Raw genomic sequence first — 509,602 nt, forward strand, 5'->3', positions numbered from 1 at the left:
GGACTTCCTTTTATTAGGAGGGAGTATTCCATACAAGCGAAAGCCTCGGATGGATGGCGCCCTCCCAGAGTATGTGACCGCGCCCTTTTTATTTAGCCAGTCCACCTCTGGTACGAACCCGGCAGGTCCAGAAAGCAGTCGCAGCAAGAATTCGAAGAAATCCTGTTCAAACACAAGGCTGTGATGGCTTCTGAGATGAATATCAGCAGAAATTCCATGTCTCGTGTGCTCAGGAGTGACCTACATCTACAGGCGTATACGAGGCGGACTAGTCACTTTCTGACTCGAGTATTAATGTCGCAGAGGGTCCTTAAATCAAAGAGACTGTTGCGGAGCTACGCCAACAATCTGCATAGAGAGATTCCGTTCACTGACGAAAAGGAGTTCACAATTGAGCAAGCCTACAACGCCTAAAATGACCGTGTGTATGTCACGTCATCTACTGCAGCTGCTGAGGTAGTTCGAAGGGTTCAGAGGGCACATCATCCTGCCTCAGTGATGGTTTGGTGGGGAGTGAGCTACTCAGGCACAGCCCAGCTGCATTTTTGCGAACAAGGTGTTAAAACATCTGCCAAGGTGTGCCAGGACACAGTGCTAACACCTATAGTGAAACCACTGTCTGCTACCGTGTTCCCTGGAGAAAGGTTGACCTTCCAGCAGGATTCTCTTCCAGATCACAAAGCGAAAACAACCCAGGACTGGCTGGCACGGAACGTCCCCGACTTCATTTCTAGCAGCCCGGACCTTAACCCGTTGGACTACAAACTTTGGGCAGTCCTTCAGGCAAAGGTCTGCCATAAACGGCATCCATTTGTCAACAGTTTGAAACAATCCTAGACCTGAGGAGTGAACAATTTTCCCATGGACGTAGTGCATAATGCCATTGACCAGTGGCCGGACAGACTTCGTGCCTGCACCATGGCCAAGGGGGACATTTCGAAAAATGATTCGTGCGTCAGGTGTACAACATATCATATGACCAAAATAAATTGCCTTAGTGTTATTCTCTTAATTGTGTTATTCACATTCAAACTTGTGACAGTATTTATGATATAACTAGGTAGTATATAAGATTGATTTCTAAAATATAATTAAAATTATTAGTGGTTTAGAGTAAATTAAATATTTTATTACTTTGAAGTATATTCCTTCTTTTCTTGGAGAAAGATCTGAAAAGTAAAACAAAAACAACGAAATATCGTATTGAATTTAAAATTTGGCACCTAGCACTTATACATACCAACGAATAAACGTACAAATAATCCACTGAAGTCAAACATAGCTTTGTCATCACGTATTTGCCTTAAAATATATAAATCAGTTGAAATATCGAAATCGTAACTCTCTCTCATTTCCTACCCTCCTTACAATTCAAAAGAACTATGTATATTTACTACCGAGAAGAATCACATTATTTCTTTCGCATGTGAATTATGTTTATAATAAAATTTAGCTTTGCATGACCTCGTTACAGACTGAATATATTATGCGTCATTCAATTTGTTGCTATTGCTACCTTACTTGTAATAATTATTTATCTTACTTCTACGGATGGATGGTGGATACAAAAATGGTAGAATATTTAGTTTTATGTTCAAAAGTTATTTTAGTACAAAGGCCATATAAAATAGACCAATGTGAAGTGCAGAATATGCTGTACCGAAAGTTAACGTTCAGATATCCCATCCTTAATAGACTAATATGAGATGGTCCAACAATGTTAACGAACAAAATATTGAAAGTCCATACGAACCATTTTCCTGAATTTTTAATCACAAGTAATATCACAAAATTATAGCACTTTTCTAAATACAATAGGTAAAATATTGTTTTATTTAAATACGCCGTGCTCTAAACTATTTGCATCACGAGAGGGATCCGATTGTATTGAAAACTAGACATTGAGCTAAATTTATTTTTCTTCTCCTTGTGTATGTGTATGTTTGTGTATGTATGTGTGTAAAAGAGAGATGTGTAATGTGTGGTATTCAGACCGATGACGACCATCTGGTGCAGTATGCCGATGCAGAGGGAATGACCATAATATAGCAGGGCCATGACATATATGACCTTATCAAGCTATCCAAAAATGCATTCAGAGCAAAAATGTTGCTATGATACAATGGCATTCTTGTCATCTCACTGAGTCCTAAATGGGGTAATGTTTTTATTCTTGTCTCTCAATTCTGACAATGAATCCATACTTTTCTCTTATTTCATCCTACAGCAACTATACGAGTAAATTTCTTTTACAAACTTTTCTCACATGAAGAGATGTAATAATTAAACCTACTCCAATTTCTCTTCCTTGTAGTTACTGTTTAGTGTTTAAATGGATATGTATTGATAAGTTTTTTCTCCTCGAAACCATAACATTAGATTTTGTTATTCCAATAATTTCATAGAGCTCCTTATGTCTCTGCAATGTACCCCTTTCTCAGGATTTTAATAGAGTATAATGTTCATGTTAGTTAGTGATCAAGTGTCTTAACGAGAATTTTCAGGTCACGAGAACGATGATTTTCGCTTGCCCTAATTATTTAGAGTCTAAACTACAAAAAAATCGAATCTATTCTTGATTGGCTGGCTGGCTCGAATGGAGTTCAGCACAGAAGTTATGTGGGACTTGGACTTACAGGATCTGAACCGCATGAATCCCGGCTGAGATTCAACTCATGATTATTCCTGATAAAGGCAATTGTGCTAACATAACCACAAGGGAGCTCAGGATCCTATCTCATGAAGGATAGCTTGTGAAAAGCGAATTCCATTCACGACAGCAAGTGTAATTTACATTTTTGCAAACTGTATTCTAATGACTGTAAATAATAATTATGTACAGTACATTTAGGTACATCAAAATGTTACTTAAAAATTTGTTCCCCATACAACATTGTGAGTAAGCATTGACTCATTTACGCAGAAGAACCCTTTGAAATGCCCTCAATAGTTGTCTTGTAATAACTGAAATTCGGTTTTTCATTATGAACTTCAGAATATGATCTCAAACAGATAATCCAAATTTCACTGCCACGATCCTATTATTAAGATTAGTACTACAATATTAATCGTTTCCCGAGTTCTATGTATAATCGAGTCCCTCCCGTAAGCCAGACAGTTCAACGCTCGGCACATTTAATTAAAGCAGAATATTTCATTTATTGCGTTCAGAAAAGCGTTGTAATTTTGTAATATTCCCTTGAAAATGATTTCTGAGGAATGGTTGGGATGGACTTTCGATATTTTGTTCTTAACATTTCTGAACTAACCTTTATTTGTCTATTAAGGATGAGGTACCTTAACGCCAACTTTCGCTACTGCATAATCTGCACATCACACTGGTTTATTTTATGTAAACTTTGTGAGTTTTCAGCAAATTTTATAATATATACCACAAAATGCAGACACACACACACACACACACACACACACATATATATATATATATATATATATATATATATATATATATATATATATATATATATATATATATGTGTGTGTGTGTGTGTGTGTGTGCATTTTGTGGTATATATTATAAAATTAATTTGTGGTATATATATAAAGAGAGAGAGAGAGAGAGAGACGTAGATAGATATAGATATAGATATAGATATAGATATAGATATAGATATAGATATAGATATAGATATAGATATATACACGAAGATTTTATATTTCATACAGTTTTTAAACAAGTACTAGAACAAACCGGTCACTTTCAGAGTTTGTTATATTAAAATATGGATCAAAAGGAGTTAAGTTTCAGATTGATACATGGACAATAGTCTCTGATACCGTTACCAACAAAGACCATGAGTTAATGTATTCAAGTATTATAGAATCAAGTGACGGTTGATTAAAGAATGCCGATATCTCAAGCATACAGATTGTAGGAAACATAACATATGGAATGAATTAACTGATTCTTCGTGGTGTTTACCACTCATACTAATAGTCCAAACATGATGCTAATACTATGGTGGTTAGAATTGACTAACTCTCAATATACCATCATGGAGGAGATATATATATATATATGGCGAACTTTATTTTTGAAATAAAAGTCATCAGAAATATTTTAAAAAATGCTACTGTCATCGCAAGTAATTCATATAAGGAAGACATTTTAAGGCTGTTCAGTCTACTTTCTACAGAATCGATAAATTCGCTGATTAAAGGATCTTAAATTTATAAATTAGGAAGCCCAATATAATGTGTATTTCCAATGGTTTATGAGATCCCATTGAAAGAGCACGAAGGTAGGCTCTTTGGGATAACCAAATAAAAAGATCAGAATTTGCAGTTTCGTTTCGATTTTAAGAGAACTTCTCGTTATAGAAAGTTTTAGTCATCCATTACCACTTAATGAGGATCTTACGAAGATAATCAAGGAGGCACCTTTGTACTATACTTAAGACAAGCTTATTTACAGCCGGAAGTTGAAGAAGGAGAAGAAAAGATTCTTGCTAATTAACACTCCATGCAGGGGCTTAACTACTATGGCGCGAAACCCCGCAATGGGCGGGGGGCGACACTTCAAAGGGGGCTCTTCGCCATATCTTCCTAATAGATTGAATCAACACGCTTTCCAGTTTTATATTAATCGGCAATGTTCTCCCACCATTCCTTTTCTTCGGCTATCTTTGGGAGGCTTGACGTGTAGGTCAAGCACATTGCGAACAAAAAGGAGAGAAAGTGGGTCCAGTCGACTTTCATAGGCTATATGTTTTCGTAAAACTAATTTGAAAATTACATAATTTTTGGATAAAAAGCAATCGATTAATACTTGTAGTGCATATAGGTTTCCTCCAAATGGTAGTGTGAATACCGAAAATGGTGATAGTGTTGCAGAATCGACAGTGACATACTCACTCGGCTCAAGTCCAAGTACTAGGTTACAGCATGAAGGGACAAAAATAATTAATTAAAAAAAAAAAAACGTGTTAACGGTTCCATTAGAGGGGGAGGGAGCTCCAGAAATTTCTCATGATCTCTTAAACCGAGACAACCCTATTGATAAGGGCTACTTTTAGGAGTATTGATATCAGTGACAGTTAAAAAAATCATAATTCGAAAAGGGCCATGCCTATCTAAGACCCTTTTCCGAAAAATGTACGCAAAAGAAGTTTTTCAGAATATTATTATTCAACACAAATATTGTTACGGTAGGGAGCCCTGGGTATTTTCTTGCGGGGTGGGGGGCACAAAACGTAATTACGCCCAGGGGTGGACTGGCTATGTGAAAAGGGCGCGGTCACATACTCTGGGAGGGCGCCGTCCATCTGAGGCTTTCGCTTGTATGGAATACCCCTCCTAATAAAAGAAAGTTCCAGGGGGCTTCCCCCGGAAAATTAGTACACAAAAAACAACAAAAGATTAACTAGCTATTGCAGTTAATCACGATGGAATTATACAAATTCAATATTTTCATGAACAAAGAAAGAGACTTTGAGTACTAAATACGAGGCCTGGTTTTTAAGTAAGGTCCGTTTTGTTGTAGACACTAGTAGTTCGCTCGCATACCGCAACTAGCGTGTGCGTCGTGTACCGACATGCCTCGGGAACAACTGTGCTCTGTTTCAACTCTGTAGCTGACCTGTACGGTTGTGTTCTGTGCTTTCACAATGTTTTTAAGACTTTTAAGTCGCCCGCCGCGTGTGAGGTTCGCTCAGTGATATGGTTTTTGTCAGCAAGTAACCTGTCTGCTGTAGAAATTCATCGACAGATTTGCGAAGTGTACGGTGATACTGTTATGAGTGCAAGCAAAGTGCGTAAGTGGGTACGAGAATTCAAAAATGGCCGTGACAACGTCCATGATGAGGACCGCTCCGGTCGCCCTTCTTCGATTACAGACGATTTGGTGGCTTCAGTTGAAGCGAGGGTTCGTGAGAACAGGCGCTGCACAATAACAGGTCTCTCAAACGAATTTCCTGATGTGTCGAGAGTAGTGCTTTACAAAATTGTTTCTGAACACCTAAAGTTTAGGAAATTGTGCTCCCGTTGGGTCCCGAAACTCCTAAAGAGGACCACAAAAACCAAAGATTTGAGTGTGCCATGAAGTTTTTGACTCGTTATCACGAAGAAGGTGACAGCTTCTTGAGTCAGATCGTAACTGGAGACGAAACATGGGTTTCGCATATCACGCCCGAATCGAAGCAACAGAGCATGGAATGGAGACACACACACTCGCCTGTAAAGGTGAAGGCCAAACAGACTCTGTCCCAGCGCAAAATCATGGCGTCGGTGTTTTGGGATAGGCATGGTGTTTTGTTGGTCCATTTCATGCAACGAGGAACCACTATCAATGCAGAAGCATACTGCCAAACCCTGTGAAAGCTACGCAGAGCGATTAAAACAAACGACGCGGCATGCTGACAAAGGGCAGTGTTGTTCTCCATGACAATGCAAGACATCACACTGCAGGTCAGACCCGCGATTTGTTGGACAGTTTTGGCTGGAAAGTTTTAGACCACCCACCCTACAGTCCTGATCTTGCGCCAAGCGATTACCATCTGTTCCTCCACCTCAAACAACACCTCAGTGGCAACCGTTACAATGATGACGACGATGTGAAAACGGCAGTGAACGCTTGGTTATCGGAGCAGGCGGCAAGTTTTTATGAAGAGGGTATTTTGAAATTGGTTGAGAGGTATGATTAATGTTTGAACAAACTTGGGAACTATGTCGAAAAATAGAGTAAAGTATGTACTTTCTGAAAATACATTTACTTTTTTGAAATAACTTTTCGTTGTGTACTTATGTTCAAACAGCCTTACTTAAAAAAACATGCCTCGTGTATTAGGCCTATATAAATCTGCACACTTTAACTGAGACTACAAAAATCACACCAGTTGTTTAAATTCTTCGGCTACATTTGTTAACAGCCTAATTATAACTGAATATTTGAGTTAAGTTTGGGGCTTATGCTATTTTTCATATTTCTGTCCTTTTAAAACTATGTTCATCATAACATTAACTTATTTTTCATCTATTTTTAAAACCGTTAATAAAAAGTATACATGAAACATTTACTACAAATTAACAAAAGTAAATTGAGAATTATATACCTACCTAGCAAAAGTAAAAATTCAAAAACAAAACTGGAAAATGAAAGTAAAGTCACTGCTTTATGCTTGAAGGGGCCTTCGCATCTCCTTGCTTTTCTCACACATTTTGTCAATAATAAGATTGTTGTCTATTTTGGTCAGAATGTCTCTTTCTGAGTTCATCAAGAACAATGATTCCAGATGTTCATCTGTAAGTCTTGAACGGAGTCTTGTTTTTATGTAACGCCACTAGCGTCTCTAAAAGCGGGAGTGGGAGGGAGAGACATGTAAAAATGATCCAAAATGACCGAGATTAGAGTGAAATCAATATATTTCGAAGTCGCTGAGATCATTAATGGTACCACCAAAGCCTAAAACAGAAAGGGCAAGGCCGTAGGCTGAGTAAAGACGGGATCTGGGGGCGGAGCATTGGGGGTGGGAGAGTTGATATATAAAAATCATCCAAAATGACCGATATTAGAGTCAAATCTATAAATTTCAGGGTCCCTAAGATCATTATAATGACATTCCCAAAGCCAAAAACAGAAAGAGCGAGGCCGCAGGCCGAACAAACACTGGGATTTGGGGTGGAGCGCGGGGTTGGTAAGGGTGATATGTAAAAATCGTCTAAAATGACTAATATTAGGGTCAAATCTATATATTTAGGGGTAAATCTAATATCATTAATAGCATTCCCACGTCGAAAACAAAGAGCGAGGCCGCAGGCCGAGCAAATACCGGGGTCTGGGGTGGAGCCCTAGCTGGCCAAAGGCTAGCGAATTTATAAAATAATTATGTACCTTTGCTTTTTTTTTTTTAAAAAAAAAAAAAGTTGTGTTCAGAGAGGAAACTGTGCGCCTTCCCAAGGCTAAGACGGGTCTTAGTACCTCCCGAGGAGGGCGCAAAGGCACTGATGTGAGGAGGGCGCAGCGGCCATCAGGCCGGTACTTGATTATGGCCAATCCACCCCTGATTACGCCATTGACTCCATGGGGTTTGTTTGAACAAGTAAGATTGTCATTTGGTCTTAATTATAGTGTAAAGGTTTTCCAACGATTGGTGCGAAAGTGTTTATTTTTTATTATTATTTTATTTGGGTGATATCATACTTCAGATACGTTGCAGCATTGTTTTAGACTTACAGTAGATGCCTTGGAATAACTTAAGAAGTTCAATGCACATGTAAATATAATGGCAAATTAGCAATTTTAAAATACTGACGCCTTTTAAAATACTCACGCTATGCGATTTCTAATTACGGATTATCACCTCCTTTATACAAATTCGGGCCTCTTTTAAGTGTAATCCCTTCCCCAAAACATGTAATTGCAACCATTTATTGGTATGATATACTTTTATCGCCGAAATCTTTTAAACGCTGTCGTTACAAATTTCCTTGTTGTATAAATTGCTAAGAAAACATGCAAGATAAGAATACAACGAAGAACATTACCAAGAGCAGGAATTTCTTTAAGAAACAAACAAAAAAAAAAATGGCAGCGATCTTATATCTTTCCCATGAACAGGAATCGGTACTAATAACAAAAGGCCTCATCCTCCGGTCTCAGAGTAATTTCATTTAATGACAGTAATGAACATTTAATTACTGTTACTAGCAAATCAGCTACCCTGCCAGCGGCAAGAAAAAAAGTATTCTAAATTCGAACGTGAAACCCTGACAATAGTTTCTGCAGTGATGAAATTTCGCAAGTTCATATTTGATAGACCTTTTGGATTATTACAGATTTTCAATTGGTAACATGGATCTTTACGTGCATGCATCTCCAGGTACTGCATCACAGAGAATGCAACGTTGGCATTTAACTCTGGTCAAGTATGACTAAAATGTTAATAATAATGAGGTTGAGATAACGGAATTTTGTTTTAGCTTTTACTCATGTGCGAGTAGGAAGTTAATAAAAAATATATTTCGGAGATAAAAACGGGTACTTTATCGAAGTAGGAAATTATGTTAGAATCTTGAAATGATGTTCGGCTATAGCAAATTAAGCGTTGAATCTAGTGGATGGCCAAATAAACTTCCTGAAATTTTGAAAGGTGAAAAGTAGAAATCTGTATTTAACAAGATTCCAATTGGAAATGGTGAATTTCTTCATTTGTTTGTATGAGTGGTTTTTGTAACGCTTACAGCTGAGAACTTTACCCTAAGAAGCGTCACGCACAGGATTAAGGTTGTTTTTCCTACTATGTTAAATTAGCATCTTCAGAAGTTTGAGCGTCATATATGGTAAACAATATTAAGCAATTGAAATACAGCTGCAAACATTTCTCATACAATCAGAGGTAAAAGTGCGGGGGAATTGGGGGACGTCGTCCCCTCACTTCCAGAAAATATATGTGGCGTCCCCCCGCTTTTAAAAATATAAATAATGGGCAAAGATAGGCACGGAGGACGGCTTGACGTCATGCGTCCCCCTACCTTTTCAGATTCACTTTCAGATCGCAATACCAAATCCTTCTCTACAAACGCATTTTCAGCCTTGGTCTGTGCTGATTAGCCATTCTGTAGAGTGCATTCTCATTATTTTCAGTTGGTCGTTTTATTCTTTCTGGTTGTGGTAAATACATATTCAACATGGCTAAAAGTACGTAGAGTATACTCACCTAATGCTTTTGCCAGTATTTCGTCGTTAGAAGAAGTATTTCGCATGTCATTTTTTCCTAAGATGTTGGTTATGGATAGCGCACTACTCTTTCGTTGTAGTTTATTGATAGACTATTGTAAAGAATGAAAGATACAGCAGTTATCATCACTGCCTCTTTCCCGTATGATATCTAGTAAGAAAGGAATACTACTTCCTTAATAAACATTATATTAAATAAAAGATTCCTACTACTAATAGGTAGTTGCATACAACAGATAAAATTAGTTACTTACACCTAATATTTTGTCTTGAAAGGGCCTAAGTGCTGTCATATTATAATTTAAACCTTGTACCTGGTACAATGTACTGTGTCAGAAAGCGAGCACAGAAGATTAACTGCTGGAGAAGGGACAGACAGTATGAGTCAGAAATCATTATACTACATTACTAAAATTTCTGATAGACGTTCTTATAAGGAGGATCGCCAAGTATATGCTTGAGATATTGGTGAATTATGCTTCTAAGATATGTCATCGTCATCAGATAAAATTCAGCAAAGACATCAACGTAAATGATAAAGTGATGGTGTGTAATCAGATATCTAGCGCTGCCACTGTTGCTAGTTGAAAGTAATACTAAGACTTATAATACAGAAAGACTACATACACGCTAAGTGTAGAATAGTGAAGATGCAAGACCAGTATAGTTCAGTAATTGTAGTTACAAAGAGTATGGGTGAAGATGTAAGTAATGAGAAACATATCATGTTAAGAAGAGCATTGCAATGCCTTCCAAGAGATGGAGATAAAAAAAAGAAAGAAAGAAAGAAAAAAAAGAATAGGAGTTACGAAATGTTATTGTGGCGGAAATGAATACTGGAAAGGTTGGTGAAAAGAATTATTGGACAAGATGTTTCTTCTTCTTTAGATCGCTGTATACTGTGTTGATTATCATAACATGTTGTTTATAAATATTATTAATAAAATGTAGGTAATAATTCTATAGTTAAGAAGTAGGCTCATTTCTAACTAAGTACGGAGCTTTATCAAGTAAGTACCTATGTTTTAAAATATTAAAATATTCAGTAAGCTTTTCAAAGTAAAAGCACATAAATTAAACTTTGACATAATATTGTCATTGTGCCATAATTGTTTTGTGTTAACATATGGGAAATACATCTCGGAAACTCTAGGCCAAAACGTTTAGCTACAAATTTGAAGTTTGGACAGGACATAGAATAGGACGTATTACACAACAAGGAGAGATTTTTGGAAATACAGCAAGGAAAGGAAAAAGGAAAGAATAGAAATGGAAATTACAATAGTATGAAAGATATATATGTATGTCTAGCGTTTGTAGTTTTTTTAATAACCTTAAAGAGATGAAAATGAATGGAAAGAAATATATTGTGATTGTAATTGTTAAATAATATGTCTATATCTCAAAATCTCTTATATTTAGAGAACATGGAATTTGATACTTTCCATTTAAAGTTATTAGAAACATTGTTACAGTGTTTTTCTTCGCTTTGAAGAAAAGAAAAGGCATCGGCAGAAAAAAAACTGAAATCGCAATTATAATAAGGTGTCTATGTCTCGTAATATCTTAAAATTGAAGCCGTGACTCTCATAACCACAGAAGTCCAACCGAAGAGACATTTAGAAAATCAATAAAATCTGAATATTTCTTGGAAATTGGAAATCACTTTTTTTAATACTTATACTTTGCTGAATAACAAATGACACTAGGTTTTAAAATAACGAGTATTACAAGTCATTTGCCTATAATGAAATAATGAAAATACTGGACTTGTGTTATTATGGAACTCATTTGGGTAATATAACTCTGATTTGAGAAAGAAATATACTGATGTTTAAGCAATAATGTCTGGAAATGAAACAACAAACAGTCACTGTGCATAAATTCAGTCTCTATTTTCACAACAGTGTAATACTACAAACAATACGTTTAGTTTACACTCGTATTTTTCTTTCACTTAATCAGAACCCCACACTTCATTTCCTGATTCCTCAGCGCTAGGAGTCTGATCTTTCCCATATTAGTCCAGAACTCTCTGAAAGAAAGGTTGCTCTACCGGTGCAATTGAGGACAGGCTTTAACTGCTTTGTGGGGAAATTTCAGTCCTATATGCCCTCTTCAAATTTTGTTTCATCAACTTTTGCTTATCCTCTAATCATTAATGTTTCTGTAACTAAGCCTGCTTGATGTCTTGCTTGCACTTATGGATTTTGATCTATATCCAATTATTCAATTACTCCATGCGGCGACAGTAGAATGCTGTGCTGTTATGATTCACAGCCACACTAAACTTATTACTTTCCAGGACAACACAGGTCCATGGACCTGTATGCTAATGAAACTCAACGTCAGTACCATGTGGAAGATTCGGGAACGCCTGTTGTTTTGAATGTCAAACGATAAGGCTCAATTAGACAATTAGAACAATATACAGGGTGGGCCATAAGTCCCTTACCACCCCTTGTAAAATTCGTGTTTGTGGAAAATAGTGAACAACAACCATGTAGTAACATAGTAGGCCGTGGGGGAAGTCGGATTGTGATGGTGATCAAGATGGCGGCCATCTTGAATTTACGTCAAGATTTTTAAATGGGAACATGGTTATGCGGCACATCATGTTAGGCTAGAATTTAAAGATAAACACAATGGTGAAATTGGTTTGTTGATATTTTAATGTGTTCAAAAGTTACAGGCGTTTCAATTTGCTAATTTTACCGCACTGTTTCTGTTGTTGCAGGTGAATAACTATGCCGCTAACGACAGCAGAAGGGAAGGGGTTGATCAGGGCATGGGGAGGAAGGAGTGCAAGGAGTGTAGCAGCTGAATTCAATGCCAGGTACCCAGATCGACATCATGTATCCCATGTTAGTGTCGCCCAACTCTTTCAGAAGTTCATGGATACTGGTTCCATAGCAGATAAACCCAGGTGTGGAAGACCCACGACCGAAACAGATGAAGCCACATCAGTAGCAGGCTGGCATCATTTGCTACATCACCACACCGCAGTACTCATCGTCTGTCCATGGAATTTGGTGTAAGCCGTATATCCATCAGACGTATCTTACAGAAAAGCAAGTGGCATCCGAACAAATTGCAACTGCAACATCATCTATCTGAAGATAGCCCTGATCGTCGTGTGGAATTTTGCGACTGGGCCCTTGCACAGTTGCAAACGGATCCCACATTCTACACACAAATTTTATTTTCCGTTGAGGTCAATTTTTATGTCACTGGGAAAGTGAATAAGCAAAACTGTCGCTATTGGTCCCCGACAAATCCTCAGTGGGTTGACTCTTGCAAAATGGAAGGTACAGGCAAATTAGTAGTGTGGTGTGGTCTATGGGGCACCAAATTAATTAGTCCATTCATCATTCCTGGTACTATCACTGCTGAACGGTATCTGGATATGTTGTGGAATCTCATCCTCCCTTTCATATTGTCCGAGGACGGCACATTTCTACCCTTTTTCCAGCAGGATGGTACCCCTCCGCATTACGGATTACCGCTCCGTACCTATCTGGATGAACAATTTCCTGGACGTTGGATTGGGCGCCGTGGTCTCATTGAATGGCCAGCACGATTACCAGATCTGACGCCCTTAGATTTTTATCTGTGGGGTCATCTGAAGGCAAAGGAATACGCCGAAAAGATCCGGGATCTTGAACACCTGGAAGAACGCATATTTGCAGCCTGTGTCGATATTTCACCAGAAACTCTTTTGAGGGTCATGGACAATTGGGTTGAACGACTTTCCTTGTGTATAACTCGGGATGGGATGGGGGCCATGTAGAGCGCGTGCTCTGCCATGCGTGACAGGTAAAATTAGTAATTTGAAATGCGTGTACCTTTTGAACAAATTAAGATATCAACAAACCGATTTCACCATTGTGTTTGTCTTTAAATTCTAGCCTAAAATGGTGTGCCGCATAACTATGTTTCCATTTAAAAATCTTGACGTGAATTTAAGATGAATTCAACTTATTATAATGATATCCCTGTATTTTGGAAACACTTACATTTGGGAATATAAAATTTTGTTCGCGATTTCTTATTTAAGATAATAATACATTTCTAAGCATTTGTGTTAAAAGATAATAAAATAGGGTAGCAATAAAAAGAGATGAGGCGGCTTATTAACAGAGATAAAATACTAAAAGTAAATAAAACAGTGTTAAGTTATTGTAAATCGAAATCCAATTTACTGTTTTCATGTCTCTAAACTTTAGGATTCCCTTCATATTACACACAATTATTAAAAGTATGACTTAGAAGTAGGTGAAATCCAAGTTGCATTTGTTAAAAGATGTTAAAAGATATTAAGATGCTTATTTTTGGAAGTTTCTTAGTTCTAGAGAAATGAAAAGTTGCCTGTAGTTGAAGCTTTGTTTAGTTAGATTATATTGTGTGGTCGCAGGGATAACTTCTCATATGCGAGTACTGGTAATTTAAACTCTTTGCTTGGAGCAAAAGAAGTTCTATAAACTTACCTCTATCATAGAACTTACCTCTGTTACGTGTGGTTATATTCCTATCTCACCAATATCAAGTGTACTTTGTGGTAGATAAACATTGTGTGAGTAGGATTTCTTAGGGTTATCCAGTTTCTTTGCATTTCTTCAATCCGATATTTAATTCATTATTGTCATCATATTTCTGCAGGACATAACACTTTCCTAGAAACTTACACAGTTAGTGCAATATGTTTTGAACTTCACTGAAAAAGAAATTACTGTCAGTAGTAAGCAAAATCCCATCACAGTTCAATTTTAAATTCAAACATTGTTTGTTCTACTTTTGACTTAGTCAAAGAATCGAATTATCATATCCATTGTAAATATTTGGAAAATATTTAACAATCGCATTAATTATTTGTAATGTATTAATATGCAACCGAGAACAAAAGTTTAAATATTTAAATTAATTTATAATTTTTGTTTGTTTCAGATCAAGAGTAACTTGGAAAAGATTACTCTGTAGAACGTTATCGTTTAAATGAAACGGAACGACATTTGGTTATTAATTGAACCGTCAACTCATAGCGTCAACATGAAGAAGGTGATGAATATCTCCTTTTGGGTTGTTATCTTGTGTATGAATATTACACAATCACGAGATGCCTCTGAGATTTGGAAGGGCAAAAGTTGTGATTTAGTATATTCTTCAAATTATTCCAGAATTACATGTGGCGATAATTTCACAGCAAAAGTGTATACGGAATACAGTGATGCGGTGCTCAAATTTATGTGTTTGACTAACTCTGTTTTTCATATTCCTACAAATATTTTTCTATCGTTCAAAGATGTAATTAATACAGGAACAATGCAGAAAAGAATAATAATTACGAACTGTAATATAAATGGTAATTTCACAGAGGAGTTAACTAGATCTACAAATTGCCTTTTAGGATCAGACCATACTCTAATTCTGAAACTGACTTTAGAAGCTAGTAATAATGCGTCATTAGAATTTGGTAACGAAACTCTATCTAAGCTCTTTCGTTGTGGAGTTAGTTCTACACGAATAACTAGTGTTAAAATAGCATATCCACACATTAGCAATATTCGTAGTGGTATCTTTCCCAAAACAGTTTCAGAGCTGTCTCTCATGGGCTCACATCTATCAGAAATACCAGAGGATTTATTACGTAACCTTACTTGTTTAGAGTATTTGGATATTATTAATAATAAGCAACTCGAAAATTTACCTTCAAGTTTATTTAAAGATGTTACTAGTCTTAAACGTTTAAACTTAGGTAAAAACAAACTACAAAGGATTGAACCAAATTGGTTCAGTACGCTGATTCAGCTAGATGAGTTGGATTTATCTCATAACGAAATAAAATCAGTTCCCAAGAATAGTTTTCAATCTCTCGTAAATTTAAAGAAATTATATTTAGATAATAATCCACTTGCAATACTCCCTTGTGATATACTTAGCAATCAAGTATATCTTTCCTTTCTAGATCTGAGCTTCACTCACTTATCACTGAGTCTGAGTGGTGATAACTGTTTATCAATTTTACTTAATCATGATTTATATTTGTTTGATATATCAAACAATAATTTAGCGCTGTTCAATCTGAAATTTAAAAAGCGAGTTAGTCATCTATCGATCTCGTACAATTATGCTCCAAATATCACTAGTAATATAAAGTTCAATCATCCAGAATGGCTTCGTAAGATAGAAATGAGAAACTGTGGAATTGAATATTTTTCAACTGAATTTCTGAAAGGTGGAATAAATTTAACAGAGCTTGATTTAGGTGAAAATTTTATCCATGATCTTCCAGATGACTTTTTTTTACACATTATAAATATTAAAACACTATATCTTGATGGTAATACACTTTCAGAAGGTCATCCAACTGCATTTAATCTTCCAAATCTTCGTAATCTAACGTTAACCAATAATAATTATACTTCAATAGACGAAATAATATTTGCTAATTTAACTTCACTTGAAAAACTCGAGTTACGTAACAATTCAATATACCGCTTGCAAAAGTATTCATTAATTAGAGATACTTTGAAAAATATAAGACATTTAGATTTAAGTATGAATCAACTTGAGTATTTTCCAAATGTTTGTACACTCATCCTTCTTAAGCATTTGAATTTGAGTCACAACTCTATTCGTGTCCTATATTCTGAAAATGTTAAAATAGGGCCTTGTACAATAGGATCTGCCTTCGACATTCCAAGCAGTATTGAAATACTCGACTTGTCGTTTAATAAAGTGACAGATTGTAATTCTTCCACTTTTATAGATTTGTACGAGAATAGAAAATTAAGGTTTCTTAATCTCAGAAACAATCAAATACATGAATGTGAGAGCTTTCTAAATCATTTTATCCCTAAGAATGACGGTACAGTGGATATTTCACACAACAATCTTGCTGTTTTATACTCAGAATGGAAACAGTCGAGGAATCTCCGTCTACTTAACGTATCTGGTAATAACATAGAAGAGCTTTCAACTTCAGATTTCATATATTCTTCAGATGATCTACAAATAGATATCAGATTCAATAATATAAGATATATAATTTTAAATGATAGAGACTTGAAACCTGTAACTAAAAAAGCAAAATATGACGTTTATTTGTATATGAATACCATGTCAATGCACTGCGATTGTAATGTAGTTAACATAATGAGATTCCACCAAAACGATGTTACAATAGTTCATGAGAAGTCAACTGTAGCTAATATTTCCCAAAGCAGTTTAATGTGTGAATCTCCGAACTCTGTGAATAGAAAATTTCTAGAAAAAACCGAAGATTGGACCCTCGAACAATTGTCACTGTTAGGATTGTGTTTACTTTGATAAACAAACGTTCCGCATAGGCATTTCTATCTATCCTCATAGTACAGTGTGTCCACAAAAGCACCCTTCTATTTTATTTGGTTATAAAATGAAAACCTTTGAGAATATTGTGTTTATATTTTGGGTAGACGTGTAACAATTCATAAAGTTTCATGTGATGTATGTTCAGTACAGGCATTCAATGTGTACCCCACCTGTCACACGGCAAACATCTAGGCGATAATCGAGCTCATTCCATACTCTGGAATCAGTAGCGCACGCAGAAATTTATTTTGGGGGGGTTCAAACTCAATATGAGGGTATTTTATATTAAAATTCCTAAAATTAGGCTAAATTTACAAAAAGGTCGAAATTTCAGGACCCAATTCGTACCTGCGGACGTACCCTGCGTACATCCCTGTCTGCAATGCATATCCGGCGTGATTGTGTTTACAACTTCTGTGATTCTGTCCTACAGAACTTCCATGGATGCAGGTAGGGGGATCTTTGATATACTCCCACACTATCACTAAAAATGATCCTCGACAGAAGATTGTCATCATTTTCCAGTAACTGTTGAAGATCCGAACAGAACTGCTGTCGACTTGGATGGTCTTCAGGTTTTAACTTCTGCACCAATTGCAGTTTATATGGATGAAAGTGCAAGCGATTTTGTGACACCTTGCTAATAGTGCTTTTTGGGATTTATAGTTCTCTACTTGCTCTGCGCACTGACGTTTTGGGGCTCCGGAAAACGGTTTCCTTCACACGATCATCAACTTGCAGCAGGACTGTTGGTCGGCCAGAGTGCCCTTTCTGCTTGTCACAGATGCATCCTTCTTAGACGAAATTCTTGTACCACTTCAAAATTGACTTGCACAAATTGTAGGTGGTTCCACATCAAATTTGTGCCTGAACGTACAATAAACAGACACAACACTCTTTGTTGTGCGGAATTCTAACGTACACCAGCTGCGTTGCTGTTTGGAGAGTACCATCTTGAATTTACTGCCCTTTCGCGGAAAAATGCTACAACCTGTGGGTAAGAAAAAAATATTTTGAGTTACTACACCTTCTGACACCTTATTTACAAACATATTGCAAAAAGTTTTCATTGTGCACACTGATGATGGAGAATAATTTCTGTTTCTTCCATAAAATTGAAAGTGTATCTTCTGTACCAGTGTTCATGTTTATAGCCAAAAAATTAAACCAAAATGCCATGACATGCATACAACAGCAATTGATATAAAGATTCCGCAGTGCATCATTTTAAATTTCAAGATTTCGACAAAGTTTATGTTCTATTTCGAATTCAAAAGGAATTAATAGTTTCCGCCTATCTGTGCTTTTTCTTTGCCAATTAATACTTAACATTTGACTTGTCATTTACTTTCAAATATAAACCCAACTTTTCTGAATTAAGAGCATTCTAGGGAAATTGATTTCAATGACGATTAGTGTAACTCCTTTATTGCTTCATAAATAGAAGAAGTTTCCAATACTTTGTTATCCCTGGAGTGAAAATAAAGCAACAAGAGACGTCTAGAACATGACTTTTACTTGCGACTATGATTTCCCTGCATCGAAATTTATTTGCTTACTAGTTCATTGACAAACTAAAGATTTTTCCTTAAGTCTAATTCAATAAATGTCTGCCTACACGTTGAAAATTACCAAATTATTTGTTTGTTTCCGCAAAAGAGTAATTTGTACCCATATTTCTGTGTTCTCGAAAACAAATTCCTTTTCCATTATACTTTAAATACTTTAAAGCGTGACTTCGTCATCGTGTATATATCTATATTTACATGCTAAACCACACGGGTATTTCAATAATTTCAACACAAACTGAGAAGTTAATAATGTTCTACATTCTATATTAAATCATGACATAAAATTTAATTTGTCAAATGAAAGCTTTCGAATTGCTGCAGCCTTACGTTTAGGCTTAGCAGTTTGTGAGTCTCATCGCTGTCCAGCTTGTGGGGATGAGGTTAACCAACGTGGCCTGCATGGCCTTTCATGCATGAAGAGCGCTGGTAGATTCGCCCGACATTCCTCTGTAAATGATATAATACTACGAGCCCTCAACACAGCTGGATTTCCTTCAATACGGGAACCTTCTGGTTGCTGTCGTTCGGATGGAAAGCGACCGGATGGGCTGACACTGGGTCCATGGATGAGAGGTAAATGTTTATTGTGGGACTTCACATGCGCTGATACATACGCTCATTCAAGTCCCCTCTGTCAGTATTGAATGCTGGAGCTGTTGCTAATCGCAGAGAAGCTGAAAAGCAAAGAAAATACAACAACCTTCTCGAAAAGTTTGTTTTCACTCCAATCGTTATTGAAACAAGTGGTGCTTGGGGTGCAAGAAGTCTTGAATTCATTAGGGAGGTAGGAAGACGCATTTCTTGTGTTTCCGGCGAAGTTCGCTCCACATCCTATCTAATACAGCACATATCCGTTTCTATCCAACGTGGTAACGTCTCGTCGGTCCTGGGCACTTTACCACCTGGCAAGGAACTGGATGAAGTGTTTATACTCTGAGGGACTATAGTGTTTTTTTTTGACGTTATAATTATATAATCATTTCTGATTTAATATTTCTTGTTTCCGACTTTGTTTTATTTATATTGTTTATATCTGTTTATGTGTATTACTATATAATTTCTTTGTAAAAAATGCTTATGTAATGTCCATATAACATTAATTACAAATTTCATTTAGTATTAACAAATAGTCAGGTTCACTATGTAATTTCACCGGAAATTGTTGGAGAGTATGAAAAGTGTACATTTTCTGAAAGCTTATAGTTTAACCAACAAGAAAAACAGTGTTTCCATTTTCTACGACTCCTACGTGGGCGCCATCTTGGATTTTACAAAATGGCTGACGTAAAAACAATTTTTGTTAATATCTGAGCTTCTAAACAACATAAAAATATAATTTTGACAGATAAAGATGCATTTTCCGGACTAGGGAATCCAATGGTATAGAAATAAATGATCTAGATTAAGCGACAAACTATGTTGATTTATATCAAATGGCTTTTTATACAAATTTCCTGACACCAACAACATAGGGTTTAATATTTTTAATTTTATAGCAACTACAGAGTCTTTACAATTCATCGTCGTCATTGTCATCATCAGTTTCATACTGTGTTTTTGTGTCCTCATCATTTGTACACTCACTGCCGCACTGGCAAAGATCGATGCATGATAACGTAGGCTTATTTGCTCTGTAAGGACATCTTGCAGAAGAACAGTCTTGTTTGCATTGACAATTAATCATCTCAAGCTGGAAGAATATCTGTCATGGTTGGTTTCAGCTGGCCATCCAAATCTTTGTGATAGCCATTCTTCGTGGGATCCAGCTGATGATCTTGCATAGCGATGTTAGCCTGTCCCCACAGCCTGGCTTGGATGTGGACTCTGAGGATATGCTGTTTGAGAGCTCCTAGTGTGGGAGGTAGCTTGTCACTTTCTGCCATATGCTTGCAAAATAGATGACATCGCAGTTCGATGATATTGTCGATATAGATGCCTTTGGGGCAATAAGCTACACAGACGAAGCTAGCAAGACTTGACAACATGGTATCGGGCACTTCTGCTTCTGTTGAAAGCATCTGTAGTGAACTGATCACATCTGGGTTTGCTTTTATGAAAGCTTGCAGCCAGGTTGCTTTACCTATACGAGAGAACCGTCCAGTGTTGTCGGCTCCAGTGAATGCATGGAAAGCTGGCAAAGCCTTTTCTCTTTCCGGCCCTAGGACTCTCCTTATTTTCTATATGTCGATTACTCCAGAGACCATTGAAATCGACGTATTCTTTACATGAGGTCATAGTTAGCTATAACTAACATCAGGACATCAGTATCTGGGAAAAAGAAAAGCATCTTTGCATCCGGCGAGTTTCATTGTGTTGCCAGGACAGCTTGGTAGATCAACAGTGTGTCTGTTTCTTCATGATTGTTGTCATCGAAAACTAAATCTTTGTTGCTCCTAGTGCGCCCTGAAGAAGAAGTAATGATGAGTTTTTATGAGGAACTATTGTACTCTAGAATCTTAGCAGCAAGATAGTTTGTCAGCTCTGCCTTTGTCTTGTCATGTGAAAGAAACTTGTTCATTGGGATGTGTTTAATATTTGTGTCATCTCTGATCTGATACTGAATTGATGCTTTTCTTTGCCTTCTTCTATCCCTAGTAGCACCTTTGAGAGAATATTCTCTGTATATATCAAACACAAGGATGATTTCATCATAATTTCCCACGAGAGACATAAGCATGCTATTGAAGAAAGCACTGAGATCTTTGACCGTTGCCATCGCTGCTGGTTTTTTGGCCATCTTCTGAAGAAGAACCATCCCATCTACCAGGGCGATCCTACGACTTGGAGCATCTGATGTTGTGTCCATCCAATCCTCTGGGTGCATATCTTCCTTTAATGTTTCTGCTGTTGCCAAATTGTTGAGGAGACTGATCAGTTTGGACTTGTCAAGGCATGGCAAGATTGTACCATCTGGAGCAAAAAGAGCTCTTGGTGTCACAGTGAATTAGTAGTTCCCAATTGCCTCTTTCTGATTAATGTCTCGGGTGGACCTTGCCAAGACCATCATTCTGCCATATAAGTTCCTGGTCTCCTGTAGATCCACAGTCTTGTCTCGGAGTCGTACTTTGGTTTTCTTATTTGCCGACATAAACATCTTGTTGTTCTCCTTCTTTTCTGGTGCCCATAGACTAACATCCCCATTGATTCACTCCGACACGTATTCTTCGTACAGCTTTTGGCCATTCTCATCTGCATTCACGATCATTTTTACATACTCATCAGGGATGAAGGTATGAGTGATAATATTTTACAACTTGTCACCTACAGCAGCAAATGGGTTTCCGTGTTTCAAAATTGCTTCCTTTATCTTGTCTATAACATGATGATGCTTCTTGACTGTACTTGGCCCAAGTTCAAGATGCTCTCTAGTTTTATCACTGTCTACATCAAACTGACTCGTAAACTCATTGGCAACACGGGAGAGTTCAGGTGTAACCAGTGTTGAATTCAGACATTTTCACCCGGGGGGAATGTCAACTCCTCGGGGGAGGGTTGTTTTTCTGTATTTTTGCAAGAAAGCAGCATATTTAACAATTCCATTTACATGCACATCTTACCTAATATTGACAAGGTACATTCGCGAAGTGTTCCCTCGGGATTCGTCTAAAATTGATTTAAATGCAAAGTTTTCAGCGGCCCAAAGTGTATTGTACTAATTTTAGCTGCCCATACGGGTAATTTGCATATTTATGGGCCTTCATATATCCGGAATTCATACACTACTATAACGCTTGGTCACAAAATTGCTTTTAGTTTCTTTAGATGTATCTGAATATGAATGTGGGCATATGCAAAACAAATTGGATCAAGTACTGCTTCTCTGACAGGTTTTATCCACACCGGCCGCCATCTTGGATCCGCCATATTGGATTCAACTTTTGGTTTTTCAAATGGGAATAGGTGCATGTGATACACCAAATTCATACAAAATTTTCTCGGAAATTCATTGGTGTAGTGAGGTTTACGGTAGCTTGTACCATTTGCAAGATATTGCATGTTAAATGTGAGGCACTTCACAAATTCAACCATTAAAAAGTTGTGCTGGGCCTCGTATGAATATGTGATCTTTTACGTGATTCATTGTTTACGAAGTGTCTTCTGAACGTACATACATACAGACACACAGACGTAAATAGAATATGGTAGATCTTCACCAAAATCTGGTCGTATCTAGATTTACATTAAGCATTATGTTCGTAATACAATACTTCCTTGTTCGTAGAATAACATGGAAGTAATAACAATCACTCACAGAAATGTTGTAAGATTATGACACCAATGTTGTAGAGAGTTTGTTTATACCTACAGTATTTTCCAGTTAGAAATAGTTTTGATTTGTCAACATCAAAAACGTAAGCGTAACTCACATTACTCTGTAATGTCTATTCGCGAAGTGCCTAGAGGGATTTAACATGTAATATCTCGTAAATGGTACAAGCTACCGTAAAACTCAATACACCAATGAATTTCCGCGAAAATTTTATATGAATTTGATGTATCACATGCACCTATTCCCATTTGAAAAACCGAAAGTTGAACTCAATATTGTGGATCCAAGATGGCGGCCGGTGTGGATAACACGTGCCAGAGAAGCAGTACTTGATCCTATTTGTTCTCTATATGCCCACATTCATGTTCAGTTACATCTAAAGAAACTACAAGCAATTTTGTGACCGAGCGTTATAGTACCGGTAATGTATGATTGAATTCCGGGTAGATATATGAAGGCTCATAAATGTGCAAATTACCCATATGGGTTGCTAAAATTAGTACAATACACATTAGGCCATGGAGAAATTTGCATTTAAATCAGTTTTACATCAATCCCGAGGGGACACTTCTCGAATGTACCTTGTGAGACTAATTGCTGATAAATATTCTATGTGAGAATACAATTGAAAAAAAAAAAAATCCTTTAATTTTATTTAAAACATTTAATAAAGACTGGCAAAAATATTTTAGACTAAACTTTAACTGCTATTTACAGTAGTTATTTTTGTTATCATTTCCTATATTCAGTAGTTACTGTTTGTTACTAATGTAGAAGTTTTTAAAAAGATTCAAATTAACTGAAATATTTTTTGTCCTAAAACAAACATACATAGGAATATCTTAACAAAAAGTTATCATTCTTTCTCACACTTCTGATTCTAAATCAAGCATATTAGCCTTGGTTTCTTCACTGCATACACATCAATAGTTTAGTTTACGAAATCTTCAGTAGGATTAGTGCCGTATCGTGGAAAATCAGCGCTTGGCGCCCCCGTATATATGAGTGAGGTCGACGGACCAGCCGCGAAAGGTAAGAAAATTTTAAAACGTAAACCCTGCTTTTCCTTGATTTTGAGCACTTTTCATTACTTTTTTCCTTTCATTTTATATATGTGCACATGCCCACATCGCACTTACTTCGACACCCGGGGCCGTCGCCCTGCTTGCCTCTCCCACATGGCACGGCATTGAGCAGGATCTTCATCACCTTCAATAGCAATCTTTCACTTATATACTACTATCATATTGATAAATTCTATATAAATCTCTAACCCAGGAAGGATAACTGTTCCTCCCTGATCCCTCTAAATGACGCCCTTTGAATCTCATCCTTTAACTGACTTATTTTTAATTAAAGAAAAGTGTGTTTACTTTAACAATCGTAAAACACATTACGTCTGTTACTTCCGATGCGAGAAATGGGATTTAGGCGCTCTATTTCAGATAATGCAAGAACCGTACATTTTCAAGAACTGAAGTCTGCTGACATCAGAGATCATATAGAATGATCAAAAGATCTTCTCTATCTTTCCTTTCCTATCTCAATCTGTGCTAGTGCTACCTACTAATATATAATATAGGGCGAGAGTATAGTACCTACTAAAATACAAACCTTTCTTCAACAGTTAACAATTTCATGTTCTGCCAAACTCGGTCATAGCGTTAAGAAATACAAGTTTTATTCACTATTTGGTATCCTATCTTAGATGTTACATGTTTAATATTTATATAGAATGGGTCTGCGTCATTTATATGTATATTGAGAGATCGGATTTCGGCTGCACGTGCACGGAAAGAAAAGCAAATAATTGGGTCAAGTAATTTCTATATTTTGTGACTGAAATTTTTTGACTTTCTCCGGGGGGGAATGAATTTTCTTCGGGGGGAGATTCCCTTCGGGCTACCCCCTGAATTCATCCCTGGGTGTAACCATGAAGAATCTCTGTCGAGCATTGGCATTGTTCGAGATGCCGACAATTCCAGAATGAATTTTCATGAGCTTGTTCAGATGCTCGCATGCATGGTCTGGCCCGATGGATACAAAGGGGATATAATTTTTCGTCACTGAAATGTTACCTGCTTTCAGTTCTGCCCATGTTTGAGGGTGATTGCTCCTAAGGTCATGCATGTCCGTGATGTATCTTGGCCAGAGTCGTTTGTATTTGATCCGGTCAAATGCAAAGAAGAGCTTGCTGAGCTGCTCTCCAGTTTGAAGATGAAGCTCAAGATCTGCATTCCGAGTTGCAGCGATAAACATAAGAACTGTTTCTACTCGCTGTAGGTAGTTCATCATTGACTTGAACATTGCATTTTTGGATCCCTGTTTCACCCATGTATGGAACTGAGTGCTTAAATCACTAGTGAAGATGGCCTCAAGTAGTGTGTTGTTTGCTTCTTTCATGGACTCACTTTTTGTGTTCTTGTTCCTCTCAGAACAGGCAGCTTCAACTCTCTCTGTTGCCATGAAACACACCTGCTTTAGCTTCGGATTATCAATGAAGAATTCAACCAGCAACATTTCATACAGAGCAATATATGTACACGTATGGGCACGAAGAGCACGCTTGTAATGGGTACATTTCAAGATTTGCCTTGTTGTTGCAGACCCATACACATCAGCTTCTATCCACGCATCATCAATACCTGAGCTCTCTATAGAGGTGCCCAGAGCACGTAGGGCAGCCATAACAGCATGTAGCTCTCCCAGTCGCGGGACAACTGTGCGTTTCAGGTCAGGTCTGGCATCTAGCAGTTGGACCACCTTCTCATACCATGTCAAATGAAATGACAGTAGGATGATCTTCACCAACAGTCAACTTCCTCAGTTCACTCGCTTGCATGATCACAGTCAGCAGCGTTGACCACTCGTGTGCCAGCTCTGGTAGCAGTGGTAGGGCTCCGACGTGGGTAAGTTGCTTGCTTTCGGACAACATTGACTTGTATCCTGCCCACCCGAGAATAATGCTGGATGCTTTCTCTTGCTTCAATCTGGACATAGCAGTAGCAACAATCCATCCAAATTGTGATTATTGGTAGGAACCTGATATATTCTGGCTTATGACAAAGTGTTCTGTTCTCGGGGTGTGCCGTGCTTTTGGCTTGTCACAGTGCATTATAGGTACATGGTATGGAATGACAGATAAAGTGTAGGCATCAGTTATCTTCAAGGGTGGTGCAACAGGTTCTCCAAAAACATCTGCTTTCTGATATACAGCAGTTATAGTTCCATGTGTTGTTCCTTTCCCATCAGCAGTGTCCTCTGCAAAATCTGTGTTATCGACTGCAAAGAACACAAAGGCACCCTTCTTTAAGAATGGTGGTACATACACACGTTCTAACTATCGCGTGTTTTCTACAACAGCATTGGTCAAAGCAGTTTCCAAAAGTAGGGTACGGCCATAAGGAACACAGTACCCATGTGAACTGAGAAGATTCATCAACTTCTTATCGCGGGTGTTCTGATAAACTGATAATATAATATAATATAATATAATATAATATAATATAATATAATATAATATAATATAATATAATATAATATAATATAATATAATATAATTTAAAATCTAAAAAACGCTTATTAAAATAAACAAGATTGATTGAACGGTCGTTTTTAGTTTGCGTGATACAACTAAGTATTACATGTTTTAGATCGGATTTACAAATGTTAATCTCCACAGGGGGCCCTAGCCTGGAAAATGCATGTTTATCTGTGAAAATTATATTTTTATGTTGTTTAGAAGCTCAGATATTAACAAAAATTGTTTTTACGTCAGCCATTTTGTAAAATCCAAGATGGCGTCCACGTAGGACTCGTAGGAAATGGAAACATTGTTTTTCTTATTGCTTATACTATAAGCTTTCAAGAAATGTACACTTTTTAGACTCTCCACAAAGTTCCCGCGAAGTTATATATCATGACACAGTGAACCTGACTAAAAATTAAAGAAAATGTAACAGATAAAATGTATAAGAATAAAAAAAATAATTTTTATTTTATTTTTATTTCTCACTTTATAAATTTCGTTATGTAAATATTAAAAATTGTAACTGTAAAAGTTGTGTACATTTTTTGTATGGAATTTTGTATCAATTATTTTTAAACGTAATGATATCACATGTATAAAGCTACACAGATCAATAAAATATGTATATATATGTGTGTATGTTTGTCTGTTCGTTTGTTTGCTTTAGAAAGCCACATACATCATTGTCTTAGCATACTTTAATGTAATTATATCAAATACAAAATTCTTCAGAAGAGAGGTTATGTAGATTTGTTTTTGGTTCGTATTCTAATGCGGAAGGAGAGGGTTTCTAATGGGAAGAGATGAAAAAATTTATATATAAAATATTAAAATTTAACATTTATATATAAAATAGAATTTCTGGAAATTTTCTCATGTTAGGAGGATGCGACTCACAATATAACCACACTTCTGAAAACAAGTTGACATTCACATATTACTTACAATCTGAAAGAAAATCTGTGAGAGTACGACATCCATGAGTGGAAAAGAGATTACATGTAAAAAGTATTCGAAAACAACCGATATATCCAGCAAATAACAGGTTTTCGGGATCGCTAAGAAGAGTGACATTTTTAATGGTGTGTATCCTGAAAAGAATGAAATCTTTAAGTTTTACGTCCTACGGTTATGCTGGCGAGGCTAAAGGAGACGGTGATGATGAGAAATGAACGAAACGGTGGAACGAGGAAAGTGGGAGAAAACTGGGGAACAAAGGAGAAAAAACACGCGCACAGTGTTTGTCCACCACAAAGTTCACTTGGCGCGAGCTGGGATCGAACCAAGGAACCCAAGTACCAGAAGTGAATGATCTACCATTGAGTCACCCCGGCTCCAAGTGTATCTTCAGGTTCAGCCCGAATCAGCATGGGGTACATCTGACAAAAATGTCTAAAATGACGGAGATTAATATCGAATTCACATTTTTCGAGAAGTTGATTGGTGACAATGCTACTGACAGTTGAATCGGAGTGAAGCTCAAGTTTAGTCAAGAACGTGAACATCAATTTGTCCGGCAATTGAATGGGTAAACGCCAAAGGTGTTGCTCATGGTTATTCATTTTAGTCAGTTCATTACTTTGGACAGGGGCAGTGACGAAGGTGTTCCTTTACCTTCCTTATTCTACTTGACGTTTTATTTTCTGGTAGGTTGAGCGCCCAAAGATTTACTTGTTACTGTAGCAATCAATTCAACTGCTTTGTTTATTCGTAGAGTAATGTTAATAGCTCCATGGTAATGTGTGACGTTGTCACATTGTGAAATTTTGATTCCCCATAGTGGCTAAAGGAGGCACCGGAGGACATACCATCATATAATATTTTCAGTTTATTTTGGCCTGCAGAATACTGCTCTGTGGTTCGTAGGTGTCATTTTCGGAACACTCAAAAATATAAAGAGGCGATTAACGTAAAGAAAATTAGGAACGTACCTAAAAAGCTATGAAATTCACTTTGATTCGAATAGATTTAAGTATGTTCATGAGCAATTGGAAACAAAAACTAGTATACTCACAAAGAAACTCTAAACACGAAAAAGCACAAATTCTGACCACTCAATTGTAGTATTGCCCTTAACCGTATTGAAACTTAGCGAAATACTTAGAATCACTCTAGTTCCTCCATTGTTTCTGGTCGAAAGATGGTGTGTTTTCTTTAACCTCAACCACGTTTTCTGTATTTTGTATTAACATAGGTAGCCTTTTGTTTTGTAAGGTATTATTTGTCAGGAAAGTAAATGTACACCTATTTTTCGAGTCTGGTATTCCTGCGCTCCATCCGTGGAAAGTATGAGAATTAAATCAATCAAATGTTTACTGCGGGGCAAAAAGAAAAGTCTAATCTGAATAAGACATTGCAGAGGGGCACAAGTTGTGAATTTGAATAGTGCATAGTGTAAACAAAGGATGACACCGAAAGAGAAAGCCAGAAACAGCTGTTAAACGGAGAAAAAAGAATAAAAGTTGTCGAAGTGGGAACATAAAACCCAAATACAACAAATACGCCGACAACTAAACGTTCACCACGCCATGATCTTAGTGTAGTGGTTAAGGTGCTGGCTTACAAATGCAAAGGACGCGAGTTCGAATCCCCGGTAAGGACGTTTTAAAAAATTTTTGATAATAATACATACAGCTCATGAGAGATGGTAAATGAGGTCTATTTAGTCTTTCGTAGCAATTATTATTGGTAATGTTTAGTACTGATAATACTTTTTGTCTTTGCGTATTGCTTTTATTCTTTTCTTCATTTCGAAAGAGAAGAATATGCGAACAAATGCCACCAAAATTTCTCTTATTTTGAATGTAAACGCCATTTGCAATTAGTAAAGAATAAAAATTGAACGTTTCGACGTAGCTGCAAATAGTAAAAAGAAAAACATGGAAGTGGAGGGGTTCGAATCCATACTCATGTTACTAAAAATACAATTTCTACATCCCTTACACCTCTCGACCACGTTTCTACGTTAGCAAGTAAGACGCTTGTGTTTAGGTTAGGCTGGTCAATATGTTTTGCAAAGAGGCTCGGTTTAGCTCTGATGCAGCACAGGTGTGAGAAGGGAGAAAGAAGCAAAACACTTTTTCTCTCTCCCTCTGTGTGTCTATTTATCTATCTATCTGTGTGTATATATAAAACCCTATTTGTGAAAGTCATAACCACCCTAAATTTCAGCGGATTGAGACGAAACTTTTCCTCTTTTACTGAAATATTTGTGTGCAGGGACTTATCCTCTTTTATTAAACTATTGGACCTGATTAATAGCCTAAAAAAGGATCACGCCCTTTCGCTACGGTCAGGCTTTTTTTCTTGCAGGGGGGGTTATTTTCCTATCGGAACAAGATGATTATTAGTGTTTATATGAAATTACACATTTAAAGTGAAGTAGCTTGTGAAACATGTTATTTGAAAGAATAATATAATAAATGTGCTTTCCCCTAACACAGAGAACTGTAAATCATGTATTTCGAGTTCCGGAGCGTGAATGGCGAGAAATGTTATTTGATTTGCTTTTTACTAACACATTGCATTGCAAATAAAGGTAGGCAACATTAGTGGTAAGTAAAACAACAACAACAACATAAATGATAATAATAATAATAATAATAATAATAATAATAATAAAAATAGGTGTTGTTTGTGGCAAGGCAATATCTTCCTCAATTCTTCTTCAAACGTAATGATTGCAACGTAATGTAACGCTCTGCCTTACAAACAAAATATTAGCAATTTATATCGAGAGAACGGGAAATTGTAGAGTAGTGGGATCAACGTTGGACAGTATGCACTCATAGTACTCAGAAAAATAAGCGATTTCAATGCAAAATGAACGAAGAGTCATTATCATGGGGAGTCATGGGGCCACGGGAGAGCCCACTTTAGGCAAAATGTCGATAACTTATATCGAGAGAACAGGATGGGGCCGGATAACGGGATGGGATCAACGTTGGACACCGTGAACTCATAAGGCGCATCGAAAAACTTAGGGAGGGCGCTAGCCAGCCTTACTTATTTCCACATAATAATATAAAATTATATTGTCGAAATACACACACGAGTTAGCTAGTAATATTTTATATTATTATTATTATTATCAACAGCGTCTTTTCATCACGTGTGCATATTTGACAAGAAACCAAAGAGAAGATCTATCATTCGTTGAAAGAATAAGAATAGCCAGTTACTTTTAACTGTGAAGAACGGCGAAAAATACGAAAAGGGTGACTACCTGTAGCGAAAAGAAAAATACTTTCTCTTAAATGGATAAAAAATCAAGCCCAGATAGATTCGAACTCGCATAAATGGTACGAAAGACCAGTGCTCTTTTTTTTAATTGACTCACCGAACGTGTTTCAGTAACTTACTTATTGCTAATCTTACTTGCTTCACTCGTTTAACTTGCTTCTTCTAATAACTTATAACGACAGGGACACGAACACAGAAACATCGAGGATAGTTCAAAATCATTAATGCTCTCCGGCCTGGTATTGAACCCGGGGCACCATACACCAAAGGCGCACGTGCTAGCCACTAGACCAGCGGGGAGGGCACCGCTCGCCCCCTGTGTCGTTAGGGATTACGACCACTGTATTGCCAGCTATCACTTCTGTGGGTTGTATACTATGATCACATGTTCCTTCTTTGCTGGAAGAGTTAAACCTACATTCTATGTAATACATGAGGTATTTAGACCTACATGCTCTTCATATAATGTAATAAAAGGATAAAAAAAGGAACATTCTTGGACAAAACGGAAACAATTGGCATCAGAAATATTTATCTACGAGGCATGCGCAGTACTATATTCCAGAGTAGTTATTGTTTAGATCAGTAAACGAAGAAAGGGGTATGAAAAAAGCAAATATGTCGCGTCAATGAGATCGACCAGAGTTGACAGAGGCGGAAGCAGATGTGTAGTAATACAACAACTTGGTTAAATAGGTATTTGGTTCTGTATCCTGTTAGTAGATCGTATCACAACTTTACGGGAGAGCAGAGAAAGATTTACTAACTCTATCATATAGTAAGCTTTACTAACACGATCATATAGAAACAAATGGATATAACTGTGAGTACTACAACTTGGATTTAACGAAAGCCGTTTAGATATTCAGTAGTTTGCAGTATTGTATAAGGCACAAAAAGATAAGGCATAATACAATTCTTCATACCTCAGTTTCCAGTAGCTAGATACATACAATTTCTGGTTAGATACTGAAACTGCTGTCGGATTTTAATACATGACGTATTGCAGGATACAAAATGCTTTGCATTACTTGTTTGTTTGTAGACAGCTATTAGCTTAGTGTTCTGAAAGGTTGTGTATAAACTAGGGATGGCCAATTCCGGAATTATTACTTTCCGTACTCCCGAAAGTAAAACCGGACAAATTCCGAAATTCGGAAAATTCCGATTTTGGAATAATTCCGGAATTCGGAAAATCCGGAATTTAGACATTTCTCATTTCGTTAACCTTCCGGAATTCGAAAAAATCCGGATTTTTTCGTAATCCGGAGTTTTTCTGAATTCCGGAATTTTCTAAATTCCGGATTCTTTCCGCGTTCCGGAATTCTTCTGAATTCCGGAGTATAACTGAATTCCATAATTTTCCGAAATCCAGATAGTGAAAGTTCCACTTCCGAAAAATGAATTTATTTTGGTTAATATGAATTGTGGCGGAAATAAGTCTTTGACCAGGGAATGGCGACTGCTTTGAAAGAAATGGAGAGTATGAGAATTCAATCTGTCATATTTGTAGTTTCGTGTTTAGAAAAAACAAACTTGTGAACCAACGAATTAAGAACAACTAAAGTTATTAATGTAAACTTTGCCGACATCATGAAAGAAATACGAAAGACATTTTGAATCGAAGAAATATAACATACAAGTTTGCAAGCGGAGACAAAGAAACCTAACGTAACCAGACTAAAGACGAATCGTTTAACGCGTAGCGATCGTGGTTCAGTGGTCAACGTGCTTGTGCGAATGCACGAAGCATTTTTTTTTACTTTGGTATTTTTGATGGCGATTGATCGGCGATGACATACGTTTTATTATATTCAGATATTTGAATACTCGTATGTTTCAATAGTTGAACTATCAAATCTTCAGGAATAATAATAGTAGTAATAATAAACTAATAATAATTATTATTATCTTGAAGAAGATTAAAAGCTAGGAGCTAATTATCGCTCAGTTCATACCATTACAAGCAGAAACGTGACATTTGGAAAGAATATTTCGGTTTGGTTTAATGTTGCCCACGAGAAGAGGAATTTCTCATCTCGTTTCTAAAACAAACAAAATAACATGAGAATTAACATTTTACATTCGAGACGGGACAAGGCTAACTCAAAATTTTCGTCTCGCTTTGGAGATGAGAATCGAGACGAGACGAAAAGTATCGTAAACATTTCCCGTCTTGTGTCGATTCTCGAAATAGTGCATGACAATTCTTTAAGTAACAATTGCTCTGTAGACTGAATCTTATAGGTTTTTTGTTACTTTGTATTTCAGAGCTCATTGAATTATAGTCTCCGTAGGTATTTTTGTAGCAAAGTTTTTATATTTACCTTTGCATATCCTAAAAATTGGTTTATTATATGCCTTACTGTCGCGTGATATTCAGTTATATTTATTACAGTTATTTTTTTAAAAAACATACAGTAGAATACTTTCTACATGAAACTTCAATGGAACGCTGAAGAATGTAAGCAGTAATGTGGAATACTTTTAGTGTTCCTCACGACAGGGGTGCATCTCGTCTCGTAATTTTAGTGCATCTCATGGGGCAATTTTAGTGTATCTCATCTCGTCTAGATAACGAGAAGACAAGAGTTTTTTATTATTACGAGACAGCCTCAAATGTCGTAATCAATATAATTATATACTGTAGTTCTTAAAATCAAGGCTCAGACCTGCACGGTCGAATTCTTGAGTCCAAGCAGAAGACCAACCCGGGTAGTGATATAAACTGGCTCGGCTCGTATCAACTGAGCGAACAGCTCGAGTCGGCTCGGTTGGGATGAGCCGTCGGCTCGGCCCAATTGAGCCGATGGCCTGAGCCGGCTCAGTTGGAACGAGCCATCGACTCGCCTCAATTGAGCCGATGGCTCGAGCTTTCACGGTTGGGATGGGTCACCTACTCGGCTCGTGTGAACCGGTTAGAGTAAGCTAAGTTGAAACTAGTCCATCGGCACGATTCGACTCAGCTCAACTAAGCCGATGGCTCCGCTCACTTCTCGGTTCGGTTCGATAGTGAATGAGCTGCAAGCCGAGCCGCTCGAGCTGTTGAGAAGCCTAAACCTGGTCCCAGCTGCTTTGAACATGTTAGGCTGAAGCCTATAACTTTTAACAATTTTTGGCTCGAGCCCGAATACTTGCCCCTTCGGAACTCAAACCCAGAACGTGACCGATGTCCTTGTCTCCTGAAGACTTCTCGACGACCGAGATCGACAGTCAATTAGTTTTTACTATTCGGATACAAGGGCATATCTTTTAAAGATTATACACGGTGTTCATAATAATAATAATAATAATAATAATAATAATAATAATAATAATAGTAATAATAATAATAATGGCATTAAAAGTTTTAAACTTGCCCCAAAATTAGGCAAAACTTACTTAAAAGTAGAGACTTCGGGGAAATGGTTCCGTACCTTCAAGACACACCTCTGCAACTACCAACATTTCAAACTAAAGCGTTCCATTGAAGTTTCATGTAAAAAGTATTCTACTGCATGTTTTAAGGAAAATAACTGTAATAAAAATAACTGAATATCACGCGACAGTAAGGCATATAATAAACCAATTTTTAGGATATGCAAAGGTAAATATAAAAGCTTTGCTACAAAAATACCTACACAGAGCATAATTCAATGAGCTATGAAATACAATGTAACGAAATAGCCTATGAAATTCAGTCTACAGAGCAATAGTTACTTAAAGAATTGTCATGCACTATTTCGAGAATCGAGACAAGACGGGAAATGTTTACGATACTTTTCGTCTTGTCCCGATTCTCATCTCCAAAGCGAGACGAAAATTTTGAGTTAGCCTTGTCCCGTCTCGAATGTAAAATATTAATTATCATGTTATTTTGTTTGTTTTAGAAACGAGATGAGAAATTCCTCTTCTCGTGGGCAATATTAAACCAAACCGAAATATTCTTTCCAAATGTCACGTTTCTGCTTGTAATGGTATGAACTGAGCGATAATTAGCTCCTAGCTTTCAATCTTCTACAAGATAATAATAATTATTATCAGTTTATTATTATTACTATCATTATTCCTGAAGATTTGATAGTTCAACTATTGAAACATACGAGTATTCAAATATCTGAATATAATAAAACGTATGTCATCGCCGATCAATCGCCATCAAAAATCCTAAAGTAAAAAAAATGCGACGTGCATTCGCACAAGCACGTTGACCACTGAACCACGATCGCTACGCGTTAAACGATTCGTCTTTAGTCTGGTTACGTTAGGTTTCTTTGTCTCCGCTTGCAAACTTGTATGTTATATTTCTTCGATTCAAAATGTCTTTCGTATTTCTTTCATGATGTCGGCAAAGTTTACATTAATAACTTTAGTTCTTCTTAAACCGTTGTTTCACAATTTGTTTTTTCTCGACACGAAACTACAAATATGACAGATTGAATTCTCATACTCTCCATTTCTTTCAAAGCAGTCGCCATTACCTATTCAAAGACTTATTTCCGCCACAATTCATATTAACCAAAATAAATTCATTTTTTGGAAGCGGAACTTTCACTTTATGGATTTCGGAAAATTATGGAATTCAGTTATACTCCGAAATTCAGAAGAATTCCGGAACGCGGAAAGAATCCGGAATTTAGAAAATTCCGGAATTCAGAAAAACTCCGGATTACGAAAAAATCCGGATTTTTTCGAATTCCGGAAGGTTAACGAAATGAGAAATGTCTAAATTCCGGATTTTCCGAATTCCGGAATTATTCCAAAATCGGAATTTTCCGAATTTCGGAATTTGTCCGATTTTACTTTCGGGAGTCCGGAAAGTAAAATTTTCGGAATTGGCCATCCCTAGTTTATACACAACTTTTCAGAACACTAAGCTAATAGCTGTCTACAAACAAACAAGTAATGCAAAGCATTTTGTATCCTGCAAAACGTCATGTATTAAAATCCGACAGCAGTTTCAGTATCTAACCAGAAATTGCATGTATCTAGCTACTGGAAACTGAGGTATGAAGAATTGAATTGTGTCTTATCTTTTTGTGTTTTATACATTACTGCAAACTACTGAATATCTAAACGGCTTTCGTTAAATCCAAGTTGTAGTACTCACAGTTACATCCATTTGTTTCTATATGATCGTGTTAGAAAAGCTTACTATATGAATGAGTTGGTAAATCTTTCTCTGCTCTCCCGTAAAGTTGTGATACGATCTACTAACAGGATACAGAACCAAATACCTATTTAACCAAGTTGTTGTATTACTACACATCTGCTTCCGCCTCTGTCAACTCTGGTCGATCTCATTGACGTGACATATTTGCTTTTTTTATACCCCTTTCTTCGTTTACTGATCTAAACAGTAACTACTCTGGAATATAGTACTGCGCATGCCTCGTAGATAAATATTTCTGATGCCAATAGTTTCCGTTTTGTCCAAGGAATGTTCCTTTTCTTATCCCCAGCATGACCCTTTTATTACATTATATAAAGAGCATGTAGGTCTAAATACCTCATGTATTACATAGAATGTAGGTTTAACTCTTCCAGCAAAGAAGGAACATGTGATCATAGTATACAACCCACAGAAGTGATAGCTGGCAATACAGTGGTCGTAATCCCTAACGACACAGGGGGCGAGCGGTGCCCTCCCCGCTGGTCTAGTGGCTAGCACGTGCGCCTTTGGTGTATGGTGCCCCGGGTTCAATACCAGGCCGGAGAGCATTAATGATTTTGAACTATCCTCGATGTTTCTGTGTTCGTGTCCCTGTCGTTATAAGTTATTAGAAGAAGCAAGTTAAACGAGTGAAGCAAGTAAGATTAGCAATAAGTAAGTTACTGAAACACGTTCGGTGAGTCAATTAAAAAAAAGAGCACTGGTCTTTCGTACCATTTATGCGAGTTCGAATCTATCTGGGCTTGATTTTTTATCCATTTAAGAGAAAGTATTTTTCTTTTCGCTACAGGTAGTCACCCTTTTCGTATTTTTCGCCGTTCTTCACAGTTAAAAGTAACTGGCTATTCTTATTCTTTCAACGAATGATAGATCTTCTCTTTGGTTTCTTGTCAAATATGCACACGTGATGAAAAGACGCTGTTGATAATAATAATAATAATATAAAATATTACTAGCTAACTCGTGTGTGTATTTCGACAATATAATTTTTATATTATTATGTGGAAATAAGTAAGGCTGGCTAGCGCCCTCCCTAAGTTTTTCGATGCGCCTTATGAGTTCACGGTGTCCAACGTTGATCCCATCCCGTTATCCGGCCCCATCCTGTTCTCTCGATATAAGTTATCGACATTTTGCCTAAAGTGGGCTCTCCCGTGGCCCCATGACTCCCCATGATAATGACTCTTCGTTCATTTTGCATTGAAATCGCTTATTTTTCTGAGTACTATGAGTGCATACTGTCCAACGTTGGTCCCACCACTCTACAATTTCCCGTTCTCTCGATATAAATTGCTAATATTTTGTTTGTAAGGCAGAGCGTTACATTACGTTGCAATCATTACGTTTGAAGAAGAATTGAGGAAGATATTGCCTTGCCACAAACAACACCTATTTTTATTATTATTATTATTATTATTATTATTATTATTATTATTATTATTATTATTATTATTATTATTATTATTATTATTATTATTATCATTTATGTTGTTGTTGTTGTTTTACTTACCACTAATGTTGCCTACCTTTATTTGCAATGCAATGTGTTAGTAAAAAGCAAATCAAATAGCATTCCCCGCCATTAACGCTCCCGAACTCGAAATACATGATTTACAGTTCTCTGTGTTAGAGGAAAGCACATTTATTATATTATTCTTTCAAATAACACGTTCACAAGTTTCTTCACTTTAAATGTGTAATTTCATATAAACACTAATAATCATTTTGTTCCGATAGGAAAATACCCCCCCCCCCTGCAAGAAAAAAAGCCTGACCGTAGCGAAAGGGCGTGATCCTTTTTTAGGCTATTAATCAGGTCCAATAGTTTAATAAAAGAGGATAAGTCCCTGCACAGAAATATTTCAGTAAAAGAGGAAAACTTTCGTTTCAATCCGCTGAAATTTAGGGTGGTTATGACTTTCACAAATAGCGTTTTATATATACACACAGATAGATAGATAAATAGACACACAGAGGGAGAGAGAAAAAGTGTTTTACTTCCTTCTCCCTTCTCGCACCTGTGCTGCGTCAGAGCTAAACCGAGCCTCTTTGCAAAACATATTGACCAGTCTAACCTAAACACAAGCGTCTTACTTGCTACCGTAGAAACGTGGTCGAGAGGTGTAAGGGATGTAGAAATTGTACTTTTAATAACCATGAGTATGGATTCGAACCCCTCCACTTCCATGTTTTTCTTTTTACTTTTTGCAGCTACGTCGAAACGTTCAATTTTTATTCTTTACTAATTGCAAATGGCGTTTACATTCAAAATAAGAGAAATTTTGGTGGCATTTGTTCGGATATTCTTCTCTTTCGAATTGAAGAAAAGAATAAAAGCAATACGCAAAGACAAAAAGTATTATCAGTACTAAACATTACCAATAATAATTGCTGCGAAAGACTAAATACGACCTCATTTACCATCTCTCATGAGCTGTATGTATTAACAAAAATTTTTAAAAACGTCCTTACCGAGGATTCGAACTTGCGTTCTTTGCATTTATAAGCCAGCACCTTAACCACTACACTAGTTGTCGGCGTATTTGTTGTATTTGGATTTTATGTTCCCACTTCGACAATTTTTAGTCTTTTTTCTCCGTTTAACAGCTGTTTCTGGCTTTCTGTTTCGGTGTCATCCTTTATTTACACTATGCACTATTCGAATTCACAGCTTGTGCCCCTCTGCAATGTCTTATTCAGATTAGACTTTTCTTTTTGCCCCGCAGTAAACACTTGATTGATTTAATTCTCATACTCTTCACGGATGGAGCGCAGGAATGCCAGACTCGAAAAATAGGTGTACATTTACTTTCCTGACATATAATATTTTCGAGTTGATATGGATATGAGCAGAAATTATGAATGCTGGTTGCAAATATTCATGCTTGGTAAGTCGGGTTTATGACCTGAAATAAAACACTGCTAATTATAATACCTAAAATTTTAAATATATATATATATATATATATATATATATATATATATATATATATATATATATATATATTGAAACGTAACTTTGTATAAATCAGAAATAGGCCACCTTATACTTGGAATGGCAATTCGAATGTTGACATCGTGAATGTTAAGAACTTGAGAGACAGCGAATTTTGGTCTGGAGAACCAGAAACAATTACGATAGTAGTCGATCTACTGACTACATATCAGTCAGTTGAATGTGATTCATATCTCAGACACAGTTGCATGTGAGATACTTTGTTTAGTATTAATTAAACGCACACAGTCACACACAGACGTAAATAAATAAAAGCCAGCTTTCAATTTTAGTAATTCTGTCTTAATCCTATTGACATTCAGTTCCTCGGTCTTTGCTTCTGTGAACTAGCATTGAAATTGACACTGAAAAAGTTTGAGTTTGAGAATTATTTAAATCAGTGAGTTAGTAAGTTAGCGGAATAGAAAATCATTAGTAATAACTAAATGTTTGTTGATACGCATGAATTAACATCAAAAACGTTTAATATTACCATTATCTATTTTCTTCAAATTGCTTCCAGCAGTTTTCATTTCCGTCAAATTTTTGTGTACATATACTAGTAAAGCTATATTATTTATTATTTTTTAAAAAATCTCTTGGACATTTATGTCAATTGAAATATAACAAAGTAACGAGAAACGCAGCAAAAGCAAACTGAACAAGAAATCACCACATCCTTTACGTACTTCCACTTCCTATGATTAGAGCAGTTATTTGTTCATAAGGAAATTGAGTGTTTTAGTTCTTATTTAGATTTGACTTCCTGATCCAAAAGTAGTAAATAGTGATAATTTTTAGTACGAAAAGAGCTTCTACATTTCTCACTCTATAGTGACTTAATATACGATGAGACGAATATTCGGACCCAAGAGAAACAGGAATGGGGAATGGCGGAAACGTCATAACGAAGAACTACATAATTTGTACGGTTAACCCAACATTGTCAAGGTCACCAAGTCTAGGAGGCTCAGGTGGGCAGGCCATGTAGCCAGGATGAAAAAAAGAAGGAACGCTTTCAAAATCTTAACTGGAAGACCAACTATTAGGAAAATGACCATTAGGAAGACCTAGGCGCAGATGGGAGGAAAATATTAAGATGGATTTCGCAGAGATAGGAATACAAAGTAGAAACTGGATCCAATTCGCTAAGGATAGAAGTCAGTGGAGAGCTTTTGTGAACGCGGCATTGAACCTTCGGGTTCCATAGGCCATAGAGTTAGTTGGATAGGAATTTGATTTTGGGCCAAGTTTCTGTGCATTATAATATTTGACTTCTAATGATTTTCAAACCAATAATAATAATAATAATAATAATAATAATAATAATAATAATAATAATAATAATAATAATAATAATAATAATCTTTCAGTACTGTATGAGTGTTTTTACGTTCCCAAGACCAGAAAATGTAATAAAATCCAGAGCAACCAAGTTTAAATATTTCAAAGTTAAATCTTAAGTAAAGGAAGCCAGAAGAAAAAGAACTGGTAAGTTTAAGATTTTGTGAGCTCGAAAACATTATACAAATGTGAATAAGATTACCTAAGATATTGCATAAAGAATTCCCGGAAAATTTTCGATTAATACGATATTTTAGGTCTAACATTAAAAGTGAACACAAGGACTAAGAAGACAATTTTCTTCTTTAAACGAAAATTTCTATTTACTAATTATATTTTCCACCTATCCTTTAGTGTCTCTGCCCATTGGCAATGAATTTAGTCATTTTTATTGACTCGTTTATTGCCATTTCTCGTGTTGCAGATACTGCTCAAGTTAAAAGAGGAAAGTATAGCTACTTGAGGAAATTCCAACCTGGTTTTGTAACTGAGACAAACAGGTCTGCAAAAAGCTCAATATTCATACATAACTTTCCACAACTGTAGGTCTTTCTGATGAAATGAAACGATATCTTTCAGTTTAACGTCCCTCGATTATGCCCATTAGGCTGAGGGATACGAAGGGTCAATCAAGTATGGGTCATACCAATTCACTTTGTTATGGGCCTTTTACATCTACTGTATTATTTCTTATTTTCTCAATACAATTATTATAATATTCATCTAATTTCCTCAATCGCCTTTAAAAATCAATTATTTCTTAATAAAGATTTCTTTTAGAATTACTACTTCTATTTAGTAATAGTATTTTCTTTATCCGAACTAGATATTTTGTACGTTATAGAAAATATTTTTTACCATTAAGGTAAAACCTTCACATCTGCAGCTCTTGAGGCAGAATTTCTCTTATTGGAAGAATACCGATAGTCTCTGTAGAAAAATGTCCAAATATATAAGTACGTAAGTCCGACCAAATTATTTGCATTCAACCTCAGCCCTTTTCATAAAGCTTCACATATTCATGTATAAATGAAACAGTATACATTTTATCCCATTTTCTGTGTATTATATAAGATACTAATACAAAATAACATTAATACCATTGTATATAGTAAGATCTCATGTTGTATATTGTATCTTGTTTGCGATACTAAATATAAAGGTAACAAAGAAAGTTCTGTCGCTTTTTCACCCACCATCTTCCAACATTGATATGTCACCTAATACGTACCTGAAAGATCAAAAGTAGTCCTGATTAGCATAGACGATCTTCTGCCAACGTTAAGGAAGGCAAACGAGAGGTGGGCCGTAAAGCGAAGAAGTTATCAAGTGCATTTTGCACCTCTACTAGGGATTTGAGCAGGCATTCTCTAAGGTGATTATCCAAGGAATGCAACAGGCGATAACCAGACAGTGCGATGTTCGGGGAGTATGGCGGATGCAATAGTGTTTCCCATCCACGGTGCAGAATGGTGTCTCGGTCATACTAGCGACATAGGCTCAGCGTTGTCTTATAACAGGAGGACCCCATTGCGCTTCAGAATTACTGGCTCCAGAGTTTTTAATTTTTCTTGAACACGGCTCGCCTGCCGACTGTACACAGTTGCATTGATGCTCTGACCAGCTAGTATCAGTTCCCGATGTACGATGCCGCGAGCAGTCCACCAAATACACAGGAGGACCTTCTTCTGCTGCAGTTCCGGTTTTGGCTGTTTTGGAACTGGTTCATGGGATGCTAACCAATGACGACTGCGCCGTGGAGCTTCAAACAGGACCCAGTTCTCATCACATGTCAACACCCTATCCAGAAATGGTTCCTTCCACAGACGAGACAGCAAAGAAACACAGGTGTCTGTTCGCGTTGTCTTCTGGCACGGAGTCAAATCACGTGGGACTCATCGACCAAACTTGTAGTATTTCCCAAGTTGATAAAGGTGTTGTCGAATGATTTCTACACTCACACTGAATTGTAGTCCCAATTCCTAACATGTTCGTCCGTTGCTCGCCTCAATTGCTGCCTGAAGATCTTCATTTTTACATATGTTGGCCCACAGCTGCACTGTCGGCGTAATCACGATACCCTCACCAAAGGCCCGGCATATCTTCTGCCCCGCTGCAGCGGCGTTTGACCCCAGTTTTAACTCGTACAGCATACACGCCCTTATGACGTTTTGTGGAGGTCTCATGTTTATTCTGACCTTACGCAAGCTCACAGTGTAACTCAACTGCCAGAACCAGGTAGTATGTTGGATATACAGTAGCTACACCAACAACTGACCTTCCCCTTATCTCCATTCGCATTCAACTCACGGTGGGAGTGCCAATGGAACACAGACTTCCACATAAAGCTACAGAACTTTCTTGTTACCTTTGTATCACCAACAAGCAAAATTTTCTGATTTTACGTATAAAAACTTTTGAAATCCAAGAACAAGCTGGGCTCTGGTAGCTTAAACTCATACTAACTCCTCCTCCTCCTCCTCCTCCTCCTACTACTACTACTACTACTACTACTACTACTACTACTAATAATAATAATAATAATAATAATAATAATAATAATAATAATAATTATTATTATTATTATTATTATTATTATTATTATTATTATTATTATTATTATTATTATTATTATTAAATAACAGATTACTATAAAAGAAAATAGTACAATGATATGTTCGTTTCTTACGATTGATTTTATTCAGATTTCAAATATTTAGTTTTAGTAACGCCTTAAGGAAATATTACAGTTATATTTTAGCGACTTTCAAGGACAGAGTTGGAAGTTAGTGCATTACATTTGTGGAGCTCAATCCATCACGAAAATACTCAAATAGAAGTTACAAAAGAGAGTATCACATAAGTTTGTTAACTTCCATCCAGGACTAATACAGGTTTGTGGTGGACAACAACTCCTGCGTGGTCTTTCTCGGGGTACTCTTGTTTTCCCCCACATTCTCATCCCACCGATTCTTCCATCATCATTCATTTGCTTTACTCAGCCGTATCTCTTAGCCTAAAAGACATATCATAGTACGTTAAAGTGAAATATTTCATTTCATTTCGAAATTTCATATTTTATTAATATTGCCACTAATGAAATGAATACTTGTAAGAATTTTAGATTGAAATGATTCAAAATGCAGTTTTCGGGAACGAATAGCTCTATTGCTCCAATGCCCTTCTTGCTTCAAAAAACAATCCACGTTAAGTTTGACTATCACTGGCTAATACCCAAAAACATATAGTTGAACTTTATTTACTCTTTATTTTCTTATTTTCTATTTTCTTTCTTTTTATAATGAGTATAATATTCTTTATAAATTTGCGTCTTAATAAGCTCACAATTGTTTATATTAAAATTTCCATTCCCTGAATATCATTATTCTTAACTATGATTGTCCTCCTTGTTGATGTGGTGGCTTGGGCGCACTTTTTTGCTGACGATTTCCAATGAGAAGGCATTGAAATTTGCACGGAATACGGTGGTTTTGATTCCGTCTTGAACTATAGCTCCACATCTCATTTAGCATTGATGCTTGAAAGGAAAGCTAAAATTTCAACAAATAGCAATAAAATGAACCTAACTAATTAGGGTTTAAAATTTACAGCTCTTAGAATGTAAAAATCAGCATAGCATTATTCGAAGAAATAAAGCGGAAAATGCGCACAAGCTAATATAGCCTACATATCAAGAACAATATAACAGGAAATGTCGCCACATCCTCGTTAATGAGGAATATTGGGTGTTATCATATAACAATATCAACCTATAAGAAATTCCATTTTATTTTCATATCCTGTAGCAAATCAAACCTTCAACTGAAAGGAAACGAGTTGATAGTATCAAAATCTTCTTCGGATTGACCTGTCTACCTCGACGGACGTTAGAAATACTGTTCCAATACACACTGACAATACTTAGAAAAGTAAGCTGATGATATGTTATTTATTACATAATTCTAATTTTAATTTTTACGTTATAATTTAGGCTTCTTAGTTAATTCCGCTTACACACCGGTGAGCATTGACATTCTTGAGGCAGCTTCTATAATAACGAAGGTTTAAGCTATTTGAATCCGATGAACTCTTTAAAAATTTGTTCGTTAGCTAAACTGTACCAAAATTAATTTCACTGTTTTCAGTTCGTAGTTCTCAATGGACTGCACTGAGAAAAATCCGTTATCCGAACAGTGGTATATTGTACAAATGTACGGAATCCTTATATTTACTATGGAAATCACTACGGAGCATACGTTATCCATATGCTAAATACCTTTCTTTCTTAGATGTTACATCATGCCGTTGCAGGATGTCTGACATCCAGCAGTTTTCCGTATATTACATACGTCAGCTATATGTTACACACATCTCTCTGTAGGGTCTATGTGAGATCCTAACCACCTATATACAATTCTTTCGTTCGTATGGAAAGTACGTTTATTCGGTACACTTATACAGAAAGTGCGTATAAAATAAACTTTTTCAGTTATACGTTTGCTGTACGTTAACTCCAAAAACTACAGGATTTACAGATGTAACCTACGTTTTTACGTACGCCACATACATTTTTTATTCTTAGTGTGTTGCTGGGATAATTTATTGATTCTATGACGGAACACGAAATTTCAAGTTTTCATCGTCATAGAGTTAAATCATAAAGTTTATTCTGACAGATTTTTTTCTCGCACAGCATTACGAAATTCTAAAATTATTGTGTTTGGTTGTCAATGGCGAAGTGGTGACCGAAAATTTCTGGCCCTAGTCTGGGATCAGCTATAATATATTTTGATGTTTTGTATGATAATATTCTAAATAAATGCAAGGCGGAATTAATATTTCCTCAAAGTATACTTTACAATAAAGAGTTTCAGAAAATTATAACAAAGAAGTCCAAACATTGTCTCTTATTTATTAAAAAAATAAAAATAATCATATGATAAACTTGACGAGTTCGGAGTCAAATATGATTATAATTTGTAAACAATAGCGAAATCTACCACTGTTGCAATAAATTTAGAGTATAAAATTAAGAAAAATAATCTCAGAATTTCAAACACAAAACAGTATAGAGAGCTTAAAAGAGAAATAATATATTGCTTCGATAAAAATAATTCCCGGATGGAAATAATATGAGATAAGAGTGATATAAATTAAAATCTTTAAAAATAAAAAAAGAAAACGAGAAAAGAAAAAGACAAAACTGAAAAGAAACAAAGAAAATTACTTCAAGAGAAACGCTAAAACAAGAAAAATAAATCCTAGAAACGTTATTATTAGTAATAATAATAATAATAATATTAATAATAATAATAATAATAATAATAATAATAATAATAATAATAATAATAATAATAATAATAATAATAAACATGCCTAAAACGGAAGAAGAATTCATTACTATTCTCCAGAAAAAAGAATCAAATCTGTGCCAGGTCAAACAAGTTAAAAACTAATATTCAGTGAGTTTCGAAGATAGTTCTATGAATTATTATGACTTTGGTTTACTATAAATTTCAAAACTTTTAATAGATGATCTGCTCAATTTTTAGAATTATTTTCTTTAAAGATTATTATTATTATTATTATTATTATTATTATTATTATTATTATTATTATTATTATTATTATTATTATTATTATTATTATTATTATTATTATTATTATGCTTTTGTTTAAGTCAGCTAAAATTATTTTCCTTTCTTAACAAAGAAACATTTTATTGCTCTAACATGGAACATCCGCAAAGTGTTACACGCCAATTTCAACGACATTTTGCAGGTAGATCCTAGATATAAAATAGTGATCCGTATTTTTTCGTTTCTACGGATAAACGGTTTGAAGTGGCCTCAACCCCTTCGGAATATTAAAAAAAAAAAAAAAAACTCGAAATCTCCAAAAGGACACAAAAATTGCTGATATTTGAGATTATTTGGATATATTTTTATGGGACCTGTTGCTTTCCGTGCAACAGTTTCTCAGGATGAAAAATATCTTATTCCTTAACTTTTTAAACTAGTATGTGCATACGCCTTTCATTCATGTCATTAGGGAGATTTCGAGCTTTTTTGAAAATACTTTGGGAGGGGCTTAGGATCCTTCAATACATTTTCCCGCAGAAAAAACATACGGGTTACTTTATTTTATATCTAGTATCTTTTTGTAAAATTTTCTTGAAATTAATGTGCAGCACTTTGCGGATATTCCATGTTAGTGCATTTCTGAAGTCTGTTGTTTTTCCTTTTGGGTTCATATTTCGCTTCTTTGCTAAACCCAACTAGTGTAGTTAGATACATAAATAGAATGTAGAACACTAAGTTCCTGTAAGTGGGCCAGCCTATGAAACAAGCATGATATTTTATATTAGTTATTAAATATGATTACTATTTCTAAGATAAATAAAGAAAGACCATATTGACGAAATCATTTGGTGACATAGGGTGGTTTAATAGTGTGCGAAGAAACGAAACTTATAAGTGAAAAAATGCTACAAAATATAACGAAAGTAACAAAGTACACCATCACAATGATGTCCCCATCTTTAACTTTATATAATTATGTTAAATGGAAACCAAGGTAAGGGATATGCTATTCGATAGGGAAGTTCGTACAAATTGAAGTAGAAATTCAAGGTAGAAATTGAATGGCACTTATTTTTGGCATTAACTACATAGAGCAATTATTTCTACCAAGTTGGTTAAGCAAATCAATCCGTTAATGTGTTAGTGGTAAGGGTGCCTTACGTCTATCCTTTAGTGCACAAGGTAACTTAGGAAGCGAAATTTTATTAGATATGTTATTTGCAATAGATAACTAGAGAAATTATCTCACTGAGTTTGCTAAGAGTGTCAATCTGCTGATATTGCCCGTTAGAGCACCCGATAACTCTAACGAGAGTAATTTTTTATTCTTTATTTTCTTTTTCGCAAACGTAGTAGAAGTTACAAATCTCGTCGCTAGTTGGCGCTAAACTTCATTCAGGAGTTTTCATCTACCGAATGTAATTGAAATTTTTGGTACGTGATCTTTCCTTACTATACACTGGAGATTCATTTTCAAGTAGCATGTTCATCTATGTTAGAAGCACTGGCGCAAATCCCGCGGGGGTGAGGGGGACATGTCTCCTTAAATCTTGGAACTGGGGGGACTGTCAGCCCCAATAATCCGATTTGAAATGTGATTTTCACCTACAGTGTCGATGAGGATCGTTGTGGATGCCAAAGTAGAAAGATACCAATTATAAACATGCATGTATTTAGATTTCAGAATGTATTCACGGCACTGATTTGGAATACTGATATGTATCACTACTTTATCTGCATCGCCTGATATATAATATACAACAGATTTACCTCAGAAATCAGATTCTAGTACTGTGAAATGAGTCTCTTCCCCCCCACCCCAAAGAATATGCCACAAATCTGCCCGCCTCCCAATGTTGAAGACAATTCTGCTCCCCTGATCCTCCACAGCATTGTTTTTCAACTTTGTAAATATTTTGAACATCGCTTAAAAACAGTCAAATTAATATTTTGAACGATCTTACCCCCCCCCCCAAAAAAAAAAATACAGATTTGCTGCGCTTGGTAGAAGCAACGGCGCCGCCGACTTTCCAAAATTTATGTGGGTGCATATCAATGGTAAGACGTATTAGCCTATATGTTTTCAGAAAAGTCTCGAAATTTGGTTGATTTTAATAATGAGCACAAGAGTCTTGGACTTTCAGTTTGTGCATGCATGCAAGACCAAGACCAAGACCAAGACTCTTGCGCAAGAGTCTTGCACAAGTACCGGTACTACTTGATTTTTTTTTTTTTTTTTTTCATAGAATGTAAAAAGGGAGAAAATCGTTACATCTTTCACTTGAATTTCTCGGCTTCACTAAAAATGTCAATGGAGTGAATATGTTCCCAGTATTTTATGTAATCCGTGTGACTCGATATGCGCCTGTAGCATATAGCTACACAATATCGTTTTCTGAATCGGTTATTTGCGTTTTCTGTAATTATTACTCGTTTTCAAGGAACACAGGTGTCATTCTAATCAAAGCTTGTTGCATGCAAAGAAATGTGTCAAAGTGCTGGATTACGATGCATTTCTGCGTTTTTAAACGTATCGTGTAAAGCCAGAGTGAACCAACTCCACTTTCCGCCAATTTGCGGATTTAGTATTATTTGGGTAGTGTAGGTATGGCTCAATTTTGTAGAGGCAGAGAGAACCACCGGAAGAGTGTGTAAGATAGCGACATCAGATAACGAAAATATCACCATTCGAAAACAACCTGTATTTGTTTGTGCCACACTGAACTAAGAGACGTAGAACATGGCTGTCAGCAGAAGCAATCGTGAACTAAGGGCCAAGAAACCTAGCTATAATAACTTGGAATTTCAAGAAGACACGAGTGATATTAGTGTTAGTGGATGGGAATATGCTCCTAGCACTAACGAAGGTAAGGAAAACTGTTACTTACTACTTTCTTAAAAGTAATATGTAATATTACTACATTGTTGCTTTCCAGTCGCTATATGTTAAGAGCAGAATTGTGCCATAGTGAACTAAAGGAAAATTGTCAAAATAATCTGTAAATGAAGAATTTGATGCATAAAAATTCGCCAAATGCTAGAGAGGAAGAGTGGTTACATGACAGTAAAAGTACTTTTGGTGAACACATACACGCAATGACTCTATGCATTAATTTTGGAGATAGTTCACTATGGCATGATAATGTTCTCTATATTAGTTTCGATAGTTCACTAGGAAACGATAATGTATCTATTGGACCGTTCTGTTTTCGGTTCTCATATTTTGCTGGGCTATGATTCCAGCGTTGCCAAGTTGCCAAAACAGCCGAATGCTTCACAAAGTGTTTGTTCTTACCACGGAACAAAACGACCAAATATTTTCTTCTTATTTTTGTAGAAGCGAATAAATTAAACATTTGTAATGAATCAGATATGAGGTTCTCTCTGCCCCCCCCCCCCCTGATCTGATCCTCTGGTGTTTTTAATCAGAAATGCAGTTCTCAAACAGGCATTTATGTCAGTTTATATTATTAACAATTTGTTTTCAATATTTTACTTTATTTTTGTCTTATTGGTAAAAGAGGAATTCATTGTATTTTGATTTGAATTGTTATTTATGACCAGTAGGCAGCTAATGCTCAGGCCAAGAGAGAGAAGGGGAAGGATGTGAAAAGGCAGCAGTTTTGGCCTTACAGAAGGTACCATTCCAACATTCGCCTGGTGGGACTGAGGAAACTCAGGGAACACTTCGGTCAGGATGGCCTCTCGTAGCAGGATTCGTTTGCACGCACGGCACCTAGTGCTGCTTGGCAGGCAGACACTCTATAGGAAAGTGAATTCGAATAAGTGCAAAGTTCCATGGTTAAAGATAAAGGAAATAAAAGTTGAAAAGTATAATTCTGGAATAACGTATTACAAGACATCTTTCAATATGGACGAATATGATTCCGTCAACTTTAACAGAAATGTGAAAGGACGACCAAAAGATCTGGGTTCAGTACATTTATCCTCTTTGTATCCTTCTGGACATTCCATAAGTGCAGCAAAGAAGACATATCTTCTTTATCTCCTACAGTTTGTTCCACTAGTTCACCACCCATTTTACCAGAATCTGCAATCAGTAGAAGATTGTCGTGCTGAAGATCATGAACTTGAATATTATCATAATCATGGTTTCGTCAATGATCATGAATTTCATATCCTATAAAGAATTTCCGTTGTTGCATTGCTAAGGTTTGAAACATTTTCTAAAACTATTTTCCTGTGTTATAATACGTAGTTGAGTGCACTATGTACAAAATCGTATGTAAGTATAATGCCAAACTGAACTAACTACAAAGCACTGTTTTTCGATATATTTTTCATGTCACAAAACTTGTTTTTTTCATTCAAATACTTCATGTACACATTGTTGGTTCTTTTGTAAAGCAAGTTCAGAAAAGAAACTAATAAAATCAATGTCCAGGATTTTTCAATATAACGCCAACTTTAACCTTAATTTTCTCCATGATGAACACTCTGGTGTTTGGTTCACTCTGGTTTTACACGATACAAACAATGAGGATTACTTATCGGGAAATCAGATACTATTCTACAGGTGCGTGTATTATCTGGAGTAAATTTAAGTCTTGACCTTCGAGCTTGTAAAGTTTGTCTGCTCGTTATGGGATAAATAAAGCAAAAGAGAAATTTGCTTTTCAATCTTCAGTTACTTCAGGCGTGGTGGCTCAGTGGTAGAGAGTTCACATCAGGTACATGGGGTTTCTGTTTCGATCCCAGCTTGCACCGTCTGAGTTTCGGTGGACAAACATCGTGTGCGTGAGTTTCCCGTTTCCTCCTTTCTTCATTCCACCATTTTATGAATTTCTCATCATTACCGTCTCCTTTAGCCGCGGTGCATAATCGTGGGACGTTATGGGTATGGCCTTGGCTACAAGGCTCAAGGATCCGTTGGAAATTTTTAATGTGTGCTCATAAAATTAATATCCAAGTAACATTTTCATGACTGACAAAAACTTAGTGCATGTGACAACAAGTTTGATTTCATGGGCAGATGCTTATACATTGAAAAATTGTTTATCAATGTAACTTTTAGCCTCCTTAGGTATACAGCACATCGAGGATTGAGCGATATATCATTATACAACAATAAATAATCCATATTCACAAGTGAGAGTGACTTTGTACAACTATTTCCAATAACTTGGAGTTTGATGCCGTTATTTTGTATTTCTAATGTAGGTCAAAAGTATTTATATATATTGAGTTTACACAAAAGATATACAGTCATTTTCAGTTTTAACTCAAATTATTCTAAAATATTAAGAGGTTGATTATAATCACTAGGCCTCTTATTTTAATTTTCTTTCTCTCTCTCTCTCTCTCTCTCTTTTTTTTTATGCAAATATTGCTAAACATATCATCATCATAGCTAGTCTGCCACTATTGGCAAGTCACTTGTTGCAACTAAGAAGCTTCGATGTACGCCTGTCCTCAGCTAGTCTCTTCGTTTTGACGTAGCAATTTTCTGTTTTAACACTTTCCCTCAACTACAGTCTTCTTCACCTCCTCCCTCTCTTTCCTTCCACCATATTCTAGCACGTCCCTCATAATAGAGTTCGTTCCTCCTCAGCCAATGTCCCAACCAGTTCCTCTTTCTCCTCTTAATTACATTTAAAATTCTTCTTTTCTCCCCTACAGCTACTATTTCTAACAACTCATTCGTTTTCCGTTCAATCGAGCTAATTATCTCCTTACTTTTCAATGCCTTCGTTTCAAAAGTCTCCGATTTTTTTTTTTTCAACGCTTTTGCGTAACATCCATGTTTCTGCCCCATAGAGTACATATTAGAATCAGTTAAACAAAATCTCAATATTTAATTGCAAGTTTCTTCAATACAAAGATTAAGTAATCGTGGATGAAAAGAAAAAAATCTGACGCCTTTAGAGCGTAAAAGTAATTTTGAAATTCATGATATTTCAGTAATTTGTGCCGTCTTGATTTTCTTTCACGCGTCTCAGAGGTAGCATTCCCAGTTTGGGAACCAGTGGAGTATTGGATCTGTTAAAAAATATAAAAAGATTACGAAACGATGTGATTTATCTTATAAGTAGTGAAGCGTGGGCACCCATTGAAAAAATTAAATAAAGGTCATCGCCTAGGTTGTACTACACAATGGTAAACTATTACATTTAGAAACATACATTGTATTTCCGTTACTATTGGCACATTGTAGAATTTATTATCCCTTATATCCAGAGCAAAATTTACCTACGGAAAGCATAAGATTTCTAAAAAAGCAAGACTTGCAAGACTTCCAGGCAAGACCAAGACCACCCGGATCTTGGTTTTGGTCTTGCATTTGCTCATCACTAGTTGATTTATTTTTAGTTAAAATCTTTTATGAACACTGCCATAAAGGGATTTGCTGTGATAAAGTAAAATGCACCAGTACTATAAGGATAAGTTAGGGCTGTTTTAGATCAGTCGCTAACACGGCTGACTTAAACGCAAGAGAAACGGATTCAAACCCGGGTCCAAACTAAAACTCTTATGGGTGCGCCGCACCCACAAGATTATTCATGCGGGTGCCGTAGCCCCGGAGCACCCACGTAGTCGGCGCACATGGTTAGAAGTATATGTGTTATCATCATATAATTAATTATATACATCTTAACTTTGTAATTAATAAGTATATTTTTACGTGTAAATATATCAACATAGACCCTATAGCGGAATGAACTGTAAATTACTATTTTTTCCCTCCGTTTTCTCAAAAGATACACAAAAGAATTTACTCTCTAACATCTTATTTTCTTCTGCTGAGCGGGGTTCACCAACAGATATATTATGCATGCCCAGTGGCGTATTTAGGGGGCTTCCGGGCTTAAGCCCCCCCGAAATCTTACTTACTATAGTAAAGTATATGAATATTTTGCAGAATTTTTACATTTTCAGGCAAAGCCCCCCCGAAAGTTACCAAAGCCCCTCCCGAAACAAAATCGTAAATACGCCACTGTGCATGTCTTATATTTGCCCAATGTTTTAGTTAAATAATACATTAAGATAAGTAGTTAACCATATTTTTCAGTTAAACCTCAGTCAACGTATTGCTTAAGCAGGATGTATTTTAGTGTTAATTTCTTCTTTTGGAGTTCTAGTATCTATTTTTAGGTACTAAAGTAGTGTCTTCATTATTCGATTAAAAAAGGACCAATACAACATATTACTTTTTAAAAAAATCTAGAGGCATTGCAGAACACATTACGTACGGTTTCACGCCTTTCTGCGTCGAGACATAGGAGGTGATGACGTCATAACTTTAAAAAAAAATTGTTAGGCCTATTTTTATTATATTTTGGCGGGCTTACACCTAGAAGATTGAAATTTCGCACAAACATTCAGTCCACCGAGTAGCATTTATCACTTTTTTCAGATCCCTGCGTAAACACAGGGGGTCCAGAGGGCAAAATGTAAATAAAGGATTTTTTCGAAAAAATCCCTTTCTTCGAGATTTTCCCTCCTCAGATACATGTGAATGGTACCGTTTGAAAGGCAGTTCTATTCTGAAAAGAATGATGGGCGAATCATGATCCTAGGATAAATAGGGATGATACTGTAGCCTATTGACTGAAAGTCTATAATTTACTTTTAAAAAGCAGGAATCTGAAATCCGGGTTAATCAGGATGTACTTTAGTGTTAATTCCTTCCTAACAGGTAGCGTTCGTATCGAAGAGCATCGATTGTTCTTTTTTAAAATCGTTTTCTCGACTTTCTACAAAACTACGTATGAGAGCTTACACTCATTATTTTATTTACAAGATGAGATCCGCTCTTTCTTTGAATATTTGGTTGTCATTAAGTGCTTAGAATATTGTAGAAGTTTCTTGCTATATAGGTTCGTTACACAGAGAGTGAAAAACGTATGTGGCATACGTAAAACTGTAGATGACATTCGTAAATCCTGTAATTTTTCAACTCAACGTACGACCATATGTAACAACGGGAAGCAAACGTATAACTGAAAACGTATATTTATAATACTTTCAGTATAAATGTTTAATCTATAAGTACTTTCTGTATGAAACAAAGAACAGTATATAGGCGGTTAGGATTGCACATACAGATCGGCGTATATAACAAATAGCTGACGTATGTAGCATAGGTAGATCTATACATGTATAATATACGGAAGACTGTTAGATATCAGACATCCTGCAGCTGTATAATGTAACATCTAAGAGTAAAGAAAGACAGTACGTATCATATTGATGATGAATGCTCAGTACAAATTTCCGTTGTAAATATACGGAATTCCGTAGGCCCTATATTTGCACAATATTGTCTGGATAACGGATTTTTCTCAGTGTATTCTTGATATCTTAAATTAGAATACTGTAAAATGTTTACTGTATTCGTGCTGTTTAACAAAATAAGAAAGAATAACAGTAAGTATTAATTTTATTCACACAGACTCAGAGGTATAATTTCTTCTCTTATTTTTCTCTTTTTTTTCACAAGCTAACAAACCCGGATCTCATAGAGAAAAGAAACACTTGAGATAGGATACTTTTTTGTTGATTTCATGACCACCCGCGCGATTGAGACATGGGAGGATAGCCCAACCATGGACTTTCCAGTGTTGGGTAAGTTACTTGTAAAAATGTAATACGTTACAAGTTACTTTACTTTCCCTTAAAATGTAACGCGTTACTAACGCGTTGCTTGCCACAAAGAAGTAACTGTTACCCTACTTCAAAAGTAATGCGCTACTAACCCGTTACTTTTAGGTCCGAAACTTTGAATATGTAATAAAGTTGCTATATCCTTTCATGTGGACAGTTACTTTATTGGAAATTTGATGTGCTTCGCTAACTTCATAAACGCAATATTGCACTTCTGAATCGTTTTGTAGATGCAAGAGCAAATTCTTACTTGACAGCTATACGAACATTATAATATACTGCAATACACTCTAAAATGCCATACTGCGTTAGAAGAAAATGACTGTTTATTATTATTCTGCTAAATTAATTATAACATTTTTATGTAAAAATTATAAATACAGAATATAGCGCAGCATTGCACTATAACTAATAAAATAACACATGAACTGGGATGAATCAAAACATGCCAATAACTCTAAAATCGATATATGCTTGTTAAAGCTAGTTGTTCTAAACTTTATAACCAACGGGACTCTAGGATACGCAAACTGATCTGAAAGAACTCCAATATTACATACCATCAACAAACGATTTTGTAGTAATAAGATATTCCTGCTAATCAAAATACTGTTTATTCATATTAACCCCTTACTGTATATTGTTAATTATGGCACCCTAGCTGCTGATAAATATTTCTTGTTTCACTTCAGACCAGGGATAAAAGTGAGGGGGAACGCGGGTGGACGCTCTTCACCTACTTTCAGAAATCTGTGGCGTCCCCACACTTTCTAAACGAATATCAATGGGCAAAGATTGGCACAGGGACGGCTTGACGTCATGCGTCCCCTTACCTTTTCAGATCCACTGTTAGCCCTGCTTCAGACACTTTTCTTTTAAATTCTGTCCACCATCATTCTCAGCTTTAAGAAAAAGTATTCTTTCAAATGTTCGAACTGTAAAATATTTTCGTTCTAATTTAGATCTTTATAAAAACAACACCAATCAAAGTAAAATAGACCACCGTTGCACTTGTAGTTCACTCGCTGAATGTATTGATTTGGAGCTGTCAAAATCTATGACAAAATCTTACGAGTGCTTGCAATCAGTACATATGATTATCCTGAGGTTGAACTAGTCTTCCAAAAACAACTAAGATCTTATCTGTTTCTCTGCATGTCGGTGACTGACTGTCGGTCACTGACATACTTCATGCTCCATTTCACCATTCTGAGAAATTCACTTACAAGAAAGAAATATCTGTTTCCAAAAAGTATATATTCATATATTGTAATTACTTATTCGAAATGTAACGCAAACTAGGTACGTTACTTAAAAATTTGTAACACGTTACCGTTACAGTCACTTTGGGAAAAATGTAATGCGTTACTAGGAAACGTTACTTAAAAAGTAACACGTTACTTGCGTTACGTTACTTCCCAAGACTGGGATTTTCTTAAAGAGTTAAATTCTTAAAAATTTATGTCAGAGCGTATTAGATTCGCTTACTCGTACAACAATATATAAATATGCTTACAGTCCTGATCCGTCATTTTTTTCAGAGAAAATTTGCTGTTAGTCACAATAGTGTATGTTTGGCTGACCCAAGCTGGTACCCTGATAATTCTGTGTGAATCCTTTCTATGTTTTGCTCCACGTGAGTTCCTTAAGTCTTAGGGAGCAGACCAACATGAAAAATATTTCTGGTTAAAATGCTGTTTATCCCATAGATTTTCATGTGAATAAACAGTTAAATTTTCAAAACTAAGTATTTCTTTTCTCCATGTTTATTGACATGAAAAGGTTCCATAAACGGTTGCAGTCTCGAACATTGAGACTTTGCCCCACAGTTGCTATTGAAAAGAAGCAGTTATTATTATTATTATTATTATTATTATTATTATTATTATTATTATTATTATTATTATTATTATTATTATTATTATTATTATTATTATTGAAATGTCACTTTTTAAACTATCGCCCACTTCGTTTCCATTCAGGAGCTGGCAATATTTTTAAATAAAAATGACTTCCTAACTTCTGTTGTTGTCGTGGAAAGGCATTTGAACTTCATTTGCTCTGGAACTAAAACTTAGAAATAAACATACTAACTATATATATATATATATATATATATATATATATATATATATATATATATATATATATATATATATAAGGTTTGGGAGGTGATTCCTGACACAATGTAAAGACAAAAAAGTATAGACTAACGTGGGTGTACAGCGGGCCACAGAAATTTTTGAAGTACAAAATCCTTGAGATAGGCAACCCAACTAACGCCTACTCCAAGATTAATTACACCTGGTAGAGTAGCTAGCACAGCAGCATAAAGTTGGCACACCTGTTAAAAGCACAAATCGTAAAGTGTGTTTTTGTGCAGAAGTGGAGCTAAACGCTGGCTGACGAAATGACAAAAGGGAATCTTCGGATACTTGTACTCACAGTAAACAGCACAATACCAGAAAAAAATATAAGGACACTAGAGGCGCCGATGAGAAGATAACAGTCAGGGGACTTAAATAATCTTATAATTAACACAAATGAGGGATTATAAACTAGTTAACTTACTTCAAATGACTATACATATATGCGTATCAAATAATATACGCGTAAATAAAGAGTCTTTTTTATTCGCTCAAAACAGTAGCTTGTTTGTAGTCAAATTGATTGGCAAGACACAGGAATATGTAATTGAGGACTCGAAGGGCATTATAACATTGTATTCACTAAATTATCAACATTACAGATTTTTAAAAAAACAAAATACAAATTAAATTATTTTGAATCAACTACGGCGCGTATATTATCCGTTTAATTGGCAAAACGTGAACGAGTTATGTTAAAATTTGGGTGATTTGCATATTTTAGGTGCAAAATCCAAAATTTAGAGGAAAAATGAATGTACTATTTACAATAAATGAAATATGATACGTTCTTCACAAGCAACCGTTCTAATTTGAGGTATCTTTTATGCAGCGTTACATCTCTCACACTTTGTGTATAACTTCTTTGATGGCTATGATCTTATACAATATCAAGCAATTATCATCTGTTCAAAATAAGAAACGAATTGACATTTAGAGCAAGAGATGTTACCCTTTGTTATATCATGAGTATTCTGTTAAGGTATCCGCTTTAACTGCCCTTTTCAATGAAAGGATATTTATAGAGAACGCTTCAGCGGAATACTCATGATGCAGAAACAAGGTAACCACGTCTTCCTCTAAATCAATTTGTTTCTTATTTTGAGCAGACAATAGATTATGATTACGTTCTTCTATAAAGATATATATATATATATATATATATATATATATATATATATATATATATATATACTGTATATCCAGGGTGTAACATAATTGCATGGCCGAAAGTGACAAGGTGATTGAGGGCATCCATATAAGTAAAAACGTTCCTACACTCTAAATACAGTACCCACTATTTCAGGGGTTAAAAACGGCCGTTTTGTACCCATGAATTTAGCAATTACATGGTACCCAAGAGGTAGCAGGTACAATGTACCTGTGATTTCTTAGGTACAAATATTTTTCATGGGTACTAAAGCTCCTAATTTCATGGGTACAAAACCTAATTTCATTGGTACATGTAGTCAGAAACAATATTAAGTATAGATTGGAGCTATAATTTCATATACCTTCAACCTATACTTAAGTTAATATTGTTTCTGACTGTGCCTATTACATGCAGCTGCAGTGGCTCAGTGGTAGAGCGTACACCTCTGTTGCATGGGTCCCTGGTTCGACTCCAGCTCGCACCAACTGAACTTTGTGGTGGACAAACACCGTGTGCGTGGGTTTCCTCGGGGTTTTCCCATTTCCTCCCACTTTCTTCATTCCACCATTTCATTCATTTATCATCATCGTCGTCTTCTTGAGCTTAGTCAGCATAACCGTGGAACGTAAAACTCAAATATTTCATTTCATTTTGTACCTGTTTTATTGATAAATACAAGGTGACTCAGTCAATATCTAGATTACAACACTTAACAACATTTGCTATTATAGGTTGTAATCTAAGCATTTCCTAGTCAACATTAAAAGTCGCAATCACTCTGATTAACGTAAATGTGCCGAAAACAATGTGATGGTTCTGTATAAAACTTAGGTGCACCGGAGAACTTTCTGGTGAGGTAACGTGAGTCTGTTGCCCATTTCACAAGTAGAAATATTGGTTTAATCTATGAAAAAAACTTAACGGAAACAAGAGCCATGTGATGCATCACCTTTAAGACTGGATTTCAATAGAAATTCAAAGGCGAAGTCAGATTTTCAGTATTTGTACCCTGCTACTTTCCAGCGATGACTTTATAAATGATACTGAAATTAGGAATAATATGAAATTGGTTACATAAACAGTGAAAAGCTCATTTTTTCAATGAAGTTCTCATGAAATGCTAGCACAAAATGAGGTGGGCTCCTTTTTCCATTTAAGATTATTTTTAGACAAACCCAACAGGGCTGCCTCCAAAATGGTCTACAGAACACATTATACTGCTAGAAATTTCACGCATCCACCTAAACCCATTTACAATTATACCTTTTTCACTTCAGAATATACAGTAATCAGGGTAGCCCTAACTTTGACTAACCTTGTATCGTATCATATATGAATATACCTTTTACTTTGTTCCTTATTGCTCCTTGTATTGTTCTTTATTTTAAACACAATCAAATGTTAATTTGATTTGACATGTATGAATACATTTTATATTAATAATAAAGTACGGCCATTCGTCCTACTGGAAGGACGCGCCTCCTACTTTAAAAAATGGAGAATCTGTCCTTCCGGAAGAATATGGAACTCCTATAAGAGGTATTCTGCAAAAGAATGAATTTCAGTGTGATATTATCCATCAAACATCACCTTCGGAAAGCATCTCACCTTTAGTGAACGAACAATCGTAACTTTTTTCCCCGAAGATTGGATGCCATACAGAAATGAGACTTCCTTTTTCCTTAGTGATGCTTTCTATGCTGCCACAAATATGCAAAGTCTTCTTAACTGTGGGCAAATATTGTAGTACCTTTTGGACGTTCAGCCTTCTCTGAAGGATGTTTAAGTTACAAGTTTTCTGATGAAAATAATGAAAATACTTAAAAATATCATGGATGATATTTTCGACATCAAAGCTCTGCTTTTATCAACCCAAATAAAACAACATAACAGCTGAGCAATGCAAATACCTTTCATTAAAAGCTAAGCTTTTAGTTTTTAATAAAACTTATTTTCTTTGCACAGACACACTGAGAACGTTTAAAATTCCAAAAGTTCTTACACCGGAAATCGAACGCGAGACCCCGTCCACTAAAGATGCACGTGCTAACCACTAGACCACACAGGCAAGTGATAAAGCCAGCGCGTTTTAATAGTTCTACTGAAAATCCTCGAGATATGCACTTGTTATATATTGAGTGAATTATTCGAGAGAGGCAAAGCATTTTACATTGAATTTTTTCATTGTTTCGTTTTTATTGTGACTTATTCTTTGTATTTTTCGTACAGCGTATGTAAAAGGAAATACATTTTTCGCTACGGTATCCAGAAATACTATTTTAACAGATCATAAAACAAACATCTGTCGGTGAAGTAATGTGTGGTATTTTATTATTATACCGAGTTCCTTCGTGGCTAAACGGTTAGCGTACGCACGTTTGATGTAAGAGACCCGGTTCGATTCCCGGTGTGAGCTCATGTGGTTCGGATTCCACGCTAATCAGTAGGTAAATGTCTCATATAATTTCTCTTCTAAAAGGGACGTTAAGCTCCACATCTACTCAACGTTATTTTTATTCCATCAATAGAAGCAAGGGGTAGACGATGCTATCCTTAAAAAAAACATGCATTTATTTCTTTGGCACATATTACAAAACATCGGACTATTTGAGACATTAATTACAAAAGCTTTAAGAAAAAAATACTTTATGAACATTAAGTCGCTTAAAGCGTTCAAATCGCTTTATAAAAATCCAGATCATAAATTATAATAAGTTTTTGCGTTGTAAGTAAAAAATACAAGCATAAATTGATTTTTTCTCTCACATACTCTCTTCCCCCTCCACTCTATCACACACTCTCTCTTTCTCTACATATACACCTGTATATTGCAATAGGTATCAGGAACATGCATAATTTTCATTTTGACCGTGTAGTTTAAGGTTGGTATTCAAATCAGAAATCTGTTCCCATTATAACAATGTTAACGTTCCTCATTTTAGCGTCTTCCTATATAAATTATGGGCATTGTGAATAAATGTGACTAACAAAGAGAAAGCAGACTTTGGTAAATGAACTTCGGGTCCATTTTTTCAAGGTGATAGTGCACATTTAAAGTATTCATATTACAAACTGGGAGAGCGCAAAGGCCTAATTTAGCAGAGAAAAAGCATCGTAAAGTTTTTGCCTCGTCGAATATTTCGTACATTGCGCAATGTAATAAACTGACGGCGTGGCAGAGTCAGTAACATGTGTGACTCACGTGCCAAGGGTCCCGGGTACGATTTTCGCTAAAGTCAAACCTTTTTTGCTTCAATCAATAAAGTAGCCACTTGTAGCTACAAGTAAAATGTTAATTCCCCATATGTTTATAATGAATTAAAACAATAGAAATATTCAAGTCAGTTTTAAAATCTTTCAATGTTCCATGTTAACTAGCAACGAAATATAATCTATTTCGTAAACATATTATGGTTACCACAGTCGTTGTGTGAAAAATGTTCTTGAGCTCCGTGTCTGCATCTGTTGACAGTGTGAGAATTACAAGGGGGATGAGAAAGAAAACCTCTTTGGTAATACTAGAAGTTACTATAACCAAAGGAGATTTCCCACTTATTCCCTTGTAATAAGCGGCGAAAATCTGTCTCCAACACCGGGGGAGATCGGGTAAGACTGTTCCCTTCTTTTTAAAGCGATGTTCAAAATATTTATGAAGTTGAAAAACAATACTGTGGAGGATCAGGGGAACAGAGTTGTCTTCAACATTGTGAGGAGGGGAGATTTGAGGCTTATTGTGGGGGATATCAATTTCATCTCATTTTCTGTTGTGGCAATCGGACACAAACATCCCATATCTCACCCCCATAAAAGCACATTTCAAATAGGATTATTTTTGGGGACAGTCCCTCAATTCCAAGATTGGAGGGGACATGTCCCCCCTCATCCCCCGTGCCATTTGCACCAGTGCCTGTAATGCACATACTGTCAGCAGATGTAGACACGAAGCATAAGAACATTTTTCAAACAACGACTGTCGTAACCATAATATAACTCATGATATCAATATATTTACGAAATAGATTACATTTTGTGGCTAGTTAACAAGAACATTGAAAGATTTTACAACTGATTTGAATATTTCTACTGTTTTAATACATTATAAACATAAGTGAATTAACATTTTACTTGTATTTACAAGTGGCTATTTTATTGGTTGAAGCAAAAGAAGAGATAAGTTGACTACAGCGGGAATCGAACCCGGGATCCTTGGCACGTGAGTCACAAATGCTACTGATCCTGCCACGCCATCGCTTAAAAAACTTACGCATTGTGCGATATGTGCGGCGAGTCGGAAACTTTAAGACGCTTTTTCTCCACTAAATTAGGCTATTGCGCTCTCTCAGTTTTTAATGTGAACAGTTTAAATGTGCACTTTTCACCTTGCAAAAATTGGCCTCGGAGTTCATTTACCGAAATCTGCTTTCTCCTTGTGAGCTTTGAAACGTAAATAAACGAGTTGATTTTGTTTTTTCAAGCAATTCAAAACAGAACTTTATATTTAAGAAAATGTTTCCATATACTGAAAAAACGTTCCCGCACCTTCAGACTAGTGGTCGAGAGCCTTGTCCACTGAGCCACGATTACTCACCGTTAATTGATTCGTCTTTAGTTTGGGGACGCGGTGACTCAGTGGTAGAGCGTTCAAGTCTGCTTTATGAGGTCCCGGGTTTGATCCTTTCTCCCGCCAATTGAACTTTCTTGTGGACAAATACCGTGTGCGTCGGTTTCCTCCGGCTTCTCAGGTTTTCTCCCACTTTCTTCATTCCACAATGTCATTCGTTTCTGATCATCATCGTCTCCTTTAGCCTAACTGGCATATCCGTGTGGCGTAAAATTCAAAGATTTCATTTTTTCGCTTTAGTTTGTTTACGTGTATAATATACGCGCCGTATTTCATTCAAAATAAAGGAGTTTTGAATTTTGTCTTTTAAAAATCTGTAATGTTGATAATTTAGTCAATACAATGTTATAATGCCCTGCGAGTCCTCAATTACATATTTCTGTGTTTTGCCAATCAATTTGACTACAAACAAGCTACTCTTGTTTGCGAACAGAAAAGACTCTTTATTTAAGCGAGCCAGAGTAAGTAACGCTTTAGATGAATAATTAGCATTGTGACTTGCCAATTTCCTAGCCCGGGTTCAAATCCCTCCCGCTCCCTTTAAGCTTTTTAAAATGTTTTATTTACAAGTCTGAGCTCCAGTTGGATGCTGCTAAACGAAGATAATCTCCAAAGGAAAAATTCAGTGATGATGTAATCCTGAAAATAAAGGAAGAAAAATGAATGGAGAAAACGAATTACAGAGTTAATTCTGTTAATGGTTCTATATTTGATATTATCCGTTAATTTCGTGCATTTTTAAATTGTTGTTAATTGACACTATATTCTTCCCTTTTCTCCTTGTGTCTCAATCTGTAAATTTTCACAAATATTATACAAAACACGAACCTTCAGTTATATTTGCAACCTAAAGGGAAATACGCTTAGTACGGATAAGTTCTTCAACTCGTTTGAGAGTTATCGAATTTTGCATTTTTAATATTTACAAATAAATTACTGTGTACCAATATTTAGAATTTTCAAAAGACATTTAACGAATAATGAAATCGGACAAGTTGTTCTTTCGAAGTAGTATTACATATCAATCAGTGGCGCCGGAAGCAATTGGCTCAGGCCCTGTTAGACCCCAAAATTTTCATTAAAGGCTGGGTTCTTTCCCAAATGATCGATCCATATTTTAATTGATTTGAGGGTCACTACTGTGAATAATTTCAAAACTCAGCGCAAGGCTTTGTGTTTACTTAAAAAAAAGACCTACTACATATACTGCATAATTTATCCGTATATCTTTATACACATATGAAATGAAATGAAATTTTGAGTTTTACGTCCCACGGTTATGCCGGTTAGGCTAAAGGAGACGGTGATAATGAGTAATGAATGAAATGGTGGAATGAAGAAAGTGGGAGGAAACGGGAGAACCCCGAGAAAACCCACGCACACGGTGTTTGTCCACCACAAAGTTCACTTGGCGGGAGCAGGGTTTGAACCCTAGACCCCTAGCACCAGAGGTGAACGCTCTACCACTGAGCCACCGCGGCCCCTTTATACACATAGTATAACTTGTTTATAATCCCTCATTTGAGTTAATTATAAGTTTATTTAAGTCCCCTGACTGTTATCTTCTCATCGGCGCCTCTAGTGTCCGTATATTTTTTCTGGTATTATGCTGCTTACTTTGAGTGCAAGTATCCAAAGACTCCCTTTTGTCATTTCGTCAGCCAGCGTTTCGCTCCACTTCTGCACGAACACACACTTTACGATTTGTGCTTTGGGGGCAACTTCACGCTGCTGTGCTAGCTACTACCAGGCGTAATTATCTTGGAGTGGACGTTAGTTGGGTTGCCTATCTCACGGAGTTTGTACCACAAAAATTTCTCTGGCCCACTGAACACATTTTCCCTTTCGGAATTGTTGAAAACACAAAAAGAATGAACTTTAAAGCTCCATAGCTTCTAAACTGTGGGACTTACAGTAGTCGGCTCAAGACTTCACTTAGGAACTAATATCTGCGCTATCTAAAAATACAAGTTTTAGAACCCTAAGGTACTCACGCAACAATTTTTATAGTGGGAGTTTGGCTACAGGCATATAATTTGAAGTAGTCATCAACTACCTCTATAAAAATTGTTGCCGAAGTAGCACAGGATTCTGAAACTGATATTTGATAGCGCACATATTAGTTCCTACATGAACTCTTGATTCCACTACGGTAGGTTCCATAGTTTTGGAGCTAAGGGCTTTTAAATTTCATTTTTCTTGTTTTCGGCAGCCTATAACTCCGAAAGAAAGCATTTGTGCACCCAGGTTGGTCTATACTTTTCGTCTTATCTTGGTGTCACTTATCATATCCCAAACATTGTCAGTGTTATTTTGAAACACCCTGTACATATTTCGCTTGTTTATTTTCTTATTGAATTTATTTTGATTTGATTTTGAGATGTATGGATTCATCTTTCAGCTCGTGGACCTACAGGTTAACATGGCTTCCGAACCACATGATCCACTGAAAATCGATCTTTCATCCAGTGTTGAGCAAATTTCAATTGAATTAACAATTAACAATTAATCTGTAAATTTAATTGTTAATTGCAATTAACAATTGAAGTAAGTAATGTTTAATTGTTAATTGCAGTTGACCATTAATAATGGAGAATCAATTGCAATTAATCAATTGATTGAAAGTAATTGCAGTGGCAAGTATGAAATTAATTGGCAATTAATTCAATTGCTATTGATTTCCACAGCAATTACTTTCAATTGATTGATCAATTGCAATTGATTTTCACTGATTAATTTTCAACACTAGTTCAGAGAGGCCGTGAGGCAATGAAACTTTATCCACGACGAATTGACTCGCCACACATCGTGACTCACGACCCACCGTGACCCACTCTGACCCACCACCCATCATGAACCACTCTCACCCACTATGACCCACAGTCCCACCAAAACCGATTGTCATAAACTCTGACCCATGATTCACGCTCTCTTCTCTACTGACTAAAGAGTTTAAACTTGTAATAAAACAAGGCTATAAAATTATCACTCATCGGAGTTTGAATTTCTACGATCAATCGCTCAAGCACCGCTCTATTATAATAATTTCGGATCTGACTTTTCTAATATAAATAAAATAAAGAGTTTTTTCGTGTGTCTGTCTGTCTATCTTTGTGCGGCCTGTCGACCAGACGAGTGGACCGAAACTTTTCAAAATTTGGTCACGGGTAGCTTGGTCTAGGCCCCAGATCAAGACGAAGAGGTTTTTTTTAAAATTTCGAACTAGGGGGACATTTACCGGGACCGGCCTGGGGAGCAGACAAGTTGACCGAGAGTTACCAAATTTTGGTCCAAGATACCTTGGTCCAGGTCCCACACCAAGGCGAAGCGTTTTTGACAAAATTCGAACCAGGGGGTCTCAGGGGGGCGTTTACCGAGACAAGTAGTACAAAATGACGGATATCAGTGTCGATTTCATAGTTTTCGCGGTTGCTGAGCTCAATGGTGAAACTCAAGACCGCGTTTACTTTCACATTTAGCCCCCATCAGCTAAGGAACGGGGGCATTATAAAGGGGATCACGAGACATGTAAAAATAATCCACAATGACCGATGTCAAATCCGTACTTTTCGCGGTCTCTGAGATGAATGGTGATACTTTCATTAGCGATGATTTTCAAATTTAGCCACCATTGTCTGTGGGCTGGGAGTCACCGTGGGTGGGGAATTGCGAGACATGTAAAAATAATGGAAAATGACCGATATTAGTGTCAAATCCATAGTTTTCGCTGTCGCTGAGATGAATGGTGATACTTTCACAGGCGTTGACTTGCAAATACAGCCCCCATAGGCTGCGAGGCAGAGGCGTTGTTTTTTCAAAATTGGAACCAGAGGATCATAGGGGCTTTTAACGGGATATGTAAAAAGTAGTAGAAAATGGCACATGTTAGTGTCACATTCATAGTTTTCGCGGAATCGGCTGGGGACCAGAGGAAATTTTTGTCACAATTCGAACCAAGGTGGTCTGAGGGGGTGTTCACCGGGACATGTAAAAGTAGTAGAAAATTACCAATTTTAGTGTCGAATCCATATTTATCGGGGTTGCTCAGATGTATAATGACACCCCCGATATTGTTTACGTTCGAATTCAGCCCCCATCGGCCTTCCCAATGAAAACACATGTACGTTGTTGGATATATATTCACACAAAATATATCCAATTTTAGAAATATTTCTTAATTGTTCTCCCGTTGTTCAGTTTGTTTACATTGATATTTTATCTGATCCGTGTGAAGTACGGGCATAATAGCTAGTACGAAATGGTAAAGTGTTTGTCATGGACCAAATTACAATGAATTCAATTATATAGATAATTATAATAATTATAATTAATAATTCGTTGTTGAATTATATATACTTTTCAGTGGAAAATAGAATAAAATTTGAAAGTCCCAAATCAACGTAAAGTAGTCCAACGTAAAGGAAAAATGTATAAAATTTTCCGTATAATTAAGCTTACAAACTTAAAATTTCCATGTAATTGAGCTAAATTTCAATTTTTGTGTCGTTTTGTGCTCCTATTTCCTCGTTTTGTTTGTCACCGGAAATGGGTCAATGTTATCCTACAAATATGACGGAACAAGTTAATGCTGTTCCGTCAGGAACGATTTCCAGGTCGTTTCCCTCACATCGTCTTGTGTTTTCTACTGTTTTGTAAGCCTATTTCCACGTTTTGTGAATCAATGGTAGTGAGTCAAAATGGGCATTCAATGTGGGAAGAAAAGTGACCCACTCTCCCACTACTATCGAATTTCGAAGTCGCTTTTCTCGCTTTGTTTAGTCAATGTTTTGTACCGTTTCTGCGCATATTTTCACGTTTTGTGCGCCAACGAAATGGGTCAAAGAGGACCTACAAATATGGCAGAAAAAGACATACCCATTCCACTTTTAAGGTCCATTTTGACCCACTTTTACTGATGCATAAAGCGACACAAATCATGCATAAAAAATGTGAAGGAAACGACCTCGAAATTCGATGGTGACGGAACAGCATTACGTTATTCCGCTATACTTGTAGGCCATTTTGACCCATTTTCGTTGCCGCACTAAAGTGGAAATAGGAGCACAACACGGTATAAAACAAGCACTATACGATGCGAAAGAAGCGACCTAGAAATTCGATGGTGGCGGAACAGGATCATTTTCGTCACACTTTGGAGGCCCGTTTCGAAACACTTCTGGTGACGCACAAAACGTGGAAATAGGGGCACGAAACGACACGAAACATTCACTAGTCGATGCGAAAGGAAGGACCACGAAATGCGGTAGTGGCGGAGCAGTGGGTCATTTTTGTCCCACCTTCCAGGCCCATTTTGACCGTCTTCCGGTGAGCACAAAACATGAAAATACATGCTCAAAACAACAAGAAATTGGCACTAAACGATGCGAAAGAAGCAACCTTGAAATTCGTTAGTGACTGAACAGTGATTCACTTTCGTCCCATCTTGGGGACTTATTTTAACCCACTCCCAATGACGCACAAAACGTAGAAGTAGACTCTAGGCCCATTTTGACCCACTTCTGGTGACGCACAAAATGTGGGAGTATGCGCACAAAAGCGACAGAAAACACCCACAAAAGATACAAAACAAATTACCTCAAAATTCGTTGGTGACAGAACAAGTTAATGACGCCGTGAGTACCATTATAAGTATATACTGTAATTCTTACCATCAAGGCTGAGAACTGTCCAATTTTTTAGCCAAAGCAGAAACCCAACCGGGATAGTGGTGTCAACCGGCTCGGCTCGGTTCAACTGAGCGAACAGCTTGAGCTGGCTTGGTTGGGTGAGCTATTGGCTCGGCTCACTTCTCGGTTCGGCTTGATAAGTGAATGAACTGTGAGCGAGCCGCTTATCGTTGACAACCCTAAACCCGGGTCGAGCAGTTTTGAACATGTTTGCCTGGAGTCCTATAACTTTTAACAATTTTTGGCTCGAGCCCGAATGCTTTCTCCTCTTGAACTCAAACCTAGAACCTCGTGACCGATGTCCTTGCCTCCTGAAGATTTCTTGACGACCGAGATCGATAGTCAACTAATTTTTAGTGTCCAGATACAAACCGCCTATATTCCATGTTTATACACGGTGTTATAATAATAATTAGTTATAGTAGTAGTAGTAGTAGTATCATTGAAATTATATTGTCTGGGTAGGATACTTGAAGAGAGTAGTACTTGAAAATACACAAAGGATTTAGCTCGAATTGGCTCGTTTTGCTCGACTCGACTCGAAATTCGATCCGAATTCGAGTCGAGTTGGGGGAGTTCTCGAGTTGAGCTCAAAGATGTCTGCTTCGAGTCGAGTAGATTTTTAAAGAAAACTCGCTCGAATTCGCTCGTGCTCATTCCTATTGCATGCATGACGGGCATACAGAGTTCTTTCGAGGGGCATAGAAACATAAACATAATATATTTAAAAAATACTTAGTTTCACGGCTTTCTTCCCAGGAAGGCGAAGGCAGCATTTCTTATAAGTACCTTATTTGAAATATGTAAAACAGTAACAAGTGGACAACACAATATACACACATCTTCTTATCTTCAGTTTTAATTGCTAATTTCAATTGCAATTAGCAATTACAATTAACAATTACAAGTTTCAATTGTCAATTGCAATTAACAATTAAATGCTTCAATTGCACCCTTTGCGATTGACAATTAACAATTAATAATTGAGGAAAATTTAACTGCAAATTTTATGATTGAATTCAATTGCAATTGAAATTAATTGTCAATTACAAATTGAAATCAATTGCGATTGAAATCAATTGCAATTAATTTTCAGAGCAATTACTTTCAATTGATTGATCAATTGCAATTGATTTCAATTGATTTTGCTCAACACTGCTTTCATCCAGGGCTGGATTAACCCATTTGGAGGCCCAGGGCTAGAAATATGTGGCCCCTGCTGACTTCACCTAATATATTTCTGTGAAAGTACAATAGGAAAGTTACGGGAGTATGTTTCATATTTTTGGTCATATTTTATTTTATGATGATTGTATCTTCTTGATTCTTTTTAGATAGCCAGTTGAGATTTTGATCACAGTGGAGACCCCTGTTCACTTGGAGGCCTGGGGTTATAGCCCTCTAAACTCCTCCCCTTAATCCGGCCTGCCTTCATCTTCCACGTCATTGACGCTTACGCTAAATGCTTGTCTACGAGGGAACTTATAATCTAATTGAAAACGAGTAAAAAATATGTAGCTTATTTGCCGCATTCAATGATGATTGAGTATAATACTGTAACCAATTGTCCTAAACTTGTGGTTTTCAATTCTTTACCTTCCCTCGTCATGTCTTGAATCGTCACTCTTTCTTACATTAAGAGCATAGTTTTAACTATAATAGGAACAAGTCAGTTATCGAAGCTCCAATTTTCTTTGTCATGGAACACAGATGATGTTTACATTAGCATTACTTGGTGATGTGTTTTTATGAGGTTCTCCATGTTTTCTAACCCTTTTTGTATTGAAGTGAAAAATATAAAGCATAAGAGATACCGTGGTGTCAGTTTGAGGCCCCAATTAAAAATAAGGAATTATTAGTGTTTCGAACACAAATTTTATACAGATATATTTCAAAACAATACTTTATTGCATTGCACTCCAATTCAGACCATCACCTTCGGCATCATTGACATCATCGTCATCCAAAACAAAAAGGAAATACTTGACGACCTCGTCATCAGATAATAGGCGCAACTAGAAACCAAAATGATCAACTAATGTCAACTTCTTGGGGTTATTGCCTGTAGTAACGGGTTCTAGCTCTTTTTCTAAGTACAGTTTCATTTCCATGAAAAAATGGGCGGGCCACAGAAGGTAACGTCTTCCCTCGGCCCAGTGACATAATTGACATAATAAATTAAATTGGGTGTGGAGTGAGAATAAAATTTCTCATATTTCGCTTTATTGTTGGAAACTTTGTCTCTTTCTTCCTCACAAGGAACGGACCTGAATGTGTCATCCGGCCTTCTGAATCAAACCTAGTCCATTGGATAAACATAATAAAGATATGTTCATGCACAAAAAATTAGATGCCATGGAAAACGGACTAAATCCCTGGGGCCCATTAACCCTGTTAGTATAAAGAAAATCGTAGACTTGCAGTGAAATAGCTATTGCATCAACACTGTTCTTTGGAAAGTCATGGTTTATAGTTCATTCTCTTCAACATGAAACAAGCTTTCCAGTGGTGCTAGGTGCTATTCGTTGTTAATGTAAGTTGATGGGTTGGCTTTCTGAAGGGAATTTTTCCAAATTCTCCCATTTTTCCCTGTTCAAGTACGTTGTGAGCCTCAATACATAGCACCTCTGGAAAGCTTGTTTCATATTGAAGAGAATGAACTATAAACCATGACTTTCCAATGAACAGTGTTGATGCAATAGCTATTTTACTGCAACTCTACGGTTTACATTATACTAACAGGGTTAATGGGCCCCAGGGATTTACTCCGTTTTCTATGGCAACTATTTTTTTGTACATGAACATACCTTTGTTATGCTTATCCAATGGACTAGCTTTGATTCGGATGTCCGGATGACACATTTATGCCCGTTCCTTGTCAGATTAGTTTGAAGCAACAGATATCTCAAAACTTGCATATATTTTTGAACAGCCTGTAAATAGCAAACTGGCTAATTTCAGCCATCATTCTACTCCACTATTTATTCATCCAACACATCGACACATTATCAATATTGGCAATTCTACTCGACCATTATTCACACCAGCCATTAACCAACCAGTAGATCCGACTCAACCATTCATGCTCCAATCATGTGTACTGATATTGTCGATAGTAATCGCCGAAATACAACTCCTGGCACCGATACTATCACTTGTAACCAACTTCGTCAAGCACCAACAGCTTTTCATGTTATCCTTACTGTGTTATTCACGGTTATACTCACTACCAGTTTTTTTCTACTTTATGAAACCTTTCAAAAATCGTCGTTTTCTTAAAAACCTCATAACGATCCTACTAACATCGACTCTTTTCAACCAATCAGTCTTTCCAATGTATTCAGCAAGACACTGAAACGAATCCTGGCTAAACGACTCTCATCTTCCTTCAACACAAACAGACTCTAGAGCGTAATTTAGCACTATTGATCAACTGTTAAACTATCATGCTATCTTGTTCACTATTTGAATAAACGACTGCCACATGTCCTAATTTCCTTTGATATTGAGTGCGCATTTGACACAGTCTGGCACCAAATGCATCTCTCCAAAGTATTTCTGATTCTATCATTATCATAGTTCGACTTATGTAGCCAAATTTCTTCACAATTGCTCAGCTTTCATTCTTTCTTCTTTAAAAGTATGAAAGGCGTTTTGATAAAGGTTCTATCCATTTCATCCGACGCAATTTTACAACGAATTTGATGGCAAATACAAAGAAATGAAAACAAGTCAAGTAATTTATTCTCCTTGAAATTTGTTTTGTGTTATCCTTTTCTTTTAATTTAATAGTTTATTTCCTAATTATAATTATTACGGAAACGTGTGATACGATAATTTTTATAACACAGTTGTAGTTTGATTGGCTAATTACCTGATGAAATTATTGTTAAATATATTTGTTGTTGTCTTTTATTTATTTTAGCTTTTATATTTCTTTCTTTCTAGGTCGTTTGGCAGACCCTAAAGGTTTTATTCTATTCTCACATCTTCTTCCAATCAAGAGATTTATCGGATGTGCAAATAATATAGAAATACATAATTATATTTAGTTGGTGGTCGTTATATGAGAAAAACAAATTGTTCAGATTAAAGCAATCAAAACAAATCCTGAAAGCAAGTACTAACATGAAGATCATAATGAGCAATTGGTTCTGGTTTCTTTTGTGTGGAATAATTCTTCCCATGAACTGCGAGATGAATGTAGTTGCAAAACATTCCAACCCAGAATGTCATTTAGTGTACTCTGTTTACAATTCAAAAATTATTTGCGATCATAGTTTCACAGGAGATTTCTATGAGGAAGGTGGTACTAAGCATTTTAAAACCTCCTGACACCCCGCGTAGAGCCGGCTCTACAGAAAAATGATGACATTTGCCCGTTCGTTCCTCCGGATATCTCGAGCTTTGCTGAATGAAACCTTTTGTAGATTAATTTCTACACTTCAAATTTAGCTTCGGCATACAAACAATAGCAGAAGTGCCTTATGTTGTGCAATTGGGCAGCAGTTAAGAGTCTTTTTGCTTCATGTAGGCGATTTCCTCTGGGCGTCAGGAGGTTATGTTTACATGCTTATCTAGCACTGCAGATACTATCCCATCTGATGTTTTTCTACCATTAAAATATGTAATAGAAAACGATGCGCTAGTGTTAACCCTACAGAGTTATAATAAGAGGGTAATAATAGTAATTGAGCATTGCAATGTAAACAGTCACTTCATACACGAGTTCAAGAAATCTACTAAGTTTCTTCTAGAAAGGTTGGTAACCTATGAATTACGTCTTATCGGTAATGGTAATGAAACATTAGATTTTGGAAATGAAACGTTATCAGAAATTTTTCTACACCCGCTTGCATACACATTTACCGACGGGCCACATATATTTTGCATTAATATATCGTATCCTCACATTGTCAATATTCACAAGGATGTTTTTCCTGACACAACTTGTCTCTTCATTAGGAACTCAGATCTATCGACAATACCAAACGACTTATTAGACAACACTAGAAGCATATATAAATTATATTTGAATAATAACCAACTTGAAAATTTACCACCTTATGTTTTTATAAATGCTACTAAGCTTAAATATTTAAGTTTGCAGAAAAACAAACTCACATGTCTCAACGCAAATTGGTTTACCACATTGACACAACTATTAGTTCTGGATGTATCTCATAATGAAATAAAAGAAGTTCAGAATAATATTTTTAAACCTCTTGCAAACTTAACAACATTGCATTTAAACAATAACCCTCTTGAAACTATACATACATACGCATTTAATGGTACAGATAATCTAAAATATTTAGATCTCAGCTCCTGTCAATTGTTTTCAGTTGAAGGTAAATGGCTACAAAATTTTCTTACACATACACCATCATCATTTATTTTATCTAAAAATAATTTAACTTTCTTCAATCTGACATTTGACAAAGACGGTCATTATCTCTCAATATCACACAATAATGCTCCATATATTACAAGTAATATAACGTTTAATAATATCGGAATACTGGAGAAATTAGAAATTAGAAACTGTGGGATTCAGCATATAGATTCTGATTTCCTCCAGGGAGCTAATAGTTTAAAACAACTAGACTTAGGTGAAAATTTTATACATGATCTTCCAGATACATTTTTCCCAAGTGTTCAAAATCTAGAAAGTTTCTACCTTGATCATAACGGACTTTCCGAAGGTCATCCAAGAACATTTAATGTTCCAAACCTTCGAATTCTAATCTTAAACAATAATAACTTTACTTCGTTAGATAAAAAGCTATTTGCAAACTTAACTTATCTCCAAACACTTGTCTTACGGAACAACGCAATACGGTACATTTATTCTAATTCATTTTTTCATTTAAAGGAATTACGTTATTTAGATCTAAGTAATAATAAACTTGTTCGCTTTCCAGTTTTGTTATTTCTCACCCATCTCCGTTATTTGAATATTAGCAGTAACTTTATTGCTGGTAAATTCTACTTACAAACATATAGTAAGGATTATTGTATACTGAATTTGTGTTTCCTGAACATTACAACCAATGTTCAAGTAATTGACTTGTCATTTAATAAAGTTAAAATTTTTACACTCAGAGATCAATATACGAATTTAAAAGTATTAAATATTAAAAACAACAAAATTGTGAGTAGTGATGTTTTACCATATTATATACCAGAGACTTTAGCTCTAAATGTCTTTGAAATTTCAAACAACAGTATCTCGAAAATGGATCCCATGTTGAAACGTTGTAGAGAAATACGTTTACTTAACGCAACTCGAAATAATATAATTAAGTTAACAGCAGTTGATTTTCTGTATTCATCACAAAATCTACAAATAGATCTAAGGTACAATAATGTAAGACACGTAATTTTAAATGACAGGGATTTGGTCCCTGTGAAAGAAGAAGTTGATTATAACGTTCAGTTATATTTGAATACTAAATCTATGCATTGTGATTGTAATATAATTAATGTGATGAGATTCCATCAAAACGATGTAACGATAATTCAGAAAAAATCAAAAGTAGCAAACATTTCACAAAGTAGCTTAATGTGTGAAACTCCTGACACCGTGAATGGAAATTTTTTGGAAGATTCTGAAGATTGGGCACTAGAACTATTGTCAACTATTGGGTTGTGTTTACTGTAAGAGGAAATGAAACCTATATAGGCTCAAACACACAATTAAACAATGTATTAGACATTATTTGACCAAAAAGCGAGACAAGTACAGAGGTATGGGATTTATTCTATTATTTTACATATGAGGGTTACTGCAAAAGTCATGACAACTATTTTTATTTTTTTTACGAAAATGGAAAGGAAATAAGAATTTCCAAATTTTGCAAGTGGACAGTTAGTAATATGTAAACGTTTCATGTAGGGAATTGGATGAACACATATATTCCTATCTACGTAGATATAGCACGAGAAAAATGTGAAAAACGACTCGCTCATTTCTGAGTGTGTTCCATGCTACGGCTCCCTTGAGTTTTAATAAAGGTCATATGTAACTTATGTTCATTCACCTCAGTTCATGTAACGTTTACATAGATACTAATTTTCCATTTGCATATTTCAAATTTCCTGTGTCCTCCAGATTTTTGATGTAGCCTTTGTATTTTATGTTTCTTGATAAGAAACGATGTATATGCAAAGAAATTTAGAATATATTTTATATTACACAAGGTAAATCCCATATCTTCATATTTTCTTCACCATTTGCGAAAATGATATCTAATATATTATTTAAGTGTATACCAGTTTATGAACACTGTTTATCTTAGAACAAACTTAAAACAAACAAACTTATTGGTAAGAGCAAATAATACAGTGATTTTCGTGAAAGTCAATATTGTATTCCTTATGCACTTATTATATTAAGTATTGGATTATGATTGATACGCATAATAAATATTTTATGTGTTGAAAGTAAGTAAAACATTTAAGAATTATGTCAACTTTTCATACTTAAATATGAATATAAAAATATCATTTTGGAAATGAAACAATGATAGCCAAACATCCCAGAAAATAATGGACTGAACCAGTACTTAAGACTGAATGGTCGACATATTTACACCAAGGATTTTCTTCATTTAAAAACTATCTTTTGTCCAGCTGGGCCCTCGCTCTCAGATCCCCTCGTTTGCTACAGCCTCGCATAACATACCTATCAGCTTTAGCTTCAAGAAAAATTTCTTGCATTTTCCTATTTTAACCCAAAAGATAAGATTTTGAAGCCCAAGAAAATTGCTTATTTAAATAACCTGTAAAGATTTTTCAGTTCTCCATAAAACCACTCTCAAGTTGAAAATTTTTATTTTTAGTTATTTACTTAGGTAATACTAACAGAAACATATAATCATATTGAATTGCAAGTTTTTATTCCAATTCTAAGTGCCTAAAACACTAGATTATAGGTCCAAATAGAGACCCATTTAAATAACATACAAAATTTCTTGATACCCCCTTTAGACCCCCTAAAAATGAAGAACATTCACTATTAGCAATTTTCTTGTGGGTTAGTCCTGGAAAGCTAGAACCATTACAAATTTCAACTTTCCACGTCAACCGGAAGTATCTGTTATTTTATGTCAGTTCATGTAGTTTTAGATATAGTTAGTACCAGACTTTGGCTAGCTGGGAGCTCCGCCCCAGATCCCCGGCTTTGCTTGGCCTAGGATCTCGTGTCTCTTATGTATCAGAAGTTGCATCAAGAGTAAATGTCATACATTTGCTCTTAACATTTCCTGAATTTTGTCAGCTAGGTACTTTGCCTCCAGACTCTGCGTTTACTTGACCTTGGCCTCTTAAATCCACAATTCTACTAAATTTCTAATTTGTTTTCGTATTTCAACCATCTAACAGATGAGATTTTGTATCCCAATAAAGCACTAATTTAAATAACATGGGAATTTCTTAATCTCCACTTTAGATTCCTTAAAAATATTCACTTTTGGCAATTTTCCTGTGTGTTAGCCCTGGAAGGTTAAAATCTTGCCAAATTTCATCATTCTAATCCTTCCGGAAGTGCCTAAACACTTTGGGGTGTAGAGGATTTCCATATAAATAACATGGAAAAGATTTTCAATTCCCCATAAAGCCACTCTATAGTTAAATTTTTATTTTGGTGTTTTACTTACAAGCAAAGCGTACGATATTAGGACTCGAGTTGCGCAATAAGAGTTAATTTCATGGGCTGGTACCACTACCAGCCAACATAATGATGTCAATACGTTCTTCCTTCGTAAGTGGCAATTTTTCACTTCTTTCACTTTGGTTCAACTATTTGGAAAATAAAAAATAAACATTAGTCATCTTGTATGGAGACTTAATACCTGGAAAATACGTAAAACGTAAACATTAGTCATTTTGTATGGAAACTTACTACCTGGAATATGAAAAATAAATATTAGTCATCTTGTATGGAGACTTACTACCTACCTGGAAAATAAAAAAATAAACATTAGTCATCTCGTATGGAGGATTACTACCTGGAAAATAAAAAAATAAACATTAGTCATCTTGTATGGAGACTTATGACTTACCCTGTACTTCTTATTTTAATATATCAACAGTATATCCTCACTTTGCTCTTCATAAATGAGATTATTTAGCGTTGAACAGATAACTTGCTTGATGTGACTTGACTAATATATTACTGTGCCCAGATATCAATCCACCTGATACTGGACTTGATAATGCAATAAAATCAAGCATGGTAAATAATATACCTTTTAATGGACCTAAATCTAGGAAATATCATTCTTGTAATTCCAGGAACTTGATTTCTGTAATTGAAGCTAAAGGACAGGTTTTCAGGAGATTCAAAGCTTCTTACCTGAATTAGGGTTAAGCTGATCTTTGTATACAATTTAAATCTAAATTATACTCTGATATGCCTTAGTATATATATAAAATTAAGAATGACTTAAGAAATACTCTTTTCTAATTTTGAAAATTTGTTAATACGAATTACCGTTATTCGAATAAAACCTCTGCGCTGATGGTTTTTGGTAATTTTGCATCGAATACGAATCTGTTGGAAAAGTAGTGGATTAAATATTTGAGTGTATTTATCTAAAGCAACTTTCTTTACATAATATTGACTTAAAAGACGTGACTTTTAATTGAGATTTCTAGTCAGTTATTGCTGTCAATCCAGAAATACAAATCTCAAACAGGTCTTTTGTGGTCTTTATAATATGCCTGTATTTATATTGGAAGGAAATAGTTATAATTATTTATCTCATCCTAGTTTAATAGGAGTTGGCTTACCACTGTTTATCCAGATTATTAGAAAGGTGTTGCTGCTGTCTTTGTTCCCAAGCAAAATGGTAAGGATCTAATGCTATCGAGAAAATTCAATTTTGAATATAACTCCAAAAGTGTTCCACAAATTGGTTTATAGATGCTTACGATCATGTTTATTCTGTTATCTCTATACAACAACATGGTTTTATTAGGAATAAATCAACTGAAACTAATCTAGCTTTCGTAATGGCCGATATTCTCTCTGTTGTTAAGAATAATAAGCAATTTGATGTATTACATTTCGATTTCCTTTAGGCTTTTGAGCAATTACTTTGCGATGTCTTGATAAATAAATTCCAATTCTATATTTCAATCTTATGTCATTGATATCTTACTTGTCGTGTAGAAAATTTCGAGTAAGATACAGGAATTGAATTTCTGATATTTGTAATATATATTCCAGTGTTCCTCTGCGGTTCAACTTGGGTCCGCTTTTGTTTGTCATGTTTATCATTGATATTAGTGATAACTTGAATTCTAAGTTTCTAGTGTATGTTGCTAATTTAAAAAAGATATAACTATGTCAAGGAAATGGATGACTGTTTTGTAATAAAAAATTATATTAACAATTTTCTTAATTGGTTTGAAATTGATTGCTACATTTTAAAATGTAATAAAACATTTAGTATGATTTTTACGAATACTAGTTTATTTTACTTATGTTGTTCAAAAACATTATTCAAAGTTGTAAATTTCTCTAAAGATTTGGGTGCTGTTTTTGGTAACATTTATGTTAAAAGCATATAGATACTATTGTTTCAAAAGCTCATAGAAACCTTGATACTTTGAAATGAATCTCAAGAGACTTTAATTGTCAGAAAACTTGCATAATCTTTTATTATGTCAATGTAAAGAGTCATTTAGTATCTCGGTCTAGTATCTGGAATAGAAGTACTAATTATGTCCTAGTTTGAATACGTTCCAAAACTTATTTTTCTGATGGTTAAATTGGAAACGTAAACGTCTTTCGGGAAATCTGTCGGCAATGTAAGACCATCATGGCCATTTTGGATTTGTTGCAAAAAGCAACCAGCACGAATCTCTCATGATTTACTTTAGAAGCAGCTCCCGGCTTGGGAGTCTTCTTTTCTTTCATGTGATTTGTGTGTTTAATTTATATTTTATGTTCTTTGATTTGTCATGTAACACATTTTAATAACATCATGTTATGTATGCTTATCATTTGATGCAATTTAGTTCACTAGAAAATGTAATCCGATACTTTATATGTTTTTCCTGATTCTAATAAATAATATAGTATGATAAAAATATCATGAAGTGCTATTATTACAGGAATTTATGAATCCACACAAAGACCATACAAAAATTAACTTTATAATTTCTCAGAGAGTACAGCATGAAGACGGAGAACATAAAGGCGAATCGATATGTATCGCAATGCAACTTTACTAACACGTATGTAATTTAACAGTCCTAACTCGTAACTATATGGTAATTGAATGCGTCTTTGAATCAGGAGACTCAGTATCGATTTCTGGAGTATCGATTTCTACCCCCGAAGTTTGTATTTTCATTTTCAATAAATGGTCCAGGATGAAGCACTACAAGGTTCGTTCAAGTTATAGCGCCTCCATTTCTTCTCAGGACTCGTAACAGATAGAAATGTGATGTTTTTTTTTTTTTAAAAAATACGCGAACACTCGTTGTCAATGAGTGACGGAGATGGAAATAATGTATGGCGCACAGAACTAGAGATGCAAAAAAGCCAGCTTTTTTGAATCGATGGTTTTTTTTCACATAAAAAGCCGGCTTTTTTGGAAAAAAAACGAGAATTTTGGAAATTTTGGCTTTTTTCATTTTCATGATTTTTCTATCTAAATAGCTTTCTTATAGTATTTTCTATACTTAGATAAGAATTCCATGACCTAAATGCCATATTTCGCTCTAAAATTCACCATCAAGATGGATGGAGCACATGTTCTACGAATTAAAGCTAACATGAAGAATGTAGTATTTGAGGGCAATTTTAGAGGCTATTTAACTTTATTTTAACTTTTGAGTTATCGATATTTTTTCTTCTCGATATCATTTCAGTTTGTCGTCTGTTTCATTTCTAAGAGCTTAGTACTCTAGCTTCTAACGCAGAAGTTAAACTTACGTTTTTCTATATATCCGTCAAAGCGAACGTTTTTCAATATATTCGTCTAACCGTACTTCCACATTTCTGTTATACTGTAGCTGTGCAACGATTTAGCAATAATTTTCCGGATACAACCTTGAATACTAATTTATACAAATAATCAGTAGCGGATTTAGAAACGTACTTTGGGACGGGTTTCTCTGATTGTTTCATTTTCTAAAATCTCCTAATTTTATTTGGGAGGAGCTTGAAGTTTATGAGTACAGGCATAACTAATACTGTATTTCGTTTCGTTTATATATTTAGCGATAATCTTCCGGATACAACCTTGAAGATCATTTTATACTGAGAATCAGTGGCGGATTTAGAAAAGTATTTTGGGAGGGTTTTTTTCTTACTAATGTTTAGTATCTCTAAGCATTCGTAATTTTTATTTGACGGCAGCTTAAAGTTTATGAGTAAAGGCATAACTAATAGATATTTCGTTTGTATTAGACATTCCGTAATTTTGGGGAACAGGCTTCAGTCCGAAAGACCGCCCCCCCTAACCCTCGCAAAACCGTCACTGCTGGTAATTAGTAATAATAACGATTTAAAAACAATAAGAAATGAAGTCAGCCAACTCACAGTACACACTATTTCTACTTCATAGATGGAATGAAGAAAAGTTTTGTCAGAATGGTCGAATGCTGAGTTGAATTCCGGACTTCTCGATAGAAGCGCAAAAGCTCCAGTCAATCATGTTTGTTGTGCAGTTGTATTTATCTTAACTTAAATATATTCCGTAGTCCTTCTTTGTGTGTGTGTGTGTGTGTGTGTTGGCGGGGTGGGGAGAGTTCCATAATGATATGAAGGGTGTGAGCCAAGAACATGGTAACTAACAAATTTTCAATTGCTGAGTTACGCAGCATCAGATAGGCAGCAACGCATACCGCTTCGTTTAATCCCTCATGTATAGACTTATGTGAAAAATCAGCTTTCCGACTTTCAAAATGGATTGTGCAGCAGAAAATTTCTAATTTCTTAAAATAGTAAAATTATGGGTTACCATGTTCTTATCTCACACCCTTCATGTTCAATCCCTCTTGTTAAAAATACAGAAAACTTGAGGACTGAATAAACCGTGATGGTGCTTATATAAAACTGTAGAATTTCAAGAATATACAAAACCAAAAGCTCTAGGTGTGCAGCCTTTAAGTGTATCATATAAATCTAAGTATTTTTCTTATGTTTTATTTTAATTTTATTTTGTTCCAAAAAGAGGGTATGGAATATTTTGAAGTAAAAATACTACATAGAATTATGCTACTTATTTGAGTATTTTTTTAAAAGAAGTATTTACTTTTAGGGTTGGCTGCTTTACACCAGCTATTTTTCTTCTTTTTTTTTAAATATACAACTGGTTTAAACCGAAAAAAAATAAAAGGTACGAAAAATGCGAATCGTGTGAACTTCATGGTGACGTTTCCAGACATCAAACCATCTGCATTAGTTTTATTTCCTTTTCACCTTTTAATCAAGGTGTCCCATGTTCAATTCTCGGTCGAACCACAACCCTTCTTTCATGCGTAAACAAAGTAGCGGTTCGGATGTCACTTTAAGCGAAAGTCTTCTCCTTGATAACCTCGGTATTACGTAAGGATGTTAAGCCTAAACATACGAAACGAAACTAAATTGTATATTTCTGCATGCCTGAATGCCTGTTGTTTTAAAAAGAAGCCAAGGTTGCTTAAATATACTGATATAAATTGACAAAATTTATCGATTGCCTACGTAGCTTCCAACATTAGCTTGGATTGTACTTTCAATGATATGTACGCACTAAATTTGTAATTTAATACCTCAGTTTTAGCGTACTGATTATGATACGTTGACCTTTAAATTTTACATGCAAAACAATAACAGGATTCTTTCCGTTATTGTTTTACATTTAGAGTAATGACGGGATTTTCCCGATGGCTAGGGCGGGAGTTTCTCAATTTAAGAAATTTACTGACCGGACTTCTTTAAGCTTATGTGACCTCTTCCAGCATAACTCCGTTGTTGCATAATAACACCAAGGCGAAACAAACTTATTTCTGTCAATATGTAATATAAATACATAAAGCAAAATATCTAAACCCAAAAAACCTGGTTTAAACCAAAAAAGCCTAGTTTAAACTCCCCCCCCCAAAACGGGTTTTTGGCATTTTCAAAAACAACCATTGCTCTTGCCAACCCTGCTTACTTTTGTATGTAGGAGGTTAAAAAAAAATCTTATTATATACATTGGTTAATCCTTTGGAATTCATAATGTAAATATGTTGAGAAGTAAAACTGTTTGAAATATCTTTTCGAAATTCATGGTTTATTTTCGAGGTTTTATATTATTATCGGCATCAACCACTAATTAAATGACTTTTTGTGTTGTAGAGAAGTGAAACAAAATCTGGTTTATCAATTTAAAGCAGAATTTTCAAAAAAGCCCAAAATTTCCCAAGCAAAAAAGCGAAGCAGAAAAAACCTAGTTTTTTTTCCAAAAAAGCCGGTTTTTTTCCGAGCCCTTGCATCTCTACACAGAACCATAGCGGCAGCGGTGAGAGTGAAGATTGATTTTGATTCTTACTATACTCGAAAATGACGATGTTTTCATTACAAGAACAACGTGTACGTTTTCTTCATTTTCGTAGTATGATACCGCTTGAAATTGATAGCTAGTTAAGTAATACAATGATGATGGTGTCATAGATCTGTCTAATGTGTGTTCGTGAATCCAACAGTTCAAAAAAGGTAAAACATTGTGTGACAACAAATTAATCTCGGCCTCGTACAAGCCACTCTGATGACATGATCGAGCGAGCTGAGGAAGTTGATTTGGAGGATCGCCGTATGTGTGTGAAACACATAGGCCCCAAAGTTAACATTTCTGTGGGATCTGTGCTCACAATCCTGAAAAAGAACTGAAAATGCGAAAAGCATCCTCAAGTCTTGTGCCGCGAATGCTAATGGACGACCACAAAGCATCTCGCGTAGCATGTTATCAGGCAATGTTGACGAGTGATGACGGAATGAATACTACATTTCTGTCATAAATTGTGACAATGGGTGAGAAATGGATGCCGGTTTTCGATCTGAAACGAAGCACCAGTCTACTCAGTGGAATCACACAGATTCACCGCCACCAAAAAAATTCGGGTAAGCTTCAGTGCCGAAAAAATTATGATGGCCATGTTCTGGAAGAGCGTTAGAGTAAATCCTTACTCATTGCATTCCAAAGGACACGACAGTGACAAGTGCATCCTACGAAGATGTTTGAAGAAAAATCTCCTTCCAGCATTGCATGATAAACAACCGGAAAAGGCTGCACGTGTGTACTTCCAGCAAGACAACCCGCCAACGCATCGGGCGAACGTGACGCACTAGTCTTTTTTTTTTTTTTTTTTTTGAGCCAACAACTTCGGAGTGATTTCTCATGCTGTCTACTCACCTGACCTGTCTCCTAGCAATTTTGGGCTGTTCCCAACGATGAAAGACATTCTCCGTGGTCGCACATTTACTAGCTGTACCCAGTGTTCGAATTGAAAAATTTTCCCAGGGGGGGATGAATTTCACCCATATGCTCACCCAGTCCTCACACACACACACACACACACATATATATATATATATATATATATATATATATATATATATATATATATATATATATATATATATATTTATAGATACTAACAAGTACAAAACAGTTGAGATGTGAGATCTTTCATAAATTTTCACTCAAGTAGTATTTAGGTTAGCTACACAAAGTAAGAATTGTTCCCTTTTTCTATCTTATCTTTATGTCCATTTAAAAATACTCCAGAAGGGGAAAAGTTATCCCTGCCAGGGATAACATTTTTCTTCTCCAGGATGGGAAAGATTTTTGTCAGGGGGGGAAATCCCTGGCATCCCCCCCGCCAATTCGCACCCTGGCTGTACCGCTATTGCATAAGCGAGCTTCCAGTAATCAAGAAAAGGACCTGAAGAAGCGTTTATCCGGCCATGGAATCATGGCATTGACGTTGTCAAAAATGTGTACGGCTGCAGGGAGATTACATTGAGAAGTGAGAAAAATTTCCTAGTTTTCGTGTGATTAGTTACTGAGAAAAAAGTAGGTGTTACAACTTGAGTGCACCTTCATGGTTCGTAACAAGATACGTTCTTAGTTATCATACTCAACGTTTAAATCGACTGGTAGCTAAATAAACCTCTTCCTTGCTTTTTCATGGTGTGCGTCAAGTTATATCTTGTAACCACTCGTACATGCTTTTACATTTTTCGTTGTGTTTACCTTTGTTTGTTTGTACATTTTATGATCATTTTATACCGAAATTAATTTTGATTTTGTTTATATACATATAAAACAACAGGATGTCTATGAAGTTATAAAATGAATTTTTCACTTTTATTTACTTTTTATAGTTTATATTTCGTTGTACGCTAATGTCCAGGAATGTCAATCAGCTTTCAAGTGGTGGGGGCCAGTGTTAAAATAATACATTGCAATCATTATTTCAAAAAATCTAAATGTAAAGATAAATGTACATATTGCAATATGTTTATCTTTTAGGTATATCTTTGTCTTTGCGTGCATCAACTACACAGCAAAAGCACGTTTGAGTTCTCCACAGACTTATCAACTGGTCTTCTGGTTTAAATAACATGTAAATGTGGATGCGAATTCTGTCAAGGAATATGAAGCTTTAAAGTATATAAAACAATAATCATGCTTGTTGTGCTGTATGGTTGCGAAACATGGTCGCTTACTCTGATGGTAGAACGTAGACTGAACGTATTTGAGAATAAGATCATAATACAAATATTCGGACGTAAGAGGAACGGGAATGGGCAATGGCAGAAACTTCATAACAAGGAACTATGTAACTTATACGGTTTACCAAACATCGTTAGGCTCATGAAGTCTAGGAGGCTACGGTGGGCAGGTCATGTAGCCAGGAAAATGGCGGAAACTTCATAATGAGGAACTACATAATTTATACGGTTTACCCAACATTGTTAGGCTCATCAAGTCTAGGAGGCTTAGGTGGGCAGGTCATGTAGCTAGCATGGAAGAAACTAGGAACGTTTCAAAGCCTTAACTGAAAGACCAATCGGAAAACGACTATTAGGAAGGCCTAGACGCAGATGGGAGGACAATATTAAGATAGATCTCACAGAAATAGGAATACAAAGTAGAAACTGGATCCAGTTGGCTAAAGATAGAAGTCAGTGGAGAGCTTTCGTGAACGCGGCATTGAACCTCCGGGTTCCATACGCCATAGAGTAAGTAAGTAAATGTGGATGCACTGGCTAGGCGTTTCTGACACGTACAGGACCAGACTTAAAGAAGTTATAACATTCAAGGAGGAATTACTTTTGTTGTTGACTACAACATTTTTCAAGCCCCTTCAAGTTCACAATAAACTTTCATGCAATGTAGTACATAATAACGGAACACTGTAAATTATTTATATGGATTATAGGCAGTAGTTGTTGAAAGGTCATCCTTAGAAGATAACTTAGTTGGTAATATTTCGAACCAATCAGACAAGTGAAATAAATATCAAAAATATAAACGTCAATAATGGTGCTAATGAAAACAGAATCAATATTCTAATCAAGTATACTTGAATGAACTATGTTGTATCAAATAAACGAAATAGAAACCATTAACTTTTATTAGCCACATTTATTCTTTATAGTACATAATTTGCTCACAATTAATTGGTATGGACTTAGCCATAAAATCCAAATCCACCCAACCCGTATCCTCCGTGACCGAATCCTCCATATCTTCCAAGACCGTATTCACCATACCAATTCCTACTGGAAAACTTAACAAGGAGATCTGGTTATTGTTTTGGTTACTGACTCCTGTGATTCCAATTGGGACGGCTGAAAGAAATGAAAAACATTTATCAGTTAAGCTGGTGTTACTGCAAAGATGTAGTGGATAATATAAACATGGTTAGATTATATTTTAATGGTCTACGTTCATCTTACTATTACTCATTGACATTCGTCGTAGCTGAATACTTATCATACGTGCCCTGAGAACGGGAGGTCTGCGTTCGTTCGTAGTGAAAGTTCACGTGATTCTGATTTCATGTTAAACGGTAGGTTTCTCTCTTATATAATCTCGCTGCTGAATGGGATGTTAAGTTAGAATTAAGCCAACCAGCTGTGAGCTCATTGTTGGTTGATGGGATATAGCAGTTACCCACACAGCAAGGAATATTTCCTCAATCAAAAGAAAATATTTTCCTTGGTTTCCAAAAGGTTTTCATTCTCTGGAGATTTCCATGCTGGTTTCCCCAATGTATTCCGAATATTTTCCGAAAATATTTTCTCAAAAATGTTTGTAAAACATTTTAGAAATTACTGAGAGTACATTTTGAGAATGCTAGCCGGAAAGTAAATCCAGGAAAATATTCACAAAATATATTAGAAATGTTGTTTTGGATGTAATGTAATATGTTTTCACTGTTGAGAAGGAAAATGTTTTCGAAATGATACTAAAATGTTTTCCATATATGATACGGAAAACAATGAAACGAAATATATTCCATATATTTAAAAAATGTTTTCTAATACGTTATTTGCAATATTTTCTATTTTTACGAGAAAACATATTGAATATATATTTTTAAAAAGGTTTAGAATATTTTAAAAATAAATTCTTTCGTGGTATAAGAAATGTTTTTCAGAAATGTTTTAAAAAGGTTTACCTAATTTTTACAAAAGTATTTTGGTAATCTTCTCTTATAACTTAAATAAAATATTTTCGTACAATATTTTAGTACAATATTTCCAGAATATTTTATCGAATTTTGAATATAAAACTTCAAAACAGGGAAAATTAAACACATTAAAAATGAATAGAAAATGTTTTCCGTTATGTTTTGGAAAATATTTTGTGTTTTTAGTTACCAAGATTTTCTGATATATTATAGAAACATTTTTACATTGTTTTCAGAATATACTCTTCCGTTACTGGAGAAAATATATTCCTCGTTATATCTAAGAAATATCCCAAATATTTACCGGAAATGTTTTTTAAAGAAATGTTTAGAAAACATTTTATGAAGTAAAGGAAGTATATTTTTTAGAAAGTTAGAAGCAAAATAATGTATAAACTAATCATTTGCTGAGCAAAACTGTATATACGATTGTACAGTTATATTGTATCACATAGTGTCTGATGAAGCCAAAGAGTTAGTTGGCGAAACTGTAACACATGTTGAATTTTAATGAAAATATATAGTTTTGCTCAGCAAATAATTAGTTTATATTTAATTATAACAAAGCAAAGCTTCTACTTATGGAAAAATAATGTAAGGAAAATTTCCACAAATTGTACTAGAAATATTGTGTTGAATGTAATGTAATGTTTTCAATGTTGAGAGAGAAAATGTTTTCGAAGTAATACTAAAAATGTTTTACATACATAATAGAAAACAGAATAGGAAATGTATTCCATATATTTTATAAATATTTCCCAATGTAGTATTTGCAATCTTTTCTTTGTTACAAGAAAACGTATGAAATACAATTTTTAAAATGTTTCGAGTATTTTAAAAATAAATGCGTTCGTAATATTAGAAATATTTTCCAGAAATGTTTTTAAAACGCCTATTAATTTTGTATGCAAATGTTTTTATTACCTTCTCCTGTAACTTAAATGAAATATTTTCATACATTATTTTAGAATTATTTTCAGAATATTTTATCTAATGTTTAATTTAAACAGTTAAAACATACATTAATAGGGTCTAATGAATAGAAACTGTTTACCATCGCGTTTTTGAAATATAGTTTGTGCTTTTAGCTAATAATATTTTCTGATATATCAAAGAAATACTTTCACATTATTCTCACAATATATGCTTCAGTTACATAAAAGTAATATACCTTGTTGTACCTAAAATGAATTTTACAGGAAATGTTTCTGGAACATTTTTCTAATTTAAATTACATATCCTTAGATATTATGTTGGATATTTTTTAATGTTTTGGAGATTATACACACATACACATACACACACACACACACACATATATATATATATATATATATATATATATATATATATATATATATATATATATATATGTGTGTGTGTGTGTTTGTGTGTTTGTGTGTGTGTGTGTGTGTGCATTGCACGAGTCGGGCTTGGGAAGTCCAGCTATGCTGTTTCCTTAGCCCAGGCCGGGCTTGGGCGGGCCTGCGCTTCAGGTAGGGCCGGGCTCGGACGATTATTTGCAGTTCTTTAATAATTATTGACTTTAGTTAAATGGTGATTGCAAAAAAAAAAAAAAATGAAGACTGAAAGGTATTAAAAACAATGCAACTTTTACAGTTGGTATTGCTCAGCGGCTCCATTTTTGCTATATAGAGAATTAATTGTTCTCCCTAGTGACCGGACTTGGGTGGGTTGGCTCCACTATTAATTTGTTCCGGGTCTGGCTTGGGCTAAAAATTTCCAAAATTTTCCCGGGCTTGGGTTGGGCTGGGCCGGGCCTAGCTACATTCGAGCCAGATTAGGCTTGGGGCGAAAACTTCGGCTCTTGCATGTCTCTAATATATATGCCACGTTTAGTAATTTCGTCATAGATTTAGTGATTTGCTATTGAACTAGTGATCTAGTATGTACTTCGGGTAAATCTGCACATTCTAGTGATTTTTATGGCGTTTCCTTCCTGATGCAGACAAATAGCAAGGAAATGGTTCTTAAAATAATTGTATATTGCAGTTCGAACGAATATAGAAACTTCCAATTATTCTTCTTTCCCCTCTGACTGAATGAATCCTCTGCTAGATAACGACCTTTAATAAACAGCGGCTATCTTTGGTCTGCTACCTCCTTTTGTTAGCAGATATGAGATGGACTAAATTTGTATTTTTTTCATGGAAGTGAAGAAATAATTATCTGGTGCATTTATGTTTTGTCACGCACACAGGCACAATCTTTACTTGCTTCCCAATGAATTTGAGGAACATAAAATAAATAAAACGTAAGTACCAAAAAATAGAGGCAAGTCAGACATCTTCATTTGTAACACATTTGTTAAGAACTATAGTTAGATGTCACGAGCAAGCCCTCTAAACATGTTCCATCCTTTAATTTTATCCGTGTAAGAATTCCTGATTTCAGGAGAAAATTTCCATTAACTATGGCATATGAAGTTCTACACTCTTATACTTTGTTTATGTATGTGAGATCACATGAGAGACCAAGAAATAATGATAATAGGTATTCTTCCAGAAAATTTCTTCCAGGGGCAAAATCTAAGTGTGAAGGTGCTGAACTGGGACTTTAATTTCGTCCCTTGTGCAAAAATAAAAAGTAATCGCAATTGTTATTTATTTTAGTTCTTGGGGGAGGGGGAGATGGAAGCGAACCCTCGGAAGGATCTCTGAAAAAAAGAAAGACTGGATTCTAACCGCCACTGTTTGGTATATTACACAAAGTAAAGTTGTAGTTACATTGTTCCAATTCACAAGAAAGGCGACAAAACTGACTGTAATAATTATCGAGGCATTTCTCTTCTGTCAACATCCTATAAAATCCTTTCAAATATTCTATTATCAAGAATGACCCCATATGCAGATGAAATTATTGGAGATTATCAGTGCGGATTTAGACGAAATCGATCAACTATCGACCAAATATTTACCATTCGCCAAATACTCGAAAGAAAGTGGGAATACAATACCCCGGTACATCAACTATTTATTGATTTTAGAAAGGCTTACGACTCATTTAGGAGAGAAACATTATACAACGTTCTTACAGAACTTGGAATACCGAGAAAGCTAATTAGATTAATTAAGATATGTTTAAGTGAATCCCAAAGTAAAGTCCGGGTAGGAAAATTTTTGTCCACGAGCTTTCACGTCGAAAATGGCCTGAAACAAGGAGATGTTGTCGCCATTATTATTTAACTTTATGCTGGAATACGCCATAAGGAAAATCAAAGATAGCAACCAGGGCCTAGAGTTGAACGGTATTCACCAGGTTATGGCATATGCTGATGATGTAAATTTAATAGGGGATGATAGGAGAACAGTAAAAATAAATGCAGAGATCTTATTAAATGCTTGCAGGGACATGGGTTTAGAAGTAAATGCAGAGAAAACTAAATGCATGGAAGTGCGTCGGGACCGTAATACAGCAAATTGTGGAGGCGTTAACATATTAAATAATACTTTTGATAAAGTGGATATTTTCAAATGTTTAGGATCAATATTAACAGACGAAAATCATATTCACGAAGAAATTAAATGTCGACTAAAAGCAGGGAATTCGTGTTCGAGAATCTCTTGTCGGTTCAAAATCTCTTGTCGTCGTGAATTCTGTCGAGGAATTTGAAGGTTAAAATATATAAAACGATAATCTTGCCTTTGTTCTGTATAGTTGCGAAACATAATCGCTTACCTGAGGGAAGGACATAGACTAAAAGTATTTGAGAACAAGATCCTGAGACGAATATTTGGACCCAAGAGGAACGGGAATGGGGAATGGCGGAAACTTCATAACGAGGAACTACATAATTTATACGGTTTACCCAACATTGTTAGGATCGTCAAGTCTAGAAGGCTTAGGTGGGCAGGTCGTGTAGCTAGAACGGAAGAAAGTTGAAACGTTTTCAAAGTTTTGACTTGAGGACCACTCGGAAAACGACCATTAGGAAGACCTAGCTGCAGATGGGAGGACAATATTAAGATGGACCTCGCAGAGATAGGAATACAAAGTAGAAACTGGATCCAACTGACTAAGGATAGAAGTCAGTGTAGAGCTTTTGTGAACGCGCCATTGAACCTCCGGGTTCCATAGGCTATAGAGTTAGTTAGTTTTTTAAGGTTGTAGTTATATGTAAATAATATTGCGTTTTCGTCAGGGCTTTCATTCTGCAGGAGAGGGGGATAATAATACCTGGAGAATATTTTCTGCTATCAAGGTATTGCAGGTGATTGCATTTCTTCCATTGTAACGTGGTCAAGCTAGTTTCATTATATGTAAGGATTAACATAGCGTGAAAAGCTTAAATTTCCATGACTAGTTTTCTCTGTACCCATGCTACTCACTTTTCGGTCTCTGGGACACTGTGTTCCGAAATTTTCGACGAATTAGAAGATAAATGTACCAAAGATATATATATATATAATATATGTGTGCTTATTTGAGACATGGATCTACAGTTTAATGTGGGATAACAACTACATGAGCTCCCAGCGGAAATCGAACCATGGTCTCCCGCGCTCAAGGCGTATGTGCTAACCATACAGAAGCGAGGAAATTCACATAAGCACATATATATATATATATTGTTGAGTTAATATTGAGTTTAACGTTCCTTTTAGGAGCGGGGCATGGACTACTGATCAGTGTTCTAGGGATGCGCACGAGACGAGTCGAAACAGGAATTTCCTGACAAAATTCGAGTCGAGACACGGCTCTACCAATAGAAAAATATATGTTTTTCGAGTCGAGACATCACTTTTACAGAACATTTTCGAGACGAGACAGCCACAAATCTTGTCTCGTGCGCATCTCTACAGTGTTCGTAGTTTGAGTGAAATTCCCTAATCTAGGGAAATTTCATAGGTAAATTTAACAAAAAGGAAAATTTTCGATAAAACGTGAAAAATCCAGGGAAATTCTCAAATATCAATGTTTTAAATTTTTCTTTGTTCGTCAGAAGTAAACCAATACAATGGATATAGATTTTGTGTGCTGAAAGTAGCATAATTTGCAACCATTCTTGGCTGAATGGGGGGGTCACGGTTTCACAGTGGTAGAGCGCCTATCTCTGGTTCGTGGGGTCCCTTTTTACATCCTCAGCCAAGTAAGCTTGTTGTAAACAACATCGTATCCGTGGGTTGTCTCGGGGTACCCTCGTTTTCTTCTACTTTCTCATTCCACCAATTCTTCTATTAACGTTCACTTGCTTTAATCCTCGTCTCTCTCAGCCTAAAGGCATATACGTGGGACGTTAAACCAAAAGATTTCATTTAATTTTGTTGGCTTGGTGTATTTCGGTGTATATTTTTTAAAAAATGTATGAAAAATACACGAAATAATAGAAGCAAAAAGCAAGTGAATAAAACAAATACGGTAAGTAGTTCCTTTAATATAGCTAAATTAATCTTACTACATAACTTCTGTCATAGGTATTGGACACTCAAAAACCAGGGAAAATTCATAAGAAAAGGAAAAATTTTGTCACTCGAGGAAAATTTTCTTAAAGAAACCTACTGATTAACGTGGAATCCTAACTAAATGGGCTCCCGCTAGGAATCGAACTCGGCCTTAGTAGCACACTTACGTCCTAACAACGTCAAATGTTGGTCATGAAATTACATCAGGCAAAGAAATATAACGTCATTTGTTATGTTAAATAATGATAACAAAAATGACGATGTTAAGATACATGTGGATGTTTTTTAAACAGGCTGAAAACGGGAAATTCTTGCATTCTCAACTTTTCTAGGCGTACAACAACCTAGCCTGCAACATTGAGCTTTCTTGATAAAAGCAGGGATAAAAGTGCGGGAATGCGGGTTGACGCCGTCCCCCCACCTCGAAAAAATATATACGGCGTTCCTCAATTCCTAAACAAAATTACAATGGGCGAAGATAGGCAGGGGGAACGGCGTGACGTCATGCCGCTACCGTCCCCCCACCTTTTCAGATCCACTTTTACCCTTGGGTAAAAGCAGAGCTAAAAGTGAGGGGGAACGCAGGTGGATGTCGTCTCCTCACTTCCAGAAAATATCTGTGACATCACACGCTTCTAAAAATTACAATGGGAAAAGATAGGTACAGGAGACGGCTTTACGTAATGTCCCCCCCTACCTTCTGAGATCTACTTTATCCCTGGGTAAAAGTGAACATTACAAACACACAAAAGACTTGAAACATCAAGCTAATGTAAACTATTGGAAAATACCCTACTTATCGCTGCATTTTTAAACATTTTAAATAATTATTTATTTATTTTTGTGTCAAGGAACAAGCGGTGTGCAAGCAACACCAGAATCGTGTTAAGGCTAATACAATTTAATTAAGTGTTGCTTTGCTGAACATAACATCCCTTAAAAACACAAAAAAACACCATATTGTTCGTAAAAATGGTGTACATTCTATTTTATTTATTTATTTATTTTTTTAAATTTTGGCCTGCTATAGATATTGTAAATTATATCTACTGAAGTTGACGGTAAATATTGTATGTAATCGGGAAATTTATGGTTTCGGACGGAAATTTCGCTGTTACAAAACTGGCATCACTGAATTCAGAGCGAGTTTTTTTTTAACAAATGAATGTCGTAGTGGTGCTGTGGTGGTGGGGTGAACTTCAAACTATAGGTTTGTGTGGTGTTATATATATTTAAATACAGAACTGACCAACGAAAATACAAAAAAATGAAGAGTACATCCGTACTAGTACGAACATCAAAGGTAAGATCCACTGTTTTTATTGACAATTGGCTTTTTGGAACCAAAAGTAGGTTTAAAAAAACATTGTTTACAGGAGAAATGAGTTCGTGCTTTAGAAGGGTATTGATGTGTGAAAAACTTGTGAAGTGCTGCATACAATAGAAACGCAATGCTGAGGTATTCCGAAATAATAATAATAAAAATGTTGTTTAATGAGAATAAATATTCTACTACTACTATTAAACTGTCATCCACACGCAAACAATTGAAAGTAGGTGACGTTGGACAAAGTGAAGAGTTGGTCTTTTGGGAAGATTAATGGCATTACTCGAGGAATCGGTTGTACGAAATTTTAACACATTTCTTCCATTTTCAGGTTAGGGTAGAGCTTTGTATTTCTATTAACAGCATGCACTAAATGAGGAGCTCCATTACTACTTGCAGATTGACATCAGGAGAGGTCAGTACTAGTACAGTGTGGACGTAGGGCATAAAAACTACGGTGCATAAAACACGAACCAGTTTTTTGTGTGGCCACTGAAAAGCACGAATGCTACCTAACTGAGTGAGGGCAGGAGTGGAGCACGGAAACCCGAGCGATAAGAGGGTGCGTCCGTAGGGAGCAGGCGCGTCAGCGACGGGGGTTATGCGCATAAACGAAGATAGTGTAAGAGCACACTAACACATACAATGCTTTCACTGTTACTCAACATTCATTGCAATATGCTGTGCACTGACAGTAATTGGTTATATTTACACGGTCATTACTTCACAAAAAAAAAAAAAAAAAAAAAAAGTTTCACATCGTACTTTACCTATAAATTTTCTATTTGTACAAATTTACGTTACTACGAAATACCAAACTAGACCTGGCTTAAATTAAGCTAAACTAACGTGACCTAACCAAAATTAGCCAATTTTTACCAAAAATGTTGGGCCACAATGAGCCGACATAAAGTTCACTCGAGCAGACGGTTCTAGCAAATAGAAAATTTAAAGGTAAACTACTATGTGAAACATTTCACGTGAAGTGATGCGAGTGTGTATATAAGTAATTACGGTCAATGCACAGTATATTGAAATGAATTTTGAGTGATAGTGAAAGTATTGGATGTGTAAGTGTGCTCTTCCAGTATCTTCTGCTCTCTACGGACTCACCCCCTCGCTAACGCTTGCCCCTGCTTCACTCCTGCCCTGACTCGGTTAGATAGCATTTGTGGTTTTTAGTGTCCACATAGCATAAGTTGGTTCGTGTTTTATGAACTGTACTTTTTATGACATACGTTCACATTGTATTCATAATGAGCCCTTCTAAAGTCAATCTGCTAGTACTAATGGAGCTCCTCATTTAGTGAACGCTTACCTAACCTGAAAATAGGCTACAAGAAATGTCAAAGTTTATTAGAACCGTCTGCTCGAGTATACCCATTAGACAAGAATTTACTTTGAGTCAGACAGTAACTTCAATCGGTTCTTATAGGTTCAGTCACTTCCTGGAAATGTTTTGTGCCTCAGTCACTTGTTGGAATTGTTCATGCCTTTGGTGCTCCATTTTGCAAACACAAATTTAATTTTAAAAAAGTGATTTACTTACGCAACGAAACGTAGCTAAGCGAGCGTTAGCGAGCAAATTGGGTTAGAAGCCCCGCAGGGCTTGTTTTATTCCACTTTTACCTCATGATAATACCACATGACCTTACATCACGACCTGGTGGAGCAACTTCACTGTGATTCCTAAACTGCTCCGGGAACCGGGTCAGGTGAATTGGTTGCAGTCACTGTCCGAATCAAAGTAAAAATTTGCTCCCTATATACGCTAACAATTGTAATGTGATATACCGGAAATTAATTTAATTGATATATTCTTTATTTGATATCGTGAAAATTTTTCGTCCCATGATTATTCCGGCAAGGCTAAAGGAGACGATGATGAGAAATTACCGAAAGGGTGAAATGACAGTGGGAGGAAACAGGAAAACTACGAGAAAATCCACGCAGACAGTGTTTGTTCACCACAAAGTTCATATAGCGTTAGCTGGGATCGAACCTAGGACCCTATGCACCAGAGGTGAACGCTATATCACTGAGCCACCGCAACCCTTGATATCGTAGAGCAGCCTTTCCCAACCTTTTCCACACTGCGGCCTACTTTAGAGTCTACAATGCATGTGGAAGGACTCCTTGCAATAATATACGGTTAGTATTTATATTTTTTCCCATGCTAGTGCATATATGGGTGTGTTTGTTTTTCTTTGCAGTGGTATAATCATGTTAGAGTTGTATGATGCCAATCGCGTAATCAGGTGGTCCTTGGTTTCAAATCTCAGGCCGGATATCTTGACTAAGATGTTGCAAATAAATCCAGTACGTAAACAACACAAAACCACAATAGCCTACTTGTCTAGTATAGAAAAACGTATTTTTTCCTGGAAGAATATAAAATGTATTAGCTTCAACAAATTAACCTGACACTAAGTGTATGACTCACCGAGATACACAACTTCATTAATGTGATGGGTGGTGTTATCTTTCAGCCACTAACTTGGAAATGTCAGGATCAAAAAAAGAGACTTTTAAGTGACGATCCGCCTCAACATCAAGTCTAATCCGGGGGTCGCGGTGGCTCAGTGGTAGAGCGTTCATCTCCGGCGCTTGGGGTCCCTGGTTCGAACCCAGCTCGCATCGTGTGAATGGTGTATTTCTCATCACTGTGTATGTGTGTGCCTTTCTCAGATTGGCTTGTGGACTCCGGGTTGGGAAAGGCTGTCTTAGAGCTTATATGTATATGTACGAAGATTTACACTATAAGCACTGGTGTCACTTCTCCCCTTAGAATTTATGCAGTATTGTCTTGTTTTTAAAAAAAAGGCATTGTCTAAAATTGTAACAAATTACTAATAAAATTTAACTAATAACTCACACCACGGGTGCATATGACTTTTTTTTTTATCGTGTGCAGAGTAAGAATTAAATGAAAACTTAGCTGCTAGTAGTCGAATTTCGGTTAAAACTACGCTAGAAATCGTGTAGCCAAATAGTAACCGAGCAGTACTCAGTGAAAGTACAGTTCACCTCTGGTGCTTGGGGTCCCGGGTTCAAATCCTGCTCCCGCCAAGTGAACTTTGTGGTGGACAAACACGTGTGCGTGGGTTTTCTCGGGGTTCTCCCGTTTCCTCCCACTTTCTTCATTCCACCTTTTCATTCATTTCTCAATCACCGTCTCCTTTAGCCTAACCGGCATAATCGTGGGACGTAAAACTTAAATATTTCATTTTTTTTCAGTGAAAGTACACTTTGCCTTTTCCTGGATTACTATAATACGGAAGGTATAACGTAGTTTGCTTCCCGCGAAAAGATGTAGTGACGTTTATGCGGAGTTGCCAGCTCGGTTACTCATGGCTCGCTGAGTGCGGTGAATTGTAGCTGGTGATTGGCTATCCTTTTACCACACCCTCAGTGACGAGCATGTCCAAGTGCGGGAAGTCAATGACGTTATACCTTCTGGACTTTAGTTACCAAGAAAAAAGAGCAAAAGGTGTTAACCAACTTACCTGGTTACATTAAGCAAGAGGAATAACAATTGTAACCATAACCGTCTCTTCTTTGTAATTGCTCATTGCACTTAATTATTGCCGGGCACTTGGCACAGCTGTTGTAGACAATTAGCTATTTTAACCCCTCTTTCTTGGTTGCAGGACTCGGTTATTCAGGATAATTAGCACGTCTCAATTGATCTTTCTTTTCGAGTATCGAAATTCTTATATAATATTAAGTTAGCTGCAGTATGGGATATTTCGAAGTAAATTATCTCTTCACACTATGAAACATTCTCAGATATGCTGGTTGTCATTGTCATGTATGCAATGCACTAACCGAGTAAAGTAGTGTCTACTAATTACGGCTCTCGATTAATTTAATCGTTTCTGTTGCTGTAATCATAAATATATTCATCTTTAATAACTAGTTGCTATATAGATGTATATGTAGTATATAAGCGAATTTTAAAGGGAAATTTAGACATAGTAACTCCCACAGGATTTCTTACAGGCGGGAGGGGGCAAAAGGACCGACATACGAGGAAAGTCACGAATACAGATACCTAGAACCATATAATATTTAATGTAAAAAACAATTATTTACATTCACTGCTAACTACACTAACTGTTGTGTGTGAATAAGAAAATTTAAAATTTTGTTATGTATTTTGAAAATGCATGGGGAAAGCAACTGTTCCCTGCAGCGGGCGGCTATGGTTATAGAATACAGTTTTTATTGATCTTTCATAAGTTCGAATCCTCATTTAATAGAGCGAGGAATCTAGAATAAGATAGTGCTATTATAAAGAAAAGAGTATTTTTTTTTTATATTTTAGGTATTTTTTTGTATTCGTAACAGCCCAAAAAACTGTACCATCCTCTCAGCCCCCCCCCCCCAAATATACCATCACCATGTCAGATATTGTTGAATTTTTTTTTTTTTATAGCAACTAGGCATGTTTTTAAATGACCCGTATATTTTGTTTTGTCGGAAAAAAATTTTCCACCAAGTAATGGGCCATCAAAGATGGGGAGTACAATTTATGAATTTTAGAAAACTTGGAAAATGGTCAACTTCACAGCCCCATTCAGCTATGGAGACAGATAGTTATAATTCTTATTGTGGTATGTACATAGGGATATAAATAAACTATATTTTATTATAGTATGGTTCGCGCATGCGTATAGTTTTGTACATATGTTAACAAATGAACGTCAGTTGTCTGAAAAGTCGAAGTTTGCGATTTTTTCGAGCAATTCCGGTTCGAATTTTAAAATTCTGTTTCCACTCGCTTTCCGAAAAAAAAATTGTATCGCTTTTATGTGCAACCGTTTTGTCGCCAAAAAAAAAAAAAAAATCGAGAAATCGTCAAATTTTTAAAAATCGCCATTTCTTCGAAAACACCATAATTTAAAATTCTGAAATTTTGTCAAATGGTTCAACTTTCCATGGATAATAAACACACCAAATAGCATTCTCCATCAATGCTTCATGAATTAACTACAGCGTTTTGAAGTTTCATTAACTTTAATATCACAGTTGGCAACACTGAAAACAATGAAAGTGCAACAATTTGATGATGTTTGTGGTTCACATTCATTAAATAACCGTGCTCGTGGGTTTTCTCGGGGTTGTCCCGTTTCCTCCCACTTTCTTCATTTCACTCATCTCTCATCATCACCGTCTCCTTTAGCCTAACCGGCATAACTGTGGGACGTAAAATTAAAGATTTCATTTCATTCATTAAATAAAGTATAAAAGTTTTTCCAGGCTGCTTTTTATTTTTTTTTGATCAAAATGGATCTCTGAAATGGTAAAATGAACCTCCCCTACTCCTTCGTTTTCTTAAACCGATGTAATCAGAGATAAAAATTACGATTACGAAACACACAAATTTTAAACTAACTTATTTAAAATGGTTTTCGAAATCAAAGTTTCACTGATTTTATCACACTGAAGTAATTATTTGCTTGCTTAGTGTCTTCTTCGCTAATAGCATCTAACCGTGCAGATGCTCCAATAGGTGTTGCTGCACTCACAACGCTTAGCACGTTGTCGATAGTCACAAAACACTTATTTTCACTTCTCTTATGCCTTTTTGGAAACCTGTACCCTGTTGAAGGTCTATGTGGAAACATAAAGACCACTTCAACTTCATGTAATTCATGATTTTTTGATAATATTTCTCCTATCCATCACTGGTTATCATGTATGCATGTATGCAGTCATTTTTGCAGATTTCGTAAATTTACACTTTGAATTGCAGAAGCTCGATTTTGGGGAAAGCACGAAGTTAGTCCATGTTGACCCGTTACTGCCATAAAAACCAAAGATGACTTCGTCGAATACCAGTTACCGGTTGCACACTTTCCCATTGTTTTTTTCTTCTTTTTTTCTCTTTCTTAAAATTGTCCAAATCGGTTCTTGACAACATTACGAGAATAATGCCCGGAGTTTGTACTTGCACTATACTCACGAATTCTTCTGCAGTTTTAATATTGTGCAGTTTTAATATTGTGCCATAAAAACCAAAGATGACTTCGTCGAATACCAGTTCCCGGTCGCACACTTTCCCATTGTTTTTTTCTTCTTTTTTTCTCTTTCTTAAAATTGTCCGATTCGGTTCTTGACAACATTACGAGAATAATGCCCGGAGTTTGTACTTGCACTATACTCACGAATTCTTCTGCAGTTTTAATATTGTGCCATAAAAACCAAAGATGACTTCGTCGAATACCAGTTACCGGTCGCACACTTTCCCATTGTTTTTTTCTTTTTTTCTCTTTCTTAAAACTGTCCAATTCGGTTCTTGACAACATTACGAGAATAATGCCCGGAGTTTGTACTTGCACTATACTCACGAATTCTTCTGCAGTTTTAATATTGTGAATCTGTTCTTGCCTAAGGTTATGCCGTATTGCCACATTCCTTATACCTTTCCCCCCACACCCCCAATACCGTCGCAGAGACCCTTGCCATGGCCGGTTTCACTGAAAAGCCACTGCTTTATCGGACCTGTCCGCGTCTCAAACATCTGAAAGCAATTTTTAAAGTGGGATGCAGCATCATTAGAAATCACTGAAACGGTTTGATAAATTTTACGCACGTATTCGAACCTTTTTCTAAAACCTGTATTTTCGCTTTTCTTCAAGTATTTTTTAGAATCTTATCCATGACTATGAGTACGAGTGGAATCGTGTGTTTTGTCGTCGCCTATTACAGCAAAACTGTCAGTTGTTTCATAATAATATACCACTGCCGTAACGATGGAGATTTGATCGTTTTTCAGTGATCACTCTGAATTTCACATAGCAGAATAACAGTCCAGTTTTCAACGAAGTCCACGAAGTCCACATGCAGTAAAATAGAATTTGTATCTTAAAATTTTACACGACGCTTTTCAGTAGCAATTAATTCTCTTTGGATTTTCTCGATGTATTCATGATTTAAAATTCTTAGTTTTAACCAGCAACAGAGTGTCACAGTTTTTTTTTTTTTTTTTTTTAACAAAATCATTATTTTCCCATATGGCATATGTAATATTTTCATTTTCATCAGGATCAGTAATTAAAGACTCCACACTTACTCCTTCCGCTCCATGACAATCACCACATTATTGAAGAAGACAGCTGTCATTTTATACGAATCATACTACTAATGGAAATAGGTCACTCATGACAGCTTCAATACAGGCTGCTCCTTTGATTTGTTGCAACGCAGTAGCAGCTAACTTAAAATTTGCACAACACACAAACACCTCCCTCGCAGGTTGCGGACTGACCCACTTTGGTCGAATACTATAAAATTTCGAGTGAACCATTCTTATGCTGGAATTGATCTGTTTAAACAGCCCGTAAATTTCTTTGATAGTACGCGTAAGAAAATCTTTCGATTTTTTAACTTTTTGTCCATTTTCGATCACTGTAATGACATCGCACTTATCGGAATTTTGTCTGGAGCATTCCAGTTCATCATTGAGGTAATAGTTCAGGTTGTTTGTAGATCATCAGGATCTATTGGATGGCCGTTTAGAATAAACTTAAAATGTGTGTGTTTCATAATCGTAATTTCCATATCAGATTAGATCGATTTAAGAAGATGGAGTAGTTGGAGGCTCATTTTACCATTTCAGAGAGCCATTTTGATCAAAGTAATAAAAAGGAGCCAGGAAAACTTTTTATTCTTTATTTAATGAATGTGAACCAAAAGCATCATTAAATTGCTGCACTTTCATTGTTTTCAATGCTGCCAACTGTGACATCAAAGTTAACGAATCTTCGCTAACTTCAAAAGGCTATAGTTAATTCATGAAGCAATGGTCGAGAATGCTATTTGGTGTGTTTGTTATTCATGTAAAGTTGAACCATTGACAAAATTTCAGAATTTTAAATTATGGTGTTTTCGAGAAAATGGCACCCAAAATTGGCAATTTTTAAAAATTTGACGATTTCTCAATTTTTTTTGCGACAAAACGGTTGCACACAGAAGCGATGCAATTTTTTTTCGGAAAGCGGGTAACTAGGTCTCACTAACCGTGAAAACAGAATTTTAAAATTCGAATCGGAAGTGCTCGAAAAAATCGCAAACCTCGACTTTTCAGATAAACTGGATTTCATTTGTTAACTTATATACAGAAAGATACAAATACGCAAACCAAACTATAATAAAATATATTTACTTATATCCTTATGTACATACTACAACAAGAATTATAACTCTATCTGTCTCCATAGCTGAATGGTGGTGCTCCGAAATTGAGCATTTCTATTTTTTCTAAAATTCATAAATTGTACTCCCCATCTTTGATGGCCCATTACTTGGCGGGAAAAGTTTTTTCGACAAAACAAAACAAAAAATACGAGTCCCTTAAAAACATGTCTAGTTGCTATAAAAAACGTTTCATCAATATCTGAGATGGTGATGGTACATGCTCTACCTGAATTGAAATGGAAGGCACTTTTTTGTTATTCGATATGCCCATTAGACCTGATAGTGGAGACTATTGTATTAATAGAAAGTTGAGACATTATAATAATAAATTTTGATAGAAATAGGCACTAACTATACATTTAAATACGAAGAATGGGCCAAATAAAATTTACTTTAGGCAGCCTGTGATACCCCAAAATAAAATAACTCCTGTTCTTTATAGTATATCTAACGTAAAGGAACGATATTGGTCGATTTGGCGCTTTATTGATGCATTTCGGACAAAAAAAAAAAAAAGCAGGACTTAGTGTACGAGGCAATGCTTCGAGAAAAGATCCGCCCAAGAAAAGAAGAAAATTCCCGGCGGGAGCTCATGTGGTTCGGATTCCACGTTAATCAGTAGGTCCACGTCTCATATAGCCTCGCTGCTGAACGGGACGTTAATCTCAAAATCAACTCAAAAGAAAAAAATATATTCAGGCAGATGAAAGAATTCGCCGTAAAGAATTTTGAAACTTTTGAAATTGTAGAATAATGCTGGATTTGCCCCATAATTGATTTTTAGTTTAGCGTCCCTTTCAGCAGCGAGGTCATATGAGAAAAGAGATTCTCATTACTAGCATATAGCGCTAGCCCACTCGGCCACGAGGACCGACTTGGCCCATAATTCCGTCATGGAATGATAATGTCATGGTAATTGTAACATAAGACAAAATAAATTATTCAATATGTATATTAGATTTCATTGTTTACTTCTGGTTTCACTGTTGTTTCCTTTCCAAGTATCTCTGTTGCAAATACATAGTAATAAGCAGTAATGCAATGTTATGAGTTGCTATGAAGTTATGAATATCCTTTATGTTAGAGATATTATAAAGGTAACTTCGCAGAAGTTTACTTTGGGGTGTTATAGGATGCCTACAGCTAGTTTTATTTTAGCTCATGATAGATTCATGCTGAAAAAGAAATTCTGCAGGTCATTGTCTCCGATTTTCCTGAAATTAGGATATATCATTCTAAAAACAAAATAATTAGACCCATATGTTTTCTTTCTGCATCACAAAAATTTTTCAGAACTAAATTAAGCATTTGTTGCAACTGAGACTTTCAGTGACTGTTTACCATAGGACATATTATAACATAACGAAAACTTAAGAGTTTTGAAGATGGCATTTTAAAGAAAATTTGGATCAAATTTCACCTTTCTGAACTTCTTGTTTTTAGTTTCTGCAGTTATTTTTTAAGAGTTTTTGTGATATTAGTGCCTATTTTTAAGGCTTTTAGTACATAATCATCTCTGGTTATGAAATACATTATAACCTATTTAAGTAGATTAACCTATTTAGGTATATGGCTTTGCGTCCAAACGTCCTGCTCCGGTATCACAGGGTGGTATAGAAGCAGAGGGCTGGTATTATTAATGACTAGACTTTAAGATATATATATATAAGGCATATAAGCAAGCATAGTGAGAAGGACCACATATACTTCTACCTTATTAACTTATTCAGCGTTCCAAATTTGATTGACAGCTACTAAGATATTTAGTATACAACTTCCAAAAGTATAGAAAACAATGTTTTAGTGTTTTGGATAGCCTGTAGTAAGATAAAAAAAAAATACCCATATATCGCTTCGTTTGACTTAGCCTTGATTCTGAGATGTATTTCGTTTTTAAATTTGGCCACACATGCTGCAAATTATAATTCTAAAACAATTGATTTATTTTAGGAGTGCACTGTGGAGGCTATCAACCGAGATGATTTCAAGGTATACCGCACATAGATACTACATAGACGGTACTAAATTTGACCGTAAGTGTGGATGAATCCCAGGAAAAAGAAGAGTGTTCTGTCCCACCTAGTACTTCGAACTGTCTTCCTATAAGTGATGAACTATCATCAGCCTGTATGCTATCATCATCATCCGATCATTAGCCTGCGGTTTGCTCACAGCTTCGACCAAAAACATTTGGCATAAAGACATTTGGTGTGGGGAGCACAGAATTCATAGCATTAACATAGCAGCAATTTAAAAATCTAGAATGAAGATCTAATTCTTATTGACTGATTTTTTTATTGGCATAGTTCGTTTAGTGTAATGTATATGGTACCCATTTAAGATAATTTGCATGAATATTGTCCTCAATTTTAATTTATGGCAGTTAAATCACACTTCAAATGCTAAAGTAATGTTAATATACCTACTTCGTATCGTTAAATATATTCTTAGAAGAAGGTAGCAGAGAACTTTCCAAGAAATAGTTTAACTTATATTGTGGGTGTGTGTTGAAGGAGAGGGAAACGTAAGTAAACGCATGATTCTGGTGCTTGGTTTTCGGTGATTGGTACTGCCATCTTCTGAACTACAATGCTAGGATGTGGGGACAAGACAAAATGGGTATAAGCTGCAACTCTATTCGAACTGTTCTTACAAAGTAAGTGCTTTTTAAAAATGTTATATAACACTAGTTAATATTACACTAATGAAATGTATATACATTTCAAACTATTTTAATATACAGTATGCAATTACTAGACTTAAATTATTATAGACTTTTTGTTTATGTATTCACATTAAGTATGTAGTTTTCAGTATTGTGTACAACAAATTCATACTTGATGTAAAATTAAGAAATTATTCTCAATAAATGTACAGGATGTTATTTTATGTATTGTCTTTTAAACCTTCGTTCCTTTATTTGGCTTTCGATTTGTTACGCAATCTAAGTAATGTAGGATGTTGGAATTTAGATAATTTTAAGAATAAACGGTTTAGTTTCTCTTATTATATACGATAACTCAAGGGAATAATCGATTGTATATCACATTAAATATTTACATGATATAAAATCAGTTACTTTCTCCATTTATCATATATATATCTAACCACCGGTGAACCCGCCACAAGAACGACATGAACCACTCACATGTTGGCACCCGGGGTGTCTTTCTTGTGCTCAGTCATTTATTTTACGCACTACAATAGCTATTTTAGTGTTGTGTAAAACACAACGAAGAGAACAATGACGACATCTCACCTGTGAACATCTGAGTGGTCCACGTCGTCCTTATGTTGAGAGACATGGTGCAATAAAATGGTTTCATGGTGGTATGATCGCATTTTATAATGACTCCTTAAAAGAAAAGCTCATTATATACACGTGTTTGTAAGTTTCGTATATTTTAATACTTCTGTAAGAAATTGTACTAATGTATTTTTTTAGGAATTCCATTATAAATACTTTTCTCAAAATGCATGTGATTTGTTCCGATTATTATTGTTCCTCCATATTTTTCAGTGAATATTGTCATAGATATAGAATGTGTTCTGTCCAAGATGATTTAGTTTTTCTCCACTTTTACTGTACAGTGTTCCCTGTCTTCTCGCCTTGTAATATTAAGGGATCCCGGGTACATGACAGAATATTCGGATAATATAAGGTAGACACATCAAAAATATTTTCAAATTAGTTTTCTTGGTGTTTTGTAGCAGTAGAAACTTTTAAGAAAATATTAAACTAGTTTCAGATATGAATTTGTGCTAAGAAAGAAAATATTTACGATTCATTTTTCAAATAGCAATTTATATGTTTTTGATTTATTATTGTATGTAGTTTCAGAACGTACTTAAAACATTTTTTCTAACATTTCCTTGTTTTCGCAGAGGAATATTTTAAATTCTGAATATTTTTCGTCATTACCACAATAACACGTACATTTTGAAATACATTTCTTTCTTCAACCTGTAAGTTAAAATACTAGAATTTATTTCCACAAATTTATGTGATGCTAGAAGTTTCCGTGTATTCTAAACCGGTTCCAGCATACACAAACTTCTACCACCCCATGAATTTGTATAAATGAAATCCAGATATTTTAACTCACAAGAGTTGGAAAACTGTTCATATGCATTTCCTTCAGTTTCGAAGAAAGAAATGTATTTCAAACTGTAGGTGTTATTGTGGTAATGACGAAAAATATTCAGAAAGAATTTAAAATATTTTTCTCTGAAAACTATAAAATGTTAGAAAAATATTTTAAGTAAGTTCTCAAACTACATACAACAACAAATCAAAAACATATCAATTGCTATTTGAAAAACGATTCGTAAATATTTTCTTTGTTATCACAAATTATATCTGAAACTAGTTTAGTATTTTCTAAACATTTTCTACTGTTACAGAACACCAAGAAAATAAATTTGAAAATGTTTTTGATATGTCTACCCTATATTCTCTGAATATTTTCTATCATGTACAGAAAATATTTTCTGTCATGTACAGAAAATATTCTCTAAATATTTTGTCATATACAGAAAATATTCTTTAAATATTTTCTGTGATATACAGGAAATATTCACTAAATATTTTCTGTGATATACAGGAAATATTTTTTTGTTATGTATGGAAAACATTTTAAAATTATTATTTTACAGATCATTAATCCTTGTTAAAAATGAATTAGAAATCTTCAGAAAATATTTCAACTAATGTACGCAATACATTTAAAAAATATTTAGAAAACAATTTTCTTCATTCTTGAGAAATTATTTTCTGTGTTATTAGTAAATAATTTAAAAATATTCCATGCGAAACATTTTAAAAACCATTCCGTTAACATTGTATAAAATGTTTCAAATACATTTTCAGTAATGTTTGGAAATTATACGGAAAACATTTTTTGGAAAACTTTTCTAACGGCGTATAAAATATTTCTAAAACATTTTTGAGTATGTTACGAGAATATTTTCAGTATTAATTGGAAAATGTTTTCAACAACGTATGGAATATATTTCCTTAAGGGAAGTAGGATACATTTTCTGAAGGAAAATGATGGCACGTTTTAAAAACGTTTTGAAAATATTTCATTGCTGTGTGGGTAGCTTCTATGTTTGGTTTGTTTGTTTGTTCCGTTTCAGTATCAAGACAATATGAAAAAATAAATAAAAAACTTAATTTGAGATCCGATTACATATGTCCGTACCAGGAATTGAATATATATTGCAACTTTAATAGCAAAGTAGACCATTTTGAAAGTGACTAGTTCTAGCTAAAGCTTGCGTACTTCATATGCAGCACTGAACAATAACGACGTATTATAAGATTGAAAATGATAGATTATTAAGATACAAATAGCCTTAAATACACCAAATGAATAAATATTGGTATTGAATGATTTCTATCATGTTTCAATATATTGTGAACGTAAAAAAGTAAAATCAAAAATCAATATTTTATAATTTTATAAAAACCTATATGTTTATTTCAGGCACGTGGATTTGTTAGGTATGTTTTTCTATTTGCTTATTAAACCTCCAGACAAGCCAAAACATAGCGTTATGTCTACATATTTAAATTATGTTGTTTGAAGCCATCGTTTAACTTCCGTGTCGTGTAAACCTGTGTATGAAACAAATTGCAAAAACTTCCTTGTTACACTAAGCTAAAACAAACGTATTTCTCTCAAACTGACATTTTTCTGCACACTTCAAAATTCTAAATTTGAAACAACACAAAGAGTACTTTTTCACGTTTCAGTATTATCTCGACGGTGGTATATAAACTGAAGATGTCCTAGTGTCACTTATTCAGTCTCTAGTATGGTTACCCGTAACTAGCAGACCAACACCTTAAACATTTAAAGATAAATAGCCAAGCCCGCAATGCTAACTTTGAACTCAACTTAGCCTATAAAATGTAACACTCCTAATTATCATCTATTTTCGCTGTAAGTTTCACTAGATAAGGAGTAAATCTAGTAGACTTCGCGTCTAGTCGCATTCATTGCTGTACAAAGACAAACCGTTTCCATGTTCATAAGAGGAAAGTCACCTACATCATGTAGTATTTTAGTTATATATATATATCACATACGAGTGTCTTTATAGCACTGAATATCAAAGTATTTTAAGCCCTATTTTTTCCCTATAACAATGCCGTTAAAGTATATCAGCAATATGTCTCAGATTCTAACAAAATGAATTACATTTGAAATAAAAAGGATCGCCATTCCTTCTTGATGCAGTAAATTTAACAAGCAGCACAGTACCTAATATATGTATTTTTCATATACTCTTGCCATTTACTATATATAGTACGTTTACTGTACGTCCATTTTATTCAGTTGAAGAAGATACTTTCTAAAACCGTTAATATAGTCTATATTTACATATTTAAAAATTAATGTTGACATATTTACATATGACATATTCATATATTTTACATGTTGACATATTTAAAAATTAATTGCATATAAAACGAAGTGAAGTGAAATTCATATTACATCCCATGAGCACTGTTGATTAGCCAAAAAAAAAAAAAAAAAAGATAGCAATCTGAAAGAAAGTGCATTATAAAATAAACAGAGTACAGAGTATTTCCAAACGTAAGTATTTCATACATTAATTCAGAACATACAAATTTACATAGTAGGCCTTAAAAGTTACAATTGTTTGTCTTAGTTTTGATAGAAACGGTAGAAAGAACCCACCAATTTGGGAAGGGCATAACTTTGAGTGGGGAACATGTGAAATAGAGGAAACTTGTCGTCAAACAGTTGTATGCATGATGGTTTAAGTGTTATACCGTGATGTGGTCACAAGAATATAGCGCTTTTCATCCGACTACATCGAAGCCGAAAGGATGGTATTATATTAGGCATATCGTATATGAATATATATTCATGTTCATTAGTACCGCTGTGGAGCTCAAACGTCTGAACCAATTTCAAGAAATAAGGTATCAGTGGAATCGTGGTGACAGCCCGGGTAACATAGGGCAGATGAGGTCAGAAAAGTAAATATGGAGGACGTCAGCTGTCAATATGTGTAAGGAGAAAAAAAAAACCTTTTCCTGTAATATGGTCATAAAAGAAAGTTTTCATCACGAGGATTTCAAATATACAGGGCAGACCATTTATCTTGATACATCCCTCCAAGCTCTTGACAAATATACAAAACCGACTGAAATTTTGGAAGATCCAAATATGGACAGAGGGACATTGTTTGTCATACCAGCAGTCTAATGTGTTGCCAAAGCTTTTTTGCTTTTTTTAATAGCACCACTTCAGGGTTTACACATTACAAATCAACACCTTAAATTAAAGTTTTATTATTATTCAGTGTTGTAAACTAAGGACACTATACTATTAAAAACACTCACGTTTTGTAACGTTTACAATAGTAATAACGCAACTGAAACTGACAGGATGATTCACAACCAAATTACTTTACTGTCTAATACTATGATAATGATACGACGGATTTCAAATGGATTGAAACATGGACACAAGATATTAAAAAACTGTTTTTTTCAAAAGCTTTTATTTCGATAAACACCAAACGTAAATTCTTTATCCAATTATATAGATGATTTTCAATAGATGTGAAGTTTCTTATGCTATTTACATCAATTTGATATTTGTAATCATTCTGGAGAAACATTGAGGAAAACAACATGTGTGGCATACGTAAAAATGTATGTTACATGCCTAAATCCTGTAGTTTTTGGACTTAACGTACAACCTTATGTAATGTATTAAAATAGCCGTAAACACTCTCTAAGAAAATACAAGAGCAGGGAGACGATTACACTACAACTCCGAACAACCTTTGTACAATCATACGAGAAAATCGTCACAATGTGCAAGACTGCCTTCCACTGAAGAGAGATGAAAATGAATTATTAAACATTTCAGTTGAATCCACAAGCAGAAGTTCAACAGTGAATTCACAAGTGACGGATACTCGCTCAGGAGATGAAGAAGATGAAACTATTTGCAACGCAGAAAACTGAAGGGCCTTCAGATGGAGAAAAACTTTTACTATAACTTCATCTGAAAAAGAATGGGCAGATATGTCTCCAGAAGTTGTATTTTATGACAGCATAGACCGCAAAAGCCCAAAGAAACACAAAGGTCTTAAAAGAAAAGTACGAGGATACTTTTCACAAGTCCACGAAGGCATCACAAAAAAGGGCACAAAACGTCATATTTCAGGAAGTGTGAGAAACAAATACGTTAAAGAAATGGTCGAAGGAACACTTCCGCGAGTGCACTGACACGAAATGAAGCTAATTCATTAATGAGATTTGTAGAATCCGAATCTACCCACCTACTAAATTTAAACGTACTGAGAGTAGCCAAATGCCAGAGTTTAAAAAACGCAGACTGGAAGATGACCCTACACTGTCCATTGCACATGGAATGTTACTTGTCCCCTACCGTGGTATTATTAGATCTGTCTCATACAATCCAAATAATGTATTATAGCAGTTCCCAGATCCATTAGTAATGAAATAATGTAAATAATAACGATACGTCCAGTATATCTGGTTTAATAGTGAGATCGGTGAAAATATTTGGAGAACGTTAAGGAAATATATTCTTATACAACATAGCAGTTCACAATCCAGAAACCAACAAAATGAACATTGTAAGCAGTTTCTTATCAGAAAGACATGATACTGAAAATATTCGCCATTAGTTAAGCACGTGGCTTAGGGATGGTGCACCTGTTCCTTCGGAGTGTGTTGTGGATATGGGAAAGGTAATGATGGCAGCATGTGTGCAAGTGTTTACTGGATATCCATCTATGATAAAATATTCTGAAGAATCCTCTAACGTAAGTTCCTTAGGGCCAACGCCCTAATCTTCCTCCTTGTTTTGTTAGAAATGATGTCGCACATGTCATAAAACTTGGCACAACATGGAAATGCTTCAAGAAAGGAAACGTTCTAAAGAGAACAAACCAGTTTTACATAAGTTGTTTTGCTCAGGCGCTTCAAACAACTAATATCAATGATATGAAACAGTTGCTGCATGATATTTTTATTGTTTCGCTCAGTGAAACTGAAGGAATGGTCTGCTAAGAAAGGCACCTGCCGAGTGTGCAAAAGAAAGAATCAAAAGAAGACTTGCAACTGGTATTAGGGAGAACGTGTTAGAAAGTGTTGTTGTGAATGACACTTTGCCAGATTCATAGTATAAAGAAAGTGTTAAAGATAATCCCTTCAGGATGTGGATGGAAAATATTGTTTGTGAAGTAGAAATTCTTATCGGTGAAGAAGGAGATCATGAAAATCAGCAATACCTTCCTGGTATAGTAGATGCGATTTTGAATATCGCTCATCTAATGCCACTTTCGAGTGGAATTATGGTCCCTCACTATGGACATGGAGAACGAACTGCAACCAGTTCATCATAGAATATTCATTTTATGACATTAAATATGAAGTATCCTTACATATCCTTACAAACACATATCCTTACCGATAAGAATAAGTGACTTTGTTTTTCACCAGGTAAAGAAGGGTCAATAAAAATGGCAGCCATTGCGATTTCTAACATGAAATCTCAAATGTTGGATCTGCATAAATCTGAAAATAGGAATTCTGAAGTGGGCGAATTTTCTGTTGAACATGTCGTGAAAAATGAGGCGCTTCTTGTGAAACAAACTGAAAATAAGAATTTTGCCTTAATTGAACATAATTAAGTCATTGAGCGTAAATCATCTTCTACAGTAACACTACCTTCATGTGAGGAAAAATTAAACGTTCTTGCGGTTTGTGAAGAAGAATCCAATAAGGAAAAGAAAAATTTGCAAGAGAGAGAGAGAGTGGAAGTAATCGGCTGTAAATTTTGAATTGCAGGCCAATTTCCTACTGGAGATGACATGTAGTAGATGGAATTTACCAGTTCACGATGAAGCTGGATGTGCTATTAAAGTTACAGGGTATCTCTCATGGATTTGTAGTCAATGCATAACAAAGAACACTGTCGAGAAGAAAGAGCAACAAGAAGACTTAGAACGAGAAAATTGGAGGGGATTGGGCATTTCCAAAAAGAATAGAAAGAGACGATCATACTTAGAGCCTAATGCTGAGTGGGAATGCCTTAAGTAGTTCGCGGCAAGTAATTTACAGGAGTGATAAGAAATTTGGTCACAGAGAAGAGTTTAGACCTATTTTATTAAATAAGAATAGAATTATACTTGTTAATACCTGCACATTTGATTGTATTTCCCAAATTGTCTGTTCTGCTTTATGTGACAGCTTTGTGTATAGGGAGTTAGTACAAGATTGTGGTAAAGACTTTCCTTTGGGAAAACTAGCTCAAGATTTGTTCAAGGGAATAACTGCGACCACGTACAGAAAACGAGCTGTCATTTTGTCTAAGATTTTTTCCAGCAGACAAACTTCTGGGGAACGTTAATCTTATAAAATGTGAAACATGACTGCCCTCATACCCCACCTATTTAACAATGTACCGTTAACCATTGAAAGATCTCTTTGCAATAATCCTCTCTGTGCAAATCCTAAAAGAGATAGAAAAAAATACAGTATTACAGCACAGTTTCCTACAAATGATATATCCACACTTGCTGACAGGATTCGCAGTGAGCTTACTACAAAAATTTCTACCTGTTTTACTCAAATCGCACGAAACTACTGTACTGGTAAACGTACTCTCCAACAAACATTAAAAGGAAACAATCTCCAAAGTGATGGAGTGTGAGTTGTTCCTGTCATCGATCCCAACTCGACTGCAGCTAGATACTGCAACTTTCCACTTACGAGGTGAAGTTGGTTTTCACGTGGTAGTGGAAACTGGATAGGTCACTTAACTACGTTGCGTGGCCGGAAAAAACAATGAGAAGTGGGAGGCCTACAGCAATCTTAAGGATAGAAAAATGGAAGTGAAATCAGATTTCAAAGTCAGTGTTCATCTCATCGTATACACTGTTAGCATGTAATATTATAATGTTACCGGGAGCAAATTTCGTCTTAGAAGATTTAATGGTGTTCAAACCGGACTTTATTTTGTAGCTTGGTAAATTATTATTGTAAATTTATTAAATACGAAGAAATTATTTCTTTTCTGTAATATTTTTAGTGTATCAGTAAAATATGTAGCTATGTGAATAGTAACTGCATAATATTTTAACGAATATATTTATAAATATAGAATGAATGTCCTATTTTTAAAAAGGTTCTATTTTTAAAAGGTACCATTCCCGTATATCCCGGTGAGATTTAGGAGAAATACTGATTTTTTTTTTCAGAATTTCCATCAGTGATGTTCGAACCTTGACTTAAATAATAATAATAATAATAATAATAATATTAATAATAATAATAATAATAATAATAATAATAATAATAATAATAATAATAATAATAATAATAATAGGGGCCTATTATTTCCATACCACCTTGAGGTACTGTCTATGGCGCGTTACCTTTTCTTTAAATGGAAGATTCCCCTGGAGCAGAGGTGACCACTTTGACCTAACCTCACTCAACCTCACGCTCACAAACTCATTTCGACCTCATGCTCACTCGACCTCACGCTCACAAACTCATTTCGACCTCGCGCTCACTCGACCTTACGCTCACAAACTCATTTCGAACTCACGCTCACCTCACCGGTCTGACCTCACGCTCACATCACCAGTCTGACCTCACGCTCACAACATCATTCAAACCTCACGCTCACTCAACCTCGCGCTCACCTCACTAGTCTGACCTCACACTCACTCAACCTCACGCTCACTTCGTGGGGTTGAGGTAGAATGAGCGTGAGTTCCGAACTCTTGAGCGCCGATTTCATGAGTTTGGGCACAGCTCCTCTCGCTAGCCTGTTGGCTAGCACGCGCACATTTGGTGCACAGGGTCGTGGGTAGGACTTGCGATATTTCGTTGTATCGATCGATGATTTGAAATGTCGATGGGATTTTTCGATGTCGATTTTTCGATAGTTTTCAGTATTTGGATAGTTTTCGATGTTTTCTTGCTTTCAATATCAATGTATACCGATACTACTTTCTCAACATAACGAAAACTATTCATATAACACGACATATACTTTGAATACTTCAACGTTCTCTGTTCCAAAGGATGACTACCTAATACAACCAAATATGACAAACACACGTCGATTTATCAGGATCACTCAAGTGGTATTTACAATATTATAATGTTAGTTCGTACGCCTGTACGACTTTTGCTTCACTTGCGAACTACTAAATGCAAGCGAATTATTGAATTCCGTCTCCTGGGATCGATAGCTAAAATACAGTGAAACCTGTCAACTTGGCCACCTCTCTTTGTTGGCCACCTGCTTATCTTGGCCTAGTTCGTCTTGAACCTGCATTCTCCCATAAGACATTCGTTACTTACTACTCTATAAGTTGGCCACCTGTCTATGTTGGAAGTTGGCCACACTGAAGCAATGTTTACCTATGATGATAATGATAAATTTACCTGCGAATCTTGGCTACGAAAAATACAGTTTTGTTATTTTTCTTAACTCTTTCGAATTCCCATATGAGAGGCAGATGTTCTGTATTTTTGACTGGACACAAAGAAGCATAGATTCGCACGATTTGTTCTTGGAGGTCAATGGCCAGAACACTACCCTCAAAAAAGGGTGGTGAAGGAAGATGTGAATAAGAAAAGGCACGTGCAAGAATTCAGGGTTGTACGTATTTGTTTACCCTGTCTGTTTTGGTAAAACCATTAGCTATATCGGCTCCTTTCATCAGTGGGAAGTTTTAGTAATTCCGGAAAATTCTCAAGGTTAAAGCTCAATTGTCATTTATTGGCACCTGACTGCATGTCAAAAGGTAGCGGAGGTTTTGAGATATGAACTCCCTCAAGATTTTCTCAAAACATCTTTTGCTCCGAGGGAAACACTTCTAGCTCATTAACAAGAGGTAGTTAACTACAATATTAGAATGTGCATATCTGACAAAAGGAATAAAGCAAATATGTCTAGAATGAACCACCATTCAGTAACAGCTGAAAAGAAGTCATATAAATTGCATATGAATTTCTCAATTTATAACTTAGCTTTACTTGTTTTCAATCTGAATAACTCAGTGTGTTATAATATCAATTTCAATAAACTACGTACATACACTTCTATTTCATGGTGGTTTGTGTTATTGTGTTTCCAATCTGAATCCAATGTACCAGGCTAGTTTTCAGGAAGAGAAAGGTATGCATATATATTAGCCATACTATCAAGAGCGCCGATCCTGGGGGGCCCAAGGTGCCGGGCTCCCCAAAGCTTATGTGGCCCCTATTTTATTTGTGAGTATACAATATTTGATACAATTTGAGTGAAATTTGTCTTAAAATCTTCATATATATGCCTTCTGCATCTGAATGCCCCCCCCAAATTTACAGAGAAATCGGCGCTCTTGCATACTATAGTAATATTTTCTAGTACTGTATATTTTTATGATTATTCTATATACATTTATAAGTAGCTTTCGTGCCACTGCTTATTAAAATTTTACAATCAAGTAATACTAGAAATCCTATTCTAAAAATACACAAATCACACTTATTTTCTGTAAGTTAGCCACCTGTCTAAGTTGGCCACTTTTCGATGGAACCGATGGTGGCCAACATAGACAGGTTTCACTGTAATTATTTCGGAAAGTTCATTAATGAAGATGATTTACCCACTGGTAGAGGTATAAATTAACCTCAATCAATATATAAAAATTGGTAGAGGCCATTTTCTGTTTAACATTGATTACTATAGAGCAAAGACAGTAACATATAGCGAGACATCGTTTCTTGTAATTGATCCAGCGTCCCAAGAAAACCTTTCATCTCCATCTTTAACAATGTACAGTGAAACCCTAGAATGTTAGAGAGGTGGCCAAGTTGACAGGTTTCACTGTACTAAAATCGGAAGTGATATAAATTTACTAGAACTTCCAGTCTCAGTATTGATCTACATAGATCAGAAACTATATAAAAAAAACATAGTCAATTTTTTTAAGAATCAATTTACTTTTCTAAGAAAAGTTCTCACATTCACTCTTAACCTTCTATTCAAACTGAAAATGGCAGAAATCAACCACGTCCGGTTCTAACGTTGATCAAGTAATAACTGATAAAGTAAAAACTGTAATAGAGGGTTCTAGGTCAAAACAGCGCAAACAATAACAGCGATGGGCGAAAACCGCGTGTGTAAATACAGCGTGGACAAAAACAGCGCATGGACAAAAACAGCGCAAGGACAAAAACAGAGCATGCAAATACCGCGTGGACAATAACAGCGCATGAATTAAACCGCGCGTGGACAAAAACAGCTCATGCAAATACCACGTGGACAAAAATAGCGCCAGAACAAAACAGCGCATGCAAATACCGCTTGGACAAAAAGAGTGCATGGACAAAAACCGCGCAAGGACAAGAACAGCTCATGCAAATACCGCGTGAGTGGAAACTGACCTTGAACAAAATCCATAGATGAACATTTTGCACTAGACTCTCTCGCGCTCGAGCTCACTTCTTTCAACTGGGCTCGTGCTCACTCACCTCAATTGTGCTCGCGCCTCAGACCACTTCCCTCAACTGTTCTCACAATCACTCGCACTCGCGGTCACTTGCACTCGCACTCACCTATCTCGACTGGGGTCGTAGTCACTAGAGCTTGCACTCACACTAAGGGGTTAAGATATGAATTAGGTTGAGAACCACTGCTACAAGACTGTTTAAAACTTTTATAGACATCTTCAGGAAAGATGAGCCAGGAACAATTACAGAAGTCCCTTAAGTTTGAAACCCAAATGTCTGTACAATCTTTCATGTTGCATAATTGACAGGCACTCTTCCTAGTTAAATAGATATAAGGACAAAAACAGCGCATGGACAAAAACAGTGCATGCAAATACTGCGTGAGCGAAAACATCCCATAGACATTTGGCCATGGACCATAGATGAACATTTTACACTAAGCTCGGTCGCGCTCGAGCTCACTCCTTTCAACTGGGCTCGCGTTCACTCGAGCTCGTGATCACTTACCTCAATGGGGTCGTGCTTATCTCTCTCGACTGGGCTCGTATTCACTCAGACTTGAATTCACACGACCTTGCATTCACTATTCTTAACTGAGCTAGTGCTCACTCGGGCTCACGTTCACTTCTTTCAACTGAGCTCGCACTTACTCGGGCTCGCGCTCATTTTAGTCAACATAGCTCGAGCTCGCGTTCACTTCCCCAAACTGGGCTCGCGCTCACACCAGCTTGCACTCTATTCTCTCAAGTGGGCTCGCGCTCAATAATCGTAAGTTGGCTCGCGTTCACTCGGACTCGCGCTCACTTCTCTCAACTGAGCTCGCACTCACTCAAGCTTACGCTAACTTCCCTCAACTGGGCTCACACTCTGGATCATTTCTCTCAACTTAGCTCGCGCTCACTCGGGCTCCCGATTACTTCCAGAAACTGGGTTCGCACTCAATTCTCTCGAATGTGCTCGCTCTCACTAATCCTAAGTGAGGTAGCGTTCACTCGGACTCGCGCTCACTTCTCTCAACTGAGCTTGCGCTCATTGAGGCTCGCGATCACTTCTCACAATTGGGCTCGTGCCCATTCGGTCTCGCATTCATTTCTCTCAACTGAGCTCAAGCTCAGTCGGACTCGCGCTTACTTATTTAACTGAGACTCGGGCTCACTCAGGCTCGTGCTCAATTATTCAGTCGGAGCACGGCTGAGCGCGAGTGCCGAGCTCACGAGCATCGTGCTCGCTAGTTTCGACACCTATGACAAAAGCAGCGAATGCATGGCCCACAATACACATCCTTTCCCAAAGCAAACATTAAGGCAATAGTTGTGAAATTAATCTAGCAAACTGCACTAGCTCTTGCGTTGAACCCGACTCTTGGCTGGATTGCGCTGACTTGCAGTATTTCAGCCTTTACTATAGAATTCATCTTACTGCTGATTCCTGCCAGGCAGGATCATATTAACAAGTATGACTTCAAAATTGTAACACTTCGACTTTGATAATATTTGGCAGGTAGATACTACAAATAAAGCAAACGAATACGTGTTTTTTAAATTCTCTGCGGAAAAACGGTTTTATGGGGCAAAACTCCCCACGAAAAATTTTGGAAGTTGATGTTCGAAAGGCAAAAAGAAGTGGACCGAAGTGAATGAAATTGTGCACAGATGTTGTAGATGTAGAAAGAGGGAATATGTGTTTCGTATTTTCCTGGAAAAAATGGTTAGATGGGGCACGGACCCCTCCAAATCTTTGATCACGAAATATCAAAGGTGCTAATAACCATATGTTAGATGTGTAAAGGACATGAAGAATTGCAACGAAACTTTGTGTAGGGACAATAAGCAAAAATAAACGAATACGTTGTTTTTATTTTCAGAGAAAAAACCGTTTTAGAGGGGCAAAAGCCCCCCACTAAATTTTGAAAGTTGGCGATCGAAAGGCAAGAAGTAAACAAAAGTGAATGAAACTTTATACAGGTATTGTAGACGTAAAATGAGGGACTATATGTTTCGTATTTTCCTCAAAAAAAATTGGGTGGGCCACAGACCTTCTAAACCGCTTATTACAAAATATAAAAAGTGCAAATAAGTATACATCAGAAGTTTCTAAAGGATATGGAGAATTGCAACGAAACTTCGTATAGGGACAATTTGAAAGACAGAAAACAGGCCGTCCAAATAGGTAATTTTCAAAGCAATTATTAATATGTAAAACAAGGAGTCCCACAAGGAACTGTATTAGGTCCAATATTATTTTTAATTTACATAAATGATTTGTGTAATTTAAAAATGGACGGGTATATACAATCATTTGCTTATGACACCTCTCTTATATTTACTGATCAAACATGGACAGATGTATTCAAGAAAACTGAAGCAGAAATGAAGAAAGTGAAGCAATGGCTTGATAATCATCAGTTAGTATTACCTTGGTAAATGCTGAAAAAACAGGTATATGACTGGTTTTCGCCGACTTTAACAGGACGGGCGGGAAACATGTCACTAAAATTGCATTATTATCAAAATACTGAAAAATGTTACTATAGTCCTCTTATTAGTGAAACTAAAGTAAAACACTTAGGTATATTTATTGATAAGAATCTAAAATGGTCTTCTCACATTACACACATTGCCACAATATTAACAAAATTATTATATAACTTTGTTCAATTGCGAAACATTGTAAGCATAAAAATATTACGTACTATATATTATGCTCTTGTAAATAGTATACTTACATATGGTATAATAATTTGGGGTGCTGATTACCCTACTCATTTAAAACTTTTGATTGCTTAGCAAAATAATATTGTAAGAATATGGTTAAACAAGAATCTTAAGAATGATTTAAAAAAACTGGATCAAACAATTGCGATCTTGGCCAAGAATTTTACGAATGTTAAAAAAAATTCATCAAAGGATTGCGATCTTGTTCAAGCGTTAGGGGCCACAAAAGTTTGAAACGGCTCCTAAATCGAGTTTTCGGATTTTTTTTACGCAATACGCACTTCATACTGAATTAGCTGATAGTTTGGGTTTGGCTACACTATATGTATTTCTCCACATATAAGGCATACAAGAAAATGTTTGGTTCAATGAAATATATTGAATTTTTTGAATCAGGGACCACAAAATTTTTCAATGGTCCCTAAATTAAGTTTTCATATTTTTTACGGAATAAGCACATCATACTTATTAAATTGTTAGTTTTGATTTGGCTTCACAACATGTAGTTCTCCACATATAAGGTATACAAGAAAATGTTTGATTCAATGAAATATACTTAATTTTTGTATCAGGGATCACAAAATTTTTGAACGGCCCCTAAATCAAGTTTTCCTATTTTTTTTGCGGAATAAGCACATCATACTGAGTAAATTGTTTGTTTTGGTTTGGCTACACTATATGTAGTTCTCAAAATAAGAGACGTAGAAGAAAATGTTTGATTTAACGAAATATGTTTAATTTTTGTATCAAGGGCCACAACATTTTTGAACGGGCCCAAAATCGAGTTTTCATATTTTTTACGGAATAAGCACATCATACTGAGTAAATTGTCAATTTTGATTTTGCTACACTATATGTAGTTCTCCACATATAAGGCGTACAAGAAAATGTTCGATTTAAATAAATACTTCGTTTTTTTTAGATCAGGAACTACAGCATTTTTGAACGACCCCTAAATCAAGTTTTCATGTCTTTTACGGAATAAGCACATCATATTGAGTAAATTGTTAGTTTTGATTTGGGTACACTATATGAAGTTCTCAAAATATGGGGTGTACGAGAAAACATTTGATTCAATGAAATATATTAATTTTTTTGGATCAGGCCCCACAAAATTTTTGAATGACCCCCAAAATCAAGTTTTCATATTTTTTACGGAATAAGCACATCATACTGAGTAAATTGTCAATTTTGGTTTCGCTACACTATACGTAATTCTCCACATCTAAGGCGTACAAGAAAATATTTCATTCAGTGAAATATATTGATTTTTTGTATCAGGCGCCACAAAGTTTTTGAACGACCCCTAAATCAAGTTTTCATATTTTTTAAGGAATAAGCTCATCATATTGAGGAAATTGTTAGTTTTGGTTTGGCTTTACTATATGTAGTTCTCAAAATATAGGGCATACAAGGAAACGTTTGATTTAATGAAATTTTTTTTTGTATCAGGGGCTACAAAATTTTCGAACGGCCCCTAAATCTATTTTCCATATTTTTTTTACGAAATAACCACATCATATTGCGCAAATTGTTAGTTTTTATTTGGCTACACTATATATAGTTCTCAAAATATGGGGCGTACAAGAAAATGTCTGATTCAATGAAATATATTGATTCTTTTGGATCAGGGGCCACAAAATTTTTGAATCGTCCCTAAATCAAGTTTTCATATTTTTTGTGGAATAAGCAAGTCATACTGAGTAAATTGTTAGCCTTGGTTTGGCTAAACTACATGTAGGTCTCCACATATAAGACGTAGAAGAAAATGTTTGATTCAATGAAATATATTGAATTTTTGGTTCAGATGCCACAAAATTTTTTAACGGCTCCTAAATCGATTTTCATATTTTTTTGCGGAATAAGCATATCATACTGAGTAAATTGTTTGTTTTGGTTTGGCTACACTATATGCAGTTCTCAAAATAAGAGACGTAGAAGAAAATGTTTGATTTAACGAAATATATTTAATTTTTGTATCAAGGGCCACAACATTTTTGAATGGGCAAAAAATCGAGTTTTCATATTTTTTACGGAATAAGCACATCGTACTGAGTAAATTGTCAATTTTGATTTGGCTACACTGTATGTAGTTCTTCACATATAAGGCGTACAAGCAAATGTTCGATTCAAATAAATACATCGTTTTTTTAGATCAGGAACCACAAAATTTTTGAACGACCCCTAAATCAAGTTTTCATGTCTTTTACGGAATAAGCACATCATATTGAGTAAATTGTTACTTTTGATTTGGGTACACTATATGAAGTTCTCAAAATATGGGGTGTACAAGAAAATGTTTGATTCAATGAAATATATTGATTTTTTTGGATCAGGGGCCACAAAATTTTTGAATCGTCTCTAAATTAAGTTTTCATATTTTTTGCGGAATAAGCAAGTCATACTGAGTAAATTGTTAGCTTTGGTTTGGCTACACTACATGTAGTTCTCCACATATAAGGCGTAGAAAAAAATGTTTGATTCAATGAAATATATTGAATTTTTGGTTCAGGTGTCACAAAATTTTTAAACGGCTCCTAAATCGATTTTTATCTTTTTAGAAATAAGCAAATCATACTGAGTAAATTGTTAATTTTGGTTTGGCAGCACTATATGTAGTTCTCAAAATACGGGGCCTACAAAAATGTTTGATTCAATGATATATTTTTAATTTCTGAAAATTTTTGAACGGCCCCTAAATCTAGTTTTCGCATTTTTTACGGAATAAGCACATTATACTGAGTTAAATGATAGTTTTGGTTTGGCTACACTATATATATTTCTCGAGATCTAACGTCTAAAAGAAATTTTTTGTCTCAAATATATTGGAACTTTTGATCCAAGAAGGGATTTGATAGTAGACTAGATAGACTCTATGACCAATTTTCAGTGTTAACACTTTCAAAATTATATTTGTAGAAGATATTAATATATGTTAAAAGAATACTAACAAACGGAACGTAATAAAGCATATGTATATAACCAGAAATGGGTTCCTGTCACCACGGCATGGCGCGTCCTCAGGTTGCGGATCGAGGAGAAGGCCTCTAGATATAGAGGTTAGCTGCGAATATACTGAATAAGCAGTCGCGGACAGACGACTAAGAGTGGTCCTCCAGCTTGGGGGTTTGGGTAAGGCTAACACCCTCATCCTGTAAAAAAAGGTACTTGTTCAGAAACATTCACAAAAGCCTCGGACAAGGACTGATAACTTGGCACGACATCAGCAAAAGAAAATGGACATGAGATTTGGAACATGGAATATTAGAAGTCTTTATAGGGCAGGCGCGTTAAAATCTGTAACGAGTGAGTTAGAGAAATACAGGATGGACTTAGTAGGAGTTCAGGAAGTTAGGTGGGAAGGAAATGGATCTGAAAATTCCGGAAATTTTACGTTCTTTTACGGGGAAGGAAATAAAAATCACCAGTTAGGAACAGGGTTTTTCGTTCACAAACGAATATTACCAGCAATTAAACGGGTTGAATTTGTTACTGACAGACTTTCTTTTATTACTCTTAAGGGACATTATTGTGGTGTGATATTATTGTTTTAAATGTACATGCTCCAACTGAAGATAAGGGTGACGATATAAAAGATAGTTTTTTACGAAGAAGTGGAACGGATATTTGACCAACTCCCGCGATACCATATGAAGATTCTATTAGGGGATTTCAATGCGAAGGTAGGACGAGAGGATATTTTCAAACCGATTATAGGGAACGAAAGTTTGCATAAGGAAAGTAATGACAACGGTGTTAGACTCGTGAACTTTGCAACATCCAAAAACCTAATCGTGAAGAGTACAAAATTCCCACATCGCGACGTTCATAAATACACTTGGACATCACCAGACGGAAAAACACATAATCAAATTGATCGCGTTTTAGTAGATAGAAGAAGACAATCTAGCATAATTGACGTCCGGTCGTTTAGAGGGGCTCATTGTGACACTGATCACTACCTGGTAGTAGCGATAATACGGGAGAGATTATCGTTGAATAAAGGTAATATTCAATGTCCGAAAACGGAGAGATTTAATTTAAAGAAATTAGAAGAGAGCCAGGTAAGAGAGGAATACCAGATTGAAGTTTCGAATAGATTCTCGGTCTTAGAAGACTCGGAGTGCACTAGTGTTGAGGATACTTGGATTGAAATTAGAGATAGCATTAAAAGTTCAGCAATAGAAAAATTAGGACACGCGGAAATACGTAGGAACAAACCATGGTTCGACCAAGAATGCATTAAACTAGCAGAGAAGAGAAAACAGGCAAAATTACGGTGGCTACAAAATCCGAATGAAATAACTACACAAAATTTCGCAGATATCAGGCGGGAAACTTCCAAAACTTTTAGAACAAAGAAACGGGATTTTTTGAAAGCTAAAATTAAGGAACTTGAAGATAATAGTAAAAATAAAAATATTCGGGACATGTATAAGGGGATCAGCGAATTTAAGAAAGGCTATCAACCTCGTGCTTATATATTAAAGAAATCTGACGGAACAGTTCTCACGGATACGGATAGCCTCTTAAATAGATGGAAAGATTTCTTTGACGATTTGCTGAACACGCAGCCAAAAACTAATGTGCGTGGAGAAAAGGAGATACACACCGCAGAACCGTATATTCCAGAACTCAATCAAATAGAAGTGGAAGCCGCTATAAAGAAATTAAAGAAACACAAATCTCCGGGTGTAGATGAAATTCCGGCTGAGTTAATTTTAGCTGGAGGCGAAAAATTGTGGAACAAGATACACAAACTCATTCTCCTTATCTGGGACAAGGAAGAATTGCCACAAGAGTGGAAAGAGTCAATCATTGTTCCAATTCACAAGAAAGGCGACAAAACTGACTGTAATAATTATCGAGGCATTTCTCTTCTGTCAACATCCTATAAAATCCTTTCAAATATTCTGTTAGCAAGATTGACCCCATACGCAGATGAAATTATTGGAGATTATCAATGCGGATTTAGACGAAATCGATCAACTATCGACCAAATATTTACCATTCGCCAAATACTCGAAAAGAAGTGGGAATACAATACCCCGGTACATCAACTATTTATTGATTTTAGAAAGGCTTATGACTCGGTTAGGAGAGAAACATTATACAACGTTCTTACAGAACTTGGAATACCGAGAAAGCTAATTAGATTAATTAAGATATGTTTAAGTGAATCCCAAAGTAAAGTCCGGGTAGGAAAATTTTTGTCCCCGAGCTTCCACGTCGAAAATGGCCTGAAACAAGGAGATGCGTTGTCGCCATTATTATTTAACTTTGTGCTGGAATACGCCATAAGAAAAATCAAAGATAACAACCAGGGCCTAGAGTTGAACGGCATTCACCAGGTTATGGTATATGCTGATGGTGTAAATTTAATAGGGGGATGATAGGAGAACAGTAGAAATAAATGCAGAGATCTTATTAAACGCTTGCAGGGACATGGGTTTAGAAGTAAATGCAGAGAAGACTAAATACATGGAAGTGCGTCGGGACCGTAATACGGCAAATTGTGGATGCGTTAAAATATTAAATAATGCTTTTGATAAAGTGGATACTTTCAAATATTTAGGATCAATATTAACAGACGAAAATCATATTCACGAAGAAATTAAATGTCGACTAAAAGCAGGGAATTCGTGTTACTACTCGGTTCAAAATCTCTTGTCGTCACGAATTCTGTCGAGGAATTTGAAGCTTAAAATATATAAAACGATAATCATGCCTGTTGTTCTGTATGGTTGCGAAACATGGTCGCTTACTCTGAGGGAAGAACATAGACTGAAAGTATTTGAGAACAGGATCCTGAGAAGAATATTCGGACCCAAGAGGAACGAGAATGGGGAATGGCAGAAGCTTCATAACGAGGAACTACATAGTTTATACGGTTTACCCAACATTGTTAGGGTCGTCAAGTCTAGGAGGCTTAGGTGGGCAGGTCATGTAGCTAGAATGGAAGAAAGTAGAAACGCTTTCAAAGTCTTGACTGGTAGACCCATAGGAAAACGACCATTAGGAAGACCTAGGCGCAGATGGGAGGATAATATTAAGATGGATCTCACAGAGATAGGAATACAAAGTAGAAACTGGATGCAATTAGCTAAGGATAGAAGTCAGTGGAGAGCTTTTGTGAACGCGGCACTGAACCTCCGGGTTACATAGGCCATAGAGTTAGTTAGTTAGTTATATAACCAGAAATGTGACAAACAAAAATTTCGAAATTAAAGCAACGAGTAAATCTATAACTCAATATCAAACATATTACAGAGCTCCGAAGATCTATAACGAACTCCCACTCCAAATCAAGGAGAAATGTAATTTCAAAGCATATAAAAGTTTAATTTTACAGTGGTTAAAAGAATCAAAAAGTATTTGAAAAACTATTGTTAGCTAAAAGTAAGAATTATAAACCTCATATGTTACGGTAAGAAAATAAATAAATAAAATATGAGAATCAGGCTCACACACAAGCATTTTAATCTTTGCATAAGAAATACAAAAATTTCGCAATGTAGAAATAAGTAAAATTAATTAATAAGTAATTGAAGTTGAATTAATTAATAAGTAAACTTAATAAGTAATTGAATTAATCTTCCCACACCGGAAGTTAGACCTGATCTCTGAATGTCCAAAGTCCTGTCATCTATAAATACCTGTTGAACTCTGTTAATAAATGGAATCTAGGAAGTCCGATTTCCTTTGGAGAAGTAATATCACTTACAAGTGGGAAATTTGACTTGCTAATTTCATTAGCAGTTAATTTCTCCTTATACTTTTATTTTATTCCATGAAAATTTTGTATATTGCTATTTTTTATAGTTTAGTATGTTTATGTATTTGTATGTATATTCTTTAATATATTGGATACATCCAATACATACATTTTCTTCTTTCTTTAAATAAATAAAATAAATACATAAAATAGAAGTGATTCTCAACCTAATTCCTATCTTGACCCGCTCGTGTGAGTGCAAGCCCTAGTGACTACGAGCCGAGTTGAGATAGGTTAGTGCAAGCCCAAGTGACCGCGAGCTCGAGTGATTGCGAGAACAGTCGATGGAGGTGGTCGGAAGCGCGAGCCCAATTGAGGTAAGTGAGCACGAGACCAGTTGAAAGAAGCGGGCTCGAGCGCGAGGGAGCCTAGTGCAAAATGTTCATCAATATTTTGTCCATAGTCTGTTTTCGTTCACACGGTATTTGAATGCGCTGTTTTGTCCTTGCGCGGTTTTTATTCATGTGCTGTTTTTGTCCAAGAGGTATTTGTATGCGCTGTATTTGTCCACGCAGTATTTGCATACGTTGATTTTGTCCTTGCGCGGTTTTAGTCCATGCGCTGTTTTTGTCCCTATATCTGTTTAACTGGGAAGAGTGTCTGTCAATTATGCAACCTGAAACACAGTAAAGATATTTGGGTTGTCAAACTTAAGGGACTTCTGCTGTAATTATTTCTGACTCATCTTTCCTAAGGATGTCTATAAAAATTGTAAACAGTCTGCGGCAGTGGTTCTCAAACTAATTCATATCTTGACCCGTTCGTGTGAGTACAAGTCACCGCAAGCGCGACTGATTGCGAGAACAGTTGAGGGAAGCGGTCGGAAGCGCGAGCCCAGTTGAAAGAAGTGAGCTCGAGCGCGAGCGAGCCTAGTGCAAAATGTTCATCTATGGTTTTTGTCCATAGGCTGTTTTCTCTTACACTGTATTTGAATGCGCTGTTTTTCTCCTTGCGCGGTTTTTATTCAAGTGTTGTTTTTGTCCAAGAGGTATTTGGATGCGCTGTATTTGCTCACGCGGTAATTGAATGCGCTGTTTCTGTCCTTGCGCGGTTTTTATTCATGTACTGTTTTTGTCCAAGAGGTATTTGCATGTGCTGTTTTTGTCCTTGCGCGGTTTTTGTTCATACGCTGTTTTTGTCCACGCGGTATTTGCATGAGCTGTTTTTGTCCTTGCACGTTTTTTGTCCATGCGCTGTATTCGTCCATGCGATATTTGCATGCGAGGTTTTTGTCCATACGCTGTTTTTGTCCTTGCGTTGTTTTGACCGGATACCGTAATAGAGATAAGTGTTTTTTTTTTTTTTTTTTTTTTGCAATTAATTAAACAACTCAAGAATACCTATTCATGCGAAAAAGGTAAGAACTAGCGAAAAGTAGGTTTTGGAATCTGGTTAGGCATCTAAGAATAGTCGTCATCTCTCGTAACCCTTCATTCTAAATGAAATCTTTGAGTTTAACGTCCCACGGTTACGCCAGTTAGGCCAAAGGAGACGGTGATAAAGAAATAATGTATGAAATAGTGGGAGGAAACGGGAGAACCCCGAGAAAACCCACGCACACGATGTTTGTCCACCACAAAGTCCATTTGGCGGGGGCTGGGATCGAACCCGGGTCCCTACGCACCAGAGGTGGACGCTCTACCACTGAGTCACCGCGGTCATCAAAAATGTCACAGTTCAATAATAATAATAATAATAATAATAATAATAATAATAATAATAATAATAATAATAATAATAATAATAATAATAATAATAATAATAATAATAATAAAAGTAACAATGAAGCTCTCCAAGAAATAATTGATTTTGCAAATCTATGGCTTGAATCATTGGTCGAAATTAAGTGAAATTTTAACCTTATACTTGCTGTAGATATTTGCATAGAGGCAGGTCCGTATGATGCGCTTCGGCCCCTTCCCTAAGTTCTCTTTCGCATGTGACCCTTGACATCTGCCATCTTACCAATCTCTATCTAGATAAATTTCAACAGTCCAAACAGTTATTCTGGTCATTCTAGAGACACTCTCGGTAGTTTCAATATTAAAACTATTACGTACAGTCGAAAATTCGAAACGAATTTCTTGTATTATTGAACTAGCTCGTATTGTAAAACTCAAATTAATCATTCTGTGTAAATTTACTTTAAAAATATGAATTTGTAACAATTCAAATCTTTCTTTACAGGATACAAAGTGAAAATGCATTAAAATTTGTACAGAAACGAAGATATTTATAAAATAAGTTGTTTCTATATGATTATTTTGTATTGTTAAAATTTTGTTCACCGACGTGGGGGGAGGGGAGCGCCAAACGCTTTAGGGCCTAGGGGCGGCAAAACATTAAATCCGGCCCTGGTCGAACACTAAAAATAAATCAACCATCGGTGTTTGTCCGACTAATATTACATAAATGGTATAAGTTATCTCCGTTTTGGATAAAATATGGATGAAATATAGCTTTAGGAACACACGTGAGCTAGTTGCATCCTCCTAAGTTGTTTCGCTCTCTGAACAACGATTAAAGGATTATACGAAAATGAGTTAAGTGGTCGAGGACTGGCACATTTACCATAGTAATACAAAACATTTGTGGCTGTTCTGCGTAGTTATATTTATACAAAAGCAATTACTTGTTAACTATATGAATTTTATTTCCAAATAGATAGTCGATGTATATAAAATTCTATATACTTATCAAGATGTACTAATGTCTCTCAAATACTCGCCCAGAAAATATGAAAATTCTATTTTCTATTTGGAGCAGGCAGGGGTGTCCACAGGCTAGTTTTAGGTCTTGGTTGCACCCGTTAGACATTTTTTGGGGGGAGGGCATATTTTGTTTCAAAACGACAGAATCGCACTTTTAGTTATAGACCCTACTATAATTTTCCTTTTAAGAACGGCAACTGTGAATGTGAATGAATGTATTCTCTGTGGCTTGAAAGGATAAATTATGACGGAAGGTGAAAAAAAAATACTGTATAGACTGATCCTGTTTAGAAAGAATGGACAAGGGCTACTAAGTGATGTAGCCTGCAATGTATTCGACATGCAACCAGTGTGGAAACTCATTGGGGAAGGGGAATCTCGCTAAGAATTTAAGCACTCTGTTTTGGGGGCGAATAGTATATTCGAGGGGAAATTGCGCCCAAATAGTTGGAGAGATGGGCTCCCTTCGGCCGAAAGAGGGAGAGGGCTGCAATTCTTATGTGGTTAACTGCTAGCCCAAGATTCAAGATTCCCCTCCCCTCTAGAAAAATAAAACACTGACTTAGCCTACAAAATCCCTATTAAACAATAGCAAGCGAAATCACAAGAGAAAACTATAGTTAAAGGGACAAAGGAAAATATTCAAATAAGTTTTGGCGGTAATGTATCTTTAAAAATGTAGGTAAATACAAAACAATTTAGTTTAATCGGTTATTTTATGATACTAAATAATGAATATTCTTGACCGGATTTCAAGGCCAAATACTCCAGTGTGCCTGACAAACCAAGACATTCCATGATTATTTTCTACTTGCTTCTAAGAAGTACCTGATGACAAAGACACTAGAACTTCTATCCCAAGTTGGCCAATGAAAAAAAAAAAAAAAAAAGTAACAGACCAAAGATACTCCCTGCCTACCTATGGCCGTTTAACAGCAGGTGTTATATTCAGATAGAGAAAAAGAAGCTTCTGTGTAGAGAACAAAAAATCTACAGTGTTTTCGAATTACAATATACTTATCCGTGCTATTGGAAGAACCAGGTGTCCACTTTCATCCAATCTCGCTCAACCTCACGCTTACAACTCATTTCGACCTCATACTCACTCGACCTTACGCTCACATCATCAGTCTGACCTAATCTCACTCAACCTCACGCTCACCTCACCGGACTGACCTCACGCCCACATCACCAGTATGACCTCAAGCTCACATCACTAGTCTGACCTCACGCTCACTCAACCTCACGCTCACATCACCAGTCTGACCTCACGCTCACTCAACCTCACGCTCACTTCGTGAGTTCGAGGTCGAGTAAGCGTGAGTTCCGAACTCGTGAGCGACGACCTCATGAGTTTGGACACCTTTGCCCTGGAGGCCTATAAACCAGTTTGAAAAAGTATGCGAATCACACTTTACCTAACTTTTTATGTGTCTTCGCTTTCTCATTCGATTTTTCATTCATATGTCTCATACGAATGATTATACGCTGTTTTACAAAAGTTTTCATGACATTTGAATCAATGCCCTGTCCATATAGCCTATACCTACTATACCTTTGCCTTTGGGAATGCCCTCTCCAACAATTCCTAAAAATACTTCTTCCATTTTCTTAACTTGCTTGAAGAAAGTATCAGTTGAAACAGTCAAATATCCGTATGATAATTGTGAGACAAAGTCTGGTATAGTGTAATCAAGGCATGATGTTTGGTCTCGCGTTCTTAGTTCCATATTTTGATGTATTTTCTTATACTTCGTGGCTATCCATCCAGCAAGATATTTCAAGCCGTCTTCAGAAGTACCACCTATCTGAAGCTCTTTCGTTGGTGATCCAGTCTCGCTAGCTGTGTCAGTATCACTACTTACAGTTAGATAAGAATTCATTGGTAGTTCTTCATCTTCCATTTCATCTACATTGTCTTCCGCAAGAGTTTGTAGAGCAGATGAAACAGACAGATTCTTCATCTGTAACATCAGTAGTGCACGTATTTGTCTTAAACATCTTTGGGCTTTTCCCTAAAACTACCATCCGGAGCCTGTATAGGGCATTCAAAGGTGACGGACGGTCATCTAAACCTCCTCGATATCTTATTTGAGAAAATAAGCTTTCAAGCACGTAATGGTTGACTTTGGCTGTGACAATATACTTTAAGTCATAATCTCTCAAGTCTTGGAGGAGCATTTGAATTGCTTTAATAGACATTAATATGCCTTTGAAATTGCACTTGTTTTGTATTTCCTGTGCATTTCATAGAGCTCACAATATCATAAAATTCTTGTTTCTGTTTCTGTGCGTCTTCGTGTCTACCAAAACTGGATTTATATGGATTTATCGCTTCTTTATTGAATGAAATATTCATTATATGGAACCAGTCGTTCACTAGTTCGATAAAATGTGCCGTCTTAATTGTTACTTCGTTGTTACTTCCAGGTTTTATTTTGTTTTAGAGCTGTAGCAACCGTGTGGGACAGCAACTGTGAAGCCAATTTCATATTTTGCCTTTGAGTACCCTTACATTCCATATGGAGATTGTTAATTTTAGGGCAAACATTTATTTCACTCGATGTCAATTCTATCAGAGCATTTAGAGGCTCTTGATTTACAACTGACCCCTAATTTTTGAGTAGCAAAATAATTTTGAGTAGTACTCAAACCTAGTTCCTTCCATAGCGACACATTCCCACCTCCCACAATCACTGACACAAGCTACGACTGTGTATCCCACAATTTGAAGTTCGCATATTATCTTGCATAAGAGCTGTTTCGTGATTTTTTTTTCATCAAAAGCCACGTATACTGGCTGTTTCCATTTCGCACACAAATCTCTTACCATGATGACTTGTATGTGGTTATGGGGACCAATAACTTCATCAATTTGTTCCTTGTATGCTCTAGTAGCATTTACACTCATTTCATCAAAAGCGACCACTGTTAGTTTTTGAAAAGTACCCAAGGAGAAACCTACATAAGATAGAGGACGTCGCTGAGAATCCCCTCAGTCACATTAATTTTCTCGGCCAGTCTTTGAAGAGTAGATATCCCTAAAATAGAAGTTATAGTTAATACTAGTAAAATCTTACAATTACAATCTGGAACTTCATATTTTACATTTGCTAAAATAATTGTTTGATTTTTTTAAAAGGGAAAACAAGAATTATAAATGTTTACTGTATTAGTGTATGCGGGCTGGATTGTAGTCCAGTCGGTGGACATCCAAGTTTTTCATGTCGAGAAACAAGATAAAATAGAAAATGCTTTTAAAAAATGTTAAATGTTTTCTACAAAATATTGGTTTCACATCAAGGACAAACATCTGTAGAACATCATTCTTAGAATATCAGGAAAACATTTTTAAAAACACGTATTAAAAAAAGACATTTTTCGAAAAACATCAACATGATATTTTTCTGTGCGTGAAGTACCTTTAGAATATTTTAGTAATGTTTTAAAAATATTTTATGCGATCTAGAAATTTTGAACAATGACGAAAACTCAGTATGATCATTACCTCCTTATCTAAATGTCTTTTATAATAACTAGGCTACTATCGTCAAATTTACGGTTGTTTCCTCTCTGTTGGACATTATTTAACTTCAAAGAATTCAAAAGAATGCATGAACTATGTGTTATGTACATAATTAAAATACACTTCTAATTTAAATCGGAAGCTTGTAGCATATACCAGTCTCGTATTCACGGAGGAAGGGGGCACGGGGGCGGACCCCCCTAAACTTTTAACTTGCCACTAAATTTTCACGGTAGGCTTGCAAAAAAGATATTACTGTTTGATGAATAGTAATATGGTTGGATGCCCCCTCCCCTACATTTTTTAGGCTGGCATGTACTGTATGTTTTAAAATATAATAAGAAACAACTATAAACTCAATTGTATTTACAGTGATTGGTATGATGCTTACCGGGAAGGGGATAATTCATTTCGTTCCGCATGAAAACATATGCTTTTTTACTGCAGTATCTTAGAGTGAATACTTTGGAGGTCTCCTCTGCAGTCCATTTCACGATGAGCTTCTTTCTCAACAGAATATTTACTTGATTTTCTGAAAAGTGATTCATTAGCTGCTTCTTCACTTCTTTGTCAATTATTTCTTGCATACGTTTTAGCTCAGCATGTTTTGTTTTGATAATTTCTTTCAAAACATTTACTTGATTTCTCAAAAATTAAACCTCTTTCTCTAGGTGTTGAAACAACTCATCCCTGTTCATCGTTTCCTCAACATTCGATGGTCGTTCTAATGTTGAAATACTTTCTAGTATCTGTTGGTGTTCCTAAATTGAGAGAAATAATTGGTTAGGTTACTAAAAGAGATTGGTTAGACTACTCACTGTCAGTAGCCTGGAATTAAAATATATATTTAATTAACTTAGTGATGGTTAGCGATGTTTACGAGACGAGATGAGGCGATGATGTTGAAGAAATAAGTCTTGTTTTCACTTACCCATTGTTGTCAAAATTATATAACAATAATAGTAATTTTACAAGTAGCTATTCGCAAGCGTAGGTTAGAGAACAAATATATGTCTAATAGGTAGTGATGCCCACGAGATGAGACGAGACGAGACGAAAAAGGATTTTTAGTATTTTCACGAGACGAGACTTCAGTCTCTAGTAATGTTACCTATAAAAGAAGAGAGCGTTTTTAAGAGACTAGACAGGCCCAAATCTTGACTCGTGAGCATCACTAGTAATAGGGAGCTGTTACACTCTATTGGGCAATTTTTAGGTTGAAATCTCGAAGTCACTCATCTTTACTGAAATTTACGGGATTTTCAAAGTTCACTTGGCGAATACCGGGCTCGTGCTTTTACTCTCAATCATTTTTTTTTTCAGTGGAAGTGATCGTCGATATGCATAAACTTTGCATAACGTATATTTAAAAAATCAGTTTGAAATAAAAAAAATAACGCTTGTCTTTTTAAACCTATTTTAACCCAAAGATAATACCGTGGAGCTACATAAAAATAGATTTTTAAAGCATGTTAGTTATTTAAGTCTCGGAGAAAAAATGCCAATAAATTTACCTGTGCCAAAGCTTTCTTTAACATTCGTTCTTGCCGTTGTTTTGTAGATTCTGCTGTTGTTCCAGCGACAAAGTTCTCTGGTAGTAATTTTGCTGTGGGAAATGCATTCAGGCTTTAATTCCCTCTTAAGTTTGGTGTTTAACAGCTCAGACTGAAGATCTCTTTCAAAATCAACCGGTGTAAAATGATCGGAACATACAGGTTTCTGAGTTCCATTCGTCTCTCCTCTTACATTGAGTAATCCACTTTTTCATCAAATGCAGTCTATTTGCGGGGAACCTTCGGAAATAGAAAATAAAAGGTACAATTTGTCACAGTTACTGGTGTAAATATTATTATGATGATGATTAAGATAGTGATTTATTAATTCCATTGGATGATAATGATGGCTTAAGAATGGGACCTACAGTCAAACGTGGAAATCGAACTACTTGCGACCCCGCTAGGAACTGAACTCGGAACTCCTGATTACATCTAGAGGACATTCTATTAACATACAGAATTTACTTTAATTTGAAGCATGTTTCGTTATTCTTTTACGCTTGTGCAATTTGATTTCATTTCTGTCATAAAATGTCAGTGTTATAAATCATGACGATAAGTGTATATTTTGTGCAGAATAATTCATGGGTTTCCGTGAGAGAAGTTCATTGACCGTTCTATTTTATGCTACACATCAAACTCGTGAAGAAAATTCTATATACCTATGAAAAGAGGCGTCTTGTATTCCTCTGACGAGGGGCGTCCTTCTTTAAATTATAATGGTTTTAAAAAGCGTCCAAAATCACGGGAAAAAGCACGCTTCAAGCAACAGAATATTCGCGCGGGCCAACCGACATTCAGTGACGTCACGTGTGACGTTTGTTTACCTCGTGTGAGGCAATCTATCATTTCAAGCAACCTTGGGATGATCGTCCCCTGTGAATAATTTTCAATGTTTCCAGTTTAATTTTAAAGTTCTAAAGAAATAATTATTTCGTCATATTTTATGTCCCCTGTGGGGGACGCCGGCACCGACATGGTTAAACTGAGATTTCCTGTCATAGTGAGGAACGGCGGTGAATGATTCAAAATAGGCGATGACAGGTCACGTGTTTTGTTATTTTTATCGAGGTCAGTGATTTCTTGGGCTCAAATATGTCCATTCCCTTTTAACCCCTCAACTAAAGTAAAGTAATTCTTTTTCGAAACCCCCTTTTATGATTAGAAAGGAACCGATTCTTTTCAGTATTGCCTGGCTCAGTCTGCAATGGCTTTGGGTCAAAGAAGATACGTGAAAACTGTGGTCATTGCTACGTCAAACAGTAAAACAATAACTTCGAGGTTACCATATGCATATAGGACCACGCTCTCTTTTCTTTCTTCCCGTTGAACAGCAGGGATTCCTAGAAAACTCCATTTGCACACACTCCAAAATGCAAACGTTTTTAAAGAATAAAGACAAGGTTGGCGAACACAGGTGTCTAAGGATTTTTTAGTAATATATTTTGTTTTGAAGTCAATTGCTGTTTCCTCAAAAAAAAAAAAAAAAAAAAAAAAAAAAAAAAAAAACATCAAAGTACCAAAGTACATTCTCGGAACCCTATCCCTCCCTCCCTGTTCTAGCCCAATGCCTAGATATATCTTCCATAGTTCGTCTGGACTGAAAAAAAAAGTGCCAATAGGAGCACAAAGGAGAAGAACCCTAATGGCATGTTGGTTTGCAACAAGTCTTTCACTATATTTTATTTTAACTTGCTAGACTTTCCGTGCACTGTAAACCTGCTGCAGGCGTTTTGAAGGGTTACCTTCAAATGTCGTAATTTGATTTTCACTTGCTAGATTTTACTTGCCTCGGAGGCTTGTTACAACTTTGTAGCAACTGTGTCAGTTCTAGTTTCACACAACAGGTGGCACAAAAGTCTAATCTTAGAAATCTCCCCGCCAGGCCGCCATTTGTAGTAGGTGCGAAATGTGTGAAGTATTAAAACAAGTGCATAATTAAGATAATTACGTAAGTATCCAGTATGTAGAGATAATTTATATTTTAAACGTATATTGTTTAACAAAGTTGTTGAGAAAAATATACTGTGTGATTGTTTGTATACAGTAAATGTTCGGTTTGTAAAAGAAATGCTATGCAATGCAAGTACATACCTGCAAAAGACTTACTATACTCACTTGCTGAAGACCTGCTGTAGACTTGCAATGCAAGTATATACTTGCAGAAGACTTCTACAAACTTGCTATAGACTTGCAGTATCCTTGCAGAGACTTGCGTCAAACCTGCACTAACTTGCTGCCGACTTGCTGTATACTTGCAGTGCAAGTGGAAACTTGCAATAGGCTTGCTGTGCAAGTAAACCCCTTGCATAAACTTGCTTTGCAAACTTACCATACACTTATACTGCAGGCGTGCTGCAAGTTTGAGGAGCGTCAACTAGGAAGTTTGCATTAAACTTGCATCAAACTTGCAGACTTGCATCGCAAGTCTGCTGCAAGTTGGCCAGACTTGAATTGCAAATGTGCTGCAAGTTTGTTGCAAGTCATTTTTGCTATCTGGGAAACGATTTAAAGTAATATTTTCAAAATCAGCGGGTGCTAAACCGGTACTCATATTTTGCCAATTATCCACGTAAATTTTGACCCACTTCCCGTGAAGAAAAAAAACGACGTGCAAATACGCACAGAAAAAAGCACAAAACACACACAAATCTGCCAAAGGTATAATTTCGAAATTCAATATTGGTGTAAGAGCACTATGTCGTTCCCTCGGGCTCATTTAGATCCACTTCCAGTAACGCACACGACGTGGAATAGGCGCACAAAACGGTACAAAACACGCACTAAACCATGCGAAAGAACGACCTCGAACTTCGATATTAGCACAGCTCTGGGTCATTTTTGTTCCAATTTGAAGGCCCATTTTGACCCACTTCCACTGACGCACAAAACGTGGAAACAGGCGCTCAAAACGGCACAAAACGCGTACAAAACGATGTGAAGGAAACGATTTTGAAATTCGTTGGTGGTGGAGTAGCATTAACTTGTTCCGCCATATTTGGAGGCCCATTTTAACCCACTTCCGGGGACGAGCAAAAATTGGAAATATGCGCACGAAAAGGCACAAAACATACACAAAACGATGTGAAGGGAACGATCTCGAAATTCGTTGGTGGCAGACAGTCTTGGGAAGTAACGTAACGAAAGTAACGCGTTACTTGTAACACGTTACTTTTTAAGTAACGTTTCCTAGCAACGCGTTACATTTTTCCTGAAGTAACTGTAACGGTAACGCGTTACAAATTTTTAAGTAACCTTAGTTTGCGTTACTCTTTTTCATGTGTTCTCACTTTATTAGTTGCAGTTCAATGTTTCTCTACATTCTGTATTTTTAATATGAACAAAAATACCAGAGATGCAAAAAGTGAGCCAAGTTCGTCAGCCTCAAAAAGTGTTGAGATGAGGATCGATGAGCCAAGTTCCTTGGCCACTGCGTCTGAAACGAACACTGGAACTTCGCGCGAGGTGTCTAACATATTCGAATACACTAAGATGTCTGTTCTTAGTTTCACGACCGGGACATATCAGTTCTAAGGCTAGTGGTGGCCCCAAATCCACCACGCTCACAAACACCATCCCTAAGGCTCGTTAACATCATTTACCTCGACACTTCGTGGAGCAATATAAGTTTTCCTTGTCTGGGTTTCGAACCACCAATCTTACTGCAGTATACTGTATATGTGCCTTAGCGAAGTTGATATTCCTAAGTTTAGTGGTGGCCCCAAACCCACCACACTCACCACCACTACCCCTAACGTTCCTTAACATTATTTTCTTAGACACCTCGCGCCAAGTTCCAGTGTTCGTTTCAGATGCAAGGAGCTTGGTTCATCCATCCTCATCTCAACATTTTTTGCATCTCTGGCTGCACTTTTTGCATGTCTGGTGTTTTTGTTCATATTTCACTTCTTTTTGTAGTTCACCATGTCAATATCGTATATTGGGATTCTCAATTGTGGCATATTGTTGGATTTAAATTTAGAATTGTACATTTTTAAAGAAGTCATAATGTGTCACATGCAACATTAGTTCCCAAGGGATCTCGCACCGGGAATCGAACCCATGACCCTGACATCTCTCGGATATCTCCTCAAATTCTAAATCTCATGTTTCTACCCTTAATAGAATCGTTTTTACAGAGCCTCGAAATCGGCGATTTTACCCAAAACTCTTGTTCATATATAATATGCTTACGGCAGTGCAGGCCAGTTTTCATTTTCTTCGCGGAACTTGGCTGCCATGCACTACCGTGCATGTTGATTTTACATAACAACATTGTTAATATTATATAATTAGTTTAAGAGAAGAATAATAAGCAACTTTTTTTTTCTAACGCAGTATGTCATTTTAGCCAGTGTTACATTATATGAAAATGTTCGTATAGCTGTCAATCAAGAATTTGTTCTTGCATCTACATAAAGCGATTCAGAACGTGCAATATTAAGTTTATAAAGTTAGCGAAGCACATCAAATTTCCAATTAGTGCTCTCAAACGGGTCGGGTTGTCGGGTCGGGTCAATCGGGTCAGCTCGGGACTGGTTATCAGGTCGGGTCAGCTCGGGTCGGGTTGTCGGGTCGGGTCAGTCGGGTCGGGTCACTCGGGTCAGTTCACTTTGGTCAACTGAGTTTGGGTTGAGCTTAAACTCGGTTGGAGTCGAAAGCTGCTGTTTTTCATTAGCTGCCTAATTAAAAAATAGCAATTTTCAATTGATTTTATAGAAACCATAAATCTATTTTGAACACTTGCAGCTAGTGTTTTTATGGTAAATGCTTATTTTTGTACTTGTGTGTACTTTAATTTTTTAATGTGGAAGATTGATTTTACCAATCGACTGTAATATTAATATTTACGCCAATTTGGAGTCTGGATTTAGAACAAAACTAGAAGTTGTTTAAGCAAGGCCAGAAGAAAGATTGGATATGGACGACCAAGCCCAAGCGGAGCCGCGGTGGCTCTGGGTAGAGAATTCATCTCTGGTGCATGGTGTCCATGGTTCGATCCCAGCTTGTGCTAAGTGGGCTTTGTGGAGAAACGCCGTGTAGTGGGTTTTCTCGGGGTTCTCCTGTTTCCTCCCACTTTCTTCATTCCACCATTTCATTCATTTCTCATGGTCACCATCTCCCTTAGCCTCGGTGCAGAATCAAGGGACCTTAAACTGAATATTTCATTTCATTTCATCAAGCCCAAGAACATCGATACAAGAACAAGATACAGATTGGATATGCAAGACGAAGTGCGTAGTTATCTTGCTCTTGGCCTTGTTTTGGTGATCACCAAGTAGCGATAAGCATATTTTCTTGCTTTCCGTATAGTATGAAATACCATAATCAAAACCACACTTGGTCTTCATTTGTACCGATGAGGCGAGCATTCTTGGCTCTTGTGTAGCATGAAAGACCACCAAGACTACGAAATGCAGGACCAAGACTTGACTGTGCAAAACAAATAATAAGACGCAGCATTGATGACCAAGACCCAGGGTGCGAATTGTTTGAATTTCATTTGTTGGGCTGAAAGTGATGAAATAAAATTAGTACTTTATAATTAATTATCATACTGTATTTTTAAATTTTAAATTACAAAATTCATATTATGCATCTTCTTACTTGCAACTATATATACTGTAAAATATGTTTTAATTACCGAGAAAAAAAATCAAAGTGGTGCGGGTCCCGGAGTCATAAGAGCCTATTTTGGAATGAAAGTTGAAGGGTTGGAAAAAATCACAGGTGTTCTCCCGTTTCCTCAACCCTTCTCATTGTAGTTAAACGATTTCCTTCTGTCTCCGCCAAGAGACTCTTGCTACTGCCTTCCGAGAAGACTCCCTGCCTTCCGAGAAGGCTCCCTGACTTCCGAGCAGGTGAGAACACTGACCTTGAAGACAAATTTCGTCACATACAACTAAAGCAATAAAAAAAAAATTCTCCCACGTCGGACATTGGTATCAGTTATAAAAAGAAATAACCAAACCTCAAAAGTGCCAAATATTCCCTAAGATGCATATACAAATCCCCCGCTTGATGTGGCTAGTGATTAACATGTAAGACTTCGGTACACGTGGTCCGGGTTTAATTAACAATGAGAGTGCATTTTGGCGTTCAGCCAGTGTCGTGACCATAGTGCTCTCAAACGGGTCGGGTTGAGCCAACCTGACTCGGGTCGGGTCGGGTTGTCGGGTTGGGTCAATCGGGTTGGGTCAGTCAATTCGGGTCACGGGTCGGTTCGGGTCGGTCTTCAACCCGACCCGACCCGTTGAGAGCACTATTTCCAATAAAGTAACTGTCCGCATAAAATGAAATCGCAGCGCTAGTATTATCAATCTACAGTTCTAAACATTTACGATGATTGGGGAAAATCAGAATGTTCAATAATAATAATAATAATAATAATAATAATAATAATAATAATAATAATAATAATAATAATAATAATAGAGTATTAGTACGGAAAATTAAATAATACTTTTTTTTTCATATTCAAACTTTCCGACCTAAAAGTAACAGTTACATTTTAAGGAAAAGTAAAGTAACTTGTAACGCGTTATATTTTTACAAATTCAGGGTTCAAGGTTCAAGGTTCAAGGTATTTTCCTTCCTTGTATTCGGAAGTTTGGTTCCCCCAAAAAATAAAAAATATAGTGAAAAATGTACTGCTCTTTTTTCATTTAACGTTTTCCATTTTCTTTTTCCACCAAAATTCAAGAAGTTCTTTGGTTTTTTCTATTTCTTTCTCATTTAGTTCCTTTCCATTTATATAAAGCCTAGCCTCCAAGCTAATTTAACCAAATTCCCTTCCTTTTTCATGTCATCGTTTCATTTCCATGTTTCCCTTATTTTTAGGGTTTCTTCACATTTTAACAATAAGTGTTCTAGTGTTTCATCTTCTTTAAAACATAGTTGACATAGTTAAAACATAGTAACTTACCCAAAACTGGTGGCGGAACAGCATTAACTCGTTCCGTCATATTTGGAGGCCCATTTTGACCCACTTCCGGTGACACATGAAACGTGGAAATATTCTCACATAACGATGCAAAAGAAATCATTCCGAAATTCGTTGGTGGCGAAGCAAGTTAATGACGATTTAGAACGGACGGAGCGTCTTGGTTTATACGTTGACTCACCGTAAAGGTGGCGAAAAACAGATACAGTGAAACCTGTCTATGTTGGCCACCACCCGTTCCATTGAAAAGTGTCCAACTTAAACAGGAGGCCAACTTACAGAAAATAAGTGTAATTGGTGTATTTTTCAAATAAAATTTCTAGTATTATTTGATTGTAAAATTTTAATAAGCAATACCACGACATCTACTTTTAAATAATGTATATTGAGTAATCATAACAATATACAGCACTAGAAAAAATATTACAGTATATTTAATATATGTACCTTTTCCTTCCTGATTCAGATGGAAAACACAATCACACAAAGAACTATAAAATCGAAATATATGTACGCAGTTTATTGAAATTGGTATTGAAGCAAACTGAGTTATTCAGACTGAAAACAGGAAAAGCAAAATTATAAATTCAATAATTTATATGCAGTTTATATGATTTTTTTTCGGCAGTGACAAATGTTTTCTTTAGATACCTTTCGAATAGTAGCAAATCAGTTGTTAATAAATGTATTCATTGTGGTTCATTCTAGACGTATGTCTTTTATTCTCTTTTGCACATATGAATATTCTAATTTTGTAGTAACTACCTCTTCTTAATGAGCTACAAGTGTTTCCCTTGGAGCGAAAGACGTTTTGAGAAAATCTTAAGGGAATTCATATCTCAAAACCTCCGCTACCTTTCGACAAGCAGTCACGTGCCAATAAATGACAATTGAGATGGTTAGCTTTAACCTTAAGAATTTTTCGGAATTACTAAAGCTCCCCACTGATGAAAGGAGCCGATATAGGTAATGGTTTTACCAAAACAGATAGGATAAACAAATACGTACAACCATTTCCTGAATTCCTGTACGTCCTTTTTCTTATTCGCATCTTCCTTCACCAGCCTTTGTCAGGGTAGTATTCTGGCCATTGGGTGATATCAATAAAAATAAGTAACTACTCCTGAGAAGTCCTGCTCGAGAATCGGAGTATCTACACCTGGAGTAATCTCCTCCCTCAATTTCGTATCAATAAAACAAGCCACTACTCAGGTCTAGTCTGCTCCAGATTTATGAACGTTTACTCGCGCTTCCTCTGCACGTAGCACTGAGTCGTATCAATAAAAGAAGTGATTACTAATTTCTCCCATTCATCGCGCAGTCATTTCGTTGTTTTTAACCTATGGCGTGTATTTTAAAAGCCATGAAACGGGCAAGTAGCAACGATAGCTTCAATCAAAGTGCATTTGTGGATATTCTAAAAGAGTTTCCAGTGGTACTTTCAAAGTCACAGCTACCAGAAAGTAAACGAAGGAAAGCCGAAACTTTGATGGTAATTACAGTGAAATGCAACGAAATATCAAATACATCTACGACTGAGACACAAATTCAAAAGAGAATCTTTAATATTCGAGCGAGAATAAAACAAAAATAAAAAAGAAGAAAAAAATATTAAAAAAAAAAACGGGAAAGAAGAAAGTAATATTGAAACCATGGGAATGAACCTATTTGAGCTGACGGATGTTGATTGGAATCCAGCAATATCAAGATTAACACGACAAGCGCATATCACGTGTTGTCCAAGGTCTTTGTAGATTGTTTGGCTTTAAGAACGAAATCAGACACTTGGCTCCTTTGTTTTCTTTTTAATAAAGTCCACCCACGTCATAAATCACGTCCATCTGATTGCATTTTCCACACCATACGTGTCCCCTTTCGCCTTGACATAAACAAAAAACATTCTCATGTATACACCCTTTCTATCAACGTTGAGTTGAGTTGATTATTAGTTTAACGTCCTTTTCAGTAGCGTGCCTATATGAGACAGAACCCACTGATTAACGTGGAATCCAAACCACATGACCTCCTGCCGGGAATCGAACGCGGGTCTCCTATGCCAAAGGCATGTACGCTAACCGCTTAGCCACGAAATAGCTCTTCCTATTAACGTATTACTCTCCAAAATACTAGGTTTCTTTAATGCCACTTATGTATAGTCAAGTGCTACGATAGCACCCAGAAATGTATATTGTTCTTGCCACTCTGCCTTTGCTGTTTGTATATTACGCACACTTCCGGAAACAATCCATTTTCAGGTAGTCATAGACAGTACTTTGAGCCACACCAGAATCCCCTGACAATCCGACCTGGAATCCCGGATCACTCACGTAACGCAAGAAAACCAAGGGCACCGATTTCTCTGTAAATGGGGCGGGGGAGGGCATTCAGATGCAGAAGGTATATATATATCAGGATTTTAAGACAAATTGCACTCTAATTATGCCAAATATTGTATATTCATAAATACAATAGGGGGGCCCGGGCCCCCACAGGATCGGCGCCCTTGAAGAAAACCCGCATCTTTTCATCATTACGTAGTCCACCACCCCGAATTTCGGTTGATTCTCCTTAAAAAAATGTTGTGCTAATCACATCATTTTCTTTCATAAACTTATAATGCTTTTTGTAATCTCCATTTCCAACATTTCTATGCAGTTTATAAGTTTTTCTATGTAGTAAAACAATCATATACTCTGCCATATTTCTCACGGAGTCACCTATTTAGCTTGCTCCACAAATTTGAAGAAGTTACTAGCATCACAGAGGAGTCTTTGATTTTTATTGATATCAAACGCGCAGTAGTTACTCGGCTCGAGAACAGAGGTGTGGTTACTTCAAAAGGGCGGGGCTTCTCCGAGGTCAGCCGAGACGACTAGTGCTCAGTTCTCTTTTTATTGATACCAATGCGAGTAACTACTTCAAAATTGGGCGTAATGAGTAACTTCTCCGTTTTATTGATATCACCCATTGACCTCCAAGAATAAATCGTGAGAATCTATGCTTCTCTGTCTCCAGTAACAAATACAGAACATTTAGCTCTCATACGGGACTACGAAAGAGTTAAGAAAAATAACAAAAACGTATTCGCGTGGCCAAGATACGCAGGTAAATTTATCATTATCAACATAGGATAAACATTGCTTCAATGCGGTCAACTTACAGAGTAATAAGTAACGAATGTCTTATGGGAAAATGCAGGTTCAAGACGAACCAGGCCAAGATAAGCAGGTGGCCAACTTAGAGAGGTGGGTGGCCAAGTTGACAGGTTTTACTGTCATTCCAACCACTCAGAAGCGTGTATCTAGTTCCTACTTCCGGGTGTACTACTTCTCCGAAGGAGTCATTAAAAATACCCGACAGGTTTTCAGTGCTTTCAGTAGTTGGCAACCCTGATTAGCCTTACCCCCCCCCCAAAAAAAATAAAAGAGATCAAAACAAACCTACTATTAGAAGACTGGAAAAAGAAGAAGATATAAAGAAATATAAAGATAAATTAGAAAAAGAATACATAAATGAACAAAGCTATGAATCTTTAGTAACAAAAATTAAAAGTGCTGCAGCTGAAGTTACAAATGCGAAGGACGGCAAGAAAGGTTATAGAAAAAGTAGTAAGTTCAATTGGACCAAAGATACAGAAACAAAAATTAATATAAGAAAAGAAAAAAGCCAAACCCATAGATTAATACTAAAGAAATTCAGGAAAGGAGAAATTGTGAAAGAAGAAGTAATTCAAGCATGGAACGAATATATAAACAGCAAGAAAGATGCACACATAGCTAAAATGAAAGAAATTAGAAATTTCAATGAAGAAATAGCAGAGGAAATTAAGTCAGGAGGGAGAGAAGCAGGGAAAAGATTTTGGAGATATGTTAGACAAAAGCAAAACCAAACAGAAAAAGAAATCATTCTTAGAAATGAAAAGGGACAAATAATGAAGGACAGGACGGAAATTGAGGCGTACTTAACAGATTGGGCGATGAAGCAAAATTATGAAGAACGGAAAAATGAAATAAATAAATTAGCAAAAATAAGTAATAAGAGTGCAGAAGAAGAAAATCAAGAATTAATGATATTAAAAATATGGAAATAGAGGAAGGCTAGGAAAAAGCTAAGAAGAGGAAAAGCAGCAGGAACAGATGAGGTGTCAAATGAGATGTTAATAAACTTAGATAATAAATCTTTGGAAAGTTTAAAGTATATTATGAATAATATACTTGAATCAAGAACCATTCCTCCAAGTTGGAAGCAAACGAAGATTAAGTTAATATATAAAGGAAAAGGTAGAGATAAACATGACATAAAAAATTATAGACCAATAGCTATTACCAGCTGCATATATAAGTTTTTTGCAATTATTCTAGGAGACAGATTAATGAACTGGCTAGAGAAAAACAAAATATTAAGTGAGTTACAAAATGGATTCAGAACAGATAGAAGAACAACAGATAACATCTACATTATAACACAACTGATAGAATATGCAGAGAAAGAAAAGAAGATTTCATAGTAGCATTTATTGATATTGAAAAGGCATATGATACAGTCAAGAGAAAGATATTATGGGAAGTAATGGTAAACATAGGAATATCAAAGAAATTTATTATGCTTCTTAAGGAACAATATAAGGATAACAAATACAGATACGAAATGGGAAACATAAAATCAAAATGGATAGACAGTAATAAAGGTTTGAAACAAGGATGTCCTCTATCACCAGTTCTACTCCTGATATACATACATGAAGTAGAAGAAGCAATGATCAAAACAAACAGAGGGCTAGAATTAAGATTGCAAGGAAAAGAAAAAGTAAAAAAAAAAAATCCCTGGCACTCTATTTGCAGACGATGCCGTATTGATGAGTACTAATATTGAAGATATTAAGGAAATGTTAGAAACAGTAGTTAGGAAAGGAGAAGAAATTGGTCTAAAAATAAATGAAGAAAAAAGCAAGTTCATGTTTTTTAGTGGAGACATAGAGGATAAAAATATACAAGCAGGAAACATAGTAATAAGCAGGACTGAAAAAATTGAATTTTTAGGAATCACACTTGAAGAAGGAGAACAATACTTACTTGAACATGAGAAAAAACTGAAAAATAAACTACAAAAATATACAGCAATTATAAAAAATAAAGCAATGTGGTCATACAATAGATATGAGGTGTCAAGAATACTATGGAAACAAGTAGCAGTACCGGCGCTAACATATGCAAATGAAGTAATAACTTTAACGGAAAAAGCAGGAGTATTTTACAACAAGCACAAAATCAAATAGGAAGGTTTGCCCTAGGAGCAAATAAATTAAGTGCAAATGTAACAATAACAGGAGAGATGGGATGGAGTGACTTTGAACAAAGAGAAGGTGTGAGTAAAGTAAAATATCTTTGAAGATTAAAATTTATGGAAGAAACAAGATATTAGTAAAAGTAGTGCATGAGGCCATTAAACATATGAGAAAAGGGGAGAACACAAAATAGTTTAGGAGAGTTAGGAAATTAGGAAGAAAGTATGATCAAACTACCCGCTGGCACAGAGAAGAAAATTATAAAAATTGGGAAAATTCACAGAAAAAACAATTAAAGAGAAAGCACAGGAAAAGTGGTATGAAGAAGTTGTCAAGAAGTGCAGTTTGAAAGGAATATACACATATAAAAAGCGTTATGAGAAAATAAATTATATGAACAATGATTTACGAAGCATTTTACTTTTCAAAGCCAGGTCAGGGAGCCTTGAAACAGGGTTAAGATTGAAAAAATTTAAAGAAGTGAACGAAAAATGTCAATTATGTTTTAAAGAAGATGAAACATTAGAACATTTATTGTTAAAATGTGAAGAAGCCCTAAAAATAAGGGAAAAATGGAAATGGATCGATGAAATGAAAAAGGAAGGAAATTTGGTTAAATTTGCTTGGAGGCTAGGCTTTAATGTAAATGGAAGGGAACTAAGTGAGAAAGAAATAGAAAAACCAAAGAACTTCTTGAATGTTGGTGGAAAAAGAAAGTGGAAAACGTTTAAAAGAAAAAAGAGCAGTTCTTACTTTCTCTCTCTCTCTCTCTCTCTTTTTTTTTTTTTTTTTTTTTTCAGGAACCAAACTTCCGAAGAGAAGAAAGGAAAATACCTTGAACCTGAACCTGAACCTGAATCCAGGGATTTTGTTGCTAAATCTAGCGATTTGATAATATACTTTAGCGGCAAGATTTGTTTCCTTTCCCATTGTTAAACTAGGATTTTTGCCAAGGATGTTATAAAATATTTTATAAGATCCTTGGTTTTAGCGACTCTTGAAATGTCGTGCAGCAAATAAACTAGCATTATTTCCATTACAATTAAGGTTTCTAGCGACTTTTCACAGTGCGTTTAGTGTCGTTATCGTTAACGTTGTTGGCAACACTGGTGCTGATCCAATTTCGAATTGGATAACATTGCTCAAAATTAATCGGAATAAAATCTTGATGGTTTAAAATTGTTTGCGTGGGTAAATGTGTATGTATATATGAATTAAGTGCTTGTCAAGGATTTACAGGTAGAATTCAGTATTCTGCGTGCAAAGACTGTTTATAAGAGACAATTTTCTGCAAGCGGCTATATTTTATATTTACAGTCGTAAGGTTACTACTGTGAAATAATTACAAATCTTTAACCCTTATCCGGGCAACCGGGGCCTCCCAGGCCCAGTAACTTCATTTTCTTCGAATCTCTCAATAACCATATATATTTCGATGACATAAAATTCTGAATTCTTCTATCCTTAGTCGAAGTTAAAATCATGAATATATCAAGTTGGTAAAGCTAATGGATTATTTTTTAAAAAGTTTTCATGGTTTATATTGGCCCCCCGCAATTAAAATTAACCCGTACTTTCCACCGGTGGAGTTTTACTGCACAGTGGACTAAAGCTGTATTTATGTTTATCTACTCTACAATCTTTACAAGTACTATAGGAACTTGTATCACTGATTAAAAAAAAGTTTTCACTACATGTGCTTATACGCATATCCATTGTCGCTAACACGCCTGCTTTACTGCGTGGGTGCACCAGCTTTCCCCTGGTCTAACTGTTAGATTGAACTAAGCTTTTTTATTCAGAAGTTTATATAGATCTAAAGTTGGGTAATAGTATACATGAGAACCCCCTGTTTTCTGTGCGCGAGGATACTTCATATTATATATTTATACGTTACCAAATTAAATCACTGCGTTGTCTTCATTATATGTGCTTAACATTCTATTTTTACTTTCTAGAATAAATTTTGGGATATAGTATACGTAAAGCCGCGTCAGTTCCCGAAGGAGCTGGACGCTCATACTTTCAGGGATTATTCATTGAGTATCTACGAACTTACCAAGGGGGTAACACAGCGACTTTGATTTACTTATCGACTGATACGAAAATAAAACAGAACGTATCTGTACTTCATATCTGCATGTGTAGTGCCCTTGTACTTTATCTATGACTATGTGTGTGTAAGGGGGGGGGGGAATTTAACGCATATCGCATGTCTTGTGCACATGGATACTTCTTACTATTGTACTACGTAGAAAATTTATGGTATTTCATGTAGAAGTGGTAATAGAACACAGAAGAAACGCAGATCACGACGTTCTCATGTATACTATTACCAAATTTTGTTGATTTCGATTCGAAAAATGTTAAATATTTTTAAATTTATATCATGATGCAGACCAAAATCCTTGTTGCATATAATGTAATGCGCTATAGCATATAAAGTACAAGGGCAAATAGATACGTTCTTTTTTATTTTCGTATCAGTGGATAAGTAAATGAAAGTGGGTTTGTTACCCCCTTTCTAAGTTCGTAGATACTCAATGAATAATCCCTAAAAGTATGAGCGTCCAGCTTCTTCTGGAACTCAGACGGTCTTACGTATACTATATCCTAAAGTTGTATACTTTAACATGAAAGCATCTAATTCGCCCAAGGAAAGTCCAAAATCTGATAAAAATCACTTTCAATGTGATCACCTTAGTTGTACCAATACTATACTAACAAAAAGCTCAAAAACCCAGGTGGGTGTTAAAGTTTTTTTTTTTTTTTTTTTTTTTTTTTTTTCAAGTTGAGCAAACCCTGTTTGGAATAAATGCCCGTAGTGTATATGTGAAAGCTTATATGCCATAAAAATGAGAAGTGCGGAAATTACGCACTAACATTTGCTAGGTGTTCACTGAAAGAAAAATTTCTATCCTAGTTGAGGGTAGGGAGGTATTGACTTGTGGTAGGGGGTTATTGAAAGCAAGATTTCTATATATACCGAGTCATGTCATTCTATAAGCACCTACGCGTATTTACGTTGAATGTACTTCTATGATTCCGCATCTTGAGTTAACACATTTAATTTCATACATATTTACAATATGGGTGCGTACACAAAAGATTAGAAATGCATGAAAGAAGAGAATTTAGTTCGTAATCGATTGGGAGATGCGGGAACTACAGCTACTCATAATGTACACTAGCAGGCGTTATTCGAAATAGGAGTCGAAGTACTACATAAATAAGGATTTAAGTATTTGAGCAACATGTCGTCGGGTCGGAAGTACAAGTTACGTGCGGATACTATATTGGTCCGAAGCAGGTGAAGCATAGAATTGTGCCTGGAACAAAATTTTGTGCAGCCTATAAAGCTTACTTTGGAATGGCGGTTGGGGATCTTGACATGCCATGGGCTCCAGATGTGTCTTGTGGAAATTGCAGGTCGACGTTGGAATATTGGTTGCGTGGGAATAGGAAAAGCATACAGTTTGCCATTCCGCGAGTGTGGAGAGAACCTATCAACCATCATGATGATTGTTATTATTGCATGATCGATTTGACGCACTACAAGAAAGACAAGAACAGACGTCAGCTACAATACGCAAACATACCATTGTCCCGAGCACCTGTTCCGCATTGTGAAGAACTCCCTTTTTCTTCATTTCCGTCCCAAACGGTTTTCAGTGAAGAAGCAGCTCATTTCAACAGTTCAGATAGTTCGTTCGTTTTGGAAGATAGTGAGAAACCTCATTTACTGAACCTAAAAGAACTAGATGGTCTGATTAGAGATCTACAATTACCGAAAAATAAGTCCGAATTGCCAACACCACGACTCAAAGAATGGAACTTTCTACTTCCTTCCTGCAAAATATCTAAGTACAAATGCAGACATCAATGTTTTTCCATTTATTTTGCTGTTGAGGATTCATTGTGCTACAGTACAGATATCGGTGGTCTTTTAAGGGCATTTGGCTTTCAGTATGAACCAAAGGAATGGCGACTGTTCATGGATAGTACGAATACTAGTCTGAAGGCTGTTATTTTGCACAACGGAAACCAGTATCCTTCAATCCCTGTTGCATATTCCATCCACATGAAGGAAAGTTATTCAAGTGTGAAGCTGATGTTGGAGAAAATTAAATATGAAGAACATCAGTGGGACGTGTGTGGGGATTTCAAAATTATTGGTTTCCTTCTTGGGTTACAAAGTGGTTATACTAAATATTCCTGCTTTCTATGTCTGTGGGACAGTCATGCAACTAACCAGCATTACGATTAAACCATGTGGCCTGAAAGAACGGAGCTTATTCCAGGAACACATATGTGATAAATGAAGCATTAGTGCCCAGTGAGAAGATTTTCATGCCAACTTTACATATTAAGCTGGGATTGGCAAAACAATTTGTGAAAGCTCTATATCGCAATTCATCTGCCCTAGAATGTATCAAACAAATGTTTCCAGCTTTATCAGAGGCAAAAATTCTGGCTGGCATTTTCACAGGGCCTCAGATTCGTGTCATGCTTAATAGTGCTACACTTAAAAAATGACAGAGTTGGAAAGAAACGCTTGGGAGGCTTTTCATAAGTTGGTGACGGGATTTCGTTTGATCACCAAGACTCATTGATCAATATAGAGCATTGGAATGTAGAAGGTCTTTAAAATTACATATGCTTCATTCACACTTGGATTTCTTTATTGAGAATTTAGGAAATGTTAGCGAAGAGCACGGGGAACGTTTCCATAAGGACATTCAGGTAATGGAAAGCAGATACCAAGAAAGGTTGGACTATGCAATGATGGGTGATTATATTTGGGGGTTAGTCCGTGACGAAAAGAACTTTCCTACAAAAGAAAAAGAACCACTAACCTTCACTTTTAATACGGTAATTCCAGTACTTGATGAACACTTTCCTCAAATCTCAAGTACTTTTGCATATTTTTTATAAGAAATGTAATATTCATATACATTGGTATTTATGTATTTTTATGTAGATTTTTGTTACCCAGAAAGTTCATGTTCAAAGTGTGTGTGTTATGTTCAATATTCCTATAAGATACAATTGTATAACATGTTACTGTTTCAGTAAAATCTAATATGCTTATATCATTACAAATTTTGGCATTACGGGAAAATAACTGCCATACTCGTGTTCAGCGGGTGCAAATCATTAAGAAACCGACGAAAAACCAACATAAGCACGACCTTGATCAAAATTTGTATACCAGTGATTATGTATAATTATCCTTATCTTATCGATATATTTATTGGGAAAGTTTGGTACACAAAAAATAATTCACCAGGTGTAACCCTATATAATCTCGTAGTAATTAGTATGTTTGACATCTTTATGCGTGCCATTTTTTTCTTATTTGCATTAACGGTTGATTGGTTTTATATTTATTTTCATTAATATTTTTTGTGCTTTTTTTATTATACAGGATATTGTTATTCAACCTATGTCTGTTATTTCCTGATGAATAAATAAGTAAACTATTATTTGCAGCATTTTTTCAAACACGGGTCTGTAACACTGAAATGAACAATAGATTAAATCCTTCCATAAGTATTCAGAATAAATTATATTTCCTTTAAAATATATGTATTTTTAATCTGGATCACGAATTTGCATGTTCAAGGTAAACAACAGATCATGTAGTAAGTTAAATCATAAACTTTTCTTCACGATTGTGCTCTTTTTTTTTTTTTTTTTTTTTGTTGTTGTTGTTGTTGTTGTTGATAATTTCATGTTTCTTACAGTGTAATTAATTGTTTCAGACTCACTGGTTCTTCCGGGATCAAGATTTCAATATTGAAGTATTGAACGGAAAGTAAACTCTAGGAAACTAAAAGAAAATCAAATTCTTAAAACTGGTATAATGACGTCTGAGCCTGAAAGTAAAAACGAAAGGTAAGTTTTCCTTATAACGTAAAATATTGACGAAATCAATTAATTTTATGGTCAAATGAACCACTTAGAGCCAAAATTTATTTAAGCGAAATTTCGAATCGCTTTGATGTTAAAGTTTTACAAATTACACAATCTTTAATAATAATAAAGTAATGTGTGTGCGTGTCATCAGCTTCTCGCACAGAAATGGGTCACCTAGAACCATGAGCGCCCGAAGAAAATTTTCTAGGGTGCCCATCTCACTGGTTGATATATTACGTTTGGTATTTTTTATTTGTGTTAAGCAAATCTTAAGAAATTTTAATATATTTTGGTGAGGCGGGGGTTCTTCCTGTCGCCCCCCCCCCCCTTTGGGCGCCCACGCCTAATGTTGTGCACAGGTAGATCTTTACTGGATCTAAGCATGTGCGAAGCCATTTATGATTTTCGGCCTACGAAGAATTTACGGGAGGGGTTGAAAATGTATTCAAATCTCTCATAATTTCTAAGAACACCTTGCCTGCATGATACCATCATTATATGCTCGGTGTGCGGGCTTATATAACAGCAGAGTATAAATACCCGTGTAAAACACTTCCTCTTTTTCTTTTATCTAGTTACTGAATTAAGACCCGCAACGACGGGTCCATACAGTTAAGTAGACAATAAAGCTCTTTTGGTTGTAGAAATATTTGCTGCTTTCTAACACTGAAGTATCCTTAAATCCAAGTGATTCCCAACACTGCTGTCACCTATGTAGTTGCGCTACAAACATGAAACCAACCTATAATTAATTAATTAATAGATGCTATGGGATACGTATTATTAAAATTAAGAACTTACTTTGTACCACAATCCAGTTCCCTATTTTCAGAATTGCTCAATATTTCGGCTAGCGCTATAGCTATGCACACGAGCCTTCTTGTATATAAGCTTGGATATCAGTGTTGTTTTCATCTTATTAATGTTTCGATCCTTGTCCCGTAAACGAAAAATTAGTCTCGAAGAAGTTTGCTTTAATACTAACTTACGTCTGTACTAACCATGACGTTTACAATACATTTAATACACTTTTGTTTCTCCACAGAACATTTATAGAACTTTTGCATATAATAGATGTTATATATATATTAATCTTATACTGCTTGTCAAGAATCTGCCAATATCGATTCTCTCAGTCATTTCAAATTTTCTTGTGTTTAGAATGTTGATCGAAAAGTTAAATAAACCATTGGCGAGCTATTAAAGGAATACACACAAAAAACGAAAATCCAAATAATAAATGAAAAAAGAAGCAATCTCTATATATGAAAGAAGTCGTCCTGAGTGACTGACTGACTGATCAACGCCCAAGCTAAACTCTTTAAGCTAGAAACTTGAAATTTTGACAGTACATAGGATTTGTAATGTAAGTTATTACTAATTGTGATGACACTTATAGTGAAATGTTCATATCTTCGAATCTCTGTAGGATATGGACATGAAATTTGGTATATGAAGTTTCCATTTTAAATATTAGACATGTGTTTCACCGCTTTTTGATATTTTTCCCTTAAAGGGGAGGGAAAAGGATAGGGTTACAAGTGTTATAACAGGATGACTGTATCTCGAAATCCTTTCAGTTAGGGACATGAAATTTGGTATTTAGAGTTTTCATTTCGAATAATTGAAGACCTGTTTCAGAAATGTTTGATATCTTCCCTACAAGGGAGGAAAAATTGCGAGAAGAAAAAAAAGGTAGAAGTTAATGGTAAAGTAACATGGCCGTATCTCGAAATTCCATAATGGTAGACATGAACTTTAATATTTAAACTTTTCATTTAAAATAAATAGAGATGAGTTTTGGCTATACATACATACACACATATATATATATATGCCCTAGAAGGGACATAAAAAGGATAGGAACTACAATTGTTGTAATAAGATGACAAGATGACCATATCTCGTAAGGCTAGATACATTAAAATTTGTATTTGGGCTTTTAATTTTTTTTTTTTTAAAAAAAAAAAGACGTGTCAGCGTTTTTTAATGTTTCTGTTGGAAGGGAGGAAAAAGAGGTGAAGGGTGCAATTGCTATAATAAGGTGGCTGTATCTTAAAATCCATTATGGTTAGAGATACGTTAGGGATATGAAACTTCCTGTATAAAATCCTTATTCAGAACAAGTGAGTATATTTCACAGTCTATGTGAAAATTCCACCTCAGCGTTTCTGGAAATTGTGGTTTTAAGGAGAGAAGGGGAGATTTTTTTTTTTTTTTTTTTTTTAATAAAAGAGACGTCGAGGTTATCAGTCTCATCATCAGGAGAAAACAAGCGAACTATTTGAAATGAATTTTTGAACACAGTTAGCACTTGGACCAACATGGCCGACATTATTTCACTTTGATTGAAGTGCGCATTGTAAGGAAGGAAGGGGTTTAAATTTTTCGTAAAGAATATTGCCATAAACGTATTCTTCCCTTGTGAAGAACAGAAACAAAGGTTGAAGTACGAGGTGCGAAGCCTCAGGGCAAGTAAATAAAGTTGTCTGGGGACGAAGTTCTCAGCTACTCAAAGGTTAGTTTAAGTTATTAGAGTGAGTGCTCAAAAGAATTAAGAAGTTAATTTGTACAAGTAATCAACAGTCACCATAAAGCTTCGAAATTTTTTAAGAGTGAATGTAGTGAGAAGTGACATGGAATTCATTAAAAACAGTTCTCGAGTAAAAATTTTAATTGCTACGCAATGACCGAATATTGCAAATCTCTTTTTTAAAAAATCATTTTTGTTGATTTTTTTATTTAAATCGATTTTTTTTTATTTAAATCAAATCTTTCTCCCCCTATAATACAAGTCGCTAACTGAAGAAAAAACATTAGAAATTATTATTAAATGTTAATTATGTCCATTAAGTGAAAATATTGGGGTTGAAGTTTGAATTAATCCTCATTCATGTTAACCTATTTCAATCCCAAACAATGTTTCTTAAGCATTAAGGAAAAAGTAAAGCAACGTTTATCAACACTCACAAAAGTACTGATATTTGCAGGGCCATATTTTTAAAAAATCAGAACTAGCTTGCGGCACGAAATACATAAATTTCGCCTAAAGTTATAAAATCTAGTTTAAATGAATCCCAAAGTAAAGTCTAGGAAAATTTTTGGCCACGAACTTTCACGTCGGAAATGGTCTGAAAGAAGGATATGCATTGTTGCCATTATTATTCAGTTTTGTCCTGCAGTACGCTATAAGAAAAATCAAAGATAGTAATCAGGGCCTAGAGTTGAATGGTATTCACCAGATTATAGCATATGCTAATGATGTAAATATAATAGGGGATCATAGGAGAACAATAGAAAGAAATACAGAGGTCTTATTAAACGCTTGCAGGGATATGGGTTTAGAAGCAAATAAATACATGGAAGTTCGTCGGGATCGTAATACGGCAAATCATGGATGCGTTTAAATATCAAAATACTTTTGATAAAGTGGATGCTTTCAAATATCTAGGATCAATATTAACAGATGAAAACAATATTCACGAAGAAATTAAATGTCGACTAGAAACAGGGAATTCGTGTTATTATTCAGTTCAAAATCTCTTGTTGTCGCGAATTCTGTCGAGGAATTTGAAGCTTAAAATATATAAAACGATAGTCATGTCTGTTGTTCTATATGGTTGCGAAGCATGGTCGCTTACTCTAAGGGAAGAACATAGACTGAAAGTATTTGAGAACATGGTCCTGAGACGAATAATTGGACCCAAGAGGAACGGGAATGAGGAATGGCGGAAAATTCATAACGAGGAACTACATAATTTATATCGTTTACCAAATATTGTTAGGATCATCAAATCTAGGAGGCTGAGGAGGGCAGGCCATGTAGCCAGGATGTAAGAAGGTAGGAACGCTTTCAAAGTCTTAACTGGAAGTCCAATCGGAAAACGACCATTAGGAAGACTTGGACGCAGATGGGAGGACAATATTAAGATGAATCTTGCAGAAATAGGAATACAAAGTAGAAACTGGACCCAGTTGGCTAAGAATAGAAGTCAATGGAGAGCTTTTGTAAATGCGGCATTGGACCTCCGGGTTTCATGCGCCATAAAGTTAAGTTTTTTTGTTTTTTTTTTTTTAATTATAAAATTAAAAAAAGAGACCGGACCCCTCTAAATACGCTCCTATTATCTGGGAACAAACAGATGCGCATACAAGAGAATGTTCTTATTAAATGTCCTTGGTGATTTCCATGTTGGAATAGTTAATTTAAAATTCTTATGTTACGAAGAGAAGAAAGCAGGATACCCCGGAACCCATTCAAAACAGGATTTTCCCTTACTCATCCTCTGCATGACACTCGTTTTCATATTGTGCTGTACATATATTTGAGTCTCATTCTATTATGATTATCATCTTTCATATTCGAAATAGCAGAACAGAGACGGGATTTTACTTATTTTCACTTTAAATTAATTTATTCAGAATTTGATTTAAATCAACGATTTTTATTTTAAAAATCAAGTGATTTAACCCTTATCTGGGCAACCGGGGCCTCCCATGCCCAGTAGCTTCATTTTTCTATCTTTCGTCGAAGTTAAAATCATGAACATATCGAGTTGGTAAAGCTTTTTTTTTTTTTTTAATTTGAAAATCTTTTTTTTTTTTTTTTTTTAATTTGAAAATCTTTTCTTGACGTAACCGGGGCCTAGGAGGCCCCGTATAACTTTAGTGAAATTCCTGTCAAATATTAGATCAAATTGTCACATAATTATATATTGAACACGTGACTATTGTAACCTTTAGTCGGAACAGTATGCGGCAACAGACATTGAATTTTGAGTGTTCTGCACTTAAAATATATACTGGGCCTGACAGGCCCCGGTTGCCCGTTTACGTTACAAAAATGTCTGGACCGGATTTGCTATTCTGCTTGGTCGGCTTACAAAAGCGTGCCACGAAGTTTCGCTACTTGACAAAAATATATACCGGTACATTCTAGACTAGTCTGAACAGTAAGTGACAATAGGCCTTGAATTTTGTATATTCTGCACTTAAAATATATACTGGGCCTCACAGGCCCCGGTTGCCCGTTTACGTTACAAAAATGTCTTGCCCGGATAAGGGTTAAATCAGACTGATTTAAATCAATCCACTCTGGTTAGTATTAACGTAAACTAGGGGTATAGTGAAAAAAATCTTGAGAGCCAGACAAGAATCGGATCAATATCCACTGATATCCAAGCATACAGGGTTTGTCCGGAAAGTAATAGGACTGAGTCGATTTAAAAAAAAAAAAATATTGAGCCAATCGTTACAATTCTTTAAAAACTTTCAAAATAGGCTCCTTCTGCGTCGATGCAGCGCTGCCAGCGCGATTTTCAAGCGTTGAAGGCGTCACGGAAGTCATTCTCCGGAATAGCCTTAAGAGCAGCGGTGCAAGCTGCTTGGATCCCCTCTGTCGTCTCAAAATGCTTGCCTTTCATCGGGCGTTTCAGGCGAGGGAACAAAAAGAAGTCCGGGGGTTGTCACATCTGGGCTATAGAGCGGCTGCGGAAGCGTTGGGATGCCGGCCTTGCCGGAAGTGTTCACAAGAAAGGCGGTGTGAGCCAGGACGTTGTTGTGGTGCAGCTTCCAGTCGGCTCAGATGTCTTGTCGGACCCGATTGACCCTTCGTTTGAGTCTCTTGAGCACTTCCACGTAAAACTTGGCGATGACGGTTTGTCCAGGAGTAACAAATTTGTAACATACCTTGTTTGTTACAGACAAGTTAATAGGCTCAATGTGAATTTTGAATTATATTACTCATATTATTATCGTAATTTTATAATAGGGCAATTTAAAGTATCCTTATGTTTATTATTCTTTCGCAAACATTGCGTTGAAATGCAGATTTTGTTGTGTTTAGACGTTGGTTCTCTTAGTAAACTGCTCTTGAGATTGTTATCAATGTTCTTCTTCTTCTTCTATTGAGTCGTCCATAGTAGGAGAATATACAGGCTAGGAGCATTACGGAATGAGGCCAGTTTATAACGTTGATTTATAGTTCAAATTAAGGTTGTAGTATTCTTTCTTACTATATCTTTTGTTCATGAATATCTATATTCTATGCGAATTATCTTTATTTTGTTTAATAAAGCTGTAATAAAAGTTTTATCAAAATTTCCAACAGCGGGAATGAGAGAGAAGCGAAGCGGTGAAACGACTGTCTTTATATATACTGTGTACTTCACCAAAAGCCGAACAAGAGTGGCGTCGTAATTTTCTTTCTTCTGTTAGAAGAAATTTTATTTTGTGATGGACTTAGAGCGAGTTCGTCGTTTTACTCTGCATAATAATAATCTCCAAGGAGTGAAATTATAGTGAGAACGATATTCTCCCAAGGTTTTGGATGGAAGGGAGATAATTCTAACAGATAGAGGTGGAAGTTGATCGCGCACATGGTGATTTTTGTGTAAGCTGAACAATGGCGTAAAACCTAATTACTTCTTCTAGTAGCAGCACTTCAGGTAACGTGACTAACTTTAAGTCTATCTACACTGACTATTCTGCATGTGAGCCTTGAAGTAAAGTGAACTTAATCTTGTTTTCTGGGAAACTTCAGTAGTAAAACTCGAACTGCCAAAGGTCAACGGATATATCTATATTTAGTTCAGTTGAATTATTTTGGAACACTAACCTACTGAATAAAACTATTCTTTCTTCGTATTAGCTACAGTGGTTTATCAGAGTTAGAAATTAAATCTACAGTTGTTTATTAGAGTTAAGATAACGAAAGCACTGGTGTTCTTCAGAAGTATAAATTAATATTTGTGAGTACGAAAATGTATAGTTCACGAGTGTATCTTATACACGGCACAATGTCCGAGTAAAGAGTTCCTATGGGGGAAACCTTCTCCCAAAGGGGCCCAGCCTGTGCGCGGCCTCGAATAGTCTTAGCCAGCCCTCTCATTATGTAAGTCGTACGTAGCGTAAATCTCTCTCTCTCTCTCTCTCTCTCTCTCTGTTGTGAAGTTCATTAAGTATTGAGTTAACCGTATTAGAAATGTATCTGAATATTTTCTATTAAAGCTTCAGTCCACGTGAAATTTCATATAATGTATATATATTGATGGTATTTATCAGTGCTTCTTGCTATATGTGTTTAAAGTTCAAGTGATTTCCTGGGTAAGGTTGCCATTTGACGAAGATTGTCTGAATAGCATCTATAGTTCTCCAAAGTTTGTCCACCTTCGGTTATCATATGTTACAGTAATGAGTTGAACGTTGTCCCTCGGCTTAGATTGCTAGTGTTTCTAACTACGTTATGTCGAATTGCTGTTTGTTCAGTAACTGTCTGTCTATAAAATATATATATATATATATATATATATATATATATATATATATATATATATATATATATATATATATATATAAGCATATCTCGTCCATTCGTCCAATATTTGTCTAGTTAATATATATATATACAAAGTCTCATCCAATTGTCCTTTATGAAGTGTTATATACTATCGTGTCCATTGTCTACCTAATCCAGATTGTCTAGTATTGTCTATTATTACTGTCCACCTGACTTGTCCGCCCGAAAGGGAATATTATTATTACTAAACGTCTGAGGCATTGGTTGCTGTGTCTGCCCAGTGGATGTTCGGCTGTACACATTACTATTTGAGTGGCTACGGCATATCGAGTTATGCGAAATGTGTGAACGGAAACTCTATCATGCTGAAGTGGTGATTAAGACGTCAAGTGTACTATATTTGACTTCGTATAAATTGCATTACATTATAATCGATAGTAGAATGCGCCCATGGTTGGAGCTGCCGAACGGGGATGTCAGTAAATATTACCTCCGTTCCTTTATTGATTGTATTTAGCACTTGAACTGAACCGGAAGCGGTAACACTTCTTTCAGCTGACGCTCGCTCAAGCGAGAATCACTCTGTTCTGTTATTATGTCGTACCTATGACGAGTGATGTGAAACTCTTAACTTTATTTAGTTGTCTGCGACTGCAATATGGTTGTTCCTCTTAAGTGGTGTGACGAAGTGTCAGGTAATAGTTTCTAACAATTACAATACAATCTACTTCGACTATTGGTCTATGGACAGTTCTCTGGTGAAAAAAAATAAGTTAACAATAAAATCTGATAATGGTTGATATTGTAAACAAATTGGATATGAGATTGACAGACAGAATTCTAGATGTGTTCTATTGAAGTTTTTTTTTCCTCACAATGTTATGGTACTATAATGAATATACTGGCACTTTACGTTAATTGTAGAAGTGTGGTTAACTACCACACCAGTCTGAGTTGAAGCATTGTTAATAAATCGTATCTGAAATGATTTTTTTTTCAAAGTACTTAATATAACTAAGGTAAAATATTCATATATACGTACATGTTTAAGCTGAGCTTTATTAAAGGAGTTGAGTGGAGCTATTACTCTCCCTTCTAATCTGCATCCACCGGAGGTAAGTTTCTGGTTCTTCATTCTGTTTGTTTCCGTTTTCGTTTATTATTATTCTTCCGTTGCGCGATAGATTCCCTTCTCGATTCCTTTCGAGGTTGCTAGGACTTCGAGTTAGGGATCAAGAAGTGAGTTCAAGGGAGGTGGTCGTTACGTATTGGAAAGAATCAAAACTTCCCTTGAACTAGGCTTTTAGATTGTAGCAGTAATGATACAATTTTTGGCGACCCAGCCAGGATTTTTCTGACGGTAGGATTGTGGATGGAAGGAGAGTAAAAAAAACAGAGAGAGAGGAGAAAGAAAATGAGAGTGAGGCAGACTGTTTGGTGACGTGCACTGGTAGGGTTACTGGTGTTGGTTTCTCCCAAGGGAAGTATTCTATTGTATTGATATATACATATATTATATATTGTGTGATATATTTTGTGATAGTGTTGTTGTGTACTTGTTAATATGTCCACGTCTGAGCGAATTTCAGTTGGGGGCAGTGTTGCTAGCTCCGATTCTGATAGAGAATACGCGTGCTGTAATCAAAGTTTTAAGTCTGTAATATCAGAAACTGCTGAACGGGAAGATTCAGTCATGTGTGAAAAGTGTACCCGATGGTATCACTTCCGTTGTGTCGGGATAAAAGAATCTGATAGTATGTTTGAATTAATAAATCGGGATTCGTACCAATGGATTTGTCAGGGTTGCCAACCCTCAAATGGAAATGGGAAAATCGGAAAATCTTTTGAAAATGGTGGCTTGGTTAAGTCCAACCAAAATGAAGAACAAGATGTTCTAAAATTTCCTGTAGTTACTTCGTCCCCTATTGGTGGATCAGAGAGTTCAATGGAAATGCGTTTATTTGCGTTCTTACAAGAAAAGTTCGGTGAACAAAATGAGAAACTGGATAACCAACGCGAAGAGATGCACAAACAAAACGAGAAGTTTGATAAAAAGCTTGATAGGCAGCATGACGAAATTTTGATCTTAGCTGAGAAAATTAACGAAGTCAAATTAGAAGTACACAAAGAAATAGTCGAGGAATCGAACAAACTACGCGAACAAATAAATGTGATAACTGGATCCCAGTTAGAACAAGAGGCTCGACTGCAAATTGTCGAGAGTGACCTCTTGAAAGTAAATCAAAAAGCGGAAGAATTGCAAGGTGAATTGCGAAATTTGCCTGAATTAGTTGATACTAATAGCAAGGAGATAACTTCGATTAAAGAAGGATATGAAACTACTGCCACTATTCTCGAATCGGTTTGTGATGAACAGAGAAGCTTAACTAAAAGAGTCTCTGTTTTGCAACAAAAACTCGAGCTTCGTTATGAGCAGCTTCAGAAGGAAATTAAAGAAGCTAGAGCGAAGTTTCCGGTTTCGAAAGAAATAAATATTGAGACTGAAGGGGGAGACGATAGTGTTGCTCCTAAAAGAGTTTGTTTCACAGATGTCAGAAAGGATAGGACGTCTGCTGAAAAGAGTAAGTTTGATTATAGTGATCAGCCGATTCCACATTCGGATGGAATGTTATTTAATGGTGCTACTACAGCAACTAATACTTCCTGGTTTTCTAAACCTATCCCTAGTGTTCCGACGATGAAGTCCCCGTTTAATTTAGATACGTTTCCAAGTACTGGTAGAAATACCGTGCCTATCTTTGGCAATAGTAGTTCTCCGGTCTATACTATGTCTAATTGGAATTCGAGTCACTCGACTCCGAAATACTCATCATTTAGTCAACCCAGTTGGGGTAGTTCTATTAGTAATCCAATCAACCCTTTAAGTCAGTGTTCTACACCTTTCTATAATGTGTCTAACTTAAGTCCTTTTGACAATGGTCCTATATGGTCTAGGATTCCTGGGTAGCAATATAATTATGAATCTAAACAGATTTCACTAAAAGATCTTACTTATTTTCCTACTTTTGGTGGAGAAATTCGTCCGGGTGCATCTAGAGCTTTCCTCAGAAATTTCAAACGTTGTATAGATCGATATTCCGTTTCGGATTTTGAAAAGATTAGAGCTTTTCAAAGTTGCTTGAGAGATGGAGCTGAAGTCTGGATTCAGTCTGTCCTACATGAAATCCGTTCATTTGATGATTGTATCCGGCTATTCAAAAGTCAATATTGTAATGAGAAGACCGAGCTGATGCAGAAAAGGTATCTCCAATCTTTAAAGTATGACAAAAATAAATATTCCTCGTTGCTAGAATTTTCTTGGTTCTTGGTTGAAATGTACTATAACATTACTGAAAATCCTAACTTTCAGGAACTTTCAGGATTAATTTTGGGAAGCTTACCTTACGATGATGTAAGATTATTATCTGTTAATCCAAGTCAGAACTTAGTCGATCTGATGATTCAGATTGGGAATTTGTCTTCGATTACCGGTCCGCGTACCGAGTTTGAACCTCCTTCTAGGAAGAGATCATTTATTAAACAGGCGAAGGTTATCAAAACTAACCAAAACTTTAATCAGAATAAAACGGTTGATAGCAGTTGTCAAACTGAAAAGAGGAACCCGGAGTATTCTCAGAACTTTAATAATTATAATAATAATTACAATCAGAACTCGTTTCGAGGTAATAATCGCAATCGACGATTTAGAGGAAGAGGAAATCGGTATCGAAATAATGGAAATCGATACTACAATAACAATAATAGTTATAATAACGATCGAGTAGAAGAAAATGATGGATCTAGACAGATGTCTAACAGTAACAGTGAAGGGTCTCCGAATTCGAGAGAACAGGTAACCAGTTCGGAAAACATGACTCGCAGCTGCCAATGAGAAAGGGGCAGGCAAGCTGCGAAGGACAAGACCCCTTTCGAAGTATTTGCACAGTGACCTCGTCAAACTCTTCTGATTCTACAAATCCGTTTTTAGAATTTCATGTTAATTTTGTCGTTAAAGACGATTATGTCTGTTCCTCGTCTGAGTACTATTTTCCCCTTCACCCATGATAAAAGGGAACATTGCTGGCATAGATCTGCGGTGTACGGTGGATAGCGGCGCTGAGCTGAATTTAATGGATTGGGAAGTATGGAAACGTCTAAAATTAACCTTCCCAGCCGCCAAGCTACATCCGTATACTAGACTCACTTTAGGAGCCTTTGCAGGAAAAGAAAAATTCCAAGTACAGGGATTACAAACTTTTAATTTAAATTTTCAAGGTCACCTTTTTGAAACTCCTATATTTGTAATGAAATACTTACGAACTGATATCATCTTAGGATGTCCCTTCCTGGATAAATTCAATGGTATTATTGATCGAGGTAAAAATGAAGTTAGACTCCAAACTTCATCTGGAACTCAGATTTCCTTACAGACCATAAGGCCTGAAGTATTATTTGTTGGAATTTCGTCGAATCGTGTGGAAGTTTCTTCACCCACATGGCCAGTTCGAGCTATTGAACGGACGGATAAGAACACTTCTTTAGTGACTTCAACCATTGAGGAACCTCAACAGTCAGTGAAGCAGCCTACGAAATTTCCGATGAATCCTGTTGAACATTATTCATCAGAGGATCCAGAGCCTAATGTTTCTGAGGTTGAAATTCAGGATTACATTAAGTCGAGAGTCGACTTAGATGAAAATTCGAAACAACGTTTAGCCAGTATTCTTTTGAAGTACCGATATTTATTTTCGGAGTATCCTAGACGGGTGCGTGCACCACTCTATAAAATTCAATTAATAGATGAAAAACCGATAGTAGGACCGTACTATCCTGTTCCCCAAGCACTTCAACCTGCTTTTGAGAAAGAACTTCAAACCTGGATCAAGCTTGGGTTAGCTAGGGAACAACCTTCCCCGTATCGTAATCCGATACACTGCGTACGTAAAGCGTCAGGAGGAGTACGTCCAGTTTTGGACCTCCGAGCTCTAAATCAGAAGGTTTTGGCGCCGAAAATTCAGGTGGAACCCATAGGCGAAATTTTGAACCGTGTAACCAAGGCAAAATATTTTAGTTCTTTCGACTGTTCTGGATACTATGGAATTGGGTTAGATCCCACATCATATCCATGTACTAGTTTTGTATACGCAGGTCATCAGTATGTAATGTGTGTATTACCGATGGGTATTAAGAGTGCACCTTCAATTTTCCAGAGTATCATGTACTCTTTCTTTGATCAGACTACTAAATCTTTTGCCACGGTCTACCTAGACGACATTTTAATTTCTAGTTTTACCCTCGAAGACCACTTCGAACATTTAGAAAAGGCCTTTGAAATTTTTGCTCGTGCCAATTTCTCATTAAATTTTCGAAAGTGTCAGTTTATCCAACCTGAAATACATTTTCTAGGACACATTATCAGTGGAAACAATATCAAGGTTGATCCTCGACATAATGAGCCCATTCGTTGTTTCCCAATTCCGAAAACCAAACGGCAATTAAGAGCATTTTTGGGTTTAGTAAATTGGAGAAGAAAATTCATAGCTAATTTCTCTGCTTTAACATCTCTATACGACTTGTTAAAAAAGGATAGGAAGTTTGTGTTCACTCATGATTTATTAGAGTTATTTCACAAACTAAGAGAACTGGTAAGTCAACCACCGGCTCTTAGCCAGCCTGACTTTTCACTTCCATTCCATATTTTCTCAGATGCCAGTGGAGAAAATTTAGGAGGATTTCTTGCGCAATATCTTGAAGGTGAATCGTCCCCAGTCATTATTGCTTATGCTAGTAGAACGGTAAAGCCACATGAGCTGTCCTTGTCCATTTTCCAACTAGAAGTATTAGCTATTCTCTTTCTTTGCGACCATTTCTCGCAATATATTCTAGGTCGTCCGACGGTTGTACATTGCGATAACGCAGCAGCTACGCATGCGTTTACCATGAAAAGTTTAGATCCTAGAACTACTCGTATTCTTCTAAAACTTCAAAGATACGATCTACAATTCCAACATGTGTCATCAGAAGACAATTTCATTGCTGATATACTTAGTAGATATCCTCCGGAACTTCCTGGAGATAGTACCCATCTCTCGGTTAATTTGTTGTCTAATCTTGACTTTTCCTTTCTTAATCGTGAGGAATTCCTTCAAGGTCAATCTGACGATCCATTTTGTCAGAAAGTTCGGGAATCTCTCGTTAATCCATCTGAAGTCTCTGACTTCGTAGAACATAAAGGTCTTCTTTATCGTAAGAATGTTCGTACAAATCAATGGGTTCTCATTGTGCCACAATGTCTGGTTGATAACATTGTTGAAGCAGTTCATCTGCGAGGCCATTTTGGAGTGTATAAATGCTTGTCAGTATGTCGTAAACTTTTCTATTGGCGTAACCAGCGAAATTCTATAAAGAAATATGTGAAAGATTGCACTCGTTGTGCTGAGACTAAGTTCGCTAATCGGATCATTGCTAAGGAAGCATGTCAAATAGAAGCTCAAGCTCCTCATGATAAGTTAGGAATAGATTTGGTCGGAAAATTACCTTGTAGTAATGGATATTATTATCTTTTGTCAATTATTGACATTTATTCTAGATTTGTTGTCTATTTACCTCTTCGCACAGTACATGTTAAAGAAATTATTTCTGTCCTCAAACAAAAATACTTCTATTCTTTTCCATACCCTCGGGTAATCATATCGGATAAAGGTTCACAATTTACCTCACGACTCTGGAATTCTTTTTGTCATCAACATAATATAAAGCATCTTCAAACGTCTAGCTATTCGCCAAATGCGAATGGAGTAACTGAAAGGTCTCATAAGGAAATTAATCGAATTCTTCGGTTGGAGTGTAATACTCAACAAACCAAGTGGAGTAAGGTCATCAAAATGGCTCAAGATCTTCTGAATCATTCCATTTGCAGTAGTACTGGGAAAACTCCTGCGGAGTTATTCCTTTCGTATTCTGCTACAGAAGCATTTAAGCGATCATTCCCGTGGCCTCCTGAACTACAAGAAGAATCAGAAGCTCGGAAACATATAGTAACTTCTATATGTAACCCTAAGAAAGAATGCCAGAAAATGAAGAGAACTGGAAGGGAAGTAAAATTAAAAGAAGGAGATTTAGTGATGGTTAAAACACACTATCTTTCTTCAGCTGTTAAGAAAGAAACTTCTAAGTATCTTAATTGTTTTATTGGACCCTTTTTGGTTCATAAGCTCCTAAAGAATTGTGCAGTTTTGCATAACTTGTCTGGTGAGTCAGTAGGTACTCAAAATTTTCAAAACTTAAAGATATTTGATTGTTCTCCGGATAAGCGGAGGGAATTATTATCTAAACATCCTAATCAAGATTTAGTTTAAACAAATATTGTTTGTAGTTATATTTATATAGTCTTCATTTCTTAAGTATCGAGTCATAAATTCTAAAGAAAAAAAAAGAGATTTTTTTTTCTTTTCCAAGGCTCGGTGAGAACTGTAACATACCTTGTTTGTTACAGACAAGTTAATAGGCTCAATGTGAATTTTGAATTATATTACTCATATTATTATCGTAATTTTATAATAGGGCAATTTAAAGTATCCTTATGTTTATTATTCTTTCGCAAACATTGCGTTGAAATGCAGATTTTGTTGTGTTTAGACGTTGGTTCTCTTAGTAAACTGCTCTTGAGATTGTTATCAATGTTCTTCTTCTTCTTCTATTGAGTCGTCCATAGTAGGAGAATATACAGGCTAGGAGCATTACGGAATGAGGCCAGTTTATAACGTTGATTTATAGTTCAAATTAAGGTTGTAGTATTCTTTCTTACTATATCTTTTGTTCATGAATATCTATATTCTATGCGAATTATCTTTATTTTGTTTAATAAAGCTGTAATAAAAGTTTTATCAAAATTTCCAACAGCGGGAATGAGAGAGAAGCGAAGCGGTGAAACGACTGTCTTTATATATACTGTGTACTTCACCAAAAGCCGAACAAGAGTGGCGTCGTAATTTTCTTTCTTCTGTTAGAAGAAATTTTATTTTGTGATGGACTTAGAGCGAGTTCGTCGTTTTACTCTGCATAATAATAATCTCCAAGGAGTGAAATTATAGTGAGAACGATATTCTCCCAAGGTTTTGGATGGAAGGGAGATAATTCTAACAGATAGAGGTGGAAGTTGATCGCGCACATGGTGATTTTTGTGTAAGCTGAACAATGGCGTAAAACCTAATTACTTCTTCTAGTAGCAGCACTTCAGGTAACGTGACTAACTTTAAGTCTATCTACACTGACTATTCTGCATGTGAGCCTTGAAGTAAAGTGAACTTAATCTTGTTTTCTGGGAAACTTCAGTAGTAAAACTCGAACTGCCAAAGGTCAACGGATATATCTATATTTAGTTCAGTTGAATTATTTTGGAACACTAACCTACTGAATAAAACTATTCTTTCTTCGTATTAGCTACAGTGGTTTATCAGAGTTAGAAATTAAATCTACAGTTGTTTATTAGAGTTAAGATAACGAAAGCACTGGTGTTCTTCAGAAGTATAAATTAATATTTGTGAGTACGAAAATGTATAGTTCACGAGTGTATCTTATACACGGCACAATGTCCGAGTAAAGAGTTCCTATGGGGGAAACCTTCTCCCAAAGGGGCCCAGCCTGTGCGCGGCCTCGAATAGTCTTAGCCAGCCCTCTCATTATGTAAGTCGTACGTAGCGTAAATCTCTCTCTCTCTCTCTCTCTCTCTCTCTCTGTTGTGAAGTTCATTAAGTATTGAGTTAACCGTATTAGAAATGTATCTGAATATTTTCTATTAAAGCTTCAGTCCACGTGAAATTTCATATAATATATATATATTGATGGTATTTATCAGTGCTTCTTGCTATATGTGTTTAAAGTTCAAGTGATTTCCTGGGTAAGGTTGCCATTTGACGAAGATTGTCTGAATAGCATCTATAGTTCTCCAAAGTTTGTCCACCTTCGGTTATCATATGTTACAGTAATGAGTTGAACGTTGTCCCTCGGCTTAGATTGCTAGTGTTTCTAACTACGTTATGTCGAATTGCTGTTTGTTCAGTAACTGTCTGTCTATAAAAAAAAATATATATATATATATATATAAGCATATCTCGTCCATTCGTCCAATATTTGTCTAGTTAATATATATATATACAAAGTCTCATCCAATTGTCCTTTATGAAGTGTTATATACTATCGTGTCCATTGTCTACCTAATCCAGATTGTCTAGTATTGTCTATTATTACTGTCCACCTGACTTGTCCGCCCGAAAGGGAATATTATTATTACTAAACGTCTGAGGCATTGGTTGCTGTGTCTGCCCAGTGGATGTTCGGCTGTACACATTACTATTTGAGTGGCTACGGCATATCGAGTTATGCGAAATGTGTGAACGGAAACTCTATCATGCTGAAGTGGTGATTAAGACGTCAAGTGTACTATATTTGACTTCGTATAAATTGCATTACATTATAATCGATAGTAGAATGCGCCCATGGTTGGAGCTGCCGAACGGGGATGTCAGTAAATATTACCTCCGTTCCTTTATTGATTGTATTTAGCACTTGAACTGAACCGGAAGCGGTAACACTTCTTTCAGCTGACGCTCGCTCAAGCGAGAATCACTCTGTTCTGTTATTATGTCGTACCTATGACGAGTGATGTGAAACTCTTAACTTTATTTAGTTGTCTGCGACTGCAATATGGTTGTTCCTCTTAAGTGGTGTGACGAAGTGTCAGGTAATAGTTTCTAACAATTACAATACAATCTACTTCGACTATTGGTCTATGGACAGTTCTCTGGTGAAAAAAAAAATAAGTTAACAATAAAATCTGATAATGGTTGATATTGTAAACAAATTGGATATGAGATTGACAGACAGAATTCTAGATGTGTTCTATTGAAGTTTTTTTTTCCTCACAATGTTATGGTACTATAATGAATATACTGGCACTTTACGTTAATTGTAGAAGTGTGGTTAACTACCACACCAGTCTGAGTTGAAGCATTGTTAATAAATCGTATCTGAAATGATTTTTTTTTTCAAAGTACTTAATATAACTAAGGTAAAATATTCATATATACGTACATGTTTAAGCTGAGCTTTATTAAAGGAGTTGAGTGGAGCTATTACTCTCCCTTCTAATCTGCATCCACCGGAGGTAAGTTTCTGGTTCTTCATTCTGTTTGTTTCCGTTTTCGTTTATTATTATTTTTCCGTTGCGCGATAGATTCCCTTCTCGATTCCTTTCGAGGTTGCTAGGACTTCGAGTTAGGGATCAAGAAGTGAGTTCAAGGGAGGTGGTCGTTACGTATTGGAAAGAATCAAAACTTCCCTTGAACTAGGCTTTTAGATTGTAGCAGTAATTATACAAATTTATAGTGGACGATGCCTTTGATGTCAAAAAAGACAATGAGCATCGTTTTCACTTTGAATTTGCTCATTCTTCCCTTTTTTGGGCAAGGAGACGCCGGCGTGTGCCACTCGGAAGATTGCCTCTTTGTCTCGGGATCATACTCAAAGATCCATGATTCGTCACCTGTGATTACGTTATTCAAAAATTCGGGGTCACTTTCACACATGTTCAAATTTTCTTGGCACAATTCCCCTCGCCGCAATTTCTGGTCGTCAGTGAGCACTTTTGGGACAATCTTCGCGCACACGTTGCGCATGTTCAAATGCTCCGTCACAATTTCATGAACCATAGGTTTTTGGTAAATTTAACATCTGCGCAACTAAACGAATACTTAGTCGACGGTCTGAGTTCAAAACTTCGCGCACACGAGTCACATTGTCGGTGTTTGTCGAAGTCGAAGGTCTTCCAGCACGGTCTTCATCGGCGACCTCTTCCCGGCCCTCCGAAAAGGCCTTGTGCCACCGAAACACACCACTTCTTGCTAAAGCATCATCTGGGTAAGCCTGCTTGATCATATCAAACGTCTCTGTCGCAGATTTACCGAGTTTAACACAGAATTTAATCGCGTACCTCTGCTCTAACGAACGCTGCATTTTCGGCTTGCACCACGCACAGAAATACGTCGCGCGAAAAAGCCTGTCCTGACTCTCCGTGTGCTCGGAGACAACTGACCAGCCGCTCGTTCGTTAGCTAGGAACGCCCTCTACCGGATCCAGTCGGTGCGCGCACGCTCCGAAGTACAGTCATGGCGGAATAAAATCAGTCCTATTACTTTCCGGACAAACCCTGTAAATACAAGGCGCCTCGAGTATGTGTAAGGAGGGGAGAGAGAAAAGAGGCATAGAGGCTGCCTCACGGCCGACACAATTTGCATAAGAAGATCATATGCAAATGAGAGACTATCTTAAAATAATATGTAAATGACATGTAGTATGTAAATTAATGCGGTAGAGCGAAATAATAAGTTAATTATCTTACCAAAATGAAGTTACTTAACTTTAATTGAATGCAATGAGACTCTAGATTTCAGGCACTATGTGGTTTTACTTCAGGATATTTGTGTACCAATAATACCACTCACAACTAGCACGTATGTTAGCTGTAATCATGCCGTAATGGCTTTCTGCAGCTCCTGGTGAAGAATGTAACACAACTTCCATTGAAACAGAAGATTTTAATATACACACGCGAAACAAAAGGTGATACGCTTCTATATACACAAAGAAAAGAAAAAAAATATTAATTTTCACACATTTACTATTTAGGCCATTTAAACGAAATTTGAATATTCGTACACTCTTCTTTTTAAAAATTTCACAGATACAAATTCCGGTCCCTCTCTGGTTCCAAATATTCATTGGAGTTGGTCTGAGTTATTAATGCTCCCTCGGAGGTCTCATCTCTTCCCATTGATGAGACAGCTACGTTGTTGCTTGAAGTTCTTGTTGACACGAAGTTCTAAAAGAAATACTGCTGCCTAGTAATCTTACCGCAAATAGCAAGTCTTTCTAACAGTAAGAGACTTTAGATTGGGAATGTGCTTGCGATCCCAAATTTTACACGCAGATTTGATGCTAACAGTTTCACGTCCAAGAACCGAATTGCCTCTCTCCACCCAAGTCCTTGTTTTAAAACAAACCCCGGTTGTTGAGTTTGTCATGGCTCGCTTTGAAGCTCGATGAAATCTTATGACCGGGGGTGGTTGAGGTGAAGAGGGTTGAAACCACAGGTCTTTGTACTGTTTGACCTAATTAGAACACTTCACTAGTTTCTCATCCTATTTACACTTTTATGAAGGAGTTGTTTGTATTTTCACTACTATCACAGTTTTCCCACAATTTCAGGCTTTAAATAGATATGTAGCACACTATATTTAATTTTGAGAATGATACAGAAATCAACACAAAACACGTATCATGCACTTTTATTTTTAGCTACCTGCATGATCCTTCTCCCGTGCCAATAGGTGCTGATCTCTGGTGGTGCTTTTACAAAGGTTTCCCACCTGCATGAGTGTTTGTTTTCGTTCAAAATTTGTGAGAATTTTGCTGTTTCAATGAAAACGAAACATTAGATTAGGAAAAACACTATGTTGTAACCAAGTATATACATATTTACAAATATATTTTAAAAGCTGAATAGCTGTCATCTTATATTTCAGTTGCTTTAAAAGATTTTACAAATGTTGTGTTAATTTCTCCCACAAGACATCCTCTGCTAGCGTCGGCCATCTTTACGCTGTTGCGAGTAATACGCATCCTCCCCGTGGAGACTGTCGGATATACAACCATAATTTGAAATAAGCCTTGTTTTAGTAGATAATAAATATACGACGGGATACAACCTAACTTATGCTACATGTTCAGATAACGACAGGTTCAAGAAATTTTATACAAATATAAAGAATTACTTGTGGAGCTTATTTACATCTCGTTTTCAAACCAGCTACCAACATTGTTCAAAATTCTAGGCTCATTTTTCCTGACGGTTGACATAGCTGCTAAGTGATGCTATCCCCTTCCGAGATGCTAAAAATGGTCAACTATCTGAAAAGTCACATCTCATTGTTCTCTGTATTTTCGCATGTAGTCCTGAACTTTCTTGAACATTTTTAACAAAAGCTGAACGCGACATAAAGGCTCCTTTCAGGGTACTCCTTTCATCGTGTCTTCCTATTGTATTTTTCAGCGACTATATTCTCTAGTTAGCTCAGTACGCTGATTGCAGAAGCAAACACCCATTAGTTGCTTATTACAGATAGCAACGCTGCTCTACATTCCTCTGTGCAAATGTCCAGCGACCGTAGGAACAAAGAACTCTGTCTTTAAACTCTCTCTCCTTTTTTTTTTTTTTTTTTTTTTCAACGTTCAAGCGCATCTCCCATGCTGTGGCTTTATTCGTGATTTTGAGGCTTCATACGTTTTAATAAAATAAATATATGCAAAGTAACTCTTCGTTATTCTATTTACACTGCAGCTATGATATTAGATATCTAAGTCCTTCCCCTATGACTTCGTATATACAAAACTACACACAAATATAAGCTATCTAAATACTGAATTATGCTTCAACAATTAACTCTTTATTGAAATCTATATAATTAAAATGTCGATATGCAAAATAGAAATATTACGATATATGTAAATTAAACCAAAAATTTAATATGCAAAACAACATTATTGTATGTTCTAAACAAGTACATGGCTACAGCACTAGCCGAAATGCGAACAAAATTGTTTTTCTGAAGGTAGAAAATTGTATTCTGATACACGGCAAGTTCTTAATGAAACCAACCTTGTTATCAATGGGTTTTTTCAGTTTGCAAGCGTATATCATGGCTGTTTATCCACTCAACATTCAACGTGTAATCGAATAGTGAAAGAGTGTTGAGGAAATGTTTTACCATCGGAGAGACTAGAACTACAGATGTCGTGACCAAGCAAACACAAATAGGACAGATGCAGAAATATTCGAAAACGAAAGGGACTTTCGAGTTTACTAACAAAGCGTTGTCTGAGTTGCTTCGTAGAATTTACTGACTGACAGGCCAGGAGAATCTCTACCTCAGAATCACATATCCCAAAGATTAGATATGGCGCAGTCTACTGTCAGTTATAATCCTTCCGTACTACAGTACTAAACGTAAGACAAACTGCCACAAATTGTACGAAAGACCTTGGCGGAATATGAAAGATGGTTGTTATATTGGATTGAGGCCTACATTTATCTCACACGCAATGATAACGTTCGAGTAATTGCGTGCTGTTACACCAATAACAATTACGTAAATGGCAAGGGACGTACCGAGTTACATCGACAATACAGAGGAAGTTTCCAACAGGGAATAGTGAGTGATTGGATACGGTAATGATATGAAATTTTAGTTTAATGTCCCAGTTTATGCTCTTTAGGCTATAGGAGGCGTATAATTAATAAAAGTGAATGATATTGAAATTAAATTCTTATGAGGGAAGTTCGGAAAGAGTATAAACACTGTCCAGAAAGCACTCACATAACTAACTTGCCAAAAACTGGAACACATTAAAGAATATTACTGAAGAAAGAAAACAAAAAACGATGAGCCTTCACTACATTCAGAATATAAATCGAGTAAGTGTTCTCCACGTCCAGTTGCTCCTAAGAGAATATTTTATATTTGCTTTCTCGAAAAACAAAGTGTGATACACTTCAAGGTTACTTAAATTCTAGTATATCTATTGATGGTACTATCCCAATTCTTATCCAAATCCTCTTGATCCAGACGTAGATTAGGCTGCTTTTATTCTAAGGTAAAGAAAATTCATGCACATTCCTTTTTATTGAAGAAGTTGTCTGGCGGATGACCTTGACATCTTGAATACTATGGTTGGACGTCCTAAATATTTTAACAAAGCAGAAACACCCGAATTCTGATCCTTAGAATCTCATGGGTTCCGTAGTTGTGTTTGTCGTTGATTTGTGAGCTAATTAAATTATTGGAATCATGCCTACTAACTACGGAGATGAAATGTACAAACAATTAGATGGTCTAGCTAAGACCGTCGGTGAGTATTGTTTTGAATGATTTAGAAAATATTTTAAAAAGAGAACAATTTGAATTTATAGAATACTTTAGGTGTGTTGATAATGATATAATTATCTGCAAAATAGATGAGCAATTACAGTGTATTCTTAAGAAACTAAATTCTGCAATTCTAAAATTAAGTTTACAATTGAATATGAAAAATGTTAGTAAGCTGGAACTTCTACATTTAATACACAGAACAATAAATTTAGGTCAAAATTCTTTTTAAAAAGCTTCAGCAAGTAGTTTTTACACACCAAATCGGTACATTCATTTAAAATGAAAGCTAAATGTTGAATTGAAATCTTTTAATTCATGTATTGGTCCCAACTGAAATTAAAGAACAAGAAAAATCCTTTTCTATTTAGGAAAGATAAATGGTTATTCTTGACACATCGTGGAAAAATGTAGAAAATGAGCTTATGATATGAATGTTACATCCAACGATCGTGTATTTACGTGTACTTGATTTTCATTTTAGCCAAAACTGTAATTTGCTTTGGCCAGATTTAGTAATATACTTGTATCAAAATTAACTGTAAATCATTTTTTTAATATTGTAGAACACTTTATACTGATTTTAAAAGGTACGTTGTTGATAAGTTTACCCATGTATGGTTAATATGATAATTCATATGACCAAGGCAAACATCAGTACTAGTAGGCAATATCAGTGTTTAATCACTATTTTTTTTAAAATAAGTCAGTGTTATTCTTTGGATGATTAAAAAAATAAATTATTAAACAGTTGTTTCAATGTTTTGGGTGGTCTGAGTCTAACGATAAGCATAACAATCACTGAACGCTCCTTTTATTGATTTACAACTGTCTGGCAGCAACACTTAAACAGCAACATGGCCCAAAAGAATTGCACCGTAGACTGCATCTGTGAATTTTATTATAAACTGTTAGTACAGGTGTAATGACAGTGGTTAATAATTTTTAATGAAAATTAGACACAACTATGTCACTATCATACTTTCAGTAGCTGCAGATAGTGTCACGATAGTCGCAGCAACTTCACTAGTGCTTCACTTGGCTTCGAAAGCATTTGCAGCCACATAACAGTTTTTTACTTATGTTTCGTAATACTTGTCATAATATATTTGGATTGCGAAAAAAAAAAGTCAGTACTTCTATAAATTACGTACGAATAGTTGCCTATATGAGTACCTTTGAATAGTCACATTGCACTACTAAATTACACGCATTAAATAAACCATAAATGTACAAAGAAACAACACCAGAAACATATTTACTAGTTTGATTTACCTGTGCATTGTGGCAGAGTTGCGAACTGATTTCCTTATTTGCAAATGACGTCAGCACATGACAGGGCTGCCAGAAGTACTAATTTTACTTGAGATTTCTCTCATATGCAGTTTTTTTTTTTTTTTTTTTTTTCAAGAAAATCAAAAGGATACGTTAAACGTAATCAAATTTAGTGAAAGCAGTCGTGTACCTACTGTAAGTTTTTTTGCGCTGAATACATATATATAAGCCGATGCGCTGACAATGCGTCACCAGCTGAAATATTCCCCTCATGGCTGGAGAGACTTTCATATGCTCTTGTGACATCACGGTGAGTATTTTATTTCAGTCACAAAAGTGAGCCAAATTCCAGGGGGGAGAGAGAGGGGGGGGAGGTAACAAACAAGTCACGTTCTTTTCATTTTCTTTAGTCGTACGAGTGAAATACTGATGAAATTAGTTAACAGATAGAAAAATGTACTAAACTCACGCTACAATCCATGAAGGGCTGTGGCTACACAGAGGTAGCACATTTATGCTTTGGAGACTAAAGGAAACAATGATGTTAATGAACGAAGTGGCGGAATGAAGGGAGTGGGAGGAGACGGGAGAATCCGAGTAAACCGACGCAATAGTTGTCCATCGCAAGGCCCACTTGGTGCGAGCTGGGATCGAACGGGGGACCCCATGCAATATAAATGAGGGTTTAGCACTAAGGCACCGTAGCCCTTCATGATGACAGGTCGACACCTGTTAGTAATCCAATTACAAGTAGAATCAGGGACGAATAAAAGTCGGATAAGCAGGAACTCGCCCAAAGTTTTAACAAGAAAACAAACAAAAAAGAAAAAAGAAACTTGAGTATCTTATTTATTTATTTTTTTTTTTTTTTAATGCTCTGTACTCACACCCGCAGATTGTAAAGTTTGGTGCATATACTGACGAGAAAGAGCTCTTGCCCCCAAAAGAAGAAGAATACAGTACGTAACCAATTTGTTGTAATCTAATATAGGATAACATGACAGTACAGTACTTGTGATAAATTATAAGAAAAGTTGTATTATCCGGAATCATAAATGGAATGTACTGCATATTAGCAAAATCAACTTTTGATATCAATATACTGAGAGAGGTGGGACTGAGCTCGTCAGCTCCTTGTGTACGTTACTGGTCTATAGTGTTGGTTCATGCATATACTTTAAATAATATGATTGAATAAAATATACCAACCTCACCTTCCTGTGAGATAACAGTGCTCACACTTCTGTCTACCGCACAAACAACTCTTTCTGTTCTATTAAATGCAATATGGGTCCGCTTTTATCTTTTTCTTCACTTGAACACTTTGTGTACTCATTCTAATAATGGAATGCAGTACTTTGTGTGGCGATTTTTTTCCTTTCTATCTCAAATCACAACAATCACTTTAACAATAATATAACACAGCAAATCAGCAAATGAACTGTGCGAAGTTTAGACAGAAACTAGATCAGATGATACATATGCAAAGCGACGAACCACACCACCAAACATTGTGTTTATCAAGGTGTGTTGCCTGGCACACCACCTGTTAAACAATAGGTTGAGTGCGTTGTGTTTACGCTGAGATCATGACCATAGATTTTGTACTTGTTCAATTCAAATGTACTAGGGAAAACTCTTCAAAGGTATGTGAGATGAGAGGAATATTGAGAAAAAGAGGTAGAACCCATGTTTTCTTTCCGTCTTGCTTTTGTGCTGTTTGATTTCTTGCTCTTTTCTCTTGCATTGCAAACCCGACAGGCTCTGTCGAGATCCTTAAAAGCCTGGTACGAAGGACTGATCGACTGAATTTACTACTGTGCATACTAAGCTTGGGCCTATAGGCAAACATTTGACGAAAATATAATAAGCAAACGAAAAAGTTCCGAAATTTAATAATAATAATAAGGAGAAGAAAGAGAAGAAAACGACGAAAACATGCTTAAAGTTGGAGTAAACGTCTATCAAGTAATAATGCATTTAGCGAGTCTGTTGGCTTCAATTACTGGTGATCGAGAAGAATTGTAAAAAAGTTGGAAGTGTCGTAGATTGAAAAAGTGATTTAATGTATTGTACTAAACTTAATCATATTCTGTTACGGTAGAATAAAATAATAAAAACAATTACGTATTCTGTTCGTTTCAAAAAATAAAATAAATAAATAAATAAATAAAATAAAAAAACTAGGTTTTAGTTATATTTTAAATGTTTGAATATTCACACTATTACAGATGAATATAAATAGCAAATGTCGTTCACTATTACACAAGTACGTCTTTCAAAAATGAAGCTAATCATTCTTTATTTTTGTATTTTAAAAAGAAAAAAAACTGAAAATATATAAATTTAAATCTTTCTTTCCAGCAAATTCAAAATGTAAATTCATCAATATTTTCACAGAAACGTTACAACAAAAATATGCATAAAATAATTAAAAATTTATGCTCTGTTGTTCTATAATTTGGTACATTGGAGTGGGAGGTAGTGGAAACCTTTTGGTCTAGGGACAGCAAACCGATAAATTCGGCCCTGCGGCTATGCAAGACGAAAGCAGTCTCTAGGGTAGGTAAAACTGCGCTGTGGGAGAGTGCTCAATTTGATTTTTTTGTCTTCCCCCTCCCCTCCCCACACAACTAATAACCCCGCAGACTTACAATTGTGATGGAAACGCTGCATTAAAAAAGTGGCAAGGATGCAATCAGAGATTGTGTTGAGTCTGTTATCCTAGCATTCATGTTCTGAGACGGCGAATACATCAATCGGAATCGAAAGCCATGAGATTCCAACACATTTCTTCCCAAATGCTTCTGGCCAGTATTCCAGTGTGCATTAAAGTACCACAGGCTACGACAGTGTCCCCGTTGGATGAGTGGATAAGCTTGTCGTTTTGTAATCAAGTGGTGGTTTTGTACTCAAGGTTCGATTCCCGGCGAAGACACTTGGTTCGTATTCCACATTAAATTGTAAGTCCCGTCCCTAGGAAGTCATCATTATCCTAGGGAAGGCAATGATAAACCGTCATGGGTTCACCATGGGCATCCAGGAACCTTCGGCTCAAAGACCTGCCTTCAGGGACACCACACCATACTATGAAATAGCAAAGGGCGTATCTTCTTATATGTCAAAATACAACCTTGAAAGATTTAGTTCCGTCTCATTAAATACATAACACACAATGTCTGTAATCTGCAGAGAGTTGGCTTTGTTGGCATCAGCATCGACGACACTTGCCTGGGGCATTCTGGTAGGAGTTTACACCTTTTTGGCGTTTCCAGCCTCTTCAAGTAAACTGTTGTACCAGATTAAATCATTCGATTTAAATGGGAAAGAGAGGACATGCTCCTTACTTTCTCGTAACGCCACTGATCACGTCGTGTCGTTATGTACTGCACATGCATAATTCGTCGTTTATCTGCTTTTTTGTTTCCTTGTCAATTCTGTCCAGGTCAATGCAGACAGACACCGGACACCAGTCCTCCCTTTGTGAAAATCTGTATGCCGCGTCCCTACCACTCTGCTTTTGTCAGTCAGGTATTATTACTTCCTCCAAAATGTTTGGAACCGCTTCTCGTTTATCCATAATCTGCTGTTACATGTCATTTTCCAACAGTTGCAACAGCTTACAACTCGGTTCCTACGCCGCATTTCACTATGTTACATCCTATATAATCTGCTATGTAAGGCCACGGTGGCTCAGTGGTAGAGCATCCACCTCTGGTGCATGGGGTCCGTGGTTCGATCCCAGCTTGTGCCACGTGAGTTTTGTGGTGAACAAACACCGTGTGCATGGCTTTCCTCCGGGTTCTCCCGTTTCCTTCCACTTTCTTCATTCCACCATTTCATTCATTTCAAATCATCACTGTCTCCTTTAGCCTACCCGGTATTACCGTGGGATGTAAAACTTAAAGATTTTTAAAGATATGCTGTATAGGCTGTTGAACTGCTGTTATAGTAAATATCGAAAGAGAGAATTTTTTGTCGTTTAAAAATCCGTGCCTTTTGTTCTTTTCGAAGTTAGTATTTGGTCAAGATTTTCAAGATTTATGAGTAAATTCTATAAAATATTTACAACTGATTCCCGAAAGTTTCCATTTTCTCTGTGTGTGCTCTTATTAGAGGCAACTTGTTGGTGCAATAATGTAATTAAACATTGAGAATAAAAAAAAGCAAGTGAAATTGGCCTGAGCAGCTGAAATTGATTGTTTTTTTGTCATATTGTAAATTCTGCACTTAATAAATGTGAGATTAGTGTCAGTAGATTTTAGTAGATATAGGTTATGTTAATGAGATTAAAACATGTTCACAGCTGTTTAGTGGGGAGTAGAGTAGCCTGTTTCTCTCTCTCTCTCTCTCTCTCTCTCTCTCTATATATATATATATATATATAGGGTATTAATGAACTATACCGACAAACTGTAAGAAGTGATTCCTCACATCAAAATAAGAGAGAAGTTCATATAGACCTATGACGAAAAGTGCATAGTTTCAAAGCTAGGGCTGTCCAAAATCGCGCAAAAGCTAAATTTCAAAAGGTCCTGTTTCGAATTCCAGAAACTGTGGATGGTGGTCCTTAACAGCGTAAAGGAAGCCACGCATACACAATCCAAAAGTGCATATTTTGTCAATTTTCAATAAGTGTACAGGGCATTCCCTACAGGGTGTAATTCTCATATATGCTCTCAATAGAGCTTTCAGATATGCCCTGATTTTAACGAGGGCCCAAAGTAGGTAGGAGGTAAGCCTTCACAACTATGGACATCCAATGCTTCGGTGGGAACGCGGAAGTGTTAGGAACCGGGAGCTTCATGTCTTTTGTGTTCTGAATAACGTGTGATGTGATGTATTTCGTGACGGTATATTTCAAGTTTTCTTCCCCTATAAGCGTGAAAGAAAACATTGCAGAATGCGTTCTCCTGAGTACGAGAAACCATGTTGCTGACGATCCTTAACACTTCCGACATCGTGCCAAAGGATTCCATGTTCACTGGTATCAAGGCTTATCGTTTGCCTACTTCAGACCAATCATAAAGTCAGAGCATATCTCAAAATTCGGTTGATGGCATGTCTGGGAATTTCACCCTGTATGGAATACTCTGTACACCCATTGAACATTTATGAAATATACATTTTTGGATTGGTATGCGTGACTTCCTTTACGGTGATAAGGACCACCATCCACAGTTTGTCGGTATAGTTCATTAACACCTTGTGTGTGTATATATAGAATAGAATATTTTTATTGTCGTTAAGTCTGTATACAAACAATAGACAACGTCAAATGCAGTTTTACAACTATGTTTTTTAATCCCTATTTCAATATACTCTTATCTTCTTCAAATTCCTTAATATGGTACAGTAATTAACCAATCATACAGTTTGCTTTTAAAATGAGTGAGCGGTAATTTTTGGATGTCTATTGGTACCCTATTCATAAATTTTGTACCCTGTATTGCATAGCTATTTTTAATTTTTGTTAGCCTGCTGTATGATACATCAACTTGTTTAGCATATCTTGTGTTGAATGAATGAATATCCTGTCTACGTTTAACATCTGACATGTTTTGTTTTACATAAACTAAAACTTTATATATATACAAATTTACAACAGTCATAATTTTCAACTTACAAAATAATGGTTTACAGTGTTCCTTGTATGATGCCCCACTGATTATTCTGATGACCTTTTTTTGTAGTAACAGAACCTCATTTATGTAGTTACTACTCCCCCAAAACAATATTCTAAGGTACTCTGAAAAAAGGCAAAATAGGCTGATCTTATATAGTTGTTCGGTACAATATCTCTTAAATTTCGTATTAAACTTATTGTTCTTGAAAGTTTTACACATACATATTCTACATGTGCCTTCCATGTTAACTGCCTGTCGAGCATAATGCCAAGAAATTTCACATTATTTGACATTTCCGGACATTCATTTAAAGAAAATACTTGCTGGGTAGTCTTATCTTCATTGAGAAGAAATCCGTTTGCCTTGAACCATTTCTTAGTTTCTATAAAAGTTTTCTCATTCATTTGCATTAGATCTATAGAGTTATTACTAGTGTTTAGAAAGGTTGTGTCATCAGCATAGAGAAAGGACTTAGCTGAGATATTTAGTGGTAGATCATTTATCATTAATATAAACAATAGCGGCCCCAGTACAAAACCTTGGGGAACCCCATGTTTTATTTGAATACTATCAGATTTCATTCCATTAACACTAACAATCTGAGTACGACCTTCTAGGTATGTTTTAAAAAAGTTCAGACTCTTACCTTGAAAACCATAGCATTCCAATTTTCTTAACAATGTATAATGTTCTACACAGTCAAAAGCCTTACTTAGATCACAAAAGGTAGCCAATGCAAAACCCTTGTTCTCAAATACTTCATGAATACATTTCACTAGATTGTCAATGGCATCTATCGTTGAGCTACCGCTTCTGAATCCAAACTGTGAATTATTAAGCATTGTGTGTTCATTTAGATAACGATATGCCTGTTCCTTCGCCACCGTTTCAATAATTTTAGAGAATATGGGTACTAAAGATATTGGTCGATAGTTGGCTGGGCATAATCTGTCTCCCTTTTTAAAGATTGATATTACCTTACTTATTTTTAGAACATCTGGGAAAATCCCTTCACTTAAACATTTATTAATACAAAATGTAAGCGGCTCAGCAATATAGTTAATTACATTTTTAATGAACTTATTCGATATGTCATATATATCTTTGCTATTTGATGGCTTAAATCTATTAACTATGCGTATGATATCTTCCGGTGTTACCAATTTAAAATCAAATTAGTGGTAGATCATTTATCATTAATATAAACAATAGCGGCCCCAGTACAGAACCTTGGGGAACCCCATGTTTTATTTGAATACTATCAGATTTCATTCCATTAATACTAACAATCTGAATACAATCTGAATATATATATATATATATATATATATATATATATATATATATATATATGTGTGTGTGTGTGTGTGCATGCGTGCGTATTGTGTGTAACCTGCATAGGCTATTAAATTACTTTACATAAATAAGGAGAGACAGTTTTTTCGTTTAAAATCTTCGAATTTTAGCCGTTTTGAAGCCAGTATTTCGTTAGTATGTTCATACTTAAAAGTAAGTGAAATCAGTCATTTAGATCTCAAAACTAGTTTGCACTCTTGAGTGGTGTATGTTAATTGAAAAACACACTCGTATTCCACCAACTTATATTCACCGACGGCTACGAAAAGATGTGTTGCTAATGAGAACATAGTGGTATAGTTTTATTTGTATGGCTTTATATATATTATTATGCTCTCAGCTATCATGCTAAAATGTATAAATGTGACCTCAATCAACTATGAAGGTAACTTTAGAGTATTTTCTTTTTTCACTTACAGTAATATTGATGTCGCTGTTGTGCTCGATAATAACCAAAGGCATCATATCTCGAACCATCCTCTATGTAATGCTGCTTATCATGGTAATGAGGCGGAATTGCGAAGGTTGCTCAATGATTGGCATTTTCAGGAAGAAGCGGAAGAGGAATGTAGACCACTACATTATTCTGCACATGCGTCGCATCTTCACTGTATGAAAATGCTAATAGAGCATGGTGTACCAATTAACCAGCGAGACAGTCATATGTATAGGCCTATACACCACGCCGTTGTTTCTGGTGACATAGACTGTATAAAGTGGATTTTAGATCATGGTATGTAGAACTAGTATTTAAAAAATCAATTTCTTTTAAAGTATCTTTTTTTTGTAATTTAATTATGGTAGTTGTGCGAAAATAACAAAGTAGAAAAATGTGATTGAAATAGAAGGAAGTCTCAGATCAAAACCAATGTAAAACATATTTCTAGAGTGCTTGCGAATTTTGTTTCCTCATCTAGTATTTAAGTAAATTTCTTTACGTGAACATGATACTTCCATGCACTAAAAATGTACAGACGTCTTTTTTCGTTAATAGTAGTGACAGTAGAGTTGTTTGCACGTCACTGAGCTAATATATATATATATATATATATATATATATATATATATATATATATATATATTTCCTCCAACAGAGAGATCTCTCCAATTATAGGAAGTGTACAAAATTGATTACATTATTATATAATAATAATAATAAGTAAAACAGAAATTTATAAATGAAAATATTAAGAATATTAAGCTAGCAAATAAGCAAAGTATTGTACTTAAAAGTTTATAGTTGGTACAAGTCACTTAAAAAGGACACAAATTTGCAATTTAAATAAAACCATGGAATTGACTTTTAACTATTTAAGCATGTGTCCAATAAGGTATTTTTCAAATGAGTTGGTTTATAATTTCTACTTTAATTGAAATCTTTACTGAATATTCTTTTATTAATATACGCATGTATCTGTATATTTTGAGAGATTTGATTTTATTACTTCAGACACACTTTATAGGTTTAAGCCAAAATGCTTTTTTATTTATATATTTACATTATTATTATTATAAACCTGAGAGTTTTGGCATTAAGCTGTATTTCTTGTACGATTATGTTACTTGATTATCAGTGATTACATTCATAAACAGAGACCATTTTAATATGGTGCTGATGCTGAGAAAGGATTATAAACTCTGAATAAAGAAAATGATTTGTCAGAAAATGAAAGATTATCTCCTAATAACTACACATGTTTCGTAAAGCTATTCAGCGCGGCATACAGCCTGCAGAGAGTTGGTTCATTATGTCTACATACTTACTTAGACATGTCAACTTCTGCAAAATATAATTGCACGTCTGAAATTTTCTAAATCCCTTAAAATTGTGAGTTTGCCATCAACGCATTTAAAGTAATAGGAGAGAAGTGAAGACATGTCTATTCGATCAGACATGTCTATGTAAAAAAGAGTAGTGATGCCTTCCCAATACACCTTGTTGTTTGCTGTTTGAAATATTCAGGTCCTATTCCATTACTTAATGCAATGTTAGTTTCAGAGCAGAATAGACCTTAGCAAATGCAGAAAACTGTTTAGTTAAAGAAAAGGGTACACTGAAGTTGCTTATACTTTCACTCCCTTATCTGTTGACACTGATAATGCCGTAATGAGCAGGCAACATAATTGGAAATTGCGCAAAAAATGTTGTGCAACGTTGCATCATTACCATAAGCATTTCGACTAATAAAAACAGTCAGCAAAATGTAAGTCCTTTTAGGGGAAAAAATACAAAGTAATGGATGACAATAGCATTTTCGGTTATCGCTATTATGTGTATTAACGAGCATCGTTAGAGAGGGGACGGGCAATATGTCCAGTCAATAATTTTCTGTATCATGTCTAACTGTAAGATTGCCAACAAGATTAAAACTGTTATAAAATAAACAATAATATAGAAAGCCAATGAGGAATGATAATCACAATGAGCCAACCTCCTAGAAAACTACATAGAAGATGATTGCAAGTAAGTAGCTTCTAGAAGCTTTTCATAGACACTACAATAGTCAATTTTACTTGTCTGCTCCTGATGTTCATACGGTGATTTCTGTTTTGCTAAGATCCAAACGGAAACTGCCATGAAAATGTCGTCGATAGTGAAAGGAATTTCAAAGGCTCAAAGACCTGTAGTTGTCGAAAAAAAAAAAAAAAAAAAAAAAAAAGTTCGTCATGAGGAAATTTACATTGAGTTTAGGAATTCACAGATAAACCATGTGAAAGGACGTATGACATTTTTAAAAGTTGTAGGATTTAAATTTCAAGGATTCAAGCTGTAAACGTGAAATGTTCTGTAGATATATATTTTGCTTCGTAAATATTAGAATGCAATACAAGTACATCTCACAAAGGAATTGCGTTTATACATTTTATTTTAGTTCAAAATTTCACACAATTTTCTGAATCCTGTTGTTGGCAACGTCGCGGTGAAAATTTGCGCAATTTCAGGAATTTTCTGCTTCTCGCTAATAAGTCATACATTACAGAGATTATCAACGATCTAATCTTTAGAAAAATTTGCACAATACACGCTTAACTCAAAGAAAAACGCAGAAAAACAAGAAGTATTTTTTAAAGAGTTCCCCCTCTGTTAATACAACTGAAAGGTAGTTGAATATTTTTTTTCGATAGCTGTGCTTGTTTAATTCTTTATTTCTGTTGGGAATCAAAACTTTAACATGGTTCCAATTCCACTGCATGCTTTATATATATATATATATATATATATATATATATATATATATATACAGGGTGATTTTTTAAAAACTCACGGATTTCATTCGGGTCTAGAATTTCTAACTAAAGTCCAATTTTCATGCTGTTTGTAGCATATGATCAAGGAAGGATGGGATATTTATAGAACAGGGTGTCTATCGGTCACGAATGTCACGAAAAAGTCACGAAATCAGAAAATGGTCATGAAAGTCACGAAATTTAGCTTTTGAGTCACGATTTTTTTTAACTGTTCAAATGAAAAATACATATTGGAAACTTTTATTGTATAAAACATCAAAGTTCACCACCAAAAATGTCTATGGTTGCCTTTAGAATTACCAAATCGCAAGCAAAGTACGTTTCTATCGCATGGATGAAAATTCGACCTAATTCGCACCCAAATTCGCTCTTGAAAATATAAGGTAATTTTATGATTTGGTAAAGAAAAGGTCACGAAAAAGTAACGAAATTTCATTTTGGAATTTTTGTAGACACCCTGTAGAACTATGTTTACTGGTTTAAATTTATCTCAGGTAATATTGGTCATGCCTCACGAAAAACAGATAATATTCGCCAGTGTACGATACAATTGGAATGAGGTGCGGTGCGGTGTGGAAATTTGAGTTTTCTTCGTTAGATGGCAACCTCGCTATGGTCAATAAGAACAGAAAACTGGGCCATTGTATTGGGAATTCTGTGTGTGTACAGTTCTGTGCTACTATGTAATGATCACGACACCGTTAGAATAGTGTACTCTTTGGAGCAACATGAGTTTATGGTTAAAAGTTTTTGGAGAACGGAATCTGTTGTTGCTACGGCATTTAGAAACAAATTTGCCTCACGTTCTGCCCCAGACAGGAACATAATATGACCGCTAGTGAATAAACGGGAAGAAACAGGATCGCTTCTGAGTGAGGCAGGGGAAGCATCGAACCCCACAGAAGGATCTTGTGAAAAATGTCTGTTGTCCACTCCTGAGGTCCCCAAGAAATCTCTCCATCGTTTATCGCAAGAAACTGGCTATAGATATTCAACATTTATGGGTGTTACTACTAACACCTAATTTGTATTCTCACTGATACTTAATTTGTATTCTGCAATTTCCTTTCAAAACTCCAAAACTTCATTCGAATTGTAAGGTATAATGGAAAATATTTGCTGTTTTTCTTGAGGCGTGGTTGATATTACCCCAGATGAATTTAAATAAGTTAACATAGTCACATAAATCTTCCATCCTTCCTTGGTCATTTCACACAAACCGCATAAAAATCGGAGTTCAGTAAAACTCACGGATTTCATTTGAGTCTAGAATTTCTAACTGAACTCCAATTTTCATATATATATATATATATATATATATATATATATATATATATATATATATATATATGATTCATTCCCTTTTTTCATGCTTTATAAAGTCACTAAATGATTGCCATTTGTATCCAACGATTTCCCAAACACCAGGAAAATTAATAATTGAGCATTTTTTTTTCTTTTTTTAAGGATACGTGGATGTTCTAAATAGTTACTGAAGTGGGTTATACTGTTTATCCTTCCCAGTGTGCTTATTAAAAAGGATTACCAGGGATTTTTCCCTGACTAAAATGTATACACACTTTTCACTGGCACGGATATCTATTTCCCCTCTAGAATTTTCAGGGTGGTCACGCGTCGGGAATTTCGGGAAAAGTGGGAATGATGCGCGAATTTTTAAGCTCTTGAAAAACCTGGAAAAGTGCGTGAATTTATCTATAGATCCTTGAATTTTTTTAAAATAAACTAAGTTACAAATTTGAGGCTTTATTAATATTTTAGAATATTTTACAGACACTGTATTTCCGATTGAGATAAATTTCCTTGTTAGGTACAAGGGCAAATATTTAGAATCGTCTCCTGTTTTCGACAAAAAAAAAAGAAAGAAAAAAAAAAGAAAAAAGAAAAGAAAAAACAGGTCTTTATTGGTCCTTAAATTGATTTTGTAGTAGGTATCTATAACAAAAACTTATTATTGTACTCTTCCCAGGTTAATGATGCCAGGTAGAACATTAAGAGTCTTCATCCCGGCGAAATTAAAATACCGCTAATTTTACAGCAATTATGTGATATCTTCAAATAGATAAAAGATAATTGAAATATGGAACAAGAGCGCCCTAGACAATATTATTTTGCGTGGGGTATCGTTATCACAAGTCACCTAGTGGCTTTCCGTTTTCAGCTGTTTAGAAACGCGAAAATAAATGCCGATATTCAAAATGGCTCGAAATCGAAAGCAGATAAGTGAGTCGTGATAACGGTTTCTCATGTAAAATAATATTGTCTAGGGCGCTCTTCTTCCACATTTCTTATCTTTTATCTATTTGAAGATATCACATAATTACTGCAAAATTAGCGGTATTTTAATTTCGCCGGGATGAAGATTCTTAAAGGGTTCCCAGTGCCCATAATAAGACTTCGTTTCAAGAAGATTGACTCTAGGGCCCACTCCTTCGTGATTAGCTAGTCAAACGTGAAAGAGATGTTTATAGTGCAGGTTGCCGATTTTGCCCTCAAGTTATTATTTGTGTTGCCAATATGAGACGCCAAGCATTAATTAGCCATATGCAGGGGAGAAAACAGAAAAGAAGAAAGCCTGTGATTCGTTCAACGTTCACACATTTATAAGAAGACCACAAACATCAAGTTTGCTTCTTCATCATAAGTGAAAAGCCTAGAAATTAACACTGTTTCGTGTTCAGCTTCCTCGTTAGGTGTGAAAAGCCCAGAAACTAGCACTGTTTCGTGTTCAGCTTCCTCATCAGGTGTGAAAAGCTCAGAAACTAGCACTGTTTCGTGTTCATCTTCCTCATCAGGTGTGAAAAGCTCAGAAACTAGCACTGTTTCGTGTTCAGCTTCCTCATCAGGTGTGAAAAGCTCAGAAACTAGCACTGTTTCGTGTTCATCTTCCTCATCAGGTGTGAAAAGCTCAGAAACTAGCACTGTTTCGTGTTCAGCTTCCTCATCAGGTGTGAAAAGCTCAGAAACTAGCACTGTTTCGTGTTCATCTTCCTCATCAGGTGTGAAAAGCTTAGGAACTAACACTGTTTCACGTTCATCTTCTTCATCAGATGTGAAAAGCTTAGGAACTAACACTGTTTCACGTTCATCTTCCTCATCAGGTGTGAAAAGCCCAGGAACTAACACTGTTTTACGTTCATCTTCCTCGTCAGGTGTGAAAAGCCCAGAAACTACCAGTTTCGTGTTCAGCTTCCTCAGGTATGAAAAGGTCTACTATTATAAGGTCTACTATTATGAGTCACCACTAGTGTTGTAAAATTTCCGAAAATTTTGAACCTGCTGGTAAAAAACCGTTTTTTCCGGTTTCTTTCCGGAAAGTTTGGAAAAATTTGGAAAATAACAAAAATCTTTGTATTAAATTAGTTTTACTAGTAATGGAATTTTTTTTTTTTTCCTTTTTCAAACGCGTGAAAAATGTACGTTGAGAAGTTTCAATATCGTGAATATTTAAAAAAGAAGTATTCGAAAATAAAACTGTTGTAATTACTCATGAAAATTAATAGTCTGCACTCATTTCTTTTATGTGTCTTTTAGTCGTTTACTCCTGGTTGTGCATTAATTACAGGACTTTTACAATTGCATACACATCTACCATTATGAAGCGTTTCTGTTGCAACAAATATGGCTCTTGAATGAAACTGAATTCTTAATGTGCTCTTTCATCTCTTGAAATTTTAATTTTAACCAAACTACTTCTTAAAAGAGACAGCAGCAGGGAAATTTCACTAATACACTAAAACATATAATTACTATTATTTAATATTCAAATACAAACTAATATAAAATTTATGTACAGAATTTTGTTTGTAAAGAAATACCTGTTTTCTAATGCGACAAATTATCTATATACAGTATGTAAAAATGAAAGAGACTATATTTCTAACTTAACAACTCTTGAACCACCTGACTGATCTCGATAAATATTTATATTTTGAACATAGATGAGGTTCAGGCCTGGGATGGATTTTACCATTTCACTTTGAAGGTGCAACTTGGAGGAAGGAAGTGCGGATATACAAATAAATAAATATATACTCTCTCTCTCTCTCTCTCTCTTTATATATATATATATATATATATATATATATATATATATATATATATATATATATATATATATATATATATATATATATATATATTTGAAAATTACTGATCTTACTGTCGAATCCATAGTTTTTCGGGGTCGCTGAGTTGAACAGTGACACTTTCGACACCGTTTAGATCCAAATTTATTCCCACAAATTGGGGGAGAAGGATATATTTATATATTTATATATATATATATATAAATGATGCAAAATGATCGATATTACTGTGAATCCATAGCTTTCAGAGTCGCTGAGATGAACAGTGACATTTCCGATGCAGTTTAAATCCAAATTCAATGCCAAAACTTTAGGGAGGGGGAAGGGGTGATATAAAAAATGATCGAAAATGACTAATATTAGTGTCGAATCCATAGTTTTCGGGGTCGCTGAGATGAACAGTTACACTTCTAATGCCGTTTAAATCCAAATTCAGTGCCGTGAGCAGGTGGCAGGGGGAGAGGGGATATATATACAAATGATCGAAAAAACCTTTATTAGTGTCGAACCCATAGATTTTGGGATTGCTATGATGAATAATAACACTTCCGATGCCGTTTAAATCCAAATTCATGCCTGCAACTTGGGTAGGAAGAGATATATAAAAGTGACTGAAAATGGCCAATATTAGTGTCAAATCCACAGTTTCCCGGGTCGCTGAAATGAGCAGTGGCATTTCCGATTCCATATAAACCCAAATTCATCCCCGCAATTTGGGAGCGGGGAGATATATAAATATGATAGAAAATGATCGACATTAGTGTCGAATCCATGGTTTTTGAGGTTCTGAGATGAACATCACTTCGATGTTGTTTGAATCCAAATTCACCGCCGCAACTTCGGGGAGAGAGAAGGGGTGAATATATAAAAACGATCGAAAATGGACGCAATTAGTGTCGAATCGGAAGTTTCCGGGGTGGTTGAGATGAATAGTAACACTTGCGATGCCGTTTAAATACAAAATTCAGTCTCCATTATATTTCTAAAGGGAGAGGGTGATATGTAAAAGTAATTAAAAATGACTGATACTACTGTCGATACTTGTGTGGCCAATTTCCAAATGTAATCGACTAATTTCCAGGTCAAAGGTTGCTGACAAAATTTATTTATTTTTTAATTTTTTTTTTTACCTAAAATTGTACCACATTCAGGGAGTTGAAAACGGGTATTCATTTATTTTTTAGCTGCGCAGGTTTGTTTGTAGCGGCCATTTTGTATGGACGCCTGAGCGTATTTTTCACTTTTCATAGGATTCCGTTAAACGCTGTAACTCTTTAGGTTTTAAAGATTATGAGTTCAAACCAAAATCATATGAAAGTTAATGGAATGGACAATATTCTGTGTTCTGTGTACATTTTGACATACTTCAGAACGTCGAAAGAAAAAGCTCTGAACATTGAGGTTGGAAACCTAGAAATGACCATTTTTGAATGTATATTTTGAAGCAAAATAAATGAGACTCACCTTCAATTTTCTGTTTACATAGAGACTACATAATAGACAACGTCTCAAACAAGTTTCAGATCTGAGAACCATATACTTGATTTTTTTGGAAATTTTTAAACATTGCGAATTTTCGAAAATCGTGTATTTTCACCATCAAATACGTATCTCAGGAAGGGCACAAGTGAAAAATCTCAAATTTTCTTAAAATAGACGATAGTTGTTCAGTAACAAGTGGGTATAATAGCATCACTAAGACTTGAGTAGTTTCTGAGTTATAAGTTGTTGCAGCGATGTGAAATTCGCGATTTTAAGAACTGAACGAATGTATAGGTTTTGTGTTGATAGTATCTCAGGCATACAATTTATCTATGTTTCATCAGAAGTGCAGTCAAACAGCAAGAAATTCGAGATTTGTTACTTATAAAAGAATTATCAATGCCAGATCATATCACAGATTTGTATCTCTGACGCAAACACATATCAGATGTTATGAATACTCATAATCAGATGGATTTACTGATTGCAGTACTTCCAGAACATAGCAAGTTGTCATTTGCACCTAATGATACCGTAGCTTGTATTTACGACGAGAAATGGTGGATTGGGAGAATTAAAGACATCAGTCAGGAAAATAACAATCTTTTTTGTTCACTTTTTCCATCCCCGACTCAAGAACCTCTATTAAACTATCTACGAATGACGAAGTGTAACAGTGCCGATCACTAAAGGTTCTCCGGAAACTCAAACCCACAAAGTTTGCAACTCCTACAGGTCGTACTTTTAATACCAGGGCCAATCTCAGTACACAAATTAGTCAGCTGTTTACCTCACTGATGTCTTAACAGCAGCGCTATAGGCTGAAAAAAAAAAATAACACAGAAGTTTCGTTTTTTTTTTATTGTGTTTGTGTGTGTGTCCAAGATATGATTCATAAATTATCCATACTTTACCCATTAAACATTTCTGTAATGTTATTTTGACTTTTCCTACGAAGTTTATATCCACGGTTCATGGCGCTTCATGATCTTAAGTCCCAGTGAAGCAAAAACTTATAACTCAGAAACTACTCAAGTTTCAGTGATGCAATTTCAGTCACTTGTTACTAAACAACGATCGTCTATTTTGTGCAAATTTGAGATTTTTCACTTGTTTTGTAAACAGAAAATTGAAGGTGAGTCTCATTTATTTCGCTTCAAAATTTACATTCCAAAATGGCCATTTCCAGGTTTCCAACCTCAATGTTCAGAGCTTTTTCTTTCGACGTTTTGAAGTACGTCGCAATGTGCACAGAATACAGAATGTTGTCCATTCCATTAACTTTCATAGATTTTGGTTTGAACTCATAATCTTTAAAATCTAAAAGAGTTATAGCGTTCAACGGAATTCTATGAAAAGTGAAAAATACGTTCAGGGGTCTATACAAAATGGCCGCTACAAACAACCTGCGCAGCTAAAAAAATAAATGAATACCCGTTTTCAACTCCCTGATTGTAGTACAATCTTATGTAAAAAAAAAAAAATTAAAAAATAAATAAATTTTGTCAGCAACCTTTGACCTGGAAATTGGTCGATTTCATTTGGATTGCCCTGTGTATGTGTGTACCTATGTATATGTAAATATGATCATGTCTCTTTTTGAGTTGTTCGAAAAATATACAAATAATAAAGAGGGATTTTTTTAAAATCAGAAATCAGAAAACTAAAAAGTAAAATTAAAAATGTTACTTTAAGTACTTTTCCTGCTAGCTAAATACGTTGTATATACTCTGCAGACACGTTACAGCAAATAAGATTAGCATCAGGCGAAGAAATAGTTTTTAAATTATATTTTCTGGGTTTTGCCAATATTTCCGAACAAAAGATTTTTTCTAATGGGTTCAAAATTTCCCGAAATTTTACGCAGGACAAAGAAGATAAGTATCTCCGTAAAATAAATATATATTGGTATAACATACTGGTATTAACTAAAATGATTCTGGCTCTGTTATTTTAACACTTCCCTGCCATAAAACGGTACTTTATAAGATTACTTAAGATAATTTATATGCGTCTATATTAATTAATCTAACTAGGATTATATTTTAGTATCTTTTGTAGCCACAACTGCATTCTATCACGGTGCTAACTTTAAAGGGGTGGTGCAAATATATTTGTTGCCACAAAATTACCCTATTCTAATACAAGAAACATAACTACTCAATGATCTTAACTGTAAACTAGTAAATATAAAATAGTTTTCATTTTAAAAGCATAATGTAGTAAAATATTCGAAAATTTCAATTTTTCCCAATTTTTCTGTTTCTTTCCAAGCTCGGGAAAAAAACGGTAAAAAACTGTTTTCTTTACCTAAAATTTCCTGTTTTGTTCCAGGCCTTTACAACACTAATCACCACCAAATTTGTTCAGTATGTAGAGGATCGAAAATTAGGGATCGAGTTCGGTTATGGAGCAATATTCAAACCGGCAGTAATAGAATTAAACAATTATCTGTTTTTACGTTGATCACTACGGAGCAAAAACTGTATAATATGGAGAAGTGGTTTTCTTCAATCGATGAAGCATTCCAAGAGTTCATTCCATCTATATGCTTTATTCTCTACTAAAACCGAAAGCAGTAGAAGTTCACTAAAACTTTCGGTTGCAGTATTGATCTACACCAGCCATGTGCTACAGCCGGTTCTCGAGCCGGTTGCGGCCCATTGAACCCTTTTATCCACCCTTTTTTTCTTTTTTAATCGATTTAGCGCTGTAAAAATAGGAGATATCTTTTCTCCTAATCCCATATTTAAACTTGAAGTTTCAGATATAGACCACTTTCAATTTAACGTTGATAGCAATAGAATAAAAAGCGTAATAGATAGCTAAAAACTGTTTCCTGTGCAGAAAATCGACCACTTCCGGTTTTAACTGTGATCGCTATGGAGTAACAATTGTTATAAATAAAAAGAAGTTGTTTTTTGCAATCACTTAACCGTCTTAAGAATATATTCCATCTTCACTCTAATCTCTCTACTACAAATTGAACTGGTATAAATATACTACCACTTCCGGTTTCAATATTCAGAAAATATCACGCCGCACAAACTTCTTCACGTGACGTACACGTGTCACTATATATAGATCGAAGAAGCCACTATATATAGTATGTTTGCCCATCAAACTCAATACAACCATACATTATAAAGTAGTAGTAACACGTGTACACCACGCGAAGGGGTAGTTTGTGGGATCATGCATATACAGGGGTTAGACAAAATAATCTAAAAACACTTCATACACGACACGTAAGTTTGGCCCTCCACTGTACAACACGTGTTGCGGTTGCCGATCATTTTTTGTTTTCAATGTATCATGTGAACCTTCCTCTTCCGTCAGCAGTAACTAGTTCACCTGTGTGTCGTGGTGTGAAAGTGGTGCGGTAAAATGGGCGACCTGCCAGACTTCCAAAGAGGCATTATCGTTGGTGCCCGTCTGGTTGGAGCTTCAGTGGCAACAGTGGCGAACATTGTGGGGGTATCAAAAGACACTGTGTCCAATGTCACGAGGGCATACACAATTCATGGGCAAACGATGTCTGCAAAGCACAACAGTGGTCGAAAGACAATCTGTCAGATAGGAACCGAAGGGCATTGAGACGGATTGTTGCAGCTAAAAAGAAGACCACTGCAATGAAAATTACGTCTGAACTCAATTCCGGCCTACAGAACCCGGTTTCATCGAAAACAGTGCGACGGGAACTTCATACAATGAAAATTCATGGCAGGGCCGCTATCACCATACCCATGGTCACAGCAGTAAATGCGAAGAGTCGTATCCAGTAGTTCAAGAACCACAAGGCGTAGACTCATGAGCAGTGGAAACACGTAATGTGGTCCGATGAATCGATCTTCACCTTGTTTCCAACATCCGGTCGTGTTTACATTTCGAGAACATCGTCGCAGGCCTATGATACAGACTGTCTTCTCCCAACTGGAAAGCATGGAGATGGTTCTGTTACAGTATAGACAGTGATATCGTGGTTTTCTGCAGGTCCCATCATAGCCTTGCATGGAATGATGAATGTTAAGGCGTATGAGGCCATTTTGGGAAACCAGGTTCTACCCATGGCCCAAATATTGTTCCTTGATGGTGATTGCATCTACCAAGATGATTTGGCACCCTGTCACGCTGCAAAAACGGTTAAATCATGGTTTGAGGAGCACTACCAGGAGCTATCACACCTCCCCTGGATCCCACAATTACCAGATCTGAACATCATTGAGCCATTGTGGTCTGAGTTCGGTCTCATTACCCTCCACCAGCATCCCTTAAGGAACTGGAGCATGTTTTGGAGGAACAATGGTACAAAATTCCACACTGCACGATTCAGGAGCTGTATACGTACATTCCACGTCGGAACCAAGCTGTTTTGGACGCAAAAGGAGGCCCCAGACCATACTAGGTATGATTTTCACACTTTTGCAAACGTTTTAGATTTTTGTCCAACCCCTATCCCCTATATATATATATATAATATGTGATGGCTGGATATAATATGGATGAATTCAATATACTCGGGAAAAATATTCAGTTCGCACACTGATTCTCCTTTATTTTTTATTACTCGAACATTATACCAAATAGTTGAATTTCAGTGAGTTCTTCATCTATGTTCTAACTTTCGCGCAGTAGTAAAATCTGTCCCCATTTGCTAAGGACGTCGGTATTTTTAATACACTGGCTAAAGACTCTGCAGAAAGAGCTAATATACTAAAAAAGAACGTACTTGATTTCTAGGTCGCCACCAAACGAAATCGCTCGCGATCCTTGACAAATTATTTTTGGAACAGCCGGTGCCAAATACTGAATTAGTTGCATCTGTGGATAGTGTTTTACAGGTCCTGAAGGATTGTAATTTGAGTGGGCAGAGTCGTTCCTTGGGTGGACCAAGGGGTAGTATTTACCCCAGACCCACGCTGTATGGGTTCGACTGCATAGGAGGAGACATGCTGTTCAAGAAAAGTATCCATTTATTCTTTCTGATTCATCGTTGGAAATAAAAATATTTCGAAATGATGAACCACTATTTTCTAAGGCACTTGTACAAGTGTTATCATTAATATCGCAAAATATATTGATAAATTTAACACAGACTACGTTAAAGATAACTGTGATGTATATCCAGTTTAAACCTTAACACTGCGAAAGTTTGTTAGAAAAATAATGTGTACTAGATAAGAATTTGTAAATTATTGAACTCTAAATCTGATTGCCTTATATTCAATAAAATAAAACACTGTGTATATGAGGATTTCCGCAAGTGAATTTACTTATTATGTTACATTATGACTGGAACAATCAGTTTAATCATTGTCTCACCGAATGCTACAGCGCTGGTTACTGATCTTATAGATTCTTATCGTAATATATAACAGTAGTCTATCGCATTCTCCTCAACATTTCTATTACAGCGCATCTGGAGGAGGGGAAAGGATACAGTTTTTGAAGCTAATAAAAAGAACATAACAAAGCAACAACACCTAAGTGGACTGACTGATTTGCATTCAAAGAGAAATAGCAAAAAAATTCACAGATATGAATTGGTGTAGGATTTACTTAAAAGGACGACTACGATGAGAAGTTAGTTAGGCCCTTTTAAGTCAAATAAACAGTACAGTGTGATTATAAAGGCAATATAGTGGTAATGGAATTATTAATCGATATTTTAGAAATCCGTTATACGCGTAAAATGAATATTTTCAAGTTATACTTGTATTAATACTATTAACTGACAACTTAAATTATTGTTCAGGTTTTTTTTTTTTTAATGAAAAGCGAATTGCGTTGCGTATTGTGAAACAACGTTAGATTTCGAAACTGTGAGCTTTAATATTAAAATCGAAAGAGGTACACGTAGCTTCCGGTTGCAATAGAGGGATAAGGTCTAAAATGGAACCTGTTCTTCTCACCTTAATCCATACGGAAAAAAAAAAAGATTATATATCTACTACAGTGTTTGATCCAAGAGGATCAGAATTGAAACTGGAAGTTATATAGATTTCTAAAGCTTCCAATTTTTCTATAAAGATAAGGGCAGAAATAGAACCTATTCGTACGACACTGAGTCCATATATCCATTTTGTTTTAATTCGAATTAATCTAATACCATTTACAAGGTATCGAATGCTGTTTAACATACACCAAGTACTATGTTGTAATTATTTCTGTCCATTTGTGTTATATATTTAACGAGATGTCACTGTAATTGATATGAATAGCTTCAGCTAGCATAAAAGAATATTCATGATGGACACAGAATTCTGACCTACATCATTGGCTCTACAATTTACTTTGCCTCAAACCGTGCAAATCGTTAGTATGGCCCTGTGAATAGTCATGACATTTGAACAGCGGGCGAAAAACCAAGCTGATATTGAGTACCTCTATAAGAAGTATATGACCCAAAAAATACATTTTGATGTGTGTCAATCGTTGAGGAACCGTGCAACTTCTAATGTTACTGTTGGAAATTGAATTGCAGAGTTCCAAAAATGTCAGCTTTCATTGATTAAGAACTTCGCTCCGGTGCACCTTCAACAATGGTGAACCAAAACACATTGATGTCATCCATGATATGGTATTGCAGAATCGAAGACCTTTGGTGCGTTATACAAACTGTTAACATTTCGTATAAGACGTTACAACACAATCTGGTAAAGTGCGGAACATACACATCTGTGGCAGAGCATGAGGAAAATATTGGCGAGACAGTTCTCAAATGTCTGAATGCTGAACACAGTCGGCAGCGAGTTTAGTGTCCTTTCCAGTTAACTTCTTCCCCTCTCCCCTCGAAGTTGAAATATATATCACATAGTGTAAAATGTAGACCCAGCTCATTGTGATTTCTCACCGGACAAACTTTTCTATAGGGAAAACGTGAGCAGCGAGTGCTCGCTTGTGAGAATATCATTTGTCTTTATAAAGAGGATAAAAGCAAGTTTTACTAACACTCGTAATTCAGGATATGAGTTACATCTAACACTTTGAACCTGAAACAAAACAGGTTCGAAAGCAGTAGAAAACACGCATCATCTCCACTTCCAAAATACTTATGTGAGATTGTTCGGGATAACGCAGTGGCCGATGTTTTATGAAATTATGAGAGCATTCTTATGGTAGACTCTCTAGCAAACGATGATACGTGACTGGAGTATACTATTGAGAATTAAGACTTTAAGTGAAAAAATAAATAAAATAAAATGTTAAGTCGCCGTGGAAGTCTGTCAAATTATTCTGATGCACCAAGACAACATAAAGTTCATAGGTGTAACAACAAACTGCGAGTTATTTTTAACGATTTTTGTACTCGAAAAACATGTATGTTTTACCTCAACCAAATTTTCTGCTTTTGCCAGGGTACTATTTTTTATAGAAGCATCATTACATTAAATAACAAAAGAGAAGCTGAGTATTTTAAACAAGGAATTTTGAGCTGTCTTTGGAAATCTCGTTATTTTTTCTTATAACTTTCCATCGTATTGCTTCGAACGTGTTGTTGCCAAAGTGACAATTTTAAAGGACTTAGAAAAATTCAGGTGCTATAAAATTATATTTAAGAAAAGTGTTATATTTAAAAGTAATTATATTTAAAAGCAGTAGAAAACAAGCATCATCTCCACTCCCAAAATACTTACGTAAGATTGTAAGATTGTTTGGGGTAAGGTGGTGGCCGGTGTTTGTAAGGAACTATTAGGGCTTTCTTATGATAGACTCTCTAGCAAACGATTATACATGACTGAAGTATCACTTGACCACAATGCAACGACGTATTTGGTTGCACGGCGTTGAGTAAGATATGGAGTATTCCATAGATGCTCAAAACGCTTTTAATCTGACTCATGGTGCTACCAAGAGAGAAGCTATGTATAGTTGTTAACCTATTAACATAAACCTTAACTCAGTGCGAATGTTCATAGTTTAAAGGGATTCAAAGAGTTCCGTTTGTGAAGTTTCGTTGATGACTTTTACAAGTCTGACAACACAGCCAGAAATACTTGGAAAGTATCTTGAAAGAGAATAAATCGCTTTCTTTGGTATTCTAAACATGGACGCAACCGTTTATGCGAAACACTTGGAAACCTATAAGTCATCAGACAAGGCACTGAACACTGCTCATTTACGGTCTATCCTAGGTAAAGGGCATTATCCCATCACGAAATGTTAACAGTATCTCCACGTTCAACGACAACTACCAAATAGCGTGAATATTATTTTGATCACACAGTGCTTTAACGTATGGATTGGGAAGCTCTTAGCCTTGAATTGAGATTGATTTGATGCAAAGCTTGTCTTCATTGAGTAGTATCATGTTTTCAACACCTGTGAGTGTAAGTGTTCAATAGTGCCGTTGTCTGGAATTCTGATATTCTTGAGATATCCGGGTACTGGCCACTTGGGAGATGAAGTGCCTCACTCTCGTTCCTACTTCTGTCCGCGGCGACATAGTGATGATCCCCACTCATGTCCGATAATTACCTTAACATTATCATCTAACAACCATAATCATTAAGTACTGTCATAACGTGAGTAAATTAGATCGCGTTCATTTCAACTGAGTATTTAGCATGCGAATGTTACCGCAAAGTAATGTCCAACGTACCATGTCTTTTCTTTGTTTATGTAGATATTATTAATTGCATGAGGGTATATAAATAAATAACGTACAACTAACAATGTGTTAAGTATACAGAGTTCAAGAAGCTTGCTGTATTAAAGGTAAATTTTGTTTCATGTATAATTACATTTGTTTCATGTAATTATACTACATTTATATGTAGCTTTTGTAACACTCAAACTTCCAAATCCATCCTTTTGAAATAAATTCAAAGAAGACACAGAGCGTAATAAATAGGCGAAATTACAAACATATACCTAAAAAAAGAAGAAAGCAGTTATAACTTTCTATTCTGTTCTTTTAAATTCTGTATTGTATGCTGTGAACATACTATTATTAGTAAATGGCTCACCGAAGAAAGAACTCGTTTATGGAAACATTTTGTAAGTAACATATCTTTTAGTGTTGATGTTCAAGTATTTATTATTATATTTCCTTAAGTTTTCAAAAATAATAACACAGAAGTGAATTTTAAAAAAGGAAGCTGAGAGCATTAACACAGGTGAAGAAAGGAATGATACGGAAGAATCGAATGTTTAGTGATTTAAGGATGGGAATAACTGCTTACTGATCTCTGTTTGGTTTTGTAAAGATCACTGTGTCTTTTTTCTCTGTTTAATAAATAATATTATTTTTTAAAAAGAACTATAAATTACTATTATAAAATAAACGTTAAGATTTTGCACTTTTTATTATATGTCTTTTTTTTTATTTCTTTGTGTGTTAGGTAATATGTGTGAAAGCGACGATGACAATACTCATAGTCCGTTAGCAGTTGCTTTTTCCTCAAAAGAAATTTCAATAGAAATAGTGAAGACGCTTATAGAAACCGGCGAAAACGTTAACAATCCAGTTTGTGGTGGGCGTTCACTAGTATGCACAGGTAAGAAAAACTTCGCTCTGTCTAGTTCCATTTACATACAATAATAGACAAATTACAGTCACAACATATTTTAGTCTGGGTGTATGAAGCTGTTAGCGGTTGTAATGAAAGATACATTGACCATTATGAATATTCAGACATTGTTGATTTTGTTATATTATTTATCTAATTATAAAGATAATTTATAATGCCATGTAAGCAGTGCACCTTACACAGATTTATCAGATATACATTATGTACAAAAAAGCATCTTTGTCGAGACTTAAAAATATTTTTGTCTACTTTCAAAATTTTTTGAAAACCCAAGCACAATTCAACAATCATAATTGTATAATATAACGTTGTACGAGTCTAAGACAGTACGTTGTAGATCTATATTCATGTTTTCTTGCTTATTTCAATTGTTTGGTCATACTGGATAACTTACTTAATGTCGTTTGGACTTGGATCTTCCCATTCCTTCTTTGTTTTCTTCCTGGTCCTCGTCGATCTCAGTCACACCTCTTTCTTTCATAAATTACCCACACCTCTTTCTTTCTTTCGTAAATCTGTAGAGTTAACGTCAGGTGATTTATGTGTTATTGTGATACTTGTGGGTAATTTACTGTGAGTCGATCATGAGTTACAGTTTTTGATTGAGACTATTATTTTTATGAGATGTCAAAATATTATGTATTCAAAATTTTTCCGCAGATTACTACAGTAGACAAAAATGTTTTTAAGCCTCGACAAAGTTGCTTTTTTGTACATAATGTATATCTGATAAATCTGTGTAAGGTGCATTGCTTACATGGCATTATAAATTACTTTTATAATTAGATAAATAATATAACAAAATCAACAATATCCGAATATTCATAATGGTCAATGTATCTTTCATTACAACCGCTAACAGCTTTATACACCCAGACTGAAATAATATGTTGTACAGTTGTCCTTCAAGACAATCAAATAATTTTGTTTCTTCACCATATTATCAACTAAAACAAATTCATCACCTTCACTATGGCGAATATATTCCATCATATTTATTCACCTTTCTTCTTCATATTTTATTGCTTTTTCTAAATTAATTGCTTTTATTTTCTATGACCAAGGTGGCTCAGTGGTGTAGCAGTTAGGAGTCTTGTGTAAATGACCCCTGGTTCGATCCCAGGCTATATTGGTTTGTGGTGGACAACATTATGTGTGTGTGGGTTCTCCCGTTTCCTCCTACATTTTTGTTCCACCACTTCTTTCAAAATCATTTCACTTCTATTATTTGTCTCCTTTGGCCTACGGAGCATACCGTCATAGGACATAAAACTGAAGAATTCATTTCGTAGTTAAGCTCATCGTGTTATTGACTTTCTTTTAGACGAAAGGCGTTAAACTTGTCAAAAACTAAAACCTATTTTTTATCATAATTTCTCTTTTTTCACTGGAGGTTTGGATACAAAAACTTCTAAGACTTTTTAGTTCCAACAACCAATTTGTTTGTACAATCCTGCAACACTACGGAGGCAAACTTCACAGCACTTGTAGTATTTAAGTTTATTACAAATTATATACGCTATTATTTTATTTTTTTTTCCTCTTCTTTCTTCCACCTGATTAACATGAACAACTGTGAAAAAATAGGTGGAATGAAAATGGAGAACATCGAGAAAATCCACAAACATTATGTTGTCCTCGACAACTCACATGGCATAGAATCGAACCAGAGACTCCTCGCATAAGAGGTGGGCACTACGACTGATCCATTATGCTACCCCTCCCTTTCAAATGCTGTAATTTTGTGAAACAGAAAATTAATGTTGAAAAGTATCTATTAATTGGTTGATTTAGAATTTAGCGTCCCTTTTATCATTCAGGCTTTATGAGACGTGAACTTACAGTTACAGTTTACGTGAACCGGGTAGTCCCGTGCCGATAGCGAGTCTGCTATCCATATAGCCACGAGGGAGTTTATGAAAAGTATTACCAGTGTAAGTAAGAATAATAAGAAAATATTACGTAAGTACAGTCTGTGAACGAAGAGTATTTTAAAAGTTCATGCTGCATTTAAAAATTCTTTTTCGCAGGTCGTTATGTGTGATATATTTTATTGTTATTTACCTTCCACTTTACCTTATTCTTTCTTGAGGTAGTAGATAGAAATCACACTGGTCCGCATGGGTATTGTTGTTTTGAAAATTTCACGTGGATTACATGTTTTTGAGGTCGCTCATTTAGAATCTGACATTAGATTTTTTTCCTATCACCCTAGAATTACTAATAACGCTGGAACCTAATAGTATCTGTTTGCTCTGTAGTTCACCAAGCGCTCGCTAGATAGCAGCAGTGCGTCTGTAAGCAATTAAGCAGCTGATTTGGGTATGAGGAAAGAAAATTAGTTATAAATTTAGTCTATATAATTGACATTTATTTTTATCTACAAATTAAATTGTATAATGTGCATAACAATGACCCAATCTCTGGTATAAATTCTTTTGTAGGTCATAGATTGATTTTTTAAAAATTTATGTATGAACAAATCAACTTCCGTAACAGTAGGGTTATAGTCATTGGCGCAAATCTGTCTTCATTGGGGGGGGAGTAAGACCGTTTCAATATTATATGTATATAGGTAGATAGTCTTATCATTTCTAAGAATGTCATTGACTTTCCATTTTCTAATGCTCTTCGTTCAGAAATAATACTGTATTTGTCAAATTTCATTCCATGTAAGAACTGCGTCCTTTTGTTCTTCATTTTGTCCTTTCTATTTTTCTGTTTCTTTTTCTTGACGTTACTTTCTTTCATTTCGCCTATCATACTTTATCGACCGTTGTCAGTTGTGATTCAAGTCGGCCGTCATCAGTAACACCAACAGTAAGAGGAGTTGATAAGCGAAACTGGTGTACCACACCAACTTGCGTGGATATCAACATGACAGGACTTTAGTTATTATAACAAAGGAAAAATTATATTCTTTAGTTATTTTTAAAAGATGGAAATGTTTCAATTAAAGAAAATCAAAACGGGGGAATAATTAGCACGTGAAATTAGGAAAGCCAAAGGGATACTTCCTTTTACTTGTATGAATAGAATAAAGGGTTACATTCACTCCTAAATTTTTGTATCATATCATAGAATTTATCGGTCTGCAATTCTTGCCATTATAACTTCAATTTATGCATAAATGAAAATATATTTACTTCTCAAACTCAGGTTGGCAATTGCCCATTTCCTTCCTTGTGATTGGCATAGCCCCTCGAAACAAAATCCTAAATACGCCATAGGTTGTCTTCAACATTGGGAAGTGGGGAGATTTGTGGCTTATTCTAGGGAAGGGAGATGAAATTCATATTACGGTAGATGAATCTGATCAACTGTTGTAGAGTACATTATATATTAGGCGATGTAGATGAAGTAGTAGTAGATATCAGTATTACAAATCACTGCTGTGAACACATTCTGAAATCTGAATACCTGCATATTTATAATTGGTATGTTTCTAATTAGGCATCCACAAAGATCCACGTTAAATTTGTTTTATAATAATATTAATAATGACTTCCCCAAAACTATGAAGAAAGAATATCAATTATGTATGACGCAACAATACTCTTTGAGCAAAATGATGATAATCTCAATAACATTACAGGAATCGTTACAGAAATCTGACGCATGTCATATACTCTTTAGTTAACAGATGATGTAACCTTAATATTATGGAGAAAAATATTCCAACAATTAAATTCTTTTCTTTGCTTACGAACATCCTCTAGCAAAAGAAAAATTGGGACACATGGAAATACGTAGGAACAAACCATGGTTCGAACTAGCAGAGAAGAGAAAAAAGGAAAAATTACGTTGGCTACAAAATCCGAATGAAATAACTACACAAAATTTCGTAGACATCAGGCAGGAAACTTCCAAAACTTTTAGAACAAACAAACGCGATTTTTTGAAAGCTAAAATTTAGAAACTTGAAGATAATAATAAAAATATTCGGGACATGTATAAAGGGATCAGCGAATTAAAGAAAGGCTATCAACCTCGTACTTATATTAAAGAAAGCTGATGGAACAGCTCTGACTGATACAGATAGCATTTTAAATAGATGAAAAGATTTCTTTGACGATTTGCTTAACACGCAGCCAAAAACTAATGTGCGTGGAGAAAGGGAGATACAGACCGCAGAACCGTATATTCCAGAACCCAACCGAATAGAAGTAGAAATCGCTATAAAGAAATTAAAGAAATACAAATCTCCCAGTGTAAACGAAATTCAGGCTGAGTTAATTTTAGCTGGAGGCGAAAAATTGTGGAACAAGATACACAAACTCATTCTCCTTATCTACAAGGAAGAATTGCCACAGGAGCAGAAAGAATCAATCATTTTTCCAATCCACAAGAAAGGCGACAAAACTGACTGTAATAATTATCGAGGCATCTCTCTTCTGTCAACATCCTATAAAATCCTTTCAAATATTCTATTAGCAAGACTGACCCCATACGCAGATGAAATTATTGGAGATTATCAGTGCGAATTTAGACGAAATCGATCAACTATCGAACAAATATTTACCATTCGCCAAATACTCGAAAAAAAGTGGGAATACAGTACCCCGGTACATCAACTATTTATTGCTTTTAGAAACGTGTACTACTCTGTTAGGAGAGAAACATTATACAACGTTCTTACAGAACTTGGAATATCGAGAAAGCTCATTAGATTAATTAAGATATGTTTAAATGAATCCCAGAGTAAAGTCCGGGTAGGGAAATTTTTGTCCACGAGCTTTCACGTCGAAAATGGCCTGAAACAAGAAAAGCGTTGTCGCCATTATTATTTAACTTCGTTCTGGAATACGCTATAAGGAAAATCAAAGATAGCAACCAGGGCCTACAGTTGAACGGTATTCACCAGGTTATGGCATATGCTGATGATGTAAATTTAATAGGGGATGATAGAAGAACAATAGAAAGAAATGCAGAGGTCTTATTAAGCGCTTGCAGGGACAAGGGTTTAGAAGTAAATGCAGAGAAAACTAAATACATGGAAGTGCGTCGTGACCGTAATACAGTAAATTATGAATGCGTTAAAATATTAAATAATACTTTTGATAAAGTGGATATTTCAAATATCTAGGATCAATATTAACAGCCGAAAATCATATTAACGAAGAAATTAAATGTCGACTAAAAACAGGGAATTCGTGTTATTATTTAGTTCAAAATCTCTTGTCGTCGCGAATTCTGTCGAGGAATTTGAAGCTTAAAATACATAAAACGATAATCGTACCGGTTGTTCTGTATGGTTTCGAAACATGATTGCTTACTCTGAGGGAATAACATAGACTGAAAGTATTTGAGAACAAGATGCTCAGACGAATATTCGGACCCAAAAGGAACGGGAATGGGGAATTGCGGAAACTTCATAACGAGGAACTACATAAATTATAAGGCTTACCAAACATTGTAAGGATCATCAAGTCTAGGAGGCTTAGGTGGGCAGGACATATAGCCAGGACCAAAGAAAGTAGGAACGCTTTCAAAGTCTTGACTGGAAGACCAATCGGAAAACGACCATTAGGAAGACCTAGGCGCAGATGGGAGGACAATATTAAGATGGATCTCGCAAAAATAGGAATAAAAAGTAGAAACTGGATCCAGTTGGCTAAGGATAGAAGTCAGTGGAGAGCTTTTGTGAACGCGGCATTGAACCTCCGGGTTCCATAGGCTATAGAGTTGGTTAGCTTACGAAGCATGAGTAGATGCCTAGGCTGATACTACAAATAGATTAAATGCGCATTTACTGAAAAGATGGGTTTTACTGACATTGAATAGTCTATATACTCTTCGTGTACTAGGGCCTAGGGGAGAGGAGGAGATATGATTTCATATCAGGTTGCGTCACGCACAGTCGCACGCCTTCGTTTTCATTAAAAATGGAAAAGCCAAGAAAAATAAATTTCATGGCACTTTCCTTTGTGGCAGTCGGACACAAATCATCACACTTATCTGCAAAAAGCACTTTTCAAATCGGATTTTTGGGAGAGCCTCCAGTTCCAATGTTGGGGGGTACATATCTCCCCATTTCCCCGGAATTTGTGCCCGTACCTACAGCTGAGATAACTTTCCAGCATAAGGAGAGGGGCATATCCTCCTCTGGCATTTATTGCAGTTTGTGCCCAAGTAGCAGAAGTGAAATTAATACATATTGATGAGACTACTAAACGCACTACAGCACGAAGTTCAGTTTGAAACACTACAGAATACGATTTTTTTTAAAAAAAATGGAAAAGCCAAGAGAAATAAATTTCATCTTACCTTCCTTTGTGGCAGTCGGACACAAATCATCACACTTATCCCAAAAAGCACTTTTTAAGTCAGATTATTGGGGGGACAGTTCCCCCAGGTCCAAGATTGGGGGACATGTATCCCTCGTCCCCCCAGGATTTGCGCCAGAGATTGTAGTTGGATTTGCTTCTTCTATAATCCTGTGCTGTAGACAAAGAAAAATGGCACGTCGTGGTTCTAAATGTAGTTCGAATGTGTTTTGTTATATTTGCGGTGAATTTGTTCCTAAGAGATAACGGCAATGCTCTTCGGAATTTGTTTAAAAAAACATATTACTCTTATTTTCATATAAAACTTGGTGATCTATGAAAACCATAGGCTCCACATAAAGTGCGCCGTTCTTTTGTTGAATCTTTAAGAAATTGGAATAAGGAAAAACATATGTCTATGCCGTTTGGAGTTCCTATGGTTTGTAGGGACCGAAAAATCATACTAACGAGTGTTACTTCTGCTATTGTGAAACTGTTGCCCTCAGTGCTAGAAATAGAGGTAGTTTACCCAAAAATTTAATCAGCTGTAGGGCCTGTGGGTCATGGTCCAGACATTCATATCCCAAAACCTTCATCACTGCTGCAATGTCTCAGTGATTCTAGTTCGCCAAGCCAGAAAAGTGACATAGAAGATGACAACTTTGAACCCCCTAGTGGTTCATCTGAGCCTATATTTTTTCACAAAATAATCTTAATGATTTGGTTTCGGACTTAAATCTGTCGGAGGAGCCAACAGAAGTTTTTAATTCTAGACTTCACAAAAGCAAGTTTCTGGTATCTGGATCGACATTTGCCCGGTAAGGCAGAGAAGGACAATTTTGACCCTATTTTGTACAAGAATCTCTTGTGTGCTGTTGTGATGTGTTGGATTTGCTTAATAAGTTAAGTTTTCCTCTACTTTCCACTACCTGGAGACTGTTTGTTGATTCTAACAAAACAAGTTTGAAGTGTGTCCTTTTGCACAATGAAAATAAGTATTACCCATTCGATTTCAATGAAAGAACGATGAAATTAATTCTAAAGAAGATTAAATATCAAGAACATGGGTGGGAAGTGTGTGGTGATTTCAAGATTTTGGGCATTTAACTAGGACAGCAATCTGGATATACGAAGATGCCATGTTTCATTTGCGAGTGGAATAGTAGGGCAAGAAGTGAGCATTGGGTAAGAAGGGAATGGCCATTATGGGTACTTTGGAATCCAGGACCTAAACATATTGCACATGAACGTTTAGTTCGTTAGGACAAAATATGACTTCCACATCTTGACATTAAGTTGGAAATCATTAAGCAATTTGTGAAAGCACTTAACAAAAGGTACAATGCTTCAAGTTTATATGTAATACATTTCCATCCTTGTCCTATGGAAAAGTAAAAGAAGGCATATTTATTGGTCCCGATATACGAAAACAGCGATTTTAAAGCAACAATGAATTCATCTGAGAGAGATGCCTGGGTGGCATTCAAAAGTATAACAGAATTTTCTCGGTAACTACAAAAGTCCAGATTATAAGAACATTGTAGAAACTATGTTGTTGAAATTTCAAGAACTTGGCTGCGACAGGAGTATTAAGATACGTGTCTTGCATTGACATCTGGATTACATTCCAGAAAATCTTGATCAAGTAAGTGAGAAGCAAGATGAGAAAGTTTACTAGGATATGAGATATATATGGAGCATAGATACCAGGGTGGGTAGAGTGTTAGCATGATGGCGGACTGTTGCTGCAACATAAATAGACAAACAGCGGAAGAAAAGCATAAGAAACTCACCAAAGCTTACAAAAAAAAAAAAAAAAAAAAAAAAAAACGTTTGAAAAAGAACTGAAAAGTATTTGTTTGTCTTACATATTAATCAGATGTAGGGTTATATATATACAAGTATATATATGTACAAGTTACAAGTTACAACAGTAGTAGTATGTTTTATCACTTTCCATATACTCCTCTATTATTAATATTTCTATTCCTATTTGTTTCAAAGTTTGAAAATAATCGAGAAATAAAATAGTTTTCCACTCTGATATTATTATAATTATGAATATCATTCATATCAATTGCACGTTACTTTCTGTCTTTTGATTTCTTTTCGTGTAACTTCTTAGACTTAAGCAGTTATTCTCTGTTGTGTTTTACAGCTGCTCGAATGCGTAGAGTAGACTTGGTGGATCTTCTGCTGCAGCATGGAGCTAAGGATTGGGCAGGAGCATGTTCTGCTGCGATAGAAAGTGTAAGAATTTTATTTATTGAACCGATAGAATGTACATTTTGTACTAAAATACTAACCTTGAACTCACGTAAGCACCTCTGTTTTTAGCTTATTCATATGTCTTTCAACGACTCTTTATCATCAGCATCGATACGTGTCTATTAAGGACTTCTTACGTTGATCAGAATTCACATTAAGAGTAAATTCCTGTCCATGAATAAAACCTTATACTTTGTTGACACCAAACATAATTGTAAATTTACTTCAAAAAACAGTTAAAAAGTTGTTTGGCAAAACTTTTCTACTTGCACATATACTATATACATATTCACGCATAGTAGATGCAAAACACACTGGTCGGGAGGGTTTTTAGAATTATATATAGGCTTGAAAATGTGTAAATCTTGACCTGGAAAACTTGGAAAAGTTAAGGAATTCGTGCTTGCCAAGTAAGTGGGAACTCTGAACCTCTAATCTTCAGTGTCCACATTTAGATTATGTAACATTGATATTTAGAAAACAAATTTGTACACAATCACTCCAACACTAACTTTTAAACACGTATTAAGGAACGTGTAGCAGGTACGAGCAGTTCTTCTGTAAAGAAGAAACTAAAGCCAACCGAATCTTATTTTGACTTCAAGAAACTGTCTGCTCTGTTAGGGAAGAATATATAGGGAAGAATTCGAGAATAAGTTTCCCATGATAAGGCATAGGAAAATTTAGAAAGTGAACACATTCATTTAAAGAGAAAGTGCTATGAGAAATTGAAGATCAGAGGTCGTATTCTAGGCTTTTTATATTAGTAATGGAAGAAGAGCAATATACGAGACAGGAAGGACGTACGCTGGCGGGTGGATCCTGGGGGTCCGGTCTTCCCATTCCTCCTGCGAATTTCCGACTTTTCTGTAAATTTAGTATTATTTTAGGGGCGATATTACAAATTTTAATATAATTTATTATATTGTTTTGACCCGGCCTCCGAAATAAATTCCTGCGTACATGCCTGACATGAGATATACATGACCAAGTTATATGAATAAACTGAAGGCTTCACCACCTTAACGACATGAATATCGAGAGATATCAATAACGTGAAAATTAAAGTATTTTGCCTTATAACTATTGGTATTTATTATATGCCTTAGGGTGGTCTTTATTTTACAACATTGTAATTTTTTTTTTCGGGACATCCCTTCATTTGGTGCCACTTATCAAAATACTATCCTGTGCAAAATTTCATTTCAATCGAATGAGGTTAAATGGTGCCGCAAACAGCCTAAAGTTTTTGTTCATTTATTGGGAGCTTTTGAATTATCCAATAGATGGCAGCACCTATAAAGATATAATAATATGCACTTATAAGCGACATTTTGAAACTCTTTCGTGTGATTTTCAAGAAAAAATAGTAACTTAAAATGAGCTACGAAAATAAATTATTTTGATTGAACAAATGTCATATTTAATATGTTTTTTGGCATAAAGTTTCTTCAACTACAAGCGCTTAGTTTTATGTTTCTGCTGAGTTTCCCAGTTCTGTTGTTAATTGAGGGCCAATGAAGTAAAAGCTAATATCTTAGATCAATGGAAACTAGAAGCACCGATAAGATTGATCTTTTAAAGCACGAGAATTGCCAAATTGTTGGTTCCAAGTTACCATCAAATGCACAAATGATCAGGGTGTTATTTTACAACCTTAAAAAAGTAAAATTTACGTCGTGGTGCGAGGAAGATAAAATGGGTCTTCTTAGTTAGAGGAAAAAAGAACGACTTGGATGCATGGTTGGAGATGACATTGTCCTACTGGAAAAAGAGAGATCGAAACTTGTTGCAATTTTGGATAAATGCAAAGTTAGTGACAGAAATGTGGTAAATATTTTAACTACTGTTGCCGAAGTATTAAATCAGGATGTAGATGCATTGGTTATAAATAGATAATTTATTCTCCTTTGTCGTCAACATTTGTGTCAGTTAGAATCTACAACTTGAAAGAACTTTTTTGGGATGAAATTGAAAAAATAAATGCTGTTACCGTGCACTGAGGTGAAATGATGCTTCCTTCATTAACAAAGACAGTGTTCGTTGACAGACTACCGGTTATTGTTAATTTCAATGAGAATTAACGATTACTAACACTTCCGAAATTACCATCTGCCACAGGAGAATATCAAATGATTGCTGTGCATAATACTCTGGAAAAACGTGGTCTTCTTGATAAAGTTCAAGCTCTTTGCTGTGACACAACCTCCGCAAATACTGGACAAATAAAACGTGCCTCCATCTTGTTGCAACAATATTTGGGAAGAGATATTTTACATTTGTTATGCAGGCATCACATTTATGAACTCTTTTTAAAAGTTGTTTTCGAGTCAAAGATCAATGATCGTTCCGGAAACAGTTCTATTTTCAATCATTTTCAACAAGCTTGGAATGATATTGACAAAACTAAATTCAAGCCCGGTATACAAGATAAACGCATTCAAGAAAAATTACACGACACTGCCAATGACGTTCTTCAGATTGGTATACAGAATATCTAGAATAACTTACCCAGAGAAGACTGCCGCCTTGAACTTATTGAATTGTTATTTTTCTCGGGGGAGTTCCAGCCAGAAGAATATCATTACGTTTCCCAGGAGCTTATCATCGTGCCAGATGGATGCAAAAGCCATATATTCCTTGAAGAGTTTACTCTTCCGTGATTCATTTTCACTGGAGTAAAAGCCTGATTCACTTTCACTTACTACTTTTTCTTGAAAATCACAAGAAAGAGTTTCAAAATATCGCTTATAAATGCATATTATTATATCTTTATAGGTGCTGTCATCTATTGGATGATTCAAAAACTCCCAATAAATGAACAGAAACTTTAGGCCCTTTGCGGCACCATTTATCCTCATTCGATTGAAATGAAATTTTGCACAGTATAGTATTTCGACAAGTGGCACCAAATGAAGGGGTGTCCCGAAAAAAAATTACAATGTTGTAAAATAAGGGCCACCCTAATATGCCTGCAATTCCGACGTCTTACTTGCTTCCTGATATCTTCTTTCGGGCCACAGTACTAGATTCAACTGGAACTCGGATGTTGCAGTCCCATTTCATGTTTTACTAAATGTTGTGGAAAGGAAACAACATATTGAGTATGAGACAAACAGAAAACAATAAAACGAATCTCTCTCTCTCTCTCTGACACAAACACACACACACACACACACACACACACATATATATATATATATATATATATATATATATATATATATATAAGATGTCTCAAAAGTCCCCTGATATAGGGTAACAACGTTATTGTCAGAGTTACAGCAAAATGTAAGGTGGAAACATCTACAAATATGATGTTTTCAATCTAAAGTGAAGGAAATTTTTAAATCGGACGAGCCGTTTGGGCTGTACAATCTTTATGTGCCCAATGTTAAATGAAATGCAACTTTACCAATTACCTGTACCCACAACTTAAGTGAATGAAGTTACTGTTTGAAATGGGGGCTGGCCATCGACATGTTAGCATAAAAGACAGTAACTTCATTCACTCATGTTGTGGATCCAGATAAATGACAACGTTGCACTTTCATTTAACATTGGGCGCTTAAAGAGTGTACAGCCCAATCGGCTCGTCCGGTTTAAAACATTCCATCACTTTAGATTGAAAATATCATATTTGGAGACGGTTCCCCTCTACTTTTTTTTTTTTCATTTTGTTGTAACTGATAATAACAGAGTTACCCTATATCAGGGGACTTTTGAGACATCCTATATATATATATATATATATATATATATATATATATATATATATATATGAATCAGGTCAACTTACAAATTGGTCCACTATAATCCTGAAATTACACATCACACCGACACGACTTCGTGACAGGTTGACAAGGGCTGTTTGTTTGTTTTGTGTTTTCTCTGTTAAAAATGTTTATTATTCTTGTTTGCAACACTAATGCTTCGTTAATGCAAAAACAATACAACTTGTGTAGTGTGTATCTATAGAGTGAAGAGTGGGAAACGAAAGTGAACGAGTATCACTGAACAACACTCAAAAGAACTTATTAAACCCATGAACGATTCATCTTTATTGAAAATTGACATTCGCAGTTCTTGTCGCATGTACTTTTCAACCACAAACAATTTTAAAAGTTTAACTTTAACCTGTATGTTTCTAATAAAAAAAAAATAAAATAAAATAAAATAAAATAAAAATTAAAAAAAACCTGTCAGTAAAAGTGGAGTAGTGCTATACATCGATGTGGAGGAGTCAAGTACAAACAATGAAATCTTTACTCTGCAAGGTTTGAAGGTGAAACATGTGTATCTTCAATAGTGAAGTGTGAGAAAGATGTATATTAATAAGGGCATAATTAAGTGTTTCCAAACCACTGTCAGTGCATATATGGAATGTGAAGTAATTTGTAAGTTTACTTACTTATTTCTTTCTGTGGAAACTTCAATAAATACCCCATATTCAGGGTATTTCTGTTTCGTTTTCTATAGATGATGTCATTCAATACTTCATCGCGTACGTGCACGTATATATTTTGTGGTGACAAGTTGAGTTTTGAGTCATAGAAACAAAAATATTATATTTCTGAACCACTAAGGGTATACTTTAATTGTTTGTAACTTTAAATAGCAAGGGCCCCCAAATAGACTACTCTGAACCAGGTCTATAATCATCTCTGTTGCTTGAAGGCTACTCAGTGTTTATATCCGTTGTGTTTTGTGGTCACATTATTCTTATTGCGTGTTTTGAATATATTTAATCTTTCACAGCAACAGGTTGGTACAGAACAATTTCTGCCACGGATGGCAACGTGGCTACATCGATCGCAGATGGTTTACAAAATTTCATAAACATTTAAAATGAAATTCTAAGATAATTTTACTTTTATTATTTATTTATTTTTTTAAATTGCTGACTTCCAGCTTAGAAACTTGTGTGTCTTTTCCTCTAATAATGTGTAACAAACTTATGTTCTGTAGTTGTGCGAATTATCTTTTGCTTTCGCTTGTGTAGTGGAATATCATATTGGTGAATCATCTACAAAATGCAATTGGATCAACGATCCAATGGGAAATTCGTTTTCGATGCACGCTTAATTCCAACCTTTTTTCCATCTTCGTTTCGATTTTATCAGAGTTTCTCGTCTTGCATTAAGTGAACTTACCTAATCACGCAAATGAAAGGATTTAGGAATACTATTATTCGTATTTTAGCTTCTGTGTTTTCATTCTTATGTATTTTAATTCGCAAAGAAGTTTATTTCGGAAGTACTTATAAAGTTACGAAAGCTGCTGGTAAAGTTACACATCAGCGTATACACTAGGTCAGTACTCAGTGAATAGCTGGCCTAACTTAATTGGACTCTTGATCTTTAAACATGTAATACGTCTATAGATTCCAAAGTGTACTTTCTATTTTGTGGTTCTAATACAATATTTATTAATTCCTATACATTTATAGGTATACACATTTAATAATTTACCACCTGTCGTACCTTGGCACCTTTACCTACCTTTTTGTGTATCATCTTTTTCTTTCATTTTGTTCTTTTTTTTTTCTTTCTTTCTTTTCTCTCTCCACTGATTGATCTGTACATTACATGTAAATAAGTTCACCAATTTCAATAACTTTCATGACAGAGGCATCGGAGAATGTAATAAACTCATTAAATGATAAGGAAATGTCGCATCATAGAGTAACAACCGAATTATGGAGAAGCAACGACACTAGATGTATGTATGGTTAAGATTATTGCCCGATGCATGTGAAGACATTGTGGAATACTCAGAGATAAGAGGTGCAATGTTCTTAAATTTCTTTGTTAAAGTTAATGCAGAAAAATAGTAATGACATGTATCAAAATCATGTGATGTACGAACACTGGACTCTCACATGAGGCTTACGTCAATGATATCCAAATGGGAAAGTATAAAACCACCAGAAGGGACCACTTTCGTCACTTCCCAGTCGAGTGGTTGACTGGGAGAACTCTTCTTTCATCCACTAGTCTGTCAACCCATTCTTGGATGCTGTCTTCATTAGCACTATGTTCCAGAAACCGCTTTGTACCAGTATCAAACCTCCATAGATTGGTGTATGATAACATTTTCCATAAAGACCTTACTTCAATCAACATCAAGAAGGAAATGCTGCATCGTGCCTTCCATGATAGGCAGCGCTATATGGCAGAGCTAGAGAAAATAAGGACTGTTGAAAGAGAAAGTAAAATGCAGAGCAAGAGGAAAGAGGTAAGTAAAAATGTACAGCAGCTACAGAGAAAGAAAAGGAAATTAATGAAAAACAAATGAAGCTTTGGAGGCTGAAGCAAACCAGCTTGCACATGAAGCAGAGCAGAAGTCTTGCTTTACTTTATTGACAAAGTCAGATGCTATCCGTAAAGCAGCTTCGCTAAAGAAGGAAGAGATTATGTCTATAGATGAGGAAATCACACAACTCTATGCTCAGTTGAAAAACTTGTAGTATAATTCCCTTTTTTCCCCTAATTATATGTCACACTGCCAATCAACGAAGATGCCATGTACGAAAAATAGATTTTTGTTGTTTGTAAATTTGTTCGATGCACAATTAAAATGACATGTAGAAAGAATGAAAATACATGTGCTGGATGTGGGTGGATCAGGTGGCTATAAAGGGAGTTGGGAGGCCAAAAAAAAGAAAAGAAAAAAAAAGCACATTACGCTCCGCTTTGTGTGTTTAATTAATGTGTATTAACACTGTACTTGCAACAATATTCATTGCGTAAGCTACTATACTTTTAATTTCACTGTTGTGAGTTTTGAACCTACAGTTGCAATTCTGATATACCTTCTTGTGTCGAAGTTCTGGAAAATTGGTGATTTGTCCTTGAAATGTCCTGGAAAATTTTTTGAGAAAGAGTGGGAACCCTGAGAATTAGTCAGCATTTCGATGACTTTTGGATAAAAATTTGGATATTTAAGAGATGTTAAAATGATCTTGTTTTCTCCCATGGAAATTCAATTGTAGAAATACGATTTTCAATCAATGCGCGATATGTAGATATTCTGGTGACTTTGAGAAACTAGCCCATAAGGAAATCCATGATTCATTATGCACGAAATGCTCTTGCTTGTTATGCAAAAGCAACAAATGAACGACGAGAGGAAGAGGGAAAGAAACAGAAAACAGCTGAAGACAGGATAATAAAGATCATTCTGAAGCTAAGAAGACTAAAATAATGGAAGATATGCCCAATATTGATGTGAAAATAAACCATTTGAAAAAGTAAATTGAATTACATAAAACTATTGACTTTTTCTCTAAAGATATTGTCATTGATATCGAACAGTCAGTTTTATGTACACTCATGTCCAAAATTATTGTCGCATATCTATAAGTATCTTCTTCTAAGAATATAATTTGATAATGATTTTGTAGGTACTTTTAATACGGGTACTATGTGTAGAATGGGGAAATGTATATTTGTGGTGAATTTCATAGGAAAACAATTATAAATACGAAAATGAGAATGAGTAAATCAAAATGTTGCTAAATGGACAAGAAAGTTTTACTTTCGTTTTATTGTTTTTATTTATTGCTATTTTGACATGCAATTTGCCACATATATGTCTTCGCCAATTATACACCTACTAACATTAAAAGAAATACCGGGCGAATTTGTTATCAAATTATATTCCCAGAACAACATATTTCAAGACATGCGACAATAATTTTGGACATGAGTGTACATACATCCACCCTTTTTCAACGAGTGCCTCACTGTGACTTTTTTCTTTCATATGTGACGAAACTTTCATCATGTGATTGACGTTACAGATCTAAATGTAATGGAGAATGTTTAATGTCTTGATGTGTGAAGGAAGTGTTCTGTAATTTTTTAATAAAATACGTTATATTTGTTTTTGTATTATTCATTGTTCTAGTAGAATAGGGGAAAAATATATTACTTCTGTATCATAGTTGCCGTGTTTCCTTGGTTTTGTTTTTCTATGAAGATGAAAAAGTTTGTGTTGCTAATTACATATCAGGGAAAAGTTTTAAAAAGTGTTCTGGAAAACTGGGAAAAGTATGGAAATTCTTTCCCGTAAATTTTGTCGTCACCCTGCTATAAGTTTTCCAATTGAACTTCTGTCTCTTTTATGCTCAACATCTTATTTTCTACTGCAATAAATCTGTTCAGATTCATTTTGCATGAGAAGTACAAGTCACGTCCTTCTGGATTTGTAATTGAACGTATTCTCTAATTCATATAACTATTATGCTGACATCATGAGACTCGGAGAAATTATAGGAGATACTTCCTATTGACTAGGTTCTTTACTAAGATGCTAAAAAGGAAATACGTATAAGGTTATCATAATTGTCTTTCTTTTTCGTCCAATTATTGTAGTAAATACGTAGGGGAATAGACCTATGAAATTATTAAATAGAATGAAGGAGAATAAGGAAATGAATAAGAAAGTTCTTCCTTGGTGACTAGAAGGTAATTCTAAGAATCACTGAAATCACCCACTCTTACATGTTGGGAGAACAATAATACGCTACTACTAACGAGGAAGGTCCATAAACCGTGAGAGTTGAATTTTGACGAAAATTAGTGACAAGATTCAGTTCGAGTTGTTAAGCAACGTAGTAACAGTCACTCAATGCGCAAATGCTTCGTTGAGCTACTACACTGACGCCATCTTGAAATCCAGGCAATGTTCAAGAATACCCTTTTGGCACAAAAATGAAAAAGCTTTTGATAGATCTGACTTCACCATTGTAAACCGGGATAGAGCATCTATATGCGGAAGTACTTCCAGTGCATGATCGCCATCTTGAAAGCCACCATATTGAATCGCGGTCAAATATGATAAATGGGAAGGGGTCATGTGGAGTATCAAATAACACTGGAGTTTATTCCTGAATCCATTTCCGTATCCAAAGTTTACATATCTTTTTTAACTTCAGAGTTAAGAGGTCTCTCACCTACAGGAAAATATAAGAACTGTGCGAGTTAAATTTGTGTTATGAAACGCGGTCGTACGAGCAGTTGCAGGGTTTTAACTAATTTGTTTGAATTTTTTTGTATTTGTTGAGGACAGCTTCTGTTACACGTACAAATTTCGTCCGGCTTGAAAATGACATCTCATACTCACTCGTAGAAGGCTCACTGTTATTAATTGATGGACTAGTTATCTGTTCGAAATCCATTTCGTTTGTCGAATCTTCATGCTCACTCTGTGTCGGTGTCTGCATCCAATGTGTAACTAGCTGTTAGAGAAATGTCACCATCATATTTACTTGCTATCATTGCACCTGCAAATGTCTTATCTTCTACCCCATTCTCACTCACAACAGTATATTTTTCCTCCACTGCTTGGTTTAAAATGTTGCCTACGTTTATTGGATTAAATGTTCGCATTTTATGCACGGAACGAATGTTTCACTGGTCCAACAAATGCGTTCGTACCGAACGTCACACGCCTACCGTAACCAAAATTGCTGTTCTACTACCTTTTGTCATTCGAAGACACACAGCACACTGAAGTTTGCGCACAATTGAGACATTAACTTCTATTCAAGATACAAAAGTGATGTATTACAAAAATATTTACACATACATGCCGACTGTAACGTATGTGCACATCATGCGTTTGCACGGGGTGGAAAATACTGGAATAAAGTATTCACAATTACAGTATACGAAAAAATGTATTCTTTAAAATAAATATTTCCTTTTTAACCAATCTTCGTGAGTGTTAAAGCCCTTATTATAAGCGAGTTTTTCATCGTAAAAGGTGGAAAGATGCAGATATTTAATGATTTAATATTGAAGGAAAAAGCCAGAAAAGGGCTTGTGTTATGGATTGCAACTTGGTATTGAATCTTGTAATAATCTTTATTGCTATCTGTTCTTAGCAGGTGTGTATGCATTCTCTTATCACTAATAGCAGAACAGACACAAGAAAAGTAAATTCTAAGTTTGCAGGTGTATTTTCTTCTAAGAATAGGCTGTGAACTGATAATTTAAATCCCCTTCACTGTTCAATGCGTCAGCGATAAATCGATATTATTTAGAAAAACTGACAACAAATGTATTAAAGTATTTTAACTTCGTAATATGCATGGTAAACTATAGGTTGTCAAGTATGAGTATTGGAAAAGAACGTAATATTCTGTAACAATGAGGGTCTATGCGTAAGTTTTCAAGATTGAGAACAAAACTTAACACTATAATGGATGATGTAAAATTGCCTAAAATAGATTTTTGGTTTGATTTAGTTTAACGTACCACACTTATGCCTGCTACGCTAAAGGAGACGTGGACCTACTGATTATAGTGGAATCGTAATCGTTCAACTAATACACCAGTTTATATCATGTTATAATATATATCCGAACAATCCCTTTGGTATACTCTGCTCGTCAGTGCTATTAAACATGTTTCATCGACCACCAATCTATTCCATCGCTCTTCGAAATAGGTATAATTTGTAGCATGCTGCTATTCCATTTTTCACTATAGTATTCCAATTTAAATAACGATTTCTCTCGCTAGGCTCAAGGCCTGATTGGTATAGTGGCTATTGTACATCAAGTGAGTACTACTGCATTAGTTAAAACCCTGCAACTGCTCACACGAGCGCGTTTCATAACACAAATTTAACTCGTACAGTTTTTTTTATATGTTTCTGTAGGTAAGAGACCTCTTAACTCTGAAGTGAACAGAGATATGTAAACTTTGGATATGGAAATGGATTCAGGAGTAAATTCCAGTGTTATTTGATACCCCACATGACCCCCTTCCCATTTATCATATTTGACCGCGATTCAATATGGTGGCTTTCAAGATGGCGATCATGCACTGGAAGTACTCCCGCATATAGATGCCCTATCCCAGTTTAAAATGGAGAAGTCAGATCTATCAAAAGCGTTTTCATTTTTGTGCCAAAAGGGTATTCTTGGACATTGCCTACTGAATTTCAAGATGGCGTCGATGTAGCAGCTCAACGAAGCATTTGCGCATCGAGTAACTATTACTACGTTGCTTAGCAATTCGAACTGAATCTTGTCACTAATTTTCGTCAAAATTCAACTCTCACGGTTTATGGACCTTCCTCGTAAGTAACTGTCACGTGTGAGAAACACCTGGAAAACAACATTAATATGTAAAAACCCTCGATTTCTTTTTTATTCTAAAATCACACAATAAAGTAAATCTGAAACTCCCATAGTTTAAAAGCTAAAAAGAAAATCATTTAGATTGTTCAGTTTTAAAATTAATAATGTACAAGTGATTTAAATTGAAAAAAAATATTAAAGTAAAAAACATCCTGATTTTTCAATACTCTTACCAATCAATTAAATATTTAATAAATTAATGTTTAATAATAAATATAATTAAATGAAGACTCGTTGTGTAGATGTTTGATTAAAGTAAACTAGAGAATTAGTTTAATCGTTTTTCTGTATGGTTTTAGAAAAAGAAAGAAACAAAGAAAGATAGATAGAATAGAAAATACTAACGCTTATAAATATTTCAGCGTAATTGTGGTTGATTTCGAGTTTAACATTCCTTTGAGCAGCCCATTGCCCTATAAGACTACAAGAGACGTTGCCGTATAGTTTACGTAGGATCCAAGCCACATGAGCTCATACCGGGAATAAAACTTGTATCTTACACGAAGAGAGTATGGATATTAATCTTACAGACACGAGGGAGATTTCGCAGGGTCGGCCTTAAGCCAATTGGATCGATTGCTCGCAATCGAGCCCCGCGCTGATGCCGTCTACTCTAGTGTCTAGTCTACTCTGCTCTCCAGTGCCGTCTTAACAGCATATTAGGCTCCAGAGCAAACAAGTGTGTTGTGGTCCCTATGACTAAATTTTGCTCCTAATACATGCCATTCTGCTTGCGGGGCCCCCGGGCAAGTGGCTATGGTTACCGTCAAGATGGCTTTGCTACTCTCGGTTGTCAAGTACACACAACAACATATTGCAATACATGTATATCAATGGACTCCACAAGTGAGGGTATGTCCTCTCCCTAACAAGTAAATGAATAGTTTGTATTTAAGTTTCCGGGCATAAGCAAATAGTTTCTGAATTTAATGCTGCAGTAGTTAATTTTTTTACGTTTACAACTTTTGTTGTAAACATATATGTATATTATATCCAGGGAATATTCTGCACACCCTAACACTCCCCCAAATTTCCTTACACACACCCCTGGTCGTAAAAATATTGTTTTCTATGAGTTTGTGTAAAAATATGTATCATTCTGGGTGCACACCCTTTTTTATTTTAAACATCCCATTAAGTATAATTCTGGCTTTTTTACTGATTGTCAGGTGATACCACCGTGAATACCGAGATGGTATTAAATAAATCAGCCTCGGTGCGACTTCTTTACATCTCCTTTCTCGTATTTTTATCTATATTAAAAATACAAAACAAGAGGACAAACTTTGTCCTCTTCTGTGCAAATCCCATTTTTTTTTCTTTCTTTTAAATCAAGTCAGGAAAACCAAATGTATACTAGTGCGTATTGAATAGGTGGCTGCTTATAAAAGTTTGTCTTTTAATCGAATAATCCAATGGAAAATATGTCATCTATCTTCCATCAGTTCCTTAAGGTTTGTGATCGTCTCATCACCATTTCATTTTTTCTGCAGTCGATAACGATTGCAGTTTGATTATACCTTTTATAAGTAGCTACCTACGATGTTCTCACTAGGTTTTCCTGACTTGAATTCTTTTCAAAAAGATACAACTGTTAAGAAATCTTTGAACCAACGAATTTATAAGAATGTGCATTTCATTACGTCTTAGAGATATAAACTTATGGAAACATAGACTTTACCATTGTATTTCTCTTAAAATTCTAGACAAATTTGATAAATTACATGACGCCTTCCTATTTAAAAAAAAAAAAAAAAAAAGTCGAGCGAGATAGAAGATAGCCTACTTCAAGATGGCAACCATGTTAAGCGGCCCTCAAATAGATATCTGCTTCCTCCCGGTGTCGGTTAATGTGTTTTTGTTTTTCATTTCTTTACCTGTTTTACAAATAAAATGAAATTTTCAAACTTGAAACACATTGTTATGGCTTATTCTGATCAATCAGGTTTTTGCCCACTGCGGCCGTCTTTATGGACGGAAGCACTTTGAATTTTGCTTACGCTCTCGTTTGTTGATATTCCACACTTCTCTGCCAAGTTTGGTCAAGAAACAAATTTCGACATCGATAGGTTTACGTGTAAGAGAAGAAAACTATGAAATACTGATACAAAACCTTCTTGAAAACTTACGAGACACAAGGGTGAAATATGTATTTTAAAATTCGTTCACTGACTCCATTTCCATTTGAGTTATTTCTCTGAAAAATTAGCTTCTATACGCAATGAACAGGGTGAACGTTTTCACCAGAACATTTTGCAGACGGAAAAACGTTGTAAAGGGAAATGGGCATACATAATGGAGAAACCAAAAGAGGGAGAAAAGGGAATCTTTGCACGAAGCAACTATAAGGAGGGGGACATCGTTTTGTAATAAGCAAAACCACCCAGTGAACAGTGTTACCATCCCAGTATAAAGTTATATTTTTTTCAAATGGCACTACGTCAGATTATTACATTTCAAATCGATATGTTGAACGAAAACCTAAAAAAACAACATTTATTATTCAGTGTTGCATACTAAGGATGTTATAGTATAACAAACATCCAAAATTTGGATGCCTCTATCACACATACAGCACAACGGAGATGGACAAGACAATGAACATCGGAAGTACCTCAGCGTTGGATTCTATGGTCATGTATGACTTGTTTTGAATGAATAGCAACGAAGTTACAAAGGCTTGTAAATTTATTTTATTTATTTTATTTTTTTTGAAAGGCTTTATTTTGAAAATGCTAAGGTAAGTATCATATATAATTACGTGTGTGGTTTGCAATTGGCAAACAAATCATTTTGCCGTTTACAACACTTCAATATCACAAATCGCTCCGGAGATATGATAAACATTGATAAAGTTAGCAACACTGCTGAAGATGGCGTATTTATGGACAATATTTAAACTCATTTTGGTTTCCTTCTCTTTTGTAGCATTCCAGGAATAACTTTTAGTAGGTGTAATTACAACTAGTCCTCGCAATTACATGATTTAAGCAGTGTTGCAAACTTCAGCAATGTTTATTATATCTCCGGAGCGGTTTGAGACATCGAAGTGCTGTAAACGGCAAAATAATTTACACATCCATTGCAACCATACAAGTACAAGGGTGAATCAAAAAGTAAGGTGAATTGTTGATTTACAGAAAAGCGTACAGAGATACGTCGATGAAGCTTTACTATGTTTGAAGTATGGTATCACACTATTATTCGAAGAAAGAACCGTAGTTGTCTAAACATTTATTCCAACGTGGCACCAAATCATCCATGCCCTGTTCAAAGAAATGTAGTTCCAGATTTCCTAACCAGGTACGTGTAGCCTGTTGTGCCTCTGTCAGTGTCTGGAAACGCTGCCCACGGAGATGTTGCTTCAGGGGGCCGAACAAATGGTAATCCGACGGGGCTAAATCAGGGCTATACGGAGGGTGATCGAGAATTTCCCATTTGAACCCGCGGAGGTGTGTATGGGTCCGTTCGGCTGTAACTAGATATGATACTTATCTAAGCATTTTTTTCGAAATAAAGCCTTTCAGAAAAATTCAAATTTTCAAGCCTTCGTATCTTCGATGCTATTTATTCAAAACAAGTCATACCATAACCATACTTTCAATACTTTTATTCATTCAGTCAGTTTATCATTGTTTATAAAATTATTAGAGAACAAGTCAAGCGAAATATCTTTTGATTCTCTTACCTCTTTCAACATATTCAATTTCAGTTCCGTTTCTATTTTCGAATGAATCATAATGTAACAATGTTAACACTACAGAAAATATCCAAACTAGCAGCATATACAGAAATTGGATGTTTACGTATTAATCAGCTGACTTGTAGATTTGATCACGTGAGTAGTGAAAACACTATCCTGTTCACAAGTTTTTGTAACACTTCTGACAAACAGAATTTACAAGAACTTATAAAATTTAGACTTCTAGCTTGTGAAATAGTAGACTAGTAGTTTTGAGAAATAGGCCCCAGCTTGTATACATTAGATTTCTTTCCAAAATTGTCTCTAATGCAATATAAACGATATACTTATTCTCAATGAAAAAGAATTTCTCATATAGATGCATTACAATTATAAAGTGGATCTAGAACAAAAATAAGTGTTAAGGCCGTGTCTAACGTTTTAAGCTGAGATCATCAGTCCCTATATAATAACTTTCCAAAATATTATGAAAACTATTTGTCTTATGCAGTTCAAACTTTCTCCAGATGTTAATCTACCCCAATAATACATGTTCACTTTTTTATTTTTAAACTAGCTCTTATAGTTCATTAATATTACATTTTAAAAATAAATGTGACAACGCTGGAAATAATATAAATTCAGGTATTGGAGAATCACCAGGGTTTCTTTTCCTGCTCGTGAAGTTGCAGATACAATCTCTCCTGATTCATTCACATGATTGTTCCTCACTGATCTTCAAAAAGTTGGTAGGGGAGGGAAACAAGTTATGAAATGAAAAAAGATTGTTCATCTAATAATGTGGAGAGTGTATATCTTCGAAGTTATGTTAGTTGACAATCTGATCATATGGTTCGGAAGAAGAAAAAGTTGCGGAAGGCAAGACTGGCTCCTGTCAGAAATGAGACAACCTTATCTGCTTACACATCTTTTCACTTGTATTTTATAACAAGCCTTGTCAAACAGGATGCACTTTCTCTATTTTCATTTTTCGACCATTTTTAAGCCTAAGTCTTGATTTTTGCGCGGTGAAAAAGGTGAGACACAACAGAGGAAACGCAAAACTAAAAGCATTATTATCAATATTTTGCTTTCCAAAATAGGGAATGTAACTTTAAAAAATAAAACAACCTTAAAAGAAATATCTGGGAAGATGAAAGAACAAATCATGGAATTTCAGGCGTGTGCCTAACAGTAATATAAAAAATAAATAAATAAATATTACAATATTTCTGAGGATCTAGATCATTTGGACCCGACATTGGCATTTCAAGGATAAGCAAGTGAAATATTTTTTCACTTGATTTTGACTGAAAACCTGATATACAGAATTGATTGAAAAGTTCGGGGGGAAACACATGGTGTTGGTCTACCAAAGCCCACTTGGCGCGAGCTGGGATTGAACCGGCCACCCCACACACCAGAAGTGAGCTGTCAGAGATATCGAGTAATTTTCAGGAATTCATACAGCGTCTCAAGAATAGGTTATCTTTCTTCCGTTAACCTTGCATTCAAACCAGAAGTGGAAGAAATTAACCGTTTTCGGTTTTAACATTGATCGCCATAAAACTAAATTGGTAGTAGATAACGACAGTTTTCGAAAATTGATGATCTGAAGAAAACTACCATCTTCACCTGTATATCTCTACTGAAACAGGAAATGGTAAAACAATTTCACTCTTCCAGTTTCAAGCTCCATAGAGCCCCTCAGGGCTATGTGGATAGTGTATGCGTCTTGTTGCGGGAGACCCGAGTTGAATTCCCGGCGAGTTTGCTATTCAGTTCAATATACAGTTCAAAACTATTTTTATAAGATGAACACTTCCCTCACTTGAAAGCAACACAGAGAGCTTTTCTGAAACTTTCGTACGTCGTTAGTTCCAATATACCTTCACAGGTAACGATTCGCCGAGATGTTTACGCAGAATCAATGAAATCTTTATGATCTATGAAGAGAGAGAAAACTGACTTTGCTCTTATTTGCTGTCAATCTGCATTCCATTGGTATCTTCGTCTGCGGGGACAACCCAAAGTTCACGCACGTGACCTAGCGGGGGACAGAGAATGAAAGTAACTACCTGCTTAGCGCCCTATCTGCTGTTCTGCGTTGTTGCAACATAAAGACCATAAATTAAACAGCTTTTAAATGGAAGAAAATTATTTTTTTATTAGCGCGCTTTAATATTACCCTAGCAAGAAAAAGTAAAAGTGAACATGCAATATTAATATTAACAAACATTTGGACGAATTTTGAAATGTATAAAATAAATAGTTTTCATAATATTTTGGAAAGAAATATGCCATGTTATTATATAGGGAAATTCCATCGCATTCCGAGTGTTGGATACAGCCTTAAGTTTTAATAGAATTCCACATACAAATGCATGTAAGCGCAGTTACAATTGTATTTCTCTCCTGTTCTGAGGGAACCGTTACAAATAGTTAAAATGGTACAATTAGATGTTAATTCGATATAAGAAGTAGGTAAATTTGGAAAATAGCATAATTGTGAAAATATATTTAATGAGAAATTATAAAGTAAAATCTTGCCCATTGTTCTTACACAGTTATTTTGCTTTTGTGGAAAGTATGTTTTCATATGTGGTATTTTTTAAATATATATGTATATATTTAAGGATTACTCAGATGTCCTTTCCATTCTCTTGAACTATACACCGGAAACCATATATGAGTTTGATGATCCTATTAAGACAAATAATTGGGGAAAAGTCGTTGTACTGGACTATGATGGGGAATGGCACATGATATCTGAAGAACCTTACCCCATGATCCATGAATATGATGCAGTATTCAGGTTAGTTGAAGATGTGTTATCTATTTTACTTGATAAGTAATTGTAAATATTTAGTTTTACATGTGCATTCATCTTCGACGATATTCGTTCAGTATATAGAGCCGTGCAGGTTTACTTTCGCCGCACCACTCGAAATAATAGTTGAAAAGTTATAATTCTTTCACTAATTTCCTTCTTGTTGTCTCCTAAATGATTTGCGCTGGGCGACATGAAAATATCTCACTTGGCATAGATAAAAGTTAAGAGAACCATCAGAAGCAATTGTTGAAAAATTACAATTCTTTTACGATTTGCGTATAAATCCAAATCCGGGTGATATAAATCTGACATCCGGGTGTATGGTATAAAGCTACAGTGCAAAAAACACAAACTAACCTGTGCTTGGTGGTCACTAGAAAGCATGAATGCTATTTAACCGAGTCTGAGCAGGTCGACCTGCATCCGAAGGGAACAGGCATGTGAGCGACGGTGGGTATACTCGTAAGCAAGAGTAGTGAAAACAAATAGGTTTTGATAGTGATATGATTTTCAGTGGCACTTGTCATGGTTTCATTGTAGTATCGCTCGACTTGTAGAATAGAGCTTCTATAGGGGAGAGGGGGACATAGGTACAAGGTATATATTTTTCATCTGTGAAAAGGTAAATGGACAACAGTTTAGTGTTGACAACATTGGTGACAAACGAACATCGTGAGGCACAGTTGATGGATGGTCACAGCGTTATTTTCTCTGTGCAGAAAAAAAACTTGATTTCTTAGAGTAAAAGTAAGTTTTCACTTATGTCTTTGTAAGCTTATATTTGTAATAAGCACTGGATTTTTGAATTTTTTTTTTTTTTAGTTGCATAAAAGTATAATTCTTTACAAATAATTTCATTTATATTTAATTGCCCTGCGTGGAGTAATTTTTCAGTTAAAGTAATTAATGACCCTGAAGTTGGGTTGGGGCACATTAGTACACATGTATGTGGGGTAGATTGGTACGGACCAATGTGGCCCCACTGCTCTGTACCAATATACCCCTTCCATTTGTAATTATACGGGTAGACTACTCTTTGTAGTTTTCATTGTGATTAACATCAAGTAAGAAAAGTTACTAATAATATAGGCTCTCTCTTGTGTAATCGCTTGATTTCCATCATCAAAGCATAAATATAAATTAACCAAAATAATATGGAAAACTTTCCTATTATTATATTTCCGACCTTCCGGAGGTATAGCCGATATACAAAAACTTTCGAATGGAAAATTGCTTAACCATTTAGGAGCCATGATAGCAAAAATGTGAAGATTTTTCCCCCCAGGTCATAACATGCGAGTAATTTTAATAAGCACATGTCTAACAAAATCAACCTCAAATAGATATTTGTACATGGACGCTAAAAGCAAGCGTATAGTAAGCGTCATATTTATTCGAATTTCAGTAACCTATTTGAAAGTTATTAGGCGAAGTTCTTGAAACTTTAACATTATCAAGGTAACCAAGAAAGTTCTGTCGCTTTTTGTGGAAATCTGTGTTCAATTGGCTCTCACACCGTGAGTTGATTGCGAATGGATATAAGGCGAAGGTCAGTTGTTGGTGTGGATATACCAACATACTACCTGATTGTGGCAGTTCAGTTACACAGTGAACTTGCGTAGTGACAGAGTGAAAATGGGACCTCCACAGAGAGCCCTAAGGGCGAGTATGTTGTACGAGTTCAAACTGGGGTCAAACGCTGCTGTAGCAAGGAAGAAGATATGCTATGCCTTTGGTGAGAGTGTCGTGACTACGCGGATAGTGCAACGACATTTTAACAAGTTTAAAGACGGTGACGAAACATTGGAAGACGCACCGCGTGCCGGAAGACACATGTACAAAATGAAGATCTTCAGGAAGCAATTAAGGCAAACAGTGGCCAGACATGTAAGGAACTGAGACTACAATTCAGTGTGAGTGAAGAAACCGTTCGGCAGCACCTTCATCAACTTGGGAAGCACTACAAGTTGGATCGATGGGTTCCACATGATTGGATCCGGGCCAGAAGGCAACGCGAGCAGATACCTGTGTTTCTTTGCTGTCTTGTCTGAGGAAGGAATCATTGTTGCCATATGATGAAAAGTTGGTCCTGTACTAAGCTCCATGGCGCCGTCATCATTGGTTAGCATCACAAGAACCGGTTCTAAAACAGCCGAAACCAGCACTGCACCAAAAGAAGGTCCTCCTATGAGTTTGGTGTAATGTTCGTGGCATCGTTCATCGGGAACTGCTACGAGCTTGTCAAAGCATTAATGCAACTCTGTACTGTCAGCAGTTGAGCCGTGTTCAAGAACAACTCAAAACTCTGGAGCCAGCACATCTGAATCGCAAAGCGATCCTCCTGTTACAGGAAAACACTAAGCCCCACGTGGCTAGGATGACCAGGACACCTTTCTACGCCTTGGATGGGAAACACTACTGCATCCGCCATACTCACCGGACATTGCACCATCCGATTATCACCTGTTCTACCGCGATGGCCTTCGAGAACGTTGGCAGAAGGTCATCTATGCTGATGGAACTATTTTTGATCTTCCAGGTACGTCTTTGGTGATATATCGATGTTCGAAGGTTGTGGATGAAAAAGCGACAGGGCTTTCCTGGTTATCTTTATAATAATAAAGCTCCGCCTCCTTTGAAGTCAAGAGGTACGCTCGAACCAAAAGCACAACATCTTTTCCAGTTAATAGTTGAGGTATGAAAGATTTCAAAATTTTGTAAACTGTAGGTAGCCGTTCGATTATTTACCTCTATTTTTCCTTATAGAGACAGAACCTCATTCATAGTACGTTTTTATCTTTGTTAATAGCTTGTGGAACTTTTAAATTTTGATGAGAACACAAGCAAGCATTGGACTTTTACTAAAGTTTCTTACAAATCTTCACATTCTTTTTATGAAACATGTTTTTATTTTGCATTTTTGCTGCTGTAGGTCCTTAAATCTATTGTTTAAATAGTTGAATTTTTGGAAGTTTAATAGAATATTATGTCTCAAAATATTTCATGGAAAAATAAAACAAAAAAGTCACGTTATTTCTATTATCAAAAAGTCTGTGTGATATTTCACTTTGCTCATATCAATCTGCCCCAAGCCAGTACCAATCTCCCCCCACATGGGCAGATTACAGACTTGCAGACTTTTCGAAAATGTAATTTACTTCAGGTAGGGCATTAGTAGAAACAATATTGTACATTGTAAGTGTAGCTAAAGAATCACAGTTTAATTAGGAAAAAGTCATATTTCTCAAACTGACGATATCTTCTAAAATCGTACCAATGTCCCCCTCTCCCCTACATTATGCAGAAATAAGCTGCCGGTGGAAAATAGTATCTAATAGAATCATCTTTCATATGCACACATTCATTTTACCCGTCGTAAAACACTTGTAATGATTTTACACTAGTAACCCTACACTTGTAAACGTAAAATACTGATGTATTAGTTTGTATTCAGTTCTATCGCCTGCAGAAATTTGTTCTTTATAAATATGTCTTTTCATCCAAAGTATTGAATATTACCTGTAAATCTTCCAAAATGTGGCGCGCCAAAAGTAAACCAACACATACAGAACTTCACTGACTGAAGAAAATCTAATGTAAACAATTGTGTGATATAATCGCTTTTCCAATGGTTGTTAGTTAAAAGTTTTCTTTTTACAGTTTCTTCCAAAACCAATTGCCATATATGATAATGGTAAAATAAAATATGTCCAAAAATAGTGAAAAGAAAGTAATCGTCTGCCAAGGTGGTTTAGAGTATGATTGCACATAATGATACTTATTTAATTAATTGATCTGATTATTTTTTTTAGCAGTATGAGAAATTCGCCTATTAAAAACGTGGTAATATTGTATATTGACATTTTAAGACTAAATTTATTTTTGAGAAAAACATACCTAGTCACTTGGTTATATTGTTTTCTACAGAAAAAGTTAAAAAAAAAATGTAGTACATTCCCTTTCAGTGATATGTAATCATTTGCTTTAGTTATGTGCTAGTGAAGTATGTAACTCATGAATTAACAGATTAATAATATATATATGTAATTGCGGTAAGTCTGGGATTATTATCACTTGTATGCAATAAATACAAGAAATGGATATAAGTCCCGCTGTAAGCTACAATATAATTAGATCGTCTTGAAGAGAGTAAAAGAACTAAAGACTTAACTCTTGCAATAAAGTAGCGAAAAACGGTAGATCACTTCCAAAGAACAGAAATGAGAAATACTTACATTTGTTGCCTTAAATTAGGAATACAAGGAAACAAAGATTTATTTTGGTGCAACCAGTTTGAAGTCGTCCTACAAAATTCAGGACTATTATACCTCCTAACATTCTGAAACGTCCTAACTTAAGTTGAATAGTAATAATAATAATTTAGTGTTCTTTTTAAGTGATGAGGCTGTATGAGAAGTTCACTAACAATTTAATATGGGATCTAAACGACATATACTCACTGGTGACCCTAATCAATTAGCCAACAAGGAACTATGTAAATTAAAATATATGGTGGGCAATTGGAATTATAGTGATACCTGAAATTATTACAGTAATTTTTTTTAAAGAACTGCGAGAGGCTGCTGAAAAGTTCGTAGCCCAACATAGAAGGAGTGCACGTGGAATGATGAAATTTGACAGTTATTCTATATAATCCCTCAAAGTTCAATACATTTCCTTGCACGGTGCTGCTCCAATTTTTGCAGACCAGTTAAAAAATCTGAAGACCGTTCCTTGCACCACTGTTCTGTAGCACTCATCACCTCCTCCTCTGATCCAAACTAGCGTCCTTTCGAGTATTGTTTGAATTTGGGGAATAAGTAATAGTCTGAAGGAGCTAGATATAGAGAATAAGGAGGATGATCTAGACATTAAAATCCTAGATCATGCAACGTCAGTTGTGTTTGAAGTGCTCGATGGACAAGGGCATTGTCCTATACGAACAGATTTTTTTTTTTTTTTTTTTTATTTCCGCGCTGCTGCACATTTTCGGTTTCTTTCAGTTTTGTGAGTAATGCTCTGCATTAAATATCTTACCCTTGGACAGGTATTCTATGAATAAATATGATTCCATCTTTATCCCAGAAGAATTTTCCAAATACTTTCCCAACTGACTTCTGTTTCTTCTTGGGGCGAGAGGAACCTGAGTGCTGTCAGTCCACTGATCATTGCTTCGTTTCAGGATCGAAGTGGTACAATTATCTTTCGTCCATGGCTACTATTCATGACAGAAATCGGTTGACATCCATCAAAATAGGAGATGACACCCCTTAATGCCCTCACGCTTTTAATCTGCTAATCGATTATTGTGAACCCATTCTCCCGAGAGATCGCGCATGCCCAAGTCATTACAAATTAACTACCGGCTTGTTCCCGAGAAATGCCCACAATCTCTGCCTCACGGTTTGCCCAGATTCTGCGATTTTCAAGAACAAAATGAAATTCATTCCCAATTTCAGAGACAATCACTGTTTTTGGTTTTCTTGCGCATAGAGCATCTAAAAAAATCGCAACGTTTAAACTGTGACACCCACTTTTTCACCACTACATATGACGGAAGAAAATCCTAGTGTTTCACTGATTTCCTCATGATTTGCTTCACCGACTTTTCTTCTGGAACAAAAATTTGATGACAGCTGGGACATTCCATGTCAAATCAACAAGTCATCAGACTTGACCAGCTCAGATTTTTGTAAAATTTGGTGCACAGCTTTATTACAGTGGGAGATGGAAAGTGTCCCCATACAAGGTGTTCAAAAATTGCGAAAAAGGGCATTTTTTCAGTTACAGTGATTATTAAAAATTGTTATAAAATGGTTAATATGCACTAGAGACGTGGAACAAACTCCATTGGAAAGCTTAAAGATTGCTCTATAAGTTGTACTATATAGAAGAAAACCCGTACAATAAAAAATAACACTTCAAAAGTTGAAATTAAAATTTGAATTTTGAGTTTCGCACAGATATGTTCCTGTGAATTTGTTCAAAATTGTCCAGATTAGTCTCATATGTGTACTAAAATATCACAAAGTTGCAATTTGGGCACTCAATGGAATCCGATTCAAAATTCAACATAAACCAAACATTGAAGATATTGACCATGTGAATATCTGCGTTCAGATTGATAACCATTTGTCTGTAGCTATTTAATTACCTGCAGCATCAAAGGAATTTATATTCAACTTCATTTGTTTTTTGAAGTATTCATTTGAATTTACACAATTATCCAGCTTTCGAGTTATTTAGAGAGGTATTACGTTTCCGATCAATACTCAATACAGGTCATTATTCTTGTTAGTCAGTATGCATGTTTCTAAATTTATATTGGCTACATTGATGCAAGTTATTTTCATTCTTTTGTTTCAGGATTGTGTTACAGACATGTAGAAGTGCATAATTGAAATAAGGAAAAGAATTTATTGACTAATTGTTTGCGCTGAAAGTATGTGAAGTGATTGTGAACAGTATCACTGTGTTTCATAACACATTTGATTCAAATATTCTGAAAGCGAGGAAAATATATCCCTCCCTTTCATAATAAGTTCTGTAACAGCAATCAGAAGAAAGTGCCAACGGGACCCACCAGAAGTCAAGACAATTAAAACATGGTTTGAGAAGTTTTTAGCCACGGGAAATGTCAACCGACAACCTGGCTCGGGCGAAACACGAACGTCTGAAAAAACTGTGGATGAGGCCAGGGAGGCCTTCACTAGAAGCCCAACAAAGTCAGTTCGCAGAGCGTCACGCGAGCTAAACATCCCACGTTCAACGGTCTATAAGGCTCTCCATAAAAGACTGCGTTTGTATGCATATAAGGCGCAAATCGTTCAGGCGCTAGAGCCCGATGAACTACCAAAACAATCAGGTATGCAATGGAGATTCTAGAACGGATCGAGGATGATTCCAATTCCTTGGGGAGGGTGATTTTCAGTGATGAGGCAACCTTCCACGTGTCAGGCAAACTGAATCATCACAATGTGCTCATTTGGGGTTCCGAAACCCCACACGTTGTTCGTAAATATGTTAGAGATAGCGAGAAAGTAAATGTGTGATGTGGTTTTGTACACGACAGAATTATCGGACCATTTTTGTTCATGGAGCAGACAATAACTAGTCCCGTTTATCTGGACATGTTTGAACACTGTGCTTTTCCACAGCTACTCCCTTTGCAATCAAAAGGGATATTCCAACAGGATGGTGCCCCACCGCACTGGTGTTTAGATGGTGTCGTAGGGCTTTAGACCGAACGTTTCCACAGCGATGAATTGGACGCGATGGACCCATTCCTTGGCCACCGCGATCTCCCGACGTAACCCCTATGCATTTCTTCTTATGGGGCTATGTCAAAGATAGAGTCTACACCAGACTTGTAAGTGATATTCCTGTTCTCCGTCACAAAATTGAAGAAGCCATCAAGTCGATCACAACGGCCATGCGACACAACACATGGCGAGAGATCGAATATCGATTGGACATTCTGAGAGCTTCTAACGGAGCCCATATAGAAGTGCATATATAGCCAAAAACTGTTTAAATTGCTCTTCAAGATGCTGCAAACCGTTATTCTCTGGCACTAATAGTTTCCATGCAATTAATATTTGTAATTAGGGAGGTTTCGTGTGACACACTGTAAAAACCCACTGAAGCGCGTCGATATTGTGTAGAGCGTAGAAAAAAGGGAAAATAAAACTATTAAAGAAGTTCACTCATATGTTATTTAAACTTCCAGGCGCTGCCCGAATTCAGAATCGTGCTGTCTTCGTTCCGGAAACTATCCTATACTGTGATCACTGTCAGTCATTTTGAATGTTACCAGGACTTGTAATCAGGTCAGTGCCGCAGGAGAGATTCAAGAACGAGGAAAAAAATACTAGAAGGGTAGACCACGGAAAGTCTAAGAAGAAATCTATAGAACAGCTGAAAGGATAGTACAAGTAAATTCAAGTAGAAATAATAAAATGTAGTGTAAACTTACAGAAAATACAGTTACATGAAAGAAAAGAGCACTGAAGTTGGGTTCACTAAAGAGAAAATAAATAGAGTGGATAGAAGAAAAATTTGAAATAATAATAAACTAAATTAATGTAAAAATATAAATAAAAGGTACAAAATACAGCTGTGAGTACATGTGTTTGAATACGGGATACGAATCTGAGACTTGCAAGAGTGGAAGTAATTATTGATCCCTATAGATTGAAAGGTTGGATGTCTTTGCTCGAACGCGAGACAGTATCATTTTAGGAATTAACGGAGTTTAGAAATTACCTCCAGAATGGAGAAATGCATATACTTTCCAACTTATAGGCTGCTCTAATTTCAATTTGTTGTCAAAAATTAGATAGGTTTCTCACTTAGCTTTTTGTATTGGGTCCGCACTAAATGTTTTTTAGGTCAGATTATCGTAAGAAGGATATTTATGTTGGCTGATTTCCAGTACACAATCTTAGTATGCATGGGAAAAGTTTACTCCTGGTAATGAATTAACTTTTGGAAAAACAACTTAATGAGTTCCCGTCAAGAATGGACGTTAGAAAGGCATTGAATGAGAAGATTGTAAATGGGTGATTTCTCAGGTACTTTGGTTAAATTTTTAGCCATGGTCCAGTTATTTGCGGATAAGTTGTTCTATCGTAGCATTCATAATGACTGATAGTTTACGAGATTCTAGTTTCTCTATGTGTATTTTGTAATGTCAAATATTAAAATAATACTACTTTATGTCACGTTAAGCTGTATGTCCATGTCTCATACAGCCTCGCTGCCGAAATGAACGCTAAGTTCTAACCAACAAACCAACTAATAACCATGATTTTATTTTGAATTTTTCTTGCATTTATCGAGTTTTATCCTTTGCAGGCTTAACTTTGCGACCCATGCCTCGTGTAGTACAGGAGCCATTACATGTCTTAAAATGCTAATAGAAAATGGAGCTGATCCTTTTTATATATATGAAAATGCATTGCCAATACACAGAGCAATATTAAAAGGGCAAACTGAGTATGTATTCCAATTTATTTATCTACTTATATTAACGTTACAGCATAAATACATATGCAAGGGAAATTAAATCTATTCTCGTACTTGTTCTACATTCTTTGTTAGTTCTAAGAGTGTTTGTAATCCTTCAATTAAACATATATTAACATCAGTATATATGTAATGGGAATATTCACAATTTGAAAAAAAAAACTACGAATTGCAGTTACAAAACTTAGTGTTCATTTGCTACTAAATTTAAACGGTTCACTATATTAAATTTGGCTCAAGTACGGATGAGTAAGTGGAAACGACTAAGTAGATGAGTAGTAATCTTGATTGATTCAGATTAGGATCTGCTGGGGAGCTAATGCTCGGTGAAATATATAACATTACGTGTCATCGCCCGTTACTTCTTTCCGCTATGCTATTACAAATGGGTAGTGCAGCACTCATGAAGAGTCAGACACGAGACAAGCCCATTGCTATAGCTCCAAAATTGGATACTGTTTATAGGCACTTCGAAGAACTAGATAGAAGTACAATAGGTAAAATTCATTTCTATGTGTATTTTCAATAATGTTAGATATAATATTTATATAGATATAATATTTATAATTTCTTTTTCGGTGTGACTGTAACGAGATATACAAAATCTCTTTGTCCATAGAATAATTTGATCACTGAATCTTAGACGTAGGGTTATAAAAAGGAATTATTCTGTTGCCCTTGTCATTTACATGAATAGGTAGTTACTCTGTTGTATAATTATAGTTTTTAAAGAGGATTATCTGATTCTTGTTAGTTAATCGAAATCGCAGGTTGAAACATAAAAAAAAAACTGTTATATTTTAAGGAAGGAAATGACAATCTCTTGTGAACGGGATTATCATTTTTATTTTAAAAATACAGCAGGAACATATTATATAGTTAAAACAAAGGAGTGGGCGTGGGAAAAAATGCTTACCAGGAAGTAGTGAAACCATACAACATAAAAAATGGTTTATGACTATGTTTGGCAATAAAGGTGATAAGGAACTAACCAGTACTACAAGGTAAACTATAATAGCTTTCAGTAAAGTTTTATCAGGCAGGGACTAAAGAAGTAGGAAGGAACGATTTTTCCTTCGATAGGGGTTATTTTCGGCAAAACAATTTCTCTGAATGATTTCATAGATTAAAGAATGATAAAACTGCGTTATTGAATAACGACGTTTACTCGAAGATCATATCTTTATATGTAAAAGAAGAAGTCATGTCTGACTGACAATGATCAACACTCAGCCAAACCACTAAGCTAGAAACTTAAAATTTGGACAGCAGGATTTATGACATGACGTACTATTAAGGAAGAATTTTTGGAAATTATACAACGGAGGAAGGAAATAGGGGTTGTAATTATTATATTTAGATATCCATATCTCGGAATCTTAGAAAGTTAGAGTCATGAAATTTGGTATTAGGAATTCTTATTTAAAATAATTAGACGTGTGTCACGCTTTTTTTATTTTTATTTATTTTTTTTTATTTGATCTAGAAAAGAAGGAAAGATGGTCGAAAGGAAATGGGCAGGAATTACAACTATTATAATAATAGTCCATAGCTCGGAATCTCTTAAGGTTAGGGACATAAACTTTGATATTTGGGCTTAACATTTAAACTAAGAATACAGTGTTTCGGCGCTTTTTAATATTTGACCTAGAAGGGGAAAGAAAGGGAGGACAGAAAACAAGGGTTGGAATTACAATTATTATAATAAGATGTCCATATTGTAATAAGATTTATCTCGGAATCCCTTAACGTTGGCGTAATGAAATTTCGTATTTGGACCCCTCATTTAAAATAATTAAATACGTGTTTCATCGTTTTTGATATTTGTTTTAGAAGAGAAGGAAAGGGGTGAGGGCTGCAAATATTATTATAATAGGATTCCGTACTTGGAAATTGCTTAAAGCTAGAGACATAATAGTTGGTGTTTGAACTATTAATTTAAAATAATTAATCGTATGTTTCAGCGCTCTTAGATCTTTAAGTTAGAATAGAAGAAAAAGTCGTAGGAGTGCTTCCCTAAGATGCCATACAAGACGGTCGAATTTTGTGCGAGACTTTGAGTTCAGACGTGAAAGGAACAGAAGGAAGAACGTAAAATGCTGCCTACAGTAACACATGAGGCGTTTGCTAGTTTGAGCTTGTACTAATAATGGAAAAAAGAGATTTATGTTTCTTCAAGTGTTAACTACTTATATTACTGCTACATACATATACACACACACAACCATTTGAACAACTTACATAATTGTTTATAACACATAACGTTTGAAGCATTAAGTAAAGATATTTAGCTTTCCAATCACGAACTGGTTTCGTTAATTAAATATGGTAAAGAGAAAAGAATACTAAAGGGAATCATAAAACATCCAGCATTATGTCATTCTTATAGCTCTGCTGTATTTTTATTTCATGTGAGGAACATTCCGGTATCCAAAGTGCCTTTTAATTAAATAACATGATACATTGTTATATCATTGTAATTGACGTGCTTAGAGTTGTAAAACTGTGAGCTTTCATTCAACTAAAACTAAAGTTTAAAGTTGTGCAGAAAAAAACACCAATTGACATGTTCATATAATGGCATACTTTTATCCACCTGTAATTTCAGTTGATCTTCGGTGCCCTTCCTCTAAAGGTACTCACTATATCCAGACGGAATATCGAAAAGACAACATATTTTTACATCTTTTACATGAAGTTAAATCTCCCTTATTAATTTCAGTAAAACTTTATTATTAGTCACAATTATTGTGCAAATGTACTCTTGTGCTATAGCAATAAGTGCCTGTATATTTGTTGAATGATGATTTTCAAGGATTAGCTTAAGAAAAATGAATGTTGGCGTATGATAAGGGAAATATCTTCATAACCATTTACACACACACACAAACACACGCCAAAATAATAATAATAATAGGTCCTGACTGCGTCATAATTATAATTATAAATAAGGAAGGTTAATTGTGTAGTCGATGAGTCATGGTTAGCTGAGATAGATTAACAAAAAGACTACATACCGATGCACCACTTCACCAGTTATATTGGAATACATATATTATACAAAGAGGCTACTCTACAAGATACAACGTATTAAAAAAGAACATTCTGTAATTAAATAGTTAATTAGTTAAATAGTTAATTATATTAGCTGTATAGCTAATTATATTATAGAAAATATCGTAAGCTTCAGGTATACGATTTACAACAGTTATATGTTAAAAACAGAGTTATAGTATTTAGTCAACACCAATAAACTCAAACTTGCATTAATTGATGAAGTGGATATCTATAATTCGATTCCTTTGAATTTCAGTTATTTGCTCTAAAAGTGGCTCTGAAGCAATAAATTCTCAGATTTATTAATTTATAAAACTACAAAAATTCTTGAAGTCTGTCTACAGACCAATCACTTTAAATCGGGAGATAATGAACTGTAATGATTATATCACTAGCCAAAAAAAAAAAAAAAAAAAAAAAAAAATGCTTATGGTGGGTAAATTTCTGAGTGCACCTTTTATATATATACACACACTCTGTACTAATTTAAGGATGCTGATGCGGTCACGAGAAAATTGATGCCAAAGTTGGGATCTTTGAATTATCCCTTATGCCAATGGTAAAGGTACCCACGCTTGTATAATTTTATAATTGCGATTTTTGTACTAATTTGAAAACAATGGATCTACTGGAACTATTTTAAAACTTATCCGTTTATGGCGTCACGAGGAAAATGACTTCAAAGTTCGGACCTTTGAAGTGTCACTGATGCTAATGGTAAAGGTATCCACGTTTGGATAAGTTTCCAATCCAGATTTTTATATATACTAATTTAAGGACGGTGAATCTAATGGAACTATTTTAACTCTTATCCATGCATGGTGTCATGAGAAAAATAACCTGAAAGTTGGGATTTTTAAAATGCCGATTATGGCAGTGATAAAGGTGGCCATTCAAATTTGCTTCTTATAGCAATTTGTCCAATGAATCTATTTTAAAACTTATCCGTCCATGGGGTCAAGGCCACTTTTACAATTGGCATAAGCGGTACCTCAAAGACTCCAACTTTAAGATCATTTTTCCCGTGACTCCATGGACAAATAAGTAAAAATATTTTTTCGGATTGCCATTGTGAGAGTAGTATGAAAACCATACTTACAAATTTGTCCACGCTCTTGCATCTTTTACTAGTACCATGATCGTTAGTTCTTTATAGACAGCAGGATGGATTGGCAGTAAGTAGTCCTTTATCACCTTTATTGACAAATACCCCTATGAACCATTTTGAAAATATAATTTTATGATAACAAGAATTAGGATAAAAGCACCAGTGGTCGTCACTTTAAGGTTGAAAAATTACTTTTTTGTCTCTTCTGTGAGCATCGTAAATCGTTCGGAGTTGTACCATAGTTGGAAGTACACATTGATCCTTCCTATACATGACCATGTAGTTAGAATTCAAAATCGAATAGCCGTTGAAGGAAAAATAATATTTTTTTAAACCCCTTGTATTACACCAGTAGTCGTCATCTCAAAATCGAAATGTTCCAGTGGTCGTCAGGGTTTTGTACCAGTGTCCGTGACTCACATAACTTGACATTATTTATTCAAAAACTAACTCTTTATCAGTTTAAGGTTAAGAATAGAGTAAAACTAGTAAGCTTAATAACTGTACATCACTTTTAGCACTCAAGAAAGAAAATAGAAATGTCTTTACACACTTTTTAAAAGCGATTTTGGAATGAAAAATGTTAACTAAATTCTAAAGTTAACTTTATATCACTGTTTCTATTGGAAGAGCTCTGTCTCATCTCGAATTTCGTGATGAAAATTCTGTTTCGTCTTGTCTCGTGCGCATCCCTAATCACGTCAGTAGCCAAAAACTTCATTTCGGATGTGGTTCGATAGGGCTTTGCGATATCCGGATTAAAATATCGATAATTGATATCAACAAAATATCGAAATTTGTTTCGTATATCGAAATATAAACAGTATCGAAAATATAGAAATATCAAAAATATCGATATATCGATCAAAAATTCCGATATCTACATTTTGATATTTGAAAATATCAATCGTTTGATCGAAATATCGCACAGTCTTAGGCTTCAACTGTTTAAAATTAATGTAAAAGTTGGTAACTAATGTTCTGTAAGTAGTACTTATACATGGTTGACTGGATCCCGTTCACCACATCGGGGTGTAACCAGGGTTGTGAAATCATGACAATTGAAGTGGGGAAAGACTGACTGGAGAGAAAAGAACGCTGACCACTAGATCACCCATACACGTTAATTATATATGAATTTATTACTGTAATTATTTTGCAAACACGGTCCCGGATTCGATTCCCAGTGGGGGTACTCTGTCGAAAAAGTGTAAAAAAAAATTTTTCAGGCCAGCCATCCTGGATGAGGTTTTCCTGGGTTTTCCTTATTGACACCAGCCAAATGCCGGGGTGGTACCTAACATACAGGTCCCAGGCTGCTTCCTTTCTCCCCTCTCCCCGGATATTGTGTTCGCCGAGGGACGTCATCCCTCAAACGTGATTGTCTATTGCCATAGATGCCGAAAGCCCAGAAATCTAAATCCTAAATCCTATTTTGCAGATACTTGACATTATTTCAGTTTACCTCCCGCAGCAAGTTTTTAGTGGGAGGAATTTACTTCCAATAATATTTAGTGGGAGAGTTTCCCCCATTTCCGTAGGATTTCGCACTTTGTGGTACTAGCAAGATTCTCAGTTTTAATAAAGCGGGCGAAAGTTGATAGTGTTTATTACCGTAACGACTATTAGTTCCTTTAATATACAAAGTGTGATCCAGTAATTGTCAAGTGTGGCGAACTGTAGTATAAGTAAGTAAAATGCGATCCAGTAGTCGCCAAACCCATTAACTCATAAAATTGCTCGTAGATATAAAATCTAGCACGGAAAACGTATTCTAGGGATATTAAATCTAAGGTTCAATCACTTAGATTAATAAAAACTATAGTATCGCAGTTGATAAGTGACCAAAAACATGCATGATTCGCTTACGCTTTTACACAAGTGAACACTCTCCAGCACGTTGTTTCATCACACACTTTGCTACTTTTCCCCAAAGCAATCCTCCACCGATGGTTCTGTTGTTACATGTCACGTGGCATTGCGAGAAAGACTGTAATGAAGCTAGCAGCTTATATCTGAACTTTTAATCTCGTGTGCTTTTCTTATTTTAAGGATTTTTGTGCGTAAACGGCGACTAATGTTGCAGTGACGACCACTGGTGCTTTTACCTTAATATTTCAAATATTTTCTCGTCGCCAATGACACTGCTTCTTTATGGAACAGAAGATCAATTGGAATTTCTTGTGGACTTAAACAAAGTCGATCTTAAGTTAATTTACGATAGAGTTAGAAATAGACAGTTCGCCGAATTATTTAAGTGTTAATGAACTCAAAACGTATTCACATTGCTATTTAAACTATTACAGATTATTCAAAAAATAATTTTAACGCTTCTTATCATGTTTTCTTAAACCATCTATAATAATTTAGAAGAATAAAGTTGAGTACCTTTTGAATTTATTAATAAGATTGCGCCTTAGGTGGCGTACACTATAATATGTAGATATGATTTTTCACAGGAAAAACAACAAACTTGTTTCAGCTATCTATAGACTACCTACAGCTTGTAATTCATTCATCCATGGAAATCTACTGACTCAAAATTAATTAAGCCTAATATCTGGATAAATGTATTTCTGAAAGCTTATGGCTGAAGAATTTGTAAAGAAATTATAATTATTATATAACGGTTAGACCAGAAAGTAGTTCTAATATATGCATCCTTTAAAAATAGCAGTTCATAAAGGCTACAGATATAATTCTTACATGTTAGAAGATTGAAAGCTCAAATCTTAGATGGATATCTTTTCCGTTATTTCCTTGCTTATCGTATATACGTAAGAAAAACGCAATGAAGTTTACCTTCAAACTAAGCCTAAAACTTTTCAAAAATAAAAAGAAAACTTTTAGAGGCTACAAAAATTACCTTGTCAATAAAAATTTCCATGTTGCAGGCTATAAGGTAAAATGTGAGAGTAGAAACTTGATATAGGTATCATTAAGCCTACGTTGATACTGAGTCAAGAAACATATTCGTGTGATACTGTCTCCATACCACGCAAGGAACAAGTAGAAATGAGTCTGTACCCTGAATGAGGGGTGGCTATACCTAGATAAAGAAAATTCGATCCATTTTCTACCGTCAAACAGACCATAACAGTCTTATCAAGGAAAAGATTTTTCTCAATGAAGTTTCTGGTATTGGTGAGGTATTACAGTCAGGGAGGTACCTTCCAACACCAAAGTCAACGCACTTCACTTCCAGGAAGTGCCATGGATCCTCTGTATAACACACATCTCCAACCTGTACGGTAACGAGACCACAAATGTATGGATCCACATGGACAAACCCTCCGGCATTACCACTCGATTATCCCAGGTGTTTTACTTAAGGAAGGTAGAAGAGGCGTCAATTTGAGTGATCCCATTTTCGTCCATCGCTGTGAAATCCCTACACGCGTTATCAATGGACTACCGTGGATTTGATCTCAAACAGGGACTTGCTCGACGCCATCCGAGTACCTTGCTGGGTCTTCGGAACGTTGCCAAAGCGATATGACGAGTCCTTCCTCTTCTCATCTACGCATGAGTTTGCTAAAGTAGAAACTGCGCTGACGGGCGATCGTTCGGCCTTATGGCCGTCACATCGAATACAATCAGGTGAGAAAAGAGATTTACTAGTCATATAATTTGTTTAAAATCGACTTCAAAAAATCGTGGGCAACATTTTTTGTTAATTTATTTTTAGAAGTGTATTCAATTAGTGTATATAGCAAACTAAAAACGAATAATTTAATCCAAGCAGTGTAGTGTATTTACGGATAAACTAACAAATTTATTTTGTCATGTTCTCAAGAAGATTGACAGAATATCTGCGGAATATGAAAGTGTATTTACACAATTATAAGTGGATAAAAGTATTTAATTTACATTGTACGAACGCATTAAGTGGTTAGTAGTCGTAAAACTAAAGTTAATATTTCAATTTCCCGTGTGTTTCTCTGTACTTTTAACAGGTAAAAAGTTCTTAATTACAGGGTTGTGCAATTTCTATTAGAAAAAATGAGTGCAGACACTCTTCAGAAGATTTATGCGAATCAAAAAAATAAAAACTTTTTAAGGCTTGCCGAATGTGCAGTTTTTGCCGAAAAGAACAGGTGAGTTTCGTAAGTTTAATTGCGGTTATTGGTCTCTTGTAAGTTTGCAAGAATTTCAAATTGAAATTGGTTTGAAAGTCACAAAAAGTATATGAAACTGAGTGTTTATTTGTGTAACACTACACTCATTTCAATTTGCAAGATTCGTATAACGTTGGATTTTTTCATATAATTTTAAATATGTTACGCCTGCCTGACATTAACATTACAAGTACCGAATTTTTTTCATTACACTGAATACCGTTGGGGTTACTGGTGACCTCATTTCATTTATTGAAGAAACTCTGTCTTTTTTTGTTTTAAAAAGATTGTATTGCCCACTTTTACATTCTATCGTGTTTGTTTATACAGTATGTTATTAACTTTTTTTTTTTGTGGTTACACAATATGCTTAATGTGTTTATAAATTGATAATATACGTGCAATTGTATAATTAAGGACAGTTCTGCACACAAGGAAACTTAATAATTTGGATGATAATTAGTAGTATAGCTGAATTTTCCAATCTAATACCATATTTTAGATATACAATTCGACTCTAAAACAGTTCTGTAAATATTTGTTTACCTGCGAAGTTAGGTTTCTTTGTTCAATAAATTTTGATCTCCAAGAAACGTTAAAAAAACACTCAGAAAAGCACTTGCATTTTTCGCATATGTCTTGCATGACAGACCGTTCATAGAAATGACAACGACCACGCTCTCGTCCTTTATTGGCTTCTGAAGATATATACGGGGTCTCTGCACGCCGAAGTTAGTTTTGTGTAGTTACAGACTTCAATAATTCAAAGAGAAATATTCTTCTTCTGTAATTACTTCTGCAGTTCCATTTAGGATTGAGCGAAAGCCAAATGATAAAATCGTTGAGAGCACTGAAGGTACTGACGAAAAGGGCAGCATCCTCGAAATGACATTAATTATTCATCAATAGTAACGTTACCACACGCTACATACGCATCCTGTAATGTATTTACCCATGCATCGGAAACGTCTCTAATTAGAGACAATTCGCTAGGAGTACGATTTTTGCGTCGTTGTTCAGCGTTTTTGAACCGGAGGCATCAAGATATCTGTGTAAATCTATTCCTCGACATTGATTTCTTGGAACTAGGTTGGCCATCTTCTTTATTCCTCAAAATGTGTAATGCCTTCATTGTGTGCTTTGTATACTCCCGCCAATATAAGAAGCCTTATGAAACACTGAAGTTCACCTTTATCAATATATGCCCATTTATCTCCATATGTAGTAGAGCCTTCCTTGTTTGTCAATTTCAAAATAGTTTCAGGAGTATTGGGTATCATAAAAAGTTCGAAAGCAGATCGAACCGTATCCACATTCCTTATTCTATGCCGAGTAGGCCCTGTTTCCAGTCTTGACAATATTGCGAGACGGAGACTTACCCTGAGAAGTTCTTAGTAGACTACTATTGTAGGTTTCTTGTCCCTTCGTCTACCTGAAAAGAAAATGTGGATTAATAAGATAATAGAAAGGGAAAATGAATATTGCAATAACGTAAGATGACTAACTGAAATCAGGATCAAAATCAGAAGGATTGAAATATGTGGCAGGCTGGCGGTATGCGTTTGCCTAGACCGGCACGCACACAAGAGGGTTTAGTAACGAACCAAAATACTTCCGAATTGATAAACAAAGTTTCTGCAAATCACCAATTATAACTCGAGCGGCAAAGTTACAAACTGGAACAGGAAGTCAGCTAACAACCATTCTGAAGATCTTAAGTTTTACAAGGAAGGGCTGGCCTCGGCCAAGACTAAACTTCTAAGAAAAGGAAGGTGTTCGTTATCCTGATAAAAGGTTGATAGCTAACAACCTTTGGGATATCAGTGAGAAAAACTCAAGGATCTGTTCTCTGCAGTACACTTGCGGTTTATTGGTCCTATTGATGTTACAAGTGCGCGATTCGGGGCTTGGTGTAGACAAGTGTATATAGAAAATATTTTAACTTATGTGACGAGCTCCAATCTATACTACTCACAGAAGAAACTTACTAACAAAACAAAACCACTGGAATGGGAGGGCACGAGTCAGTCCTAGTATAAGGCTTAGGTGTACAGATGTAACTATTTGATCTACCGGTGAGTTATGGGCAAGCTAGGCAATGCACCTCGAGTCTATCCAAACTCACATCAAATAGGGAAGGTTTACCAGATGAGAGACCATTTGATCTACCGGTGAGTTGTAGGCTAGGTAGGCAATGAACCTCGAGTCTATGCAAATCCACATCAAATAGGAGAGCAACAGAACTTCGACCGTCAGTTTCCTGAGTTGACCAGCGGTTTCTGGCGCTTACGTACGGGCTGGAGTTAAGCTTGCAGAAGCAGATTGTAAAGGTTGAAGGAGGCAGACTTTGACTGTCAGTTTTCTAAGCCGACCAGCGATTATGGGCAGACCCTTGGCTGCCATCAAGCTTTCGGAAAAACCAGAGTGCCAAGTTAGCCAAGAGGAAAAGGTATGGATGGCTTCTGGTAGAGTGAAGCAGAGAGAGACGTCAGGGATTACTAGGAATTTCTGGGCTAGGTCGTACCTAAGACATTGCGGACTTCGTCTAGATAGTACGACCTTTAGGGGCCTCAGAAATAGGGACAAAGTCCAAAGAACGAGCCGAAATCATGAGTTTTTAAAGTACTCAAGAGGCCATGCGGTCGGCACGAATTTACGGATCGTGCGGATAGGTGTAACGCGTGCAGATGTTGCACTAGGACTGTCAGGTCAAAGGTTGGTCATGCGTGGTAGTCTAAAAGTTCCCTGGGTAGAAACCAAATAGTAGTCAGCAGTCTCAAGAGAAAGCTGATTGGTTTGCGCACGACACTAGAAGTCTCACTGAGAAAAGCTTTTCTCCGTGGGAGGAGAATGTAGCGATTTAAACACGTATTGCTGATAACAGAATTTAACATCAAGATTGTCTTACACAGAAGTGACAAGGCGACACTAAGTGAGAAGAAGGGTTCTGTTTGTGCCCATGCGTGTATGTGGGTGTACTCCGTATTTCTGTGTGTGTTGCTCCAAACTCTGGAGCATTTTACATCGAAATGTGCAATAATCATACATAGCATCATTTAAAGTATCGATCATGAAAGACGTTATATATGTTTGTACCGTGGATCCTCTTCCCATAATTTATATATAAAACACACTTTAAAAATATATATAACATCTGCAGTTTGAGGACAGAAAAAGATACTTCTTTATCTGGCTGTTAAAAACAAAAATGAGATTTTAAAACACACAGATTATATGGGACTTTCCTTATTCTTTCTAACACCAATAATATTAATAATTATATCATTAATACTAAGATTATACATAGTATACATAGAGTTATGAAACACAGATATTTCCTTGTTAACTGAAGAGATGTCGTTATCGACCAGGGTTTGAACTTGAGGTCAGCGCGAAGGGAGATAAATAACTAAACCCAAGAAGACAACAAATCCGTCGTTCTGACTCACAGGGAACAAAAATACTCAACATGAATTTGTATTTGAAAAGAAGTAATTGAAATACTAATTCTGTTGCAATAACAAAAATGAAAAAAAAAAGTAAAAGTTAACTATGAAATTTGCGCTCACTACAGTCCTTCCTAGTAAAAGAAAAATTTTAACTATAAGGCAAAAATTTTTTCGTACTGACTACAATCAAAAATAATTTTTAACGGGTTTTCATAGACCTAGTAACTCTCAGATTATGGTTAGGTGAATCATCTTCCTGTATTACATCATTGAATGTTATTTCACCAGAGCAGCGCTGTAAGTAGCACTGAGAGCTGGACTATTTGATTGTATACTTGCAATTTTGGTTGGTTTAAAACAGTTTTAATACAATCAGAATTACACCACTTGCTTCTATATTTACAACAATTAAACTTAAAACCACAATATACACAAAGTAATATTAAAATAGTAAACATAATACTATAAGTCAAAATAGAAATGAAAATATCTGATTACTTTGTTGTATATGCCATTCTTGCTTATTGATTAATCTTTCTACATCCTCCACCGGATGGCTGGCATATTGCATATCTGTAACTTGATGTGTAATATGATTTAATGGAGGAGTAAATTCCATATCCTTAATATTAATCTCTAAATTTGAAAATATACAACAATTTACAGTATCATTTAGTAGTGGAAGCAAATCTTTACTTGTATTATTAGCTTCATATATTTCTTGAGAATTGGACCATAAGCTTTACAATTTTGATTGACTTTAATTTACCAGTCTTGTGAATCAAAACAGTTTTTGACACTTCATTTCCACACATTATTGTTAATTTTTCAGGGAATGACGAAGCAAATAGCCATTCGTTATTGTCTAAAAAAATCCACAAAATATTTCTTAACTACAATACGTCGATTACAGTGTGAAGAAATTAATTTAACAAAATCTATAATTTTTACTTCACAGTTTTCATTACTATGTGTAGGTTTAATGGAATTTTATTTAACACACCTTGGAGAAAGTAGTTAATTCTTTACAAGCATTAAACATATTTTCATCAATTTTTCCATAGTACTGTTTACACACTTCAATAATCAAATAAGGATTTTGAGGCTTATGAAGAAATAATTAGTTTATACATATTAAACCTTAATCCGTAAGTCAATGGTAGACTAATTACATAACCAAAAATTTTACTATTAATAAACACATCTAAATCAATAATTTTTAACAATGACCTGTTGAAGAGCCAGGTGGAATGGGTAATGACATACCTTGTGGGATCACAGAGGCACTGAATTTAAAATGTTCTAAAATCTCTTTAGGAGTAATGATATGAGGAGATAAGATACCGGTTTGAGCATTTAAAATGGATTGTAACAAAATTTCAAATGCAACATCTAATTCATCTAACATAAGTGAAATGGAGTATAAATAGTTATCCCATTTGACTTTCACTTCAAGTTCATTTAGTGACTTAATAAATGTTTGACTACGAGCATTGATTTCTCTTTTGACATCTTCCAAACTTTTTTGTAAAATTTCTTCATTACTTTCAATAGGCAACACAGTATTATTGTTTTCAAAGTTGCTTTAACAATAGGCATTGCATCTTTAGTTAATTTCAAAAATTTGATTGTTCATTCTCTAATTTACTAATTTGCTCTGTATAATAATTAACATCTTGAGAATCTAAAGTACCAAACAAAATTTTCGATATTTCACCCATAAAATTAAATATTCCTCTTTTGTTTCTCACCTTGGTTTTTACAATTTGATTTATTATTGATTTTGTTTGCGCAACTTTGTGGAGTTTTCGTATAATTACATCTAATCTAGGTTCTCTACGAGAACGATCAGAAAATGACTGGTTCAAGTAGAGAACCGGCTAAGTCGACTTTTTTTAAAAAATTGAGATTTTACAGTTACAAGCTTCTTTTGGTGAGTTCTACATTGTGTAGAAGCGGCTAAGGCGAATTCATAAAATTGAGGAAGTTACAGCATTTTGTTATGTCAAAATTAGCATGGTCACTGTTGTAAAATTTAACTTTAAACTGCTCTCCTGTAAAATGTACTTTTCTCGACTTTTGCCGGTTATTCCCTGGAACCAGCCAAATATAACCAATAGAATTCGAGAAATATTACCAAGCAAGCAAGCAAAGAGAGAGGATGTCTTATGATGGCTTAAACAAAAATGGAAGCTACATTACCTACTAATAAAATAATTTTAACCTATTAGCATGAACTGCTAAAAATTTTCTTTTTCGTTCAATGGTACAATTAACACCTTTCACTTTAACTGCTTCGTATGGAGCGATTCACTGTGATTCTAATTTCTTCGATCGTTCTCTTCTAATAGACTAATCTTTAAGCAAAACAATCTACTTTAAACAATTGTTCACTATAAGAAACCGTCTTATCATATTGTTCCTTGTTCTTAACCTTAGCTTGTTTGAGTTTTGATTTAGCTAACTCGTAACTGTTGTAAAGCTTCTGCCGTAGTGTCTTGAGATAATCATTATACGCGTAATTGATGTCGGTTGTCTGTTTGTGTAGGGCCAAACATCAACTCGTGACGTGTATAATTAGTTACTGAATGCGTTTTATTGTAAGCAAAAGCAGCGTGTGGTAATTAGACATCCCAGACCAGTTGGTTTTTAGACACAATGCCTCAGATTCTCAGCAAGAGATCTGTGTACTCTTTCCACAAAGTTGGTTTGAGGGTAGCATGCACTAGAATGTAGTTTCTTGATTTGGAACATGCGACTCATTTTCTTAAAGGTATCGCTTATGAAATTAGTACCCTGATCGGTTAAGATGGTTTGAGGTACACCGAATGCACAAACGAATTTGGAAACAAATGCTTCGGCTACTACTGTTTCGGCATCTTGTTTCTGTAGGGGAATGGTTATTAAATATTTCGATAGTTCATCTTGACATGTTAAGATGTATTTTTTCCGAGAGAACTCTCTGGAAACGGCCCTAAAATATCTAAAGCGCATTTCTCAAAAACTACGTCAGTAGTTGTGATAACCATGGAAAGTTTGAAATTAGTCTGGGTGAGTTTGTTCTTTTGACACAATTCACATTTCTTGATGTATTCTTCAACGTCGGTGTTTAGTCTTTTCCATGATTTCGGATCGATATTATTCAGTTCTAAGTATGTTTTAATTTTAGCTATAGTTCGATGGATACCATGGTGTCCGCCGATAGGAAGGTTGTAAAACTCTTTGAGAATCCTACCTTTCGTTTTTTCATCCAGGGGAGAAGGTTGTCCTTCTGGCTCTAAATAAGTAATACAATGTATCAGCATTGGTGTTACGGACGCCACCAATTTTATAGTTATATTCCTCTAATTTTGATTCTCCGTCTTGAAAGTCGACTATTAGGGTCTTTTACACTAAACACTCAAAAGTAAAGGTTTATGATCTGTTACAAAGGTAGTTTCTTTTCCAAAGATGTATGGACGAAATACTTTGTCTGCCCAAACTACCGCAAGTAATTCACGTTCTGTTGTGGAATAATTTCTTTCAGCGCTATTCAGGGTACGGCTAGCGTAGGCGATTGATTTGTCCTAACCAATCTGGCCCTGCGAAAGGATAGCACCAATCGCAGCCTCTGAGGCGTCACAGGTAATAATGAATTGACGACTCATGTCAGGATATTGAAGGAGAGGAGGTGATGTCAATTTTTCCTTCAAATTTTGAAAAGTTAGTTCTTCCTTGGTTCCCCAACTGAATGGAACATCTTTCTTGAACAAAAAGGTGAGAAGTTTGGCTATATTGCTATAACCTTCTGTAAATCTACGGTAGTAAGAACTTAACCCTAAAAATCCACGTAATTGCTTGACATTTTTCGGTTGAGGAAAATTCAACACTTTATTAAACGGGGGTCTGGTTTAAGATCTTCATCTGCAATTTGATGTCCTAAATACGTCACTTCCTTTCTGAGGAATTCACACTTATCGGACTAAACTTTGAGGTTGTAGGTTCGAAACGTATCAAATACAAGTTTCAGTCGTGACATATGCTCCTTTAAATCTCGACTATAAATACAACAATCATCTAAATAAGAAAAGCATTTCGATCCTTGTAACCTGGATAAAACAATACTCATAATTTATTTAGACGAATCTTACGTTTTTCATCTTCAATTGACGAGCATTTCTTTTATATTAAAAAATCTTCGAAACTCTTCGTTCGGCTATTCTATCTCTAAATTTGCACAAGTGTAATTTTCTTTAGTTTTACACTCTTTTTCTTGGACATATTATTTCGGGTTCTTCTGTCAAAATTAATCTGAGGACTAACAAGGCTATCCAGTATATTTCTCTTCCGTGGACCGAGAAAACTATTCAAAGATTTCTCGGTCTCATGGGATGGCGAAAGTGGCATTTCCCTGATTTTGCTGGGTTAACAACCCCTTTTTATGAGCATCTTGAACGAGATCGAAAGATTGAATACTCTCCGGAGGGAAAATTGTATAATCTGTGAGAGCATTTAAGTAACCTGCCAGCACTCCCACAACCTGACTTTAGTCTCGAGTTTCATTTATTCAGTGACGTTTCTGCAGTCATTGGCTGGCTATGTGGCACAATATCCCCCAGAATAGGAGGACTCGGAGGTTATTGCGTATGTGAGTCGGCAAATCAAACCGCACCAAGCCAATTTGTTAGTTTTTCAACTGGAATTAGGTTCAGTCCTCTTCTTGTGCATAAGATTCTCATACTTTATTTTGGGTTGTCGGACTACGATCCATTGTAATAACTCAGTGGTGACGTTCGCCTTTAATCTTCGCAATCCAGATGCTAGAACCATTCGTCTCTTGTTAATATACAGCATTATGATCTTCAGTTTGTCAACATTAGAGATTCCAACAATGAAGTTGCTGACCTATTGAGTCGCTATCTCTCGAAATCCCTTAGCAAAGGAGGATCATTTCACACTTTCTGACTGCGGAGGACACGATTTTTTGAATATAGCTGAAGCGAGAACAAAAGAAACATCAATATTGAATAAAGTTATACACCGTTTAGATGGATTGTGAAAGCAATAGTAGGGTATATGTGAATAACAATTTAGTATGTTAGAAATTCCCAAAATTATCTTTCGCTACTGGTTATTTCTGCCAGTTCAGTGAAAACTATTGTTTCGGCAATACATCACCAAGGCCATTTCGTTGTAAAACTGTGTGTGTCTTTTGCTAAGGCCATGTTTCATTGGAGGGATGTGTTGAAACATTTTCAAGATATATTGAAGAATTTGTGTGCTTACTAAGTACTCATACAGGGTGATTAGAAAGGAACTCTGCCATGATGATCCATCTTGTTACGAGAAGTAGTGTCTGGACCTGGTCGGACCCTTTCCTAAGAGCCAAGGCTATACGTGTATTTTATCAATCTTGGACATGTGCAATCGCTTTGTTTCTTTCCGTTACGGAGGGTAAACAAAGGAGATTCTGGCGGTCCTTGAGAAAAGATAGTATTGTCACTTGCTTTATCCTATGTACTTCGTGAGCTACCAAGATCCGGAGCTCTTATCAGGGAGTTTGGAGAGATTTCTGTCAAAATTATCGAATCAAACATATACTTACCGCGCCATATCGTACCATCCTGCATCCCATGGCATTATTCAGAGATGACATGGTGATTTCCATTGTATCTTACCCTCTATTGCAGTGAGAACCAGCCTAATTCTGTAACTGTCTGAAATCTACTCAAGATTTTGATACACTTGGTGTGAAGCACTTGGATGGACTGCAGCAGAACTTTTTATCATTTTCATTGTCAAAGCACTTTAGAGAAAACTTTTTTGGCCGGAGGAAACGACGAAAGTATCTGAAGGTAATAAACTTATAATATCCATTCCAACGGTCTTACCGAAGGAAAAAGCAGAAGAAACAAGCTATTGTCGTAGGAGTATCCTGGTTACGGTAAAAACGCACTACGTCTCCTCCATGCCCAAGAGTCTTTACAAACTTCATGCATACTTATGTAGGTAGCATCTCTATACTGAAATTCTGCAAGGCTGCGAACGTTAGAAGGAGAAGACATTAGTACGCAATTACAATAATATAAATTTTTTCGATGCTCCGTAGAAAAGAAAACAGAAATTAGTAAGTGAATAAAAATGTTTTTTTCTGAAATAATAGTATTTTTTTTGTTAAAATTTGGTTAAAGAAACATAATTTTGTAATATACGGTATTCGTATATTGATGATTAGAATTAAGGTCAGGATAAATATTGTCTTGTTTATGGAATTTCTTATTTCTTATATTTCCTTGTTTATATGTTGTAATATTTTAAAGAAAAATCAACTTAATGGGAACTTGTAAGTGAAGAATTTTCTATCCGAAGCTCCCGGAAAATGTTACATTATACATTAGTATAATGTATCATGGTCCGTGACTTTTTGGACAACATATATATATATATATCCAGATGTGGTTAGTAAAAAAGGATTGGAAGTACATTTTTTAATATTATTGTTATATCATTGGAATTAATTTTACGAATCTAGTATTTTGTCAAATGGTAGTATAAGAGAACTGGTTTCACAAAAATTATATGTAGTACTATTATTTTAAATTTTTGCATATTTTGACACTAATTTTGTTTTATTTAATAAGAGTGTATTTCGTAATTTTTAATGGTTTTTGTGCTGTTTTCATTGGAACGTTGACGTAGGGATCTTCATAAAGAAACTGCCAAATTAAATTTTATATTTTCTTCTAACATTTTAAGTTTGAAAACCCTGCCATGATGTCTTCATGGACTGTCTCTTTGTTTCGGCAGAAATTTTGATTGGAAGATAAAAATCGCAGTTAGGTCGGATTTTATCATTAGAGCGGCATCCTTCCATCTGTTGAGATTTTGCTCATCGTATTGTGACGTCACTGTCAAACGAATAAGAAATCTTCTCTTTGGTATTCTTTGTCTTTTACCTGAAACCATGTTTAAAGTTAGATGTCGAATTCCTTTTCTCGTCAAAAATGTGTAGAAACTGGAAATATCATGTAGTTCTCCAGAAAATCATTGTGAACTGTGTTTAATCGTCTATCTTGTAAACTGCGAATATTTAATGTAGTACGGTACATACGCAAGTGGAAATTTGTGTATGAAATGTACTGCAGGGAGGTGAGACTAAATTTTACAAATTGGTGACTAAACTAGGAAATTTTGTCGGAATTTTCAGTGACTGACAATATGGTTTTGGAGTTCGTCCCTAATATTATCATGGACTTTAAACAAAGGATACAATTTCCCTAGGAACCGCGCTCACCCCTCAATGAGCGAGGGAAAGGGGTTGTGAATTACTAATTTTGGTTATCACAATAAGAATGACTTGCGTGCCTTGTGTGCGTAAGTCTCCCAAATTCATTAAAAGTTTTGATTATGTAATGTGGTAGAAAATGGGAATTGTTTCTGTATCTAAAGGTAACTTCATTTCCATTCAGAAAGGGGAAATACTCTTGCATAAACTCGTAAGGAGCTTGTTCTGATATATTTATGATTGATCTAAAGCAAACATTTTTACGATTCCCACTAGTCATCATTATTTCTCGTATCAGCGCACAAGTAGATTTTATGGGCGCTCAATTGATAGCTTGACAACATACGATTTTCTTAATAGCTCAATATTGACGTTATTATATTCTGTTAATATTGACAGTATTTTAATATTATTTAGCAACATAATTCAAAATTTCGTCTGAAAGTTAATATGTTATTCCATTTCTCAATAAAGTAGTCGTTTTGGCGTTGAACACTTCTTTGTGAAGAATGATTGTTGTGGAAGTTATGAACATTTATATGTGCATGGAGAAATATAATGCTATTAATTTCTTATTGTAGGTTAAGTTGGCTTAGATTAGATTAGTTTACAGTAAGTTAGGCAACGCGTAGTTTTTGTGTGCGTTCATTTCATTTTGGTTGTACATGCCAAAACCATATTTTATGTAGTATGAAAATGACATGGTAGAATAGAAATTTCGAGCTATTGTGGCAGGTTGCCATGAGGATCGTAAATCCTGCAACCAGAGTCAATGTGTAGTAAGGCACGAGAAATGAAAGCAAATATGAAACAATAAAATAGAAAGTTCAAGGTCACCACTCACGTGTTAAAACTGCCATAACCAAAGAATTAGGTTTTGTGAAGTTACAACTTTCAGATGTTAAAAGGTACTGTAAGTTTACACAAAATACAATGATTTGGAAGAATATTCTTTTGTTTTAAGTTAATGTAAACAAACTATACATGTGGCCAGATACTGATTTTTTAAAAACCAAATACCGTAAAAGTTGTAAATATATAAGTATGAGATTTTTTTCTTCTCGTTTCAAATTTGTACAATTTCATAGTATTATTTCAAATAAAATGTAGAAGCCGTGACTATGATATTTTCTTTAAGTGTAATCGGGAATCTGATTTTATGGTGATTTATGGAAGTGTAAATACAGTAGAATTTATAAATGTGTTCAAAGTGTATAATAGAGGGAGTAAAAGATGATTTTATAGTTCAATGTGAAATAAGATTACAGCAGTGGAATACACAGAAGTTTTCTTGGTGCAACGAATAGATACGACCAAATGTTGTGAAAATGTATTTTGTATTTACTTTCTTGGTGCAACAGAGAATAGATACGACCAAATGCTATAAAAATTTATTTTGTATTTTATTTTTTCTAAATTCTCAGTTTGGGATTCTTCGCGTTGTTATTATTATTATTATTATTATTATTATTATTATTATTATTATTATTATTATTATTATTATTATTATTATCTGTTGCGCATAATTCGTGTTGAACTTTTTAAAGGATGTTCCCACATCCATTTATTTTTAGTGATTATTAGTGCCAGTCCAACTGGGAGATCAATATCTTGTGTCGGTAGTTTGAAGTGTGCAACCTTTTACACAGAGAGTTACAAATAACAAACTCGAGGCCTAAATGTTTAACTCCGAGTTGCAATGGACGATGCTTTGTAAATCTTTGGGCAGAATTTGAGTTCTATTTTCCTGGGGTGTATGGACAAACGAATGTATTATTGATTGCCAGTTACGCATCTGTTCTAGCCTGGTAGATGGTGCAACTACCAGTCAGTAATATATTTGGAGCATCCATAGTCGTAAGGAAAGTAAACATCGCATTACACAAAAACACACACAATTTATTATTTTAGATTTTATTTATTTTTTAAGTAAAACCCTTAAAAGGGAAAAAGATGAGTGGAGGCTGCAATTGCTATAATCATATTACTATATCTATACATAGAAATCGCTTAAGATTGTAAAGATGTTAGGGATATAAAACTTGGCATATAAAGTGGTTAATATAGTAGGTATTGATTAGTTCAGCTTAATAGTTGAACTTAAATTTATAACCGTAAATAGTATTTCTAGATTTTTCTCTTCCTTTTTGAATCATACATACACGTTTCAATGCCTATGTCTTGGGCATTATTGTGCATGTCTTGAAGATATCGTATTAGCCGGGACGACATGTTTTTTCAGTTATTGAAAGTTTGTTCTAGTAGCTACGTTGTAGAAGATAGTCAGTCTTTCAGTATATACTAGAATAAATTAAGTATGCTAAACCAAACTGAAGTCTACATTGATGATATTAGATAAACATTTTTCTTTGTTCCAGCAAACAATGCCTTGAACTTCTTGTTGCTGCAGAGCTTGGAAAAGACATCAATTTTTATGAAGGTGATAACTATATGTTTTATATTAGAGTAAATCACTGTGCTGTTAATTATTTGAAAGGATCCTCGTTTTACTCATTGTTGTACAGGTCTGCTAAATGGAATGGCATTAAATGTGATAAAATTTGTGAATTACTTCCACTATTGAAAAAAGCAGGTAAGCTGAATCTAGACAATACATAAATAACCAACAGAATTTTAAGTATAATCCCGATTTTACGTTCCCACAGTTAACGAAAGATTAGTTTAGTCCAGAAAATTATAAAGAATATGACGACGACGACTGCTGCTGCTATGATGATGATGATATTATTATTATTATTTCGTTTTATCAGAAATAAATTTATTTCTTCGCCAAACTTCCTTTACTCACACAGTTTCGACTTTCTTTACCACTCTTCATCTTAGCTCTTTAGCCATCTCTTTTCATTATATTTGTTAAATCCACAAGTTTCTGATTAGGTAATTTTCTGTTAATTAGCCCAAATTCATCTAGTAATTTTTTCTTCGTAGATACTTACTTAGGCCTTGACCTGGCCATCCACTCTTCTATTATGTACCCGAACATGATCAACCGCGATTCTTGCCCGGGCTCCCTTTATTAACTGTGGACTTGGGACATTCCATGAAAAGTGACCAAGATGATGAAATTTTATAACTAATCAGAAAATAGTTGTTTGTCTTTCTAAACATTCTCCATTATAGTCGCATTATAGAACATACACACTATTTTAAATTGAAATCATGAACGTCACAATCTGAACGTGTATATTCAATACTGACGTCGTATTAAATTCTACATGCTTTTGGGTCTACAAATAAAATTAATAAGTTTAACTTACAGCGCATGTATAAAGTACGGACTGAAGAATATGTTAAAGAAAATCAAATACGATGAATAAATTTTATAATAGTAAAGATATCCATCGCTCAGTGTGAAAATATGTTGTGTAACGTTTGTTACAGAAATTTACTGTTTTGTGCTATAATGAAAAATGGTTTCGCTATTCTGATGAAACTTTATCTTATCTAATATAACGAAACATTTTAACTTTCTCTAGAACTTACTCGTTCAATTCAATAAATCTGGATGAAATCACGTAATGAACGTTATGTTATGTATTTAACAAATTTTACACTTCATGAGATAAATATTCTCAACTTTTAACGAAAAAGGTTTTAGTTGGTGGAGTATTTACTTGTATTTATTTTTAAGTGTATTCCAACATATTCTGTGCGGTAAGCGAAGAGCCATGTTGCATCCCAGCCTTCAAATTCCCCGCGCTTATATGAAGAAAGATCATTGAGTAACTGAAAGTGCGGCAACGCTGTACAGATCATCTCGTGATATGTTGTCGCGTTCAGGAAACTAGCAGCGCGGAGCCTACTTCATAATAATGTGATAGGAAAAAATATATTTAAGGTCTCATAACCTTTCACAACATCTTAAAAATAATTACAATGGATGTACGTATTTCAATGTAACAACGAAATAAAAACGTTGAAGTAACATATCCACGAAACAATGGACACTTTTTCAGCAATACTCCTCTCACACAACCCAGCTCCCACGATTAAAACACTCTGAGTCCGAATGTTGTATATATTCAACGGGCTTTGCACACACGTTGAGCCCGATCGTTGTGTATATATATATCTATATATATATATATAGTATGGCGCTAAATTCGTTGTACAAAAGCAGAGGAGTGATTCCTGGGAGTAAAACAAACAAGAAAGTTCCAATAAACATAGGGCGAAAACCCCATCGTTTACGTGTTATAGGCTGCCGAAATCATGAAAAATTGAATTGTAAAGGTTCATAGCTCCAAAACTATGGGACCTACCTTGGTCGGGTCAAGACTTCACTTAGGAACTAGTATGTGCCCAATCCAAAAATGCGTCTTTCAGAATCCTGAGGTGCTTCCACAACAATTTTTATATAGGGAGTTTGACTACGGACCTATGATATAAAGTACTCTCCAACTACCTCCATAAAAATTGTTGCGTGAGTACCTTAGGATTCTAAAACATGTATTTTTGGATAGAGCAGATACTAGTTCCTAAGTGAAGTCTTGACCCGACTACAGTAGGTCCCATAGTTTTGGAGCTATGGACCTTTAGAATTCATTTTTTCATGTTTTCGGCAGCCTATAACACGTAAACGATGGGGGTTTCGCCCAATGTTTATTGGAACTTTTTTGTTTGTTTTACTCTCAGGAATCACTCCTCTGCTTTTGTACAACGAATTTAGCACCATACTGTATATATATATATATATATATATATATATATATATAATGAGACATTAAAAATCAAAGGATAAAAAATGTCTCGGCAATCATGTGTTCACCCAAGTTGTTCTGTGATCAATTCCCCTGCCGAATGTAAGAGAGACAAAGGTCCTTTTTTTCTTTCTTTCAACGTAAGGAAATAAAGAATATGGAATATGCTAGTATAGGTGATGAGGGCTGTTTTTGCGTCTTGTCATCCACTGTAAATCACGTCGCACTAATTACGTTTTCAACACTTCCCTATGGTTCGTAGGCGTCAAAAACTTACACATACTCTCATATCATATGTGTTCATTGCAGTAAGATGGGTAAACGTGCATTTATATTTTCCTGAGTATTTGTCTTTTTTTTTTTTTTTTTTTTTTAATTTAAAAAATATGGATATTCCTTCTACGAGCGGCGGTATTACAGAAAGAGGAGGCAAAATTTTGAGCAATAATGAAATTGCAGAACTGATCATCTCCGACTCAGACGGTAACAAGTTAGCTAGTAATGACGCTGATTATTCTGTGCTCAGTAGCGTGTCCGGAAATGAACAAGACAATAACTCTGTTTCAAGTGAATATGAGGTTGCACCAGGAAAGGAAAGAAACGCGTTGTTTCTTTTCGAAGGCAGATTCTGATTTACCTTAGAGCGATAAAATTCAAGTAAATACAAAACCTCTGTTTAGTGGTGTTCCGGGAATTGATCAAAATACTGGATTATCTACAGAGCATTCCCCATATAAAGTGTTTCAGCTGTGTTTACCGATGAAGTTTTATAGTAGAGAAAGAAACGAATCAATATGCAAAACAGCAGATTGAGAAAAAGAAAAATTACTAAAACAAAAATCTTTGTTTTGTGAGTGAAAACATATTACTTCAATTGAAAACAAGATTTTTTTAAATACTAATTATTCACATGTGGCTTGTACGGAAGCCAGCTGTACGCGATTTTTTTCAAATCAACTACGCAAGAGCTATCAGTATGTCAGTCAAATGGTGGAAGAAGCCGTTTTTTCTGCTGTTTGACTTATCATTAGGTCAATGCTCACATACTGTACAGAAAAAAAGCAGGAAAACATGACGCACTTCGAACTTTTTATGCGAACATAGTAGAAAAACTGTTGCACTCAGCAGGCATTGAAGTACAGGGACTATTGCAGTTTTCACCCAGGGAAGGCTGGTAGCTATTACACATACAGAGTTCCCCCAATTCCCGCATATCCTACTAGAGTAGAACAAAACAGATACAAAGTATGTAGCATCCGTACGGTGAAAGGAAGTTAAAAAAATTACTAACGTTTATTGTTTGATATATGCAGTCGGACTTTGCGTGGGAAAGTGCTTCGAAATGTTCCCACTAAATAGAAGTACTGGAACTTCTAAATCTGAAAACAGGTTTTCTGTAAATAAAGTGTGAACTCAATATTACATATCAACTAAAATTGTATCATAATAATAAACTTTGTGAGTGTACTTGTTTCTGTGCAATTGTATTTTGTATTTTGTACTAGAGGGGACCCCTCTAAATATGCCCTTATTATCTGGTAACAAACAAATAGACGTGAACAGAAAACAATTTTCGTTTTAAATGTCGATGTTGATTTCCAAGTTGGAATAGTTAACGATTTAAAAACCCTATGTTACGAAGAGAAGAAAGCAGGATTCCCTCGTTACCCTTCAAAACGGGATTTTCCCTAATCATCCTCTGCATGACACTCATTTTCATACTGTGCTATACATACATTTGAGTCTCATTCTATTATGATTATTATCTTTCATAATCGAAATAACAGAACAAAAACGGGATTTTACTTATTTAACACTTTAAATTAATTTATTTCGAAATTTGATTTAAATCAACGATTAAAATGTCAACCAATAACGGATTTGGATATTTTTAGATTTTCGCCGAAATTACAGAGATTGATTTTTAAACTTCTGGTGAAGTCGTCTTTAAATTATAATTCACTAGAGCCTTATTTTGGATTTTCGCCGAAATTACAGAAATTGATTTTTAAACTTCTGGAGAAGTCGTCTTTAAATTATAATTCACTAGTGTCTTATTTTGGATTTTCGCTGAAATTACAGAAATTGATTTTTAAACTTCTGGAGAAGTCGTCTTTAAATTATAATTCACTAGTGTCTTATTTTGGATTTTCGCTGAAATTACAGAAATTGATTTTTAAACTTCTGGAGAAGTCGTCTTTAAATTATAATTCACTAGTGTCTTACTTTGGATTTTCGCTGAAATTACAGAAATTGATTTTTAAACTTCTGGAGAAGTCGTCTTTAAATTATAATTCACTAGTGTCTTATTTTGGATTTTCGCTGAAATTACAGAAATTGATTTTTAAACTTCTGGAGAAGTCGTCTTTAAATTATAATTCACTAGTGTCTTACTTTGGATTTTCGCTGAAATTACAGAAATTGATTTTTAAACTTCTGGAGAAGTCGTCTTTAAATTATAATTCACTAGTGTCTTATTTTGGATTTTCGCCGAAATTACAGAAATTGATTTTTAAACTTCTGGTGAAGTCGTCTTTAAATTATAATTCACTAGAGTCTTATTTTGGATTTTCGCCGAAATTACAGAAATTGATTTTTAAACTTCTGGAGAAGTCGTCTTTAAATTATAATTCATCTTGTCTGGAATTGACTAGAGCCTTTTCTTGTTTCGATGTTAATGTTGGTGGAGATCCTGATTTTGGACTGAACCGCATTAACTCTTTTAGCTGAATTGGTTGAAAATAATTTGTAAGATGCAGACAGAGTTGTGAGGCAATTGGAAGATTGAATTCAAATTGTCAAATAATTATAAACCAATATTCTAGAACTGGTCAGCGTTTGGATGACTTTTGGCTAAATAATTTGGATACTGCAGTGGTGGATGTTCTTAAGATGATCGTGCTTTTCTTCTATGAAAATTCAAATCTAGAAGGAGAGTTTTCGGAAAAAAAATCAATAGCACGCACCTTCCTTTAGTGATCTAGAGAAACTATCCATAAGCAAATCAATGATTCATTATGCACAAAATGCTCGTACTCGTTTTACAGAAGCCACAAATCACCGATGAGAAGATGAAAAGAAACAGGAAAGAAGCTGAAAACAAAATAAAAATAATTCTGAACTAAGTTGAAGCTAAGAAGACTAAAGTAATAGATGGTGTGCACAATATTGATTAGCAAATAAAGTGTTTGAAGAAGTTAAATTGATACTATTGATTTTTTAAATGAGTAGTCGTTAATATACCACAGCCAGTTTTTATGCAATATGTATATCCAATCTTTTTTCGATTGAATGTTTCACTATGTTTTTTTTTTCCTTTCACGTGTTACGAAACTTCCATGATGTGACTAATGTTTCAGGGAAGATAATTTATTATTTTGTACAGGAATTCTTATTCGGTCATTGTGTAATTTCGTAATAAAATACGCTATACGTAATTACATAATAAAATACGTTTTTATATTATTTATTATTCTAATTGATTAGAGTAAAATGCATTACTTATGTATCATTGTTGCATGTTTTCTTGGTCTTGTTTTTTCTGTCAACATGAAAATGTATTTTTTCTGCCGCAGGTCACTTTCTGCAACTGAGAAGCATCCATGCTCCATGGTTTTCAGCTAACCTCTTTGTCTTCATGTACCGTATTTTACGGACTATAAGACGCACTTTACTTTTTAAGCATTAAAAAAAAAACACTAACATTTTTACCAGTTTTATTATTAGAGTGCAAAGCCAGACTTAAAAAAAAATAATTCTTAGTTTGTAAAACCGAACTGACGTTTGAAATCCGTGAAAATCGTCATCTGATCTTTCTTCTTCTTCTTCTTCTTCCGCTCCCTCCTCTTCGTCGTCATCGTTGTCCTCTTCATATATAAGATGGTCTTCACTGGCATGGAGAGCGTTACTTATGACCATTTTTAAGACTGGCGGGAATTTTAAATCAAACTGGGCATTTTTATATTAATTTCGAGTATAAGACACCTGAATTTTGGAGACAATTTTTCGGAAAAAAGAAAGTGCGTCTTATAGTCCGTAAAATACGGTACTATTTTCTGTTTTGATACCGTCTACCAATTGTAGCTCCCTCTTTCTCTTTCCTGCCATCATACACTAGCACATCCCTCATGATACAGTCGCTTCTTAGCAAATGTCCCAACCAGTTTCTCTTCTTCTTTTCAATAATATCTAAAATTATTCTTTTCTTCCCCACTATTTCTAACATCCTCTCGGCCCAGCAAATTCTCTCCATTCTTCTCCACACTCACACTTGGAAAACTTCAGTTGCTTTTCCATTACATTTGCGTAATGTGCATGTTTCTGCCCCACAGTACAATATTTGCCACAATGCATTTTAAGGTATTTTTCTCAACTCTTTATTCAAGGTCCTCAAAATAGACTTTTCTTCCTCTCAAAGGTTTATTTTGCTATTCCTATCCTTGTTTCTATTTCACGTTCGTATTTCATATCATCACTAATAATAATACCCAGGTATCGAAAACTAGGCACCTGTTCTAATTTTCTCTCTTCTCACTTCTATGACAGCAATCGCTTCGTTCCAATTACATATAAGGAAAATTTCAAAAAAATGTTCTGGAAAACCAGACCAGGACTGCTTTCCCGTAATTCTTGTAACCACTTTACTACTTGCACGTACACAACTCCATACTGATAATTATACGATTGTTAAGTTCAGAATAGTGGAGTATGCTTCCACGCGTGCCCAATTTAGTCAGCGTTCTAAAAATCAGCTTTATTCCCCTTTGTTTTTACATACACCTTGTATGTAAAAAATGTGAACTAACAATTCAATTACAACTCGCTGACGTCCATATTAAACCCTCAATATATATATATAGTCTATAACATGTCAGTCGTATTATATAGATATATAGAAATTATTATCACATGATGATGTTCTTTATTTTTACATTGTTTCAATGTACCATCTGTGCTAAAATGTGCTCTCATTTACATTTAGGTTTGAGTATGAACGTTAATCAACCGGATGTTACACCACCTCTTATTAATGCTATGGACTTCCTTAGGGGAAAAAAACTGCTGAAAGTTGCTGAAGCATTAATTGAAAATGGAGCAGATGTTGACTATAGATCCAGGTAACAACTAGACATAATTGATTTCACTGATTTGAGATATTGACTTGTTGAACTGATGTTGATGTTGTTTTCTGTGCACCAGTTTTACAATTTATGTTACAGACGTCTGTGTTCCGTTTTTCTGTCCCGAAATAAGTGTTTCCATTCCTTGACAGTTGAGTTGAGTTGATTTTGAGTTTAACATCTCTTTTAACAGCGAGGCTATATGAGACGGGACCTAGTGATTAACGTGGAATCAGAACCACATTAACTCCCGCCGGGAGTCGAACCCGGGTTTCCTACGCCAAAGGCACGTACGCTAACCGCTTAGCCACGAATGAGTTCTTCATTGCTTGACAGTCGTATAATCCATCGGAAGAGTGAAAATAATTTACGTTGATAAATAAATAAATAAAAGTACGACCCTACATTCTTACATTCCTGTGGTAATAGGAAACGGATTCATGTAGTTTCTATTTATTTGTTGCCGTTTCCAAATTATTATATTATATAATTCCTAGGTTTGATTTTTGTATTTAGGATCTCTCTTTCATGTTAGGGAAATACAAAGATAAACTCACGTCACTAATACTTAGATGAGGATACTGTTATAGATTGTTATTGTTTGAGTATTTGTGTCAATTTTAACACTTAATTGTCATTAGTTAGTATTCGTTATGCTTTACTTTCTCTGAGAGATGGTGAGTCAAACTGCTAAATTATCTTTTGTGGGCTTTTAGAATGTATCAAGGTAAGGTTCGTTTTCCTGTTTGAAAATGCTGTTAAATGAATGAAAGAAAAGCAATAGACTGGATTATTGTGAGCTTATGTGGATTCTATATGTTTATTTTATTCAGTTTGGTTAAAATAAGAGAAAAGTAAGTATAAGGGACTGATCGGTCAGTAGGAGTACAGAGTAGAAAACAGGTAATTACTGAGGATTGAAAAATCACATGTTTACGTTAAATATTAATAATAGATCACGGAGAACATAAGATAATAACTGAACTGTGATGAACTGACAGAATAAAAGTGTAATAATTGAAAGAGAAATAATACAATAAATACAGGAAATGATACCAGAAACGTGTCCAGGAAAATAGTACATATGCTTTTTGGGAGTGATCTAACTTTGTACTTATTTTCAACAGAGGAGCAAGGAAAAACGTACTAGCAATAAAGATCTTATGAAAAACTAAATAAACTAAATAATATTTATGTGACCCCCTGAGACTCTCTGGATACGTGCCTGAATAGTAGTATAAAATCATTGACTTGTCTAGACATAGGAGTAATATGGACTACATGTGTACATAATATAGTATTAGGAAGATACAAAAATATTCAAACTTCATTTAGAAGTTAAGAATTCGACCAATGAGGCAGGCAATTGTAAATTTAATGCCTATACCTTCCTGTCGGCTTTCGATTGTACACAACACCGCTCCTTAAAGAGTAAGAGAAAAGAATACGGAACACTATTATTTCTACTGATGTATGACAATCGAGATATAGAAGTGCGTTAATGCGTCCGCTAGGGCCTTTTACAGTCTACGTTGTTAGCAGTCGTACAGCCATTCACATAAGTATCTTCCCCCTGATTGCTGTAACTCCATTAGGTCGAGCCCATCACTTTTGCTTGTATCACAAGCGCCTGGACAGAGGCAACCAAGCTTACACGATACATTTCAATCAGCCAACAGTTGACAGGTCCATGGAGCACTAAAACAGGTTTTTGCTTTGGAGTTGATCCATAAAACATTTCTTCATTTTAAGATGATTCTGTATTGTTTAGTGTGTGTTGTCCAATGAGTGCCGTATATCAAAGACTCGTAAGTGCTTCGGTGTATAATGTATTATTTCGCTACATACTGCATATAAGAAGAAAGAAAAAGCATTGATTACATATAAGCTAGAAAATTGATGTACTAAACTGAAAAAATCAAATCTAAAGCAATTGAAGGTTCTCGTGAGGTGCAGACCAATAACAAAGTGGGTTAGTTTTCCAGGAGAGTCGCCATACGGAAGATAAATTAATGATAGACAATACGTGACGTATCTCGCGAGACAGGATTATCACATACGATTGTGTCTGACGTTGATCTGTCTCCAGTAGCGTGCTAACAGGCTGCACTCGCTCTTCGCACGACAGTAGGGTGGCCTGACGGCACTGTGGCTGCTATGCGTTCACGGCTCTCCTTGGAAGCTCTAGCTTACCTCCCACTGTTCGTATAGTAACACTGTACCCCACACGTCTCACTTACACCGTCACCTCACACACTGGTATCATTTTCTCGTCGTAGCACCAGCGCATTGCGTCGGAAGTGCGAATCCATTTACTATACGGTAGGTAAGGTATCGACTAACATGTGCTAGATGTAGAGATGCAAAAAAGCCGGCTTTTTTGAATCGATGGTTTTTTGCACATAAAAAGCCGGCTTTTTTGGGAAAAAAACGAGAATTTTGGAAATTTTGGCTTTTTTCATTTTCATGATTTTTCTGTTTAAATAGCTTTCTTATAGTATGCTCTAAAGTTAAATAAGATTCCATGACCTGAATGCCATATTTCGCTCTGGAATTCACCATCATGATGGATGGAGCACATGGTTTATAAATTAAAGTAAACATAAATACGTAGTATTTGAGGGCAATTTTAGAAGCTATTTAACTTTATTTTAACTTCTGAATTATATACAATTTTTTCTTCTCTAGATCATTTGTTTTTAGTCATCCGTGTTTCACTTCTTAGAGCTTAGTACTCTAGTTTCTAGCACATAATTAAACTTATGTTTTTCAATATATCCATCAGAGCGTACGTTTTTCAATGTCTGTCAGAGCATACTTCCACATTTCCGTTATACTGTAGCTGTGCAATGATTTAACAATAATCTCCCGGACACAACCTTGAATATCATTTGATAGAAATAATCAGTATCGGATTTAGAAAAATATTTGGGAGGGTTTTTTCTGAATAATGTTTGTTTTTTTCTAAAAATTTCCAACTTTTATTTAAGAGGAGCTTAAGTTTATGAGTACAGGCATAACAAATATTTTGTTTCGTTTGTATATTGAGCTATAATCTTCCAGATACAACCTTGAAGACCATTTTATACTGATAATCAATGGCGGATTTAGAAAAGTATTTTGGGAGAGGCTTTTCTTATTAATGCTTAGTTTTTCTAAAAATTCCTATTTTTTATTTGAGGACAGCTTGAAGTTTATGAGTAAAGGCAAAACTAATATATAGTTTGTTTTAGAAATTCCCTAATTTCGGGGTAGAGGCTTCAATCCGAAAGACATCCCCACCCTAACCCTCTTCGCAAACCCATCACTGCTGGTAATTAATAATAACAAAGATTTAAAAACGATTAGAAAGTAAGTCGGCCAGGACTCACAGTACACTCACTATCTCTACATTCACAGATGGAATTAAGAAAAACTTTTGTTAAAATGGTCGAATGTGGGGTTGAATCCCGGACTTCATGATAGAAGTGCGAAAGCTAACCACTCACTCATGTTTGTTGTGCAGTTGTGCTTAACTTAAATGTATTATCTCTCTCTCTTTCCTGTGGCCACAAAAGCTCTCCATTGACTTCTGTCCTTATCCAATTCAATCCAGTTTCTACTCTGTATTCCTATTTCTGCTAGATCCATCTTAATATTGTCCTCCCATCTGGGCCCAGGTTTTCCTAATGGATGTTTCCCCGATTGGATTTCAAGTTTAAACTTTGAAAGCTTTCCTACTTTCTTCCATTCTGGCTACATGACCTGCTCACCCGAGCCTCCTAGACTTGATGACTAACGATGTTTGGTAAACCGTATAAATTATGTTGTTCCTCCTTATGAAGTTTCCGCCATTCCCCATTCCCGTTCCTCTTGGGTCCAAATATTCGTCTCAGAATTTTATTCTCAAATAATTTCAGTCTGCGTACTTCCCTCAGCGTAAGCGACCATATTTCACAACCATAAAGCATAACAGGCATGATTATCATTTTATATATTTTAAGCTTTAAATTCCTTGATAGAATTCGCGACTACAAAATATTTTGAACTGAATAATAACAGAATTTCCTGATTTTAGTCGACATTTAATTTCCTTGTGCGTATGATTTTGGTCTGGTAATACTGATCCAAGATATTTGAAAGTATCCATTGTGTCGAAAGTATTAATTGATATTTTAACGCATTCATTATTTGCCGTAACTTCCTTGTATTTAGATCCCTCTGCATTTACTCATGTCCCTGCAAGCGTTTAATAAGGCCTCTGCATTTCTTTCGATCGTTCTACCAGATTTACATCATCAGCATACACCATAACCTGGTGAACACCATCCAACTCTAGGGCCTGGTTCCTATCTTTGATTTTTCTTATAGCGTACTCCGGAATAAAGCTGAATAATAACGGCGATAACGCATATCCTTGTTTCAGGCCAATCTCAACGTGGAAGCTCGCATTTTTCTACTCGGACTTTACTCTGGAATTCATTTAAACACTTAAAAAAAAACTAGCTTTTGCGGTATTCCAAATCCTGTAAGAATGTTGTACAATGTTTCCCTCCTTACCGAGTTGTAAGCCTTTCTAAAATCAATAAACAGTTGATGTACTGGGTAATATATGCCCATTTCTTTTCGAGTATTTGTCGAATGGTAAATATCTGGTCGATTTCGACTAAATTCACACTGATAATCTCCAATAATTTCATCTGCGTATGGGGTCAATCTTATTAAAAGAATGTTAAGAGAAATGCCTCGATAATTATTACAATCAAATTTGTTGTCTTTCTTGTGAATTGGAACAGTGATTGATTCTTCCACTCTTTTTAAATGTATTTCATAGTTTTTCTTTTTTTATAAAAAAAAGCTTCGTAACTATATGTTGAATTTTCTTGCTAAAAATTCAGAAACCTTCAGCATTGGGTAAACCGTGATGGTGTTTTTATATTTTACAGCTTAGGAAACTATACGCTCAGATGAACTGTCTGTTACGTATATGATCCATGAACAGAAAATTCGATACTTTCCCGATTCTGAACAAGCTTAAGGAGCAGTCAGTGCATTACAGAATTTGGAGTTTTACCGATTTTGCAGATCCGAAGCACCTGATAGGTGGTAACATATTATTATGTATCTGATCAATCAGTGAAAATTTGTTCGAAATATTCATACAATGTATATGAAAGTTAAAACTTTACTGAAAAATTTCAAGAATGTACAGAACCACCCGAAACGAAGCTCTTGATGTGCAGATTTCTCTCATGTTTTTCTTTATTTTGTTTCAAAAAGAGGGTGTGTGATATTTTGAAGTAAAAATACTACATACAATTTTGCTAGTTATTTGTGCATCATTTTTAAAGTACTTATTGTATATAAGAGGTTAAAATATTATTACATATATTGGTTAGTCCTTTGGAATTCATAATGTAAATATGTTAAGAATTTTAAAAAATCTTTTTGAAATTTATGGATTATTTTCAAGGTTTCATATTATTATCTGCATCAACCACTATTTAAATGAGTTTTTTTGTTGTAGAGAAGCGAAACAAAGACTGCTTTATCAGTTTAAAGCAAAATTTTCAAAAAAGCCCAAAATTTCCCAAGCAAAAAAGCGATGCAGAAAAAACCGAGTTTTTTTTCCAAAAAAGCCGGTTTTTTTTCCGAGCCCTTGCATCTCTAGCTAGATGTGAGAGTAACTAGTTCCGTTTCATTTCGTATTTACCCAGTGTTACCACTATTATATTTCCAGTTCCCGTACGTATACCATGCGTCTGTTTGACTCAGTTCCTTGTGTGTGGGGGGGGCGCGGTGGCTCAGTGGTTGAGCGTTCACCTCTGGTGCTTGGGGTCCCGGGTTCGATCCCAGCCCCCGCCAAGTGAACTTTGTGGTGGACAAACACCATGCTCGTGAGTTTTCTCGGGGTTCTCCCGTTTCCTCCCACTTTCTTCATTCCACCATTTCACTCATCTCTCATAATCACCGTCTCCTTTAGCCTAACCGGCATAACCGTGGGACGTAAAACTTAAAGATTTCATTTTTTTCCTTGTGTGTGTGTGTACACAGACACCAGTATCCTGTTTTTGATATTCATTTCGAATTGTTGCAAACACAACCTATGTATTGTCTTTGTTGCACTTCATCCTCCCTTCCACGTAGTCGGGTTATACAACTATGCACAATTCTCTTACAATTGTGCAAGTGCTTGTGATCATCCATCATCACGTAATGATATTGGTCAATGTGTAAATGGTTACTCCTCTCATATCCTCTCAATTTATGTCTTTCATGACTTCCACACAGTCCTTCGCGTTCTTTGGGGAACCTCTGGCTCATTCTTTGTGTACATGTGATATTTTCATATTCGGACAATCTGTGTCTTGTTTCTTTGCGGGCTGGATGTACTTAGATGAATTGTTGTTGTGTTACTATTCGTCTCGAAAGCTAATTTTCCCATACTTGGACACTCGTAACACGTGACAGAAGCCGTTTTCGACTTTCTGTTGCGTAAATATTTTGTTTATATGAATAGAGTCACCTCCCAAGTGTTGTAAACGAACTGTAGGAACGACGTGTATATACTGATATTGTCAAAGTAGTGGGTACACACTTCTGGAAGTAATAACGTTGTGTGCTAATACGGTACTGGATCACCTTTAGCACGCAGTACAGCTTGAATTCTGGTAGAAATAGATCTAAAAGTCCTGAATTGTTGTTCTTTAAATTTGAAGACATTCTTCAAGCAGAACTGTCTCCAGCTCAGGTGGAGGCAATGGCGATGGAAATCGACCCCGAATTCTGTTTTCCAAAATAATCTACAGGTGTTTGATGATGTTGAGGTCAGGAGACTGGATGGCCAAGGAAGGTTCTGAATTTGCTGTAATGTCATGGAAATTATCCCTGGATAAGGCCAGCGATATTTATGAGGACGACATCACATTGGAGTATGAGGTCACCCTTCAGAAACAATATTTGTACCATTGGGTAGACGTGGTCATTTAACATTGCTTGACACGCCTCTGCAAGAATAGGAAATGTGATAAGGAGCACTGCGGAATACCATGGTATGATGCTCCTGATCATAGAATCGCCATTGTGTTTTATTTATTGTCCACACTATATCAGGGCCTGAGAAGTACAAAGTAGTATAAGTCATGAAATATTAATTTCACAGGAGAAACGAAAAAGCGTTTGCGAAACAATATTTTGTTGAACTGCATCGATTGTTTATTGACGGAAAAATTTGTTCACTTCCTGCGTTCCAGTTATCCACATCTCAAAATGTTCCTGGTATCTCTCATACTGATATAAGTAAAGAAAAATATGATAACTCAATTTCGGCCAAAAAGTGACTTAGCATAGTTTACCTTTCAGCCCTAGATATGCTTTATGCAGTGTTCACTAAACTTCCATCCAGTGATGAGGAAGAGGATAATGTTCAAGTTTCCCAACCAAATGATGCATTTTGTGGTCGTTGCAGTATTGTCTTTTAGTATTCTGGTCTGTCACTAATGACTTGGCAATAGCACTACAGCCGTAAAAGCTTATTTTATTAAGTTCCCTTCTCACTATTTTGGTTGATACTGTAGTGTTTAGGTATTCACTCATTCATTTCTGCATACGTTGTGGTGATTATTATTATTATTATTATTATTATTATTATTATTATTATTATTATTATTATTATTATTATTATTATTATTATTATTATTATTATTATTATTATTATTATTTCACTTCCAGGATGTCTATCGGTCACGAAAGTCACGAAATCAGAAAATGGTCATGAAAGTCACGAAAAGGTCACGAAATTTAGCTTTTGAGTCACGTTTTTTTTTTAAGTAAGTACAGATTACAAAATGTTCTATAAAACGTCAAAATTCACCACCAAAAATGTCTATGGTCGGCTTTAGACGCTACCAAATCGCAAGCAAAGTACGTTTCTTTCGCATGAATGAAAATTCGGCCTAATTCGCACCCAAATTCGCTCTTGAAAAATTTTAGGAAATTTTATGATTTGGTAAAGAAAAGGTCACGAAATGTCATTGTGGAATTTTAGTAGACACCCTGACTTCAGTACGCGGTCTGTTCTTGTCTTGCAACGTGATATTTTTCCCACTATTGTGGCTCAGTAGATTCTGTTCTATCCTGCATTGTGTATGCAGTCATGATTTTCGATACTGTACCTCATGTTTCACCGCATAAAGTCGCTGTTTGGGCCACAAGTGCCCCAACTAGACACGTACCAACAAGTACGCCTCATACTCAGTAAGATCTGACTTATTGTTCACTCGCCACTTCAGGATAATGTCTACAACCGCGCTGCCTCTCACTATTAGTCCATAGTTCCCATTAATTACAACAAACAAGAGGAACATTTTCAGTGTAATTGAAGATAATACAATTTTCCCAGTTTTTACACTATTTTGATCGTGTTCTGTGTGTATATATAATGTATATAGATATTTCAAAATGTTACGACTACTGGTCAGAGTAGAGCATCTTAGGAATAGGATCTCAGATCTGCGAAATGAGTCTGATTTTAAGTTGTAATTTAATTTATTATTATTATTATTATTATTATTATTATTATTATTATTATTATTATTATTATTATTATTATTATTGCTGCTGCTAACGCCCCATAACAGTAATTGGCATAAAGAGGTGTGCCAAAATGGTTTGGATTTTAGTTATTTCTTTATATTTTCCAGGGACGTTCATCAATATTCAGTTTTCCTATAAGACGAAAGGTGCTCCGAAACCATGCACGTTTCCTTTGAATCTATTTTTATTAACGTACTGCGTGGTCCTGAAATGAGCGTATCCCTAATTAGTGTTTTCTGACGGTTTTAAGTTTTACCCACATTTGTTTGGTAACATCGGCTGGCAACATTGCTATCTATATTAATTTGTTTTCTGCTTGATAATAGTTATTTGCAGTGAAGTTGGAGTAATCAACAATGTATGATCAAAGTCCATATGGCATTAAACAAAGATTAGTTCTTGCGGTTTGGCTTCACGAAAGGTGCTACACAGGTGACACCATGGAAAGTGTTAAAGCGAAATTCACAAACCGCTTTAGTATTAATCCACCAAAAAAAGCAACAATGTTGGGGTGGGGGAAAACGTGCATTTGCTACGGGCAGTGTGAAAGGCCTTTCCCAAGGCGGTCGACCGATAAAACGGAGGGAAACGTGTCGTGAAGTGGAAGCATCAGTGCAGCAATCGCCTTTAAAATCAACACTTAAAAGGTCTTTGGAGCTTGGTATTCCTCAGACCACCATGGTGAGGCACATGAAAGAAGATCTAAAATTGAAGGTTTACCGTCCAATGCATGTGAATGAACTGAATGACGCCGACATTGATGCGCGAAAAGAGGCATGGAGAACTCTCCTTAAGGCGTTCCCTTCCAAACGATCTCGTGGTACAGTCCTCTTCCCAGATGAGTGTGCTATCTACCGGAGTATGCATTCTCGGAACGTTGTAATGTGGTGTAAGGAAAACCTTGGGTTTACAAAGAGATGGAGAAAAACGTACCACACGTGATGATGTGGGCCGGAATAAGTTCAACACACATTTTTGGGCCTTTCTTCGAAGACAATGTTAATGGACATTCTTACCTGGAGATGCTTAATAAGTGGTTGGTGCCTCAATTGGAAGAAAATGGCATCAAAGACACTGTTGTGATACAGCAGGATGGAGCACCAGCGCACTTCGCGATTCACGTGCGCAATTGCCTTAATCAGACGTTTCCTGACCTTTGGATTGGAAGATGTTGTGCACCTTCACCAGCTACCTTTGCTTGGCCTCCAAGAAGTCCTGATCTGACAACACCAGACAGTGCTTTCTGGGGTTTCATAAAGCAACAAATAAGAAAGACTCGATATCACACAACGCAGGAATTAACGAGCAGCTGTGGAACACGCCTTCACACTCGTGACTTCGGAGTATCTTCGCAAAACATCTGCAAGAACTTGGCACAGAATTCAGCTGTGTTACGACATGGATGGTGATCATGTCGATATTTATGACTCTTAAGACTTCAAGGTAACTGTGTACAGACATTCTACCATAACTAACACTATACTGTTGAAACTAAAAGAGGGAGAGATTCGCCAACTTCCGGACCACCCCGTCGTTATAAGAACAGGATCTCAAAACCTAGAAATTAAATATATTAAGTATTCCAGTAGAAGTACTCTTTAACGTAATAGTAGCCTGCTAGAGCACCCCACCTTGAAAAGGTTTAGTTCTTAAACTTCATTTTATGTCTCCCAACGTCCGTGATATATGGATTGCGTCTTAAATTACTGTGGATCGAGTAGTACTGGTACTGAAACTCTCAGGTAAAAATTACATGACTCAATATTTTTGTCATATTTATGGGAAACATGCCAGTTTATTAAGGTTTTCTCCTTTATATCTCCCAAGTTGTTAAATCTACGACATTGAAAAAACTTTAAACTCTCTACTCGCTAATTAGAGTGGTTACTCGACCTTTTCTTTTTAACCAAAATTTAAACTATAATCCATATTGAGCTGGTTTTCATCAGATGACATTATGAGATTCTAAGTCATACTCTACTGAAAAAGTAGACGACTCTTACGTATTTTTTTTTTTTTTTTAATAATATTTATTCTCGTCCCAGTGCATTAGGGGACGAAGATATATTTTTCATGTCCACTTAATGAGCACCACCGTGGAACATTCTAATATATACCTTCGTAATATCGCTGAAATAAAGAGCAATTCAATTCAATTCAACTTAACTATCATGTGAAGATGGAGGCGGCAGGGTTTGAGATTTGTGCAGAGTGTTGCCAGTATTATTACTTTTCTAATATATCTCGCAGAAGTTTTATTATATCCATCAGTTCAAATAATTTTAATTCCATATGCTCTTGGCTAGTCTTCAATATATTCTAAACTTGGGTTTTATCTACTTATTTATTTACAATGTTTTTTATCATGTTACTATTCTGTTTTTTAGATTCAAATCTTGCAAGTGAAGTTTCACGTACTACCATACAAACTGGAACTATGAATTGCTGTACAGATAACATAAACCCAATGACAACACAATATTTTTCACGTAATTTTCGCTGTAGTTTATCGTTTAACTATCTATAAATAACTATCGAGAGCTGCTGCTTATACTTAACAGTTTGAACCCTCACAGAAGTTTTGCTGCAGAAGGCTAGGCCTTCTGTTCACTTGAGATCAGCAAATACGTTTTTCTTTTTGGGGCAAACGGAAAAAGACCCAGTGCCTTCCAAGGTACAAGTAAAAGATGGAAGTCATAGAGAAAAAGAAAATTAACGCTTTTATAAAATGCAGTAGAAAAGGATGATTATTCGTTTGGCGGAGTAGTTCAGTATTATTGCCGTATTAAGAACAGCTTAGGAAAACACACTTAAAAGAAAAAGAAACATTGCGCTCAAGCGGACCACTTCTCTAATATCCATAAAAAACTTTTAACTCTCAACCTTAAACTATAACCCCTAGTGTTATTTCCATTTCTTCAGTTACCCCCCCCCCCTCCCAACACACACACACACGCATGCACACACAAAGCTCCATTTTAGTGCATTTTTCTAAACTTTTGTTAGAAAGGCAGTTCCGGGTATTAACACTGAATAACATCACAAAAATATCCTTTTTCAAACATTTTATAAAAGCATTTTTTTAAAGATTTTTAAGGTTATAATTTACTTGTTTACCTTCTTTTAGTGAGGAACACAGATGTGGAATATGAATATATTGACCGAAAATGTTCTTTCAGTGATATAAGTGCAACAGAATTAAGAGTAAACATATCTTCTTTTCTATCTGTAGTTGGTTTGCCTGTTCTTAAACCACAAATTGAAATATGTATGATTTAATAATGTTTTATTGTTATTTATTTATTTTTCAGAATGAATAAGTTTCCAGGCCCTGATGTATTCATTTACGTTATCCTCGACAACCCAGAGCCTTTACAGTTATTTCTTACACGTACCAAGTATTCTCATATTGATGTCATCAAGTGGTGCTGTGATAGCTGCAAGTACTGTGTTTATTCTAGAGAATCTCATGGATTTAATGTGCGTGGCTGTCTAATAGAACAGTTTGAAAATGTACTGAAATTTCTTCTGCAATTTGGTGCGATCCGTATTAGGAAGCATATTGAGAAACTGGAGAGGGATTTGTGTATTCGTAGGTCAGACTGGAATGATATTTATTCAGTATTAGGTATGCTTTTTCTTTCCTTTCTTTCTTAAACTGTTGTTAATCGTTAATGTGTTTCATTCTTTATTAACATTTAGTAAATGATTATAGAATGTAGAAATATAATCACACGTCTCTTCGCTAAGAACGTGTGTCTTCCTTTTGGATACTACCTTATTTGTCTTCCTTTCTTAAAAACAAGTAAGAAAGTAAATAATAATAATAAGCTTCTTGAAAACATGGAAGTTGCAGAGGAACCTACTATCCATTTCATAAAGATAGGCCCCTGACTTCGCGGTGCTGCCGTGACGTCCAGTCAAAACTTATATTACATTGTCGTACCTCGTTGGAATTGTTGGAATGTTGTCGTTTCAATACTTAAGATATAAACATTTTCTTTGTACTGTGTAGTGAGAAAAAAATAGAAATTAATGAAAAAGTGCGTATGTTTTCGTACTTTTTTGGTAAATTAATGTTTATAGGACTATATCTCGGAAAGGAGATAACATGAAATAATTTCCTGTGCACGATATGTAGACGCATATATTACCTGTGTGTTCTGAAAATTTCATTACTCAACACGTAGTAATTTTCTTGTTATTCAGTAAAAAGTAAGACATCATTATCTCTGAATTGCTGTGGTATATTAACAGTCTGAAAAAACTTTTAGAAAGATCTTAAAGTAGCTTTTGCAACCAAACTGTTTTGACTTGTTTTAAAAGATAAACAATCACAAATATGACATTATGATTTTCTCAGCTTTGCGCCCTTTGCTATCGCAGTTCATATGGAGTGCTACGTTGCCATATTTTCCTGGCGCGTATACACTCTCAGACGGACGGGTATTTAAACTTGTCACGCACACTCTCCGGCACTTTTTAGAGATAATTTTAAAATTTTATGTCTCCACAGATTTTGAACCAATTTCTTAGAAATTAACAGGATATACAGTAAATGTACCAAGTGTTCAAAATAGAAAAGCGAACTCTTAATTTGTTTGGATTTGCATGTGATGGTCCTCGAAAATTTGTTACTTTTTGTCAGTTTTTTACTTACTGCACGCAGTACAAAATACACTTGCACAGAAACAAATACAAGCACAAACTTTATTATACGATACAACCTTAGTTGATATGTAATATTGAGTTTACACTTCACAGAAAATCTGTTTTCAAACATAGGAGTCCCAGTACTTCTCTTTAGTGTTGTACATTTCGAAACACTTTCCCACGCAAAGTCCAACTTTATATATTAGGCAATAAACCAGGGATGCAAATAAGCAACAAAAGTTTACTCGCCCAAGAAAAAAGTTACTAGCCCACATCACATAATAAAAATAATTTACTTAACTTCCATATGATATTAAATACTCGCCCGCACCGCTGAACCACACGCCCCGGGCGAGTGGTTATTTGCATCCCTGCAATAAACGCTAATATTTATTAAAAACTTCCTTTCACCTTGCGGATGCTACGTACTTGTAGTTTGGATTCCACGTTTATCAGTAGGTCCACGTCTCATATAGCCTCACTGGTGAACAGGACGTTCAACTCAAAATCAACTTAACTTTTTTTTTTTTTTTACTATAAAACTTCATCGTTAAAAACAGCTGAAACACTTTGTATGCGGAATACTTTGTAGATAGCCCAGCATTTTGATCAATTCCCGGGACACCACTAAACAGGGGTTTTGCGTTTACTTGAATTTTATCGCTCCAAGCTACATCAGAATCTGTCTTTGAATAGGAACGACACGTTTCTTTCTCTCTTTCCCGGCGCAGCCTCAGGTTCACTTGAAACAGAGTTACTATCTTGTCTCACTCCCGAATACGCCACTGAGCACAGAATAATCAATGTCATTACTATTCATTACTAACTCATAACCGTCTGAGTCGGAGTCATTCATCAGTTCTGCAATTTCATTATCGCTAAAAATTTTGCCTCTCCTTTTTGTAATACCGCCGCTCGTAAAGGAATATCTATATCTCTATCTATCTATCTATCTATCTATCTATCTATATATATATATATATATATATATATATATATATATACACGCGTGTGTAAGTTTTTGACGCCTACGAACCGAAGGGAAGTGTTGAAGACGTAATCAGTGGACGTGATTAGACGCAAATACAGCCCTCGTCACCTACTCATTGCATTGTTTTCTTTCGATGAAAGAAAACAAAGGACCCATTCTGTGTTACTGTACATTTGGCAGGGGAATTGATCGCAGAACTTGGGTGAACACGTGATTGCCAAGGCAACATTTCTTTTTAACCTTTAACATGTTCCTAAGCTGGGAAGTGTGTATACTGATAGATCTTGAGGTAGAAATGGAGCCTTTGTTAATAAGTGTTCAGGAAGATAGCAGGAGCAGCGATGAGCCAACAAACCCATTACGAAAGTGAATGAAGTAAATAGATTAAGAGATGAGTTTTTGGATGTTTTACTTCAACGTTTTATTTTGATTACATTGAGATGTGTACTGCATTATTATTATTTTTATGATGTTGTGAAAGGTTATAATAAATGCTTTTTCCTATTACATTCTTTATGAAGTAGCTTTGCGCTACAGGCTTCCTGAACGCGACAACACTATACGACAGCGGTGCCGCACTTCCTTTTACTGTATGCTGTATCTTCATATAAGCGCGGGGAATTTAAAGATTGGGTTGCAACATGGCTCACCGCTTAACGCAGAGAATATGTTAAAGTAAAAAAAAAAAAAAAAAATTAAAAAAATAAATACTCTACCAACTAAACCTTTTTTTGTTAATAGTTTCAGATATTTGGAACACTAGACTTCCAAATTTTCGAACAGTGTTTTGTACGTTTCTCTACCTACCATGGTAAAGGAGATCAGAGCGTCGTACATTTGTTTTAATTACACAAAAAGTATCAAGTGGTGAAAATTGAATTTTTCACAACTTACAGTTAATGGATGCATCTACATATTATACACAGGAAATTATTTCACGTGATCTCTTTTCTGAGATATAGTTCTATAAGCATTGATCTACCAAAAAAGTACGAAAAAATACGCACTTTTTCATTAATTTTTATTTTTTTCTCACTACATAGTACGAAGAAAATTTTTATGTCTGAAGTATTGAAAAGACAACATTCCAGCAATTCCAACGAGGTACGACAATGTAATATAAGTTTTGACTGAACGTCATGGCAGCACCACGAAGTCAGGGGCCTATCTTTATGAAATGGATAGTAGACTATAGGTTTTCAAGTGGTGCAGTCAAATTCGACCTTCGCCTTACTCTCTGCGTAGGATGAATGTTAACATTCAAGAGAATGACACCAAGCGAGAGCGATGTTATCCTCCACAAAAGATGTCCACCTCAATTAAACTGTGGTTCGTAAAGCATATTTATCCTTCCACCACTGAATATCCTTCGATGAGAAATCTAGTCACATTTTTTTACTTTGTTGTTTGCATCCTCCAAGCATAGCCCTCCTCGCTGGTCTACAGGCTAACTCACATTTGGTCCACGTGGTTCCGGGTTCTATTCCCGGTGGGAGACCATTGAAATTTAAACGCATGGCTGTTTATTTGAACTGTAGGTTTACGTCTTATATAGCCTTGGTGCTGAAAAAGGACTCATACTTCAGCAATCAAATGTGGGCTCTCCAGTAAGAAGTCAGTTCGTAACAATTAAAAATGTAACAACTTATTATTTTTTTCTTAAAGTAGATATCTGCAACTAACATAACTGTGTGCATGTTTTCATCAAACACAAATTAAATTGTAAAATTGTGGTAAAAAATAAAAATCATATGTTGTAACGCTACACAATTATGCCTTTTATACTTAGAAAGATTTGTTTGAAACGCCATTTTACCTTTTAGACGTAATTACAATTACTGTTGCTAATTGTGACATATTTTGTGTCTGATGAGAATAATACTATAGTATCGAAACTATTACATTTTAAAGTTTGTTCTTTAAGCCAAGTGAGGTGCTTTGTCTCAGGACTGGGATAATATATATAATAAGTGCGAGAAAACCATGTCAAAAAGTAAAGAACTCACAATAGCGGTTTGTTAACTTCAAACCCCGTGCGTTTTAATTGACTAGTTCCAATACAGAAACAGCAATAGTAATATTTAAAAAAAAAAAAAAAAAAAAAAAAACCTTGAATTTTAAGAGATATAACAGTTATCTCTTACTTAGTCTACTACGCTTGTTCGCTTGTTGGAGTTCTATTCTCTAATTCTAGGATATAGTAACTTTTTTCTTCACTGGAATAAATTTCACATTATTACATATGTAGATTTAATATATATATCTTGTAAATAAGAAATTATATTAAATGAAAAGATATGCATAAGTTTGTCCTGTTTTCATAACAGTAATTTTTATTTACATGTTTACATGGTATACTACTTATATTTTGATTTACTTTGCAAACATTACGGTTCATCGGTTGATATTAACTGAAAATTACATAGATTTATTTTTCTGATAAAAGACAGTTAAGTTTCATTATTTTCTAAATTGAACTGTTCGTTCAAAAATGAGTTTTGTGATGTAGTTCAATAACTTAAGTATCACACATTTTTTTTAAAAAAAAATTATTATATTTATTTTTATTCTGTCGTTAATAGGTGAGCCGTGCAGTTTACAAAAATTATGCAGGATTGAAATACGAGAATGGATTAAGCAGAAGATGAGAAAAGAAAGGAAAATGTGTCCGGAAATGATTGTGAATCGTTTGGAACTACCTGACACTGTGAAACAGTTCCTTCTCTATCAAGAGACATGTTCATTTAATCCTCAATATATAAGTCCAGTAGCCTATACTTCAATACACTGATGGCATTGCCATTCTAATGAACATTATGTATTTTGTGAGTTTTAACGGTTAAGAGATTTGCAGTCAGAATTTCTAACATGGAGAAGTTTTTGATTGTTTAATGGATAACTGTGATAATGTTTGTGATATAAAATTTTATTTTTTATATATTATTACACAATAAAGAATATAGAATTGAAAGTGTCAGATTCGTTATTCTTATCCTATATGACAGAAACTCTTTTCAAGAGGAAATTGAAAATAAACATTTTTTTTTTCAATAGTTATAATGTAGGTTGAGTCAACATAATAAGGATAATTTTCCGAGAATGATATTTACAGTGTTGGAGTTCACAATGTTTCAAGATTGTTTTGTACTTTACCCAGTTGTAGATGACAAAGATTGGAGAAAAGTGTTGATTTTTCGATCAATTCGATCCTGTAGGATTGGTCTTATGTCGATTCTTTCTTTTTTCTCCCATCATCTTCATTACACCAAATTTTGTTTCTCAGTATAGTCGTCATCCATGCATTTTTTAACGCGCCTTCCCTCCTCTTTCCTGTTTCTCGGAGCCTTATTTTGTTTGTGTGTTTGCGTGTTCAGGGCTTCAATACAAGAAAAGAGTTAATCTGTGAGTTTGGTTGGAAACATCTAATTGTAGTGATGGGACTAATTTAGTTAGTGGAATTAGACATAGGGAGATTAAATTGGCCCCATCTCCGAAAAGAGCGTTTTCGACCAAAGTCGCAGATAAACTTTTTTTCTTGTATTGAAATTCTGAACACGTGTGCGAAGTATGTCGGTTTATTCCCGAAACATTGTATATAACTAAACTTAATTCAATTTAATCTTACGATGAAAAGTTACAGAACTTCTTCGTCGAGTAGAAATATTACTCCAATTGCTATATACAATACGAATGATAACTGAATACTGTTGATTCTAGCTTTGGAACTCCGTATAACTAAAAAATAAAAAAGGGAATTCTGAACAAAGGAAACTCTATTATTACTAATCTCTGATACAGTTTCGGCAATGTACTGTTGCTTTCATCAGTCACATTATCATTCTAATGAAGGCAGTGATATATTCCGGAAACTAATACATATTAATAATAAATAAGTCTGATCACGAAACACTACTGTCACTGGCTAGTATTATTTCGTTATATGTGCAAGATAGTTTTGTGTTTATTTCCTGAGTTTTAATTTTTTCAGTACTACCGTATAACCGTCACCAAGTTATAGAAGTATTTTTGTAAACGCTCTGTATATTTCGTAAAGACAGTGATTATTCTTTCGATTTATACTTTATTCTGCGACGCAAATAAGTTCTTTCTTCGGTGGGAATTGCTTCTTTCCCACGCAACTGGACAAAGAAGTCTTTCATTGTTTTTTCATATATATATATATATATATATATATATATAGAAAACATTGCTTTGTGGTGAGAACATTTCAGTAAGCAACGAAGCTTCTCAGTGTTTCTCCCTGACTTATTAATATGCAGCGTATATATTCTATAGTTATTTGGTAGTGAATTAAGTGCTTTCTTTGATTGCTTATGGAAATAGTACGATTTGGAATACATCAGGTGCAGAAGCGACTGAATGGCACCAGCTACATCGCTTTTCCAGTTCGTTATCTGTACTTTCACACGCCCGAGTTATCGCAGTGTCTCGTACGTCATGGCCAGTGGACTAAAATTAACATCAATTCTTTTCCATATTCTGTTTGCATGTATCTGCAGGTGATTTAACCTGAGTGTTTTTGAGAAAGAACTGACAACATTGATCCATAAACCAATGCAGTTCGTATCTCGAACCTCTTGGTTCGGGAAGTGTGAATCGACGTTTCGAAGCAGCAACCATGCACGTCGCGTCGAGCTTCAAGTATGATATTGTGCTAAGGGGCATAAGCTATTAGCCGCCGAAGGACGTTTTCTTACGGCTAGCCCCCAATCAATAAGTCCCAGGTTCATATACCTAGTGCGCCAAAAAGTCATAAACACGCCCTCCAACATCAGCATTCCACTTCCGAGACTATTATTTCGCTGAAGACTCATGTCGACTCTTCAGGACTGTTTGGAGTAACAGCTAGATTATTATGTGGGATTATTCCGGTGACACTTTCCCCAGTGCTAATCCCCCAAGTGCGTCAATGGTGTGAGAAAAATATTTATTGTGAAATCTCAATTATCTTCATATAATATATATATATCAAAGTGATATGGGCTACAGTATAATGAAAAGCGAAGTGTGATTTTAATAAAGCAAAAAAGCAAATAATTATACATAATCAGTGTTAAGTGTTGTGATCGTTTCTCTTCATTATTTTTCTTTTAAAAGTTTTCTAATAAATAATTATAGTGTCATTTAACCCAGTGTGTTTTCGTTGTGTGTGTGTGTGATGTTTGTGTGCGTTATGGTCTGGATGACCGTCTGATTTTCCGTGAGGTTTTCGAGATGAGACATCCGAACCTCTCGGCGCCTAATACTCATCTCATCATCGAGACCGACGAGCACTTTGGTAACAATTTTGTAATCCCTTCTTGGAGAGGTCCTCCACGTCCTACCCAGGTAAGTCCAGGTCTCAGAATACTCATTGGGAGGACCACGGAGGACAGACCACTAACCTAGACCTAAGAATCGATTACAAATAAATGGGAGCCCGAACAGAGACTGGACTCTAGTCGATTACAACCGAATTCTCAATGTGTATGAAATATGTGTTGGTTATGAGTACATTAAATGCCGTACAGGTACTGTAACTTCCAGACATATTTTAGAGATAATTCAGAATCTTTCATCACTTGAATTAGGATGACTAGGGATAGAAAATAACGGTTTTTGGTTCCAACACGATTTAAAGGACAGCATTACCCAAGAAATCAGAGGAGTAAATTAGCCCACGCTACATAGAGTTATGGAGAATTTTCATACCGGCAAATGTACAATTACTTTCTTTAATATAATTGCTTCGCTGGGCACGAACTCAAAGTTCTTGAAACTGCAGGGAATGCTGAATACCGCCATTCCTTCTCTGTCCCACCATTTATTGATGTTTACACAGTGACGTATCAAAAACAGTCATGACCCTGTAAAACGTCCTATAAGTTCAACTAATTCTTCAGTAAGACTGTCCATGGCTTTGGATTGATTATTTTAATAATATGCACTGACCAAAGCTTAAAACCCACTGTAGTTTAAATTATAATATGTAACGGTTTCAGATATCTAACATATCTTTCTTCAGACGCTATTGAACATTAATGAAAATACAGACATATATCTAGTAGGTGTAGATATATGTCTGTATTTTCATTAATGTTCAATAGTGTCTAAAGAAGGATATGTTAGATATCCGAAACCGCTACATATTATAATTTAAAACACAGTGTGTTTTAAGCTTTGGTCAGTGCATTTTATTAAAATTAAACTAATTCTTGATCTGAGTATAGCTTGCAGCAGTAATTCTGAGTGTCGTGGATATAAAGTTTTGAACTAATGCTTCTTTCAATATTTTTTCCAAGTGGTGTTTTGAAGTATTATGTGGATTATCGTGGCTAATATAATCTTGCAGTAAACTCCGTACGCATCATTCATCGTGAGACATTTCTTGCTGCCGTAATCATTTAAAATGCTATTTTGGGGTAAATAACCTGTTTCAAATCACTTGCTCAAGTATGAAGTTCAAGTAAGCTTTAATCGAGCGTAGGCTAACCTACAGAAATCAGTTATCAGTATACAAGAAACAGGGTAATGATAATATCGCTTTGCTGTAGGACATAAGAAAAGTTCATTTTTATTTGTATTTCTTCTTTTATCGTTTTATTTAATGAGATCGTTACTCGTTGGTTTGTGCAGAATAAGTTCTGGTAGTATGAGCGATTCACAGTTGCTGCCTCGGGAAATAATATTTAAAAGAATAATAATAACGGTATAGTGTCGTCACCTTGTGATTAATGAATATGCAAATATTTACACTTGCTGTTACTCCATTGATATTATGCTGACATACCTATATTAAGGGACGGGAATATGCGTTTATTTTACAATACGACAAAGGTGCAATGACGTCATAGTTATTAACTTATATTAGATTAAGTAGATTAGTATAATGTCTATGCTTCATGTTATATGTATGTTACATTTGTAAATATTTCATCCTTTATCGTTATTATACGAGGTGTGTTAGAAAACTGTGCACAAACCAACAACATTGCTGCCTCAATTTCCACATGGCAGTTAACTCTTGCCGTTGACTCAGTACAAGTTTGAATTTTCTCCAGTTGCTGCATGTTTGTTGAATGCGTCTGAAGTCAAGTTGTGTTTGTGAAGTGTATTACGAAAATTGACCAGCAACGGAGTTTGAGCAACTTTGTGGCATCAAATTTTGTGTAAAGCTTAATGAATCCGCTACTGTAACTTAAGAAAAGCTACAAAGGACTTACAGAGAACTATCCAGGGCACATCTATTCAGAAGGCCGAGAAGAAATGGAAGAGAACCTCGTGCGGGAAGACCTTCAACATGAAACACGGATGATAATATAAAAGGAGTGACGTCTTTTGTAAGGTTAGCTCGTCGATTGATAGTGAGAATGGGCAGTAGTGCATTAAATTTGAACATGTTTACCGTTCATCAATTTCTAACACAGGATTTGACATGAGGAAAGTATGCACCAAGATGGTTCCAAAGAATCATGTCACATGACAGTCTCCAGAAGTTTCGGCAGAAAATAATGCATTCCTGTGGTTCTTCAGGCTAACCGACGAGCTGAAAAGTGTTTCAGTTCCAGCAAAAGTCTTTCAGCATTCAGACAACACCTCCACTACTATGTATCTACCCAAGTAGACTATTGTGAAGGAAATAACCTGATTTTGTAAAAATAATAAAATACATCATTAATAGTCACATTTAAATCAGTGAGAGGAAAAAGGAGAACATTCCACAATACGTTACTTTTGAAAAACGAAAAGTAAAACTGCTTACCAGAAATACCATTGCTTACATAAAAATATTTGTATGGGAGATTTGTAGCGTATGTTAAGACCTTTCGTTTCCCAAAATTCCAAAAACGTAATGGGCTTGGATATTAGTTATAGAGAAATTGTTATCGTGGAATGCTATCCTTTATTTTTGGAATGTTCTTCTTTTTCCACTTACCGATTCATTTCTAACACACCTTGTATTTTCTTTGATCGTAATGTCTGTTTATTAAATTGGAATATGCTGTGTTCTGAGTTGATGTGGAGAAAGCTTTATTAAGCTAGGAATATCGGGGCTAATAAATCACTGACAATATTTATACTCCGACAGTAGCTGCTTCTTATTCTGTATTTTGAGTATACATCGAGTGAAATTATTATTTATTTCGTGTGTTTCATGTGACTTACATGATTGTATGAGAATAGCCTTTTATTCCGAAATACGAATTTCTTACAATTATAATAATGACTCGTAGAAATGGATTTTCTATTGAAGTTGCTGTAAGAGTGTTTGAAACTGAAATACCCCTGACTCGACATATAAATAATTCATTGTTTTATTCTGCTATTAACAGACAAGTTATGTCAAGACAATTCTATTTTATTAAAACATCTTTGTAAGTATATGAAGAGTTTTTTTTCTGAATTTTATATGATTCAGATGCCGTTTACATAACGTCATGAAAACAAATGACATTTACATAATGTAAATTTGTTCATGCATTATATATGCATTTTTTTCTTTATTAAAATCAGAGTAATCTTTTATAATTCTGAGAATTAACTGAACCCAATAAAATGAAAGTAAATGTTTTAAGTTGGTATCGCTACTGGAATCGTTAATCAGAACAAACTTCTGGCAACTTCATATCCTTTCACAATATATTGAATAACAAAAGTGGCAAATTTTATTTCATGTAATTGAGAGTAAATAAATGATTTATTGTATACACTAAATGTTCGCCCATAAAAACATATTTAAACGACTCCAATCAATTTTTTGTTATGCTCGTTACTAATTTTATAGACTCGTTACTAAGTCTATTTATTTGTTCGATTATTGAGAATGTCTTTGCCTGTTACTCAATTATGGTCTTATATTAAATTGGTGTTACCATTGGTGTAACTTCTGATTATTCAGATGAGTAAACAGTTGATGCATGTTGAGGAGAAATTTTTCAGTGATCTTATATTTTTTATAATTAATTATTGGATGTAATTTGGATTGGAGTAACATTCGTTAACACATTACTTACATAGATTCTCACGTCAGGAGGTTGTGTCTCAGCACTAAAAGAATTTCGTAGCTGATAAGGTTATGTGAGGTGATAAGGTGTGCCGAGTGGTAACGGCTCTGTGTTATTCAGTCAAAATCAGCAGTGCCATGAAGTAAAGGAGAAAAGTGAAAGCGTTATAACAATATGTTTCGGAAAGCCTTATAACGTGCGTGAATCAAGATCGAAGTGGCACATGGGCGCAGTGCACAACAATGTTTTAAGGACTTCGTGACGACTTTTTTTTTTTTTTTTTTTTTTTTTTTTTTTTTTTTTTTTTTGCTAAAATGAAGGAACTACTTCACGAGAAGTACTACGATACAAAAGAAGCTATCGTCCGTGCCATATGGCGGTCACTGCGGGATATTGACAAAGATTGACGCGCTGACGGTGTACGACGTCTTCCACTGTGTGGCAAAAAGTAATTGAGATGAAAAGCGATTGCATTGAAGGAATGTTAACATACGTTCTTCTGTGCATAAAGCCAGGTACGAATTATAACGATGTTGTCATTACTTTTTATCCAGCTCTTGTAAAGTGATATGCGGTTACAATTTAAGAATGACTAGTGATATTCATTAATATATACTGACGGAAATGTTTATATTCCATGTTCATTTGAGGTGATAACCAACGTATATTCCAATTGAGTTCAATACATTTAGAATAAATTTAGCTGTGGTATAACAAAATTGACAAAATTACTGATATTGACGTCATAAACTGCTATTAATTAAACCGAAGAAAATTTTAATACCAATTTAACCCAAATTAGTAACATTGGCGAATCAGTGATAATTATTCTTGTTTCTAGCTGAGCTTAAAACAGAAATTCTTAATTTAATTAGCCCTTTAATCAGTACCAATTATAACTGCTACCACGAATTTTACTGAAAGATACTAAATAAATATTGTAGATTTTTTCAAACGGGAATAACCTATTCTTAACAGCTTTGGTCAGATTTTATCTTTATTTAAGCTAAACGAATAGTCATTTTTACTTACATTTTAGAAGTAGACTCAACCTCAAAATTTTAACCTTTTGCGTTTCCTATGTAGTTTCTAAAAACATATACAGAGTATTCAGAAAAAAGAACCAACAAATTTTGAGAAATTTAACCTCACAAAAAAAAAAAAAAAAAAAAAAAAAGGAACATGGGTGTAAAAATACTTCATTTCGGAGTTATAGCCTGCTGAAAATTGATTGGGATGATATAGAGAGTCATATCTTGAGTACGAATCCTCAGATTAAGGTCGGGTGAAAGAACATAGTGTTTATTTTGAGCCTAGATTTCATTAATGCACCCGTGGATGTGGAACAGGGGCATCGAGAGGGTTAGCTTCGAAGCGAAGGTCTTCTAGAAATGAAAAATGATAGATCAGGAACTGAAAATTGGTACACATTCCGTATCCATGAGTACATTACTAAAATCAAGACTTAAAATAATCACCATCCTTCCGGCATTTCGTAATCTAGTTATGACCCTTTTCATGTCGTTCCGCTAATTTTCGGTAGACCATAACGCCTAAATGATGCACTTGTGCTCCCATATTGGTCTATAATATATATATATATATATATATTTTATTCATGTTTCTGTGTGAGGATTCCTTTCCCGAAGTTGTTTGGTATTGATTTCGAAGTATAAGCGTTACTCTGATTTTTATCATTGACGTCTTAGAGGTGAATTGCTGCCAATATTGTTGCTTATATTGTATTAATATGTAATAATAATAATTGTCTGTAAATTATTTCTGTAAATCTTCTTTATTGTTTTAATTAGCTAATAATGAGCGAGTTTTCATTTTTTTTTTTTTTTTTTTTTTTTTTACCCATATTTTCATTTCAGAGTTAATCCTCGTTGCGGATGAAAGCAAGTTTTCCACATATCAGTACATAATAATCTCTTCAGAGAGATGATTTGTTTATCATTTGTTTATAGAAATGTATTCCTATATATGAGGGTTGATCGCCTGAAACCCGTTCGTTGACGATAACTACAATATAGTGTGATGAAAGGAATATGTACAGTGTAAATAACGGTTCCGAGTGTTTTTTGTTGTTGCAGAAATAACCATTGAAATAAAGACAGCGTTCCACGTCCACAACCCATCCAAACAAGATCAATGTGCTGTCATATTATTTCTAACTGCTGAATTATGTCAGTCAGCTGAACTGTTTCGTCGGATGAAGAACGTATATGGTGACTCGTGCATATTGGAAACGACAGTTGTCGATTGATCAAGTTGTTTAGGGAAGATCGTGCAGGAACAAGTGATTTATCCCGACCTGATCAAACCCATGTTGCCACCGAAGACAATGTGCAAGTGTCTGATGTTATTTCGTGCAACACCTAACCATTCGATCCATAGCGAAGCAATTCAACATGAGTTATGGTACGCCAGATGACGAGGTGATGGCCGCTGTCTGTCAATGGTTGGAACGTCAATCTTTCAAATTTTTCATGAACGGCTTTCGCACATTGGTCACATAGAACAAATGTTTAAACACGTATGGTTACTTCTGAAGAAAACTGCCGTGCAGTCTACTCAAGCAAACTAAACACTGCTTGATTGAAAGATATTAACTAATATACATTTCTTGTTTTCATCCTTGTAAGAAACATGTTTGTAAATTCATGCTTAAACTTTATGTTTATGTAATAATTAAATACTAAAATGTTCTAAATCTACTTCGTATTGCACGATCGGCAAGAATGTACATCTTTCCTCTCTGACAAGCGTAGCTAGCCTAGCCATCAAAATACATAAGCCGAGATACTCTCTACCAAGTCTGCATGTAGTGCTGATAGCTCGTTGCTATGACAACTCACGTCAGCATAACTTCGAACCAATGAGAGAAGCCTCGAGAACGAAGCGTAAACAAGTCTAACTACTTACCCTATGTCTGGTACTAAGCACCCTGTTCCTTGAGTGGGCTGCTGTGTGTTTTGGCAGTGATTTTATTTATTTATTTTTACTGTGTATTGTGTAAGTGCAGCTAAAGATATGAAAATATTTGATTATAGTGTAGTCGATTTGTTAGAAATACCAGAATATTCGAAGAAATGAAAGAAAAAAAATTCTAAAGAAGAGGAATGTCTTTATTGCCAAATTTAATCTAACACCAAAAGAATATTACTCGCCACTTTCAGTATATGCAATTACAAAAGGCTGCGATTGACTTACTGGAAGTGTTTAGTATAAGAGAATGTTTTGCTAGAACTTTCGCTGTTTAGGTATGACAGAAATGTACTTGAACAACTGCTGAATACAGCAAGGTGAATAATTTAACTAAAGCAATATGGGATCATGATTCACGTGTTCGTGCTGCTTCTACATTCGCAACTTTTAAAACTGAGCTAACTGACCAAGCATTATTCTACATAACCAAAAGATAAGAGGAATAGAGAGATTTTGAAAAGGCTTATAAATGCCGTTTATTTACTTGTAAAACTGGAATTTCCGTTTAGATGAGACGATGAGTCGAAAATGTCCAACAATCGCGGCAAGTATTTATAGTGTGGGATTACACTGCCCAGTATGACCCTCTTCTAAAGAATAATTTGGAGACTTCCACGTTATTCAAAGGTCTATCAAACTGTATTCAAAATTATTTAATTGAATTTGTTGCCATGGCACTTAAAAGAAAATTAGACAGTATTTGGAAACACAGTATTTTATTTTATTTATTATAGTTATTCATTTGTCATATTAGCTGATGAGACAACTGACTCCTCGAAATAATAACACTTTTTCTTGTTTATGGATATAGGATTGAAGGAAGCGTGATAGAAAGATGGTTTAAGTGAGGACAAAACGGCTATAGCACTTTCTTATCTTACTTTAATACACATTCAAGACGTTTGAATTTGCGGTGAAAAGCACGATTCACAGAGCTACGGTGGAAGTGAAGCGATTGCCTTTTCGTTACATGGATTTCGTTAAAGTGTTGGTGCCAATGTATTTTTATAATTAGCAATATTACTAGTATTCTTAAATACAAATAGTAAAGAGAAAAGAAGCTCGACTACACTGTTGCTTGGGTAATTTGTTTTGTCAACGCACTCCCTGGTATAAAGAATACTTATATACTATTAGTACTTTAGTAGATATTGTCTGCATACGGGTTTTGGTTGATCTCACCGTATATATGTATATGATAAACTTAACGAGGCATCTCATAGACGAGTGGTTAGCGCGCATACTTTGTACGCCTATGATCTAGAATTCAATTCATGGTGGGAATATATTCCACAGATTAAAACGTTTATGGAAGCTTTGTTTAGCCTATGTGCTAGAAAGAAAAGATAAACTGCAAATGAACGGTAATCTTAACAAGTAACTTACAGTTTATCAGTGGAACAGTAGAAAAATCTGGCTGCAGAAAGACTCGAACACTTAATCTCCCGTTTTCCTGGCGGTTGCAATAATGTTACCAGCGATTTTTTTTTAATTCAGTGTATATGAAATAATTTAAACAATTGATTAGGCAGTACGTTAAAACTTTCGTAACTAAAAATGTCCATCGTTGTGGTATTTGCTGTATATCCACAAACTGTTTGCAGAAACTGTTACTTATTCTACCAAAAGACAACGACGTACCTTTGTTTAATATTGCTTTTTGGATCAAGGCTTCGTGAAATAGGTGAAATATAATTTAACATGATATCCGAATCGAGAATTGGACCTGAATCTCCCATACTATTTGAGAAGTTCAAATGGGACTATTTTTGATCAAAGGTATAACGGAACAAGTAAGACACCATTTACCACAAATCACTTCAGGTTTCGTAATGGTCTACAGGGCATAACAGAAGAGCGTTAAACTAAAGATTTAATTTAAATTTCTCATAGCTGTTGTATTTTCATGAAATAATAATTGAATGGATAAAAATAAAAAAGCATCTCAGAGTTTAATTTTATATTTATGTAAGAATGAAATTTTACACTGAAATATAATACCATCTAAAATCAATAATTTTAGATTCATACCATCTAAAATCCATAATTACATACACTTTGGCTTCGTACAATCTATGTTAAGAAAGTTCAGGGACCATATTATTAAATTGTATAGTGTACCGATTAGATTAATTCGTAAGGCGATGTTTTGGTGACAGAAGAACACATAAGGTGTCTTAGTAGCGGATTATTGTTTGTTGACAATGGACGTGGAAATGAGAACTACATAAATATCAAGTTTTACTTGAAAATACTGTTTCTGAGACCTTTGGAGCTTTTACAATAGGTCTATGGTAGATAGTTTGTGATATTATTTGATACCAAAGGTTTGTTCAAAACAAAGGGGGATGTACAATGATATAAGATCTCAATGCCTTTTAACTTTGCCTACTCCGGAAAACGAGGATCCATCAGAGATCAAATACGGAAACACTGAGGAGCTACCTCCCAGTTATATGGTTAGCGTACGTATCTTTGGCGCGGGAGACTCAGGTTCGATTCCTGGGGGAGCTCGTGTCTTTCGAATTTCACGTTAAACTGTAGGTGCACGTCTCACATAGCCTCGCTGTTGAAAGGGACTTAAAACTTTAATCACCCAATGGAAGCACCGTCAAGAGGTCGCACACACTTATCTAACAATTTTACTACTACCTAATTTTAGGAGAGGACTTAAGATCTTCAATGCTATCCTCATTACTTTTTTTTTTTTTAATTTTTGTTAACAACTTAAAAGGAACGTCAAAAACTTTCGAAACTAAGCCATATGATGTCACAAAATGTTAACTAGTTACTATTTCCAGATTTTTTTATCATAGGCCATAAATAAGGGTGCGAGGTTTATGACGTCATAGAGGAACAAGTTTCTGCAGTGTATGAAAACTCTTGGAAACAAATATTACGTTCTAGAATTTGTAAGTAGTAAAAGGGCCACTTTTTAAAATCTGCATCTCAATCATAATCATGTTGTTTGCTGTTGTTGAATTAAAAAATAAGAAGAAGAAGAAAATACAGGGGAGCGTGTGAAGACTCTTAAGAAAGAGATCTGAATTTCGGACTTACTCACGAAATGATAACATAAAACAGAACAAGCTTTAAACGTGAACTGCTCTATTGAGTGAAAGAAGACGAACATTATTCCTGGATGTTAACATATGACTCAAAACGGGTCGTATGCTGAATGAATTTCACCAACTTCCAAACAAAATCAGTGACAATTGTCGGAAATGAAATGAGCATACCGGAAAAAAAAAATCTCTGCCTCCAAAACCTCATTGATTATGATGTGTCACAGCTAGGATAAGGATCGTTAATGGTCATTTTACTTCCTATAGCTACAGTCCCATATCTTTTTTAACATAGGTGTACTATATACATAACACATTGTACTGACATGTCATGGAAAATTAAGTAAATATTTACTTGAACATACACAGGCGTGAACTTTGTTGTAATAGACACAGTTGATTCCTTATAACACGTTCTATCAAACAGCGTACCATCGAACAATTGAAGACTTTTTTTCATACTTTTTACAATTATTAATATATTTTAAAGAATGTTTTGTATTATATACAGTACATATCCAAGTTGCATTAATGTTTGAGAATTCTAGGCCAATATGACTCTAATCTTTATTCCCTTGACTATTAATTGGAAGAAGTTCTGTGATTTAAATAAATGAAAAATAACATCACTATAGTACCACAGCAAGTGTTGAAAAGTTTTAGATTTGTCTTACCTTTACCTTTCCCATTTAATGAAGTATTCATCTGCCATGAGAATATTGTGTGATGTTACTTTGTATAGTATCAAAATTGTGTTACAGGAATTTGTAATCAATTGGTGGAATAATGTTTGTGAGCTAAATTCAGTAACACAATTGATCATCCATTTGTATATCATAAGACATATTGCACTTGTACAGTTTTTTTACATTTCAGAAGCAAAACCTTACTTGTCGTATGTTGAATATCCTTTATCATCAGTTTGAAGAATATTACATCATTTGGACTTTTTTCCCTATTTCATTGAACTGTTAAGAATTAAATTGTAAAGTCAAATGAAATCGGAAAACAACTTAAATTGTAATAAAGAAATAGAAAACACTTATAATAAACAAGTGTATAATATAAGTATATATAGAATATTTATATTTTCTTCACAAAGAGAGCGTAAATTTTTTTTTACAATCAGGATGAACTGTTACCCTTTTGATGAAAATAGGTCAAATTATAAGGAGCTCACAGAAAAGTGAATCACACGATTTACCAATATAAATACTGCCAATTAAGACCCTGCAAAAGTATATTTCTTTGTTCTATGAACCCTGATATACCATACTGTCATTGCTGTTCTTGTGCATTTGCAAGTGATCTGACATATTTGACATTTACTGTAAATAGAATTGAGTATTTGTTTCTGCATCCGGAATATATTATTCATTCCTATATTCACCGTTCTCATTGGCAAATCATTTTGATTTTAAAGACATGAACGAAACTAAGCTGAAATAATTATTAAATGAATATTTTTTCCACATACGTAACGTTGGAAAATGAACTTCTAAAATTAGATCTCCTGTAATGACATCTCGCCAATTCAGACTAACGTATTTTTCTTTAAATTTCCTTTACCCTGCGAATTACATCATATATAGACAAACATATGCTGCAACCTCTTGTTTTTCAATAGCTAATTGAGCAAATCAATCTGGAACTATTTAGTTTCTAGTCTATTATTTATTGTCTTTCAAAGTCATTTTATTCAATGCTTGGTAAGAAACTATATTTTGTGAATAATAATTGATGAGATACGCAAACTTTTTATTTAAATTATCTTAATCTAAATTTAACAGCAGGGTTTTTACATAAGATGAAAAGCTTAGTTCATCTTTCGATTAGAGTTTTTAATTTGTGTACAGCTCTAATACCTTCAATTTTATGTTTGTGTTCGAATAAAAGTTCTGATAAACCAGATGTAATACTATCATCAATTCTTCAGTTTCAAATATAGATCCATAATTCTAGCTAATATTAACGTTCCTTTTTATTATGTACAGGGTGGACACAAAGTCGATTTCTTCAATATGTGAAGAAATAAAAGAAATTAAGTAACTTGACAATTTTATTGTACTTACAAATACTGTTCAAACTGTGTCCCACCATGTTCAGTGCACAAGATACATTTCTTCAGCACTGATTTCTAAATATAATGACACAACCGAGCATTGGCATCCAGTTTCTCGAATAATTGTTCGATTAGCTGTTTCAAGTGATTCAAATCCTGCAATTGCCCGGAAAACACGTCGTCTTTGTCAATACCCCACATAAAGAAGTTACATTTGTGAGGTCACATGAACGGAGTGACCAATCTGTCGTATTACGGCGGCCAATCCATTCATCTAAGTATTGATTCAAAAAATCCCTCACAACAATATCGAAGTGAGACAGTGCTCCATCGTGTTGCCACATAAACTGAATGTTTTTCGTAACGAGAGTTATTTTCAAGCTGTGGAATGGTAACTTTCTGCAACATCTGAAGGTAACAGTTTATTCAAAAAAAGAATAGCTGATATTATCATCACTCCAAATGCAACCTCCAAAGAGTGACACCAGGAATGTTTAAACTCTTCTGTCGCCATTTCGTGTGGATTGGTAAAAAAATGAAATGATATCTTTGAGTTTTACATCCCACGTTTATGCCGGCTAGGCTAAAGGAGACGATGATGATTAGAAATGAATGAAATGGTGGATTGAAGAAAGTGGGAGGAAACGGGACAACCCCGAGGAAACCCACGCACACGGTGTTTGTCCACCACAAAGTTCACTTGGCGGGAGCAGGGTTTGAATCCGGGACTCCATGCACCAGAGGTGAACGGTCTACCACTGAGCCACCGCAGCCCAAACCGTGTGGATTGGTATCACTCTAATAAACAAAATTGTATTTATTTACGCGACTTCATCTTGAATGAGGCCTCACCTGTCCGCAAAATTCGTTTCCAGAAGCCTTATCTGCTTCGCTCCGAAACAAATCACAGAACTCAACGCGCCAGTCCAGCTCACATTCGTGCAATGCGTGCAGAATCTTTTGCCGGTAAGGCTTCATCTTCAAATCCTTTCACATGTTCCTTAAAGAGGTACATGTCATTTTCAGATTACGTGCGCGCCTTTTGGTAAACTTCTTTGGGCCAGATATTCAACTCTTAGCAGCAAATTCAGTGTTTCCTTCATTTCGTACGCTTCATGGTCGTCCGCTTCGCAGTAGATCACACACAGAACCTGCAGCCTCAAATCGTTGGTTTAGGTTTCTCATGACTTGAAGTGATAGTAGTTCCACAGCTGGAAATCTTGTTTCCACCAAACTTGCAGCACGCAAACACGTTGTTTCTTTGTTAATTTGCGATTCATCTCAACACCTGCACTACTTGGCACAAGTTCGGTCAGCAAACAACTCTCTGTTTAAGAGTAAGAAAATATGGTTACCAACCCCAGCGATACTAAGAGACCAAGTAGTGCCAGTTCTAGTATTTTTTTTTTTTTTTTTTAACTCGTTTATTTTTTCTTTCTGTACCTGTTTCGGGGAAAGTGACTTTGTGCCCATCCTATATAACTTCAAGCAATCAACCCTTTACAGTATTAATATTAAAAATAATCTATTCCTATTTTAGAGTTTTCTGGCGTAGAAGATAACGTAATTGCCCTATTGAAGAGATTCCACTGTACGTTGGTTTTGATTAGGAATGAATGTGCTGACGTTTGGTGTTGTTTTTATAGATGATTAAATTCAACAAATTTAAACATTCTGTTTCATTTTTACTTCTGGTGGATAGACGGTTGTTGATATTATAGTTCAACATAACAAATGTTTGTGCATATAAATAAACAAAATTAACTATTGAATTTCCTGCTGGAAAGAATTTGACGGGGTTATGTGATTTTATCATATTAAAATAAAATATTCTGATCGTTCTTGATTGAAAATATTCAGATACCTTCCTGATAATATCTTTTTCTGTAGAATAATCAATATTTACATTTAAATTAAGAAAGAAAAACATTTCACCTGAATTGCTTGGTAAATAACTAAGTCTGAATACGTACTATTTTATATCAACGTTATTACCTTTTTATCAATTTTCACTCTTGTTTTAAGAAGTCTGATTAATAAATGCTTCTCTACATAACTGTATGAGTTTCCTGTTGCCCATTTCGTTTCATCTTTTATTCATCAATCTATTACCGTTCATAATAATTATTACAGAATCATACTAAATATTAATATTTTAATCATTTTTCTTTTTCTCTTCTTTCCAATTTCTAAAAGTTCTATGATATTTCTACACTATTTTTTAGTTTTGTAGCCAGACAGTTCTCAAAATTCTTGTTCTACTTTGTATTATTGGAATATACCTCCTTTTACTTTGTTACAATGTATTAAATACACATTATTATATCGTCTTGATATTTTCTTTTTTATAAAACAGACATCCATATCAAGTCTACTTCCTTTCATTGGTTAATGCATGAGAAGAAATAGCTTACTTTTTTCATTTAAGTGAAATCTGTACTTTGAAATTGTGAAATATTGAAGATACATTTCATGCAACATCATTATTCAAGGCTGTTTCTGATTGAAAAAGTCAATTAATTTGGTTTGTTTGGATGGATCAGGTAAATATATCTTAAACAGTGCTTCTTGCACTCACACTGGGATTCCTGAGGCATTTGTCATTTTGAATGAGATCTTTCCTTTTCGTACACTTATATTGTGTTGGTGACTATCATCAACTCAAAACTAAGGACGTAACTGAAATAATGCGTAGCCCCACTGCTAGAAACATATCAATAGATGTAAATGGCCATAAAAGTAGACGTTTTCGTAAAAGAAAAAAAAAAAAAAAAAAAAAAACATTATAAGAATGAGATAGTTTCGTTCACCTGAATGGTTTACACATTTGTTTGCGGTGTGCGTTCACTGTGCTTGTATTGCCGAGAAATGATTGTGATTGACTTGTGCAGTAATTAAATAACTATTTGAACTTAAAGAGTAAAGTACTTAGGGCTAGAAGTTCATTTGCTGACCACATATCACCCAGTATAAGGTGTGCTAGGGTTCTTCATAGATTGAAGAATCAGTGTTTTGATTTATTACTATAGAACACACAAGTTTGCACACTTCCTTGTAAGGTCAGGAATACTTTAAGTATTCAGTGGCAATCTTGCTGTAGGATAGCAGTGGCAAATGAGAAGCATAGCATAACAGAATACATTAGAACTGTTTCAAAATTGAAAAAAGCGTTTCAGGAAATACAAGTATTTATGCTTTCGTCACTTCATCAATAAATGCTTCTCTTAATATCTTGTGTTTTTAGGTTAACACAGCACAGTTCATACAAAATTCGCTTTCAGCTAAGTTATCGACTCTTGGCGGGACTGTATGTAGTTCAGATCCCACGTTGAACTGTTGGTTCAAATCTTGTGTATCCTCAGTGTTGAAAGGAAACGAACTCTATTATAATCACATTTCATGCATGCTCATTATTGTGACTATTATCCTGCTCTGAAATGCAGTCTTCTTCAATAGTAGGCAAGTCGTTTGAAGAATTTAAATATGCATTGTTCACTTTACTAGATTCTTTTGTCGTCCTCGTAAATTCAAATCCCGAATCACTGCGTTTCACTGATGTAAGCACAACCGATTCTCTAGGATTTCCCTTCTGAAAACATCGGCAAACATCATGCTCAACACTCACAAGTCCGGCAGTAAATATATATTTTGCAGCGTAGGACACGAGAATAATAATTATAAATGTAATGGTGGTTGCTATAGTTCTTACGGGAAGATTACGCACTGGTAACACTGGTGGAATGTTTAAAGATGCCTCTCCAAATAGTCCTCGTAACACAAGTCCACAAACATATCCAGCTGCACTCCCGTAACCATTACACTGGCCAGGAAACCAAATAGCAAGAATAAAATGCGGAAAAAGTACGACGTATGACAAGTCAGAGGCAATGAACCTGCATAAAAAATGTATGTATAAATTAATAGAAACATTCTTTGGAAAATCACAATATACTCATATAATAAAAATATACTTCACAAATGTGTCATTGATTTTGTTAGCCAAGATACTACACTACAGTGTACTAAAGTATCCTACTTGGAGAGTGAATGTTTACCGTTAACCCTCATTCCATTCAATAAAAGTACCGACTAATGGTGAAATTGCACCTGAAGCAAATATTTTCATTAAGGAAAAAAAAAAAAAAAAGTAGTCAAGAGCATTGCTATACACAAACTGAGTGTTGGAATATTACTGTACTTGACGTTATGGTTTTCTTTCAGGTGAAACCAGTAAAGAGACAGATTATACCAGGTGTGTTAGAAAAGCACTGAGATTGACAACATTGTGCACAAACGGAAACGCTGCTGCCTTCACCTTCACATGGCAGTTAAGTTAACTCTTGCCGCTGACTCAGTTGAAGTTTGAACTTGTTTCAGTTGTTACACGATTGTTGAGAGCGACTGATGTGAAATTGTGTTTTTGAAGTGTGTTACGAAAATGGGCCGGCAAAAGTTTGAGTAAATTTTGGTAAAGCTTGGCGAATCCGCTACCGTGAATTACAAAGGGCTCATCGTGAACGCTCCCTATTCAGGGCGCAAGTGTTCAGACGGCACAAGTAGTGTTTAGAAAACAAGAGCAAGTTAAAGACGAAGCAGCGAAAATGAACAAATCGAAAATAAAATTGATGCTTTTTTGTTAATTTTTTTTCGGTTGTTAGAATCTTGTCCACAAGAAATTTGTGCTACCTGGACAACCTGTCAGTGGAGCCTTTTATCGGGAAATCCTTGAAAGACTCAAGAGAAGACTGGCATGTGCGCGACTATCCATTGCACGCACTTGCTTCACCACAAAAACCCACCGTGTCACACGGCAGTTTCCACCAATTAATTTTTGGCAGAAAATAGCATTCCTCTGGTTTCTGATCCTCCTCTCCGCTGAATCTCAGTACTGTGACTTCTTTTTATTCCCCTTGCTAAAGAACCACTTGAAAGTGCGCTATTTTGGTACTTTGAATAATATCCAGAAGAGTGTAACCAATGAGCTGAAAAGTATTCCAGCAATGCTACAAACAATAGAAACAACGTTCTGTCACTGTGTAGCTGCCAAGGGGGCTATTTTGAAGGGGATAGCATTGATTTGTAAAGATAAAATTCATCGTGGTCTCATTACTTTTCTAACACACTTCGTAAATATATATATATATATATGAGCCTGGTACTAGCAAATGCCTCCACATGCTCCTGCGGGCAGTATCTTGCATTCTTTCTTCTGCACGTTTCATACGAATTTTGTCTGAACTCAAGGCACGAAATTCAAAAGCCTCGTGTGTGTATCTTAGAATACCATCTCTACCCGGTTTTCTTCCGTTCTATATCAAACATAGAAAAAAACTGAAAATGAAATAAAAATCTTTAAGTTTTTCGTCCCACGGATATGCCGGCTAGGCTAAAGGCGACGGTGATGATGAGAAATGAATAAAATAGTGGAATGAAGAAAGTGAGATGAAATGGGAGAATCCCAAGAAAACCCACGCTCACCATAAAAAAAGCACTGAAACACATGTTTAGTTAATTTAAATGAAAAATCAATATTTCAAATTTCATGTCTGAAGGGATTCCGAGATGTGACCGTCTGATTATAATAATTGGAACTTCCATTTCTTTTGCTTCCCTTCTAATATATGTATATATAACGCTGAAATCCATGTTTAATTATTTTAAATTAAATAACTCAATACCAAATTCCATGTCTCTAGACGTAAAGAATTCCAAAATATGGACAGGTTGTTATGATAAGTGCAACCTTAATATACTGAATACATGTCAGTGTTTCAGATTAAATGGCCAGTAATTAGAAATCACAAATATCTATATATAAAATGATACAACAAAAAATAAGATAGGAAAAAATGTCAAGGAATGGAGTGCTCTGCTTAATCCACAGCCCGCCCCCTATCATGGCGCCCCGGGAGATCACCCAACAGTTTTAAACAGCAAGGTACATAATATTTTATATAATTGAAAGATCATGATACAACAAACAACTTCGTGGGAAAAATGTTGTGTGGGGCATCGTTTACGATGGAATAACCATCATTCAATTCGAAGTTGTTGCACGTTCAGATAAAACGTCCATTGCTTATAGATCATTAGTGATTGAAGATAAAATCATGAAACAAAAGTGAGATATAAGTGTCAGAAGACATATCAAATAGTGCTCTTTTTGACCAACATATACCACACTTTGACATTTTTATCTACTTTTGGACCAGAAAAAAATAAGGTGCATGGAGGATCAGTTAGAATGCAAGAACTTACAACTTCGATTCTTACAAACTGGTTTGTTTGCTTTAACTAAACAACGCGGCTATTTAAGTCGTAGATGAACAGTTCGCCGTAAGAATCAAAGTATATGAACTCACAGAATTGTACAAAATTCATATTATGATGAATAAACACTGTGTGAGAATGGATTTCTTTTAATATTTCCACTTTATTATTTTACTAATTTCTCTTCCATTTGCTCCTATCATTATATTTTTCCTGTTAGTTATTTAACGTATGAATGACAAATGAATTTTAAAATTACTGAATCCACCGCTTTTGATCATTAATATTCTTTGAAGTATAAGAAAAGACAAATTCGAGAAGAAAGCAAAAAACGCATATTGTAAGTTGTTAGTTATTGATAATCATATTACGTAATTCACGCACATTAGTAATATGTTTTACTATTAATTTCTGTGATAGGTTATTCTAAAATTTGTATTTCCAAGTTAGGTGCTCTTAAATTGAATTCCCCATTGTATACTTTAAGATATACAATAATTTCGTTTAGAAAGTAATTGTCTTTAGATTTTATAGGCCTAGCTCTCAAAACTTATTTTATGTTTTCCTATACGAAGACACATTTTGTATCGCTTACTTCGCAGTACTCTATACATAATGACTGGCTAAATTATATCAAAGAAATAAAAGCAAAAGGATACTACTTTTCCTTGCTTACATACATTCCTTTGTACGATGTATATTCCTTGGATTTAAATAGTGAGACGGGAGTTGGATTACTTGCTGTTCGTTAGTAAATAATACTCACATTTTTGAATTTCATAGTTCTCGATGCAAGAACCACTATAAATACGTACATCATTTTGCTTTTATTTATACATAAGTGCGTATAATACAAAATAAAAACCTTAACTCACTAAAGAAACTTTTTACGGATTTGTTTCAGGAAGTCAATTTGCTGATTAAATACTATTATCATATTATCAAATTTAAATATGATGTATATTGAGTTTTGCTTGGTGGAATAAGTTTAAACTTATTGCCCATATGTATTTATAAATCACTTTCATGTACGCGATAAAACCATTATCTTCAATTCCACGGTACTATTTTCCCCCACTTCATGGAAATCGCTAACTCCTTTTTCAAGATAAAATTTAAATATTCAATCACGCATTGTTTTCTTCAGAATATATTAAACGGACACATTAATAAGAGATTGATTGTTATTATATTACAAGATAATAACAAGTAATTTGATAAATTAAACTTCACTGAATATGAGGGTACGCTGAGAATGTTATTTTGTTCATACCCCGTTTCAATTCCTGAACAGTTTGGGCACTTTTCGTGGAGCCTTGATAAGGAGATCAATGAAAAACATCTATAATTTCAAAATGAACAGACTTCTACAGTATTTTGTAACCACTGTCTCCTATTTGATATTAACAATCCTTATCTACATTAACGTTAGACTGTTGAAGAAAATTAAAAAAAAAATAATAGAAAACTTGCCTTTGGCTTTCGACATGTCTATAAAATATGCTATTGTTTTCTCCTAAACCCTTCGAATGACCTGGAACTGGGTATTTTGTTTTTACGTACTTACGATGTTCTTTGACGCATACTTTTAAATTTATTTTTATTACATCTATACAATCTTTCTAACAACTACATTTTATCCCATAAACCTCTGATTTTTCATTAGATGATGTTTTCGTTTAAAGTTTAGGGGAGTTCCGTTGTTCTTAATTCGTACTATAAATATAACCGTTTATTATTATTATTGTTTGAAGTTGTCAACCTTGGAAATATACATAGTTTAATCAATTTATTTTCTGATATCGGTTTCAGGTCTATAGACTCCAAAATTTCATTTTACCTTGTTATTCCTATTTATCAAAGGATACAATTTGTCCATTCACTATCAGCTACCAATCCCCAATCAAAAAGTCTTATTTCTATGTATTTGGTTTAGTAAGTAATGTTTTATCATATTAGAGATCTATAATAAGATAAATTAGTACAAAAATATACAAGAAAGTCTTATATAACCTTTTACGGACAATTGTAAACCAACTGTTGACTCAAAATAGATAATTGGAAATAGAAACTACTTCCAGGTTACTTATGTTGCTCTCTTACCATATTCCATAGACACTATTGACGCTGAAAGCAATGGCAGTGCCTGCTAATCCAACGAGGAAAACACCTAATCTTGTTACCCAGATTATCTCTCGTTCCGAGGCCTGAAAGAAAGAAGTTCCAAATAAGATTTTGTCCTCGAATTACAATATTACGAATTACAATAATGACCATTTTTCCCTTTAAAGATATTGTCCTAATTCCTTTATATTATTTTTTTGTAAAATTCCATCTTTGCATTTAGCGACGATACCATGGCGGGCAAGAAGACGGGCGCCTTACGCGGTGACTAAATCTTACTCCCCCCTAGACATTATGTAGTTGAATGTAAGTCAAGTAATATAAAACTATGCTTTTCGGTACACAAAAAAATAATTGCCTTCTAAAAAAATGTTTCTGGCCTTCCGCTTGCCCCCTTCAAAAAATAGTAAAGTTAGCGTCCTCACTGGTTGTATTTTGATGCTCTAAATATATGAAATGAATAGTCTAGTTAAAAAGTATTGGGTCGATGCATAAGTTCGTGTGGTTCTTATATTTTATTTTTATTCTGCTGTTCTGTTAATTCATAGACATAACATTAACATATTCTACGAGTGTAACAATACATTGCATACATTTTACTGTCACTCACATTAACTCACAACTACTTAGTGATGTATTCACCTCCACTATCTATACCTTCTGCCAACGCTCAGGTAGCAGTTCAATGCCTCGCCTGTAGAACTGTTTTCGTTTTGACTGGAAGAAATCTGTTAGCCATTGGTCAAGAGAAGCTTCGTCAGGAAACACTTGTTCCTGAATGTGGTTAGAGAGAGGGAGCGGAAAAGATGGAAAATTGTTCTCGCACCTTCTGCTGCACTGGATCCTCGGCTAAACTCGAAGAGAAATGATCCCTTTTCTCAACTTGACATTCCATATTAGTGTGTCTGAAATATATACAATAATACGTCCACAATCAAGAAAACCTGTGTTTCACAACACACAAACTCCAAACTACGGTAAAACAACGGAATAACGGTAAACAATCGCTTCACGCCGCATTGTTGCCAACCCAAAAGAAAACCGCACGAACTTATGCTTCGACCCAATAGATTAATTTCGTCAGAAACAGAACTCAAGAAATATAGGAACACATCACTGCAGCTCAGAACAAAGGTGTGATTTAAAAAATAAAACTGTTTTACATCAGTTTAATGTTATGAAATTGGTATTCTGCAGTCGAACGATGCAATTTATATATTCTGTAAAACTATCGACCTTCATAGTGAAGTATTATAGTCTAAAAATTGTGTTATTTCGTTTGTGTTGATGGTTCCTAAAAGAATACGTCAATTAGATAAACTTACAAGTTTGGCCAGAAGAACCTGGCCCCTATGTCTCTTTAAAAGGTTATATTTTCACAATCGTACATAGGGTAGTTTACCGTTTTGGTTTGAAGCGAAAGAAGATTCGCATTTGTTTGATTTTCCTCCACGGATATATAAGAGAAAAGAGCTTTTTAAGAACTAGTGAGGCCAGGAATTTATGAACAAACGTGTACATTATCTATTAGGAAGTAATATTTTAGTTTAAAATTGCGAACTTTTGAAAGCTAAAACCAAGGATCTTATAAAATAGAGGATCTGCCCTTACCACAAAATCCTGAAGCCATAGTTTCTCCACCCCTACTCTGCCCACTCCGCCCAATAGGATCGTAATGTTTTGAGCCAACAATCATGGTGAAAACGAAAGTACCCAATCAGACGATGGCGGAAACGAGAGTAGCCAATCAGACGTGCCTATGCTCGGTTGTTTTTTTGGCTTCATCGATTTAATAGGATGAAGATACACATGGGCAGATCCTCTATTTATAACATCCTTGGCTAAAACTGTCACAGTGTCTTTCTCTTTATCAAAACATGATTGCAAATTGTGATTCTTACACACTTGTGACAAAAAGTTAGCAAGAAAATTAATTCACATCCAGTGATGGCAAAGACTACGAGAATCCGTATTACTGTGTTCTTGATATAAGTGGGACCCCAAATAGTGACATGGAATTATAAAACACTGGAGAATCTCTAGGTAAGATAATTTTATAGATCTTAATAGGGTTATTTCATGTAATTAATATTTTAAAATAACAAGGAAACTGTTAATAATTATTAAATTGACATTTAAGTTTAGGAAAAGAAAAATTAATACAGAAATACATACGTAATAGGAAAATTTTCTTTCTAGTAAGTGAGAGAGAGAGTTCCAATGGCGTCTCTTGTCGGAAGTGACATGGATAAAAATTCAAGTTTTCTGGTTACAAACTAAGGGAAGAAAATTTACGTAATGTATGCATGCATTTGAAAATTAGATAAGTTTTTCCATTAGTTTGTTTCGATAAAACTTTAATTTTTACGCGTGTCACTTCTCTCAAGAGTCGTCACTGAAGAGTTCGGTATTACAGTTAAAAGAAAAGATACATTATACATACATGATTGAAACCCGAAATTGGTAATAGATGCTGTTGGGCATAAGGTAAGATTTTTTTAATTTTGTAAAAACTTAAAATAAAGAATTACATTCTACCCAATGCCACTTATGAGATAATAAATACCAGATATAATGTTTGTTTCCATGAAGACTTCTCTGTCCGTGGAAAGTGATGGCAGTATTGAAGCGATGACGATTTAGTTTATAGTACATGAAGAACCCCTTATTTCAACTTAATGCTTGTTACTTCATATAATGGATAGAGAAATTTAAGCATTCACAGTTGTTTTATAGATTTAATGAAGCAATTTGATATTATATTGTAATACAAGTAGTGTAATTTGAAGTACTTACATTAATTTTACTGCAATATTGAAGAAACTAATTTTATGATTTATCACACATCACACCTATCTTATCTATAGTAACAATTTGACTGTACACATAATAATAATATCACAAGCAAAACTTATATTTACAACAATATACTATAACAAATGCAAAGCAACATCACGTCAAGGATAATTTATTGAAAGCTTTTTGTTATAATTCATTGTGAAAAGATTCTTTTGCTGATTGGTTCATTCAACAGAGAGAGATGGAGGTAAGTAGTAGGTGTATAGGAATTGTTGTCATTAAGGAACAAAAAACTACAATGGACAAAGACGACAATTTTTAACTTAGCATATGTATTAATGTTCATTCAGTTATTCTACAAAGTACTTTTTATTGTAACTACAAAATTTATGATTGAAACTCTGTAGTATTATACACAAACTTACTTACAGCCAGTTCTTGCAGTAAGTTTCAAAATTCGAAATAATAAGTGGTAATATTTTCATCTGTATGTGTATAATTTTTAAGACATACATTTCTAACTCTTTTGTGGTTTCTTCATTCTAACGTGGGAAATACCAGATTCAAATTTCTTCTTCTACCATACGAGTGAATAATACTACGAGTGTAAGTGTAGGAGAGAATGATTAGTATTATTTTGATATTTTTTTAAAAAATTAGAATATTCTTTTTCTAGCATTTCTTTTATTGTTTATAGCCCTTTTTGCCGTTTATATACAGTCTACACATTGAAAGAATTACTTCATAATAAATACTTCAAGAGAAATTCGAATTCACATTTTGCTGCAATTGATAGATTTTCACTGATAGAGAGTTTTGATTTGCGTATTTTAAATATTGTTCTGATTTTTTTTAATATACAGAATAGCATAGTATACATTCCAGTTGTATTTTGTGACTAAATATATTTCTAATAACTGAGGAATATTCTTTTGTTCTGATTATTGTGTTATAGAAATGCAAATATAAGAATCACTTAATAGATCAAACAAAAATGTTTTCTATTTTCAGTAACTTCGAAACAAACTTTAAAATTGGATCACAGTTTTCTAAACTAAAGAAAACATAATTCCGCACACCATACTAAAAACATTACTTAAAGTAGTCCGTTCATTTCAACATGGAAGGGATTCCACTTTTACTGACGATTATATGCGTGTATGTGCTACAAACTAAACCGATTACGAAATATCCAATTTTGTATAATACATAGAGGATCAGTGTACCATAATATAAAGAAACAATTTTATAATCCTCCATATGAAGAAATTTTATTGAACTACCATAATATTTGTATATGCTAAGCTATATCTTTAGTTGTATATTATTTAAGATGATGTTTTAGAAAAAATAATATATAATTATATATAAACAAACACACAATACAAGTGAAAATCATTACTAAAAAACAAGGAAAGATAACTACATAGAGAAATTTAATGTGTTTTCGTCATTTTCTTTTATTCCCGTTTAATCTTTAATTTGTTTTTAAAAAATACTGTTCCTCGTATTATTCGGAGGAGTTTCTTTGTAATTCTCGTAGAAAAAGAGTTTTTGTGTATGCATTTTCCCCTTAACTCTGTTTATATATATATATATATATATATATATATATATATATATATATATATATATATATATATTGGTCTAGGAATTAATTCGTGCGGTTGGTACGCACACATTGAAGCTGTAGTACAAACACAAAATACATAAATACCTTAAGAAAAATATTGTCCATCGCTAGCCACCACTTTCGCCCATCTGTCAGGCAATGTACGGATTCCGTGGCGAAAGAAGTCCTCATCCTTGGAAGCGATCCAGTCAGAGACCCATGTTTCGATATCTTCTGAAGAAGTAAACCGCTGTCCAATCAAATCGTTGTTCATGCAATCGAACAAGTAGTAGTCCGAAGGAGCAACGTCTGGTGAATAGGGCGGGTGGGGTAAAACTTCCCATCCGACATTTTCTAAATAGGTTTTGACCGGTTTTGCGACATGTGGGCGAGCGTTATCATGTTGAACAATAAGTTTATCATGTCTGTTCTCCCATTCTGGTCGTGTTCTGGCCAGAGCTTGCTTCAAACGCATTAATTGTCATCGATAACGTTCTCCATTCATAGTTTCACCCGGTTGCAGCAGCTCATAGTACACCACACCTTTCATATCCCACCATATGCACAACATAACCTTTGCACAGTGAATATCTCGTTTTGGTTGTGATGGACCTGGTTCACCTGGTTTCACCCAGGCCTTTTTTCGTTTAGGGTTCTCGTAATGGATCCACTTCTCATCACCCGTAATAATTCGATGCAGAAACCCCTTTCTGCTCTGTCGTTGAAGCAGCAATTCGCAAATGGTTTTTCGTCTTTCAACGTCTCTGTCTTTCAATTCATGTGGAACCCAATGTGACATCTTTTGAATCATTCCCATGGCTTTCAAGCGTTTGGAGACTGTTGTTTGATCAACGCCTAATGCTGCTGCAAGTTGTTCCTGCGTTTGACACGAATCCTGCTCGAGCAATGCTGTCAATTCTTCGTCTTGAAATTTTTTTGGCTGTCCAGCTCGCTCTTGGTCTGCCAAGCCGAAATCACCACTTCTAAACCGTGCAAACCACTTCTGACACGTTCGCTCAGCTAGAGCATGGTCACCATACACTTCCACCAAAATACGATGACTTTCAGTCGCACTTTTCTGCATGTTAAAGTAATGCAGCAGGGCACCCCGCAAAAACACTTTATCAGGCACAAATTGCGCCATGTTCACTTAACTACAAACTGGTGTTGTTGACGCTTTAATCCACTGTCCTATACTACGAACGATACGCGATGACAGGGCAGTAGCGGATTTAGAGGGGGGGCTAACGGGCTGAAGCCCCCCCCCAAAATCATGTTTCAAAAATTCTAAATAAGCAATGAAAGTACAAAATGCTGACAATGTAAACTTACGTACATATATTCCATTCAATAATTATTATTTTTCCAAATATATTTCATTATTTTAACACACACATAGTAAGATCCATTATGTTTTCAAGGGCTACTTTAGACAAGGCTACGGGGTCCTATGCAGAGTTGTTCTGACGCATGATTAGTGCCATACTAAAGAGTTCGATTAACATATGATTCCTGCAGTAGTCAGGCCTTTAGTATCACGCTAATCATACGTTAAAACGATTCTGCATAAGGCCCTACGGTGTCTACTTGCTACGTAACTGAGTACAGCCAGCCTCCGTAAAGGAGGAGAAAAACAATTACTCTTACCGTCTGTAGCACGCAGAGTCGCAGAGTTACATTCCCGCCACTCGAAATAATTGTATGTTTTTGTTTAAGCTTTCTGTTCTTTAAGATGTCGAAGCGTAAACAAATTGACTTAAAATCATTTATAATCAAGACTCGAAAAAAGTAAAAAGAACTTGAAAACAGCGCCAAGAAATGCCACATTTATTAGTAGGACTATCCAAAATGAAGTAGTCCAGTGTTGTGGTAATATCATTGGGAAAAAAAATCGCAAATGAAATACAAAAGTCGAAACTGTATTCTGTGATTGCCGATGAGACAACAGATGCCAGCTCAGTTGAACAATTGTCTGTGTGCATTCGTTATCTTGACACTGACTTATGTAAAGTGAAATAAATGTTCTTAGGCTTTATTCAAGTTAATGATATCACAGGTGAAGGTCTTGCAAAAAGTATTTTGAATAAATTTTCAGAACTAGGTTTAGATCTGTGTTACTTACGAGGGCAATCATATGATGGTGGAGCCAACATGGCAGGAAAGGTAAAAGGGGTACAGAATAGGGTCCGGGAACTTAATCCGTTGGTAATATATATGCATTGTGCTTCCCACCAGTTAAATTTATCTTTAACACACGCTTGTTCTTAATCAAGTATTAGAAATATGATAGGTACACTGACAGAAGTAGTAAACTTCGTGCGGGACTCAGCCCACCGAATAGAAACGATGAAAAATTTAATCATTAGTCAACATCCTGAAGAAAAGAGGCACAAACTTAAAACTTTGTGTGAAACTCGTTTTGTTGAAGGCCATGATAGCATTATATTTCTTCTTCATGTGTTTGATTCTGTTGTTGCATTTTTAAATAGTGTAGATGAAAATGTGCCATCGATAAAATCCGCTGGACTCCTGTCGTCTACTTTGAGATTTGATTTTATTGTTGCACTTAACATTGTAGGCACAGTGCTTGGTCTTACTCTCTCACTTTCTCGCCAACTTCAGAATCCCTCTGTCGAGCTTCGCCAGTGTTACACAATGATATATAATATTTTGCATCTTCTTAAGGAGTACCGTAATGACAATAAACATTATGATACTATTTTTAAAAAAGCAGAGGAAATAGCAAATCAAAATGGTGTTGTAACAGCATGTCGTACAGTTAAAAGACAGGTACACAGATCTAGTGTAGAAGCATCAAATCCTCAAGAGTTCTACAGAAGGAATGTTTACCTTCCATTTTTGGACTACCTCATAAATGAATTGTCTTCGAGATTCTCTTCAGTTCAATCTGATATTTTCCCCCTTTTTAAACTGTTACCAGCCTTTGTGAAAGAAGTTAGTTAAAGAAAATGATGTGGTTGAATCTGCTCGCAAATATCTGGAAGATTTTGATGGTTGTGAAGTTGCACTAAAAAGTGAAGTGGCTCTTTGGCGTGAGCATTGGAAAAATAAAAGCAATCCACCTAATAGTGCAATAGAAGCATACAGTGACCCACTTACAGTGTTCTATCCCAATATAAAGAAACTTCTTCACTTGCTATGTGTTCTATCTATTACATGCTCTGCTGAAAGGAGCTTCTCCACTTTGAAATTGGTTAAGTCATATCTGCGGACAACAATGAGTGAAGATAGACTAAATGGACTTGCTCTAATGAACATTCATAGAGAAAATGTTTCCATTAGTGTTGAAGATCATTTTTCTCAATTGCATCCTCGGCGAATGGAATTGTTATTCCAGTATACCAGGTAAGATCAAATTAAACAATATTGCATTAGGCGTAAATGTTGTTACTTCTTCATTCTATTTTGTATATTTGTTACAATGAAGTTGTACACCATGTTTGTAGTTCCTTATAATTATGGTTCCTTAATGTAGCGTGTTTAGCACCATGTATAAATAATTTAGGAAATTTTTTCTTCAATCGAACTAGCTCATGTTGAAATATGCTTATCCAAGCCCCTCCCAAAAATATTTCCTGGATCCGCCACTGTGACAGGGGTTTGCAACACATGTGTGGATACACGGAACTGTGGGACGCTCCGTTCGTTGCGCCATCTTTTGTCCACCCGCACGAATTAATTCCTAGACCAAATATATATATATACTCGTCTGTATATAGAAACATGACATCAGAATAACTTCAAAGAAAATACCAATAATTTCACACGTTAAAAAATTGTTTACCATTAAAATTACAATATCTTAATTAAAGACAAATTTATGTAATTTGGATATAAAATTGATACAAATTATTAACGCATACACAAAAATTCTTGCCTGGAATAATTAAAAAAAGGTAATGGTAGGGCGTTCACTTCTTGCGTATGCGCTTAGTGGTAGAGCGTTCCCTCTGGTGCATGGATCCTTGGTTCGATCCCAGCTCGCGCCAAGTGAACTTTGTGGTGGACAAACACCATGTGCGTGGGTTTTCTGAGGGTTGGTTCTCTCGTTTCCTCCCACTTTCTTCATTCCACCATTTCATTCATTTCTCATCATCACCGTCTCCTTTAACCACCGCCTCCTCGATTCACTTACCTGCCTGTTCATTCTTTTCAAAAACCATTGTCTCCCGCGTGAACGCTTGTTTTCTAATTTCGACGCTAGAGTGCAGGACGTACTGTCCATTTTCTGTGAGTAAATCTTTATGGTTTGCATAGGAATGACCACGCTTTTCCAATAGTTTAGAAAAGAGAATGGTCTTATATTGTTGGGTATCATTCTGCAAAGCAAGAAAAGGCAAGTTGGAATACAATGGAGTGTTATTTCATGAAATACCATCCGATAATGAACTACGTAAGAACATTAATAGGGGTATACATGAGGGATACTAGATTTTCCGTTTTTTCCCCAAGCCTTTGGCAGTTCCATATACGAAACTCTCTAAAAGTCATTAAACTAACTGTATACTCCACATTTGATGAGTTGAACAATGAGGTATATTGACGAGGAGTTATAAAATGAAAAAGATCTCCAGTATTAGACTTCCAAACTATAGTATATATAAGTGTTGGCAGTCTTATAGAAGGCTATGTCTTTCGGTTGACAGGTATCAGAGCAAAAACGGCAAGAGCTATCGACATGCAGTTTTCGGAAATCGATTCAGTGTCCCTGGAATATTTTCCATCTCCTTAGACTACCTTCTATTTAAGACGGAAGTGGTTGAAATCGACCACTCCCGGTTTCAACAGTAAAGCTTGTAACTCAAAACGGTGATAAATAGCCACAAACTGTTTTCGGAAATTGATTCATGGTCTTAGGGAAATAACCTCTGCACCCCTATATTTTAGTAAAACTGGAAGTTGAAGAAATTCAGTACTACGTCCAGTTTCAATGTTGATTTTCATATAGCAAAAATGATAAGAGATTTTGCGAAACGTTTCTCAGTAATCGATTCAGTTCCAAGAATATACTCCATGTCTTCAATATAGTATTCAATTTGCATAGCTTGGAAGTCTACTGTAGTTTCATAGTCAGAAACGACACTCACTTGTATATATTGGTTATTGTTGCTCTCGAGACAAGATTTAAGCTACTTCATCTCAAGAAGCTGTTGCTATATTGTGAGACAGCTTTGTCATCTCGTTTCTCATAGACAGTTGCTGTTTCGTATCGTGGGCAACACTAATTTTAATTTTAAAACAAATCGTGGGCAACACTAATTTTAATATTAAAACAATGTACAATTTGGCTTAGAGTAAAAACAATCTATATAACATGTTGTGGTGTGGTTTGCGATAGCCCAAAGTTTATTAGAAAAAGTACAATTCTTTGTGTTTCACATTTGTATTAGTAATGACTAGTGTTGGGGTTTAAACTTCCTTATGATAGAGAGAGAGATAAAGAGAGAGGATGGCCCAAAAGTAGGTATACAGTAACTTACTGATCAACCCATTGCTTTTTATATCATTTTTATTGCTATCCATAAGGTAGACTTAGTTTCTTTATTATTTATTCTTAATGTCTTTGTACTTATATCTTAAGCTCGGAACAGCCGAAACAAATGAACCTATAAGCTAGAATGATATACCTGATCGATGCAGGGGTGTAGGCGTATACCTACTTTTGAACCATCCTGTATAATTACTCTCATAGTTAATGGCGCCGATTTCTCAGTAAATTTGGGAGGGGGGCATTCAGATGCAGAAGACATACGGTATATGAGGATTTTAAGAGAAATTGCATTCAAATTATACCGAATATCGCATATTCATAAGTACAATACAGGGGGCCGGGGCCCCAGGATCGGCACTCTTGCTTATAGCATCAGAGTTCCTTCACACGAAAGCATAAAATTATATATATTCTATTTAGGCCAATATATGATGGAGCGTATTTTCATTTTTGTGCCTCAGCCGTAACATCAACAAATGTGTTTCTATTTGAACAAATATTTTTTTCTACTTCTTCAATGACTACCGCATGTTATATCTTTTACGCAAACCATTTAAATTTCTTTACATTCTTTTTATTAGCATGTATTGTGTACGTACAGATGTCAAACTACAACGCAACAGGATTGACTGTCAAACGGTAGGATGCCATGGTAGGACCTGCCACCTAGTGGCGAATTCGTGATGAAAGGTACACACATTTTTTGGCTGATTGAGCAGGCAGCTTAGAGGGAGCGGACGGATGTAGAAGGCAGTGCCTTTAACCTAACCGGCATAATCGTGGAACAAAACTTAGAGATTTCATCAAAGATTTCTTGCGCATGCGGTCCCTTGTTTCATTCCAGCTCACGCAAAGGGGACAAATTCCATGTACGTGGGCTTTCTCTCGTTTCTACCCACTTTCTTCATTTCCATTAAAACCCATCTTATCATCACCGCCTGCCTTAACCTCGGAGCGTAGTCGTGGAGTTAAACTTTTAAAAATTAAAAAAGAATCATCTGAATTTAATAAACTAAGATTAAAATGTTTTAGAAGAGAATGTTGATGTAAACATTTTGTAAATAATAATTTATGTGTTTTAAAATATTCTAAAAATATCTTAATTAATGTGTTAGTAATAAAGTTGTTAGCTCAAAAGATGAAAATCCCATGATGATTTTAATAGAATGTTTTCAAATTAAGGATTATTAGGTTGTTTTCTTACGCAAGATTACAAATTAGTTTTGCCTGGTCTTCTAAAGAGAGTATTACAAACTTTCTTACGTGATACTTGTTCGATTCAGTTGTAGAACGCAATCTAGACGGAACCAATAGTATTCATCCAGAAGACCGAGAACACAAGCAATTCTAACTGGGAAACAGTGCGATCTTTTTTGTATTATCTTCATCAATTTAAGTTTGTACTTGATCATAAATTTTAACAAAGTTTAACAGTGCGATCTTTTTTTGTATTATCTGCATCAATTTAAGTTTGTACTTGATCATAAATTTTAACAAAGGTTTGTAAATGAAATTAATGTTCTCCAACCACGAATAACTTCAAATGTTATTTTATCTAACTGAAACACGTTGGATAACTCGTACCAAGACGTTTTAAACAAACAAAGACGTTTAAAACGGATAGGAGAGAAGAGGACGCTTCTAGCCACCATCCTTCGTAGAAAGACCAATCGGATTGGACACATCTTGCGAAGAAATTGTCTTCTTCATACCGCCAAAGAAGAGAAGATGAAAGGAAAGCGAGGAATAGGAAGAAGAACAACAACATAAGTGATCGATGATTTGGAAAATAGATGAAAATATTGGGAGTTAAAAGAGGAAGCTGAAAATCGAGAGACATGGAAGAAACATTTCCAGGCTCAAACTGAAAATTAAGAAGAAAAGTAAAAAGCTCACTAGTCCCAGGACCTGCCAAAAGGCAGAATACATAATAATAATAATAATGTATTGTAATGTTAATTCATGAAGTATCATTCGTAAGAACATCGATGATCAAGATAGAAATTTATTATTCAGATTTTAAGAGAGTACTCACTCCAATAATAGAAGTCAGACGCTTTCAAATTACTCCAAACTTGGGAAACAAATATTTAAATATTTCTTAATGATGAATGAACAACATTGTCTTCATCATGGATAAATATAACCGCTTGAGCGTTATTTTATAGTATTTCAAAAGTACATTGTAACAATTATTGATGCTTATTTTGAAAACCCTGAAAGGTGATTGACTTAACAGCAGATTACCAGAATGACCAGAGAAGTTGCCTCAGAAACTGTCCATTTTTCTCTCTTCCAGTTTACATAAATGGAACAATGATCGAATCATATCATGTGCTTCATGCCGTACATTAAGTACATACTTCTTTTTAATGTTGTTTAACTTACACATGTTGTTTTGATACTGACCCCCTACTGATTAGTTCTTGTTAGTATTCCCAGGCTTAGTTGTGACTTTAAATTCGGTGTGAATCGAAGCTATTGCAAAATTATTATATTTTAGTACATCTTAGATGCATTCTTTTGACACATTTACAAAGGAAATCGTGATACACTTTTTAGCTTTGTAATACAGATGAATGGAATAATTTTGCCTTCAATAATTAACTAAACTTTCTAAGCTTTTAGTCGTTCTATTATGTTACTCAACGATATATTACCTTTGGTTTCAACAATTGCTGATAAACATTTCTCGAAATGCATGAGCTGGCTCCCAACATTGCACTATCGATACTAGACATTACAGCCGCGCTTACGCCACCCAATCCAAAGAAGGCGATTAACTGAGGTACTAAATGCTGCAAGGAAAGTGGAAGTACCATTGGTGCATTTTCCACTTTCAGAGGTTCGCCAAGACCCGTTTCATTCCAATCTGAAAATAAACAGATCACAAAAATTGGTTAAACTGCTTAGACTATTTCAAAATTTTCATATAACAAATTAACTTTCCTTTAAAACAAAATTATCAAACATACGAATTCGTCACCATAATTTATATACACTCAGATAATACATATCGACGCATACATATGCAGTTTGTCTTTGCTTAAAATACTTTATTTTGAAATGAGGTTACGGAAAAACCTTAGCATTAAATTACCTTTATTTATACGTTTGGAATTTTAATCAGTTATACCAGTTATAGTTTTATGAATTTTTGTTAATTATTACTTAGTTTAGTTAATTGATAATATCTTCAGACTGATGGGTTAGTGCAGAGTCTAATCGCATTAATATATATAAATATTATATCAGGTACGTTTTTTATTAAGGCTTCCGAAAAGAACAATTCAAGGAGGGTGTATAAAAAAACAAAAATGTAATTATATATCTTCAAAAAAAGAAAAGAAAGAAAGAAATGAAAAAGAAATAAATGCTTTGTATTAAGATGATACTTCAGATTTTGACATTCGATGTAATATATACAACAATGCATATGATATTAATCAAACTGGCATTGAGCAAGTTGTATTCTAAAGTTAAATAAAAATTTTTCACTAAATTAGTTAAGTTTACTAAATTACGTTATTTTTGATCGAAAGTAAAGCTTCATCTGATGGAATATAAAACTGTACATCACAGTGAGCAAGATTTACAAATATATGAACAGGATGTAAACAATAACCCAAGTTATATATATCACTTAACTTCATACTTCAAATACCAGAATACCTATAACTTTCGTATGCTTTATATGAAACCAAACTACTAAGTTATGTGTTTTCGATTTTTCTCCCTAAACAGAGCAAAATAAATGAATTAATATTTTCATTTATGAAAATATGCCCTACCATATATTACTCTTAAGCAACACGAATGTGATAAGACATGTTTTCAGTGTGCCTTGTTTAGAGACAAAAATAAAAAATATATATAATTCTATAGTTTGTTTTCATATAAGACATACACATATATATATATTACAAGCAAGAATAGTAAATATTGTGTAGCGCTCCTCGCCGTTTTAGTTGATAGTTCTTTGATGCATGGGATTCAGGGGTCGATTCCCTGAGCAATAACATCAAACAAGCTACAATGGTAGAAATCTCAGTATTCTAACTATATAACTTGCCAAAACACGTAAACATAAATCAATAAATAAGTTAAAGTAAGTATTCCTGTATTTCATTAAGAAGTGTTTAAACACTAAAAGTAAAATACGTATTTTAACTGATTAATTATTTCTAAAAAATGTAATAATCTTGATCGTAGCTGATATAGTATGATTATAATAGTAAGAACTGAGTGACACAATGTTTATTCATGTTACAGTTCTGATTTTACTTTCAAAAATTATTGCCACCTATTTTCGTTTTAATTTCAGTTTTGGCGTAATTATTGTACCTAGGTAAAAGTAATTATACAATATATTGCTTCTGATATACTTATGAACATGTTTTGTGACATTCATTAACAAATTCTAGTATTTACCGTAACACTTTTTTATTTATTTATTTAGGGTCAAATGTGTAACGTTATTTTCCTTTCTTCTTTGTCTTCTTCTCTCTGATTTTTTCACAAACTTATATTAGAAACTAAGTACTTATTCTTTAATTATTAGTTGATACGGTGGGGTGCATTCCTACGTATTAATAATAAATAAAAATTCTACTTATTTTCTTTAGATGCGCTAAGGAAGATGGAAGGAGTGTCTGGAAACCATTCGCAGACTTTGTGCTTTTCGATGTTCTAACGGAGAATCATTATTTCCTGTTTTAATTATATATATATATATATATATATATATATATATATATATATATATATATATATATATATATATATATATATATATATATATATCTATATATATATATATATATATATATATATATATATATATATATATATATATATTATGGAGTAAATTCAATATTTTAAAAATAGCGAAAGCAAAAAATAGAATCATAATCGCCCATATTTAGAGTAAACCAATATGTCTGTGTTTCCAGAATATTAAAGTAATATTCAAATGTATGATATGAAATATTCAAACAAAACACAACACACTAAGTAAGACTGTATGATAAAAATATGTATATATTAAAAAAAACGAACACGTAACAATTTCAACACACTTTTCTGATGGAGTGGAAGTCTGATGAAGATACAGTTTGTGTGTTAAAACTGTTACGTGTTCGTGTTTTTATGTAATTTTATCACACAGCCTTACTCAGTGTGTTGTTTTGTTTAGTTTGACAAGATGGAATCAAGGCCTGATACAATAGTTATATGAAAGATTCAGTATCATCATACAAAAAGAAAATAATTCTGTCAGTTAAATACTGAATATTCGATTCAATTTAGCAGTTGAATTTTGCTAGAGGCATTACAAGTGATAAAAATATTGTTGACTATTGAAGTAAACTACTAATTTCTTTTTGTTTATTTCTAATGACCAATTGCAATCATCTTTGATCTTCATGTTGTCATATAAAATTATATTAAGATTTACATTTTAGTAGTAAACTAGCAGCGTTCACCCCGCTTCGCTGCGGTCACCCCGGAACGCAATAAACTTTGTTACTTAGATAATTTTTACTTTTTCGCTTTCAAGTGATATGATAAAAACCATAGAAGATTGCAGTAAATCTTAACATTATATCGCCTGTCATTTATGTTAACCCGCCCCGCTTCGCTGCGGTCATCCCGGTGCTGGCATATTGTAAAAGTGTCTGTAAAAATAAGCAAATCAATTAAAAAATTTTAAACAGAAGATTCAAGCTATTTTCCGCTGTATATCGCCTGTCATTTATGTTAACCCGCCGAGTGACACGGTCATGCGGGTTGCATATAAATACGTTTATTTTTACCTATGATGAACTAATAACAAAGGATTTGTACGTTATGGACACTTGAATGGTCAATTATCTCAAGACACTGGTAATTAAAAATTAAAGTGATATGATAAAAACCATCTAGGGTCCAAATCCTAATAACCCCCCAAAAATGAAAGAAATTGGTTCAGCCGTATTAGCGTGATGAGCGGACAAATTTTTGTACGTTCTCTTTTATATATATAGATACGGTATATTATAAATGTATATATCATAAGGTAACATACTTTTTTCACAGAAAAATACAATTAAGCCGCAAGAAGTTGCCCCAGAAGCATTTGATCTTAATCAGAAAAGAAAGTTTCCAATAGACAAAGAAACTTCTATTAATCCAAATCTGTAATTTGTAATATGCTTACATTATTTAGGTTTTGAAAAAATTAGGTTGTATTTAGTATATTATATATGACTTAATCGAAGAAAATATTCTTGTTTATTTTAAATAAGGTTCTTATCCAAGACTTGTTGGGAATAGGGCAAACATTTCTCTTATATAATCCACACTCTACGAAAGTACATAACTTTTTAAAAGTTTTTCTTCTTTTCTAAGAATTAATACTGAAGTTGGAAGTACTCACCAACTCTTCTAGCCATGGCTCCAACTACAATTGGGGGAATCACCATTATGAGACATAAGATGGTTGCACAAACTGATAATACCTGCACCTGTCTTGTAGATTTCATGGACAATACTCTTTGAAAGTAAGGCTGAAATGGAAAAAAGGATTGTAAAAGAAGAAGCGTATGGAAGTATAATGTGACCTGGTGCATTGTCTCATATTTAGTCAACTTAAAAGAAGAAACGATTAAAACCTTGAATGTGAAGGCTGGGATTCGACTATTAGATAAACGCCAAATTACTAGGTTTTCATCATAGATCATAAAAGTACACAAATTCAACAACTTTTTCTATTTTCTTAGCAAGTAAGTGCAAGCGAGGAACAAAACCTGAAGAATATTCACATATCAATGTTTATGTTGAGAGGAAAGACCAATCGAGGAAGGAAGAATGTTCAATGATCAAGTTTTAAATTGAAAGGGTAATAACTTACTAAAACTTTAGAACAAAAACTTAATCAGCTTGTACTTTCGCATATTTTGTCACTTTCACATATTTTGTCACTTTTCGAAAATCTATCATTACACTTTAAAGAAGCTGAAATCTAATCTTTAAATTCTTGTTTCTTAATCCTTTAATAGGATATATATATAAACATTTGCTTTTAAATTATCTTCTAAGAAGCAATACACCTTCACTACGAATGTTAAAATTCTCTGCTTAACTCTTGCAAAAAAAAAAAAAAAAAAAAAAAGCTAAAAAATATTGCTAGATGAGTCACGAAAGGATTATTTTACTGTAAAACTTGGTATCCAACAATACAAATTACAAGTAGTATGTGCGTAAATAATATGTGTGTCACTATCAGGAAAAGACAAACAATGATATACAGGGTGAGTCAAAAGTCCTTGGACACCTGCATAAGTTTGAAAATCGACGGGAAAAGTAAAACTCGATGATGGGAAATAAGGTTTGATGAGGGGCCGCAACTTTTGGAGTGTATGTCATTCATGGCCTCCATCTTGAAATCCGCCATTTTGGATTCAAGTCATTTTTTTAAATAGGAAGGGAGGTGTATGACACATCAAATAACACTAGCTGGAGCTCAGGAATTTAGTGATGTAATTTTTTTTCTATCTTGTACAGTTTAGAAGTTATTAATGTTCAAAGATGGGAAATTGACTTGATACTGACCCTTGGTGGAGAATTGCCTTTGTTCCAGGTGATCTAAAATGGGTCTGACACGTGAACAGAAGATCGAAATCATCCTTATATCAGGGGAACGCAGCTACCGAACAATAGCAGCTGACTACAACAGACGGCACCCAGACAGAGAACCGGCATCGCACAGCACGGTGGCTCACGTGATCACCAAATTCCGGGAGACGGGCTCTGTTCAAGATAGGGCACGTAGTGGACGACCAAAGACTGCCACCAATGAGGAAACTGCAACGGTGGTTGTTGTGTCGTTTGTGAAAAGTCCTAAACGAAGTACCCGTCATGTGTCCCTAGCATGTGCAATAAGCCAATCCTCCGTTGTCCGGATATTGCACGCCAATCAGTGGCATCCTTACAAGCTGCACATGCAACATAAACATAATGAACGAGGATGACCCTGATCGCCAGTTGGAGTTCTGCATGTGAGCTACTGAACAACACGAACTGGATCCTGCGTTTGCCAAGGGCATACTGTTCAGCGACGAGGCGTATTTCACTTTGAACGGGGAGGTTAATCGACATAATTGTCGATACTGGTGTGACGCAAATCCGAACTGGGTTGACCCGAGTCGAGAACATAGTCCAGCGAAGGTGATGGTGTGGTGTGGCATATGGGACACCCGCATCATTGGGCCATTTTTCATTTACAACACCTTAACTGCACCACAGTATCTGATGCTGCTGCAGGACCTTATGTTCCCTGCCACACTGAACGCTGACGGCATTTTCCCATCTTATTTTCAGCACGATGGAGCCCCTATACACTATGGACTTGGTGTCCGTGAATGGTTGGATGAACAACTGCCAGGCAAGTGGATTGGTCACCGTGGTCCCGTGGAGTGGCCTCCCAGATCCCCTAACTTAACGCCCCTGTATTTTTATCTATGGGGACATCTTAAGCAGATAGTGTATGCTGAGACAATTCGTGATTTGAGACACCTGGCGGAACACATCCAACAAGTCTGTGACCAAATTTCAGGAGACATTCTCCTCCGTGTGCGTTCAGAGTGGTTGCGGCGAGTACAGTTGTGCATTGCACGGGATGGACAACACGTAGAACATGTGTTGTAGCATTCAGTATCAAGCTAATTTCCCACCTTTGAACATTAATAACTTCTAAACTGTACAAAATAGAAAAAAAAACAAATTACCCACTAAATTCCTGAGCTCAAGCTAGTGTTATTTGATGCCATACTCCCCCCTTCCCATTTTAAAAAAATGACTTGATCCAAAATGGCGGATTTCAAGATGGCGGCCATGAATGACATACACTCCAAAAGTTGCGGCCCCTCATCAAACCTTATTTCCCATCATCAATTTTTACTTTTCCCGTCGATTTTCAAACTTATGCAGGTGTCCAAGGACTTTTGACTCACCCTGTATATAAACTGCTAGTTAAAAATGTATTTTGATACAAACCGCCCAACCGATCTCGATCAAATTTGTAACATGGATGCGGTTCGATGGTGGGCTGGTTTTAGGCTATTCACTTTGATAGTACAACTGAGGGACGGAGGTATAAAAAATAAATAAAACTTAATAACTCCTGAACCACTCGACCGATCTTGATCAAATTTTCAACATAGATGAGGTTCAGACCTAGGATCGTTTTTATGATTTAAATTTGACAGAGCAACATAGGGGTGGAGAAGGAGGGGAGATATATAAAAATCAATTTATATAAGACCATGGGCGGAGTTATGGGGGGCATGGGGACATTGCCTTCCCCCCAACTTTTTGATAAAAAATAAAAATGCCACCTATAACATGGTCACCTACCAAGACCTCCGAGACCGAGCGAAAGGTCGGCCCCCAGCAGACAATTCCTAACTCCGTCTATGTAGAAGACTGAAAGTGACTTTTTTATTTAACTTAATAACTCTTCAATCAAATTTTCAAGATACATGAGGTTCGGATCTGCAAACATTTTTGTAATTAACGGTAGATCCTAGGAGATGGGGAAGGGAGAAGAACGTATAAGTAAAAACTAATAAAACCTAATAACTTTTGAACCACCCAACCAATCTCTATCAAATTTTCAACATATATGAGTTTAGGGGCAGGGATTACTTTAGTCTATTCACTTTGACGATGCAACGTAGGGGAAGGGGAGAGAAATTTAAAAATTATCAAAAATGCCCGATATTAGTGTTGAATCAATAGTCTTCGGAGTCGATGAGAAAACAGTGACACTTCTGATGTTGTTTCAATCCAAGTTCATCCCTCATAGTTGGGGAAGGGGAGGGTACAACGTAGGGAAGTGAGATAAATATATAAAAATGATCGAAAATGACTAATACTAGTTTCGAATCTATATTTTTAGGAGTAGCTTAGATTAACAGTGACAAGTCTGATGCCGTGTGCCGCAGCTCGGAGGAGGGGAAGGGGAGCTATATATAATAATGATAGAAAATGACTAATATTAGTGTCTAATCCATAGGTTTCGGGAAAATTCAGATGAACAGTGATATTTCCGATCCGGTTTAAATCCAAAATCAGTCCCACCACTTGGGGGAGGGGCAGAAAGAGATATATATATATAAATGATCGAAAATGGCCACTATCAGTGTCGAATTTATAGTTTTCTGGATATCTTAGATGAACAGTGATACTTTCGATCCCTTTTAAATCCAAATTCAAACCCGCAACTTGGGGAGGGGAGGAAGAAATATTTAAAAATCATCGAAAATGATCGATATTAGTGCTGAATCCACATTTTTTGGGGTCGCTGAGATGAGCGGTGACACTTCCGATGCCATGGCTCGCAACATGGGGGAGGGTTAAATATCGCAATGATTTTATAGATAGAGACTAAATTACGGTTGGGCGAGTCTTTTTCCCTTCACCAATTTTATTACAAAATCGCTAATTACAAATGTCTCCGATTGCAAAGAGTAAATTGTATCTTTCCTTAATGACCAGATAAAGGAATATCGATGTTTTGCCGGGTACCCCTTCCGCTCATGGCAGCATCCAGAACACTGGCAAGGTTTATAGGTGAGATTGTGGATAACCCCCTCAGCTCACGGCAGCCTCGCAAGGTTTCAGTTGAAGATGGGATCCCTCACCTAGTGCGACATAGGGTATAGGAAAGGTGTACTCCTAGTCCAATGTGACCTCAGAGCAGGTGATGGTTAGTTGATCAGTTGGTGGACTGATAACCAGGTCCTTCTGTGGTCCCTCTTTTATTTGTCCTCTTCGGGTCCTTTCGTGAGGTCCGTCTCCTTTTGACTTCCCTCGGTGTCTTCCGTGTTGACTTCTCGTCTGCTTCATTCTTTGTAATCAATAACACGTGTTGTATTAACATGTGCGTCCGTCGTAATGTGGGGATCCTTACACCCCCACACTTGAAAAAAATAATCTGCAAGATTATTTTTGAGAAAAATGCACATTTGCGATGTATTAAAGTTAGTTGCACTGTAACACTCTTATTTGGAGACACTACACTATAGACACTATAATACACTGTAAAATCACTATGATACTTTGTTGTGATATTTATATATATGTAATGGTAATAACACTATGTTTCTGTCCCATCTAAGCAGGATCAAAGTAGTCATTATCATTTCCTTCAGAGTGGGTAGAAGTGTCATCACTGTGATTAATAAATATGTACCAGTTAATTAATGGTTAAAATTGATATCTATGTTTATGTCACATCCGGTATTTGTAGTCTGTATTGTTTGAGTATAAAGATTATTAGTATTCGCTGTTGAGTTGTCTTTCTAATGGTAAAGATATGTTTAGCCTATTAGTTGAGTTTTTGTTTTCTAACGTTGCTTATAAAAGATGAGGCACAAATAAATTATTATTATAATTAAGAAAAAGATAATTGTTGGTTTAGAATTTGGAAAATTTTCGTTAAAAAAGAAAATAGAGATCGTAAACTTTTGGTCACTCTGTATAATGTTTGTCAGGAACCTGATTTTATGAACCTCCTGTATAGGAAAGAAAAGTGACGTAATAAGCAATCACGTACTTCGTATTGAAGAAACGATGTTAAAAACAGGAGAGTATTTATTTCGACCTTGCATGGATTAATGACTTTTGGAACTAAAAAAGAAAGAGAAAAACATTTTGATCTTGCATTTTGCTAGAAGAACAGAAATACTGAGGTAGTGAAGTTAAATAACAGAATGAGATACAATTTATAATTGAAATAAAGTGCGATATTATGTTTGTGCATCTTCTTTTTTTTTTTTCGTTTCTTCTGTTGTTACTCCATCTTCTGTTCCCAGTAAGTACTTGGATGTTTGTTATATTCTTCTTCTTGTATTTGTGCCTCTATTTTCTTAATTTTGTATTACCTCAGTTTGCTTCTCGTAAAATGGTTTCAAACAGTCCACCTCAATTTCTTGAGTTCTATTCTTGAATTTAGAAGGTAATTCCACGCGATATAAATTTGGATTAAGCTTCTCTAAAATTCTTGCTGGCCCTTCGTAATGAATGGTAAAGTGCTCAGGTAAACCGATCTTTCTTGTAGGGTAATATACTAAAACAGGTCCCTTGGATTATAAGATGTCTGTTTATGGCGTTTGTCATAAAACTTCTTTTGTTTGTTATATGCCTGTTCCAGGTTATTTTGCAGGTTCCAGGTTTTCTTCCTGATGACTGCTAATTTATCTCTGTTAACTTGTATATGTTGTTTAGATTCTAGTGTGCATTCTGTCGGGATCCTGCTTTCGTATCGAAATAATAATAAACTTGCTGAATATTTGGTCCCACCTTGTATGTAAGTATTAATGCCAAAAATAACGTGTGGTAGCCATTTGTCCCAATCCGTATGGTGTTCCTGTACAAAAAATTTGAGACAATTTTGTATACTTTTGTTAGTTTGCTCTACTAATCCTATCGAAGCATGATTGTATGCTGGCGAATGTTTATAGATGAAATCGTATTTCTGCGCTAAATGTTGCAAACGTGCCGCTCCATGTACCGGATGTTGATTCCTATACAGTATCGTAAATACTCCGAATTTGAGAATTATGTCACATTCTAAAAAAATTCTCTACATTTTCTGCATTTATTGCGTCCACTGTCTTTGCAATAACATAACGGGTAGCTAATTCTGTGGCTACTAATATGTATTTATTTCTTCCCTCTTTGCTTGGGAACGACCCCAGTTCATCATATACCCATGTTGTCACTATCTCTCCCACAGGGTGATGGACTAGTTCGGCTTCTTTCTTTTCTGGTAGTTTTTTTAGTTTTTGACAGTCTTGACACGTGCGTATTTTGTGAGCGACGTAATTCTTAAGGTGCGGCATATAAAATTTCTTTATGGCGGTTTTATAGGATTTTGTGAAACCAAAATGTGGATTGGTTGCTTGGCGGTGGAAGATTGTGAACCACAAGTTGGCTAACGATTTGGGTATGCATAAAAGTATAATAAACCATAATCAGGATAATTTTGTTTCCTGTATAATATGCCGTCTTTGAGACAAAAAAATCTTTCTGATCTAACTGTGGAGATTTTGTCAGGTTCCTTGCCCTCTAAGATAGAAATGATGTCCTTGAAGTTTTCGTCCTTACGTTGTTCTCTTGCTATGTTTGGTAGAAGGTTGTTATTTTCTACTTGTAAAGTATTAACTTGAAGACTGTTTGATCTAAATGCATGATAGTCTTCGCCTTTTTCTTCGCTATTTTCTTCTTTTTCTTCTTCTTTCTTCATATCTTGTGTTTGTTCAAGCCTACTAATTATATCTGCTGGATGTTGGGATCCTGGTAAATACTGTATATTGAAATCATAATCGGCTAAGAATAATTTGCATCTGGTATATTTTCAAACTTTATCAGGTTGTGTGTCCATCGTGGCTATGCATTTTGCGTCTACGTAAAGATTGAATTTTCTATTTAGTAGAAAGTAGCGAAATTTACTCAAACTATATATGAGCGCGTATAATTCTTTTTTGTCAAATAGTAGCTTTCAGTTCGGTTTTCTTCAACCTCCTAGAACAATAGGCAACTACCTCCTCTGTGTCAGTTTTTGGGTAATAACAAGCAAGTATTCCTGCTATTTGCATCTGGCTGCTGTCGCTATATACGCGAATTTCTAGAGAATCATCGAAATGAGTGAGTGAAGGAGCTTTTAGTATGTCTTCTTTCAATTGCTCGAAGAGAACATCATGCTCCTTTGTCCATTTAAATTTAGATTTAGAGGTCCTTGAAACTGTAACAAAAAAACGTATAGTTATTAAATAATTCATTTTGTTCTGGTCAGAACTGTGTTTTAAATGTTATTGTGACTATCCAGAACCATGGAGTTTGTTTATTTAAATTTTGATTCTATTTATTGTTATTAGTCATTAACTTTTATTGCAAAATGCATTAAAAATAGAAACGTTTAACTAAAATTAGTTCATATTCTTAATAATTCATTAAAATCATAGTGAGGAGTGAGAAAATGTAAGGAACTATCTGGGTTTGACAAAAAATTCAACTAATCTTTACAAATAGAAAACTAAATACTTCCAAAATGTCACCTTTTTTAAAAAAAATCATATTACAGAGAATGAATCAGCAGTTCTCCCCATTAAAAAAGAAAATTTAAATTGAGACTGAAACTTCAGATATAAATTAAAACTGAAATCGAGAGTATAAGACAGCCAGAACAACAGGAAAGCAACACTAGTATCTCTATACTTTTACGTATTACTACCACTTAACTATGTCAGTGATAATACTAACTCTAAACCATAAGTATGGACTACAGCAGTTAGCATCGCTTTGTATTTTAAGTAACACTCTTTCTTTTTTTTTAATCATATTGGTGGTAGATATATAATTTTGTGAAGTAAATTATTTAATACATTTTTTAAGTTTTAATGTAAATTGAAATAATTATAAATATAGTGTGTACAATTATCGTACAAGTTCGGCTATAACTTAAAATAGTGATACTAACTTGCCAAGGCAATCCACCAAAGAGTGGCACAGCTACCGCATCTAAGTAAGAAATTATTTGGTCGTTCCGTACTTGACCCAACCAGTCACCTCGAGGGTCTCCATCAGGTACTGTTTGGACTGCTTTGTGCGTCAAAATGAAGGGTAAGCTGATGAACTGAAACAGAACTATGCGAGTATCACTGAAAGAATATATAACTATCTAATAATATCATATTAATACAATAAATCAAAGATTTTTTAAAAGAAAACAATAGCATAATATATTTCATATAAATTGAAACTAAAGTACATTTATGTTTGTTTCAAACGAGCACATTCCCCAACTTGTTATCACGTACAATATTGTTAATCTTCTATGGATTTGCTCATATCTGTCTATCTATCTATATCTATATTTATTTATTTATCTATCTATCTATCTATCTATCTATCTATCTATCTATCTATCTATCTATCTATCTATCTATCTATATCTATCTATCTATCTATCTATCTATATATATATATATATATATATATATATATATATATATATATATATATATATATATATATATATATATATATATATATATATATATATATATATATATCCTTCGATTTCGGGTATTTTTATGTCACCACTCAACTTTTCACACAATTTTTTACCCTTCCCTCCTTCTTTAAGACGGTAATTTTTCAAAAGCACTGGGGCACGGCTCAATTTATTTTTAATGAAGAGTCTATATACCAAGTTTCACCTTCCTCAATTGACGGGCTTGTGATATCCTTAATTTTTGCATAAATTATAACCTCTGCTTCCCCGTTAGGATTGTATTTTCATCAATTTAATGTGATATGATCCTTGGGAGGCCTAAGGTTAATAATTCTGTCAAGTATTATTTTATTTGGTTTAATGGCTATTTGGCTTGAACAAGCTGGTCGCCCGTTATGAAAAGTGTTTGAACATTGGTGGAAACTATGTCTAAAGTAGTTTAAGATGTATTCTTTCATATAAAAATAAATTTGGTTTGAACAAACATGTTTTAGTATTTTTTTAAAATAGTACTTACTTTTCGGACGCGCCTAGCATATGTTGTAATTCGTTGTTATTTACAAGATTATCTTTTTATTATAACAAAGCTAAAATTAGTTTCTATAGAAATAAACTACACAATGATTTCTCTATTTTAAAATCTTGATTATCAACAACACTTAATAGGAAATATAATAATAATTGTCATAAATTATTGAGTGAGTTTTTTGAGAAAGCAGATGTACTAAACTTCACCAAAGTAATACAAAAAATATCGCTATATAAGTCAGTAATACATATCGAACGAGTGTTAAATGTAATGCAAATCTTATGACCAGATAATAGAATTTCCACAGAACGCTTGATGGCTGATGTTTGTGTTCAGGCGAACATGTAAATGAACTATCAATATTTCCTCAAAATGGTTTTGGAAAATTGAACCCTTCTTCAGCTGCGAGGAGCTCCAAAGAATAGGCTATGAATAACAAGGTAGGCGTCGTTAATCACTAATGCATTTTGTTATTTTTATTTAGTTTGGTACAGCATACGTTTGGATAGTGGTAATGATAATGTTAGTAGTTAATAATAGTATTTATAAGGGATAGAATTAACGGTGGCAATAACATGAAATAACAATCAGTTTCAAACGTGTCCTCAGTCATACAAATGTCACTGTCTCCCAATTTTCTATCCATTCAATCTCACAACTCTAGTCGGAGAATTCTTCCATTTTACACCACAAACGTTCGGTCTATTCTATACACAAGTCCAAACTATGGTTTCGCTTACTGTTCAATATCGTCCTTCACAGTAGTGATGTTAGACAGATTACGTGTTGTAGCACATGCATGATTCAATTATTTTGATAATTTGTATAATGATGATGATAATAATTTACAAAATTCATTGAAAAAATACAGGTAGGAAGAATAAAAATTAATGGTTGAAAATATTATGATAGGATTATTAGGGACTCTTGAAATATGATGGATAATTGTCATATATGATTAAGTTTAAGATCCAAGAACTTGTAAACTTATTGAAGGCGAGTTTTGCTTCATTTTACTTTTTTTGTCACTGTGTATGTAGATTTATGTTCGCTTGCGATTCTAACTTTAATTATGGGAACCTAATGCTGTATTTATATTTTTCTTTTTAATCCCTTTAAATCTTTAGTACGCCTTTTAAAATCATATGCTTTTACCTAAATGTTAGGATAAAAAGGAATATAAGATAGATGAGGATTACATTATTTTTTCAACATATAACTAATAAGATTTTTGTTACATTATGTACATAAAATTAAATTCCATTTAATAGTACATATTCAACATATTAATTATGTTCAATAAACTGATAATATTTACTCATATATTACAGTGTAAATACTTTAGGTAAACTTATGAAAAAATATTTGTTGAAAATTTGTATAAATTAAGAATTGCAATCTGAAACACAATGATTAAATGCAATGAATTGCAATGATTATACATTTTATATATAATTTTACATCGATAACATGCCAAAATTACTTCCATATACAATCTATCGTGTAGTGCTTTAAATTGTTTTCCAACGACGAGAATTAGTCGTATAATTAAAGTGGAAACCGACTTATTATTCGAGTTTGTATTGGAAGTGGTGGTGTATCGCAATAGAAGTTGAATCTACGAACATAAACACCAAAACCAAATTCTAGCTACGGACGCAGCGCCAAGGCGTGTGTGTAGAGCAATTATATTTTTGGACTAATTGTCCGAGAGAAGGGAAAAGGAATGACAGCTTCCCCTTGAAATTAGTACTGGTCGAAAACTTTGATACACACACAAAGAAAAATATTAGTACGCCTTAAAGTTTGCGTGAAAGGGTAGAGCTCTCACTTATGGTCCAAAAGACCTCTGGTTCAATCATAATGTAATATGCCATTACAGTCTAATGTGATTATGTTTTTAATAGGAGGGTGCCCGAAATTTTTTGCACCGACTGTACTTGACGTTTAACAAAAAATTTCTGGCTGTTCATATAATTCGTAATATTGTTTGTTATTCTATTTCAAATTAACATGGAAAACTGTAAAAATTTATTAGGAATTATAGTCGTGGGAATCAATACCTTTATTTATATTTTAAATTAGTTATAAGTCTTGTATATGGATGTGTAAATGGATTATTACAATTCTTACGGTGTCAGTGCTATCTGAAAACATAGGTTCACTATTGGACGGAATTTTTCAGATCAAATAACCAATCTAAAATTCGACAGAATTTTCAGGACCACCCTTCACCTCTCTTTTAGATACCTAGGTCCTTCTAAAATCTAGTTTAATCCAGATTTTACCAAATTTTATTCGTTTCAAAGCCCCACCGCCAAAATGCTTTGTTTTGATTGGAGGATAAACCCACGCTATGATATTAGGGCGCGATTATTCCCATTCCATGCCGGGAAGTTTCACTGAAGACGCCAGATTCGGATCTCCTAGCTCAGAAAGTCAAAAGGGAGCTAGAAAAGCTGCAAATAAAGGTAACATTTGGATTTTATTAACGTGTAAAATCGCTGGAGGTCTCAAGGAGCCATAGAACTATTAAATTTTCAGAACAAAACTGGACTAAAAAGCTGAAATAGTAAGTGCAATATAGTGACGCCATGATTTCATCTACCGATCGCTATGGACAGGATTCAGAAGTAGTGTGATTTCCGTTTTTTTCTTTTCCTAAAACCGGTTCTGAAGATCAGTGTTTCCCCTGATATTTTCACCTTCCAATTTTCCTGCTAATTGAGGGTTATAAGACCTGTCCATATATAGATTTGTTTATGTAGGTAGCGAGTGATTCTTTTTTTTTAACATATATGGCGGTATTTAATTCCGTTGTAGTTAAGATAGGTAGAATAATGCACGTGTAAATTTACAGTAAGGGCTCCTATCTGACTCCCAAATTGGGAGTACGGCTTCGAGCGGAATGAGTTGAACATGTAGTTTGTTCCGGGTTCCTGTCCCTTCAGGGCAGGGGTCCTATTGTTAGTCAACACTTCGATATGTCCCCTCGGGGCATTGATTAAACAGGTTGAGTTAAGAATGTGATTTAGTAAATACAAGGGCTAGTTGGCCCTGTTCCTTTCTGTCCCTTTTCCTTTCGTAAACTGATAGAGCCGATTTAAAATGGTAAAATCTGAATGTTTTCTGTGTATATTTATTAGTATAACATGTATTAATGTAGTATGTAGTATGGATGTGGCATGTATGTGTATATTTGTAATGTAGTAAACATTTTCTAGTAGTAGTAATTGTGGTAGTTAAGTGATGAAAGAGTGTGTGAGATAATTAAATATGGACAGTGTAGTATTTACTATGCGATAAAATTTTTATTATTCCGTCATTAAATGAACTCATACACAATATTTAAAAGTGAACGTAATATAGTACAATAATTCCGTGTACAAGGTCACATTCAGTGGTTCAAGGGTTGATCATATCGTCGCTAGCCTCTAGTGTCGAAAGTCAGTACTAACCGTCATTCTCATGTCGATGTTCTTAGTGATTTAGTTTTCATGGAATTGACCTTTCTTTTCGAAATAAAATCTAGAAGGTATAATTCACAGCCCATATGGATGTACAGTTAGGTTAAGTGACCCAAAATTAATATATTCTGAAAATTACAACATTCTGCTTAGTCTAGAAGTCGAAATATTTAAGTAAATAAACAATATGTAATTTCTTAACAGAAGTCGGGCGATATGATGCTAGTTCTTCGCTTTGAAATTATATTAAATGTTCATTTCTTTCTTTGTGGCTGCAGAATAATTTCATTGTTGTCAGAATTTCATAAACATTAAATATTATCGCAGATAATTCTATTTTCAGTGAACATACGTAGGATTTTTTTTCGTTCTTAATAAAGCTACCAGGTGTTACATAGTATTGTGTGTGTGGTGAAAGAGTCTTGAGTTCGAGTGAGGTTGTCGTGCGGTGATCGGAATGGGAAATGTTTGTAGTGACTATAGATTTTAAAGTGTTATGATGAAATGTGTATATAGGCTGGGCATAGATAGAGGAAACAGGGTGTTTGTAGAATATAGCGTCGTAGTAAATGAAAAGATGATGATATGAATATTATATGAATATTAATACGAATATGAATATGAAGTATATGAATATTGTAGTATATAAATATATAAGATAGGACACCCATATAGTTAAATGTATAGTAGCCCAGTGAATACTTCGCCGCGTGTTGATATATAGATATTGAATAGATACGTGTAGCTACAAACATCTCAGGTTCTGACCCCTGCACCATAATATCACGCGGACCGGAGGGCAATATATAGTCGGACTATGGTAATACTTTGTAGTTTAATGTGTTATAGTAATGATCAACCATAGTAATACCATCTGATAGCATGGGTAGCATCATATAATCGCTGACTAGACATATTGAATAATAAATTACGGAAAGACAATAGTTATACAACAGGGCTGTAGTGAATTATATTTTCTGGTCGGTTTTAAAATAGAATATCCTGCTCCGTGAGATTTTTTTTCTTCACGTTACCTACTCGGGCTAGCTTACAATGTTCATGGAGGCGACAGCTCTGACAGGGTTACAGAATCAAAACAATTAATTATTGAAATTTATTATCGCGTACCCGGATGTCGACCCCTAGTCCCTTTAAGTATTTTCATTTCTTTTCTTAGTTTAATTAGACGAGGGAAATTAACGACATCCCAGACTGTTGCGTGTCTGCGCAGGGTAGCTATCGGTGATGTTTTGGTAATTGAAATCACCGATCCAAAATTCAGTTTATTTAATTTTTTTTATTTTCGGCAAATCATTAGTTAGGGATATCTTAGCTAATACTTTTACTCTAGTTTCATTACTGTCCTTGAACCTTCTTAGTTCTTCTGAGGGGTCGAATATTTTTTTTCTTACTTAGAGATTTCAAAATTGGGGACGCAGTTACCTGGTCCCTTCCCCCTCTCCTTTTATCCTGCTGGTCTGGGCCGGATACGGGGATCGGATTTCAATCTTACAAGCAAATTCTTGTGGGATTGGGATCTGATGGACACAGAACTTGCATCCTTGGCAGCAGGGACTCTCTCTTAGTTTACGTATTTAAGTAAACCACCCTCTTTCGGCATATGTGAATATTTTTGGCTATGAGTTGTTATATATTTAAATTCGATCACTCTTCTGTGTAGTGAGTAGTACTTTAATCTTTCTCCTTTCGTTGGCGCCGCTTTCTCTCTCTTGTCTCTTTCTTCCTTCTTACTTCGAGATTTTTTTTTAATTTTTCAACCTCCCCCCCGCCCCCCGATTTTGAACTTGTTGCTTACGATTTATTTAACGTACAACTCTGATCTGAAATTACCAGCTGAGATGTTGCAATACACAATTCATGGATAGAGTAGATAATGATTGGGTCCTCCATCACATTTTGACCTATCGCCGAAATGAACAAAGACTCGTAGTTGACGCCACTTCGATTACGTTCTTTCACCGTCGTCCCTCTTAAGTTTTTTTTTTAAATCCATTGGTCACTTTCCTTTCTGTTTTGGTTTTCGTTTACCTTGTAGTTGACCTGGGCCCAGAAATTGTATTTTAGGTTATCTAGTTATATCTTTAGGAATGCTCTGTGTTACGTGCCTGCCTCACAAAGTTTTCTTTTTTTTATTATTTAAGCACGAATTGATTATATAAAAGTTGAAATTTATAGACGCGCGGTATCAGGTAAAAAATCAATTTTCTTTTTCATATGTAATGTCGGAAGTCATTTGTTTTCTTGTACTTGCAACCTTTTCAAAAATTATTGTTGGGGTGATTAATTTAAATGTGTGCGCATTTATTATAAATATATATATAGAGAGAGAGAGAGAGAAATGAATACGTCGAAATGTATATGTACTTAGTATGTGAATATGATTTTAAAGTAAAAGTATGATATTAAATGTATTATATGAATATATGTAAGAGCGCTCGTGTCTGTCCCCCCAAACGTGTATTGGTTGCTATAGTTTACCAGTAAGTTTTCCGACGAGTATAAGAATATAGATTTTGTCAAGAATACCGCCGTGCACTCACGTAATTTTCCTTTTCTTCTGAATAGATGTAAATGATAACCTATGTAATCATTTGATGGCATGTATTAAAAAGTAACGGCAGGTCTAAACGTAATCCACATAATAATGAATATTATCCCTGAACTACTAACCTAAAACCATTGTGGAAAGTGTACCTTGAATCCTTCTCACCTGCATATGTATCCTGTGACTTGACCAGTGTTTCTTTTTTTTTTATCCTCAATTTAAACCATCATACTCCGTACACCTGTGGAAGATCGTTTCAAATCCGAAACATGTATACATATATACAAAAGTGATCCTAAGGAAAGGTTTCATGACGTGTCCCAGTGTTGAACAAATAACTTGAAATTATTCGATTAATAAATTTGTGAATGGACTATCTGAGAGGAGAAACATCCTCTGGCGAAAGTGATTTTTTTCAAAATCCCGAGATGGGTATAAACGTCGCAGTGTGCGAGTGCAGATATAAACTGCTAAGAGTTACAAACTAAATATAGTCAATGAATGGTTTTTATAAACCAATAGTTATATATATATATATATATATATATATATATATATATATATATATATATGGATATATATATAAACACAAACTAAGTTAAATGGAGCGAAATGTTTTGGACGCTACGAGTAGTGTGTGATTTGTGATTTGAACGCTCAGAATTATTAATATTTTATTTCTCAATGTGAGGTAGAGACTCATATAAGTCCTAATACATCTAAAAGTTTTTTTTTCTTTTCTTTCCTCTTTGTCCATATTTTTTTAAAGTGAAATAAGTGTCTCTTTGCGTATGTCGCAAATCATAATTTTGCTTTAGCATGCCTAAGATATAATACATGTAATAATTTTTTTTCTTTTTCCATTTGTCAAGATGATTGAATATATAAAAATTTACTAAAATATAACTCTATGTATTCTATTAATATATAACCAAGAACTTGTGTTTTTTTTAAAGATTTTCTTTGTAATTATTTTTTTTCTTTTTTCTTTTCACTATGGATGTAATAAACTATTTGTATCTTTGTAGTTAGTTGGTTTCCTTTAAACATATATACACTGTCCTGAGTGAGTGAGCGTGTGAATGCATGATAGATTTAATATAAGTAATTTTAGTGATATCATTTGTCATATTAACATCTGTAATATATGTGTCATGTTTTAATATATGTGTTAAGGTAAATAACCTAGGTCATGAAGGACCGCTACTAATGGTTTAAATCGGCTCTAAGAGTGAAACGGAAATAGCAGGATAAGCCTAAATACGACATCTTTCTTCCAGGAAGTTGAAACATTTATTGATACGATACATAAATTTGTATTGAGTTTATGAGTTTGATTTTTTTTTTCTTTTTCTTTCTTGGCTAATTCATATGCGTGGTCGATCCTAGAGAACAAAGTTCAGATGCTGGATGGTTATCAATCACCGGTTGGAATAACAGTACGAAGAATGATTTCACTTTTCTCGTTTCCAGGTCTAGGTCTGGGCAACCCCACGATTGTGGTGCCTGGAGCTAGGTCTGGGTGGTATGAGGGAACATGTGTCTATCCCGAAGCATTCCAAAATTGAGTAATCGTTAATAACATTTAGAATGATTCATCTTTCAAGGACTTTCTCGATTTTTTTACTATATTTCCGGAATTATCCAGTAATCTGTTTCTTATTAAAATACCCTATTTCTTTTCTTTCTTCTTTTTCCTACCTCCTTCTTTTACCCTTCTACTTTCTTCTCTTTCTTTTCTATTTCTGAATGAAAGAAAACGGAGTCATGACTGAGAGTAGTCCCTATTGGCACGGTCAATAAGTTGTTTCGATGAGTTTTCTTCGGGAGTCCGATATGGGATAATCAACAATGAGATGAGTATGCATTGAGGGACGAACAATAACAAGAAAGTTTATTGAAATTTACTTTATTGGAAAATAATCAAGATTTCAATTAGTAGGTGTTGTTTGGTAATCGCCCTCGTTCAAAGAGAATTAATTTTAGCGACTCCTCTACATTAGCTTTTCTTCGTTTACTACTTTTTTTTTTTTTTTACGTTTTCTTTCAATAAGTCATGGAAATTTACGGTGAACAAGTATTCCCATTCCGTCAATTCCATTACCATCAATTTACACTTATCACCCATTGAGCACGGTGGCTTTGTGGTAAAGCGCTTACCTCTGCTGCATGGGGTCCCTGGTTCGATCCCTGGACAAGTAAGTTTGTGGTGGACAACATCGGGTCCGTGGGTTTTCTCGGGGTACGCCCGTTTCTTCCCACTTTCTCATGCCACCAATTTTTCATCATCATTCACTTGCTTTAATCATCGTTTCCCTTAGCCTAAAGGGCATAACTGTGGGACGTTAAACTGAAATATTTCATTTCACTTTTTAATTTGCCGTTTTATCTTATTCCACATTACCTTCGAGTTACAGCAAACTGGCCATATTGATCACGCTTAATCGTTATTTCAAATAAAATTTTCGTCAACTTTCATTTCATTTTTCATAAAAGGAAAGCCAAAATTAAAAATCCGAGAAGCAGCATTGAGCATTTCAAATTGCAATGAGTTATAACAGCTGCGATCGTCTTATCTAGAGATATATCATCTTAGAGATATGTCATCTTCAAGTTGTGATATCCTTTTAAAATCTTATCTTATTTCACAAAATGTTGCAACTGTATATTCAATTATAAGACGTTGTTTCCAAAATTATTTTAAAAGACTTGTTTCATGGATTTTCTCAAGGTGAAAAACGGCTCGGATTTCTCTTGGAATTATTGTTAAGAGAATAACAGCAATTTTAGTAATAAGTTGTTTGGTGTTTATGTGGATATTTATCCTTTCTTTTCAGCACAGATAAATGGGCCTACAGCTTAACGTGCAATTCGAATTACGTATGAACGCTTACAAGAGCTCCCACACAAAACATAGATGCGTTTATAGTTTGGTTTTATAATCCACCGAAACAGACAAATAAGATAAAGAAGAGTTATTCCGTCTAGCACTTTTTTATCTACGGAATATATCAAAATCCGTTACTGCTATGCTCAAAATTATTATAATGCTCTCAGTTTTGTAGTGTTTTCATACCCTAACTGATAGGTAAAATAATTACCTATCAGTTACCTAACGTACTGGTTCCCTATCACTTTACCTAATTGATAGTAAAAATAGGTAAAATAAAATGATTTAAACTAGTAAATTCCTCTTGAATACAAAAGTCGTCCTTTATTCGTTTAAGTAATCTTTGTTGGAAGTATGCACTGTATTTACAACATATGTAGTTAACAGGGGAGGATCCAGGGGGGAGGCGATCGCCCCCCCAGAAGAGGAAAATTTCTTATTTTATATATATATATATATATATATATATATATATATATATATATATATATATATATATATATATATATATAACCCATCCCAAAAACCCATGCCCTTAAAAGTAGCAGTATGACATCCCACTGCCCCCCCAGAAGTCGGTCCTGGATCCGCCCCTGGTAGTTAATCAATCCCAATTAGAAATTGCTTCCGTAAAAATTTGACCCGAAATTTGTCCAAATCTCAAATTTAATGGTTCGTAACTCGGGAGCTAAGAAAAAAGTTACAGGAACAGCGGCGTCATTTATGGGGCAGGGGGAGCAATTGTCTCCCTGAGTTTGAGATTTATATAGATTTTATAAATAGAATAGTAGTAAATCAGCGAAAACCGGGAAATTTTACTTATATCAAGGGGTCTTGCCCCACAAGCAAAATCTGAAATGACACTCTTGCATAGGAAAGTATTTTGCTTGCATAATAAATAGACCAATGTCTACCAGTACACTGTGGACATTTGGAGTATTATTATTATTGTTATTTCTGAAGGTTTGATTAAGTCCAAACCCTAACGTTGATGCCCCAAACGGCTGTACAGAAAAGCATTTCACAAACAAATTTAGCAGGTCAAAGTCTACCACTATGTTTGGTAAACGTGAGTGAGTTCACCTGAAGGACAAATCAGCTGAAGAACAAAAAACATAACAAATATTTAAAGAGGGCGAAATAGAGCAATAAAGAACAAGCTTCTCATTAATTTAATTGAGGATCACAACTGAACATGAATCTACATAAACAATGTCTAAAAGGGGAGAATTAGTAAAGTTACATTAACTAAATAGTGTTCAGTACATTTACAAAGACTTGGATTCAGTAAGTGCGGATATCATACAATATACTGTTATTAACGTACTTGAAAATTCAACTTACCATGCCAAAGAAAATGAATCCCAATTGAAGAACATCTGTGTATGCAACAGAGAACATTCCGCCAGTTAAAGTATACAAAACAGCAACTCCTGCACTAACTAGAATGGAAGTTGTTCTATCAAACTGCACTACAGCACTCAATGTTGTACCTGAAAAGCAAAATACAAATACATTGCACAAATTGAAACACTATTATGTTGGTCCATATCCATTATACTTCCCTAACAAATTAGATTTTCATGAAGCTTTAAAGCATTACAATTTATCTTTACATTTCTCAAAACATTAGAACTTTAAATAGAACAAGAATGTTTTACAATATTATATTCTTTAAGAAATTATATGATTTAAAATAATCGGGTGTTTCGAAATGCTGGTTGCTGATAAGCAATGCGTAAATAAAGTGTTATATCACAAAGGACTTGTATTATTCAAATTGAGTAACTAGTCAAAATATGGATTATTTTAATTACCGTATATAATGTTATGCAATATTAAAACATTGTTTTAAGTAAGATTTTTTTACAAACGGTGTAGCAGGCGATAGTTATAGGACATAGAAAATATTGAATGATGCAGATCATCCTACGTAGAAAAGTTTGTTATTCAATACGGTAACAACTATTTTTCGTTACTTGATGGTTAGGCAGTTACAGTTCTTTAGATTATGTTTAAAAATATGAAGTAATATGCGCGTTATTCAGTTTTATATTACATAGTGTGACAAAAAGTAAAAAAAAAAAAAAAAAGGTTGAAGAACGCTGTATTAAATTATTATAATATTTTACGCTACTTTAAAAAAACTATTATATTTTAAAAATATGGTAAATATTCTTACGGTAACGAGATTGCCTGTTATTGAAATTAAAACTATTTTCATGACTAGCGTTTATACATTAATAAATATTTCAATATAATTGTATTATTTAAGCAGAACTTGAGACTATGGTTTATTTTAATTTTTAATGATCTACATTACGCTTTTCTTACTTTTAACCGAGTTAAGAATAGGGATATCTCAGTTTGACCTGTTTATATCAACTTTGGTGATTTTTTTTTTTTTTTTTTTTTTGTTTGTTTGTTCAAAAGAGTATATCTTCCCGATGGTTTCGTTCAAACTTCTTTCGGATTTGATTGCAATCTTTAGAGGTAAACTATGTAACATCTCAATTAATTACGGGGTTGGGTTAATTACGGCAAAATAATATGTTTATAAGCAACCATACATCCTTCAGCGTTATTATAGTTGCATACCAGCACGGGGGTTGTATTGCAAAGTTTCTGAACACTTTCATAATGCATTATATTGTCTCTGTTTTTTTTTAACATTTTAAACAAAGGGGTTACGTGTGTGAAGTCGGTTAAGATTTTATTGAAGAAAAAAGTTTTATGGTTATTTATAAACTCAACAAGAATTTGTAATCAATAACAAGAAAAAATATAACCAATTCGGAAAGTAGACAACTTAATATTTAATGAAATTATTCTCATTAAAATGTTATTATTTGCGGCTTTCAGAACCTTTCACATAATGTTGAAGTTTTGACTGTTCGACAATTATGAGTTATAGACAATCCATTTTAAAATATTGTATCTATTTCTTCGATACTAGATGGCTTACTATATTCTTTATTGTCTTCCAGTTATTCAATGAAATTAGAAAAGTGATGGGAAACGTAGTGAATACCCTGAATGTGATATATTTGACTGAAGCAACTTCAATATTTTTCAGTAACAGAACAAAATACGTATATTAAAAATGCATTATTTGCCTAGGTATACAGCTAAAACACCTGTTTTGCTTAAGTTAGGCCTACATTTCAACGTAAAATAGTTTTGTATCAGTTTAAATAATCTACAGCAACATCCGCTACTCCGGAAAGATACTAGGGCTTTAGGGCACCATATAGAGAATAGCTCAAGAAAAATACATTTACATAAAACATAAATTTTTAGCCCTTCCATTATCATACTAATTTGTTTTAATCGTTCAACTTAAAGGCGGTTGATTAAAAATATGTCCGTTTTTTTATATTTTAAGGGGAAAATTAAGTAATAATTATTTCTTATATATGTAGTAAATATCTATTATTTTACCGCTTCCAAGGTATTACTGACACAGTGATAATCTCCTTTCAAAAATGACTGCGGGTATTAAGACTTCCTAAGTTGTATAATTGGTTAGGAACTATGTTTTTTGTAAAGAAAATAAAAGTTGTTTAAAGTAATTCAAATGCATTTACTGTTATAGTTGAGACTATGAATCCTTTTTACATAATACAAATTTTAATAAGATAAACTTTTTATTGGTACGCATGAGTTTCTCAGATATTTTACTCAGGAATTAGCAAAACCATAAGATTGTCTTATTTAAAAGTTCCGCTATGTTATTTTCGAAGCAATCGATATTTGTTATAAATATCGAGATCCATCAATAGTTTTTGTAAAAGGACCTATCAAATTTTTGAATCCAAGATTATAGGCTCATCCGTCCTCACCGAGGCGACTACATACTTTATTTAACTAATACTAATACTTTAGACCTGGGTATAGTTAATACTAACTTATTATTTAAAAAGGTAACCTAGGTACACCATTTAAAAGTATTTTCCTCCTTTTTTACAAACTGCTTACTAAAACTTGAATACTCTCGAATTAATTGTGCTTTGGATATATATCCTCTTTCTAAACAATGGGCATTTAGTTTAACATATTTGCAAGCTCCATTAAAAACAAAGTGTTATACAATCTTACATGACCAGTATATTATTATTTAAAATTTTTGAGGTATATTGTGGTCGCATCTGGAGACAGAGGTAAATATGGTAAATTAAGCACTGCCAGAACAGTAGTTATATATATATATATATATATATATATATATATATATATATATATATATATATATATATATATATATATATATATAAAATTGTGGGGATTATAAGATAGACTAGTTCCATCAGTGGTTAATTTACTATGTATTAAATCTTCATGGCGTTTAGAATTCGATTCCCAGTATAAGAGTTGAATAGATTATCGTTGTTCGTATTTTATCTTAACCCATTAGTGCCCAGAATTCCCCACTGGTATTTTGAAAAATTTATTTTCGCCTATTTGGTCCTAATAGTACTCTAAAATGTATATTAGAGTATTTTTGAAAAATATTTATTTTTTCTTGTTTTCTTAGCCTTAAAACTTAAGTTGCCAACACGCACATACATATTCAAAAAAGGGGACATTTTGAAAATTTACAGTTTTCTGGGAGAAAATACACTGCATAAACATAACTATTAAAATCAAATGAATCCTTTCTTTACAGACCTTCAATCCTTCCTTATGGAGTCTTTCAAATCAATCCAGTTGAGTTTTTCACTTCAAAACAGCTTTTACCCAAAAAATAGCGCTAACTTCGCGTCAATATGTCATACAAAGAAAACGCAACAATGCTATTACGAAACAGACCCCGAAGTTACTTCGCGGTTAGAACTAGCAATGCCAATCCATAAGTTTCTGCGCTATGGCGAAAAATTGCCGTCGCAACTCAAGTTGTCAAGGGGACGCAATGGGTTAAAACTGTAGGTTCTCGTTCCTTATGACTTTTGTGCTGAAAAGGGGCACTGAATTTCAACAAATAAGTAAAAGCAGACTATGTATTAAATATATTTAGATTAGAAAAATTGCATTTTATCCTTAGAAAAAACAGTAAATTGGGTCTTATATTTCTTGATAATCAATGCATTTGGCGACAGTAGATAAAAGAGGTAATAACGTGATTGCTAATTTAATTCAGCATTCGAATAGACAAATAATAGTGAAAGGAAACTTTAAAAGAATTGGATCAGGAGGGTCATAAGTAGGTTATCTCAAATATATAATGAGAGAATGATGGTATACCAGCAGATCAGATTACCTGCATAAATACAGAAACTGTAATTTTTCTATTTTTTAATGTCTATGGCTGAGGAAAGAAAAACAAATGATGAACTTACTCAATGCGTAAGTCAGTAGTTATAATTACTATTTTCTATCTTCATCAGTCATTCTATTCACAAGTAGTAATTTAAGTTTCTAGTGTATTAAAAGAAAAGTTTTTATTTTTTTGTTAATTTAAATATAGTTTCAAACGTGTTTATTACTATATTCTTTTGTTTTCCTTATAAATTAGTTCCATTAACGGCATTTAATACGTTTGCACCATCTTTGCTTTTTAGCCCATTAATTTATATGGAGAATTCTTTTTGTGTTTTGTTTGAAATGAAGTGGAAATTTTCATAGCATGATTTTACTTATTTCCTATTCAAGCCTGTTTAAATATTCCTTACTTCGTGAAAATTAGAATTTCTTATATAACTTATGACTAATTTTAATGTATAATAATCAAATTTAATTAAGGAATATTAAATGTATATGGAACGCAAAATAATTTTGAAAAAGGAGGGACATTTAGATAGACTTGAAGAAGTCAATAAAATTACATAATGTAAATTTCAGTTGATTTCAAAGAAAACGAAAAGGAAACTCCGCATGTAAATCAAGAAGCTAAAAAGCATATGACGTAGGTATTCAGCACAGTTAATGAGGTAAGTGATATCATCTATTAGATAACAAGGCCCATTACATAGAAAATGACGTCAGAAAATACTCAGACGATACTCAATTTCTAATTCTGAACTATGTTAATGTTGCCGTAGTCTTTCCCACACTTTTGCCAATCCATATACCGTGTATGTTCAAACTCATAGATTTATGAATTATTCAAGACGATACCTTACACATTTCGCAGTTTATGAATCAGTTCTCTTCATTTCAAAGTGACAACATAAATACCAACCAGGTAGGTATTTATCGCTAGTTACGTTCTCATCTCTTGAACGTATTTGGTCAATGTGTGTGTTGTTTGCTCAGGAATTAGCGGTGGCTAATTATCTGAAAATTAGAGCTAATTGTATGCGTGTGGTATATGCGATTATCCTAATTCTTGAGCTGAGAGAATTCACTCCTTCCGCACTGCTTCGTACTAGTTATGAATAAAACTAAATTTAAAATATTTTTAATCACTTGTTAAGAGTTAAACAAGTCATATTTTAACATTATTTTGTATTCTTAATGGAAGTAAACAAGTTAGAGTCTGTCTATTCTACCTGTGCCCTCGGAAACTATGCGAATTAAACTTCTTCTCCACACCCACCACCCTCTGGCAGACGAAACCCTCCCTTTGCTTACAAGGGACATCACCCAATTGCCCGGCTCCGTTTTCTTTTTCTTTTTTTTCTTTCTTTCTTTTTTTTTCTTTTTTTCTTTTCTTTTTTTTTTTTTTTTGCTGATAGAGGACATGTATATATTATTTGTTATGACAGAAATGTTTGCCATGGTGCATGTTTTCTATTTTTCTGTAATTTTTTAAGAGTTGTGATGTGGTTATTAGAGATTACTGCAGAAGTCCCTTACTACCGGAGTGCTAATGAAAAAACAACCATGTAGATACATATAAGGCCTAGGAGGAAGTCGTATGGTAAGTATAACCTTGACGGCAGCCATCTTAAAATCTGCCATTTTGAATTACGGTCAAGTTTTTGAAATAGGAATAGGGTAATGCGATACATAATTTCGGGCTATAATTTAATCAGAAAGACAATGGTGAAGTTGTTTTAAGATACTCCCATTTGGGGAAGAGTTATAGAGGCATATTAATTGTTTATACTTACTATGTGCGTAAGTCCCTTACCTCCGCTTCTAACCCGCGTATTAATGATAATAAATGGATAAAAGTTTCGGTAATACATATTATGCCTGGAGAGAAGTGATACGTTAAGGGTTATCCTTGACGGCAGCCATTTGAAATCCGCCATTTTGAATTAAAGTGAAGTTTTGAAAAATGAAAGCCATAGCATGTGACACCTCATTTTAATAGTAAATTTTCCGAAAAAGCCAGTAGTATGCTTATTTTTGTTCTATAGTTAACTAGTATGAATTTAGGACTGCTTCTAATGTGCACCAAACGTCCATTATTCGATCTTTCAAATTGGCAACACTCCTAATTTTCACAGCATGTTTTAAGATTCTAACTGGCACTTTGCAATTGTTACCATGGCTCATGTTTTCTAAATTTATTACATCTTTTAAGAGTTGTGATTTGTCAGTTCGTGAATAGTGTTGGGAGAAGCATCTAGCAATCTTTCTGAATTTTCAAACTGGCCATGTAATTATTTATTTTCTATGCCATGTGATTATTTATTTCCTATACCTACCCTTCAAAAACTCGTTTACTGACATGAATCATCGCACAACGAAATAACTCCAACTTTGCATTCAGATAATACCTAATACGTAGCTTGTAATGGATAGTACATAAGACGAAAAATCAAACTAAAATTCACTTCAAAAAGGAAAACGAAATATGGTTGTTGTGTAAATCAATGGTCTTTTGTTTTGTTTTATATTTATTTCTTTATTGTATATTTGTTTATTTTCTATGGCAATTTTTTAGTTAGTCAGACAAAAAAGTCATTCGTTTTCTAGTGATTGTTGTCAATAGTTCATGTTTGTAAGAATTATAATCAGTATTGATCGGGAACTCGATTAAGTTACACCTCTTTATAAACAAGTTACCTGTTTTCATACTATGTTCATGATACAAACAGTGTGTTGGGAACAGTCATATTATGCCTCTTTGATATGTTCTATCATTGCTGCTGTTCCTTTAAAGTTGTACTTATTAAAAATATTTTATAGTTCGTCGTTTGCGCAACCTGTAGGCTACATTTCTTGATAATTTTGTGTTTGTATAACACCAATTTGTTTTAATTTCATTTGTATTTCTTTACGTCACATAGGTCCATAAGTTCCTCATGTATTCTGGTTTAAAATAAATAATTACATTGCTTTTCAAAATTCAGAAAGATTGCTAGATGCTTCTCCCAACACTATTCACGAACTGACAAATCACAACTCTTAAAAGATGTAATAAATTTAGAAAACATGAGCCATGGTAACAATTGCAAAGTGCCAGTTAGAATCTTAAAACATGCTGTGAAAATTAGGAGTGTTGCCAATTTGAAAGATCGAATAATGGACGTTTGGTGCACATTAGAAGCATCCCTAAATTCATACTAGTTAACTATAGAACAAAAATAAGCATACTATTGGCTTTTTCGGAAAATTTACTATTAAAATGAGGTGTCACATGCTATGGCTTTCATTTTTCAAAACTTCACTTTAATTCAAAATGGCGGATTTCAAATGGCTGCCGTCAAGAATAACCCTTACCGTATCACTTTTCTCTAGGCATAATATGTATTACCGAAACTTTTATCCATTTATTATCATTAATACGCGGGTTAGAAGCGGAGGTAAGGGACTTACGCACATAGTAAGTATAAACAATTAATATGCCTCTATAACTCTTTCCCAAATGGGAGTATCTTAAAACTAACTTCACCATTGTCTTTCTGATTAAATTATAGCCCGAAATTATGTATAGCATTACCCTATACCTATTTCAAAAACTTGACCTTAATTCAAAATGGCGGATTTTAAGATGGCTGCCGTCAAAGTTATACTTACCATACGACTTCCTCCTAGGCCTTATATGTATCTACTCCGTTGTTTTTTCATTAGCACTCCGGTAGTAAGGGACTTCTGCAGTAATCTCTAATAACCACATCACAACTCTTAAAAATTATAGAAAAATAGAAAACATGCACCATGGCAAACATTTCTGTCAACAAATAATACATACATGTCCTCTATCAGAAAAAAAAGAATCATTGAAATCGGAGCCGGACAATTGGGTGATGTCTCTTGTTAGGGAAAAGAAGTGAATGACCTCAGCTGTGTTGCCAATTTGTCATTCAGTCCTTTGGTCTCGACGAGTGAAGATCGCAGGGTACTTAAAGTGGCTAACAAGACAAAGCATAGCAAATTCCATGAAATAATTCATTGTGGCAACCCTTCTGCATCCAACAATTGAAAGATCTCGGCCGCAGCAATCTATCCCTTCTCGTTCGAGGGAGGTACGGGAAATCACATAACGATAGCAGCGCCAGCAAGGACACAGTTGAACTAAAAAGGCTCTAGCTTCCTAGACTATCGATTAATGGCTGTTACTGAAGATGAAAAACAGGCTTTTTCCCAGTTAACTGGGGTCGGCTTTTTGGATCACTGTCCTTCACTTGTTTGCATCTTGTGTCATATCTACTGTGACACCACACTACACCATATCGTTCTTCATATCATCTCCTCACTTCTTCTTTGGTCATTTCCCATTCAGTTCTATATCTTCCATTCGATGAGCTACCTATACGGGAAGTTTTCTTTTTACATGTCCAAACCATCTCAGTCTATTTCCTTGCAGCTTTTCTACTACAAATCTCATCTTTCCTGATCATTCTTAATTTTCTCCTTCCTCGTCATTCCATACATCCACAGCAGTATCTTCATTTTCTCAACATGCAACTTCTGTTTCTCTCTCTTCTTCGTCGTCCAATATTCCGCTCCATACAATATGAGAGGTCTCACTCCTGTCTTGTAAACTTTTCTTTTAAGGCGTATTGGTACCTAAAGTCACACAATACTCCTACTGCTTCTCTCCATTTCGTCCAACGGTGTTAATTCTGATGTGTACTTCTTCTTCTATTCCTGCGTTCTCCAGCAGTATTGATCCCAAGTATTTGAATGTCCTCGTCATTACCACTTCTTCTTCGTCGAGTCGTATTTTTGAATTCTCGATTATATATATTCTTGAAAGGACGATGTAAATATTATATCTTAGTTTTACTAATTCTAAGCCCTCTGCTCTTCAATGCTTCTCTCCAGATATTTAATTTATCTTGCAATACTGCCTTGGTGTAACTGACCAGAACGCTGTCATCCGTAAATAGCATATTCCAAGGTGCTAACTCATGGCTATAATTTGTAAGCTCGTCTATCACAATTGCAAAAAGATGTGGGCTAAGTCTAGATCTCTGATGAAGACCCACTTTAACTATGAACTTTTCTGTTATTCTGCAGGTGCTCTTCACTCCTGTCCTATATTCATTATACATATATTGAATATATAGGCGTATGTGTTCGGAACACACTTATTCAGTGTCCACCAAATAAGACTCCAAATAAGACTTCCTTTTTTCTAGGTCGATGAAAACTATACGAAAATCCTTCTGGTATTTCCGTTGAATCCTAAGTGCAAATATTGTACCTGTTGTCGACCACCCTGACATGAAATCAAACTAGTTTTCTGTTATTTCGGTCTTTTCCCTCAATCTTGCTTCTATCACTCTCTCCCAGAATTTCATTGCATGGATCATAAGATTTATTTCCTTGTAATTGCCACATTCTTGCACATCCCCTTTGTTTTCAAAAACCGGCACAACGTAATTACTCCTCCATTCTTTTGGTATATTTTCTGCTTCCAATATCCTGTTAGAAAATCGAGTAAACCACTGTCGAGTTCTGTACTTAAACTTTCCTTGCTCCGGTAGGGATATTACCCGGTCCTGGGCTTTACCACTTTTTATCCTTTTCATGGCATTTTTTACCTCTACCATAGTCATAGGTCGAACCAGTCGCTGATTCATAAGTAGATTTTCACAAGTTTCCCTTCGTTTTCTTCATTGAGAAGTTTCTGGAAATATTCCTTCCACCTCTTCTTTATCTTCTCCTCACTTATCAGAATCTCATTTATTTTATCGTTGATACGCCGTACATGAGAAGTATCTTTCTTTTACTTCTCTCTTACCTTCGAAAGCTTGTATATATATTCCAGTTTTTACAAAAGAAAGAGAGAAAAGATTATATATTTTTTTCTTTACTTCCTTGTAATCCTTCAAGTTCTTGTTGATTGCCAGAGTTTTGTCATATTTTTTACCGTTTCTTTTTCTCATTGACAGCTGCTTCAACTTCTTTATTCCACCACTACGTTTCCTTATAAATAAGACATCTTTCTTTTGTTTCTCTCACAACTTTTCTTGCTATTTTCCTGAACACCACCAATACTCTGGTTCACTCTTCGACGTGCATCTCATCTTCTTTCATTTACAGTACTTGCCACATGGTAATTTCCTTTATAATATTTTCAGCACCTGTCCCATCTAGTTTCCACCACTTCATTCGAACAGGAACATTTTGTCGTCTTATTCCTACTTTTTCCTTGATGTAGATATTGGCTACTACGAGATGGTGTTGCTCCGTTAGACTCTTACTTGGTATTACTTTGCTGTCCTTTGATCACGTAAGTTTTGTCTTCTCCATAAGATAAAACGTGAGACCTTGAGGTGCCACTTTTTCAATTAAGATGTTCTACTTTCTTCTTATAGAATATATTCAAAATAGCAAGATCGTATGCTTCCGCCTTTTGTAGCATATTCTCGCCTTCCTTGTTATTTTTTCAATCAGTATCCTCCATATATTCTTTCACATCCTGATCTAGATCATCCTATGGCCATGCCCGTCCTTTTAGAAGCTTCTCATGTAACGAAAAATTCTACAGTACTATCTAGCTCCATCCAAAATTTTTGTTTTGTCTCTTCATCATATCTAACTTGTGTGACATAAGCGCTTACTATGTTCAAGATTTCTCGTAGCACAAACTTGACTATAATAATTCTGTCGCTTATTCTCTTCACGTTCACCAATTTTTCCTTCGTTCTTATTCAAGACAATTCCAACCCCATTTTTTCTGTTGTTGTTCTCCGTGTATATCCACTTCCTATTTCCTTTGATCTTAAACTCTTCTATTTACTCCTTTCCGGTGGGAGCTCATGTGCTTCTGATCCCACGTTAATCAGTAGGTCCACATCTCATATAACCTTGCTAACTCAGAATCAACTCAACTCAACCTTCTATTTACTCTCTTGGGTGCATGTTATGCTTACTCTTCTTACCAGCGTCTCCGGTAATTCGTAACTCCTGCCTGGCAAGGTCTCAACGTTCCACGTTTTTATTCTGATTTCCTGCTGTTTTTGGACTCGCTTCTTTAGTCCCTTCTTTCCATTGTTAAGGGGTAGCCTTTGCTCATTTTTCACGGCTTTAAGACGATAGCTCCGCGCATCGCTTCTGGGGTACATCCCAGCCTTTTTCTCCCTCACACTCCTCTCTCGATCCATATTTGATTTGGCAAGTTTTTTACAACCTTCTCCCCATCTGACGTAAACTCCCTTTTATTCATATATTTATTATTGTTTTGGAATTTAGTATTTTTACTCTTGAATGAACATTTTTCTCACTTTCAGGCTTTACAAATTGTTCGTGCAGAAATCCAACAACATTCGAATATCAATCACTTTGTATCCCTTTGCTTGTGCGGCAAGGGAAGCGACAGTTCCGAAAAACTAACATTCAATTCACCATGACAATATTTTCCTGTCAATCCTTATTTTGAGGGACATTTAATTAAATCTATGTTTTCATTGTTCAAAAATCAAGGTTTCACTTTTCCCATAGTGTAGCTGCTAATGGCAATAATAATTAAATTACAGTGTAATACAGATTGTGGATTACAAATCCAGTAAATGGTAAATTGTTTTTGATAAACACAAATATTTTAAAATTTCGATATAAAGACTCAATATGAAAATTGGTAAATTAGTTCCAATAATAACATATACGCAATTCACAAGTAGTAGTAAGACTGGTATAAACTTAAATTCTATAGTTTCGTGCTAATGGGAGTAAAACTTACTGATGTATTAATGTTTATAGTAATTTATTTTTTTTCTTTATATGTAAATACCATTTTCATGTGTTCTAATACAGAACATAAAGGAGTTTTTCTCCATTGAACCACTGAATAGAACACCGGAAAAGAAAACAACGAATAATTGTCATTGCACAATCATAAATCCAGTCTTACAACCAGAATTATTGAAGTTAATTTTAAATACTTCTATTAATATCGCATCGTACATACGAATTCGTAATATAATATATTATTATATACTCGTAATATACTAATTTTAATGTATTTATCACAAAAAAAAGTTTCTTAAGAAGTGTTTAGGTGTCAGATTTAGCGGAAAACAATCGACGTTATAAACACTTCTCAACAGATTTCCTCTCATTCGAGTTTCCTAATCGATTTTGTAAACATCATTCGATTAAATACCTACAAACATACACACTTATTAACAAATAGTCTAATTTGAAATGCATTTACGCGTACAAGTAAAAACAAAGTAATAGTGAAAGTCAATCATTCTAAAATGAGTACCTGGGACAGTAAAGATGACTGGAATGTGAGGCCAAAGTTACGAAAGTGTGAAATCAACATCCACAGCAGTCCTAGGGACTTCTAAGCCTGTCCACAATGGTGATAGAATAGGTAGATCCATTTCTCGTACATTTATAATATTTATTAACGTGGAAATGTTTTCTTGATGCATTGAAAATCAAATATACATTCAATTTTGATCGTTTCTAAAGCAAATACACAATTTATTCGGCCATACATTATCAACATCAACATGTGGACCTACAACTTAAGAAGAATCGAAATTAATATGTGCTCTACTAGAACTCAAGGCCTGGTATCTTATACTGAAAACCCGTTTGCTAATTGTGTTCCACGAATAAGCTCCTTAATATGTGTGGAATTCCGCTAGTTTGATTTGATTTCATTTTAGTTTAGCATCCCTTTCAACAGCAAAGGTATACGGAACGTGCACCTGGAGCTTAACGTGGGGTCCGAACCACATGAGCTTCCGCCGGAAATCGAACTAGAGTCTCCCTCGTCAAAAGTGCGTATAGTAACCACTTAGCCATGAGGGAGCTCGAAACTCCGCTAGTCTAGCGACGTTCGAACTCATTGAACCTCCCATGTCAGTGCTCTCCGCCTTAAACCTACCCTACATGACTTGGTCCCCAGGGGGGCGTACTGGTTTCCTGAGAGGACACGGAAATAAAAAGGGGCGATAAACCATTTAGGGAGAGTTTGAGATATTCTGATCTGTTAGACTTTTTTCTTATTATTGGGGAAAAGTCATTATGTACCGGTATCTTATAAATTATCAAAATTTTAGATATTTTTACAAATTATTATTAGGGGGTCTACTATCATTAGATCTATTACTATTATTTTCCAATCAGAAGCTACAGATTTAGTGATTGTGAGGAAAAACTACTTAATAAAAAGCCCATTGTTTTTCTGCATTTATAACCCGAGATTTATATCAATGATGTGCGAGTATTTCTTCAATTCATTAAAACAATATCTGAGTTTTAATACACTTAAACCCAGTAACATGAGCACGTGAGAACGTTATATTGAGAAAGTGGGTGGGCTTTAATTTTCTTCGTGCACACCCATATGAAAAATTCTAGCTATACCTATGACATTGGGCTTAAATATTAACCATCCCTTGATCATCATGGTAAATCACATTAATTTATATTCGCCGGTTTGTTAATACTCTTTCGTAATTTTGGAGTGCAATAAGTTTTGAACAAGATAAACTTTCAGGTAATGGTAAGGAAGACAAGAAACTGGGTTTCTTAATTTAATAAACACCTTTAACACAGCATCTTCAAGGAAGCAAAATAAAGGAATAACAGAAAGAATAATAGTTGAAAGGTTCAAGGGAACAGGAGTGCTACCTCTCAACTTGATAGTTTTAAATTAACCATTCTGCTGCGTTCCTTGCTATGTGCTCTTGTGATAAAATATTGCAAAACAAGGAACAAGTTTGATATCTCTCTGTCAAACAACTCCGTTATTACTTGGTTCTGGTTAGCACGTTAAATAAGTAAAAGTGAACTAAACAGCATGTAGGAATATGATTCATTATAAAATACGATATTCTAAACTTTTTGTTTAAATGATTTTTCTTATCTTATATATCTTTACTTTCGTTACATCTCAGATATTAAACTTTCACAACCATTTTACTACATATATTCGATCAGCCTTATTTGTGTAGTATGACATGCTTTGTTTACAGTTCCTGATCAGGAACTTCTATTAGTTATACCAAAATATACATTTATATATTTACCTAAAACTGCTAATACAGCTCCTGTCCAACAGATGTCTCCCACGAAATGAATGATGAAACAAAAGGCCCCCATTGTCTCTCCAAAAGTCTCCTGAATGGGGTCAAAAATGGTTACATAGCCACGTTCCCTCATCGTCTTCGCAAATAGTAAACCATCTGTAACAAAATGTATAATGATTTAAATACTTCCAATATTCAGTTTCATATTTACGTAATGACATTATAAAATAATAAAAATACTTTTTTTTTAAAAAAAATCTCAAATTTCTGTTCTACATCTTTCATAATGAGGGATTACTTACATTAAGATCCATTAAGACTGAGAACATACTATCACCATCCGCAATGCTCTACCAAAACCGGAAGTGATTTAAATTTATTAATACTTTCGATTTTAATGCTTCTTTCTATAGAACAAAAACGGTAAAGAATATCAGAAAACGGCTTTTGATACAGATTCATCACCCCAGGAATGAGTTTTGTCTCTGCTTTTATCTATCTGTTGAAACCAGAAGTGGTGAATGTCTTTATTTATTCGGTTACAACATTGATTGCACAACAAATAAAACAGAATAGTTAGCAATATTTTTTATATGAGTTCAGTTCCAAGTATATATTTCATGTGATTTATTCTTTTTATTTTTAAGAAAACTAACAGATATCAATTAGATACCACTTCCAGTTTTAATGTTAAACCTCATAGAACAAAACAGTAAGATATATTGAATAATGGCTATTTGATATGGATTCAGCCTTCGAGGAATAGAACCGACCTTCTATCGTATTTCTCTATTCCAACCAGTAGTTATTAGATCTACTTCAAGTTTGAGTATTGAAAAAATGAAATCATTAACTTTTATGTCCCACGGTTACGCTGGTTAGGTCAAAGGAGACGGTGATGATGAGAGGTGAGTGAAATGGTGGAATGAAGAAAGTGGGAGGAAACGGGAGAACCTGGGGTGGAAAGTGGGTGGAAAACGGTGTTTGTGTGTGGAAACGAAACTCACTTGCTATTTATAAGCTTTACATTATTTATCTACAGAAAAAACAACTTAATATCTTTTTTTGTATTTTTTTGCGTCTGTATGCAATACCGAGGTTATGAAGAACGAGATCTATTGCTGTTACCATCGGTTCCAAACAGTGATGAAAATATTCTGGAAAGTTTTCCAGAAAATTTTCCGATTCATAAAAACATACTCCACTTATTCCTACATCGTTGTTTAGCCGACAACACCCGCCCACACACAGCAGCTCGTATTGTTGAGACAATTCAAAGATTTTGATGGGAACTAATCAATTATTCCTCTAGAGTCCCTACTTTGCCCCTATCGATTTCTTTCTTTTTCTTCATCTGAAAAAGTGACTTGCATCGAAGCGTTTGAATGATAGAGAAGTGCTCAAGACATCAGTTTTGGACTGGCTGCTCTCTCAGGCGGAATATTTTTTACAAAGAGGTTGTATGGAAACTCGTGCCATGCTACCAGTAATGTTTGAAGATTCATTGTAATTACGTCTTAAAAATAGCCAAGGTATGGACTTGTATATCAATCAAAAGAAATTATGGACGGTGTTATGCATCAATTGACCAAGCGTCAAACCATGGTTCTGACACATTGAAGGAAACAGAAACATGTTACCATTACGATCCAGTTCTTAGCGCTTGGCCGAATAGCTTTTCCTAAACGTTTAAGCAAATAGTAGGGTTTCGAACAATATTTTTTACATTATTTATATTGTTTCCTACACACTGATGTAAAAATAACGAAAATCGGAAAATGGCGCTTGGTCAATTGATGCATAACCCCGTATTCTCTTGTGCCTCGTAAATATAGCCTAGAGTTGATTATGCCATATTATACTTACTGATTGTTAGAGAGATTGAGTATCCAAACGGAACAATGCACCAAATAGCTCCTCTTCTAAATACTTCCTCTGCTGAACCGTTCAGAAAGGCACCTCCAACTTCTGTGGCTGTGAATGTTTTAATGTTGATGAAAAACAAAGAAAAAAATTATGCTTAAACAAAGCTAAAGAGACATGATTATTGTCAGTCAGTGTTCAGGAGTGTGCTTCTCAACTTGAAAAGGTTAGAAGTCGAGACCAGGGATGCTCCATACCGGATCCAGATTCCCCAAGCTTCGTTATTCAATATCTATTTGTATATACATTTCTCTAATACAACTATACTTATTATCCGATAAATCCGTACTCTTTCTTTCCTTATAAAAAATCTAGTGTTATATTTTTTTTTTCTGAGAATATGAGTGGCAATACTTAACGATTAACTATCGTCTTTTTTTGGGCACAATAACACAGATTCAATATTACACATAGTGCCTTGCATGATATTATTGGACCCCTTCCCAGGGGTGGCTCTAGGATATCTTATACCCTAGGAGTAAAACATGTCTGCGCCCCCATAATCTCCTCCCTCAAACCAAAACCAAAGTGAAGCCTTCTCACCGCTGACATTTTCACTACTTCATCAAATGGTTAGCATTTGTTTAAGCATAAAATAAAATAAAACTTACTCACAATGCCTCTCTTTATGGTATTAATAAATAATCTATAAGCCAATTATTTTTTTAAAAAAATATTGCTGTTAAATTTGGAATGAAATTTCACTAGTGTTATTGTAATGTACACCATGCTGATGTCCTTTATAAATATAAAACAAAAGATGGTTAAGACAAAGCAAATATGATGTTTCTTGATTTATCTTTAGTTATTTTGAATTTGTGTAATTGTTCTGTCTGGTGAGTAGCTTTTTAAAAAATGTTTACGTCATTTGTTAGCTGAATATATAAATTTGGTGCTCTGTGAAAGAAGAATCTTTAAATAATCGAAGTCAAGGGCGAGAAAGGTGGAAGAGGTGGATATTTGGTGCTACACGGTTAGGAATATGAAGGGATAATTATTGAAGTAAGGCTTCAGATCTGAAGTCTCCAATGACTGCCTTATGTAGAAACTTTAGGTCAGTGACATTTCTGCGAGCATCTGGAGTCTGGATATTCAGATAATGCAAGAGATCTTCTTAATCACAGAAAGAACAGTGAGAACACGGAAACGTACTATGGCCAGATAGATGTTCCCTTGCTTCATATAAGTGAGCAGTAATCGATCTTGGGTGATCTAAGTTTTCATTAACTTTCTTTTCCTAAATGTGAGGGCGCTGGCGCTCGTATGTTTTGGCTAATGTTGATAAACAGCACGTAAAAACGAAGAAGAAGAAGAAGAGAATTGCCCACCATTTCGCCCTAAGCAGCGCCTAGGTTGTCTATATGGACGAGCTGGCCCTGCCCCTTCCAACAGACATTTCTGGGTGTGTGCCTGGTCGAAACACACCGTAGATCGTAGCAATTTCATCCCATTTCTTCACAACGAATTTTTTGACTGAATTTTAGTCTACATTTAAACCTGGACCTATTAATTTTATATTTCAGTTCTTATGTAAATAACTATTGATGTGGTTTCTTAAACAACTTAAAACACGAACAATAAATGAGTTGATATCGCTTTCCGTAACATTTTACGCGTTAAAAAAAAAAAACACACAATTACTTCGTTTTTGTCGTGAATGTTTTTTTCTCTATGCATGTTTTCTGATGACCTCAATGTCTTAACTTATTTGTCGGTAGTTAGTAGGTATATATATATATATATATATATATATATATATATATATCGGGTGTTGCAAAATAAGTGTTACAACTCTTGGGAGGTGACTCCTGCCACTGAGACAAGAAAAAAGTTATCTTCAACTTTCTGCTATTGGACATAGTTTCAGATCTACAAGGTGCCGAAAGCGTGGGAAAATGACTTTCGGACGGCAATAGTTCGGAAACTATCCAACATAAAGAGGGCGGGTAAAAAATTCGCTGAAGAAGTCATACTTGCTCTATTGAATTTTGCATGTTTCACAATCCTACCGTGCACGCGCAAGGGATTCCCCAAAGGAACGTAGGGAGTCCCGGATAATCTGCCAAATGAATATTAGTCTAAATGGATATGAATTGATAGGCTTTCTACCAGGTAATAATAATTCGTTTGTCTTAAGTCAATATCTGGAACAAATACAAAATGGCGGACACCTTCATGCCCGTTGTGTGTGGTTGCATAATCGCCAGGTACGGATGCTGGCCAACAGTGACGTTCTGAGTATTAAGAGTAGCAAATTTGTACTCAAATGCTCTAGAAAGACATCTGTAGTGTCGGTAGAGCATAACAGATGAAGCAGGGTGATTCACATGTATGGAAACACTTAACGAAAAATGCCCAGAAATGCACTCATACTCAGTAAACGTGAGTTCAAAGCGTCGGAAATGTAAGGATTAGAGTCAAGAACATTAAAGCTATTGCTAACTCACCAATAATATTCCTTCAAACCGATGCAATATGATGTGCACGGTTGCATACCAATAAGGATGCAACAACTGAGGCCAAGTTCAAATTATGCAATTGGGCTCACAAAGAAACTGGGTAAACTAAAGGAATGTCACTAGTGGGATCGCATGATCGATATTGAAATGTGGCCAATGTGTGTGTTGGTATCAACATGTAGCTAATGAACAAATGTCAACATGTCGCACCGTCTCACATGCGAAAACTAGAAAAATAACGTTGTACATTCTGCTATTACATCTGGTGCACCTTTTGGTAGAACGTAACTTGAACACGATTGTATCAATGTCCCTAATTGTTTGAGACATTGTACCACACTCGACACATATGAAAAGAAATCTCTTAATGCATGATTCTAATTCTGATAGAGCGTAAAAATTACAAAATTGTATCATGTCCCACGCCTTCTGAGACATATGACGTACTCGAAATATAGGAAAATACCTCCAGAAATTCGTATGTTACACACAGTGCACATGCCAAAACAAAGACGAAAATGTACGGATTTGGCACATTTAACACTACAGCTTAAACTCCATACATATGGAAAATAAAACGACATGAGAAATAGCAAGAAACATCTTAAAACTCTGATTGTTTACAACTGTGCAGTAGGAGTAACAAAATTAAACACACAAGTATGTCGGGAGGCTGTACAAGAGGGCTTGCCAAACAAAGTGGGTACTCCTCAAAGAAATGAATACAGAAAAAGTGAGGCTCCTTCGAACCTCAGGGCTAGAGCGCTTGCTTTTGCTCGCGTGGTCGCAGTTTCCAATCCTACTGGGAGCCCAAGGCCTCAGATTCAAGATCCGAGTAGTTATTTTCCCATTTTTCGCACGTGGGACAATATCCCAGCAGTAGTGGGACATGTTGGCATTTGTTCATTAGCTACATGTTGATATTACACACACATTGGCCACATTTCAACATCGATCATGCGATCCCACTAGTGACATTCATTTAGTTTACCTAGTTTCTTAGTGAGTCCAATTGCACAATTTGAACTTGGCCTCAGTTGTTGCATCCTTATTGGTATGCAACCGTGCACATCATATTGCATCGGTTCGAAGGAATATTATTGGTGAATTGGCAATGGCTTTAATATTCTTGACTCTAATCCTTACATTTCCGACGCTTTGAAATCACGTTTACTGAGTATGAGTGCATTTCTGGGCATTTTTCGTTAAGTGTTTCCACATATGTGAATCACCCTGCTTCATCTGTTATGCTCTACCGGCACTCCAGATGTCTTTCTAGAGCATTTGGGTACGAATTCGCTATAATTAATACTCAGAACGTCACTGTTAGCCATCATCCGTACCTGCCGATTATGCAACCACACACAACGTGCATGAAGGTGTCCGCCATTTTGTATTTGTTCCAGATATCGACTTAAGACAAACGAATTATTATTACCTGGTAGAAAGCCTATCAATTCATATCCATTTAGACCAAGATTCATTTGGCAGATTATCCGGGACTCCCTACGTTCCTTTGGGGAATCCCTTGTGCGTGCATGGTAGGATTGTGAAACATACAAAATTCAATAGAGCAGGTATGACTTCTTCAGTGAATTTTTTACCCGCCCTCTTTATGTTGGATAGTTTTCGAACTATTGCCGTCCGAAAGTCATTTTCCCACGCTTTCGGCACCTTGTAGATCTGAAACTATGTCCAATAGCAGAAAGTTGAAGATAACTTTTTTCTTGTCTCAGTGGCAGGAGTCACCTCCCAAGAGTTGTAACACTTATTTTGCAACACCCGATATATATTTTAAAAAGTGTACATTTAAGGTCAAAAATTTAGCGGGACGCTAACAATTTTCGAAAAGAAGGGGCAAATTTGGTAAAACTCCATACTGCAATGTGATCTGATGTGATTTGGGATTAGCGTCTCTTTCAGCAGCGAGGCTATATGAGACTGGACCTGCATCTTAACGTGCAATCCGAACCAAATGAGCTCAGGCCCGGAATCGAACCCGGGTCTCCCACGCCAAAGGCGCGTATTCGATACTCAGTACTATAACTAGCAACTCTATCTACGAATTAGGCTTGTTCTCTGACATTTAACGGGACTTAAGGAGAAAGTGATACATTTCTAAATCAAAACAAAGTTTAGTTCTTGTATATACAAACTAAACATGAATGAACTTTGGTGATTGAAAATAATTTTATGTTCATGTTCAATCACTTATCAAATTAACTTTGTTACATACTTACCAGTAAGGGTAAAAATTCCAACTATAACACCTATCTTCCTTCCAGCAAGCAGTAATTCTTCACTAGTACTTGGGTTTAGAACCCCTTTGGTTTTTGAAATCCAGAGTCCAAGCAATAAAATAATCACATAGAAGAAGACAATTGCACTCAAGCCCACCACATTGATATCCATCTCACAATAATAGCTGCGAAGGGAACTTCACCAGCTGGGTCTGAAAATATTGAATTATGACCGTATCACTGTTTGTACTATACATTAAAAATTTATTGTAGTTTTATAATTATTAGCCTAGACCATAAGATGTTCATTGTTCTTACGAGATGGGCCTATGTGATTGAGATTGATTTTATACCAGGTTGTCTAAAATGTATTGAGCCATTGGAGGTCAAAATTGAGAATTCATTTATTGTGGTTTGAAAAGAACTTTATGAAACCAGATGTACAATTTTGTTCGATGACATCCAGCCATTTTTTCGACAACACCATAATCAAGTCGCTATAGAACTTCTGTAATTTATTGTAAAAAAAATCTAACATGTGGTTTTTATAGGGTTCTTTCAAAACTAACTTAACACCATACATAGACTTAAGCAGATACCGAAACAAATGATAGTCTGATGGTTCCAGGTCCGGGCTATACTAAGAATACATTAAAACCTCCCAGCCAAGTTCTCGCAATTTCTGACGGATCGTTAAAAATCTATTCGGTCCGGCTTAAAAATCTATACGCTATACGACACCCTTCCTGTTGGCCAGTTCCGGCCGTTTCTTTTGAATTGTTAGGTTCACTCGCACTAATTGTCGACAGAACAAAATGAAATGAAATGAAATCTTTGAGTTTTACGTCCCACGGTTATGGCGGTTAGGCTAAAGGAGACGGAGTCGTCGACAGAACAGGTCCGAGTCTATCGTTCTACCCGGCCATAGGAGTTCGTGATTATGTCCTTTCAATCCCACCTAACGCAGAGCGAAATCTTCCTGGGAGTGAGTGTGGGTTTTGTCACAGACTGTGGAGCATTTTCTCGCTTGATCACAATCTTTCTCGCACAATGTTGCGTAGGTTGCCCACTTTTCATGACTTCGTGATCAGCCGTTTCAGAAATGCCTCCAGTTCGTTACGTTTCAGTAGATATTTGCAGACAGAAATAACTATATTGAGTGTTTTTTTTAGTCAAATCACATAGCATTTAAAAATCGAAATTATTTTTGTAGCTAGCTTTCTCCAAATGGTTTAACATTGTTCGAAGTTGGATGTTTAAGTCATTGGTGATATTCTGAATACTTACATATCGGTCTTGCTTGATATTTGCTAGTACATCATCTACTTTTGCTGTGATTGGTCGTCCACTGCAAGAAGCATCATGGGTATCGAAATTTTCAAAACGAAACTGACTGAATTACCTTTTAGCTATTGATTTTTATATAGAACCCAACCCATAAATAACACAAATTTCTTCATGGGCCTGTGCAGTCTTTACCAAAGTAAACATGTAAAAATGGAGAGCAATTTTGCACAAGGTTTACTCGCCTTCACGACGCAATACCTTACCTCTGATTGTAAGAATCCCAACACCTTTTTCACATTTATTATCTTCGACTGTCAGTGTTGTCAAATTACGTTATCCTCTATCCAGCTGGGACTCATATACCCTGAGATTTGGGACATTAACACCATTCTGCCCGCCAAAGACTTAATATCTTTTAGATGATCTGATAGTGTTGCGATTAGGGTGTGTGAAACTGTTCAGTTTATTTTGCAATTATAAATTATACAGACTTTTTGAGTTACAAATTTACATATGATGAAATAATATTTATAATATCATATGTAATAATATATACTCACTAGCCAAATAATTATGGCGATCGACTGCTTTTGCCTCCCCGAAAAACAGCTCTTTTACGAATGGGGAAGTAACGAGTCGAGTGTCGAGTGGAGAAGATTACGTGCTACAGTGAAATTTAGAGCTATGTCGGTGGTAGTTCACTGCCAGAAGGGCCACCCCGACAGAATTGGTCTAAAGGGAATAGCCAGACGAAGAATTTTCTGGGAGAAAGCAGAAGTTCTCCAGTTGCCAAGTTGGCAGAAATCATAGTGATTAGTACGGCAATTTGTACACTAGTCGCAGCTGTGGTCACAGTGATTTTAGCTGCTAGGGTACTGCGGGATAGAAGCCAACGGGAAACCACCACTCTATTTTCCCTAGTTTGCTGACAACAGAAAGAGAACATGTGTACAATGGTCTTTTGCAGGTCAAAGTATAGTTCCGGAGGTAAAATATCCCCCTATTCGGATCTTCGGGAGGGAGATGTCTTGGGATGGACTATTGAACGAGAGAGTAACAATGGGAAAGATGGATAGAGAAAGGAAGATAAGCAAGAGCAAAATGTTTAGAATACGAACATGAAACGTACGTACCGTGTTACGGGCACGAAAGTTGGAAAATCTTGAAAAAGTGAAACAAAATAATCTAGACTTGGTAGGAATTTATCAAGTTAGATGAGAAGGTAATGAGGAGTTGAAGAACGAAGGGTATAGAATGTTTTACTCAGATAGTGAAACGAGTAGTGTGGTCACAATGGTGTAGGAATAATTTTTGGCAGCGCTTCAAGAGAAGGTAGTGAAAGTAGAATTTGTTGATGGTAGAATTGTGATGTTAAGGAATAAAATAACGATTTAGTGGTGATCCAGACATACACACCAATTACTTTGCATACAACTGAAAACATAGGAAAATGGTATGAGAAAATAGAATAAACTACAGACAGGTAAAGGGGATAATGGATAATTGTAATGGGAGATTTCAATGTAGTTGTCGGAGAAGGACAGGAAAGTAGTGTCGTAGGCAAATATGGTTGAAACGAAATGAATAAAAAAAAAAGAACTTATTAATGTTTGTAGACAGACTTCACTAATAATTGGGAACACTTGGTTCAATCAGCACAAGAGAAGATATACATAGAAATCCTCAATAGACGACAAAAGATATCGAAGATATGTTATGATTCAGGTCATGTATCGAAAAATCTTGATGAAGGCGAAGACAATTCCCGGGGCCGCCATTTTCTCTAATCATAACCTTGTGCTGGCCGAAGTGAATATTCAACTGAAAACTGTAGATAACAAGATGTTGAATACTGAAAAGTTGAAAAACACAGAAAATAGGGAAAAAGTATTTATTTATTTAGAAGAAAAAATATACGAGTTTTACAAATTATCTACATTGGTTCTCCAGTGTGTATATAATTCATTTCAAATATTATTATGAAATGTTAACACCACAAAAATAGAAAAATACATGTGAAAATAGAGAAATAATATACTAAATACAAATATGTCAACCCCATTTTCCAGTAGTGTAGTTCTTCAGAACTTCAGAAGACATTTTACTCCAGTGGTTTAAGACGCCATATCCAAATGCAAATACGTATCTTTAAGTAATTGTTAAATATTAAAATTTTAAAAATATTTTAAGAATAAATTTTAAAGTTATTTTATTTTTCAGAGTGTAAAGGTAAATTCTGCAAATTTGTTCCATTTCTACAAGTTTAAGAACTATGCTCCTATCTCCATATATGTGTAAATAGATAAATATGTTATTATTATTAGTTTAAGTTGTAGGGATAAGGTCTATTGTCGAACTTTGATTCCAAACTCCCAGTCCTTCTATACTAGAATAAAGAGCCGAATCATGGCATTACATGGAGGAATATGACCTCTTTGTTCTCGCGAAATGGGACAACAAAAATTGAAAAATTATGTTATTTTTCAGACCTTTGTGGAGAGTAAATTCTGCAAGTTTTATTTCATTATAACAAATTTTATGGAGTATGGCCCCTATCTCCCTTTATATATAAATAGATAAGTATATTTTGTTTGCTTTTAATTGTAGGTCAGAAAGCTGTAAATATTGCAAGTTTGTCTCTAATCGTCCCAGTCTTTCTAGGATAGACCCAAGAGCCAAAACCTAACTGAAACACATCGGCGCCAGTCGGAAGGTGGTCTTGTACGACATTAGTTTCATTAATAAAGTTTATATAGTAGTATATTTAAATGTTATTAATTTGCATATCAAAATGGAAATGGTTTTCTTTATTTTCAAATATTATTTATATTATTAATTAACTTAGAATCATAATTATTTTATTTCCTAAGTATTGGTAAGATTCAAGTTTATATCGAGAATGTAACTATAGATATTGGATTTCGTATATAGAAAGATAGACTCTAGTGAGTTAGTTTTTTTTTTTTAAGCAAACTTGTAGAAGACAACTAAACTCCAAAAGGTCAGTCACCTATGCTTGGCCAGCCTAGCCAACTATATTGTGAGTTGAAACTAAAAATTACTGTTTTATTTCTGTTAAGCAGCTATAAGAATACTGTATAGAACTAAAAAACCATAAAACACCCTGAGTTGTAACACTACCGAAAAGGCGACAGAAAGTCGGATATTTGTCTATTGTCAAATTTTAACACATAGATATAAAAACAGAAGGACAATGATGTGTGAAAATCTTGGGTTAACCGCCGATTTCACAAGAATTCTAGCTGGCGTAGTCAATCTATCAAAACAGGCTGTGAATTCGTTCCAGGTTTACCAGATGAAGCAGTTTGTAATATCAAATAATAATAATAATTAAAATATGTAAGAATTAGTGTGTTTAAGAGTCAATTATGTATTGGAAAGCTACGCGTACCCTTATTGTTTGTTTTACCTTTTCCGTTCTTCTGTATATAAAACTTTCTTTCAGCCGTGAAAAAAAAAAAAAAAAAAAAAACAAGTACTATCTGGTATTGGAGGGTGGAGTTTTGGCTTTCTGCTGGGGACAGACGGAACTGGGAATCTTTATTCCAAGAAATTGATTCAAATAAAGTTAATAGAGGATGACAACTCCATACCACATATGTATATGGTAGCAAAGATATGTATATACTTGTAAGTAAAGTAGATGTATGTTTAATTTCATTCTATAATTAATAATTTGTAAAATTGTCACGCGGAAGCAGAAAACTCCGAACTATTATGGTTGTCCGCGACATTGTTAATTCTTTCCGCTAGAGGGCTCCAGTGACTAGACAAACATAAAAGAAAATGTCAGGTGGTGGAAAACATATTAACCGACCTATTTTAAATGCAAAATTTTAAGGTTATATCAGAAGGGGACTATAACATATTTGGTATCTAATGAAAGGCCAAAGAATGCAGATTTTAGTGCTTGATTCGAAATTAGGTGACAATCTATAAGAAGTGAATTATTTGCGTATAAAGTCAATGTAAATAAAAATAAGAATACTTCCTTGCAAAGTTCCGTTAGCAGGTAGATAGACAATAGAAAAGGTTATCTCTATCGAAAAGCCAGTAGCTTTGATGCGAAGCACGACTCTTGGGCGTCAAACCCCTTTTACAAAACCGAAATTCTGAAGAAGAACAGGGCAGTTGGCGTTTAGATCGGGTCTGTGAAGTTGCTGCTCGTGTGAAAATAGTTATCATCATGAAATCTATAGATTCAACAGAGTTAGTTGAATTGGAAGATAGGTGCATACATTTATTTTCAAAGTGAACTTAGTTAAGTGCGATAAGTTGCACCATTGGTGTTCAAAATAAGTTAAATAAACTGTGTCAGTTTTCTAGACTATATGCATTTTTAAATCCAATCGGACAACACTGGAAACGAATACATACATCTTACGTATGCAGCAACAAACCATTAAAATATATAGATAGAGAGAGATAGAAGTGCAACTATAACCAAGTTTGAAGTGGTTACACAGTGGTGGACTCAAAGTTATAATCAGGTACCAAGGACTTAATCTACCTTAGGATGCTACGGAAACCGTTTTAAAAGAATACTATCAATATGAAAGAATAGACACTAAAATTGTGATTAATGCTGTGAAGTAACGGACACACCTACCTGGAAATTAAAGAAGATGAACTGTGCAATAGATACAAATACATATTATTAACTATGAACTAGTGATAAAAAAAATCATATTTTTTTATTATTTTTAGCTCAACTGTGAGCATATCTTATATCGATATCAATTAAGTGTTGTGGTTTAAGTGATTAAGTGTTGTGTTTATAATAAAAGTGTTTATTAAACTACATGGAGTTATCACCTTCTCTAACGGAATTTCGGCTGGTATGGTAAGTACCAGAATAATTTGTTTGTTTCTTGCAGGCTTGCTGGATTCCATGTTCTTTAATATCAGATGTTCGAAACTAGTAAGGTAATCACACACCTATTCTTTCATAAACCAAGGTGGCAGATAACTCATGCGTAAGTCCACATATCAAAGAAAGTCCGAAAGGGGCTACAGGACTTTAAATAAGGAACTCACACTTACAGGAATGGCATTATAGAAATTATAAATATATAATTTTATTATTATTTTTTTTTTAATCTTAGCTCTACCGACTTTTATCTAAATTTCAGTATTTTCTATTATTTTATTTGGCATATCTTTTGATTTTCTTTAAATTTGGATGATACAACATTCCTGTAAGTAAAGGGGTAGTAAGAGAGAGATTAACATATGAGTTTAATACGGAGATTTCTCTTTTCTTCCCCTGCACTCCACAGTCTTCAAAAGAGATACGCCAAAATCGCACACTCACTTTTGTATACAAACGAGATTTTTCGTGCACAAGTGTGCACAAATGATGTACTAACGATTGAGACCAACTTGACACCAATTAAAGTTGATGGAGACTGGCGCCTAATCTAAATACGCCAATATCTCACACATTCTGTTATGCACAAACGACGCACTAATGATTGAGACCATTTCGGCCGCAATCAGAATGAGGGACGTTTAGCCAGTTCCCCAAATTAATTTTTGAATATGTTAAAATTGCTCTGCCCACAAACGTGCATAAACAATGCACAAACATTTGAAACTGTTTTGGTGAAGGAAAGAAAGGGCTGTCTAAACGGACCTGAATTTTTTCCGAAGTTTTGCCTTTTCAAAAACTTTTCCTGGGCTAGGAGGTAATAATTAAAGAATTGTTAGTGAAACTAGTTTTTACTTATTACTATGTCATTTATCTCGGGTGCTTGTACTGTACAAAGGGTGTTAAGTCAAAACGGGATAAGTAAGAATTTTTCGAACAGCGCATTTTATTGTTCTCTTATAAGCATAAATAATATTATACTCAATTATCGAAATAATACATAATGTTTGTAGACATATTTCTCTTAACAAATCTTATATTAAAGAAGTGATTTCTATCTATCTTTTCAGATCCACTTTTATCCCTGTTCATACTGCACGAAAGTATAGTAGTTTCTGGTCTCGATTCAGAAGAAATAACCTACTAAAAATTTAAATCTTGCTTTATTGTAATTGAGGAGTGGACTTTATATCTATTATAGGGGAGGGGTGCCCTTTGTAAAAGCTTAGCAATGTCATTGAGGGTGACATGAAACCAAATTCAATCAAAAAGTGATCTCTGCCGATGAAATAGACACTTTAAACAAGGTAAGTATCTAATCATCTAATCAACTTCTTACTATATCAAATAGACTAAATCTGGATAGTTGTATTTGAAGTTTTAGCATCCCTTTCCAGCATCGAGTGAAGCGTGGTCTTACAGTTTAAGGTGAATCTGAACGACCACAATGCGTTTAAAATTTACTGCCCTCTCACTGGAACCTGGTATCGCATGCATCAAACGGACCATATATAAATTTTACATAAAAGTCAGTAAAATTACATTATGTAACGAGAAACACTTCTAAGAGTTTTCAGGTTGCACGGTAAAAATGAATACAATTATTAGCTAAGTAAAAACATAAATAACTGAAGCTTGTTTCAAAGAAAATAAGGCTCTTGGTTCGTATTTGCTGTTGTTATCTCTATTAATAAATAATTTTACTATGCTAGACAAACACTACTATTGATTTAATCCGTTGTGAGTCCCCAGTTACATATTAAAAATGAATACCACATTTGTTTTTAAATGTCTTTGTTCACAGCCATAGGAAGTATTCATACAAGTAAATATGAGTATCCTCGCAGCTACATGGTAGTGTTTATGCTTGTGGTACGAAAGACAAATTCAAATACCGATCGGTATGTGGTTCACACACAACCTATTTAATCTATAAATCCATATGTTTATATCCTCTGTGGTTAGAACAAAATTTAACAAACCAATATTTATATAGATCTATTAAAAGATATTTATTGTTTCGGTACATCAATTATATTACTATTATCAGGATTGAATCTGAGAAAGATGTCAATAAGTCCTTTGTATACTCCCAGAAAAGGCAATGTTACATTACTATATATAGTCTTCGAATTATAGGATTCAAACAGACGAATACTATACATTTATGTTAGTTATTTTAAGGATACAGATATTCTGAAACTCATATATTCACATGTGACATTGCTGGCAATATCGTACATGTTTTTGAAAGAAGTAATCACTCTTTAAGACTACATCTTATGAGTCATTGTTCTCAACTATTTTGAAACAGAGAAAGCTGTATGCATACCCTGCTGAATTCTGTAAATATTGTGAATTCATTACATTATCTTCAACTGGAAATTTGAATATAGTACTCACTTCTAGCTCATATCCGCAGCTGTCTTGCAATTAGAGGCACAATAAATAAAAGGCGTTTTTGCCTCTGAATTAAATTTATAAATATAAACACTTACCCTATAACAATTCACTTAAGAAGAACACAAACACAATATACTTCTTTGAAAGAACGCGCTAACATCGCACGTGAACAAGTGTCATCAAACGCTTCGCATGCATCCTCATATTTGTAATTACTTGTTGTGACGTCAAAGTTGAACATAAATTTAGCTCTTGGCCTTGTATTATTGGAGGTCACACTTCAACCCAAACTCATGCATCAAAAAGAAATGAAACGTACGTAAATGTTACCTAAAGATTAAATTTTGGCTAGTTTATATATAGTTTTTTTTTTAAGCTGATCAAGTTTTCTAAAAGGAAAGAAAGAAAACACTTTCACTTCGGTAAAAATGCGTAAGAGGCCCAACCCTCCCTTGCTGGTCTAGTAGCCAACATGCACGTTTGACACACGAGGTCACGGGTTTATGTCGGAGAACCATCAATTATGAACATATTGCGGTAATTCTCTTTCCACCTCTGTAGGTTTACATCTCATATTGCCTAGTTGAAGCAAGGAGCGCTAAAATTCAATCTAACAACCAGTTTAGAAGGCCCAGACTAAATATGTAACACCTAGGAGCTGACTTTTTTGACTTGTTGCTTACAGTTGTTAGTTTCAGAGTAAAGAGAAAAATACGTCCACATAGCGTAGATGCAGTAGATAGATATATAGCTCCATTTCAAAATTACGGAGATGAAAAATGTAGAATATTCATGAAAGATCTGATTATTTATTATTCCTTAATTTACAAATAAAGCAAGAGCTACACTGAAAGATAACATAAACTTTGTGTTCTAGGTTTCTTAGGTTCCCGTTAACGTGTTGATATTCCTATTTAAATGACTGGATATTCCTATTTAAAGTTCGTGTTTTATGGAGGCGTCTCGTCACTTTACAATTACCTCAATCCAACTATTATCTGGATTGAGATGACCATGTTTTAAATGAAACTATGTAAGAGTTGATATTTTTCTTATACTATAATTTAACATTTTCCGTAATAATTGGAAAGAGTTTAATACAATACTAATTTGCATAGTTTAATATCTTAACATAATCAAAATGGGGTGCAGGAGTTTCGTGACAATTATACCTAGGAACATACTAGGAATCCAAAACCACCTGACAGTTCAAAATAACAAGAAAATGTTTTGTAACGGTGTCCAAATTAATACAGGAAGAACGAAATCCACTTGAGAATAAAATAGAAAATGAGAGCGTATGCAATATAATTTACATTATACACACACACACACACACACACACACACACATATATATATATATATATATATATATATATATATATATTATATATATATATTATGTTTTTACATGAATATATATAATAACTTCTTTCCTTATCTTCTACGAAAGACAAAAAGTCTTCTGTAGAGTATAGAAGGAATATACCGAGCTTCAATCATACCTAGTTCTAAACTGTTAAAATATAAATTCTTCATTATGCATTATTTACATTCTAGTTAAGTACAATGAAAAAAAATATACATACATTAGATATTAGTATATCATGCATTCTAAATAAAACGGGCAAATAGGAAAAAGATGCACATAGACAATAAATTTTTGGAAAATATTATAACTAAGTAAGAATTGTCACATCGTAGCCCCACTATACTTTTAGCGCTCTAAGTGGAGTATATTGAGCCATTAAATTAGAGTTATTACCATATGTCCCACTTGTTACTGTGGACATTTTTTAAATCATTTCTTCTTCCTGTGTCCCATTCTCTTCATCTTCGAAAATGAATTTCATGTTTTTTCTCTCAATAGCTTCGGAGGCCTGGTGTAGGAAAAATGAAACCTCCAATTCCCCGCTTAGGAGCGTATTTCTTAAAATTCTGTAAAGCTTAGGGTGTAAAGAGAACATATAAACAAAATTTCAAGGTCATACTTCTGATAGGTTTGAAGATCTAGTAAGCGGTAGAATCTCATTCAAGTCCCTTGCTAGGGGTTGCATTTTGCAAAAAAATCCCTTCTTATCTGCAGCTAGGATGCCAGGAGAATAATTATACAAATTTCAAGGTTCTACGCTTGATGATTTCGGAGATCTCATGAACTGGAGAAAATAATTCATGCTCCCTACACCTCGCTAGGAGTCTATTTCGCAAAACGCAGTCTTACCTGCAGCCTAGAATGTAAGAGGGATATTTAAAGTAAATTTCAAGGTAGTACATTTTATAGTTTGAGATTTGTTGATGACTGAACTAGTAGGTGGAGCAGTGCATTTACTCTTTTATATGTATAGATTACTATGCACTGAATAAATGCGACAAAGCGCATACATGTTGAAACGGTTGATTGTGGCAACAGAAGTCCATCTCCGAGGTTTAACGAATGAATGAATGAGTGCGGTTTAATAGGGACGTCAGCATCGAGGCTATTTGTCCCCATCACGCTCACCAAGGTTTAAAAATTTTAAATTTAAATTAAAGTTTTAAAAAATAGTAATAATAATTGTGAAAACATCTTCATTAGCCATGTTAAGTGGTCTATTTCAATGATAAACTGCAGAGTATTCATTCTGAGATCTACGAAACTGCTCTTCAGTCTATGACTTTGTGAGTAATTTTAAATGTATTACATAAAGAACAAATAGATAAATCTGAGTGCAACGATTTTATTAATCAACAATTCATATTACAGGTACTACACATACACATAGTTTCAACAACAAATTCCACCGTAAGTTTTTCAAAATATGCATGGAACACCTAAATACATCAATAATTAGAATTGTACAGACCACACCTGATTGCATATGAAGAACATATTACTATAAATCATGATTATACTGTCCTTTGAGTTACATTGCTCAGTAACTTCCTTTTTCCCAATAAATATGTAGAATATGAAAACACTATTCCACACACTTCCATACATTGCAGGGACATTTACTCCGTTAGTTGTGTTAGCGTACGATGAAAGTTGAAAGCAGGGTAGTTCAATGTCCATCTTTCAATGGTAATCAAGTTCTGGAAGAAATTCCAAACAACACAAAATGTCTTGCGAAATTACAGCAGAAGCCGACCACATATGTATTTTCATTGAAGACTGATATACTTGTTTGTCCAGTCGAAGAAACAGATCCACCACATAAACGCAATTACTTGTCAACATTATTGCTGCTACCAGATAATCTGTGCCATGCCAGATATCAATGGTATATATATCATTTGTCAAACAGCATAAAGGAAAAACGTTTACCCCGATGTGAATTTTATCAACAAGTAACTATAGTCTTTGCTCTACACTGATTAGTCCCGTTTTACTGTAGACGGTAATTCTTAACTAAGATTAGTCCAGGGGAAAGGGAGACACACAAAATTGCTTAAAAGATACAGATACAGAGATGCAGGTGTGCTTGTGCTTTGTAGAAGGCACCACCACCCTGTGCTTACATGTAGGGCTAAGAGCTTTCAGTTGCATTAGTTTTTATGCATATAAAAGAGATGAAAAATTCATTTTGAAAGATGATTCATTCCCATCACCTAGTCGACAGATTCTCGAAGAAACATTTAGACTGGTGCCAATTTTCAAAAGGATGCATATTAAACGACCAAGAGGCATTTTGGTGAAAAGCAGGTAAATAGATTTTTTTAATATAATTAGACCATGCTGAATTCAAATACTTTGTTTACCAAGCTGAAATTTCACTCTCAAAACTTCTAAATTATAGTTAAAATTTTCAGATAAATGGGTAACAAACATGAAATCGACGTAAATATATATGCATGTGTATATGTTCTACATCTCCTAAACTACAGGACCAATTTTGTTTAAAATTTGCACAAGAATTCCTTACTATCAGACAATCAGTACTGTTGGGGTTAGTCATCCCTATCTAACCCATTCCTTCAGAGGGGTGAGCGGAAGGAGAAAACAATGCTATTTTAAAGTTACTAAAGCGGCAGAAAGAGTTTATGTGTCCAGCTTAATTATAGAACACCTGGAGCAATTACAACCATAGTTGATAACCAAATGACTTACAATCTGAAAACGTATACTGCAAGACACCCCTGACACCCTTATGAGTTGTACGGGAAGGGGGAAATAAGTGAAAAGGATTGAGTTTTGGTGTCGAATCCATAGTTTTCGGCGAAGCTGAGATGAATATAGTGAAACTTTCTATGCCTTTCAAGTCTAATTTCGACCCCCATCGGCTAGGATGGTGAGAGAATCGGGGGTAGGAAGGGGTGACACGTACAAATAATCTACATCGACCAATGTTAGTGTCAAATCCATAGTTTTCGGGGTTGCTAAGCTGATTGATGACAGACCTGAAGACATAGAATTCCCTTTCCTGTCAAACAGACGATTGTTATAAGTAAATACACCGGCAAATGTGCTAGTACATTATACTAAGTTAATGCTATACAAGATGTGAAACAAACATTATTATAAATGAACTGGACCATTTAGTTGTTAACGACATGCTTGAATCTTTATTTATAGTTTACATTAAATTTGGTTTTTATAACGCTAGAACACGTTTCTTTTGTATTTCAAGTGGCTTTCTTTATACTGAGGCAAAAGACAACTCCAAAAACAAACTCAACTGCTTTTAATATTAATCTTAGCCACAATAGTCATGAAGTATCAACTGTTGGGTATTTTAATATTATTCAAGAACCAGCTCATCACATTGATACTTTGCATATACTAGTTGTGAAAAGTAGTTATACAATTGTGCGAGCAGAAATATATAATATTGACTGTAGACCAAGCTCTTTTTCCACATCTTATGGAATTGAAGTGGAAGAAGGAGGAATACAGAAATATATTAATTCCTCGACTAGGAGGCTTGCATAGTGATAAGACAGCATATGTGTGATTCTGGTTTGTCCCAAATGTGGGTAGAAAGCAGTCTTTTTAATGAAACAACAGTTACAAATGTGCTACTGAGAAAATATTACGCCAAAGGAATTAGAGCTCACAAAATCACATTGGAAGCTATGTGGCAACTTGTCCTTCCCAAACTTCTTAATTATATCAAAGAACATGATAACGAGCTTGTTAAATTGCAAGGAGACAACTGATCATGATTGTAATAGTCTTATAGATTCATTAGCAACAATAAAGTTTCAAAGCGTACTGTCTGAATTCTTCGATGACTTCACAAGCGCGAAACCGAACCGAGAGTTTCCGGTGTAAATATATGAATATGGTTTGTATTCTTTTACTTTTCATAAGAGCTGAAAGCGATGGAATATGGGATTTGCATATATATACATTTAAGATGTTACTATATTTCTTCAGATACGGCCACACTAACTGCAAGATCGGGAGTCATATATATTGCAAAGATGCATAATCTTCCTCTAGATGTATTACAAGAATTTAAACTTGGAAATTAAGTTTTAAAGGTTCAGGAATCTTCAATGAAGTTGATCTGGATCACAACCAAGAATGGCTTAAAGTAACAGGGAAGAGAGGAGGAGGCATTATTGGAATTACAAAATCATATTCAACACTGTGTAGGTGATCTCTATCGTATAATTTATGTGCACAAATTGCATGTTAGGCAAGAGAAATGTCTTCTCTTACACTTGATGATCAAATGACTAGAAACGAATTGACTAAAGCAAGGCAAATGAGAGGTCATTCTGATGAAAGTAGAATTGTTCAAACGATGGAAAGGTTCCATGTTTTCTCGGAAGACTCATCTAAATCCAATCTTCATGCATTTGCAATAATGGATATGACAACGTCTGAAATTGAAGATTCATTACTCAATGCCGAGAAATTAGGTCAAGATCAAATGTTAGAATTTGTTAGAAAAAGACTAATACTACCGAAAGAAAATTTCTTTCATGAGAGCTTCTACTCTACACTAAAGAAGACCAAAGCACTAACATTTGCTTCTCTTTATACCGTTAAAGAACCAAAATTTAAGAACGTTGTCTTAAAAATAGATAAAAATAGTTTACATCGCCCAATTATGGCGTATCAAGCAGGAAGGGTAGTGAATCTGAATAAAATATTACAACATGAATTATTTCTAGTACCCATTTCCATTGCAGAATTAAATGGAGATCTCAGAACTGGAAATAAGACAGCTCTTGCAGATGTATTAACGACTTCTACAATCCACTTCCAAATATGACTTTAGAAGGTAACTCGTGTCTTATTAAAGATGGTCTAGCTTCTTTGATGAGTATAGGGAACCCGAGTACTGTCAATACTTTCGGTGATGTGGCGGACTGTTTTGTAAATTATGTGTTTCATGTTGGTAACAGAATTGACATTGCATTTTATCGTTATAGATCACAATCCATAAAAGAAAGACCAAGACAGAAACGCTTCAAAGAACTTACACTCGTTAGAAGATCGGTTGAAAACAAAGACGTTCCTTTACAAAATAATTGGCAATTCCAGAAAATAAGGCTGACCTTGTCCGCTTGCTTTCAGAGGAGCTAATTACTTAAGCTTCTGGAAACAAAACAGTTTTTTGGAGGATTCGAAATAGAAGGCGTGGTGAAATCATTAGACCCATATTTAGATACAAGTTTCTTAGTTGCTAAACATGAAGAAGCAGATGCGAGAATTGTTTTACATTGTCTACATACTCAATTTGATAATGTTGTTTTAGCACGAGATAATGATATCTTGGTACTTTTAATAGCACATTACAGTCGACTAAATTGCAAAGAACTGTGGCTAAAAGTGTACACATCACCAAAAACAAAACACATACCTATTCACATACTTCGTGAGAAGTTGTTCATTGTGATAACAGATCAGAGTTCTATAATTCAATTTCATGCCGTTACCGGCTGCGATACTGTTTACCACATAGCTGCTCATGGTAAGATGAAAACGTGGACAACATTCTGTCAAAATTACCAGCTTCTGCAAAATCTTGATAAAGCTGCACTTCAGGCAGAAACAATCAAATCGAGTGAAAAGTTTGTATTTAGAATTTATAAGCTTCAAAAAAAGAGACTTGTGATCAGGCAAGAGTAACTTTGTTTCATAAATACCAAGTTCCTGAAGTCCTTCCTCGAACAACTGACGTCATAACATTTTGCATACAAAGATCACATTACCAAGCTATGGCTTGGAGACAGGCGACATCCAACATTCCCAACTTGCCTTCACCTGAGGAAATGGGTTGGAGCAAGGAAGATGGACAACTTGCGCCAAGATTACTTTCCCTACCTTCAATACCAAAGTTCCTATGTAGAAACAATTACATGTCGTTGTTCTACTAGATATAAATCTAATAATTGCAGTTCCAAGAAAGAAAAATTGAAGTGTATTTCAATATTTAAATGTAGATTACTGAAAGTGATTGTATGAATAATTAATGTATATCTTCGAGCAATTAATTAATTTGTAAGGGTGGTTAGGATTAAAAGTGTTAAGAAGGCGTAATGGAATGATTGTGCATTAAATAACTTAGTAACAGTCTATGGCTGTAACAGCTTTTATCTTCATAATCTAACATGTACCTCCAGAATACGTATATCTACTCTGAAAATTTTGGAAAACCTTATTTCTATACTTATTACCATGTAAAGAATAACTATACGTACTTATCGTAACAATGTTGTTTTGGATAAATCATAAGTAATTAAGTTCTTCATATGCGCACAGAATAAAATTTATCACATTTTAGCCGCCATTTTGTTTTTAACACCACAGCGTGAAAACGGCAGACACCAGTGTGGTAAACAACATTTTCCAGTTGAACACACAAAAAATCAATTTAAAAAAGCACTTTACCTGCTTTTCACCACAAATGCCTCCATCCAACTTTTCACAAAATAACACTAGTCTAATTGCACTTAATTACTGGAGTAGCTAGTACCGGTTCCGAACTTGAATTTTATATATCATCTGTATGTAGAATATATTCTGTATAACTGCGTTCCTTACTTTTTTCTATCAATTCTTTCATTATTGTCGTTCATATGCATTGACCCATTCATCTCCTCTAGCCTACAGAGCACTACCACAGGACATTAAACTAAACACATCGTTTCATTTTGTTCCAACAAATTAGTTGCCAAGTTTCTTTTTCCCTCTTTCAGTTAATAAATACGAAAGACTTCAAGTATGAAAATCACGATTCCACAAAGTAAGCCAATTACTAATACGAGAAAAATACCAAACAGATTCTGCAAAACAATTGGCTGATCTTTTTCTTCTTGATTGTCAACATGCTTCCTCATTTTTCCCACAACGTAGTCTTTTCGGAAATAATAATATGAAAGATCATTCCATTTCAGAAATAGTCCCGAATCAAAACATAAATCTATAAACTGTTTAAAGGAACTAGTGAACATGGACCCTCTTCTTAAATAGAAAACTAAGGGAGTGAAGTATATCGTTTCCTGGCTAATATGAAACAAAGGTCTTTCATCAAGATCAGAAAATATATAGGAACAAATTTCGGCAGACAGAAAAGTTGTTGGAAAGGCAAAATCTTTCTTCTTAATTGTTCTCAAGTATGCATTCGTGCCATTATCATCAACCACCCATCTCTCATATAGTTTCTCCTCAATATCGTCAAGTTTATATTTGAAATCATTTTTCACACCTTCGGTACCACCAAATGTTATCCCGGAATTCAGAACATCTTCAGTGCTGTCAATATAACCATACATTTTCGGGTTTGTTAAAAACCCATAAAATGCCGCCTGATATCCTGTATTTAACACCAAAGATATCAAAACCCAAGTGATAAAAACTAACCTAGAAGAAAATTGATATGGTTGTTGGGGAACGGATACCCCTAACAGAATAGACAATGAAAGCAACGTATATTGTTTATGGTGCCAAGTATCTAATTCAATCTGAAAACGATTTAACACTTTTATGCATAAAGCTATAACAATGAAAACTATCATTACTGTAATCCAAAGCAATGGTTGGAATGGGAAGTATAAATTCATCCAACGAGGATATTCTGATGGAATAGGAGAAACCCATACAAATTTATAATAATCCCATGACATAACAATATCAAAAAGGTTTAACTCTTTTGTCTTCGGACGGGTATATTTGAAAGCAGCATCAAGTTTCCCGTATGTCATGTAATAGAAATCTTCTACTAGTGTGTTATTTTTCGTTTTATTTGCAACAGTATACTTAGTATTGATTAATCCCCAAGAGAAATTCATTTTAGCTTCTAGAGTATCCATTAGTTCTATGTATGTGCCAACGTACCTCTGTTTTCCGTTACTCATTCGCGCAGGAAATGCTTGTGGAATTTGGTAACTGACGGAGAAGATAACGTAGCAATATTGCAGGTTATTTAGTTTATTTGGGAAGAGATTGTTCTTGTAACGAAATACTGAATTCTTCCAAATCTCCAACAAAATTACATGTTTCGCCCACCAACAATAAAACTGGGAGAAGGGAAAATATGTGTAAATAAATATTTCTTCTAATTCGTATGTACTCATTTCGTCGTGAGGTGCAATTAGTATTGTGTTTATAATATGCAGTTTCAACAACTCATTAAATATTGTTCCAATTTCTTTTATTGTGTAAGCAACACGACTTAGTATTACAATACACCTTAAAGGTGGATTATAAAACCAGAACTGTATAAATTTTCGGAGAATTTGTTGAAAAGTGGAAGTTTCCTTCAAAAATATTATGTAATCTGTTACTACTTTGTTAGTAAGCATAAATATTTCTAGATTATTTAGAGCATAACTCTGTACCGTATCTGGATGAATTGCTACGACTGTTGTTAAATAATGAATATTAAGAAATATATCATAAGAATTCATGCGAACTTCGTCGAAGATTACCAATAGTCTGGAGTTATTGAAGTACTTGTTCAAAATATCGCTAACGCATATTAACATGTTTTCTTCTATCCTTCTAAACGATGTTAAATTTATATTCTGATGGGTAAAAATGAATAATATTAAAAGCAAAATTACCATTCCGAACTTTATGTTTTGTTGACTTGTTCTGGAAAAAATAATATTTAATTATATTATAATTTAAGCTATCTGACCTTAATGTTTTGCAAATATAATAGTAATATAATTAAATTGTATATTGGTCATTTGCAGAATGACATCACAGAAAGAATTTGTAAAATCTTAATTACATTTATAAGTTTTAGTGACAAATTATACAGATTATATCATCTTAATTAATAATTGGATTTTTTCAATTGTGCGTCATTGTGGAGAAATAACAAATAATAATACATCGAAGTCTTCTACAATAAGTTATTTTCTTTGTAAAATGGAATAAAAAGTAAACAAGAATTCTTTGAATCTTGAAATATATCCAGTTCACATTTTTTATTTCTACATATAATATATTAAAAAATATAGAATGTAAGGTTATCTATACTTTCACATGTTAGCATTAGTAATTAGTGGTAATTATTGACTATTCAAGTTGTATTCAAACATACAATAAATAGCTACCTTATTTCCTCTGGTATTCAAAGTATCTAAAGTTCGTTCCACACCTACTACTGCGATTTGTTAGAATTTCAAGAGGTGAACTCAAAATGTTTACACAATTCAGTATGTTAAGAAATTTCTTATTTCGTGATCACAGCATTGCTACTAATAATTTTTCTTTCCTACTACCCTATAGGATGAAAAAACTTATTTTAATATGTGCTTAATAAAGCAGATGATTAACAAAATAAATCCATTCTATAGTAAATATACTATTAAACAACATTTTAAAACCTGATTCTAGACTGTTACACTGTTTTACCCTGTAATAACAAAAAACTAAAAAGGGCAGGTAAAGAATCTAATTTTCACCAAAGCTAATGAAACCGATCGAGAACTATTTCAATTCTTTCACTTTGGTTGACTCTGTTTTAGGAATCCTTAACAATACGAACTTAGATTTATGATACATCATTTTTGTATTCTAATCTTGAATAGACTTAAGTATTTTGAAGCTAAGGAACAAGGTGGTCAGTTGTTCTTTCTCAATGTTTTCTGTGTATGTGTCGGAGAAATAACCTTACGCCTTTCTTACTTTTGTAGAAAACAAAATCATAAGTGTATAGTGAAAACAAAGCTAGTTAGAAGTAATAAGATGATGAAACTTTGCTCCCACACTCAAAACTTTTTTTTCGCTGCGTCCGTAAGTAATTAGGCGAAAAAATTCCACGTTCACCGTCGCAAAATTAAATCCGCCATTAAGTTATATCATATGCTAAGTATATCTAGTCAGAGTTCTAACTTACCAAAGACTCATATTTATATTAACTTTCGTTCCTATTCGGTTAGCATACGCGCCTTCTGTATTAGAGGCCTGTGTTTGAGTTGCATTGACAGATCATGTGATTCGGATCCCACGTCTGGATTAGTGGTAGAGCTTTCACCTTTGCTGCGTGGGATCCTTAATTCGATTCCAGCTCGCGCCAAGTGAGTTTTGTGGTTGACGAACACCGTGTGCGTGGGTTTTCTAGGGATTCTCTCGTTTCCTCTTACTTTATTCATTCCACCATTTCATTAATTTCTCATCATCTCCTTTAGCCTAGCAGGCATAATTGTTGGACGTAAAACTTAAAGATTTCATTTCTTTTCGTTTCCGATCCCACGTTAAGAAGATATATGTCAAGGTACTGAAAGAGGCATTTAACTCCAACTAATTAACCAATACTAACTTCATCTTTTTACCTAATTTATCCGAAATTAACGTATTCTGTATGTGAGACACAGCTACTTCAATTCGCATCTGTATTATCATTCTCATAACACTTTATAAAATATAAGATTTTAGTTCCATTTTGTGCTCCCGTTTGTGTGCTTACTTTGCGTCAAACATTTCCTTCAAAACTTAGTTTTGTAATGTTCTTACACCCGAATAATTCTTCTCTGTGAATTAGAACTCAATTTTCTACTTTGATTTACCAGAAAATTGTTAATGCCACAAAGTTAACTTTCTATTCACGTATTCAAAACAAAGTGTAATAAATCACATTCAAATTACGTGACATTTTGATACAAAAATGGACGCTTTTCGTATTGACTCGTCTTATACGAAGTACACGCGTAAAGTATTTTTCATATTGAACAGTCGCTCTATGAACTGCATTTGATCTATATCATTAGAAAATACGAAAGAAATTTAAATTGCATATCGCGATAACATATTAAAGCTACGGAATTGGCCTATATCTTTTAATGTAAATAGTTTTAAATTGCTTTGCCACAGTATCACTTATTACAGTTATAGAAAGAATGTAAATAATGTTGAAAACAAGTATAAATAAAATTTGAAACGTTATTACAAATTTCCTATATATGTACATTATTTCTCTTTCTTCTGATCCTCTAGTTAGTACAGTATTACTATTATTATTGCACCACTGACTGACAATTTAAGGTCTATACTTTGTCCTACTTTGAACATATATGTGACACGTACAGCTCTACATAACGTTGATTATTGTATTAAGACTATATTTTCATGTTCTTTTTCTTTGAATCAATATTTTACACACTACCATTACCACCTTGAACAAATACGAGAAATATTTTTCATATGAGCAACGAATTCAATCAGCGCCTCTAGTTATAATGGTTTTGGGGCAAGATTAATATTGATAACATCCCCTGTCCATCATATTGCTGAAGATCGTCAAAACATGTCAGACTACTAATGATTGGCAGATTAAGAAGGACAACTTGTCAATACATACGTTATTATCTGATACATAAATTTTGTCAATACGTATCACTAACTCCGAAGAAAATTTTATGAACAGTTGTATATTTATTGATTTATTTGTACCCTATTACTTTCGTTCTTAATGTTTGTACACAGTTCTTTGTCAATATTACTCTATGTACGTTTTTTTCGTTTAAAAAATTTGCTCCGAATTCAAGGGAAACAGTGATAATACGAAATTGTGAAATGAAGAAAGTGGGAGAAAACGAAAGAATTCCAAGGAAACCCACGTACAGTGTTTGTCCACCACAAAGCCCACTTGGCGAGCTATTTACATAAACTGAATGAACTATCTTGGAAATGTAACAATTTTTAAATGTTTAAAAGTTTTGCAACGGCCAAACTCTGGTATGTATAACTATTCTACAGATATTGATAACTTAATTTCAATAGGTAAAAGTACTTTGACTTTTGAGTTTTATTTGTAACAGGTAAAAGTACTTATCCGAAACTGAGAACAAGAATCAGACTAAATTGGGAAGTACTCAGAAATGAACGTATTTTATTAATTTACTTATAGTTGATGAGGAAATAGATATATTAATGGCAGGAAATGCGCGCTACTAGTTGCAAAACCTTCTGTAGTCGCGATTACTTCTACTTAATTCAAAGCTAAATTCTGTAACAGTAAAGTTGATCCCTTTAAATAAATGAATGAATAAATAGGAAATTTACACCGAAATATGTGTGAGTGTTTGTGTTTCAAAAGTCCTCTGACATAGGCTGATTCTGTTATTATCAGAGCTACAACAAAATGTAAGGGGGGAAACCGTCTCCAAATATGACGTTTTCAATCTAAAGTGAAGGAATCTTTTTGAAATCGGACTAACTGTTTGGACTGTACACTCTTTATGCGCCCAATTAAATGAAAATGAAATGTTGCCATTTACCTGGACCTACAACATAAATGAATGAAGTTACTGTCTGTTATGCTAACGTATCAATTGCCAGCCCTCATTTCAAACATGCCCCCATTCACCATACTTTTACAAAATTTGTCCACTTCCCGTCCCTTCCTTCCCTCCCCCAGTCCCAGTAAAAGGCAACGTTGTATTTTCGTTTAACATTGGGTGCATAAAGAGGGTACAGCCCAAAGAGCTCGTCCGATTTTTTTTAATCCTTCATTTTAGATCGAAAACATGATATTTGGAGACGTTTCCCTTCCTACTTTTTATTGTAACTCTGATAATAACAGAGTTACCCTATGTCAGGGGACTTTTGAGACACCTTGTATATTGAAATCAAATTTAGTAAGAAAAGATAAGATGATAAGCTTTTGCTCCGCTCCCGGTTGTCCAAAGCAGCTTACATTTTGGTGATCTCTATTTCTTTTAATGCCCAATCAGATGCTGATGTTTGCATTGGATTTGTATGACAACCATATGGATCTTTACTCGGAGTGAGTTGACAATAACAATCGTGTCGCAATTGGTTAGTACAGCATAGTATTTGACGATGGGGTTCTGTTTCTGGGCTGATGAGTTTGCTGGTTATTGAAACCATATACAACAAAAATAGTGGTGGTAATACAACTCATTTTAACAGGCCAGTGGTCCCAGCCTGATTACCACTTAGGCCCGCAACCAGCCTGGTTTCGTAGAGGAGCTGTTATTGACAAAGATCACAAACTGTTCCTGTATTTACTATTTACAGAATCTGTAAAAAGGTTATGATTATTGACAAAGGATATGATGATATTACTGACAAATATTACGTTACACAAATTTAAGATTACGAAGGTTCATCATTATCATACAAATACTTCTTTAAAAAATGGATTTAGCTATTACATTCACATTGCATTTACACTAAACAAAAATTTCGTGACTTTATTTCCAGTGTTCCTTTCAGAAAAAATGTTCCAAGAGGGCGCACTTAGTATTTGGAGGGGCATATATTATTTTCACACGGTACTATTCTGTGTATTATTATTATACTACGTATTATTTTGTTTTCTTCCGGGGGGTACTCCCAAACCTCCGGGAAGCAGGTTCCTCCAGAAACATGTCTGGAAAAAACACTGTTTGTTTAGATCACTTTTGTTTCATTTTAGGTACGTTTCATTACATTAACGTCCAGAAATGATAGAAAAATAATTACTGAGTGTGAAGCACATGTACGGGTATTTATTAATAGGAAAAACGTACAAGAAAATAGTACTACATAGGCCCACATGTATAATAGAAACCGTAAAATACTCCATTCGTTCATTTTTACATAATTAATAGAAGTTGCGTTGCAATACATTTTCTTTCTTATCAATAATTAAAATTGAAGTATTCCTTCCCTTATAAATTAAAACATTAATCATATTTATCAATAAATTAATAAAACTTAAAAATATTGCTTACATGTATGCAGTTGTAGAAATTCACCAAATGTTTAATTCTGCAATGCCTGGAGAAGCATCTGTGTACCCCATATCAGTGTCACGTTCATCAGCATAGTGAACTAGTTTTCCCAAGAAACATTTATATCCAGACCTGTAGTACGAAGAGAATAATAATATGATATGTATAGAAATACTTGATATTAGATTATATATATATATATATATATATATATATATATATATATATATATATATATATATATATATATGAGGACTGTTTTTCCAAAACTGAGAAAATTCTGAGAAACGGAGGGATGTTTTTTTCTGGCATGCTTTTTGTGCTACCAATCGAGCTGTGAAATCAGAATTAACAGATATCGAAATGTGCTATTTGTATAGAATACTACATCATGAACGTTTTGTCAGAACTCGATAGAAGTTGCGTATAATAAGAACAAAAATGCAATTGTTGTTAAAAAAAGAAAGAAAAAAGAAAAGAAAAAGAAAGATGTTTTGTGCTCTATCGAGTTTTGAAAAAACGCTCCTCATATATATCGAGAGAGAGAGATGGCTGGGTGCGTGTATGAATGAAATTCATCTTCCATGGAACAAAGGTTAAACTCAACTCGCATACTGGTTGTGACACTGTTTCATACACCTCTATAAACTGTTGCTTCTCAAGAGCAACCACTTTTAATTTATCCAACTTCCTCGTTAAAAGCATCTTCATTTGCACCTGACGTGTTGTCCATGTTGAAAACAATAAACAACTAAAATTAAACCCTACAATCTTCCAACGGTATTGACAATAATATTGACGCGGCCATACTTAATTCAATACTATTGTCAATATTCCCCACCAAATTACAATATTGATGGTTGAACTTCAGGATTTCTAGACTTTCTTCAATATCGCACGTCAATCTGTCAATATCGAGGTCCTGCTTTCAGTAATATTGACAGTATTTTTCCATATTGTCAATAATATGTATGTGTACGTGTAAGTAATATTTAAGAATATGCATTAAGTACTTTTAAAAAAGGAAATGGAAACAAATATTATAAACACAAGAGAAGAAACTACTAAGCAGAAACTACTTTGTTTGTTGTTTCTCTCCTTTGTGAACCGTTTACTATATCTAGACTGCGCGTGAGAAACAGTATAAGTAAAAAAAACAGGTTTTCAGGAAATGACTTCTTATTTTACCATGCATAAGTATGAATCACTTATACTAACAGTATCAAGACGCGATTATTAAACTCACGTTTAGAATTGACTTATATCAAGTTAACCGGAGGTGGAGCATGACACACATATCTCCAACTTTTGACATCTCATTTTGGCCAATTTCTGACTAATACTGTTTCTCTCGCGCAGTATAGATTACCAGTATTATTTTATATATTTTCAGCTTTGGTAGAGGTTGGAGATATGACACAGAAGCTAGCCAGTAGAACAATTGAATGTGAACACTAAGAGTAGAGAATCAATTTGCCATTAGTAACGGGTCATATGATTAGGTAATAATGTGAAGCCAAAAATAGGCAAGGAGTGGGATCTAATTGTTCGACTAACAGTAAGCGCCACCACTAAAGCAAACCATATTAGAAATAAGAAACAATTCATTGATGTATCTTGTTTTATGCTTTGTAATTAATTCTTTATTCCATTTTAGGTTTTTCTTCTGTTTGTGTAATAGTAGCATATAAGAAAAATGGGGGAAAGGGCATAGTTTTAAATTTTAGGCACCATAGAATATTACATAATAATAAAGTGCCTCACCTGATTTTTCTGAGCTTAAAAAAATAAACTTGAACAAATGATAGCAGGCATTCTACAGAATGTTAGACTAGCGATATTGAAGGATGATAGTATTCAGAGGAAAAAAATCGTATCGAATGTACTATATACTGAGTATGAAATGTACTATGTATTTGTCTGTATGAACCAAAAATAAAGACCCTTTAAATTATCAAACTTATGAGTAGTCATAAAATATCATCCTTTATTTGATTGTTAATTCACATAAAACTTACGAACCAAAGGTCTGTATACCATAATGTTTCAGAAACTCGTCTAGGAACTCAAATTTTACCACTGTATCGAGTTTAAACCAGATCGGATAAGTTCGGTTGAACTCGATCAAACTCTGCCACTGATTTTTCAAGAACAAATATAGGACGAAAATAGAGTTGGAAACATTCAAAATGTGCTGGAGAAGTTTGTTGAGTGTATCATATGCAGGAAGAATAAGCAACTAAATCGTATTATCAATAAAAGAAATAAACGATAATCGATGTACTTTGCCCACAGAGAAATAAAATAACACAATTAACTATTTAATTGAATCCGCTATTTAGGCTAGAGTGTTGGAAAGAAAAGTTGTAGAAAGAATCATATGCGTAAAACAAAGAATGGACCATACGAAGCAAGGACGATGATAACATGTCACAGAATTAGCACTAAATATAGATAGACATTTGTATTTTCATTTCATACATTTCATTATATCTTATTCTCGTAGCTTTGTTTCAGGAGACAGGGAGAAAATTTTAGAATTGCAATAATATATTGTACAAACACTATCTGAAATGCTCGTTCTTTGCACAGAAAGAATAAAGTTTATGAAAAATATCTGAAAGATAAATTGAACCCCCTTTCTCCTACCCTTCCCGTAGCCTTAGGATACATATTTCAATCAAAGCAAAATGATAAAATCAATGTTCCACCCGAAGCTTAACCATCTTCAAAAATTCATTTAAACAGTTTATGTTTAAATGTTAAATACTCCTGAGTGATTTAAAAGTATAAACCTATCTTTTTGGGGTTGTAGAATCTGATAAAACTATTTCCAAATTGTTTTAAAAAGTTTCGAGTATATTGGTACCAAGTATGTGTACTTATATCAAACGAAAACTGTATAAAACTAACTATTAGAATTTCTTTTCCTTATTTCAGAAAAGAGGCTAGGATGATTGATATTTCTGCTACAAATACTTCTCAAGGTGTTCAACTTAGTCGTCAACGCATGGAAGAGCCCTTCAATAGCAGGAGATGCGTAATTTGTCAACAAAATACGTCAGAGCGACTGACCAGTACCAGGGATGGAGTGGGTCAGTGGGTCAAGTGGGTCAAGTTTTCTCAGTGGGTCAGTGGGTCGTGGGTCAACAGCATGTGACCCACTGTGACCCACCACCCACCGTGACCCACTGCGACCCACCACCCACCATGACCCACTGTGACTCACCACCCACCATGACCCACTGCGACCCACCACCCACCATGACCCACTGCGACCCACCGACTCAGTATGATCTGCCGACCCTCTCTGCTCACTGCATTGTAGACAGTATCTTCTGAAGACTGGTAAATTTGTCTCCGTTTTACTTTCAAGACCTTCATTTCCCTTCCTTTTCCACTTGTTTCTGTCTACTTACCTGAAGTGAGTATATCTAACAGGTGAAAAAAGAACTTCAGGCACTTTTGGATATTGATATTTTTAATTGTAATAATAGCAATAGGACTTACATTACAACTTGGCTTTCGAGATCTGTGAGTTTTTAGAGCTAACTACTGGAAAAAATACATTTTTGAATCACTGTAATATATAAGAAATTGAATGTAACTATGTGTGCCTGATCATCAGGGTCAAATTGCAAAGTCAAATGAAATTACTTTCGGTATATAGTTCGGCCTTAATCCAAATTGGGATGTCATATTGCTTTTATTATAATGCATAATATCCTAAGGAGGTAGTGAGTATCCAAATTTTTCCGAAAAAAAAAATGAGTATCTCGCAAGCCGTTAAACTTACGGAGCTGAAATTCAGTGTATTAACTCTTTATTGAAAATAAACAGAATGTGTCCTAGCACTTTTTAAAATTCTCCTTCATGTGGGGGGAGGGCACTTTCTATATATGGAAAATTGGTAGTGAGTTGGTTTGTAAAAATTGAGGACGGGCAAGAACGAGTTCGAGCGAGTTTTCTTTGAAACTCGACTCGACTCGAAACAGACATGTTTGAACTCGACTCTAGAACTCGGCTCGAAAAATTTCCTCCAACTCGACTCGAATTTGGTTCGAGTTTCGAGTCGAGTCGAGCCAAAACGAGCCAAATCAAGCCTAATCGTGTGTGTAGTTCAAGTACTCTCTTCAAGTATCATACATACACAATACAATTATCAATGACACTACTACTACTACTACTACTATTTATTATTATTATTATTATTATTATTATTATTATTATTATTATTATTATTATTATTATTATTATTATTATTATATTATTATAAGGACCGCCGTGGCTCATTGGTAGAGCGTTCACCTCTGGTGCATGGGATCCCGGGTTCCATCTCTGCTCATGGGCGAACACCGTGTGCATGGGTTTTCTCGGGGCCCGCCCATTTAATCCCACTTTCTTCATTCCACCATTTCATTCATTTCTCGTCATCCCCATCTCCTTTAGCCTAGCCGACATAAGAGTGGGACGTAAAACTCAAAGATTTATTATTATTACAGCGTTTTTGCTTCGCAATCGGAAGGTTCCATGCTCGAATCCAGAGTTCAGTTTCCTGACTGCGGTTTTCCAGGGTTTTCCTCAGTTACACCAGGTCAATGTTGAGATAGTACCTTAAAATACAGACCCTGGCCGCCATCCTTCCACTTCATTTCCCAATGTTGTTATTATTGTTGATTTGAGTGCTCCAGTGTAAAATGACCTCTGAGATTGTATCTGGTAGCTTAGTAATAAATAAATAAATAAATATATCTCCCGTTGACTTAATTCTGCAAAAGATGGCTGATGTGGGCATGAAGTCATACATTTCCAGGTACATATACAGTTCCTAAGAGACAACCACTTTTATGATACTTTTTCGATACGAGACAGACACAAACTTTGTGTTCCATATTATTGTCGTGGTCTGTATATAAGTAAATTTAAGACACAATCTATGCTACATTCGCGAAGTGTTTTCTCGGTATTCGTGTAAAATTGATTCAAATGCGAAGTTCTCCGCGGCCCAATGCATATTGCACTAATTTTAACGGCCCATATGAAATTAGCATATTTATGGGCCTTCATATATCCGGAATTCAATCATACACTACTATAATGCTCGGGAACAAATATTTTTTATACTATTAAATAGTTTCTTTAGATGGAACTGGACATGAATGTGGGTATATACAACAAAAAATTGGATCAAGTATTGGACCAAAGAATTGTTTTGAATGAATATTTGTCTAGTAGTACTTTACTGAGTAAATAAGCAGAACGATATGCAGGAGAGATTTGAATCGGATAAGCACAGCAGTGGCTTGTGATTGAAGGCAAAATTATTTATGTAACACTGCTGTCAGAAATAAAATAAAGTATGAATAATGATAATATATTGTAGATATTCACTATTATTATTATTATTATTATTATTATTATTATTATTATTATTATTATTATTATTATTATTATTATTAATAATAATAATAATAATAATAATAATAATAATTTCAGCACGGAAAGTGTCACACATGTAAATATTTCGTGAAAGCAGAGAAATGAACTTGTTTTTCCGATTGCCTTTGTAAATAGCTGTGGGATTCTTCCTGTTATTTGAGGAGTGTCTGCAAATTTTGACTACTATAGCTTTGCTCAAGTAAATGACACACTGCCGCGGAAAAGTAATATTGTTCTTCTCCTATTTTTATTGCCTACTATAAAAAAGGAAAGAGCTTAAAACTACTCAGTAAAGGAAAGTCTGAACTTCTATAGGGAGGGACCTCTGATTACAGATTCCGTTTGGTGGTAACTTGTTTACTTGCAGAGTTGCAGGGCTGTTGAACAATAAACCACACGTGTTCAGTTGCAGTCCAGTCTAAATCTGTAAGAACGTTTGCCTCCAATGAATAAGATAAAAGAGAATTTCCGCCCATACAAAATATGAAGAAGCGAAGTCAGCACTTTATTTACCATGATATGTGGGGGGCGCGGTAGCTCAGTAGTAGAGCGCAGTAATGCCAAGTTAGTTGTTTTCCAACTAAATCTGGTTCTTTTAGAAGGCAATTTAGTTGTAAAAATAGTTGTCTAGTTGCTAGTTGAAAATCTAGTTTTTTAAAAATCCCATCTAGTTGAGTTCTAGTTCTTTTTATGTTAAGAAATTGTGTAATTACTTCTGTCTATATTTCCCTTGAGAGAATTATTTTGTATTAGTAACAGAAAGTTTAACAAATTAAAATTCTCGTCTACCTGTTTTTTCTGTTTTAGAATTAGCTTATCTTAGAAGTACCTAGATCTTGTGACTGAAGGGGGTTGGCTAAGGGGGAGGAACACAAAGAAGAGATTGAATCTCCGATTTTAGTCATCGTCAGCGTTGCTAGATATATTGTTTCTTGCAGATCTGCATTCTTTTTTTTTTTATTTATTTATTTTTAATCTACATCTCTACTGCAAGTAAACGAAAGATTAACCTCCTGCCTTTCTTATTTCAAGAAAAGAGAAAAATATTTGTTGATTAAGAATGAATTTCCGTGTTCACCTTTAAAAAAAAAAAAAAAAAAAAAAAAAAAAAAAAAAAAAAAAAAACTAGTGTTATTTTTCCTCTTGTTTGAATAAATTAATAGAAATCGGGGTTTTCCCTTCTTCATCAGGATTACCCCTTTTGCATTGGGCTTTTACACTTTGCATGGCTGAGTAAGTACGTAGGAATCCATCTCTGATCATTTGGGTGGAGTGGGGTATAGTGAGGAAATTTGTCTTCAACATGTGAGGGGGAGGGGGTACGGTTAAGACCGTTCCCATAATTTTTTTAAAAGCGATATTCAACATATTTATGAAGTTGAAGAACAATGCTGTGGAGGATCAGGAAAGCAGAGTTGTCTTCAACATTGAGAGGCGGGTCAATTTGAGGCTTATTCTGGGGGGACATCAATTTCATCACTTTTCTTTGTGGCAATCGGACACAAATCATCACATTTCTCTCCAAAAGATACATTTCAAATCAGACTATTAGTGGGACAGTCCCCTCAGATCCAAGATTCGAGGGTACATGTCTCCCCCATTACCCTAGAATTTGCGCCAGTGGTGAGGTGGAAGATTGGATCACTGTGTAAGCGTTGCTTTGCCAGTTTGTGTATTTAAAGTTAAGGTATTGTGTATTTAGGTAAGATAAAAATATTTTACGTAATTTTCTAGTTCTTTTGATGCTGTTTTTAGTTGTTTTTCACCCAAAATTTGGTTGGAAAAATAAATTTCTGTTAGCAACACTGGTAGAGCGTTCATCTCCGGTGCTTGGGGTCGCTGGTTCGATCCCAGCTCGCGCCGTGTGGACTTTGTGGTGGACAAACACCGTGCTCGTGGGTTTTCTCGGGATTCTCCCGTTTCCTCCCACTTTCTTCATTCCACCATTTCACTCACCTCTCATCATCACCGTCTGCTTTAGCTTAACCGGCAAAACCGTGGGACATAAAACTTAAAGATTTCATTTCGTTTTTACCATGATATGAGAGGATTTAGCGAACATCATGATAATTGTCACTTCTGGTAAAATTAAGTTATTAGGTGGACTGGATTGGTATTAAACCACAAGGGAAACTTTTTTGGTATGTGTCACTGTATCGAATTGCATAGGGATGATGAACTTTCTTTTCATACTTACTCGAAAGTCAGAAAATGTGGCATACAATCATGTTTCCACGAGCTGCCAACATTGTTATCCGGAATAGGTTTTTTATAATATTAGTAATAATAATAATAATAATAATAATAATAATAATAATAATAATAATAATAATAATAATAATAATAATAATAATAATAATAATAATAATAATGTTGAAACTAGATGACGATTATTCTTCTCGCAAGAAATTCTAAATATGAGGAATAATATTTAAAAATACCATAGGAAAATTATAAAGCTAAAGACAATATAGGAATATTACGAAAGAGTATTATGAAGATAATTTAAAGTTAAGTATGATTTCTTTTGTCACTAGAATTCTTTATAATGATTGATACTAACAGAAAAACAGACTAATAAAAGCAATATGGTAATACTGAAAAATTAGTAATTTCTCCATATAGCCTATGATAAGATATTCAGAAAAGTGATCAATTTTGAATTATCCTTTTTATTAATCATTCATAATGGGAGTCATTTCAATACAGCTATACACGGTCATATATATAAAGACAAGGAGATTTAATGTTGATAATTATGATTGGAGGGGTTATTCGATATATATATATATATATATATATATATATATATATATATATATATATATATATATATATATATATATATATATATATATATATATATATATATATATGATAAAATATTGGAAAATATGGTCAATTTTACGTATTAATTAATTAATTACGAGTATTCATAAGGTGAGAGCTGCTTCAACACGGCTATAGCATAAAGGTGTATACCAGGAGATAAATTGATACCCGCATCAATTTGATTAAAGAAGGGTTACATGAGACACATTATGTATAGGCCTATATCCATCTTAGAATACCCCGGCAACCCTGTTATTTTTCTGTTCTGGAGTTAGCAGTTATCTGAATCACCGCGGTGCTCCTCCCGGGTTTAGGATTGTCATCGGATCGAGTGGCTCGGCTCAGAGCTCATCTACTATCGATCCGAACCGAGAAATGAGACGAGTCAACACCTCACCTAACCGAGACGGCAAAAACCGATGGCTCACCTGAGCCGAACCGAACCAATTCGGTGGCTCATCCCGAACGAGTCGGCTCAGGCCATCGGCTCAATTGAGCCGAGCCGATGGCTCATCCCAACCGAGCTGGCTCGAGCTGTTTTCTCTGTTGAACCGAGCCGAGCCCGTTGACATCACTACCCGGGTTGGGCTTCTGCTTAGGTTCAGAAATACGACCGTGCAGGTCTCATCCTTGATGGTAAAAACTACAGTATATACATATATTGGTGCTCACGACATTTGAGGCTGTCCTTTTATTTTTAAAAAATCTATTGTGGTCTCGTTATCGAGACGAGATGAGATGCAAGCAGTGTCCCCTCTCGTGAGCAACACTAAAAGTATTCCACAGTACGGCTTAAATTTCTCATGGCTTTCGCTTTCCAGTTTAATCAGGCCATGATTTCAAATCGAGCTAAAACGAGCTAAAGGAGTGAGCCATGTATCAAACGTATAAAAATGATCGAAAACGATCGATGTTATTTAAGAAAAAAATCAGAAACAAAAATTATAGTGTTTGGCTTCATATATCCGTTGCTTTCTGTTATAATAATTGCTGAAGCTTATGTTTATTATATGGAGCGCTTACAGCACAGGGCAATCAACCCATAAAGTTGTGAGAAAAATAGGCATACAATTTGTACTGTAAGCTTAATTACACGGAAATTTTAAGTTTGGATTGTACGCATAATTGTATGGAAAATTTTACACTTTTTCCCCTTTACGTTGGTCTACTTACTTTGATTTGGAACTTTGAAATTTCATCCTTTTTCCACTGAAAAGTATTGATAATTCAACAAGGAAATAATTATATTATGATAATTTAATTGAAATTCATCGTAATTTGGCACATGGCAAACACCAGTGTGGTAATTGAAGGGGAAGAAGGAGGGAAATTCCCATTCACCTCTGAACACTTTCCAGGAACCTCGTTCCCTTTCGCTTTCTAAACGGGTGAGGAAACTTGGTAATGGTATCAAACCTTCATGTGTAATTACAAAAATTAAATTTATAAACAAATAAGAAATCATCAGTTTATCAGGCTTTAATTGATAATTTATTCACAAGATTCCCTATCGAAGGCGTGGTAGATGAAGTTTCTGTTCTACATGGGGCGACATTGCCAACTGACATGGTCGATATGGAAAAGATGTTGTATGGTGATAGAGAGATGATACAGATCCACCGTTATTGTAACAGAATGTTCTTGAGCGATTGACTAGAAATTCAAACTCCGATTAGTGACAATTTCACAGTCTTGTTTCATTACAAGTGTAAATTCTTTAGTCAGTTCAGAAGAGGCCGTAGATCGTGTTCAGAGTTGATGACGATGGATTTTGGTGAGTCAGAGTAGGTCAAAGTGGATGAGAGTGGTTCATGGTGGGTGGTGAGTCACGGTGGGTGGTGGGTCAGAGTGGGTCACCGTGGGTGGTGGGTCACCGTGGGTCATGGTGGGTGGTGGGTCAGAGTGGGTCACGGTGGGTGGTGGGTCATGGTGGGTCGTGGGTCAGAGTGGGTCATGGTGGGTGGTGGGTCAGTGGGTCGTGGGTCACGGTGGGTCGTGGGTCAAGTTTTCATTGACCCACGCCAACTCTGAGGCTGCCGGAATTAAAAGGTTAGAAGAAAAAGCTGCTAAAATTCGAATGACGACGTAAGTAAACGTATAAAGCAAACGATGGAGAAAAAAGTGTATCATAGTGGCAACGTCTCTTACAAGGCTTATACTCTTAAAAAAAAAAAAAAAAAAAAAAAAAAGTAGGTGTAATTCGAAAACCGAGTGAAACCGAAAGAGCTGAAAGTGTTGTTGAGAAATACGGAGAATGTTCATTATTTCCACCACGAACAGCATCGCTTCGGTTATAAAAACGGGAACATTCTGAACCTAGTGGCGTGGTTTCACCGAAGCTTTTGCTATGCATCATATGCGCAAACGTAGAAACTAGAGGAAAGATGAGAGATTGTAAATAAAAAATGTAGACTTTGTTAGTGTAATGCGACTTTTGTCTGTGGAAAGTACCCATCATAGGATATATGTTCTGAAACTCCAGAGGACAAGAGAGCATTATGTTCACCACAGTGCTAAAAACTTCATCACAAAATACAGGAAGGATAGGTTGATCTTGCAGTTGTCCACGATTATGTTCAAAATTCTTCAAGGCAGCATATATTATTGCGTTGGATGTTACTGGTGATGGTAATACTGGAAGAAAAACCGTTCGCTGTTCAGGAAGTTTGGTGTTTTTTGTTATCGAATAGATAGCACTCCATGTTGGGAGTTTATAGGATCGCTTGTGTCTTTTCCACACTCTGTGTATGGTATTGCCAACTCCACATCTTTAGCTATTTGCCCTACTTGTAGTAACTTGGGATCATCATTTTCTCTTACGTTGAAGGAATCTGAAAGATAAGGGTGAGTAGTTGGCCGAAGATACATCAAAACGTGTTGACATGGTAGCTCTGTTTTTAGTCCACAACTTCATCTATTAAGGATCAGCGACGAAACCGATGATTCACTTGGAGCAGAATCGTTGGTAGACTCCTGGAACAATAATATTGAGGTGCGATGTCTTCTACCGTAGTTACTCCACACAAAGATGAACTATAATCAAAATCGAAATGTGATTGTATTTGGAAAAGATTAGATAGCATACATCACAAGAAGATCTCTATTTCATTTCATCTCGTTATAGATCACAGATATACCAACTTTGTTCATAGATATTAAGGCGAATTTTCTTTTTTCCATGATGCAGATGAATATTTGGAAAATAGAATTAACACAATTAATAGAATTTGGAAGAATCGTAAACATGTTCCCTATCATGTACTTCGTCACACATTTCCAACACTTCCTCGCCGAAATCTGAATTATATTCTTAGCTCTCAAATAGCACATTATCAACACTCATAAGTCGAGAGTTGCTCATATGGCATAATGATGAAATATGTAGTTACTAGCATTAATTCCCATCATTTTCTAAGTTCAGAGGGGTCACAAAACTTATTTTCCAGCCCGAAATCCACAGTAAGTAAATCTTTTCTTAGAATGTTTGCAGCACATTTTAATGTATCGTTAGCTCGAACCGTTTCCGCAATTTTCTCTGCTGTCCAACTTGCAGAAAACACCTGAAGTGACTCAATCTTCGTATTAGATTGATTTATTCTTTCGCTGTAAGTACGGACGAGGAATACTTTGATTTGATTGTTTTAGACTTGTATATCTTTGTCGATATAGCCTACTTCATAAACTGTCTTATTTCAGATAAAGTCAGGGTTTCTAACTTCACTTTTATTTTCTGAAATACAGAATTTTTTCTGATGGTTGACGTTTCTCCGTTTCTGTCTCTGCAACTTCTCTCTCATACTTTCTAATACATCCTCGTATACAAATTTCATGTGAGTACAAATAAGCACGAATTTTTTTTCCTCACCGCCCAGGTCAGCAACTCGACAGAATATCTCTTGGAAATGACAAGTCGCAGCTAGAAAAGAGTTTGCATGTATTGATTAACAAATTCTATATTTTTTTTATTTACAATCTCTCATCTCTCCTCTAGTTTCTACGTTTGCGCATATGATGCATAGCAAAAGCTTCGGTGAAACTATGCCACTAGGTTCAGAATGTTCCCGTTTTCATAACCGAAGCGATGCTGTTCGTGGTGGAAATAATGAACATTCTCCGTATTTCTCAACAACACTTTCAGCTCCTTCGGTTTCACTCGATTTTCGAATTACACCTACGGGTTTTTTTTTTTTTTTTTTTAAGAGTATAAGCTACTCATTTCTTACGTCGTCATTCGCATTTTAGCAGCTTTTTCTTCTAACCTTTTAATTCCGGCAGCCGTACTGTTCAATCGCTCTGACATATTTTGTTGACAAATTAGGCATCTGCTGCTATTGAAGGGCTCTTTCATGCGTTGACGACTAAGTTGAACACCTTGAGGAATATTTGTAGCAGAAATATCAATCATCCTTGCCTCTTTTCTGAAGTAAGGAAAAGAAATTCTACTACATAATTTTATACAGTTTTCGTTTGATATAAGTACACACACTTGGTACGAATATACTCAAAACTTCTTAAAACTAATTTGGAAATAGTTTTATCAGATTCTACAACCCCAAAAAGATAGGTTTATACTTTTAAATCACTCAGAGGTATCAGTGGTTCCCGATATAACATGTAAAGTGTTATAGCAGCCGTCATATTGAAAAATGGCTGCCAAAATATAACGTACAGGATAACAGATATCTACCTTCGCCTTTATTTTTATTTAGTTAGTGTTTATCTCATTCCAGCAATAAAATTCTCCGGACCTACAAATTTTTACGGGGATATAGACTGGGAACTGGATTAAGATGAAAATTGCTCTTTCCCTACTAGCAATGGAACTTTCGGAAACACTGAGGCACGTGGTGATTTATTTTTAATGGAGATATATCCATCTTTCTCACTTGAGAGTTCGATTGGTTGCTTGGTTGATTTGGGAGTCAAGTGTTCCGTGTAGCATCGAGGCTATGCGACACATGGACTTACAGCTTAAAGTGGGATATGAACCACATTAGCTTCCACCTGCAATCGAACCCGGGTATCCCGCGCCTAAAGCGTGTGTACTAAGTCTGAGATAACCAACTTTTCTTTTTTAAAGAATCCCACTTTTTCTCCTTTACGATGCATGTTTTAATCAAAATGAATTGATAAAATCATGGCTCGATGACAGTGTTAACCAGTGGCGTATTTACGATTTTGTTTCGGGAGGGGCTTTACTAACTTTCGGGGGGGGGGCTTTGCCTGGAAATGAGAAAATTCTGCAAGATATTTCATTTACTTTACTATACTAAGTAAGATTTCGGGAGGGGGGGCTTAAGCCCGGAAGCCACCCCCTAAACACGCCACTGGTGTTAACTATGTTCAAAGAGTCATTTCAAACGGTTCAGCTGTTTTTTCATGATGATGTAACAGACAACATGAATTCCATTTTTGAATCAAAAGATCCAATATATTTCAGGCAAACATTTTCTTGTAGCCTTTATATCCGGGTAACCAAACCCCAAACTATCACTTAACTGAATATGATGTGCTTATTCGTATTTAAAAATAAATAAATAAATAAATAAATAAAATAAAAAAAAAGCGAAGACTCAATTTAGGTGCCATTCAAATATTTTGTGGTCCCTGATCCAAAAACTAATTCTTGGCCAAAATCGCAATCTTTTGATCCATTGTTATCATTCCTAAAATTCTTGTTGTTTACATAGATAAATCATCTGATTTTATCATCTTATACATTACATAATCTATCCAAACCACATTTAAAAGTATTTTTTATTTAGATGAATGGAACATAAAATAGAAAGAATTCCTTCCTATGAAGATTTAACTTGTTTTTTGATTTTCTTTTTTCCGATTAGAATGCTTTCGTTATTGTTCTCATGGCATGCAATTAGCATTTCATTTACACATATTCGCAAGTAAACAGAATGCAAAGTTCGAATGAACTATTCCCATGCTTGTAATAGGTGCTAATATGTCTTTGATTTAAGGCAGAAGGTAATGTGTTTACGTTTGTTTACATTTAATACGATTATACAAGCGATTCATTGTCCATCCTACTTAGAAGAAAGAAATATCGTAATGTTGAAGGTGAACAACCTGCATTCTTAACATTTTTAGGGCTTCGTATGGATTTGAGGTGGGCACTGCCTGATATTTGCCTTCTGAAAGAAATAGAGAGAGAGGGAAGATAGACGAAGAACATGGAGCGTCCCTTCCACTGTGTATTGTATTACCAGTTTCTTGGATGTTATAACTACTGAAGTTCCTGATTAGTTTTCTAATAAGTTGTGATATTTAGTTTAGAAGAAGTTACTAAGCTGTTTAATACAGTAGTTGTTAAAACGTTGTTCATAGTATGGTTACAGTGGTTACAGTTGTTCTATGTAGCGCAGATCACACGTCACTTTGTGCAGCAGGACACAGGAATTCGAGATACCGCTTGCCAGGGAAGGGTAGGTCGGACTGAAAAAAATGTTTTTTTTTTTTAAACACTCCCAAAGAAAATTATCACAAGTGGACAGATCTAGTAATTTGGCTGATCAAGGAATATTACCTTTCTTTGAGATGATATGGTTTGAAATAATCCCTGACAATTGCTACAGAAGACTTCGGAATGGGCCATCTTGTTGGAAAAATATATCATCATTAACAGGAGAACGAGCTAAACAGTAAACGTGAATTGCAGAAAGATCGAAATGAAATTAAAGAAAATTTCAAGTTGAGTGCCCCTAGGTTGTATGTCGTTTAGGCTAAAGAGGATGGATAATTAATAAAAGTGAATAATTATGAGAGAATTGGTGGAATGAGGATGTGAAAAAACTCGAAAAAACTACGGACACAATGTTTTCCACCAGAATTCGCATAGTCTGGAATCGAACCAGGGACCGTGGCGCCAGAGGTTAGCGTCTACAACTATGCCCCGTATGTATTACACTTTTAAAGATTTAAAGCACATATAAAACAATTTCTTACGTATATTTAACGATAACTTAGTATGTAAAACTGAACTTTAATTTATTTTATTCTATGCTTCAGCGACTTTCCTCCTTAAGCGGATGATCACAATAACTTTATTATTATTATTATTATTATTATTATTATTATTATTATTATTATTATTATTATTATTATTATTATTATTATTATTATTATTATTATTATTATTATTATTATTTAAATTTCGAACGATAATTGTAGTGAAGAAAGTCCTATTAACGTACAATAACTCGATTTCGAGATCTGAACGGATTTACAGATTTAATGGTCCTTATATGCTGAAAGAGTGATTTTTTCCATATCATTTGATATGTCTTGATATGCATAGACCTAGAGTCCAAATCGTTTAAAGCAACGAGATTCGTTTAAAGTATCAAGAGACCAAATTTTAAACTACAATTTCAAAATTTTCATGATATTTCCTAGTAAGAGTTCGAAATTCTCCTCACACTAAGATGGAGCGTGAAATCGAAAATGGTAGTTTTGAGTTGATTTTGAGTTTAACGTCCCGTTCAGCAGCGAGGGTATATGAGACGTGCATCTACTGATTAACGTGGACTCCGAACCACATGAGCTACCCACCAGGAATCGAACACGGGTCTCCCACGCTAAAGGCGCGTACGCTAACCGCTTAGCCATGGAAAATGGCAGTTTTCTATCATGACAATTGTTCTAGCGATTTTGTTTATGCTTTGTAAGTGAATCTCTTATTAGACCCGAAGTTGAAACACCAAGGATAGAGTATCAAGACGATCCTGAGCTTAAATAATTATCAAGAATTAACAGGAAATTAACTCTTCCAAATTGGGCACAAAACTTTGATTGAAGGGAAAAAGAATAGAAGGAGAAGTCGTAGCACTAGGCTTCAAGGTTTTCTGAGAAATAATGCATTTTCCGGAAATTATGTACTGTTAATTGATTCCTGCCTGTTTCGCTGAATGCTTTAAGCTACGAAATTATCGCACATGTGGGCGGTCGGCCATGTTAGGCAAAACAGGAATTCCTGTTTCGCCGAATCCTGTTTGGCCGAAAACTAGTTGAAAGGGCATTTGCATACAGAAACAGATTATTCCCGTCTGTGTTCATTTGCTTATGGTTAATTTGTGCAATGTTGCCAATTTTCATGGAAAACTATGCATATCGTCGTCGAACGTTAGGTGTTGTTGGGTACAGAATGTTTTTTTTTTTTTTTTTTTTTCAATAAACTTCTAAATTAAATGTGCAAATGATTAGGAAGGATGGCATTCGAAGATGAGGAGAAAGTCAATTAATGATCAAATATATTTAGGTTTATTACCTTGATGCAAAAGAAACAATCAGAAAACAAAACATTAATATACTCACTCATGTTCAAAGTGATTGTCGCATATCTATAACTGTCTTCTTGTAAGAATATAATTTGATAATGATTTTCCAGGGTACCTTTAATACTGATACTACGTGTATAATCGGGAAATGTATATTTGTGGTAAATTTCATAGGAAAAGAATTTTAAATACGAAAAGTAAAGTGAGTAAAACAAAATGTTGTTAAAAGGACGAAAAAGTTTTATTTTCGGTTTGTTCTTCTTATTTATTGCTCTTTTGACATGAAATTTGCCACTGCCTATTATACACATACTAACATTATAAGAAATCCCGGGCGATTTCATTATCAAATTATATTCCTACAACAACATATTTATAGACATGCGACAATAAGGACATGAGTGTACATGTTGGAAGTTGGATATTATTCTAAGCCACAAAAGATGAAAGGAAATCGTATAAACGAACGCCTAGACTAGACTCAAGACTCAAGACTAGACTTCGTATGGCCACACTGACCTAAACCACTGTGTTGTTGCTATGGCACACTGCGTTCATTTAGATGATTAGATTATTAGTAACTGTCATTAGTAACAAATAATTTTACTTTTCTCAATTTATTCTACATATATGCACATTTATTTTACTGTCTTGACTTTGATTGCATTTGTTAATTTAAAAATAACTTATTCACATACAACTTGTTCATAGTGGTAGAACTTTGTTTCATTTGGTTGTTATTACGATTTCTTGACTATTGTAACCGACAAGGTTCCTTTTGGAAGCCACACGTTGTTAAAGTTTCATTTTGTTAATTTAAAAACCAGTTTTATTTACATATAAGTGGCGTATTGTTTGCCACGACTTGATTTTGGTGTTGTTTGCCACGATTTTGTTACAGTATTTGATTTCCGATTTTATCAGATGTCATTATCGTGAAAATTCATTCACACCTGAAGTAAAAGGAAGGGTTACCAGGTACCTCTGTGTTTGATCCTCTGGAACAAGGGCTAAATGTTCTCGCCTTTGGAAATAGAACATTAAGCTTCAAATAAATGAACGCGCAAAATATCATTATTATCACAATAGTTTAGCAAATTGATATAATTGCATTTTTCTTTTAACGGAGTTCCTTAATCACCTCCTTTTACCAGGGCCTTCGCGTGGATTGTAAGCGCCCGGGGCGAGAATGCCCCTCCCTCGTTTGTTATGAAAAACAACCAGAGTTTATCCTGTACTCCTAGATTTAAATACGGAATGTAAGATCATAATCTAAGATAAAAGAAGTTGGCTGATATGTATATACAAGATAATAATACCTATCAAAATTTCATGTTTTGTGAACTAGAGCTACCATATTTCTGAAACAAGTAACGAGAACAAGTATGACATTTTAGTAAAAGATGCTTTTTTCTTAGCTATTTTACTTACTAGATGATTCTGCTACGGGTTCCTTCATGTACCATGAACAGGCAACTTTTCATATGGCATACATTCAACTCTTTTTATAAGTTCTTAAAAGTCACTTAAGATTATAAACACTGAATTTAAATTTCAAAAGAGTCTGGCTAAAGTAGCCTTACCTTTTTTCAGTTACCGTAGGACGAACTTACTTTGTACCACATTTAAGGAATTTTAAAGAAAATCGCATGTATAGTGGTGTATTTAAGGGGGGATTCCGGGCCCAATCCCCCCGAAATTTTATTTATTATATTAAAGTAAATGAAATATCTTGTAGAATTTTCACATTTCCAGGAATAAAGTTACCACCCCCACCCGAAACAAAATCGTAAATACGCCACTGCGCATGTAACTACAAACGTAATGATTTAGAACACTGTATTTTAAATATATAATAGCTAGATATACAGTATAAGGAGAACATTTATGTAAGTGCATTAATAAACATTTAGTATGGTCATAGTTATTGAAATATAAACTTTGGTGTAAAGTTACCCCATAGGTGGGGATACCTTGCACCACATACAAAAAAAAAAAAAAAAAAAAAGTATATTCAACATACGAACATAATGTTTCTGTGTAATGTCTTCACTTCAGTATTTATATATTTCACTTCCTACACAAAACTGCATGCAGTCTACAAATATTGATATTAGAATGATGGTACTGGAATCAGTACTTAGTATGAATTATCGATATTTGTAAAGAAACTTATGTATTTTCTGGTCCGGCACAGTAACCACATTCTAATAGTTTAGCATATGACCCACAAAAATGCCAACTCAGGAACAGAAAAAAATCCCCGTGAACTAATTTGCCTTAGTTTGCCCTTTATGTCCAAGAATATCATCCCAGCCGTAATGAGTGGAGGATTTACATAGTTTGGGTTTTCAGGCTGAAGCCTACCCAAATTGCATGATTTTTTAAAAATCTTATGTTTGTCATTTCTATGCGCATAAACTTCAAGCACCCCCCAATAATTTAGTGATTACTTTAAAAAAAAACTAAGCTTTTCTGAGTGAAGTTTCTCTCAAACTAATTTTCTGGATTACCGAGTGTTGGCAATTTATTTTCCAATATTAAATTCATTCCGGCATCCACCTAAACAGGAAATTTACCTAAAATTATAAGACAGGAGGTACCAGCAGTAGTAATTTCGTATCTAAGGGGTTAATTTGGACAGGTTTAAAGTAATCCCGATTAGAGGCTGAAACCGACTTCTCCCAGGTTTTATTATTATTATTATTATTATTATTATTATTATTATTATTATTATTATTATTATTATTATTATTATTATTATTATTATTATTATTATTATTATTACCGTAAAACGTTTCACACTTCAATTTTAACTATTGCTTTCATTATACACAGCAGTATGCTACGAAACTTAACTTTGACGGAAATTCTTGTACGTGATATCTTTCAAATTTCGTCGGTCTTTACAGTGACTGCTGTCCATACCTCTACAACAACAAACCCTCCCGGTAATTAGAACGGAAGTTAACCGCCAATATTATAGTCAAAATACAGTTAGATGTTCTATCTTACGGTGGCAGTTGAAACTTTGTCTTTACAGTTCATGGTTTTACCAACAGAGGACTGTGCAGCTCTTTTCATATTTTGAGCAAAGTAATCCCCGATGTGCAAAGTAACCCCGTCTTAGCGTACTTTTCTAAATTTTCTGTCCTGAAAAGCCAAACATCTCGCAAGGATTGTGGACAGAGATATCTGGGTAGAGCCAAACAGCCTTGTATAGATTAAATTATACTCACATAGTTTAATATATATATATAACTTACACTTTTATTGTAAATATTGTAGTATAATGAAAATTGTATTCGAATGGATTGCCCTTTAGTGAACTATATTGAATTTTTTCGCTTAGTTCGTGATATGATAATGGATGAAGTAACAATCACTGAGACGACAAAAGGCAAGCCTGGTTCGTGAGGGGAACCTACTTTACACGATACAAAAACAAGTTTAATTGTAGGGCGGAAACATCCCAGTGGAAATATATAGCGGGCGCATTTTTCCTTCTTTTGGTGGTAGGACACAAATTTCTCGGGCGTAAAATTCTCGCATCCGAAGTGACTGTGTACACATCCGCAACACGTTTTTCAAATGATTTGATGTGTTATCGTGACAACGGTTTGAGGAAAGTTCCCTTTATGAAACTTGTCAAATGTGACAGCATAATCCTTCGGGAGAACGGGTCTAAAGTTGCAAGATCATTAATCCTGACAGAGTATTTTGCACCGTCTGCAGCCTGTCTCGACATACCACTCAACGGTTTGCATGCATTCCATGAAAATCGTCTTCTTAGCTGTCAACTTAATTTGACACTTTCCGTTGATGTTTTATACTGCACATTTTGGAGAATTGCATGAAGTCTAGTTTTGTAATCTCATAGAGTCTATTTTCGTTGCATGGTTTTCGCGCGACGTGGAGCTCCCCGTGTTTTTCTGCCCGAAATGATTTTCTCGTGGTCATCTCCTGGAAATCATAAGACCAAATCTATTATATAAATATCGTAGACAGGCGTTCGACCAACCAGAGACAAGGATTTGTTTGCATTTGTCAGTTTTGGCTAATCACAAACAAGAATTTTTTATATCTCTCATGTGTGTCTACCATGCATCTTAGTAACTGCCCTTCCACTTTTCAATAAATAATCCTTATATTTGAGTTTACATCTTAGTTACTGGGGAGAAAGATTTGTTATGTATTTTTATTGTATCAAATTGCTATTGAAAACAAGTTAAAATTATCAACAATAATTATATTTTTCTGGCTACACCACTACAATGAGGATTAGTATTATGCATTAGTTTAGAAAAAGTATCCATTTCATTGTCCTGTACTTTTGTGCCTCTGAACAAAAACCAGTTCTTTTAGGGGAAAAGCTACCGGGGAAAGTCCACGAAATTCACGTTCGCACAATCACCACTTTAGAGAATAAACACTAAGCCTCTTTTTTATTTTTATTAGCTTAGTTTGCAAATATGATTTTTTAAATTTGGTTTTATTGATAATTTTTATTTACATAAAGGCTACCTAGGTAGTGTGGTCCTAGATGTAGAACAGTTTTTCTTTTTAATTTGGAAGACACAGTCGATAATCTTAAGACGTATTCTTATACTTGGAGTTTTATTTTGTTTATTAGTTTAAATATCACAAGTTACATACAATAAGCTCAATTACATACAATAATTACATTTGTTTTCGATTCGGATATCAGTCTTTTGACTATTGTAATGGTGAAGCCTTTTTCTCGTCTCTCAACTGATTTTATTTGCCTGATGTAACTGTTTAAGATTATCCACAGACCGCTTTTCAAATTATTTTGTGTGAATTGATTTGCCAAATCATTTTTATGCATATTGGTAACGTGTGGAATAATGTAATAGATTATGCAGAACCTTGAAAGCTCAATTCTCGTGTTTGGCAATCATAAGTTTCTTTATAACCACAAGATCCTTTTTATCTTATCAAGGAAGTACTGAAATTATATCGAATAATAAAGCTATTATTCATTTCTCTCTTCTCTCGCAGTCATTAATACAGTTAATGTTTGATAACAATGAATCAAAAGTTATTACCTTTACCGTAATTTAGAAATTTTGTAGAAAAGAAAAAAGTATTTTCTGCACTTAACACTAAGTGGAATGTTTTGTTCTATGAAAATTGGCAACACCGCACAAATCAAGCTACAATTCCTGAAAACAGTGAAAAAGAAACTTTGAAATTATCATGATAAAACTTTTACTTACATGCACCCGGCTATATTGCTATTCATCACGAACTGAATTGTCAGTTCTACGGCAGATTCTGGAAGTTCTCCCGTTTTGATTTAATGACGTCCCCGTGTTGCCGGGTGCATGTAAGTATAAGTTTTATCTCGATAATTTCAAAGTTTCTTTCTTATTGTTTTCAGGAGTCGCATAATGTAGACAGATCCTTAATACACCTTTTGATGCACTGAAACATCAGCACTGTTGCCAATTCATAATGTTAATTTATGAAAACCACGTTTTCCCTAGTAACCCCTTACAGAGGCCTCATCCAATTAGTTATCGGTGGAAATGAAAAATTATTTTTTCCATTCCATAGTTTACAATCTACTCCAACTATACAAACTGTAAATTAACGACAGAACATCTATACGTATGAGTTATGAGTCAATTTACGTGACTTGTAAAAAAATTGATTTACACCTTCGGTTACATCTAGCAACACTGTGTGGTTCCTAGTGTACTTCAATCATTGCCTCTTAGTTTAAAAATATATGCATGAACAAGACTTCATTTTGGTACAACCATTATTTGTGTATCGCTTCCGGTTCAAAAGTTCTAAAATCCCGAACTCCGGGTTGCATTGTATATTGGACACCCTGTATCAAATACCGGAGTGGTCCACAAGTTCAAAAAGACGCATGAAATAATTGGAATTGAAAAGTAGAAGAAGAACTAAAAAGATGCTGAAGGGCATAATACCGGACACACACTTCGATTACCTATATATTACTATATTGCCTGCTCGCATCATTAGTGATGAAACACAAAATAACAAACATAACAACAATAATAGTAACAATAATAATAGCAATAACAACAATAATAAAAAAGACCTTAAAGATCTGTAAGAGATGTGCTGTGTTAGTAATAACCATCATTTTTCGGAGGAGTTTATGAAATAGTTGAGTGCTCAACAGGCAGAAATTTTTGGTGAGAGGGTTCCAAGCTACCAAGGGAGATACCCAATCCTACAAGCTACCATGTCTATGTAATATTGTATTATTCTGAACCTGAAAAGACATAAGTATTGTAAAATACTTCTACGTATATTTTCAGGAACAAAAAAAGAATGATAGAACTAGATTGTTTTTATAACAGAAAAAGTATAGATGAAGTGTGGGATTAAATTTTCATGCTACATCAATCATTTTCCTATTAACCCATAACTTCCCAGCGTGTCCATATGGACACGCAAATAGAGATTAACTTTTTATGCCTGGGAGATTTTGTGTGTGGAATTTTGTGACACGGCTCATAGTGAACACATTACAACAATAATAACAAAAATTTCGTTATTTTCACATTTACTACGATCATATGGAACAAACGTAACTGAAATTTTATTTCATGTGACTTTGAATGCGACTTTGACTTGCCACGATTCAGGTGTATAGAGACTTTTTGAACGCTCTGTATTATGAAATCAGGAAAAAAAAAAATAATTCGGGCAGTTATGAGTTAAACAAGTATTGTTGAGAAAGTGTTCAAATACATGCGTGGGTACGCTCCTAGTGTCCAGCAAACATGATTCTTTGAGCGTGGCTCTGCTTTGAGATCCTCTGAGAACAATGATGATTTCAAAAGATTCTACCTAGGGAATATCCTCCCCAGGATTCGATACGGGAGTTGAAAGTACTGCAAAATACCAGTAATCTTGTGCACGATCGAAGGTAGGATATACCTCGGGGGAAATCCTACCCCTGGGACCATCTCCTGAAATCATCACTATCTGAGAGCACAAGTTGTCCACACAATTAGTTTGTTGATTTGTTATGGAGTCAGGTCCCGTTTCAAGAGCAAGGCTGTATAAGACGTGGGTTACAACTTGTACTCTCCGAACTATAGTCGTTCCTAAAAGATAGTCTTTAGTACTGCAGCTGATAGCATAATCAATAAGCTACAAGCAAGATTTAAAAATGGGTAATAAAGTAAATATGTAAATTATTCTATCCATCGATATGTTTATAGACAAATAAGTTACTACATTGATTGCAAAGACACATTGTTCTGGGTCAAATTCAACCTTTTCATTGAGTTCTAGGATTGAATACGAGACAAGAGTTGTGGCTGTCTCGTCTCGAAAGGGTATCGTGAAAGTGATGTCTCGTCTACAAAAGTGTACTTGTTCGTATCGTATCGTCTAGTAAGCATTCTTATTGAGTCCCTTGTAATTTCCTTCAAAAATGGCACTCAGTGTTATAGAAAAATATTTCAGATGCTACATTACTTAAAAGCTAGTGGAATATTTGGGTCAATTTGTTTATAAATAATTTATAAAATTATTGTTAGTTCATACCAGAAACTTTCATAACCTGGCTTTTGTCAATTGAGGCGCGTAGTATCAAAATCCGCCATATCCATTTCACTTAGTTTCGAGTAATCTCGCAAAACGCAAAGCTCCATATACACGCACACAAAGTCCCATATTTGAAGTAGTTTTTTTAGTATGAAATATTAAGCTTTCAAACAAGATTCTGTTTCCATGGAATTCGTTTACATCAAACATATAACAAGCGATATATAACTCAATTTCGGTAAAAAATGGATTTGGTGGCTTTTGGTACTGGGCGCCTCAATTATCATGTTTATTCTCCGCGCCAAAATAAAAGTATATTCAAATGAAACATAAATACTATCCCACACTAATCAGTTATTAATTCTCGGCAAATTTTAAAAATTAAATTGTAACTGAAGGTGTAAAGCTCTATTTTCCTTTAAATACTTTTTAAACAACACAATATTATGTTGCAAGTAAAATTTGAGAATATACCAGGATTTCCTTTTGTGAAGTTTATGTTTTGCAAAATAACAGCATGGTGTTTGCTTTTCGAAAAACAACTACTGGTAATCTTATCTTTTAAAAAACAAAATTACATAAAAATGAATGAAAATATGTTTACTTAACTACTACTACTGATGCTTAAACCACTTGTGATCTAGTTTGATCAATACATTATGTTAGCAATAAAAAAGTGGTGACACTTGTTTACATTTCAAGTTCAAATATTGTCATAATAATTATGTCACACTTACGTGTGCTGTAACAAGGAAATGGACACATCCACACTGACACAACCAAGGTAATCAATCAGCTGGGTGGGTTCAAAGGAGTTAACAACCTTCGAGTCAAGGAGAAACGTACTCTCTGTGTTGCATGAATAGAAAACTAAACGGAAAAGAGCGGAATGGATGTACCCGGAAGCCAGAAAGGTAATTCGTCCTCCTCAAAGCGTAATAATCCTCTTTACAGTGACCTGATGAACCGAAAAGCTGTCTGATTGCACAAAAGTGCTGAGTAATATTGCTTTTTTTTTCATACCCTTCACACTTTCTATTCTCTTCAGTCCATAGGTGCACATATGTGCATCTCTGTTTATATATATATATATATATATATATATATATATATATATATATATATATATATATATATATATATTTGCTTTTATTCTGAGGCTTGCATCGTAGCAGAAACTGCTTTGTAACGTTTGTGTACCCCCCACCTGTGTTTATTATTAACCTTGTTCATTAGATGGCATCAACTATCATCATATTTCAAGCGATAGTTACAAAAACAAAATGCGGACCGCTTAGTGCCAAGACTCTAGAGGCTATACTAACATCACGAATTTTCAAAGGACGTTTCTCAAAATCTATGCAAAACCATTTAGCTATTAAAATTGAAATGTAAGCCAAACATACGCATTAAGTAGGCAAAATCAATTTTGATATTTTATTAATCATATCCCTTAGAGAAGTACAAAAGCGTCATAAAAGCAGAGAAGCACATTGATTCAGTAGTAGTCGGTGCCAACAACCTAGTGATCTTGGGTGTTCGGCTTCGGATTACAAGGCGCAATCCCTCGGGTCTCTTTGATGACCAAGGATGTTTTTAACTGTCCTTGATGTTTCTGTGTCCATGTGCTTATCGAATTTAGTAGTCAAGAAAAATACAAGAAAGTGGAACTAGAATAAGAAAAGAGTTCAGTTTTTTCTTTAAAGAAAGAAAAAATAGTAGAGCGCTCACTTCTGGTACTAGCAGTATTTGGTTCGATTCCAGACCATGTTAGTTTCTGGTGGACAGCATCATATCCAGGGGATTTCTCGAAATTCTTCCCTTTTCCTTACATTCTCATTCTACCTATTCTTTCATAATCATCTATTTTCATTATTCATCCGTCTTCTTTAGATATAGAGCATAATCTTGGTACGTAAAACTAGAACTTTTATTTCATTTCATAATACACACAGCAGTAGTTAATGATGTGCATATTATAATTCGAAGAGATGAAGAAATGATAATGAGAAAAATAAGGAAGATAGGAGTCCGCACTCCATCATAAGGAAGATATAGGATCTATGTATTTTGTATGTAATAACGGTAACTTACACGAAACTTGTTTTGCTATATTTTAAAATAAAAATAGTGTAATTAATTATATTTTTAGTCTACTGAATTTCGTGACAACCATAGAGTAAGTGATGAAATATTGTAATCGATAGTGAAACGATAAACCTTTAACTTCCGCTTCCAATAGGAGGATGACAGATGGACAGATACTTCTGCAAGGCCTGGTGCATATTGACCAGAGAAAGGCCTGCCAAGCAATGATAGAGGGAGGCGGAGAGACCGGCCTGAGTGCATTGACTGTGTGTGTGTCTCAATCACAAGCTGGAGAAGCCATTGTACAGCACGTGCTTGAGTGAATAAATAGCCCTAGTACGATTTTTTGTTGGATTGCTCATAATATTGAACCTTGGCTAGACATATATTCACTGTCCTGGTCTCTGGACAATATACGACCGGCCTAAGACTTCCCATACTTAGGCATAGCGTAGTTTGGCAGTCCAGAAAAGCGAGAGAGACTGAGAGACCTCTTGGATACCAGATTGTCGAAAAAATATAACAGGAAATGTAGTATTAATCTAACCATAAGTGTACGGAGTAGGCGTACGGACTCGCAAAATTCGACAAGACAAGACAATGCATGGCAATCGTAAAACGTTTGAAAAACATTAATTTAAACATATAACACTACATGTTCACATGGCACACTACATTCATCGAAGGTATACATTTGCGATGTTTTCTCTCTCTCTCTTTCTTTTTTTTTTTTTTTTTTTTTTTTTTTGAGGGGGTGAGTTCCGCAGGTTGTGAAGACATTTCATGATTGAATATGTAAAAGTAATTCTGTATTTTGTATAATATTACGTCATTTTTGAAAGAAAAAACACATTGTAGAGAAGAGTTCTGTACAAATACAAAATGTTTCTTCTTTCGTAGTTCCTACTTTCATGTGTTATTGGTACTTTGCGGTAACACTCGAATTCTTGTCACGATCAATGCAATCTTGGGCATTAGTAACACAACACAAAATTCCAGTTTCCTCTTGTAAACTTTTAATCAATCTTACAAAACTTTTTTTTTTTTTTTTTTTGCAAATTCTGAATATATAGCTATAAGTTTATATACATTTACTATTCGGAGAGCAGTATTCGGACACTCACAGGCCTATATTACAAGGTTACGTGCATTTGCAAGGGGCGGGAAGTTTCCAGGGGACAATAAAATCAATCATAGCTATATTATTTAAAATAAATATTTCTTGTTGGAAAGATACTTCATGATAATGGTAGTGAAATTTACTAAGCTGACCTTCTATTTGAATACTATATTCATAAATCATGTTTAGATTGCATTATTTTAACGTCACATGGACAATGCTAAAGCAAATGGTCAAACAAATCCCAGCATGAATTGCTTGATTGTTTCAAACACAAGTACTCAATTCTCGAACAGTAACGAACACCTGTTCATTTAGTTAGTTATCACAGTTTTGATATGAAAACTAGTCTTGTGTTTGTCACAAACAAGTTCCTTATCATTGAAGGTGGAAATGTATATATATATTTTAAATTAACAGATGTAGTAGAAAAATCAAGAAATCAAGATAAACGAGTTAGTTGCACTGCAATTGCAAACTGATATATTGAGATTAAAGCTCGATATTGAATTCTATAAAAAGGATTACCATCTTTTCTCTGCATATGCGGTTGCTTTATGTGTCACTAACATAATAGATTATTATTTAAAGAAGAAAAGCAGACAAAACGATATTGCATTTGTAGTGTTTAGGCCTTTCTGAGTGTGAGTGTCCTTTTCCTCCCCTTCGTTGTTCATGATGGAATAGCATACCTAAAATTGTAGCTTCTAAGATTTATTCTTTCTGAAGAAAGGGGGACAAATGATGCAATTGCATGGTGCGGCAAATTGCCTAGGGCCTTGCATCCCATCCGCTTTTTAAACACGGGACTCCATGAGATAATCCACAGAAAATCTATAGAAGTAGCAACGAAAACGAAATTCCAGATAGTAAAATGACTGTCGAGAAATATTTATGAAAACAATTACACTATCATTAAAATTACTTCTCTAATTTCATGCAGCGAGCATTAATGTCGTTTCTGAATATTTACCGTAAGTTCTCAACTTTTAAAGATGAGTGTAATAATTATGGTAGTATGTTAAGAGTTTAGAACTTGGAGAAAATAGAAGTAAATTCAAACAAGTAACAATGATATAGGGTACACCACGTCAAAGAATTTGGTTTGTCACATTGTACACAATGTGCAAATTGAATGTCGAATTTTTGCATTTTCTCTTTCTCTTCATTCCCCACTCAAAAACTTGACTAAGATGAATGTATACTTGAAAATAGAAAACATTTTGCTCTTTAAATTTGTCGAGCGGAAAGTTACGCACTGTCAGTTTCATTTTAGTTATATCCCAGAGGCAGGTTAGTATTTCCTAAGCCTTATACTAACCCGCTAATCTCAACAGCACTGCAGGTAGTCGTTATTGAGATCAAGCAAGGATGATATCCATAACAACCCCATAGGAATAGATAGGAAACCGGCCTTTGATTACCAATATCCTGGAATTAACTGGATTGATCTTGTCCATTAACGAACTTATTGATTGATTGATTTTGAGTTTTACGTCCCGTTCAGCAGCGAGGCTATGAGACGTGGACCTACTGATTAACGTGGAATCCGAAGCACATGATCTCCCGCCGGGAATCGAACCCGGGTCTCCCGATTAACGAACTTAATTGCTAACTTTTGACCTTCTACATTTTGGGCAAAATTGACAGCGATCCATCAAGTAATTCTTTACATTTTGTATCTGCCAGACGGACACATGGGCAGATAGAGTATATATAGAAGTAGCAGTGTCACAGGTACACTCGTGAAGAATTTTGGTTGGCATGACGTGATATTTTCTCAATTAGCATTGAAACCGAAAGTGGTAGTAGATTTCTACCACCTCCATAAGAGATTAGAGTAAAGAATATATTCTTGGAATGATTGGTTAATTGATTAAAGAAAACTGCTTCTAGCTATTACGGATTTTATTCTATTGTAATCAACGTAAAGACCGAAAATGGTTGATTTCTATCATTTCTGGTTTGATTATAGCCTCCAAAATAGAACCCCATACCTAACTTTTAACACTAGAACGGCGGCTGGGTCATTTTTGACCCATTTCGAACTTTACGTTTTAATAACTTTTCTATTTTCTTACGAATCGGGTCGATTTTTTGTGACTTTTACTCGTTCTCTTGAAGAAATATTTGTACTAATTATCACTCTTATCCACACTTTGCCTTTCGAAATAACAAACAATTATACTAGAACGGCGGCGTGGGTCAATTTTGACCCAACTCTTTTGTTAGTGATATTTTGTGGCATTGTAGCAACACTGCTGGCTAGTGGCTTTATCTATTCTTTCTCATAATACTCTCCCAATCCACCTCGTGTTCAAGACCAGCTTCTCAGCAATTTTGTCAGTTTAGTTGGAGTTAGGAATACTTTAGAAAGTTAGTTGATTAGGAGAATCTCATTATTTTCGGACTGATGTGCTATTTCAAACATTCATTATGAGCAAGAAACTGATGACACTGGATGAAATACTTGCAAATTTCAATGACATAAGTGAGGCCGAGTCTGACTTTGAATGCCTTGATATTTCTTCAGATGAAGAGTACCTGCTGAATAACAACGAATATGATGATTCGGATGAAATATTGAAAGAGGAAGAGATAAGCACAGACAACCATACTTCTGCAAATAAGCGTCGTAAAATAGGTAAGACTATTATTATTATTATTATTATTATTATTATTATTATTATTATTATTATTATTATTATTATTATTATTATTATTATTATTATTATTAAACACAAATTATATGTATTACATCGTAACAAAATATTCATAATAATTTCAATCATTTTAACACAAAAATTGCAAAAAAATTTGCATGCTATTGTGAAAATATATAGCTAGTGTTTTTTTTTTCTGGTATCACTATTTTGAAATGTTTCATGAGAAGACGTTTATAGCACAAATAAATAATAATAAATAAACCAGAGCCATATTCGATCCACTATTGGATGAGGCCTCTCCCCGGAGGGAGGACTTGGTCTACTGCTCCCACGCTGACCAGACGGGTTGGGACAAGGTTCTTATATACCAGACGGGTTGGGAGAAGGAATCCGAAGTTCTCATTGTGATCGCCACTATATGACCGCCCCGCTGGTCTAGTGGTGAACGTGGCTGAGTACGGATTGAGGGATTCCGAGTTCAATTTCCGGCGCTGCCAAGAATTCTTAGACTACTAGCCTGTGGCATAACACGAAATTTCGAAGCTACCGAAACCAAAAAGTTTAGAGGTCTAAATGGGAGACAACTTACTTTCTTGTATGTTTCGATAAATTATATTTCAACCAAAGAAGTAGAATCTCTAACGGAGTTGTTCGAAAGAACAGGTACTTTACCATTATTTTCATGTCAGAGCTTTCATGATTAGAACCTAGCATATCTTATTTATAAAACAATCACTAAATGCTGACTTTTTCTGGTTTGAATTACTGCAAGTTTACTACGTGTATGCTACTTTGGGTTATGTGTTTCCACAAATGCTAAATAGGGAGAGGAAAGTTATAGAAATGTATAGATGCGTATTACAGCCATATTAGTAAAATATTTTTTGTGTAATACGTCACGTTTTTATTTTTGACCAATGTTTTTGTATGTCCCTTCTCCTTGTAGAGGAGTGACTGGACTTTGTTCTGTGTAAGACTGCAAGTTTAGATGTGTGCAGATTAGATTAGTTTAGTTCAGTTAGATCATGCGCTTGAACAAACTATCTAAGAATAATAACTATGTAGGAATTAGAATGATATATAACATTACTATATAATAAACTGACATTGTATATAATACATTAAATGATATCATTCTAATAATATTATATTCATAGAAAATAGCATGTTTCTTAAATTTGTATTATTGGCGAAAAACACATTTATCAATAAATATTAAGCTAGAGTTCAAAGAAGTTTTTTTGTTTTATTGAATGAAAGTCACGTTTTATTATGCAATAAATATTAGTGGTTTAGAATACAAATATTTAATAAAATTGGAATGGGTCATTTTTGACCCACTCCCGCCGTTCTAGGGAGTATCAAAAACACCGCCGTTCTAGTGTTAAGTAACTAACATCCTAATCAAATTTGGTGTTGATTCATCAAGCAATTCTTGATATATTTTGTCTCCCGGACGGACAGTAACAGATATACGTACAGGGTATATAATGTATAAAAGCGTTTCGGTAAACTAAACTAGTTAAAAATTGATGTTTTAAAAAGGAAAAATCTACTGATCTTACGAATCTGGTTATTTTGTTTTTTGAATGGTTGCAAAATGAATCTCAGAACGGAAACTTGTACTTCGTAGAAATGATGTTTCAAGTATCTTTTTGGATGCAGCAAATATTGTAAAATAACAAATTATATGAAACTTCGAGTAACCCTGTTACGAAATATAATCTTTTTTTTTTCTGTTAAGAGATTCCACATATAACTTCTATTTATCCTATACAATCAGTTGAAATTTTATCATCTTAGGTTTATCATTCATTTATATAAGCATCTTATTCACCTTAGTAGCAAAACCGGTTGGCCCAACGTTGGGGAAATGGTGCCGGATGAGACATACCAACGTTGGCTCAACGTCAGGTTTGACCACTTTGGCAACCATTTTCCATCTAAACCATTTCCCAACCGTTCCCCGATATTTAGCCAACGCTGAAGTGACGTATTTCTTGGGAAAACAGTCAATTCTAGTATCGTTGCGTGAAGGTCGCGAGAATAGTTGGTTGGCCAACCATACATTTAACTAATTTTGGACCAATGTAAGTTTTTCCTTTATAGACTCGCACCGACCATCACCCACCATTTTGACCAAATGCCGCTTACTCCCCAACGGTGGGCCAACAAACTTTCTACTAGGGCAAAAGTCCTGCAAACGCGTGTACAGTTTTCAAATTTCGGGAGATGATTTGAACTACTACACCACTATCTTACGTGTGTTATTGCTAAGAAAACAAGATAGACTTGTTCTTCAAACAAATTTTACAAATACCTGACTTAAAGCGCCCAACTTTTAAGATGCAGAAAGAACCAAAGAGCTGCTAGAATTTCAGCCAATCACGACTGTTGTTACAAAAGGTTGTTACTGCTGTTATTCGCCTTGAGAAATGAATTTTCTCAATGAATCCTTGTAAGAAAATTCCACTAGATACTAAATATCCTTTGCCGAGTGAGCGTAGGCATAACGGTAATACAAGTTTTGCCTACATCTAAGACGACATAATGATAATAATGTAAATTGACATTTATGTTAGTAGGTGAAACGGGAGGACACCAAGTTTTACCATCTCTTCTCAGCATCAAGGCAATATGAGACATGGATCTTCAGTTTAATGTAAATTTATCCCACATGTACTCCCACCGCGGGTCGAATCCAGATCTTTCGGAACGTAAATGAGAGAGTTATCCCACATTTGTAAGTACACACTGGAAACTAAAGGAAACAATAGATATTGAAAATAAGCGACGATACAATAAGTAATAAGGTGTGGAGGTAGAAGGAAACAGAGGATCCTTTGAAAAAAAAACTAATTCATGCTGTATTTGCTGTATTTGCAGAAAAACGCGAACATGCTACCACAAGCAAGCAACTGTATCAACCAAAACATGCATATATAATTGATAATTTTAATTATGAATATACAGTCACCAGAAAAAATATTTTCCCCTGACTGTTACAATTCAATTAGATTCTATCCAATATTTTTGCTGGTATCACAAACGAATGGACAGATGCAACGCAACTCGTACATAACTTTTCAAATGAAATGAAATGAAATCTTTCAGTTCAACGTTCCATGATTATGATCTTTAGGCTAAGGGTAACAGATGATTAAGGTAAGTGAATGATCATGGAAGAATTGGTGGACTGAAAATGTGGGAGGAAACGGGAGTACCCCTTGAAAACTCATGGACACGTTGTTGTTCATCACAGACTCACTTGGCTTGGTAATCGAACCAGGGACCCCATACACCAGAGGTAAGCACTCTACCACTAATCCACTGTGCTTCCACGTAACGTTTCAAGCAGCCAATGACAATTGGTAATCCTGTGAAGCATTGAAACAAGTTTTTGCTGTCGAGTGATGCATTAAAAATTTTCCTCCTTTAAAGATAAATCTCTATTGTCTGGAGCGTGTTGTCTGATGAGCTCTATGTTTCAAAGACATAATAACTTTGTGTTATTTCAATACACATATCATGTGAGGAGAAAGAAAAACATTGATCTTACGTGAGCTACAAAATGGTTGAAATAAACTAAAAATATCAAATCCGGAACAATCCTTTGTCTCCATCCATAGACCTACTCCAATTCGCCGTTATTTCAACCAGGGGTAGATAACTTAACGTAACTGTAACGTAACGAAAATAGTTCTCTGTAACAAAATTATTGGTTATTTAATGTAGGTAGGTACAAGGTATACCACCAATTTTTGTTACGATACCGTAACGTTATTCGAGCATGTAACGTTATTGTACCGTAACTAATTGAAGGAACAAATCTGTTTCGGGTATTCCTTTCACGCTTGGTGGGAGAAAATCAACAACTGGTACCAGCTGAATGAGATTCTTTCCTCTGCGGGTATCTAATGGAACGAAAATGTGTGGAACAGAAGCTATTTCGTTACAAATAGACCTACTATTTGCCACATGAGTAACACAGTTGACCAGACAGGTTTGGTAAAGGTATTGTGTTCATCAGTTACAGATCTTATCAGATCTTTGGAGAGTTCCTCGGACATGGTATCTATTGTATTGTTCTTCAGAGGGTCACATTGAATTTCGTTCTTCAGGTGGTGAAGCAGAATGAATATTTCACTTTCATATGTTGTTATTGCAAATATGAAGTAGAGACAGGGAGAAAGAAAGAGATCGATTTCTGTGAATATCATAGGAGGAAGTCAGTCACATACAAGGAAAAAGGCAGGTGGAAGGGGATAGCAGGGTCAGGGGGAAGCACAGAGTGAGACAAAAGTAGCAAAGGGGAGGGAAAATAGACAATCTCATTCTTCATCTTGCTTTGTTTTCATAGCGCCCTTAGCTGTCCACAACAAGAGTAGGATTAATTTATGTTAGAACTGTTCCATGAATGGTGGGCGCAAGCCTGTGAAAATCATATTATTATTATTATTAAAACAAAGCCCACAAAATAGCTAGGAAATTGTGTGATGCATGGCCACGTCATTGGCTATCAATCTGCATTATTTTTGGAATATTTCACCGTTGTTTGCTGATTCTTAATCCAGGCACATCCCCAATTTGTTCACTATATTGAATCAAACTATATTATTATTATTATTATTATTATTATTATTATTATTATTATTATTATTATTATTATTATTATGTCTAGCGAGCATAGCCTAGTGGCTAGCGTTCTTCTTTCGCAAAGGGAGATCCTGGGTTCAAAGCATGTGGCCTGCTACCCTGACCGGTTTTACCAGCTTTTTTCGTTGTTCCACAAAGTGAATGTCGGGAGGTTATCTTTAAGGGGATGTTATATCTTTTGCCACTGGTTTCTCAGTCCCCATAAGATAACATGTAAACTTTATTTCATGGATATCTAACGAAATATGGTACGTAACAACTTAAAATTTTTCATACGTATAGAGAAAAGCAATAGAAATGAAATGATTGTTTCAATTTCACGCTTAATGACGTAGATCAAGAGTAATGAACTTTTTAAAGTAACATTGTAATGGACTATATATTGAAGGTTGTGTTTTCCAATGTGATCTTCGCGAACGGATGTCCTGTTGACAGGTAGGTATTTCCCTCCCCCTCTGAAGTCCTTTTCCAATGGGTGTGGTAGAACGCCGCGGGGTGCCACCCTCATCCCATTTCTTTCCTCCGTTTCTGCAGAGCGGATAGATTTTCTGTAAATGTTACAAAGAAAGAATATTTGCTTCCAAGACAATTTGAAATATTTGCTTCTTGCGATTTCATGCTGTATGATGTACAGTATACTGCGAAAGCAAAGATCAGGTAGAGAACGCCAATTTCTTCATTACTAGTAACTCTAGTTAGATAATTATTGCTAACCACTAATTTCATATTAGTACGTTCCAACTCTTTGTAATAACACTGCCTTAACAGTAGAAAATAGGGGAGAGTATATACTTTGAAGAGGAGAATCAACAATTTGATACAGATCATGGTTGAAATTTAGCTTTCCTTTGCAGCACTAAGTTTGTATGAGACGTTTGCATGGATACAAACTACAGAATTCCCTCTAGTAACTGGGATTTGAAATTCGTGACAGGTAGTTACTTTTACTTTCTGGCAACATTAGCTATTCAACACATATTTTTCTGGATGTAATAAAAAAAATCAACTTTACTTCAAGCTAAATTCAACAGATTGAAACGATGGATTGAACCCGATGAACCAACTTTCCCGTGAATAAACATACATAGGTAACATTCTAAAAAAATACAATAACCCTTCCCGTTCGTCTGTCTAGTGGCTAGCTCGCGCAACTTTGGGTCACAGATCTCGGGTTCGATACCCGGCGGAAGAGCCTTGAAATATCAACAGATCACTAAGGACTCGGATTCCACTGAAGGCTCACGTCTCTTATAACATCGGTACAGAAAGGGACAATAAACTCTAAACCCACCAAACCAACCAAGCTAATGAAGAACGGACATAGTAATGTCACTATAATTTAGACTACGTGAACGATTTTTTAAAGTTTTCATTATGGTAATAAATATAAGTGGAACTAGGGCCTCGAACATTTCCATAGAGCGTCCCACCCTTAGATTGCAGTACAGGAGTAAATGGCAATGCTTTTCCTTATGCCCATTGTTGCCAAACTTAGCCTGAATTTTAGAAATAGTTTATTTTACTAGGTATGAATAAATTATTCTAGAACATTGTATTCTCTATCAAATAATCTGTTTTTCTCACATCGAGAAGAATTTTCAAGTATTGAAATAAATTGAAAGAGTGAAATCTTGCTAATGGCAAATTCTAACGTCGCGTTAAATATATCATGTCATAAGTTCGGAACTATAAGAGATACAACGTTGAAACTTATACAGCTATTAACACCATATTTGGTGCCAATGTTGGAAAAGTTTGCATTCAAAAAAACTTTTTGAATTTTAAAATAAAAAATAAAATGTAAGAGAAAGTGCATATACTATTGCAATGCAATATCTAAAAAGTTGACTAGTGAGAAACTTTTTTATTTTTCAGGTTAGGTGGGGGTGCTAAGCGAGAAAAATATTCAGAAAGGATTGAAGTTATTTTTAAAACAAATCGCAGGTCGATATCTTTCTTTATTTAGGTTTTATGACTTTTAGTGTTAAGAGTCAACTTTCCAAAGCACGCGCATCTGACCAGAATTAAGGCAGTGACAAATCTTGCCAATGCTATTTTCCTTATAATGTTTGTTTTAAAGTTACTGATGTAGAGTATTGTGCTATACCGATGAGTGTTTACTGTTAATGCTATGTGAGCACGAATCTACTGCTTAACGGAAGCATATTCGCAAAATCGAATCCTGGACCTCACCTACGATAAACATTGCGTCAACTCCACTCAATCTTACGTTCCACTACTTACTTCGCTTGTTTTCCTTGAGCTGCACGCACGCACACACACACAGAGACATATATATATATATATATATATATATAATATGACAAATATCTATTAATAATGAATCTCCTCATTCCTGGTGATAAAAAGTTATTAGTTTTGTAATTGATTCATTTATGGTTCGCATATAGTCCTTAATGCTGTTTCAGATGCTGACAATTTTGACAACAAAAGTTGGTTTCGTTTGCAATTCCACTTCTCTTATTTACTTTGAATACACAGATGAAAATGACAAAAGCGTTCATAACAAATAACTTTATGAGGTCACAAAGCAGAATGAAAGGCCTCTTTATTCTCCCCCCCCCCCCATGCTTCTTTAGGAAGCAGGGTTTGATAATTCTGTTTGGTTTTGTTTCCTCGCCCAATGATTTGTATCTTGTTGGCTGTCACTATACGTGATTTAAAGTCACAACTTGCGCGTTTGTTTAGAACGGATATAATGGGGTTTATTTTCATTCTTCTTCTGTTTCCAGACTGATATTGTGTGTCTGAGGTGTCAGAAGTGAGTATAGAAACTAGGGAGATTCAGTTCCCATTTCACCATTGCATTTGTCATCATCATCATCATCATCATCATATTTTATTGGCAGACCACTTGCTGCAACTCAGAAGCTTCCATGATCCACGGTCTTCGGTTAACTTCTTCGTCTTCACGCATGATTTTTCTATTTTGATATCGTCCAGTAATTGTAGTATCTTTTCGTCCCCTCCCTCTTTTTCCTGCCACCATATCCTCTAGCACGTCCTTCATGATACAGTCTTAAACATCGGAAGTGGGGAGAAGCCGCCTTCACAATATACTTTATGATGTAACTTGTTTGACAAACGGAATTGGATTAGCGAATATTTTGCGTACACAGACGAATGAGCGTTCTTGTACGTCACATTTTCTCGTCAGTTATCACTATCACCCTACTTCAGTTTTCACTCTTATCCAACTTCAGTAGCAGTATCTTACCCATTGCTATTCCTAAGTTTGCCGCACAATCGGTGCAGGAAATTTGTGTTTAGAACTGTTTAGCCTGCCATTTATTTCAATCATATGTTTTCTATTCGTTTCATATGTTCTCTCGATTTCGTATTGCTTCCATCAAAATTTCATTGCAACGATTTATAAACCATCATTAAAAAAAAAAAAAAGAAAAAAACTTCTAACACACAATTGTTAGACTGTTATTTCGTACCCTCCAATTCGCCGTTCTAAATGAATTTGCGTGATTGGAATGACAAAAGAGTTGAAAATATATGAATTTAAGAAGGATTTATTTACAGATTTATCATTCATTCTTTCTTGTTCTTTCTTCGAAAGAAAACATACGGCGGAAGAAATGTGGCAACAGCGCGCTCCATTTACTCTGTACTGCAATCTAAGAGTGGGACGCTCTATAGATCTTGTTACTCGAAAATAAGCAAATATAATATATACACATGGTGTCAGGAAATAACTTCGGGATGTGAATCCTCGGACGAAAACATGAAAAAGCCTATACCCAGATAGCAAAAATGACTTGCAACAAACTTGCAGCAGATTTGCAATTCAAGTCTGGGAAACTTGCAGCAGACTTGTAATGTAAGTCTGCAAGTTTGATGGAAGTTTAATGCAAACTTCCTAGTTGACGCTCTTCGAACTTGCAGCACGCCTGCAATGCAAGTGTATGGTAAGTTTGCAAAGCAAGGTTATGCAAGGGGTTTGCAAAGCAAGGTTATGCACAGCAAGCATACTGCAAGTTTCCACTTGCTCTACAAGTGCACAGCAAGTCGGCAGCAAGTTTGTAGTAAGTCTTCTGCAAGTGTACACTTGCAATGCAAGTCTACAGCAGGTCTTCAGCAAGTGAGTGTAGTAAGTCTTCTGCAGGTATATACTTGCATTGCATTGCATGCCTTTTACAAACTGAACATTTACTGTATACGAACAATCACACAGTCAACAACTTTGTCAAACAATACACGTTTAAAATATAAATTTTCTCTACATACTGGATACTTACGTAATTATCGTAATTATCCACATGTTTCAATGCTTCATACACTATACACCTACTACAAATGGCGGCCTGGCGGTGAGATTTCTAAGATTAGACTTTTGTGCACCTGTTGGTAGAAACTAGAACTGACACATTTGCTACAAAGTTGCAGCAAGCCTCTAAGGCAAGTAAAATCTAGCAACTGAAAATCTAATTACGACATTTGCAGGTAACTCTTTCAAAACGCCTGCAGCAGGTGTACAGTGCACGGAAAGTCTAGCAAGTTAATATCAAATATAGTGAAAGAGTTGCTGCAAACCAACATGCTATTAGGGTAGACTAGGGATGGCCAGATCCGGATATTTTTGGATCCGGATATCCGGACACTGGATCCGTATCCGAGATTTCGGATCTTGGATCCGGATCCGAAATTTCGGATCTTAGATCCGGATCCGAAAAACCGGATCTTGGATCCGGATCCGAAACTCCGTGTCAGAAAATTCGGGTGTTCCGAATCAGCAAAATTTTCGAAATTATTGACAAAGTGATTTTCATTCCTATGCTCAAAATAAGATTTTAAGACACTTTTGGTATCTGATCGTGTGACAGCCTTGCGTTCTCTTCATTCTGTTGATATTTGGTTTTCGTGCCTTAATATGTCACAATTACTCCAAATTTGATTGAGTAAAACTGTCAACTTAGGTGAGAGCAATCTCATTGTCAGATTCGATTCTAGTAGAAATACTTGACCGAAAAGGTAGTAAATCTTTTTTAAAGCGGTCGTCCTGATGGAAATTTGTCCTTTGTTTTCTGTAACACTAGTCAAATGCTGGGATGAAACCTTAGTCTCAAGCCCAAGCTTCTTCATTAGACTCAGGCTGCTTACTTTTCTAATTCTTTCTGAGTTATTGTGGTCACTGAATGAGGCCATTTCCTAGTCGTGATGGGCTAGGCCATTGCTAATAGAACAGCCCATAAAATATAGATCAAATCAAATTAAGGAGCAACTTCCTTTTCTTGCTCTTGATGAGATTTTTTTTCTTTCTTTAAAAATACGTTTCTCTGTGACCGTACCACTCCAGTTAGAATTAAGAATTGTAGTAGAGATGAAGTTCTAAATGGTAATTAATGTATCAAAATCAATGTATCAATGTACTGTATATGTATACAAAATACCATATGGAACCTCGAGCAGTAACACGTATCTTTGTAATTAGTAGTCCACTACTATTAACTCTGCATAGGTTGTATAAGGAGCTATATCATTCATGTAAACACATAGGCGGATGCAGGGGGAGGGCGAAAAGTCGTTCGCCTCTACCCAGCGCCACCATTAACAGTGTACTTTAGTAGTAATTTGTGGCAATTTCAGATCATCTAAGTATTTTTTCACTGCTAGCATCCCCAACCGCCCCCTAAGAATCCATCCGCCCCCTCCAGGAGTCCGTTCTGGATTCGGCCCTGCGCAAACATAATATACAACTCATTCAAGAGTACATTTTGGTAGCTTTTTAAAATTTTTATCTTAAAGGATTGTCATTTCTCGTGGCTACTTATGCAATTTTGTCCACAGGCATACATGCAATTTCCAGTCATTACGAAAATACATTTATGTACTTAATAGACCTCGGCTAGTTGGGGGCTTCGCCACTAGACCCCCGTTACTAGGGCCTCGCACCACTAAAGCCTCTAATCATAATCAATTTAAAAAGAAATGTCTGGGGATTTGCCCTTAGACCCTCTGATATCTCATTTGATCGGCCTATGACCTCGTACCTCGTAAACCTACAACCATACCGAATCTCAGTTCAAATATCAAATTGTATGTAATAACATTCCGGTATCCCGAGACATACCGAATTTCAGTGCGAGTATATGGGGGCTTTCCCCCCAGCCCACACATTTGCTCGGTCTACGGCCTCGCACATCATACGCCTGCAAACATAACGAATTTTTAAGGGGGCGCGGTGGCTCAGTGGTAGAGCGTTCACCTCCGGTGCTTGGGGTCCCTGGTTCGATCCCAGCTCGCGCCGTGTGGACTTTGTGGTGGACAAACATCGTGCTCGTGGGTTTTCTCGGGGTTTTCCCGTTTCCTCCCACTTTCTTCATTTCATTTATTTCTCATAATCACCGTCTCCTTTAGCCTAACCCGCATAAGCGTGGGACGTAAAACTCAAAGATTTCATTTCATAACGAATTTTTGTTCAAATAACAAGTTTCATTTCTCTAACATTCCAGGATTCCGAGATATAAAAGTCTTTTCTCCCCGCCCCTTTTCTTCCCCTCTAAGACATACATCAAAAAACGCTTAAGTACATACCTAATTATTTCAAATGTAAAGTCCAAATACCAAATTCTATGCTCCTAACCTTCAGAGGTTCCCAGATATCAACATGTTATTATAATAATTATAATCCCCACCCTCTTTCCTTTCCATCTCTTCTCTTTTCCTTTTTACTAAAACGTCAAAAAACACTGAAACACATGTCAAATTATTTTCAATGAGAAATGCAAATACCAAATTTCAAGTCTCTAACCTTAAATGATTGAACATATTAATACAATAATTCTAATCTCCACTTAATTTTCTTCTCGCCCTTTTTCTTCCCTTCTGGGCCACATATCAAAAAAACGTTGAAATACGTATCTAATTATTTTAAGTGAGAAGTCCAAATACCAAATTCCAAGTTTCTAACCCTTTAAGTTTCCAAGATATAGGCATATTATTATACTAATTGCAATAATTGCAATTACCAGCCGTTCTTTTACTTTCTACATCTTCCCTGCCCCTTCTAATTTAAATATCAAAAAGCACTTTAACAAGTATCAAATTATTTTCAATGAGAAACCGAAATACCAAATTTGAAGTATCTAACGTCAAGAATCATCATTATTTTCCACCCCATTTCCCCCCTTCCTCGTCGAATTTCCCAAAGTCCTTCCTTAGTAGTATCCTACGTCACAAAGCCTATAAACTGTCCAAATTTCAGTTTGTAGCTTAAGCGATTTGGCCTGTACGGTGATCTGTCACTCACTCACTCAGGACTTTGCCCTTTTTATATAGAGAGATTTAAGATTTTATGGGAAAGCCATGGATTTTGTCCTAAAGCCGCCAGTGTCTTAGAAATGTAATAGCTTTGCTATAAACTTTAAGCAATCAACTGACTGAACTGCGTCTATATGTATTATGTAAAATGCCGCTTATGATATTTATTTTGCTCGTAATAAAAAATAGAAATAATGACGAACATTCAAAGACATCCATGATTTTAGCGTAATGCTGCAGGAGTTCAGATCATTGAATTAATCATAAGAGCCGACTGTATAAGGTAGACTACATTAAATTCCAATGTGGCACAAAGAAAATATGCAGCATTACTATGCAGTTTTTCAACGTTATAAACTCATTCTGAAAATATTATCATAGGTCTCACAAACAATCGAGTTTTAATCCTAACTCGATTAATATACAACAAAAGGCAGATCTATACAATTACTGACTTGAGATGAAAGTGGCATACTTGTAGTACGTTTAAAGATATACTAAAGACTAAATGATGGGGTGTGCGCAACAGTGGTCTAACCCCAAAAAATGTGAAAATGAGATTTTCATGTAATCTTTTGTCATTTAAATTGAATTGTCTTCCCACTGAGTTAGATAAAATTCACCTAGTCAATTTTATACATATGGATATTTTAGTTCTGGGTCTCAATCTAAGGCCTAAAATATTCAAATCAGGAGTCCGAATCTGAACTTCGAAATTTCGGGTGTGGATAGAGGAACCGAATATCCGGATCCAATATTCGAAACTTCGGATCCGGATCCAAGATCCAAAATTCCGGATCCGGATTCAAGATACAAAACTTCGGATCCGGATCCAAGATCCGAAATTCCGGATCCGGATCCAAGATCCGAAATTCCGGATCCGGATCCAAGATCCGAAATTTCGGATCCAAGATCCGGATCCGTCTGGCCATCCCTACTATAGACCAACCTTGGTGCACAGTTGCGTTATTTCAGATATATTGTCCACAGAAAATTGGTCGTAACGGTACAAGAAAGCAACAACTCGAGCAATATTTTGGAGTTTTCCGAAAACGCCTTAAAGTTTTGTTGTATTTGACAGCAACATAATATGATTTAACCTAAGAAATTTAAGCGAGAATGTTTTTAGTACGGTGACCCGTAACTTTCACTTTATGTTCTCGTGTAAGGATTAAATTCCTTAAGTAATTTGATGTCGTTTTCGAACACCCTGTGAACATACATAGCGAGACCTCGGGTCATGAACTTTATATCTATTCCACTGTAGGGATGGATACGAGTGAGTTTTCTTTGAAACTCGACTCGACTCGAAGCAGACATTTTTGAGCTCGGCTCGAAAAATTTCCTCCAACTCGACTCGAATTCAAGTCGAGTTTCGACTCGAGTCGAGTCGTGTGTAGTTTCAATTACTATTTTTAAGTATCCAACATAGATAATAGGTCAATGATACTACTACTACTTATATTATTATTATTTGGTCTAGGAATTAATTCGTGCGGGTGGACAAGAGATGGCGCAACGAACGGAGCGTCCCACAGTTCCGTGTATCCACACATGTGTTGCAAACCCCTGTCATCGCGTATCGTTCGTAGTATAGGGCAGTGGATTAAAGCGTCAACAACACCAGTTTGTAGTTAAGTGAACATGGCGCAATTTGTGCCTGATAAAGTGTTTTTGCGGGGTGTCCTGCTGCATTACTTTAACATGCAGAAAAGTGCGACTGAAAGTCATCGTATTTTGGTGGAAGTGTATGGTGACCATGCTCTAGCTGAGCGAACGTGTCAGAAGTGGTTTGCACGGTTTAGAAGTGGTGATTTCGGCTTGGCAGACCAAGAGCGAGCTGGACAGCCAAAAAAAATTTCAAGACGAAGAATGGACAGCATTGCTCGAGCAGGATTCGTGTCAAACGCAGGAACAACTTGCAGCAGCATTAGGCGTTGATCAAACAACAGTCTCCAAACGCTTGAAAGCCATGGGAATGATACAAAAGATGTCACATTGGGTTCCACATGAATTGAAAGACAGAGACGTTGAAAGACGAAAAACCATTTGCGAATTGCTGCTTCAACGACAGAGCAGAAAGGGGTTTCTGCATCGAATTATTACGGGTGATGAGAAATGGATTCATTACGAGAACCCTAAACGAAAAAAGGCCTGGGTGAAACCAGGTGAACCAGGTCCATCACAACCAAAACGAGATATTCACTGTGCAAAGGTTATGCTGTGCATATGGTGGGATATGAAAGGTGTGGTGTACTATGAGCTGCTGCAACCGGGTGAAACTATGAATGGAGAACGTTATCGACGACAATTAATGCGTTTGAAGCAAGCTCTGGCCAGAACACGACCAGAATGGGAGAACAGACATGATAAACTTATTGTTCAACATGATAACGCTCGCCCACATGTCGCAAAACCGGTCAAAACCTATTTAGAAAATGTCGGATGGGAAGTTTTACCCCACTCGCCGTATTCACCAGACGTTGCTCCTTCGGACTACTACTTGTTCGATTGCATGAACAACGATTTGATTGGACAGCGGTTTACTTCTTCAGAAGATATCGAAACATGGGTCTCTGACTGGATCGCTTCCAAGGATGAGGACTTCTTTCGCCACGGAATCCGTACATTGCCTGACAGATGGGCGAAAGTGGTGGCTAGCGATGGACAATATTTTTCTTAAGGTATTTATGTATTTTGTGTTTGTACTACAGCTTCAATGTGTGCGTACCAACCGCACGAATTAATTCCTAGACCAAATATTATTATTATTATTATTATTATTATTATTATTATTATTATTATTATTATTATTATTATTATTATTATTATTATTATTATTATTAGTATTATTATTATTATTATTATTATTATTATTATTGTTGTTGTTATTATTATTATAACATCATGTATAACCAAGAAAGTAGGCGGGGTGTACCTGTATACTAAAAACTAGTTGACTTCCGATCTCGGTCACCGAGAAGTCTTCAGGAGGCAAGGACATTGTTCACGAGGATCTGGGTTTGAGTTCCGGAGTAGAAAGTATTCAGGCTCCAGCCAAAAATTGTTAAAAGTTATAGGGCGCCGGTCAAACATGTTCAAAACTGCTCGGCTCGGGTCTAGGGTTGTCAGTGGCTCGAGCGGCTTGGTTCATAGCTCATTCACTATCGAGCCGAACCGAGAAGTGAGCCAAGCCAACAGCTCACCCAACCGAGCCAACTCGAGCAATCGGCTCAGTTGAGCCGAGTCGAACCGAGGCGATGAACTCGTTTCAACGGAGCTGGCTCGAGCCGATGGCTCATCTCAGCTGAGTTGGTGAATCATCTGAGCCGAGTCGGTAGCTCATCCCAACCGAGCAAGCTCGGGCCAGAAGCTTAATTGTGCCAGCCGACGGCTCGTCTCAACCGAGATGGCTCAAGCCATTGGCTCAATTGGGCCGAGCCGATGGCTCATCTGATCCAAGCCGGCTCGAGTTGTTCGCTCAGTTGAACCGAGTGCCGAGCCGATTGACATCACCACTCGGGTTGGGCTTCTGCTTGAGTTCAAAAATTCGAACGTGCAGATCTCAGCTTTGATAGTAAGAGCTACAGTATATACTTATATTGATGCTCATGACACTTGAGGCTGTCTCGTTATAAAAAATAAAAAATTATTGTCGTCTCGTTATCGAGACGAGACGAGATGCGAGTAGTGTTCCTTGTCGTGAGCAACACTAAAAGTATTTCACACTGCTGCTTACATTTCTCATGGCTTTCGCTTTCCAGTCTAATCAGACCATTATTTCAAAACGAGTTAAAACGAGCTGAACGAGCGAGCCATTTAACAAACTCGACTCACTCGAAACTCGACGTCAAAAACAGTGACTCGGCTCGGAACTCCACTCGAGAAAATTACCTTTGACTCGACTCTAAACTTTACTCGAGTTTCGAGTCGAGTCGAGTGTTAGCTCGACTGGTGCTGAAATTATCCAAAGATCCAAAATTATTTTCCTATTGAAGTTCATAGAATTTGTATGTGTATGTTAAACAAACAATTGATTTAAACCAATAAAATAATATAAATGGTTCAGAACCAGAGTGAACTCAATTGATTCATATCTTTATTCACTTCTTATATTTATATGCAAATTAAATTAGGTCGCTAAATTTTTGACTCTGTGAACTAACTTGGAGGAATAAAGTATATCTTCTGTACTTTGTACTGATTTAACTTGTGCAGTTTTTTTTTTTTTTCTCTTCTCGTAAAGCGATTCTTAAAATATTCACAAGTACAGTACATGCAATATCAGTACAATATATCTTTATCAGGTGTTCTCCGTGGATGAGTCTGTAGAATTGTCACTTTTGTAATCAGGCAGGGGTCCCAGGTTTGAGCCCAGCTAGAGGACAATTTCTCTCCGATTCAAGCCGAGTAATGGTTTGTAACCCACTTTAAACTGTAGGTCCCGTCCTTCATAACCCTCCTGTTACATAAGAACGGGCTAGAAAATACTTATTTCTATCCATATGTAATCTAAATAAATTAAAAGTTTTGTAACCATGGCCCCTTCTTTAAAAAAAAAAAATGAATAACTGCAACTTGAGGGTGCTAATTCGACTGATCTCGGTCTCAATCTTAAGAAGTGACCGCAAACCGGTCCAACTCGAGGTCAAAGGTCAACTAGCTGTTTTCGCTCAGAATCAAGACTTTCATTACAAAAATATGTTTTATACTTCCCGCTTTATCCTAACTTAGGCTCTAGCCCAATCTATCTTATTCTCTTATCAATTTCTTAACTGTAACTGTGTGAACCAAATAACCTCTCAGATGTTTAAGATTTTTTATCCCTTATTACAAATCTAAAGTATGTTTTATTCATGCAAATAATCTTATGTATTAGCTTCCCTAACTCACTCCTTTGTTCAGACACGCTACTCGGTTTGGCTTATTCAATCTTGAACAGTAATGAATTGGCAGACTAGTAAATAATTTGTACTCTACTGGTAAATCATTTGTAAAACTAGTTTACATATGACCTCGAGTTTGACTTATTTTATTATTTAAAAAATAGAGGCCACGATTATCCACAAGATAAAGAAAATGGTTCAAAAACAAGTAGCAGTGCCACGTATACATCACGCAGAAGAGTTTGGTGTCTGTGGTACGATATTTTCACAATTAATATTGAAACTGTAAATTGTAGTAGATTTCTACCACTTCCGGTTTTAGTAGAGAGATTAGACTAGAGACGAAATATATTCTTGGAACGCCTAATAAATTGTAGAAAACCGCTCCTTATCTATTACAGTTTTTATTCTATAGCCATCAAAGTTAAAATCGGTAGTAGTTGATTTCCACATCTTTTGGAAGACAGAATATAGTAGTTATTTTTAGAAAGCTGAATAGAAAGCAAAAACCCGCTTCATTCCTGTTCTATGGAGATCACTATTGAAATCGAGCTTTCAATTGAAGATCACAAGAAGAGATGAAAGGTACACCTGAGACGCTTGAGAGTTGCTCGATTGGAAGAAACCGTTTTCATCTATTTTTTTTTTTTTTTTACCGTTTTTGCTATATATAGATCAATATTTATTGAAAGCAGAAATTATAGTTGATTTGAACCATTGTAGGTTGTAGTAGAGTTAATAATAGAGTTAATAATATATTCTTACGAAGCAGAAAACCGGATCTCACTACATATTGCCGTTTTCGATCTATGGTGATCAAAGATCAAACCAGAAATGGTTTATTTAAATCACTTCCGGTTTGGGTATTTGAGCAAATTTGGTGATGATCCATCAAGCAGTTCTTTAGTTTTTTCTTTTACTTTTTCTTTCTTTGTTTTCACACACGTGCACACACAGGTATGGTAAATATATAAAGGAGTAGGTAAACCAAATTCTAGTTATTCAAAAACCAAACAAGGAAAACTTGGTTTTTGCCACCCCTGCATACAATTAATCCATTCTAACCACAGAAACGTTGCACTGTCTGTTTTCTATGATAAATAATATAAAATGAAATGAAACCTATCCTTCCAGAAAACAAAAGATAGGTAAATAAGAAACATTTAGACTTTTCTTCGTTGTATAGTTTTGAGTGGCAGAGAGGTGAAAGCTACTGCTTGGAAGAAGAATCCATCAGTTTCAAGGCATAGGCGCCGATCCTGGGGGGACCAAGGGGACCCGGGACCCCCCCAAAGCACATGTGGGCCCCCTTATTGTATTTAAGAATATATAATATTTGGAAGAATTTGAATGCAATTTGTTTTAAAATCCTCATATATGCCTTCTCCATCTAAATGAGGCCCCCCATTTTACAGAGAAATCGGCGCCCTTGTATACAGGCGCGGATCCGAGGGAAGGCTATAGGAGCTATAGTCCCCCCTTAACGATCAGGTATACACTGGTTAAAATGGGCTTCAATTCTGCTTTACACTGGATAAAGGTGCAAGCTATGGTTTAGCCCCTCCCTTGTTCATATCCTGGAACCGCCACTGTATCTATCTATCTATCTATCTATCTATCTGTACCGTATATATATATATACAGGGCCGGATTTAGGGACTGCAAAGGTGCACTTCCCCCCTTTGTTGCATGATTTTCTGAAGGTTGAAGGAAAAGAATTCACCAAGCAAAATAATATAACTTTTGTCAAGCAAGTAAGAAAACATAAGGCAAGAGGAGAGAAGGACATTTTTGTCCTGCATTCCACTTGCATCCCTGTTTAAAATATTTCGGCCAGTAGTTACTGAAAAAGAAGATACAACGTACAAGACAAGTCGAGTCGAGACTGTCGGCGACCGAGCCCAGACATAATATATAAGATCTTTATTCCTTAAGCGATACTTGGAAACCAAATTTGATTTAAATCTGACCAATAGTTACCGAGAAATAAAGTACAACATACAAACAGAGCCGAACCGAGCCTGTCCTTGCCGAGTCGGCCACCAAGTATAGAGATGTTTATTCTTTGGATAATGGGCTATCTGCACACCAAATTTCGATGATATTTGGCCAGTAGTTACGGAGAAATAAAATAGAACATACAAGGCAAGCCGAGCCGAGCCTGTCGCCGACCAAGCTCGGCCATTACATGTAGTGATCTTTATTCCTTAGATGATTGGGTACTTGTACATCTAATTTGGTTTAAATTTAGCTGGTAGTTACCGAGGAATAAAGTACTACATACACACATACTTAATTACATCTGGAGTAAAACTACAAGCTCCCTTATGCTTACTAAGGAACCTAAAAAGAAAAGTTCTAACATTACAAATGGAACATACTTCATGTAAGCAGAATCCACTTTCAACATTACAACACTAATGGGGAGAGCTTGAGGCGGGTGAGCCCCCCTGACTACGCCACTGCACTTTTGAGACACTTGAGAGCTATCCGAATGGAGAAAACTGCTTTCATCTACCGCTCTTGCTCTATGTAGACCAATATTTATTGAAACGAGAAATTATAGTTGAATGAACCACTTCCGGTTTTATTAGAGAGTTAATAATAGAGATTAAATATGTTCTTACGAAACTGAAACCCGGATCTTAATACGTATTACGTTTTTCGATCTATGATGATCAATGATCAAACCGGAAATGGTTTCTTTAAACCACTTTCGGTTTGAGAAGACTATTTTAATAACAAACTCACTTCCTAATTCTTGACTCTTTGTATTTTTACCAAATTTGGTGATGATCCATGAAATACTTTATTTATTTATTTATTTTTGTCACACACTAACACACGCGAATAAGGTAAATATATAATGGAGTTTTGATAAACCTAACTCTAGTTATTAAAAAAAAAAAAAACACAACGAAAACTTGATTTTTTTCATCCCTGCACACAATTAATCCGTTCTAACCACAGAAACATCGCACTGTGTGCGTTTTTTGTGATAAATATTATAAAATGAAAAGAAATCTATCCTTCCAGAAAACAAAAGAAATAGGCAAATATATAAGAAACATTTAGACTTTTTTTGGTTTACATTTGTGAGTGGAAGAGATTAAAGCTACTGCTTCGAAGGAGAATCCATCCGTTTCAACCAACAAAAGATGTATAAAAGCAATTGGAAAGACATTCCATACTGAGGTTTCAAAGATCATTATCTTTGTTCTACGAAGTATTTTGTTGACACGTGAATCATACCAACTTACGCCGAAAAAGCACATTCAGATAGTTGTGTCGTAAAGTTGTGCGAAATCAGTGGGAAGTGGGAGTGGAAAGGGAGACTGCTCAAGGCATAAATGATTATGAAACTGGAGGGGTAGACACGGGTTTCACTTTTCAAATTGTCATAATACATCCCTCCTCAGCATTTGTTCTTCAAAGAATGTCATCCATAATAATTCATGAGATTTGCAAGTGGTCTTTTGACTCTTTACCTGCAGTAACTCAATACGGAAGAATGCATTACAATTAATCCAAGTAATTAGGTGCAAAATTGTGACAGTCATCTGAATTGTATTACTCTTTTGCAACAAAATTACCAGTTCCTAAATGCAGTATTTTCTAAGATATTTATGAATTAAATTTTACATGTTATCTTATAAAGATTCTGAAGCCTCTGATGATGGGAAGACATCCCCTTAAGCTGTAGGTCATGTCTGACAGTGGCGTAGTCAGGGAGGAACACCCGGCTCAAGCCCCCCCCCCATTAATATTGCGATGTTGAAAGTGGATTCCGCTTACATATAGTATGTTCTATTTGTGATCCTGATGTTAGGACTTTTCTTTTTAGTTCCCGGCGTAAGCTGACCGGATGTTGTACTTTTACTCCAGATGTACTGTAATTATGTGTGTGTATATGTAGTACTTTATTCCTCGGTAACTATCAGCTAAATTTAAACCAAACTTGATGCGAAAATACCCAATCATCTAAGGAATAAAGATCACTACATGTGATGGCCGAGCTCGGCCGGCGATAGGCTCGGCTCGGCTTGCCTTGTATGTTCTATTTTATTTCTCCGTAACTACTGGCTGAATATAATCGAAATATGATGCGCAGATAGCCTATTGTCCAAAGAATAAAGATCGCTATACTTTACAAAGCGACAGGGCAAAGGACAGGTTCGCCTTTACAACAACAAAAGAACTACGAATATATTTTGTTTGATGGAAGGTGAAGGGGCTGAAGTATAATCTTGGGTGTGAGAATGTGTTCATTTGGCCCTGTATATTGTCAGTTATTCGCTTCAAACGCCATATTTCTTACCTTTTCATGCCGGCATATGTAATGACTTCTATATATTACAGGCACGCCACGAAACCTCAAGTCTGAATCCAGCAACAAGATCATATAGTTTTTTTTCTTTTTCCTTTTCTTTCTTTCTTTCTTTTTTCTTTTTCTTTTTTTTCTTTTTTTTTGCAAGATATAATTTATGCAAATGTCTATCGCCAAACTGAAATATTCAGTCATCATTGGCGATTTGGCGATCGAAAATTCCAACCTGGCGACCAATTTGGTACATGGTTTTGTTTTATATTACTTAGGCACCAGACAAGGGTTGGAAAAAAATAGTTTTATTATTTTAAAAAAAAGAACAAAACATGTGTTTAAAACATAAAAAAATGTTCAAAACGTTTTAAACATGTTTTAAAACACAGACAAAAAAAAAAAAAAAAAAAAAAACATGTCAAGCATTTTGAACAGTTTAAAACATGGTTTTTAACATGTTTCAAAATCATGTAATAACTTATTTCTTAGGACTTTTTGCTCTTTACTAGCAACCGACCTTTTCATTTATTTTATCCTGATTAATAACACTGTGCTGGGTACAGAATATTTCAATATAGATTAGTAATTCTCAACTTATTTCATATTCCAACCCCTTTTTATTACACCCTCTTGTCAGTGATTCTCATAAGTACTTTCTTGGTTGTAATTAGCTTTTTAGGTAGATTTTAAAATCTACCTACTGTGGAGATTTCACACAATCTATCAATATGCATGGTGAAACAAAAGTCCTCACCACCCTTGTGCGTTAAGAACGGGTTGAGGGAGAATGATGAAACTTTTAAGTGGTCTGACACATCAGATAGTGCTATCAAGCATCATGGCTGCCATTTTTTATTGGAATTCAAAATTTCAAATACAAATGGAGTCATGTTACGTGTTTTAAGGCTAGAACTTTACCAGAAATACGCTTGTGCGGTTACTTTAGCCTTAAAACAAGTCATTTCGGAGTTACTGCTTCCGAAAATTTCCTAATTATGCTCTTAGGGGCTAAGATCGCGTTCCATGGAGGCGGGTGTGATTTTTAATTGCAAAAATTTGATTACTATTTCAGAACACTCATACTAATGAAATTATCTTAAAATAATAAATTTTCGAAAAGTAATGATAGTTTGAAGCACACTTCATGTTGTGCTAACTTTAGAATATTTTCTGCAAGCCTATGTAATTGGTTGTTTTTTAAGTCTATAATTCATTGAAGAAAAGTAATATATGAGGCGTTCAGAGCACTATGGATCCAAGTCCATTTTCAAGGTTTGCTCAGCAAATGAATTCTATTTCCAAACGTAATATTTTCGCAGTCAAGAGTCCGCAATAAGTATAACTAAAACCACGTTAAAGGCCGTGGGATAGTTTCATATGACAGCCGCTAGATAGGGGCGTTAATGGGGCAGGAGGGCATCCGCCCCCACCCCACCCTGAATTTCAGACTTTGGGGGCAGTAAGGCAGTTTTAAAACCCTTTCGATAAGCAAGATCCAACAAAATAAGTTTGAGGTCCTTACACCGAATAAATGAGGAAATACAGATGATCGAAACTGGAAAGTTGTTCCAAATGATGTCGTTTTTTCTTCCCGTAAAACTAATGTTAAGCGATTCCAAGTTGTACGGAGACTGACAAGGTACATTCGCGAAGTGTCCCCTCGGAATTCGTGTAACATTGATTCAAATGCAAAGTTCTCCGTGGCCCAATGTGTATTGTACTAATTTAAGCGGCCCATACCGGTAATTTCCATATTTATGGGCCTTCATATATCCGGAATTCAATCATACACTACTATAACACTCGGACACAAAGTTGCTTTTAGTTTCTTTAGATTTCACTGGACATGAATATGGGCATATGCAGAACAAATTGAATCAAGTACTCCTTCTCTGACATATGTTACCCACCTTGGCCGCCATCTTGGATTTAACTTTCCGTTTTTCAAATGGCAATAGGTTCAAATGATACATCAAATTAATGTAAACTTTTCTCGGAATTTCATTGGTGTACTGAGTTTCATCGTAGCTTGTATATACCATTAAATGTCAAGCACTTCATATTGAACCAAATAGAAAGTTGTGCAGGGCCCCGTGTGTATATGCAATCTTTTATGTGTTATCGTTGATGAAATATTCTCTGAACTTATATACATGCAGACACACAGATGTCAATACGGAAATGGTAGGTCTTCACCCAAATCTGGCCGTATCTGGATCTACATTAGGCATTTTGACAGTAATACAATACTTCCTTATTATAGTATAACATGGAAGTAATAACAATCACTCATGGAAATGTAATAAGATTATGACACCTATATTGTAAGGAGTTTACCAGTTAGAAATTGTTTTGATTTGTCAACACCAAAAACGTAAGCGTAACTGATATTAACCTGCAATGTCTATTCGCAAAGTGGCTGGAGGGAATGAACATGTAATACCTTCCAAATGGTACAAGCTACGGTAAAATACATTACACCAGTGAATGTAAACGTAAATGTCCGATGTAACACTTGCACCTATTTCCATTTGAAAAACCAAAAGTAAAATCTAATATGGCAGATCTAAGATGGCGGCCGGGATGGGTAACATGTGTCAGAAGCAGTACTTGATCCAATTTGCTTTTCATATGCCCATATTCATGTCCAGTGAGTAACATCTAAAGAAACTAAAATGAATTTTGTGTCCGAGCGTTATGGTAGTGTATGATAGAATTCCGGATATATGAAGGCCCATAAATATGCCAATTACCGGCATGGGCAGCTAAATTTAGTACAATACACATTAGACAGCAGCAGAGAACTTTGTATTTAAATCAATTTTACACGAATCTCGAGGGGACACTTCACGAATGTACCTGGTGAAAACCAACATGTAGGCTACTATATCAACGAATGCCTGCGATATATTAATTTCAGAACCGCAATTTAGAACCGCAAGAATAAATGTTTCTGAATACAACATGAAAAAATTGTTTCCATGATAATTCTTTTATTTACTTTTTAATATCAGTTCTACAAGGGGTACAACCTTCGACTATGACACTTTCTCGCAAGTTAACTTATAAGCATTTAAACAATACAATGAACATTAAAAATCAAAGGGAGAAAAAGAGACAAAATAAACTGTAGATTACCATATTGCCACGAGAAGTCAAAACATTCACATGAGAAGAAAATAGTCTTCTGAATGGGTAGCACTTTTTGACAATTTTCTTTCTCTGGCAGATTTTTTTTTTTTTTTTAAATAAGATAAAATAGAAATATGTTTAAAGGTGCAAAGGTGCACGTGCACCCCCTTCCTTGTAAATATACACTACCTAAAGTGAGAAGCTAGGAGTGAAAATAGCAATACTTTCCGAAATTTTCCTGTCATGTTTCGATTTGGGCTTAAATCAAAGGGAAGTTTTGCAAAATCGATAGTTTAAGTCAATTTTCTAAAAGTTCAACAAAAGGATTCACCGAGAACAGATACTTAGGATATCCAGGGCATTTCCTCATTCACACTACAGGTGCCTAAAGGCATTTAAAAAAATCCAATTTAATTCAAATGTAGGCCTACTGGTAGTTATTGGTGCACCTCTCAGATCTTTTCTACCAAATCTTGTGTGTTGGTCCCCCTTGATGAGTTTCTCGCTACGCCACTGATGTCTGATATGTATTTGATTTATAAACTAAATTGCTTGCAAGCAAATGAAATGTCCTTCCTGCTTCCCTGGGGGCCAGTATATGTGTAACTTTGGTGAATGTAGCTCCGGGTTCGATCCTTGTTGGGAAGTGAGCTCGAGCTTCAACCACATTGGTCAGTGCAAGACTGTTGTAAAATAAACATATATGGTGACTACCGGCAGTGAACTCCTTCATGCCTAAGCGCTTAGCGTACGCGCCTTTCGCCTGGAAGACCCGGGTTCGATTCCCGGCGTGAGCACATGTGGTTTCGATTCCATGTTAATCAGTAGGTCCCGTCTCATAAAGCCTCGCTGCCGAAAAGGACGTTAAACTCCAAATCAACTCAACTATCGGCAGTGTCATCACAAGAAGTAAAAATCTTATCAATAAGCTTAAATTAAAAACTTCACTCTTTGATCATTTCTCTTTTTCCTCTTTTTAAATACAGAGCAATCAAAGTAATGCTATTCTCAAAGGACATGTACCTGAGGGCTTAAGGCAGCATTTCCCAACCTTTTTCAACTTGCGGCACACTACAGGTGTAACTTGAATTCTCGCGGCACCCATATATATATATATATATATATATATATATATATATATATATATATATATATATATATATATATATATATATATATATATATAATTACCGTGGTATTTTAATGTGATTACTAATTTCCTTCTTACAGAAAAGAAAGCTCGATCACTGATTTTCCCCCGTGCTAAATCATTATACTTATTTTTCATTCTAATTTTAAAATAGAAAACAATAGCAATGAAATATAGGACTCGGGTTTTTAAAAATCCACTTTCTCTTTCGAAAACTGTATCTAACCTCTAACTAAAAGGGAAGATCACTAAATAACGAGGAAATAAACAAATCTCCTATACTTTTAAAACACAAATGTAGGTAATTTGTATGCATGCTTGCTTTGTTGAATTTATTGAATGATATGTTAAAATTTCAAGTTACGAAATAGTCTGCAACAATAAAGAAGTAATAATGGTCATGACAATGATAAATACGTTTTTCAACATTAAAAATGTACAGAAAAGTAACACAGTATGAAATTTAAAATTGTAGATTTATAGTAGAGGTTCATAGTAATGTGAAATATAAATATACATTTTCCCCTGTCTTGCAATTTGGTTCGTATAGAATTAATAATTTGTTTCGATTTTCTCGCGGCACACCAGCGGCCCATTCGCGGCACACCGGTTGGGAAACGCTGGCCTAAGGTGTTTACTGAATCTTAAGTATGAGGAAAAAGAAAACAGACTGAAAAACGTGGAATTTATTTACTAGTATAATGGAGATTCTTTTAAAGCCAACCTTAGACTCCCTGTCGCCAAGGATGTTTAAACGTTACTCAAGCGTAACTCCAAGACCATCAGAATTGAAGAAGATGAAATACAGGTACAAAAGGTAACCGATAAAGAAAAGAGAAACATAGAAATGGTACTCATCATAACAAAAATATGTCTACTTACACAAAAATGTTCTGCAGAATTTCAATACGTTTCATATCGCTAAAATCAAGGAACAAAACCCTTTGGGTTCGAGAGAGAACTGGTATTCAGTGGAACCAGTTTTATCTTAACAATCTCAAGCAGGTACGACATACGTGGGTATTTCGAGTAACGCTAATCCCTTGGTGACCGTAACTACAATACCAAAATGCAGAATGTTCCATTGAGTAACGTTACTCAGCGTAACATAATTCAGAGCGTACCATTTTAAAAGTTACACTGACCAATAACGTTATTAACTAGGTGCAGAAATGGGTTACAAAATAGTAACCGTAACAGATAACAAATTGTAAATATTGCACATTTCGTTAAGTTATCCACCCTTGATTTCAACATCGCTTTCCTTCTCCATAGTATGGATTGAAATTGAAAGTTAAGTATGTTAAAAAGTCCGTACCGGTCGGACTCGAACACGGTCTTCTGAATGGAAATCCGATATGGTAACCACTTACTTGACATTGCACAAAAACTGTTAGATGTAAGATTAGACCACATACCAAGACCTGTATGAAGAGAAGATCATTAATTAAATTATTCAACATTTCCTTCTTGAACTCAGAAACAGGTTACACAGACCTACCTCAATAAGGAAATTGTCTAGAAAAGTTCTTCAAAAACGCCGAGGTTTTATGGAGATTGCATGGCATATGTCGTTTTGATATTCCATAAGTTGTATCAAGGCGCGCAGGAATATTAAGTAGGCTTCGAGATATTTTAAAGTAAAATATACTTAGCATCCGGGTAGAACCCAGGTCTCCCACGCCAAAGGCGCGTACGTTAGAAAATAGCCACTTAGCCGCAGGGAATCAAGATCTTCCTCTGTGAAGAACGAAAGCGATGTTCAAATGATGGGAAACTGGTGTAAGCCCATGAATGGTCACAAAGATTTAAAAACTTATTTGCTTCAATTATTCTAGATTTGATATTTTCAGTTTATTTCAACCATTAGGGATGCGCACGAGACGTGTCGAGACAGGATTTTTCTGACAAAATTCGAGTCGAGACACGGCTCTTCCAATAGAGAAATATACATTTTTCGAGTCGAGACATCACTTTTACAGCACATTTTCGAGACGAGACAGCCACAAATCTTATCTCGTGCGCATCCCTATCAACCATTTTGTAGCTCATGCGTGATCAGTGATTTTTTTCTTCTCACATGCAATATGTAGTGATGTAACACATTATACACACAAGTTATGGCCATTGATATATGGCGATCGTTGGACAACACGCTCCAAACAATAGAGATTCATCAATGTATAAATTTTTAATGCATAAATCCAGAGCAAAAGTTTGTTTCAGTGCTCCGTGGCTTACCAACTGTTGTTAGCTGCTTGAAATGTTACGTGCAAGTTGGGTTGTTGCGTCTATCGAGGTGTTTGTGACACCAGCAAAAGTGCTTGATATGATTTAATGGAGTTATAATAGTTGAGGGGAGGGGGTGCTAGTGACTATACAACTAAGTCTCCGAATTCTCGCTTTTAAAAATAACTTTTAGACGTTTACAATAGTCACTAACCAAAGAAGAAAGATGTTGAAGACTCACAATATAATATTTAAAACGTATTACTGTGGCCAAAATCTTTGATTTCAAATGGTACCTAATCACTAGAAAGCATTAGGTAATATTTGTTTGGTTTTGATGTAATAAAATGAAGGAATATCCATTATCGCTAACAGAAGCATCCACAAACTAGTTTCGTCGTTTTTAACAAACATAATTTTTGATTATGAAACTAACAAATTAAAATCAACAAAATCGTTATAGATTGAAATAAATGTAATTTTTTTAAAAAAGAAAACATGTAATACCGTGTTAAAGTAATATTCAAACGTTGTAAAAACTTACATTTCTCTCTCCTTTCTTAATGTACGATTGGTAGAACTAAGAGATAATTTGAGGCTCAGGAAGCACTGGCATAATACATTAAAGAACAAAATGAATCTTTCATTTCTATGCTATGATTCAGTTTTTCTATTATCAATATGATTTTCCGTTTCATAACATTAAGGAAATCCTTGTTATGAAGACGGAAGGAAAAGATGACTATATTTCTCAATTGCTAGTTTCTTAAAGACAGCATAGTTATACATTTAAACCATTAACACGAGAACTAAATATCAAAAGATTCGCTAGTTTTTCAAAATCACTTTATATGTCAAATCTAGAAAATATGTGGATAGTGATACATTCAATTATTGGCCCAAACTTAGACAAGGATATTGGAGTCTCAGGAGAAAGAAACTTCTCAACAGAGAACAGAGCCAACTTTGGCATTAGAAATAACCTTTTTTTTTTTTTTTTTTTTGGATGGGCCTAGTACTATGTTATAGCCAGGGACGTAGTGTCCATTAAGGCTATAAGGCTTAGCCTATCCATTTATTTATACATCGGGCTCAAATGTTCCTTTTGGATATTGATACAATTAATTTTATTAAAATAGATTTATTTTATAATACGCTGTTTAAACATCAAGCGAGTTGAGGCGAAGCTTCTGCAAGAACGCATTGAAGGCTATCGGCGGCTAGCCTTCCGCTTCTCTCATGGAATTGGGAGAATGAAGCGGTGACAATCACTTTCCCGCCACCCTCAGCAGACGAAAACTTCTTGAGCTATACACAAATTCATGGTGCAACGAAAGTGGACGAATGTTGACGAAAGGCTAGCCTTTCGGGTGTTTGGGGAAACAAAAGCGACAGGATGCGGCCTTGTAAGAAAGTATAGAACAGAGACTATGAAAAATTTAGAAGCTCACATTCAGTAACGAGTTTTGACCAAGAAAAAAAAAAAAAGAGAGAGACAGAGATAATAAAAATGTTATGTTATTATGAATAGTATTAATTCATCAGGGACCTTATTGCGTACTGGTTTGCGTTATTACAGCGTAAAATTTACATTTTAGTTTTCGATAATTGACATAGCAGTTATAATAGCTTGTTGTATTTTTTGCGTTGCGTTGCTATCCGCAAGTTTTTCGAACATCGAGACTGAAGGAGACCTCAGATGAGGTATAGTATTTTTTCATACTTTCCATCTAAAAATAGCTTTTTCTGTAAAAATCATCAATTGACTGTGAGCTACTGCTCCACTGTTTTCCATTAGCATGCTGATATGTGTTGTTGTGGGTGAAGTGCTTAAATTTGTCTATAATTTGGGAAAGTTACACTTGAAATCGTCCTATAGCTATCCATTTTTATTTGTATCTTTGAAACAGTAATACAGTGTATGTGTGATATGCGAGTATCGCATATTTAAGGAACCCGTATGTGTAAGGGAAATATGAAGCAGAACCACTCTTATACTTTTTCTTGCATTGTATGAAAAATATATTGCATGAATTAGGATTTTTCTATCAAGCATTACAGCGTAGTCAGAACACTAAGACGCGATCGTTTAAATAAGGGCGGCATGTTTTTTTTGGGGGGGGGGTAACTTAAATTCACTTTACACTCATATATACATACAACAAAAATTGCAAGTTTCAGGGTATTGGGCCCCTACTAGCCACCCTCTAGCTACGAATCTAATTTCAGCCTACCCATTTCTAAACTTCACGCTACGTTACTGGTTATAGCCTCATTTCTTTTAATATTGTGTTGTCTTTTCGTCTTTAAACATTGCAAAAAAATCATGCAGATTTTTCTTTTGTTTGTCGAGAAGCATTCTGTAGATTTCCGAATAACTGAAACACGAAAGTCATTCATTTAGTAACTGTTCCAAAGCAAACACGTTTCAAAACTCCGAGTTTAAGTTGGAGAAGTTTGGTCTTTTTCTCGCTCTATATTATTTAAATTGTGTCGGAAAATGCTATTTTTGATGATGTGATTTCTGCTAAAAGAAGGTTAAAAACCATAGTGTAGCTCATTCTCGACTGTCGCATGTTTAAGGGAAGTGCTAGTGACAATTTCATCAGTATTTGAATATCATAAACTCTTTCATGAAGGCTGTGAGTCAATGAGTATGATCCCCATGAAGGTCGGTCAAAAAGCATTATGACGACGTAAAAATGTGGAACAAGATATTTTGCACATTCGGCAAATTACTGAAAGTGAACTTGCAATCGAAATTGGTACAAAAGTTCTGTGGACGTGTGGACATTGTCATTGGCGATTACTTCATTTTTCATTTAAAAAAATAAAGAAAGAAAGAAACTTCTGGAGGTAACTAATAAATTGTCGGACAGTAGTACGAATCGCTAAAAGCATGAACAAGATGCATTTTTCGAACTATATATTAGAAATTCAAATTCACTGCAGAAATTGTCTTTATAATCTGTCAATTAGAAAAAACTACGTATATTTTTCAAAATTACGTAATGAATACAATGTGTAGAACCTGTTTTGCGAAAAACACAAAATATTTGTAGAGCTCAAGGAAATGGATACAAAAGAATATCACCAATCTCACACTTGTGAACAGTAGACATTTAGAAAAAATCCATAAAAAGTTTCGTTGTCAGAATCGGTCCGAATTTCAAAATAAGATCTGGAAAACATAACTTTGAACCCCCGCATCAACAAATGTTCATTATAAGCATTTTCGGACGATGACGTTTATTGACCTTCAAAAGAAAGGATTACTTATCTGTAGCAAGTAAGCAATTTATCTCCAAATACTTTAATTTGTGGAGAGCAACCTTTTGTGCCGTTTGTTTCTGTCAATTGTATAGTGTGATGAATAAGAATGAGTGTTGATGTGTCTCGCCGAGAACTTAAATTCGAGAAAGGAAGAGACTCGTGTGCAACAAGAAGAACCCGTTGAGTGACATGTAAGAACAAATCTTTATTAAACAAATATAGCCATTATCATGCGCGCCAACTACGTCAGTGCTCCGGGGCTCCAGAAGCCACACAAATAATCTCGTAGGTGAGCTGCACCCACAAGATTTTTACTTTGATAGAAATAAAATAAAATAAATATTTCTCACTTCTCATTATCAAAAAATAATAAACAATAAAACTTTGAATTGAAATTTAAAATTTCTATCTTTTAAAACATAATTGTTTGTTTCAAATGTGTTTGTGCAAAGACAACTAAGAAACACAGTCACTTTGTAGTTTATGTTCACAACAAATTATTTGTAGGTTCTTTCTGCAACATCATTAAAATTATTTGCTTTTATGAAGATTCTTTCATTTTAATTTGTATGAAAGTGGTATTTTCTTTTAGTAACGTGTTAATATCATTGCCTCTTGTAATCATTGTTCATCATGTAAATTGTTTAATGTATACACTTAATGTTACTATTATATATATGTTGAGAATATTCATAACAGTAACTTAACCTTGGACCCGGGTTTGAATCCGTTTCTATTGCGTTTAAGTCAGTCGTGTTACCGACTGAGCTAGGGCTGCCCCAACTTATATTTATAGTACCGGTATATTTTATTTTATCACAACACATCTCTTTATGACCGTGTTCATAAAATATTGTATAAAATATTGTAAAAGGATATCAATCAAAAAAATAACGAGACTCTCCTGAAACATATAACACGTCCCGCCATTGATATGCACCCACATAAATTTTGGAAAGTCGACGCCGTTGGCCATTATTCAAAATCTCTACAAAATGTACTGAGAATGTTTCTTTCTTTCTTTCTCTTTTTATATTATCAGCGCTGGAAAAAGTGTCACTAACAAATATACTCTTATTCGTAAATATGCAAATATAGAAGTAGTCACAGAAAGATATGGACTTACCAACTGCATATATGCTGTAGATTCTTCATCTAGGAAAGTATGTTCGTCAAAAGAATTTTAAGAATTTAATGACAAAAGTGAGAGATGAAAATAAAAAAAAAAATCAGGGAAAATGTTAGGTGCAGTTGAACTTTCTAATGCCACAATCTTGAATTTGAGGGCTGAAGGTGACAAAAATGGAGCAAAATTGTTGTAAATAGTGACGACAATAACAGTTACAAGAGGTAAGAACATTCGCAATGCATGGATATAGAAAAAAAGAAGAAAGAAAGAAAGAAAGAAAGAAGGGCACGATTATCAAAATTAGTAGCTTTATTATTATTGTCTGCATATTTAACGGAACATTAGTACATGACGATTAGAAGACTCTCAATGAACTACAAACCATTACCTATAGGCCTATCTAAGTAACTATTCAGTTATGAAAGCAAAAGAATCATTCCATTAAAAAAACTGTTAGTGACAGCTAATATGAAATGAAAATGCATGGTATATTAAACCACACAGCAACCTTAATCTGGAACTTCTACCAGACAACGAGCGACCAACTAGCAACGAACATTTCCTATTCAAAATAGAGTTTTAACGGTAGCTGTGTTTTTCCAGACATAAACGGATACAGACTCAAAGTGGCAGTAGAGACGAAGGTTTATTTATGACATCTATTTTGTTCCTTTATATTCGATAACATTCCTTTAGTAACGGGAGACCATAAGTGGAGAAATGAACGCACATCATCAGCCTGTTTTGTACGCCTATTCGTTTGCAATGGATTCATTATAGTAGTTACACAAGTAGAAAAAGAGATACATGAAGAAACGGAGAAGTAACAAGGTGATTTTCATTACTTTTTTGGCATTTTCAATGGTTGCTAACAAAATATATCATGCCACCACTGAGTCCATGAAATGTAAAGGAAGAAGAAACTTAGATTTATCCTAGATAATCTTAAGAGTTGAATGGGAATCACTTTTAAGACAGGGGGTAATTTGGAGAAGGCAAGGGGAGGCAATTGCCTTTAGAGTAGAATGGGACTCATTGTGAATTGTGCCTAAATCTGGTAATGGTACTGAAAATCTCGGCAATACCTTTAAAAGATTACTTGAGATGCCTGAAATAGGTTTAACATTGACAGAAGTAGATAACGAACTAACTTCACGTCTTAGAACAGTATTGACAACAATTTCACGTGGGCATAAAATGAATATAACAGTATTTCAAACCTACTGCATGAAAACAATTGAATCATATTTATATGAGAATGGGAAAATACGATATGTCACTTTTTGGCCATTTTCGGATATTTCGCTCTGGTGGCTGGTAACACTGAGATCTATATGCAGAAAAAAAGTTGATACAGTGAAACCTCTCTAAAGCGGACAGCCGTGGGGAATCAAAAATTGTCCGCTATAGAGAGGTGTCCGTCTTAGAGAGGTTTCGATATTTTCTTACGTAAATTAGTAAATAAGGTGATATGTAATTACAAACTATTGAAGGTAATTTATCAAACCGTTCTATGACTGTGGGCATGTCGATATCTGCGGATTCTCCACAAATCGCTTTGAAAGAAATTTTGTCTAATCCGAAACTTCTCTAACCACTCGTTCGAGACCTTGAAATCTGAAACATTCATTTCTGTTGCTACCTCTAAAATCTTAGCTTTTAGCATCGACTCTAACACAGGATTTTTTTTTCATTCCGCACTCTATAAAAACATTCACTTGCACACCAACTTTGTTCAAAGCAATGGCAATGAGACACAATTTTCATTGTCATTTTCACACCACAACTTTATTAACTTGTCTAGGTGCTTGAGTTTTACCGATACAAAAATTTTCAGCTATCCTTCGCACACCTCAGTATTCTTCGAAAATTCAATCAATTCGATTTTAACATTAGCGCTTCTCGTGGCATTTCGAAAGCTCACAACAACTTACACCTTATTGCTTCCGTCTACAAATAGAGGCACTAAGACAATATGCGAATACGTGAACAAAAATTACCAAACATGTCTTCTGCTTGATTCCAGCAAAACAGTAAAATGACGTGTCATCCCAAATGGCAGGCAACTGTCAATCACTTGATTCTAAAACAGGTTGGGTGGGAGTGGAATGCAAGCAAAGGATATGAAGGTGTTGTTAAACAAAGACGCTTCATCTGAGTTTCTGAACAGTTAGTTGACAAGGAAAAATGTTATTACAATGTTTCCTTGGTGATATATGTATGCATTTCTGAAAATGTATTTTTTCTGTATTTTTCACCTTGTTTCTAGAGAAAGTGTCCGTAATATGGAGGTAAATAATACCTATAAGAGACAGAAAAGACTGTCCGTGTCCGTACTAGAGAGTGTCCGCTTTAGAGAGGTTTGTCAACATGGTTTTTCCTATTACAGTGTTTGGGGATTACAAAATATGTCCGTTATGAGAGGTGTCCGCTTTATAGAGGTGTCCGTTAGTAGAGGTTTCACTGTAATAGCTTAATTAAAAATTCCCTATTTAGCAGTACATATTTCGTTTTCACCACCGAGTTTAAATATAATTCAAAAGATCATAATTTGCTCTCCTGTAAAAGTAACCGTATCACGTTTCGTCATCCTTGTATAGATATAATGTCCCTGAATTTTCAGGTAAACAAATGAGGGACGAAAATAAAATCAACATTATCTATTACATCATAACGGGCAAACGGCTAAACCGTTTTATACGCGTTCCTGAACATGGTTCGTACCTATTTTGAGCTGAGTTTTATAATTCACTTTTATAAAATTCTGTATTATAGAGGGGGAAACGGGGTTCAATATTTGTATATGAGGATGGCCAAACATAATGTGTACATTTTAACAGGAGAGCACATTACAACTTTTTGAGTTGAACTTAAAATATTTTCACTGCACTGGTGAAAACGAAATAGGAATGGCTCAGAGGAACATATTTTCTATCTTTCGAGTAAACTGGAAAGAAAGATTGATAATTCCATTACAATCCAATGCAATTACACGTTTCCACTGCAATCTGCAGGTACATTTCCGAAATAAAACTACTCACATACTGTTCTGTGGTTCGATGCCAACCCATTCCACACAATAACTCAATTTCTCCAGAAGTGGCGCTTATCATTATGTTCGTCCGATCCGCTTATATATATTCAGCATAGAAATCTGAGTGTGACCAACCGCTGGAGCGAAAAGTGAGAAAATACCCAAACAAATTACATGTTACATTTTACCATCATCAAATAGATTTAAATCATAAAGCCGAAACTTGTTTTCTTCTACAAATGACATACCAAGTTTTGTCATCCTAATATTGACATGTAAGATTATTTCCTTGTATACTACCACCAACAATTCATAAAATTCTTACTGACAGAGTGGTAGTTGAGCAAGCAATCATTTTCATATAAGAAATCTTTTCCGAAGAGGCCATTGAATCTCGAAATAAATATGTTTGAATATGTAGAGAAGGTCATACTCGAAAAGCTTCTTCAAGAAAAGACACCAATTTGGATCCCTTTCACAGTTAATGTTAAGTTTTAAGTTTTGACCCACTAATGTCAAGCTTCAGTGAACTTAAGAAAGAAAAAAAAACAGTCTTTGCAAATGATCGGTGTTCAGTTTATATCAAAATCAGAGAAGGAGAAAAAAGATTATGATAACAACTCGATAAAGTCTGCATCCGTAGTCAGTTAGACCGGATTCCTTGAGACTTTATATTTACTATTTGTCGTTATTTTACAATTTTATCAAATTACAAGTTATTATTTTATATTATATGCCATAATTTCTTTAGTTAATTGTGACAAAATACTTTTGTCCGTCTTTTTCACTATCCAGATCCCTATTGTTTCTTCAAGCACCCACTAAAAAGACGCCTCTTTCATACAGTTTGAGAACATTGCTAATAATACTAACAAAAATTGAGAACCTTACTGATTTTAATATGATCTTTTTTTTCGAATAGAATCAAACTAAGACCGCAAAGTATGGTATGATTTTTGTGGTAAAACGTAACCTAATAAGAATCTACGGGAGATTCTTACACACCCTTAGTTTTATCGGATTTTATTGCCATCCAGCTAGTACATTCCATAAAATAGCACACAACATTATATGCGTTAGATCACGCTATAATTGTGACCATTTGCAATGGAATTAGTCAAGATCTCCTTGTTTTCTCCCGCAGCTTTGACTATAGGAATGATATTAAGGGATTGAGACAAAAAGTTCACAACCAAAATGCGCCTAAGCTATGTTGCCAAGTTTTGTCCAACCATTAATGTGTAGAATCATAGCTTTCTTCACTGCAGTGAAGATATCTCGGTTGTACCGAAAAAATACAAATATTACAAAAGAATAAGAATGCTATTATACATAATAGTTATAATTAAAGTTTTAACTCATAATGGAGGAAGATCACGTGAATGTGTGATCTAAGGGCAGAACCGCACCTCGTATATCAAGTAAAGATTGAAGTAATAAAATGCATTAAAGTTTCCAAGTAAAATACAATAGCTTCTTTTCCTTCAAGTTTTGAATTCGTTGCATATATTTTTTTATTATTTTTTAAAAAGCATATTGAAATATGTTTATAGGGAACTGCATTATTAAACGTTTGAGTGAACGATATGATACATTGGTTGCATAAAATATACGGTGATAAAAGTACTAGCTACCAAGAGCATTATTTAATATTTACAAATGTAACAGTGCCAATACTTTTCACGAAATGATTTGAAGAAATATTTTATTAGAGGTTTTACTCATATCAATGTATTATTGAATTTAAAATTCTGTGTATTCCAGACGAGAGGAACTCGTGACTTGTAAATCAAGCTCAACTTGTTAGTCCAGATTCTTCTGATGTTTAACCTTGAGCACAATTCAAGGTTTATTTCCCTATCCATTTCTGCAAATCATTGAGAGAGGGGATCCCCCTGACGAAAGACAAAGTGGCGAAGCATAATCGCATAAGCAAAGTGGGTCCAACGCAAAACATTAACTTAAATGATGTTACTCTTTAAAAAGAGGCATGCATGGTATGTTATACGTACAGTAGTCGTTAAGAACTTCCTCGTGAATATATAGTTGCCTAGTTCGTTGAACTCCCGCTTTCAAAATTCTTGCTTGGGCTGTATGAGACGTGAACCTACAATTTAAGGTGGACCACCTTAGCATTCAAATTTCAATTCTCTCCCACTGGGAATCGAACCCAAGACCAGGAATCCGTGCAGGAGCATACGTCTTTCGGCACCGGTTCGATTCCCTGTAATTCATTTGCTTCGGATCCAAGGGCTATATGGTTACCCGGCAATAGGAAAGTTTAGATATTTCTCTACAGTGGTAAAGTAGAAACAGTAGAAAACTTTGCCTTTTGCACAGCAAGTTGGTAAGTAGATTAATCGATTACTCAAAGTACTTTCTATAGGAATTTAGGAAATTCTTTCTTTGTTGAAGTTTAGCTTTCTTTTCAAGCCTTGAGATTATAAAATTATGAGACGTAGACCCACATCGGAAGATATAACCCGAATCACCGATAATGCGTTAAAATTTAAATGTATTTCAGTCGAAATCGAATCCGAGACCTCGTGCACCCAAGGTGCACACCAGAAGTACGTTCTAAAGTCCACATTTTCTGTCACTTCAGGAAAGTAACTGCGGCGTCGAAGTCCTTCATCCTTTGTCTCTAAGCAGTGCAGATTTTGTTTACTAGACAACAGCAGTCGAGTGCCTAAATGTGTAGGACGTGTTTCTGATACTGCCCGGGGACATGGAATTTTCGGTTGAAAAACAACGAGTAATTGTGAAATTCGTCGCAGCAAACTGACGTTGTGCAGCTGATATTCATCGCCAATTGGAGGCTGTGTGTGTGTGTGAGTGTGTGTGCTGATGGTGCTTTAGCAGAGCGTCCCTTTCAGCATCGAGGCTACATAAGGAGTTGATCTACAGCTTAATGTGGGATCCGAATCACATGAGCTACCATGAGGAATCAAACTCGGGTATCCTACACAAAAGACTCGTTCACTAACCATATAGCTACAAGGAAGCTCAAAAATTTGCGTAGGTTTCACATGATTTTTGTTGCTTACATTGAAGTTTGTGGAAAGAGGTGATATGAAATTGTATCTGAAGCTTTAAAACCAGCAGCGATATTTGAGACTCCAGGAGATAATTGCTTCCCACAGAGGTTGAGATTTATATACATTTTAATCAATAGGATAATAATTTACTAATAAAAAAAACGTGAAAATCTCCTTACATGCAAGACTCCCCCAAGCAAAATCTGAAATGACATTATTGTTAAATTTACAGTTGGCACAAGACCTTTGTTGAGACTGGTTGTTCTGTTCGTCATGTGAAATCACCAAGTCGCTCGCCCGTTGCTGCAGTGATGCCAACCTGTGGGAAAATCCCATATCATGGGAGTTTTTGACCTTATTTTCTTGGAAAGGGATAAAAAGCAGTATGTAGGGGAAAGTAGGATAAAACCGGGTAGGCGGATAAAACCGGGACCTGGGTTTTCAGGCTATATTAGTGCCGCCATCTGTCGGTCATCGCATGGAATTAGTTGCAAACATCTGTCATGTCATTCTTAGTTTAAGACAAAGCTGAGTAATTGGTTCCTTTGTTGTTGGCGATGTGTTGAAGAATTTGTGTAGAAACGTTTTGATTTGTCTCCCATCGATAATACACTTCTTACCACTGGAAGATTGACTTATGCAAGTATACAACATATAACAATACCTTTTTCTGCTGTTATTTCATGTCTTGAATCAGTATTTTTGTGTTCATTGAGAGGTGCTAGGCCTGTAGTTCTGAGTAATGGCGTAGTAGGATAAAACCGGGACCTCAACAGTCGGACAGAACCAGGTAGTACAGTGTAAATGTGAGAAGGTTGGATACAGTGTCTTAACTGTAAAGGCTGGGCACACGAAGCTTGCAGCATTGTGGACAAGTATGATGAAACTTTTATTTGTAATTTTTGTTCTTAGATTTAACAAAGTCGTGACTTAAAGTTACTTTTCTATGTTACTGGTCTAATATAGTCTAGCCCTCTATATTTTCCGTACCTTTTAAGCTCTCAGATTTTTTCAGTAGTATTCAGGTTTACTGTACTAGTTCTTAGAGTAATTAATATTTTTCTTGTAAAAAAGCTTTTTAATAATTATTTTCTTCTGTACCGGACAAAACCGGGTTTTGCATATCCTTTGAAAAAATGTTTCTGCTCTCGAATTTATCATCTTTTTCCACTGAAATAAACATTTTTGTGTCAATAACAAATCTATTTAGCATTTGGAAACTAATTGAAGCTATATCATCCCTATATATGCTGAGGAACAAGTAAAAACATTTTGGGTCCCGGTTTTGTCCAACTTTCATCTATGGGATTTTTCGAGAAGTTCGAAATTTACAGCTTTTTCATTTAGATATTGTAAAACGTGACTAACACAGAGAAATTTAATTTTTAATATTATAGCATACTTTTAATTAGTATAATGTGGGAAATTCATACGTAAAATGGGACTTTTCGCCTCTCGACATGGGATTTCATAATTCAGGTTGGTATCACTGTGTTGCTGCTGCTGTTGTCGAACAGGTCAGGGACAGCTTTGCCCGTAGTCCCAAAAAGTCAATGTGGCGTGCGTGTTGCGAGGCATTCCATAAAAGACACTTCGGCGAGTGCTACATAGACGTCTACACTTGAAATCATACAGATTTACAATGGTACAACAAATTACTGATGTAGATAAGGTTGTCCGTGGAGAATTCTGTGTAGAACTGTTGGATCGGATAGAGGAAGATGAGACATTTAACACCATCAGCAATGAGAGTACATTTCATATCAGTGGCATGGTGAACACCCACAACTGTAGAGTTGAGGCAACGAAAACCCACGTCAAACCATTGAACACGTCCGTCACAGTCCAAAGGTAAATGTGTTTTGTGCTCTTAGCAAATTTAAAGTGTATGGTCCTTATTTCTTCATGTAGAAGACTGTCACTGGTATCTTGTATCTTAATATGTTGGATTTTTTAAATTCCCCAGATAGGTGAAGATGAACAACAACAAGAAGTGACCTATTACTACCAGCAAGAAGACGCACCTCCTCATTCCCTCAAGGATGTTCGAGATTTCCTTGATATTCGCTTCCCACTTCGGTGGATTGGCCGTGTAGGTTCAATTGCATGCCCACCTCGCTCTCATGACTTGACACCTATGGATTTCTTCCTGTGAGGTTTTGTTAAAGATCGAGTGTATATCCAACCCTATCAGACAGTCTTGCAGACCTGAGAAATCGCATCTACGCTGCTGCTGCAGCAGAGTTGGCGTGACGAAAACTTGACCCACGACCCACTGACCCACGACCCACCGTGACCCACGACCCACCGTGACCCACCATGACCCACTCTGACCCACCACCCCCGTGATCCACCACCCACGGTGACCCACTCTGACCCACCACCCACCGTGACCCATCACCCACCATGAACCACTCTCATCCATTTGGACCTACTCTGACTCACCAAAATCCATCGTCATCAACTCTGAACACGATCCACGGCCTCTTCTGAACTGACTAAAGAGTTTACACTTGTAATAAAACAAGAGTGTGAAATTGTCACTAATCGGAGTTTGAATTTCTAGTCAATCGCTCAAGCACCACTCTATTACAATAACGGTGGATCTGACCTTTACGATATAAAATGGTAAAGTGTTTGTCCGTGAGGAAATTGAAACAGTTCGAGGTGGGGGGAAATTAGTGTGTGCCTAAAATATACTTCTACTAAGAGAGTATTCGTGCAAGTGTTAATTTCTGAACGCATTCCACAAGAAACTTCTATTCGCAGGAAAATACCCCTGTACAATATGGAAACGGTTATGGTTTCTCAGTTCACAGTATTTTTCTCACAAAAGACTTGAAAAATCAGTTGTTCATAGGGTATAAATGTACTCGGGTACCCTATGTGAGAGCATCTCCATAAAGTATGATCATAATTGTAATTTGTGTAATCACTGAAACACCACGTTAAATTTAAGTTACAAATATGCATAATTTCAATTATTATGAATATTTATTCAAAAGTAGTTTACCTAAAGCAAGGAAGAGAGTTACCAAAAACTAGGTACAAAGTTGAATAACACAAATAAGCCATTAGTAATACAAGTATACATTTTCCGTAACTCGTAATTTTCCACCTTAAAACAAATCTGAAATCGGATTTATTTCCTGTTGGTAACTTTTAGGCGGTAAATCATCCGCAGTGGAATGATGTCCATCCTTCAGCCAAGAAATAACTAGCTAGTCTACTTTGAGCTTGTCAAGCGGTGGGCCATTAACATTGATGAGCAACAAGTTAGACAATGTTTGAGCGCTTAATCTATTTCTAATATCAGTCATCTGTAAATTCATAAGGGGAAATCCCCGTTCGCACTCTGTCGTGGAAATTGATAATACTTCTACCCGATTTCTGCAACTTTTCATCGACAATCTACTTGTTAGACTTAAGTCTGATAACGATTTTTCTCGGTCAGTTTTGAAATACTCAGCAAGAAGTATCATCTCTCAATCACCATACAACATCTTTTCCATATCGACCATGTCAGTTGGCAATGTCGACCCATGTAGAACAGAAACTTCATCTACCACGCCTTTGATAGGGAATCTTGTGAATAAATTATCAATTAAAGCCTGATAAACTGATGATTTCTTATTTGTTTATAAAGTTAATTTTTGTAATTACGTATGTATGTATGGTTTGATACCATTACCAAGTTCCCTCCCCCGTCTAGAAAGCGAAAGGGAACGAGATTCCTGGAAAGTATTCAGAGGTGAATGGGAATTTCCCTCCTTCTTCAACTTCAATTACCACACTGCTGTTTGCCATGTGCCAAATTACGATGAATTTCAATTAAATTATCATAGTATAATTATTTCCTTGTTGAATTATCAATACTCTTCAGTGGAAAAAAGGATGGAATTTCAAAGTTCCAAATCAAAGAAAGTAGACCAACGTAATGGAAAAAGTGTAAAATTTTCCATACAATTATGCGTACAATCCAAACTTCAAATTTCAGTGTAATTAAGCTTACAGTACAAATTTTATGCGTGTTTTTCTCACAACTTTATAGATTGATTGCCCTGTACTGTGAGCGCTCCGTATAATAAACATAAGCTTCAGCAATTATTATAGCAGAAAGCAATGGATATATGAAGCCAAGCACTGCATTTTTTGTTTCTGATTTTTTTTTCTGAAATAACATCGATCGTTTTCGGTCATTTTTACAAACCTACTCACTACCAATTTTCCGAGAATTTTAAAAAATGCTAGCACACATTGTTTATTTTCAATAAGGAGTTAATACATTGAATTTCAGCTCCGTAAGTTTAACGGCTTGCGAGATACTCATTTTTTTCCCGCAAAAATTCGGATCCTCACTACCTCCTTAGGATATTATGCATTATAATAAAAGCAATATAACATCCCAATTTGGATTAAGGCCTAACTATATACCAAAAGTAATTTAATTTGACTTTGCAATTTGACCGTGATGATCAGGCACACATAGTTACATTCAATTTTTTATAAATAATTTATATATTACAGTGATTGAAAAATGTATTTTTTCCAGTAGTTAGCTCTAAAAGCCCACAGGTCTCGAAAGCCAAGTTGTAGTGTAAGTCCTATTGCTATTATTACTAATAAAAATAATATCCAAAAATGCCCTTCTTTTTTCACTTAGTTAGATATACTCATATCAGGTAAGTAGACAGAAACAAGTGGAAAAGAAAGGGAAATGAATGTCTTGAAAGTAAAACGGAGACAAATTTACCAGTCTTCAGAAGATACTTTCTACAATGCAGTGAGCAGAGAGGGTCGGTAGATCATACTGAGTCGGTGGGTCGCAGTGGGTCACGGTGAGTGGTGGGTGGTGGGTCTCAGTGGGTCACGGTGGGTGGTGGATCACAGTGGGTCATGGTGGGTCATGGTGGGTGGTGGGTCGCAGTGGGTCACGGTGGGTGGTGGGTCACAGTGGGTCACATGCGGTTGACCCACGACCCACTTACCCACTCGGAAAACTTGACCCACTGACCCACTCCATCTCTGTGCTGCAGAAGTTACGCCTGATCAGCTGGAACGAGTGTGAATGAAATTGACTTCCGGTGGAATGTTTGCCGCATCACCAATGGCAGTCACATTAAACAAACTTGAAGTGTTTTTCTACAATTTGACAGCTCTCTCTCATTCCTGTAAGTAATCTCAATAAATTTCTATAATTATGCTTTCAAAGTTGTAAAGTCCTTTTTTGACTCACCCTATACAGTAATTTAGTTTGGAAATACTGCTGAGAAGGGTGGAGTGTAAAAGAATCTCTATATCACAATAGCAGAGTCTTGACTGCTTAATCAAAAGATGAAGTGTGGCTGAAATATTGGAACCTCAAATTGACGTGATTGTCAGATCACTTATAGCATACGGTTATTAATTCGTAGCTTTACAAAACTACCAGTAATACGAGTAGGTAGTAGTATAAAGGTAACCAAGAAAGCTCTTTTTTTGTTTGTTTTTTTTAAGGTTTGTGTTCGGTGACTTCAACTTTCGCCTATTCAAAATTCGCCTAATAACCTCAGGCAATGGAATTTACTTATGTTAACTCAAGAGAAAGTGTAGGCGAATCTTGAATTCAAGATTTGCCTAATGCGAAATTATGTTGGTAGTATTGACAAGAAATGACACCAAATGTTGTACTAGTTTCTAAATTTAACGAAATATAATTTAAAAAGTACATATTAAAATAGTGTAAGCACAATTAAAGTATATGACTAGATAATAAATGTTTGGCAGCGAGATATGACAATGTTACATGAAATTCAAAATGTATTACGGAAAATATAAAATAAAGTAACATAAATTATACTGTACGAGAGTTTGCATAAATCATAAAATAAAAGTAAACAAAGCACTAAGGATCAGTATAAGCCTGAAAACGTCCAATCACAGCGCGAGAATAGTTTCAAGAGGAAATGTTAATTTTCAATTAAGTTCAAGCTTTTTAGTCCAAATGTAGGGGTCTAACCAGGAAAAAAGTAGTAACTTAATGGAACTTGCAGAACAGCTTCCTCCTTGAGCTTCCCCCAATATGGATGAATTCCTAGAAGTTCTATAGATCTAATTCCTAGAAGTTCCTTCTTTCTTTTCTCTTTATAGTTTTTCAGTGTTATAAGTACCTTTCCTGTTCTGAAAGAAGCAGAGCTTATTATATGAAACTTACATTACTAAAAATATAAAAGCTTTCCTTAAAACTCTTTGTTTCAACGACTTTTTAATTATTATTATTATTTGAAGCAGCAGTGGATCAGATCCAACCCAACCGTATCATTTATGTCCCAACAGTGCACCGTGTCAGGGATGGGTTAATTTTTTGTATCTTTTATGTACTATAAATTATTTCTATCGTTTATAAAAAACTGAATTTTGCTTAATAGGTTATTTTGGTAGGAAATCCGAAAAATACGCTTGAAAGAAACACAAGTACAAGATTAAGCGATGCAAACCTACTTTATCATATGTAACTTTATATCTACCTGACCTACAAAGATGAATTATATATCAAACAAAGGGAATTTTATTTACAGAATATTTTGTTATAAGTTCCAAGACCGTAGATTTGAACCTAAGGTAAGAAATAAAGGAAAACATGATTGTGCTATAGATGGTAGTGTCTAAATAGGACATGGTAATCACATTGGATGAAGTTCAAGAGAGATGTTCGGGAACTTCTAGGATATTACTATATTTGATGAAAGGAAACTATCCTGCAAGTTTCATTAGCCTACTAAGTTTTTCTGGGTCTGTTCCCTACATACTGGACTTACTAATAAGAGCGCGAAAATCGTTTCAAGAAGAAATGTTAACTATTAATGAGGTGCAAGACTACCAACGTATGCGAGCTAAACCAATTTCTTTAAAAAATTCAACTTTCGCCTAAGAAGAAAATCAACTATGTGTCATCGTTTTGATTGACGTTTGCATAGCTAGAAGGTATTAGGCGAATCTTGAATAGGCCAAACTTGAAGCCCCGTTGTGTTCAATTCGTCCTCACACCGTGAGTTGAATGTGAATGAAGATAACGCGGAGGTCACTTGTTGGTGTAGGCATATCCAATATACTACCTGGTTGTGGCAGTTCAGTTACACTGTGAACTTGCGTAAAGACAGTGAAAATGGGACCTCCACAGAGTTTCATAAGGGCGCGTATGCTGTACGAGTTAAGACTGGGGTTAAACGCCGCTGCAGCGGGGTTAAAGACATGTCATTTCTTTGGTGAGGGTGTCGCGACTACGCGGATAGTGGAGCGGTGGTTTAACAAGTTTAAGGACGGTAACGAAACACTGGGAGACGCACCATGTACTGGAAGACTAACACATGTACAAAATGAAGATCTTCAGGTAGGAATTGAGGCGAACAGTGGCCAGACATGTGAGGAACTGTGACTACAATTCAGTGTGAGTAGAGAAACCATTCGACAGCACATCCATCAACTTGGAAAGCACTACAAATGGGGTCGATGGGCCCCACATGATTTGACTCCGGGCCAGAAGGCAACGCGAGCAGACACCTGTGTTTCTTTGCTGTCTCGTCTGAGGAAGAAAAAATTTTTGGAAAGAATTTTGACATGTGATGAGAAGTAGGTCTTCTACGAAGCTCCACGGTGCCGTCATCATTGGTTGGCATACCATGAACCGGTTCCAAAACAGCCGAAACCAGCACTGCACCAGAAGAAGATCCTTCTGTGTGTTTGGTGGACTGCTCGCGGCATCGTGCATCGGGAACTGCTACCAGCTAGTCAGAGCATCAATGCAACTGTATACTGTCAGCAGTTGAGTCGTGTTCAAGAAAAACTCAAAACTCTGGAGCCAACACTTTTCAATTGCAAAGGGATCCTCCTGTTACAGGACAACTCTAAGCCTACGTCGCTAGTATGACCCGAGACACCATTCTATACCTTGGATGGGAAACACTATTGCATCCGCCATACTCCCTGGACATTTCACCGTTCGATTATCACCTGTTCCATTCCTTGGCCAATCACCTTAGAGAACGCGAGTTCAAATCCCTAGTAGAGTTGCAAAATGTACTTGATACCTTCTTTGCCTCACGGCCAACTAAGTTCTACCGCGATTGAATCCATGGCCTTAAAGAATGTTGGCAGAAGGCCGTCGATGCTGATGGGGACTATTTTTGATCTTCCAGGTACGTGTTAGGTGACATATCGATGTTCGAATGTAGTGGGTGGAAAAGCGAAATAACTTTCTTGGTTACCCTTATACATAGAAAGTACGTGTATTTGCACCTGATTTGTGTATGTATGTGTGTGCTTTTAAAACTTTTAAAACAAAGACTTAAAACAAAAACTTCCAAAACTTTTAAAACAAAGAAACGCGATTTTTTGAAAGCTAAAATTAAGGAATTCGAAGGTAATAGTAAAAATAAAAATATACGGGACATGTATAAGGGGATCAGCAAATTTAAGAAAGGCTATCAACATCGTGCTTATATATTAAAGAAAGCTGACGGAACAGTTCTCACTGATACGGATAGCATCTTAAATAGATGGAAAGATTTATTTGACGATTTGCTGAACACGCAGCCAAAAACTAATGTGCGTGGAGAAAAAGTGATACACACCGCAGAACCGTATATTCCAGAACCCAACCGAATAGAAGTAGAAACCGCTATAAAGAAATTAAAGAAACACAAATCTCCGGGTGTAGATGAAATTCCGGCTGAGTTAATTTTAGCTGGAGGCGAAAAATTGTGGAACAAAATACACAAACTCATTCTCCTTATCTGGAACAAGGAAGAATTGCCACAAGAGTGGAAAGAATCAATCATTGTTCCAATTCACAAGAAAGGCGATAAAACTGACTAGAATAATTATCGAGGCATTTCTCTTCTGTCAACATCCTATAAAATACTTTCAAATATTCTATTAGCAAGATTGACCCCGTACGCAGATGAAATTATTGCAGATTATCAATGCGGATTTAGACGAAATCGATCAACTATGGACCAAATATTTATCATTTGCCATATACTCGAAAAAAAGTGGGAATACAATACCCCGGTACATCAATTATTTATTGATTTTAGAAAGGCGTACGACTCGGTTAGGAGAGAAACATTATACAACGTTCTTACAGAACTTGGAATACCGAGAAAACTAAGATTAATTAAGATATGTTTAAATGAATCCCAAAGTAAAGTCCGGGTAGGAAATTGTTTGCCCACGAGCTTTCACGTCGAAAATGGCCTGAAACAAGGAGATGCGTTGTCGCCATTGTTATTTAACTTTGAGCTGGAATACGCCATAAGGAAAATCAAAGATAGCAACCAGGGGCCTAGAATTGAACGGTATTCACCAGGTTATAGCATATGCTGATGATGTAAATTTAATAGGGGATGATAGGAGAACAATAGAAAGAAATGCAGAAATCTTATTAAACGCTTGCAGGGACATGGGTTTAGAAGTAAATGCAGAGAAAACTAAATACATGGAAGTGCGTCGGGACCGTAATACGGCAAATTGTGGAGACGTTAAAATATTAAATAACACTCTTGATAAAGTGGATACTTTCAAATATTTAGAATCAATATTAACAGACGAAAATCATATTCACGAAGAAATTAAATGTCGACTAAAAGCAGGGAATTCGTGTTACTATTCGGTTCAAAATCTTTTGTTGTCGCGAATTCTGTCGAGGAATTTGAAGCTTAAAATATATAAAACGATAATCATACCTGTTGTTCTGTATGGTTGCAAAACATGGCCGCTTACTCTGAGGGAAGAACATAGACTGAAAGTATTTGAGAACAAGATCCTGAGAAGAACATTCGGACCCAAGAGGAAAGGGAATGGGGAATGGCGGAAACTTCATAATGAGGAACTACATAATTTATACGGTTTACCCAACATTGTTAGGATCGTCAAGTCTAGGAGGCTTAGGTGGGCAGGTCATGTAGCTAGAATGGAAGAAATTAGAAACGCTTTCAAAATCTTGACTGGAAGACCAATCGGAAAACGACTATTAGGAAGACCTAGGCACAGATGGGAAGACAATATTAAGATGGATCTCGCAGATATAAGAATACAAAGTAGAAACTGGATGCAATTAGCTAAAGATAGAAGTCAGTGGAGAGCTTTTGTGAACGCAGCATTGAACCTCCGGGTTCCATAGGCCATAGAGTTAGTTAGTTATTCGCGTGCTTTACTTTGTAGTTGTTTTGGGCTAAGCAATTGTAATATACAGATTTTCAGGATGTAGTTTCGAAAATATGCCGTAGCACAGCCCCGCCTTCAAGATGCATTGTTTTATTTTCCATTGACATATTGCCATCTCATTGTCTACAAAAACGATTTTAACTTCTGTTATTTTTTTCTTATTATTGAAAGCAGAACTTCCGCGAACGGTATCACACCTAACTTCAGGAAAAGTGAAAACAAGACACAAGAAACAAGGAAGTAGAAAATTACTTACGTAGAAGAAGTTGAAGAAGAAGAAGGGAAGAAGGCAAACATCTTGCAACACGTGTTTCTATTTGGACTCTGGAACGTTAGAGGTCAAAGAACAAGAACGTCAGAGTTCTTGGAACCAATGGATGAGGTGCCTCTTTCCAAAATTGCCGCAATAGTAAACAAAATTATGATCCACGTGTTAAAAAGCGAGTATGCATATTTGTAATGTTTTACCTTGACTTAAAATTTTCCTGAAGGGTTTTCTTTTTTCTTTTCTTTTCTTTTCTTTTCTTTTCTTTTCTTTTCTTTTCTTTTCTTTCTTTCTTTTTTTCTTTCTTTCTTTTTTTTTTTAATCTGACCAAGTATGGTAACAGTGCTAAGAATCAACTTTGAAAAATTGACAAAAGTTCTGGATATAGGCCTACTTCATGAGTGAGTAAAGAAATAATTCAAATATAGATTAAAAAGAGATCTTTTTTTAAAAAAAATCTAGAGTTAACAAGAATATAATTAAACAAATCTAAAAGATTCTATGAAATAGATTTAAACAAATTTTCAATCTGATCAATTGATTTCCTAGATTCTCATTGTACCACCTTTAATATAAATATTTTAAAAAAAAAATACATAAAATAAATGTATACAATATATATTAGTGTTGTTCATTATTATGTTTGATCTAAATCTAAAGTTGACTGGTAATAGGTTTTATTTTGTATTTGAGCACTATTCGTTGTTACAAACCAAAATTGAAATATAATAAATAAAACACAAATACAGTAGTTCACTTAGCAAGACACGTTACTATAAAAGTAGTTTTTCTTTTACCAGATTAGACATTTACTAATAAATACCTCATATATAGATAGAATGGGCAAGTTACAAGGTTATTAGCATGCTATTACTTGGAGTCAAGAAAGGTGTGCCTATTCATGTTTCTAATCTCAGTTTATAATTTGTGATTCAGACTGATCAGACGTCCTGAATCTACCGGAACATACATGATTTTCTGCTAGCTGTTCCTGTTCCGAGAATAAATTTCGGGACTTGTAAAATTGTTACTTTCTTGTAAATCTTACGCGCAAGAGTTGATTTTAGCTTGAGACTGCAGAACAAAGCTAGACGGATGCAATTGCTTTCTGCTCTTCAGAGACATCATCTGAATATCTAACTCGATTTCGGCACATGAAATAAGCAAGTACATGTTTTTATTATTATTTTCTGTAGAGAAATGGCTCTTGGGGCAAAAGCCTCCGTCTAAAACATTGAAAATCAACGCCAAGAGCACAAGAAGTATGTCGAAGCGACTGAAATTTCGCACAGGTGGCTAAGCAGTTAGCGTACGCACCTTTGGCGTGGGAGACCCGGGTTCAATTTGCGGCGGTAGCTCGTGTAATTCGGATCCCAAGTTAAGCTGACGGTCTACGTAGCTTCGCTGTGCTTCTGAAAGGGACGCTAAATCCAAAATTAAATTTTAAAAAATCAAGTAAAATAAGGAAACGCGTGTTTCGTGTTTTGCTTAACAAACCAATAGCGGCTTTAGCAGGTAGGCTGGGTAGACACGGGCCTACCCAAAAATTTTGAAAATGTATAAACACTAAAACATACAATAAAAAGTAAATATATTTTCCACTATTTATATTAATGGTAGATAATTATTTAACAAATAGCATCAACCACTACTGTAAAAGTTATTTCCTACTGTCATTAATCAATCAAATGTCTATATGCATCCATAACCGAGGGAGCGCGCCTACTCAAAATTAAAGTCCTAAAGCCACCATTGGACTAAGTAAGTGAGGCAGAGGCAAATCCAAATTTATGAACCACTTTTGAGTATGAATTTTTGGCCCCAAGATCCGTTTTCTGCAGAAAATAGTAATAAAAACACATATTTGTTTATTCCATGTCTAGTATCACCTGCCAAATGTGATCGAAATCGGTTTGGATCATAAAGATGATGTTCTTTATAAGGATGTTTGGTAGTTTGAAATTCCACTTTCTGGGAAAGACAAATATCGAGTCATTTTGATTATTTTTCCCCCTTTATTTCAATTTCTTTATATAACTGAAGTGTTTGGCTGATATGTATATACAAGATAATAATACCCACCAAAATTTCATGTTTTGTGTACTAGAGCTACCATATTTCTGAAACAAGTAACGAGAACAACTATGACATTTTAGTAAAAGATGCTTTTTTCTTAGCTATTTTACGCACTAGATGATTCTGCTACGGGTTCCTTCATGTACCATGAACAGGCAACTTTTCATATGGCATACATCCAACTCTTTTTAAAAGTTCTTAAAAGTCACTTAACATTATAAACACTGAATTTAAATTTCAAAAGAGTCTGGCTAAAGTAGCTTTACCTTTTTTCAGTTACGGTAGGACTGACTTACTTTGCATACGTACATTTAAGGAATTTTAAAGAAAATCGCATGTATAGTGGCGTATTCAAGAGGGAACTTCCGGGCTCAAGCCCCCCGAAATTTTATTTATTATATTAAAGTAAATGAAATATCTTGTAGAATTTTCACATTTCCAGGAATAAAGTTACCCCCCCCCCCGAAACAAAATCGTAAATACGCCACTGCGCATGTAACTTACAAAAGTAATGATTTAGAACACTGTATTTTAAACATATAATAGCTAGTAGATATACAGTATAAGAAGAGTATTTGTGCAAGTGCATTAATAAACATTTAGTATGATCATAGTTATTGACATATAAACTTTGGTGTGAAGTTACCCCACAGAAAACGTATGTTCAACATACGAACATAATGTTTCTGTGTAATGTCTTCACTGCAGTATTTATATATTTCACTTCCTACACAAAACTGCATGCAGTCTACAAATATTGATATTAGAATGATGGTACTAGAATCAGTACCTAGTATGAATGATCGATATTTGTAAAGAAAATTATGTATTTTCTGGTACCGGCACTGTAACCACATTCTAATAGTTTAGCATATGACCCACAAACATGCCAACTCAGGAAGAGAAAAAAATCCCCGTGAACTGATTTGCTTGGTTGCTCTTTATGTCCAAGACTATCATCCCAGCCGTGATCAGTGGAGGATTTACATAGTTTGAGGCTTTTAGGCTGAAGTCTACCCCCAAATTGCATGATTTTTTTTTAATCTTATGTCATTTCTATGCGTATAAACTTCAAGCCCCCCAATAATTTAGTGATTTCTTTTTTTTTTTTTAAAAAAAAAGGCTTTTCTGAGTGAAGTTTCTCTCAAACTAATTTTCTGGATCCCCGAATGTTGTCAATTTATTTTCCAACAAGAAATTCATTCCGGCATCCACCTAAAAAAAAAAATTACCTAAAATTAGAAGACAGGAGGTATCAACAGTAGTAATTTCGTATCTAAGGGGTTAATTTGGACAGGTGCAAAGTAACCCCGATTAGAGGCTGAAACCGCCTTCTCCCAGGTTTTATTATTATTATTATTATTATTATTATTATTATTATTATTATTATTATTATTATTATTATTATTACTGTAAAACGTTTCACACTTCAATTTTAACTATTGCTTTCATTATACACAGCAGTATTCTGTTAAACTGACTTAACTTTGACAGAAATTTGAAAGAAAACGAAAAAAATATATATATAGTGGTAAACGAAGAAAATTATGCAAAGTACTGTAGAGGAGTCGCTAAAAAATTAACTTTCTTTAACGAGAACGATTTACGAAACATCATCTACTAATCGAAATCATGATTATTCTTCAATACAGTAAATTTCAATAAACTTTCTTGTTATCGTTAATTACTCCATATCGGACTCCCGAAGAAAACTCATCGAAACAACTTATTGACCGTGCAAATAGCGACTACTCTGTCATGACTCCGTTTTCTTTCATTCAGAAATAGGAAAGAAAGAGAAGAAAGTAGAAGGATAGAAGAAGGAGGTAGGTAAAGAAGAAAGAAAAGAAATAGGGTATTTTAATGAGAAACAGATTACTGGATAATTCCGGAAATATAGTAAAAGGTCGGGAAAGTCGTTGAAAGATGAATCATTCTAAATGTTATTAACAACTAATCAATTTTGGAATGCTTCGGAATAGACACATGTTCCCTCATACCACCCAGACCTAGCTCCAGGCACCACGATCGTGGGGTTGCCCAGACCTAGACCTGGAAATGAGAAAAGTGAAATCATTCTTTGTACTGTTATTCCAACCGGTGATTGATAACCATCCAGCATCTGAACTCTGTTCTCTAGGATCGACCACACATATGAATTAGCCAAGAGGAAAAAAAAAACAAACTTATTAACTCAATATAAATTTATGTATCGTATCAATAAAAGGTTCGACTTCCTAGAAGAAAGATGTTGTATTTAGGCTTATCCTGCTATCTTTGCTTCACTCCTCGAGCCGATTTAAACCATTAGTAGCGGTCCTTCATGACCTAGGTTATTTACCTTAACACATATATTAAAACATGACACACATATTATAGATGTTAATACAACAAATGATATCACACAAATTACTTCAATTAAATCTATCATGCATTCACACACTCACTCACTCAGGACAGTGTATATATGTTTAAAGCAAACCAACTAACTACAAGGGTACAAATAGTTTATTACATTCATAGTGAAAAAAAAAGAAAAAATAATTACAAGGAAAATCTTAAAAGCACAAGTTCTTGGTTATATATTAATAGAGTACATAGTGTTATATTTTAGTAAATTTTTATATATTCAATCATATTGACAAATGGAAAAAAAATTAATTACATGTATCATATCTTAGGCATGCTAAAACGAAATTATGATTTGCGACATACGCAAATAAGACACTTATTTCACTTTAAAAAAAATTGGACAAAGAGGAAAGAAAAAAAACCTTTTGGTGTATTAGAACTTATATGAGTCTCTACCTCACATCGGGTAATAAAATATTAATGATTTTGAGCGTTCAAATCACAGATCACGCACTACTCATAGTGTCCAAAACATTTCGCTCCGTTTAACTTAGTTTGTGGTCATTTATATATATCTCTATATGTATATATATATCTATTGGTTTACAAAACCATTCGTCGTCTATACTTGGTTTATAACTTTTAACAGTTTATATCTGCAATCGCACACTGCGACGCTTTATACCCATCCAGGGATTTCGAAAAATCACTATCGCTAGAGGATGTTTCTCCTCTTAGACGGTCCATTTCCAAACTTATTAATTGAATAGTTTTAAGTTATTTATGCAACACTGGGACACGTCATGAGGCCTTTCCTTAGGATCACTTTCGTATATATTTATACATGGTTCGGATTTTAAAAAAAATGATCTTCCACAGGTGTACGGAGTATGATGGTTCAAATTGAGGATAAAAAAAACTGGTCAAGTCACAGGATACATATGAAGGTGAGACGGATTCAAGGTACACTTTCCACAATGGTTTTAGGTTAGTAGTTCAGGGATAATATTCGTTATGATGTGGGTTACGTTTAGACCTGCCGTTACTTTCCAATACATGCCATTACATAATTACAGAGGTTATCAATTACATTTATTCAGAAGAAAAGGAAAATTACTTAAGTGCACGGCGGTATTCTTAACAAAATCTACATTCTTAAATTCGTCGGAGGACTCACTGGTAAACTATAGCAACCAATACACGTTTAGGGGGGACAGACACGAGCGCTCTTACATATACTCATAATACATTTAATATCATACTTTTACTTTAAAATCATATTCACATATTAAGTACATATACATTTTGACGTATTCACTTCTGTCTCTATATATATATATTTAAATTCAATAAATGCGCACACATTTAAATTAATCACCCCAATAATAAAATTTTTTACAAGGTTGCAAACATTGTCCCAAAACAAATGACTTCCGACATTACATATGAAAAAGAAAATCGCTTTTCTACCTGATACCGCGCATCTATAAATTTTTTCACTTTTATATATTCAATTCGTGTTTAAATCATGAAGAAAAAAAAAACTTTGTGAGGCAGGCACGTAACACAGAGCATTTCTAAAGATATAACTAGATAACCTAAAATACAATTTCTGGGCCCAGATCAACTACGAGGTAATCGAAAACCAAAACAGAAAGGAAAGTGACCAACGGATTACAAAAAAAAAAACTTAAGACGAACGACGGTGAAAGAACGTAATCGAAGTGTCGTCACCTACGAAGTCTTTGTTCATTTCGGCGATAGGTCAAAATGTGATGGAGGACCCAATCACTATCTACTTTATCCATGAATCGTGTCTTGCAACGTCTCAGCTGGTAATTTCAGATCAGAGTTGTACGTTAAATAAATCGTAAGTGACAAGTTCAAAATCGGGGGGGGGGGGAAGGTTGAAATTAAAAAAAAACTTGAAGAAATGAAGACAGAGAGAGAGATAGAGAAGAAGGAAGACGAAGAATAGGGGCGCCAAAGACTTAAGTGAGAAATAACTAACGCTACAAAGATAGAAGTCGAATTTCGCTCTCAACAAAATTCATAGCCAAAATATTCTTAACATGCCAAAAGGGTGGTCTACTCAAATACGTAGACTCAAGGGGCGCCCTGCTGCCAAGGATGCAAGTTCTGTGTCCATCAGATCCCAATCCCACAAGAGTTTGCTTGTAAGATTGAAATCCGATCCCCGTATCCGGCCCAGACCAGCAGGATAAAAGGAGAGGGGGAAAGGGACCAGGTAACTGCGTCCCCAATTTTGAAATCTCTAAGTAAGGAAAAAAAATATTCGACCCCTCAGAAGAACTAAGAAGGTTCAAGGACAGTAATGAAACTAGAGTAATAGCTAAGATATCCCTAATTAGTGATTTGCCAAAATAAAAAAAATTAAATAAACTGAATTTTGGATCGGTGATTTCTATTGCCAAACCTCACCGATAGCTACCCTGCGCAGACACGCCACAGTCTGGGATGTCGTTAATTTCCCTCGTCTAATTAAACTAAGAAAAGAAATGAAAATACTTAAAGGGACTAGGGGTCGACATCCGGGTACGCTAATAAATTTCAATAATTAATTGTTTTGATTCTGTAACCCTATCAGAGCTGTCGCCTCCATGAACATTGTAAGCTAGCCCGAGTAGGTAACGTGAAGGAAAGAAAAAAAATCTCACGGAGCAGGATATTCTATTTTAAAAAACCGACCAGAAAATATAATTCACTACAGCCCCGTTCTATAGCTACTATTGTCTTTTCATAATTTATTATTCAATATGTCTAGTCAACGATTATATGATGCTACCCCTTCTATCAGATGGTATTACTATGGTTGATTATTACTATAACACATTAAACTACAAAGTATTACCATAGTCCGACTATATATTGCCCTCCGGTCCGCGTGATATCATGGTGCAGGGGTCAGAACTTGAGATGTTTGTAGCTACACGTATCTATTCAATATCTATATATATCAACACGCGGCGAAATATTCACTGGGCTACTATATATATATTTAACTATATGGGCGTTCTATCTTCTATATTCATTTACTACAATATTCATATACTTTATATTCATATTCACATTAATATTCATTTGCCACGACGCTATATTCTACAAACACCCTGTTTCCTCTATCTACGCCCAGCCTATTTACACATTTCATCATAATACTTTAAAATCTATAGTCACTACAAACATTTCCCATTCCGATCACCGCACGACAACCTCACTCGAACTCAAGACTCTTTCACACACACACAATACTATGTAATACCTGGTAGCTTTATTAAGAACGAGAAAAAAAAATCCTACGTATGTTCACTGAAAATAGAATTATCCGCGATAATATTTAATGTTTATAAAATTCTGCAGCAACAATGAGCTTCTGCAGCCACGAAGAAAAAATGGACATTTATTATAATTTCAAAGCGAAGAACTAGCATCATATCGCCCGACTTCTGTTAAAAATTTACGTATTGTTTATTTATTTAAGTATTTCGATTTCTAGACTAGGCAGGGTGTTGAAATTTTCAGAATATATTAATTTTGGGTCACTTGACCTAACTGTACATTCATATGGGCTGTGAATTATACCTTCTAGGTTTTATTTCGGAAAGAAAGGTCAATTTCATGAAAACTAAATCACTAAGCATCTCGACAGAAGAATGGCGGTTAGTACTGACTTTTGACACTAGGGCTAGCGACGATATAATCAACCCTTGAACAACTGAATGTGACCTTGTACACGGAATTATTATACTATATTAAGTTCACTATTAAATATTGTGTATGAGTTCACTTAATGACGGAATAATAAAAAATTTATCGCATAGTAAATACTACACTGTCCACATTTAATTATCTCACACACTCTTTCATCACTTAACTACCACTACCACTGATACTACATTACAAATATACACATACTACTCAAACTACAAGACACATCATGCCAATACACACCAATCATCACTATCATTAATACATGTTATACTAATAAATATACACAGAAAACATTCATATTTTACCATTTTAAATCGGCTCGAAAGGAAAAGGAAAGAAAGGGACAGGGCCAACTGGCCCTTGTATTCACTGAATCACATTCTTAAGTGTTTAATCAATGCCCCCGAGGGGACGTATCGAAGTATTAGCTAACAATAGGACCCCTGCCCTGAAGGGGCAGGAACCCGGAAACAAACTAAATGTTCAACTCATCCCGCTGGAAGCCGTACTCCCAATTTGGGAGTCAGATAGGAGCCCCTACTGTAAATTTACACGTGCATTATTCTACCTATCTTAACTACAAAGAAATTAAATACCGCCATGTATGTAATAAAGAAAAAAAGAAATCACTCGCTAACTACATAAACAAATCTATAATGGACAGGTCTTGTAACCCTCAATTAGTAGGAAAATTGGGAGGTAGAGATATCAAGGGAAACACTGATCTTCAGAACCGGATTTAGGAAGAAAAACAGAAATCACAATACTTCGGGATCCTGTCCATAGCCATCGGTGGATGCAATCATGGCGTCACGATCTTGCACTTACTATTCTCAGTTTTTTAAACCAGTATTGTTCGAAAAATTTAATAGTGTTTTGGCTCCTAGAGACTTCCAACGATTTTAGGTGTTAATAAAATCCCAAATGTTACCTTAATTTTGATGTTTACCACTGCAGGAATCAGTCCATTTACGAAGCAAAAAAAACTAATGTCGTCGACCACAATTTCAGGCATGGAATGGAATAATTGCGCCCTAATATCGTAGCGTGGGTTTATCATCCAATCAAAACTAAGCATTTTGGCGGTGGGGCTTTGAAACGAATAAAATTTGGTAAAATCTGGATTAAACTAGTTTTTAGAAGGACCTAGGTATCTAAAAGAGAGGTGAAGGGTGGTCCTGAAAATTCTGTCGAATTTTAGATTGGTTATTTGATCTGGAAAGTTCCGTCCAATAGTGGATCTATATTTTCGGATAGCACTGACACCGTAGGAATTGTAATAATCCATCTACACATCCACATACAAGACTTATAACTAATTTAAAATATAAATAAAGATATTGATTCCCAATGAAATTTTTTACAGTTTTTCCATGTTAATTTGAAATAGAATAATGAACAATATTACGAATTATATGAACAGCCAGAAATTTTTTGTTAAACATCAAGTACAGTCGGTGCAAAAAATTTCGGGCACCCTCCTGTTAAGAACATAATATCATTAGACTGTAATGGCATATTACAAATTCTTGTACATGATATCTTTCAAATTGTGTCGGCCTTAACAGTGGCTGCTTTCCATATCTCTAAAACAACAAAAACTCTCCGGGTAATTAGAACAGAAGTTAACCGCCAATATTATAGTCAAAATACAGTTAGATGTTCTATCTTACGGTGGTAGTTGAAACTTTCTCTTTACAGTTCATGGTTTCACCAACAGAGGACTGTGCAACTCTTTTCAAAGTTTGTGCAAAGTATTTCCTGATCTGCAAAGTAACCTCGTCTTACGGTATGTGAGATTCAATTAAAAGTAACAATCAACAGTGGCGCAAATCTGTCTTCAGCATTGAAGGGGGGGGGGGGTAAGACCATTCCCATATATATTTTTTTTTAAGCGATGTTCAAAATACTTATGAAGTTGAAAAAAACAATACTGTGGAGGATCAGGGAAGCAGAGTTGTCTTCAACATTGGGAAGCGGACAAATTTGAGATTTATTGTGGGGAGGGGGAGAAGATGAGACTCATATTACGGTAGATAAATCTAATTTCTGAGGTGAACCTGTTGTATATCAGGGGATGTAAATGCAGAGACATCAATTTCATCTCACTTTCCTTTGTGGCAGTCGGACACAAATCATCACATTTCACCCCAAAAAACATTTCAAATCGGATTATTGGGGGACAGTTCCCCCCAATTCCAAGGTTGGAGGAAACATGTCTTTCTCATTCCCCCCGGCATTTGCGCCAGTGACAATCAACAACACGAACAACAGAAACATAAAATTCTACAATGTTAATGGCGTTTAACGGAGAACATTTTATTCAGGGAAGCATTTTACTACGAGTTGAGTTGATTTTGAGTTTAAGTCCCTTTCAGCAGCGAGGCTATATGAGATGGGCATTTTACTACGAAACTACCAATCGTAGTAAATGATTGAGCCTTGTACTTATCGATAGATTTCATCGAGCTAAACAATATAACTTGCCTGAGGATAAATTTTCATGAGTAGTTTTCGAAAATAAATGATGGTAAAAAGAAGTATTTCATTCGATGTCAACAATAAATGATAGTTTTTGTTCTGCTGAAAGAAACTGTGATTTATTTATGATCTGTATATGGAACAAAATACACGGTTAACTAGCAGATTACTGTTTGTTTGTTTTTTGAACTAACGGCGACACACACATAGGTTTTCTTTTTACGCACTTACTACTTGTAAATAATTTTAAACAACAAATAGTGACTAAAGTTTTCAGAATTAAATTAATCATTACAGAACTTAGCCTCGTGCAAAGTAAATGGAGATCAAACAATGAATATTTTAACTTTATCCTGGATACGAAATAAAATCGTGTAACAGCCTTAGTACATAATAGTTATACAAAGGTTATATAAGGTTTAATTACGTACATGAGTGCTTGCTCGCAAGAGCTTGCGACTAGTGAGAAATAGATAGCAGACCAAATAAGCTTACGAATACCTTTATTACAATTTTTTATTTTTACTTTTTTTTTTTTTAACAAATTAGCGGGACAAAATGATAAATTAGCAAACTCAACATCTACTGTAAGTTCGTTCCGCATTTTTTGTTTCATAAGATCTTCACTGAGTTAACTAAAGTCAGCAGACCGTAATAAGTAACTTTTAACTAGCTAACAGCACTTGAGAGGAATTTAGTCTTTACAAGGCCATGTTCCTTTTTAAGTCTCATTTGTATTAAGACAAATTTGGAAATGAGTGCTTAGCTTAGGTTTAACTGTACGCATTATGTGATAAAATCTTCATGCTATTTAAATCCTTGACAACACCCTTATTAATTTATTTTCTAAGATTATTTTTAGAAAACATTCAGTGATTTATATTTACCTAATTTCTGATATTTATTTAACCCTTAACGCACCAACTCTAAATCGTCAACGTTGTTTACTAAGCTGGGGTCTTCTAGAGATCCCAGATATTATTTTAATTTCCCAACTTTTTTTTTCAATTTTTTAACGAACGTATCATTGATCTAATTTTGTAGCAGATATCCCAAAAGGATGCAGGGCACATAAAAAATCGAGAATAAATTGGTTCTTATAGTTGCAGCAGTATCACTAAATATCAGCCTATGGGATCCTTAGAGGACCCCGTTTGGTGTGTTAAGGGTTAATTTGATGACATTTCAATTTATCAAAACTTTCATTTCTGTACCATATTCAATTCTTTCATAGTAAAATGTTCAAATAATTGTAGTTAACTCGTAGAAGAACACAATATCTTGGTAAAAATTCAGGAAATTTAGACATTTTCAATTATAGGTATATTTTTATTTATTATATTCTAAAATCTCGGTATACACTTCTCCCCGACGCTCTGTATTCCCTTTCAAGAGATATACAACAATTTAGGACACCCTCCTCTTTGGTTGCAAACCTGCGGAGTGAACAAGGGGGCGCAAGATAGTGACAGAAGTAAATTGCATTCTTATTTATAAATATTACGAATGTTGTAACCGGGAGTGTGTTACATTCAATACCAGAAAGTTATCTATTAAGTAAGAACTGTTTTCGTTAAGTACAAAGCTGGCAAAATAATTACACTATACTACAAAGGTATGCAGAAGTTATGCCGGAAATAAATATAACTGGCTTAGATTATGTTATTATTATTATTATTATTATTATTATTATTATTATTATTATTATTATTATTATTATTATTATTATTATTATTATTATTATTATTATTATTATTATTAAAGATTTTGAAATTGAATGCTGCATCTGAAATCGCAGAGGTAACCAGACAAAAAGCACGCGTGACCAACAAGGAAGAAACGTTAAGTATACAGGGTTTATAAAAGGGTGCGCCAGGTATACAATGTTGGGAACCACTGTCTTAGATGAACCTGTGGGAGTGTTCTTGTTCAAGGACAGTGTCAGAGAAAGTTTCTTCCTTAACAACTACTTATATTTCACATATGTACTAAGCTCGTGAAGTTACATCATCACTCAGGGCTGTAACTTGTGGGGTCAAGGAGGGCAACTGGCCTCACAGGGAAGCTACCCGCCATTCGAGGGGAAGGCACTTTAAAACAAAATTTTCTTACTCCATATACGATACGAACATGAAATTATACACCTCTAGTGCATGGAGTTGCGGGTTCAAACCCTGCTCCCGCCAAGTTAAACACCGTGTGCGTGTCTTTCCTCGGGGTTTTCCCGTTTCCTCCCACTTTCTTCATTTCACCATTTCATTCATTTCTCATAATTGCCGTCTCCTTTAGCCTAACCGGCGTAACTGTGGGACGTAAAACTCAAAAATTTGTTTGATTTTATTTCATTTCATAAATTTATAAATGAAGCATGAAACATGTTCGCTACATTACATAAACAAAACAGCACACAAAAGGTAAATAAAACAAAAATGAGTTGTTAACCCATTTCAGCCTACTATTACGGGCCCTAGAAATAATATTTGTTTGTATGGCTTTGAGATTTATCAATATTGTCTCCTTAATTAATTTGTCATGTATGTAACGGGCCCAAGAGCGTAACTAGCGGCTCCCCAGACCTTGCCGTGCGGGAGGGCCCACAGAGAGTAAGAGAAAGATGGAATGAATGGGTCTATTTTTCTTTTTAGCGAGCCCAACTTTTTCTAGGGGCCCAAATATTAATGCTTACCCCTCCAGAAAAAAAAATCTAAGTTACGGCGCTATCATCACTTGAACTTCGGTCAAGATCTAATGAGTTTCATCGATCGCATTCGAAATATACTGTCCTTGTGAGTTTTCTTTTGTTTTTTCCTTTTCTTTTTTTTCTTAGAAAACTCAAATAAATAAATAAATAAATAAATAAATAAATAAATAAAAATCACAAAGACAGTATACGCATGTCGAACGCGATGGATGGAACTCATTCGATCTTAACCAAAGTTCGAGTGATGATGCAACTTCACGAGCTTTAGTACATATGTGAAATATTGTAGAGTGTAGGCCTTTGGCTCCTAATTTGGGGTTGGACTTAATGAAAGGATATTTCATATGACATACAATCGTTGATGCTAATCCATTTTTGACCAAATTTGGCATAGTGACAGACCTTGACGAGTTCAGTACGCGTATGAAATATTATAGTATGTATATCATTAGCTCTCGAATTATTAACCAACAAACTTGAGTTTGAATTTAGTGGAGTAATAGTACTCCTCTTTGGAACCTCTTTGGAACTACTTTCGTCGATTACTTGTTTTTGGGTATTTTGCGATGTATAGATCGTGGCTATAGCGATTCATCTTCTAGATAGCTGTAGCAGTTCATCTTCTTGAATAGCTCTTGAAGTTGGAAACACTGCTGCATATTAGTCATATATTTTTCTTCATTATTATATTGTCATATTATTTACCTAATAAGACGACGTAGTGCCATTTGAAAATAATAAAGGCATGCCAAGTTGGCAACACTCCATTACTTGCAGCATAAGTAACAATACCTTTCCATAGCCGCTATAGTGTATGTGATTTTACTAAAATTTCTTGTAGATCGCTCAAATAGTTTTGAAATTATTTAAATGTATTGTATCTTAAAACTTTACCATTGTGTGGGTTCACTTTCCGCAAATCTTTAATGTGCCATAACTTCATCGTTTATGCCCATTAACTACTAAAACTTTGAAATTACACCTTTTGAAAGGGCTAGACTCTATTTAGATCTGTTTTCAGAATACATAAAACGCATTTTACAGTTGGGGAGTAATCTAGTTAGTGAAATAAGATCTGAATAAACCTTTGATCAATTAAACTCATCCAATATTGACTACTTGCTTTTCCAAGTGCCTTCTTTCATCAATGAGCAAACACTGTCTCGCTTTTTTGTTTTTCTAGTTAATTTAATTTTTTTTTCCCGTTTAGTTGTCCAATCTTAATGATCGTAGTTTTTTATTATTATTATTTTTTAATCGTACTCATCAAAATCTTTGTTATAAGATCGGGAATATTCTTTCCTTGTAAGTGATGCCTTAGGTCAAGCCCTACCTCAATTGAGATGTTTCCGAACCAGTTTTTCAAGTTTCTTTTTTTTTAAAAAAAATATATATATTATGCAGTGTCCTTGCAGTTGGAGGGATGCTAAGTAATAGCATAGCACAAATATATATTCCATATATTCTAACCCCTGAACTATAAAAAGTTTCAGTTATAACCGACAATATCTGAGTCGCAATAATATTTATTTATTTATTTATTTATTTATTTGTGAACAACACAGCAGGCAAAGCCCAATTATAGTGTTTGTGTATTACAAAATAAACTTATCATAATTTGCTTGAACATATTACACTTCATATTACAGATATCAATTTCTTTGTGTTCGACATAATTTGTTATAAGAAGAGCATATTCTCCAGAATGATGACTTCAATAATACGTTGTCCTTACTTTTTTGGCAATAGAATAGGTCAGAGTTTTCAACAGGAGTTTCGGGACATAAAAATTTAGTGTCGATATCTGATCCATACCGTTAAACTCATTTTGTATTATTTTACCGAGAAAAAACAGATCTATCATATTTCGCCTTTGTTCTAATGTAGGGATACAGAAGTTGTCTATTAATGTAAGATAATTTTCGTAAGATGGATAGATTCTAGTTCTCTTATATACTGAGTATTTGATAAATTTGGATTGGACTTTTTCCAGTTGGTCTCAGTATTGTTGTTGTGATGGGTTTCAGATCACAGCAGCATATTCTAGTTTTGACGTTTACTTTGTAACGTTAGTATTTTTTTTTTTTTTTTTTTTTTTTATGGGAATGGCTTTCGTTTTGAGCTTTTTTAATATATAATTTCATTTGTGAACTAGCACGGATAATCTGTTCGCGAGTTGTTTCTAAGCTGCACCCATTTATCGAATACACTGTAAATGGTACTATACTATAAATGGTGAAAATAACTAAGTCGTTGACGTTTTTATGGTCCTTTAGGCAGTTCCAGTCGATACACGAACATCCCTAATAAGTCTGCTTTCCCACAATTGTATTCAGATACATTGGTCTGTTTTTTTTTTTTTATATATACTTTCGCGGTACACTACTGAATCAAGTTTATTACTATTGATTTGAGTTGATTGTGAGTTTAATGTCCCGTTCAACAGCGAGGCTATATGAGACGTAGGGCTACTGATTAACGTGGAATCCGAACCACATGAACTCCCGCCTGAAATCGAACCCGGGTCTCCTACGGAATAGATGGGTCCTAAATGTTAATCAAAAAAATAAATATTAATATAAATAAAATAAATATAAATAAAATTCTGAAAATAACTACCAGAACTGTCAATTCTTTGCGCGGAACAATCTTAAACTTGAATATTTTAAAAGTTGCCTCCATTTCCAAATTTAAGATCAGGATTTTCGAAAACGCTGAAACATGTGTTTCCTTGAACCTTACTTTTATACGTGTTTAACCTTGTTTGTAGTCAAGAAAGAGTTCATACACTGAATTTCGTATCTTCAAGTTAAATAAATTTTCACAGTAGGCGTTTTATGAATATAAAATCGGAAATTAGAATTTTATAGAAATCGCTTTCTTACTTTCCTAGTTAATGTGGTTCGGATGCCCCGTTAAACTATATGTCTACGTCTCATATAGAATTGGTGCCAGGAACGTAATGAAAAATATACGACGTATTCTCACCTAATATTTTTATGATCCGCGTATACTCACTTAAATCCGGGATGTAATTGAGGATATAAAGGTGAAATATACACTATGTTTCTGAAAGCGATCGAGCGAATATTTCCAAAAAAAATTTAGCGACACATTACTGCTCGGTGTTTCAAAAATATTAATATGCTAAATGTTATCTTCTAAATGCTTTCAAAAAGGTTTTGTAAATGTTTGTATATCAGATGTTATTAAGTTCCAAAATTGTGAAGTGCATCAAGAAAGCATTTGATTTTTTTTCTTCATAATATTTTTTGCATCTATAAGCGTGACTGAGTGGGTACATTGCTTCAAAAATCTACTGCGGAGTCCCTACGCCCTACAAATAATACTCTCTCTCTCTCTCTCTCTCTCTCTCTCTCTCTCGAGAGAGAGAGAGAGAGAGAGAGAGAGAGACAGAGAGACAGGCTGACAGACAGACAGATACAAGTCAGTCTCTTTCCTGCAATTAGCAACGAATTCCTCCCATTTGGTTGGTAGCAGCCAGTGTATTCGCATATTCAGCACTCAGCTTAGAAGCTTCACCGTATTTTCTCCTCTCTCACCAGCTGCGTGGAGCTAGGTATAAAGCAAGCTTATTTAGTAGTCACGGTAAAAGTGTGATTACATTGTACGCAAGGGTAGGCGTTTAAGTGACTGTTCTCTGAGGCAACCTAGTGCAAGAAAGAGCCAGCCAGAATACGGGAACAGGGGGTAACATCAAGCATCGTGACTCACGTTATGTTGCCAAGTCTTTCGTGGATGCCAATCAGAGTTGCAAACTCTATAAAAAACTGAAAACTTTTGTTAGGATGTCCCTCATTCTCGTACACAAATAAATGTCCATAATTGTTCTTTTTAATAGTTGTCGTCGTATTAATTGGGAAGGCACGTGACTGTAACTACATTAGAAAGCCTTTCCTGGGTTAAAGATAGAGCTTTAGAGGAGGAAATCTGTGTAGCATTACTATACAACCATTATATTTTGTGATAAATCATTAAAAAAATCTTAACATTGGAGATCTCAAATGCAACATTCTACATGATTGCAGAGTCAATTTTTGAATATCACTGTAGTGATGGCGGCCTGATATGGGTCAACCCCTTTCCCTACACCACTGTGAACAAGGAATATGTTTCAAAGTCCATCGTTTTCTTCATTTTTATATAGTTTATTAATGGTATGTCTGGTTCCAGGAGGTTGCAGGTGTGTCAGATAGCGACAATTAAAGTGTTATGTATATAACTATTGAGATGATCTTCATAACTGTGATCTTCCTAATTTCATAACTCGATTTCCATAAATCGACTATGGAGAACTATACTTACATTGAACCATTTGTAACTAATGTTGCCAGCTTTCTTTTTTCTGGCCAACACTTATCACAATTCAAAATCTCTCCCAATTACTTTTATCTAAAGCACAAAAAAGGATATTGCCACCAACAATAATTTCAGCTAATGGACTTGGTATTGTTCTTTTCTTTCTACTTGGTAATACTAAAATATGCTATAATACAATTTACACAACTATACTGTACAATTATGTTAATAAGAATGAGAACAAATAGCTATTTATGTTTCCGTTGAACTGCCACACCTCTTTTCCAGTTTTCAATAGTTTATCAGTGAATTAAATAAGACAGAGAGAGTAAAGAAGGCCTACTTGTATGTTATTTTAAAGAATTCTTGAATCAACAAACTGAGATTATTGAGAAAGAACATTATAGTTAATTTTGTATAGTACTTAATAATTACACTGAAAAATTCCGTTATCCGGTCACCGGTATATTGTATAAATATACGGAATCTGTATGTTTATTTTGGAAATCTGTACGCAGCATACGCTATCTATATGCTACATACGTACTGCCTTTTACCCGCTTAGATGTTACATCATGCCGCTGCAGGATGTGTGACATCTAATTCCGTATATTACATACGTCAGCTATATGTTATATACGTCCATCTATATGTGAGATCTTTACCGCCTGTGTGCAATTATTTGTTTCGTACGGAAAATACGTTTATTTGGAACACTTATACGAAAAGTACATATAAAACATACGTTTTCAGTTATGCGTTTCCTACAGGATGTTACATAGGGTTGTACGTTAAGAACAAAAAGTACAGGATTTACGTATGTAATCTATATTTTTATGTACGCCACATATTTTTTTTTTTTTTTTTTTTTTTTAGTATAGGCCACTAAGTAAATATGTTTCGTTCTGGTAATCCTACAATATAACATAAAGCTTTTGAGTGTTATCAATATAATAAAATATTAAAATAAATAACACTAACAAGGTAAGTTTTTTGTTTAACCTTTATTTTACGGCTGTCAGTACACTGCCAGAATAGTAAATCCGTTCTTTCCCGCGTGGCACTGTACTGACACAGGCGAAATGTTTACTTTGACCCGCGAGCACACATATTTTTTTTTAAATGATGTGCCTTATTGTATGAAGAGATAGTCCATAGTGAAAGGAACCAAAAACGTTGGTTCTCAACCGGTGTGCTCACGGGTCAAAGTAGACCTTTCGCCTGTGTCAGTACAGTGCCACACGGGAAAGAACGGATTTACTATTCTGGCAGTGTACTGACAAGCCGTAAAATAAAGGTTAACTTTTATATTTCATTTTTGCTTAACAAAAAGGGGAAAATTTTACTCAGTTTGTGAAAGTTTACTCTATCGTTTCGTAAATTTTGTAGAACTCTCGTCTCGCCTCGATTCGCAAAGAATTCTTTCTCGATTCTCAAGAAGCTTTTCTTGTTTTGTGTCGTTTATTTTTTTTAATTTATGTTTTGATTATTTTCTTAATTTCATTTAGAACTTATCAGCGTCCTCCTACTTCACCAGAATCCACGAAGGATGTAACATTTAAACCAGTGCTATTCAACCTTTTTTTTTTTCTTGCGTACCCCTAGACACAGTTTGCCATCCAATTATGTACTCCTGAAGCTGTTTAAAAGAAATCAAATCGGTAATACTTATTAAACTTAATATACATGTTCTGTTGATTTAAAAAAGGGGGATAGAGACCCGACAAAAAGACAATCAATATGCCAATCAAAAGACTATTTACAGAGAGATAAGTGTACACCCGAAAAAGTTAGTATGGGAATTTTAAAACATATGGGAGACATCCAGTTCCACTAAGGAGGATTTTCCCCTCATCCTCCCTTGCAATTCGTATACTGAGAACAATGTTAAAAATTCAAAAACTAAAAGTAAGTTTAGAACTAATCTGTTAATGAGATGACTGAGCTTATTTCTGGGACGCTAACTCCTCGATTCTTGGTCGAATCCTCGACAGCGCGAGAATCAGAGCTGAGTCTGGATTCAAGCAATATCTATACTTCGTTTTTATTGATATTAATGCAGAGAAACCCTGTTCACAATAATATGTTAATGGAAATGGAAGAAATTATGAAAAATAGCATTGTCACTAATTTCATTGTATTCTTTTCGAGCATAAATACAAAAGTCACAAATTGACAAGTTATCGAATTTCATTTGCAGTAAATTATCAATAGATATTTCCAGCAGACCACCAGAAGAAGTATTACGTACCCCCAGAAACATATTCGCTTACCCCCGGTTGAATAGCACTGATTTAAACTATATTTACTATTGGAGTATATTGTGTATTATTGAGTTGCTTATCTTTAAATGTTGATATCTTCATTATGTTCGTGCAATGACTTTATCAACTTATAATTTTTATGCTATGAATCATTGAACAGTAAACGGTGTTTCAGATCTAAGACCTGGGTGAACTAGTGTTGCCTACCAGATTCGAGATATATTTCGTCACATCTCGAAGTTGAAAATGTAGACCCTACTTTTTACCTCGAAAACGAGACGAGATATCCCGTCTCGTGGTAAACACTATTTTTCAAATTCAAACTCTTTATACAGTAGGTTTTGCACAGTCAAGGATCTGTTTGGCTTTTAATTTTTTTTTTAATAATATAAAAAATTCAAAAATTCGTGACATGGAGACATGGAATTACACTAAAATTTCAACAGGCTGTTATTATTCCATACGTGTTTCATCCCACTATTAATATTTTTTATGTAAACGTTGCTTGATGGAATAGTAACTATGGTGATGCACAATGTTCATTAAATTTGGATTTCGGCCACTGTTAGATATTTCTATAAAGTTTCGTCTTAATTAGAAAATTATTTAACTAATCAACACATCTTTAGCTGAAAATATACGCGTAATTCTTGTAAATAAAAGGACCAAACAAAAGGTGGCCGGTCTGACTAATGAACCAAGCACCGGGTAACAAATAGTAAAACCGGACGGTCAGTAACTCTGTTTGTAACACAGGGAGAGAGTCATGAAGACAAACACAGTGTGGCAAAGAACCTGTCTTAGCAGACAGAACATACAGAAGAGCATACAATGCAGAAAAACTATGTACATTTTCTATTAGTGTGTATAATCAACTGACATATATTTGGCTGAACTTGTAACAAGAATTTCAGAAAATTCAATGCGATGGTAGGTCGTAAACTGTAACATACTCCAGGCTTTGAAATTAGATTTTAAATGGAATCCGTTAAGAATCAGACACATACGAATCTTTGATACGATTACTAATTATTTAAAGTTTCCAAAAATGACTTTTATTTAAAGCAAATCTATACTGCATCGAGACGTTGAGATGCTGTTGGTCATTTGAACTATTCTAAAATTTCTTCGTTAATCTCTATTAGTACGAGTAATGTTCTGCATTATCTTTCGCCCAGTTATATGGAAGAATAACTATGATTTTATATGCGAATTGTTTATAGAATAGCAGTTGTCTCCGAAATCCAGATTTCTCCCAAAATCCAAATTTCTCCAATTTTACTATCTAGGATCCGAATGTTTTAAAAATTATGATTTGACCATCCCTATTGTCTCGGGAAATTTTAAGAAAATCTTGAAAAATGAATTTTTATTAATAGTATGCCGTTCGTTACTAATAATATCATTGATAGTTTTTATTCGTCAGAACAAATGGTTTATTTATTTATTTATTTATGATATATGTAAAAATTAAAGTATTAAGTAACATGTTGTATACTACATTATCTATTGCTCCTTGTGTTCTAACGATTACACACGTCCTCCTGACACCGTGACGCACAAAATCCTAACAGTGACACACAGGTCCGGATTTAGGAGGGTGCACTGCTGCATGTGCACCCCCTTTCCTTGTAAATATACTATATTTAAAATGAGAAGCTAGTAGTGAAAATAAAGTCTGAACAACACTTTCCGGAACTTTCTGCCGTCATGTTTGCGTTTGGGGATTAAAAGAAAGCGAAGTTTTGCAAAAACAATAGTTGAAGGGAAAATATTAATAAACTTTTCTCACCATAAACAACATTCACACCATAGATGCCTAAGAGCATTTAAAAATTCAAATTTAATTCAAATGTAGTTGTAGTTATTGGTGCCCCCCCCCCCCCCCCGTCAGAAAATCCTGGATCCAGCTCTGGTGATACACATATTACTTGTAACAATAAGACTTGGACAGTACGATTTGGACGATTTGGACAGTAAATTTCGTGGAAAACGCATCGTAATAAATAAATAAATAAAAAGAATAAAGTCAAAAATACTTACATGACATTCGCGTTTTCCTTTCACTTTTATTTCGTTTTTTCGATTCTCTGTCACCAACACTAAGAAGTCCTTATACACCTTCTGACAGTACGAACACCAAAAGCATTTCTGGAAGTACGTACTTTGTTTTTATTCACTTCGTACAATCGACACTACATCTTTTTTTCCACATTAAAAGTAATAACTTTTGAATATCTCTGAATTATTCTTGAGAAAATAAGCGATTATTATTAACATTAATGTTATTCCTTCACAGTTTTGAGTTTTCAATTAATTGTAAGCATCTATAATTACTTGCGAACTCATGCACAGACTCCAACGAAGAAGGATGAGTTAGTAAATTCAAAGTCATAAGTAGTTCAAAGTAATTCAAAGTCATCTCAGCACGCTTCATACAACACTTTTGCTAGCTGCTGTTCTTATTCGAATGCGTGTGTAAGTCAGTTGTTGACGGTAGTAAGTTTTAGTTCTGCTCTGTACCCAGTCGGAAGTTTAAAAGACGTTCTCCTCATTGACTTGTGAGACCGGTATCTGAAACGTTAGCTCACGCCTCAGGGACCTTGTCAACGAAAACAGCGAGCAGCTTCTTCAGGAATATAATTAGTTTTCATTCATGAATAAACACACTTTCTTTTCTAGCTCTTTTTTTTTCTTTTTTTTTCAATACCTCTCCACTCAAGATGTAACACGCCAATTCTTTAGCATATTCGTGTGAATTATCGTATCTTTATCCCTCTCTCTACAAGTACTTCTATTTTCAAGTATCAGTTTGTTCGCTATGTACCCAAAAATTTACATACGTGATCTAAAACATGCTAGTTTGAATCCTATTGTTTCCTTGTACAGTTCTTTCTTTGTTAGTACACTAATGTATGCATAGTTCTAATCATTAAAAAGAAAAGCAAACGAATTCCTTAGTCTTTAATCTTGCTTCATGGGCTACTTCAGTTTCATGAACACTGTTTCAATATTATGGTATTCATCAAGCGAGTTCCAACTTAAACTAGCCAGATTTGGAAATTCCACTTTACCTCATGTTCGCACTATATACTATTTCTTTAAATAACACAATTACTTAAACTCATAGAAGTAGCAACTACGATAACAACTACAGAAGTAAGAGCTCAAAAAGAAAACTGATTTTTTGAAAAAAAATGGATTTTTTTAAAAAAGGAAATGTTGGCTTAAAAAACACTCAGTTTTATTGAAAAAATAACATACATTTCAGCTTTCTTTCTCCATTACAACAGAAAAAAACATTTAATTACTATAGTCTAAAGAGAAAACATTAAAAAGTACAAAAATTGTAGAAAATTGGGCATTCAATAAGAAAGAAAAAAATAGCAAATTGGTGAATGTAGTGGGTTTTTAAGTTCCAACTAATACCGCAGCGCATGACACAATATTTTGGAAGTGTGGTGATACGTATTTATTTCCGTATCTTGTGATTTAAAAACTAAAAGAAAATTTTTCGAAGCGATATAAATAAACAAACCAAATAGTTTATTGATTCAGGAAGTTGACTCGAAGTATAAAGTGAGAATGATGACAGACCACAGAGGGTATGATTGTGAACGGAAGTGCTTGCTTTGTGTGCATTCTTTTAGAATTTTACTACTGTTTCATAGTTTTTTATTTCTTACATGTAATCGAACGTCTACATAATACAATTAATTAAGGAAATACTTGTGTGGAAAGTTCATTGTGAATAATGGAAAACACAAATAGTTCTTTGAAGCAAGATAATTGGAAAAATAATTGAAGATTACTTCTCTTTACAATTATAATTAAATAATTCATTACTTATTATCAATTCAATTGAAGTTCATACTATTCAAACTGTTACTGTTTCAAGCAATGCGACAATTGGTTCATTCTAACATTTAATATAATGTATTAAAGAAAAATGACAATTACATTTCAGAATTACTGTACGTGTGCAAAATGTCTATACAAATGGCAACGGTCTTCATCTTATGAATCATACAAAAATAATTCCATAAAACATAAAACAAACTTGATATATTGCTATTATAGGCCTAATCATCTGGACAATTTATCAAAATGTGATTTTTACTGTCGCTATGCAAACATTGTAATTTTATTATTTATATGAATACAGTGTGTAACAAATTCACATTTGTAGCACACTAGAACATAATGTCCGGTGCACCTTCTAAACACCAATAAAGGTGATGAGTACGTAAGTAAGTATAAGGGAATTATACGTAGGGATTCGAATGGAAATGGCGGATATCTGAAGGATAGTGTGCAATACATGTGTGAAGATTATTTTACTTATTGCTAAATAGTGTTCAGTGTCAACGAAAGTGTTAAAACTGTTACAGACTTGTGTACTAAAGTATATGAAGTTATACCATTAGATAGTATAAACTTTTGTCATAATAAAAGTGCATACCTTGACAGCTCTGGAGCTTCTCATCGAAATTTGTGAGAGTTCTTACGTTATTTCTTATTTAATAATAGTGTTCATTTACATTATAATTGTGCAGTGATTAGTAAAATGTTCATTTTAAATATCATTTGTTGTAAATAGAATATGCATGCTAGGAGTTTCAACACCTGGTATTGAAAAATATAGAAGTTCAGGTATCAATCAAAATGGCTGAAATTCAAAGTATAGAGACTATGGATACTGATAAAAATAGCGTTCCATATTCGAAAAAAAAATGAAGGTAGCGATGAGGTAGGAGAACATTCTTCAAATATAAGTGTAGACCTTCATCGTAAAAAAACTTAATAACAAGGGTACTTATTACATAAATAATAATACGCATCAATTAGAAAAAGTGAAATATGAGACTCATGATCTTGCACCGTATTATATATTTTTAAAATCAAGAAAAGAAGAAATTGGTCGAAAACACATAATGAGCTTAAGTAGAAAATTATTTTTTGCAGAAATTTCAAGAATAGAAAAAATAGATAGTATACGCAGAAATTTGTTAAAAATTCAATTTCGCTCAGGGGAAGAAGCAAATAACTTTCTAGATCATAATATTTTAAATCAACGTAATTGGGAAGCATTCATGTGATATACTCAACTGGTGTCATAAAAGGGGTAGATCCAGAAGTTGAAATTAGTGATTTGTTAAATGACATTAAATGTGATGTAACTGTAACATCAGCACGAAGAATTTACAGGGAAACTCAGAAATCTGAGTTACAACTCACATCAACGGTAATATTAACCTTTGATTCACAAGTACTCCCCACAGATGTAAAACTTTATTACATCAAACGAACAGTATACACATGTATCCCTACAATACGTCAATGCATAATTGGTTGCAACAAATTTGGGCATAGGAGGGGCAGCTGCCGCCTCAAAAAGTATCTTTATATAAAATGTGGAGGAAACCACACACAGCAGACGTGTATCAATCCCTTACACTGTATAAATTGTGGAAACGATCATGCGGTGAATTTCCCTCACTGTCCAGAGAGAATTTGCAAAAAAGAAAAAAAAATCATGGAACTAATGGCGATACTAGAAAAGAAAAATCAGCAAGTAACAAATAGTACACAACCTTAAGGCAGGAATTCACCTCGCCCACTCCCTTTTCAAACGAACTTTAACCTAACAAATTATATTCATCAACAGTATTCTCTGAAAATATGCCACCGCTAGTGATACCACAACAAGAGAATTTTGATATTCCTCCTGAAAATAGAAAACGAAACCAAACTGACTTCAAACTAACAAAATGAATCATAGACATGTATTCAGTAAATAATTCCTCAGAAACTTCAACTCGGAAAACTTCACCACGATCATATCTGTTCATTGTAAATCTTCCAAAAAATGCAATCTCACACACACACACACACAAAAAAAGAAAACAGAAGGGACTCGTCAATATTTTCATCCAATAAAAGAAGACTGCCATTACAAAAGAAAACTTCTAGTAAATCAAAATACACAAAAACAAAAACCAGTAACAAAAGACTTCACAACGTTTGATTCAAATCAGAAGTCAACATTTTTTTCATTATGTCAGAGTCAATATGATAGTGCTACGACATCACAAAACAATGATCATGTGATAGACTCAGATTACATATACAAAAAAATAATGGAAGCTATTAAAATGTCTTTCACCCCTTTTCGACTCCCAACCTGGAAAAATAGAATTAATTCACAACTAAAACTATCCTCAACAACATACAATCTTGCATAGATTAAAAAACCCAATATCAAATACGGATAGGAAAGAATATAAACGATTCACAATACTTCAATCGAATATACAGAGTGCATACAGAAAAGGATATTACCTTTAGTTACTAATAAGTATGTTCTCGCCAGATATCATTTTCCTCCAGGAAACTTGGTGTAATCCTAAAATACCTTTAAATCTTAAAGGATACAATTGCATTAATCAACTTAGATTCGATTCCTATGGTGGAATAGCAGTATGTATTAAAAGAAACATTATATATCAAACATTTTCTTTGGATTCCAAACAACAGGAATCAAAATACATAGTACTAAGATGTTAAATATATATACATTCCTCTAAAAATTCAACCAGACAAACATTTGGAATTTATTACTAAGTTCTAATCACAATTTAGATTATATTATAGGGGATTACAACGCTAATGCTAAAATTTGGAGATCAAACAAAAACGATAAATCTGGAAGAACATTAATAAAATCACTCATAAACTCCAACTATATGTATCTTAATAATGGTTCTCCTACCCGTATATGCATACATTCATATAGTGCACCTGACCTAACATTGACTAAATATGTTCACTGTATAGAAACGGAGTAGTCCAATTATTATCATCCTGGCACTAGTGATTATCTTCCGATAATTTTCAAAACTCACTATATTAAAAATATGGATAATCCTTCACAACAACAAACTAAATATTCAGGATCCAAACTTCAGCATGTTCACACAAATTTTAATCAGAAGGAATATCAGGAAATAATTGAAGACAAAATCACATCCTCAACATCAGCGTCAGATATATTTAAAATAATAAAATCCACATCAACCATAATAAATAATGAGAGGAAAATAGATAATAACAAAATATTCAAGCCAAAATCACAAACCAATAGAAAACACATATCGTGCAACAAAACATGTCAGCATAGTGCTAATGCCTGTCAAGCAACATTCGAGAACTTTATTAATAATCGAAAACCAAATTTATTTTTTCAATATCAAAAGTAAAAAGCTCAATTTAAAAAAAATAATCAACCAAACAAAACGACTCAGTTGGCAAACATTTTGTGATTCTCTATCCGATCGCACATCTTCATATAAGGTTTGGTCATTCTGGAAGAAATTTCAAAATTATTCTTTCAATCAAGATACACAACCACACTTACAAGATTTATCCTGAATAGAACAATTCTATCAAAAATTTTCTCCCTGTTCAGTAAATAACAATTGTCTCTTAGTGAAAGACTGCTTATTCACTAATACTTGCACAGAATTAGATTTAGAATTTAATATGAGAGAATTACAATTAGTTATAAATAACATTAATCGAAATACCACGCCTGGAATTGATGGAATCGGATATAAACATTGCAAAAATTCACCCTTAAAGGGACTTCAGTTATTACTAAATTATTACACTCATGCATGGAACACTGGAAACATACCACAGGAGTGAAAAAAGTACTCATTATCTCAATACCGAAGTCAAAAAATTCTTCAAACCCAGCAGACAATTATAGACCAATAGCATTACTACCATGTGCATATAAAATATTTAAAAATTTAATATTAAATCGATTAAACTGGTTATTTTAGAATATCATCAAATTTTTCCATACATCACAGGATTCAGAAAGAAACAATCAACATATGATGCTTTGGCACTAACAACCTTAGACATATATAAAGCTTTTAGCACAAGGAATGTAATGTTAGTAACTTCCTTTGACATAAAAGGAGCATACGACAACGTTATTTTGGACATATTAATTAGAATAATGGCAAACCTAAAAATTCCAGGAAAAATAAGACGAGTAGTTCATAACACCCTCATAAACCGAAATATATATATAAAAATAAATAATACCTACACGGAACAACGACAATCATCATTAGGACTTCTACAAGGAAGCAAATTAAGTCCAGTACTTTTTAATATATATATATATATATATATATATATATATATATATATATATATATATATATATATATATATATATATATATTCTTGGCCTGATCAATAAAAAATGGAAGGAGAGTACAATAATTTCGTTTTGATGATGTACTTTTGAGTACTACTGCATCATCTATTGAAAAAGGAATAAATATTGTAGATCATAATTTAAAAACTTTGGTTATCTGCATGCATAATAATGGATTTGAACTGAATTGGGGTAAAACTAAATACATATTTTTTTCACGAAAAAGAAATAATTTAAAACATTACTTGTCTCATACTAATATAAAATTACAACCTGAATCATCTAGGTATCTAGGTAGGTATCTGTAAATATCTATGTATATATTTAGATAAGAAATTTAATTGGAACCAGCATATGCAATTTCTAATAAAGAATTCAGAAAAACATGTACAACTTCTAAGAAGTTTATCTGCGAAAAAGTGGGTCATCAATCCCTTCACATTAGTCAAAATATTAAAACAAGTCAGTCAAGCAAAACTTTTATATGGTAGCATATTCTTCAACAAAAGTATTAAACATTAGGGTAGAGCGTTTTGCACTTTTGTTGTAAATTCGATGACGGCTAATGCGGAAAAGGTGCCATTAGTGGCACCGACCTTACTGATTTTTAAAATTTTTTTGGACAACCCCTTACCCTATCCCAACGGACTTAAAGTTTTTAAGTATTTGGTTAGTCAACACCAGTTGCAGTTCAGTATATTTCGCAGCCTTGTTTTATTGCAAGTGTGAACTCCTTAATCAGTGGACAGAAGGGTGTAGATCATGTGCCAAAGTTGATGATAATGAGTTTTGGTGGGTGGTCAGAGAGAGTAGGTCATGCTGCGTCGTGGGTTACGGTGGGTGGTGGGTCAGTAGGACAAGTTTTATTTAACCCACGCCATCTCTGATCACAATATACGCGAATGATGAGCCAGTTAAAAATTGTTGCATGAATAATATAAGCTTTACTTTTTTAATTAATAATATAAAGCTTATTAATACCTTAGTTCTACCAAGTAATTATATTTTGCCCTAGAATTAGGAGTGGTTTAAGCAGTTGCTAAATGTCTAAAATGCCTAGACTGAAGAATACTTAAGTTTCTTCATTTCATATGCAGACTCTTGTCGGTTGTCATCAATACTTTCGTGACTTATATTGTTTTTATATTGACTTCAGCGTTTGGCTTCTTGCTACAAGACTCCGTCTGTCGCAGGAATAGGAATTAATATGCTCAAATGAATCGCCAGTTACATGATCTTGTAATCCAGTTGCCTTAGAGGAAATATAGTGCAATGGGGAATGGTCTTTATACAAAGCGTTGATCTTAGATGATGGACCGGATTCAACCCAAGTCGTTGTTCTGAATTCATGGCAATAGTGGGTTCTGTCCTTCATAATCCCGGTGTTGCATAACGATGCATACCCAGAAACTCGAATGGAGTTAAATGAGCATTCGTTTCGTATCCCACGTTTACGCCCTTTAGGCTAAAGGAGATTGGTGATTAAGGGAAGTGAATTAAGGTATAACTGATGGAATTCCAATGTCGGGGAAACGAGAGAACCCGGAGATCTCGTTTCACCAAGGATCGAACCAGGGATCCCTTGCACTAGATATTAGCCCTCTACCAGTGTACCAACATGGTTTCCTCTCCTCCACACACATATTTTTTCTTTATAAAAAGGTAAAATACTCATTACTCAGTTTCCATGTAAGTGGAATCCCTAATCCTAATTTCTAAGCTATCCCTTGACTTCGAAGTCACTAACTTCTACTTTATCGTAAAATCAAATTACTGAGGAACAAACCGACAACGTTAGCCATTCTGTATTTCTCTAATACTCCGCCTGACCCCGCTCGGCAATAATTATAAAATTTTTCCTCGAGCAGAACATTCATACACAAATGTTGTATTGATCTGGCTTCAATATGTAAATATTGTTAGTTTATTCTTTATGTTATGTCTAGTGTAAGATATTGTAAAGCATTGTCGATAGAATTAGAGTTTCAATTCTTGTGCTCACTGTTATCGTTACTAAGAGCCTGAAAATTTAGTGCAGCGATATTGATCTTTGTAGCAGACGTACGTTGACACTTGTCTCTAAAAGGAAAGCGATGACTAATTGGAAGAAAACTTCTTTTCTTGCAAAATTCGAGCAATCATTTCCTTATATTGACGACGCACTCTTAACAATCAGCTGCGAGCGTAGATGTAGAGAATACCAAAGTTACGACAGCAACGGCAACTTAATATATACCTATCGCTTTGATGAAGAAGTTGTAAGACCATCGTTCATATATACTGTAACTGGTTTCGCTGTTTTCTGGTTCTCGCTTGAAGAGATGAAGTTTAAAGGAATTCTTCCGTACGTTAGTGTAAGAACCGATTTTCGTACATTTCGTGAGCTACATAAGGATCCCTCAATGCAGAGAATAGATTCCGATCTGTCTTCCTGCTCATTGAGCGACACACAGAGTGATTCCTCTTGGTATTTAAAGATAAAAAATAATGAAGGAGAAGAACAGAAATTTGACATTTTTCAGTTTTCGAAGCTTGTGTTTGCAGGGATTCATACACACAATTCCCTTACTACCATTGGATCAGATGATCACATTAACGAACTATCGGAAGATGATTTGAGCGACATCCCGGAATCTGAATTTGACGGAATAATCTTCAACTCCAGTACAGAGAGCCTAAGTTCACACCAGAAGAGACCATGGTGGAAAAGACTGTTGTGTTGCTGTATTGGTGGTTGTCGTTAAGGAAACGCTTGTTAGACGATGGGAGTCGTCCAGAAGAACTAGAGACGCCTCCAATAGGGAAGAATCTTTGGCAATTGTTAACTACGCCGACAGCAGTAATAATAGAACTCTCCCCCCATACCAAAGATCAGATTGCACTGTTAATCATTTTGGAAGATGAAAAAAAAAAGAAGAAAATTATGAATATAGCTGCCGTGCCTTGGCTCACATAATGGACTTTAGGAGAAATGGAAAATATCTACAAAACTTTTCGGCTACTTGTACAATAATGCAGCTCAGTATATATAAGAATTTGACTGGGAAGCTAACTTGATGAGAATGGATTCAACAGTTCTCTTAGAAATTACTGAACCAACCGAATATCCGGTGCTTAATATGAAATACTACTTTCTTTAGTAATGAGGCTACCACAAGTGGACCATAATATGTGTTATGTTAAGTTTTAATTGTATAGCAGCTTTCTTGTATAATATTGTTGTGTGAAGAAGTGTTACAACTTCTGTCATTGTTTGATGTATTTAAGGAAGACTGTAAATCCATATCCAGATGGTTCAAATGAATTGTAAACACATGTGGATGCCCAGGAAATGAAGAAAGTTATTTAGTTTTGGAAAAGAAAACGGCATTTCGAAAAAGAATCTGAAAGAAGGCCAAGAATAGGATGAGAACTGGTTGAAAATACGAGAATCGTAAAAGCGTTGAAAAGAAGGAAGCTCAAAAAGCATGCTGAGAAACAGTTTAAAAGATTTATTGAAGTACCATACATTTTCTTTCGTATGTTTAGATAAATACTCAAACGAAAAACGAAGACAACAAATTAATAATTGTTTTCCGTAACTGCAATCATGTTAGATGGAATAATCTGCGATAAATTTGTCATTTTTATTTTGGATTTTAAAAAGTATTAAAAAACCATACGTTGCATTAACCTGACTTATTATTCATAATACTTTTGAAATTATGAAATACTTTACCAATTCATTGTATAACAGTGGTTCTCAACCGAGGGTTCTCAATCTGTATTTAGGGTCCGCGGTGGCTTAGTGGTATAGCGTTCACCTCTGGTGCATGGGGTCCTTGGTTCGATCCCAGTTCACGCCAAGTGGACTTTGAGGTGCATAAACACCGTGTGAGTGGGTTTCCTCAGGGTTCTCCCATTTCCTCCCACTTTCTTCATTCCACCATTTCATTCATTTCTCATCATCACCGTCTCCTTTAGCCTAGCCAGCATACCCGTGGAACGTAATATTCAAAGATTTCATTTCAATCTGTGTTTACAATGTTAACAAGATGTCAGTAAAATTTGATAAAATTTTAAATGACGAATGGCGGACAAAGGTTTTGATATGCAGCCAGCCGTCACTTAAATAGATCGTTCAAGGGTTTTGCGCAATTCGAAATTTACGTAAATCTAATTTCTTTTACCATAACCATTTTCGTAAACAAGTATGAAAAATCGATAATTACGCCAAATTAGCAGTTGTTCCTGTCTCACTCACTAGATTGCTCACAAGATAGAATTTAGAAATTTAATTCTATTTCTTATTTCAGATGTAAGTGCCATTCGTAAGCTTTACTTATATTGGCAACTTCTTACGTAACTGAATTTGCATATATCGAATTGACAACTCGTGGACTGACTGTACATGTCGGTGAGTGGTATACACAAGAATAGGTATCTTCTTTACAAAGATTTATTGGCTACAGTATGGTGCACAATCGACAGATACAATGCGCCGCAAGTGCTCACAGTGTGAACTTCACACAGACTCCTAAACACGTACTCCAGCTATTAATGACAGCAGTTACGCTTCTAAAGGAAACGCTGCTCCTGCTTGCACAAGAAAGCGTTTCAGGGACGGAATATCATGTTACCTCGAGCACATCTTGGCCTCCAATTTTGATCACAGATCATTGTCCAAGAGATTGAAACATGGGTCGACTTAGGAAACGGAGATGAATCCTGTTGTAAGACTCAGTGAATTTGGCAAAGGAGGTGTGACTGAGAGGTTAAACAACAGGTATCAGAACATCAGGCTGATGGTTCACAGCATGCATTTTCACTCCAGTTTTGCAGAAGTTGAGGTTCATGATTCCATGATATGGCATCTTCAAGAACACCATGCCGGGATGCACTTTGGGAACTACCATAGCGGCTTTAGATGATATCGTATGTACACTGGGTCATTTTGGGCGTTCAAGAATTCCTCAATGATAAATATATTTCCGTCCGTGGTATGAATCACTTATGAACTCAAATATGCTTTCATAACCCTGTTCCAGCGTAGCTACAGAGTTGAGAAATGCCCTTCATTCATTTGCACTTGTAGATCAAGACTCGTAGTTTCTCACGCAGAGTCTGACAATGCACCATGAATGCAATCTCGTTTCTTTCGCCATGACACTTTTGATTCCGTACCGGATATTATTGCAGTCCAATGTGCATATATATTGGCCAGTGGAGTCCTTTCAGCACGTGTACGTAATTTGGATGGTTTATGACTGTGGATGTCGGCAGTTTCAACTCTATAGTAAAGGTGACAAACACATTGATAAACTTGATTCGCTGCAGGAGGTTGAATATCTCAATTGTAGTCTTAAGCGCCATATGCAAAACTACAACAGTTAATCTATTTTCATTTGTACCCCACCACATCTAAAATAAACGAATAAAAGGAGCTGAAATATTCTGATTACTAACCATCATACGCTATATTACTTCCACCTAACATGCGTCCTAACAGCTTTTACTTGGCTATTTATGATCACGTTAAGTTTGTATTAATACCAGCGCATGATTAAAAGTAATGTGAAAACAGTTACAGGTATCCGTATAAAACAATGCATATACACTAGTAGCACATCTACTTTAATCTACAGAGCTCAATCATTATTTTTATACATCACCATCCTGGCAATCAACATACATCTGCCAACTTCAGACCAGTTTCATCAACTCATTGTAAAATTATTAATTTTGATTATGAAACCACAGCTTGACTTCTGGCTACACTGTATCGTAAACATCAAAATGAAGTCTTCTTAGGTGTCCTTAAGCTTCAGACAAAGATGAAACTCTAATGAAGCCACATCTGAAAAATATGCAGGATGAGGAATGAGAATAAAACCAAAGCGCTGTAAGTTTTTATTGTCATTGTATTAGTGTCAGGGAAAGCATTCTTGTACTGAATTAGAAGCACTATTCGTGAACGAACTCGTCGTATCCATGCTTCCAGTTTCTAATGCTTCACTTATAAAATATCACATCTAAACTTTAATTTATAGAACATTTATTTGTTTCATTGATTGTGCATTATTCTGTTAAAAACTGCAGATTCCATGTTTGAGTTTAGTTATGTATATATCGATAATGAAAAAATGGAAGATGTTCCAAGATCGCAGACGAGAAAGATCTAACGTAAGTCTTCGCCGTAAAAGGAAAGGATAAGACATCAGCTGACATTAATGAACTTTTTATCCCAAAACTTGAATCAATACAGAGACAGAAAAGGAAGTGTTATCTACTCTCGTGTTTTCACTAATTATATAATTTTCGAGTATTAAACTGAGATCTTGCGTTTTGAAAGTCCAAATACTGTAAAATGTCGAAGTACACATGACCTTTTTGTAGTCAATTCTACGGCCAGCTTTTCAGTAGTATAGCGTCTAGTCCATAGTGGATTTGTATGCATTATTGAGAAGCAAAGAGGAAGCTAAAGAAAAGACGAGTTTTCAAAGGGGAATTTATCACAGCTATTTGAGGTCAAAAGAGAACATTCTATCATCAAGGAAGGGGTCCACGGATAACAGAATTCTATTCTTCAAGTCAAAATAAAACGAAAATGCTTTATAATGGTATACCCTTCGGAGCCTCCTTCAGCCCCTATGGGGAATCAAAATTTCACTATGTACTGTACCTACGTTGCAGATTAACTTGTAACCCTTACATTACCCTACGAATCCGTCAAGCAATTACATCGATTATGATGCTAATAAGCGGTGCTAGTGTCAACGTATATCGACTTTAACTTCTGTCTGAAAATAATCGATGCAACTATTTGGTAGACTGGTAGATCTTCTCTGTAATTCTTTATCTGCGACGTTGCCACATAGTGTAATTCGCATCTCCAGACGAGGACCTAAAAGGTATATAATTTACAGGGTAGACAATTTATCTGAAACATCCGGATAACAGAGACACCAAAAGAGGAAGAAAAGCGAAACTTGGCACGATGCAACTATAAGGAGGGGGACATCGTTTCACGTAATAAATAACACCACCTAGTGAACAGTGTTGCCATCCCAGTATAAAGTTATATTTCTTTTTTTCAAATGGCACTACGCCAAATTATTACATATTTCAAATTAGCATGTGAAACGAAAACTTAAAATACCATTTTTATTAATCAGTATTGCAAACTAAGAATGTTGTAGTATCACAAACATCCAAAGTTTGGAAGCTTCTATCACACATATAATACAACGGAGATGGACAAGACACATCGGAAGTAACTTAGCGTTGGATATTATGGTCATGGTCAGTGATGTAAATTTTCCGATTGGTAAAACACAATAAGGATAGCCTGACAATGAGATGTACTCAGGAATTTGTTTCGGGAGGTGTCATAAGGTTTTCTTGAGGTCCAAATACAATTTAAGGCTAAATTATATTAAAATTTGTAAAATTCCACCTGAAATTAGACTAAATTTACAAAAATGTCGGAATTTCGGGGGTCAAAACTCGCAGGGCCCAACCCTCTGCTTACGTCCCTGATGATAGTAATGAAACTAACCCGTCAAACAATGAAAGTTTATTGAAATAAGCAGGTAGCTCCTGTTGCCACAAACCCTTAATTTGTCAACCGGAGCAAATCCGGTGATAACGTATTTCTTTAAAACCCGAACCAATTTTCAAAAACTATTTTCATATTCGTTATCAGCACCCTAAAATTAGTAAGAATTGGTTACTTTTATCTCCGAAGCATTTTCACTGTTGACCAGTGTAATAGTATCATCAAAATAAATAATATTTTCATGTTTTGTAGTAATAGAAAAGGGAAAATGCTACTAAAAGGAAGCAGGGGTGTCATTTTAGATCATTTCAGATTTGGCTTGGGGAAGGAACGACCCCCACTGACATAAGATTTTCACGGGTTTTACTAGTATATTAGTAGACAGTTGATTAAAGTATATTGTTTCTCAAACTCAGGGAGAGGAAATTGCCCTCTGCCCCCTACACGACGCCCCTGAAAGAAGGTCGTGACTTCTTTTTCGAAAATACGGCAGCACATTAAATGGTTAAATGTCTTTCTCAATCCTCCAGACCACAATTATTTCGATTCTTATCTTTCTCATAATAATAATAATAATAATAATAATAATAATAATAATAATAATAATAATAATAATAATAATAATAATAATAATAATAATAATAATAATAATAATAATAATAATAATCTCCTGGAATGTATGCAACATATTAATCTTTATAGGGCTTGAAGTTTGTGTAATCTGAATTCCAACAAGACAAAAATCATATAATAGCAAGCTAATCTTTTTGACCCCCCTGGAAATTTTCTACGGACGCCTCTCCTCCGGGGCCTCCTTCAGCAGCTATGGAGAATCAAAATTGCACAATGTGGCAACGTTGCAGATTAACTTGAACCCATTAGCATTACTTTACGAATACAACAAACAGTTGAATCGACTGTTACACTAATAAGTGATTTTAGTGTCAATCAAAATAGACTTTAGCTGTCATCTGGAAAGAATAGATAAAACTATTTGATAGATTGGTAGATCTAATCTATGGTTCTTTGTTTGCGACGTTGCCACATAGTGTATATATATATATACCTTTCGAGTACGTCTGGAGACATGAATATATATATATATATATGAATTACCGGGGGATGAGGGGGATTTTCCGCTCAATCACATTTTGTCCCCCCTTCCCAAACTATGCTTAACCCTCGGATGCATGTCGCTTTTTTTCTACACTTTTACATATGTGGGGTCAATTTGACCCCACGCAATATTTGGTTGATAATAATATAACATAGTATGCATGTTAGGTTAATTAGATTACGTTAGGTTTGGTTAAGTTAGGTAATGCGGAGGTATGTTAAGTTTGTTTAGATTAGGTTACATTAGGCAAGGTATATAGTTCAGGTTATCGCGTTTTATTCATTAATATAAGGAATAAACCAATTACAAATATTGTTCAGATATTTTAACTGTTTTCCTCTTCCTCGCTTTCCGAATAGTTAAAAATAGTTCACTCTTCTTCATATTAATATGAGTAACAGTTCACTTACACTTATCCGAGCTGCAATTCAGCACCATAATCTTACTTGAAACAAAAGATTTCTTGAGCAAGGAAAACAACACTAAATATGAAGAAAGTACCCATGTTTTGGCTTTGTCACATCAATACACATCACTGACATTCAGAACACACTACTAACACACTACTGTGAAATTTGCACACATACTTCTCACATCCGCTGCAACGCTGTGATGTCTTCCTGTCCTCTTCCCTTGTACAGATCTGACATCTTACTCTCTTGTTCGAAGATGTAGGAGCCAATGCCTTTGTTTCCCTCTCTACACCGCAGAGTTTCATCGCATCAATCACTGGTTTCTTTAGGTTCAAACTGTGGCACCTCAGCCTGATGTGAGGAAGAATCAGTTCGTTCGCCAACTCAGTTAGAAAGACACGGCGCTTGTGACTGATCCCTGAATGATAATCCGGATGTTGTGATAAGTAGCATGTGTATGCATTGAGAGCGCCTACGTTGATTACATTATAAAAGAGGGCCATTGGCCAGCGACGCGTCTGTCTCCTACAGGTGTATGTTTGAACCAATTTGTCCATGGCGTCAACTCCACTCTTTGTTTGGTTGTAAAATTTTATGATTTCTGGCTTCTTCTTGGAATCTTCCTCATCCACGCCTGTGTCATGATGCATGGTGCTGAGTAGAATGACGTTCTTATTCTTTTTCGGTACGTAGCTTACTAGGGTAACATCTTTATTGAAGACGAATTGTGATGTGCTAGGCTGTCTTGACTTAACATTGACCAGCGCAGGTGGAATTTCACGTCTGTTTTTCTTTATTGTACCAACAATAGTTACATTTTGTACCAACAGTTCCTTAGCTAAATCATAACTTGTGAAAAACTGATCAGTTGTGACATTACTGCCGGAGTTCCGCAGCGTGTAGCACAATGTCTTCACGACGTTGCTGGCGAGGTTAGTTTGAACTGGTTCCCCTGGCTGTCGTCCCAAGTACACTAAACCGTCTTTTGCGTAAAAGTTCTCAGCATCACACAACCAGAAGATCTTAATGCCGTATTTACCTGGTTTACTTGGCATATACTGCACAAACTTGCATCTCCCACGGAAAGGCACTAACTGTTCATCAATCGTGAGGAAAACTCCGGGAACCATAACTTTTCGACAATTTTCTATGAAAAGTGTCCAGATATATCGAAATGCAGCCATGTGATCAGTTTCCAGACGCAAAGCGCGGGTTCGCTTGTCATCGAACCGGAGCAGTCTTCTGATATCTTCGAAACGATTCACGCCAAAAGTTGCTTTGTATTTCGGATTAGCGAATTTGTTGAGAAAAAGTTCGCGAATAGGAACATCCCAACTTCTCTCAGTACCTGCGATAAGAAGGATGCCAATAAAAGCCTGAAGCTCTTCTAATGTTAGGTCAGTCCACTTTTTCACTGATTTCACTGCCACTCTTCTTCCTTCTAAATTCGTGCACTGCACAATTTCCTCCAAAATGTTACGGGAAATGAACAAATCAAAGGCATCTTTGGGTGACGTCAAGACAAAGCCCCGCGGGAGACCTTGTACATTCCTTACGATGTTGTGCCTAGCAGTCTGGTGAACACCGGGTGGTTTGCTTTTCCACTCAATTCCATTCTTCGAAATCATACCGAAAGACGCTTGCTCATCCCTTGCATCTTCTTCTTCTTCTTCATCATCATCACCACCATTATCCATTTCAAAATCACTGTCTTCCCTCGGAATGTTTTCCTCCTCTGAAACTCCATCATCTTCGTCAAAACTGTCCAAGTTGCTGGCAACACCATTATCATCCTCCTCCGTAAGCAGTTCGTTTATTTCATTTAGAGACAATCCTCTTTTTGTCATTACTGTCTATGGCACTTTCAGTCTAATAAACAGGATTTTATAAAATCACGTAAAAGCAATAAGCATGCACTTGTTCAAACCTAAAATGCGGCGTTCTTTCACACACGGTGTGCAATTGTTTCTGCAACACAAACAAACATGAGAGCGGAGCACTGTAGAAATGTCGTCCGACTATACACGCGGTCTGTCAACAACAACTGATTGCAGTGTTGTCAGGTTACAGTGGAAAAAAATATTTTCAAATAAGATAAAACAACCTTTTATTCGCGACAAATTTTTACTATACTTGCAGCAATATGCGAATTTATGGAAATTTTACAAGAGCATAAGTTTATTCCCAGAGAAAATAAGATCTCGAAATCAAAACTTATAAAAAATATCCAGTTTTACAAAAAGATTCATCATCATCCCTCGATAATTCGAATGATGATGATTGTTGTTCTGCCCTAAGGCAGGTCTTTGACCCGAAGGTCCCTGGGCAAGATGAGCCCATGGTGGTTTTTCATTGCCTTCCATGGGATGATGATGACGTCCTAAGGACGGGACCTACAGTTTAACGTGGGATCCGAATCACATGTGTCCCCACCGGGAATCGAACCCGGGACCCCTTGATTACAAGGCGGTGAGAGTAACCACTTATCCACCGGGGAATACTGATTTTAAAAGATTTTCTCTACTTTGGGTATAGCTGAACATTATATCCAGGCCAAACTTTTTATTTTGAACGTTTCTAAACTATTTTGAAACTGGGGTCAAATTGACCCCACATATGTAATAGATGGGTAATGATAAAAAATGGTAAAAAAAATAAATAATAATAACTTGCAAAACAAATGTGTTTACATTCTTTTGTAGTTGAAGCATCCTGCTTAGATGTCACAGAACATCAGGATTTTTCAGTGAGATTTCCTTGTAATACTAGGAAATAAAAGCATGTTGGGGTCAAAATGACCCCACACATGCATCCGAGGGTTAATATAACGCCAAATTTCCCTATTTTTTGCCATTTCTTGTTTGGAACATGGAATATTAGAAGTCTTTATAGGGCAGGCGCGTTAAAATCCGTAACGAGTGAGCTGGAGAAATACAGGATGGACCTAGTAGGAGTTCAGGAAGTTAGGTGAGGAGGAAATGGATCTGTGAATTCCGGAAATTTTACGTTGTTTTACGGGGAAGGAAATAAAAATCACCAGTTAGGAACAGGGTTCTTCATTCACAAACGAATATTACCAGCAATTAAACGGGTTGAATTTGTTACTGACAGACTTTCTTTTATTACTCTTAAGGGACGGTGGTGTGATATTATTGTTTTAAATGTACATGCCCCAACTGAAGATAAGGATGATGATATAAAAGACAGTTTTTACGAAGAAGTGGAACGGATGTTTGACCAACTCCTGCGATACCATATGAAAATTCTATTAGGGGATTTCAATGCGAAGGTAGGACGAGAGGATATTTTCAAACCGATTATAGGGAACGAAAGTCTACATATGGAAAGTAAGACAACGGTGTTAGACTCGTGAATTTTGCAACATCCAAAAACCTAACCGTGAAGAGTAAAATCCCACATCACGACGTTTATAAATACACTTGCACATCACCAGACGGAAAAACACATAATCAAATTGATCACGTTTTAGTAGATAGAAGAAGGCAATCTAGCATAATTGATGTCCGGTCGTTATGAGGGGCTGATTGTGACACTGATCACTACCTTGTAGCAGCGATAATACGAGAGAGATTATCGTTGAATAAAGGTAATATTCAATGTCCGAAAACGGAGAGATTCAATTTAAAGAAATTAGAAGAAAGCCAGGTAAGAGAGGAATACCAGATTGAAGTTTCGAATAGATTCTCGGCATTAGAAGATTTGGAGTGCACTATTGTTGAGGATACCTGGATTGAAATTAGAGATAGCATTAAAATTTCAGCAAAAGAAAAGTTGGGACACACGGAAATACGTAGGAACAAACCATAGTTCGACCAAGAATGCATTAAACTAGCAGAGAAGAGAAAACAGGCAAAATTACGCTGGCTACAAAATCCGAATGAAATAACTATACAAAATTTCGCAGATATCAGGCGGGAAACTTCCAAAACATTTAGAACAAAGAAACGCGATTTTTTAAAGCTAAAATTAAGGAACTTGAAGATAATAGTAAAAATAAAAACTCCGGGACATGTATAAGGAGATCAGTGAATTTAAGAAAGGCTATCAACCTTGTGCTTATATATTAAATAAATCTGACGGTACAGTTCTCACTGATACGGATAGCATCTTAAATAGATGGAAGGATTTCTTTGACGATTTGCTTAACACTCAACCAAAAACTAGTGTGCATGGAGAAAAGGAGATACACACCGCGGAACCGTATATTTCAGAACCCAACCAAATAGAAGTAGAAACCGCTATAAAGAAATTAAAGAAACGCAAATCTCCGGGTGTAGATGAAATTCCGACTGAGTTAATTTTAGCTGGAGGCGAAAAATTGTGGAACAAGATACACAAACTCATTCTCCTTATCTGGAACAAGGAAGAATTGTCACAAGAGTGGAAAGAATTAATCATTGTTCCAATTCACAAGAAAGGCGACAAAAATGACTAATAATTATCGAGTCATTTCTCTTCTGTCAACATCGTATAAAATCCTTTCAAATATTCTATTAGCAAGATTGACCCCGTACGCAGATGAAATAATTGGAGATTATCAGTGCGGATTTAGACGAAATCGATCAACTATCGACCAAATATTTACCATTCGCCAAATACTCGAAAAAAAGTGGGAATACAATACCCCGGTACATCAATTATTTATTGATTTTAGAAAGGTGTACGACTCGGTTAGGAGAGACGCGGCATACAACGTTCTTACAGAACTTGGAATACCGAGAAAACTAATTAGATTAATTAAGATATATTTAAATGAATCCCAAAGTAAAGTCCGGGTAGGAAAATTTTTGTACACAAGCTTTCACGTCAAAAATGGCCTGAAACAAGGAGATGCGTTGTCGCCATTATTATTTAACTTTGTTCTTGAATACGCTATAAGGAAAATCAAAGATAGTAATCAAAGTATTCACCAGGTTATGGCATATGCTGATGATGTAAATTTAATAGGGGATGATAGGAGAACAATAGAAAGAAATGCAGAAATCTTATTAAACGCTTGCAGGGACATGGGTTTAGAAGTAAATGCAGAGAAAACTAAATACATGGAATTGCGTCGGGACTGTAATACGGCAAATTATGGATGTGTTAAAATATTAAATAGTACTTTTGATAAAGTGGATAGTTTCAAATATCTAGGATCAATGTTAACATACGGAAATCATATTCACGAAGAAATTAAATGTCGACTAAAAGCAGGGAATTCGTGTTACTATTCGGTTCAAAATCTCTTGTCATCGCGAATTCTGTCGAGGAATTTGAAGCTTAAAATATACAAAACGATAATCATACCTGTTGTTCTGTATGGTTGCGAAACATGGTAGCTTACTCTGAGAAAAGAACATAGACTGAAAGTATTTGAGAACAAGATCCTGAGACGAATATTCGGACCCAAGAGGAAAGGGAATGGGGAATGGCGGGAACTTCATAACGAGGAACTACATAATTTATACGGTTTACCCAATATTGTTAGGGTTGTCAAGTCTAGGAGGCTTAGATGGGCAGGTCATGTAGCTAGAATAGAAGTAAGTAGAAACGCTTTCAAAGTCTTTACTGGAAGACCAATCGGAAAACGGCCATTAGGAAGACCTAGGCGCAGATGGGAGGACAATATTAAGATGGATCTCGCAGAGATTGGAATACAAAGTAGAAACTGGATGCAGTTAGCTTAGGATAGAAGTCAAAAGATCTTTTGTGAACGCGGCATTGAACCTCCGGGTTCCGTAGGCCATAGAGTTAGTTAGTTAGTTAGTCTTGTAAGTTTAATCTTCTAGCTGTATTTCGAAATGAGCGATAGACCTAAACTATTCAGTTTTGGCCATACCTACCACCTAATTATCTACTATTTTCACCGTTGTTTAGTTGAACATATTACGTATTAAGACTACGGTTGTTACTTGCAACTGTGCCTTCGTTCCCTTCAGTTTGTCATCGTTCATAAATTTGAATGTACTAATTGCGCATAACAAAGTCACATATGGATTTATAAATGGTCTTAGCGGTGTGTCAAGAAGAAGTAAACAAATAGCATCTTTCACCATACTTGGCGAAGGTCGGACATGTCATATTCATCCTCTATATTTGTATCGATTTTATTTTATTTTTTGTTACGATTTATTTTCCAGTGTATTCTTTGTTCTCATTCCCTCGTAGTTTGCGTGTATCCAACTCAAAAGTTGCATTTAATTTGTGGAAATTAGCATAGTAATCACTGCCTTTAACAGTTTACGGAAATAAACTTTTGAAACGGTACTCAAAATCTCTGAGATATAGGTATTCTGTCGTGGGTTTATGTTAACGTACACGCTGGGGATGCGCCCCTATTGAACAGACATGTTAGTGAAGGTGAGTAAGCGCATAATTGAAGATTTGTTTCAGTATTTGCTAATATGACTGGTACTCCGTGTCTGTATAAGCACTTGAACTGGAGCGGGCTTTTTAAAGTTAACCCTTCACTTTTCCATCTTTCTTTTCGCTGTACACTTTGCTGTCCACGCCAAAGGCGCCGATCCTGGGGGGCCCGTCTCCCCAAAGCTCATGTAGGCCCCCTATTGTATTTATGAATATACAAAATTTGGCATAATTTGAATGTAATTTGTCTTAAATTCCTCATATATATACCTTCTGCATCTGAATGCCCCCCTCCCAAATTTACAGAGAAATCGGCGCCCTTGGACGCCCATAATGTTGTCTGAAAAACTTCAATGTAATGTTTTACTTTAAGTGTATCAACTAATCTGTAACCTAACAGTAAAATAATTGTAAGTGTTGACTTCCTAACCTCCGTCATGAAATCGATATTTGAAGGGAAAAAAGCGTGAAGAGTAGAAGCGCAAGCTCGAAATTTGAATTGAGAGTTTTTAAATATTTGGCCTTCGATTTGACCTTGATGCCAGAACAATCCATTTCTCATATGATACCTAGAATTTTATTTTTAAAAAAGCATGTCCGGTTTAGCCGATAATATAATTTTAGTGGTTTTCATAATACTGAAGTAGGTTTTCTTTTGCAAGCTGTGTGTAATAGCGCAAAGTTCAAGATTTCAACATGAGTGGAAAAATTAACATATACTTGTGATCATGGCTATCGCTCAGGCCGAATTATCAAGTAAATAAACCTTAGAGAGCTACGGGGAAAGAGTGAGTACAACGTTTAAACACATTCAGAAAGATTAGGTGTGGTATGTGCATGTCAGAAATATATACATAGCCTAGTTATTGTCCGTAGATTTATTGAATTAATAAATCTCTTATTTGTTACAAATGTCATATTTATATATGTGTGTGGGAGGAGGGTAAGGACATTATTGTCTCATTTTGAAGTATTGCACCTTCAGACTTTACGTCTTGTTGGCCTATTTTATCCTTCCCCAATACAGATGATCTAATTCGCGCACTATATATATATATATATTGGTTTACTTTGACTTGTAGAATAATGCTCTGTAATCTGTGGCCGCTATTTTTAGAACACCCGATATATACATACAGTATATAGAAAAATCAGAAGGCTCATGAAAGGGTATGAGCCCTGTCATTAAAGCCTAATGGCTCAGATTTAACTACTGCCTTGGTTGCATTATCTGCGTATTCATTGGTTTCACGTACATACGTATATATTTGTAAGTGGAAGTAAGTTATTAGAAAAATTAGAATTTCGTCATGCTTATGTGTATGTTAGTGTACAGGAAGATACAGTGTCGATTTCCGGTTGGGATCTTAATGGTTCGAATTCCGTGGTTGAGCTATAGGTCCACTCTAGTGCTGAAAGTGGCTTAAACTCTATAGGATATCAAAACTTGTTTACAATATAAAAATTCAAAACTACATGATCAAATTCGCTAGACTGACTCGGGTTCTTACTTAATAGTAATGGAGAGTTACAATGAGATTATTGAATACGATAACGAGCAAGTGCGTGACTTATTTGAGGTAGCGAGCCCGAGCCTTTAGTGAGCACGAATGAGGTTAGTGAGAGCAAGCTCGAGCAAGCGCAAGCTCATTGAGGACAGTAATCTGAGTTCGAGCGAGTGCAAGTATGAGTTATAGGTGAATTAAGATTATTAAGCGCAAGCCTCACTGAGGATGCCCGAATAAGCCTCGATTGCAAAATGGCCATCTCCGCTGCATATTGGATAAACATTCCTCGACAAGTTTAATTGAACGGCCAAGAATAACATAAAGAGAAGCCATAGCAATAGCATTTTACAGACGGGCACTTTTAACTTACTCACACACAGCGGTATCAAATAATGCCACTTGAACGAGAAAGATTCCATTCATGCACGAAAACACATTAGGTCCCACAGTGATTTTTGTTTCTCACTTTCTCCTGAACCTGTTGTTTATATTGAATTTTGCAGACCATATAACACAGCCTTGTGTGAAGCGATAAATTACTGAAAATATCTGAATTGTTGTGTAGTAATGAAGTACTTAAAAACTTTATATTTAAAATGACTTTCTGTATTATTAGGTTTATAAAAATTAATAATTTGAATTTCATTTAAAATTTTTTTTACGTGTGTGTGAAAAACGAAGTAAATTTAAACCCATTGTAAATAATGGAGTTCGAACAACGAGGTTTTGCATAGCGCGATTCGTTTTCGGAACCCATCAACTAGGGATGCGCACGAGACAAGATTTGAGACTGTCTCGTCTCGAAGATGTGCTGTAAAAGTGATGTCTCGACTCGAAAAATATATATTTTTCTATTGGAAGAGCTGTGTCTCGACTCGAATTTTGTCAGGAAAATTCTGTCTCGACTCGACTCGAACGCATCCCTACCATCAACCTCATTCTTCAAGATATTCACGTGCTTACAAGAAATTTAATGAACAAGATCTTTACCTAAACTTGTCAGTCTAGACAAATTACGTTTCAAACTATTTTTATGATACCCTACTATATTTGTAATATTGTATGGAATATACGCAATTGAAGCGGGTAATGTTTAACATACAAGAAACTTACTTTTAAAAATGAACATTTCCAAAATTACTAATTTTACAATAGGAGGAAATAAAATTTGACTTGAAAGCGCTTCAGAAAATGTGCTGTTTTGAAAGAAAAATAAAATGATTTAACGTAAATACACAACTGTCTTGTTATGATCCTTTGGAATGAGAAATACCAAAAAGAATGAACGAGGTGGGCATGGCTGAAACGACTAATTTTGCATTGTGATTTCTACCAAAATCCTTCCCGTTTCGATATACTATGTTGCATAATCTGGTAAAACTTATCCCAAAGATTGAGAAAACGTTGAAAAGTGAATTTTGCAACAACAACAACAACAACAACAACAACAACAACAAAAAGGAATGTTCACTTTTGAAAATATGCTCTTCATATAGAAATTATCTCAAATACTTAAGTTGA

General features: G+C 35.3%; 2 protein-coding genes across 8 annotated transcripts; one reads left to right on the top strand and one right to left on the bottom strand.

Annotated features, from left to right (window-relative positions):
- Positions 1 to 146,717: 146,717 nt before the first annotated feature.
- On the top strand, positions 146,718 to 281,731 carry LOC145686463 (uncharacterized). Of its 7 annotated transcripts, none has more exons than XM_081759795.1 (12): positions 146,718 to 146,848; positions 151,415 to 151,547; positions 182,524 to 182,837; positions 200,286 to 200,441; positions 208,899 to 208,990; positions 226,482 to 226,660; positions 235,535 to 235,675; positions 243,848 to 243,967; positions 257,080 to 257,294; positions 264,404 to 264,539; positions 276,428 to 276,744; positions 281,343 to 281,731. In XM_081759795.1, exons 2-12 carry the CDS (start codon positions 151,516 to 151,518, stop codon positions 281,549 to 281,551), a joined length of 1,911 nt encoding a protein of 636 aa, XP_081615921.1. In that variant the 5' UTR covers positions 146,718 to 146,848; positions 151,415 to 151,515; the 3' UTR covers positions 281,552 to 281,731. The 7 variants fall into 7 exon arrangements, with proteins under 7 accessions (XP_081615921.1, XP_081615919.1, XP_081615925.1 ...); XM_081759793.1 differs by having other exon boundaries at positions 146,731 to 146,888; XM_081759799.1 differs by having other exon boundaries at positions 146,731 to 146,888; positions 257,080 to 257,141.
- A 10,976-nt stretch (positions 281,732 to 292,707) lies between these two features.
- Positions 292,708 to 485,411, bottom strand: LOC145686464 (high-affinity choline transporter 1-like). Its single transcript, XM_081759800.1, has 11 exons — positions 484,945 to 485,411; positions 384,374 to 384,505; positions 360,665 to 360,876; positions 355,909 to 356,016; positions 354,043 to 354,198; positions 340,055 to 340,203; positions 328,722 to 328,877; positions 320,616 to 320,745; positions 316,861 to 317,072; positions 304,257 to 304,360; positions 292,708 to 299,776 (listed from the first exon to the last, which is right to left on the bottom strand). Exons 3-11 carry the CDS (start codon positions 360,834 to 360,836, stop codon positions 299,281 to 299,283), a joined length of 1,683 nt encoding a protein of 560 aa, XP_081615926.1. The 5' UTR covers positions 360,837 to 360,876; positions 384,374 to 384,505; positions 484,945 to 485,411; the 3' UTR covers positions 292,708 to 299,280.
- Positions 485,412 to 509,602: the final 24,191 nt, after the last annotated feature.

The sequence above is a fragment of the Thermobia domestica genome, chromosome 5, assembly GCF_964235325.1.
Source record: "Thermobia domestica chromosome 5, izTheDome1.hap1.1, whole genome shotgun sequence".
Classification (NCBI taxonomy): Eukaryota; Metazoa; Arthropoda; class Insecta; order Zygentoma; family Lepismatidae; genus Thermobia; species Thermobia domestica.

Bases quoted from the DNA above. Each gene is read 5' to 3' on its own strand.
- LOC145686463 (XM_081759795.1), top strand. From the start codon at position 151,516: ATGACGTCTGAGCCTGAAAGTAAAAACGAAAG. The intron at 264,540-276,427 runs GTAACAACTAGA...TTTATTTTTCAG, and splicing joins GATGTTGACTATAGATCCAG to AATGAATAAGTTTCCAGGCC. The intron at 276,745-281,342 runs GTATGCTTTTTC...TGTCGTTAATAG, and splicing joins TGATATTTATTCAGTATTAG to GTGAGCCGTGCAGTTTACAA.
- LOC145686464 (XM_081759800.1), bottom strand. From the start codon at position 360,836: ATGGATATCAATGTGGTGGGCTTGAGTGCAATTGTCTTCTTCTATGTG. The intron at 356,017-360,664 runs GTAAGTATGTAA...AAACATTCACAG, and splicing joins TGGAATTTTTACCCTTACTG to CCACAGAAGTTGGAGGTGCC. The intron at 299,777-304,256 runs GTAAGAGAGCAA...TTTTTTATGCAG, and splicing joins AATAGTGTCTATGGAATATG to GTTCATTGCCTCTGACTTGT.